We start from the raw sequence: 576,716 nt of genomic DNA, 5'->3' as shown, positions 1-576,716 counted from the left end.
GTGTCCAGCTATTACGAATAAAGCTGCTTTGAACATTCACATACACATTGATATGTAAACATAAGTTCTCATTTCTCTGAGCTAAATGCCTGGGACTGCCATTGCTGAAGCATGTAAGTGCCTGTTTAGCTTTAAGAGAAGTTACCAAAGTATTTTCCAGGGTGTCTGTACCATTTTTTATGTAGCCACCAACAATGTATTAGTCATCCAGTTTCTCCACATCCTTGTCAGCATTTGGTACTATCAGTACTTTTTAAAATTTTAGCCATTCTGATAGGTATGTAGTGATATTTTACTGTGGATTTAGTTTTCCATTTTACCAATGGCTAATGATGTTGAACATCCACCACCCGTATATCCTCTTCAGTGAAATATATTTTCATGTCTTTTGCCCATTTTCTAATGTGAAGTTTTAAAACTGTGAAGTTTTGAGAGGTATTTATGTATTATAGATACAAGTCCTTTGTCAGTTATGTGGTCTGAAAATATTTTCTCCAAGTTTGTAGCTGATTTTTCATCCTCTTAAGAGAAAAAGTTTTAAATTTTGATAAGGTCCAACTTATCAATTTTCCCTTTTCTGAAACATGCCTTTGGTATCAAGTTTAAGAACTCTTCACTTAGCCCTAAGTCATGTGGGTCTGTTTGTGTATATACCAGCTCTCTTCTCATCATGATCATGTTTTCCTCTACCTTCTTGAACATATGAGATATATTTACAATGGTTGTTTAAATGTTCTTGTCTACAAATTCTATCATACACATATCATCTCTGAGTCTGTTTCTATTGATTGGTTTTTCTCCTTGTTATTGGTCATATGTTCTTATTTCTCTTCACACCTGGTAATGCTTGATATATACCAGACCTGACATTTGCTTTGGTTGTTGGACATTGTTTTATATCTTTAAAAAGTGTTGTGTGGTTTTCTTTCCCCCTGGCATTAAGTTAAGTTTTTGGTGTTAGACTCTTTCCAGCTTTTTGTTAGAGTTATCCAAACCAGCCTTTAGTCTAGGACTCATTTTACCCCACAAGGCAGTATACTTCTGAGAATTCTACTTGATGTTTCCTATATTTTGAGATCTTTCCACTCTGGCTGGTGAGAGCAATGTATTTCCAGCCCTCTGTGAACTTTGGGAATTGTTCTGCCTACTTTTTTCCAGTGGTACTTTTCCTGCCATCAAGCACTTGCATACAAGTTCAGATTAGTATTCAGCAAAAGACTAGAAAAGCCCCACTAGCACATTTCAACAACTCTCTTTCTAGGTGCAACTCTCTCCTCTCCAGTATTCTGTTCCCACAGACTTTAGCTGCTTTGGTCTCCACAGATTCTACTATCTCCTTAGCTGAACAGAATCTGTTTAAGTTCCCCATCTGTGATGGTTGATTTTTATATGTAAGCTTGGAGGGTGTTTGGGGATAAGATTAACATTTAATCAGTGAACTTTGAATAAAATAGATTCCCTCCGTGATGTGGGTGGGTCTCATCTAATCAGCTGAATGCCTGAATAAAACAAAAAGTCTGGCCTCGAAAGAAAGAGGGAAATCTCCAGCAGGCTGCCTTCGGATTTCATCTGCACCATCACCTCTCTTGAGTCACCAGCTCACCAGCCTTTGTACTGAAACTGGAACATTGCCCTCCTGGATCTCTAGCCCACCAGCCACAAAGCTGCAGATTTTGGACTTAACAGCCTCCCATAATTGCATGAGCCAACTCCTTGTAATAAATCTCTTACTATATACATACACATCTTGTTGGTTTTGTTTCTCTAGGGAACTCTTACTAATATAACATCATTACCCTTCAGCCTATAAGTTGATTCAGTTTTAGGGCTCACCTTATCTGTTTCTCTTTTCTTAGGGCTCACAGTTGCCACCAATTGTCCAATATCTGAAAATCTTTCTTTCATATATATTGACCAGTTTTTGTTTGTTTGTTTGCTAAAGGTAGGTCTGTTAATTCAGTCTCTGTTACTTTATTCTGACTGAAGTGGAAGTTCTTCCTACATTTTTTAAACCCTGTGTATCGCTTATAGAATCTCAGGGTGATCCTAGTTGGAGCTTGAGAAATTAATCCAGCCCCTTTATATTACAAATGGGAAAAAATGAAACCCATTCATTCTTTTTTTATTTTAGGTCAAAAAACATTTACTGGGCACCTTTTAAGGACTTGCTATATCCATGTCATGTACTAAAATTAATAGATTGGTCTCTCTTGTGAGGAAGCTAGCAAATTGACAGACAATTCTGAAATATCGTTGACAGATCCAGAGAAGATACAGGTTTATGGATTCTTCTCTACCAGTTGTTGGTAGAGAAGTCAATAGAAGACATCTTTTACTTTCCTGAGTTCTGACAAAATTAAGAGAAAGAAGCAGGAAGGAATGAGAGACTGAAATAACTGCATTTTAATCATAAGAACTCACTAGAGAATGGGTATCAGCGTTAAGCCTAATGGGCTGTGACACTTCCTTCCTGAATATGCAGGCTTATCCACCAATCACTGGCAATGCAGGGCACCAGCAGACTTCCCCACCCAGGAGCAAACCTGCTCCACTTGCTGAGCACATTTTGAAAAAAAAGTAGCCTCAAAGGCACCCTCTCAGCAGGTAACAAGACCCCAAACCAAATGCAGAAGAGATTGAGCTGGGTATTTCCAGTCCCTTCTACCAAACTCAGAAAATGTGGGAAAGGGTGAGTGGGGAGGCAGAGAGAGGTCGAGTTACTCCAGTGCAGGTTTCTTCTACAGAGAAGTGTGAGGAGTGGGAGATACATTCCTCCCAAATACCAATCATTTTACTGTCTAACAAGTCCCTTCTCCTGTTGCCTTTTGCATGTTTTATGGAGTCCTCTTAACTCCAAACCTCCTCTCAATGCAGTTTAAGCCACAGGATTCCTGCTACTGTTCTACTGTTCCATATGGGAGACCACATGTAAGAACGAAAACAGCATCCTTGCATAACTAATTAAGAAAAATTGTAGAAAAACAAACATAACCATGTTAATATAGAAAATGTGACTTTTTAAACTAATACTTTCACAAAACTCATAATAGTGCTTGGCATATATTAAGTGCTCAATAAATATCCATTCGATAAGTGTTCAAATAATTAGCATAAACTCATAGGACAACAGTCTAAAACTAGTTAGATTGGCACTCCCCCCAAAATTTTTAAGCAAAATAATTCAAGCAATAGGCATTCAAAAATACTGATTTATCTTATAGGGTTAAGACTACATGAAGAGCATATATTTTAGACTGCAGGCTTGGATTCTGACTCTTCTTGGACAAGTAGTTATAACCCCTCTGGGCCCAAGTCCTCTCATCTCTAAATTAGGAACAGTGTCATCTACTCTGAAGTGGTTCTGTGAAGGTAAAGGAGATAATCCACTCAAAGTGCTTAACCCACACTGCCTAACATAATTGTTTTAAAAATGTTAGCTAATAGTAATAGCACAGTGGCATTAATCAGCCAAGCACGACAACAGAGATTTCTTGATTTCTAACAACAAAATAGAATCATTGTAACTCCATTGCCTCCCTCATAGTTTTTTGAGTGGGTCAAATAAAATGTTCATAGAAGAGCTATATGGACACAAGATATCCACATTAGATAATATGCTTCAGGCTCCCACTGCTCTTCATTTACTTATGACCATAATAAAGGTGTAGAAAGCTAGGGATATCTGGGGTAAGATAAGTGTTTTACAGGCTAAGAGGCTTTTCTGAGACCATCTGTGAAGCTGATGACAGTCTTTTTATTGGTGAGGGTTGTGCCTCTTAACTAGGCTGTCAGCATTTCTTTCTCACTGGGTGTGGCTGGGGGAGCCACCACTGAGAGGCAGCCTCTCTGGGTGGTCTGTCTCTGCTGCTTAGGCTGATGCTGCTGTCATTTCTTAAGGAATCATCTCATCAGCTTCTTTATGGCCTTGACCTCTCACATTCATTGGCCTCTCCTGCAGATCATACAGTTATTAAACTGTAGTAGCTGCAAATACTGATAGTCAAGTGATTCTGAGGGCAGAAAACCAATTTACAAAGCACAACTTCCCCAAGGAAGCACATATACAGATTAAGAGCAAAACATTTACTTTATTATAGGTGGGTGAAAGGAAAGAGAGCATTATTTCTATACAGTTCATTGCTTGATAAAATTTGCACTCTTAAAACAACTCTGTGACCTAATGTTATAATATAGAAGAGATTGAAAATTGCAACATACTCTAATGATTAACTCTTTGAGAATAATTCCTTTCAACATGGATCATCTCAATCTGAACTGCTTTATTTACCTACAATTAACCCATCTCTGCTTATGGTAACTCTCCTGCCCACAGCTACACCATGTCTTAAGTTCTAAATAGCAGAACAAAGCAGAAGGTAAGATGTATAACCCAGGTTTCAGGTACAATAGACATTCACCAGTTGCATGCGGCTTAAAGTGTCTGCCTTAATCAAGGTTTTCCTGGTTGACAGTTCCCAAAACTCACATCACATTAGCTTAAGAGAAAATATACTCAGATTAGGATGACTGTGAGCCCCAATTTGTCTGGTAGTGAAGAGTTTCCCAGGATACAGGGCTTTCTGTGCTAAAACTGGGACAGTTCCAGGAAAACTGAGATGGTCGATCACTCTAGCATGGGTGTTGCTGGTGTGGGATATATTGAACAGATATGTGGGTACCTGTGGAATTCAAGGGCAGGAAACAGAGACTGGCTGCTTAAGAATCTAGAACAAGAAACTGGATATCCATCAAGAGTCACACAGCTCTTCTTTCTTTCTCTATTTGCTTTACATACTCTAGTTCTCTCTGAATGTATAGTTAGCCCTCTGGATCTGCAGGTTTCACATCCACAGACTCACCCAAACACAGACTGAAAATATTGGGGAAAAAAATTCCTGGAAGTTCCAAAAGCCAAATTTGAATTTGTCACGTACAAGTATTATTTATATTTATAGCATTTACATTGTATTTACAACTATTTACATGGCACTTGTATTAAGTATTATAAGTAATCTAGAGATGATTTAAAGTATATGGGAGGATGTGTGTAGATTATATGCAAATACTACATCATTTTATAATAGGGACTTGAGCATCTGGGGATTTTGGTATCCATGGAGGTGGGGTCCTAGAACCAACCACCCACAGATACTGAGGGACAACTGTGTGTTGTATTTTCCTTCCCCCTATCCTTCTCTCCCTCCTTCTCCATCTCTCTTTCTTTCTCTCTCTTTCTACAGATTAGCTTACTCTTTCACCCTTAGTAAAAAGGTACAAGGATGTAACTTAAAGAAATTTAGGGGTCCATAGCCTTATAACATATAATCTTCAAGAATCTCAAGCAAAAAACATGTTCTATGGGCTTCCCCGGTGGCGCGGTGGTTGAGAATCTGCCTGCTAATGCAGGGGACATGGGTTCGAGCCCTGGTCTGGGAGGATTCCACATGCCGCAGAGCAGCTGGGCCTGTGAGCCACAACTACTGAGCCTGCACGTCTGGAGCCTGTGCCCCACAACAAGAGGGGCCACGATAGTGAGAGGCCCGCGCACCGCGATGAAGAGTGGCCCCCGCTTGCCACAACTAGAGAAAGCCCTCGCACAGAAACGAAGACCCAACACAGCCAAAAATTAATTAATTAATTAATTAATTAATTTAAAAATAGCAGCCACCCATTCACTTTAAAAAAAAAAAAAGTTCTAATGTCTTTCTAGAAATGTTGCTTAACCCAATGACTAGAATCCTGAAAATGCTCATATTGTCTCAAAATTCATAGGTCATGATATGAAACCGTTCTTCAATTATCATATTGCTTATAGATCAGTTGGTTTAGGAAAGCCTAGAGAATATTATGGTAATAACTTCCTGCTCAGTGAATTTTTAAAGTGCCCTTAAATGGAAATACTGTCTTCTTAGGCATGTTCTAATTCTTTAGTACAGTTCTCTTGAATACTTTAAATATTAAACTCAACTCAGCCTGGAACAATTATTTGATTAGGTGAAGGATTTATTTCAAAAATATTGGCCTCAAATTTCTTAACATTTGTGCTAAATCTGTGGTTATTTCAATGACAGAAGTCCCAAGACTTTGCATATCTGAAATTCTCGCTATGAGAAGCATTCTCCAAGTGTTTAATTGAGTTTAATTAAAACATAATGTATTCAGTGTTAGTTAAAAGTCATCCTCAAAACTGCAAACAGGACAAACCAATGTATTAGCTAATTGTGTGTTAGCTACGGCTCTAAGGCAATTAAGTAATTCATAGTTTAATTTTCAATAATGAGCTCTAGTAGAACCATAAAAATATATTTTAAATTAAGTTATAATGGTGCCTGGCCCTCTGCTATTGTTTTATCAATACAAAGTAAATAAGGCTCCAACCAGGGGATTCTACATGGATTTTACTGATTGGTTGGATGAAATTGTTTCTCCTAAAAGTTTAATAACACCTAAATATGGTGGTTTTAACCTAAAGAATCTGAAATGTTTTATTAGCTATGACAACTTTATTAATCCCTACTTTTCTTGTGATATCTTCTTCACTGATTTGAGTAGAGATCCCTTTTTCACTGATTGTATCATAAAATTTTCATAGAAATATCTTGTTATAGATTTAACTCTGCTTAAACATACAATTACAGCATTATCTCCCTAATTATTTTTGTAAAATGTTCCATTTTTATTATATTATTACCCGTACATACTTTAAAGAGTCAAATGGTTCTCTAAGCCTTACGAAAACAAATGAAAACTAGTCTCGTATCCCACCCCTCATCACCTCCCCAAAACAACTTCAACTCTTTTAGCTTTTTCCTTTCATGTATATGCTTAAGTCTATATAACATGATAATACTACTATACCTTGATTTTTTTAAAAAAAATTCAGTTTTACTTGTTATACTTAGAATTCTTATTATGGAATATAAGGATTTAGAAGGCTTAAATCTTTCTTTCTACCTCATTCTCCATACAAATATCCTCCTCCATCCTATGCATTCAATATAACTATGATTTGTGGTTAAATCAATATGTCAGATAATTTTATGATGATTGGGTAAATATTATTCAGAGATGAGCCAAGTGAAATGTTCTGATTATATTTCCTTCTTGTATAAACGTCTCTTCCTCTGGAGTTAATAGTTGCCTAGGATAGTTTTTCCTTATTTGTTTTTTTAACCTATATTGAATTGCTCTGTTAACTTGATGATTCTGGGAACTGTTTTCTGGAATTCATTTTTCTGCATGGTTCCAGATTAGAGTCATCCGAAAGAGAGCCTTGTGCAAGATCTTAGAGGTAGAGACGAAGCTCTGAGCACTGGTTTTCAAAGATCCCTTCATGGACAGAATAATGACAGATAAACACGGTTTGGGCTTGCCTTCCTCTGCTTCCTGTCCAGTTCTTCTTCTAGACTACAGGCTTTACTGATTGCACGTCCACCATGAGGTGCAGTATCAACACAGAACTTCCCACAGACCTCTCCACAAGCTCCCCTCTCGGGGACCCACTTCAATGGCTAGACATACTTGGCTTCTTAGATTTTCCTACAAGCTCCAACTTGTCCACCTGTACCAGGGCTTTAGGAGGGCTGGTTTGTAGCTTAATTCTCTAGTTCTTTAATGCTCCTCCTAGACTTCACATTCCCAGCTTGTCCCACAATATGTATGGCTAAATTCCAGTAATTATCCCTGAACACACATCATAGTGGTGTTTTTCTCTCTCTGAATCTTAACTGAAATTCAATTACAATTATTTCCCCAAACTCTTGCAAGAATTATAGATCTCTAACAATACCCATATGCATTAGATAATTTATTATTTTAGCTTCTTTTATTTTCCTTAGAGATTCCCTTTTAGATCCATCTGTTCTGATTCTATGTGCACTGGCTGCTCTCAAAGTCTGATGCACTTATGCTACCTGGGATCATTCACCTTTATGCTGGGAATTCCCTTCACATCTCTTTCCTTTCCATGTTAGGGAAGTTTTCAGCTATTATTTCTTCAAATAAGTTCTCTGCCCCTTTCTCTTTCTCTTCTCCTTCTGGGACCCCTATAATGCAAAGCTGATATGCCTGATGTTGTCCCTGAGGTCTCTTAAACACTGTCCTTTTCTTTTTTTATTCTTTTTTCTGTTCAGCTTGGATGATTTCCACTACTCTGTCTTCCAGTTCACTAATCTGTTCCTCTGTATCATCTAATCTACTGTTGATTCCTTCTAGGGTATTTTTAATTTCAGTTCTTATATTCCTCAGCTCTGTTTGGTCCTTATTTATATTTTCCAGCTCTTTGTCAAAATTCTCACTGTGTTCATCCATTCTTCCCCTGAATTTGTTGAGAATTTTTATGATCATTAACTTGAACTCCTTATCAGGTAGATTGCTTATCTCCACTTCCTTTAGTTCTTTTTCTGAGGTTTTGTCTTGTTCCTTCATTTGGAACATATTCCTCTGTCTCCTCATTTTACCTAATACTCTGTGTTTATTTCTATGTATTAGGTAGGTCAGTCTTGGGGAAGTGGCCTTATGTAGGAGACATCCTATGTGGCTCAATAGCACACTCTACTCTGGTTTCCAGAGCTCTATGCTCTAGGGCTGCTCGCCATGTAAGCTGTGTGGGCCTTTCTGTTATGGCAGGATGGACTACTGTGTATGCCCTTGTAGGTGAGGCTGGCCCCTGGTCTGGTTGGCTGCCAGGCTGTGCCTCATGTAGTAGCTGCTGGCCAGCTGGTGAATAGGACCCAGTCCTAGAGTGGCTGGCTGTGTGTCTCAGGGGTCCCAGGGCTTGTGCCTGACAACTTGTGGGTGAAGCTGGGTCCCAAGGTAGCTGGTTGCAGGGCCTAGGGCTGGTACTAGCCTACTGGTGGGTAGAGCCTGGTTCAAGGGCAGCTGGCTGCAGGGCCAAGGGGGGTACAAGGCTGGTACTGGCCCTCTGGTGGGCTGGAAGCCTCCCAATATTAATAGGCTAGAGGGAAGACTCCAAAATGGACCCATGTCAGGACCCGTGTCCTCATGACAAAATGAGCTCCCAAAAATGGCTGCTGCAAGTGTCTACGTCTCCAGGGGGAGTCCCAGTTGCCTCCTGCCTCTCCCAAAGGCTCTCCAAGATCAGCAAGTGTGCCTGATACAGGCTCCTTTCAAATTACTCTCTGTGCTCTGGTACTTGGAACCTGTTTAAAGCTGGAGTCTCTGTTTCCTACAGCCCTCTGGCACTCCAATAAGCAAGCCCAAGTGTCCTTCAAAGCCAGACTTTCAGAGGTTCATCTTCTTGGTGCAGGACCCCTGGGCTGGGGAGCTCAATGTGTGGCTTGGACCCCTCGTTCCTGTGGGAGAACCTCTGCTATTGTGATTATCCTCCTATTTAAGGGTCACTTACCCAGAGGTATAGGTCTTGACTATACTGCATCTCTGCCCCTCCTACCTTTCTTGTTGTGGTTCTTTCTCTATCTCTTTAGTTGTAGAGAATCTTTTCTGCTAGTCTTTGGGTCATTCACATATATAGTTACTTTGTAAATAGTTGTAATTTTGGTGTGCATGTGGGAGGAGATGAGCTCGGGGTTTTCCACCATCTGGTCCACACCTCTCCAATTCTCCATTTTTAAAGACTTCATGTTTTTCATCACATTGCCTTTTCATTCTATTTTCTGAAATATTTTCTGATTTTATGAAATCGCCTCAAATTTATCTTCCAAACTTCTAAAAAAATTTCTGCTTTTGTGCTTTCAATTTCCAAGAGTTCTTGTTCCTCAGATGTTTCTCTTGCATGGTGCTCTGCTTCTATGTTTTGGATGTAATAAATACTCTTCCCTCCATGAAGAAATTAAATTTAAAAACTATTCTGCTTCATGAACTTTGTCCTTTTTTCTACTAGTTTCTTTTTGTTTCTGTCATGTTAAAGTAGGGCACCAAGAGGTTGAGTGGATGCTCTCTGGGACAGATCATATCTATAAATAGGTTTTCCTGTGTGGTGACTGGACAGGGACAGCATTTGGTGATTTTCCTTTTGTTTGTTTGGTTTGTTTTCTTTTGTTCTGCTTTATTTTCTAAGGCTCATACATGGATTTGAGAAATCAGATTTATATGCTGAATGACTTCACTTATTTAAGGGAATATTCATTCACTTCCTTATTGATGGTAAATCTGAAAAATGGTCTGAGGTGGTTATATGGAATATATCCTTTTATACAGCTTCTAGATGCCTTTCAAACACTTCATATACTAGGGAATAAAAAGGCCATATTTTATTTGTATATTCTACTCAAGATAAAGTAGATAATTTGACATGTTGTTGGGGAGAAATTAATTGGAATGTAAGCAACACAGAAAATAAAAACATATGAAAAAGAAAAGCTGAGAATGAAAATGCTAAGCCTTAACTGAGAACATAAACAAAATAGTAGTTTTTAAAGGGAAAAATTACCCCTCTCCTCTCATTTAATCATTCCATTACTAAATATAATTTTTTAAACAGAATCTGTGTGTTCTGACCTAGGAGTTATGACAGAACTTCTTTGCATAGTTAATTCTTATTTTGAACACAAAAGAGCTAATGCTTCATTTTTGGTTGGAATTCACATCTACAAATATTCCTTAAGAGAAAAAGTTCATGAAATTCAGTGTAGAAAACTCCAAAAGAACATGTCCTTTGATGGGTTTCATTTTAAATTAGGCAAGGGTGGCAATAACTGATAAATAATAATTTCATTTCTTTTTAAAAAGTACTCCTTATTACCACTGCTGAAATATTTACATATAATATTTTATACTTTCCAAATGTTTTAGGTAATCCTTATTAATTTCTTTATTTACTAAATTATTAATGGGCACTGTGTGCCAAACAAAGTCTTAAGCACTGAGGTTACAAAATGAGGAAAATGTCAATACAATCCTCTCCTCCTCAAGGCTCCTACAATTTGATAAAAGAGAAATTCAAATTTACAGTTATCACAATTTGTTATACTACAATGTGATACATACTAAAATGCAGACTGAGTAAAGGGTACTTAGATCACGTGAGTGAGAAAACATTACGTCTTGGGAGAGGGGGGTCAAAAAGACCGGTCAGAGAAATTGAATTGAAAGAAAGTGAGATAATATTAAGGGTGGGAAGAGGGGGATTAGGAAAGCTGTGCTAGGTAGAGGAGACAGCCTTGCAAAGCCCCATTGGTGATAGGGAGCACAAAATATTTTAGGACCTAGTAAAATGTGTTAGGTGGGTGTTGAAAGACGTGGCTTTAAAGATAATCTGAAGATACAATATGAAACTTCTTATAAGCCATGTGAAAAATTAGGGAATTCAAGCAGGGAAATAGCTTGATCAGATTTTGATTTTAGAAAAATTGTTTTGCTTGAATCCTGGAGGCAGGATTGAAGGTGAATCAGACCAGAGTCAGGGAAAGCAGTTAGATGGTTACTGCAAAACTCTGCGTGAGAAAAGATGGGAACCTAAATTAACTTAACACCAGTGAGATGGAGAGAAGTATCCTGATTCAGAGCTGGTTAAAGAAAAGATGACTAGAATTTGGTGATTGATTTGATGTAGGGAGTGGATTATTCAAAGAAGTCAAGGTTGACAAGAAAGCTTCTGGTTTTAGCATCTGGGCAAATGGGGTAGAAGAATCAATGTATAACCTGGATAACTATGGAATATCTGAGTGTAAGTGTCCAGTCAGCATGTGGTCATGCTGGTCTAGCGGTCAGAGTCATCGGTGCTGGAGAAATCATTTGGGATGCTTTGGTAATCACATAGTAAATAAAGTTGCAGGAGTGGACAGTATCATGCATGGAGAACAAATAGAGTGAGAAAAGAAGAGAATAATTTTATGAAGTAGATTGTTGTTATATATGGGACAGACGTCATTTCACAGAGAACACTGTTAGAGAGAAATCTTGGGCTGGGATGATTAACCAGATTATCCAGTTCACAATTAATATATCCTGCATTTCTGGCCAATTGATTTAATCAAAGAAAGGGCTGACTTTTGTAACTGCAAGTCATCAAGATTGAGAGAGTATTCTCCAAGCATATTCAGGAAAAAACCTTCACAATACATATGAGAAAAACTTTAAAAATAGCTTTGCCATAAGCATGGGGTAGCATTACTTAATTGAAAGATAAAGAAAATATTTCAAAAGTATAGTATCATTTAAGAAAATATTTACACACAACATTGTTAATTAAATAACAATTGAGAACACAGTGAAATGATCAAGTTTGACAGATAAGACAATCTGTTGTATCTTGGAGAAAGTATATTCAAGGTGTTTGTCTTCATTCAAATGGAGATTCCAGCAGGGATTTTGAAATCTGAGTTGGATGTCTGTAGGGAGATCAATGCTGGATACATAGTTTGAGAAGTCATCAGTTTTAAAAAGGGTAGTAAAAAACTTGGAAAATGATGAACTAATAATAGAAACCAAACAGAAAGACATTGTCCAGTTCACATCATTCAGAAAGAGATGTTTTCAATGCCTTTTAAAAATGGAGTCAAGACAAGGAAAAGATAAGTAGCTGTCTCAATAAACAATAAATGATGAAAGAAGAGCTTGAATCCTAGTTTTCTGCCTATAAATTTTGCTATTTCCACCAACAATAATAAATAGTAATAATGATATAGTTTGGTAAACTGTAGGTTATGTGGACAACTAAAATGCAGAAACAACTCTGATAGACAGTTACTATTTAAACTATCACCAGACTTTTATTCAACTGTTAGTTTCTAAAACCATACTCCCCACCAACCAAAAAAAAAAAAAAAAAGATTTCCAGAAACATTCAGGCAGAGTCACTGTTAAATCTACTTCACCAATAAGCATATTGTCTCTTTGGAGAGAAAAAGCTCAGAGACACACAAGTAGGGGCTGATTATCAAGTGAATGGTCTAAAAATCTTGTCTTGCTGTGAAGAGAGAAATTCCATCAAGACAAACACTTCAGAAATCCAGCCAGCAGCATTTCAGGCTTTTTTTTTTCTTTAACAATTTAAATTTTATTACAACAAACAAGTTAGTCCCATTTAATTCAATATCATGAAATATTCCAGCATTGAAATTTAAAATAAAAATGAGAGATTTAAAAAGTTAGAAAGGAAGAACCAAAATATTCTCTATTTGGAGACAATATAAAAAAATCAGGTAGAAAATTCTGTCATATTAACTGTTATAATTCTTATTGGTTATTGCTAATATATAAGGAGAAGATTTATTTTTATAAGCTAATCTTTGTTCCAATTACATTGCCAAAATCTGTTACTAGTTTCTTTGTTAGTTTGTCTATTGATGTATAGTTGATTTACAATATTATATTAGTTCCAGGAGTACAGACTAAGGATCCAACTATTTTTATAGGTTATACTCCATTTAAAGTTATTGCAAAATAAGGCTATATTTTCCAGTGCTGTACAATATATCCTTGTTGCTTATTTATTTTATACAGAGAAGTATATCTTGGCCCTCTACCCTTCTCTCTCCCCACTGGTAACCACTAGTTTGTTCTCTATATCTGTAGGTCTGTTTCTTTTTTGTTATTTGCATCCATTTGTTTTATTTTTTAAATTCCACATGTAAGTGATAACATAGAGTATTTGTCTTTGTCTGACATATTTCACAAAGCATAATAATCTCTAGATCCATCTACATTGTAGCAAATGACAGAATTTCATACTATTTATGACTGAGTAGTATTCCATTGCATATATATACCACATCCTCTTTATTGATTCATCTATTGATGGACACTTAGGTTGCTTCCATATCTTGGCTATTGTAAATAATGCTGCATTGAACATTGGGTGCAAGTATCTTTTTGAATTAATGTTTTTGTTTTCTTCAAACATATACTCAGGAGTAAAATTGCTGGGTCATATGGTAGTTCTATTTTTAGCTTTTTGAGAAACTTGAATACTGTTTTCCACAGTGGCTACATCAATTTACTTTCTCACCAACAGTGTACTAGGGTTCTCTTTTCTCCACATCCTCGTCAAAGTTTGTTATTTGTGGTCTTTTTGAAGATAGCCATTCTGACAGGTGTGAGTTGATATCTCATTGTGGTTTTGATTTGCATTTATCTGATGATTAGAAATGTTGAGTATCTTTTCATGTGTTATTTGGCCATCTGCATGTCTTCTTTGGAAAAATGTCTATTCAGGTTTTATTAATTGGGTTGTTAGTTTTTTTGCTATTCAGTTGTTTGAACTATTTATATATTTTGGATCTTAACCTCTTATTGGTCATATCATTTGCAAATATTTTCTCCCATTCAGTAGGTTGTCTTTTCATTTTGTCAGTTGTTTTCTTTGCTATAGAAAAGCTTTTAAGTTTAATTAGGTCCCATTTGTATATTTTTGCTTTTATTTCTTTTGCTTTAGGAGACAGATCCAAAAAAAAATATTGCTCTGATTTATATCAGACGGTTTTGCCTATGTTGTCTGCTAGAAGTTTTATGATTTCAGGTCTTACATTTGGGGCTTAATCCATTTTGAGTTTATTTTTGTATATAGTGTGAGGAAATGTTCAAATTTCATCTTTTACATGAAGCTTTCCAGTTCTTCCAGCACAACTTAGTGAAGAGACTGTCTTTTCTCCACTGTATATTATTGCCTCCTTTGCCATAGATTAATTGACCATAAGGGCATGGGTTTATTTCTGGGTTCTCTATTCTGTTCCATTGATCTGTATGTCTGTTTTTGTGCCAGTGCCATACTGTTTTGATTACAGTAATTTTATATTTTAGTCTGAAGTCAAGGACCACAAAACCTCTAGCTTTGTTCTTTTTTTGCAAGGTTGCTTTTTCTTTTCAGGGTCTTTTGTGGTTCCCTATAAACCACAATAGCAGTAGTTGCTCTAGTTCTGTGAGAAATGTCATGGGTATTTTGACAGGGATTGCATAAAATCTTTAGATTGCTTTGGGTAGCATGGATATTTTAACAGCATTAATTATAACAATGCAAGAACATGGGATATTTTTACATTTCTTTGTAGCATTTTCAAATTCCTTCATCATTGTTTTACAGTTTTCAGAGTATAGGTCTTTTACCTCTTTGGTTAAGTTTATTCCTAGGTATTTTACTCTTTCATGATGTTATTTTAAATGGGAATGTTTTCTTGCTTTTTCTTTCTGATAGTTCATTATTAGTGTATAAAAATGCAACAGGGACTTCCCTGGTGGTACAGTGGTTAAGAATCTGCCTGCCAATGCAGGAGACACAGGTTCAAGCCCTGGTCTGGGAACATCCCACATGCTGTGGAGCAACTAAGCCTGTGCACCACAACTACTGAAGCCCACATGCCTAGAGCCCATGCTCCCCAACAAGAGAAACCACCTCAATAAGAGTAGCCCACGCTCACCACAACTAGAGAGAGCCCATGTGCAGCAACGAAGACCCAACACAGCCAAAAATAAATAAATAAATTAATTAATTTAAAAAAATTAATTGGTACTGGAATGTACCTATGTTAAAAAATGTGCAACAGCTGTTTGTGTTGCTGGGAACCCTGAGGTCTCCATGTGCTGAAGCCTGGGCTAAGCTGCTGGGGGATGCAAGCCCCCATGGAGCCCAGCCCAGCTATTGCAGATGAGGGCCCTGCACCCACCATTCAGCCAGCCAGCCAGCTGCCTGTGAATGAGCGTTCCAGCCCACCCACCAGCTGACCACAGGGAAGAACCAGCTGGCCTAGGTCAGAACCACACAGCTGAACTCCAGAATTGTAAATGAAGTAAAATGGCAAACTTGGGTTTCTTCTGGATGCAACCCTATGCTGTTCAACCCTAATGTCAGAACTCGGAGGCCCGATTTTATTCAGAGTCCTGAATTCCTGAAAAGGGCACCAGATACAGAGTGAGGGGATTGGGATCTAACCCTGCAGAACATCAGATTCCTCAGAGAAAAGTGCTGTGGCCTCTACTGCTTCAGGACCAGACACCCAAGGGAAAAAAGATACTGAGTGGGACTTTTCCTTGGCTTGGGAATTGATGGCCTGAGCCAAAGCCGAAAACAAAGGATTCTACAGAGAAAGGACCCATGTGATTACCTTGGAGCTACCTGGATAATCCAGGATAATCTCACTATCTCAAGATCCTTCATTGAACTACATCTGCAAAGTCAAAGAGACTTACCTACCATGTAAGGTAACATATTCACCTGTTCCATGGGTTAGAACATGGACATCTTGGGAGGCCATTATTCAGCCAATCACAGTCATAGTTCCTTGATCGGAATCACCTTTGGCACTGGATTTGTTGAACTGCCCTCCACCTACCTGAGTAGGGCAAAAGAGAATTGGAGAGGGATGTGTGTGGAATTGAGGGGGGATGGCCATGGGGCAAATATCACTGACCGGTTAGATAAGGATGTGAGAGTTACCAGGGCATCCACAGAGCAGCCTTCATTTGGCGATGGGGATCCTGGGAGAAAGTAGTTCTGGGTAGGACTGCCAGGTGTAGGAAGTGAGGGATTAGGATTGGATGAAGTGGGCTGGGAGCCAGATGTCCCAACTCTATGTGGGAGCAGGAGAGAGAGCAGACCACCACCTCTCCCCACATCAGCCCCTGCAGTCACATTCTGGATGGTTATTTGGAAGAGAAAATGTTGCATCAAACATAAGATGGGGAGGTATAAACTGCATGGGCTTTTTAATAACTTTTGATAACCAGAAAGCTAGACCTGCCCGAGATGTCATGCTAGCCAGTAGGGAAAGAAGAGTCAACGTTTGACAGTTGGGGTTCAGTGATGGAAAAAGAAAAACTACAGTTATTTCATGTTTGTGTTACCAGCAAGGGCAGGCTTTTCAATAAACTGGTTATATTTCTTCATATCAGGGCTAGAACTCCAAGGAGAGAATGAAGAATCTTAAAAAGACTAAGTCACAGCAGCTATCTTTGCTTAAGTGCCACTTGCAACACCCCAAGAATGAACATTTTCCCTCTAGGGCCACACTTGCCATAGTTATGTGTGGTTACCTCTGTAGTTGAATAGCGTGGAGGCCCACTTCTAGCTGAGCTAGAGGAAAGGATTTTCAATTTAGCAGTCCTCAGATAAACTTCTTAAATGGCTGTTTTTCTGGAGTGAACCACAACTGAGTCTCAAACTTGCCTGGAATGAGGCATTTGAAGATTATCAATCACCCATCTGTAATAGCACCCTGACCTCATATTCCATTCCTGCAACTGTGAGTTCCATGGGAGGCTGTGGAACAAGGTGGGTAGCAGGGCAGATAACCCCAGGTTCTAATCTTAGTTTATCACTTCCAGGTGTGTGACCTTGAGTAAACCGGTTTCTGAACCTTTTATTCCAACATACCTAGTCTAAGTAGGCAAAACACAACCTTTTCTTGGTAGATTTTGGGTACTCTTCAATATTTGGGGTGGTGGGGGCCACGTTATGTGACTGCTGCAACCTCACTCTTGAGTTTCAAGGAAAAGAGGTCTCAGGCTGACTTCTGCTACACACATACATTTACTAGCAAGCAGGTATGAAACATGCATAGTCCCTGTTCAGTAAGCTTGATGGAATCCCAGCTATTGATTCCCCATAGTTCTCCTTGCAGAAATGTCACCTCTGAGGCAAATGCAGCTATATATATATATTTTTTAACATCTTTGTTGGACTGTAGTTGCTTTACAGTGGTGTGTTGGTTGCTGCTGTATAACAAAGTGAATCAGCTATACATATGCATATATCCCCATGTCCTCTCCATCTTGCGTCCCGCCCACCCTCCCTATCCCACCCCTCTGGGTGGTCACAGAACACCGAGCTGATCTCCCTGTGCTGTTCAGCTGCTTCCCACTAGCTATCTATTTTGCATATGGTAGTGTGTGTGTGTCCATGCCACTCTCTCACTTTGTCCCAGCTTGCCCTTCCCCCTCCCCATGTCCTCAAGTCCATTCTCTACAAGTCTGCCTTTGTTCCTGTCCTGCCCCTAGGTTCATCAGAACCATTTTTTTCTTTTTTTGGATTCCATGTATGTGTGTTGGCATGTGGTGTTTGTTTTCTTTCTGACTTGCTTCACTTTGTGTGGTGGAATCTGGGTCCATCCACCTCATTGCAAATGGCTCGGTTTCATTTCTTTTTGTGGCTGAATGATATTCCATTGTGTATATGTGCCACATCTTCTTTATCCATTCATCTGTCACAACGATCAGAATGACCATCATCAAAAAATCTCCAAAGAATAAATGCTGGAGAGGGTGTGGAGAAAAGGGAACCCTCTTGCACTGTTGGTGGGAATGTAAACTGATACAGCCACTATGGAGAACAATATGGAGGTTCCTTAAAAAACTAAAAATAGAACTACCATATGACCCAGCAATCCCACTACTGGACATATACCCTGAGAAAACTATAAAGCAGCTATATTTTAGTGGCAGGATTCTGTGAGCTCTTTTGTTGGAGTCAACAATCCTCTGGAATCAGCAGGTGCACACAGGACCTTTTACAAGGGTTGATCAGCCTTGGGGGTCATTGATAAGGGTTAAGTTTCTTATGTACCATTGATGCCAGTGGGTTCTTTAAATTATGTTATTCATCCATATATGTTGAACAAGCTGTTAACTTTACCAGTGGAAACTCATGTTTAATATCCATTAGGCTAATGAAAAAACTTCAAGTGTTGGTGAGAGATAAAAATACCTGAGGAGCTTATAGCAGCTCCCTCTGGAGTGAGGCCTTTTGATTAAATGCCAGCACACCACCCCTGGAGTGTATATTCCTGATTAGAGCATAACTGTCACAAGGGTGTAGCCCAAACTAACTAATACATATATTTAGAGCACACTGTGTATGTTGAAATTTTTTAAAGCAAACTATGGATGACATGAGACCTCTCACACCCTGGCTTCCTCTTCTGCAAAATGAGGGTAATAATCCCTACCTCACATGGTTGTCACCAGACTATTAAATTATGAGAAAGCTTACTATAGTGCCTGGTAAATAGTAGCAGCTCAGAAAGTGTTAGCTGATATTGTTTGTTAATATTTTGTTGAGAATTTTTGCATTCACCACAGTTATTGGCCTGTAATTTTATTAATTTGTAGTTTCTTTGTTCGGTTTTTGTATCAGGATAATGGTGGTGTCACAGAAAATATTTGGGAGTGTCCATCACCTTCAATTTTTTGGAATAGCTTGAGAAGGATAGGCGTTAGCTCCTCTTTATATGTTTGGTAGAATTCCCCTGTGACGCCATTTGGTCCTGGACTTCTGTTTGCTGGGAGTTTTCAAATTTTATTATAAATTAAATTTCACTACTAGTAATCAGTCTGTTCAGATTGTCTATTTCTTCCTGATTCAGTCTTGGCAGCTTGTATTTTTCTAGAAATTTGTGCATTTCTTTTAGTTTGTCCAATTTTTGGCATATAACTGTTCATAGTATTATCTTATGATTTTTGTATCTCTGTGGTATCAGTTGTTATTTCTCTTCTTTCATTTCTTATTTTGTTTATTTGGGTCCTCTTTCTTTTCTTCTTGGTGAGTCTGGCTAAAGGTTTTATCAATTTTGTTTATCTTTTCAAAAAACCAGCTCTGGATTTCATTGATCTTTTCCATTTTGGGGAGGTCTCTATTTTATTTCCTCTTTGATCTGTATTATTTCCTTCCTTCTGTTAACTTTGGGCTTTATTTGTTCTTCTTTTTATAATTCCTTTAGATGATAGGTTAGGTTGTTTATTTGGAATTTTTCTTGTTTCTTGATGTAGGCTTGTATCACTATAAACTTCTCTCTTAAGACTGCTTTTGTTGCATTCAATGAATTTTGGGAAGTAGTTTTTCTATTTTCACTTATTTTGGTATTTTCTGATTTCCTCATTGATTTCTTCATTGACCCATTGATTTCTTAATAGCATGTTGTTTAGTCTCCATGTATTGTTTTTTCTCCCATTTTTCTTCCTGTAGTTGATTTCTAGTTTCATACTGTTGTGGTTGGAAATAATGTTAGATATCATTTCTATCCTCTTAAATTCGTTGAGACATGTTTTGTGGCCTTGCATGTTATCTATCCTGGAGAATGTGCCATGTGAACTTGAAAAGAATGTGTATTCTCCTGTTTTTGGGTGGAATGTTCTGTAGATATCTCATAAGTCCAACTCGTCTATTGTGTCATTTAATACCACTGTTACCTTGTTGATTTTCCGTCTGGATGATCTGTCCATTGGTGTAAGTGGAGTGTTAAAGTTCCCTACTTTTATTATATAGTTGTCAATTTCTCTCTTTATGTCTGTTAATATTTGCTTTATATATTTAGGTGCTCCTGAATTGGGTGCATGTATGTGTTAACAAGTGTAATATCCTGTTCTTGTACTGATCTCTTTATCATTATATAGTGCCTTTCTTTGTCTTTTGTTATAAACTTTAAAATTCTATTTTGTCTGATATGAGTATGGCTACCCACACTTTCTTGTCATTTCCCTTTGTATGAAATATCTTTTTCCATTCCCTCACTTTCAGTCTGAGTGTGTTTTTAGCTCTGAAGTGAGTCTCTTGTAAGTAGCATATTAAAATGTCTTATTTTTTAAATTCCAATTGGCCATCCTATGCCTTTGATTGGAGCATTTAGTCCACGGACATTTAAAGGAATTATTGATATGTATATACTTATTGCCATTTTATTTCTTGTTTTCCATTTGTTTTTGTATTTCTTCTCTGTTTTTTTCTTCTTTATTTATTTCTTACCTGTGGTTTCATGATTTCCTTTAGTGGTATCTTATGTTCCTTTTTCTCTGTATCCATTGTAGATTTTTGATTTGTGCTTACAATGGGCTTCATATATGTTGACCTATAACATATCTACTTGTTTTAAACAGATAGTCCTTAAGATCCTCAGCCTTTACTATATATTTGCCTTTACTAGTTGGTTTTTTCCTTTCCTATAAATTCCTTTTTCTTATTATATCCTTTTTCTTCCCTATTATAGAAACCCTATAACATTTCTTTTAGGGTAGGATTAGTATTGGTAAACCCTTTTAGTTTTTGTTTGTCTGAAAAGTTCTTTATCTTTTCTTCAATTTTAAATAAGAATCTTGCTGAGTAGAGTATCCTAGGTTGCAGGTTTTTCTCTTTCAGCATTTTGAATATGTCATGCCACTCGCACCTGGCCTGCAAGTTTACATGACCATTTTTTTTCTTGCTGCTTCTAGAGTTCTCTCTTTCTCTTTAACTTTTACCATTTTAGTTATGATGTCTTGGTCTGGGTCTGTTTGGGTTCATCTTGTTTGAGACCCTCTGTACTTTCTGTACTTGGATACCTGTTTCCTAATTCAGATTTGGGATGTTTTTCAGCCATAATTTCATCAAATACATACCTCTCTCTATTTTCCCCTTCTGGGACCCCTATAATGTGAATATTACTATGCTTGATGTTGTCCCAGAGATTCCTTAAGCTGCTCTTATTTTTTAATTTGTTTTTCATTTTTCTGTTCTGATTAGGTGATTTCTATTATTGCATCTTCTTGATCACATAGGCATTCTTCTGGTTCACCTAGTCTGCTAATAATTCCTTCAGTGTGTTTTTTATCTCAGTTACTGTATTATTCAGTTCTGACCAGTTCTTTTTTTATATCTATAGTTAAAAATTCTCAATGTGTTCATCTATTCTTTTCTCTAATTCAGTTAGCATTCTTATTACTAATGCTTTGAATTTTTTATCTTGTAAATTGTTTATTTCTGTTTTCTTAATGTTTTTTTCAGGAGTTTTCTCTTGTTCTTTGAATTGAAACAAATTCATTGATTCTCATTTGATTAACTTTCTCTGCGACTATGAAATTAGGTGAAACAGTTACATTTTGCTGTCTTGAAAGGGTGTGCTTATGTGAGCACATCCCTATACAGTCTCCATGTGCCCAGTGGCTTTGGTGGGAGAGATGGACCTGACATGAAAACAAGTCACATCTCTCCTCAGGGTTTGCTGGCAGCTATCCTCTTGGTAGTAGGTGGAGCTGTAGATGGAGGGGCTATGGGCAAAACCAGGTATGAGCTGAGGCTTCCACTCTGATCAGTTACCATCACTGCCCTATTGGGGGAATGGTCGGTTCCCAAGTTACTGGAGCAGAAGCCCTGAGGGTCAGGTCTGGGTTGGCTAAGTTCCCATTAATTGTGTGCTTCCCCACCCTCCCAGCACCAGCACTCTAGTCCCAGAGGGGAGCATTGCTAGAGGAAGAGGGTCTGGCACGGGGTACTCAGCACAGGCCATGGCAGTTCAGATGGGACCAGAGATCTGGACTGTCTCTGATGCACTGCCTGTATAAGTGCCAGCAATGGCTGCCCCCACCCTGCTCAGACTCCACTTCAGGTCTGAGCCTCCTGTGTACCTCACAGCTTATCTCTCCCCTTAGCCTCTGTCATCCTCACCCTGGTGTGGAGCTGCACTGCAGGGCAGGTGGGGCCTGTGTGGGGCACGGGCTGTGGCATTCTGGCCACAGACAGAGGTCTGGGCTGCTTCTGATGTGCTGCCTGTGTAAGTGCTAGTAATGGCTGTCCCCACTCTGCTCAGATGCTGCTTCAGATCTGACCCACCTCTGTGTCTCACAGACAAGCTCCCAAGCAGGGCTGGAGCATTCACTTGGCTTGGGCTCGGTTGTATGGCAGGGTGGTCATGGGAAACCATCCAGCTACCCATACAGTTTCCAATCCACATTCTCTGTCCTGCTTTGGGAGCAAGAAAGCAAGTGGCATGCTCTTCACAAGCAGAATACACAGCCCTCTTGTTAGCCCCACCTGCCTTCCAACCAGCCAAGGGGGCTCATCTTCCTTGTGTCTGACCCCAGGCCTGGGACAGCTAATATATAGCTCATACTGTTCACTCCCCAAGGAGTATCTCTGTCTGTGTAATCTCACTCTTCATCTGAGTCCCCTCCCAGAGGCACTGGTCCTGACCTGATTACTTCTCTTCCCTTCCTACTCAGTTCTGTGTGGATCTTTCTTACAGCCTTGGTAGTATAGGAGTCTGTCTGCCAGTCTCCAGTTAGTTTTCAGTGAGGATCATTCCACATGTAGATGTATTTTTGATGTGTTCATGGGAGGTGGTGAGTTCTTTGTCCTCCTACTCTGCCATCTTGATCTCATCTCATCTCTTACTAATTTTAATAGTTTTTTAGTTTATTCTCTTGCACTTCCTAAGCAGGTGGGGAGGAAATTTTATGAGACTGCCAGACTCATTTTATTTACCTCCTGGGCTCACATTAAGGATGCTTTCCCCGCCTCACTTCCAGCAATGTGGGGCAAATGACCAATTTTAAATGTGAACAATAGTTATGCACACCACTTCCAAGTTTGGCCATACAATCCCTCAAATTATCTTTCATACTCTTTCTTCTCTATTTGCCTACTAGATGACAAGACTCAGAGCAACCTGGGAATCTCTCATGGATGACGCAGCACTTCTGTCAATCTAGGTTCCAAAATGACTGAATGAAGCAGAGCACTACCTAACTTTGTCCACATCATACTATGATGTAAGTAAGTTTCGGGGGTTGTTAGTTGCAACAGCTAGAGTAACTAACCTTCATCAACACATAAACTAACATGACATATAGAAGATATTTACTGAGATAAAATTTTAAATTTACTAAAAAAGCTATACCCTATTAGAGATGTAATGATTCTATATTTTAAAAAATATAAAATCAATAAAAGATTAATATATAAATCCATACAATCCCAAACAAAATCCTAAAGTAATATGAAAATTTTTATGTTAAATAAGAAATTCATAATAGATAATTCTGAAAAGACTAAGAAGGGGGAATATTTACGCTTCAAATACAAAAACACATTTTAAAGCTATGCAAATTAATACAGGGCTATGATTTTGCAGGATTATTCAGTGAAATATAATAGAAAGCAAAGAAAATATGGATGCGTATATAAAAGTTTAATTTATGATAAAAGTAGCATTTAAGTCAGAATGGACTATTAAATAAAAGTTATTGGGACAAAAGACTAATTCTTTTAATAAATAAATAAGGTTAGATTACCTCACAGCATTAAAAAAACTACATGACTTAAAAGTCAAAATAAAAACACAAAGCTACAAAAATAAAATCAGAAAATACAGACTATGTTTATGACCTCAGGGTAGATAAGGCCTGCTTAAACAAGTTATAAAAGTTAAAGGTATAAATAATTAGTGTCCAGATTGTTTAAAGGCAAATTAAATCAAGGGGGAAAAAAGAAAGCAGTCCAATAAAAAATAAGAAACAATGGATGTAAATTGGGAAATTCATAGATAAAATTAAAATATTAAATAAGTAAAAAGATGCTCAATCTCACATATAATCAGTAATATACAAATTCAAACTATACGTTTCAAACTATATGTATTCAAACTATACGTGAAACGTTTTACCCCTGAAATTAGCAAGTTTTAACAAGTTTAATAATATCGTGTTGGCAAGAATTTGTATGAATTGTTGGCAAGAAAATAAAACCCCAAGAAATAGAATTACAAAATTTGTCTAGGTTTGCTAGATGTTATGGGTGAGAGAGTAAGTTGATATAGCAACTTAAGAAGGCCATTTAACTATCCAGTAGTATCTATTAAAGCTCAAGGTGAGCATGCTCTATGACTGAGAAGTTGCACTTGGTTGCTTTTATGCTGGATAAAACTCTCAATGTGCTCTTAAGGGGGTCTGCACAAAGATGTTTGTCTCAGTATTTTTTATATTAGTGAAAAATAAAAACGACCTAAGTGTTCACCAATGGGAGTAGTTAAATAAACTTTGGTCTACTGCTCTATATTGGTTGTAAAAAATGCTGTAGGCCTAAATGTATTACATGGATATAAGGCTAAAATACATTATTGAAGGTAGAAGGTGGAAGTGAGTTGGAGGCCACACTTCTGCACCTCCTGCCTGCAAGCACAGTGATGGAGATATTTGCACTTTCTGCTCCGTACCTGGTCACCAGGCTTTATGCCTATAGAGAAGCAAATCAGAACATCTGATTTGCTGGCATGGAACATGGTTGCAGCAGTGAAATCCTGGAGTAAGAGTTGTGGCAGCAGATTCCTGATTTCCCAGCTAATTAACCACAGTGGAGGCAACAGCCCTCTTGGCAGGCCAATAGTGTAACGTTCTTCTGGGTATCTTTCATAGAAGCCCAGCCTATAGACTGTTTTTCTAGATCATTCAATTATGTTGAAAACATCTAATTTTCTATATTATATCTTTTTCTTTTCTTAAACTAGCTAGAGATATCTGCTATCTGCAGCTGGACGTTGACACATACAGTATTTTGTACTACAGAAGTGACTGTGGGAAACAGATTTTTAAAGTTAAGAATCTGTTTATTATTTATATCTCACCTGTTGATTTTGAGCTGGGTAGCATTAAAGGATAAGATACAGATAATCTAAGGAAAGTTAAATTATTACTTGTGTTCACCTGGAATAAAATGTTAATTAAAAGTGTGGTGTTGTTGGCAGGTCAAGTAGTGACTGCCTTCACATAATACATATGGCAAGTGGAGCGCAAGGACTGTTGGATGGGGTGGTCACTTCCAACACCCCCAGTGAAATTTTTTTAATTGCAGAGTTAGGGTTTTAAATCCTTAGTCACAAGAATGATCAGAAAATTAGGAAGTTTCTATGACTGTCCCAAAAACTCTATCTCAAATCAGAGACAGAGACAAACTTTTAAATACCTAACTTACAATGAAGATTTAATCAGTTGAAGGTTGTGAAAGTTAGGACATTGGGAAAAAGTGAAACTCTAAGAAATAGAATTACAAAATTTTGCCAGATATGGAAGACAGAGAGTATCTTCAATCCCTAAATCCCACTGAGTCTCCCTGGTGCTGTCTAATGAAACAGGTCCTTCCCAACTAGAAGAAGCAGACTGATCTTACTAGAGATCATTACTTGCAAGGGAATGCCACCTTCTCCTGGAGTCTCATCCTTCTACCTATCATAGCCTCCACACCTAGGCTGAGAGTCAGACCTCAGCATTTCTCAGAGGACCAATCGGAAAGTCAAATTTGGGAGGAAATGCTCAGACTTGAAAGGAATTATAAGGATTTACTCATTCATATCAGAGGAAGAACTGGAGAATGTGCACAGAAATGAATGCTAAGGGTTTTTAGAATGGGGTGGAAATATACAATTTTGCTTCAGGCTGAATATGTCAACATTGTGCAAGTGAAAGATTTTCAATTCCATCTGCTAACTAAAGAAGCTAGGGGTGTCTCTGTACACACGATTAATCAAAGCCTGGCCTGAATGGCAAATATATGCTTTACATATGTTAATTTATTTATTCTTCTTGATGACCCTATATGATAATTACTAATATCATCTGCAGAATAGAGAAGTTAAATAATTTAAGCTGTAGCATACAGCCAGCAACCAGCAGAGATAGGACTTAACCATTATCCCAAAAGAGCACACCAATTCTACCTAGGGTTGTTTTCCTACTTTTTACCCACAGCATACCATTTTATAGAAACTGTCTAGGAAGACACATATTACAAGCATTGGTAAAATCAAAAAATGCTTTTTCACCTTTTTTTCCCAAAGCAAAACCATCTAAATGAAAGTAAAAAAACAACAAAAAGGAGAACAATAATGAGAAGGCATTAAAGTGGGAGCAAAAAGTAATAAAAAAGAGGAACAGATATGAAAAAGAAAAGCCAAAATAACAGAAAGGTTAAGAAGATAATAAATGTAAAACAGATAAATAAAAAACATTATTCAATGTATTTTCTTTTAAAATAATAATGTGACTATATAAATTAAAAGCTCAGTCACCAGGCAGAAAAATGATATTATGATGTCCTCCACCCTTTCCCTTTGAGAGAAAATCGGGGTTTGCTATCTGTTAGAATCATAAACTCTATTAGAGTAGGGAAGGACTTCAGAGGTCACCTAATCCTTTGATGGCCTCTATCCCAAAGTGTTAAATAAGTAGTTTTCTATTTCGTTTTAATAACCTGCTTTCAGGGTGGTTCAGGAAATTCTCATAGATTGTAAACAAACTGGTACCATGTACTCCTAGACATTATATAAGGGCCAAAATAATTGAAGATATTTTTCAGATTGGGAATCTTGATGAAGAGGAAGAGACTGCCCTATCTCAATGTTGGAGGAAAATAGTAGCCTAGAAATTATCTTCCTAGACAATGTGGATGATGGTATAAAATGTCTAATAAAAAGTAAGCATTTCATTGTTATGAGAACATTTGAACCATTAAGTATTTGGGGATCGAAGAAAGGAAACAGCATCCCTTTTGGCCAAGGAGCAACTTGTTTAAATGTCTGCTAACTTAGTCATATTGGTTTATTGTGGCTTTTCATCAAGACAGATTCCAGAGTTAATTTTGACATGTTTATGTCTGGTAATGGAATATTAATCGAGAAGATGTCATTTTTTCTTAAGACTGCTCATTTTGTTTACATACCCAGCTGGCATTTAGCATTGCCTTACCATTTCATCTTTCATTTTCCAGATCTTGTCTCATTTCCATTCTTACAGTCCAATTAACTATAACTAACAGATTGCCTGGAAACTGTTTTATGAAAATGTGATTATACAGTGTCATAGCAATATTCTCTAAATTTGACAAGAATATATTACTCAATTGAAGAAATTCTGTATTTATATACAAATGCATGATTACTGTAAAACCCCTGATTAGTGTAAATCATCAAATTGGACTCAGTCTTTCTTGTAAAGATGTCAATCAGAAAACAAAATGATTGAATGAGAATTTTGACCTGGATTGCAGAATAGTGAGGAACATGGGTGGTTGTACTGGGTGATGTATATTTGGGAACTACGTGTCCTTCTTTCCTAAAAATGCATTTAGAAAAATGTCTAAGGGAAAATAGATTTTTAAAAGCATAAAAGAGGAGCTTCAAGATGGCGGAAAAGACACGGAGATCACCTTCCTCCCCACAAATACATCAGAAATACATCTACATGTGGAACAACTCCTGCAGAACACCTACTGAATGCTGGCAGAAGACCTCAGACCTCCCAAAAGGCAAGAAACTCCCCACGTACCTGGGTAGGGCAAAAGAAAAAAGAAAAAACAGAAACAAAAGAATAAGGACAGGACCTGCACTAGTGGGAAGGAGCTGTGAAGGAGGAAAGGTTTCCACACACTAGGAAGCCCCTTCGTGGGCGGAGACTGCGGGTGGCGGAGGGGGGAAGCTTCGGAGCCACGGAGGAGAGCGCAGCAACAGGGGTGCGGAGGGCAAAGCGGAGAGATTCCCGCACGGAAGATCGGTGCCGACCAGCGCTCACCAGTCCGAGGGGCTCGTCTGCTCACCCGTCGGGGTGGGCGGGGCTGGGAGCTGAGGCTCGGGCTTCGGTCGGATCCCAGGGAGAGGACTGGGGTTGGTGGCGTGAACACAGCCTGAAGGGGTTAGTGCACCACAGCTAGCCGGGAGGGAGTCCGGGAAAAGGTCTGCAGCTGCCGAAGAGGCAAGAGACTTTTTCTTCCCTCTTTGTTTCCTGGTGCGCAAGGAGGGGGGATTAAGTGCACCGCTTAAAGGAGCTCCAGAGACAGGCACGAGCCGCAGCTATCAGCGCCGACCCCAGAGACGGTCATGAAATGCTAAGGGTGCTGCTGCCGCCACCAAGAAGCCTGTGTGCGAGCACAGGTCACTCTCCACACCGCCCCTCCCAGGAGCCTGTGCAGCCTGCCACTGCCAGGGTCCCGTGATCCGGGGACAACTTCCCCGGGAGAACGCACGGCACGCCTCAGGCTGGTGCAACGTCACTCCGGCCTCTGCCGCCGCAGGCTCGCCCCACATTCCGTACCCCTCCCTCCCCCAGGCCTGAGCAAGCCAGAGCCCCCGAATCAGCTGCTCCTTTAACCCCGTCCTGTCTGAGCGAAGAACAGACGCCCTCAGGCGACCTGCATGCAGAGGCGGGTCCAAATCCAAAGCTGAACCCCAGGAGCTGTGCGAACAAAGAAGAGAAAGGGAAATCTCTCCCAGCAGCCTCAGGAGCAGCGGATTAAAGCTCCACAATCAACTTGATGTACCTGCATCTGTGGAATACCTGAATAGACAACGAATCATCCCAAATTGAGGAGAGGGACTTTGGCAGCAACGATATATATTTTTTTTCCCCTTTTTCTCTTTTTGTGAGTGTGTATATGTATGCTTCTGTGTGTGATTTTATCTTTATAGCTTTGTTTTTACCATTTGTCCTAGAGTTCTCTCTATCTGGTTTTTATATTATTATTATTACTTTAAAAAAAAGGTTTTTTTCTTAATAATTATTTTAATTTTAATTATTTTATTTTATTTAACTTTATTTTATTTTATCTTCTTTTTTCTTTCTTTCTTTGTTCCTCTCTTTTATTCTGAGCCATGTGGAGGACAGGCTATTGATGCTCCAGCTAGGCATCAGGACTGTGCCACTGAGGTGGGAGAGGCAAGTTCAGGACACTGGTCCACAAGACATCTCCCAGCTCCATGTAATATCAAACGGTGAAAGTCTCCCAGAGATCTCCATCTCAACGCCAAGACCCAGCTCCACTCAGTGACCAGCAAGCTACAGTTCTGGACACCCTATGCCAAAAAACTAGCAAGATAGGAACACAACACCATCCATTAGCACAGAGGCTGCCTAAAATCATAATAAGGTCACAGACACCCCAAAACACACCACCACACGTGGACCTGCCCACCAGAAAGACAAGATCCAGCCTCATCCACCAGAACACAGGCACTAGTCCCCTCCACCAGGAAGCCTACACAACCCACTGGACCAACCTTAGCCACTGGGGACAGACACCAAAAAAAACGGGAACTACGAACCTGCAGCCTGCAAAAAGGAGACCCCAAACACAGTAAGTTAAGCAAAATGAGAAGACAGAGAAACACACAGCAGATGAAGGAGCAAGGTAAAAACCCACCAGACCTAACAAATGAAGAGGAAATAGGCAGTCTACCTGAAAAAGAATTCAGAATAATGATAGTAAAGATGATCCAAAATCTTGGAAATAGAATGGAGAAAATACAAGAACCATTTAACAAGGACCTAGAAGAACTAAAGAGCAAACAAACAGAGATGAACAGCACAGTAAATGAAATTAAAAATTCTCTAGAAGGGATCAATAGCAAAATAACTGAGGCAGAAGAACGGATAAATTACCTGGAAGATAAAATAGTGGAAATAACTACTGCAGAGCAGAATAAAGAAAAAAGAATGAAAAGAATTGAGGACAGTCTCAGAGACCTCTGGGACAATATTAAGCACACCATATTCGAGTTATAGGGGTCCCAGAAGAAGAAGAGAAAAAGAAAGGGACTGAGAAAATATTTGAAGGGATTATAGTTGAAAACTTCCCTAATATGGGAAAGGAAATAGTTAATCAAGTCCAGGAAGCAGAGATAGTCCCATACAGGTTAAATCCAAGGAGAAACACACCAAGACACATATTAATCAAACTATCAAAAATTAAATACAAAGAAAAAATATTAAAAGCAGCAAGGGAAAAACAACAAGTAACACATAAGGGAATCCCCATAAGGTTAACAGCTGATCTTTCAGCAGAAACTCTGCAAGCCAGAAAGGAGTGGCAGGACATATTTAAAGTAATGAAAGAGAAGAACCTACAACCAAGATTACTCTACCCAGCAAGGATCTCATTCAGATTTGATGGAGAAATTAAAAGCTTTAGAGACAAGCAAAAGCTAAGAGAATTCAGCACCACCAAACCAGCTTTACAACAAATGCTAAAGGAACTTCTCTAGTCAGGAAACACAAGAGAAGGAAAAGACCTACAATAATAAACCCAAAACAATTAAGAAAATGGTAATAGAAACATACATATCAATAATGACCTTAAATGTAAATGGATTTAATGCTCCAACCAAAAAACATAGACTGGCTGAATGGATACAAAAACAAGACCCGTGTATATGCTGTCTACAAGAGACCCACTTCAGATCCAGGGACACATACAGACTGAAAGTGAGGGGATGGAAAAAGGTATTTCATGCAAATGGAAATCAAAAGAAAGCTGGAGTAGCAATTCTCATATCAGACAAAATAGACTTTAAAACAAAGACTATTACAAGAGACAAAGAAGGACACTACATAAAGATCAAGGGATCAATCCAAGAAGAAGATATAACAATTATAAATATTTATGCACCCAACATAGGAGCACCTCAATACATAAGGCAAATATTAACAGCCATAAAAGGGGAAATCGACAGTAACACAATCATAGTAGGGGACTTTAACACCCCACTGTCACCAATGGACAGATCATCCAAAATGAAAATAAATAAGGAAACACAAGCCTTAAATGATACATTAAACAAGATGGACTTAATTGATATTTATAGGACATTCATCCAAAAACAACAGAATACACATTCTTCTCAAGTGCTCATGGAATATTCTCCAGGATAGATCATATCTTGGGCCACAAATCAAGCCTTGGTAAATTTAAGAAAATTGAAATCGTATCAAGTATCTTTTCTGACCACAACGTTATGAGACTAGATATCGATTACAGGAAAAAATCTGTAAGAAATACAAACACATGGAGGCTAAACAACACACTACTTAATAACAAAGACATCACTGAAGAAATCAAAGAGGAAATCAAAAAATACCTAGAAACAAATGACAATGAAAACACAGTGACCCAAAGCCTATGGGATGCAGCAAAAGCAGTTCTAAGAGGGAAGTTTATAGCTATACAAGCCTACCTTAAGAAATAAGAAACATCTCAAATAAACAACCTAACCTTACACCTAAAACAATTAGAGAAAGAAGAACAAAAAAAAAAACCCCAAAGTTAGTAGAAGGAAAGAAATCATAAAGATCAGATCAGAAATAAATGAAAAAGAAATGAAGGAAACAATAGCAAAGATCAATAAAACTAAAAGCTGGTTCTCTGAGAACATAAACAAAATTGATAAACCATTAGCCAGACTTATCAAGAAAAAAAGGGAGAAGACTCAAATCAATAGATTTAGAAATGAAAAAAGAGAAGTAAAAACTGACACTGCAGAAATACAAAGGATCACGAGAGATTACTACCAGCAACTATACGCCAATAAAATGGACAACCTGGAAGAAATGGACAAATTCTTAGAAATGCACAACCTTCTGAGACTGAACCAGGAAGAAATAGAAAACATGGACAGCCCAATCACAAGCACTGAAATTGAAACTCTGATTAAAAATCTTCCAACAAACAAAAGCCCAGGACCAGATGGCTTCACAGGTGAATTCTATCAAACATTTAGAGAAGAGCTAACACCTAACCTTCTCAAACTCTTCCAAAATATAACAGAGGGAGGAACACTCCCAAACTCATTCTACAAGGCCACCATCACTCTGATACCAAAACCAGACAAAGATGTCACAAAGAAAGAAAACTACAGGCCAATATCACTGATGAACATAGATGCAAAAATCCTCAACAAAATACAAGCAAACAGAATCCAACAGCACATTAAAAGGATGATACATCATGATCAAGTGGGGTTTATCCCAGGAATGCAAGGATTCTTCAGTATACACAAATCAATCAACGTGATACACCATATTAACAAATTGAAGGAGAAAAACCATATGATCATCTCAATAGATGCAGAGAAAGCTTTCGACAAAATTCAACACCCATTTATGATAAAAGCCCTCCAAAAAGTCAGCATAGAGGGAACTTTCCTCAACATAATAAAGGCCATATATGACAAACCCACAGCCAACATCATCCTCAATAGTGAAAAACTGAAAGCATTTCCGCTAAGATCAGGAACAAGACAAGGTTGCCCACTCTCACCACTATTTTTCAACATAGTTTTGGAAGTTTTAGCAACAGCAATCAGAGAAGAAAAAGAAATAAAAGGAATCCAAATTGGAAAAGAAGTAAAGCTGTCACTGTTTGCAGATGGCATGATACTATACATAGAGAATCCTAAAGATGCTACCGGAAAACTACTAGAGCTAATGAATGAATTTGGTAAAGTAGCAGGATACAAAATTAATGCAAAGAAATCTCTTACATTCCTATACACTAATGATGAAGAATCTGATAGTGAAATTAAGAAAACACTCCCATTTACCATTGCAAGAAAAAGAATAAGATACCTAGGAATAAACCTACCTAAGGAGACAAAAGACCTGTATGCAGAAAATTATAAGACACTGATGAAAGAAATTAAAGATGATACAAATAGATGGAGAGATATACCATGTTCTTGCATTGGAAGAATCAACATTGTGAAAATGACTCTACTACCCAAAGCAATCTACAGATTCAATGCAATCCCTATCAAACTATCACTGGCATTTTTCACAGAACTAGGACAAAAAATTTCACAATTTGCATGGAAACACAAAAGACCCCGAATAACCAAAGCAATCTTGAGAAAGAAAAACGGAGCTGGAGGAATCAGGCTCCCTGACTTCAGACTATACTACAAAGCTACAGTAATCAAGACAGTATGGTACTGACACAAAAACAGAAATATAGATCAATGGAACAGGATAGGAAGCCCAGAGATAAACCCACGCACATATGGTCACCTTATCTTTTTTTTTTTTTTAACAGATACATTTTTTTTAATTTTTTTTTATTTTATTTATTTATGACTTTGTTGGGTCTTCGTTTCTGTGCGAGGGCTTTCTCTAGTTGTGGCAAGTGGGGGCCACTCTTCATCGCGGTGCGCGGGCCTCTCACCATCGCGGCCTCTCCCGTTGCGGAGCACAGGCTCCAGAAGCGCAGGCTCAGCAGTTGTGCCTCACGGGCCCAGTTGTTCCGCGGCATGTGGGATCCTCCCAGACCAGGGCTCGAACCCGTGTCTCCTGCATTGGCAGGCAGACTCCCAACCACTGCGCCACCAGGGAAGCCCGGTCACCTTATCTTTGATAAAGGAGGCAAGCATATACAGTGGAGAAAAGACAGCCTCTTCAATAAGTGGTGCTGGGAAAACTGGACAGCTACATGTAAAAGAATGAAATTAGAACACTCCCTAACACCATACACAAAAATAAACTCAACATGGATTAAAGACCTATAAATGTAAGGCCAGACACCATCAAACTCTTAGAGGAAAACATAGGCAGAACACTCTGTGACATAAATCACGGCAAGATCCTTTTTGACCCACCTCCTAGAGAAGTGGAAATAAAAACACAAATAAACAAATGGGACCTAATGAAACTTCAAAGCTTTTGCACAGCAAAGGAAACCATAAACAGGATGAAAAGACAACCCTCAGAGTGGGAGAAAATATTTGCAAATGAAGCAACTGACAAAGGATTAATCTCCAAAACATACAAGCAACTCATGCAGCTCAATATAAAAAAAACAAACAACCCAATCCAAAAATGGGCAGAAGACCTAAGTAGACATTTCTCCAAAGAAGATATACAGATTGCCAACAAACACATGAAAGGATGCTCAACATCACTAATCATTAGAGAAATGCAAATCTAAACTACAGTGATATATCATCTCACACTGGCCATCATCAAAAAATCTGCAAACAATAAATGCTGGAGAGGGTGTGGAGAAAAGGGAACCCTCTTGCACTGTTGGTGGGAATGTAAATTGATACAGCCACTATGGAGAACGGTATGGAAGTTCCTTAAAAAACTAAAAATAGAACTACCATATGACCCAGCAATCCCACTACTGGGCATATACCCTGAGAAAACCATAATTCAAAAAGAGTCATGTACCAAAATTTTCATTGCAGGTCTACTTACAAGCACCAGGACATGGAAGCAACCTAAGTGTCCATTGACAGATGAATGGATAAAGAAGATGTGGCACATATATACAATGGAATATTACTCAGCCATAAAAAGGAACGAAACTGAGTTTTTTGTAGTGAGGTGGATGGATCTAGAGAGTGTCATACATAGTGAAGTAAGTCAGAAAGAGAAAAACAAATACTGTATGCTAAGAAATATATATGGAATCTAAAAAAAAAGAAAAGAAAATGGTCAGAAGAATCTAGGGGCAAGATGGGAATAAAGATGCAGACCTACTAGAGAATGGACTTGAGGATACGGGGAGGGATAAGGGTAAGCTGGGACAAAGTGAGAGAGTGGCATGGACATATATACACTACCAAACGTAGAATAGATCAGTAGTGGGAAGCAGCTGCATAGCACAGGGTGATCAGCTCGGTGCTTTGTGACCACCTAGAGGGGTGGGATAGGAAGGGTGGGAGGGAGGGAGATGCAAGAGGGAAGAGATATGGGGACATATGTATATGTATAACTGATTCACTTGTTATAAAGCAGAAACTGGCACACCATTGTAAAGCAACTATACTCTAATACAGATGTTTAAAAAAAAACATAAGAGATACTATTTAAAAAATTATGTTAAAATTTAGATGAAAAGGATAGTTTTCCAAAACTGACTCAAGAAGAAAGATAAAGCCCAATAAACCAAAAGCATTAAAGAAATTACTTCACCTTCTCCCAAAGGAATCAGACCCAAATAACTTCAGAGATGAATTTGACCAAACTCTCAAAAAATGGGCAATTCCTATCTCATAAATTTGCTTCAAAAAATAGAAACACTGGAAAAACAATTTATTTTATAAAACTAAAATAAACTTCATGCCAAAGCCAGACAAGTACTTCTTGGACTCAAGAAAAGAAAGTTACGTACCAATTCATTTATAAACATAGATGCAAAGATGCTAAATACACTAAAAAACTAATTTCAGCAGTGCATAAAAAAGTCCTTTTTAATCAGGTAGGGTTTATCCCAGGAATTCTTAGATATTTCAACATCAGAAGTCTAATATTATTATTCTCTGTATTAGCAGAATGAAGGAGATAAGACATATGATCTCTCAACATATGCATTTACCAACAGAAGGAGGAAATACTCACTTGGGTAAATATTCATAATAAAAACACTTTGCTCACTTAACATAGAACTGAACTTCCTTCAGTTTCCTTCTTTCTTTATTTAAAGTGGTGATCTTTAGAATTATTCACACTATATCAGGAAGAAGATAAGAATGCCTGCTATCATGGCTTCTCTTCAAAATTATTTTTAAAAAGACACAATAATTTGAAAGGAAAAGATAAAATTATTCTTCTTTGCTAATGATATCTACATAGAAAATTCAATAGGATGTCCATAAAAAGTATTAAACATATATGAGGATTTAGCACAGTTTCTGGACAAATTATTAACATGGAAAAATAAATAGCATAACTCTATAGCAGCAATAACAGTGAAGAATGGGGTAGAAAAAAATTTGTAATAACAACAAAAATGTGATATTCCCAGGAATAAATCTAATAAAAACATGCAAAACCTTTTGAAGAAATGTTTAAATAAAATTATTGAATAACATTATCAACCCAAATAAATGGAAATGTATGCTACAGTCCTACATAAAAATTTAAGGATATAAATTTTCTCCCAAATTGGTCTATAAAATCAATGCAATTCCACTAAATTCTCGTTGTTTTGTGTAACATCTGACAAGATGATCCAAAAATTCATGTGGCGAGGCCTAGACAATAATTGCTAAAAACAACTTTTTAAGAACAAATATGAAAAGACTTGCTCCATCAGATATTAAAAACTATCATAGATGTCTAGCAATTAAGACAATGGATAATGGGCAGAAGGATAGATAAACAGGCTAAGGCAACAGAATATGGAGTTGCAAACAGACTTGTGCATAAATAAAACAATTTTTACAGAAGTGTAGTCCTTATAAATGGAAAAAATAGATTATTCAAAGTTATTAAAAGTGGTTAATTGTGTCAAAAGATTGTAAATAACTCACACAATATGCAAAAATAAATTATAGGCAGATTTTAGATACAATTAAAAGCAAACTTTAAAGTTTTAGAAAAAAAAATAACCATACCTATATGACAATATAGGAAGAATGTCCTAAATAACATCCAGAAAACACAAACCATGAAGGAAAATCCAAATAAATTAAATAGATTAAAATATTAAATGTTTATTAAAAAAATAAAAGACATCACAAGAAAAGTTAAAATGAACCATGGCTTAGAAAAAGCTAATTTATAGCATACATGCATGTAAAAGGAATAGTATTCAATATAAAATAAGACAATACCTTATAAACTCATTTAAAAAAAAATGCAGACCACCCAATAAAGAATGTGCAAAGGATATGCACAAGCAGTTTATAGAAGAGGAAATCCAAATAACCAATAATCCTATGCATGAAACTGTGGCAAGCTACCTCGTTGGATTGCAAAGAGAATAAATTCTCAGACCCTCACAGTTCTTGACACCATCTCAATAGCTGATAAAACAAGCACACACACACACACACACGCACACACACACACAATCAGTAAGGATATAAAAGATTTGAAGAACACAACCAACTTGACAACTAACAGAGAGCATTACATTCAACAATTGAAGAAATAAATACAAAAAATAAATTATTTTAGATTTTATTCTGGGCCATGAAGCAAGTCTCAACAAATTTCAAAGGATTCAAATTATAAAATGTACGTCACCTGAACAACATGGAATTAATTTATAAAGTAGAAATAAAGATAACTAGAAAAATTTCCAAATGTTTGGAAATTAGGCAACATGCTTCTAAAAACCCACAGGTTTAAGAAGAAATCACAAAGTTAGAAAATTTGTAGAATTGAATGATAATAAAAACACAACGTATCAAAATTTCTAGGATGTAGCAAAAAAAATGCTTAGAGGGATATACATATATTATTGCTATAAATGTAGTTACTAGAAAAGAAGGAAGATTTAAAATCAATGATCTATACTTCTAACTCAAGAATCTGGAAAAGGGGAAACAAATTAAACTTAAAAGAAAGAAGGATAAAATAATGAAAATAAGTGATGAAATCAATAAAGTAGAAAAATCAACAAAGCTTTGGTTTTGGTTCTTTGAACACATTAGTAGCACTGATTAACACTTAGCAAGAGAGAGAGAATAAAAATAATTAACATGAGGAATAAAAAAGGGGCATTCTTACAGATCCCATACACCTCAAAAGAATAATAAGAGGATAATATAAATGATTTTATGTCAACAAACTTAAAAAATACAGTGCACAAATTCTTGAAAAACAAAATTTACCAAAAAATGAGCCAGAAGAAATGGGGCATCTTTACTGTCCTATATTAAATAAATCAAATCCATCACAAAAATTTTTTCTCTTAATAACTCCAGGTGTAGATGATTTCACTGGTGAATTATTCCTACTAGTAAAAGAAGAAATACCAACCTTACATAAATTCTTCTGAAGAATAGAAAAATACGCAACTTACCAACTCCCAACTCATTTTATGAGCCAGCAAAATCCTGATACCCAAACCTGGAAAGGACTTATAAGAAAGATAAATATGAGCCAATATTTCTTATTAATATAAACATGAATATATTAAAGCCTTAGCTAACAGAGTCTAGTTTTATATAAAAAGCATAGTACATCAAAACTAGGTGAAACTGATTTGAAAATCAACTAATAAAACTCACCAAGTAAGTGAACAAGGGAGATAAAAAATGTGATTACTTCAAAAAATACAGAAACTATATTTGATCAAATCCAACATATGTATATATTTAAAAGAAAAATGCTCAACATATATGAAATAACCAGGAATTTCCTTAATCTAATGAAAGATATCTACATAATGGAATCTTAATGGTCAACATAACATGGTAAGATATTGACCTTTTTCCCACACACACACTGAGAATGGCAAGACCAGAAGTCCACAACCACCAGTTTTATTCAAAATTGGAGGTCTTTACTAGTTCAAAGAAGCAATAAAAAATACTTTTGAGCAGAAGATTGAAAAATAACTAGTAAAACTTTATTCACAGATGATATAACTGTATAATTAGAAATTTCAGAATAATTTATGAACAATTAGCAATAGCAAGCATTTAGGAAGAATGCTGCATACAAGGTGACTATACCCTGGTCTGTGTTTACCCCAGAGAGGTAGGATGTAACCCTTCCCAACCAACAGGTAGGATGTTGAGGCAGATGACATTCCAGATACCTAGAGAATTTGAAAGTGTATTATTCCCACAAGGGACTCCAGGGGAGAGCAGGTAGGGCACAAGCAGGTCCAAGCATGCTTGAGCATAGCAGAGAGAGTATGTGGGCCTTTCTAGTGTCAAGGGAGCATGAGAGAGGGCTGGGGATTGGCCACGTTTGAATTCCCACATGTACCAAAGGAGGGTATTCACTTGGGCTTTCTTATCAGTTCTGCCCAGATATGGAGCAGAAGGGGAAGAGGGAAGTGGGGTTATAAGAAGTCAGAAGCCAAACATCAAAACATGGAGTCATACTCTATTACATAATCCAAATCAATCATATTTCTTCATACCAGTAAATAAACAAACAAACAAGAAACACTTGCAAAATGAAATGTAAAAGGACTGCTATTTATATGAGTGTCAGAACGCATCAAAACCTAGAATAGGGCTTCCTTGGTGGTGCAGTGGTTAAGTATCCTCCTGTCAATGCAGGGGACACGGGTTCAAGCCCTTGTCCAGGAAGATCCCACATGCCACGGAGCAACTAAGCCCGTGTGCCACAACTACTGAGCCTGCACTCTAGAGCCCGCAAGCCACAACTACTGAGTCCATGTGCCACAAGTACTGAAGCCCGCATGCCTAGATCCTGTGCTCTGCAACAAGAGAAGCCACCACAATGAGAAGCCCTCGCACCGCAACGAAGAGTAGCCCCCGCTCGCCGCAACTAGAGAAAGCTTGCGTGCAGCAATGAAGACCCAACGCAGCCAAAAATAAATATATTAAAAAAATAAATTAAAAAAAAACAACCTTGAATAAATCTAATGAAAAAAATTGAAAGGTCTTTATATTGTGCAAGCTACTAAACATTACTGAGGAAAACGAAAGAACCTACTATGCTATGTTAATGGTTATTCAATGTTGTTAAGATGTACTGATGGTCAATTAATCTACAGCAAAGGAGGCAAGAATATACAACAGAGGAGAAAAGACAGTCTCTTCAATAAGTGGTGCTGGGAAAACTGGTGCTATATGTAAAAGAATGTAATTAGAACACTCTCTAACACCATGTAAAACATAAACTCAAAATGGATTAAGACCTAAATGTAAGACTGGAACCCATACCCTCCTAGAGGAAAACATAGGCAGAACACTCTTTGACATAAATCATAACAATATTTTTTTGAATCTGTCTCCTAAAGCAAAGGAAATAAAAGCAAAAATATACAAATGAGACCTAATTAAATTTAAAAGCTTTTGCACAGCAAAGAAAACCATTGACAAAACAAAGACAATGTACTTAATGGGAGAAAATATTTGCAAATGATATGACAGATAAGGGGTTAATATCCAACATATATAAACAGCTCATATAACTCAACATCAAAAAAACAAACAACCTGACTGAAAAATGGCAGAAGATCTGAATAGACATTTTCCCAAAGAGGACATGCAGATGGCCAACAGGCACATGAAAAGATGCTCAACATCTCTAATCATCAGGGAAATGCAAATCAAAACCACAATGAGATATCACCTCACACCTGTTCGAATGGCTAACATCGAAACGAACACAAATGACAAATGTTGACGTGGATGTGGAGAAAAGAGAACCCTTGTACACTCTTGGTGGGAATGTAAATTGGTGCAGCCACTGTGGAAAACAGTGATTTCTCAAAAAGCTAAAAATAGAACTACTATATGACCCATCAATTCCATTCTTTAGTATGTATCTGAAAAAAGATACATACACTCCAATTCAAAAAGACACATACACTCCAATGTTCATAGCAGCACTATTTACAATAGCCAAGCTGTGGAAGCAACCTAAATGTCCATCAACAGATGAATGGATAAAGAAGATGTGGTATGTGTGTGTGTATATATATATATATGAATTCTACTCAGCCATAAAAAAGAATGAAATTTTGCCATTTGTAACAACATGGATGAACTTGGAGGGTATTATGTTAAATGAAATAAGTCAGACAGAGAAAGGCAAATACTGTATGATATCCCCGATATGTAAAATCTAAAAAATATAATAAACTTGTGAATAAAACAAAACAGAAACAGACTTGCAGATATAGAGAACTAGTGGTTACCAGGGAGGAGAGGGAAGTGGGGGGCAGTATAGGAGTAGGGGATTAAGAGGTGCATACCATTATATAGCCTATAAAATAAGCTACCAGGATATATTGCACAACGCTAGGAATATAGCCAACATTTTGTGGTAACTATAAATGGAGTGTAAACTTTGGAGATTCTGAATTGCTATGTTGTACACCTGTAGCTTATATGACATTGTACATCAACTATACTTCAATAAAAAAGAAAAAATTATATAGATTATCTCCAAATTGATCTATAGGCTTAATGTAATCCCAATAAAAATCTCCACAGGCCTTTTGTGGAGACTGGCAAAACTGCCGATGAGTCCGCTGTCTGAGCCAGAGGATTGAGCTGGGTGATCAGAATGGCAAGCATTATTAATCTGAAATTACCTGATGACTTTATCTTGTGATGGGAAAAGCATTTCCAGAAGGAACAGATACCATTACTTGTAGATCAGGGCAAGTTTTCTCCCATAGACACCACTGAAGATGCTATGCTCATGTTTGTTTCTCAAGTCTCTTCTCTTCTTCCATGGTGACAAGTCTCCCATCTGACTGACATATTGATCCCTTCCAAAACCCGTATGTTATGCTCTGCAAACTCAGGGTGCAAATGAGGTCATATTGAATTCCAACTAATAATTCAACCTACCTCCCCATCCCTAATCTTACTAGCAGTAGGTCATTCCTCCAAGACTTTTCTTCTTCCTACTCATTCCCAAATTACCTAAGAACTTAAGAATTTTGGGGCTCACTCCATGCAAATAATTTGCTTCCAAAAACAATGCAAGGCATTAAAAGAACTAGAGGTCATCACTGCTGTTGTTTCTGGCTGCCATGTGATGCCCTAGTCCAAAAGGGGTCCTGCAGTCAACATGCCCATTATCGCTGGGGCACCAAGGGAAGGTTCCCACCCAAGCTGCATAAGAACCCATGAAGGGTGAAGAGTATTTAAATTAATAATCCAGAGTTCATCTAGTATTCCCAGGCACAATCACCATGCAGGACAATTTGGAGAGTCTTCCAGCCTTAGACATATCCTGTGCTAAAATCAGGCCCCTCTGTCAAATCTTGGTACCGTGGTATGAGCCTGAGTTACCCACCTAAACAAATATTACCCAACACTCGCTATTGACCCATCACCATCCTACATTACTCCCTCCTATTTTCTTGAACAAAATCATTTTAAGGATGTGCTACTCAGAGTGTGGTGCAAGTACCCACAGCATCAGTTAGTTTCACCTGGGAACTTGTAGGAACTGCAAATTCTCATGCCCAACTGCTGACATTCTGAATGAAAAACTCCGGAGTAGAACCTAAGAATCTGTGTTGAACAAGCTTTCCAGATGATTCTTAGGCACAATAAACTTTGGCTTGCACTGTTTTAAGTAGTTTTAATATCTTTGCCTATAATGAGAACAGATGTGTTAGTATTTTTAAACAGGTTACATTTCTCACTCGTCTTAGGAGCTATTCTATTTCTTTAAGTGCCTATTTGTACTCTGTGTAATTCCTTAATTATGCTCTTGGTAGTAGAAAGATTTGAAAAGTGCAGCCACTTTCTGAAAGAAAATTCCACCCTTGGGCAAATATATACACACATGAAAATCCAAGGGATGGCACAAGAGAAAGTTCACTTTTCCCTCAAGTCACCTATCAGTTCCCACTGCATCATCTGAGTAAAAGCAAAGGAAGCCATTGCTCTTGATCGACTGCCATCTTCCGCCTTCTGCTGCAATCCTCTCAAGACTTTTTTTTTTTTTAATCCTCATTCCTTCTGCCATATAGGCCTAATCTCCTCATTATCCCATGTATATTCCAAACAATAAATATTTGTGTAACACAATCTGTCCCCAAGGAACTCAACAGGGCTTAATAAACCATAAAGTTGGCATTTCTAACTCTCTCCATATTCTGCTCTTGGCTATTAGAACATAGCATTTTGGACAGCAATATGCATTTTAAAAGAGTTAGGGAAGGGATATAAGCACAGATATAAAGATGCTCAGTCTTTGAGCATATAATATAAACAGACCATCTAAAAAAACTGCAGGCTGTTAGGAATACTGAGGGGTGGGTGTGAAGAGAAGGGCACCAGAAGCCCCCCTTAGCCTTAATCATAAAAGTTAATGAAAGGCATGTTCTTACGACATCTTTTGGAATATATATCCTTCTCCCCACATTGTGAAGCACCAAATCCCTCCCCAATGCTCTTTTTTTTTTTTTCCTAATGCAATTTAGTACACGAAAAGGTCCCAAATCCAGGCACCAAAAAAATGTCACCATGCCTCCACATGAAGTTAAAACCCGACTGCATGATTTTTCATAGACTTAAAGTGTTTGCCCAAATGTCCTCATTTATCTCCTAATCCCAGGTCTAGAAGCCATATGAGTAGCCTCTGCATTTCAGACACATCCTCAAGTAAAACCCTCACTCACCCACACCCCGACCGCCACCCCTCCATCTTACTCTCTCCACCAGAAAGCTGTTTGGCAAATTACAAAGAATAATGTGGTCTTTTCTGACAGTTTGGCTTGGAAGCCCTAAATGTAAACTCACATCACTGCTACCAATGAATGATTTTATTCATTTTTAGGTACTTATTTTCTTTTATTCAAATACACTTTTCAAGACACGCAGTGCCCCAGGAGGAAGTGGAAGAGGTTTAATTTCAGAAGGCAGACTTACATGACGACCTCGACATGAAAAATATTAAAAAATTACTCTGTCGAAAACTCCCATTGAAAACTGCATTCATTTTTTGCATATTCAACCCCTCAGACATCAAGGTGTATGTGGGTGAGGGTGTGTTTGTGGTTGTGTGGGCCTGGTTTGTTTAGGGAGAGTTTCCACTTCACCATTGCCACCCACTCTGTCTCAAAACCCAAGGTATTCTGAGGTGCCCCTGGGTTACCTGGAAGTGAATTCACCGTACTTTAGTACCAGCAAGTCTCTCTTCAAAATGTGGCCCGGGAGTCACTAAAGGAAACCACACAGTGTTAAGACTAAACATTCTTGAGTAAGCCTCAGTTATGGCAGGTTCAACAGCCTGGCCGTTGAGAGAGCAGTTACCGAAATTTTCCAAATAAATAAAGCAAACAAGTTACTTCAGGAAGAAGTTCACATCTATATGATTTATAATACTGGGAGTTGGCCCACTGAGGCAGAAGGAACCCAGTGAACCAGCAGTAAACCAGAGGCCACCCAGGCACTCAGGGCAGCCTCCAAGGTTTTAGTTCATGTTCAATCACCTACTGAATCCTCACCAGGAGGTGCTCTGTTTGGGGAGCTAATGGTGTCTTACAACATCCTGCAAGACTTATTGGCATGAACTTTATCATTCAGCCTCTAAATGGGTTAATATTAATAGGAAAAATAAAAAATAGGGATCCTATTTAGAGGCCCCTGGCAGCAAGCAAATACAGAAAAAAAATACTTCTCCAAAATCAATGTTTGTTTTGCTGAGGGCCTCCTTAGGTGTACCTTGGAAACAATTCTGTCTGTCTCCCACAGTTAAGTCACCCAGCAGCCTCATATGCCAGCCAGAAGTACTTAGCAGTCCAGAATCAACAGGTTGCTGCTGTTGAGCAGAACCAGAACACTGGGGCAAAAAGAATGGAAAATGTTATACGTGACACAGCAGTCTTGATGCATGATGATGATAAAGATGAGAAGCACCTTGAAGATCCTACCTCTTGTGGCCCCCATCCACCAACCTCCCACTAAGCCCCATCTCCAAGGATCATTCTGGCCATGAGGGCAAAAACTACTGCTCTGTAGCTGGTCTCCATATGTCACCCTCAGGCACTTCCAAATCAACACACACACACACACACACACACACACACACACACACACCGCATACTATGTATATTACTATGTAGGAGGACATTATGCTTTGATGGAGTTATTAAAACATACTCAGCATTCTTGCAATCACACCCACGTATCTCTCTGCCTTGGTACATATTATACATGTGTAGAATTAGACAATAAAGTACATAGAGGGCATAAATTGTATTTGATTAAATTACCCCGTATGTGTTCTTAGGCAGAAAGCCTAAACTCCTGCTAGTGGACTGGGAATGAATTAAGAGCATCATTTAGTTGTTCAGCCTCAGTATCTTATTCAGCTTATAAAGCATCTATTAAATTAAATATAAAAATTATCTAATCATATATCTATATATATCCCAAAACAGCCAAGTGAACTATTGGTCTAATACCTTGATATAACTTTTTAATCAGCAAATTACAGCAGCAACATATCTTCCTGTTATTGACCTACTGTTTTGAAGCTTCCAGGCAGGGATGTTCTATTTTTGGTTCACCATTATATAATTAATACACCGATGCCATTTTTACAAAACATACGTACAACCAAACTGTAAGTTCTACCTCATAGAGACCTGGAGGCATAAGTATACACAATGACCAGCAGAAGGAACATTTATAAACATTTTAAATAACACTCCTAATATTTATCTCAGTGAACCCTTCTTTGAACATGCCAGTTACATGTGTATGTCTTTGAGAATATCAGGTATATACTAAATATTTATGTATTTATGCACATAAGACACATTAAATATGTCATCCTGTTTATGACACTATGACATTCTATAGGTGGGGAGATATAACATTGGCTACAAAGACAGAAGGAATCACTTTTTAAAACAAGAAGAATTAATGATCATGAAGAAAGAACTAGGAACAAACAATAAAACCAGGAAATGCAAGCCATTCATGAGGAAAAGGCCTAAGGTTTTAGACAAGCTGAATATTCTTCAAAGCACAATATTCAGGACACAAGAAAAACTTGTTCCAATTAGAATAACAATGTGGAAAAATTAAAACAAAATATGTCTCCTCATAGGGGTATAAATAATGAGAAAGTATTTATAGGTAAAAAGACTGAAAAGCAAAAATTGTAACAATGTCAAAATATTTCATAACTTTAATGAATGAGATAGAGAGGAATATGGAGTATGGAAAGGCCTCAACAGAGACATGGAAACTCTTAAGACTCTGACAAAGCAAGACTGGAGTGTTTTCTTTTGGTTTTTTCACAACTGTATTTACTTTAAAAAAATGTTCACAAAATGACTGTTGAACTAGAGAACCCCAAGGGTTAGAGTGTAGGGAACAATTTTGCAAAGGTAAGATTATATAACCTAATTACAAGTTTAAATGCAAGATACCCAACGAGAATCGCCACAGCAGTGCACACTCTATACATTTTAGATAAAGTTATCACAACCGAAGCAGGTGTTTGGAGAGCTAGTGGATGATAGGAAGATTTCCTCAGGTAATGTGGAGCAGAGCCCTTAGATGGTCCTACATAGACATGTAGCATGAGCAAGAAAGAAACCTTTGTTTTTCTAAGCCCCTGCGATATGGGGGTTGTTTGTCACTGCAGCAGAACTGGGCCTATCCTCAATGATACAATGAAGGTGAAAAATAAATCTCCTTCCTATGAAGTATTCTCACTGTAATTATTATATAGCCAAGATAAAATATACAGCCATAGCTTCTGAATGCTGTTTACAGTGTAAAGTGAACAATTGGTTTCATTTTCTCTGGAGATTGTAGTACTTTGAAGAGACAAAGCAATTGGGGAAATAACCACTGTGTAGATGGCAATGATTGTTGGCCTCATATTAAAACGTAGACCCTGCAATTGGCAAGAAAGGCAGAGGGGAGGGTCACATAACATGGGACATGAGAGCAGCCCACATACATTTCAAGTGACTGTGTGCATGATGAGGGACACCTACAGAGGAGGGCTCAAAAAAAAAACAGAAAATAAACAAGAACGTGCAGCACAAAGGTGGGGATGAAGACAGATCATAAATTTCTAATACAGAGACTATTCATTCTGTTTGAAAACTGAAGGACAGCCCCTCAGAAGCCTGCCTATCATTTTCTGGAAGGCATAGGTATCAATTCCAGTATCCAACCCACTGGCGATACTGGAGACACTGGCGATAAGTTGTGGTGGGACAAGATCAGAGAGATAATCAAGGATGAGCCTGGAAAAGGTGTGCCCAAGAGTTTCCAGAAGAAGCAGCAAAAGCAGACTTTTTATAACCAAAAGTAAAGAAGCTCAGCAAGCAGTAAAAGATGACATTACTGGTTTCTCGTTTAATAGGTGAATGAAACAGCTGTGGAGCCCCCTCAAATCTTTTGTGGTTAGTTTTGATTGGAAAGTTCAAATGGAGTATTTGCTGTTTGTTTATTCCCTACTCATTTCCACAAATAATTTAAGGGCATAGAAAAATGATCCCTAGGAAACTCCACTGGTACCCAAGTTGGTGAAGAAGGACTTCATGTTTTCCTTCCTTTTGCCTCAGTGTAATTTGAAATTGGTACAAGGGGCAAGTACTCATGTACTACTTTGGAATTTAAATGTTTAAAAACTTTAAAAAGGCTGCAAAATAGACTTTGCTCCCTGTATTTAATTTTCTCCTCACTTCTGAGAACAAGATCAGACATAGAATTGGACTTGCTGGTGAAGTGGACAATTAGGGACTAAAGAAAGAACATACGAGAAAAACGCAGCCATGTAACTTATCACAAACAAAAAAAACCTATAAAGTATGAGACAGATTACAGCTGGATTCACTCGAGTGTCTGGGGGAAGGTCAGAGGGTCACAGCTGAACTGCAGTGGAAGAGTTCTTGTTTAGAAACATTTCCGATCCCACATCAGTCTTATTAGTTACAAGTGCACAGAAGCAGAGACTGGAGGTGGTCAGGTCTAGATGTGACTCCTGCTTCACTGCATTCTAGCCAGGAATCTTGGTATGTATTTTGAGCATTCTGAACATGTTTCTTCTCCTATAAAATAGAGATATTTAACATATATCTTGAGAGACTGTTGTGAGGAGCAGATGTGCTGGTAAATATAAAACACAGAGAAGATCATCAGTGAATGGTAAAAATCCCTATCAACAGCCTCTTTGAGAAAGAAGGATGTAGATTAAAAAAATCGTGTGAGAATCTAAGAAAGAATATGACTGTAAAACCCTCTATTCAACATCTGCCTGGATTCTCTAAAAACACCTTGTGAAGCAGAAAATAAATTGTGTGGCAAAAGGAAAAAAGAAAATGAAATAATCTAATGTGAAAAAGAAGGCTAATCAAGAGCCCTAATCACTCTCAAAATATATAAATGGGGTGGGAAAAAGGATGAAAAACCATTCTCTGAATCCATATGAAGAAACAGATTTAAGCTTAGGAAGAGACATGAGTTTCTGAACATGAGAAGCTCTGAGTCACATGAAAGAGTGATGTCTTGCAATCTTTCTCTCAGGAATCTTTGAAATAGATAGACAGCTCTAGTCTTGATGGCATGGAGTTTGCAGAGCTCGGTGCTAAAACACCTCAAGTCCCAAGATAGTTGTGCAATTGAATTAGGGTGACTTTGAACAGCTTTGGGAGGAAGTGAAAAGAGAAACACAAGGAAGTTGGATCAGGAGACCACTTAAGGCATTCCAAGTGTAGGGAAAGAGGTCACAAACCCAGAGGGAGAATGATTCAGACAAACATCCCCTTACATCAAATTTATCTGGACATTTTAAAGGCCATAAAAGCATTTTGGTAGGTAGAGGCTGAGGTGAAGAGATCTTTGAAACTTAGGTTTAAGACACAGGGTGTTGAGGCGGTGACCACCCACCCCCCCCACCCCCCAAAGGGTGTCCCTAGCAAGGGCACCGAGTCTCAAAGAGAAATGATTGTTAAGGTCAGTTGCCAGCAAAATTCCACCCTTGGAATTTCCGATCCCACATCAGTCTTGTCACCCCCCCCCTCCTCCACGAGATAGAAAATTACATTTTCTTCTTCTCGGTCGTTTTTAATTGACCTCCATCACCGCACTTTCGAGAGCAGAGAGATGTCAGGGTCATAACTCAACTTGAGAACCGTGTGAAGCAAGGTGAAAGTTTTCTCAACACTGGAAAATCTAAGAATTTGTCTCAAACACAGAACTTAGAGTGCCTGACTCTATGAAGAAATTGACGTTTTTACCTAAAATAACTGTTCAAACTGTACATTTGCTACATTTTATAAACATCAGAAGGACACCACTGACACCCAAGTGAAAAATCTCCACCTTGGCCAAAACGGTTTCACATAAAAACAACTGACCTACCAAGGAAAACTTTCTGCACTCCCTGTGCCCAGGGGGATTAGGGGCTGGAGAGCTTGTGCCTACTTTGCAAAGAAGCAAAGATTTTAACCCCCGATGGGAAAGATGCGTTTAGGTTGCAATGCCGCTAGCTTTAGCATCTCTCCTTTTCTCCTGGGAGCCCGGTAGGTACCTCCGGAATTCACCCTTCGAGCAGCCCCACGCCGTGATTTGTCTGCTGTCCACCTTTTGACTTGCTCTGTGTAAACATTTCCCCTCCGCCCGCAGACAGCCGCCCACCTCCGCCTGCCTCCCTGCTTGCTGGTCTCCCGTGCCCAGGCTTCAGCTGGAGGAGCGCCTCGCAAACAACTCTCACTTTGGGGCTCAGTGTTCTCCAAGGCTGCCAGTTCTTTCAGGAGGTCGTTTACACGCTTGGCTCTTACTTCAATGAGCTACTCTGGAACAGCCAGTGAAAAGTGCTTTTGCTCCTGAAAAATATTGGAGCGCTTTGTTGCAAATGGTGGGTGAATCCACAGCCCCAGTCATCAAAGATAAGAGTCAACCCAACCCGATGGAGCCGGTGGCTGCTTAGGGGGTGATTGTGTTCCCCTAAAGTGCGACATGACAACTTCAGTTCCCAGATTATGTTTTGTAAATAATTTGCCATTTTCTCCTGATTCATCAAACTTCTTTTGGCCCTGCCTACCCGGTCACCCTCTTGTTTGTAAATTGCCATGGTGCATAACTCTTAATGGGCCAAAAAAAGACACAAAGCTAACATTTACTCAATACATCCACATAGAGCGTGTGAAGAAAAACACCTCCTTGCACACACCCGTTAGAAAAGACATAAATTTTGACAGGGGAAATATTTCCAGGGGAGCTCTGTGTATTTCTTTACTCAGTTGTAATGGCAATATTATCGAATGAGTTTGCGTTGCCTCCTACTTAATATTTTCGTTTGGTCCTTTTTCCTCTTAAGTGTACTATAAGAAGATGATTAATCAAAAAAGGAGGGTTACCTTTGATTAAGGAAGTTAATTATGAGTGGCTGACTTGATGTGGGTGGGCAGCTCCCCTCTGTCATTCTAGTTTCTTCTCCATGGGAGAGCTAGAAAAAGGGGCCATAGGAAATACTACAAAGAAGGAACTACTGGAGCAGTAAAAGTCTTTAAAGGAAACTTTGACTTCCACTGCCATCATCAATAAGCAATGCCAAAAATGTTTCTTTGTCTACATTTTATTGCACATTTAAAGGGCCTCCAAGTGCTATGCAAACATTAAGTATGTTTTCAAAATCCCATGATGGATTATATATATAAGTTAATCACCATAGTATTTTATACCCATTTTAGGAAGGGGAAGCTGAGTCAAACCTTAATTATAAGAAAGGAAATTGTCTTCATTATTGTTGAGTTTACTCCTGGAGTCCCACAAAAAGTATTTAAAAAGAGGCAGTATTGACAGCTTTGGAGCCTGGATGCCTGGGTTAGATCCCTCGTTCCGCCTTCATGTTAGATGAGTGAACGTGGGAGAGTATTTAACCTCTTTATTATGCCTCAGTTTTCTCATTGGTAAAATGGGGATAATAATGATACCACCTGTCAAATATTCGTTTTGAAGATTGAGTCAATTTGTGAAAACGGCTTAGACCACCACCTTCCTTACATAGTGGGTGGTGTGTAGTAGCAGCTGCTGTTGTTGTTGTTATTATTACAGCCACATCAATATGTCTAAACACTAAATGGAAGAAACAATGTTGAACAGAGAAAGCTCGCATGTGGTAGATACTTAGTCTCCTCGGCTTCCATTTCTGTATCTGACTGGACCTCAAGGGCCAAAGCAGAGCGTGCCCCAGATGGAACCCATCTTTAATTTTATCCCGAGACCTTCAGCTCCTGGACATCCTTTTTCTGATGTGCTGGAGAAAAGCTTTGGTAACAACCACTCTCTGCTTCCCCTAAAGAGAGGGTCTAGCTGTCCTTCTACAAGACCAGTCTAAATAACGTTCTCCCAGCTGGGATCTTCCTGACTCTCGGCCACAACTGTTCCCACCTCGGTCAGGATTGAGGGGAAAACCTAATGTTACAATTTGTTGATTGCCTTGTGAACTGAACGGGAAGACTGAAACTCATTTCTGCTTCTAACGGTTGGGACTTCGCTTCTGGGCCAGACCCTGTGCCCATCACACTCAGTGGTCTCTCCTTATGGCCTGGCCAGCAAGGGTGAAATGAACTTGGCACACACCATGTGGACACGTTTTCTCAGCCAAGTTACCCCGCTGTGTCCAGCCAGCTCCTCAGGGACCCCACAAGTTCTCCATCTGCCTGCATCCTGTGAAGCATGATCTGAAAGTCAAGTAAAACCAACTGTTCTCTGAACGCGCCCTGAATCGTTTGCACACGTGTGCATTGCTTTGAGGTGGTTTCCATGTTTACCATCCCTGTAAGAATGGTCAAGGGCCCTACTGTCTCCAGCCTCAGTCCTCTCCTTTGTAAAACAATGTTAGTAAAAGGCATTCACCTCGATTGCTGAGGGGGATTAAAGAAGATAGGGCATCTTTTATACTTAGGACAATATTTTTTTTTGTTTGTGTCTTGATTTTATTGTTTTGCAGCAGAATGCGCGACATAGAACACAACTGCAAAGATTCAGCTGTGCAAAAGAGAAAGATAACGTTTTAAAATGCTTAGTAAATGCCTAACAAATGTTAGCTGTTACGTCTGTTTGTTTGTGCATTCTCAAATCAGATTACACAGTTGGTAAGGGCAGGACCCATACTTTCTAGCGTCTTTGTTTTCAACCAAAGTAGTTTATACTGTGCTCTCGTGAGGAGAGAATGTCCATTCTGTTATGTCCCTCTGCGCAAGAACATGCAATTTTCTCTTTTCTCTACCTGTAATGAACTTTCTTAGATTTGTTTTTCTTTGTTTTTGATCTGTAAACCCCTGCCCGTTTTTCCATTCAATCGTCACCTTCTGCAGGGGTCAAACTGTCTGGTGTCCTTTCTAGGTTCTCTTGCTGAGGTTATACTTATTGCAGCCCCTGTGACAAGGTACGCATTTTGTGTACATATGTACATATGTATATGAAAGGCTCTTTTGCTCTTCTTGAATTTCTCTGCTACATTAGAATGAGAGAATACCACAATTTCCCCTACCTCCTGAAAGGATTTGAAAAATCAGCCCTCCCTACCCTAGAAGAAAGGGAAGCAGGTTTTCATTGGCCCAAGGTTTGGCTCAGGGTTTAAGGAGGCTTCAAACCTTTTCTGAAAGATCCAGAAGATAATGAAAGCTTTGCAAGGAAGAAACAGGGCGAGGCAGGGAGATTTTCCCTTAATATCAGAGGAAAGGAAAAGCATGAGGGGACCACCAGAGGATTCCTCCAGATTCCAGGAGGCTGCCCGAGAAGGAAGAGAGCTGTGCCCTGGAGAAAGGCCTTGCTCAAGGCATCCTTGGAGGACCCAGGAGGCGGCGGTGCTCTGTACCTCCCAGCAAGGACTGGAGGGAGATGGTGCCCCATCCTGAGCTCTGGGTCTGCTCCCGATGAACCTGCCCCAGCGGCCGAGAGGAGGGCCAGGCTCCCTGTGCCCCCTTCTTGCCAGGTCAGCGGCAGTGACTGCTGGATGTGCCTCCAAAGTCCACACAGACCTCATCCGGCGATGCCACCTTTATACCCCTACCCACTCTCACCACAGTCTCAGAACCATACGCTTAAGGGGAGGGCAATCCCAGGGGTGGGGGAGCTTCACACTTAGGAAGGTGGCTGAACTGAATGACAGAGCTGCTGACACTTCTGTCACCTCATTGTAATTATGAGCCTGCCGTCTGTTCTCTGCCTCCTCGCCCGCTGGCCTGTAAGCAGGTAGGGGTGGGGTGAGGTGTGAACACGGAGATCATCCCCCCCCCCGTCCCCTCACTCGCAGATGCCTTCCCAGGCCTAGAACACGTCCCGGCCCATAGCAGAGGATTTTAGTTATGCCACTTTGCTTTGGGGGAACAGAATCACTTATGCTAAGTCCAAGTGTGGGAAGTTATAAAGTTTCAGATGAGGCAATATGAGAAAAAGAAATCCTATGAGAGTCCAAGAACAGGAATCCTATATATCTCTGATATTTCCATCCAGTCTGTGGATTGACTAAGACCCACTTCAGGTGCTGAATCCTGGTACCAACAGGCATGAATAGTGGGCAGGGTTATGTGGGAGTAACGTGGCTGCCGGCTTTACCCTAACTAGCTTTTTTTTTCATACAGCACAGGGAAATATAGTTTTTATTTTATTGAATTTGCATTTGAAAGCTGGAACAAACTCTGAAATCTTTCTTATTCAAATCTTTGCAGCCTTTTAAGGGTGACACTCTACATTTCTATTTCCCGTCTAAGACATAGTGTCTGCTGTTCATGAAGGGGTTAGTGGGAGATTCCCAGAAACCCAGGCTGATCATCTCAGGTTTAATAGTTCCAACTCTGCTCCCAGATTCTCCTGAACGTCTCATCATTCATATGGAGACCAGAGGTTTTCCAGGATCATGTAAGTGTAGTTTTAAAGTAGCACAATGCCTTCAAGATACAAGAGAAAATAATAAATGGATATATCTTCACCTAGAGAATAGCCATAGAGTAATTTATAGCTATATTACTTTCACTTTCTGTTGTAAAATAACTATTGCTATATACAAGGAAACAGTTTTGCAAGTGATAATGGTCTTATTTGATTCTGGCTGTTTTAAGTAGGAAAAAAATTATTGATAGAGTATTGGGTAGTTCATAGAATTACCCGGAAGATTAGGAAACCAGCCTTAGAAAATGGGCAGGAAGAAAAAAGCATGATGAAAATGACAATACAGAATTTGCCTATTGAGTACACTGCACTGAACGCCAGATGCCACAGTTTACACCACTGCTCCTGCTGACGTCAGATACTGCTCACAAGAAAGAAAACAGCAGCCCCTAATGTCTGAGAACTGATCTGATCTGACGTTCACAGTTAAACCGTATTGTTCGCTCACAGCCACATCCGTCTCAGACAAGGTCCCTATGCAACACAAAATAGCAAACATCTCCCCTTTTGCTGAGTGAGTACCTGCTACTTCTTTACCGATTGCAGCTTTATCCTTGCTCTAGTCTGCCCTCCCTGTGGGTACGATTTACTGAGACAATCTAGAATTGCCCCTGGGTTCTGACAGTATCCCTCCCTTCTTTGATCTTCCCTGAAATTATCAACCAAAGCCCAAATCCTATAACAGGTTTTTTTTTTCTAATACCCTCTTACTGAGACTCCCCATGGTTCTCTACGATTTGCACACTCCCTCCCTGCAATGAGTAATGCACTCAACTTCTTCAACTGCAGATGTGGCCCTTGGTGTTGGTGGCTGAAGGGCATTGACAGTCGTCATAGCTAGTTCCCTGCCACCACTGCCCTTAAAGGATGCTACCATCCCTACAGCTGTCTCCATAGAGAATCTCCCATCCCTGTTTCTTTGTGTCATTAGTTCCAGGTTCAAAACCCCAAGTGGGCACCTCTGATTAGCTGATGCCTGTAGGAGCGGGGGGAATGAGAAATTGATGTTTTGGGGATTTCTTTGCATCCCACCAAGGCTCATAGAGAAAGGAATTTCCAAAACATGGTAAGGAAGTTCAGAAAAGGTCTGGGAGAGGGAGGAAGACAAGGAGGAAGGAAGGAAGGGAGGAAGGAAGGGAGGGAGGAAGGAAGGAAGGAAGGAAGGAAGGAAGGAAGGAAGGAAGGAAGGAAGGAAGGAAGGAAGGGAGGGAGGGAGGGAGGAAGGAAAGGAAAGAAGGAAGGAAAGGAGAAGGAAAGAAAGCCTGAATGTGTTATTTTTAAAATGGCTCATATAAAAAATGACACATGAGCTAAAGAAAGAGGAAGAGATTGCATTGTACTCCCCAAACCATGACCTGAGAAGATACCCCTCCCTCCAGGCTCCTGATACTTGGTGGCAGTATAGACATGAAACCAGGGTGGAACAGTAGTAGCTATGCTGCCCTATGCTTCCAAATGGCAAACTCGCTGTATTTTGGCTTCCCTTCTGTGTCAGTTAGGATTATGTTTGACTGCATAGGTCAGCAAAACCCAAATAACAGTGGTCTAAACCAGATAAAAGTTTTTCTCTCCCATTTAGTGGCAGCTCCAGTAGCACGCACTTCCTTTTTACTTGCTGCTCCATCATCCTTAGCATCCTTAGATGCGCTCTTAAGCTCCAGGAGTACATCCTCGGGATCCTCACCTTCAAATCTTTACATCCATATTTCAGGGAATAGGAAGAAGGAGGCGACCGAGGAGTTCTCATGCTCTCCTTCTGCCTTCAAGAAGGCTTCCTGGAACCTCCGCACAACACAACAGTATGTATCTTATTGGTCAGACCTTGGTCACAGACCCACACCCAACTGAATGGGGAAAGGGATGCTGAGAAATCTAGACTTTTAGCTGGGTAAAATATCAAAAGGAATGGGAGAATGAATGTTAGAGTAGCACATAACAGTCCTGGCCACAACTCATTTAACATTTTTCAGAGTATTTTAATGAGCAAACATACATGAACTGCAGTGACACACCTGCTGGAAAAAATCTTATCACCTTCAGAAACATGTAATAGGTTGTCTCAGCCAGCTCCCTGAAATGGTTTACTCACTACTCTCAGATTCACCAGTTCAGCTATAAGCTAGATCTTTAAGCCTACTGTTAGCTTTTTTCTTGTTTTCCTAGATTCTGTTTTCCCAGAACTGGAGGAGGAGACAATGTTAAGTCTGACTCCTGGCAACTGAATCGAGAAGGATAAAAAAAGAGTTTGTTTTGTTTTTATAAAGGCGATGAAAGTGAAATTAACAAAAAAGAAACACGTTTACTTCATTTCAGTTTCTGCCAGAATGTACGTTTGCTGTGGTATAGATAAATGGTTTTCAAATTGTGATCTCAGGGCCATTGGTGGTCCCATATGTCCTAGGTGGTCCCGTGGCCAATAACAAATACGTTCTAAAAATCCGCCTAAACTTGCGTTTCAAATTTATTTTAATTTACTTGTTGAATTTAAATCAAAATGTAAGAATCAATATTTTTAAATTGTAACCTCAGCAATGATTATTAATTTGAGAAAAGACTTCTCAAGATTTGTGTGTGTGTGTGGTGGTAGAGTAGGCGGTCCAGGGGGCCTTTGCCCAATCTTCATGTTCTACACTTTGAAAAAATTGAAAGCATAAAGTCTATCCTCTTCAGCCAAGGGTCATCCACTGGGCTATAAGACTAAAATTATCAGTTATAGAGGACTCATCACTAAGCTTTATGTCAAAATTTGGAGCAAGATACAAGAGCCCATGTAGAGTCTATGGGATGAGCTTTCTGCAGGAATGGACCTACAAATAGCCCATCTGGTACTGTGATTTGTAGTCACCTTACGATGATACAGAGACCAACAAAGACTCCCTTAAAATGTAGCCAAGGTTAAGGAAGGTCAATTTAAGCTTGAAGATTTTGATATTACTACCAAACTGGGGAGTAAAAACACATGATTGGTTGATGGAGTTGAAAAGGAAAAAAAAAAAAAAAGAACATTTGAGAGTAAGAAAATTTTAGGTTTATATAGTTTTTTCCAGAGATGAGGCCCAGAATGAGTCACACTGTTGTATATGTCAGATTGGTTGGTCTATTAGTCAGCTTTTTTTACACAGTCTTATTTCTTATATTGCCCAAATTTCTTCTAATTCTGGATTCACCAAGTAATTTTCTAATTTTATTTGGTTTCACAAGTACATACCAGTTCTGACTGAGATGTGTGTATTGGTGTGAGCTTGGCACTTGGGCTTTAAAATTGGCTGCTTTTAATTCATCCTTTTATTCATGGTGCTTTACTGAGCATCTGCTTTGTGCTAAATACTATGTTAGGTATTGGAGATACACTATCTCGAGGGGGAAAAATTCCCATGGATCAAATTTGCAATACTTAAATAAATAAAAATATGTTTCTGAACCATGGATGACCAACCTAGGTAGTGTCATTCTGTAAAGCCCTTCTTGAAATAGCTTTCCTGGCCTTACGCTGGGTTCCCTTAAAATCTGAACCTAGGGGGCTTCCCTGGTGGCGCAGTGGTTGAGAATCTGCCTGCTAATGCAGGGGACACGGGTTCGAGCCCTGGTCTGGGAAGATCCCACATGCCGTGGAGCAACTAGGCCTGTGAGCCACAACTACTGAGCCTGCGCGTCTGGAGCCTGTGCTCCGCAACAAGAGAGGCCGCGATAGTGAAGAGGCCCACGCACCGCGATGAAGAGTGGCCCCCGCTTGCCACAACTAGAGGAAGCCCTCGCACAGAAATGAAGACCCAACACAAAAATAAATACAAAAATAAATAAATAAATAAAAGAGCCTTCCCTAAATTTAAAAAAAAAAAAAAAGAAATCTGAACCTAAAACAAAGGCTTATGACCAGGTATTAAATTTGGGATGTGATTCTAGAAAGTAGCAATAAAAACAGGAGTAAAGCAGGGCAGGGAAGGAGAAAGGGTCAATAGGAGGATGCATTATTGAGTTGGCCACCAGTATGGGAAAATGGAGCTTGATTCTGTGGAATTCTCTGAAGGAGCTTCATGAAATGCATAGCTGGATGGCTTGCCCAGGAAACAAAATTGGAAAGCATTTATCCTTCAGTTTACATCCCAGTTTGGTCAAGGATAGCTTCACGTCGCATTAACTTCCTTGCATTTCTGGAGTCTACATGCACAAGTGCCAAGCCTGGGTCCATGAGCATCCCATGCTACAGCATCAGAGAAGCCCCAGGACAGGAAGTAAGAAGCAGGCAGCAAGATCCAGTACAAAGCACTCTCAAGTTATATCAAGTTATACCTGGTGAAGTGTTAAAGCCTCCATAGAATTTATTGTTACAACCATGGCTGGCTGTGATAAGTAACTCCGAGAGGATTTGAAAAAGTGCATAAGAAATAGCCTATAAGGTATTCTGTGACCATCATAGTGATCAGTAATGTGATCATCTTGTTCCCTATAACCCGAATGTCTTCACCGTCTCTAGCTACCACCTCCACCATCTCTCACCAGCCCTTCCATTCCTTCACCACCATCTATGTCCCTTACCACCACTACCCTACCTTCAGCACCACCTCCACGCCCCCAGTGAGCACCACAGCCAGTGCCTTTTCCTCTGCCAACAGTGCTACAACCACTAGTGTGAGACTGCACTGCCACCTTCATCCCCCACCACCAGATGTAAGTCAGTCACAACGTCATTGACAGTGTCTCAAAACTCTATGCTCTGATTGTTACCTCTGAGTGTTTATATTTCTCAATAAACAGAATCTTTAGTCCGGGACTAAAAGTTCTTGTGGTAACTTAAATTAAGGAAGATGTGCTCACATCCTAAGTAACTGGGAAGTGTTTAAAAGGTTTTTAAGTTTTGCTACATAATAACTTGGAACTGAAAAAAAACAAAAAAGGAAAAAACCAAACTCAAACTCTGTAAACCTCATATCATCAGTGCCATAAGATACTAAACAAACAATTAGAGGTTTAGACAAAGTTTTATACAAGAATGTTAATTGTAGCATTATGTAAAATGGTGAAAATAAGGAATAATCTAATTGTCTAACAACTGGAGAATCATATAATAAATTATGGTGCATATTTGCAAGGAACAAATAATGATATGGGACAATGTTCATGTTATATTACCAATGAAAAGAATGTGATATAAAAAGAGCTAGTTATCTACCCAATATCTATTCTCCGTTCCCACCTTCTCTCTTTTCTTTCTTTCTTTTTTTTTTTTTTTTTTTTTTTTGGTCTGGACAAACTTATATGCATTCATTTTCCCCCCTTTTTTCTTATTAACAAAGCCTTGACTTTATCAGGAGTGGCAATGTGCCCAACTAAAAGATAACATTTGTTATCATCCCTTGAAGCTGGCTACAGGGATGATGACCCAATGCCTGGAAATAAACCATCCATCTTGCAACAGTGTGAATTAAAGCCACATGTTATGGATAGATGAGCAGGAAGCTGTAACGAGACTAGATCACTGAGGATTTCCTCAAGCAGCTAAACCAGCTCTAGACTGCCTATATCCAAACTTCTTATGTTATGCATGAAAAGCAAAAAAATTTTAAGCCATTATAGTTGGGTTTCTGTTACATAAGCCAAATGCAGTAATACCCACATGTTCTACAACTTAAAAAAAAAAAGCTTTATCAGGATGATTTGCATGTCATAAAATTGCAGATTTTAAGTGCAACTTGTTTTTATTTTGTATTTTTACTTAGCTTGTATATCATTTTGTAAATAGTACATATGGATCTGACATATTCTTGTTAAATAACTGCATAGTGTTTGTGGTAGTCGTCAGTGTTATCTACCAATTATTTCAATTCAGCATCAGGACACAGTTCCTCTGCCCATGGAGTCAGGTGTGACCACCTAATGAAATAAAATGTCATCATAAGTGATAAAGTGATACTTTAAAGTAGAAGCTTTAAAGATTCAATGTCTACAATTTAGCACTTTCTATCTTTCCCTCTGTTGTAGCGATATTCTAGACTGTGGCAGCTAAATCAGTCCAGGTGCCGGAGACACCGACTGATGACACAGAGTACAAACCCTAGCTGAGCCAGGACCAATATGTACGATGAGTGAAAAATAAATCTTCGCTTATTTTACATACTGAGAATTTGAGATTGTTTTCTCATAACAACATAACCTAGTCCATCCTGCCTGAAATGATATTACAGACTAAGACTGTATCTTCATTTGTTCAATCAAACCCATGTTGATTACCTTTTTGTTTAGCTTGAATTTTTCGAATCATAAACAATACTGAAATGAATATTCCTGTACACTTATCTTTATGCATATTTCAATTTTTTTAGAATAGATATAGTCTTGGAGGTAGAATTGCAGAATAAAGGGATGCACACATTTTATATTCTAATAGATATTATCTACTTGTTCCCAAAGAAAGATTGTGAATATTCTCTCTCAAAAGCAGAGAGCGTCTGTATCCTAGCCATAGCACCAGTAATAGATAGTATTATTATATTCACTTTTGCTAATCTGATAGACAAAATATTTTATTGTGCTTAATTTAAAATTCTCTGATTGGTAACAAAATAGGACATTTATATTCATATGTTTGTTGGGTGTTTGAATGTGTTTTTGAATTACTTGTTTCACTGCAAAGTGCTTACTTTGTAAGCACTTAGCTTTTTCCTCTTGGATTGTTTATCTTCTTGATTTGAAGAAGCGTTTACTATGGTTTGAATATTAATCTTTATATAATGTGATGCATATATTTGCTTCAACTCAGTCTTGAATTTTAATGTCTGTTGAGTACAGAACTCTTAAAATATGATGAAATTAAATCGATTGTTTTACTTTACAACTTCCGGGTTTTGTGTGTGGGAAGAAAGCCTTTCCCCCACATGATTTTAAAAATTCTTTTCCATTTACTTTTAATCCTTCTATAATTTCATTTTTTACACTGTACATTTGTAATCCATTTGGATTTTTTTGATAAATGATATGAGCTAGATAAAGCATCTTAATGTAGGGCTTTCCAAATAGACTACCAGTTTTTCCCATAGAATTATTTCTCCTACAGATTCAAAATACCACCTTTGTTATAATCAAAATTAGTATGTATAAAAAGATTGATTATGAACATTGTTCTGTTCCAATGATCAACTTCCCTATTGCTATACCAGTATCCCTTATTTTAATTAAGGAAGACCTCCATTATTTTCTACTTTTAAGTTTTTTCTAGTAACTGTTCTTACAAGTATTCTCTTTCAGATAAATCTGAGAAACAACTCATAAAGTTCCATAACATGGAACATGGCATGTCCCTCCACTTATTCAAGTCTTCTTAATTTCCTTCCTATAGGTCTTGTACATTTCTTGATCAGCATCTTTAATGGATTACTTTTGACATCTTGTTTCCCCAGGTTACAAGACAAAATGAAGTCATTAGACTGAGGCAATTGCTTCATTTCAAAAGCTTTGGTTTCATTCTGGTATTTAACGTTTAGAAAACATCTACTTATTTCTTCCTCTCTACTCAAGCAAAGCATTATCTTTCAGTTGTGACAGTTTGGAACAACCCATTGCATTTGACCTGCACATTTCCTTTCATCTGATCCATATTTATGTTCTGCTGCACGAATGATGACAGGGTAGTGGATCCCAATTGGCTCAATTCTCCTCAGCCAAATGGTTCTCACATTCTTATGCTGTTTTAAATAATGGCTCCCTCTGAGTATGTTAGTTATTAAATCACAGCGAAATTCTTTTTGCACAACACGATGTTACATTTATATTAAACCCTTGAGAGCAGCAATGTAGTACATATTGCACATATGGGTCTGCAGGGCCTAAACATGTATAGGAAGTAGAAGGATAGACTCTTCTTAGAAAAAGAGGCATCGGCATATTTTGTTAAGATCCAACAGGTGAATTAGTAGTGGTGAAACAACCATGACGGAACCCCATTCCCATTCATCATTGTGATACTTTAACTGCTAGGCTTTCAGAGATAACAGAAATTCTAAAACTTGCTTTGAATTTCCTATTATAGCACAGTGTGCTTTTGAAATGTTTACAGTGATTTTTGTTGAGAACTTTTTCCCTTTTCCATGATTCACATGTGTATTTGTTTCTGTGCTTTTGAAGTTCTGTAAATCCAAGTAGAATATTAAGATCTGATTGAACTCATACATCTGAGATAACAAGACAGTATTTTGTAAGTTCTTATCTTTCTTTACTTTCCATCCATGTTTTTCTTTTTTCTTTACTCTCTATAATTTTTTTGTTTCTTCTCATTTTTTTCATTTTTCAAGTATACATGGTAAGAGACATATTGATTCAGCATATTGATTCAGCTCATTGGAGACTAGAATAGCTTCAGATTCAAATTAAGGCTGCATGGACAGAAATGTGAGTTTTCTCAATTGCTGGCTATGACACAACTTCCCAGAGGTTCCTGTGTTCACCATTGACCTTGTTTTATGGGTTGAATTGAATCCCCCCACCAAAGATATGTTGAAGTTCTAATCCCCATACCTCAAAAAGTGACCTTATTTGGAAATAAGGTAATTACAGATGTAACTAGTTAAGATGAGGTCATATTGAGTAGAGTGGACTCTAATCCTATGTGACTGGCATCCTTATAAGAAGACCACCATGTGAAGACACAGAGATACAAGGAGAACACCCTGTGAAGATAAGGCAGAGATTGGAGTGATGCTTCTACAAGTCAAGGAATGCCAAGGATTGCCAGCTGTCACCAGAAATGGGGACATAGGCATGAAATAGTGCCATCAAAAGCAAACAACACTGCCAATATCTTGATTTCAGACTTCCTGCATCCAAAACAGTGAAAGAATAAATTCCTAACGTTTTAAGCTACCCAATTTGTGGTACTTTGTTACAGCACATAAGGAAACGACTTCACCCTGCTTAAGAATGTAAATTTTGGTCTTCTCTCTAGTGTGCAGATTTGGAGCCCAAGTTTAGTTTCTCCTTTCTCCTCTGCATGCTGTCTCTTCATAGATCCACATCAGTATATTCTAGAACCAGACATTTTGGATATATATTGTACTTTACTTAGTTTGTTGCATTTAGGGATAAAAATATAAACCAATAAATGAGCTACAAGTCCTCAGTTTGTCTGAAATCTAACTTTATATTCAATATTAGCTTTTATAGTTTATCTCCCAAGCCAGTGACTACCTCCTGGAAAGAACTTAGGCTCTAGATTTCCTCCAAGCCGCATCTTCAACTCCAGGCTGAACTGCCCAGTCCATACCTGAGTGAACCACTAACTGGATCACCTAGATTCTGTGCTTAGAACCCTGTGACAAGTCTCTCTCCTTAGGGAGCACATTATGGACAGAAATCCATTGGTCAGGGCTCACGTGTTGGGTCGTTTCATAGAAAACCTCACCTTTGCTGCACCCAGCCCTGCTCACTGTCATCTTCCACACCTGCTGGGCTTCTAACTGCCTGCCATTTGCCTTGTTATCATGATCTCTCTTTCCCATTTATGTATTTGCAAATATATAATTTTTTAACTTGTTTAAATTCAACCCTGCCCCAACACCCCCACGTTCCTCCTTGGAGTCTTTTAACTGACCTTACAGTCCTGTGTTCAAAAAGTGTACCTCTCCTGGCTCACTATAAAATTGATACCTTAGAATCCCTTGTTTTATTCAACATGCATGAGATTTGACTGGGGGGTGGAGGGGAGCGTGGTTATTCCCTCCAGCACACGTAGGATTGGGGAGAATCTTCATAACTGGAATGCATAAATATTTCATGTGCAAGCTTCTTTGTGGAAAAATTATTTTATGATCTATATAACCCCATGGGGTGCTGTTTGATCTAAGACACACATGCGGTATTTTTAGTGAAGTCAGTGGAAATCTACGTGGGTCCCCTGATGGAAGGAATTAAATTCAGATAGGGTGAGATAATTTCACCAGATGCTATATATGTCCTATACAAAACTGAAAATCGTAAAATAAGATTAGCAAGAGGGAAAAATACTTGCATTATCTGATGTCCTTCACTAGGAGCCGTTCAAGGATAAGCAACAGGAATTTTTGACCAGAGAATCTTTGACAGAAAGGGGGACATTTAGAGCGTTTTGGAATTATTTAGAGGTTGTTTTATAGAAGTGCTTTCTATCTCTAAGAACTCGGACTATCAATCTGTCGGTTTTCTTTATTTCATATACTGCAGAAAAATTCATGGGACAAAGTAGGAAAATCACCAAAGAGAAACAACCATCCTGGGATGGATTTCCAGAATTTACTCCCATAACCCACTAAGAAGTGTATTATTTTGTTGAGTAGAGCAACTGATACTTGAGTGCGTTCCCAGGGCTGGGGGGTAGGAGCCAACTCACGGGGTAGCATGAGGGAGAGAAACCAGGGTCTGTGCCTCCCGCTCTAGGCTTCCAAAAGCAATGTGAAGCTGACCAAAGATTTCCCCAAGGCTGTGCCTCCAAATGACTATGCTTCTTTGATCTGCCTCTCATCTTCCTCCAAACTTCTCAACGTCCCCAAACCTTGTGCCTACAGGGCCCTGAAGAGCTGTCCAAGTGATCAACTCCACAGCTCACATGTGGAAGCATTCCTTCCGACAGACCCTTTCTGCTGCACACTGAACTCCCATCTCATCTGGGAAGGTTGGTGGGGACAGTGTTTTCAACTTGATTTTTTAAGCCTGTTGGGTGAAGTAGTCTGAAGAGACAGCACATCAATGCCAGCATGAGCTCCAGTGCCTCATCTCACCTGCACTGAATGTGAAAAGGGCTGGACTCTCATCTTCTGGAGAAAATGCAGCCAATCTAAAGTCACCTCAAATAGGAGAGGGATGCTGTTGGAAATAGGGGAGTATCATTACAATCTTAGTTTATAAATACAAAATAAGGCTATTCTATAAATTTAAGTAAGGCTTGCCCTCAGGAAGAAATCCAAACACATTAGCTCAACCATGGAAAGGCCTCGTCTGACATTCCAGCTCAGACCTGGCTTCTCTGGCCCCTCCCACTCTGCCCTCCAGCAAATCTAACCTCTCACAGTTGCCAAAAGTATAGCTTCAGCCCTTCCTTTTCCCTTTAATGTCCATCTCAAGGTCCACCCCACCTCCTTCCCACCTTAAGTAATTCTTACTCTTCTTTGAAGACAAGAATTCCAGCTGTAAAGCCCTTCATTCTAAAATGTCCTCCTTGAGCCCCCAAAACTCAAAAGGAGGTTCACTACCTGTGCTAACTTCAAGTCAAGCACTTGCTGCTTTGTATCTCTGTTCACTGGCCTGTGTCTCCCACTAGTCTGACACCTTCTTGAGGGCAGACACTAGGTGCCAGTCACCTTGGTATCCCTAGTACCCTACACAGTATCCAGCAACAGTAGGTATCAATTATTATGTTTCAAATGAAGAATCTCTCCTTCTTCCCCTTGGAACATTCATACAAACAACATCATCAGGCAAATTTTCTCAGTATATTATACCTTCCCAGTTAAAGACTGTTGTGACTAGCTGGTGTCTATGAGTCACCATATTTAAACCAAGACTTGGATTGGAAGCAACAGAGGTGAAGGGAAGGTCAGATTAAAACAAAAAACCAAACCCAAACAAAAGACTCTCAACTGTGATTTTATTGTCTGTTAAATGAAAATACTGTATATAACCATATTTCTTTTCCTCACAGACTCAGGGTGAGGTTGAAAGAGATAACCCACATTTACCCCTCTGGTAGGACACCTGGTACAAAGTAAACAATAAATGTTAGTTCAAGGAAGGGTAGTATAATAGAGTCTTAGAGGTCATTTCACGAGAGTCCTCCTCCCTCCCAGTGCAGGAAGGGCTTTGGCTGAGGGTTGGGCATCCAGCCTCAGTCGGACCACCCAATGGGCTCAAAGCAGCCCATTCTGGGTGTGGACAGTCCTTATAAAAAAAAAGTCCTTCCTCCAGCTGAGGTGAAATCTGTCTCCTGCACATCCATCCTCCTATTGTCTATGTGGAGAAGTCAGATTCATTTTCTTTGGTTTTATTTTCTGCATAGGAAACATACAAATACATTTCCTTTCTTAAAAACTGAAAACATTACAGTTAAACTTCTTTTCCCCACATGCTTTTTATCCCTAGAGCCCACTTCCTTTGTACGTGCCAACTTTCTAAAAGCTATACCTCTGTTTCTCTCCCCCTTCTCTGCCCATTCTGTTCCAACTCTTCTTGCCCTTAAGCTAAAACCCCATTTTCTTCCTCAGCTTGTAAGATTCCTGTTATGAAAGTCTCCACCATCCTAGGAGTTTCCTCTGACCATATTCGAATCGCAGTTGTCAATGTTCACCTTTGTAATGTGTTGTAATTTCTTAAGGATTGTTGTGAAATGCCTGTCCCTCCCCGAACAATAGCCAACAGATATTGCTAAAGAGAAGAAAGCAATTTACAAAAAAATATTTTTAGACTATTACTGTCTATGTTAAGATTTGAAAGTATACAGAAATAGATTTACTTGTATTTGAATAGAAAATGTCTAGAAAACTACGCAGAAACAGTCAATAGTTGTTATATTTGGGAAGAGAGAATGAGGTATGACAAAAGACAGGGAGAGATGAACTTTTTGTTTTTCATTTAATAATACAGGGTTAATGACTCTACTACCCAAAGCAATCTACAGATTCAATGCAATCCCTATCAAACTATCACTGGCATTTTTCACAGAACTAGAACAAAAAATCTCACAATTTGTATGGAAACACAAAAGACCCCGAATAGCCAAAGCAATCTTGAGAACGAAAAATGGAGCTGGGGGAATCAGGCTCCCTGACTTCAAACTATATTACAAAGCTACAGTAATCAAGACTGTTTGGTACTGGCACAAAAACAGAAATATAGATCAATGGAACAGGATAGAAAGCCCAGAGATAAACCCATGCACATATGGTCACCTTATCTTTGATAAAGGAGGCAAGCATATACAGTGGAGAAAAGACAGCCTCTTCAATAAGTGGTGCTGGGAAAACTGGACAGCTACATGTAAAAGTATGAAATTAGAACACTCCCTGACACCATGCACAAAAGTAAACTCAAAATGGATTAAAGACCTAAGTGTAAGGCCAGACACTATCAAACTCTTAGAGGAAAACATAGGCAGAACACTCTATGACATACATCACAGCAAGATTCTTTTTGACCCAGCTCCTAGAGAAATGGAAATAAGAACACAAATAAACAAATGGGACCTAATGAAACTTAAAAGCTTTTGCACAGCAAAGGAAACCATAAACAAGACCAAAAGACAACCATCAGAATGGGAGAAAATATTTGCAAATGAAGCAACTGACAAAGGATTAATCTCCAAGATTTACAAGCAGCTCATGCAGCTCAATAACAAAAAAACGAACAACCCAATCCAAAAATGGGCAGAAGACCTAAATAGACTTTTCTCCAAAGAAGATATACAGATTGCCAACAGACACATGAAAGAATGCTCAACATCATTAATCATTAGAGAAATGCAAATCAAAACTACAATGAGATATCATCTCACACTGGTCAGAACGGCCATCATCAAAAAATCTAGAAACAGTAAATGCTGGAGAGGGTGTGGAGGAAAGGGAACACTCTTGCACTGTTGGTGGGAATGTAAATTGATACAGCCACTATGGAGAACAGTATGGAGGTTCCTTAAAAAACTACAAATAGAACTACCATACGACCCAGCAATCCCACTACTGGGCATATACCCTGAGAAAACCATAGTCCAAAAAGAGTCATGTACCAAAATGGTCATTGCAGCTCTATTTACAATAGCCAGGACATGGAAGCAACCTAAATGTCCATCGACAGATGAATGGATAAAGAAGATGTGGCACATATATACAATGGAATATTACTCAGCCATAAAAGGAAATGAAATGGAGGTATTTGTAATGAGGTGGATGGAGTTAGAGTCTGTCATACAGTGAAGTAAGTCAGAAAGAGAAAAACAAATACAGTATGCTAACACATATATATGGAATCTAAGGAAAAAAAAAAAAAAAAAAGGTCATGAAGAACCTAGTGGCAAGACGGGAATAAAGACACAGATCTACTAGAGAATGGACTTAAGGATATGGGGAGGGGGAGGGGTGAGATGTGACAGGGTGAGAGAGTGTCATGGACATATATACACTACCAAATGTAAAATAGATAGCTAGTGGGAAGCAGCCGCATAGCACAGGGAGATCAGCTCGGTGCTTTGTGACCACCTAGAGGGGTGGGATGGGGAGGGTGGGAGGGAGGGAGATGCAAGAGGGAAGAGATATGGGAACATATGTATATGTATAACTGATTCACTTTGTTATAAAGCAGAAACTAACACACCATTGTAAAGCAATTATACTTCAATAAAGATGTTTAAAAAAAATAATAATAATACAGGGTTTAAATAATTTTTTGCCATGAGTATGTCTTACTTTTGTAGTTTAAATTTATTTAACTAAAAAAAATCTTTCTTAACGTTAAAGTATAAAAATCAACATGTAAGAGATTTAAGCAAAAAAGTGCATATTCCTTCTAGTGTATATAATCTGATTAAATGTATTAACATTTCTAAAAGACTATCTTTTACTCAGAAAAAGAAAGAGAAATGTCACCCCAAGAAGCTCGAGAAAAAAGTATCAAGGAGACGAATGATTACAGTAAAGATCCAAGCATAATCAAAAGGAAATGAAGCCTCACCAATGGACTTCAAATATCCCCACCCCATTGGCAAAGCCATCTGCATAGAGGTGATGTAGTATAGTTGGTGCCATGGCTCATAGATTTCAAGTATTTGGGTCCATTAGTAAGACCTTCTCAAGTGTGAGGTAATTGAATTAGACTATTTTTGGCTGATAACACAGTGATTATGGAGCTACCGTAACCAAGAATGGAGGGTAAATGTATTAAGAAGTGAAGTACATATATTCACCTTGGAGTGGGATGAGTGGAGAATTGAAAGATGAAGCATCCGGAATGATGACTGTTTGAACTGCTGTCATTATTCCCTCTTGTTTTAAATTAGCATTAGTTTCATCTCTCAAGCCACAGTGTATGTTTCTTAAAAGAAGAAAGAGGACACATGTCTTGAGTGTCTGCTAATAGTTTACACAGTTCCTACTTAATGCTTACATTGAAGATATCTCAGCTGTAAAGTTCCAGAGATACTTTCTGTTATGGTCTGTAAAGGGTCTAACAGTTTACTCTATTGGCAAGCTTATTACTGTTTCATGGATGCTGGCATAAGACTTGAAACTCATGGATCAGAGACAAAGGACTTTATTACTCACTGCACAGCAAGAAGCTTAAGTTTCATATTGGTGTACGTTGATTCCCGTGTCCCCCAAATCCCGTGGGTGACACAAGTGGGATTAGATGGATTTCTGCAAATGCATTTTGTTGAGTTACAGGAGAGGAAAAATGAATGTGGGCTATTTACCACTTTTATAGGTAAGTAAGCCTACTCTTTGCCTGAAGGGAGATATTATCTCATTCCTCAAGGTTACCACTGAAAATACAATCCTGAGACTACCCTCACTGCAAACGCAGCTACAACACTAGACTATGAGAAGGTTGAAAAGTGGCCTGGGTAAAGAGTGGCCAGAGTCTTGTATTCTTGGCATAACTGGTGAGAATGTGCAGGAAAGTCAGGGCCCGTGGAGGACTGCCTTTCTCAACACTTTCTAGCTGGAGACGGGGTAGGGAGATGAAAGGACAGCCAGTAATGCTCTACTTGTAACTCAGTATTATAAAAAGAAGTGTATTTACTTGAAAGAAAGAAAGAAAGAAAGAAAGAAGGAAAGAAAGAAAGAAAGAAAGAAAGAAAGAAAGAAAGAAAGAAAGAAAGAAAGAAAGAAAGAAAGAAAGAAAGGACAAGAGGGAGGGAGGGAGGGAGAGAGGAAGGAAGGAAGGAAGGTAGGGTGAGGGAGGGAGGAAGAAACTTACCACCAAAGAATACCAGAGCTACTGTTTACACATCATGATGACAGTCCAACCATACTTCAAGTCTCTGAGGTATCTCCGACAGTATCTCTCACAGAGATGTCATTCCAGGTACTCAGAATCAAGGGAAGGGAGTAGGGAGAGAGAGAAGACTCATGCTGGACTCAGTTCCTAGTCTCTGCCCATACCCTGAACTCAAGGGTCCTCTGAGATGGGAACCCCTGTTGGCCTTCTGCCAGTGAACCGCTTCTCTGTTCCCTCCTCTCAGCTACCCTTCTCTTAGGTCCCATGTTCTCTTGGAACAATTCCAGTCATTCCTTAGAACAACAAATACATATATAAAGCTAGTTCTTTATTTTTCTTCATTGTGCACCCATTGATACTTGTCCTGAACATGCTTCTAGTATAGTATTTCTAACACTAATTTTCTTTTAAGTTAATACATGATTCTCAAATATGGTCCTCATCCCCCCAGGATCATGACAGCCTTCCCAATGCACTGAAATGCAATACCTCTCTTCTCTTTATAAGTGCATAGACTTTATTTTTCAAGTGACTTAGACTCTTATTCATAATAATAGCAACCACAACAATCGTTGACATGATATGATGCCTACTGAGCACCAGATACTTTTCTGTAAACTTTAATCCTCCCAGCAGCCGAATAATGTAGGTATTATTTACATCCCCATTGTGCAGATGAGTAAACTCCAGGAGGTGAAATAACTCATAAGGGACAGAGTCAGAATTCAGTCTCAGGTATTTGGGATCAAGGGTCTGAGATGTTAATCATCAAGCAAAATCAAGCAAAAATTTCATTATATTATTTCCTCTAATTCTTTGTTATCATCATTTCTTTCTTTTTTTTACTGAAAAATGATAGCAGAGAACAAGATTGGTGAACGTTTTGCCTTTTCCATGTGCATCGAGTTGAAAAAACTTTTGAAAACCACAACAGTAGATGATGAGATGTTTGTGAACAGGAGAGATGTCTTTAATCTCCACCTCCCGGTATCTGGTCAGGTTCCTGGCACAAAATAGAAGCTCAAGGAAGCAAGGGGGAGGAAGGGAAAATGGGAAAAAATTGGGTGGGGAGAGGAGAGAAGGGGAGGACCAGGGAAAGGGCAGAGAGTAGAGAAAGACAGTGCAAGATATCCTACAAGATATTAGAATACCTTGAAGTCAGAATATTTTGAACAAAGTCAGAAATAACTGAATACTACCCGGCAAATCTAGAATAGAGCCTTTCTTAGCATTACGCTTTATCAAACACAGCCCATGTTTTAAAATAGGAGAGTAAAGCGATCTTATTCTCGATATACATTTAAAAAAAAAAGACTCACTGTTCCCTTAAATAAATAAATAAATAATGCCAGTAACCTAGCACTCATGAACAACCCTACAACAACAAACCAGTGTGGGCAAATAAAAAAAAAAAAATTATTTGCAAGGAAATGAATTCTTTCCCAGAGTTTCTAATAGGTTAGTATAATAAACAGTGACTACATGTTTTGTTAAAACAAGAAAAAATTGCCTTACCATGTTTATAACTATTTTTCTAAAGGAAGTTGCATGGCCTAATGAACTGCATCTTGGACTGGGAATCAGGATCTTCAAATTCTGCTCTTTCTCAAACACTGTCTGGCTGTGTGGCCTTGAGTAAATTACTCACCCTCTCTGTGTTTCCTCATTTTTTAGAAATGGAGATGCCATTGACTGACTGCACAGAAGGGGTACTGTGCTCACCAATGAATTAGTGACTAGAATGAATCGTTCAAATATGAACAAAGAAGTGCTATGTCTAACCTGAAACACATTTTAAAGTAGTTGGGAGCAGTTCCCTGATTATGTAAATAAAGCAGTTCGACTCATTGATTTTTGAAATAAATTCCAACTTTAAAAAATCAATTACTCTGAAAGCCGTATTTCTAAAACAACCCCAGAAAATTCATAATTTATTTTTGATATTGAAACTGTATACCCTTTTTGCATAGTTTCCAAAAGAAGATCACCTATTTTTTAAAAAAATATATGTTTTCAGGAAACAGAATGAGAAATAGAGAAATTACCTTAGCATCTGTGTCCTCATCTACTCCTAGCAAACCTTATTAACTTTTGGAATTCTGACTCTGATTTATTAATGACCCACAGTAAATAGTCAAATACGACAGAACCTAGGCAATAGTTCATGCTATCCCATGAAAGCCCCACTAGAATAAGCCCATAGTGCTCTGAACATTCTTTCTGATATGTCTGTTGCTCCGTTAGATTATAAAATGATCCAGGGGAAGAGCCCCTTATCCATCTTTGCACACACAACGCCTAGCATCATGCTTGGCGTATGGATGCTCTTAAATAAATATCTGTTGAGCAAAACTGAAATTAGAGTGGGTAAGTTGGTTTCTTCAGGAGAATTGGATTGGAAATAAATTTCTTGAATTGACAGTTTTCTAACTAACAGAACCAAGAATCACAGAGAAGCTTCAGAAGCATCTTCTATCAAACTGCTGGATAAAGGAAGGTAATGAGGCATAGCTAATTTAATAATTTCTGTAACCCTCCATGAACTTTCCACTAGGCACAGATAATCTAGATTTAGCATGATGTGTGGGGCCCTTGTGGCTCTATCGCCATTCTTTTTGGATAAAAATTCTCTCCATCTTCATCTCAACAATGGCAGTTCTGCCCAATGCACACTTCTCTCTGGCCATATTAAACTCCTTGTTAATTTGCAAATACATCCGGCCTTTGTCCACCCTACCAACTTTCATGAGGCTTTTCAAAGGGAATGTCTTTATATGTGCTAGTCCTTGAAACTAGCATTTCTCCCTTTTCTTCGTACATAAACACCCACTCATCAGTAAGACCATGCTTTGTGAGGTTCTCCAAAACGCTCCCACCTCACTTCTTTGGATACATGCCTCTACAATAACACATATTTTTATCATTTATCTAGATAATTCATCAAAGGCAGACACTGGCTCTTATTCTTTTTTATGATCCCAATACTATCAGGATGCATGGCTTTTATTATGTGGTCAATACCTTTTTATGCAATGAGTTAATGTTTGTGGGTCCAATTTTTCAAATTAATGTTCTCTCCTCAACCACTTTTTTCTGAAATCAGTAGGCACCTGGGCTTTGGGGGTTAATAAATCTATACACTGTGGAGAGGGGAAGAGCTCACGTGAGCTTGGAAGGTTATCAGGATCCCTGATAGAGAAACCGCCTCACTGAGCCAATCTTGGTGACATAGGAAGTAGATAAGCCTTGCAATTAGCCATCAGAGATTAGATTTTCTTGGATAAGGAGGTTAGCCACACAGGCTTTTGTGACAACAAAAATAGACATATGACAAATTGTTTTACAAAACAGAGTGAGTTTACTTTATTGGTTGTTTAAAACAAGTAACCTCTCTCCAAAATGAGATTGTGATTATAGGGATTAGCATTTCCATAAGGAAATTCCTTCCCACACTTCTCAGGACATTTTATGTGTTTTTCCAAATCCCAATCCTCAGCAGAATCAGTGGAGAAAATGAGAAAATGCAGAAAAGTGTCCTATTTCTACTGTGAGAATTAAAATGACATAGAGATGTTACTTATTTGAAGGAATCCACTAATGTCAACTCAAAGACCAGAGTGTAAAGGGCTGCCAAGGCTAGTAGGCTCCACAGGGAGCCTAGGGGGAGGGAAGCTAGGTTGAGCCTGAAAGGAACTCTTGTCATTAAAAAGCGTGCTGTCACTTGAGTGGGAAACACCTTGCTTAGTGCTGTGATCGTAAATGGTGCTCCAACAACTCAATAGCTGCCCTGAAGACCCCTGATAAAGAGGTCACTTGATCATGAATATACCCTTTCCTAGAGTGTTATGTTTCATGGGAAAAAAAAAAAAAGGAATGGGACACAGAATTGCCAAAGAGAATGAGGAAAGTTCAGGACTTCAGGGAGAAAACTCTTACCCTTTTCCATCCTATAGTCATTTTAGCAAAGAAAGGTTATAAATGGCTGCAAGATATCTTTACTAAAAAGAACAACCTGCTTCATGTCAATATAGCATAGTACCTACAACTGTGTTCTTCCAACATCCCAACATTCTACAGCTTGACTGTGTTGCTTTGGTCCCTCTACTTGTGATCTTGTTAATTCGTCAGTCAATGGTTTCTTTAGGCTCTTAGAGTTACTTACTTCTTCATGGCCTTGTGGTGTAACAAGGTCTTGTACTTTTATGCAGATGAATGTAGGTGGGCTTTAGGATACTATTAACAACAGGTAATAGGTTACATTCATTGAACACTTACTATGTGCCAGACTGGGTTTGATGCTTTACACATAGTATCTTATTTCATGTTTGCAATAATTCTACAAGGTATGAGCTGTTAAAAGATAAAATGAGGCATATTAAGAATTTTCAGAGTTTATTTGCACAAAACTCCATTAGAATCCGGCAGCACCAAACCAGAAGTGGTGAGCAGTGTTCCACCTACAGGAACCAGGGCAAGACTTTCACAGAGAAGCCACGGAAGCCAAGCAAGGAAATGGACTGGCTGTAGCCAAAGCAGTTGCCTTTCTTGGAAAAGCTGAGTTGGCTGTTTGTGATTGTTGATCCTTAGGTTTTGATTTCTTAACATTGAGACATAACAGACTTAGGTTTTGGTTTGCTTAAACAGACTGCTAAGGAATTAGAACCACCTCAAATGACCTCCTTATTTAATTAACGATACTCTCTGTCTCCAAATTGCAGATAAGAACACTGAGCTTCAAGGTCACACAGCTGGTAAGCGTCATTGCCGAGATTCAAACCCAGGTTTATCTGATGTCACGACCGTGTCTTACCTACCACACCATATTGCTTGTGGTCCTCGTTGCTTGTTGTTGGTGATTTTGTCCTTCTGCAGTAAAATCAGACACATATGATGCTGTTGAAAATGTTTGAGAAGCCAGATGCAAAAGCATTTTTGCCAGGTTCAATTCCCTATGTATGCTAAAGAGTCACTGAAAATTCCTCTAATTTTCTTTTCTGCTTCAAAATGATGGATCAAGGCTGTTAGCATAGAAGGAGCTTAGAGACCATCCAATCAGGCACTTCTCAAATTTTAGCTGCATCAGAATCACCAGGAGCGTTTGTTCACCCAAGACTGATGGGCCCCACTCAGCTCTAGAGTTTCTGTTTCAGTAGCTCTTCGGTGGGGCCCCCAAATCGGCATGTCTATCAAGGTCCAGTTGATGCCGCTGATCTGGGGAGCACATTTTGAGGACCACTGATTTAATTCAACCTCGCTTAATCTTCAGGTGAGGAAATTGAAGCCTGGGAGGATGAAAGGTTCTTGCAAAGACACTTGGCGACTAAGAAGCAGAGGCAGAATAGAAATTAAATTATTTCCCCCTCATTATGTGGCCTCTGAAAATAACTGACAATAAAAATAACATAGGGCTTCCCTGGTGGCGCAGTGGTTGAGAATCCACCTGCCAATGCAGGGGACACGGGTTCGAGCCCTGGTCTGGGAAGATTCCACATGCTGCAGAGCAACTAAGCCCGTGTGTCACAACTACTGAGCCTGCACTCCACTCTAGAGCCCACGAGCCACAACTACTGAAGCCCATGCACCTAGAGCACACACACTGCGACAAGAGAAGCCCCCGCTCGCCACAACTAGAGAAAAGCCTGTGCGCAGCAACAAAGACCCAACGCAGCCAAAAAAAAAAAAAAAAAATAGCATATGCCTGGAGGAAGTAAGCTCATATGCTGCCAGTGGAAGTATAAATTGGACCAAGGTTGATTGAAACCTATGACTCACAATACATTAGGCACTTTTAAGTGTTCACACCCTTTGACACCATCATTCCAGTTTCAGCAGAGTAGCTTTGGAAATAATCAGAGATGAGTAAATAGCTTTGCACAAAGTTATATATCTTTGTGCAATATACATATTGTATATATATAACATTTTGTCGGGGAGGGTGGGGAGCATTGGTGCTAAGATTCAGCCATCTACCCTTCCGAAGCTCACAGTACCAATCACAAGAAACAAACAGTAATACACGTACTGTTGGTGACTGGGGCGGTAGGTGTCGCCACTCCCCTGCCTCTGTCTACACTCACTTTGGTCAGGGCAAAATAAAAATAAATTATACCGCCAAACAAGTAATATATACATATGTTCAAGAGTTTAAACAGTATTAATGAGTCATATTAAAAGGCAAAATTTATCACATCTCCTTCTCCCCAAATCTTTCCCCAGAGGTGAATTGTTCAACTTCTTCACCTCCAGGGCCGCATTTAGGTTTCGCAGAGCCTGAAAGGTATTCACTCTGTGGGACTCTTTTAAAGGGCAATAATTCACCTGACAGTGTGTATACATTTCCAGGTTTGGGAAGGGGCCTGGTATGAGTAAGGAGACCTGAAGCTTAAGTTTCATTAGTTTCATGCTTAATCTGCCCTTGGCGATCTCGGTAACTCTAAGTAACCTCTGCCCACTTTGAAAGGTGCAGACTTAGCTCACCCAAGATAACCTCTACCTCCCTCTCTCCTTTATGTCTATTGATATCTGCTAGTTGCATTTTTAGTTCTTTGGAGATATCTTTATCTTTCTGTACTATACTGAAACCCATTTCTACTTCTTCAAAAAAAGTTAAATATAAGATTAAAAAGTGAATTTTCCTACACTTCTCTCTCTCTTTTCTCTCTGTCCCACCTCTGCTACCTCTGAATTTCTGTCAGCTATATATATATATGTATATATACACACACACGGCTCAGTCTCCATAATTAAATGTTCTGTACTATGTCAACGAAATGACTTTAAAGGCTAAAAACTCCAAAACATTGATAACGTTATGACCATGCAAGCATGAATGACATACATAGTATGATTAGAACTTGGAAGAGAAGATGTAATCCTATGACACAAAATCTGGGCTTTTAAAGGAACCTTTCTTAAATGTCAAGTTCAAAACATTCTTTTTTTCCATTTCATTATTCACTCAAAATTTTATCATTTTTAGTTTGCTTTATATTTATACTATAAATTTCTTATATAGATTTTTTTCTTAGTGTTTCAAATTATCTTTCTTTCAAATTATCTTTCTTTTCTTTTTCCTTTTCCTTTTTTTGGGGGGGGGGAGTTGCTCCTGATGGGCCATGATTTTTGTTTATTTATTTATTTATTTATTTATTTAGGCTGTGTCGGGTCTTTGTTTCTGTGCGAGGGCTTTCCCTAGTTGCAGCAAACGGGGGCCACTCTTCATCACGGTGCGCGGGCCTCTCACTATCACGGCCTCTCTTGTTGCGGAGCACAGGCTCCAGACGCACAGGCTCGGTAATTGTGGCTCACGGGCCCAGTTGCTCCGCGGCATGTGGGATCTTCCCAGACCAGGGCTCGAACCCGTGTCCCCTGCATTGGCAGGCAGATTCTCAACCACTGCGCCACCAGGGAAGCCCCCTTTTTCTTTTTTACAGTTCTCGAGATAGTAGATAATAATGTGTTTCTAGTGACTACTAAGCACACCCAGCTTTTTGAAGTTGCTGTTTATTCCAGTAAACTTGCTTTCTTCTTCAAGGCATTCTGCCTAAAACTCTGGCTTCCTATTCTAATTTTGAGTGATTGCTTCCCAGGCCTGCTGCACAGTAGTCATCCTAAGAATTGTTTTTATAATATTTCTCTGTTTAGAGCAACTGGACCTTGACTCTCATGTCTTCCTCTTTGTTGGATCCCTTTTTGTTTTGGTTTTTTTTAACACCTTTTTTGGAGTATAATTGCTTTACAATGTTGTGTTAGTTTCTGCTGTATAACAAAGTGAATCAGCTATACATATACATATATCCCCATATCCCCTCCCTTCTGTGTCTCTCTCCCACCCTCCCTATCCCACCCCTCTAGGTGGTTGGTCAGAAAGCACCGAACTGATCTCCCTGTGCTATGTGGCAGCTTCCCACTAGCTATCTATTATACATTTGGTAGTGTATATATGTCAGTGCTACTCTCTCACTTCGTCCCAGCTTACCCTTCCCCCTCCCCGTGTCCTCAAGTCCATTCTCTACATCTGTGCCTTTTTGCTTTTGCAGTCATACATCTCCAAGCAACCTTTTATAGAAAGGAGGGAGGAACATTTTCTTAGGCCTAAATATGTCATTACTTTGTCTTCAAATTTGATTGACAGTTTAACTGCATAGAATCCTAAGTTCAAAATTGTTTTCTCAGAATTTGAAGGCCTTGCATCACTAATTCTAGCATACAGTATTCCTGAAAAAATTTTGATACAAATCGGATTCTTATTCCTTTCCATATTGCCTGCTTCATTTTTTCCCCCCACTATGTAGATTCTTTCTGTAACTTCTTTTTATCATTGGTGTTTAAAGACTTCAGTAGTCTATGCACAAATAAGGTATTTTTTCTTTCATTTCAGTTTGATATTCTATGCTACTTTTCAATTAAAAACATTAATGCCTTTCTCCAGCTCAGGAGAATTTCCTTCAGAAAATTTAAAAAATTATTTCCTCTCCTCTATTTTCTCTGTTCTTTGATTCTGGAATTTCTCTTAGATATTTAATCTCCTGAATTATTCTTGTATGTCTCTGAATGTTTATATTACATTTTCTTCTCTTGTCTTTTGCTCTGAATTCTGGATGATTTTCATGAGTTTCTTTCCAGACTTCTACTGAAAAATTTGGCCATTAGATTTTTAAATTCAAATAAATCTTTCTTGTCTTTGGCTTTAATAAATTTCCCAATGTACTAAAAAAACTCCTCTTCAGTTTTCTCAATTGCCTCTATTTTCTTCAGGGTTAAGACTTTTCTTCTCAGTCCTTCTGCGTGTGCTGTTTGCCTTCCTCAGCTGTCTTTGTTGCTCATTCATGTTGGAAATAAAGGAATTAGATTGATTGATATTCGTAGCTTGTGCAGATTTCCTCTGCTGAGGCATAGCGTGTTTCCTCAACAGACCTCCCTGCTGAGTGGAGGGTTGTTCTTGAGCGGCGTGCGCCGTTCAGAGTAAGTCTCCTGTCACCGGGAGTAACTGGAAGAGCGGCCATCATCTGCCAAGATGAGGAAAGATTTGCTATGGAACATGCCCATTCATACCCAAATCCTGCTTATTTCCAGGCAGCTTGTTTAACTTCTTCAGAGCATCTCTTTGGTTGTGGCCTGTGATGGCTGCTGCTCTGTATATGCAGAGGTGGGGAAAGGCAAGGGAGAGCGAGTGGGCGCATGGGTCAGGTTCTTCCATAGCAGGCCTGCAATTAATACCCAGATGTGGCCCCACTTTATACTCCTGCCTTTTTACTCTCGAAAACCACGCTTGGAATTTATTTGAGGTTCAACTAGGGAACTGGATTTCACCTTCACCAGTTTCTTCTTGTGGCTGAGGTTTCCCTACAATCCACCTGTTTTCTGTATTCTGGAAATTCATCAACACGTCTTGTCTGCTTGATGATTCTTATCCATTCCCTCCCAAATCGTTACGAACTTGCTTCATTTTGTATCTCTTTAATGTCATTTTATACTATTTTGTACTTTTAAGTATCGTTTCAATGATGTTTAGAGAGCTCCTGGAGTAAAATCTGCCTTCAAAGGCCCATTTTGTCTACTAAAGCTTTAACCTTAAAAAAAAGAACTTTCCTTTAAAAGGATTTAGGTCTGTGTACACACACACACACACACACACACACTGCATATAAAAGATTGGAATAAAATGATTCTGTGAGGTAGGAGGAAGGGGAAAATCAGTAGATGTTCAATAAATACTTGGCTGATTGATTCAAAAATCTTACCCAATAGAATACAATAGTTTTGTAATAGTATATGAAAAGGGCAACCGAGAAAGTTGTTACCTGATTAGATACTAATTATCTAAGGCATTTAAATAGAGCTGACTAGTGATTTCAAAGGCAGCAGAATACTTCAGTTGATGAGTTAGAACACAGCAATGTGCTCCTGATATTTAAAATGGAACAGCTATAACCACTTTGTAAGTTTAACCTATACACATGGTCATGAAAAGTTTTGCAAGGTTTATTGCAAATATACCTTGTAAGTGAAGTTACATGAAGCAATAAAATGTAGTAGTCGCTGCTTTTCTAGGCCACTCTGGAATTTACCAAAACCCTCTTTTTCTTATACAGCAGCCATTAAGCAGGGTGCCATAACTTTGTGTAATGTAACGAAATGGTAAAAGACTTTTAATCTTTTTTATGGGCTTATGAAATATTATTCCCCTGGGTCTCTGAAATCTGAAAGCAGCAGCACATTGGCAACTTACAATATTGAAGGTTCTTTTAATTAAGCACATGGCTTTGAACGGAGAAAAAAAAATTAAACAATCAAAGCTTTTTGCATTATTTTATTAAATGAAAGCAGCGGTTACTTAGACAAGCCACATGAGAGAAGATTGGAAATTGTCACTTCGGTGACCACTTGTGAATCTTCCAAGGTCTTCTTGACTTTCTAGGTTTAGGTTTCTGTGCCTTGGTCAGCTGTGTAACCATAAAATATAGTAGCTGTAAATATCCTCCACTCCTGCCACGTTCCCCCTCCCTTTAACCCCTCTCTCCTTTCTCCTCTTCTTTTCTTTTTTGGAAATTTGAAAGATACAGAGTACAAAGAATTAAAAGGCAGACATTCTTATTCTCACCATTGACAAACATTATTCATATTTTGCTTTTTTTTCTCTCAGTTTTCTTCCTATGAATACATGTTCAAAGAAATTACACTACTGTATGACTACCGTGTCTTCTTTTATTTTTATTTTATTTTATTTATTAACTTTATTTTATTTATTATTTTTGGCTGCATTGGGTCTTCGTTGCTGTGAGCAGGCTTTCTCTAGTTGCGGTGAGCGGGGGCTACTTTTCATTGTGGTGTGCAGGCTTCTCATTGCGGTGGCTTCTCTTGTTGCAAAGCACGGGCTCTAGGCGCGCAGACTCAGTAGTTGTGGCTCGTGGGCTCTAGAGTGCAGGCTCAGTAGTTGTGGCGCACGGACTTAGTTGCTCCGCGGCATGTGGGATCTTCCCGGACCAGGGATTGAACCTGTGTCCCCTGCACTGGCAGGCGGATTCTTAACCACTGGGCCACCAGGGGAGCCCCTACAGTGTCTTCTTAAAATAAAAAAATAAAAATAAAAAAACTTACAGATGAAAACAGAAGTGCTCTTTAACCTCTATATTTTTTTCAAAGTAGTCCCCATTTCTAAGGGATAATCACTATGATAAATTGGTGTATAGCCTTTAAGTCTTTAAAAATTTTTTACATATGTATGTACATACCCATAGAATAACTATGGAATTGCATTGTATATGTTTTAAAATTATACATAAATCGTATCATGTTCATTTGTTAGGCAACTCGTATTATTTATTAAATAGTATATTTTTGAGATCTATCCTTATTTTAGCTAACGTAGCTATAATTCACTTATTTAAATAGCTGTATTACAGCCCAACATTAAATTCTACCTTGACAGGTATAGATATTACTAATATCAGATTGGAGGGTGTGGGTTAGTACATCTGCTATATCCATATCCATCTTTTTATTTCCCTTAGTGTCATTTCATTTTAAGTGGGTCTCTTACAACAGCATAGAGCTAGATTCTTTTTAATATAAGAATTTCCCTCTCGAAATAAACTTACCCCATTTGCATTTATTGTGATTTAAAATAAACTTTAACTTATTTATTTTTCCTTACTTTTTTTTTTTTTTAATTTACCATGCTTTCTCTTTGCTTCCTCTACTTTACATCTTCCTCCTTTTCTCTCTTGCAATGGAATGATCATGTTTTCTTGGACCTATTTTTCCATTTTCTGGATTTGAGCTTATAATTCTCTTTCTTTTGTTCAGTGATTACTCAAGCATTTAACAAGTATTGTAGCTTGTGTTTTCTTAACAGAAAGTCTCATATTTATCACTATACCTGTTTCTTACTTACTTAAGATCTACTTTTACTGCCTTCCACACTCCCTTTCTCCACCTGTTTTGTTGTTTTCTGAAACATTAGATTATTTTTGTTATCAAAAATATAAAAGAAGTATTGGGATTGTTGCTGTCTAATTACTTTTCATGGTCAATATTTATTTCTGTGTGCTGCTTTGTGGCCTGGGCCAAGGAAAGGCTCATGTTTTCTCATTGTGTGTGTCTGTGTAGGGCACAGGACCACCACCTTCTTGCTGGCCCTGCAGTGACCAGGTTTACCTAAGAAAACTGCACTGTGGAGCCAGACATTTCCATTTCAGGGGTTGGAATACAAGCACACATTTGGCTTCATGTTTAGGCTCAGTTCTACTGTATTTCTGCAGAGAATTCTGTGCTGGGATTATGCAGTGCTAACCTGGATTAATCAAATTAGTATTGGTTTGTTTGTTTAATGGATGGTGGATAAATTCAGGGGCAGACACTCCATTGAAAATACAATTATACAAAGAACTGTATGCGAAAAGTTAGTTTTACAGAAAAATTTAAAAAGTTTTTATTTTTTACAGAAAAATAAAAAAAGTTTTATTTAAAGTTAAACAAAAAGCAGTAGGTGATCACAGGAAATGCGGTAAGGAGAGTTGTTTTTCTTGGAGAGTCACAGACGTCTTCCACTGGGGTGGATTTTGATTTGGCCCTTGAGGGATGATGGAACCAGAGCCAGGCCGGGCATTGTAGGAAGAGGTAAATGCAAAGCCATGGGTGTCTCAAAGAGCAGGGCCAATTCAGAAAATGCCACAAAGCTCCACATGACTCGAGGGAAGGACATGAGGAGAAGCATGGCAGGAAAGATGGGAGAGGTGAGGGCAGTGGGCTGGAGTCAGATGTTGACCCTCCTCCTATGCTACATTAAAAGGCTAGATGTTTCCTGTAATGGTACTTAGCACGTTGGCTCACCTCCCTTCCTCATCCCTGGCAGTACGAAATTAGTCATCTACTTTCTCCCACTGAGCCTAGGTGGGGCCTTAAAAACCTTTTCAACGTGACACTCCCAGGGAAAGGTTTCCATTAAAAAGAGTTGGCATTTTGATTTGTCATCATTGATATCAGCAATGAGAAAGCTCAAATAACTGATTCATACTTGAGAAAAACAGCTTTGGTGAAGGGATGAACACAAAAGATGGAGGAGGAAGTGATTGGAGACCAGAGAGGATGAAGGGTTGCAATCAGATAGGGTAACCTATATAGAGTGGAAGTAATAAATTTGAGAACAAATTCAGCAGGTGGGCTCAATCCAGATTTGGCTCTAATAGGAAAAGGAGAGAAGAGGGTGGAAACCAAGGGAAAATTAAGGACAGCTCTGTTTAGGAGGCTTTATGACTTGGACAACTGGGTGATGAGTGGGGTGTGCCTATTCCACACGCCCGCAGCCCAGCTGTGACTTGGGCTGTAGCTGTGGTGAACTCTTCCTGTGCGTGCTGTCAGCATACTTCTTCAAGCACATGCTAAATGCCCCTGCTTTTCTGCCTCATGGCTTTGGAAGTTCCTAGCACAGAAATAGCCCAGAAATGGGGGAAATTTGATGACCTTGGAGGTTGGTGGGGTAGCATCAACCAAGAAGGAAAGTGAGTAGGTGGATAAATGTCCCAGCCCCTTGTCCTCTGAAGGGACAAATCTGAGACACATTCTACGCAGTTGCTGAGGGTCCCCAGCGGGACTGAACCTCAGCTGCCATTGGTAGTAACCAGATCAATAGCACACTCTTCCTTGGCCTCTCCTCCTTTCCTGGCTTTTTCTAACTCTACACTCCTACTTCTGAGATGACCCCTCAGATAAGCCACCTGCATCTTAGTCCTTGTTAAACGCTATGCTTTGGGGTCATCCAATAAAGACTGTGATGAAAATGCCTGTGTTTGAAAGGGTTGGAGACTTCAAGAGAAGGCTAGGCATGGAGGCTGTAGAGGGGAAAGTAAAGCAGTTAGTTTGGGAAATGGGAAACGTGAAGTTCCTGTCGGGATTCCAAGCATTAAGGAACAGAGAATAGCAGTCATGGCAAGATGGCAAGTTAATGGACAAAAAGAAATTATATTTTACTAGTCAATGTCATCTGTGTTGTATTTGAGTTGCTTTTTTCTCTGTTATGTGATGAACAGAGAGTAGTTGAAGTCTGAAAGTGGATGAAATCTTATGGCAAAAGCTAATTCGTCCTGAAAAAAAACCCAAAGGCATGAACTAAAACTCCGAGAAAGGTTTATGGATCCTGGTGCCCTGTGCACTCTGCACACCCATCAGCAAATTAATAGGGCTGCCAAGATGGCAAGTTAATGGAGAAAAAGAAATTATATTTTACTAGTCAGTGTCATCTGTGTTGTATTTGAGTTGCTTTGTTTTCTTTGAAGAAAGTTAAACTTAAGAAGAAAAGTTTAAAATTACAGGAAACAATTTGCAGATTGATGGCATTTGTGGAGACTTGAGAGACCAAGAACGTGGCAGTGGGACCTGCTTCCCTCCCTCCTATTCAGTGACCATCATTGGTCACTGGGCAAAAATAGTTTCTGTATTTTGTTGAGCTGATGTGAAGTGCAGTTAATGAGTAAGCACTTTGTTTATAAAGCTGTGCTGTCATATAGGTCAGCTACTAGCCACATGTGGCTATCAGGGACTAGAAATGTGGCTAACGTAACTGAGAATTTTTATTAGTTTATTTTAATTAATTTAAATACATAAGCTCAAGCAATGTAATGGATATTTTTCCATGAAAAACAACTTTGTTTTGGTAGGACTATATTATACTTTGTTGAAAATTCCTCATCTAAATGGATATTTCTAAGACCTAGTACGATATTATGTCTCATTAATAATGTTTAACAGCTTTGTTGAGGTGTAAATAACATACATAAAGCTGTACATAGTTAATGTACACAATTTGATGAGTTTGGATACATGCATACACATGCATACACCCAGGAAACCATCACCATAATCAGAGTAACAGACATAGCCATCACCTCCAGAAGTTTCCTTTTGTTTGCACTTTTGTGTGTGTGGTAAGAACACTTACCATGAGTCCTACTTCTTAAAGTTTTAAGTGCATGATACAGTACTGTTGATTGTACGCCCTATGTCATGCAGCAGATCCCTAGAACTAAGTTATCTTGCTAATTCTCATGTAGTATTTTGCAATGAGAATGTTTTGGATATGTTGGGTTAAAATATATTCATTTTAAAATAATTTCATTTTTTTCTTTTTGCTTTTTTTTAAATGTGGCTATTAGAAAATAAAATTATACATGTGGCTAACATCATAATGCTATTGACAATGCTGGTATAAAGTGTCCTAAAAGTGTAAGGCACACATCATTTGGTGAACGGAGGCTTCTTCTAGGTACAAGGATGATGGCTGGGATGCCCTCTGCGGCCTCTCTTTGACCTTATACTTCTCATGTATCAGCTAAACTGATTATCTCTTAACATTTTGGGGGCTAGGAATAAAACGCACAGGTCCTATTTTTAGTTTTTCAAGGAGCCTCCATACTTTTCTCCATAGTGGCTGTAAAATATGATCCAGCAACCCCATTCCTGGGCATATATCTGGAGAAAACCATAATTCGAAAATATACATGCACCCCAATGTTCATAGCAGCACTATTTACAATAGCCAGGACATGGAAGCAACCTAAATGTCCATCAACAGATGAATGGATAAAGAAGATGTGGTACATATATACAATGGAATATTACTCAGCCATAAAAAAGAACGAAATAATGCCATTTGCAGCAACATGGATGAACCTAGAGACTGTCATACTGTGAAGTAACTCAGACACAGAAAGACAAACATCATATGATATTGCTTATATGTGGAATCTAAAAAAAGAGTACAAATGAACTTATCTACAAAACAGAAATAGAGTTACAGGTGTAGAAAACAAACTTATGGTTACCAGGGGATAAGGGAGGGGGGAGGAATTGGGAGATTAGGATTGACATATACACACTACTCTATATAAAATAGATAACTAATAAGGACCTACTGTATAGCACAGGGAACTCTGCTGAATACTCTGTAATGACCCATATGGGAAAAGAATCTAAAAAAGGGGCTTCCCTGGTGGTACAGTGGTTAAGAATCCGCCTGCCAATGCAGGGGACACGGGTTTGAGCCCTGGTCCGGGAAGATCGCACATGCCGTGGAGCAACTAAGCCCGTGCGCCACAACTACTGAGGCTGCACTCTGGAGCCCGCAAGCCACAACTACTGAGCCCACGTGCCACAACTACTGAGCCCACAAGCCACAATTACTGAAGCCCGCGCGCCTAGAGCCCGTGCTCCGCAACAAGAGAAGCCACCGCAATGAGAAGCCTGCACACCCCACTGAACAGTAGCCCGTGCTCGCCGCAACTAGAGAAAGCCTGTGCACAGCAACGAAGACCCAACACAGCCAAAAATAAATAAGTAAAATAAATTTTTAAAAAAAGAATCTAAAAACGTGGGTATATGTATATGTATAAGTGATTCACTTTGCTGTACACCTGGAATTAACACAACATTGTAAATCAACTATACTCCAATAAAATATTGGGGTTTTTTTTTTGTCCTATAACAAAAGAAAAATTTGCTAGGGTTTAGTTTTGATTTGTTTTGATTTTTTTGACCCAGACTTTGACTCTTTAATATATTTGTCAGTTTGTTTGTTTTATTGAGGCTTAGAGTCCTGGATTTTCTTTCAAAATGGCAGGAAGAGGGTGAGAGTGGGATCCGAGGAAGAAACCAAGCCAAATCAAACCCCTTGGCCCTGCAGAGAACTGAGCCAGGGTGTGGCTGGAGCTGGCCTGGCACCTCGAAACAAGGGATCAGGTGGAGGGCAGCCTGGGGTGGAGGCCTCGATGATGGGTAGAGAGGATGCTGAGCCAGGGGAACAGCACTGTTCCTGAGACAGGGTCCAAGAGAGGAGATAGGGTCAAAAGCCGCCGGTGCTGGGAATCACAATAGAGGCCAGGACAAATCACAATGGTGAAAGTCTCATAAATGAGCTGCTGGGGAAAAAACAAGGGAAGGGTGTAGTCCGAGGTGTCCTCCCACAGTCCGCGACATTCCTGCCGGGCGAGATGGCTTCACTGCACAGTCTGGGACACTCCGGCTGCCCAGCTGCTGACACATGTGTTTACCTCCCCGGCCCTCGTGTTCAAAGCACACTCAGCTGGGCTCTCTTCAAATCGGTTGGTACTGTTGAGTTATCTTGGCTCTTCTACGGTTTCTCCCACAAAAGTCTAACTTATTTGTTTGTTTCTCTACCCTACTAGCCCGGAACCACATCACTCCTCTCTGTTGCCAGTGCCCAGCAAGTTACCAGCTACAAACAAGTAGCCCGAGTGGTGGGCAGTGGACTTGGAATTAGAATTAGGAAACAGTGTCGCTCAAGGATATGTAAATCCCAGGACTTTTTTAAAAAGTTCCTACAGATTCCTTTTGGAACAACACGCAGATATTTAGATATCTGTACGCACACATATATTAAAGCCCAATATGTGAAATATCCATTTTGGTGTCCTTCTAGGCAAGCTTCCCCCATGTTTAGAGTGGGCTGGGGAGGTTGTTTTTAAGAGCTCTCTTTGCAGCTGGATCGTTCACTAACTCGATGGAGCTAAAACTCTCCCAAAGAAGTGCACTGTCCTCACGGAAATAGCTGAAAGAAACACACCAAGTTTCTTGGCATGATGCAGCAAGGCAGGCTGCAATAGATTAGCTCTGCCCTTAACAACAAGTTTCACTGGGCTGATGAGAGATGTTATGGAAACGTATCAAGGGAAAGAGGACTCCAGCTTCAGCTGGCCAGCAGACCATCGGGTAATCACTGCAAGGAAAATACTGAACCGGCACCAAGACTCACAAAGCAGCTTATTATAAGGATTTAATATACAGTATTATGGAGACTCTGGATGGCTCTTGTAATGAGATACGGAGCCTCGCTCTTCTCAGCCTCTGGGTCAAATTTGGACAGGGTCCATTTCAACTCAAATTAGTTGCCATTTGAGACAATTTGGAGGCCTTGGCAAAACAACGTGGTCATCTCATCCCAGCTACCAGAAGAGCTGATGTCCCAAAAGTCAAAAATCCCAACGGTGCGGCACATTGTCATGCTGTAGATTTCCTTTTACAGCAGAGATAGGAGCCCCATAACATTATTTTAAGGATGCTCTAATCACAAACTTCAGATCTGTGACCAGAAGGGCCAGGTTGCAGAGAGTCAACATTGCAAAGTTTAAAAAAAAAAAAGGTTAAAGAAAAAAACTCTTCTAAGGCAAGTTAATTCTTCAGACTTCCTTTAAGAAAGCAAATGGTGGCTTGATAACTGTCCGCTACTACAGACATCAGGAGGTTATTTCTCAGGGTCCAATTCTGCCCTGTCCCAAAGTGCAGTTGAGGACTCCAGGGAAGGCATCTCCCAGGGCCACGTGCTTTCATTAATGCCCACTTTCCCTGGATCCTGCTTTACTCTTGCTTGTCCAGCTGTCACCAGCTGTCACCTATCAAATGGCTGAGTTTGCACAACAGCAAGAATAAAGTTAGGTCAGCAAAGTCTTGCTCTCTATCTCCATCTCTGACAGCTACACCCTGCTCTGCTACACCTTTGTTCCACAGAAGGTTAGGAAATAAGAGGTCATCAGAAAAGGATGCTGAATTCCCAGGGGGGCTTCTGAAGGACACTGAGGTCCTCTAAGCACCCTTGTTATGTCCACAGTCCACTACCTGCTCCCGTTATTGATGCAGACTCTCTCCTGCACTGTCTCAGCCAGAAAAATGGAGTTGCAGGTAGAGCTGGAGAAAAGGCTTGTGGACTCCCCCGCCCGCCCTCCTGGGTGTCCCTACATTCACCGCCACCATCTGGCATCTTGGACTCTTTCTTGTGGCTCTAACCCCACCGCATATACAGTAGTTACAAAAATCTCCAAGTGCAGTGTTCCCGTAAACCAAAATCTAGACTGATACATGCTTTCAGATTTTTGCAGCCTGAAAATTACACAGAGGTGGGCAGTCACTCTGCCCACATCTCTTCAAGTCTCTTCTCCTCAATCTGTCATCTTCTCAAGTCAGAGTCATTGACACATGAAGAGAGAGGATCTGGAAGCACCTCTACCCTCCCTAAAGAATTAACCACTTGATGGGCAGGGGCACAAAAATTGTCAGTTGAGGGACAGCATCAAAGGAACCCTTAGACACCAGAGAGGAGGAACAGCACAGCTCTCTGGTCCTTAAGATCTTGTTCACTCTCCTTCACAAACCAACCAGAAGTGAAATTCACAAATAAAATGACCTACGGTTATTCATGGATCCAAAAGGTCAGTATACTGTCCTAACATCATGGAATAATAAAAAGAAAGTAATTTACAATTAAAAATACGTTCCAATATACCTCTGCGCTCCACCTTCATGACGGAAGTAACTTGAAGTGTGACCTGATCGAGGCGTGCCTTATTGGCAACATCACCACTAGGGGGGGTCTGCTGTCATGAAATTGCGGACAGCGCTCGTAAGTTCTGAACAAAACAAAATGTAGCCTTCCACATTAGGTGCATTCCTTGAAGATTCAATATACGTTCAAGCTGAGCAAAACATACTTCATGTAGATCTAGAAGATGGAATTAGAGTCTAGGCCCAAGCAATTACAAACAGATTTTTCACCTTTGTGAATGTCCAGCAAGGACTCAAAGATCACAAAGGATGTGGGGCAATTCCCTGTATTGCGGGGCTGGGTGGCGCAGTGCGAGACATCCAGTGACCTTGCGTCCTGATCCCTAGAGGCCAATAGCTTCCCTCAAGCATTGTAACAACCTAAAATGTCCCCACCACTTTCCAAACTACCCTCCTCAAGAACCATGAGCTGGAATATCAATCTAGGGACTTGAGGCAGCTCTGTGGTGTGTCCCCCATAATTTACCATAAATACTTGTTCAATAACTGTCATACCCACTAAATTATAAGTTCTGAGGAAACCAGGCTATGCTTGTCCCTATCACCATTGTATTGCCTGACATGCACTAGGTGCTCAATAATATTTGTTGAATGAGTCATCGAGGAAATGAATAAATGGATGGGTACCATATAGTCATCAAACTTGCTCTAGTATATAAGCATGGGCTAAGTCTATATTGCAATGCTTAAAGAAATTTGACTTTAAAGATTTAACTTTAGGCTTAGTATCTACTTACATTAGATTTAAACGTAGTAACTCCCATGGAATCTTATGAGATGCCATCCTTATGAGAACATAAGAACACTCCTAGCTCTGCAACAAGAGATTATCATACTAAGTGAAGTAAGTCAGAAAGAGAAAGACAAATACCATATGACATCACTTATGTGTGGAATCTAAAATATGACACAAATGAACGTATCCATGAAACAGAAACAGAATCACGGACATAGAGAACAGACTGGTGGTTGCCAAGGGGGACGGGGTTGGGAGAGGGCTGGAGTGGGAGGTTGGGGTTAGCAGATGTAAGCTTTTACATATAGAATGGATAAACAACCAGGTCCTACTGTATAGCACAGAGGACTATATTCATATCCTAAGATAAACCATAATGGAAAAGAATATAAAAAATAAAGTATATATATATATATATATGTATGTATAACTGAATCACTTTGCTGTGCAGCAATAATTAACACAACATTGTAAATCAACTATACTTCAATTAAAAAAAGAAAGAAAGAAAGAACACTCTCAACCCAATATCTGAAGTGCCCAGGTGATTTCTTGAGTCAGAATAACAGGGTTTTGTCCCAGAGAGCCAATATTGAGAGAAAGCAAAGAAGGGTAGCCTCGGAGATCTAAAACCTTCCTCTGGTCCTGCTCGTTCCTTTCCTTTGTGGCTGCATTTGGTGCTCTCAGCCTGGAGGCCTGCAGTGGCTGGTCACATCTCAGAGAAAACCTCATGTCATAGGTGACATTTGGAGACCACCTTTGTTGGATTGGAAGTCAGGAAGGCTGGCTTTTAATGCCAGTGTTGCCATTAACTAGCTATGTGACTTAGGAAAGTTCCTTCCCTTGTCTAAAAGTCTCTGTTTCCTTGTTCATAAAATGAAAGGATGAGACAAAGTTTCTGACGTTTCTTTCCAGCTCTAGTAGTTAACATTTCAGTGATATTTCACAACTGGGAATAAACAGGGATAGGTAGGCCCAAAGTTGTGAAAAAGCTAGAACATGGCTTGTGAAAAAGGCAATGGTTAGAAACTGAACTTTGCCCAGTTAAGTGACAAAATACCCTGGGAACTTTGCAAAAGGAAAAGAAGGAAAACAAGTCTGTTTAGATTGCATGGTTTCTGTAAAGTGAACTTAACTAATTTCACTTTCTGTCTAAAAAAGTTTTATATTTCCTTTTGAATTAGCTGGCAGACCTCTTGCATGATGTATTCTTATTTTTCTTTACTTTCACTGTTCAAATAGGCCTCAACAGTAGGTCCTAAACTGTCCAAAATAGGCCCTACATTGTGACAGTGGCTATTACCTATCAGAAATGAGAATCCAGACATCTCAGTGCTCACGACAGCAAAACGATGATTCTCTCCTTTGCAGAATCCTCGAAACTCTGAGTTTCAATTTAAAGATCAAACTCTGTCTTGTTTAGGCCTAAGCACATGCAAGATTAATACTGCAATTTTAAAGAGCTCTAATTTGGAGATTCTAAGATAATTTTAGGATTAGTCCATGAAATCAGGGAATTGCTTTTTTCTGGAGAGAAAAGAGCAGAAATGCATTTATGTGGTTACAGGGTTTTATTTGAACAGTGGTCAGCCTCCAGCCAGTGTGGCTTTTAGAAAGGTTATCACCTGCAGCGAGGCATCAGGCCAGGTGGTGTACATGTGTCACCTGTCCAGCTCCATTGGCTACAGAAGCATCTCAATGCCCCCCTCCCCCTTATGCACCAGACTGGGCCCACTCCCCAAAGCATCTCCAGGTATCTGCTGATCAGCTTTCTTCTAAGATGCTAAGGAACACTGGGGCTGCATGAGAACTGTGTGTTCATGGCGGGGAAGGAAGTCGAGCACGAATGAACAAGCTCTACCACGTGAAGTACAGCCTTACTCCTTGTACTGAAGGAATCAAAGGAAGAACGGGAGGTGTTGATTGTTCAGCTCTCTGTATCCACCTGCCATAGGATCTTTTTTTTTTAATTATTTATTTATTTATTTTTGGCTGTGTTGGGTCTTCATTTCTGTGCGAGGGCTTTCTCTAGTTGCGGCGAGCGGGGGCCACTCTTCATCGCGGTGCACGGGCCTCTCACTATCGTGGCCTCTCTTGTTGTGGAACACAGGCTCCAGACACGCAGGCTCAGTAGTTGTGGCTCACGGGCCTAGTTGCTCCGCGGCATGTGGGATCTTCCCAGACCAGGGCTCGAACCCGTGTCCCCTGCATTAGCAGACCGATTCGCAACCACTGCGCCACCCGGGAAGCCCTGCCATAGGCTCTTGAAGTGAGCAAATTGCAGAGAATTCCATTTGAAAGCTTTATCAATCTTCAGGGACTTGCAATTGGGCATGAGAAGGAGAGATACATTAGCTCTGTATGTGTGTGTCTGTGTTTGTGTGTGTGTGTTGTGCTGGGGCAGGGCCCAGGCTTTTGAATGACACCACTCAGCCTCAAACTCCAAGAGCATGACACAAAAACTGTGAGCAATTTACTACAGAGCAAGGTAGGAAATCCCTGAATGCGATTTGAAAGCTCCAGGCCATGCACTTCTTCACCATGAATGGTCACCTATGTGACCTCCCACTGATTGCCAGAGACTTGAGCCACATCCACTCTAGGTTATAAGCAGTCAGAGGAGGAGGGCATGGCACAGATCATATGGAATGTGCCTCAAGTAGGCCTTTCCTACAATTTCTCAGAAAAAAATGGAGTGAACAGACGGCCAAGGCCGCTGAAGGGCTAAAGCAACAGCCTCGACTCTCCCCATTAAAGACTTTAAAAGCTTAATATACTTTTCATTTTTTCAGCATTCATTCAAATCAAAAGTCTCTTACCTTTCCCCCAAATCCCCTCCCCTTTGAATTGGCTGCTCCGGGAGCATCTTCCCTGCTATTGCTAGTGGATAATTGCTTAACATTTTCTAGAGGTAATTAACTTTGCCTTTGAAATGAAAGAAATCCCTAAATTGAGCAATACGATGAAAGCCATTCTTTCATGTAATTTAGTCTCATCAGCCAATACCAGTCATTAAGTACATCAATTTCTAGCTCAAAGGCAGTGCTGAAGAATAAGCAGTGGCAATATTTTAAAGAAAAAACTCAAGGTCTTAACACTGTCAATCTCAATCTCTTCAGAACAGGGTTCCCGAAGGGACCGCCTGATGGCAACAGGCCTGTGTTTCTGTTTAAGCTCTACACAGTGACCTTGAGAGAGGGCATCTGTTAGAAGGAATGCATGTCAAGCTGACAGCAAGAAGCTAGGTGTTGCAAGCATACCTGAAGGCTCTGGGGGTTCACTGGGGACCGAGAATTCTGTGTTAAAACTGAATTTCTATTAACGTTTTTAGAAAAACCAGTCTGTCATATTACAAAGAGCTCTGATATCCTACATAGTTTGTCAATCCCGCCAGCATTTGTGTGCACGCCTGTTTCAGGATTAACTAGGCAAGCATCTCCTTTAAGATCATAGGTTCTGGGGTTGGGAGACCCCGCAGACAGCATTTTGTCTCCCGCCTCCACTTCAGGTTGTGTCCAGCTGATTTCAGACTGATGGATATCAGAATTTTTCTCTGGCCAAAAGAAAGATTTCCAAGATGGAGACTAAACAACATCCCCTGGTATCTTGTTCCAAAGGTTGGGAAAGTTCTGTGCCAGGAAACCACTTTGTGGTTGCATTAGACGCTCTCCGCCGCCCTGCGGTTAGGGGAAGTCAATTTACCGCAGGGCTTTTATCACCCAGCGGCTGCATTTAAGCTTTCTGGGTGACCCTGGCCCACACCCCAAACCAGAGGAAGGCCCTGAGGAGCTTTTTAAGGACCATCCAGAAACCCTCACAGATGCAGGGGATCCATGCCAGATCCGGATCTTCAGAAATAGAGATTTTTTTAAAAAAGGTGTGATGATCACTTTGGCGCCCTCTAGGGGCAGCTTATTGCCATCTTGCGATTGTGAAATAGTAAGTTTGGGGGCTTTCAGGTCAGTATAGAGACAAACATCTTGTTAGCTATTTCCTCATATGGCTTACCAGTATCCTTTCCTACATTCTTTTTGTTGATTATTTTACATGACCACAGGATCCCTTTTCTCATGGAAACTTCATCATAAAATCCCGTACCAAAGGGGAAAAAGAAAACCAACAACAACAAAAAAATTAAAGCCAGAGATTTTGATTGTGTCTATCAGTTCTGTTTATTTTGATGCAAGCATTGAAGACAGCTCTTCAGCCATTCTTTTTAAATGTTTCCCATTCACAAACATGTTATTTGAGTTGGTTTTTATCCCCCTTTAACAAATGGGGACCTCTGGCATGATGCATAATATTTAAGAGCATGGAGGTTAGCGTCTGACTGACTGTAATTCCCAGCACCACTACTTAACTGTCTCTGGGTAAGCTGCTTAACTTCTCTGTGCTTCAGCTTCCTCAAGTGTCAAATCAGTCAAATAAGAGTGTCTTCCTCTTCTGATTGTTATGAAAATTAAATGAAATAATGCCTATAAAGCAAGTCATCATCCTTCACCTGTCTCCAGTATGTCTAGGTGCTCAAGGCAGAGAGTGGAGAACACTCAGGGGCCACATAACAAAAGCACCCGCCTCAAAGGGCGGTTGAAGGTATTAAATTTAGTTAATGAAGGCAAAACACTAGAATAATGTTTAGCCCCTAGTGAACAATTGAAATTGTTTGCTGTTCTTGTTTTCCTTGTTAATATCTCCATTTTAGTGGAGCAACCTAAAACATACAGAGGTTAAATAACTTGCTTAGGAAACAGACAGTTAGTAAGCAGTGGAGTCAGAAACCCATCTACCTCCGTGCTCTTTACCATTATGCTCTCTCTCTGTGTCGTAAACGTTATTGTCAGTATTACTTTGACAGGAGAAATACGTTTCAAGTAGGCCTACTGTCACCTTACTGAAGAGAAGTTTCTAATCCATCGGCCTGCGAAGTGTACACCCTGCAGCACGAACCTACTGACACTTAGACACTAAAAATGCAATCATCTAGCAACCAGTCTTCTGGTGGCATAGGGCAGAAATCCTAAACATTTTTGTTTTACGGTAAGAGATTATTTTCTTGTTAAAATCTTTGAGTTGATCTGGGAGAGGGGAGACGGTTGATAAGGAATTTAAAGAAGGAGTATGGAGAGGAAAGAAGGAACATGTTCTTAAGGAGTCTTCCCACCATGTTGAGCTGAGTCAAACACCCTGGCAACTTCGGACCTTTCTCTAGAAAATGTTCCAGGCCACTCCACCTTCTGACTACGACATCAGAGATGTCTAGCAGAGGATGCTCCTATTCCCCTGAGAAGTGGTTTGAGAATTTTCATTTCTGTTGAACTCGGATAGAGATATTCTATGCTTACAATCATTAGTGTTTCTAATGCAGTTATGATAAATATGCTCCCTGATGGATGGTTTTCTTTTTCTCCTCCTCCTTTTCCTTCTCCTTCCCTCTCCCCTTCCCTTCCCCCTCCCCCTCCCTCTCCTCCTCCTTTGTCTTCTTCTTCTTTTATTGAGATATAATTGACACACAGCACTGTATAAATTTAAGATGTACAGCATAATCATTTCACTTACACACATCATGAAATGATGACCGCAAGAAGTTTAGTGAGCGTTCAGCATCTCATGTAGATACAAAATAAAGAAAAATATATTATGTTCCTTGTGATGAGAACTCTTAGGATTCACTTCCCTAACAACTTTCATATATACCATACATCAGTGTTAATTATATTTATCTTGTACGTTACATCCCCAGTACTCATTTATCTTGTATCTGGAAGTTTGTGCCTTCTGACTGCCTTCATCCAATTCCCCCTCTCCCCACCCCCGCCTCTGGTAACCACAAATCTGATCTCTTTTTCTATGAGTGTATTTGTTTGTTTTTGAAGTATAACTGACCTACAACACTATGTTAGTCCCTGGTGCACAACACAGTGATTCAGTATTATTTCTATACATTTCAAAATGATCATCACAATGTCTAGTTACCATCTGCCTGGTTTTCTCCACTGTCTTTGTCAGCATTTTACCAGCTTTGCAGTCTAAGCTGCTAAACCTCAGAGTCTTCTCTAGTCAAGGATTTCCCATTGATTTTAGTTTCCAAAAACAGATTTCCAATGGGGCAATGAAACACTTATCACTAGATCATTACCATTGGTGAAAAGTCTCCTGCTATTCTGCTTATTGTCTACAACTGCTGAGGCTGTGGAAACTCAAATCTCTGAGGTCGTTTTATTTTGTCTGAGGGCAGAGATAGTTTGTTGTTTTAGGGAAGGCACTCACTCCTTAGACATTTTCCAGCTATTGGGCAGGAAAAAAAACTATTGGAAATTACTAAGTTTTTCTGATGTTAAGGTGCAAAAAAAGATCTGTACATAAAAGAGGTGCTTTCTTCAGAGATATTGCTGAGATGTACGCCTACCGTTGAGTTCAATTTGGCCATGAGACTTCCTAGAACATTTTTCTATCTTCTATCCCTTATTTAGGCAAGGTGATAAAATACATCATAGGTTAGTTTAATCTTTTATTTGCATGCTATATAAGAAGGAAAGAGGCCCACTGATACTAAAGTAAAATCACTTGAAAAAAGTTTTCCCTGGAAGTGCTGTTTAGGGAAGAAGAGGAAATTCTCAGGTTGAATATTAGTCTCAAAGATTCTTGAAGACTTCATACTGCCTGAAAGTTATCACTCCCAGAGAATCACTAATAACAGTACAAGCAATGAGACAAAAATGATAATTCCACTTGGCATTTATTTTTATATTGGTGTTTACTACGGAAAGTTCAAGTGTTGTATGTCAGGTCATAGATGGACTCTCAGGTGTGTTATTCCTCCCATTAACAGATGGAAAAACTGAAATTGTAAAGGTATCTGTCTCATTAAAGGGCTCAGAATAAATCATTCAGTGGACCTTGTTATGCAGTTTGAAGTAAGTAAATAGCTGGGGGCAATCTGGAGAAGCTAGAAGAACTATATGGAAAAGAGAATGGGAATTGAGGTTGGGAGTTGAGAGTGAGGGAAAGTTCTAGAAAATATTAGAGAGTAGTGAGTATGCAAAGTAGTGAAGATAGGGAAGAATGGATTCTTATGTTTTGCTGTTTTTCTATGGCATAAAATGTACTTCCTCTACCCCAGCCCCACCTTTGACTGTGTCCTGAGAGATAAAGATATGAATTTGTTCAGATTATATGTTCATTGCTTGTCGGACTGTGTCCTATGTGAGATGGAATCATGATGCTTCCCAGCCTCTTGTCTGCCTGGCACAACCTTGTTCTGTCTCTGAAATGATCCCATGTGTTTCAACATGGAAATGCTCTCACCAGAAGCTGAGGAGGAAAGGAAATAGGAACTTTCCTTGAGTCTGGAGGGTTAGAGGAGCGTCCTGCTCAAGGGAAGCAGGACTTGTTAGAACTGGTGTCCCTTTTGCTCCCTCCTCCTGCCCTTCACCAGCCCTGTAGTGTCCACTCTAGCTGAGGTTTTCAGAGCCTTACACTTAATCCTGCCCACACAAAGCCTGCACTTAAGTCTCTATCTCCTGTCTTCCTTTACATACTCCAGGCTGTAATTAACCTCTGTCTTTCAAAATATCTCTGCCTCCCACTCTCTGTGTTCCATAAACACTCCCATGACCTCATGATATCTTAAATACCTCCTAGAGAATCAAGTGTCTCCAAACTTTTCACCTGGTCAACTAGGTGATGATACTGTAACTCTTAGAGGTCCTTCAGGATAAGGAACATGTATGGGTGCAGGGAGTGAATTTTTCAGATGTGCAATTTACAGTCCCTCTAAAACATCCAGGAAGAATTGTTCTCCCATTAGAGCCTTTTACTGAGGCATGAAGTTAAAACAGAACAGTCTGGGCTTCAGACACCAGACAAGAATGTGACAGAAGGGGAATACAGTAGCAGGAATGGGCTCCCCCTTATGCCCAGCCAAGAAGAAGATGTGAAGGGAGATAGAGTGGCTTCAGGGAGAAAAGGGAGTTTGTGACCCCAGCCTCTTTGCTTTAAGAATGAAACCTTGCTCCCAAACACTTTCTCCATGCTGCTTAAAAGTCTACCAATTAGATTCATTTGGGTTAATATTCAAATATCTCAAAATGAGACCATCGTTCTTTCATCTCTTCCTGTAAATTGGTTTCATAAACACTTGTTTCTTCCTTGTTTTATCAAGGTTTCTAAGAGGGTGGAACAGAACCACACTCTTGGGACACTAGATTATAAGACCAACACAGAAGTGGTGGGGTGAACAATCATTGAACAGAAAAAGATGCTGATAACTTTTGTTCTGGTATCAACCCAGAGCCACGAGGCCAAAGGAAGGCCAGGCCACTGATGTGAACCTTGCATCTGAGCCCTGTTTTCAGGCATTACCTCCATGGTTTCCAAGGTTCCAGACTTCTGTTCTCTTACCGTAGAGTCCCTAGCTGTCAGCTCCATGTTAGTCCTAGATGTTGGCAAAAACAATACAAATGCTATGTGTGTCCCCCTATTTATCCTGGGGGCTGTTTTCAAATTCCATCCAGTTCACTATGGCACCAGGAAGCATTCTGTTCTCTCTCCCATCTTCAAGGTCAAGAACTTGATTCCTGATTGTTGAGAAAAGCCAGACTTCTCCTAGGAAAGAAACATCTTTGTTAGAGAAGTCTGTGTCAGATTATTTTGTCTGTTAACAGAACCAGAAGATAATGAGGACTATTTGAAAGAGAGTAGCATTGACAAATGGTACACATTTTTGAACTCATTTCAAAGTACAAACTCCTATTTCATTTCATTTTCTAAGGCTCTGAATAACTTATAGACAATTTAATTGCCTGTATTTGGAATAGGGAATTCCTAAAATGCTGAGTATAATATTTGGATTTAAAGAAAAAGACACCATAATAGAGGCCATTGTTCAAGTAAGTAGAGACAGGTTCATGTATTTCAAACCTTGGATAAAATATAAAGAAGATCATTGAGCTCTAATTTGAAAGAATTCCACTGAAAGCCCCAGAAAACAATCCACTGTGAGAATATGAGACAGAATTATAATATTTACTGGACAATTGTTTGCTAAGAAGCATTTATTTTATATCACTTTTTAACAAGACCAAACTGTCAAACTGTTTAAAATTCCATTGGAAAAATGTGAATTATCACAAAATTGTTTACTTTTTTATCCTTTCATGTATATTGGATTACTCATGGAAGACAATGGAAAGAATCTGAGAAATTCTAGTTTTAGGAGCAACTCAGACTGCATTTCAGAAATATTATAGACTGTGTAAACCAATGCGACTTTTGGACATGTATTAACATAGCTGCAATACTATTGGTGCTGTGTAAGGCACAAAGAAATGAAAAACTCCAGCATTATCAGCAGAGATGATCCTTTGGAAGATGATGGTGCAAGTTAAACATTCTTCCCGTACACATAGTGATCATAGGAAAAAAAGAATCATCTTTATCTTGTTTTGCTAAATACCATTAACTCCAGCAGCTATGATTCATAACTCATGCAATAATACAGGTCCTTTTAAACTGGCTCTGGAATTATGGAATTATCACCTATGAAGGTATTGCAATCATATAGATCCTAGATCATTCACTGAACATACATCCATGTAAAAGCATGTTTAGAACAAGGCTGAATTTTCTTGGTATTAAAATCATTTTTGATTATTCATTCTAATACCAAATGGGCATTTCCACCTTTTTCTATATCTGAGTTCCAGAGACATAGATAACTTATAATGATGCAACAGTTGTTAGCTGCATGAGGATCACCTGAAGGGCTTGTCACAACAGATTGCTGGGCCTGCCTCAAAGTTTCTGAGTCAGTACAACTAAGGTGGGGCAGAGAATGCGCTTCTAACAAGTTCCATGTGATGCTGATGCTGCATTCCTGGGAACCACACTTTGAGTACCACTGCAATAAAGGAATCTGGGTAGCGGAGCTAAAAGCAATTTTAGGAAAAAAGTCTTTATGTGTGGGTCTGGCTGGTATTGTAGAAAATGAAAAGAAATCCAAGCTTTCCCCTAAAGGCCCAGCCTCTCTGTGGCCTCCACCTCCACACAGAGCCCTCTGCCTCCTGTTTTTCCAGTTCTGTCTTTCCTACCTCCAGTTCTCAAAAGCACTTGCAGATCTTGCTACCTTAATTTACCCTAAAATGTAACTTAATCACAGCAATTAGTCCTCTCAGAGAGCTTTGCATTTTGAAGTGGTTCAAAACTGTAATCACAATAAATGAAATCTGAACAATGAAAAGGCATTAATTTTAAATGGGAAAAACTTTGTTACATCTTCACTCTCATGCCTTCATTACACCAGAGTGACCTAAAAGTTAAATCTCTCCACGCTACTTTCTTACTCAAAGTCTTCAATGACTGTCCTTCTCCTACAGGCAAATTTTAAATGCTTAGCCAGACTTCCAGGCCTTTCATTTCAGTTATTGTATTGTTCAACTCTGTTTGTTCTTTAAATCTTCTAGCTCTTTGGTAAACATTTCTTGTATCTTCACAGTCTGTGCCTCCATTCTTTTTCTGAGATCTTGGATCATCTTTACTATCATTACTCTGAATTATTTTTCAAGTAGATTGCCTATCTCCATTTCACTTAGTTGTTCTTGGGTTTTATCTTGTTCCTTTGCCTGGAACATATTTCTCTGCTGTCTCATTTTGTCTAACTCTCTGTGTTTGTGGTCTCTGTTCTGCAGACTGCAGGACTGTAGTTCCTCTTGCTTCTGGTGTCTGTCCCTGGTGGGTGAGATTGGCCCAGGGGCTTGTGCAGGCTTCCTGGTGGGTGGGACTTGTGCCTACCCTCTGGTGGGTAGAACTGGGTTTTGTCCCTCTGGTGGACAGGGCCATGTCAAGAGGTGTGTTTAGAGGCGGCTGTGGGTTCAGTACGACTTTAGGCAGCTTGTTTGTTGATGGGTGGGTCTGTGTTCCCACCCTGTTGGTTGCTTGGCCTGAGGTGTCCTAGCACCAGAGGCTGCAGGCTGTTGGATGGGGCCAGGTCTTGGTGCCAAAATGGCGACCTTCTGGAGAGCTCACAGTGATGAGCTCTGGGGTCTCTGCCACTAGTGTCCTTATCCCCACAGTGAGCCACAGCCAACCCTTACCTCCCCAGGAGACCCTCCAAGACCTGCAGGTAGGTCTGGCCCAGTCTCCTACAGAGTGCCCTGAGTCCCAGTGCACATGAAACCTTGTGTGCATCCTCCGAGAGTGGAGTCTCTGTTTCCCCCAGTCCTGTGGAACTCCTGCACTCAAGCCCCTCTGGCTTTCAAAACCAAATGCTCTGGGGGCTCCTCTTCCTGATGCCAGACCTCCAGGCTGGGGAGCCTGATGTGGGGCTCAGAACTCTCACTCCTGTGGCAGAACCTCTGTGATATATTTATTTTCCAGTTTGTGGGTCACCCATCCAGTGGGTATGGGCTTTGATTATATTGCTAAAGTGCCCCTCCTACCATCTCATTGTGGCTTCTTCCTTTGTATTTGGATGTAGGTTATCGTTTTTTGTAGGTTCCAGTCTTTTTTGTTGATGGTTATTCAGCAGTTGGTTGTGATTTTGGTGTTTTCATGAGAGGAAGTGAGCTCAGGTCCTTCTACTCCACCATCTTGTTCTTGTCTCCTCTCAGGCCTTTCAGTATATGCCACTGCCTACCTATTCAACCTCATCAGCCAGCTCTCCCTCCTTCCACTTTATATACAACAATACTGAACTATTTCAAATTCTCTGAAAATGTCCTATTCTCAGGATCAGCTACATAATTTCTAGGCCCCAGTAAAATATAAAAATGCAGGACCCTTTGATCAAAATGTAGTAAAGACTTTCAAGACAGCAACAACAGAGCTTTTGTCCAAGTATAGAGGTATGAGCATGGGGCCCTATGGACTGCAGGTCACATGCCCATGAAGCGACCCTGACTATTCTGGAGACTTAATCCCTAAATCCCTTGACGCTTGTCTTGAGGCATCACAGAGAAACAGCGAAAAGTTTTTATTTCCTTTTGCTCTGAATTAGTATCTTTAGATTTGCTGAACTTCGAATGCAAGAAAGCACGTGAGCATTGCCAAGCATTTGTTCATTTTTCAGGAAAGCTCTTGCACAGACAGAGAGCTCAATGTATTACCTTGATCCTGGCACCACTGACTCTCCTTACACCACTGTCATGGTCTCCCCCTCTTTGGTACCTTTGGTACTAGTCCCTCCTCCTGCAATGCCATTCACCTGCTTCTCATCTGATAACCCCCCACTCATGCATCAGCTGCTCAGCCTATGCTCCTCCTGGACTGTGAACCCTCTCCCAACACCCGGGGCACACTCGACACTTGGTGCAGTCTTGACTTGAGAGGTGAGTTCACTGGGTTTTGATCATGTTCACGTGAACATCTTATTCACTAGACTCCAGTTGATTCCAGGGCATCGACAGTGCCTTCATCTCTGTATCTGCAGAATCTAGTACAATGCCTGGATTTCGGGAGGGACTCAAAAATGCTTATTAAATGAAAGAATTGGTGATCACACATTCTAACATTTTTCACTAATTCAAAGATAGTTTCTCGGAAGAAAAACATTTCTGAAGCTGAGTGGTAGCTTAAATGTGATTCAGTCTTTTGGAACTACTAGGCGAGGTTGTCAATTTACTTCTAGTTACCTCAGTGGGAGGACACTTTGAGGCAAGAACCAAACTCCTTGGTCTCTCAAACCTAATCTAGGTGGGTGTGACCCCCAGAGATGTGTTCAGTCCTGCTCAGTGGAGGAATCTAACACACAGGAAAGTCTGCAAGAATCATCAAGAATGCCTTTCCTAGACTGGTTTCATGTGGGAAATTTTATTCTTTTTTTTTTTTCTTTTTTAAAGTAGACTTTAGAATGAATGCTTTTTTTTTTAAATTAATTAATTTATTTATGGCTGTGTTGGGTCTTCGTTTCTGTGCGAGGGCTTTTCTCTAGTTGTGGCAAGCGGGGGCCACTCTTCATTGCAGTGCGCGGGCCTCTCACTATCGCGGCCTCTCTTGTTGCCGAGCACAGGCTCCAGACGCGCAGGCTCAGTAATTGTGGCTCATGGGCCCAGTTGCTCTGCGGCATGTGGGATCCTCCCAGACCAGGGCTCGAACCCGTGTCCCCTGCATTGGCAGGCAGATTCTCAACCACTGCGCCACCAGGGAAGCCCGGAACTTTTATTCTTAATTCAAATATTAGCACTTGTTTGAGGCCTACAGTCAGTTTTCCAGGGCTGATGATCTGGTCTGTGGTTGATTTAGGTCCTTTGCCCCTCTTCCTCTTTCGTGACTTCTGGCATTTCACTGTTGCTCTAGCACGAGTGGGTGGAGAAAAACCTTACGAGCTGAAATTCAAACGTCTGCTTTTTGCAAATGCATAGTTCATCTATGAATTTCATGTACCCCAGCTCTTCATCCCTGGCTGACACATAAAATTTGAGCACTGGCAGGATATCATATTTACTTAGGTATTTTTCTCCAACTTGTATATATATACTCTTTTAGGCACGTTTTTAGACAATATCCAAGAAACTTTTTTTTTAGTATAAGCTTTGCAGTTATCTTTTAGCAATTGGTACGTACTTTGTCCTTGCAAACAGTCTAGGATTGAAGCAGCATCTGGTAGGGTTTTTCTGGCTGGGCAAGGAGAAAGAGAGCTAGTTGTTCCTGACTTTCTCCCTAGATTGCTGCTTCTCAGTCTTTCTCTCTTTACCACTGTTTCCTCTCTTGAAGCTGATGGGCTTCCATCCCTCACGATGCCTCCAGCCCTGTGGACATCGTGAATGAGCTGGGACAAATGGGTCTGGACCCAAATCTCAAAAGGCAAGAACATCTCCAGGTTAGATTCATCTTCAGACAGTTACATCCACCACTTGCTCTGAAATCAAATCCTGGCTGCCTAAACCAAGCCACTAGTTATGGAGTGACAGAGAGCACATGCAGAAGTCTGCATTGAACCAGGAACCCATCTCAATAGAGCGGTCACTTTATCCATTGCTTGGATGTGAATGGTTCTGTTTTACTTTGAACTTGTTGGGGTGGACTTTTTATTCCTTTACTCTGAGCTTTGTCACCATGTGTTCCCAATCTGAGCCCTGTTTGCTCGGACTCTTAATTCATTTAGGAGCCTTGGAAGCTGCTTTTCTAGAGTTAATCTGGACTCGCTGGGAGAGAGTTCAACAGGTTCTATAGTTTATGCCAATCTAATATCTGAACCCGTCCTCTTACTGCCATACCCGGGGTGTGTATTACTTTTCCCTGAATACTACTGAGGATGGAAAATTAACTGTTGTCCGAGGTCACTCACTTAATCCTGAGTAGCTCTTTTAGAAATATCTTCTTTTCATAAACCAGATGTCAGCTAAAGTCAACTCGCCCTTTTAGATTTAAATGAAATTGTTTCGAATTCTCATGCCTTATGAGGTAAGCCATTTAGAGACTCTTTCAAGCTCTGTTAATCTTTGGCGTGTGGACAGGAGGTTGTTTACAATTGTCCTGGCCACCTCTGGCTAAGGTCTGATCACTCCATGTATGGTCCCTCTCTTGTCTATGCCTGGTCTCCCCTCTGTTTTCCCTGTCCCTCCACACCAAGCAGTCACCTTGTTCCTGTTTCAGCATTCCTCTTGAGCCCGTCTCAAACACAAGGCTGTGTAAGTGTGTGCACTACACTGTTATAGGAGAATTGGGGCAACTGTTGGAGTTTTTAAAGCACCAACCAACTTATGACTAAATATTAGACATTCCCAGGCTTGAAAACCTTTCAGCCATCTCATCACCAGGGGCCTCGCTCCCTGGCCACCTTTCTCTGTAGCTCCCACCCCCCACCATGCTTGGCCCATTCTCTTAAGTCTTCCCCTTTTCTGTCTAACTTCTTGCTTATATCCCAAATTCCAGTTAACTTTCTCTGTAGAGAAACTTGGTGTTGCTTTTGTCTTCTTCAAGACTTGACCTTGGGACCTCCTGTCCCACACCCAGGGCAGTTTGTCATGTGTTTTCCCCAAAATAGCCCTCTCCCTAAAAGTCTTGTGCCAGATGTTACCCTGTCCCCATGTGGTTACCTAAAGCCCAGGTCTGACTCACTGTCGCTTCTATCCAGTTCATTACAACCTGCCCGGTCTTGGCTGACCCTTTGCTCTGGGGACATTGCTGCAGACAGAAAGAACACAGGCTTTGGAATTAAATCACTTTGAAACCCGGATGTACTACTCATCGGTTTTGTGACACCTTTTCTAGACCACGTTCCTCAGCTCTGAAATGTTGATAATTATACCTTCTAAAGGATTTGTGTGAGAATTTGACTAGGAATATACCATGTCTGACAGATAGTAGACACCAAAATTTTTATTTCCTTTTCATAAAGTAAAATGGAGAACAGGCTTGAAAACCTCCCAAGCCAATAAAACCATTGAAGTTATGTAAGCAAAATTAAATCTAGCTTGTTTCATGAACATAAGCACAAGTTAACTTAGGTTATTTCTTGTAAATGCCACAGATAATCATAAAAGAAATTTAATTCATCTTCCTTAAATGGTGTAAGATAATCACTTTTAACCAATCCTCTGTCATCTGGAAACCACCACTGAAATAACCAATCACTGTGAAGGGAAACACCTTCCTCATTTTCACTTTATGAGCATCTTGTAACGTCATGTCTCTGCGCTTCATACCAGTTTGGGGTTTGAAGTACCCCTGATGGTGAACAATTTGTTTCTCACTCAATAAAATATTCACATCAAGTAAAGCTCTCTAAGGTTTCTTTTAACACTTTCCTCTCCGCCAGCCTCAAACTTCAGCACTGGTGTGGATGAAACTTCCCCAGCCTGGCTGAATGCCTGTTTACTTTGACCTCTGACCTCTACCTACTTGATATCTCAGCTCTCCTGGACATTGAAGATGGTCCCTGCTTTGGCTGTCATTAGTCAGCCACTCCCACTCCATGCTCCAGATGTCTGGAACTACTCAGTGTTCCCAAACTTACTCATTCTCATCTCTGGAGTCCTGCGATGCTATTCTCTGCCTTTTCACATGGGTAGCTTCTACTCAGGATTCACCTAAATATCACCCTCTCTTCCAGAAAACCACCCCTGATTCTCCAAGACTGAGTTGGATGTCACTACTACCTTTTCCTCTAGCACCCTGTAAACATCCCCATGACATCCCCCAGCATAGGGTTTTTAAATCACTGGTTACTTGGTCTCCCTGTAGACTATAAGCTTCCTGAGGCAGAAGTAGACTCTTATCAACGTTTTATTCCTAGGCAGAGGCACATAGCAAGCCTTCAAGAATGTTTGGGGCTTCCCTGATGGCGCAGTGGTTGAGAGTCTGCCTGCCAATGCAGGGGACACGGGTTCAAGCCCTGGTCTGGGAAGATCCCACATGCTGCGGAGCAACTAGGCCCGTGAGCCACAATTACTGAGCCTGCACTTCTGGAGCCTGTGCTCCGCAACAAGAGAGGCCGCAACGATGAGAGGCCCGCACACCGCGATGAAGAGTGGCCCCCACTTGCCGCGACTAGAGAAAGCCCTGGCACAGAAACAAAGACCCAACACAGCCATAAATAAATAAATAAATTAATTAATTAATTTAAAAAATTATAAAAAAAAAAGAATGTTTGTATTTTCTTTGCTTTAGGAGATATGTCCAAAAAAATATTGCTACGATTTATGTCAAAGAGTGTTCTGCCTATGTTTTTTTCTAGGAGTTTTATGGTTTCATGTCTTACATTTAGGCCTTTAATCCATTTTGAGCTTTTTTTTTGTATATGGTGTGAGGAAATGTTCTAATTTCATTCTTTTACATGTAGCAGTCTAGCTTTCCCAGCACCACATATTGAAGAGACTATCTTTTCTCCATTGTATATTCTTGCCTCCTTTGTCATAGATTAATTGACCATAGGTGAGTGGGTTTATTTCTCAGCTCTCTATTCTGTTCTATTAATCTATGTGTTTGTTTTGTGCCAGTACCATGCTATTTTGATTACTGTAGCTTTGTAGTATAGTTTGAAGTCAGAGAGAATGATACCTCCAGTTTTGTTCATTTTTCTCAAGAGTGCTTTGGCATTTCAGGGTCTTTTGTTTTCCATATAAATTTTAATATTATTTGTTCTAGTTCTCTGAAAAATGTCATGGGTATTTTGATAGGGATTGCATTAAAATCTGTAGATTGCTCTGGATAGTATGGGGAGTATTACACTTAGTGAAATAAGTCAGACAAAGAAAGACAAATACTCAATGTTATCACTTACATGTGAAATCTAAAAACTAAAACAAATGAATATGTATAACAAAACAGACTCATAGATATAGAGAAAAAGTTAGTGGTTATCAGTGTGGAGAGGGGAGGGGTGAGGGGGTGAGATAGGGGTAAAGGATTAAGAGATACAAACTACTATGTATAAAATAAATAGGCTACAAGAATACATTGTACAGCACAGGGAAATATAGCCATTATTCTGTAATAACTTTAAATGGAGTAAAATCTAGAAAAATATTGAATCACTATGCCATACACCTGAAACTAATGTAATATTATAAATCAACTATACTTCAATTTAAAAAAAAATGAATATTTGTAGTTGAATAAATTCATCCTGCCTCGCTTCCATGCTGCGTGATGGCTCACAGTCCTGACAAGACAGACAATAAGCCTAACCTTTTAATCAGTTGACAACCATCTTTCTTCCCCCTTACCATCACTGCCCCCAACCACATATACATTACCACAAGAATGTATTTCTCTGAGCAGTAAAGATGTAAGATCTATATTTCACTTATCGTTGATAAAAGAAGTTGTATAAAATGGGTGAGACATGTAGATAAAGAACAATAAACTGTAAAAATGTTTGGTGAATGAGAGCTCAGATGCTCTAGTTAAATGGCATTTCATAATTGATAGATAACACTGGGAAGACGGAGAAATATTTAATGAGAGATTGTGTAAAAGGCAAAAGTAAAAACACAATTTCTGAACACAGTGGTTGATGCAAGGGTTTTTCCAGTCCTACAGACAATATAATACCTTACCTTTGTTGTACTCCATGGTTAACCAGGGCTTGTATATGCAGAAGGAAAGAAATTTTCTTCCTGCCCCTCCCTTTGTTTGCCTATCTTGGAAATAGCTTCAGAGATAAGAGACATTCAGTTATGGCTCACAGATATAACTGAGCTGTCCTGCACGAGTAGTTCTTAGAACAAGTCCAGAAATTTCCAAATGGAATTAGAAGCACTGAGATCACCATGAAGATGCAAGAGAGCTAGTCAGAGATGACCAAGAAAGTGTGCTGTCCTCTCATGAGTAGCTCCTCAGGCCTCCTGAAAGAAAATAAATTAGAGATGCCACGATAGCTCTCACAATCCACATCTCACTAACATGCAATGTTTAAAAATTTTAAGTGAACAAATAAAATACCTTGGAACATATTCTCTGTTTCGGGGCTAAACAATATCATTTTAACTATATAAAGTTCCAAACCAAAGCCCTTAAATGTAAACAGTTAGTAGTAAAATTGGTACAAAGTAAAGATGATCATGATTATGATTTATGGACCTACCATATGGATTATCTTAATTGCAAAACTAGCTCAGCCTCTGATGTGGTTGGAGTCCCAGGATAGAGGTTAACAGAAAGCACCGCTGCCCACTCAGCCAGGCAGATGCTCCAGAACGTACCCTTGCTTCAGACTAGGGCATTCCTTTCGGTGGGGGGAAAGAGCTGTATGATTTCACTGGCATTTCCATATGAGAGATGACATCTAAGAGAAAGCAAGACATTTGGTTGCTTGGTGGGACTGTTCTATAGATGATTTTAGGCAAGTTATTTGCCTCTGAGGCTCAGATGCTCATTTGCACAAAGGGTATAAAAATGAATGCAAGTATTAGAAAACAGGTCTGGCTGTTGTAACAAAAGTCAAAATAATTGTGGCTCAAAAGAGGCAGGAGTTTATTTCTCTCTCATGACACCATCTGACCGTAACCAATCTAGACTCCACAGTTTCAGGACCAGGCTCCTCCAGTCCTGTTTTGCATCTTTAGCACTCAACTTTCATCTCGGGGCTAAACTGTCTGTTCCCAACTCCTGCCTTCATGTCCACTTTGCAGCCAGTTGGAGAGAAGAGGATGAAACGGGGCATAATCCTTCCCTTTTCAAGGGTGCAAACAGCACGCCATTTACATCCCTTCTGCTCACATCTCATTGGCACTTAGTCACATGGTCACATCAGTCTGTAAGATGAGCTAGAAGATGGAGTCTTTAGCTGAGGTGCCACGTGCCCAGCTAAACTTTAGGACTTTCTTGCTAAGGAAGAGAGGGAGAACATATACTCAAGGACAGCTAGCAATGGTCCTTAGCATTTCTTGTGACCTTCTGCTAAAATAATAGGTAAAACTTTGACTTTGATACAAAGTCAATGTTAAACAAAAACTTAAATCAATTTGATTTCATTCTTAATAAAGAGACGTAAGTATAAGATATATGTATAGCCACACAGAGGCACACAATGTGGGTCAGATTAAGCATGGCTGAGGTTTGGAGATAAAATGACTCTCACTGCATTGGCTTTCTGGCCCTGCTCAGTTTAGGTAGTGAAGGCTTCATCTATGGGCCCAGCCTTGCCCAGTTCCTCAAGCAATCCTGATCAGGTTATCCCCAGTAGGCAGTCTTATAGCTAGAGCTATGTTCAGAATCAGGTGTGTCTTGGGTGAGTCCAAATTGCAGCCCACCCTTAACTCCTGATTCATCTTTTCAGTTCCTGCATCTCAGCTCCTATGGCTCTCCTTCCCCCTCTCCACTTGTCCAGACACACCCATGATCAGACTGACCCAAAGCATGACACGAAGGAATGTTAGCAACAACGCTTTTATATACTGTTCTGCTATTATCATTACCTTTCATGCAGAGATTCTTTTCTCCCCAAGTTCAAAGAAAAGAAAAGGAAAGAAAAGAAAAAAAGGATGAGATGATCAGACGCACAGACGGTAGGAAACTATACCAGGGAGAGATGTATCCAGAATAGAAAACAAGACAAGAACACACATATGGCAGTGTTGAGTGGTCACATGGCAGTGGTCCATAAGCTCCAGATCACAGTATAGGAAAACACATGCCAAGTCCTCCTACACTGGGTGGGAGGACTGAAGGTGGTGAGAAGGGGGAGGAGGGTGACATGCATCATTACATGCTCAAATGATTCTCACTTCAGCAGGACATCCAAGGAGGACATACCCACAAACTGAGTGAAGAACTATTTGACCATCTGGCAAAGCTACTTTCTAACGAAGGTATTTCACTAATAACTAGGAAAATTTCTACTTAATCTATGGGGTGGCCCCCTGTAGGTATGTAAAAGAATAACATTTTATAACAGGTGTCTTTGGGGTTTTCTCTGTCAAAAATGCAATAGACCAATTAGAACAGGACTTGGTAAGGGGAGAAATCTCACACGGACTCTAACAGATGAAACAAGAACATAACTAACTCCATGTGAGAGCTTCCAGGGGTCCCACGGCCACTCACACTCACACACAGTTTTACAGCTGAGAAGCCTATGGACCTGCCCAGCCCATACAGACTGACAGTGGCAGAGCCAAAAGTAAAACCCAAGTACTGGGGGCTCCTGGCCCAACGAGCCTTGACATGTACTTTCTCATGCCAGAGGAATCTCTTACTCTGAAAAGAAAATATCTCTTGTGGGAAATCATTAATATGTCCTTAAAACCATTTTTATCAAAAAGGACGAGACCTGCGATGGTGAAACAAGCTCTAAGTGTATAAATAACATCATCTGACTGTTGTAGGGTGACCATGTTCCTGAGGAGTTTGCAGAGTGACAAACGACTTCAGACAAACATTTGGTCTGGCTGCACATTTTGTAAGTGACTTTAGAGGAAATGTTGCTTCAAGAACGCAGAAGAGACTGGTGATCTCAATCAGCTGGGAATGAGGACAATCCTTATTGAATGAGCAGAGAACAAGGTCAATGTTTCTGAAACAACCCTTCCCATTGAGCGAGACAGCACAGGCAGGCTTCGCTGGGGAGGTGCTCCCCGCAAGCGAAGGGCTGCTCAGTCTCACTCATCAGGGCACCCCGAGCAGGGCTCAGTGCGCTCTGGAGAGGGCAGAGAGGAGCAGTCAGACTTCCCAGGTCAGTAACTAAAGCCCCAGGAGCCGGCAGGCGAGTGGGGGCCCGGAAGGCAGCAAGTTGAGGGGAGAAGTGCATTGCCCAAGGAGTCAGAGGACCAGGGTTCCAGCCCTAGCTCTGTTCCTAGCTGTCCTGGTTGTGCCACTTTGAGCTAGTTACTTCACCTCTTGGATGAGCTTCAGTTTCCTCCTCTGTAAAAGCAGAGGGTAGCACTACACATTTTCCGGCTCTAAAATTCTATTGTCCAGGGATCACGACTCAAACGCCGACAGACAGTCATGGTTCCCAACCAGAGGCAATTTGCCCCCCTCTCCCCGGGGGACATTGGCAATGTCATCACTGGTTGTCACACAGAAGGAAAAGTGCTACTTCTACTGGCATCTGGTGGGCACAGGACTGAAAAGCTCAACTACCCAGGGTAACCCCCCACCAGCAAGAATTATTCAGCCCCAAATCTCAACAGTGCCAAGACTGGAAAACACGAACTGAAAGGACAATATAATGATGAACTCATTTCAGCCAATTATTGTCATTTGGCCAGATTTTTTTTTTTTAAAGAGAATTGAAACATTTCAGTTTTTATGTAAAATATCCCGAATTTAAAATGTCGCCACGTGTTAATTTTTTTTTTTTTTTTTTTAACAAAACACTCAGGCAGCCAAATAAAACAGGGCTTCAGGACAAATCCTGTGTGCAGGCTGTCAATCTGTGAAATCTTATTTAGCCAGCTACTGTCCAAGTAATTAGTACAGTTTAGTTGAAAACACGGATTCTTTTATCTGTATCAGGTTATCTGAGCCAGATCCAAGCAGGTCAAGGTTAATCCACAGGTGTGCTCACATGCGCACGTGTGTGTGATATTGTGATAAACACACTAAGTGAAAGTGTCCAGAGACACTTATCACCTGTGTAACTGGTGGTAGGAATTATTAAATTCTTTGAATAACAGGGTCTCCATTTTCAAGGAGGGCCTCACTAGCCTTGCTGTCTACCTCTCCCGGTTGTCACAGAATGTGACCTTGAATGTACCTTGAAGCTGGAGGGAACTTTAGAAATCACCTGATATGTAATTGACTTTGCCCTTGAGCTCACGGTCAGTCAGTAGGAAGATGGGGCTCAGAAGCCCCGTGTGCTGACTCCCTGCCCAGAGTTCTTTGAAGAGAGTGACAGGGAGGAATGTGGGGAGGGGAGAGTGCCCGATGTGTCTTCCCTCCCCCACCAGTCTTCCAGACGTGGTCCACCCACGCCTGGCCTTCCAGATGTGCCTGAGCAGCCCCAGATGTGATCTGAGGATTCAGTGAGAGGGGCTGTGAAAGCGCTCGGGAGCCTGTAAACTGTTACCCTGTCTCCCAAATGCAAGGTTGGTGCCAGTGTTAATTTGTCTCTCATGTGTGACCACAGGCAGCTCTCTGGCCAACGGCAAGGCGAATGCCTGATGTTTACCCCAGGGAGGCCTAAGCCCGAGCTGTGACACTTCACCCGTCCTAGAAAAAAACAGGCAAAACCGGCTCAGCACCAGGAGTGTGAGGCCGAGAGGCAGTGGTTTTGCTGCGCCATTAGGATGTAAAGTGCAGGTGCGTTGCTGTAATTTATTAATGGGAGCTAAAGACATCAGAAGATGACTCTCCACGGCCAATCCTGGCTTCAGACATTAAAAACCCTGCCCCCACCAGGCCTTCTCCAAGCCCCTCCCCTGCTTTCCTGCCTGAAACCTTGTTCCCTTACATGCCCTGCCGGAGCCTTTTCCCTCTGCTTATCTAAGAGCTTCCATCTCTCGCGACGGGACACCAGGGCTCCTTTGAGACTTTGCCCTAACGCAGAGTGTGCCCTTCTGTCCTGCAGCCAAAGTTCCCGTCTCATGCCAGGTCAGGGTCCGACCACCCCGTCTGCTCTGATGCCGGCCAAGCCAACTGTGATCCAGCTCTAAGTTCTTAGTTTCAGTTCCATCTTTGCTGAGCACGTCCATTGCGGTTCCGTGGGAGAGGCCCGGGTTTGTGCATCAACATTCAGAGTTCTTTTCCTTCTTTACATATCCTGCTTACTTAGGGCTAAAATGTGTCCCAAGTCCATTGTGAACGTGGCTACTGGCTGTGCCGTCTGTGCAGCGGGTCAGTCAGAATGTGCTGGTGCAGCAGCTGCTTCCATGGACGCGGCTACTCCGCCAGGTTTTATATTTTTTAGTGTAATGACAGAGTTTCCAGTTACCGCTAAGGGAGCAGCATTAGAAAGTTTGTAGCTGAGTTCTTTCTTACTGTTTTTCGTTTCTTTCACTAAAAGACTTTGTCTTTTTTAAGGCAGATTTAGGTGCACAGCGAAATTGAGAGGAAAGTACAGAGATTTCCCACATAGCCCCTGCTTCCACACATGCATAGCCTCCCTCATTGTCAACGTCTCCCACCAGAGTGGCGCATTTGCTACAACCGATGAACCTATACTGACACAACATCATCACCCAAGTCCACAGTTTACACTAAGGTTCACTCTTTGTGTTGTACATTCTACGAGTTTGGACAAATGTATCCACCACTGCAGTAGCATTCAGAATAGTTTTATTACCCTAAAAATCCTGTGCTCCACCTACTCATCCCTCCTTCCACCCCAGCCCCTGGCAACCACTATTATTTTTACTATCTCCATAGTTTTGCCTTTTCCAGTATGTCATATAGTTGGAATCAAACTATATGTAGCCACTTCAAATCGGCTTTTTTCACTTACTATTATGCTTTTAAGTTTCTTTCATGTCTTTTCATGATCAGAGAGCTCATTTCTTTTTAGTGTGAAATAATATTCCATTGTCTGGATGTACCGCAGTTTATTTATCCATTCACCTGTTGGAGAACATCTTGGTTGCTTCCAAGTTTTGGCAATTATGAATAAAGCTACTATAAACATCCATGTGCAGATTTTTGGGTGAATATAAGTTTTCAGCTTCTTTGGATAAATACCAAGGATTGTAACTGCTAGACTGTATAATAAGGGTACGTTTAGTTTTGTAAGAAACCACCAAATTGTCTTCCGCTAAATTGTCATTTTGCATCCCCACCAGCAATGAATGAGGGTTCCTGTTGTTCCACATCCTCACCAACATTTGATATCATCCGTGATCTACACTTCGGCTATTCTAATAGGTGTGTAGTGGTATCTCGTTTTGATATGCATTTTTCTGATGACGTATGAAGTGAAGCATCTTTTCATATGCTTACTTGCCATCTATATGTCTTCTTTGGTGAGGTGTCTGTTAAGGTGTTTAGACCATTTTTTGCATTGGTCATTTGTTTCTGATTGTTGAGCTTTAAGAATTCTTTTTATATTTTGGATAGAATAGAAGTCCAGCCACATGTCTGTAACTGTGAGATGACAGTAAAGAAGGACATGACACAATTAAAAATAGAACTATCGTATGATAATCCAGCAATCCCACTTCTGGGTATTTATCCAAAAGAATTGAAATCAGGATCTCACAGAGATACTTGCACTCCCATGTTCATTGCAGCATTATTCACGGTAGCCAAGATAGTGACAAACTAAATGTCCATTGACAGATGAATGGATACAGAAAATGTGAGATATACATAAAATAAAATAGTATTCAGCCTTTTTAAAAAAGAAGGAAATCTTACCATTTACAACAACATGGATAGACCTGGAGGACATTATACTAAGTGAATTAAGTCAAACACAGAAAGACAAATACTGTATGATCTCACTTATATGTATAATCTAAAACAGTCAAACTCATAGAAGCAGAGGGTACACTGATGATTGCCAGGGGTGGGAGCTATGGGGATATGAAGAGGTTGTAATCAAAGGGTACAAAGTTCCAGTTAAATACCATACATTAGTTCAGGATATCTACTATACGGCATAGTGCCTATAGATAGAAATACTGTACTATATACTTAAAATTTTCTAAGATGGTAGATCTTATGTTAAGTGTTCTATTACAAAAAAAATAATATTAATAGTTATTGTTTTTGTTATAATAAAGGAGGTAGGATGAAACTTTGGGAGGTGATGGATATGTCTATGGCCTTGATGGTGGTACTGGTTTCAATGTGGATACTTATTCCCAAACTCATCGAGTTGTATATACTAAATATGTACAGCTTTTACATGTCAACCGTACCTCAACAAAGCAGTTTTTTAAAAAAGACAAAAATGACAGAACTATTAATGGAAGTCAGGCCTATCCCATGTTCAACCACTACATGTCCTGTCCTATGGAATCCTTTGAAGAGGTGGCAGTGACACACCAAGGAGGAGAGACAAGAACCATATATCTCAGGTGAGTAGCAATCAGTGACAATTCAGAAACACATATGAAATAGTTTCTTTTCTTTCTTAAATATACCACAGGAAGGTGAATCTTAATGGGCAGAAAAACCTGACATATGGATTATTTATGGAAAGGACACTGCTGCCTTCAAAATACAATTATCTATTTACTTTGCACATTATAGGAGGAGCCATTCCATTACACCTGTATATTTTTTTAAAAATAAACATAGATCCTAACTACCAGCCCAGTAAGGTGATGCTTGGTGATTCTTTAATCACAGCACATTGCAGAGCTGCTTCCTTTTCTAATTTCTGTTTCTATGCATAATTTACAGAGTAGTGCAACATGCAGATGACACATGGAAATCAGAATTATTACTTTTATGTAGACCACGTTGTTCTTTGCCAATAAGTTGCCTCCAGATGGCTTGGAAAAAGAGTATTGCTTTATACTGTTTTCAACTAAGAAGAGCTACCTGAAAGCATTTACACCTAGTATTCAGTGGAGCTAATTTGTGTCCTCCTCCGCCATGCCACTCAGGTGGACTATATACCACTTAGGGTTTCTTCTTAAGAAAAAATTTCACTGGGATACAGAAGAGTTTAGAAAACTTAAGATGAAAGGTAGAAGAAGAAAATACAAAAGCCAACTGTTTGGAAGAAATCTGGAGCATCCTAAAAGTCACTATAATTAAAACACAACAGTCTATAATTATTCCAAAGGGGGAAAAATTGCAAGAAATGTTCAAAAATGCTAACGTGCTTACCCAAAGCTCTGCCATATTAGTTCATATTGACTCAGACAGACACAATATCCTCAGATGGACTGAAAACTAGTTGGAAGGCTTAAAACAAAAGAAAATGTAATATAATTAGGTGGAAAAGCAGTGGGTTTGGAGTCACTGGAGTATGGTTGGGTTGGTTCTGCCATTGACTAACCGATTGAACTTTGGCAATTCATGGGACTTCTCTGTGACTCAAATTTTGAAACTGCAAAACAGGATACCACCACTTAACCTTGGGTTAAAAGAATGTGTGTAAAGATTGTGTTTTGTTTTCAAATGCTGCTCTTCACACCCTCTACTTGTCTCTGTTTCTCTTCTCTCCATCCAGCAACAGACAACCTCTTGTTTAACTTCTCCACCCCCAACCACCTCCTTCATTTTCATTTTTATATTCAAATTTTTCTTTAGCATAAGCCTCCAAATTTATAAATTTTGGCCTTTTTTATATTTCCTAAAGCCCGCATTCAATGTCATATTTTAAATTAATGCGTTAGTATGTTTATGTTCAGTGTTTCTTCAAATTACTCTCCAAATTAAGAAAAAGTACTCCTCTCATTACCCCTTGCTCTTTGGTTACCACTGCATCTCCTTGGCTCCTACTATTAGCTAAACTGAACTCACACCTTAGATTCTTGACATGGGTGACGTGGTCAAACATAAAGGGCCTTATAGAGGTGTTCTTTTGATAAAATTGGAGTCACTTCTGTAAGGGTTGAGAGTCTCCCAGTTGCTTGGGAATAATGATTGTAAGTATGTTTCAGCAGTTCTCAAACTTTACTGTATATTAGAGTCATCTGGAAAATAAGTTAAAAATGAAAATTTCTGAAATGTTCTTTAGAAGATTCTGATTCACAAAGTTTAGGTAGGAGACCAGAAATCTGCATTTTAGCAAGCACCCCAGCTGACTCTGATGCAGGTGACCCACAACTACCTCTCTAGAAATGCTGTTAGAGATTATTTAGGTAATTCTAAGAGCAGTCTGGAGTTTTGAATCCTTGTGGTTTAAAAAGCAATATTTTATAAAAGGAATATTTGCAAAAAGGATTTTTTATATTAAAAAATGTGCTGGGCTTCCCTGGTGGCGCAGTGGTTGAGAATCTGCCTGCTAATGCAGGGGACACGGGTTCGAGCCCTGGTCTGGGAAGATCCCACATGCCGCGGAGCAACTGGGCCCGTGAGCCACAATTGCTGAGCCTGCGTGTCTGGAGCCTGTGCTCCGCAACAAGAGAGGCCACGATAGTGAGAGGACCGAGCACCGCGATGAAGAGTGGCCCCCGCTTGCCACAACTAGAGAAAGCCCTAGCACAGAAACAAAGACCCAACATAGCAATCAATCAATCAATAAAAAAACTTAAAAAAAAAAAATGTGCTGACATATGTTATCAGAGCACAGACCTGAGTTTGGATGGTAGTTTGTTCACTTGATAACTGTGTGTCTTAGATAAGCTAATTAGTCTTACTTTTCTAACATGTGATATAAGAACACCATTATATTGTAGGGCTGAAATATATGTTAAAAGAAACCCTTAGTTATGAAAAGGTGGGTAGAAATGTTAATCATAATTATCTCTTTATTACTGATAATTTCAAGAACTGGATTATTCAACTAAATGAAGAAAAACTAAGCCCAGATTTCCCATAAATTAGTGTCTTCACTCTTGTGATATATGAAGGGTATGTCAGCACCCAGTGGCACAGGTAGGCCAGAGGCAAGCTAAGGTGCAACCATGAAACAGCTATTTGACTGAACAGCAGTTCTTTGGCATTAACAGTAATTCAATAAAAATCTACATTTGATTTAGTACAAAAAACTGCAACTAAGTGTAAATACGATGTAATGGTAAAAAAAAAAATCTATCTATCTATCTATCTATCTATCTATATATATATTTTTCTTATTGCACTAATTCATTTCAGACTACTTTGATCCATTGTGCAAAAGAAAAAAAACAAACAAAATGACCAGTTACAGACTGGCTGGAAATGAAATATGTGATTTCCATTTTATCAGGGAGCCATTTTTATTCTGTGCAAGGCAGTGTCAGGTAAACCACAACTACACTGATTACAAATTTATTCTGTCTGGATTTTGGAATTTAGTGAAAGAGCAACTGAAGAATGTGGTGCCTTGTATCTTTCTCTCTCTCCCCCACCCCTTCAAATGCATACATACACATATATGTATAACATTCATGCAGACTGAATGCATAACAATGTATGATGCATACACACAATATATGTGTGTGTGTGTGCACATGTGCCATTTTCAGATTAAGAATTTTTTTGGTAAGAAAAATGTTTTCAGTAAAATTTCCCGATTTTGGATAGCTCGAAATCATCCCAGGAAGTACTTTTATAGCAATCTGAAGGCAAGGGGTTGTATCCTCACCATCTTTGTATCCCAGGTATCTTGTGTAGTGACTACAAACATTAGACACTAAACCAACATTCATTGTTGTGGAAGTTGATTGACCTTCTTTGGGACAACAAGGTCTAAGTAGGTCTCAGTAAGATTCTCAGGGAAGTTAGATTTCCTCCTGAGTTTTCTTTTATCTTGTCTAGTTATATTAAGATAGATCAGGTTTATGCTGCAATAATAGAAAACTCCCAGATCTCAGCGACTTGACATGCCAAAAAAAGGTTTATTTCTCATTCAATTAAAACCATATGTGGATACAGGAGACCCTCCAAGCCAACTGTCCTTCTTGAAGCAACTCAGTGATGTAGGCTGTTTTGATCTTGTACCTCCACAATCTCAACACAAGGTCTCTTCCACTGTCCCCCAGCAGGGGGAGAGAGCTTTGGGCTGGTGAGTCTGGCAGCAGTAACTGAAGTTTTGGCTTGGACATGACACACTTCAGTTCTGCTCATCGTCCATTAGTATCATAGTGCTGCCCCATCTAACTGCCACGGTTTAAGGAAATACGATCCACCCTCTGTCCCAGAAACAGAGAAGAACTGGAGAGAATAAGACCAGAAGTCTCTACAGTTTGAATGATTTCCAAGCAAACACATAACAAGCAATAAGTTTCTTTTAAGAGGGGAAATAATTTTAAAAAATAAATAAATTGATGAAGAGACTACTTCATCATAATGAAATGAACAGATATTAGATGTTGATTATGAAGAATTCTGCAATTTGAGCACATATTAAAAATCTAACTAATGCTAAGTTTAAAATCAATGTGAATTTATTTTAAAAGAACTTTAAAATGCCATATAGCTAAAATTTTAAAGCAATCTATCTTTGTCAACTTATAGCTGAAAAACAATTCTAAATAATAATAGAAACTGTGAGGATAGAAGGCCCAATGGTTTTGAGGTAAATCTTCATTCTGTTACTGAATATATGCTATTCAATCATTGGGACTTTGATTAAAGCAATTTTTCCTTCCTTTGACCATATACAATTTTTTTCTTACGGAATTCTTAGAGAATATTATAATGTAATTATAATTTAAATTCATGTTAGGCCAAAGCTTTAAGTATTGTGCCAGTGTAGTTTCTGGTCATCCCAAAATCTCTATAAAAGAGTTGCCAGAATTGAGTTGATTCTCTGAGAATCTTCAGAATAGCTTTCTTTGGGACTTTTGCAACACTGGATCCCTGATGGATTAAAAAAATGACCAATCCCAAACCTGACACATAAAGCTGACACAAAGATTTAGAACTAAATTGTTAACTAATTTATGATATTTAGTTTCTTCCTAGTCACAGAAGTGTGATTAAACTTACCGGTCCAGCCATTGGAGTTGGCTAGAGATCCTTGAACAAGAAGAAAAAATTGTATGAATTTATAAGAAATGGAAGCCAAGCTTAATTTTAACCTTTGTGTGAAAGTCTGTAATAATATAATTAATCTTCTTGTAAAGATGTCATTTAGGATAGCTTGAAATACCATCTGCTATGAGAGAGCTCGAATGCAGTGTTTTCTGGATGTGCTGCACTAGGTCAAGTCTGAATTCCCCTCCAGACCTAGGATTTGATGTGTAGACAGAGCGTGCAATTTTGCAATCTGCTGAGCCAGAAGAGGATTTAATACTACATTCAGAGCTGTACTCAAATTGTCAAAAAATGTTCAATAAAATAACATTGCAAATCATACTCAGTTAAACTATCTGGCAAAGGTAGCATGACAAAATTGAGAAATAAAGCATATGAGATGTAGTGTTATTTACATGTTTTCAGGGCTTACGCACTGGGTGGCTTGCTATTTACAAGACAGCATTTCCACCCTTCCCCTCTGCTTTAAGGTTTGATACAAGGCCAAGTCCTCCATCTGACTTCATGCGACTGTGGTCTAGTTCAGATTAGTATTTGTCACCACTCTTCACAGCAGACAGGAATGCAGCAGACTGGCGGAGGAGCAGGAGAAAGAGATTAGGGGACTAGGTCTGTTGAAGGTAAACATACCTGAGACAATCACAACAGTGAAATACAGAGGTTGCATGGAGGTCAGATGCTCAGGGCTTAACTTTAGATAACTGTTGAAGGAAAGAGCATTTTAGAATTCTCAAAATTTTTGCCGCCACTGGAAAAACAAATCATTCCGTAAAGCATTATTATACGCCCTCTCTGAAGATGTTTTACAGAATTCTAAGCTTACTTAGAAGCTAATGGGACATCTGGCTGAAACATGACAGATCATAAATGTGTTTCAAATAAATTAAGACATGGTTTGACAGAAGAGAAAAACCATCAATCTGAACAAATGAATCAATATAACAAAAGTATTCTTAAAAGCTAAAAAATGACATTCTATCAATATGAAAAATATTAACAAAAATGATAATGAAAAATTTTAAAGATAATGTAAACAGCAACTTTATTCTTTATGAATACAGAACATAAACTCTGAACTGTGGGCCAGACATTATTTTAATGGTTTTACATGTATTAATCTAACAAGCTTAAGATGTGAGTTTTATTGTCTAAAACTGAGGAAACTGAGGCACAAGGGAGGTTAAATACTAAGCTGGTAAATGATGGACATGAGTCTTGAACCCGGCTCCATCCTGAATAAACTGTGATAAATTATGAAAGGGAACAATAAAAATCTTCTCAGTAAAGTTTTGCAATGGAAACAATCCTCTTATCATGTATTTCCAAATTACTTAAGATGTGATGTAATTTCTGATGTTAATATCACTGGTGAGCTGTATCAATTTCAAATAATAGGTAAAATTTGAGGAAAGGAGCTAGTGATTCTTGGCTCTGTGTTGTGCTCTATGACTAAGACTTAGAATTAAATTACGTTAGTCAAGCCATTTCTATTTTCTTCTCTGAAAATGTAAGGTTATAATGCTCATCACACCATCAAGTTATTATTGATTTGGACTGATGATTTCCCTTAAGAATTGATTAGAGCTTGGGAGAAGATTAGTCTTTTGGAAGAATCTTTATTGTTAGGTTATATTAGCCAATAGTGTAGTAGTTGATGTCTTGACTTTATATTCCAGCCAGGCATTCTTGTCATTTAGCTAGTGTTAACTCCAAGTTAAATCACAGTATTAAGCAGTATTGATTTGTCTGAGCTGTGGAATGTAAATCTTTTCCCACCAGGTAAACAATGGCAATTAAATGGAATTTGGCTTAGAAGGGAAATGATTTTCCCACAACTCTGCCCCATCAGCAGAAACCCTAACACTCCAATAAGCTACAGGGTTTAGTGCAGGTTTGGTGATGCATCACTCAGAATAACCTGGTTGCCAAGAAGCTGAGCCTGGAATTTGTAAATTCTTTAAGATCATCAGCATCCTTTGGTGGGGGATACATCACAAAAGTGAATCCAAACAGACTCAGTGGCTAGGTTAAATAAAATGGGTGAACGTAACTGGCGGAAGAAAATGTTTCCCCTTCTGAAAAGCATGGACTTTGGCATCAGGTAAACGTGGGTTGGAACCCAGCTTCATACCTTATGAAGCAGTGCTTGGAAAGCAGTGATCACTGGCGAGTTACTGACCCGCTCTCAGCCTTAGTTTCCTCTTTTTAAAAAGAACTGTTAAGAGCATTAACTAGTTGTATATGTCTAGCACAATACATGACACATAGTAGGAGCTCAACACATGTTTTTTAAATGAAAAGATACTTCTCAACAAATTCAATTATTGGGAGACAGTGTAAATAAAATATTTTTGAAGACTCATAACTAATTAGACATTATTTTTTATTAATTAAAAATCCATTTTGGAAGTCTGAATCCTTATTATTCAATTCTGAATAATAAATAAATTGAATTATTTTGAATAAACTGAATAATGAGGTTATTCAATTTCTGCTTAATTTTCAAAATTAAAGTTATATTGATTCTCCAGGTCCCTCTCAAAAGCAAACCAATACTAAATTTAAAGTATTTCCTCAAATTTAGGAGATGAATTTCTGATTTTTTGAAAAGTTTTGGCCAAAGATCAGAGAAATCTCTTTTCTTTGCAAGCACTCAACTACAAATGTTCCTAGCTCTAAGAGTCATACATTAGTCAGAGGGTTATCCTGACTTATTAGGTCTTTTACTCTTTAGTCATGATAACATTAACTATCAACAGCACTGTCTTCTCAGCTTTCTGCTGGCAAGATACCTTTCCTTAGAGAGTTTCACACTCATTTGTACTCATGACCTCCTTACTCTCCACACTAATCTTAAGAACGGTGGAAGGGAACAAATATGACTGTGTTAAAGATCAGGGGTAATAAACCTGGTCACTGCTTTTTCCCTGGCAAGGATATTCCTAGATTCAAAATCTACAATATGGTAGTTACTAGTCACATGTGGCTATATAAATTTAAATTACAATTAAATAAAATTTAAAAATTAGTTTCCTCAGTCACACTAGCCACATTTCAAGAGTTCAACAGCCCCATATAGCTAGTGGTTATCATATTACACAATGCATATATAGAAAGTTTCCCTTATTTCTATCCAGAAGCATTGCTAAATGATTGACAGTAAGGGTATCCAATTACAATTTTTCTTTCTCATTGAGCAAACTAAAGATACAGGCTTCCTCTTATTTTTTCATTCTTTAAGAGAAAGAAGTACGCAAAAATACTTATAACACAAAATTTAAGAGTGAAGATCATCTCATGCCCAAAACTCCTTGTTTTGACGTAAATTATTTCATGGAGTTGCTCCAACCTTGTGGTCTTATATGGTCCCATGTTCTCTATTTCATAGAGGAAAGAATCATGGCTACCTGATAGTGATCTCAGCTTGTTGAAGCAAGCTTGACTGCCCCAGGGGTACCTGATACATTCCACCTCTCAAGCATTTCTGTTAGTCAATTGAATATATCATAATTAGGAACAGCTATTCATAAAAGGACAGGGTGCTCCTGTTTGGGAATTCTTGGATTTTGCTATCTCCCCCTTTCTTCCAACCCCACCCCCATCTTACTGAAGCTTCTTACCTGATTTGTCAGTGTCCACTATAATGGTAGGATTGGTGGTGCCTCATGGCAGGAAGAGGACAGAACAAAGTTTTCATGAGGGCTGAAAAGCCTCTCTCTTCCCTAGAAGAAGGCTAATGAAGGTGAGAAAATATTGGTCCTTCATATCCCAAGCCAGGGCTAGCTCAGTCAGAAAACACCCAGAATGGCCTGAAGCTACATATTCTTTTGTAGTACACACAATTCTGGATGAAAATTTTACTTCCACTTTTCCCACCTCTGTGAATAAAATTCCTAACCAATCTTGAAGGGATTATCTAAGAGATTGTGGATATTTATAATGTTGAATTCTGTTCCACGGTAAACCTTCAAGGAGGAATACTCTGGTAGATAAAAGTAAGTAATAGTAGAGAAGCAGGCAGGTCAAAGCTTAAGCCATACAGAAGAAAAGGATGTGAAAAGGAACCAGCTGAATCCCAAAAGAGTATATACATACCCACTGCACACTTGCAGGTCTCTTAACCATTGATTTACCAACTTTGTCCTTTTCCTCAGCCCAGTCATACTTTTACCGGTTGCACTTGATCCTGTTAGCAACCCTGCCCCAATGACTGAAACCACCACCAATGACTTGAATCTATTCCTACTACGTTGTATATGTTCCTAGCATCCAAAGTGAAATTATGAATGCATTTTCCCATAGAGACATTAGTTGGTTCAATATATTTAGGTTTTAGGAAATCATTAGCTGTAATGTGGAGAATTGATTTTTTTGGGAGCAAGAATGGAAACAAGGGCTCACTGAGCAGACTATTTCAAGTCTAGGCAAGAGATGACAAAGGCTTTGGTCAGGGAGGTAGTCATGAGAATGAATGGAAAAAAGTAGATGGATTCAGGATAAGTCTTGGAGTAAAGCTGACAGGACTGAATTTGAAGTAGGGAGTGAGAGAGAGAAAAAGAGAGAAATGGAGAAGGATGATATATTCGTTGAGATGGGAAATATTAGAAAAGACAGAGAAAGAGCTCTGGTTGGCAGAGGTAAGGTGGCGATGAAGAGCACTGCTTTTGACATGTTAGGTACCACATCTAAGTGGAAATATAGGGTAGGCAGCTGAATATAGGACTTTGGACTTAAAGTCAGTGGTCTTTAGCATACGGAGAGTATGTAAAGCTGTGGAATCAGAAGAGATCACATAGAAAGAGAGAATAAAAAAGTGAGGGCACCAGCGCCATTACATTTAAGGTTGAGGTCTACATAACACTGCATTATAGGTTATGTAGAATTTTCAGGCTTCCCAGGTAGATTACTTAACATCTATAATACAGAATATGCATTTCAAATTCTAAGGAATAGAGATAAAACACATTCCTGAGCACAAGAATTCTTCATGTGGGGAACTGCCAGCATAACCAAGGGTTTATATTAGGTAGAATCACTGTGACAATTTGAAAGAATTTAATTCATATAAAAGAGAATATGTCTCACTCATCAATAACTGTAGCTGCTTATCTGGATTACTTGGAACCTAGACTGGTTCCAAGCCTAAAAGAATCTGATTTGATATTTCTACCTAGTTTATCTCATTTTATGTAACTGCTGCCAACATGTCAGTTTTGATTTGATACAAAGTATAAAAGTCTATTCCCTGCATTATGAGAGAAAGAAAAAAATTATAAGAAAAATAAAGTGTGTTAGACAATTACTAAAGTTTTACTACTTGAATCACTGCTAAACATTTTTATAAATCTATAAACATTTATAATTTTAGCAGTTATGGAAAGCAAGCAAAAAGAAAGATTTAAAAAATTACAGGAAAAGTATGTTTCATAAAGGTAGTGCTTTCCACAGTGTCCAGTGGTCTTAACATTTTTAGAAAAGAATACCTACACAAAAGAGCAAGCTCTCAAAATTCATTACATACACATCTTGCCACAAAACATTTTCTATAATCTGCTTCAGTGTCTGAGCTGTGTTGAAGTCAGTGATTTGTACATTCTGTGGCTTCAGTTATTTCTTTTAAAATCAGCTTCCAGACTTCTGAGAACTGAATCTTTGCCAGGACTGAGTCAAGTTTTCCTACCTTTTGAATGAGTTTGTTTCTTCATCTCTGTGTATTTCTCAAAAATACAAGACCAGTTTGCATAACAATTGGGAGTCAGAATTGGATTTTAAAAGGCCATCAGTATCCTTCAGCATTCGTTATCACCAGGACTCTCATACCACATTGCTCTGAATATTCCCTGATCTGACCCAATCCTAAACCCTCTCCTCTCCTCACCCACAGCTCCTACTGGGCCCTCTGGATCTCCTATTTTTGATTCCAAAACCCTATGCATACAATCTCATCTCCAAACTTTCTTCCTCCCTCCTATTGTAGCTGAAACCTGATGGACCAGTGAGTCTAATATTTACCCTACAGCACACTCACCGGGAGGCCAGGTATCTTTTGGTACCATAAGAAATTGTTTCACATATATATAATTTGCCATATATCCTTCCCTACTTACACTCTTAGAGGATATTGTAAATTTGGGTAGCACATAAATTTAGTAGCATTCTAGTAGCTATGATTTAGTCATCCTAGTAGCATTTGGAAATGCAGACTCATTTTAAAGTGCTCAGAAGGCTGGTTATTGTTTTATGACAGTTTTTTAACTTTCTTATAGAACCTCATTTAGAAACACAGCAATTTTAGCTAATCCTTTAAATTAGTAGTCAGACTCTATTAGCTCAGGATTAGTTGATTTATTACATTACAAGTGGAATGATTGATTGATTCAACTATTTATGGACTCACTATTATACACTAAGTCCACACACAGGCTAGGTACTAGGAAATGCCTTCGGAATATAATAAACAAGACAGATGTGGGCTCTTCCTTCAGGAGGAGATATATATAAACAAATAAGAGCATAGCTTATTAATTATAAATGGCAATTAACACAAACTATTATTTAACTCCACACGTACTGCACAGGAAAAGTCTAGTGTGCAGTGCCCAGGGTGGGAGGAAGTAGAATTTAAAGCCGATCAGCTTGTTGAGAATGGATGGTTCTGGCAAGAGAAACCAGAAAACTAGGTGAGAGCAAAGAAAATTTTACCAGCTCTTTTCCTTCTATTTATATAGACCAATGATTGATGCCCAAGGAGCCCCGGCATTATGGCAGATTTGGTGTATGGAACTGTGTTTATTTTTCAGTGAAATAAAGGGAACGGTTTTAGTTTTGTCTGGCTTAAAAAAATTCTGGCAGTCACAGCTGGGAGTTTTCATATATTGCTTCTGCCCACTTACTATGATGGTGGTGGTGATGCCCATGAGTAAGTGGCCTGTGGATTCAGAACACGTTGGCTTTTTTTTTTTTTAATTGATGAAGATTTACTGAAAAGCAACATAGTTTGGAACCTTCCAGAAAAGGAATCTTCATAAAAAGCAAATAATCCCTGAATATCTTCATATACAGCTGGGAGGGTGGTGCTGTTCTTTGACAGTTTGTTGCTGTAGCTGTTACCATTGTTCTTAAATGATTATGTTTCTTAGTATACACTGGTTTTCAGTGTCTAAGATAAATACTGTACCATCTCCAAGGTCAATCTCTCCCAACAGCCTAAAATTTGTTTCTGTTTTATAATTTTGAGAATACCAACACATACCTTCCAAAATCAAACAATATTTTCTCATCAAAGGCACAACTGAATTTTATCAGTTAATTAGTATTTGATCTCATCAGAGATAAATTTTTGACAAAAGTTATATTTTCAGTGAGATCACATGAATCCAATTCCCAGCCTAAGAACTATTAATTTATTTTGGCTTTCTGCTTCCTGTTAGTAGTCTTCAGAGACACAGTAGAGTTGTTTACTGGTATGTAAACAGCAGACTAGGGGATAAGTGCTTGGATTCAATAACTCTCGTTTTTCTCTTGGAGTTTCATAAATGTTTTCCAGGTTTTTACATAGGGTTTTTTTTTTTTTTTTTTCTTATTCAGGATTTATCATGCAAAGACTGTTTTTTTAAATTCAGCGAATGAATAATTCTGTTGTTTTTTATCATTCTTTAAAGAATATATAGCATTTCCTGATTCCAGTCAGTTTAACTATCAGAAAAAAAATACCTGACTCAATGCAGAATAATATCAATCATAGGGACATTGTTCTGGTTTTGATTTCAAAGCAATCACTGAGTAAGGCTCCACTGAACTGCAACATGAATCAGCATTTAGCGAGGCTGGGTTTAAACCTCTACTCCAGATTCCGAACGACAGAGAACTTCTAAATAGGGCACTGTTTGTTCACAGTTTTAGGTCTCTGTGATTTACTTGGCTTTATTAGACAATAGGGGCTTTGGTTCAGTTATATTTTTAACATTCCTTAAAAATAAAGCAAAGAGTATTCCCATTTTGGATGAGGATTAGTATGGTGGAGGAAATGAAGAATTTACAAGTGCTGGGTATCCAGGGATTATGCGCTGGGCTCTGTGCTGGATTGCCTCGGTTAATACGTTTTTGGTTGCATGTAATAGAAACTGGCTCTGGCTGGCTTAAGGGAAAAAAGTATTCTTCCAACTGGCATATTGGAAGAATATTTGGGTAGCTCAAAGAATCCAAGACTCAGGGAAGGCAGCGATCAGGGGACTTCTGACCTCAGAAGCAGAGTTCATGTCTGGCCCCCCAGGGTAAAATAGTTGAAGTATCTCAGCACATGACTCTTCACAGGAGGCCAATGTGGTCTTCACCTGTGGGTTAGCCAGTCAACGTTAGAGGGGCAGAATAATATTGTTTGGCCAGTTGTTTGTGGGCAACTGCACCTGTATTTTGTAGGCAGTTCCCAGAGAAAGGGGGCTTATTGTGAACTGGTGGCCACGCCAGTGAGGTCTACTCTATGGGGCATTTTACAAGGTTAATTTTCACAAAAAGCCTATAAAAATCACTATTTTCACCTCACAAACGAGAAAACAGAGACTCAAATTGGTTAGGCAACTTGTCCAATGTTCTACAGTTAGAATGTGGCAGGGCTAGAATTCCAATTAGGCTTATAAGAGGGGGCTAGCCTCCTTCTTTAAAGATTAAAATATCTGATGACTACATGGGATAAAAATTTCCAGATAATTTCTTATGGAGAGACTATTAGGTATCTCCAGGGTACTAGAAAGAGTAAAACTGCCTGTTGAAAGCTCTGGGGTTGAAGCCCAACTCTACCTGGTCATCAAGGGCAATTAAACATCAAATATTCACTAACATCGAATCTCCTTAACAAGGTTATTTTAACTTCACAGGGGTGTTGAGCTGACATGTGAAAATAGTTGGCTCAAAGCAGATACTCATTTTTTTTTGAGGAAATAACTATTCTAATAATGAACCCTCAAGTATGCTACTAAAAATAGTCACAGTTTGACAGTGGCTTTGTCATTCAAAAAACAGAATTCCTCTCTTACCTTTAGTCTTTCAGAATGGTGCCTTATTCACCTAAACATAAAGGTAGAAAATGCTATATAAAGAGAGTTAAGGAAACCATACAATAGGAGGGGAAAGTTTTAGATACAAAACATTTGACTACTTTGACACTTCGGGCTCACATTTCAGGGAAAATCTCTTATCTTTGGGCACAGCACAATGTTTAATCATCTAATTCTCTTAGTGAATGCTACCTGAGATGGTTTATGTCCTTGTGATAACTAGGACAAAAACAGAATACAGTTCTAAATGTGGAAATCTATAACTTGAACATCACTGAAATAGATTATTAGCTAATTCAGTTTGGAAGGATTAATGTATCAAATAGTTTTATGTTCAGATGACTATTCTCAGTTATCTTTACGGATAACTCCATGGGAAAAAAGTATTTTAGCAATCTAAGAATTTATTATTGTGCGTGGTGGTGTTCCTCAAGTATTCACAGGCTGATCAGCGTCGATCTGTTCCAAATTACTTCAGACCACAATTGCTCTATGTCAATAGCACAGACTAATGTAACCCCAAATGGAAGAAGAAAAATCCATTCTGTGCTGGTAGGGGTAGAAAGAGAGGTGTAGATTATTATATACTCTTGATATTTCTATAATTTTCTGGATCTTAGTTTCAGTGACCTGCTATGCTTCATTTTCATCTAAATCATATCTGAGTAACTTGTAAAATATCCTATCATTTAAAATTTGATGACAAAGAGTCAACTGATTTTAAATGTGACCATAACATTATGTTATTGGCTTGTTCCTGAATTAAAAGCCCTTTTCCCCCTTTTTAACTATGCTGCATTTCAAGTCAGTGGCCTGCTTGCTTTAATTTCTTATTTAAATTTGTAAGAGAAAACTAAGTAGTCATTAACATTTAAAGATTCTTGATAAATATTATTATAATATTTAGGGGAAGGTATAAATTAAAAACATCATCATCCATGGGTGTAGAAGTTTGAGTAAGAAAAAACTTTTTTTAAATAATTAATTTTTTTTTAAGTATTAAAAAATAATAATAACCAAATAAGATTTGAAGCTCTTTTTTATTACACTGAGAAATTCTCAGAAAAGTACAAAGCCTATGAAAGTAGGAGCATTTCAGAAAACAAGACAGAAGGTTTGTATACATTTGTAATGATATTTTAGTTTTGATGTTTGAAAAAAACAAAACAAAACTCATGATTTCACATTGACGCACGCTGCTCATGAATTAAGTACCTTCTGAAGTACTGGGAAAGTATTTCACATCTCTTATATTTGAACCCGAATCCCTATACATGGCTAAGTTATATTCTCTTTCTAGAGATTAAGTTCATGGTATTATTCATAAGAAAAACGATTTTATTGATTCATAGTGACTTTGAAAAAAAGAAATAAGCACATTAAACACATATATTCCTTTAAATGGTACATCAGATCAAAGTTGAATTAATTTAATAATCTTTAGTGTTGTTAATTGTTACCAATGAAAATACATAGATCCCACTACAGAAAAGAGGTTTGGTAATATCAGAATAATTCTCTGTCATATCAGTGTTTCATATATAAGTTATATAGATAAATAGGTGATGTTGAAAACCATGCTGTTTCTATCCTCAAAATCAAATAAATGTATGATGACATCCTAGAATCTTATCAAGTCATTGTGAAACAATAAGTAAAAAATATTTACTATTTTTGCCAAATACAATGTAACAGGGCACCAGAGGCTACAAAGTTTACTTAATTAACTTTTGGTAATCTGGTAATTTTCAATGGTTTTGGGGTCACATCATACTTTTTGTTGCTGCTACTACTACTGCTAATAAAATAATAGTAAATGTAAAGGAGAAAACAAAAGAAAATAAATTAGATCTCTTGTAGTTCTTCTAAATACTGTTTTGGTTTATCCTTGAAGTGGAAATCAATTTTCCAAGGTTTGGAAAGAAAACAAAAGCATCTTTATAATTCACAGCATGTATTTAGAGTCTAATGATTTATCCATTGCCAGTGTGGGTTAGCTTGTCACGTTCTCTTTATTCAATGTCAACTGGTTCCGTAGCTATTAAAGCACTTAACTGTTTCTGAGCACAAGAGAGGAACAGTTCCAAACTGGACAGGCTTCTTTGGCGGATGACTTGATCAAGCTGTTGATTTTTTTAAAGAGAGAGAGAGAGAGAGAAAAAGAATATACTTAGTTGAGGGCTAAAGAATATTATGCTACAGAAGCCCACTAGAGAAACCTTTTCAGATGATGATTTAGAAAATCGAATAGTGCTTTAAACTCAGAGACAGTGCAGTCACTATTTCTGGCCTATCATCTAAGATGAGATGATAATCATTACAATTTTATAATTGATGTTGGTATTCAGTTATTGGAGAAATACCATAAATTTGATCAGAGTGATTTCAGATAATATAAAATAGTATATAAAAATACCAGTTCTTAATGAATATAAAGACTAGACATCCACAAATATCATAAAAATATAACAGATGCAAAAAACAGAAGAAAAACATGGTATAGAAAAACAGCATAATTACTCCATGCATAGAGTTTAACTGGGACAAAGGATAAGTGAGGATATAAACAATTTCCTGAAATTAGAGAAAGTTCTTGGGAAAGGTTTATTTTAAGAAACATGTGATATTGTTGAAACAAATTTGACTTGGTTTTCCTGTTGAGTTAGAGATTTTTTATTAGGATTGTTTTAGTGTATCAATAACAAATACAGTGAACAAAACCATAGAAGTTTAGTAATAAAAGTCATATAACAAAGAACTTTCTGGATGGCAAGGATTATTGGATACATCAAAAAAGGGTTTCTAACTCTTCTGCCCTAAGAAATTGCTCATTGTGTAAAAATAAACAACGACAACACATTACCTACAGGTTATAGAAGAACGGAGGAACTCAAAAGAAAGCCAAATAAATTCCATTTCATGATACATACCTGTCATATTTATGTAAAAGTTGACTATTCCTCCTACATGCTCCCCCCAATATAAAAGAAAAAAGACAAATCCAAACAAGAATTCTCTATTAAATTACACATCCATAATCCATTGAATTCAAAATGACTGAAAAAATGAAAGATTAAAATTTTGAAGTATCCTAAGAATTAATCAAAAAAATATATTATATTTAGCAAAATCCTCATGTAAAAAGATTGAAAACTACTAAGACTCCTTTCAATTCTAATATTTTGGGATTTTAATGTACATAAAGAAGTAAGATTCCTGCTTATCCTTTTCTCGCATGGGTTTTTTTTTTTTTCTTCCTCTCTCAGATGATACCTTTAGGTGAATATATACCTTCTGCTTACAAGTCTCTATCAAATAAGACAGTTCATTACAAGATAAACCCCAGGTGAGCAGAGAGTTGTCTGTCTTGCTGACTATCGTACCCCAGCATGTAGAAGAGGGTTTGGCCACATGTTCGACATTCAATAGATATTTGCTGAGATTGACTGAATCAATAAATACTTAACCCGAATAGAGCAAGGCAATCTACTAGGAAATGATAGATGCACTTTTAATTCTAAAAGTAAAAACATGCTTAACCTAATTTAAAAGCTATGTAGGAGACTAAAGTTGAATTTTTTAATGTTTCATTTTAATACACATAAAACAGATTGAAATCTAATTATTTGCGGTTTTATAAAATTATTTTGCACTTGGTTCAAATTCAAATAGTACAGAAGGGTATACCAACACCTTGGTCCAGTCCATTCCTAGTGGTCTCTGTCTACTTTGGGTGTTTTCAAGCATTTGAAGACAGGTTTTCAAAAAATATTTGGTCCAGATCTTATAATTGTTAACTATGGCAGGGTTCACATAATCACTTTGTTTCACTGTCATTACTGGAAAATTTTCCTATTTCATTTTCAAGAAATTGCTTGACTGCATTCCATGATTTATTTAGCCGCTTTCCCATTGATAGACATGTAAGTTTATTCCAATTCTGTCTTGTTTATGAAGCAACAAGGAAATTTACAACCTGAGTGCACTACCTTCAGAAGTTGTCCAAGGGTTTCTCTTGGACAGATTCTAATACATGGAATTTCTACATCATAAGATTTGCATATTTTATTTTATTTATTTTTTTAGATGCAAAAATAATATAATGTGATATAATTGTGGTTGTACATATGTTCAACCATATGTTCACATGGGCGCTGTATGAAGAATAGACTAGGAGAAGAGCAAGACAAAAAGCAGAGGTTCAATACACAAGGCCATCAGTAAACATGTGAAGAATAAATGAAATTAATGAAAAAATATCTCACTAAGAGAAAAAGTAAAATTTCTGACACATCTAGGTAACTGACATAAAAATATTAGTCAATGGACTGATTAGACACATACTTCTCTCTTAGATGCCAAAGTATTTGTAATTCATTTTTACTGTCTGTGCAGTTGTTGTTTTCAGTGTTCCAGAATCCACGGAGTAATCCGCAACATTCTAGATGGGGAAAGCCAGCCTTTTGATTAGATACCTAGCCAGTCACCCCTCTTCATCCATTCAAGTCCAGTGCTTCTTTTAATTATTTATTTTATTTTTTATTGAATGAAAGATTCTTTAAATTCTATAGTGCTTTATAATTTCAAAGTTTCACACAGATGATTTCATATAATCCCATAATAACCCTTTTTTTTTTAGTTCTACCCCTACATTGTCCCTCCCCCCTTCTCTCTCTCCACTGGTAACCACTAGTTTGTTTTTTATATCTGTGAGTCTGCTTCTTTTTTTGTTTTATTCACGTTTATTTTTTAGATTCCACATATAAGTGATATTATACAATATTTGTCTTTCATTGTCTGATTTATTTCATTTAGCATAATGCCCTCCAAGTCCATCCATGTTGCTGCAAATGGCAAAATTTCATTCATTTTTATGGCTGAGCAATATTCCATTGTGTATATATATACACATACATACCACATCTTCTTTATCCATCACCTGTTGATGGACACTTAGGTTGCTTCCATACCTTGGCAATTGTAAATAGTGTTGCAATGAACATTGGGGTACATGTATCTTTCTGAATTAGTGTTTTTGGTTATATACCCACCTGTGGAATTGCTGGGTCATATGGTAGTTCTATTTTTAGTTTTTTGAGAAACCTCCATATTGTTTTCCACAGTGGCTGCACCAATTTACATTCCCACCAACAGTGTAGGAGGGTTCACTTTTCTCCACATCGTCGTCAACATTAGTAAGTTCTGTTCTTTCTGATGACAGCCATTCTGACAGATGTGAGGTGATATCTCATTGTGGTTTCGATTTGCATTTCCCTGATGATTAGCAATGTCGAGCATCATTTCATGTGCTTGTTGGCCATCTGCATTTCCTCTTTGGAAAAATGTCTATTCAGTTCTTCTGCCCATTTTTTAATTGGGTTGTCTGTTAGGACTTGCATATTTTAAACTGTGATAGTTATTACCAAATTGCTTTCCAGAGTGAGAGTACCAATTTATCAGTCCCATCTGTAGTGTATGGGAGGACCGGTTTTCCCTGTTTTCTTTTTAAACAGTTGCATAGTTGTCCACTGTATATTTATAATTTTATATAATGGATTATTTTATTACTTATTTAAAAATTATTCTATTGATAGACATTTGAATTGTTCCTAATCTTTTGCTATTATAATCAATGCTGTAATGAACACCTATCAACACAGACCTCTGTATACCTATGCTAGCATATCTTACAGAAACTGCTTGAGCCAAAAAATATGTCATCTGCAATGCTACTTCTGTCATAAATCAGGTTTCCACATATGCATGAATCTGTCTTCAGGCTCCCTAGTCTAACTCCATAGACAATTCACCTATCCCTATGCAAATATATGCTGTCTTACTTACTACAACTGTATCATAAATTTTAATATATCACATATTACCTACCATATTACCAACCATACCATCAAATATTTCAGAAAAATATAAATTAATAAACACTTGTAATAAAACTGAATTTAAAAAGGAAGCAATCAGACTACAGATAGTTCAATACCCCTTTTTTCATAAAATGCAAAAACCAAGCAAAATTTAAAAGTATATTATTTTGAGTTACATCAATAGGCAATATAACTTTTCTTTTTAAGGCCAAGGATATTATGCAATCAAAACTGAGGATAGGACTTCCCTGGTGGTGCAGTGGTTAAGAATACGCTTGCCAGTGCAGGGGACAAGGGTTCAAGCCCTGGTCCGGGAGGATCCCACATGCCGTGGAGCAAGTAGGCCCGTGTGCCACAACTACTGAGCCTGTGCTCTAGAGCCCAGGAGCCACAACTACTGAAGCTCGCGTGCCTAGAGCCCGTGCTCCGCAACAAGAGAAGCCACGGCAATGAGAAGCCCGCGCAACCGCAATGTAAAGTAGCGCCCCCCCGCCCCCTCCCTCCAAGGGGCAAAGAAACAAAGACCCAATGCAGCCAAAAATAAATAATAAATTAATAAATAAATTTATTAAAAAAAAACCCCTGAGGATAGTTGTATTTGGAAGATGGAATCAGGATGAAATATGTTGATTCATTTTGGAGGTGGCTTCATGGGGGTTTGTTTTACTATTATGGGTCATAACATACATATATATATATATATATATATATATATATATATATATGTATATATATATACACATACATTAGATATAATAATTCAAAGTCTTTTAGAAGCCCCACCCCGAACAATCAGGAATTCAATTAAAAACAAAATTGGTTTAATATCTTAGAATTTATGAATGTTAGATAGAGGAGAAACTTCTCCTTTTGATAGCGTATGGCACAAACTCATAATTGCACAAACTAGCAATCAACCTGCAATTGTTGTTAAGTAACAATCCTCTGGGTTATGCATCAGAATGAATATCCTGTAATTTCTTAAAAAGCAAGGATATGTACAAGGACAAAAAAGTTTGAGAGATTTCGATGTAAACATACCAAGCACTTCCCTTCTCTTGTTTGTGTTAAAGGTCACCCTGGAACTAGAAACCATAAGATGATGGATGTACTGACTTTGGGTTTAGGTAGCTAAACTTCACATCTTTCCCCATGCCTCCCCAGAACTGTCTGAAGAGAAGAATCCATTAAATAATCAGGAGTTCAACACTTTAAGGAGCAAGAAGGTGACTGATACTCTGTGAGGAAGAAGATAAATTGGGCCATTTCAGATCTAAGATTCCAATTTGGCGGGTGCTTTCTGGGCATGGTATTTAAGATCACGTCTATGAGGGGGACACTTGAGACCTTTCTCTTATAGTTCAGAGACAATTCCTCTCTCTGAAACAAGTACATCAAACTGATGTTCTTGGCGAATTCCTGAATTTCAACAGTTTCAGTTTTATTAGGCATGACCTTATTATCCTTTATTGAGGCAAGAAGAATTTTGGCAAAATATTCTTTTTGTACCCTTGAAGAGTGGGACTTAGTTCTGTTTTTGTGGCTTTCATCTCAAAGTGAATCAAAGATTTGTATTCTGTGACTTCACGCTGACAATGTTATGTCCAGAGTAGCGGCAGCAAACACTGGCTGTAGGATTTACAATCTCTTCGTAACAGTGTAGCTCTAACTGCTTTGTTTTCCCTTCTATTTACTGTTGCTTCAGCTGCTGTTCAGCTCTTTCAGATACCTGAAAAAAGAAACTGGAAATTCTGAGGCTTCTGAAACAGACACCTGGGCTTTATAAATCTTTTTCTCCCTCTTTGTCATCTCTTCAGTTTGCTAGCATACTGCTGAAAACCATTTAGAAGCATATATACTATTTATTAAAAGTTAATATTAAGCTTAGGGGGTAAAAAGAAGACATGACTTTCCAATAATTTCCTGTATTAGATTTACCTTTCCATTAGTATTTCATGCCATAGCAAAAGAAAAAGAAAAACAAAACATCTCTAGACCTTGGCTTTTATTTCCTATCACCAACACACAATATGATGCATGGTGAACTCATACTGGTCAAGAGAGCAAAATTCAAATTCAGCTACAAAAAAAAAAAAAAAAAGGCTTATTTTAATGGGACTGTTAAGAACACTGTTTATATCCCAGAAAATCTGATACATTGTTTTTGAATATATATATGTATGTAAAATATATGTATATATATATTTAATATATATATTAAATATTAAATACACAGTACTAATTGTGATTTCAATATCTTCTGGGCTTTCACCAATAAGATATACCAGAAGATGTGAAAATATTAGGCCTACCTTTATCACTGTTACTTTTCCAACCTGCCCTCCTATGTATTTTAAACTTATGCTTAAAAAGAGATATCCAGCAAATCAATTGATAGAAAATTACTCATAAACATATGTTTTATGTTTAGTAAAATGTTTAATGGATTCCATTTTCACATTCACTAACAAGCTCTTTCGTGGGCATTGAAGAAAGGTCAAGTATGATGATGCGGAACTGTAATTACTCAGGCAGATTTCCCAGTTGATATCATCACATTAGGTAAGAAGGACTATTTACCTTCTGATAAGAAGTGGAATAGTTCTTCAGTTTTTATTGCAACGCTGCCCTTTTAACAGTGCTGCTCGGGTATGAATGCCTTTATTTTTCTGACTTTATATGCATCCCCCACACATACACACACATCCTCAAGCTGTTTCATTTACATGCTTGAGATTGAGCCAATCCACAGATTGATTGGTCAATCAGCTGACCAGTAACAAAGTTAAGACTGCCACTATTTGTGCATTATTGCTCTGAGCCCCCCAAAAGTATACATACAGTGGCCTTGTCCTTAAGAAGTGTATAATCTTTTTGAAGAGACATACACAATCATTAAAGAACTATTATGTGATGATATATACAATAAAGACTGAGTCCAGTGGAAGGTCAGAATGGGGGAGAGATCATTGTGGGAGAATGTAGCAGAGAAAATGTCACAGAGGTTGAGCAGGATTTGAAGAGGACTGGAACAGAGTACCAAGAGTGTCTTCTTCTTTTTTTTTTTTTTTAAATTAATTAATTAATTAATTAATTTATTTTTGGCTGTGTTGGGTCTTCGTTTCTTTGCGAGGGCTTTCTCTAGTTGCGGCGAGCGGGGGCCACTCTTCATCGCAGTGCGCGGGCCTCTCACTATCGTGGCCTCTCGTTGCGGAGCACAGGCTCCAGACGCGCAGGCTCAGTAGTTGTGGCTCACGGGCCCATCTGCTCCGCGGCATGTGGGATCTTCCCAGACCAGGGCTCGAACCTGTGTCCCCTGCATTAGCAGGCAGATTCTCAACCACTGTGCCACCAGGGAAGCCCCAAGAGTGTCTTCTTAAAGAGGAGCAAGATGTGGAAGAAATTCTAGGAAAGCAGATTAGCAGGAACAAAGACCGTTTAGTGACACTGAGGAAGGAGGTCCGAATTTAGTGGAGTTTAGGAGTATTCATATATTCTTTCATTCACTCATTTATTCAATATTTATTCAGTACCTACTATGTGTCAGGCACTGTTTCAGGCACTAGAGAAATATAGTGGTGAAGAAAACAATTCTCTGCTCTTATATACTTTACAGTTTACAGTTTACTTTAGTTCATATTTTAGTTTGAGGAGACAAATTAATATTCTTCAGGTGGAGATCAGTATTATAAAAAATAACGAAGTAGGGTAAAGGATTTGACAGAGACAGAGGGGACATCTTTTGGGTGGGATGATTAGAGAAAACCAACCACACCAAAGCATCAGGAAAGAAAGTTACAAGGCAGATGAAACCACAAGAGAAAAGTCCAAAATGTGGGTTCAGACTTGGCTTGAATAAGGACTGGCAATAAATAAAGAAGACAGGAGCAAAATGAGCAAGGTGAGGGGGGGACTGGTAGGAGAGAAGATCAGAGAAGCAGACAGCGGCCAGAGCGGGAAGGGCGCTATAGGTCATCAGAAGACTCTGGAGAGTTTTGAGCAAGAGTGTGACCATACTCTGTGTTTGAAAAATATCACACTTGTAGGGAGTTCTCTGGTGGCCTCGTGGCTAGGACTCGGCGCTCTCACCACCATGGCCTGGGTTCAGTCCCTGGTCGGGGCACTGAGATCCTGCAAGCCGTGCAGCACGGCCACAACAACGACGACAATCACACTTATACTGGGGACAAGAGATGGTTGGGGGGCAAGAGTAGAAGAAGAAAACCCAGTTAGGAGACTTTCGGTCCGGGGAAAATATAAAGTTAATCAGACTGTTGGCAGTAGAGGCTTAAACAGCAGGTCAGGTTTAAAATATATTTTTAGATAGGACCAACTTGAGTTGCTGATGGATTAGAAGTATGGATGAAAGGAAAAGAGAAGTAAAAGGTGATTCTTAGAATGATGGTGCCATTTATTGAGTTATGATGAACTGGAGGGAAGTTTGGAAACGCAGGATAAAAAAGGTTCCTTTTATACTTGTATATAGCTTTTGTGCTAATAATAAGCATTGTGAATTGCCAAAATGGCTATAGCATAGGTAATGTTTCTCAAGCTTTTAAACCTTGGAATTGTGTGTGTGTGTAAAGCATTCTTTGGAAAATACACCACAAATCAATTTTTCTTAAGAACTCCCCTAGACTAAAAACAAACTGTATATATAGGGAGAATATTATACTGGTTCAGTTTCCCCTTAATAAATAATCATGGAATTTTACTGGTAAGAGATTTTGAGACTGCTTAGTCTAACATCTACATTTTACAGTTGTGGAAAACTGATACACTGAGTTGTTAAGAGACCAATTTCACAAACCTAATATGTCCTCCTACACTTACAAAATATACTTCTTCAAAATACATTTAAAAGTATTAGCCTGAGTTTATCTTTGCTTAATAAATCCTACTATGTATCAAGTAGATTCTGTGCCCTCCCATTTTGACAACGGACATTTGACAACGGACAGATAAGATTCATCCCTAGAGTACCAGCACTATGACCAGAAAGGTGCTGACAACCATTCTGGGTGAGATGATATAACTATCCTTTCTCTCAATGTAGCCATGACGGAAGTAGATTATGAATCAATTTTAAAACTTAATATGCATACATACTCATAATGGGCTGGTTCGTTTCATGAACAAACAATAAGGACTGACAGACTTGAAGATGATTGTTATTCTTGAGTGGTGATTATTTTTATTGTGACATCTAAACATTTTTGCTTTAAATACCACCATCTTTACCTTTATCCTGTATCCTCAAATTCTGCATTTCAGCCTAAGAAAATTTAGACTTATCTGTAATATTACTGTAGCATTAATGGAAGTTCTATAGTATCTGTCTTATTACGGGTATACCAACCATAAAGAGTTTCTCTTTTAAAACAGTCTTTATATTTTCAGATAAGTAATAAATACTCTTTTCTTTGTATTTGCAGAGAAGTAAATTTGACCGCAAGAGGGATATATTGTATATAAAGCTGAAGTTGAGATAGAACATCCCCTCTCTGGGAATATAACTATGTCATTATTGTAAATCATGTTGGAAGAGACTTTGAACCAACTTGAGGATAATAGTGATATAAATACATGTTTAGAATGACTCTAACTCTAAAAGATTCAATATGATCAGGAGAGTGATTTGAACTAAGGCAGTGCCATTTGCCTCGACCTGAACTTCTGAAAATGTAGACCTGACCTCTTTACCAAAACATTCACAGGCCATCACGTCCCATGAAGACTCTCACTCCAGAATTCACATCTCCTATTCTCTTTGAGAAACTTTTTCAACTTTGAAATATATTTCAAGTCTATCTGACTATTTAGTTAAAAAATATCAACATATAAAGTAAGTTATGTAACTTTCCACCAAGCACAAGATGAATTACAGATGCTCTTTTAGAGTAAATGAAAAACGGGTATAAAGAGTCTTAAACCCCATTGGCCACAACTAAAGAACTGTGAGTTTTGCTTTGTTTTTGTTTTAAGATGTCTCAGGGTAAGTCAATTCTCTGTTTTTGAATCATCTAAAATAAGTTCTACATATTTGGGCAGTTCTGCCTTTTTATCCCAAACTACCATAGAATCCACTGGGAAATGGGAATACTCATTTTTGCTCTTCACTAAATCATCTGGGCAGCATAAACCAATATGTATTCCAGACCTTAATGTGCAGGCATACCACCTTGGAATACAATCTTACTCGATCTTATAAGTTAAGCAACAGCAGTTGGCCAGAAAAGGATGCACTGTGGTAGCGAGTGAATGTAGACACTAGACTTTCTACTATAAACTTCCATATGTGAGGTTTAATAAATTTGAAAAGAATATAATTCTGGTAACAACTGCTTTACTCCTAATTCAGACAATTTCCAATACATTTTTAAAAACCACAGATTTAGGAAAATTTTAGAACAAAAGAAAAGGTAACTAAAATTGTATAGTAGAATAGTAATTGCACAGTAATCCCATCTTAGGGCTCTGATCCATAAGGTTGTATTTACCTATTAATAAGTTCCATATCCTACTTTCTAGAGTTCAATGGCAAGAATTTATCTCAAATAAAAAATGGATTGATTCTGGCAAGACAGACTAACTGATTTTAATATGACATTCCACATAAAGTTTTTAATAAAATTTGTTACATGCTCCCAAACCATGAAGAGCCTTGTTCTACATTTTTTTAAGACCTTGGTTAGTGCAAATATTGCAATCTATAGGATGGCCTTTTGTAAATTATTTGACATAAAAATCCCAAACAAATACTGTTAAGTAACAAATTGTTCAAGTACAACAAACACAAACTCTTGTATTTTCATCAAGTTTTAAAGATTTTAGCAATTTTTTTTGTGTCAATCCAAGGAACAATATCTGCCAATTACTCTCTGTAGGACTCTTTTGTTTTGATTTTCAGCAATTTAAATTTCACCTTATTTTGAAGTAGGAGAAAGAATTACATGACCTCTTGGGTTCTTGTCTTCCTGTGCTATCTTAAAATTCTCAGATAACTGATATATTTTGCCTTTTATGTTTCAATCTACAAAAGCATGCAAAGAACTAAACACAGGCTTATTTTTGAGCTCTCTGCACACATATATTGAAGTTGATTTACATGGCAAAATTAACAGTCCTGGATCAAGTCTGATCTTCTCTTGTTTTGAGAACAGTGTTACTATTATTACCTGCTATGCACAGGTGAACCTCCTTATGTGTTGTATTAGTTACCAATTACTGTGTAACAAATCACCCCAAACCTAGTGGTTTAAAACAAAAAACAACAAATATTTATGCTCTCCCCACTTTTGTGGGTCAGGAAACTGGGTGCAGCCTGAGTGCCGCTCACACGTGGTCTCCACTGAGGGCTTGCGATCAAGCTGTGGCTGGGCTGCAGGAGCTCGAAGTCCAGCAGGGGAAGAAGCTGCTTCCAGGCTCACCGAGCGGCTGGCGACGGGCCTCAAAACAGCCACTTCCAACAGAGCTCACGTGAGCTTCTCCACAAGGGTGCCTAATAACACGATAGCTGGCTCTCCCAAAGCAAGCAACCGAGAGAGAATGAGAGCACGCCAAGAGAGCAAGACAGCGCCCAAGACAGAGGCCATGATCTTCCCAAAAGCCAACTTTGCTTCGGCCAGCCCAGGCTCAAGGGAAGGAAATTACATAAGTGCAGGGCATCACTGGAAAACCTCTACTGTGTATTATCTCATTTTTATTCTCCTGAAACTCTGAATGAGGCCACTAAGGCTTAGAGATGTTATGACTTGCCCAAGTGGCAGGGCCGGGATTCAAATCCAGGTGTGTATGACACTAAGCTATTCTCTAAACCACAATAGTACAGTGCCTTCTCAGATAAGAACTTCAGGTGTGGCTGGGGGCTTTGGCACAGTATCTGTTTTGCTATAAATATGTAGGGGTTTATTGCATTGTGTACACTTGTGCAGAAACTTGTCAAGATGCCAAAATCCCTCTAGATATCGTCCTTAAGACATGTAATTATCTTCTCTTCCTAAGAGGTAGGTTCAGGAAGGTTTCTGTTGTGTTAACATACAAATGGTTCCCTGAAAATGCAACAGAAGCATTTAAAGAAAAACTGGCACATCAAATACATCACATATGCCTTAAAGAATCTGTAAACCTCAGTGGCTGTATATAAAAACAATTGATTACTTCTTTCTAGGTCCATAACGAAAGAAAGGGGAAATGTTCATAAAGGCACTGTGTGGGACAGACCTCACCTTGGGGTACCTCTGAGGCTTTGAGAATCTGTGCTTCTTTTCGTTTCCACTACTGAGAGAAGGGGCTACGTGCCCAAGGGGAGCTGCTCTGCAGCTAGGATGCACACCTGATTCCCATTAGGAAATCCTCAGTATCCAAAATAGAACCAATGGAACAAAGAAACATTTAATCAAATGGAAGTTAGTGAGAATAGACTTTTTTCCTCTCATTTTAAATAGGGCTGCTCTTCTTCGTCATTCAGGATTTTACAGTGTGTACTTGATCACTGAAGCCTGGAAAAAACACAATACCATCTGTCTGGCACATTTTAAAACAGATTTATCCTACTGAGTGAACCAAGTGGGAAAGCACCTGTCAGTCCTCCTAAAATCCCAGCTGGATTGAGAAATGTAGGAAAAGCCTAACCTTCCTCCTTGTAAGCAAGCAAAGGAGGTTTGGTTTAAATTAAGAAAGCTAAATTTGGATATTATTGCCTAAAAATGGCAATAGCACCTGCTCAAAGAGAAGATGCTGAAGAAACTTAACACTGGACACCTTCCAAACAGAAGATATGAGAAGTCAGGGATTATGGCAAAGCTTGAGAGTTCTCTCTCCAATATCCACTCTTCTTTCTTACCAATAAAATTACAGTTTAGTCCTAGGAAAAATGTGAACATCCTCCAGTCATCATTCCCTTATCGCTGCCAGGGGTAGCTAAAGAGACGTGAGTGCAAGTTATTGGGGAGGAACTCCAAAACAGCTCCTTAAAAGTGGGACAGACGCCTGTCCCGAATTTTCTTCCCTTTTTGGTTCTTGCATCTTTCCTTTTTCCTCTATCACAAATGTGTTTACTGGAGCTCCGGCTGCCATTCTATAGCGCTAATCATGTAAGCCAGTGCTAAAGATTAAAAAAGTACAAAGTCAGAAGGATCCTGAATCTTTTATGATTTTGTTAAGCTTCCGTAGCTTTAAACTGCTTACCTCTGGACTTGCTTATGCCATTGTTATTTCTAGTTTCTGTTACTAGGAGGCAAATATAAATCCCAGTGATAAAGGTACCAAGTTTACACTGTATGTGTCTACTAGTATAATAGAAACAAAAATTCACTTGAGGCTCAAAATGTTGTCAGTGAGACTGAAATTTCCACTGAATTGGAAATTTTAATTTGGGCACTGAAAAACAATTAATGGAATAAAATATCCTGTAATGGCTTAAGAGTATATGAATGGCAAAAAATAAAAATAAAATAATCATAATGATCAGGTTATGTCCATCATCTGAACATATAGGTATGCAAGTTGCATTGGCAAGTGCCTCTTTTATTTTTTCCCCTGTTCTCTGCTAAATAGAGTATTTCATCCACAATCTAGAAGAGTGAAAAACACCTAAAAATGTTAAAAAAACATATAAAGGGGATGGATTTAAAACTATAGCAGTGAAATTTTGCCTAGGCAAACAAGTTAACTTATAATATCTGGAAAGAAGCATAAAGTTCCTAATCAATTTAAAAATTATGAATATTATGGATAAAATATGATAGTTTTGTCCCCAGGAAATTCCAAGCAATTTTAACTTTGGTAAGTAGACAGGACATTGTGGCATAAATATAAATATATATTTATATTGACTCTCTATCAGCTTCACACTCATTATTTGGTGTTCATTTTCCATTCACCATGAAATTTAACAATACATACATTTTAAGTTGTCACAAGCCACTTCTGGAACAAAAACGTATTTAACAAATACTTCAAGACAGAGTGAGTAGAACCAAAGACATTCTGATCTCAACTATACAGTTAGGGAACTCAATAAAATAACAGCACTAATAGCTAACACCGAAAGTGAACTTTTTATGTGCCAAGTAATGTAAGCCCTCTACATGGGGCAACTCATTTAGTTCTCATAATAATCCTATGTGAAGTAGGGACTATTTTAATCTCCATTTTACAGATGAACAAAATGTGGCCAAGAAAGGTTAAAGTACTTGCCCAAGTTTATGAATCTAATAAATAGCAAAGCTCAGTTTTAATCCAGGAAATCTGATTCAAAAACCACACACTCCTAATCATATACTATACTTCTCCCACTAAGATGAAAAGTATACCTATGCTATGTTACAATGTTAAAGTTAAAAGGCTTTCCTACAAAATGGGACAATACAGTAATAGTAAACAAATGAAAGCAAGAAAAGACCAAGAATCTTCTCTTCCTTCCTTTAAAAATCTGTAGGGAATTTGCAAAGCAGAATTGGTGGCATTTTGGGTAGAAATTTCATAAATTGATGGTTTATAGCCCAGAGGCATTTGTGAGGCTGGTATAAAAGGTATTATATGACTTCTGTTTCTATTTCAATCATTTAGTTTTCTTGTCAACTAAGTAACAATGATCTTCTGTATTTGCTTTTTTATACATACAAAATAAGCAAATGATTGTAAACTAGAATTCCTACAGAAATAACCATCTCAATTAATAAAAATTCCCATTTAAAATTTTCATTTCTCACCTATATTTATATTTATATATTTATATTTACAGGTGAGAAAGGTTCAGAAAAATATCTGGCAAAGTAACTTAAGTGTAACCCATCTTCACCAAGCATCATTACAAATGCACTGGAACTAGGAAGTAAGATTAATGAAGGTGTGGGGATAATTTTATAAAAAAAGAAGTTATCCATAAGTGCACACTGCATTTGAGATGCTCATGAAATACCATATAAGGTAGCAACACAGTCCCAAGACATCTGCTCTTTCTCCACTACAGTGTACTGTCTGAGGATCCACTTAATTAAGGCAATACAGCCAATGCATTGAAACGTTTTCTTTTTGTGTTTTAATGTGAACAAATCCAGCCAATACACTGAAACTCTTTCTTCTTGTGTCTTAATATAAACAAATGACATTATGCAAGGGAACAGAAGGATCAAGTAATCTAAATGGTGTGTGGTAAAACAAATGCAGACTATTATCATATAGAAATTCCATGGGTATGACCTATCCAAATGACTTACCACCTCATTTACTACATAGGTATCACTATGTTTGGATGAAAAATGATAGTTTTGCTAATGTATGTCCAGATTTCTCTAAATAAAAGACACGATGGAGTTTAAAGTCTTTAGGAAATGCCAATATAGTGACTCTGAATATAACCATATATATTAAAAATCTGTTAAATATTAAGTATGATAAACTAAAAATCTAGTCATATTCTCTAAACAGAGGTTGGTCCTCTATTTTTCTGTGAAAATTTAGCAGTCAAAAGCTATATGGAATCAGAGGAAAGAAGCCGAGGGAATACTTCCTAACTTATTCTATGAGGCAAGCATTACCCTACTACCAAAACCAAAGACATGAAGAGAAAACTACAGACATCTCTCATGAACATAGATGAAAAAATCCTCAACAAAATATTAGCAAATCAAACCCAAAAAAGTATAAAAAGAATTATATACAATGACCAAGTGGGCTTTATCCCAAGTATGCAAGGCTAGTTCAACATTCAAAAATTAATTATGTAATCATCACATCAACAAGCTAAATAAGCAAAGTCACATGATCATATCAATAGATGCAGAAAACTGGGTGACAAAATCCAACACACTCTTATGATAAAAACTCTCAGTAGACTAGGAAGGGTGGGAACTTTCTCAACTTAACAGAGACTATCTACAAAAACCCTTGAGCTAACATCATACTTTAGGTGGTAAACTCAAAGCTTTCCCACTAAGATCAGGTACAAGGCAAGGATGTCCCCTCTTAACCATTTTCATCATCATACTAGAAGTCCTTGCTAATGCAGTAAGACAAGAAAAGGAAATAAAAGGTATACAGATTTGAAAGGAAGATATGAAACTGTCTTTGTTTTATGATAAAGATGGCATGATTGACTCTGTAGAAGATCTTACAGAATTGACAAAAATTCTTGGAACTAGTGAGAAATTATTGCAAGTTTGCAGGATACAAGGTTCATATACAAAAGTCAATTTCTTTCCTATATAATATATATAATTATATAATAACTATATTATTATAATTATAATGTAATGTAATAATTACATTATTATATAATATAATAATGAACAAGTAGAATTTTAAATTAAACACACAATGAAATACTTCGGTATAGATATAACAAATATGTACAAGATCAATGTGAGGATGACTATAAAACTGATGGATAAAAATCAAAGAACTAAATAGGATAGATACTGCATGTTCATGGGTAAGCTCAATATTGTCAAGATGTCAGTTCTTCTTAACTTACTCTAGATTCAATGCAATCCCAATCAAAATCCCAGCAAGTTATTTTGTGAATGTCAGTAAACTGATTCTAAAGTTTATATGGAGAGGCAAAAGACCCAAGAGAGCCGACTCAATATTGAAGGAGAAGAACAACGTTGGAGGACTGATGCTACCAGACTTTGACTTACTATAAAGCTACAGTAATCAAGACAGTGTGGTACTGATGAAAGAATAGACAAATAGATCAATGAACAGAATAGAGAGTCCAGAAATAGACCCCCATAAATATATCAACTGATCTCTGACAAATGAGCAAAGACAATACAATTGAGAGAAGATTGTCTTTTCAGCAAAGGCTTCTGGAACAACTGGACATCAAAGGGCAAAAAAAAAAAAAAAAAAAAAAAAAAAAGAATCTAGATACAGATCTTATTCCCTTCACAAAACTTAACTCTAAATGGATCACAGACCTAAAAGTATATTGCAAAACTATGAAACTCCTATGTGACAACATAGGAGAAAACCTAAATGACCTTGGGTATGGTGATGATGACTTTTTATAAACAATAATGAAGACACAATCCATGCAATAATTGATAAGCTATAATTCATTAAAATTAATGATTTCTGTCCTGTGAAAGTATCAAGAGAATGAGAAGACAAGTCACAGACTGGGAGAAAATATTTCAAAAGACATATCTGATAAAAGACTATAATTCAAATATACAATGAATTCTTAAAAATCAACAATAAGGGGGCTTCCCTGGTGGCGCAGTGGTTGAGAATCTGCCTGTCAATGCAGGGGACACGGGTTCGAGCCCTGGTCTGGGAAGATCCCACATGCCGCAGAGCAACTAGGCCCGTGAGCCACAACTACTGAGCCTGCGCGTCCGGAGCTTGTGCTCTGCAACAAGAGAGGCCGCGACAGTGAGAGGCCCGCACACCGCGATGAAGAGTGGCCCCTGCTCGCCACAACTAGAGAAAGCCCTTGCACAGAAACGAAGACCCAACACAGCCAAAAATAAATAAATAAATAAATAAATAAATAAATAAATAAATAAAATTTTAAAAAAAATCAATAAGAAAATAACCTGATTAAAAAAATGGGTCAAAGACCTTAGCAGATACCTCACCAAAGAAGATAACTAGATGGCAAACAAACATATGAAAAGATGCTCCACATCATGTATCATCAGAGAAACACATACTGAAATGAGATACCACTACACACTTATTAGAATGACCAAAATCTGGAAAACTGACATCACCAAATGGTGGTGAGGATATGGAGCAACTCTTATTCATTGCTGGTGGGAATGCAAAATGGTACAGCCACTTTGGAAGGCAATTTGGTGGTTTCTTACAAAACTAAACATACTCTTCTCATATGGTCCAGCAATTGTGCTCCTTGGTATTTACCCAAAGGAGTTGAAAGTTTATGTCCACACAAAAACCTGAACATGGATGTTTATAGCAGCTTTCTTCATAATTGACAAAACTTGGAAGCAACTAAGATGTCCTCCAAAAAAAGAAATGAGCTATCAAATCATGAAAAGACATGGAGGAAAGTTAAATGCCTATTAACAAGAGAAAGAAGCCAATTTGTTCCTCTCTTTCTTTAAACTTTTATATTCATCCAGCGTTCCCTACCATTTTTATCCTAGTAATATATCTTATGTTTAAAACTCAATAGTGATCACTCCATTTACTTCTCTGAAATGTATATATTTAAAAATTAAGAAGACTTGCTATGATCATAAATCCATTGAGGACATATGGACACCAAGGGGGAAAAACTGCAGTGGGGTGGGGATGGTGGTGTGCTGAATTGGGCGATTGGGATTGACATGTATACACTGATGTGTATAAAATTGATGCCCTGGGCTTCCCTGGTGGCGCAGTGGTTGAGAATCTGCCTGCTAATGCAGGGGACACGGGTTCGCGCCCTGGTCTGGGAGGATCCCACATGCCGCGGAGCAACTGGGCCCGTGAGCCACAATTACTGAGCCTGCGCGTCTGGAGCCTGTGCTCCACAACAAGAGAGGCCGCGATAGTGAGAGGCCCGCGCACCGCGATGAAGAGTGGCCCCCGCTTGCCGCAACTGGAGAAAGCCCTAGCACAGAGGCGAAGACCCAACGTGGCAATCAATCAATCAATCAATCAATCAATAAAAAAATAAATCTTTAAAAAAAAAAAAAAAAATTGATGCCTAATAAGAACCTGCAGTATAAAAAAACAAACAAACAAAACAAACAAAAAAAGATTGAGCTAAACTTAAAAATAAATAAATAAATAAATAAATAAATCCATTGAGCCTTTTTCAGAGATTAAATTATAATTTCTGAAGTCCCTTCAATGTGAGATCATCAGAGATGACATTAATTAAGGACTGCTCAATCATAAGTCCATGATAGCATTTGATATAGTCACCCCTCCATGTAAATCATTTTTTTCACTTTCCTTTTGGGCAAACTTTTAAAACTTCACTTCCTAACAGTCTTCCCATTGCTCACTTTGCTTCAGCCATCCTGTCTTCCTAGTCCTTTCTCAAATACAACCAAGCACTCTTTCTACATACGCCCATTGCACATGGTGTTCTATCTGGAATGTCCTTCTTCTAGATAGCTGCATGACTTGATCACTCTCTACATTCACATCTCTTCTTAAATGCCACCTCAGTTCATCACTGAGGACTGCTCTCACTCACTTTAAAATAGCACCCCTACTCTTCATTTGCATCACTAACTATTGATCCTTTCTCATGGCATTTATCATCCCCAAATATCATACATTTGTTTATTGTCAGTCCCATACCCCACTAAAATGTAAGCTCCCTAGAAAACCCTAAGGAAAATGGGGATTCTGATGTATTTATTTCTGTATCTCCAAGGTCTAAAACAGTACCTGGCACATCGTAGGGACCGACTAAATGTTTGCTGAATTTATTGAATAAAGAACAAAAAGAGAAGAGGTAATTACTAATTTATTTTAGTAACTGTACTTTAGAAAAAAATACCGTAATACATTTTCAAAATTTTCAAGAGTCAAATGGTATATTTACCTTCAAAAAGATGTACAAATTATTTTAAATGATTTTAAAAACCTGCAAATTATTTTATAAAATACTCAGTACACTAGTGATGGTATTCTTTAAATTTACAAAATCTATTAATAAAATACAATATCACATGAAATAGAGGTTTGCATTCTAAATAATTGATAACTGAGTGCCTTTATTTTCATGGTACATAGATATAATCATCAGGACGAATGGGGGAATAAAAGAATTAGTAACGATAATTTATAAACTTATTTGAAAATTATATACGTTTTGAAATTCATAACAAAACAATAAAATGAACAAATTGTCAAGTTTCTTAATTTCTATCACTGAAAACTGGGAACTGTTATTGGGAATCACTCATTTTCTAAACTTTGTTAGATCTATTAACACAGTGAATGTTCCAGCCTAAATTTTTTACGACATTGCTAATTTTGTGCTTCTAAAACCAGAAGAACTAATTAATGACATATTGAAATCTCTCTGAAAAGACAGCATTTTGGAATGATCCACTAGTGTAGATAACATTCTAAGTCCTAAAACATCCTGGAACCTCAAGGAGTGCTTAATTGGATCTAAGGAGACTCCTTTCAGTGGTCTCTGGATGCATAAGCTCTGCTTGCTTCAGTAGATTTTAATAACTAATTCTCTCATTACTATTCTCTGTGCATCTCAAATAAAATATTAGCTACTTGTATCTTTTAAGAAGTACTATTTGAATCTAGGCCACACTGTAGAGATACAAATTTTCTCTCAAAAAGAACTTTGCCCTTGTCTGCAGATACTTCCTTATCCATCTCAAGTGGCCCTGTACCAGTCACTATGGCTGCAAAACAAATTACCCCCAAACTCTGTGGTGTAAAACAACCATTTATTATGATCACATATTCGGTGGGTTAGGAACTGGAATATGGTGCAGCTGTGACAACCTATCTTTGCTCCATGATGCTTGGGACCTCAGTTGGAAGACTTGAAGGCTAGGAGCTAGAATCATCGAGGACTCATTCACTCTCATATCTGATGGTTGATGCTTGTCCCCCCACACAGGCTACTTTCAATTCTGTCATTGCCTGGTGGTCAGATTTCACAAGTGAGTGTTTCAAGAGAGAAAAAGAGATAGGTGGAAGCCTTATTGCCTATTATGATCCAGCCTCGAAATCATGCAGTGTCATATCCATCACACTCTGTCTGTTGGGGCATTCAAAAAGTTCGGCCCCAGACTCAGGGGAGGAGAAACAGACTCTGCTGACCGACGGGGAGTGGCAAGAGAATGTTGGCCTGGAAACACTGCTGTGGCCTTTTTAGGAGAATACAACCCACCACAGATCCTAATTGGATGCAATTTTTTAGGATTCTCAATTTCTTGAGGGTGTTACTTCCACCTCCAGTTCAGATGACTGCTGGAGTAAGTCAGTATTCACCTAAATTACAAGAGGTAATATCGGTCTCTGAACTGTAGACAGGAAGAATAACTTCAATATTTATGGGACTCAAAATGTAGGAAAAATCAAGGTCGAGAAATAATAAATATGGAAGATGAAGCAAACAATGATGGGATAACATATTTGAGAGACAAGTCATTTTCTCTATTGGTCTTATTTTCAACAAACCACTTGCAATTGGACTTGCCTTTCTTCTTAAAGAGTTGTAACAACTTCCTTAAAAAACACATCATACCATGTCTCCTTGAAAACTATGCCCTTGTCTACACATATATTTCTGTCCCCACCATCTTGGAGTGCCTTCCTTAGCAAGTAGAAAACAAGGAGGGAACCAGATGCATGTATTCTTCTTACCCTTCTCACTTCACAGAAACCCCATTCTTAATCCTGTGGGTTTATATTGCTCTGTGAGTTGAGCAGCATGAAAATCCTCCTGAAGCCTCAATGCAAATGTTTCTCTAATCCTATTAAAGCCACAAAACACACCCAGATGAATGAGTAAGAAACTGAGCTAGAGAACTCTCCCCGACCCCAGTACCACTCTCAGTTTTGGCACTGACTTCATTGGTCAGCCTCTCCCTCTAAGTGCGGCATGGCTTAAATGGGAAACCAAAACTCTGGCCTTCTCTGTCTAGGACACTCAATTCAAACCTGTATGCTGTTTCAGCCAAAGCTCTGGAGAGGATTCTGAATATACTTTTTAAATGTAAAGAAAAAGGGTTGAAATAGGACATATAAAAAGTAGACACAAAACAACACAATGGTCTATTTAAACTGGTTTTCTCTTTTTAAAACTAAGATATAATCATATAACATATATTTAAAGAAAGGATTATATAGCAGGAAGCAAAATCTCTCCTAGCCCACCTCCTAGAGATCACTGATCACATTTTTCTTTTGTTTATTAAAATATATTTTGCAATACAACACACACACAGAGGTATATAGCAAAATATATTTAAATATACAAGTTCATATGATTCAGGAGATTTTACAACCATATCAACAAATGTAGATAAATATCATTCTTTTTAGTAGACACACAGTATTCCATTTTAACATAATGCATTTAACCAGTCCCCTATGGGTGGACATTTAGGTTGTTTCTAATTTTGAAAATATCAAAAAATAAAACTCTATTGGGTGAATATGTGCCATGGGATATTTAACAAAAACACATTTTCCAGTGTGATAAGGACTGACTGTTAAACTTTCTGCTGCAGTAGCTTAAAGGGCAGTTGAAAGGGAAGAGAAGGTTTTTTAAAGATGTACACATATAAGATGATACTCTACTTCACAAATCAGAAAAGTTAATCTGTTAAAATGTGTTGGTAGTAACAGTTAGGGCTTGACTCTTGTTAATGAGGCCCTTGGGAAAATATAAACACTCTTCCTGAATTCAAATCACGCCTGCGCACCACATTCTTGTCTTCAGCTCGAGCTTCTGGCGTTCCAGCCTGCAATTGAGGCCTTGCATCACATGCCAAACTAAACATTTGGGAACAAGAATTGTAATGACCTCCTGTTTATGTTTGTTTGTTTTAAGTAACTTAAAAACATATAACATGAAGTAAAACAAAGAAAAATTAGGATGGGGAAATAACTCTAAGAAATAGGAAACTGGATATCTTTCAAAGGATTTTCTTGGATATTCATACATTATTCAGAGCACATAATTAATTGTCAGTGTAGATTAGCATGACCTTTGAAACAGAGAAGAAGGAAGGAGAGATATGAATTCCATCCAGACATTAGTGAAAAATACAAAAAAATAAAATTACCTGAATGCATGGGATAAGAGCAGAACAGAGGTTCATTCCAGTTCACTTCCCACATCTCCATGTCTAGTGAAGTTTGCATGACTGACTAATGGGCATTCTAGTGAAGCCACGACAGATTGATTACTGCTGTTGTTTTTTTAATCATGAACTTTTTCATGTAGTTAAACCCTGCCTCATTCTCTATTTTAAGAAGGGAAAATAACTGTCTGCCCCTGAAGGCCTTCATATTAAACATGTCAAAGCATATTACTGATGATGTAAAAAGCACTTTGACATGTTTAGCATGAAATACTTCAGTGTCAGAAGACTATTCTCTTCTTAAAATGCCAGATTGTTCTCGAAGGCCTAAAGGAGTCTGTGGACTTATTAAAAGAATGTGTTAACATCCCCTCCATTAGTCTTTACAATGTACGTTCCTATGGAAGAAGGTTCCCTTTGGTGGAGTAGTAGTGATTGGAAGGAGGCCGGGGTTGGGGGGTGTCTGAGATGTTGGGAATTTTCTGCTTCACTTAAGTGCTGGCTACACAGGTGTGCTTTCTTTGTGAAATACCACTGAGTGGTATTCTTAGAATTTACATTAAACTAAAATAAAATTTTTTTATAAAGGGAAGCAGCTGAGTAGATACAGCTTCATCTACTGTAGTTAATTTCTCTTGATATTTAAAAGATATTAATGGCTTATTATTGATAATCAGCACAACCAAATCAAAAAAGAATGTTTCTACACTGATGAAACAGCTAGTTTTACATTATTGTGAATCACTCTGTTATGTACTTCCTAAGTACAAATGTTTTCTTAATACTTAATTGAGAGGGTGATACAATCAAGGGTTAATTTATATGCTTTTCTTACTTTCATGTATATCAGTATAATTAGTACTATGTCTGAAAGAAAATATGCAATTTCCTCTAAATAATGACAGTAAAGACTTATTAAGCACTTATAACATGCCATGTGTCAGGCTCGTTTATATGCCCACTACCATTTAATTCTTAAAGAACTAGGAGCTTTCCTGCTGAGAAACACCATTCTAAGGTGGCACTTTCTGAATATTCAATAACATTAGCTATTGCTTGCACAGAATTTTCTTTCCTTTAGATTTGCAGGTTCTTTCACTTATTCAAGCATAGCTGAGGACCTATAATATGCCAGGCATGGTTCTAAACAATGTTGCAGTCTTAAGAATCCTGTCCTATTTCTCCAACGCATCTCTTTGGGGGAATTATGGAGGACACACATCTGGAAAAAGCCTTGACAACAATGTTTTGAATATCTTTTAATTTTATAGCATATCTGGGACTTGACAAAGAAAAGCACAGAATAAGGGGGGAAAGGCAGTATAAGGAAGCTTTCCGTACTTCAGCATGCTTAACTAATCGCTTCTCTGCAGATTAGATTTATCTTCCAACCAATAAACATTCTGTGTTGCCTATTCTTTTCAGTATCACACAATTTGTCATTTATCGATTCACCAATTACTCCATGTGTTAACAACCAGCCCAATTAATTCATAAACTCTATGAGAATCCGAGTCTATGCTTTATATACTAGGGGTTGGCAAACTTTTTTGTAGGGGTCCAGATAGTATATATTTTAGGCTTTTTGGGCCATATGGTCTCCGTCACAATTACACTCAACTCTACTCTTGTAGCATGCAAGTAGCCATAGATAATATGCAAACAAAATGTAGCCGTGTTGCAATAAAACTTTATTAAAAAATAGGCAGCAAGCTGAATTTGGTCCATTAGTCAAGTTTGGTAAACCCCTGCTTTATCCCATAGTATCTTTTATAGTGCTGGACAGGTAGCTGGCCTCAGTAAATACATCTTGCTTGACAGAGTCAAGGGCACTGAAAAAGGAAATGCAGGAAATGGGAAGGGAAGTGGCATTAATTCTGAGTTCTCTAAGGGGACATATCCACATTCCCTCTGCTGCTAACCTGGATTACACCTCTTCCTCTTTGAAATCAGATTCTACAGCTACAGGGAATATTACTTCTACTGATTTAAGGAAATCATATTAGGAAAAGGAAAAAGAATCTGACAAGAAATTCAAATTGATGAGGGAGCATAAACTTGCTCAGTGTAGTATCTTTTCCCTTGCAAGTAGAAAACAGTCATTTGTATATAAGGTAGGAAACTCCAATGGGGAAAAAAAGGCCCTATTCGTAAAAGAATGCATCATAGAAACCCAAATATGGGTGGTCCAAACAGGCAAAAGTGGTTGGCAGTGGGATTTAAAAAACAAGATTAACACAAGATGTTAAGTCCTGAAATCCATCTAGTCACAAACATGTGTGTTTTTAATGACATTCAGAGCCATTTCCATAAAATGAAAGAACAGAGGTTAATTTATTTCATTGAAAACATTACGAAAAATCTTAGAATTCTCTAGAACTAAGAACCTTTTATTATTTTCTCATGGCTGAAAATCATGTTCATCTGCCAGTGACAAGTAATGCTCGTGGTTAGGTGGAGATAGAAGACTGATAGCAGCGTAAGATGACAGCAAGGGACCACAGTACCATTTTTTTTTTTTTAACATAAAATTGACATATGAGATGCGGACACAGTGAAGGGGCTCTTCATAAAACAAAGTTAACAAAATAAGTACAGGTTTTTCTCAGACCCTCCTGAATAGAACAATTATTTCAGTAAGAGGAATCACACCAGGCTCAGCCCTTGCTGTGACTGCCACTCTCATTTATTCAGCAAATATTTACTGAATGCCTACAAAATACACGGCACTGGGGTACGTATTGGAACATACAGATTTTTTTTCTTTTAAAGTGCATCATTATTCTTTGGGGGAAACAGACAACACCATTTAAAACAGTAAAATCGTTTCAGTTACTGTTAAGTGCTAGGGGAAAAAAATAAGTGCTAGGGAAAAAAATTAAGGCATGGCAGATCCTGGGAGGAATGTGTGGTGTGATTTTAGCTAAAATGGCTAAGAGATAGCCTTTAGGAAAACTTTGGAAGATTTCAAGTTTGGTAACGTGATGATCAGATTTATGCTTTGAGAAGATAGATCACGAGATGCTGGATGGACAATACACTGCAGTGGAGAAGGGGGGGCATAAGAACGGAAGCGAGTAGTCCTGGTAAAGATGATGGTGGCCTGGTCTTATGACATAGTAGTGGAGACGGAGGAGATATTCTAAGGCATATTTGACATGCCGAAAGATGATATTAGCTTGGGCTAGAGAGGATGCAATGGAGAGGTGGTAAAAAGTTGATGAATTCAGTATTATTTTGGAGTATGTTTGTCAGTCTTGTTGGAAGACTATGTGGGTTGTGGAAAGAGGATGACTTCCAGGATTTTGGTTTGCGTGACTGTGCCATTTACTGAGATAAGAAAGACTTCTGAAGGAGAAAACCTGGCAGAGAATGGGTGGTAGAAATCAAGAACTCTGCTTTAGACATAAGCCTTTCTCACCAGCCCATGCCCTAAGGTAGACTTCACAGGAGAGGCAGTCTGGGTATTGTGCTCCTCCTGGGAAAAAATAATTATGTTTCACCCAAAGGATTATGCACATAACAGAGGTTCAATAAATACACGATAAGTGAATTTATGAAACAAGTCATTATCCAACCAGTTTTCAAAGTCTAATTATGTGAACAGAATTAGCAAGTTAGTTAAGAAGCATGACAGGCTTTCACAGAAACAATTTATTTGCATTTCTTATCTAAAAACCAGCTTCTTCACCCTCTCAGATTTCAAGATTCAACCCTTGGTGGCTATACTCCCTTCTACACTGGTACACTCCCTGCTGGTATAACTGTATTCTCAAGGAATAAAAGTGCAAGAATGAGTATTGACACATTGCTAGAGTTTGCAAAACTATTACCAGTCTGGAAATAGAAGAAGAGTTCTTTGATCAAGACATATAGATTTTACAACTAAGTGAAAATAATACTCTTTCACCAAACATTTTGGACTAAAAATAGCCTTGAAACAAGAGAATACTATATTAATGTCTATGTATAAGAAATAGAAATTCTGTAACTGGGTGCTTTGGAGCCTTCCTTTTTTTCCTTTCTTGTTCCCATAATTATCAGTTTTGAAAAGCAATCCAAATATTTTCATTTGGATAATACCTAGTTATTTATCTTTTTATATTGTGTATAGCCTACAAATAGCTCTTTATATATATCATGTATGTTTAATTACATGATGATTATCTATAAAGCCTTGTTTTTTAAAGAGAACTTAATAAAATAAAATGAGGACTTCCCTGGTGGCACAGTGGTTAAGAATCCACCTGCCAATGCAGGGGACACGGGTTTGAGCCCTGGTCCGGGAAGATCCCACATGCTGCGGAGCAACTAAGCCCGTGCGTCACAACTATTGAGCCTGCACTCTAGAGCCCGTGAGCCACAACTACTGAAGCCCGCACGCCTATAGCCCGTGCTCTGCAACAAGAGAAGCCACCGCAATGAGAAGCCTGCATACCGCAATTAAGTGTAGCCCCCGCTCGCCGCAGCTAGAGAAAGACTGCGCACAGCAACGAAGACCCAACACAGCCAAAAATAAATAAATAAATGTATAAAAAAAAAAAAAAGAAAAAAAATGATATAGAAGAACATGTTAAGTCACTCATGTCATGATCCAGAACTAAGCTCTATTAAACTGTGATATATATTATACATCTACCTAGAGACTAGTACTCTATTGTTGCTTGAAGGCAATAAATAGCCCTCCGTCTTATAAGATGACACATGCACCTCCACCCCTGCAACCCTTCCACTAAGATTTACACCTCTTGTCTTCAAGACCTGGCTCCCAGACTAATGCCATCTATCGAACTACATCATAATCCACCCTGGGAAGTGAGGTGCCTGCTAAGGAAAGAAAGGGACTATATCGCAAAGGCCCTGTAGGACCCAGCCAACGTGTACCAGCAGGAGGCAGGAGACTATGTACGAGACAGTGCTGGATCAAGATGAGATAGAATATAAGTTTGGATAAGGGAGAGTTTATTGACATGAGAGCATTCTCTCACAGCAAGACTACATGAGATGACACTAAGACACTGCTACGATGGCTCTTGGAAGCATACAGAAAGCGATGGTAGGAATGCCACAACCTATGGCTGACAGTAGAAGTCCTATCACAAACTACACCACCCAGAAGCTGCTGGTCTAATAGTGATGGAATGATCTATTGAAGGCACAGCTGAGACTCCACCTTAGAGATGATATCCTATAATCCATTCTCTAGGATACAGAATACACCCTAGATCAACAAACATTATAAGGAGCTGTGTTCCCAGGAAGTAGAATTCATAGTTCCCAGAACCAAGAGGTGGCAGTAAAAGTGGCCCTACTTATCATCATTGTTAATAACTGACTTGGAGACTCTGTGCTTCCCATTCCAGCAAACTCTAGGCTTTAGAGGTCCTGATTTTCTGTTGCTATCCCAACAAAGGACACAGTATAAGTCCCATTAAACTTTAAGCTGGTACTGCCACCTGGTCACTTCGGGCTCCTCAGGCCAAAAAACTGTACGCAAGGAAAGAAGGCAGGGGTAATTGATCCTCATCAGCAAGAAGAGATAGGGCTGTTACACAATGGGGTAAGGTAAGACTATGTTTGACACCTAGGTGATCCAGGAGGGCAATTCTTGGAACTGCCTTGCCTCGTTTTACCTGTAAATAGACAAGTTCAGCAGCCATAGCCTGAGAAACACATGGCAACAGAGCCTTAGAGGTCTGATGACTGTGGAACTGGGTTATTTCATCAGGTAAGCCCCCAGAACAGCAGAGTTCAGCCAAGGGTAGAGGAATCTAGAAAAAGGAGTGGAGGAGGGAGATGAGAATCACTTGTAGGCTTGAGACCAGGTAAAGCAGTAGGAATTACAGCTCATCCCACCAACCTTCCTTTTTTGTTTCCCCACAAAAGAAAATCAGAAGACCAAACAGAATCCTGGAGAAACTGTTACAAGAACCTATATAAGGGAAATAGACTTGAGTAGTGAAAGGAATGAACTGTAGAACACGACCCAGAGTCTACTTTCAGGACTAATTCCCATAGTTGCTGGGAGTGTTGGTGGCTGGTGGGGCTCAGCTGAATCCCTCTCCAGGAACTGCTACCTTGACCAAGGTCATGCCCTCTCTCTGAGAGCCTCCCATAATCAATGACTGGTCTTGGCAGGGGTATAAAGGCCCAGATCCCTTGCCTCAAGGTGATTCAACTGTAAAGGGCCAGCCCAGTTCCAGGGCTCTTATGGGATTAGCTGAAGCCCTTATGCAACTGCATTGCAACTCCTCCCTTTGCCCAAACCTACTTCTTTCTCCCCACATAGAAGCTGGTCCTAAAAGAATTCTCTAATTTCCTGCACACAAATCTCAATCTCAAAGTTGCCTTTGGGGGACATACGACTTAAGACAAACTGGTAAGGCTACACTGTATTGGCTGATTATTAGATCTGGAGATGGCATAAAGACATGAAATCCTAGAGCTGGAAGAGACCAGGAAGACCATCCTGTTCAGTGGTAAGCACTTTTTTTGCTCCCAAAGATAAATTCAGAAAAGTAGTGGGAGGGTAGGAAGACAAATGAAAAACATACAAAATAATTTTTATAAGTCCCTTGGAAAAATATCTTTATGACTTTAGGGTACTTATTTTAGTAAACAGAAGAATGTCATGGAGGAAATTAGTAGTGCTTTTGGAGACAGTGGTTTTGGTGCCACAACTAGCATGCTACTGCATCCACTAGGTAGAGGCCAGGGACGCTAAACATCCCATGGCTATACTACCCCCAACAACAACTAATTATCAGGACCAAAATGCCAATAGCGCCAACGTTGAGAAATCCTGGTTCAGAGGCCACCAAGCATAGTACACTCATCATCTCGCTTCATTCTTGGGATCAGGGGGATTACTGGCATCGCTTCACTACAGATGGCGAAATAGAAGGAAAGTGACTCTGCAAAGGTCAAAAAGAAAGCTACCAGTAAAAATGGGTCTCGTAGTTCATTCCATTTTATGCACTTTTTTCTGGCCCGGATGGCTGTCACTATATAAGTGGAGAACACTGGATACTTCTTACTTCCCTTAATCTCTTCCTTACAAATCAAGCCTATTTTTAAAGCTTGATCTGCAGGCTCAAGACCGTTATTCGCTGATAACTTCAAACCCTTCATTATATTAAGAAGCTAAACCTTGAATTTCCATCAGAGGAAAAAAGTCATTTGCAAACATATGCATTGTGCATTTACATAACATTTATTCCCAAAGCTTGATTCTAATAAAGCACCTCTACACTGCACAGAACTACTGGTGGATTTAATATACTTATATATAGCATTTGCTAAATATCTTTTTTGCTTGTCTTTTACCCCTGAGAGACAGGCTCAGTAAGTACTCTCACCATTGGTAATACACAGATCTGTCTACAGGGAGCACGGAGTCTAGTGGTCGGGAGTATTCCTCTGGAGTACCAATTCTGCCATTTTCTAGTGGTATAACCTGAGACAAGTTACCTAACCTTTCTCAAAGCTTAAGTTTTCTTACCTGTAGAATAGTAACTGACTACGAGGCCTGTTACAAGGCGAAATACAATGACTGATGAACCATACACACTGAATAAATGGTAGCTGTAGTGAATATCTATTGCTTTTTGGCTTTCAGCATCTATCTCTCCTTTTTAATGGCAACTTGAATTTCATTTGGGTATTAATTCTTTCCCATTAGATATAGTCTGATGGACTGTAATTAGGAATCTTGCCCTCTCCTAGCCAGAGGGCAGGTATGTAACCCAAACTAATCCAATCAGATGCTCCCTCCCTGGAATTTATACACTGTGTGGAGAAACAAAAAGAATACAGTTAGTTCTGTCCACTCCTAGTAACGGTAGTCTGCCCGGTTATTGTTGTTGTTTTTTAATTGTGACACCATTGTTAATGTTGCTGCCTCTGAATTTCCAAAGATGACTTGCTTCTTTTGCCCATTTCCAAGTCTAATGTATAGCCTTCCAACAATTCTGCAAGCCTTGGATATCCTTTCAACAAGATCCCTTATCCTAATGTTAGCCTGATGCAGTTGTATTGCTTGTAACCAAAGAACCCTACAGGTATACAGGTGCTATATCTCACACCAGCACCAAACAGCTAATCTAATTAATATGTTATTAAATTAGGTACAAATAAGATTAATGACTTCTCTCTGCCTTCAGAAATAATGTCTAATCATTGATTTGCCTTTTGGTTTTAGCCCTAATACATATCCACACACAGTAAAATCTACATAGGAATTGAAGACTGTTTACCTAAAAGAAAATTTTCCTGTGGAGCAAAGGTGCTGTTTAAGCAGTCATCTCTGTTTGCTCTCTGCTGGAGCCCTTCTTGGTAGGACTTCAAGAAATACAAGGCAAATGAAAAGAAACTGCATTTCTGATTGATGTCTGATTGCTTGGTCCACAATTCTATAGGCTCACCTGAGATCTTAAATAAGAATCTTTTCAGATACAGAGGCTTTCATTATTTTTGGCTTTCCTTCTGTGTCTTGGATGTGGTTGCTCTTTGGGTATAGCTCTGGGTCAGACTCTGTGTGGTAAATCTGAATGTGCAATTACTGGCATCAGGGTTGGAGGAGAGAACTGCAGCAGTAGTGTAACGGCATGTTTCTTAAACAAGGAAAGAAATGAATAATCACTTTGGTTTTTGCTTTACAGATGCTTTGATCCATTTCATTTTTCACTGTGGGAAGATAGAATGGCAATTCTCTGAGTTAACTTCAGCGTTCACTTTCCAGAATAACTCTTTCAAGGCCACGGAATATTATGTCTTCGTCAGCTGGGCTGCCATATGAAGAAGCCAGTAAGGTGGCATTTCAGTGCAGGGCACAAAAATCCTTTCTTTCCCATAACTTGGTATATAAAATTCAGTGCTCCATTAGCTTCCCACATCCCAGATCAGATGGTTCTAAAGGCAAACATAGTAATTCTTCCAGCAGGGAAATTTGGAAAAACTAAATACATACATAAGAAGGTCAAAGACTCCATGATTCTTGCTGAATAATTATGCCAAACGTAAGATTTTTGTTAAAAAATATGAGAAAAGCCCATTAGCAGATGCTGCAAGGGGTAACTGTTCTTATTTTCAGTATTACTGAAGCAGCTTTTACCAGTTATGATGATGCCTGTAGTTTAGGCTGTTCTATGGCACCACTGCCCATCTGTCATCTTGTAGCAAGTTTCTAAAAAGAAATGGCAACTCCAAAAGGATCTCTACAGATTAAGTTATAGCTGTAGAGAAGCTGTTCTTCTGCCAAACTTAAGTCAGTTACCTGCCAGACAGGGTAATTTTTCCTGACCTATAAATGATGAGTGAAAGATATGCATAAGAATCTTTTAAGTGACATATGCATTTCATTGCATATCATTTAATAATTGGTTCAAAACTTTCCTGGAAAAAAAAAACTTATAGATGGCATGGAAATATTTAGTGATTATATAATTTATCCCTTTTCCTAGGAAATATTTTACCCCCTTGTGGTAAGGAAGCAATTGATTCAGGGTGGTCTTTTGATTATTCTTTCTTCTTAGTTGTATACCCTCCTTTCTCAACCCACTAGCTGGCAATTCTACGTTTTGTGAGAAGTATAAGGACCCTGGTTGCAAGGGGTTTCATCATATTATGGATTATCATGCACTGAATACATAATAGAACTCATCAATCAAAGATTTTTTCAATTCCTAAAGTGACATTTTCAACATAATTTCTTATGGTAATAAACTTATTCATAATAAAATTCAAGTGCCATCAATTATTTCAGCAGGTACTTTTTAAACCATAATCTAATTTTACAATTTATAGCCTAGTTGAAAACACGCTATGAGATTTAGGATACACGGATTTCAGCCATAAAAGCAGAGTAAATGTTCTTCAGTGTGTAGCTGCACCTATTCATTTTTTCACTTCCCCCAAGGCGACCAGAAGAATGAGGTATCCCAGTGACTACCATTCTTCCCTACATGAAACTCTACTAGCTCCTTCTCACCACAGACAAACTGAATGCTAACTACTTTTATTAAACTACAAGATTTTAAGCTTTCCTCCTTTTAAAGAGATTGTTAACTTTCAGCTCAAACACAATTAAGCTATACTCACTGCCTTATATACTTTACTATTTTGAGAATTTTCTTTTTCCTTATTTTAAATCAGAGATTACTTGTATTGTAGCTAAGAAAACAAGCGATGATATCATACTTTAAAAAAGTATGATTTCTTTGAAATAATGCTGGATGTCAATCCTTTACAGAAATTGGCCCTCCATCGTAATGCTGACAAACGATATCCAGTTCAGGTGACTAATTTTTGCCTGAATAAAGCATTTCTGTGGTGTTAACTTGTTGGAAAGACATGCAAAATTACTGCAATGGCTTATCCTTGATGATAGTTTAAGGTCTTTAAATAACAGGGAAAGCCCGAAGAAGTCTACCATTGACTGATGGACGATTGAATATATTTAAATATAGGGACATATGGAATTCTGCCTTCATTTAAGAAAAATGGACAGAAGATGCCAAGTTTTTTGTTAATTCATAGATGATGACAAGGAAAATAATTAAAAATACTTTCCTAAAATAGTTAAGGCAACTTATATATTTAAAAGTAGTTGAGTCAATACAAACTTCATTCTAGGGGCCTTCAGTCTCTACACTGTACTCAGACAAGTAACATCCATGCCGATCCTAAATTGTGTGTTCATATTGTTGATGTCACTGTGGCTTGATGCTTTTCTTCCTTCACTTTTTTTTACTTCAACCTCAAACATTCTCATCAGTCTGAAGTGTATTCAGCTGTGTGTAACAGAAATTTGACAAACAGTGGCTTAAATAAGAGTTTATTATTTAATGTACCACGGCCTCTAGGGGTAAGCAGTGCAGAGCTGGTAAGCAGTCCAGAAACCAGACTATTTTCCTACATGGGTATCTTCAGCATATATTTTTTCCCTTTTGTTATAAGATGGCTATTGCACCTTCAGGCATTAGCCTGTGCTTGACACAGGAAAGAAGAGGAAGGACAGGCAAAACACATACTTGCAAAAGCAGTCTGACCCTTTTTACTAGGAAAACAGTAGCTTTCTTAGAAGTCTCATGCAATAGACTCTCTTTGGCACCTCAGTGTCTAGAACTAGGTTACGTGGTCATTCAAGGCTGCAGAGGAGTTTGAGGAGTTGTGTGCTTGTAACAAACTATTAATGTGCTACCTTTAATAACCCTGGCATTCTGTTAGTAGGCAGAAAGGGAGACTTTTTATTATATAGGGAATTAGCACTGTTTGCCACAGTTCTTTAAGGCTAGATGAAGAACTACGGTCTCTACGTAGTCTTTTCTGTTACATTTCAGTCTTTCTTGACGTTCCCTTTTCTGAATGCTCAGAGCAATGACAGGCTGAGTTAAGTATTACAACAATCACGTACTGCCTCATATAATGCACTAATTTTTGACTGATCATCTCATAAGTCCTTGAAAATGAGGTCAAATTTTGTATTACTTTTGTATCATATAAATATGATACTTGACTTATTGATGAATTTACTCATGAATTTCATCTCAATCCTGTTTTCTAGAAAAGTAAATGACAGTCTATCATTGTTGCTTTAAAAGTTATTTCATTTGCAACAGCATGGATGAACTTGGAGGGCATTATGCTAAGTGAAATAAGTCAGACAAAGAAAAATACTGTGTGATATCACTTATACGTGGAATCTAAAAAAATACAACAAACTAGTGAATAAAAAAAAAGGAAGCAGACTCACAGATATAGAGAACAAACTAGTGGTTACAAGTAGGGAGACAGGAGGGGAGAAGGGGCAAGACAGAAGCAGGGGATTAAGAGGTACAAATTACTATGTATTAAATAAATAAGCTACAAGGGTATATTGTAAAACACAGGGAATATAGCCAATATTTTATAATAACTATAACTGGAATATAACCTTTAAAATTGTGAATCACTATGCTGAACACCTGAAACTTATATAATACTGTACATCAACTATACCTCAATTAAAAAAAAATTGCATTCTTGACCACTCCACAAGCAATCTAACTATTCTCTGAAATGCTTTAAGTCTTACTGACTCTCTACTCTTCCCTAAGCTTATAGCTTTTCTATCAGTGTTACAACAGTGAAACAAAACAAATGAAACAAATACTGTTCTGTGTTACACTGAAGCTCTTAGGGAGTGAAGTATATTTTAAAATAACTTTAAATCTAGAATTAAAATAACTGTGGTGTAAATCAATTATGACATCTATTTTACAACTCTTTCCATCTTGATTCTCCCTCTCAAACACTGTCTTCCAATTAGGAGAAATGAGAGTACAGACTGAATAGTTAACTTTCTCAACAAATGTATGCAAGTGCTTCCCTCACTACACTGTCCTGTTAAAAAAGTCTTTACGGGAATCTTTTCCTAGACATGAGTGTGGAGAAAACCACTGGTCTAAAATAGAAACATTTTACCCCTAAGAAATGCCTTTTTATTAATTTATGAACATATTGTATTTTTCTACTAATATGTTATGCATATTATGAAATATATATATATTTTTTAAAAAGTGAGACTAAGGCAATTGAATAATGCTTCATTATATTTTAAAATCTTGGTTTAGTACATTGCAATACAGCAATTTGGCTCTAGATACTGTCTATTTTTGCATTTGGTTTTAAGGGCTGTCATAGCTGAAAAAGATGCCTCAAAATGATATGTGGGTCAAATCTGAAACAGCGTATAGTTAACTGTACTTACTAAATCAAGATTCTCATTTTTCAATTTCACCCGCAGGTTCAGTTTAGTAAAATTTGGAAAAGACTGAATTGAGTATTAGATGACACTAAAAACCTGTGAGAAAGTCATAGTATTTCTCTGTTCTGTCTGGTATTCTCAGGAGGAGGCCGGGTCATGTAGGGCCCTGCAACGACTCTGGCTTTTATTGAGTGAGGTGAAGCTGTTTCAAGGTTTTATGCAGAGAAGTGACTAATATGACTTAAGTTTCAAAAAATGACTTTGCCTACTGTGTTAAGAATAGACTTTGGAGGGCAAGAGTAGAAGTAAAGATACCAATTACGAGCCTTTTGTAGAAGTCCAGGCAAAAGAGGAGAGTGGCTTGGACAGTGGTGATAGCAATTGAGGTGGTCAGAATCTGGCTATGTTCTAAGATAGATTTCCCTACGTACTGGGCATAGGGAGAGAGAAGTAATTCCTGAAGTTTAAGCTTAGACATCATCCTGGGAAGGGTTCTCTGATCCACGAAGATTTCATTCAGTCCCCATTTCATGGGCTCCTACAGCTCCCTGTTCCTCTTCCATCACAGCACTGTCACATGTGTGGCAATTTCCTGTTTTGTTCCCCCATATCTTTACTAGACTATAAGCCTTGAAAGTGTAGGGATCATGTCTATCTTGTTTGTAGTATATACTTAAAATTTTCTTGGTATACAATTGTGTAAAACCTTACTTCTTATTTTTCAACAGTGCCATATCACCAATTCTATAAAAATAGTTCATGATCACTTAGATTTTACTATTAACCACTGTAATTAGATAACAGTATATTCTTCAGCAAATGGTGGTAGCTCTTGAATGATTATAGCAAAGGCATTTAATATTTTTTCATAACCAAGTGCATGAAAAAATTTTTAAGAACCTGAAGTTATATATGAGAATTTCTATGACTGGTTTTATTTGAATGTGAGATTGGCCAGACCATATACCTTAAGACACTAATAGGTTGAGTGTAAAAATCAAACAACTACAGCTTCAGAAATGGGGGTTGGGAACATTCCTGCGATGATTGTTGATAATGCAGTTCAAATTTCTATAAACAGGTCTATCCTGACATTCTTTTGTTAAGTTTTTGCTTGGTTTGGTACAGTATATACATACTCTGAGACAAAGTTCTTGAAACAGAACTTTAAAAGCCCAAAGTAAATGAACAGCATGGCTTTTCATGACTCAAAACTTGGTAATGACATCAATTAATTTTGCTCTTCACCATACCCTGTGTGCTTACTATGTATGAGCCTAACAAAAAGGGACAAATTCTTTATCATTAAAACTATTTTTGATAGGGCCCTGAAGCAAAGAAGATACAGTATCTACAGTGAGCAGCACTCTCATAAGCTATTGGGTGTAATATATTCCATGTAAAAATCCCTTTGCATTATCTTTAATGCTGTTTCTGTTTGGAAGGGAATTAAATGTATACTTAGCCAGTGGTGTCCATCCCTTAAGAAGTTTCTCAAGGTGGTGAGAAACTTGGTGAGCTTACTATTACATTCAAGGATTGGTTTTCAGCTGCCGAGGTACAAACCCTGGATTTACCAAAATGCTAAGCATGGATCCTTTTCTCAACAGAAGACTTGGAGTATCTTAAATTCATAAGGCTGATTATGAAAACATCCCCCAGGTTGCCTAGTACACACAGAATCTGAGCAAATGGAGTTAGATTACATACATGTTTAATGGCATTCCTGCATTCATGAAACAAAATTTATTTATTTATTTATTTATTTTTTAAATTTTTATTTATTATTTATTTATTATGTTTATTTTTGGCTGTGTTGGGTCTTCGTTTCTGTGTGAGGGCTTTCTCCAGTTGCGGCGAGTGGGGGCCCCTCTTCATCGCAGTGCGCGGGCCTGTCACTATCGCGGCCTCTCTTGTTGCGGAGCAGAGGCTCCAGACTCGCAGGCTCAGTAGTTGTGGCTCACGGGCCCAGTTGCTCCGCGGCATGTGGGATCTTCCCAGACCAGGGCTCGAACCCGTGTCCCCTGCATTGGCAGGCAGATTCTCAACCACTGCGCCACCAGGGAAGCCGAAACAAAATTTATTGAACATCTGCTATGTGCCGGCTTATTCTAGACACTGAGAACACGAAATAGACAAAGTCCTTCCTCTCTCAGAGTTTATATTTTAGTCGGGGAGATAGATAATTAGCATGAAACTTATCTGTTTTACTTACTGATGTATCCTACTTGGAGTACTGCCTGGTACATATTAAGTATCTGAGAATAGTTCTTGATTGAATGAATAATATAAACTATTAACACAGTTTCAGATAACGTGCGCTAAGAAGAAAATAAAACAGGGTAGTGATATGATGAAGTATGCTTTGAGAGAGGGTAGCTAACCTAGATTGGGTGGTGTGGTAGATTAAATTATTGTCTGGCAAATATTCATCCATTCTTTCTCTCCACCTCCATGGGATAAATAGATTTTTCCACTCCATCAATGTTGAATTTGACTGTGCAACATGCTTGGCCTCATGGTGGGTGAAATGTCCTTCACTGCCTTTTGACTATGTGGGCTTGGCCATATGACTTGCTTTGGCCAACAAGATGTCAGAGATATGACAAAATCAGAAACTTCCAGTGTTTATTAAAGTGTTTTGGGCTTTCCCTCTTGTACTTCTACCACTGACATGAGAAGAACATGCCTTGGATGGCCCATCTTAGATTCGTTCTGAGTTTTGGAAACTCTGTTCAAGTGGTTTAATTTCTTTCACTAAATTCAGGGCTTTGACGCTACTTGCACTAATCTCTTGACAACTGATGTGGGAGTCATTTTGGGTAAGAGAGGTGAATGGAAGGGATTTGTACTATGAAAGTATCCAATAAAAAAAAGGTAGATGTAAAACTTCTTCTTCTTTTTTTTTTTTATTAACAGGATTTTTAGTAATTTAACCACTAAAATAAACAAAGAGCAGAAGGAGAGCATGTTTGTTTAGTGCCGTGGCTAAGCTCCACCCTAGACAAGACATTTTCATTTTCAACACATGATACACAAGAAAAGGAAAATGTGAACCACAGGAATGGAATAAATATTAAGGACAAAAGCAAAGTGTTGAATATATTATAGTCACACCAAATCTTAAATGAATAAGCACTCTAAACTATGAAGGAAAAACTAAGCAACAAAGTTATTTCATATGCCAAATGTCCCCACTGATGAATTAAAAGCAGATATTAAAATTCTTGTAAAATGGCAAAGAAACTATGATTAATATGTTCCTGGTACAAGGTAATAATCACATTATACATGCAAAAAATATGAAAATATGAAAAACCACCATGGTGACAGGACAGGAATAGTGGGATTATTTAATAAATCAATCCCAATGTACACTGAATGCTGGATATAGAATTTATCCTAAAATATTGTACTTCAAATCAAATGTTGAGAAAGTCATCTACTTTGGAAAACATCTGGAAAAGACTCAAATGAATTGGAGGGATCTAACTTTGAAACGTACTAGTATAATAATGTTCTGACTGGCAGCCAGGTTTTGAACATAATCTTCCGTAACAACCCAGAAGCTCAAAGAATGATAGACACAACAAAACCTATATATAATACTTATTACATAGTACAGAACTGAAGCCTCTCCTTTTCAGGCTTAGAATATGTGATTTGATTTGATAAATAGTACTTTGCTGTCCAGTTTCTCACCATTTTCTTCAGTTTTATACTTAAAATCAGAGTCATAAAAAAATAGCAGAGGCCATGGATAACAGGTCTGGTTGCAAGAAAATGGAGAGGAGGGTAGAAGAAAGAGACCCTCTTGTCAGAGTGTGGAGTAAATACAGAGAACAAAGATGGTGCCAAGGACACAGAGGCCACTAACTTGATCTAGGCGAATTCAGTAGAAAAACAAGCCCATCAAGCTCTCTTCAGTAACCTTTGTGGCCATCATTCTATAAAAAGAAGTTCTATAACTAATGTATACAAAATGCCCCAGAATTACCAAGCGGAAAAACTTTTGGTTAACTCAAGGACAAGTTTAATCACTAAAACTTAAAGAATTTTTAAAAAATCTATTTATACATACCTTCTAAAATTATCAATATTTAGCATAAGTACATGGAAACAAAAACCTTATCTACCAAAGTATTGCCTACCTCCTGAACAGTGTCACATAATTTAGGCATAACTGTAGAAACCTCAGACTATTGAAAAAGAATGAAGTTGTGGTGGCCAAGTGACAAACTTTCTACAAGATATCTGATGAACCTGGCAATTGCTAATGCTCTGTTTTAGTAAGAATAAAACCCACCTAGTTTGACTTCAAAGGATCAGTTTTAGAATTAGCCAAGAGACTAAAAAGCTGGAAAAATATTTCTACTGTAACCATAGCATCTTGGAAAAAATTCCCAAAGTATGTAGTGGCCATCTGTAATGCTCTCTGGTTTTTGATACCCTTCCTATGTTTGACGAATTTCTAACCTTATGAAGTATGACTCCCTTAAGTAAAACCCAGAAAACTCAGTTATCTAGCTTGCTCTGCTCCAAAGGCTCTGCTAATCAGAGTCAACTGTGAAAGACTTTGATTCAGAAGTGAGCAGTTAGAGGAAGGGGCTCTGGAGAGCACCCATTTGCTCATAAGGATGGGAAGCATTCAACTGTTGAGTATTGCAATGACTGAATTAAACAGGGGGTTCCCACAGTGCTTGATAGGAATGCTGCAGCAAAGAGGGACTTATCTTTAAGCAAGTTTTGTGTGTGTAGTTTTTGGTATTGTTTCTGGAAGCTTTACCTTGACCCTGGTTCTCCAGCTCTCAACAACTTGGTCAACTACTATATTTCCTTTTAATAAACACTTCTGCTGCTTAACTGGCCAGAGGTAGTTTCCTCTGCTTAAAATAAGAACCCTGGTTGATACTAAATGGCTACTAGAAGTGGCTGAAGGTGGTACATCCTCAGGAAAGTCAGAAAGATCTATGAATGGTTATCTGACTCTGTAAGGGCTGATGCCTCTAAAAATGGGAAAAAAAAAAAGGTAAAATCTGGCAGCCCATAGCCCACAGTAGCAAAGTAACAAATTATTAACTAAAGTCACGTGAAATGAAGTGACAAATGAAGGCAAGACTATGGGAGATCCAGTGGCTTCTAACATTGAACAATATGAAGAGTATGAAGAATTCAAACACAAAATTAGTTGCTTCTGATTCCACAATACAGCTTTAAAAAAGGACAATGAAATGCTCACAATCCTAATGATGCTCACAATTCTCAGTTCAAGGCAAGAATCACAGCCACCACAGCCACGAGCTACTCCCTGACACTGTTCCCTGGGAGGGAAAAGCCAGCATTAGTGAACAGCACTGTCTTCTAGAGGCCAGGAGAGCCGATGGGCACTACTGCTTTCAATGTAGACCATGGGATAGGGAGGTAGCAGAGCCCAGGGAAAAGCACTTAACTAGAAGAGGCAGGAGGAGGGCTTCCCTGGTGGCGCAGTGATTGAGAATCTGCCTGCCAATGCAGGGGACACGGGTTCGAGCCCTGGTCTGGGAAGATCCCACATGCCGCGGAGCAACTAAACCCGTGCGCCACAACTACTGAGCCTGCGAGTCTGGAGCCTGTGCTCCGCAACAAGAGAGGCCGCGACAGTGAGAGGCCCGCGCACCGCGATGAAGAGTGGCCCCCACTCGCCGCAACTAGAGAAAGCCCTCGCACAGAAACGAAGACCCAACACAGCCAAAAAAATAAATATAAATAAATAAATAATTAATTAATTAAAAAAAAAAAGAGGCAGGAGGAAATGGTTACTGTGATTGCTACAAGGGTTGGGTTAAAATACTTTGACCTGCAGTGACCACTGGCTCCGGCTACCTGATCAGACAATCTGTATGGACCAAACAGATAGGCATCCAAAAAAATTCCAACGTAATAAAATGATTAAGATATCCAGGTTTAGTGAAGAGAGGTCTGACTTGAGCCACTGCAACAAAAATTTGTAATGTCTTTTCCAATTTCTAGTCCTAAGTCAATTCACAGACCCAGAGTTTTTTTGAGTGAAGTAGAGAATGCAAGTACTTGAAGACATATATTGCAATGACATCACAGGTATAAACTGTAAACTCTCAACTTGGCTTTCCTCATAAAGGTAACTGCACTGGAGAAAGGGAAATACCAGGTCTTTTGGGTACTATTGTCTAATAGCTCTGAATTAACACTAAAACTGGGGCCCAGAATACCATTGTGAATTAGTGGTCAAAACGGATGCCTGAGGGAATCAAACGATGAATGCACTTTTCATCTGAATCTGCCTCCTATCTAGCCTGGTTGAGCCCTAAACACACATACAGTATACAGTTGGAATTGGAGGTGGAGATAAGATTACTAGACAGTCATTTCAATGAAGCTGCTGCTGCAGATGTGCATTCTTTATTAGAACTCTTAGCACCAGGTATATGACTATTAATCTGGCAAATGCTTTTTCCCTTCTATTTCAACAGACAGAGAACACCTATAATAGCAATTTTCATATGACAGGTAGGGTAATAAACCATTTTATCTTAGGGTTCTATAAATTATTTGGCTCTGAACCACAATATACTTATTTCATTAAGACCATTACTGTCTCACCATTACACAGGACAACTACATTGATGACATGTCTCCGGTACATATACATAATACATACTCAAGATCCTTCGTAAAGAAAAGGTATGTAAAAAATATATGAGTCTAATATGAGTGCAGTACAGTGGGAGATAACATCAAATAAAAATATAAGAGCTACACCTCAATAAAGTTTCTGAGGGGTCCAGTGATCTTCAGCCTATCAGGATAGCCTCTTCAAAGTTAAAGATAACTTATTGTACCTTGGTGCCTCCTGCCACTAAGAAAGCAGCACAGTGCTAGGTGGGACTCTTTGAAGGCTGTGTGTGTGTGTGTGTGTGTGTGTGCATGCGTGCACGTGTGTATTACTTTGGGAATCTTGCTTTGACCTATTTATGAAGTGACCTGAAAGCCTCTAGTTGTGAGTGGGCCCCACAGGAAAAAGGAGGCTTCCTAGTTAGCCCAGGCTACAGTGCATCTACCTAGACTTAATGACGAATAGACTCAACGGGTGTTAGAAGTGTCAACAGTTTATCAAGAGCCTGTGGTGAGTTCTGATAGGGGAATCCCAGCATTGATGTATAAAGGTTTGGAACAAAGTCACAAGGTTTACCCCATGAGACCTCACTAAGAAGCAGTTAGAAGAGTGAAACTTCATGTGGAATCTTCCTTGCTGGTGAGGGTGGTGGCAGACTTTGGGTTTTGGAGGCAGCAGAGGTTGTGAAACAGTTTTAGTGATACACAAGTGGCATAAATGGCAAAGTGGAAGCAACCACAGTTTTCTTTAGTACTTGGTGGGGAAGAAGCAGCAGCAATGGAGTTTCCTCATTAGGCCAGTACGATGTCATGGTTTTAGGCTTTAATTTTGGAAGCTGAGCTGTTACTCTCTTCTAAATAACCTCTTAATAAACAAAAACTCCTTTTTTGCCTAACCAGTCACAGATAACTTCTGTTGCTTAAAAGTAGGAATTCAAACTGAATATAAAAAATATATAATTTTCAAGTAGACCAACACCTGTCAAATACTTATAGGATCTTAATATTAGGTTACTCTCAAATTCTCTGATAAAGGGATACAATGATAAAAATTAGTTCTTAGGGACTTCCCTGGTGGCTCACTGATTAAGAATTTGCCTGCCAATGCAGGGGACACGGGTTTGAGCCCTGGTCTGGGAAGATCCCACATGCCACGGAGCAACTGGGCCCGTGAGCCACAACTACTGAGTCCACATGCCTAGAGCCTGTGCTCCCTAACAAGAGAAGCCACCGCAATGAGAAGCCCGCACACCACAACAAAGACCCAATGCAGCCAAAAAAAAAAAAAATTAGTTCTTAGGTGGTAAACTGATGTGAATGTTGGAGCTTTATGTATAAAACTGAGGATTATGGAATCTCATGCAGGGAATCTCAGCTGAACCAATAAAGATGAATGAAAAATTACTGGAAAAATAATACAGGAAAATAAATATCTTTAAAAGAGAAAGAACAAGAAGAGATGTACGTTGGTACAGCAATCTCAGAGAAGGAAAAGAAGTGCTGGTAAAATTACTGTCTTGACTATTCGTTTAGTATTATTCCATTTAGTATTATTATTTTTAAAAAAATAACAAAAATAGTCTGACAATTTAGTCAGACATGTGATTCATCCATAATGGAATGGATTTCATTCAAAAATAACGTGATGATCATAAATGACGTATCTTTTACCTCTCTGCTACAGACTAGAGTTCACATATGTTAAATAATTGGCCTCCCCTTAAGCAGTGAGCACAAAGCTTCCAGAGCAAGACAGGAACACAGAGAGGTCATGTCAGTGCATATGAATCAGCAAGGAACAGAATGTCAAGGAGGTTTTCTCTGTTTTCATATGAGAAGAAAAATACCGCATCTCTTAGAAAATGATTTTTTCATGCTGTTTCCAAGGCACTATTAGTTACAAACCAAATTGTTATTTTTGCTGTTTTTTCAAAGGAAAGAACTGATGGCTGAGGAGATACATATGATGGAAAACAACTATACAATAAATCAAATAGATTAAATTTTAAAACTACCAAGTGTCTTTTAGTAATAATCCCATCTCTTCTCTACTGAAAGTTGGAGATTTTGATAGTGGAAGGAAATAAAATAGTCATTTCAGGAATTTCATTTAAAAAGCAGCACATGAAAAATAACTCATTTTTTAACTATTTATATATTAGAAAAAGAAGTCAAAGAATCGGAACTAACAGGTATTCATAAATATCCAGGATAGTTAAAAAGACTATTAATCTATTGTGGAGTAAGTCTACAATCCTACAGACATAATTTCTATAATCCAATTTAAAGTACACAAGAGGAAGGTCGTATATTTTTAAATGTTTTACAAGAAACTCTTGTAGATATTAGTGCAAAGCCTGAATTGTTATTGTTCATTGTATCTTTCTTGTAAATGAAAATAATTTCTTCTTTCTATATCTCAAGACAGAATTAAGAACTGAGGGAATTCCCTGGTGGTCCAGTGGTTAGGACTCGGCACTTTCAATGCCATGGGCCTGGGTTCAATCCCTGGTTGGGGAACTAAGATCCTGCTAGCCACGCAAAAAGAATTAAGAACTGAGAGCCACTGAAGAGAAGTGTCAGACTGGAGGAAAGAGCAGGGCTATGTGGTTTAGCTCCAGGCTAAAATAAAATAAAATAAAATTAAAAGAAATATATTTTCCAAGCTAACATAACTTTAAAATTTAACAAAATGAGTAGTTTCCAAACAGAATATGTTGGGATCATGACCCATTTTCTTAATTTGCTGCATAAAAAAAAAATTGTTTGCCGTAATTACTTGTATATTTTAATATATTTTAAAGGACTGAAATAACTCTGACATGTTAGTTCTATTTTGTTTTTTTTTAATTCCTAGAGGAAGTATAATTTTAAGGGAATTTGGCATTAGCCTATATGACCCTAGAAATGAGTATTAATTCCAACGATGTGTCTATGAGGACTTTATGAGAACTAAAGAGAATAGGCTAAGGGTTTAGTTTTAAACACTGGTATTAATGGGCTGGATTGGACTAAAGGTACAGATAATACTACATAGAATAGTAGAGCTAGGCTTGGTTTAAAAAAACAAACAAACTATTGTTCACCTATTACTGCTACCACATAAGCTTGTGGTGGCTTTAACTTCAGAGCCCAATTTATGATGCACATTTTACAGAAATCTTGTTTAAGACTTTGTCAATATTTCACCACCACCTAATATGGTCATGACAATTAGGAAAACAATGGGCCTGTTTTTTATATAATCAAAACCTTAAAACCCTGCAGGAATAAAATGATATTTAAAGTATCTAAACAAATAGTCTTTGCTAGGATACTCAAAAGCTCACCATAGGTGAAAAACCTATTTAAAAATAATTTATAAATTGTATGTAATACATGATTTCAAGCAATTTCCCAAACGAGATGTGTGTGTGTGTATGTGCACACGTGCTATCCATATCTTTCTGTTTTTCTTCCTAATTTATCTGGATGGAGCCAATTTAATTAATTTATCTAGACAGAGCCTGTAAAATTTATCTAATTTATCTAGATGGAGCCTATAAAAGTAAAAGGTATATTACAAGCTTAGTGAAGTTAGTGAAGAAACTGACAATCCTAAAATACCATTTGAAAAATACTATGTAAAGTAAATTATCAAACTAGATTTAAAGAGTTACTGAGGAATCTCCCTATATGGTTTGCAGTCAGATAGAACCAAGTTAAAATCTTGACTCTCTCTTTTACTAATCTCCGGCAGTTATCTCACATTGTTGACTTAGTTTTCCTTGTCTGTAATGTGCAGATACTATTTTAGAATAGTTTTGAGGATAAAGTGAAACTATATAAGTAAAGCAGCCACCATGGTATCTTGGACAAACTTGGCACTCAATAAATGGCTGCTGTTTGGTATTTTTTTCTGATACAGACTTAGATTCCACTTAAGTTGAACGTTTCTAGTTATTCCTTTAGCATTAAGGTCATATTAAGATGTTTTCTTGGTTTCTATATTGCTGAATTTCCATGGTAAGGTTTTCCATAGTTGAACAAGCTTAGACCTTTCAAAGTCTTCTCCTAGGTTATATCCTCAATAGTTCACTCTAAAACTCTGATTTCCATGAAAATGTCAACATCTTTTCCAAATACAGAACTCAAAACAGGACACTAAAGCACCACAAGAGAAGAAGATGGTAACATGTGGGTTCCTGTCTCCATGATCAATTGCTTTCTGTATCATTGAGTATTTCATGCACTTCTAGTTCTCTTAGCTGTTGATGTTAGGGTTCTTCACTGATTCTAACTACCATGGTCTTTTTGATAATCATCTCCAGATATTGGCTTCACTCTAGATAGTACAATGAAACTGCTAGTATAAATGAAGTTGACAAGGCCAATTGCTGTGACGTAGAGGAAAGAATACAGGATCAAAAAAGGAAAACTGAAGTCTCAGCTATGGTTTATTAGATCTAGCCTTGGAAAAGTGAACATTTCTATCATCTTTGACTCTCCAGTTTGTAAAATCAGAATAATAACCATGCAGGTGATTATAAGAATCAACTAATGTATGTAAAGATCTTTATATATTTTAGTTGTTAAACAAATATGTATTGCCATTATGAATACCAGGGTATAAACTCTCTTTCTTGATTATCTCATTTATCCTTGTGTCCTGAGCACAGAACTCAGACTATTAAAGATGCTTAACATTTCTTTATAGAATGGAAAAAAATTTAAACTGAAATTTCCCAGTACATAGCTTAGAATGGAACATGGAAGGGCATACACAAATGCATGTTGTATAGATATAAGGATCTATGTTGTATAGATCAAGATGCTAGCAATTTGGAATACCACTTCATTATGCATTTCTTTCTAATAGTTTAATAGTAACATGGTAAAGGCAATAGTGGCTCTTAATAAATAGTTTGTGAATAAATGAAAACATATATACATGCTTTTTGACTTCTAAGGTTGGCTAAAGGGTAAGACAACATCTGAAAAAAAAACAAACTCCATCTCCACTGCCCCCAATTATATAAGCTTCATGAACCAAGACATTCTAGAATTGCAACCAAAAGGTATACTAAGAATCTAGAAATAGATGTTTTAATAAAAATCTTTATAAATTAATTTGTTTATTCCTCTAAGAGACCAAACCCTTTGTCTTCTCACAGACTATTGTCCATCCTCTTTTTACCATGTAGCCTAGTCCATATTTTAGTTTCCATTTGACTGAAATAGAAAATCCACTCTTATCTCCATAGTCTGAAGTGATGTTCTGGAATTCTATTGTCAATGATTATCAGCACAATCTTTTTGACCTTTTTTCAAGCACTGCCATATGTTGTGGTATCTACTATTGCTTCAAGCCATTTTTTGACCTTTACTTAAGGTAATATGCTCTTATACTTTCCTTCCAAAACCAGACTTTTAGCTTTTTAAAGATATGGGGTCCTGGTCCTCCACAGCTGCTTTGATCTGGTAGATACTACATAGTGCCATATGACTAACAAAACATAAACATGGGTCTCTGTTATCCTCTTATTCTTCTTGGTTTTTAATCTGAAACCTTCATTTCTGACCTATTCACAAACTTCTGTCCCTATTCTTTATTGATGACTGTTGCCCACAGAAGTGGTTTGCCAAATGGTTAATAGCTCAGACTCCAGAGCCAGACTGTCACTTTCTAGCTTTATGATCTGGCGGTTAATAATACTATTGAGAGTAATGAATACATACACACACTCTTAAATGATAATATCCTTAGACTAGTGCCTGAAACTTAGTAAATGCTACATAAGTATTAGCCGTTATCGCTGTCATCATCATTTCAATATGGGGGCCTCTGATAGCTACCACTTCACTTCCTCTAGGTCTGACCTCTGGTTTTCCTTCTACACCAGCTGCTCACCATTTACATCATGAGCTACCTAGCTATTCTTCACTTGGGCCCATCTCAAGAAGCTACATCTAACTACAGGCCTTCAATGATAGCATACCCATCAGGCATATCAACTCCTAAATTCCATGGCCTATGACTCAAAGCTGACACTTTGATTTTATTGATTTGTCTTTGATTTGAATCAATTCTTACCACCATCTGAATTTTAAGAATTTTAGTATATTGCAGGAAAGGAGAAGTCATCTGAATGTCTAAGAAAAAGCTAAAACCTTTTAATGAAGAATAAAGCTAATTCACTGTAATAATTCAAGAAGTGATTAATTACTTAGATGAACATTTTAATTACACAAAAACAGAGAATGAATGTTTTTAGATACTAATTGACTCCAACTAAAGTATTTATACTTACTGTACTTTGATTTAGAAGTTTTGCTTTGTTTTAAACAAAACTGCTATCCCAAAGACCAGTTAAAGAAGAGTACATTAATTGCTGTGCTGAACTAGTTCTTAAGTGCAAATGCATAAATTTTCATTTTCATTTTAAGTTGGAATGTATGTTTTATTCCCTGAAACAGGAATAATGGAAACTTAATCTAAGCATTAAGCTATGTCTATAGTATCTTTTCTCAGTTACCCACTGTTGAAATGGAAATGGTCAATAGATTTGCCTCACCAAAGTAAGTTCTTTCAAGGTGATTCTTATGCAAGTGAGTCCAGCAGAATAAGAAAGAGGATCAAGAAGACTGTTAAAATAGAAAGTGAAAAACAGCAATAAATTTGATTTTAAAGTATACTGTATGAAATAAGCTTTCAAAGAAGAGTATGAGATTGAAAAATAGTAACTTTTTAGATCATACTTATATAAATCTTTAAATTCCCTTTGGCATCAAAAAATGAGGCACAACTGAAAGTACAGACAACAATTGAGTGTGAGGGTATGTTATTCATTTTAATATGCCTTGGTCAGATAAAAGCATTTTCTAATATGAGACCCAAAGCAAAAGTTACAAGGGCAGATGCTGAATTGCTACTGAGCTGCATCTTGCATAGGCAACTCTACAGCCTGCCCCAGGACAAGCAGAAGCAAGGCCAATCGATTAGGATGAGCAGGTGCCGGAGGTTGGGGAATGCCAGGAAAGTGTCACCTCCCTACACTGATGTATAAATTATGCACAAAATAACTACTATGATGCAAGTGATTTATACCAAGAACTAAAAACCCCTGTGGAGATTCATCATCTGTCAAGGAAAATGTTACTCACAGTTGTAACAGAGTTTAGAACTGTAAGAGGCATTAGAGACCAGCTCGTCCAACTCCCAAATTATTAAGAAGAAAAAAGTAAGGCACCACAAGATATTAAATAACTTGTCTTGAAATCATGTTTAATTCAAGTAACTGTATAACTGAACAGAAACTAAAGAGAGTTCATTTTGGCCAAATATTGCCTTTTATTAAACAGTTTGAGATGCAAACACTCAAGAATATTGTAGAAAACCTGGATTAAATGAATCCTTTTAGAATTAAGAAATTATAACAATGCTTTGACCACAAAAACTTTGAAGTAAAGATAATTGCTCCTTACTCCTCTTTAAAGATCTAAATTAAAAGGATCCTCTAATGTGAAGATTATTTTCCTGGAGGTGATTTAGAAAATACAGGCCATAATTCTGGTTCTTAAGAGGAAAAAAAAATAATCTTTTATTACATTTGGATGGGATTTTATTTTTTAGGAATCACTGCTTGGCTGTGAGTAGTTGTTGCTTGCTGAATGTTATTCACACTTCCTCCCTCATAGCAAGCTCATGTGTAACACTCTTAACTTGTGGGATGGGTTGGAACACTTCATTCTAATCCAAGGGCCACAGGTCATTTTCAACCACAAATTCTTCCTCCCTAGGGAAGTGTCAAGGGATGTGGTCTTTCCCATCTCGTTTTCCTACAACCTCCTTTAGTCTAAAATAAAGTTTATGTCACTAATGACGAGGCCTAAAATATTATAATGCCTTATCTGGCAATTAATATCAAGAAATCTTTTCCAGAACAGCACCTTAGGAATTTCAATTGTCTAGTTACAATAAGGCATAATGAAAGAATAAATATTTTAAAGGGCTGACAGGAAGAAATTTTCTCCTCAAGATTATTTTGATAGCCTGGAACAGGAGTTGACAAACGATTTTCTGTAAAGGGCCAGATAGCAAATATTTTAGGTTATGTAGGCCCCATGGTCTCTCTGAACTACTCAACTCTGCTGTTGCAGCATGAAACCAGCCAAAGAGTAGCACATAAACGAATGGATGTGGCTATGTGTTTCAATAACGCTTTATTTATAAAAACAGCAAGCCAAATTTGACCCATGGGGTATATTTGCAACCCCTTAATCTAGAACTTGTAATGATTCAAGAGAGTTTGAAACAAAAAATTTAATTTTGATAAAACATATTATTGTTGTTAAATATAAATCACTACACTTGGGGATACCTAGCTGATTCTCAGATGAATTGAGTGTATTTTAAAATCTTTTTAGGTTTTCCTGTTTACCTTTCCCTCTCTATTATACAAATTATAATGGAAATTTCTAAATTCATTAAAAAATGAGACAATTTCTATCAACTAATGAAAAAATTATGAGAACTGAGACTGCAAAACTTTGGCTTTTTAGTTTCATACTAAATTTGTGAACTCAATATAATAATTTTATTTTCTGGGTTTAACAAGATAGATCTTACAGAGGAGTTTTTAATACTATCATTTAAAATACCTATAAGAAAGGCACTTATAAGATAGTCACTGAAACAGATCCATTATTAATTTGAATTATTTTTCTGGTTGATCATTTAAAAAGCTCTCTTTGTTTGGATTTGATTACACTTAACCTTTGATTGTTATTAGGACTTGGAGTAACAGTATAAGTACCATGTAACCAACTTAGTAAATAATTTAGGATGCAATTTCAGTGTAAATTATGATTCACATAATTAGTACATAGGTAGTATAGGTATAAGTAGCCCCTTTGTCCTGTCTAAGATGTTTAGACCAGATGAATGTGAGTATTTACAAAGTTCAGGGACATCCCTATTGATTTGATACAAAAAACCCCTGGTAAATGGCATTTAAAAGTAAAACATTTTCTCAGTATAATTCTAATTTTAATCCTATTCTAATTCTAATTCTAATTCTGAGTATAATTGTAATACTCAAAAGGATTGGATCACTGATTAAAAACTTGTTGATTGTAGATACCCAGAAAAAGCAATGTTATCCTCTGTGGTGATTTGTAATTCTACTGCATTTAATATTGTAGGATAAATTATAAGTTATTTGAAAAGTTAAGCATTTCAGATTTTTCATTCTGTTTCTCTGTCTTTTAAAAGTAAAAGACTGAAGGAAAAGATGTAGAGAAAAGAGTCTTCATTTCAGTCTTTTAGTGAATTTGGTAAGGGTAAAATGATATCAAAGCAAAGATTGGTTAGGACAAAAGACATATAAAGACAGAAACTAACACAACATTAGACTTCTTCTTACAAAGATTTTGGAAAATTTCAAGAGGGGATGATTACTTCACAGACTGGAATGTAAGCCCAGTTGGAACCAAGGTCTACAGGGCTTTTGAGGTGTCTAATGTTGAAAATCTCAAGTTGACTCTCTAGTTAAAAAAAGCTGGAGAGGAGAAAGGAAAATTTTTGTTCTGGAAAAGTGTTCTTCTCTGATGCAAACAGAAATCCATCTTACAAAGGAAGAAGTAGAGATGAGTTGCCCTAATTTAGTCTTTTGGAAGCAGAAAAAAGATTATGAATTTGCTAAAAAAACCCTTCTGTTTCTTCTAAATATTACTTTATAAGTTATGAGATGTCTTTTCTGTGCGTGTATGAAAATTTTCCAAGCCCCCAAAATTCATAAAAATTAACTTGAAACACTGAAATCCATTTTGGAAAAGAAACAGAGTATAGAGAATCTTAATTTTTAAAAAGTTATATAAAAAAGAGATCTAGTAATTGGTTGGTGCTTTCATTTCAAATATTTTATCCACTTTCCTTTTTTATAGCTTTTCTGTTTGGAGAGATGGAAACATTCAAATATTAAAAGTATTCCACAATATGTGTTATTTAAAAAACTCTCAAATCCCAAAGTGGTGGTAATAAACTTCCTATTAATATAGTGATTAAATCAGTTTTAATCTTCTGTGAATCTAGTAACAAGAATGGAATAAACTATTAGAATCATGTTGTAAACCTCAGAGGAAATAGAATGCCAAATGTTAATCTGAAAAGCACACTTTTAATTAGCAAAAAATAATGCTACTAGGCTTTTCTGTTTTTCTTCAATAATGTACATATATATTGAGACCATACTCTAGCTGTTCTATTTTATTACATGTATTATCTCACAGCTGTTCTGGAAGGCAGGTATTAAATTTATAGTTCTTAACATATAAAGGAACAAGCATAGAGAAGTGGAACTCTGGTGCACATAGAATGTAATATTGTCATGATTTTGTTGTTATTTAATGAACATTTCTAAATGTGATAACTAGTTTATCTAACATAAACAGATACTAATCCTTTAATATGATTTGCAAGAACACAGATTAAATGGCAGAGTTCATTGTCAGTTCTCTTCAAGGGCTAATTTACCTCACACAGGGGGCAGGTAACTCCTGTAAAGGCATTTCCTGCTCTCATTTTAAATGTTTCTTATGGCAGCCACAAAACTTCTTTTGAGAGGAAAGTAATACACAATTTTAAAGGTTTTTTTTAAGAAAAAATTTCCATTTTGATCAAAGAAATATTCATCTAAGATACTCCTACGAATGGGTTTGTTATATTACATAATTTCTTGTCCAAATTTAGTGCTCAAGTAAGAATTGGCCATGTATTATTAAGAAAAGATGGTTAAAAAAGGATACATCCATAGGAGTTTGGGATTAACATATACACACTACTATATATAAAATAGATAACCAAAAGGACCTAGTGTAGCACAAGGAACTATACTCAATATTTTGTTATAACCTATAAGGGAAAAGAATCTGAAAAAGTATTTATATATATATATATATATATATATATATATATATATATATATAAAATACATGTATAACTGAATCACTTTTCTTGTACACCTGAAACAAACACAACACTGTAAATCACCTATACTTCCGTTTAAAAAAAAAACCAAAAGGATACATCCACAAGACTTCTTGAATTTATTTCAAGTCTGTGTTCTTTCACTATCACAATTCCTGTGTGTATGTGGAAAGCATCTATAATTCCTTTCTTGTATGACTGCTTCTGAACTAGGTTATTTAACATAAACTCCTTGAGGATACATATAAAAATAGGAGTTTTCTGGGAATATATCACTTCCTGAAAAGTCAGTTGACTATATCTGGCTCAGAATTTTCTCTTCAGAAGGTCATGCACTCATCAGGAATTTGTTTGGGTGAAACTGCTTTTAAAAACACCTTGAGATAATGTGCCCAAAGATCTAATCGCATATGAAATGCTTCTGTGAGTGGTTAAGTTATCTGAAAAGCCTAGTTAGCAATTTTTTACTCTGCTGACAAACTCTGCTTTGTTGAAACCTAATGGTAGCTATTGACGGGTAAGAATTTCCTTTGGGGGCTTCCCTGGTGGCGCAGTGGTTGAGAATCTGCCTGCCAATTCAGGGGACACAGGTTCGAGCCCTGGTCTGGGAAGATCCCACATGCCGCAGAGCAACTGGGCCCGTGAGCCACAACTGCTGAGCCTGCGCGTCTGGAGTCTGTGCTCTGCAACAAGAGAGGCCGCGACAGTGAGAGGCCCGCGCACCACGATGAAGAGTGGCCCCCACTCGCTGCAACTGTAGAAAGCCCTGGCACAGAAACGAAGACCCAGCACAGCCATAAATAAATAAATTAATTAATTAAAAAAAAAAAAAAAGAAAGAATTTCCTTTGTATCATACCAAACTTGGCTTCAAATTAAGAGTATGGAACTAAAGTGGTATCATGAGTTTTTATGACACTCCTAGTCTTCTACTTAACTGTCAACTGAAGAATAATCTTTTATTTGTCATTTTGACCACCAATTAATTGTGTCAAATATCCTCATACACACTATGTTTTATGTTTTATTTATAATTTTATTATGCTATATTATATAATACTATATATTGTATAATATATAGTCTTTAAATATGATACTTTATAATATATAACATGTTATACTAAATATATAAATGAGACATAAAATAGTGTGTGAGAAAATTCACCATATAATTTGTTATATAATATACTGTAATATAATATGCTTATTACAGAGATTACCATTAAACATGTCATCCGAAGTGTTTCTCATCTTGGATACTACTTAAGAAGAATAAAGATTTGTTGAAAAAGCTACAAATTAAGCTATTAAGTCCATTATTTCCGGCCACTGCTCAGACTCACATATTAATAAAACCACATTGTACTGAAATGATGTTTATTTTGTAAAGCTCCAATAGGCATTCTGAATTGTGACAAGCAAGCACATTCTGAATTTTGTTTTTGAAATGGAACTATGGCAGAAGAGCCTTAATTTGATAACCGTAATAAAATCTATTAGAACCACAGTGGCGTTAACCCAGTCCGAAGGCCTAACGAGTGCATAAAATTTTGACAAATATTATAAGAAATAACAAACTTATGGCCAAAAAACTAAAAGTCTATAACTGTTTACTTTCTTCGCAAGTGTAAAGTTAAATTGAAAATGCTATAGGTCATTTCTAGGAATCCAGCAAGAAATTATTCAGTGTGCTTTTTTTGTTGACAGATGGAATTTATGTTTATAGACATTAACTATTAGAATATAAAATTATATCAGAAAAATAATCTTAGATGAAGATTCCTAAATTAGATGACAAAGGACATTTTAAATATTTTAAAATTTCATATCATTGTACCGAAGCCAATGCTTCAGTTTGTGGAAGCACAAATTAAAACCCTTCAGGGGATACTTACCCTTTTCTGTTCCTTTACATACTCTATCAATTCATCTCTTGTTCTCTTCACTGCCTCTTCCACAGCCTGTTCACTTCGCTTTTGCTCTTCTATTATTGCTGCCTTAACAGTTTCCTGTTTGTGGGAGGATGAAAAAAGTCAGGGAGGTATGTGCTATGACATGTTTGTGCCCATTTTATATAAACTAAAAACCCTCTTCAGTGGGTTGAGCTTATTCTGTTCAAAGCATACCTTTAAACAGGAATAAGAACTTACGAAATCTTTTGGGTTCTGTTAGAGATTCCACAGAATTCATTTTTCTAAACTGAGTGAAAGGGAAAAGAAATGGAGTAAGCCATTTATTGCAGGGAGCGCCTGACAGACTCCAATGGCTTCCTTACCAACCTTTCATTTGATGTTTACATGATTGATTGCTTTCCTGTACTTTGCACTGTCCACATAAGACTTCCAACTTGTGTTTATTCTTCCAAGAACACCCTAATGCTCTAGGCTGTTTTATTCACATTTAATTTTCCCATCATACAATAATCAAGTGTGGTCTGGGTGGTAAGATTTACAGCTAGTTTAGTTCTTCTGCCAGGTTAAGATGTTGAGAGCTGGACACCATGAATGAGAGGTAAGAATTCTACCCTGTGTGCTAATATATGAAATGAGAAATCTAGTGAAAAAGTGATATTCCCCATTTTACTGAAATAGCAATCAAGAACCCTGAGAGAGTTCAAATTTTCAGATAAAGAAGGCTAAAATTCTGAAAAAGAAATGTAACACTTCTCAAAAACCAGGAAATATTTTCTGCTAAAATAGCATTTCATGGATTGGAAGAATGCAACAAACTTCTATAACTTCCACTTGTCTACAAAGGTATCATCCTTTTTTTGAACAGGTTATCAATTAGAAAATGCCTTGAAATTTCTCAGTTGTATTTCCTTTATTTTGTTATTCTTGAGGACCCTTCACTTTGTAGTGTATATATGTTTTTGTTTAGTTTTTCCCAATTAATTTCAGACACATATATATCAATATATACATATATATATATAAAATCTAGAAAATATGAAGTAGTAAGAATTTTCTATTATGAATATATTTACTATAGAAAATTAGTAAATACATAAAAATATGAACACAAAACAAACACACACCCATACAAAATTGGGTATAAAGAGGATGGGACTCAAACTGTACATACTATTTTCTAACTCTGGCATTTTTCATTTAAAATACATTTTGAATATTTTAAAGTAATTATATATTCTTTTATGATTTTATATTTCATTACTGGGATGTATAATAATTTATTTTACTAATATTTATTCATGGATATTTTGGTTGTTTTTAATAAAGCAGTGACAAGCATCCATATATGTAACTTTGTGGTGCATATTAGATACTTCCTTAATTTCAATTCATGAGGTAGAATCATGTTGCCCAAGGGATATAATTTTTGAGCTCTCTTACAGCTTTTGACATTTTGTACAATTTTTTCCCATAAGCAGCCCATGAGAATAGCTGTTTTCTTGCAACCTTGATTACATTTAGTCTCACCAGTTTTTAAATCTTCGCTTATTTAAGGGATAATCATATCTAACTTTATTCTGCATTTAAAAAGATTATGTGATATGCAGCATTTTTCATAGAAATATTAGCAATATACATATTAGCTCTTATCATTTGCTTGATTGTGTCCTCTTTCCACTTTAATATTGGTAGACTCATAATTTTTTGGATTCCCTCCCTAATATATAAAGTTAAGTCACAAATCTCAAAAGCCCTATAATAAGACTTTGACAATTGTTACTCTTTATTTTCTATCACTAAGTACATTAAGCTTCAGTTCCATTGATGAAATAATAAAATACAAAGTTGTTTCCATGATTATCTGAAAAGATTAAAGTCAAAAAACTATAGTATTTTTTATGTTTAATTTTTTATTGAAGCATAGTTGATTTACAGTGTTTCAGGTGTATAGCCAAGTGATTCAGTTATACGTATACATATATCTATTCTTTTTCAGATTCTTTTCCATTATGGGTTATTACAAGATATTGAATATAGTTCCCTGTTCTATACAGTAGGTCCTTATTGTTTATCTATTTTATATATAGTAGTGTGTATTTGTTAATCTCAAATTCCAAATTTATGCCTCCTCCCTGTCCCTTCTGGTAACCGTAAGTTTTCTTTCTATGTCTGTGAGTCTATTTCTGTTTTGTAAATAAGTTCATTTGTATCATTTTTTTGGTTCCACATATAAGCGATATCATATGGTATTTGTCTTTCTCTATTTGGCTTCATTTAATATGATAATCTCTAGGTCCATCTGTGTTACTGCAAATGGCATTATTTCATTTTTTTTATGACCGAGTAATATTCCATATATATACCACATCTTCTTTATCCATTCATCTGTTAATGGACATTTAGGTGGCTTCCATGTCTCGGATATTGTAAACAGTGCTGCTATGAACACTGGGGTGCATGTATCTTTTCAAATTAGAGTTTTCTCTGGATATATGTCCAGGAGTGGGATTTCTGGATCATATGGTAACTCTTTTTAGTTTTTTAAGGAACCCTGCATACTGTTTTCCACAGTGGCTGCACCAATTTACATTGCCACCAACAGTGTAGGAGGGTTCCCTTTTCTCCACACCCTCTCCAGCATTTATTATTTGTAGACTTTGATAATGGCCATTCTGACTGGTGTGAGGTGATATGTCATTATGAAAAACTACAGTAATTTTTGGAAAAAAAAAGGACAAAAAAAGATTATTTAAAATAAAAGCATCTACTATTACAATTTCTATTGGTTTCATACTTACTAATTTGGAATTTGAAAATTTTCAGATTTTATAAAGGCAAAAAGTAGTGCATATATTACTAAGCCCTCTGAAATAAAACACATGAATAGTTCTTCAGTGAAGGGTATGAATGTTCACACTATGTGGGTAAATTAAAAGTATAAGTTTCACATTAGTTCCAGACAGGTTTTGCCAACAGCCAACTTACAGAAATCCTTGGTTTTCAAGGGTTTTATAATTTTAAAACTACTATAGACCTGGATTATTTGAATATAAAAGATAAATCCATATCATACTGAATATCAACCAGAATTTCTATCTAGTAAGGGTCATATAAGTAAATTTGACTAGATCTGTTTGGTTGAAGGCAAAAGGATCAATTTAAATAAAAGGGATATATCCAGAAAAAACATGAAGAGTTAGCTACTATGTTCTTCAGTTAACATTTTTTTTAGGGGGGAAGGGGCTGCAAGTTTACACTGTCTGCTCAGTCCACATTTTTGAGGATCCTCCTTTCCTAATTTTTGAGTTGAAGAAGAACATTTACAAAGAAAGTTTCCTTGATTCTCTCCTCCCCAGTTGGGAGTTAGGTGACAGTCAAGGTTGTGAAATCCATATACACACTGTATATTTAAAACAGATAACCAACGAGTACCTACTGTATAGCACAGGGAACTCTGCTCAATATTCTGTAATAACCTAAATGGGAAAATAACTTGAAAAAGAATAGATACATGTATATGTATAACTGAATCACTTTGCTGTATACCTGAAACTAACACAACATTGTTAATCAACTATACTCCAATATAAAATAAAAATGAAAAAAAATGAATAAATACTACTTGTCAATAAATATCTTTGAATATCATACAAAAGTAAAGTTTAAGCCTTACATTTTCTAACCAGCCCAAATTCTCAATTACTTAGAAATGATGAATGAATTTTGTGTGCATATTCAAGTGTGTGTAAATATCTGCCTGCATGTTTTGTTGAATTCCATGAATGAACTAAATTGTCCCTATGAGTCATGAGAATTAGTCTAAAATAAAATACACCTCACAAGAGATGAAGATTTGCCACCAATGAGTATATTCAAACAAGACAATTCTGAAAGAACATTTTCCGGGATATTTTAGTAATGGCCAAACCCCTGGGATGTGATATATTCTCTAGGGCAGGGTTTCTCAACCTTGGTACTACTGACAATTCCTTGCTGGGGGTGGAGGTGGGAGTCCTGTTATAAGCAGCATACTTGGCATCTGCTCACTGGATCCCCTCCAGGTGAGAAGCACTGCTCTAAAATAAACAGTTTGGAGGGAAAAATATCCATTTGCATATGTGTTATGGTTTGTTTGTTAAAATATATGTTAACACTTCTCATCATAAATATTTTTTTGTCTAAAAATAAAATATGTGCAAGAAATCACATCCAAACGATTATATAACTAGTTTTTAAGTGTGGAAGAAAGAGTTCTACATCCTCATTTTTAAAAAATGAATGACTGGGATCAGTTTCTATACTGTTACAATTAAATATGTCATGATGAATGTCATTTAGGGCTAGAAGCTTATATAACATTTTGTATAAGATTTAAAAATTTCTCCTCATTGCTTAAAAGTATAGTTATGCTTTAGTATCCATTAAATCCACCATACATTTCAGTAAAAATGGGATCGTGACTTAATAAACGGTCTGAGGTTGTTCTTTATCAGTGCGATTTAGTTAAGGATTGTAAACACAGTTAAATTATTTATGGGAAACAAATCACAGCAATCAATTTAATTTTGATCTGTGGGCCGTAAAACACAGTATCAAAGATTTTTCTAGGGCAATAGTGCACTTAATTTTTGTTTCTATACATGACGTATGCATATTATCTAATTATGTATTATTTTAAAAGTTGCACGTCGTTGTGGAAATGCACCTTAGAAAATGAGTGTCTGAATCATAAGTAAAGTCAAGCTGCTGTATGCACTTCCTGTGCATCAACAGTTAAAAAAAAGAAGTGAGACTTCTATTCCTACACAAATTTATGAGCTCACACTACAGCTCCATCAGTGCTTTTCACACATTGATCCAACTGCAAATGGAATTTCCACATTTCAAAATCCATTCACTGGGCAACTGAGGAGCTTTCATCTAACTTTCAATTGGAAATAATTAATCTGCACTGTAATGATATGCTAAATGGAAAATATTAATAGAAGAACCTGATTCTATAGATGCTTCTCAACTAATGAATATGCTCAATTAAAATCATATGCTCATTGACAGATATCAACATTTGCCAGTACCTATTTGTGTGAAAGACATTCTTAAAGATGAAATATGTAGTCTCATTACATATTAGCATTAATAAATGAGTATTTGTAACCATTTTTGATGATAGGGATACTTAATTGAACCACAATTAAGCAAAATGTTATCCTCCCCAAAGAGAATTCTGTTCTTCTCACCAGTAGAGCTACACTATGAAAAATTATCCTTATTATCAATACTACATTTTGAATTTCATCAATAAAAAAAATTTGTGAATATCTGCTTTTTCTTGGGTTAACGTAAACTCCTACCAAATATTATCAATTAAGCCTCTTGGCCCATAAATGCCTGAAATATTTAATATCTGGCCCTTTACAGAAAAAGCTTGCCAATCCCTGATTTAGCTCATAATTCTGTAAGTTGGCAATCTGAGCTGGGTTCAGCTGGACAGTTCTTTTGGTCTTGGCTGGGCTCTCCCATGTATCTGCAATCAACTGCTGGGTCTGATGTGGCCACTACTACTAGGATGGCCTACGGTAGGATGGCTTGTTTCTCCTTCCTGTGGGCTCCCAGCTCCTGCAGACTAGCTCGGGATTTTTCACATAGCAGCTGGACAGAATTGTAAAAGAAGAGTGAAAGGTCTTTTAAGGTCTCTTAGATATGGGCTCAGAAATGATACAATGTTACTACAGCCACATTATATTGGCCTAAGCGAGTATGCATTAAACATTAATTCCAAAATTCTTATCTAATTGTCTAATTATCTTCTCAATATATTCAAAGATATCAGGCATTCTATTATGTTTATCTTCTTGGAGACAAATCTCGTGGACATATCTCCAACCTGGATTGGTTGTTCTCTAGGTCTGCTACATAGCTGTCTATTCTGGGATTTCCCTCAGTCATTTTTCTAGGGGTTTCGCTACATCTCTCTTGAGCTGTTATCTTCAGCTTTCTAGATACCACTGGATCCTTTTTTCTTGGTTTACTTCTTTGTTTTGATAGAGTACCTACTCCAGGAGATTCCTGAGAAAAGGCACATGAGAACTGTTTTGGTATCTCCTTTGTCTTGAAAATGCTTTCATTCTACCCTCACTTAATTTATAGTTTGGCTAAGTGTGAATTTCTAGGTTGGAAATCTGCAGTTTTCAAGGTTATTGCGGAGTCTGATTATATTCTGATTCCCCATCATTTGCACAGATTTTTTTCTCTCTTATGAGAACATTTGTTAATTTTCTTTACCTTTGTTTTTCAAAAATTTAACAACAAACTTAGTTACAGGCCTACCTAGAAACTCATATCTTACAATCTAGAAAATCACGTCTTTCAGTTCTGCAAGATTTACTTTAATACTACTACTATTATTATTATATTGTTTCCTGCATTCTATTTTCTGCTTTTTTTATTATTATTTCTCAAAATCCTATGACTCAGCTAATGAACCTCCTGAACCGATTGCCTTATTTTCTGGTCTTTTCACTCCTATTTTCCATTTCTTCAATGGAATAAAATTTTTATATAATTTTCTCTGGAAGACTTCTATCACTTCATCTTCTGACTCTTGTTGTTGTTTTTTTAAACATTCTATTGTATTTTGTTTCTAATCCTTTTATTTGACTTAAAAAAAAAGCATCCTCTTCCTGTTTCGTAGATGCAAAATCTTCTCTTACTCTTGAGGAAATTAATAAGTCTTTTAAACTTTTCATATATCCATAGAATCTGTTTTATTTTCTGCTTTTCATGGGCAATTCTCTGTTCATACTTGACTATTTGCTCATGTTTAAAGAGTAGAGCGCTAAAATGCTGAGTAACATCTCTGTGCTGCACTTGTGGTTTATGCACTGTGATCTTAATAGCAGAGCAATCTGGCTGCGTTGTTTCCTTCGGGCAATTTCTGATACCAATGCATTTAAGTCTTTTATCTTGGGCTGACTAGATTCCTCAGAAAAGAATCTTCCAATTTCCTGTCTGGTTGTCAGCATTCTGAGAGCTGTGATGGGAAAAATGGCTAAGGTTCTCAAGGTTCTCAATAAGCAGCTTAAACCTTTTCACCTTGCTGTCCTCCCAACCCCATTTCATTACAGCATCTATACGTTCAACTGTGCTTGGTGATCCCTGGTCTAGAGACCCTCTATTTCTTTTTTTTTTTTTTCCAGAGAACTAATCCCAGTTTTCTGCCAGAATTGGCAGAGAATAAGTGGGGATCTAACTGTTTATTAAACAGACTTCCAAGCTTTCCTTCTATTTGAAGCTTCATCTTCATTTTCAATTCTAGAGATATCTGGTGCCACCAATGAGTAAGCCTTTTGGAGTTTCTACAATGTACACTGTATATTGTACGTTGGTCTTCTCAGTCATCTCCACTTCTCATTTAGGGCTCCATTTCAGAGTGGTTTTTACAAGGGAGTAGGTAAAACTGCTCTTTTTAACTAGATATGTGTTAGAAAAAATTATGAAACTTTTTTACTTTGAAATAATTTTAGATTTACTGAAAACTTGCAACGATAGTACAAGGGTGCTCATATGCCCTTAATCCAGCTTCTCTTATTAACATCTTACATAATTATGGTACATTTATCAAGCTAAGAAATAGTATCATATAGTAATATTAAACAGATTACAGATTTTATTTGTATTTCATCAGTTTTTCCAATAATGCCTTTTTTCTGTTCCATGATTAAACCAGGGTAGAACATTGCATTCAGACATCATGTCTCATTAGTCTCCTCTAATCTGTGGTAGTTTCTCAGTCTTCCTTATTATATTGACACTGTTGAAGAGTACTTTTCAGGTATTTTGAAGAAATTTGGATTTGCCTTTTTTTTCCCTTATGATTAGACTGGGGTTATGAATTTTGGAGAAGAATACCATAAAGGTGAAGAATGCCTCTCATTGTATCATATCAGGGGCAACATGGCATTAAAAATAATTTATCACTGGCAATGTTAACTTTGGTCATTTGGTTAAAGGGCTATCTGCCAGGTGTCTCTAACATAAAGTTAACATTTTTTCCCTTTCTATAATCTGTTCATTAGATATGAACAACTAAGTCCAGTCAACACTCAAGGGGAGGGAAACTGGACTCCATCTACTGGGAGGGGAGTATTTACATTTATTTTTTAGAGATAAATGAATATTTTTAAACTACAGATACAGTTTCTTCAGCCGCTACAGAACTATTCAGCATTTCTAATTCTTCTTGCGTCAGTTCTGGGATTTATATTTTTCTTGGTACTCTTTCATTTCATCTAAGCTTTACAGTTGATTGGTATTGTTATTTATATTGCTATATCATCTCTGAAATTTTTATAGGATCTACATTATCCTATATAAAAATTCATTCCTCTGATAATGATCATTAATAACATTCCTCTTTCGTCCATTAATCTTGTGAAAGATTTGTGAATTTTATGTCTTTAAAAAATGACAGTTTAGTATTTGTAAACTTTCTAATCTATGTCATGCATTTCTGTCATAACTTTTATTATTGTTTTCCTTCTATCTTCTTTGGATTATTCTATTCTTTCTTATCTAACTTCCTTAATAAATTGGAAGTGTTATTAATTAGCTCATTATTTTGCAGTCTTTTCTACTTTCTAATTTAAATATTTAAGGCTATGATTTTCCTCTGAAGTAACACTATAGATGCTTCTCACAGCTTTTTAAGTAAATAACTATTTTAAAAACGACTGCAATCTTTTTCCTTTGTGCTTAGCTTTCTTCTTAAATTTCATACACAGTGAAATGCACAAACTTTAAGTGTATCACTCAGTGGATATTTACATACATATACACCCATTTACTCACTACCCAGATAAAGAAAAAGAACACTTAAATGCCACAGAAAGTTCTCTCATGCTTCTCCCCATCATAGACAACAACTATTGTAATTTCTATCCCCATAGGTTACTTTTTCTTGTTCTTAAAGGTCATAAAATTTGAATTACACCGTATTTATGCTTTTGTGACCAAATATTATTCAACACAAAATTTTTGAGATTCATCCATATTGTAGAGTGTATCATTAGTTTGTCTTTTAATTTTGGTGTAGTGTTCCAAACAATACACCACAATTTATTCATCCATTCTACCAATAACGGATATTTGGAGAGTTTCCGTTTGGGATTATTATGAAGAAAGCTCCTTTTATCATTCCTTTACACATCTTTTAGTGGGCATAAGCATTAATTTCTGTTGAGTGCATACATAATTGTGGAAATGGTGGGTGCCAGAGTATACATGTGTTGAGCTACTTAGTAAATACTGCCACACACTTTTAAAAAGTAGGCAAATTTACACTCGCACCAAAAAAGAATTAGAGGTCCAATTAATCCACATCATTGTCAATGCTTGGTATTTTGTCGGTCCCTTTAATTATATCCATACCCAGGGCAGTGGTATACTGGTATCTCTTTGTGATTTTAATTCATATTTCCTGCATGAATAATGATATTGAGCACCTTTTCATATGCTTATTGGCCATTTTTACATGTTGTTTTGTAAGGGCCCTTATTCCCAGGTTGTGACTTTATTCCAAAAAGTAAGGCCTTTAAGGGATTCTCAAATGAAAGCCTTTGATTTATCAAAACACTTCTACCTTTGCAAGACTTAACTTACAACCCTTATTTCCCGAAAGTACCTGGTCAGCTCTTTAGCCTCTCAGCTGTTCTTTTTTGTTGCTGGATTTTAAGAGTCTTGCACTCTGCGTATGCAATTTAGGATTTGGCCAAGGACTTGGGGGTAATCTGAACACAGATTTTTGTTGTTCTGAGAGTTTGTTCTGAAAGTATGCCTCTTGGCAGGCATGAACTCTGCCTCCTGCCTCATTGACCCTCTAAGACTTTTTCTGCTTTTGAGTTTTAATTCTGCATGCTGCCAAATAGACAACAATTTTAAGACTGAAGGCAGGGAGGAGCTTCAAGATGGCAGAAGAGTAAGACGCGGAGATCACCTTCCTCCTCACAAATACATCAGAAATACATCTACATGTGGACCAGCTCCTACAGAACACCTACTGAGTGCTGGCAGAAGACTTCAGACCTCCCAAAAGGCAAGAAATTCCCCATGTACCTGGGTAGGGCAAAAGAAAAAAGAAAAAACAGAGACAAAGAATAGGGACGGGACCTGAACCAGTGGGAGGGAGCTGTGAAGGAGGAAAGGTTCCCACACACTAGAAGCCCCTTTGCGGGCAGAGACTGCGGGTGGCGGAGGGGGGAAGCTTCGGAGCCACGGAGGACAGCGCAGCCACAGGGGTGCGGAGGGCAAAGTGGAGAGATTCCCGCACAGAGGATCGGCGCCGACCAGCACTCACCAGCCCAAGAGGCTTGTCTGCTCACCCGCTGGGGCGGGCAGGGGCTGGGAGCTGAGGTTCGGGCTTCCGTCGGATCACAGGGAGAGGACTGGGGTTGGCAGTGTGAACACAGCCTGAAGGGGCTAGTGCGCCACAGCTAGCCAGGAGGGAGTCCGGGAAAAGGTCTGGAGTTGCTGAAGAGGCAAGAGACTTTTTCTTCCCTCTATGTTTCCTGGTGCGCGAGGAGAGGGGATTCAGAGTGCCACTTAAAGGAGCTCCAGAGACGGGCGCGAGCCGCGGCTATCAGGGCGGACCCCAGAGACGGGCATGAGACGCTAAGGCTGCTGCTGCCGCCACCAAGAAGCCTGTGTGCGAGCACAGGTCACTATCCACACCGCCCCTCCCGGGAGCCTGTGCAGCCCACCACTGCCAGGGTCCTGTGATCCAAGGACAACTTCCCCGGGAGAATGCATGGCGCACCTCAGGTTGCTGCAACGTCACGCCGGACTCTGCTGCCGCAGGCTCACCCCGCATCCGTACCCCTCCCTCCCCCCCGCCTGAGTGAGCCAGAGCCCCCAAAGCAGCTGCTCCTTTAACCCCATCCTGTCTGAGCAAAGAACAGACGCCCTCAGGCGACCTACATGCAGAGGCGGGGCCAAATCCAAAGCTGAACCCTGGGAGCTGTTCCAACAAACAAGAGAAAGGGAAATCCCTCCCAGCAGCCTCAGGAGCAGTGGATTGATTCTCCACAATCAACTTGATGTACCTGCATCTGTCGAATACCTGAATAGACAACGAATAACCTCAAATTGAGGAGGTGGACTTTGGGAACAATGATATATATATTTTTTTCCCTTTTTCTCTTTTTGTGAGTGTGTATGCTTCTGTGTGTGATTTTGTCTGTATAGCTTTGCTTTTATCATTTGTCCTAGGGTCCTGTCTGTCTGCTTTTTTTTTTTTTTTTACTTAAAAAAATTTTTTCTTAATAATTATTTTTTATTTTAATAACTTTATTTTAATTTATTTTATTTTATTTGATCCTCTTTCTTTCTTTCTTTCTTTCTATTTTTTCTCCCTTTTATTCTGAGCCGTGTGGATGAAAGGCTCTTGGTGCTCCAGCCAGGCATCAGGGCTGTGCCCCTGAGGTGGGAGAGCCAAGGTCAGGACACAAGAGACCTCCCAGCTCCACGTAATATCAAATGGTGAAAATCTCCCAGAGATCTCCATCTCAATGACAAGACCCAGATTCACTCAACGACCAGCAAGCTACAGTGCAGGACACCCTTTGCCAAACAACTAGCAAGTCAGGAACACGACCCCATCCATTAGCAGAGAGGCTGGCTAAAATCATAAGAAGGCCACAGACACCCCAAAACACACCACCACACGTAGACCTGCCCGCCAGAAAGACAAGGTCCAGCCTCATCCACCAGAACACAGGCACTAGTCTCCTCCACGAGGAAGCCTACACAACCCACTAAACCAACTTTAGCCACTGGGGATGGACACCAAAAAAACGGGAACTACGAACCTGCAGCCTGCAAAAAGGAGGCCCTAAACAGAGTAAGATAAGCAAAATGAGAAGACAGAAAAACACACAGCAGATGAAAGAGCAAGGTAAAAACCCAGCAGACCTAACAAATGAAGAGGAAATAGGCAGTCTACCTGAAAAAGAGTTCAGAATAATGATAGTAAAGATGATCCAAAATCTTGGAAATAGAATAGAGAAAACACAAGAAACGTTTAACAAGGACCTAGAAGAACTAAAGAGCAAACAAACAAAGATGAACAACACAATAAATGAAATTAAAAATTCTCTAGAAGGGATCAATAGCAGAATAACTGAGGCAGAAGAACAGATAAGTGACCTGGAAGATAAAAGAGTGGAAATAACTACTGCAGAGCAGAATAAAGAAAAAAGAATGAAAAGAACTGAGGACAGTCTCAGAGACCTCTGGGACAACATTAAACGCACCAACATTCGAATTATAGGGGTCCCAGAAGAAGAAGAGAAAAAGAAAGGGACTGAGAAAATATTTGAAGAGATTATAGTTGAAAACTTCCCTAATACGGGAAAGGAAATAGTTAATCAAGTCCAGGAAGCACAGAGAGTCCCATACAGGATAAATCCAAGGAGAAACACATTAAGACACATATTAATCAAACTATCAAAAATTAAATACAAAGAAAAAATATTAAAAGCAGCAAAGGAAAATCAACAAATAACACATAAGGGAATCCCCATAAGGTTAACAGCTGACCTTTCAGCAGAAACTATGCAAGCCAAAAGGGAGTGGCAGGACATATTTAAAGTGATGAAGGAGAAAAACCTACAACCAAGATTACTCTACCCAGCAAGGATCTCATTCAGATTTGATGGAGAAATTAAAAGCTTTACAGACAAGAAAAAGCTAAGAGAATTCAGCACCACCAAACCAGCTTTACAACAAATGCTAAAGGACTTTTCTAGGCAGGAAACACAAGAGAAGGAGAAGACCTACAATAACAAACCCAACACAATTAAGAAAATGGTAATAGGAACATACATATCAATAACTACCTAAAATGTAAGTGGATTAAATGCTCCAACCAAAAGACATACACTGGCTGAATGGATACAAAAACAAGACCCGTATATATGCTGCCTACAAGAGACCCACTTCAGACCTAGGGACACATACAGACTGAAAGTGAGGGGATGGAAAAAGATATTCCATGCAAATGGAAATCAAAAGAAAGAGGGAGTAGCAGTTCTCATATCAGACAAAATAGACTTTAAAATAAAGACTGTTACAAGAGACAAACAAGGACACTACATGATAATCAAGGGATCGATCCAAGAAGATATAGCAATTGTAAATATTTATGCACCCAACATAGGAGCACCTCAACACATAAGGCAAATACTAACAGCCATAAAAGGGGAAATTGATAGTAACACAATCATAGTAGGGGACTTTAACACCCAACTTTCACCAATAGACAGATCATCCAAAATGAAAATAAATAAGGAAACACAAGCTTTAAATGATACATTAAACAAGACGGACTTAATTGATATTTATAGGACATTCCATTCAAAAAAAACAGAATACACAGTCTTCTCAAGTGCTCATGGAACATTCTCCAGGATAGATCATATCTTGGGTCACAAATCAAGCCTTGGTAAATTTAAGAAAATGAAATCATATCAAGTATGTATTCCGACCAAAATGCTATGAGACTAGATATCAAATACAGGAAAAAGTCTGTAAGAAATACAAACACATGGAGGCTAAACAACACACTACTTAATAACCAAGAGATCACTGAAGAAATCAAAGGGGAAATCAAAAAATACCTAGAAACAAATGACAATGAAAATACGACGACCCAAAACCTATGGGATGCAGCAAAAGCAGTTCTAAGAGGGAAGCTTATAGCAATTCAATCCTACCTGAAGAAACAAGAAACATCGCAAATGAACAACCTAACCTTACACTGAAAGCAATTAGAGAAAGAAGAATTAAAAAAACCCAAAGTTAGCAGAAGGAAAGAAATCATAAAGATCAGATCAGAAATAAATGAAAAAGAAAGGAAGGAAACGATAGCAAAGATCAATAAAACTAAATGCTGGTTCTTTGAGAAGATAAACAAAATTGCTAAGCCATTAGCCAGAGTCATCAAGAAAAAAAGGGAGAAGACTCAAATCAATAGAATTAGAAATGAAAAAGGAGAAGTAAAAACTGACAATGCAGAAATACAAAGGATCATGAGAGATTACTGCAAGTAACTCTTATGCCAATAAAAAGGACAACCTGGAAGAAATGGACAAATTCTTAGAAATGCACAACCTTCTGAGACTGAACCAGGAAGAAATAGAAAATATGAACAGACCAGTCACAAGCACTGAAATTGAAACTGTGATTAAAAATCTTCCAAAAAACAAAAGCCCAGGACCAGATGGCTTCACAGGTGAATTTTATTAAACATTTAGAGAAGAGCTAACACCTATCCTTCCCAAACTCTTCCAAAATATAGCAGAGGGAAGAACATTCCCAAACTCATTCTACGAGGCCACCATCACCCTGATACCAAAACCAGACAAAGATGTCACAAAGAAAGAAAACTACAGGCCAATATCACTGATGAGCATAGATGCAAAAATCCTCAACAAAATACTAGCAAACAGAATCCAACAGCACATTAAAAGGATTATACACCATGATCAAGTGGGGTTTATCCCAGGAATGCAAGCATTCTTCAATATACGCAAATCAATCAATGTGATACACCACATTAAAAAATTGAAGGAGAAAAAACATATGATCATCTCAATAGATGCAGAGAAAGCTTTCGACAAAATTCAACACCCATTTATGATAAAAACCCTCCAGAAAGTAGGCATAGAGGGAACTTTCCTGAACATAATAAAGGCCATATATGACAAACCCACAGCCAACATTGTCCTCAATGGTGAAAAACTGAAACCATTTCCACTAAGATCAGGAACAAGGCAAGGTTGCTCACTCTCACCACGATTATTCAACATAGTTTTGGAAGTTTTAGCCACAGCAATCAGAGATGAAAAAGAAATAAAAGGAATCCAAATTGGAAAAGAAGAAGTAAAGCTGTCACTGTTTGCAGATGACTTGATACTCTACATAGAGAATCCTAAAGATGCTACCAGAAAACTACTAGAGCTAATCAATGAATTTGGTAAAGTAGCAGGATACAAAATTAATGCACAGAAATCTCTAGCATACCTATACACTAATGATGAAAAATCTGAAAGTGAAATTAAGAAAACACTCCCATTTACCATTGCAACAAAAAGAACAAAATATCTAGGAATAAACCTACCTAAGGAGACAAAAGACCTGTATGCAGAAAATTATAAGACACTGATGGAAGAAATTAAGCATGATACAAATAGATGGAGAGATATACCATGTTCTTGGATTGGAAGAATCAACATTGTGAAAATGAGTCTACTACCCAAAGCAATCTACAGATTCAATGCAATCCCTATCCAACTACCACTGGTATTTTTCACAGAAGTAGGACAAAAAATTTCACAATTTGTATGGAAACACAAAAGACCTCGAATAACCAAAGCAATCTTGAGAAAGAAAAACGGAGCTGGAGGAATCAGGTTTGGTGAATTCAGAGTATACTACAAAGCTACAGTAATCAAGACAGTATGGTACTGGCACAAAAACAGATATATAGATCAATGGAACAGGATAGAAAGCCCAGAGATAAACCCATGCACATATGGTCACCTTATCTTTGATAAAGGAGGCAAGCATGTACAGTGGAGAAAAGACAGCCTCTTCAATAAGTGGTGCTGGGAAAACTGGACAGCTACATGGAAAAGAATGAAATTAGAACACTCCCTAACACCATACACAAAAATAAACTCAAAATGGATTAAAGACCTAAATGTAAGTCCAGACACTATCAAACTCTTAGAGGAAAACATAGGCAGAACACTCTATGGCATAAATCACAGCAAGATCCATTTTGACCCACCTCCTAGAGAAATGGAAATAAAAACAAAAATAATCAAATGGGACCTAATGAAACTTAAAAGCTTTTGCACAGCCAAGGAAACCATAAACAAGAGGAAAAGACAACCCTCAGAATGGGAGAAAATATTTGCAAACAAAGCAACTGACAAAGGATTAATCTCCAAAACATACAAACAACTCATGCAGCTCAATATCAAAAAAACAAACAACCCAATCCAAAAAAGGGCTGAAAACCTAAATAGACATTTCTCCAAAGAAGATATACAGATTGCCAACAGACACATGAAAGAATGCTCAACATCATTAATCATTAAAGAAATGCAAATCAAAACTACAATGAGATATCATCTCACACCGGTCAGAATGGCCATCATCAAAAAATCTACAAACAATAAATGCTGGAGAGGGTGTGGAGAAAAGGGAACCCTCTTGCACTGTTGGTGGGAATGTAAATTGATACAGCCAGTATGGAGGTTCCTTAAAAAGCTTAAAATAGAACTACCATACGACCCAGCAATCCCACTACTGGGCATATACCCTGAGAAAATCAGAATTCAAAAAGAGTGATGTACCAAAATGTTCATTGCAGCTCTATTTACAATAGCCAGGACACGGAAGCAACCTAACTGTCCATCAACAGATGAATGGATAAAGAAGATGTGGCAGATATATACAATGGAATATTACTCAGCCATAAAAAGAAACGAAACTGAGTTATTTGTAGTGAGGTGGATGGACCTAGAGTCTGTCATACAGAGTGTAGTAAGTCAGAAAGAGAAAAACAAATACCGTATGCTAACACATATATATGGAATGTAAGAAAAAAAAATGGGAATGAAGATCCTAGGGGCAAGACGGGAATAAAGAGACAGACCTACTAGAGAATAGACTTGTGGATATGGGGAGGGGGAAGGGTAAGGTGTGACAAAGTGAGAGAGTGGCATGGACATATATACACTACCAAACGTAAAGTAGATAGCTAGTGGGAAGCAGCCGCATAGCACAGGGAGATCAGCTCGGTGCTTTGTGACCATCTAGAGGGGTGGGATAGGGAGGGTGGGAGGGAGGGAGATGCAAGAGGGAAGAGATATGGGAACCTATGTATATGTATAACTGATTCACTTTGTTGTAAAGCAGAAACTAACACGCCATTGTAAAGCAATTATACTCCAATAAAGACGTTTAAAAAAAAAAAAGAGACTGAATGCAAAGTTCGCCTCGCATGTTTCCATTTTCTGAAGCATTGTAGCTCCTCCAATCCCATCTACATTAATTGTTTTACAATGACAATGCCTTCAGAAAGTTGCTTTATATATTTTGTGCCACGTTTATGGTTGGTTTTGGTGAAATAGTTCCATAGGAGTTATGTTGTGATGAGTAGAGTAAGAAGCTCCACTCAGTAAGCTTTAAATTCCAACATTATCTATTTCATTCCTAGATGCTATCTTTCGTTCTTTTAAATATATATATGGTTGTTTTTTTCATCATCTCTTTTTCCTGACTCACATAAGAGATTTACAAATTAAAGATTTTTTTCCCCTTAAACCAGTTCTATAAAATTTTAAATTCTACAGATTCTGATACGTTTGTTCCTTTTATCATTCAACATTTTTTTTCTCCTCTCATATAATACTTTGTTGTGGATGGTAATGATATCACTGCACAAAGGATTCGTTAAAAGTCTGTAGTAGTGTTGTAAAACAACTGATACCAAAACTTGTGAAACACAGATATTAACATATATTAATGGCTCTCAACTACACCTGATTAAGATATAATGTGCAGTGGGATATAATGGTTCTCAATCACACCTGGCTTAGAAAAATGTACAGAATATAAAGCTGATAAAATAGAGGAAAACTAAAAATACTTAAATATTCTTAAATATATCCCACAAATATAATATGAAAAGAATGGTGATTTACTATTTGAAAATGAAGTTATTAGCAATAAATGATATAACCAAGGAACTGTGGACTACTTAAACCTTGCTAGGTTGGTAAAATATGTTTCTTTTGTTTACTCACTATTATTCAGAGCAGGATTACACTAAAAATGGTCAGTTTTTGGTTGTTTTCCCCAGATACAGAATTACTAAATTAGACTTATCACAATGAAATTTTATCAGTTACTAAAATTTCAAGCCTTAGAGACATATCTGATTTCATATCCAGTCACCAGGTTAAGTCTTCTTCCCTCCAAAATGTCTGTCTTTCCTTTGCCATTTCAACTGCTATCACTTGGGCTAGGCTGCCCTCTTTTTGCATGTCAAGTATTCCAGCAACTTCCAGAGAGTATTCTTAACTTCAGACTCTCCCATGCTTCAGCATATCACATTTAAAGCGGCCACGTTAATCTTCCATATCAACGGCATTCTATTTCTGATAATATTAAATGTGAATTTGGCTATTTAACTTAAAGGTTCTCATAATCTGCTCAAGCATATCAACTCCATCTTTGTTTTATGTTACTTTCCCAATAAACATATTCAACTTCTGTCAAATTGATACCCACCATCCACTATGCTTATTTCCCTTCTTTGAGCATTCAAATGCCTCAACCAAATGTGCTTTGTCATAGCTCATTCTGCCTCACGTAGAATAATTTATGGATTTGACATATTCCCTAGTTTATTGTAAGATCTTTGAAGACAATGACAAAGTCTCATTCATGTTTGTAACCTCTGCAGAAACGACCATTCTGTCATGCACATAGTCGAGTATTCAATTTGCATTCCCTGGATATGCTATGCTGCCACCTTGGAACGATTTCCCCTTATCCTTCTCCTCCGATAACCATGCCTACTCCTCCTTCTGCACAATTCAGTTTAAGCATCATCATCTCTAGGAGCCTTCCTTTAAATGGTCCAGATCTTCCACATCTCACAGTGTGGGTGGATCTAGTACCCTTTGTTTGTGCTATCAAAGATCACTCTATATTTTATCTCTCAAAGTATTCCAAAACTCAGAATTGTAATAAGTACTTTGCTTGTCTATCTTACCAACTTGAGAATCTTTTGAAATCAGGGATTATAATTATTATAGTTCATATTCTTTATGACTAGCACTCTAATATAGTATCCGGTACAGAGCAGAGATGCATAATTCATCTTCAGTGAGTGAGTGAAATTGTTTCTCCAATTCAAATAAAATCTACTTAAGTGTAGGGGCTATAACTTACATTTCTTGTGTCCTCCAGAGCACCTGTATACACACCAGGTTAAAGCTTCCCAGGCTTTCTCAGTTCATGATCCTTGCTGTCTCAGTAATTTTTTTCATGGTGCCCTCTAGGCCAAAGGAAATACCTAATTGTTCCATTTATTAATGGAACATACCTTAGTAGCCATTTGAAAAGATACCACAAAATGGAAAGAAAAATACTTTTATTTCATTCTTAACCATAGTTACTTATTCATGGCAATTTTGTACATGCTTGGCATTGCACAACTTCTTAAACCTTGGCTTAAGATTGGACAATAACACTTCCATTTCCTATTCCACATTGATATTTGCATCTCACTTGCTTTTTATCACAGCAACCCCCAAAACCCAAGTTCACTAAAATATGTTATAACAGAAAGGGATATAAGACAAATTAGTATTGACAAGCTAGTAGTTTACCTGGTTTCCAAGAGATCTCAAGCATCTCTGTGTTACCCTCTAATATTTAAAATATCCTGCAGCTTCCTGTGAGGTCACTGCAGCCCAGGGCACCCTGATGTAGTTTAGAAACTATAGCCTGAAGTAATTACAGCAACTATCCATTCACTCACTGTTTATTATGCATGGTATTATGCTAGGTGTTAAAACTACAAAGGTGATTAAGATGGTGGTAATAATAATAGTAATAAAAATAGTATTGACAACAGTAGTGGTCATCTCAGTTACAACACATCTTACGTTTCAGGCAATATGCTAAGTAAGTTAAATGAATTTATGTTGGGTTATAAACTCATTAATAGTACTTAAAATTAAAGATTCCGTGACCTAATAGAGATCTGTGTGAAGGACAGCAGAGTTAGGCAAAATATAATATAAACGGTATTAAAAATAAAAAAAGCAATGACATTTGGTGTTTAAAGTAACAAAACCTATGTGCATTTTCACTTAATCCCCAGAACCATTTTGAGAGGAAGGTATACCCTGAGGTTTAAAGCAGTAAAGCTACTTAACTAATATTATATGTTTAAAAAGTGGCAATGCAAAAATTTTAAATATATTTTAAAGAGATTTTACAGTAATTATTTCTGAAAGAGAACTTTCAATGATTAAATGAAAAGAATGGTAGATTTGGGGCATGTTAGTAACTGGGTATAATTCTGCCGGGTTGGTAATTAGCATGTACCTATGATGACACAGGAATAGAGAGATCCTAGAACAAAAAAATGACAGTAGAAATTACATTCTCAGTACCTACATTCTTCAATCTCCTACCTAATCCATTCTCCACAGTCCTGGGTAAAAATGATATACTTTTTGCTAGATAACTTGTGATTTGATGATTTTATATTGTACTGAGCAATTTAAAATTGTTCACCTATTTCTTCTAATCTGTCCCTCTTCAAATAAATAGAAAACAATATCTCTTCACGGCAGCCCATCAAATACATGAGGAATGTTGCCATATCTTTATTCTTCTCTTCTCTGAACTAAATACTCCAATTCCTTCAAAAGTATATGGCAAGGTTTCCTGCTCTGTCACTGGCTTGACCACAATACTACCTAATATCTACATGATATTTTATAGTGTCTAAAGCTATTTTACAAATCTACCTCAGTTTATATTCTTTTTTAAAAACATGTTTCTAAGGGCCTCACAACAACTCTATAAAGCAGGTATTATTAATCCCACTTTACAGTGGGATTGGAGGAAATGGAGCATCATACATTTTAAAAAATTGGTCAAGGTTACATGAGTCACAAGCTAGGACTCAAATCTAACCCCATTTACTACTTAGCACAATTATTTGGCAATCAGTTAAAATTAGTTCAATCACAGGTAACAGAAAACTCAGCACAGACTGTCTTTAAAAATAATTCACACCTGGTTTAGGAGTGAATATGATTTGAACCAAATACATTTTTAGAGGGTGTCAAATTCAGAACCAGGCAGATCCATCGCCTGACCCTAAACATGGTCCTAAAGTAAATCGCTTGAGGAAATTGGATCCCAAAGATTACAGGTGGGGAATTTTGAAGTGTGTCCATATTTCATGGGAGATCAAAGAAGCCTAACTAAAAGAATTGTGGGCTGACTCACATGATAACTTCTTTTTGAAAGGGCTATTTTATCTTGAAGATTATGAGTTTGGAGGAACTAAGGTGATTGGCAGTGGAAAGAATCAGAACATGAGAAATTCCTTAAAAATTTATTGACTTAAATAACTTTGTGTTACACATAATTAAAAAAAACCCTTTACACTTTGAAAAAAAAATAACAATTCATACCCTCACATAGAAAAACATAAAAGAACTAAGAGTAGTCTTCACTTAGGGTTCGAGCAATGTGATGGGGATCTCTTCCTCTCTAGCTCTGCCTTTGGTATTGGCTCCGTTTTCACAAAAGCTCTACACATATGGTCCCAAGATGGTTACTTGGATTTATGCATGGTATTATGCTAGGTGTTAAAACTACAAAGGTGAACAGTTCCAAGGATTTTCTCATTTTCTTACTGTGAATGAGAGTGCTTAAATACCCGAGAATCCAAGTCCCAAATGGAGTCTTATAGGCTTGACTCAGAATATGTGTGAATTCCTGGAACATTCTAACATGGATGGAGTATAATGGAAGATAATCATTAGCCTAAGTAAATAAGGACTTATTCCTAGATTAGAAAGTAGGTTAAATCTCACCTAAACCACATGGCTAAGAAATAAAAAGTATCACTCTGGGAAGAGAAGAAGAGATGCTGAGGAAGCATTAATAAATGTCTAAGTTAGTCCCATTCTGATTTGGAAGTGTCTCTCTTAAAACAGGGTATATGGAACTGAATGTGATGTTTCCAACTGACCAGTGAAAGAGAGTGTGCTTTACTGTGACCAAAAAATTCTACTACTACTCATACAGCAACTCATCACCACCTTACAACAACTCTATACTATTTGCTCAAAGTAAACAATTCTCTGAAGCTGAAATTAATTATCCTTTTTATGCCCAGATTACTTTGTATTTCATTCAGTATCTATAATAGTAAGAATCATCTCAGTTTGGCACCCAACAGACAATCTAATGCATACTTTTTAAAAAGGAATCATAATATCCAAAGCATTAATTTTGGTGACCCTACTTTTGGTAATATGTTCCATTTAAAAGCAACCAAAACTCCTAAGAGAGCTAAATTGTGTTGTTGAAGATCAAGTCCTTTTTTTTTTTAAAGATTACCATGTCTCCTTGAACAGTGCTGGTCCAGCACCATTTTATAATCTACTGTGGCTTGTTCAAGACTCATTTCCTGCTTTTAAAGTGCTTATAATCTAGTGGAGAAGACAAAGAAGCAGATTCTTTCAATATAATATGGCTAGGCAGTGTACCGTTAAATACTGAATGCCAATGAAGAAGAAAGAATACTTGATTTAATCTGAGAAGTGGACAAAGAAGTTTTCTGAATTAACAAAAAAAGCTGTCATTAAACAAGAGAGGGTTTAATGGAAAGTAATGGCATTCTAGGCTGAAGGCACAGTATGACTAAAAGCCCAGTACCATAAATAGCCTGGTACGTGTACCAGCAATATGGTACAAAAAGCATGAAGGGTGAAGCAGAGCGGCAGAACATAAGCTGGAGACGTAGAGACCAGGTCACTGAAAGATTTATATTTTATGCTCTGAAAGGTATGTAGATCACACTAAGTAGCTTTAATATCCTATTGGCTATGAGGAGGCACTGACATTATTTATTCCAATTTGAAAGGGAAAAACTGGAAGCAAAGACATCTATGTAAGAGGTCAAGGTAAGCAATAAGAACCCTAATTAAGACAATGATAGCAGGTAGGAAGGAAGTGTATATGTTTAAGGATTATTTAACAGGTAAAATGGGAAGGCTTTAGTAATTTAAAAGGTATGAAAATGGGGACAAGAGAGGAAGAGTCTAGGAGGAATTCGTTCTCTGGGCTGGGTAACTTGGTAGATGGCTTTCTCACTGGGTAACTTGGTAGATGGCTATGAATGAAATAGGAAATGTAATAGGAGGAAAAAATCTTGAGAGATAAGTTGATGTACTATTGTGCACTTGTCCCTAGATACAATACTGTTGACAATTAAAAATCTAAGATTCTACCTATACTTAACTAGGTTACTATCAGAATTCAGTACATAAAAATTTTAAACTAATGAATCAAAACGAAATAAGTCAATACAGAAAAATTATTTCAGTGTTGTGAAACTATCTGGCCTGCTAAAATAGAAATGTCATTTCCTTTTTTAAAAGAAGGGTCAGGTGGCAATGCTAAATTTTTTAAAGAAAATTTAACCACTGATTGTAATGTCTGTGGCTTTTGGGGAAAACATAACCCCAAATTACAGTGGCTGTGGTTATAAACTATTATGAAGAGCTTCCAACGTCAGACATAGTTTAAGTGTCTGTATGCACTGGAGTCCTTTTACAGGACTTTGCTAGAACAGCAGAATTAATGACTCTCTTCTTTTTGCCTATTTTGGTCTCAATAACAAATGTACTTTCCTTAACAAAGATTTTTAAGGGACACGGAATTAACTTAATACGAACATCAAATAAGCCAGAGTCACGAACTTTCTTCTTAATATATCAGAAAAAAAACTACAAGCCTATGATCAACACTGTGACTTGGTCTTAATTTATGACCAAGGCCAAATCAAATCAAATCATCTCTCAAATAAGTTTGGAGAAATAGGTGCCACAATCCTTAGACAGCCTGTTTTTGGTCATAGTTTAACACTTCTCTCCTCAGTTAAAGTCACTATTAATACAGAGAAAATCTAGAAGTAAATTGGGAAGCAGAAGATGTTTTTTCCCTTGCATTTCTCAGAAGTAAATGAAGTTGTTTAAGTTTACACTGATTGTTTTTTGCTTTGCCACACACTATCCTCTCCTCATTCCTAGTGTGACTTAGTGGCCAAAGATGTTAGGTGCTGCTAATTACAAGTTTTATTTTCAGAATTCTTTCAATTAAAGAAATCTTTGAGTGCTGTGAAGTGACCTAAATCTTAGAATTAGTAAATACATTCCAGGCTTTATAAAGCCAGGCCCTTCAATCAGTACTCAAGCAGTCTGTAGTTCCCTGGACAGCAGCTCTCCAGGCTCAATGGATCCCAACCAGCTGCAAAAGAACCAGCGGACAGAATGAGTGACGGCCTCTGAAACCAGACAGGAGCTGGGCAGAAGGTGGCAGGAGCTGCTGTCATGCTGGTGCCCTGAGCTTCCCATAAAATGTAGATGAAGGACTGGCCACTCAACCCTGGGTAATAAACAGTGTGATGCAGAAAGCACCAAATAACTTTAATAGCTTCCCAATTTCATCTGAAATGCAACAACCAGGAGTGTGAGACCGTTTCCACTATTACACAGTTAATCTGAAGTGGAGGTTATGTTTTTCTAGTTAGAAAATGGCCACATTCCATAAAAGAATGTCACTGTCCAGAACAATTTTCTTTTTATTTATCTGATTTTAAATATCATCTATAAGCTTGTCAATCCCAAATTTCGGTCTCCAGCCCTGACAGCTCACCTGAGGTCCAGACCCACGTTTGAAACTGCCTACTTCATATTCCTTCTAGGGTTATGAACAGGCGCCTCAAATTCAGTCTGCACAAATTAGATTTTATCTCCATAAAACTGAACCCTTCCTCACCAGAGTAAAAGAAGTCACCATCTGAAGTCACTATCTATCCAATCATTTATTCTTGGTAGTCATTTGTTTTAAAAAAATCAGCTTTATTAAAATATTATTTACATACAGTAAAATTCACTGGTATGAAATAATTTGATATATTCTGTCAAATCAAATGTAAGCACCACCACAATTATGATTAAAACATTTCCAGCACCTTCAAACTGCCCCCCACCAAATCTCTTCCTGTCAACTACTGATTTCTTTCCTCCAAATTAATTTTGCCTTCTACAGAATTTCATATACAGGCCTACCTTGGAGATATTGCGGGTTCGGGTCCAGACCATGGCAATAACGTGAATATTGCAATAAAACGAGTCACAAAACTTTTTGGTTTCCCAGAGCATATAAAAGTTAGGTTTACACTTTGTTACAGCCTATTAAGTGTGCAATAGCATTATATCTAAAAAAATACATGCCTTAAAGTACTTTACTGCTAAAAAATGTTAACCATTATCTGAGCTTTCAGAGGGTTGTAATCTTTTTGCTGATGGAAGGTCTTGCCTCAAGGTTGATGGCTGCTGACTGATCAGGGTGGTGGGTGGTGAAGGCTGGGTGACCGTAGCAGTTTCTTTTTTTTTTTTTTTTAATTTATTTTATTTATGGCTGTGTTGGGTCTTCATTTCTGTGCGAGGGCTTTCTCTAGTTGCGGTAAGTGGGGGCCACTCTTCATCGCGGTGCGCGGGCCTCTCACTGTCGTGGCCTCTCTTGTTGCGGAGCACAGGCTCCAGACGCGCAGGCTCAGTAGTTGTGGCTCACGGGCCTAGTTGCTCCGCGGCATGTGGGATCATCCCAGACCAGGGCTCGAACCCGTGTCTCCTGCATTAGCAGGCAGATTCTCAACCACTGCGCCACCAGGGAAGCCCAGCAGTTTCTTAAAATAAGACAACAATGAAGTCTGCTGCACTGACTGATTCTTCCTTTCACAAATGATCTCTGTAACGTGGAATGCTGTTTGACAGCATTTTATCCATAGTAGAACTTCCTTCAAATTTGGAGTCAGTCCTCTCAAATCCTGCTGCTGCTTTAGCCAAATCTGCAGTTACTTCCTCCACTTTGAAGTCTTGAATCCTTCAAAGTCATCCAGGATGGTTGGAATCAACTTTTTCCAAACTCCTGTATGTTGATATTTTGACCTCCTTCTGTGAATCTGAATGCTCTTAATGGCATCTAGAACGGTGAATTTTTTCCAGAAGTTTTCAATTTACTTTGCCCAGATCCATCAAAAGAGTCAGTATCTATGATAGCCTTACAAAATCTATTTCTTAAATTATAAGACTTGAAAGCTGAAATTACTCCTTGACCCATGGGCTGCAGAATGGATGTTATCAGGCATGAAAACAGCATTAATCTCTTTGTACATCTCCATCAGAGCTCTTGGGTGACCAGATGCATTGTCAAAGAGCAGTAATATTTTGAAAGGGATCTTGTTCCTGAGTAGTGGAAACAGTGAGCTGAAAATATTCAGTAAACCATGTTGTCAACAGATGTGCTGTAATCCAGGCTTTGTTGTTCCATTTATAAGGAGCATAGGCAGAGCAAATTTAGAATAATTCTGAAGGGCCCTAGGATTTTCAGGATGGTAAAGGAGCACTGGCTTCAACTTAAAGTTACCAGCTGCATTAGCCCCTAGCAAGAGAGTCACCTGTCCTTTGAAGCTAGGCATTGACTTTTCCTCTCCAGCTATGAAAGTCCTAGACGGCATCTTCTTCCAATACAAGGCTGTTTCATCTACATTAAAAATCTGTTGTTTCGTGTAGCCACCTTCATGAATTATCTGAGCTAGATCTTATGGATAACTTGCTGCAGCTTCTACATCAGCACTTGCTGCTTCTCCTTGCACTTTTATGTTATGGAAAAGGCTTCTTTCCTTAAGCCTCATGAACTAACCTCTGCTAGCTTCCAACTTTTCTTCTCAGTTTCCTCACCTTCTTTAGTCTTCATAGAACTGAAGAAAGTTAGGGCCTTGCTCTGGATGAGGCTTTGGTTTAAGGGAATGTTGTGGCTGGCTTTATATTTTATCCAGAAAAACTTTCTCCGTATCAGCAAATAAGGCTGTTTTGCTTTCTTATTATTCGTGTGTTCACTGGAGTAGCATTATTCATTTCCCTGAAGAACTTTTCCTTTGCATTCACAATTTGGCTAACTCTTTGGTGTTAGAAGCCTAGCTTTCAGCCTATCTCAGCTTTTGACATGCCTTCCCCATTAAGCTTAATCATTTTTAGCTTTTGATTTAAAGTAAGAGACCTGTGACCCTTCCTTTCACTTAAACACTTAGAGGTCACTGTAGAATTATTAATTGGCCTGATTTCAGTATTGTTGTGTCTCAGGGAATAGGGAGGCCCAAGGAGAGGGAGAGGAATAGGGAAATGGCTGGTCGGTGGAGCAGTCAGAACACATACAAAATTTATAGATTAAGTTTGCCGATTTATATAGGTGTGGTAAGTGGCGCCCCCAAACAATTACAATAGTAACAACAAAGATCACTGTTCACAGATCCCAACAAATAATAATGAAAAAGTCTGAAATATTATAAGAATTACCAAAATGTGACCCAGAGACACGAAGTGAGCAAATGCTCTTGGAAAAACAGTGCCAATAGACTTGCTCAAGGCGGGGGTGCCACAAAATTTCAGTTTGTAAAAAATGCAGTATCTGCAAAGCACAGTGAAGTGAAGCACAATAAAACGAGGTATGCCTGCAAACAGAATCATGTAGCATGCATTTTTTTTTCAGTCTGGCTTCTTTCCTAACTTCTGTATCTAAAAGTCTCCTACCACCTACCCTCAAACAAACACATAATCCTGATTTTTTCTTCAAAGTCCATATCATTATAACAAATTACCTTATTTATCGTAGGGCATTTCCAACTTGAACATAAGCTCTATGAGTGCCAAGGGACCTGGTCTATCTTGTTCAATGTTATATGCCCACAACTTCCAAAAGTGCCAATATATGGCAGATGGTCAATAAATATTACTGAATGAATAAAGGAATAAAAATAGCTCCCTCATGTTTTCCTACTGAACTTATCTATACTTTAATTATCAATAAGATGTATTTGTATTTATTCTAGGATGAGCACACTGGGAGAGAGAATAGGGTAGTGGCAAGTTGTAAGGCCTCTGGAGTAAGGCTGCCTGATTTTGAATCTGGCCTGTTGCCTCTTCTAAGGAGTTACTATGGCCTTGAGCAAGTTACATAATCTTCCTGAGGTTTAATTTCTGCATCTGTAAAAATGGGGATGATAGTTTTTGCCTCATAAGGTGGTTGTGAGGATTAAATGAGATCAAACATGTAAAACAATTTAAAAAGTATCTCATACTTAGAACTAATGATAGCCAATATTGTTATAATTACTGCCATCTCTACCACCACCACCACTACCACCACCAACACCACTATCTTGCTATTTTGTGCAAAGCTGAAGAAAAAGTTCCATTAAAATAGTTTTTTTAGCTAACTACCTAAAATAAACAACAATAAACACATGGACAGAAGACAGATGAAGGGTATCAAAATCTTACAATGATACTCACATGAATCTGTCTATGGTGACATCTTATATGCCAGATATTGGTTGAGCAAAATTGTACATGCTGATAAACTCACTGGTGATGAGTTTATTATGAGAAAGGCAAGGCAATATGGACACCAATCTAAATTCTATTCTATTATATTGTACAGTATAGTTCACTTTATTTCAAACCACTTATTTTGAAATATAGTGAAAACCAATGTTACTCCAACTGGAGTCCAGACCACTGAGAGTCTGGAGCATTCTCTCAAGATAGAATAAAAATTTCTACAATTCTTTTGTGTTTGTGTTCAGTGAACCCCTAAAATGTCAGCGCTAAAATGTCAATGCAATGTTTCCCAAACTTGGGGGTTGATGTGAATTTTCATCCTATCAAAGGTGTCCCTCTAGAAAAAATTGTACATAGACCAAATCCAAGAATGTACGTATTGTGGTTTATTCTGTAATTAGCATACTCTTTTAGGACAGTTAACCTACCTACCTAACTTCTCACCTACCTTTATATCTATTATAATATTAATTTTTTCTGACAACTCATATGGAGGGTATATCAGGTAGAAACTTATCAACACTAAGAATGAGGATCATTTTCTACAAGTGTGAGGAAGAAGAAATTAGTGGTTTCCTAAAGATGGAAGGTTCATAAAATTTTGTGCTCTAGGATCAGTTTTTTTTTTTTCCCCTTTTGAATACTATTAGCAAAAGCCTTTAATAAAAGAATGAAATAAGAACAAGCTTGACTAAACTTTAATACTGATATGCCTAGACGCCTTGACCATATTTTAGGCATATTAGTCACAGGTAGGAAGGCTAGGGTATGTATCGGGCGAGGAGAAGAGTAGCAAACTTTATTAATGATGAAAGACTTCAGGTCTGATGGGCATGAAATTGTGGAGAGTTCATAACGGCAAATCTCTTATCCAAAAAGAATTTGGTATGTGAAAGGCATACCAAGTTCCAGCTCTCATGGGTCGAAGAATGAGAACAAAACCATGGTTTTTAAAGGGTTTCAACGACCATGGATGGCCACATATGGCAATTTCATTTAGACATGCTCAAGCAAGTCATTAAATTAGCACTGTCTTTTCAAAGTCGAAGCCCAAACCATGTACACTTTTCACGAAGAAATATTGCCATTATATTTTTAAACTAACAAATAATTCAAGGCACTATATTTCCATCTCACTTTTTATTTCTTTCTCTTTTGTGTTATGATAAATATGGGATTCCAAATTCTGCCTTATGATATGATAACAATGGGTCTCCTAATACTGGTGTACATATAATTAACACCAAGACTGCTGCTTTAGCAAACTAAAGAAGCTGATCCAAATAAAATAAAATAAACAAAAATATTTTAAAAACATCAAAGATCTTATTAGATACTAAAAACTAGTGTTTCAAGATCTGGGAGAAGGACTTCCCTGGTGGCACAGTGGTTAAGAATCTGCCTGCCAGTGCAGGGGACACAGGTTCGAGCCCTGGTCCTGGAGGATCCCACATGCCGTGGAGCAACTAAGCCCGTGTGCCACAACTACTGTGCCTGTGCTCTAGAGCCCACAAGCCACAACTACTGAGCCCGCATGCCACAACTACTGAAACCCGTGTGCCTAGAGCCTGTGCTCCATGCCAAGAGAAGCCACCACAATGAGAAGCCCGCGCACCGCAACAAAGACCCAATGCAGACAAAAATAAACAAATAAATAAATTTATTAAAAAAAAAAAAAAAAAAAGATCTGGGAGAAGACAGAGACATTAGCCCAGCCAAAGTTAATTTGTCTTGAGGGCATTTGCTGACTCTAAGATTGAGCCAAAATAAACAAAATGACACGTTTGAGTAAAATAAATAAATATAAACTCCAGAAAACTAAAAAATAAGAGCTAAAGCTAAGAATGCAATGTACTATATGTATATACAGATATATGTAATATATGTATAGGTTACATTTTGTGTATGTAGTACATTTTCACTGTACTCCCTAAATCCCTTAGTATCCCTTTTTTTCCATTCACTTTTCTCTCTGTTATGCATATGGATAATTTCTTCTACTGTATCTGCTAATTCATTAATTCTCACTCTATTTTGCTTTTAAGAATCTACCCACTGCTATATCTATACTATATATCTATATATATCTATATCAAACTGGTCTCTCAGGAGGAATAAAAAGGAGACAATGGGAAGGTAACTGATCCAGTACATGCTGAGGAATTTTAATATTTGTCACTACTTCCTAAAGTCCTTGCCAAAGTTTGGTAAGAATATTTACTGTGAGAGTAAGTAATAAAGGAACAACCATATAACACATGCTGAGGATTTCTGTGTTGATGACTCTATGTTATAGAAGATACACAGGAAAATTACCATGATACCTGATGATCTCACCAAGAGACTATAGCACTGTCAATTACTTAATTACATTTGGTTGATCAGACATTCACTAGTATGATACTTTGGCTCCTGAATACATTCTAGGAGCTATATATTATTCTAGGACCTCCAAAGTGCATAAATATGATTGAGACACTCGCGAAGCTCTCAGTTCAGTGGGACAGTCAGTCAAACAAGTAAGTACTTGAATCAGACATATGCTGTAAGAGAAATATAAACTACAAGATAGGAGGTTAGGGCCTTTCCCTCCAACAAAATGATGAGTACTCTATAACTGCAGGTAACAGTAAGAAAGGAAGTATACACCCATGTACATGAAACCTTGCTTTTACAGCAAAAAGGGTGTACTTTGAAAAATTAACAGAGCAGCTTTTCAAAAGATTCTAGTGTTAGTTTCTGAAGAGAACACATACCTAATATAAATGTATGTGATGAGGGCTTGTAAATTTTGAGAAAGGTTTTCTTTAGTTCTCTGAACTATTTATAATAGCAGATTAAAGTCCTTTTCTATTAAGTCCCACATTATTGTAGTTTCTATTGACTTATTTTTCCTGTTTATAAGCACACCTTCCTGTTTCTTTGCATATCTCATAATTCTGTGCTGATAAAAACTGGACATTCGAAATAATGCAATGCAGGAACTCTAGAAATTAGATCTCATCCATCCCCCAGGAATAATTGTTGTGCTGCTTGTCTGTTTAGGAACTTTCATTTAGTACTAATTTTCTGTACTAATTCTGCAGTCTGTATTCCTTGTCTTACTGTAGCCACTGAAGTCTCTGCTGGGTTAGCTCAGGGGTCAGCTAATGATTAGACAGAGATTTCCTTAAATACCATGAACTGGTAAGTGTTTTAGTATTTGCCAAGGACCTCTATGTGTTGGAGCATACCTTCAACACTGACAGTTTACAACTCTGCCTTAGCCTTCAATTTCTGCTTGCACAGAATCAAAGTTAGCCAGAGGTGAGAGATTAGGACCTTCTCAGTTCTTTCCTGGGCATGTGCACAATCCTGTACATGTATGTGACCTTCAAGAATTCCAGGAACATTTTTAAAACTAAGAGCTTAGCAAAGTTATCTATGGCAATCACATTTCCCAGACTTCTCTCTTAAGTTTTTTGGCCAGTCTCTTGTTTGCCCCAACTGTTATTTTTGTCCCAGGCAGCTGAGCGGTTAAACAATTGCCACTTATTGTTTTTGACAAACATCCTGGGTATAGGGCTTTTTCCACTGAGCAAACTCTGAGTCAGGTCAAATATCAATAAGCCCTGTGAATGGAGACCTTATAGGGAACTGTCAGGCCAAACAGTAACAATTCTCTGGAGACACAGTTTTTCTGGAGCTCTAAACCTATTATGCCCCCTTCAGTGGCTTCTACATGGCTGATTTTCACAGCTACCATGATTGTGAGGCTATACTAGCTTTTAAAGTTACCATACTGCTGGGGAGTAGGGAATGGGAATAAGGCAAGTTAAAACTCTACAAAGCCTGCTGTTCTTACTGAGATTTAACTATTTTTCTTGAATAAATACTCCTTGGGTTGTTGACCTTTGGTTAACACCCAGAGATCTGAGAAAATTGATTTTGACGATTTTTGCTAGCATTCTCATTGCCTTTCTGAAGAAGCTAATTTGCAGAGGTCCTTAGTCTTGCCATTCCAGAAGTCCTGCTTCAACTCTCCATTTCAAAGAGTATCAATATTTTCCCAGTTTCTTTTTAACATATTAAACTTCTAGATTTAAATATTTAATCTATCTGAAATTCATTTTAGTATACAAAGTCCAGGAGGAAATGGGCAGCCAGCTGCAATTACAATTGTCCCCTGATTAACCCAAGCTTGAACTGCATGGGTCCAGTTAAATGTGTATATATTTTTTTTTTTCCAATAAACACATACAGTACTACTTGATCCATGGCTGGTTGAATCTACAGATGCAGAACTGCAGTATGGAGGGCCAATTTTAGGACTTGAGAGTTGGTAGATTTTGGTATTAATGGTGGGCCCTGGCAGCAATCCTCCCCAGATACCAAGGGATGACTGTATTTTTAATCTTTTCTCAGTTAATTAGTAAAATACTTTTGAGAATCTAATAAAAGCTATAGAGTATCTCTGCAAAAAAAATCTGCACATATACACAAATTTTGCATAACTTCAGTAAATTCACAGACTGTCTAGGGTCCCCTTCCATGGAACCCAGATTAAAAACCCGGATGTGCTACAGTAACTTATCTAATTTGTAACTTCATTTTTACAAATTTGTAAATTACAGGAAACTTTGTGTCTCTTTCTGTATTCTATCCTATTCCATTGGTCTGTGTGTCTATATCCATAACAGTGCCATACAGTTTTAATTACACCAAGCATATTTCTGCCTCAAAGCCTTTGCACTTGCTATTCACCATGTGTGAAACACTTTTACCCCACCTAGTCTCAAAGTAAACTCCTCACTTCAATGCAGGCCTCAGCTCAAATGCTACCTCCTTAGAGTCCTTACCTGACTACCCTATTTTTATATTGGTTCCCTCACTCTCTAGCCTCTTACACAGCTTCATTTTTCTTCATGACATTGATCATTGCTTCACATTTTATTATACCTTTAATAGCTTCCTGTCAGCTTTCTCCACAAGAAGGTAGGGAATTTTTTTTTTTTTTACTACTGTATCCCCAGAAATAAGTACAGTCCCTGGAATATTATAGGCAGTCTTTTCAATTATTAATGTAAAACACCAAACACTAAGTTTGAACGTGGCAACTTATTTGCTTACTCTGCTGGTCTAAGTAAATAAAAGACATAAAAGATATATTAGCTCCACCTGGCTCCCAAGAAAAGTCATTTGTCAATTTTCTAGAATAGGACTATGAAGGTTTAAGGAACTAAGAGTTGTTTCGTTGTAGTTCTTACTGTAACCATGTGAGACTAAAAGCAGTGAGTTGTTTAAGGAAGACTTGAAATACATTTGATAGGACCACCTCATTTTTGAAAATCTGAGTTACCTGGCAACATTGTTCTTTCTGCTATAGATCTTCTCTCTTCAACTGTCAGCTACAAGGCAATTAAATACACACACACACACACATTTTTTTCTCCCTCTCTCTCTCTAGGAAAATATGCAACCATTTGTAAGAAAATAAACACATGTATCATTCATGACATGACTGGATTATCTTCACAGTACTCTGAGCCTATAGAGAATGAATTTTCAAGTCTATCATTTACTATAGTGTTTCTTATGGACAAGAGGGAGCCTAACAAACTCACAGACAAGGGTACTCTTTAACATATATGTTTTCTTCTTTGGGTGATGAACATGTGCTGATTTATTCATCCTCTCTTTCCCAATTTCATGGTGACTAATAGCCCACATCTATGTGAGGTTAAAGGAGTGGTCTGTGGTCACAAAGAAGTTTTAAGTAAACTCTCCCATGTCAGGACTTAAGCAATAATCTTGACATTACTGGCATGGAATTCCAACCAACTGAACTGACAGACAATTAAACATATATGTGAGATATATTTGTTGACACTAACATAGGTTACAGAAAGAATTAGAAAATAATCATTACTCTAGTGGAAAAAAGCAAAGAAAAAAAAGATAAACTCTATTACCACATTACTGTTATGCTGTTATAGATGTTACTTACAGATGTTTCATTGTCATAATAAACGGAAAACTCTGTGTTCTTCAGAGTAAACCTGAGTGACATTTTTAAAAAAACATATAACACTGATCCTGGATATTAAAAGCAGTGTTTCCTAGGGCTTCATTAAGACTAGTTAATGAGTGGAAAGAAAATCTTCTGGGTTTCTTGTTCTCAAAAGTTAAAAAAAAAACAAAAACTTAGTCATTTCAGCCACATTTACAATGTATGGTTGAATGAACAATGGAAATACATCTGATGCTTTGATGTAAAACAAAGACTCCTATGAATGTTACTTTTTGCTTTTTATACTTGTTGGAGGGAAAATTTATTCAGGTATCTCATACCTATATAAAGAAAAGACTAAACACAAGTAAAATAGTACCATGCAAATTCAATTATGGAAAATTAAACTAATACAATTTTTAATTGTTCAGTAATCAAAAGTTATTTTGTATGTAGGCCATATTTGTTGATATGTATGTATCTTATGAGGCTACAGGGGGTTATTTGTGAGTTTCTATTATTACTACCAACTACAGGTATATAGAAATATAAATTCAACATAAATGAATCAAATTAAACTGTTTTCCACACATATATATTATTTACTTTGTATGTGCATGTGTGTGTCTGTGAAAAAGAAAAACAAGCATATAAAACAGGAGACAATGTAGTTCCAATGACTAAACATAAATTTGGATTCTGACTTCTTTGAATACAGAGTAAAAAGGTAAAATTATCAGCATTAAAAAGTGAAGGAGGAGCTTCAAGATGGCAGAAGAGTAAGACACGGAAATCACCTTCCTCCTCACAAATACATCAGAAATACATCTACATGTGGAACAACTCCTACAGAACACCTACTGAAAGCTGGCAGAAGACCTCAGACCTCCCAAAAGGCAGGAAATTCCCCACGTACCTGGGTAGGGCAAAAGAAAAAAAAAAACAAAGACAAAGAATAGGGACGGGACCTGCACCAGTGGGAGGGAGCTATGAAGGAGGAAAGGTTTCCACACACTAGGAAGCCCCTTCGCGGGCGGAGACTGCGGGTGGCAGAGGGAGAAGCTTCAGAGCCACGGAGGAGAGCGCAGCCACAGTGGTGCAGGGGGCAAAGTGGAGAGATTCCCGCACTGGGGATCGGTGCCGACCAGCACTCACCAGCCTGAGAGGCTTGTCTGCTCAGCCGCCGGGGTGGGCAGGGGCTGGGAGCTGAGGCTCAGGCTTCGGTCGGATCCCAGGGAGAGGACTGGGGTTGGCGGCGTGAACACAGCATGAAGGGGCTAGTGAGCCACAGCTAGCCGGGAAGGAGTCGAGGAAAAAGTCTGGACCTGCCAAAGAGGCAAGAGACCATTGTTTCGGGGTGCGCGAGGAGAGGGGACTCAGAGCACCACCTAAACAGCTCCAGACATGAGCCGCGGCTACCAGCACAGACCCCAGAGATGGGCATGAAATGCTAAGGCTGCTGCTGTAGCCACCAAGAAGCCTGTGTGGGAGCACAGGTCACTATCCACACCAACCCTCCGGGAGCCTGTGCAGACCGCCACTGCCAGGGTCCCGTGATCCAGGGACAACCTCCCCCGGAGAACGCACGGCGCGCCTCAGGCTGCTGCAACGTCATGCCGGCCTCTGCCGCCGCAGGCTCGCCCCGCATCCGTACCCCTCCCTCCCCCTGGCCTGAGCGAGCCAGAGCCCCTGAATCAGCTGCTCCTTTAACCCCGTCCTGTCTGAGCGAAGAACAGACGCCCTCAGGCAACCTACACGGAGAGGTGGGGCCAAATCCAAAGCTGAACCCCGGGAGCTGTGCGAACAAACAAGAGAAAGGGAAATCTCTCCCAGCAGCATGATTCTGTGTGTGATTTTGTCTGTATAGCTTTGCTTTTACCATTTGGCCTAGGGTTCAGTCTGTCCGTCTTTTTTTTTTTTTCTCTTTTTCAGTATGGTTTTTTGCACTTGTTATCATTGGTGGATTTGTTTTTTGGTTTGGTTGCTCTCTTCTTTCTTCTTTTAAAATTCTTTATTTTTTTATTACTATATAAAATTTTTTTTAATAATGATTTTTAATTTTAATAACTTTATTTTACTTTATTCTATCTTCTTCTTTCTTTCTTTTTTTTCACCCTTTTATTCTGATCCGTGTGGATGAAAGGCTCTTGGTGCTCCAGCCAGGCGTCAGGGCTGTGCCTCTGAGGTGGGAGAGCCAAGTTCAGAACATTGGTCCACCAGAGACCTCCCAGCCCCACGTAATATCAAATGGCGAAAATCTCCCAGAGATCTCCATCTCAACGACAAGACCCAACTCCACTCAACGACCAGCAAGCTACAGTGCTACACACCCTATGCCAAACAATTAGCAAGACAAGAACACAACCCCACCCATTAGCAGAGAAGCAGCCTAAAATCATAATAACGTCACAGACACCCCAAAACACACCACCACACGTGGACCTGCCCACCAGAAAGACAAGATCCAGCCTCATCCACCAGAACACAGGCACTAGCCCCTCAACCAGGAAGTCTACACAACCCACTGAACCAACCTTAGCCACTGGGAACGGACACCAAAAACAACGGGAACTACGAACCTGCAGCCTGCGAAAATGAGACCCCAAACACAGTAAGTTAAGCAAAATGAGAAGACAGAGAAACACACAGCAGATGGAGGAGCAAGGCAAAAACCCACCAGACCTAACAAATGAAGAGGAAATAGGCAGTCTACATGAAAAAGAATTCAGAAAAATGACAGTAAAGATGATCCAACATCTCGGAAATAGAATGGAGAAAATACAAAAAACCTTTAACAAGGACCTAGAAGAACTAAACAGCAAACAAACAATCATGAACAATACAATAAATGAAATTAAAAGTTCTCTAGAAGGGATCAATAGCAGAATAACTGAGGCAGAGGAACGGATAAGTGACCTGGAAGATAAAATGGTGGAAATAACTACTGCAGAGCAGAATAAAGAAAAAAGAATGAAAAGAACTGAGGACAGTCTCAGAGACCTCTGGGACAACATTAAACACACCAACATTCGAATTATAGGGGTCCCAGAAGAAGAAGAGAAAAAGAAAGGGACTGAGAAAATATTTGACGAGATTATAGTTGAAAACTTCCCTAATATGGGAAAGGAAATGGTTAATCAAGTCCAGGAAGCACAGAGAGTTCCATACAGGATAAATCCAAGGAGAAACACGCCAAGACACATATTAATCAAACAATCAAAAATTAAATACAAAGAAAAAATATTAAAAGCAGCAAGGGAAAAACAACAAATAACACACAAGGCAACTCCCATAAGATTAACAGCTGATTTCTCAGCAGAAACTCTACAAGCCAGAAGGGAGTGGCATGATATACTTAAAGTGATGAAAGGGAAGAACGTACAACCAAGATTACTCTACCCAGCAAGGATCTCATTCAGATTCGACGGAGAAATTAAAACCTTTACAGACAAGCAAAAGCTAAGAGAATTCAGCACCACCAAACCAGCCTTACAACAAATGCTAAAGGAACTTTTCTAGGCAGGAAACACAAGAGAAAGAAAAGACCTACAATAACAAATGCAAAACAATCAAGAAAATGGTAATAGAAACATACATATCGATAATTACGTTAAATGTAAATGGATTAAATGCTCCAACCAAAAGACACAGACTGGATGAATGGATACAAAAACAAGACCCGTATATATGCTCTCTACGAGAGACCCACTTCAGACCTAGGGACACATACAGACTGAAAGTGAGGGGATGGAAAAAGATATTCCATGCAAATGGAAATCAAAAGAAAGCTGGAGTAGCAATTCTCATATCAGACAAAATAGACTTTCAAACAAAGACTATTACAAGAGACAAAGAAGGACACTACATAATGATCAAGGGATCAATCCAAGAAGAAGATATAACACTTGTACATACTTATGCACCCAACATGGGAGCACCTCAATACATAAGGCAAATACTAACAGCCATAAAAGGGGAAATCGACAGTAACAAAATAATAGTAGGGGAATTTAACACCCCACTTTCACCAATGAACAGACCATCCAAAACGAAAATAAATAATGAAACAGAAGCTTTAAATGATACATTAAACAAGATGAATTTAATTGATATTTATAGGACATTCCATCCAAAAAGAACAGAATACACTTTCTTCTCAAGTGCTCATGGAACGTTCTCCAGGATAGATCATATCTTGGGTCACAAATCAAGCCTTGGTAAACTTAAGAAAACTGAAATCGTATCAAGTATCTTTTCTGACCACAATGCTATGAGAGTAGATATCAAGTACAGGAAAAAATCTGTAAAAAATACATATACATGGAGGGTAAACAATACACTACTAAATAACCAAGAGATCACTGAAGAAATAAAAGAGGAAATCAAAAAATACTTGGAAACAAATAACAATGAAAACACGATGAGCCAAAACCTATGGGATGCAGCAAAAGCAGTTCTAAGAGGGAAGTTTATAGCAACACAATCCTACCTGAAGAAACAAGAAACATCTCAAATACACAATCTAACCTTACACCTAAAGCAATTAGAGAAAGAAGAACAAAAAAACCCCAAAGTTAGCAGAAGGAAAGAAACCATAAAGATCAGAAGAGTAATAAATGCAAAAGAAATGAAGGAAAGATAGGAAAGATCAATAAAACTAAAAGCTGGTTCTTTGAGCAGATAAACAAAATAGATAAACCATTAGTCAGACTCATCAAGAGAAAAAGGGAGAAGACTCAAATCAATAGAATTAGAAATGAAAAAGGAGAAGTAACAACTGACATTGCAGAAATACAAAGGATCATGAGAGATTACTACAAGTAACTCTATGCCAATAAAAAGGACAACCTGGAAGAAATGGACAAATTCTTAGAAATGCACAACCTGCCGAGAATGAACCAGGAAGAAATAGAAAATATGAACAGACCAATCATAAGCACTGAAACTGAAATTGTGATTAAAAATCTTCCAACAAAAAAGCCCAGGACCAGATGGCTTCACAGGTGAATTCTATCAAAAAATTAGAGAAGAGCTAACACCTATCCTTCTCAAACTCTTCCAAAATATAGCAGAGGGAGGAACACTCCCAAACTCATTCTACGAGGCCACCATCACCCTCATACCAAAACCAGACAAAGATGTCACAAAGAAAGAAAACTACAGGCCAATATCACTGATAAACATAGATGCAAAAATCCTCAATGAAATACTAGCAAACAGAATCCAACAGCACATTAAAAGGATCATACACCATGATCAAGTGGGGTTTATCCCAGGAATACAAGCATTCTTCAATATACGCAAATCAATCAATGTGACACACCATATTAACAAATTGAAGGAGAAAAAACATATGATCATCTGAATATATGAAGAAAAAGCTTTTGACAAAATTCAACACCCATTTATGACAAAAACCCTCCAGAAAGTAGGCATAGAAGAAACTTACCTCAATATAATAAAGGCCATATATGACAAACCCACAGGTAACATCGTCCTCAATGGTGAAAAACTGAAACCATTTCCACTACGATCAGGAACAAGACAAGGTTGCCCACTCTCACCACTATTATTCAACATAGTTTTGGAAGTTTTAGCCACAGCAATCAGAGAAGAAAAAGAAATAAAAGGAATCCAAATTGGAAAAGAAGAAGTAAAGCTGTCACTGTTTGCAGATGATATGATACTTTACTATACTGTAGAGAATCCTAAAGATGCTACCAGAAAACTACTAGAGCTAAACAATGAACTCGTTAAAGTAGCAGGATACAAAATTAATGCACATAAATCCTTAGCACTCCTATACACTAATGATGAAAAATCTGAAAGTGAAATTAAGAAAACACTCCCATTTACCATTGCAACAAAAAGAATAAAATACTTAGGAATAAACCTACGTAAGGAGATAAAAGACCTGTATGCAGAAAATTATAAGACACTGATGAAAGAAATTAAAGATGATACAAATAGATGGAGAGATATACCATGTTTTTGGATGGGAAGAATCAACATTGTGAAAATGAGTCTACTACCGAAAGCAATGTACAGATTCAATGCAATCCCTATCAAACTACCACTGGCATTTATCACAGAACTAGAACAAAAAATTTCACAATTTGTATGTAAACACAAAGGACCCCGAATAGCCAAAGCAATCTTGAGAACGAAAAATGGAGCTGGAGGAATCAGGCTCCCTGACTTCAGACTATATTACAAAGCTACAGTAAATAAGACAGTTTGGTACTGGCACAAAAACAGAAATATAGATCAATGGAACAGGATAGGAAGCCCAGAGATAAACCCATGCACATATGGTCACCTTATCTTTGATAAAGGAGGCAAGCATATACAGTGGAGAAAAGACAGCCTCTTCAATAAGTGGTGCTGGGAAAACTGGACAGCTACATGTAAAAGTATGAAATTGGAACACTCCCTGACACCATACACAGAAATAAACTCAAAATGGATTAAAGAGCTAAATGTAAGGCCAGACACTATCAAACTCTTAGAGGAAAACATAGGCAGAACACCCTATGACATAAATCACAGCAAGATCCTTTCTGACCCACCTCCTAGAGAAATGGAAATACAAACAAAAATAAACAAATGCGACCTAATGAAACTTAAAAGGTTTGGCACAGTAAAGGTAACCATAAACAAGCGAAAAGACAACCCTCAGAGCAGAAGAAAGTATTTGTAAATGAAGCAACTGACAAAGGGTTAACCTCTAAAATTTACAAGCAGCTCATGCACCTCAATATCACAAAAAGAAACAATGCAATCCAAAAATGGGCTGAAGACCTAAGTAGACATTTCTCCAAAGAAGATACACAGAGTGCCAAGAAACACATGGAAGAATGCTCAACATCATTAATCATTAGAGAAATGCAAATCAAAACTACAGTGAGGTATCATCTCACACATGTCATAATGGCCATCATCAAAAAATCTACAACCAATAAATGCTGGAGAGGGTGTGGAGAAAAGGGAACCCTCTTGCACTGTTGGTGGGAATGTAAATTGATACAGCCACTATGGAGAACAGTATGGAGGTTCCTTAAAAAGCTAAAAATAGAACTACCATACGACCCAGCAACCCCACTACTGGGCATATACCCTGAGAAAACCATAATTCAAAAAGAGTCATGTACCAAAATGTTCCTTGCAGGTCTATTTACAATAGCCAGGACATGGAAGCAACCTAAGTGTCCATTAACAGATGAATGGATAAAGAAGATGTGGCAAATATATACAATGGAATGTTAGTCAGACATAAAAAGAAACGAAATGGAGGTATTTGTAGTGAGGTGGATGGAGTTAAGAGTCTGTCATACAGAGGGAAGTAAGTCAGGAAGAGAAATACAAATACCGTATGCTAATACATATATATGGAATCTAAGAAAAAAAAAAAAAAAGGTCATGAAGAACCTAGGGGAAGACGGGAATAAAAAGACACAGACCTACTAGAGAATGGAGTTGAGGACACGGGGAGGGGGAAGGGTAATCTGGGACAAAGTGAGAGAGTGGCATGGACATATATACACTACCAAATGTAAAATAGATAGCTAGTGGGAAGCAGCCACATACCACAGGGAGATCAGCTTGGTTCTTTGTTACCACCTAGAGGGGTGGGACACGGAGGGTAGGAGGGAGGGAGACGCAAGAGGGAAGAGATATGGGGACATATGTATACGTATAACTGATTCACTTTGTTATAAAGCAGAAACTAACACACTATTGTAAAGCAATTATACTCCAATAAAGATGTTAAAAAAAAAGAAACTAAAAAAAAAAAAAAGTGAAAAGTACAGATATATCAAAAATTATTCAGTTAAAGTATTAAACTCAAAAGTAAAATAATTATGCACAGTAAGATTATTTTAAGTAAGATAAAATAATAGTAAAGCTAGTTTATTTTGTGAAAAATAAGAAAAAAGAAAATATTTATAAAGAACTAATTTTACTAACCTGACTAATTTTTCTTTGCTCTTGTATAGCTCTTTGAATTGCCTGAGATACTTTCTCTTGATCTTTTGCATGCTCAGTCTTCCATAACTCCCGTTCTTCTGCATGGGCTTTTTCCAAATTTTTTCTTTCTTCTTCTATAGCTTTTAAAACTGCATCCTTCATTGCTTCTTTCTCAAGCTTCAAAACAAATAATGACCAGAACAAAAATATTTGAATGAGTGACCACAACAGTTCCTTGAATAATACAGACTTGAGTTAACCTTAAAAACTCAAAATTTTGATCCTATAGGGTTTATTTCTGACATTGTTTTTTTTTCACCATATGTAATAACTGCTGTAAAGTAAAATTAATTATTTGTTTTTACACAAATAACCAACTCATTTCCATGGCATTTCTAAACTTCAAAGAAACCAAATCTTAGCTTAAAGTAGCAGTTTTCTAACTATTTTGTCTTAGGATCTCTTTACACTCTTAAAAATTACAGAGGACTTCTAAGAGCTTTTGTTTATGTGGGTTATACATATTAAGATTTACCATATTAGTCAAACCAAGAGAAAATAAAAATACTTATTTATTAATTCATTTATAATTAATAACAGTAAGTGCATTATATATTAATAAATACTGTATTTTATGAAAAATAACTACATTTTCCAAAATTAAAAAGTGAGAAGAATGTTTGTAAACCTCCTTACTATCTGACTTAATAGAAGAGAGCCTAGATTCTTATACCTGCCTTCTGTATTAAATCTGTAATTATATTTTTAGTTGAAGTATATAAGGAAAACCCAGCCTCACAAAGATATGTAGAAGAAAAGGGAGAATTATTTAGTAGCCAGCTGAGATCACTGTAGATATTCTTTCTGATTCCACACCAAAACTTAACAAGGGGTAGTTCTTAAAGGTAAGTTGCAGTAAGAAAAATAAAATCATGTTAATGAATTTTTGGACTCTGTTACATTACAATCTTTTCTTGCATTTTGAATAAATCCTTTACGTATTCTTTAAACATTTTTTATTTGGCAAACATTGATTCAATGAGTTACGCATCTCCTCCAGATGTTGACACATTTCGCTATATTATAACCAAAAAAGCCACATTTTTGTTAATACCACCATCAATCTCATCAGAAGAGTCTTTATTAAAAAGTAGAAATAAATTTTCTAAAATTCTAATTTTTTTTTAAAGCTCGAATTTTATCATTGGCAACAAGAACTGTCAGTTTTTGTCCTTAAGGTGCTGGGCTCACTCTGCTTATTTTGGACAAAATGTCTGCCAAATACTAAAGTCTGTATAACCCTACTAATTCAGTAAAATGGCGTTCCATGAAAACAGAGCCTATTTCAGTTGCAACTCAAACAGCTGCACAAGAATTTTCCTCAAGAAAACCATCGTACGTAGTAAAGTCCATGGACCTCCCACTCCTGAGAGACTTAACCACTTTTTTTCTTGCTTCCAGTTCACAACCAAATTTGACAAAAGTCATTAAAGCTGACAGTCACCATTTTTTGAACTCCTGTTTTATTGCACAGTTCTTCTCCTAAATTACTCTCTTACTATGTTCACCAGTGCCTTCCATGTTGTTTAAACCAAATGATATTTTTTGTTTTTTGTTTTAGTCCTTACTTTCATGACCTCAAAGCAACATTCTATATAGTTGATTATTTCTGATTCTGTGAAGCCCTCTCTTTTCTTGGTTTTCATGAGAGCCTGCTGCTTATATTTCTCCTATGCATTTTGCTGAGTCTTTTCAATTCTTTGTAACTTCTTCCTTCCTCTGGATTTTAAATTTTGGAGTTCTTTCAGGGCTAAGAATGTGGACCACTTGTTACTCTACTTGTTACTCCTTTGAGGTAATTATACATGAAAATAATTTCCATGGCTACTATTACCATCTCTCTGCTGGAAAACAAAAAACAAACAAAAAATCATACTAACCCATATTAATATCTTCAGGAGATTCCTATCTACCGAGCTGTAAATGTCACATAGATTTAGCTGCCTACTTGACTTTATCATCTAGATATATCACAGGCAGCTCAAACTCTATACCAATGAAATAGTTTTACTTTCTATGTTGTTGCTGAATGAATATTCTGGCAGTTCACAAATTGACCACCTCATCCACACCAAATATGTTGATTCTATCTCCTAACTACTTCTAGAATTTGCCTATTTCATTCCTTTCCAAGCTACTACTACTACTCTATTTCTGCCACTCACTATCTCTTATGCAAACTTCAGATGCACTCGGTTAATTCTTTCCCTGCCTTTGGCCTTTCTTGCTCCAATTTCCCAAAAATTAATGTCAGTTACCATTATGACCCACCTATACTCAGAAATTTCAATGTGTCTCTACTTACCTATAGAATAAAATTCAAACTCACTATTCAGAATGTTAGCCATCCTTCCAGGCTCAGTTCAAAAGAAATTTATTGTTAAAAACTCCTATGGGGGGCCTTCCCTGGTGGTCCAGTGGCTAGGGCTCTGTGCTCCCAATGCTGGGGGCCCAGGTTCGATTCCTGGTAGGGGAACTAGATCTTACATGCCACAACTAACTAAGACCCAGCGCAACCAAATAAATAAATAAAACAAACAAAAAAAACTCCTATGAATGACATGGAAATACTATCTATATACTCATAATAATTTAATGCATTCCTTCTCACCTTATTAGTACATATACAATGTTTTTTTTACCTGATTGTAAATTCTTTAAGAAAAAGACAAAGTCATAGTCATTCTTGAACTTCCACCTCAGCACAGTGATCTGTACCTATGAGACTTTCAACGTCTGTTTACTAAATTTAAATCTAAATCCCAAACTTGACACTCAGTGCTACATTTGTGTTAAAAAATTAATAAACAGAAACCTCAATTAAATAGTGTCAGGAGACCATAAGGCCGAGCTCTCACCTTATAAGTGCTGCGACAATGGCAGAGTCCAACAGGGAGAAGACAGACTCCTCTACTTCCCTGGCAAGAACTCAGCCAATGAAATGCCCTGGACGCTGTTTACCACAGCCCTCCCAACTTCCTTTTCCCCTGGATAAAGCATTCTCCCTTGCTGTATGGGGACTTGCACGTGGCTCACCATGGTTGCAGACCCCAAACTGCAATTCTCTGCTGTTCCTAAATAAACTCATTATTGCTGGATAAATATCTGGCAGTCTATTTATTTTAGGTAAACACTTTGGTGGCCCATATGGGGACCAGAGAAGACTTCCGAAGGCTCTGGGGCTATTGAACAGATGTGGTACCCACAGCTGAGCCCACTGTCGCTCACTGCTTTCTTGCTGACCTTGGAGTTTGAAGGTACGTCTTTCTCCTAGATCCAAGCTCATGCCCTCTTTGTGTTTGAAGCTCTCCAGGTTTTATTCAGAATCTATTTTAAGGTTTCGTCTTTCTGGCTAAGGCCTTGTTCTGCATGCATTTGGAACTTTGGTCTGATTTTGAGATAAGACTGTTTCAACCGAAGCTGGCTGGAAATGCCTTCAGCCCATTCCTTTGGGAATAGGGACTTCTTCACTGAAAAGTGTATTGGTTTTTCAGCCTTCGGCCTATTCCTTTGGAAGGGGCTATTCTCTGGAAATTGGCTGTAAAAGCCTTTGGCCTGGCTCCTCTAGGACCAAGCTGTCTCCTTAGAACTGGCTGGTATTAGTTTGTTGTAAGTTATTTAAGCTGTTTGAAAATTGTGCTTTTATTCTAGAGAAAAACCTCTGAGAAATGGGATCCCAGTTAACTAAGTATTTTGAGGGCGCTACCCCTACAGGGACTCCAGCCAAACTGATATTTAAAAACCATAGTTCCTACCCCTTCAAGCTCACTTCTGACTAAAAGGACCGACCTGACCAAAGGCAAGTTAAAATATCAGTGGCCATTATGGGAAACTTTTGAAATCCCCAAACCTAATTTCCTTAAAACTGAATTAGATCACAATAGCTCAAAAATTTCCAGAACTGAGTGGTATCTTAAGGCTTCCCAATATTATCAGAAGCCTAAAACTCTCTCTCTGCAAAATAAGGTTTTAAGATTAACTGAGGCAAACCAACAATTAAAGAAAGATGAAATGGCTCCCAAAGCCTCAGGTTCTTCTTCCTTGGCTTCCTCTGGTACCATCTCGTCTCTCATCCTTGCATCCTCATGGCCAGACTGTGCCTCTGGTGCCATCTTCCTCCCACCCTTCTATGCTGCTGATGCCTCCTCTATACCTCATACTAATTATCCTGTCAAACTCCTTTTCTCTAAAACTCTTCCCACCCCCTTTCCCTCTGAACTTTTCAGAATTTTTCCCTATAAAATTAAGCCTTCTGAGGACCCAGAAGTTAAACTCTTAATTTCCTATATTCTCTGGACTAAAGCTGAACTGAAAGCCAGTCAAATATTTTCCCAAAGTAAACCAAAGATCCTCACAGATTTGCTGAGCAATTTAATATAGTCATTCAGACTTATCAACCTTGTTTCTCTGACTCATATCAGCTGGTTCATATACTTGTTGGTTAAGGCCAGGCCCAGCATAGGATGAAAACCGCTAATTGGGAAAATCCTGAAAGGTCTAACTTATATGGTCAGGCTCAGGCAATCGCTAGGTGGCTTCATCGAGCAATTCCTAGGGCTTTACCAAAGCCTGTTGATTGGAACAGAATTCAGGCTTGCACACAAACATTGGATGAACCTGTTCATGACTACTACATGACTTCAGACTGCTTTTAAAGAAAATTCTGGTCTTCCCTCAGATGTTGATTCCACCCGGGCAGCTTTTAACTCTGTGTTATTAATGGGCTGGACTGGGACATCTTCCCTTCTAGTAAAAAGGACTAGGATGAAACGGAAAACTATCTCTATTTCAGACTTAATTAATCTAGCAAACCAGCTCTCTCACACTCTACATGAGTCACCTAAAAGGAAGAACACCATATTTCTTAATCTTCAAATCCAGCAAATGAAGATTCCTGAATGAAATTAAAACTTTCCCAGTTTCTGCTATTATTGCAAAAAGCCAGGACACTGGGAAAGATTGTTACAAATTTAAGTGTTTGAGTGCCTTCAGTCCTCTAACCAGCCTTTCCAATGTCCTTTCAATTCTCAATAACGGGGCTTTGAGGAATTATAGGGGCTCTTCCCAGTTCTCCCTCTTAATCGGCGAGAAATATTTCTCCTGATTGAGGATGAACCTCTTCCTGTCCTGACACCGAATGCACAATCTCGGTGTTCAACCCCACTACTATAAAGCAGCCCGTGCCGTGGTTCAAACAGTGGGGATCGCTAGTGAACTTCACGTTTGAGTCACGGTCTGTAGATTTCATAGTGGACTGAAAGAAGCCTTCCCTCGCAGACCGGTTACTCCCTCTTCTGTGGCTAAAGTACTTTTGGAAAAGATTGTCCCTACCTGAGGAGCTCCTCTCAAACATCATAGTGATTTAGAAATCCATTTTACTGGCTAGGTGCTTCAACAAGTTTGCACTGTTTGGCCAGTTTTACAACGTTTTCACTATGCTTACCACTTTCAATCCTCTGGTTTAGTTGAATGCACTAACAGCATTATTAAGATTCAGTTAGAAAAATTTGTAGAGGCCCTCCAAATACCTTGGCCAAAAGCATTGCTGTTGGCCTTCTAAATCCCAGACCCCTTTTGGAACTCGTAAACTCTCACCCTTTGAGATAGTCACAGGACACCCAATGCACTTGGCTCCTGCCTCTTTTAACCCACAACTGATAAAAGGAGAGGTACTCCAATATTGCAAAGGCCTAGTTGTTTCCATTAAAAATAACCATGCCCTGGTAGAGCAATCTTCTCACAGTGCGCCTCTGGGAGTTGATGACCTTAAGCATCACATCTCGCAACCTAGAGATTTTGTCTATTGGAAAAGACACTTCCAAAAGAATGCTCTTCAACCTCACTGGAGAGGCCCCTATCAGGCACTGATAACCAACCCTTGTGCCACCAAACAACAAGGAATAGACTCTTGGATTCACATGACACACCTAAAGAAAGCACCTAACCCTGACTGGACCTGTACATCATCTGGTGACCTGAAAGTAAAGATTTCCCAGAAATGAAGCAGATGACATCTGATGAGACAGCTTTCCCAAGAAACCCAGGCCAGGCCTCTTAGAAGTTTGTCACCAAACCTTTGATGATGACATAACACTTCAGATGATCTCCAATGTCTATAATCTTGATAACATATAGACTTCAGAAAATGGCCTAAGAGGTCTCCCTCCTACTCCTCCTTGTTACTTGAATGTGACTGCAATAGTTTTCCAATCTGCACTTTCCCTCTGACATGAGACACCACACCCAGAAATTGAGGGACAAAAAGAGCTAAAACTAGAAACCTTGATTCTTGATCAGTGGTGCTTTCAGAAAAAGATCTTGATCAAAGGGGAAAATGTAAAGAAATTCATAAACAGAAATCTCAATTAAATAGTGCCAGGAGATCTATTTAAGGGGGAACTCTCATGCCCTGCAACTATAGTAGAGACCAACCGGAAGAAGAAAGACTCCTCTTCTTTCCTGGCAGCGACTCAGCCAATGAAAAGCCATGGACTCTGTGTTTCCTGTAGCCCTCACAACTTCCTTTCCTCTCTATAAAAGTGTTCTCCTTGCCATGTGGGAACTTGTACATGGCTCGTCATGGTTGCAGACCCCAAACTGCAATCCTCTCCTAATCTTGAATAAACCCATTTTTGCTGGACAAATATCTGACAGTATATTTCAGGTCAACATATGTATATATTAGTATACATATACTTAACATCTATGAATATACTACCCAGATGATCTATTTCAAAGTTGACTTTAAAAACCACATACCTTGATACATACATACATATATACATACATACACACACACACACACACTCATTACTTGTAAGATATCTATCAAATACCAAGTGGATATTAGTGTTCCTATGTAGATATATTATTTTAAACAAGTGATTAATAATCTAAATGTAAAGCATTTCAACATCATCAGTATCTTGTGTAATGTAAATTTAACAAGAATATGAACAGTAGAAGAAGGAAAAAAATTTTAATTTTTCTGGAATGAAATATTTTTAAAAGTAGGTTGACTATACCATTAATGAACTCAGTTTGTTAATTCCACTATTTATAAAGAAACTGATTATTACTGATGGGTCTCTATCAGGCAAATAATTAGACATAAAGATGACAAAAACAATTCTTATATGAGACCAACAACATTCATTTTAGGCTTTGATGTGGGGGGTAAACATAACAAAAGTAGAACTATAATTGAAATTAAGCTACAGAATAAACTTTTCAGAGAGAAATACCTTTGCAGCAGATACTAATGCTTCTTTATTTCTTTGCCTTTCTTCCTCCAAACATTTTTCCAATATTTCCTGTAAATGATAAGACAGCTAGACATTAAAGTATTATTTGAGGTAACAGAACATTCTTTCCACAGTCCAAGCAAACTTAAAGTATTACCTTCTGTTCTTGAGATTGCTGAGTCAAAGCTTCCTTTATTTTTTCTTTTAACAGTTCCTTCTCTGTGGCAAGCATTTCAAGGAGCCTCTGATGCTACAAGGAAAGATAACTGCATTATGATTATGGCTCTGAGACTGATAATCTATCAACACGGAGAACAGCTGGTAGAATTCATTTGCAGTAGTTACTAGAGGAAACAAGAAAGTTTGCTAAAATGAAGGCTTAGGAGCCAAAAAACCTGAATTCACCTTTCTTCCATCAGTCACGATATACTTTTTTCGCCCCCAAACTCAATAAAGTACATGACATAAGATCTAATTTAAAAAACATTCCAAATATGAAGTGAATCAGAAAATGATAAAATGTCCTTTCCTAAAATTAAATTTGGAAAATTTACTCATTAAAATTATTATTAGCTTGCAGTAAGAGAGCAATCAGATTATAACTGATGTTTGCCTGATGAATAATTATCTTAACAGATTATTTGTGTTTCTAGTAAAGCATTGTTACAGAAATTGAAAGATGATTGTTCTCATCTCAAGATTTTACCATAGATTCAAAAAAATAAATATATGAAAACGGTCAAAGGAATATTATATGATAGCTAATGTTAAAGAATATAGAGTTCATGTATTTATTTATATTCCAATATACTAATGGAAAAGCACACAGAGCCATCAGCTAATTATCATGGACTAGACACTTGGAGTTTGAACGAAGTTTTCTTAAGAAAGTTTAACATTTGTAGCCTCAATATCTTCAACATAGATAAGCCAGATACTTGTTCTGAACGGTGCTCTTAGGGAAAACAAAACATATATACATATACATATACATATACATATATACATATACATATATATTCCAGTCACATAGATTTCTCATTCAGTTACTAAAGGCAAGTAAGATATTTTCTCAGATTTAGAATGCCATTTACATAGAAGTCTCCTTTAAATATAAACCAACTCTGACACCCAATATTTTAAAACAGATCTATGTCATTCAAAGTTGTTCTGATTTAAAACATTTTTTAGGCAGGCAGTCTACATTGAGAGTAAGTGACCAAATAGTCAGAAAGTTAAGATAATCTATTATTCCTGTTTTTAATTTTAATGTTTTTTTTATCTTTATGTTTCAAGAAAACAAGAAAAATTACAAGAAAAATGTGTTTCTTCTTTAAAAACAAATCCAAACTGTGATATAAATCATGACACGGTGATGGGAAATTATTGGTACCATATGAATTTGTGAAAAGCATTTGACTAATAAATCAGTAGGCTTAGCATATGATATGTAATAATAACTGAGACTTTAATGTTGTATTCTTTGAAAGTCTAGATGCGCACAGAATTTCATAAAGTCAGAAACAATGCCTAATCCTATTTATAAAACACGCATGATAAAATGTGTTTTACCAGGCAAATAATTAGACTTCAAAATGATAAATATAATACAATTCTCATATAAGACTGAAAATATTCAATTTAGGCTTTGCGATGGGCGTAAACATAACAAAAATAGAACAAGTAAAAATTATTGGAATTAAACTGCAAAATAAACTTTTCAGAGTCATCAATAATTTTGAAAATGATTTCTCCTTAAAATGAACTGTTATGTTAATAAGTCAGACTAATCAATAAGTAATTAACTATAAGTAGGCCATGTTTTTCCAGGGGTCCAACAAGAACTAGTCAAAGAGGATAACATTAGCTAAAAATGACAATGCAATGTTTAGAAAATTCATTCCTGAGTTTCATTTCTTAATTCTGACAGTACACTATAATAGAAGACTATTTTTGAGCTTGTTTGAGCCAAAATAAACCTTACATTATCATTTGAAAGAAGCATCCTACATAAAATATACCCTAAGTAAAATCATAGATCTACTTGAGAAAATACAAGGTGACTGACTTTAGATAGCTAGCTAGCTAGATAGATAGATAGATAAAAATAGCTAACTTTTTTGGACCACTTTAAAGTTTCAGACACTGTTAGAAGTGCTTTACATGTGGTTGTACCATATTAAACACACAGACTGCTAAATCAGATGACATTCTTCCTCATTTTCAGATGAGTGATCTGAGACCCATAGAGGCTAAGTAATTTACCAGCTCTTAAATGAAGAGCTTCAGCAATAATTATATCTGCACACTCATGTTCAGCAGTAGTAATCACTTAATAGATAAAAGCAGTGCCACTATTACCTAGTTACTAAAGCTACATAATATAAGTAGTATGTCTGGTAAGACCTCACTTCCATTTGGCTTTAAAAGAATTTGAATAATCTATGCTTTTGATTTTGTTCTTTTCAGAATAATATTAAAATAAGATAATTTCTTGAATAAATATCACTTGATATTAGGAAAGATGACTCACAAAGATGCTGAATGGTGTGGCAAAAGTTTATGTCTTAAATAGTTAATTTGTAAAGTGAATGATCCACAAGCGGCTAATCAAGAACCATATAAAGTTCAATAAAATATACTGTTTTTGCAAGAATCACATACATTCATCGTGAAAAATGTAAAGAAGTGAAAATCATCCAGGGTTCCATTACCCAAAGAAAATCACTGATAGCACTTAGACAAATGATCTTCGGGAGAGCTCTCTGTGTATTTAAATACGTAGATATACATAAACATTTTATATAATATGTTTATAATACTGCTCTGTAATCTTTTGCACTCAGGAAAGGTACTGACATATTTCTATATAAATACAACTATGCTATTTTTTGTTTTATTAAATTAAATTTACATTTTATCACTGTGCTATCTACACACATTTATGTTGTCTGCAATATTTCAGTTTAAAAAAAATCTTGATTTTTATGCATGAATCTTTGTGAACTTGTGAATTACAGTCTTATGAAAAATTCCTAGAAGCAGTATGAGCAGGTTGAAAATTGAGCATGTTTTATATTTTGATGCATACCTTCAAACTGTACTCCAGAGAGAAAATACCAAATTACAAACAATAGCAGGACAAGGGATGAGGGGGATGATCCTAGAGAACAGAATCATGGACTATAACGGCAGCTAACTAAGGAAACTGTTCCACTGGAACAATATCCTATAAATGTTGATTTTCTATTGGTCTTTTCTTTCTTAAAATTGTTTAAATTATAAAATAAATCATAAATCTTCATGGTAGAAATTCAACTATATATTTTAATATCTTATTTTTAAATTAAATTGTCCTAAAGGAAAGTTTACCCTCATATACTAATTTGTAAATTATTACATATCATTTCCCTATCAACTTGTCCATCTCTCTATGTAAATTTATAAATTTGCTAATGCATTTTTTCCCAACCATCATACAAGAAATATTTGCTTGGTGTGTACCAACACCTGACACTGTACTAGTTTCCAGGGATGCTGCTCTCACGGACATTAATGTCTAATAGACAATCCATGAAACATAAATACATTTTCTTATATTTGACTTGTAGAACTATTTTATAAAACAAATTTTCTTCAACAAATACCATAACAACTAATTTTTTCCCAAAACACACGTAACTTTTTAAAAGTAGGAAGTACCAAATATGATTTGGAAATAAATAAGTAGAAATAAACTTTTAAAAATACAATACATAAATTTTAAATAAAAAGTTCTAATAGAAAAAAGATACAGTTAGCCCTCAGTATCCATGGGGGATTGGAGGTCCAACTAATTATAAGTGCTTTTACAGGAACAGATGGCAATAAAAGAGAAGCTGGCCATAATAATTAAGACCTCAATTATTACAGTACAATATTCTTGCCTTTCATTTACTAATATTAACTATTTGTGGATAAAATATGTCTACAGTGAGAAACAGATAGTTTATGACATATAAACACCTCAGGACAGTGCCTGTTAAATAGTAAAATTTAAATGTTAAGTGCTATTATTATACTACTACTTCTGCTTCCTTTATATATTTTGGTAAAATATATATATAACAAAAATTTCCATTTTCACCAATTTGAAGTGGACAAGTGGCATTAATTATACTCACAATGCCATACAACCATCATCACTATTTCAAAATTTTTTCATAATCCTCATCAGAAATTCTGCGCCCATTAAGCAATAACCCATTCTTCCTCATCCCAGCCCCTGGCAACCTCTAATCTACTTTTCATCTCTATGAATTTGCCTATTCTAGATACTTCATATACATGGAATCAAACAGTAACTGCCCCTTGTATCTGGCTTATTTCACTCAGTATAATGTTTTCAAGGTTCATCAGTGTTGTAGTATGTATCTGAACATCATTCCTTTTTATGGCTGAATAATATTCCATTGTACATACATACCACTTTTATTTATCTATTCACTTGTTGAGGGACACTGGAGTTGTTTCCACTTTTCAGCAATTATGAATAATGCTGCTAAACATTCACGTACAAGTATCAATAAATAATATTCGCAATACAGCAATGTACAAAGGTTCCAATCTTTCCATATTCTTTACAATATTTTACTTTCTGCTTTTTAAATTATTATTACTATAGTCATCTTGGCAATCTCATTGTGGTTTTTATTTGCATTTCACTATTGACTAAGCATGTTGAACATCTTTACAAATGCTTCTACTTCTGATACTATAACTACTCCTTTTCAACTATTACTAATATTGTCTGTACAAGAAGGAAAATGACTGGAGCTCTTTTTGCAGCTTTTATAGGAGACAGTAGTAGAAGGTGCGCTGGATTTGAGGTTTGTTCATTGACATATTCTTCCAGAAGTAGGAATGTCTTTCCTCTCTGGGCCAGAGATTATTTTAGTTATTTAATCACAATAAGCTAGAAATTATAAAGTATCAACCTTTGGCCAAAAAGGTTTCAGACTCCCTTTATTATATCTAAAATAAAGTATAAAGTATATCTGGAGATTGCCTGTATTACTTCTGCCATCTGCCTCAATAGAGAATTGCTTAATTGTCTCAATTAACATTCAGCACCCTGGAAATGGCACACATGCATTTTGATGATATAAGAGATGGTCAGTACATTCTTTTGTACCTTACTAGCTGACCATTGCAAGGTGAGGATGTTCTGAACACCTTTTGTTACATACCTCAGAACCGAAATTGAACCAATGAAAACATTTAATCATACGACTCTTTTCAAATATTTATAATTTCGAAACACAGATACTTTCTACAGAATTTGCAAGACATAGCCTTACAAGATTTTGAGAGGCACTATGAAAATTAATTGAAATCTAAACCAATAAATCTCATTCAAGAACAGTGAAGAGTTTATTATATTTTGTTTATCTAAAATAGTCTATTGATTGCTTATTAAAATTATACTGAAATTTTAGTAATTTTTAAAGCAAACTGAAGAAATAAATGCCAACCACAGAGTCCCATTAATCCTACAGAGTAGTTGCTTAATATAAGGGTATCAAGGACAGTCCTTTGAAATTTAGCTTAAAACAAAAGGCACTCAGAAATGGGTTATGCTTTTCCCCTCTTTTGGAAGAACTTTTTCCAAGAGAAAAATGTTTGATATAGACTCAAATATAAATATAGAGGTTCTGTGGTTTTACTTGATTCCTGTAAAAAAAAAAAAGAAAAGAAACATAAAAAAATCTCTTCTTTCCTGTAATGTGAGTCATAGGAGATACTGTAAACAGATTTAATCACAATCATACGTAGTTTTTTGTATATCAAATTTTAGACTAAGCAATCAGAGAAGCTCATGTTCAGGTATACTGTCATCCATTTATCACCAGGTCCACAAACTTCACATTACTTTATATGTGTGTGGTGTGTGTGTGGTATATATTCTATAAAGCAAACTCAACAAGTATCTTCTTTCACTTTCTAGAAAGCACAAACATTGAAAAAGATCAAGTGATCTGGTGGGATGGTCTTAAAGCACATGTTCCTATAAGCCTCCATTTAACATGATTTGAAAGACACTTAATAAATTTAATAAACATCTTAATATAAAGTGAGTCACACACAGCTGTTTCATCTCTTCATGGGCCAACACATTAAATATTGTTTGGAAAGAAAACCTAAATAAGATGACCTATGGGATTAAATCTACACAGTTACCACAAACTCAATAATATTAATAAACTTATTAAAGTGAATAAAATAAGACTAAAGATAAGCTATACTAGATTTATTTCACCCAAACAGATATAATTTCTAATAGGCATGGAAAAAATGTAAGCAAATAGGTTATTCCTCCTACTTAAACAGGCCTTTAACCTGAGGGAGTGATATAAAGGGGTGAAGCAAAAACTGGGGAAGAAGGCAAGGATGATGCCTCTCACCTCAGCTTGTCATCATTGTACTGGAAGTCTTAGCTAATGAAATAGTGTAAAAATAGGAAATAAAAAGGAAGAAGAAATTAAGCTGTCTTTGTTCATAGATGACATGATCATCTTTGTAGAAAATTTTGAGGAATTGACAAAAAAAATTCCTGAAACTAATAAGCAATTATAATAAGGTTGCAGTATACAAGATCAATATACGAACATCAATCCCTTTCCTACATAGAAAACACTATGAAATTAAAATCACAATACACTTTACATTACCATCCCCAAAATGAAAAATTTAGGTATATATCCAACAAAATATGTACATGATTTACATGAGAAAAACTACAAAATTCTGATGAAAGATATCAAAGAACAATTAAATAAATCAAAATATATTTCATGTTCATGAAAGGGAGACTGAATGTTGTCAAGATGTCAGTTCTTCCCAACTTGATCTATAAACACAATGCAATCTCAATCAAAATCCCAGCAAGGTATTTTGTGGATATTGACAAACTGATTCTAAAGATATGGAAAGACAAAAAAAACAAAACAAACAAACAAAACAGAATGGCCAACACAATACTGAAGAAGAACAAAGTTGGAGGACTGACACTCTCTGACTTCAAGATGTACTGTAAAGCTACAGCAATCAAAATGGTGTGGTATTGGCAAAAGAATAGACAAAGAGATAAATGGAACAGAACAGAGTTCAGAAATAGACCCTTATAAATACAGTCAACTGATCTTTGACAAAGGAGCAAAGGCAATACAATGTTATAAAGAGAGTCTTTTTAACAAGTGTTGCTAGAATGATTGGACATCCACATGCAAAAATATGAATCTAGACAGCGACCTTACCCCCTTCACAAAAAGTAACTCAAAATGGATCATAGGCCTAAATTTAAAATGCAAAACTTATAAAACTCCTAGAAGATGACCTAGGAGAAAACCTAGATGAACTTAAAGGCAATGACTTTTCTGATACAACATCACAAGCACATTCCATGAAAGAAATAATGTATAAGTTGACTTTCCACTCAAAAATTCTACTAAAAATACATGTATATACTGACTACAAAGGAACATGAGAGGATTTTTGGGGGGTGATGGAAATGTTTAATTTAAATCTTGTTTTAGGTGGTAGTTGTGAAACTGTACAGGTCTGTCAAAATACAAAGACTGGTACACCTAAGAGTGTAGATTCTATTTATGTGAATTACACTTCAATAAACTTGAAGAAAAATATACACATATACTTTAAATTAATTTTTAACTCATACTATTTTTGTCCCTTAAAATGGCCTTACTTTCTCTTCCAGTCAAAAGACAATCTTTTCCCATTAAAATGTCACCTCTTTTGAATTCTTTCTTGAAAACTCAGAATGAATTGCCTGCTCTCTTATCTATAATCCCAGAGTATTTTGTTTCTATCACTAGTGTATTGTTTATTATATTTTATTATAATTTATTTTATAGCTGTCTCCCATAATAAGGCTCTTAGTTTCTTGAAGGCAGAGAATGTTCTTATACTTTTAAAAAACCTTTCTGTTAGACTGCCTAATATATTGAAAACTTTCAATTTAAGTTGACAACACCATTATAGATACTCGTATTCAAGTGAAGTTCTAACAGTTATTAAAATGCCTGCCTAAAGATAACTTAATGAAAAAAAGTATTGGATTAATATATGACTCTGATAACAACAAGCAACTGTCCTTTTCTGTACTATGATGAAAGAAAAAAAAGTAGTGGTCACCTAAAAATTGTACACAAATATTATTGGGAAACTAATTAAATAACTCTAAGTGCAACCTGACCAATGCTTTAACAAGGTTACAGTTTGAACCACACCAGTCATCTGGTTTGCAAGATTTCCTGCTGGACATCAACACCAACCACTCGTTAGACCCAAAACCACCTTGGGAAATAGCTGTGGCTAAGATTTACACAGACCAGTAATGGACTAAATTACTGGTTCAGTTGAAAAACAGGTCAGAAGCATATATAACATGACAGAAATTGGAAAGTCAATGAAAAGAATTATATATCAGACTCCCAGCCCCACTCCTCAAAATTTAGCTGAAAGTTTTAAGACTCTGAAGTTGGAAGACTTAAAAAAGGTTTGGCAATTTTCTCACACAAACCATATAATTATCATGAAATGCAGATTTGGTGAATAACACCTTGGGAAAGATTATCACATCTTTAATATCTTTTTGATGGGAAATGAAGTAATCACATCAAAGACCTTTGGCATATTTTCTTAAAAGATTACACATCCATCTAGAGAAAGAATATAGAAAATAAAAAAACAATGACACTTTCTCTTCCATATGCAAGAAAAACATATTCCCTAGACGATGAGGGGAATTTTTTTAAGCAGAATATTTTATTTTCTCCAGTCTTATAAAATACATATTTTAAAATACAACATACTCCATTATTTCCCCCCAAATAAACTATATATATATATATATATATATATATATATATATATATATATATATGAAGTATATGAGGACACACAGTAAACACTGTGAATGATCATGAATGAGTATATTATATAATGAAGAATGCAATTTTAAGTACTAACATCAGTTACAGATAGAATGCTTGACAAAAAATAATAGAATATTCAGAAGGGTTCAACCCTGGTCCTGATCAGCTTATGGTAGGGACCAACAGTTTTCAAATTCTGTCCAACAGAGTACTAGACATCTCCATCTCCATTTCAACTAGAGTCACTATGGCTTTATTGGTCTTGTTTGTAAGAAAAGTCTTCAATAGAAGATTTAATCTAAGAAAAGGTTTGATGGCTAAAACAAACTTGCTAAAGTAGATAATGAAAACGTATATTCACACTTTTGGTTTCAGCTTTGACATGAAAAGAGCATGGAAGATCACCCTGATTCTTAAAACAAGAAAAAAAGCTGAAACAAACTAAAGATCAACATATGCCTTAGGTCTATCAGAGAACTGGGACAGAGCAAATCCCACCCCACCCCCCAAATTTACAAGTAGGAAATCCAGTGAGTCACAGCCAAGATCATCTTACCCAGAGCAGAAGCTACTGGAGATATAAACTGGTAGGCGCTTGAATGGTAAATCTGAGGAAGTGCTGGAGGCTGAGTGAGGATGTGTGACAGTGAGAACTCTTGAGAGCTGATGGCTCAGGGGATTCCACACACTTTTAAGGATTCTCCCCCCAAGAAATCCCATCAGAATTTCAGTATGAAGAGCCCAGAAATTTCCCCTCATGGTTCTGTTGAGGGGAGTAGAAAAAGTGTGAATTATTATAACCACCGTGAATTATGCCTAGAGCATTCTCCATAACAAAAGCCTATTCTTTAGGTGAAAAGACTTTATCAAAACCTTATAAACCTTCCATCTGGGCAAAAGGCCTTACCAAGATTCCAGCTCCCTCTAGCCTTCCTGGCTCACATAAAGGAGGGGGGGAAAAGTCAGCAAACATTTGTGAAGGTCACGGGCCCACTAAAAGATGAAGATTTAATCATAAGATTACAGAATACTTCCCCTCCCCAATGCCTTATATCACCAAACCAATAAGGTTCTAGTATATTATAGTGCATAACAGTTGAAAGAGCTGTAAGACGCAGACTCTTCTAAGGAGTTCTTAGGGAAGCCAAAGACAAGAGGGGAGACAAAAACAAAAACCTTTAAGGAATCTGAACCCTCTGGTAACTTACAGCAACAGAAAATATTAAACACAGCTATTCACTTCTAAACAAATTAACAAAACTTCCCATTAAGAGTCTATTTACCTCTATTCCAATTACATGTTACAACATGTTCATCTTTTTTTTTAATTGAGGTATAACTGACATATAACACTATATTAATTTCAGGTATTCAGTGTATTGATTTGATACTCGTATATACTGAGAAATGATCACTACAACAAATCTAACATCGGTCACCATACATAGATACAAAATTATCTTTTAACAAAAAAATTATAAGCATACTAAAAGGCTAAAAAGTCTGAGGAACAAATAAAAGGCATCAGAACCAGTTTCAGATATGACAGAGATTTCTGAATTATCAGACTGGAAATTTAAAATAAAAATGATTAATATGTTGAGGAAGCTAATGGAAAAAGAAGATAACATGCAAGAACAGGTGGATAATGTACAGATGGGAACTCTAAGGAAGAAACAAAGGGAAATACTAGAAGTCAAAACAAAAGAAAAGAATGCCTTTGATGGGTTCATCAGTACAGTCAACCTAACCAAGGAAAGAAATCATGAGCATTAAGATAGGTCAATAGAAACTTCCTAGACTGAAGTACAAAGTGGGGGAGGAGGGGAGGAAAACAAAAACACAGAGCAGAACAGTCAAGAATCATGAGACAATTTTAAAAAGCATAACATATGTGTAATTGAAATACCAAAAGGAGAAGAAAGAATAAAGCAGAAGAAATATTTGAAGTAATAACGGCCAAAATTTTTCTAAAATTAATGACAAATACCAAACCACAGATCCAGGAAGCACAGAGAAAATCAAGTAAGATGAACACCAAAGAAACCCCACAAAACCCCTACACCTATGTGATCATATTCAAATAGCAGGGTAAAAAAAAGAAAAAGAGAAAATCTTGGAAGAAGCCAGAGCGGGGAGAAAAACACTTTACTTACAAGAGGAAAAGGATAAGAATGACAGTAGATTTCTCTTCAGACCCATGCAAGCTAAAAGAGAGTGAAATATTTAAAATGCTGAAAGAAAAAAATCGTTAAGAAGAAAGAGCAGAGGTTTGCCATACCACATATTAACATATACCACACTGTAATAAAACATAGTAATAAAAATAGTATGTTATTTATACAAAAATAAACAGATTAGTGCAAGAGAATAGAAAGCTGAGAGGCAGACCCATGTATACATGGGAACTTAATAAACGATAAAGAAGCACCACAAAAAAACAATGTATAAAGGGTAAACTGTTCAGTGGTTCTCAAACTTTTGCATGTATCAGAATCACCTGAAGGATTTGTTAAGAGATTGATCAGTCCAAGAGCAGAGTTTATTTTTTTAAGTTTTTTCATCTTTATTGAGATACAGTGGACATGTAACATTGTGTAAGTTTAAAGTGTGCAACGTAACTTTTTAATTCAATTAAAAGCTATCTTATATTATTAAATTACATATTCCTGCTTCAGATTTTGATAGGAGGGGAATATTCTTTTCCTGATAACAAAAGTGACTCTTCAATTTATTGTCTCCCAAGAGCAGAGTTTTGGATTCAGTAGTCTGCAGTACTGCTAGGGAACATGCATTTCCAACTGCTCCCAAGCGAAGCTGACACTGAAGCTGCTGGCTCAAGAACTACAGTTTGAGATCCATGGCCTTAGTGTTTTCAGCAGCTCGGTTGAGCTGAAGAGAGCAAACTCAGGTGTCGGAGTTGCTGATTAGGCAAAGATGAGCCAAAATGAGAGTAATAAAGAAGGCTTTAATCACTTACTGGTCTGGTACAAGCAAGTGGCTAAAACCCCTTGACTCCGTGGAACTGAGCACAAGGTGAAGGCCAGGTGGATGAGCACAGAAGTGGGAGTCATCTCACTGCTGCAGGAGCACTGAACAAAAGCCTCTGGATGTTTTATGGACCCTGGGGCGGGAGGGAAAAAAAGGCAGGCAGGACGAGGAGAGGAAAAGTACTGAAGACTGAGTCAGAGTGGGGAAGAGTGTCTAAGTCTCTCTCTCCTCCTCCCACTAAGGAGGCCTGGGCAGAAGCACCTGAAGAAGACTTCTGCCCAGGGCCTCAGATAAAGAGCATTAGGAATGAAGGCACCTGAGGCAGAAATGCAGGTATGTGAAGAGCATGGCCAGCAGTGGGGCCTGAATACTTGAATGCAGCACCCTTCAAAGGCTACAATGCACTTTCCCTCTGAGACCTGCCAGGTAAAGCCTTTGTAACTGCCTAGAATCAGACCTGAAAAAAATCACATATAGGTTTTTAACCAGGAACCAGACTCCTTAAGTATATGCTACTAGGCAAAGTGGCTCATTTTAGGGAGAAACATGAAAATGGATACTGAATCTTTATCTAACCTTATAAACAAAGTAAGACTACAGGGGTAAAATACCAAAATGTGAAAGGTAAAATTATAAAGTTAATAAGAAAAACATGTACAAATAAGCCTCTGGCTGTAAGGACAATAAAGAAATTCTTAAAGAAATTTAGTACAGACCACAAGGCAAAAATGATTAATTGGATTACATCGAAATAAGGGATTTTTTTTTAGTAATAGATACTAAGAACAAAGTTAGTATTCCATTTACAGATGAAAGAAATTTGTTCTATCTAAAAACCTGTAGGGATTAATATTTCAATTTACAAAGAACCCCTGCAAACTGACAAGAAAAATAGATCAAACTCAATTTAATTAAAAAAAAAGGTTAATGAATAGGTAATTTATTGAAAAGTTAATCCCCAAAGTTAACAAACTTATGATAAGACATTTAAGTTAAGAATGAGATACCTATCGCTTATTAAAAAAAGTAAAAATTTGGGAATTCCCTGGTGGTCCAGTGGTTGGGACTTGGTGCTTTCACTGCCACGGGCCCAGGTTTGATCCCTGGTCCAGCAACTAAGATCCTGCAAGCCTCACAGTGCAGCCAAAAGAAAAAAAAGTAAAAGTAAAAGTTAGAAGCTGGACAATGCTAGGTCTTTGGGGAAAAATGGGGATGTAGGAACCTGTGCATCGCTGGCAGGACGATAGCCTTGTCACCACCACTCTGGAGAACAAACTGGCAGCAGTTTGTTTGGGATGTTAAATTAAACATCTGCATGCCTATCATACAGCAGTTACACTCTTGGATGGAGATGATGATAAGGATAGATAGATGAACAGACTGTTTGCTTTTGTTTTTTTTTTCTTGCACCTTATAAGGGCACATAAAAGTTTCTGGGTTGGTGAAGAGTTAAGAGACAACCTAGATATCCATTACGGGTGAGTGGATAGAAGAAAATGGTGAATTCATACCACGGATTCTGCAATTTAGAAAAATAAATTCAATTTATACATAGTAACGGATTGTATTCACATGCACATATAGCAACAGTTTTAGATTTTTTGAGCAAAATGTTCGGTGGATTTCTCTTAGAAGCATAGGAAACAATGCATTCTATACATAATAAAATTTTTGTAAAATAAAAATACATGCACACAAAATAATAACACACAGATTACAAGAACACATTCAAATAAGGACACATTAAAATGGTTCCCCCAATCAGAGGGAAGACACTGGGAGCAGGGAACAAAGATAAAAATTTTATATATGTACACATACATACACTTACACACACATAGGGAAGGGCCTTGTAAGACACAAGAGGATAATATGCCAAGAACTGAGGAGTATGATTACCCTTCTTCACCTAAGGTTAAAAAAGAAAAAGATTACAATTACATCGATAAAGTGAAAAACTGTGTTACTGACAGCTAGCCCAAGAGGAAGAACTGTGAATGGAAACAAAACCCGCATTTTTCAAAACACACTTGAATCACAAAATAAATAAATTGTGCCAGACCTAGCCATGATGTGTATAACAGACTATGTAAGCTCAAATCTTTTAACGACATTTCACTCAGACCCATACATTCCAAGAACACAGAAAAACCAACCTAACAGTAACTCTAGACAGATTCATGTATTTTAAAGATCACAGACTGTCACAGCAACTTTTAAAATACACTTGATCTTAGCCAAAAGACCAAGAAGCAATGAGCAACTTTTAAAATAAATTCTGACAAATCTTTGCAAGACCATTCTATGACCAATTATAACCCCCCCCAACTCTATCATAATTCATCCCTACTCCCCCTTTTAGAGACATTCATTGTCCCCTTGGTATGTATTATCCTTTGCTGCAGCAAGCTTTAAACCACACTCTGTTAGACTACAGGTGAGTTCTTGGCAGCCTTTGACTCATGGGTTTTAACAGGAAGGCACGGTGGGGTAAACAGAAGTGGCTGGTCTGGAACAGCTGGAAGCTGCTGGCACTCTAGAGCTTTCCATCTACTCCAGGTCCTTCTACTCTGAGGAGAGCCTACAGGATCACTGTTTTGGGCACAACTGCAAACTCTTCATGTAAGCTCTGTTCCAGGTAGTCTAATCTATTTGTTCCATTCATTTTAATGCAAAAGCAATATAAATATTAAATTAGTTAATAGAGTAAAATGCTTAGAGCATGCACATATATAGCATAATTGTACATGCTTTTCTGGACATGCTACTTATGGTAAATCTGATAATTTTATAATCTGAACTTCAATCCTCACTTCAACTATTTATTTCCTCTTTCATTGCCGCTCATACTATCGAAGTGTTAAAACATGAAAGGGATAAATGGAAAATTCATAACTATCTATGAAAAATTTTTTTGAGATAACCTAATGGGTCACCATTTCTTGAAACAGACCTTGAAAGGAGTTCAAGTGAGAATTTAAATGAAGAATATTACTTCCAAGCTTGATTCAGACAATCCTTGTGGCCACCGTAACAATGCTTTGAGTGTCCAGGTAACAGAACTATATTTCATCTAACATCAAATTTCTGATTCATGAGTTTTAATCATAAGGTACCAAAAAGAATGATTAGCCTTCCAATATGAATTATTAAATTGCTTATATGACAGAGAATCCATTGAGGATCTTTCTCATGTCTCCATTTTTCATTAAAATCGTTATTTAAAACAGAACACATTTTTAAAACCCTGAGCAAAGAAAATAAATTTAGTAGGTAGAAACTAGTTTTCAGGATAACTTTTCTGCAATAAGCAGCTTTGTTATTATTTCTGCTATCTACTTTCAATACTTTATTTTCTAAAAGCTAATAGAAAGTATTTCATGGGAAATTATTTCTACCCAAAGAACTAATTTTATCCAGGGTGGATATTTTAAAGAAAATATTAACATTTCTGCAGGAAAATACCCAAGATATTGGTTTACAGAAGTAAAATGTTTTTTAAAAAAAGTTGTAATTGTAAAGATAGAAAGGTTTTTAAAAAATATTCAAATTAAGGATTGGAGTAAACAGCCTACCACTGTATAAAATATTCTCATATCATGTCCTTAAATTTAGCAAAAGATATTTATGAATCTAGACAAATGAGGACATTTTAAATCCACAAAGACAATGTCAACTCTACTTATGTCCCTGTCAATCTGGATCTCCATTCAGCAAACGCACAGTGAATGTAAAATTAAATTCAATTTCTAGAATCACAAAATCTTTAGATCAGAAAGGAACTTAAAAGACACTATCTGACTATTCATCCAATGCTTGAAACCCCTCCACAAATTATCCATTAAATGATTGCCCATGTTATGACAAGTTTACTCCAGAGAAAGGAAATTTGCTACCTGAAGGGAACACTACTCACTATCCCTTTATATTAGGTTGAAATATGTGAAATAGTTATAGGTAAAAATGGTCTAATATAGCCTATTTCATATCAACACAATACCGTCAGGTGAACCTTATACCACTTTGTATTTTCATGTTGAGCTAAAATGTTTCCTTCTAGCTTCAATACATTGACCCTAGTTCTATAAGGTTCCAAAAGAAGTCTAATCTTTTCTCATATAACAATCTTCCAAATAGGCAACTTATTTCAAGTACCTTAAATTGTTTTTTATACTATATGTCTGCGTGTGCCTTCAACCCTGTATCCACTGTCCATTAAATATCTTCCAATTTGAATACATATTTTTAAAAGTATGACACTCAGTACTAAAAGGAATTATGTGATATAAGTTTAAAAAGAGTGGGACCTCCCTCTTCCTTTTTTTTTTTTTTGGAAAGTTAATTTCAATTACATCAGACTAAAATGGCATTAGTTTTTAAAACTTGCCTTTACAACTTACTGTTAAATAAAAGCCCTAAATGTTAAATACATGTTGTATGGCTGAGTTTGGCTCCTAATTTTCTACTAATGTTGAAGTTTTAAGTATAAGACATTAATTATTCCTTTTGAATTTTGACTTTGGATATAGCCCCACTACTCCAGCCTTTTAAAATACTTTAAATACAATTTAATGTCATATACAAATGTGTAAAAATGCTTTCAATATTTTTATCCAAATCATTGATAATAATATTGAGCAGAATAAGGATGAAGGCATCACTGTGGCATTCCACTATAGATCGTTCTTCCAAGTGGATATAAATATATAAATCCAAATATTTATATATTTGGTGGGGCCATTTAGCCAATTTTTATCTAATGCCCTTGCCCTCATGTATTTCATACTTTTGTTCGCAATGATCTTTGAGAACTTAATTTATTAAATTTGAGATAATCTGTCCTGCTCCATTTTCCTGTCTATCCTAGTAAATCTGTCCTCCAAAGGGTAAGTTTAGTAGGACAATATTTTCTTAAGAAACCAACTTTGGTTCTAGAAGTTACCAATCTCCTTTAACAATCCATTCTGGAATCATGCTACGAAAAATCTCAACAATCACCAGTTTGTGAAATATTCTTTTTGAAAGTTAAGAATACTTTTGCATTTGTAGTGTAGAGTACTTAGCTCATTCTTTTATCACAGGTAATGTTTCACTGTTTTCATTTGCAAGTTCCTTGATCACAATTCACCTGGACAGGCAACTATGTACATATTATCAGCTGACTGGTGCACAGTATCAATCTTCTCACTACTCTAGGGCTTCTGTTCTCCTTTACCAATGTCCTCTGTGAAAAAGTGATTTTTATACTGAGGGAGAGTAGTGAAAGAAAAAACAAAACACAACACAGGACTTAGAGAAGAAAAAATTAAACAGAAGTTCTAATTTCTCCTTTTGATCACTACAAATTTTCCCCCAAGCAATGAGTAGGACTATTCTTTCCATGGCTTTCTTCTTATGTAAACATTACTTACATTATTTTAAATGAGGATGATGATTGGCCTGTTCTCTCAAAGAATATATTCAGAAGAAAGAGGAAGTAAGCTTCTTATTTTCTGTATAGATTTCAATTTAAAATTTCACTTCTTTATTCACTCTCAAATTTACTATACGCAGAGAATAAAGAAAAGTGAAGTATGTGGTAAGAGAAAAAAACAATCCTATGGCTAGCCACAATCTGCCAACATTATCACTATATACATTTGGGACAATAATTAGCAGGTAATAAAATGTGTTTTTCCTGGCAGATAAATGGTCTCAAGGCACACTTTTTCTGCATATTTTATGAGAATGAGACTCAAGTGATCCTGATGGTATGCTAAGAATGGATTAGAATAATAATGCCATAACTCTTATAAAAATAATAAATATTAGTGTTACTGTTTATAACCATTATAGCAAATGAAATTAAATGAAGTTAAAAAAATTGGTAATATTTGTCATTAATGGATTCTTGTAAAATTTGAAATTTGATACCTACCGTTTTACTCAAAGAGCAGTATGAAAAATTAATTACAAAAAAACTGATGAATTAACATAACTAAATGAATTTTGTTTGAATTTACAAGAAAACTAAACTTTGACTATTTTGATGTAATTATAGTACTTTTGGTTATGCACAGTAAAGATGACAACCAGAAGTCTTCAATACCTTTCTAAATAAATAAATAATCATATGATATACAGTAAGCATTTGGCATGTCCTAAAATGACAGAGGTGATAAGAGTGACATATGCAAATGCAGGCTTTCCAGCACTTTCATTGACTATATAAATAGCCAAACAAAACTCCAATAAACAAATAGTACAGAGTATGTATAGAAAAGCATGACAAAGGGCTTAAGCATCCTTAAAAGGTCATGGCAATCTCAAAGATAGGCAAATAAATACAAAGTACCAACTGCATTAGTCAGGATTCTCCACAGAAACAGAACCAGTGTGGGGAGGGAGAATTGAGATTTATTTATTTCAAGGAATTGGCTCATGCTACTGTAGGGGATGGCAACTACGAAATCCTTAGGGCAAGCAGGCAGGCTGGAAACCCAGGATTTCTACGTTACAATATTGAGGAAGAATTTCTTCTTTCTTGGAAAACCACAGTATTTGCTCTTAAGATGTTCAACCCATGGGATGAGGCCCACCTACATTATTTAGGGTATCTCTTTTACTTAAAGTCGACTTACTATAAAGGTTAATTAAATCTACAAAATACCTTCACAGTAATATCTAGACGAGTGTTTCACCAAATGATTGAGCACCACAAGCTAGCTAAGGTGAGACATAAAGTAAACCATTACACAAACCTAAAAGGTTTTATTTATCAAATTACCAGTTTAAAAATGTGTTGTTAAAAGCTCAGTGAATGAGCACCTTCTTGTATTGCTTAATACTTATAAATTGGTAAACACAGAATTTTTTCAACATATATTATAAAGTCTTCAACTGTTAATAATATTAAGAGTAATAATGACAACAAAGGTTCTTGCCATATAATTAATTTTACTTCTAGACATCTATGCCAAAGAAAAATACAAAAACAAAAATAATATATGGGCAAAATTACTCATTGCAGCATTCTGTATACTGGAAAAAGAAAATCACGACTAACTTAAAAACACACCTGTAATAATGTTAATTAAAAATGGGAAGATAAGCTATAATCACAAGTATGAGGAAATGAACAAATTGGTGGGGAACAGAATAAAATATAAATAGCACTTAGGTGGACTAAGGTTCTTTTTTTCTTCTTCTTCCTTTATCTTTCATTTTCCAAGGAACAGGTAAACACTGAGGGCAACAGAGAGCTGCATGGGGGAAAGGACTGTGTTTTATTCACTGCTTTTTCTCCAGCACTCAGCAGAGTGTATAATACATACAGATGTCAAATATTTGCCTAATGAACACTACATATTTAAAATAGAAAAAAACAAAAACATTGTAAACAAATGAACTATCTACATCTTTAGTTTCCTCATTTTTATTTCATTTCCATTTAGAGCTATTTGGATATCAAAGCCCACTTGATAACACTGCTAAAATACAACCATTTGATCTAAACCTATGTAGAATCGTTTTAGGTTTCTCACACACATAAAAAATCAGAAATATTTCATCTAGAACCAAACTGTGAATATATCAAATCTTCTACATATTTCCTAGATTACATAATATATAAGAAGAGGGTACAGGCAATTTTAAGCAGATTTTAAAACACAGATGCTAATCTTAAAGAGTAAATTAGCTTCATTATTTGAAATGAATCAAATATTCATTGTAATCATCTGCCCAGTTTCACTTACTGAAATTTCTTCAAGAACTTCATAAAAATCTACACTTTTGTAGCTTATTTTACTAAAATGGAAAAAAGCACTATTTATAAATAATGTTGCAGAACGTAATATTATTTTTTGGAATAAAACCTATAAGATCTGTTTGGTAAAGACAGTATAATGCAATAAGAGGGCTGAAAATGTCGAGAATATTTGCTCTGACATAAAGTATATGACCCATTTGAGTTTCACAAGACCTAATTCTGAAGTAGAAATTACAATGCCAGGATTTTAGGTAGTTGTAAACTAAACCTGTAATTTAACTAGATGGTAAGGCTGAAGTAGAAATGCCAAAAATTGTGATCAAAGAGGCATTGTTTTTTGTCTTGTTTTGCTTTTAGGTTCATGCAGTACAAAGAATACAATAAAAAAAAGGCAGGCAATATTTGAAATCACAGATATGAGCCCTTCTGTTTGCCAACTGTGTGATCCTGGGCAAAATACTTATCTCTAAGCTGTAGTTTTGTTATCTGCAACATGTAAGAAATTAAGCCTTTCGCAGGAGAATATAGTAGGGCAGCGGTCCCCAACCTTTTTGGCACCAGGGACCAGTTTCGTGGAAGACAATTTTTCCACGGACCGGGGTGGGGGGATGGTTTCGGGATGATTCAAGCGCATTACATTTATTGTGCACTTTATTTCTAGTCTTATTACATTGTAATATATAATGAAATAATTATACAACTCACCATAATGCATAATCAGTGGGAGCCCTGAGCTTGTTTTCCTGCAACTAGATGGTCCCATCTGGGGGTGATGGGAGACAGTGACACCCGAAGTGTGTTGCTTATGTCCAGTCTACTCCGTAATCTCGCTTTGGTTGCTGTCACTGCAGAGAACCCTGCTTCACAAAGATAGGAAGCTGGAAATGGAAGCAGGTCTTTCAGTGCTTTTGTGGCAATCTCAGGATATTCCCCCTTGACTTTAATCCAGAACGTATGGAGATTTGAAGTTGTCTCAAACATACCTTTAAGGCCACCGTCATTTGCGATCTCAAGCAGTTGATCCTCTTCTAGCACGGACAAAGTCGATTATTCACAGATGGGTTGCGGATCCATTCCTTCCCCGTTCAGGGGTCTTTTGTGGTTGGGAAGTAACGCTCAAACTCTTCTGAAAGCTGAGACAGGTGATCATGCCCCAGCCAGGAGAAAGAAGGCCCTGGCTCAGTCTCTTTCAAAATCTCTGCTAATGTTTGAAACATGTCAAAAATCCTAATGTTCACTCGTCGCCCCCATAATTCCAGTCTGGCTTTGAATGCAGCCACTTTATCTGCCACCTGAACACAGTTGTCGTTCTCCCCTGAAGTGACAGAGTGAGTTCACTGAGCAGGTTGAATATGTCACACAAGTAAGCAAGTTTTGCGACCTATTCTGTGTCACTGAAGTGTGCTGCCAGTGGTGACTGTTTTTTGAAAAGAAATCTCTGGAGTGGCTCTTGTAACTCAAAAACTCTGGCCAGTGATCTACCTTTAGAAAGCCATCTCACTTGTGTGTATAAGAGAAGACGTGCGTGCTCTGCGTCCATCTCCTCACAGAGCTGAGTGAACAGACGTGAGTTAAGGGCATGTACTTTAATGTGGTTGATAATTTTAATCACATCCTGCCAAACAACGCTGTTAAGTTCAGGTGACATTTTTCGGCTAGCCAGCATTTCTCTATGTATGACACAGCGTGTAGACTTACATTCATAAGCAACATCTTTGACCTGAGTAGTGGAACCAGAAAGCCATCCAGTCATGGCAGCCGCTCTGTCTGTACATATACTGACACAAAATGACCAATTCAGTTTTCCTGATATGTAATCATTTAAAAACTTGAATAGTTCTGCAGCTGTGGTGTTGGTTGGCAACAAAAGTACACATAACATATCCTCACGCACGTCCTCCTGAAAAATATATCGCACAAAAACAAGCATTATTGCCTTGTTGTCAACATCGGTAGACTTGTCAACCTGGATTGCATACCACAATGACTCACTAATCCTCTCTAACAATTGTGCCTCAGTATCCTCTGCTATTTCATCAATTCGTCTACTTATAGTGCTAGCCGAAAGAGGAACACGTGCCACCTTCTGAACTGCAGCCTCTCCTAAAAGTTCACGACAAATGTCCTTAGCAGCAGGCAGGATCAACTCTTCACCAATACTAAGGGCTTCTCAGCTTTAGCAATGCGGTTAGCCACTAAGAATGATGCTCTCAGTGCAGACACATTTGATGAAGTGGTGGCCTTCAATAATTGCTTCTGTTCTTCGTGTTCACGTTTTCTTCTTTTGAGAAACTCCAAAGGCTTGTCTTTTAGTGCAGGGTGCTTGGTCTCCGTGTGGCAAAGCAGTTTTCAAGGTTTCATGGCTTTGTTGGATAGCCGGTCGCCACATATTACACAAAGCGGGCTTGGAGAACGTGAATCACCTGTTGCAATGAACCCGTAATTTAAGTAGGACTCTTGGTATTTTCTTTTAAATGCAGCTTTCTTTTTGTTGGCAGTCTTAGAGGCTTCTGCTGTCTCATCATCGTGTCTTTCCCCCTTTTCAAAGAAGCTCTCCAGCGACGTTTGTTTTTTATTCATTTTGGCTAGGGTTCGCTTGTGGGCTTACCAAAACTGTGAGACAAGTGCACAGTGCACGAAAGAGGCACAGACAGAAGTGGTAAATAAAATAATGGGCAGGCCAAGCAAGGACTAAAATAAGTGTCGGATTCTGACTGAAAGCCTGCCACCAGATGCAGCTGTACAATTGAAGCACATCAACACACTTGCCACTATAAAGCCTGCCACCAGATGCAGCTTAATTGTCACTTGCCACTCACTGATAGGGTTTTGATATGAGTCGGCACGCAGTTGATTTATTATGGTCTCTGTGCGGTCAGACCTCTCTGCTAATGATAATCTGTATCTGCAGCCGTTCCCCAGCGCTAGCATCACCGCCTCAGCTCCACCTCACATCATCAGGCGTTAGATTCTCATAAGGAGCATGCAACCTAGATCCCTCACATATGCAGTTCACAGTAGGTAGGGTTCACACTCTTATGAGAATCTAATGCCACTGCTGACCTAATAGGAGGTGGAGCTCAGGTGGTAATGCAAGCGATGCAGAGTAGCTGTAAATACAGATGAAGCTTTGCTCCTTTGCTGGCCACTCACCTCCTGCTGTGCAGGCTGGTTCCTAACAGGGGGTTGGGGACGCCTGTTGTAGGGATAAAGTGACCTGTCTGTAAAGCAATTAATACAGTATAAATAGTAGTAGATAATAAATAATTGTACTAAGTTTATAAAGAGAACTTTAAAAATTCAAACTTGCTATAGGATTTTTTAATACATATGTTATAATGACAAAAGTCACTCAATTCATACTCTGTATTTTTAAAAAATTATACTTAGTTTTCATGTCATTTAATTTTTATAAATGTCCTTTAGGCATCTGACAAAGAAAAGCTTCATTATCATGTATTCTTTATATTTTGTAAATGACTGTGTTCAAATACTCTATACCTTGATTTCAGAGTTCCAAAAATTATATTCAGTGGAACACCAGTATTCCATGGATATAAACAATGTTCCAAAAAAAAGTGTGATCGTGAAAGAAGCTGGGGAAATGATAAAGTTTCTTTAAAACAGAACTGAAAGCTTATACTATGTAAATGTGACTACTGAACTTTTTTATTCCCTCTCTCTTCAGAATCTCTATTAATAGTGAATTATAAACTTACTTTTTACTTTTTCCAATATTATCTGTCATAGGCACACTGGTATGTTTAATTAATGCCAACTGAGTTTTTAGTGAATTCTCCTTCTATTTCTGACATTTTTTGCTTTAAATTAAATCTGGAATCAAACCCAAATTTTGTTGCCTATTAGATGGGTGTTACCATATTGACTCATTGATTATCATTGTTACAATCTCACAGTGTCTTTATAAAGAAATAAATAAAATAGCACACGTTATGGATGTACCGTAGTAATAGACACATAGTAAATATTGAACTGATGGTACTAATTGTTGTGATTATTAAATAACTAATTCCTGGTTATTTACTCTATTACTGATTAAGTTATATAAATAAAAATGAACTTACAAAATGTCTTTTAATAAATTTTGTTCAAAAGTCTACTTGGACAAAAGCAGATATTTTATTGATACTACTACTTCCGCTTACTTTTTATGGGAATTGGATTGAAAAGCAGTATTCATTTTTTCATATTTATCCTGTGTTATTTTGTTTTACGAGTCTCTTGTAAGCAGTAAATGACTGAATTTTGCTTTTAAATCCAATACGATCTGAAACTCTTATAATGTAAGAAAAAAATAAGACCATGATAGTTTTTTTTTAGTTGAAGTAGAGTTGATGTACAATGTTGTGGCAATCTCTGCTGCACAGCAAAGTGACTCAGTTATCCACATAGAGACATTCTTTTCTTACATTATTTTCCATTATGGTTTATCACAGGATATTGAATTTATCACAGGATATTGAATTCCTGTGCTACACATTAGGATCTTGCTGTTTATCCATCCTAAATGTAATGGTTTGCATCTACCAAACCCAGACTCGCAGTCCATCCCTCTCCCTCCCTCCTCCCCCTTGGTAACCACAAGTCTGTTCCCTATGTCTATGAGTCTGTTTCTGTTTTGTAGATAGGTTCATTTGTGCCATATTTTAGATTCCAAATATAAGTGATATCATATGGTATTTGTCTGTTTCCAACTTACTTCACTTAGTATGATAATCTCTAGTTGCATCCATGTTGCTGCAAATGGCATTATTTTTGTTCTTTTTTATGGCTGAGTAGTATTCCATTGTATATATGTACCACATCTTCTTTATCCATTCATCTGGCGATGGATATTTAGTTGTTTCCATGTTTTGGCTATTGTGAATAGTGCTGCTATGAACATAGGGGTGCATGTATCTTGCTGAATTATAGTTTTGTCTGGGTACATTCCCAGGAGTAGGATTACTGGATCATATGTTAATTGTACTTTTAGGTTTCTGAGGAACCTCCATACTGTTTTCCATAGTGTCTGTACCAACTTACATTCCTACCAACAGTGTAGGAGGGTTCCCTTTTCTCCACACCCTCTCCAGCATTTGTTACTTGTAGACTTTTTAGTGATGGCCATTCTGACCAGTGTGAGGTGGTACCTCATTGTAGTTCTGATTTGCATTTCTCTAATAATTAGTGATGTTGAGCATCTTTTCATGTGCCTACTGGCCATCTGTATGTCTTCTTTGGAGAAATGTCTATTAAAGTCTTCTGCCCATTTTTCAATTGGGTTGTTTTCTTTGTTGTTGTTGAGTTGTATGAGCTCTTTGTATATTTTGGAGATTAAGCTCATGTCTATTGCATCATTTGCAAATATTTTCTGCCATTCTGTAGGCTGTCTTTTTGTTTTGTTTATGGTTTCCTTTGCTGTGCAAAAGCTTGTAAGTTTGATTAGGTCCCATTTGTTTATTTTTTAATTTCAATTGCCTTGGGAGACTGACTTAAGAAAACATTGGTAGGATTTATGTCAGAGAATGTTTGGCCTATGCTCTCTTCTAGGAGTTTTATGGTGTCATGGCTTATATTTAAGTCTTTAAGCCATTTTGAGTTTATTTTTGTGTGTGGTGTGAGGGTGTGTTCTACCTTCACTGATTTACATGCAGCTGTCCAACTTTCCTAGCACCACTTGCTGAAGAGACTGTCTTTTTCCCATTTTATATCCTTGTCTTCTTTGTCAAAGATTAATTGATCGCAGGTGTGTAGGGTTATTTCTGAGCTCTCTATTCTGTTCCATTGATCCATATACCTGTTTTTGTACCAATACCACACTGTTTTGATTACCGTAGCTTTGTAGTATTGTCTGAAGTCTGGGAGAGTCATGCTGCTCCTTTATTTATTTTACTCTGGCAATTCTGGGTCTTTTATGATTCCATATAAATTTTTGGATTATTTGTTCTAGTCCTGTGAAAAATATCATGGGTAATTTGATAGGGATTGCATTAAATCTGCAGATTCCTTTGGGTAGTATTGCTATTTTAACAATATTAATTCTTCCAATCCAAGAGCATGGGATATCTTTCCATTTTTTTGAATCCTCTTTTATTTCTTTTATTAATGGTTTATTGTTCTCAGAGTATAAGTCTTTCACTCCTTGGTCAAGTTTATTCCTAGGTATTTTATTTATTTATTTGGTGCGATTTTAAAAGGTATTTTTTTTTACATTCCCTTTCTGATATTTCATTGTTAGTGGAAAGGAATGCCACCAATTTCTGAATGTTAATCTTGTATCCTGCTACTTTGCTGAATTCATTTATTAGATCTACTAGTTTTTGTGTGGTGTCCTTAGGGTTTTCTATATATAGTATGTCATCTGCATATAGTGACAATTTTACCTCTTCCCCTCCAATATGGATACCTTTTATTTGTTTTTCTTGTCTGACTGCTGTGGCTAAGACTTCCAATACTATGTTTAATAGAAGTGGTGAGAGTGGGCATCCTTGTCTTGTTCCAGATTCTAGCAGGAAGGCTTTCAGCTTTTCACTGTTGAGTATTATACTGGCTGTGGGTTTGTCATAAATGGCTTTCATTATGTTGCAACATGTTTCCTCTATACCCGCTTTGGTAAGAGTTTTTATCATGAATGGATGTTGAGTTTTGTCAAATGCTTTTTCTGCATCTATTGAGATGATCACGTGGTTTTTTACTTTTCTTTTGTTAATGTGGTGTATTGCATTTATTGATTTGCATACGTTGAACCATCCTTGTGAACCTGGGATGAATCCCACTTGGTTGTGGTGTATGATCTTTTTTATGTGTTGTTGGATTTAATTTGTTAATATCTTGTTGAGAATTTTCGCATCTATATTCATCAAAGATATTGGCCTGTAATTTTCTTTTTTGGTGGTGTCTTGTCTGCTTTTGGTATCAGGTTGATGGTGGCTTCATAGAATGTCTTTGGGAGTGTTCCCTCATCAATCTTTTGGAAGAATTTGAGAAAAACTGGTATAAGTTCTTTTTACGTTTGGTAGAATTTGCCTGTGAAACCATCTGAAGACCATGATAGTTTTACTTGTTGGCCAGACTAATGCTATTTCTACACAAATGTAGTAGTATAAAGTGAAATTAGATGGTCCTCCGAAGATTCCTATAGCATTCTGTGCTTACTCTTTTCTTACCAATATCTCTTATTTTACTGTAGTTGCCTGTTACTAGTTTGACTTTCCACACTGGACTGTAAGCTTTGGGGGACATAGACGTTTTTGTTTTTAAATCCCCCAGACCTACTTCAAGCCTCGGTATAAAACATGCAAAAGTGTTTATTGTTTTTATAGAATAGCTGACAAATGAATGAAAAGTGAATCAAGGAATGAATAAATAAGAAAATGCATATTAAGCACTTTGACAAACACCTAGAACATGATTAGTCCTTGTTAGATATTATAATTATTTAGTGACCTTATTTTTATATTTGACTGTTGAACTTTGACTTGCCTTTATCTTCTGCACTTTGTTTTTCAATTAAGATATAACTGAAACATAACATTAGTTTCAGGTGTACAACATAATGACTCAATATTTGTATATACATAGTTATAAACCAAAGTACAAGATCTATACATTGAACACTATACATTGTGTTATAAACCAAAGTACAACATCTATACATTGAAACAAACCAATGGTAAAAGCAATCAAAGAGGACACAAATGAAGATATCATTTTTCATTGATCAGAAGATTCAATAAATCAATAAATTCACTGACTCAACACAACTCAAATCAAAACACATCAAGATTTTTTGTAGAAATCAACAAGCTGATTCTAACGTTTACACTAAAAGAGGAATTAAAAGAGGTAAAAAAGGTTTATAAAAGAAAAAAACTTGGAGAAATCACACTATGAAATTCAAGATATACCATAAAGCTACAGTAATCAAGACAATGCTGATTTTGGCATAGAGAGCAATGAAACAGTCCAGGAAAGGACCCACACACATATGATCAATTAATTTTCAACAAAAATGCAAAGACAATTCAACAGAAAAAAGGATTTTCATAAATGGTGCTAGAACAATAGGATACCCACATGCAAAGAACAAAACGAAACAAATTTGGTCTATATCTCATGCCTCACACAAAAATGACTCAAATGTAAAACCTACAACTTATAGAGGAAAATATAATCTTTTTGACTGGGGTTAAGTAAGAAGTTCTTCTGTGGGATACCAAGAGTACAGTTCATGAGAAAGAAAACTGATAAACTGCATCAATATTAAGAACTTCTGTTCTTCCCAAAGACACTGTTAAGAGAATATAAACATTTACAAATGACATATCTGATAAAGGACTTGAATGTAAAATACGTTCAAAACAAAATAAGAAAATTAAGAATCCAAAATAAAAATGAGCATAAGAACAGATATTTCATTAAAGAAAATGTACAGATGGTAAAGAAGCACAGGAGAAGATACTTAACTTTATTAGTCAAATGCAAACTGAGTATAACTTAAATGCATATTAAATGCAAGTCAATGCAAATTAAAACCATATAAGATACCACTACACAGCTACTGGAGTGGCTTAAATTAAAACAAATAAACATGATTATACCAAGCGCCGCTGAGAATTTAAAAAAACCTGAAACAATCATACATTGCTGGTGGGCATACAAATGGTATAACTACTTTGAAAAACAGTCTGACAGCTGTTATCAAGTTAAGCATATACTTAGTAACAACCCAGTTATTGCGAATTTTTAAATGAAAACTTATGTTTATTCCAAAATTGCATGTGAATATTTTATAGCAGCTTTATTCATAATCACCAAGAACTGAAAACAACCCAAATTTCCTTTAAGTGGTAAATGGATAAACAAATTGTGGCACATCCATACATGGAATACTACTTAGCAATGGAAGAAATAAACTAATGGGAAATATACAACATGGATGCATCTGAAATGTATTATAATAAGTGAAAGAAATCAGCCTCAAAAGGCAACATACTACTTGGTTCTATTTATATGATATTATAGAAAAGGCAAAACTATAGGTACATAAAACAGATGAGTGGTTGTCACATATCAGGGATGAAGAAATTACAGTGGCTACAAACAGCACAGAAAAATATTTTGGGGTGATGTAATTCTTCTATATTTTGATTGTGGTTCCTTATATGATTGTGTTTGTCAAAACTCACAGGACTACTTTCACATGGATAAATTTTATGGTATGCTAATTATAGCTTTTTTAATAAAAAATAAAGGCAAAAAAACCAATGACCACGCACTTTGAATGTAAAGAATTGTGTGAAAGCAAATATTCTAGATTCCAGGCCCAGTACTAGAAGCTCATATAGGTTCCTGGTGCCATTATACAAGGGACTGATCATCACAGACAGAGCAAATTTTAGTGAATATGGGAAGAGCAGTAGCAAGGTTCAAGAAGTACAAATAAAAGCACAGAACAAGATGAGACAGAGGCCACCAAAGCAACATAACTGAATGCAAAGATCAAGGCCAACAGGAGGAAGAGGCCAGTTTATATGTCTATAATCACTCATATACATAATAACATATACATAATAAATATGTATATAATCATTGATATCGATGGGTGTATCTGAGTACTGATGAGTACTGATAAGACGTGTCCTGACCAAACTTTAATCAGGATTCTCTAAGCCCTCTTCTCTACTAGGCCTCAACCTTGGCCCCCATCCTGGCCAGGTCTGCAAGGCCCAGTATTAGCAAGAATCCTGCTAAGTCAGGTTAGAGAGAATCCCCCCAACCCTTGATATCCAATCAAATTCCTCATTCCCCACTCTTGATAACTGATCACTCTCCATATTTAATCAAATTCCTTATCCCTGTCCTTGACATCTGAACCCTTTGGATTGCCCTCAACAAGAATTCTGTTACATCAGTTTAGCAAGAATCCCCCCTACTCTTGATGTCTCATAGTAATTTTCCATCCACCAATCCCCCTAACCTGCTTCCCTAGCTATAAATTCCCACTTGTTCTTGTTGCAATGAGTTGAGCCCAATCTCTTTACCTTATTGCAATAATCTTGACACCTATCACAACAGTCTTGAACGAAGTATTCCTTACCATTCAAATAAGAGTGAGAATAATTTTTTCCTTAACAGTACACATAAACACACACATTCACATCTATGCACCTTGATTACACACAAGAAGCTTTTGGGTAGGAAAAGATTGGTAAAAGAAAAATACAATTTCCAAAATAGTTCCTACCTATATATATACCAAACTAGTGCAGCAGCAACAATGGTAATAGTGATAGTGGCATAACCCCCTCCTGTCAGAAATAATGCTGTAAAGAGAGAAAGTTAATAAGAAGTTAATTAGATGTAAAGATTAGTATCTTTTTTTCCTGTATCAGATTTTTGGGAACCCCAACTGGATGGGGAATGCTCTCTAGGTACTGACTTCTCATCCAAATATAACATAAAGTTTTAAGGGCCATTCCTGCTCCAGGACAAATTATCTCACAAATAAGTCTTCAGGAAAAAAAGAAAAAAACATTGATCAACATTGAATAGTCTGAAAGTATCCTGACAATTATACTCAAATAGCTTTTGTAGTGAAAAATATCATTAATAAAAAGACATAAAATATGCTGAAACTCTTCAGAAAGTAATTTCAATACTTTTTTCACTTTATTCTTGGTTTTTTGAATCATATCTTCCACCTTGATCATAACCACTATATATTAAACATAGGTCTTAGCAAAATTTTTTTAGGTAGAGAAACAAATTTCAATTCAAAACAATTGTTTCCTGTACTGAGAAAAAAAACTTAAATAAACATAGTTTTTCTAATGCAATATACTCATTTTAAAAGGTTATTTGCAAATCACAATGTTACACGTAAAATCACACTTTGCATATTTTATATTATGATTTCACGGATATATCATCATTAACAATAAATTTACTTCAAAAAATTTATTTTAAAATGTACTTTACAAACAAATAATTAACATTTTAAGCTGACTCCTAAACTGGATGTCAAGAGATGAACCTTAAAGAAAATGGGGAAAAATGATTAAAGTAGATAAACATTAAAGTAGGCTATAAAAAGATAATGAGTATCTGAGCCCATAATATTACTAAAATGCTAGCATATTATACTTGAAACCCTTGGGTTATCTTCATTTAATTGTTTTCCATACTATTTGGGCAGTAAGAAGAATTGCACTCCGACCTCCACCAAAAAGGTCTGATTTTCAGTTCTAAAGCATTACTGTCTTAAATGAGGGGAAATGGTGTTCTCGCTGTTTCTAAGGGATTCACACATATAATATATCTCACAAGTGTGTGATTTAACAATATGCCACTTGGTTTATTGCTACCTTCTTGCCCTTAGTTCTTCTCTCCATGGGCTTTTCTCTGTGTTTCTTTTTTCTATATTTAAGGTGCCAAGACGACAATATTTTTCTGTTCTGCCCAAGCAGAATGAGAGTGCATGCCTTGTAACAATCTATGACTACCAATTTTCCTCTAAATGAATGCAGGGAATATTTTAAAACATCCCCATGATCTGGAGATGATACTCAGAAAACCAAGCGTGAACAAATGCCTGTGCCATACAGAAGAGAACAATGTGATATGTAGGATATTCAGGAGACCAGGCATAAATCACCATTCCTTAATCTCAATTCAAGCCAGATATGATTTTCTCTCATTTTAAATGTATTCTAGTCAAAGTAAATTTTTAAAATTAAACCAATTTTTTAAATGCTGGGTACTTTCTCCTTTTCAATCACATTTTTGGACACTTTCATACATTAATATTCAAATCTTACCCACTTTTCAACTAAAACGAACTCTCACTTTCCACCTTGCCCTACACACAGAGAAAACAAGGACTTTTTACTTGCTTGTAATCCAACCTGACTTCTTGCCTATGTTTATTAATTACAGTAGTAATTCTTAACTGGTAAACTTTTCAGTGGGTTTCTAGATGCATATACTTCTGTGATAAAGTTTGGGTTCTAAAAAAAGAAATTTGATTAACAGTATAAAAGTTTTTGAAAGATCATGAAGCCAAAAGAGTCTTGATATATTAAGATAATGCTAGCTGCTATCAACAAATAATTCCCAAAATTTCAATGACTTAATACAAGTTTTCTTTCTTCTTCACAGAAATGTTCCTAAATAACAGAGTCCCTCCAAATGGTAATTTAATCTCCCCATATCTATGGTTCTGTCATTGACAAAGCACTTAATGTTTCTCTTACAAGCAAAAGAAGAAAGAGATGGCAGACAGAGCCCATCTACTCCTTAACCATCTTGGCCAGGAAGTGACACATTACTTTCACTCACAAATCACTGATGAAAAGTAAGCTACTTGAACTTTGTTTACTGTCCAGGGAAATCATAATATAAATTAAACTGCTGAACTTGAAAAAACTTATTTCATATCAACTGTTTTATTTGACAGGTATTTCAAGGGAGGATATAATAGCAAAAAGAGGCTTTTACGAACTGCATCAACCCCATAAAAGCAAGGGAAAAGGCTCCCTGGGGGAGCAGTGGCTAGCCAGGGACAACTCTAATATGTAAGAAGAACAAATTTTGGTGGGTCGTTAGATACCACTGCCATGCCTGCGCAGGATGTTTAAAAAGTCAAAAATAAATTAAAAGTAAAATTACAGAACACCAAAGATAAGGAGAAACTATTAAAAACAACCAAGGGTAAAAGGCTATCTACAAAAAAAAAAAAAAAAAAAAAAAAAAGACTATCTACAAAATATCAATAAATTAACTAACATTAGACACCTCATAAACAATAAGAGAGATTGAAAGACAATGAAATAATATCTTCAAGGAAAATAACTGTTACAGAATTTTATGTAACACTGAAACGTCATTCACAAATTAGGGTGTAACAAAAATTATCAGAAAAAACAAAAATTAAGGAAGTTTATACTACAGAGTTAATAAAGACTATAATATAGGAAGTAAATTGAACACATGAGAAAGGAGAGAAGGCAAGAAGTAAAATGAAATATAAAATTTGTAAATATGTGAGTATATCATAATAAGAAATGAAATAACAATAACATTTTGGGGAATTTAAGAACAAACTAGAACTAAATATTAAATAATTGTGGGTACATGGAGTAAGAGCAAAAACATGGTAAACTCTGTATAATGTTGGCTCTTTAGGGAAGGAGGAGGAAGGAAAACATAACAGAAAAGTTCAGCCTTAGCTTTATTTGTCACCCCACCCCCAATGTAAAAGATCTGAAGTAAATATGTCATAATGAAACTGGTGGAGTTCAGAACCTGCTATCCCAAAATATGACACCTTGATATATTCAATATTTTAAGCTAAAGGAATTTGAGGAAAGGCACGTGTGAGAAGGACTCTCTGACCTCCTCCTTCTTGCCCAAAGCAGATCGAAAGACCCTCTTGTCAGAAGGGCCCTCTCCATACCCTGAGGAAAGGCGCATCCTTATCTCTGAAGACAGAGGGATGCCAAGAGGAATACAAATTAACAGGTTTTGCTAAGCTTTCCCCAATTTACTACCTTTACGGCACACCCTTTTGTCCTATCATGTTTTTCCATGACTTTACTTCATGAATCCTAGTATAAAAACACTCAGATATAACTGTTTCTTTGGGTCTTTATTTCCTTATGAAGGCTCTCATGTCATGTAAAATTATGTTAAATAAATCCATATGGTTTTCTCTTGTTAGTCTGTCTTTTGTCAGTTCAATTTAAGGGCCCCAGCCAGAGAACACAACATGGTAGTAGGGAAAACAATTTTTTCTTCCCCTACAAAATCATTTGTTAAATCTTGATACTACATCTATTAATTTTGTGTTTGCTCTATTTAATTACAGGAAATGCAATTAAAATATGTGATAAGGGAAGTTTCAAAATCAATGGAGAAGGAATTATCCAAACCTTATACAAAAATTATGTTTTTTAAAACATAAAACTGCCAAATGCTAACAGAAATTATAGCTAGATTGAAAAATCTAAACATTCTTTCAAAAAGGAAACCTTAAAAAAAACATAAAAATGGATGAGTGAACTATTTCTTGTATTTCAGGAGAATGGACACCCTTTGCATAAAAGTAATCACAAAGGAACTGATCAAGAGATTTCTCCACATAACTATAGCTACTAGTTATTGAATATTACTATATTCTAGGTGCTGTGCTTCATTTAATCTTTATACAGCCCTGTTGAGATACTTCAATTAACTGTAATTTAGAGATTTTAAAAAGAGGCACAAAGAAATTATATAGTTGCCCCAATCCAAACTACTAATAAAGAATAAAAGACACCCTTTGAAGTGGCTTCTTAGTTCACAAAGATTGCAAAAATTGACATGTCCTTTCTTCCAACATATCCCTTTAACTGATCTGATGTTAAAAACACCTAAATAAAGTGGGGAAATGGAATTCCTTCCTCTAAATTTCTGAAACTTGAAGGGTGAGGAATTAAGCATAATGAGTGCTGAAGATGAGCAATACAGAGGCAATACTAAAGAGTGTTTCTCAAAGTTCTCTGACAAGTAGTACGTGATTAGTCTATTAGAAATACCTATACTTGGAATCCAACTAAATCATTAAGAATAAAAATTAATAGACAAGAAGCCTGTTAATCTGAAGAGTGAACAAATATCCCCAGTATTCTCATTAGCAAGAAATTTGGAAAACACTGCCCAAAATGGTGTTTCCTAATATTGTGGAAACAAAACACTCTCCTGGATTCTTGTTAAAAATACAATAGATTGAAGCACATAAAAATGCTGTTTTCATAGACTAAAAACAGTTAAATACTGCCAACTTCATAAGGTTCAACCTCATATATTCCTTTGCCCCACTGGATTTACTGCATCAGACTCTGCAGGAAAGAGAACATTATTAACAAGTTAAGTACAAGGGATTTTCATAATAAACAAAATTTGAAGAAAAAAATTATCATAAGTAGGAAATTAAGAGCTCTAGATATTAAAATTCTCCAAGTTACACCAGTTCCTGTTCTAGATAAGTCAGACTGGCAAACTTCAGTTCAAATCTAATCTGGAGCTTGAGTTTTATTGAATTTCTATTGAAACACAGCAGTACTCATTCACAAATTGTTTATAGCTGCTTTCTCACTGTAACAGCAGAGTTAAACAGTTGCAACAGTGAGCCTAAAATATTTACTATCTATCCTTTTTGGAAAAGATTTGCCAAACTTCCCTTAAAGCAATCAAAAAATAAAACAACAAAGACTTGTAAATGATAAACCAATAGAGGACATAAAATGAAATAATTAAAATAATCCAAAAGTCGGCAGAAAAAGAAAACGAAGAATACGTGGAACAGATAGAAAACAAATAGCAAGATAGTACCTTTAAAACCCCAAAATACTGACAATCACATTAAATGTAAAGAGTTTTAAAAATATAATGAAAAGGCAGTGATTAGATAAAAGGAGTAAGAGTTAACTACATGCTTTCTACAAGAATCCTATTTTAAACATAAAGATACAAATAAGTTAAAAGTATGACAGGAGAAAATATACCATTCTAATAATAATCAAAAGAAAGGTGAAGAAACTATATTAATATCGTATGAGGTAGATTTCATAGCAAATAATATTATCAGAGAAAGAGGTGGGCATTTCATAGTGTTAAAGGTAAAATTATGTGAAGAAGACATAATAATCCTAAATGTTTATGCACCAAATAGAAGTGTTTCAAATTGCTGGGGATGAAAACAGAACAAAACAAAACAAAACAAAAAACAGAACTCCAAGGGGAACCAGTCAAATGCATAAGTATAGTGAGACATTTTAACACATGCCTGTCAATAATTGGTAGACAAATAGAACAAAAATCTGTAACAACATGGAAGACTTGAACAACATGACCAAAAAACTTGATCTAAATGATATTTATTAAAAACTTCACCAACAGAAGAATGAACATTCTTTTCAAGTAGACAAAGAACATTTACCAATACAGACTGTATTATGGGCCATAAAACAAATCTCAGAAAAGCATTTAAATCATATGAAGTATAGTCTCTGTCTACACTACAATGAGATTAGAAATCAGTAAAAGAAGTACATCTGGAAAACCACAGAATATTTGAAAACTAAATAACACATTTCTAAGTAATCCAAGGGTAAAAAAAGAAATCAACAGAGAAATTTAAAAGTATTTTTTCTCACTGAAAATGAAAACATGACATTTGAAACTGCGAGACACGTATCTAAAGTAGTACTTAGAAAAGAATTTACATCACTAAATAGGTTATTTATAGAAGAAAGATTTCAATCAATGACCTAAGCTTCTACCTTAAGACACTAGAATAAGTGCAAATTAAAACCCAAGTTAAAATTAAGCTAAAGAAATAAAATAATAAAGGTCAGAGTAGAAATCAGTGATGTAGAAATCAGAAAAAACAAAAAAGAAAATCAATGAAATGAAAAGCTGACTCTTTGAATTGATAAAAAAATTATAAACCTCTACAAAATTAATGAGGAAAAAAGAAGACACAGATTACTAATATCTGGAATAAAATAAGAGACATCACTAAAGTTTTATGAAAAAATTACACACACATACATATACATACACATATATATGCATATATATATGTATATAATATATATTTGTTTGACAAAATCCAACATCTATTCCTGGAATAAACACTCAGAGTAGGAAGAAAAATACTCAACCTAATAAATGGCTTTCACAAAGATGTCTATAGCTAACTTTATATCTAATGATTAAAAATTGAATGTTTTCTTCCCATGGTCAAAAAAGAAGGCAGAGATATCCTTCTCCTTTAACATTTACTAGAGGTTCAGCCAGTTCAATAAGTTAAGAAAAAGAAACAAAAGGCATCAGATTAACTGGAAGATGCAACAATGTCTCTACTCTCAGACAACAACTATGTAGAAAATCCCATGGACTCTACAAAAAAAGGTGCTTAAACTAATAATGGATTTTAGTATCATTACAGAATACAAGACCAATACACAACAATCAATTGTATTTCTATGTACTAGCAACAGGCATTGGGTAATTAAAATTAAAAACATAAATAAATGTCAAACTAGCATTAAAGAAATATGAAATACATTGAGATAAATTTGACCAAAAAAAAAATGTGCTAGACCTGAACAGTGAAAAATTTTAAACTGGGAAATTTAAAAAGACCTAACTAATTGGGAGATTGGGATTGACATATATACACTAATATGTATAAAATTGATAACTAATAAGAACCTGCTGTATAAAAAATAGATAAAACTTAAAAAGGAAAAAAATGAAAAAAGACCTAACTAAGTGGAGCAATAAACTGTGTTCTAAGGTAAAAAGACTCAGTATTGTAAAGTGGTCAATTGCATCTAAATAGATTCAACACAATCCCAATCAATATCTGTGATATAATAAGAAATATATATTAGGTCTTTACCCCCAGTTCCCAGCACAAGGCTTCTAAAACCCTTGGAATTTCCAGAGTAAAAGGAGTGAAAGGAGTATCTTTTGTTATACACAACAAGACCCTTTCAACCATACATGAGTTTATGCTAATGAGGAGACTCTTGGTAGGCCTCTAGATAGCTTCAGGATGGGGGCTGATTGTCAGAGGACCAAATCACGTGACAGGAGGGTTGGAACATTTAGCCTCACCCTCTTCCCCAACTTCTAGGGAAGGGAGAGGTGCTGAAGACTGAGTTAATCAACAATGGCCAATGATTTAATCAATCATACCCATGTAATGAAACCTCCATCAAAACCCCTAAACAACAGGATTCAGAGAGCTTCCAGGTTAGTGAACACATCAAGGTGCTGGGAGAGTGACATACCCAGAGAAGGTATGAATGCTCCACAGTGCCCCTTCTCACCCTTACTTTGCCCTATGCATCTATTCCATTTGGCTGTTCCTAAGTTTTATACTTTATAATAAATTGGCAATAGTAAGTAAAGCATATTCCTGAGTTGTGTGAGCCATTCTAATAGATTATCAAACCTTGGGAGGCATTTGTGGAAACCCTTGATTTATAGCCACTTGGTCAGAAATACAGGAGGCCTAGGACTTGGGACTGGCATTTGAAGTAGGGTAGTCTTATGGAACTGAGCCCTTAACCAGTGGGCTCTGCACTAACTCTGGGTAGTGTCAGAATTAAATTGACTTTAAGACATCCAGTTGGTGTCCACATAGAACTAGAGAATTGCTTGGCGTTAAAACCCACATATTTGGTGTCAAGAGTATTTGGTTGTGAGTAAACACAGTTCAAAACATCCCAGCATGCTTTGCTGTAGAAATTGACAGGCTGATTATAAAAATTACATGGAAATATGAATGACCTACAATAGCCAAAACAACTTTGAAATATAAGAACAATATTGCAGGACTTCAAGACTTATTAAGTATTTACAGTAAATAAACAGTATAGTACTGGAGTTGAGATAGACAAATAGATAAATGGAACTGGTAGCGAGTCAAGTAATAAACCCACACATACATGATTGATTTTTTGATGAAGGTAAAAAGGAAATTTACTGGTAAAAGAAGAGTCTTTTTAGCAATTAAGACTATAATGCTTAGATATCCATATGCAAAAAAAGGGAACTTCAATCCATATCTAGAACCATATATAAAAATCAAAGGAATACTTTGAATCACTTATAAACCTGAAATTATGAACTAAAACTTTTAAAATTAAACATAGAAGAAAATCTTTTTGATTTGGGGTTAAGACTTCTTACATATAACACCAAAAGAATGACCCATAGAAAGAAAACTGAAAAACTGGATTTCATATCATTTAAAACTTCTGCTCTTGTAAATACATTAGAAGAAAAGACAAGCCATAGACTATGGTAAAGTATTTGAACATCAAATACCTGAGTAAAGATTTATATCCAGAATATGTAAAGAACTCTTAAAATTCAATCATAAGAAAACAATAACAACAAATTGGGACAAATGTCCCTTCTCTAGTTAATATCTTTTAATAGCACCCAATTTCCTGTCAGATAATGTGGTAGACAAGGTCCTTTATGATCCTTTCTATGGCATAAAATTATCTTTCATTTGGCAGTCTCAAATAGCCTCACCCCTTGTCAAACATCTATATTACACTCTCTCATCTAAAGGATTTTGAATGTGCTATTCCACATACGTCTCTCATGCTCAATTCTCAGTTCTGACGTCACTAAAATCTATGAATGCTCAGAGAACTCATCATTAGTCCAATAAGTCTTCCCTTACTTAATATGAAGGAGTTATATACTCCTTTAATGTACTCTCATGTAACTTTTTATTTCATCATGACTTACCACACCACTTTGTAATTATGTCATCTGTCTTCCTTACTTACTAGAAGGACTGTCTTGCTCACGTTATATCCATATAATCCAGCAGAGTGCCAGTCATATAAAAGGCCCTCATTAAATAAGGAAGAGAGAGAGAGGGACAAAATGTTGGTCTAGCATTCATATAAGTGGCCCCAGGACAAATGTTCAAAAATTTAAAGGTCGATGACGTTTTTATACCACACACATGACAAAACATGAACTACAAATAAGTAGCCTTTCTTCTGTAGACTAGAAATCACAAAATGTGAATCCTAGCCCTGATTCTGAGAGTAGCCAGACAATTGATCTTGGCCAAGAATAACAAAGTTGATAATAATGTAGCTAATATCAACAACTACCTAGAATGTGCCAAGTTCTATCCTAAGCACTATGCAAATCTGATGTCATATAATACTCATAACAATCCTATGAGGTAGGAATTACATTTTATAGATGAGAAAAATAAGGCACAGAGAGGTTAAGGGACATTCCACAGAAACATAGCTAAGTGACAAAACCAGGGATAATTCAGGCAGTCTGACTCCAGTGCACAGGCTTGTAACTACTCTTTAGTGTTAACTTGCTTTTCCCTTAAATTCTTAATTTGAGAAGAACAACAACAAAAAAAAAACGAGAGCAAGAGAAAAAAAGAGACACATATACACATGAAAGGTTGAACTAAATTATTCCTAAGGAATCATTCAGGTATTATTTTTACTAAATTAAATTTATTTATTTCAAATTTCAAATGACATCTCAAGAAATATGATTTGAAAAACATGTGTGAGATAACATTTCTACACTTTACATGATTTTTACCTAATAAACATATTCCCTTTTAAGTGTTTAGTTTTTTAAATAGTATTTCATCACACTGAATTGCTTACGATCCTCTAAATGTCCTGTGGTAGTCTTGAGTGCTCTTCACCAAATATTTCTCAGTTGATGAACATGGGATGTCTTTCCATTTATTTAGATTATTTTTCATTTCTTTCAGCAATGTTTTGTCATTTTTAGTTTACAAGTCTTTCTCTTCCTTGGTTAAATTGATTCCATGGTATTTTATTCTTCAACACGCTATTGCAAATAGCAAATATGTAGTCATACCCACTGTTAAAGATTCAATGGGTTAAAGTGCCTCCAAGCAAAGTGCCAATAAGGCTGTGACTGTCCTGTACATCCTTTCATTTGGACCAAGTGGTTTGGGGAAAAGAGACCACTGGGATTTCCTCAACCCAGATTTGATAAAAAAGTTATCTTTAATCAGAAAAAGAGAGACACAAACAGATAGGCAAGCATGAGGGTGGAAAGCATATAAACATATTAAATCTAGAACATAGGTCTCTAAAATAACCATGGGTCTGCATCTGACAAATGGAGCTGTTTGCAACCAAACAGATAAAAAGCCAAAAGAATCATTATCCTGAACTGTGACTATTTGCTACCCTAAAATGACCCAGGGCTCCTGAATTTTTATAGACAGGGATCAGGCCGAGAAATGGTATAATCTCCAATACTCACATTAGGTATAGCCAAAAAAAAGATCTTGAAAAATTTTAACCCTACAAGATTAAAAAGAACAATGGACTACAGACCCTGGCCCTAAACTCTGAAAAGTAAATCACAGTAAATCAAATCACAGTAAATCAAAGAGCAATCCTACCCCCACAGCAGAGATCCTTACTGAATCTGTTCATTGAGGTTTTAGAATTGCTACATACTAATGGTAGCTATGCATCTCTGATTCTTCATTTTTCCTACTGAGAGCATATATAGTACATACCCAACCTTTATCTTGCCACTATATACTAGATATGTTGGGGATAAACAACATACATTTCAGTTTCTGGTTCTTCAGGTCAAAAGGGACTATATATCTGGACCTGATGATACAGAGACTGCAACACATTATTCTCCACCTGTCACTCAAAGATCCTGGACTTCTGAGCTTGAGGCCATAGCTGGATAGAACTTACCTCTCCCATGTGGGCAAGTAAGCAAATTTGCCTGAGACATGGAGACTGGGAATATTTGGTGACCAAAAGAGCAGACCGTGGTATATTAGTTCTACTTATCAAATATTTCCTGCCCTCTCCCTTCCAGATTCATAGTAGGATCTTACTTCCTGGCCCCATTATGACTGTGTGGGGCACTGTAGATACAAATTGGGAGTGGAAGTGTCATTTCCAGTCCAGAATGCTGACTTACCAGTAGGAAATCTGACTGGGCTTTTTTTCACTCTACAAGATAACAGGTAATGTTACAACAGGAACTATGCTATCAGGCTAGTTCCTAGGGTGAGGACATCATGAGACTGAGCCCCCAAAGAATTCTCAATGTACATGGAGAATTAGTAAGACATAAACCATTGCTATCTGAAGCCAAAGAGTTTAGGGCATAACTTAGCCTGGCTTGGTTAATGCATGCTTTATGCTCTTTCACAATTCTATGACCTATTATTCTCTGTGAGTTTTCTGTCCATTTACGTAGTCATATACTTCATATCTCTGGCAAACTGGTATTTCACCACCTAAAAGAGTATAATTGTTATATCAAATTTATAAAATTTCCTGTGTATTTTCTCTTCCAAGCCACTTATTAAAAAGACACTGAGGAGGGCTCACGCCAAGGGGTACTTCCCAGAACTTCTGCTGTCAATGTCCTTGTCCGTTGGTGAGCCACTGCTGCCCCAGGCCTCTGCAGGAGACTCTCCAACACTAGCAGGACACAGCAGGCCAGGAAAGATACAGGACTATCACCACAGCCTATTATCGTGGGGCCATGGGCTTTATCTTAATGAATGACATCACAAATGAAGAATCCTTCAGTGCAGTACAGGATTGCCAGGTGTCAGGGCTCTGCCTCTAAGGTGGGAGAGCCAAGTTCAGGACACTGGTCCAAAAGAGACCTCCCGGCTCCATGTAATATGAAACGGCGAAAATCTCCCAGAGATCTCCATCTCAACGTCAAGACCCAGCTCCACTCAACGACCAGCAAGATACAGTGCTGGACACACTATGTCAAACAACGAGCAAGAAAGGAACACAACCCCATCCATTAGCAGAGAGGCTGCCTAAGATCATAAGAAGGCCACAGACACCCCAAAAAACACCACCACACGTGGACCTACCCACCAGAAAGGCAAGATGCAGCCTCATCCATCAGAACACAGGCACTACTCCCATCCACCAGGAAGTCTACACATGCCACTGAACCAACCTTAGCCACTGGGGACAGACACCAAAAACAACGGGAGCTATGAACTGGCAGCCTGAGAAAAGGAGACCCCAATCACAGTAAGTTAAGCAAAATGAGAAGACAGAGAAACACATAGCAGATGAAGGAGCAAAGCAAAAACCCACCAGACCTAACAAATAAAGAGGAAATAGGCAGTCTACCTGAAAAAGAATTCAGAATAATGATAGTAAAGATGATCCAAAATCTTGGAAATAGAATGGAGAAAATATAAGAAACGTTTAACAAGGACCTAGAAGAACTAAAGAGCAAACAAACAGTGATGGACAACACAATACATGAAATAAAAAATTCGCTGGAAGGGATCAATAGCAGAATAACTGAGGCAGAGGAACGGATAAGTGATCTGGAAGATAAAAGAGTGGAAATAACTACTGCAGAGCAGATAAAGAAAAAAGAATGAAAAGAATTGAGGACAGTCTCAGGACCTCTGGGACAACATTAAACGCACCAACATTTGAATTATAGAGGTCCCAGAAGAAGAAGAGAAAAAGAAAGGGACTGAGGAAATATTTGAAGGGATTATAGTTGAAAACTTCCCTCATATGGGAAAGGAAACAGTTAATCAAGTCCAGGAAGTACAAGGAGTCCCATACAGGATAAATCCAAGGAGAAACACGCCAAGACACATATTAATCAAACTATCAAAAATTAAATACAAAGAAAAAATATTAGAAGAAGCAAGGGAAAAACAACAAATAACACACAAGGGAACCCCCATAAGGTTAACAGCTGATCTTTCAGCAGAAACTCTGCAAGCCAGAAGGGAGTGGCACGACATAAAGTGATGAAGGAGAAAAACCTACAACGAAGATTACTTTACCCAGCAAGGATCTCATTCAGATTTGACGGAGAAATTAAAACCTTTACAGACAAGCAAAAGCTAAGAGAATTCAGGACCACCAAACCAGCCTTACAACAAATGCTAAAGGAGCTTCTCTAGGAAGGAAACACAAGAGGAAGAAAATACCTACAATAACAAACCCAAAACAATTAAGAAAATGGTAATAGAAACATACATATTGATAATTACCTTAAATGTAAATGGATTAAATGCTCCAACCAAAAGACACACTCTGGCAGAATGGATACAAAAACAAGACCCGTATATACGCTGTCTACAAGAGACCCACTTCAGACCTAGGGACACATACAGGCTGAAAGTGAGGGGATGGAAAAAGATATTCCATGCAAATGGAAATCAAAAGAAAGCTGGAGTAGCAATTCTCATATCAGACAAAATAGTCTTTCAAACAAAGACTATTACAAGAGACAAAGAAGGACACTACATAATGATCAAGGGATCAATCCAAGAAGAAGATATAACAGTTGTAAATATTTATGCACCCAACATAGGAGCACCTCAATACATAAGTCAAACACTAACAGCCATAAAAGGGGAAATCGACAGTAACACAATCATAGTAGGAGACTTTAACATCCCACTTTCACTAATGGACAGATCATCCAAAATGAAAATAAATAAGGAAACACAAGCTTTAAATGATACATTAAACAAGATGGACTTAATTGATATTTATAGGACATTCCATCCAAAAACAAGAGAATACACATTCTTCTCAAGTGCTCATAGAACATTCTCCAGGATAGATCATATCTTGGGTCACATATCAAGCCTTGGTAAATTTAAGAAAATTGAAATCGTATCAAGTATCTTTCCTGACCACAATGCTATAAGACTAGATATAAATTACAGGAAAAAATCTGTAAAAAATACAAAAAAATGGAAGCTAAACAATACACTACTTAATAACCAGGAGATCACTGAAGAAATCAAAGAGGAAATCAAAAAATACCTAGAAACAAATGACAATGAAAACACAACGACACAAAACCTATGGGATGCAGCAAAAGCAGTTCTAAGAGGGAAGTTTATAGCAATACAAGCCTACCTTAAGAAATGAGAAACATCTCAGATAAACAACCTAAGCTTACACCTAAAGCAACTAGAGAAAGAAGGACAAGAAAACCCCAAAGTTAGCAGAAGTAAAGAAATCATAAAGATCAGATCAGAAATGAATGAAAAAGAATGAAGGAAACAATAGCAAAGATCAATAAAACTAAAAGCTGGTTCTTTGAGCAGATAAACAAAATTGATAAACCATTAGCTAGACTCATCAAGAAAAAAAGGGAGAAGACTCAAATCAATAGAATTAGAAATGAAAAAGGAGAAATTAAAACTGATACTGCAGAAATACAAAGGATCATGACAGACTACTACAAGCAACCCTATGCTAATAAAATGGACAACCTGGAAGAAATGGACAAATTCTTAGAAATGCACAACCTTCCAAGACTGAACCAGGAAGAAACAGAAAATATGAACAGACCAGTCACAAGCACTGAAATTGAAACTGTGATTAAAAATCTTCCAACAAACAAAAGCCAAGGACCAGATGGCTTCACAGGCCAATTCTATCAAACATTTTGAGAAGAGCTAACACCTATCCTTCTCAAACTCTTCCAAAATATAGCAGAGGGAGGAACACTCCCAAACTCATTCTACGAGGCCACCATCACCCTGATACCAAAACCAGACAAAGATGTCACAAAGAAAGAAAACTACAGGCCAATATCACTGATGAACATAGATGCAAAAATCCTCAACAAAATACTAGCAAACAGAATCCAACAGCACATTAAAAGGATCATACAACATGATCAAGTGGGGTTTATCCCAAGAATGCAAGGATTCTTCAATATACGCAAATCAATCAATGTGACACACCATATTAACAAATTGAAGGAGAAAAACCATATGATCATCTCAATAGATGCAGAGAAAGCTTTCGACAAAATTCAACACCCATTTATGATAAAAACTCTGCAGAAAGTAGGCATAGAGGGAACTTTCCTCAACATAATAAAGGCTATATATGACAAACCCACAGCAAACATCATTCTTAATGGTGAAAAACTGAAAGCATTTCCTCTAAGATCAGGAACGAGACAAGGATGTCCACTCTCACCACTATTATTCAACATAGGTTTGGAAGCCCTAGCCTTGGCAATCAGAGAAGAAAAAGAAATAAAAGGAATCCAAATTGGAAAAGAAGAAGTAAAACTGTCACTGTTTGCAGATGACATGATACTATACATAGTGAATCCTAAAGATGCTACCAGAAAACTACTAGAGCTAATCAATGAATTTGGTAAAGTAGCAGGATACAAAATTAATGCACAGAAATCTCTTGTATTCCTATACACTAATGATAAATATTCTGAAAGAGAAATGAAGGAAACACTCCCATTTACCACTGCAACAAAAAGAATAAAATACCTAGGAATAAACCTACCTAAGGAGACAAAAGACCTGTATGCAGAAAACTATAAGACACTGATGAAAGAAATTAAAGGTGATACAAACAGATGGAGAGATATACCATGTTCTTGGATTGGAAGACTCAACATTGTGAAAATGACTATACTACCCAAAGCAATCTACAGATTCAATGCAATCCCTATCAAATTACCAATGGCATTTTTTACAGAGCTAGAACAAATCATCTTAAAATTTGTATGGAGTCACAAAAGACCCTGAATAGCCAAAGCAGTCTTGAGGGAAAAAAACGGAGCTGGAGGAATCAGACTCCCTGACTTCAGACTATACTACAAAGCTACAGTAATCAAGACAATATGGTACTGGCACAAAAACAGAAACATAGATCAATGGAACAAGATAGAAAGCCCAGAGATAAACCCACGCACCTATGGTCAACTAATCTATGACAAAGGAGGCAAAGATATACAATGGAGAAAAGACAGTCTCTTCAATAGGTGGTGCTGGGAAAACTGGACAGCTACATGTTAAAGAATGAAATTATAATACTCCCTAACACCATACACAAAAATAAACTCAAAATGGATTAGAGACCTAAATGTAAGACTGAACACTATAAAACTCTTAGAGGAAAACATAGGAAGAACACTCTGGGACATAAATCACAGCAAGATCTTTTTTGATCCACCTCCTAGAGTAATGGAAATAAAAACAAAAATAAACAAATGGGACCTAATGAAACTTCAAAGCTTTTGCACAGCAAAGGAAACCATAAACAAGACGAAAAGACAACCCTCAGAATGGGAGAAAATATTTGCAAATGAATTTGCAAATGGACAAAGGATTAATCTCCAAAATATATAAACAACTCATTCAGCTCAATATTAAAGAAACAAACACCCTAATCCAAAAATGGGCAGAAGACCTAAATAGACATTTCTCCAAAGAAGACATACAGACGGCTACGAAGCACATGAAAAGATGCTCAACATCACTAATTATTAGAGTAATGCAAATCAAAACTACAATGAGGTATCACCTCACACCAGTTAGAATGGGCATCATCAGAAAATCTACAAACAACAAATGCTGGAGAGGGTGTGGAGAAAAGGGAACCCTCTTGCACTGTTGGTGGGAATGTAAATTGATACAGCCAGTATGGAGAACAACATGGAGGTTCCTTAAAAAACTAAAAATAGAATTACCATATGACCCAGCAATCCCACTACTGGGCATATACCCAGAGAAAACCGTAATTCAAAAAGACACATGCACCCGAATGTTCATTGCAGCACTATTTACAATAGCCAGGTCATGGAAGCAACCTAAATGCCCATCAACAGACGAATGGATAAAGAAGTTGTGGTACATATATACAATGGCATATCACTCAGCCATAAAACGGAATGAAATTGAGGCATCTGTTGAGACGTGGATGGATCTAGAGACTGTCATACAGAGTGAAGTAAGTCAGAAAGAGAAAAACAAATATCGTATATTAACACATGTATGTGGAACCTTGAAAAATGGTACAGATGAGCCGGTTTGCAGGGTAGAAGTTGAGACACAGATGTAGAGAACAGACGTATGGACACCAAGGGGGGAAAACTGCGGTGGGGTGGGGATGGTGGTGTGCTGAATTGGGCGATCGGGATTGACATGTATACACGGATGTGTATAAAATTGATGACTAAGAAGAACCTGCAGTATAAACAAACAAACAAACAAAACAACTAATACTAAACTTTCATTGGGTTATTTGTATGGAAATATGTTAATATAAATGTTTCAGACATTACATGAAATTTCTAAAAATCTTATATGTTCTGGTATAATGTTATAAGTCATAATCCTAGTTATTACTTTAAAATGTATACCTCAGAAATAATGAATTTTCTTGTCAACTGCATTATTATGAACTTTCATCAAATCTTTAACCGTGGTCATTTTTAAGTCTTTTGTCATTTACAGACAGTTCTGGGTGTACTCTGATGCTTTTGCAAATATGTTCCTATAAAAGGGTTTCATCTTCAAGAAATTCATGGAAAAGACTCTGACAAGTATAGGTTTCAGGTAACTGACTGTACTGCTGAACTGAATGAATAAGCATTTTCAGAACTCTAATGAAAAAGTGATGAACTCATAAAAGTGCTAACAAAAGATCAAGATGAAAAAAAAAAATTAATTACATGGGACTGAGTGAACTGATGAGGATGAGTATAATTTTTGTGACTTTCTGTTTGAATTAAAAAAAAAAATCCCACAAGGACTCAGAGGCAAAAGAATATACAAATCAATTTTCACTGCAAAGTAAAGGAGCTGTTATAGTAGAGGAGTACTGGACTGAATGTCAATATTATGACATAGTATGAGTGTGTTTCATGTTTGGTAATTGCAATCATTGCTGCTTTTGTTGTGGTCATCCATGTACAATGCTTGGTGTTAGTCTATTTATCTCTTGTAAAAATAAAATACAGTGTGTGTGTGTGAAAAAAAAAAAAAAGAAATCTCTTGCATTCCTATACACTAATGATGAAAAATCTGAAAGTGAAATTAAGAAAACACTGCCATTTACCATTGCAACAAAAAGAATAAAATACTTAGGAATAAACCTACCTAAGGAGACAAAAGACCTGTATGCAGAAAATTATAAGACACTGATGAAAGAAATTTAAGATGATACAAATAGATGGAGAGATATACCATGTTCTTGGATTGGAAGAATCAACATTGTGAAAATGACTCTACTACCCAAAGCAATCTACAGATTCAATGCAATCCCTATCAAACTACCACTGGCATTTTTCACAGAACTAGAACAAAAAATTTCACAATTTGTATGGAAACATAAAAGACCACAAATAGCCAAAACAATCTTGAGAAAGAAAAATGGAGTTGGAGGAATCAGGCTCCCTGACTTCAGACTATACTACAAAGCTACAGTAATCAAGACAGTATGGTACTGGCACAAAAACAGAAACATAGATCAATGGAACAGGATAGAAAGACCAGAGATATACCCACACACACATGATCACCTTATCTTTGATAAAGGAGGCAAGAATATACAGTGGAGAAAAGACAGCCTCTTCAATAAGTGGTGCTGGGAAAACTGGACAGCTACATGGAAAAGAATGAAATTAGAACACTCCGTAACACCATGCACAAAAATAAACTCAAAATGGATTAAAGACCTAAATGTAAGGCCAGAGACTATCAAACTCTTAGAGGAAAACACAGGCAGAACACTCTATGACATAAATCATAGCAAGATCCTTTCTGACCCACCTCCTAGAGAAATGGAAATAAAAACGAAAATAAACAAATGATACCTAATGAAACAAAAGCTTTTGCATAGCAAAGGAAACCATAAACAAGGTGAAAAGACAACCCTCAGAATGGGAGAAAATATTTGCAAATGAAGCAACTAACAAATGGTTAATCTCCAAAATATACAAGCAGCTCATGAAGCTCAATATCAAAAAAACAAACAACCCAATCCAAAAATGGGCAGAAGACTTAAAGAGACATTTCTCCAAAAGAAGATATACATATTGCCAACAAACACATGAAAGAATGCTCAACATCATTAACCATTAGAGAAATGCAAATCAAAACTACAATGAGATATCCCCAATCTTGGGGATAGAGTGGTATGTTTATAAATCTCCATTTAAATTCTAGACCTAATTTTGTTTTCCTATTAGTATATTTTCTTCCTGTGATACAAAATAGGTCCTTTGTGTAAGGTTGATTTTATTTTCACCTACCAAGTTTTGTTATTCAAAAGTGTTGTTGGGAACTTCTTGCACTAATTATTCATACTATGACATATAGATATATGGTCTTCAACTGATTGTTTAATGTAAATCCAATATTCATGTCTGCAATGCTTTCTAAGACATTAAATCAAGAAAAGAAAAAAAATCACCAGAAAAAAATTTTAAACAGAAACTAATTCCTATAAGCAATGAAAGGTAATTCAAACATAAATACGTACTTCAAATTCAAATGTTATTTATAAATCTTGTACTACTAAAAATCATTTCAGATGCCATAATACATTTGCAGTAATCTCTTTTGCTTCTGTTATTTGATAAATAATATGATAACCCAGAAATCAGCATACAAATTATCATTAATTTGGGGAAGATCTACATATTTTAGGCCTTTAGTCCTCTATTTAGTCTAAAATTCCAAAACTTTAACATTAAGTTTACATAAGCATATTTTTTTTTCCAAAATACACCAAGGAAAGTAAATGGCATGAAACTGAATAAACAGCTATAGAGCTCTCAGGGGAAGAGAGTCAGAAAAAAAGTATAAATATATAATGGATGTGCAATTTTATTACCTGAGTATTTAACAACTCCTCACACTTGTGTGCTTGTTTCTCTATTGCAGAAATGTACTGTTTTTCAATAGCTTCTACTTGTTGCTTAACTGAAGACTGCAGTAGTGCCTAAAAACAAGCAAAAAAGTCATTTGGATCACAGACAACACTTGGAATCTACTGTTGGCATGAGAAATTTTTTTGACAGTTGTACATATCTGAAATATGATACTATTCTGCATTACAAAATACACATTTGTGAATATTAAAGCAAATTCATATATAACACTACTTTAAGCTTTCGGTTTTAGGTTTTCCTATTGCCAAGACTAGTTTTTTGGCTTAGATGTTCCTTCCACACACCTTCTCGGTAAAAAGGCCAAGTCATAGAAGATGATAAAGAGGGTGAGTAGTTCTGTTATATATAAATTCAGTTTAGTGAAGACCACACAGGATGAGAAGCATGTGAAAGCTGCTGAAAAAAAAAGAGAAGAGAAAAAAACCAGACATATTTCACTGGCTGACAAAACTCCACATCCTCTCGGCACACTGTAATATCCCATGGGCCAAGCATGATCTTCAAGACCACAAATCAAGTAAAAGCAGATGGAAACTTTGAGCAATTTCAAACATAAAAGAGCTGCCCCCCAGGAAGTTCACGCCCCTAATGTGAAAAGGTATAAGGCAAAGTGTGGAAGTCAGAATCTTAAGGCAATATTCACAAAAAGTAATAAAACTTGGGAGACTAGACAAACTCAAGTGAATAGTGTAAACGCTGGAAGCTCGGTCAGTTAAATATAAAGATGTTAACACTATTCTAAGGGGAGCCAAATCAACACTGGAAGATGTTCCACCCACTCACTTCCTTATTGGAGATGTTTACGATATTATCATCTTTTTTCCTTTCCTTTTTTTTTTTCAGGCATTATATGTTATAGTTAACATGTTCCCAGTATTATCTTACATGCTATTTATAAATCCTAAATCATTCTAAAATATGCATTTAACCATATACATAAGAACTCTTTAGCAAATATTCTATTTTTGAAGGTCTATCTGGATAACAAACTACTCATAATCAAAATAGTAAGTTGAAACAGACACATGTCTTATAGAAAACAGACCTTTGGTACATTCGCCAAGAAAAGAAAAATATGCCAAATCTCTTAAATAATCTCTGCTTTGAAAACAGATTTACTTGGTTGGAAACAACATGCATTAAGAGGATAAATAAATATGTATGTATTTTTTTAAATTGGGACAAAAATATTTTGAAAACCTCTGAATAAGTCTCAATCTTCAAATAATTAACTTTCTTTTGCAAATGTTAAACTGTCTGATGATGCTACTACTCCTATAATTCGATAGTTGTCACTGTGAAGCTGAAGAATTACTAGTAAACTAGTAAAGGAAAATAAACCTCTGACCATGGTTTAACCAAAATATAAAGAACTGCTAAACAGAACTGCTTTAGCCCTTCATTTATACATTATATGTCCTCTAAAGATTCCATAATGATAATTTATAGAAGACACTACCAATTTAACCTCTTAAACTGTGACTAGATAATGTAAAGCTCTAATTTACCTTTGGCAAAATACAATACTATTCGTTGGACTTCAGAAAATTTAAAGGATGATACAACTATGGACAATTCTGTTGGGTATATTCATGGCATCTTTTGTAGAGAGAAAAATGCCATTCTTTTGTGGGACTTGAGTTATGGCAGAATTGTTTTGCTTGATGGTAAGAACTGTTTCACTTCCTATTTGCTGTGATTCCAAATAATCCCAGGTTAAATACCCAGTTGTGATTTTCTAGTAAATTATACCATTTGGAGGGACAGGTAAGTTAATGAAATAAAATAATATTTTCTCACCATAATTAAGAAACACAAATGAATAGTATTTTTTCCTCTGGTGATTGATTTGTAAACTATATACTCATTTTCTTCCAAACTTCAAGCAGGCCAAGTACCACAGGATAATGACAAGATTTTTAAAATAAAATAATAAGATTTCTTTAAAAAAAATTGGCCTATAATACTGAACTGTGGAATTATTAGTGACAAAGTCCAAGTAAAGGAGATAATGTTCAAAAACCATCTTTAGAACTAGAATATTAATTATGGACATACTTAGCAATACACAATGGTACTAGCTACATGCTTCTATGGCTTGATCTATCATTATATAACTGGATATTTGTTTTCCTATGTAATATACCATAATAACTGCCTTAAAATTTCTTGTGTGCTCTAAGTATAAAAATGAACATTAGTCTTAACATTTCCCTGTAATTTTTTTTCCTTTGTAATTGTCTCTACAGATATCAAAGACACAAGGAACCCTTCCCTTGGGCTTATATTGAATACAACACTACAAAAAGGTACATGAAAGAATTATTTCTTTTATAAGCTATTTTAAACTATTCTCAACACAAATAAAGCACTAAGACTCTCAGGGTATGTAGAGGCAGAAAAACAAAGATGTATATAAACATTCGATAACGAAAAAAATGCTACCAAAGGCAGGGAATGTTTTGCTAATTTTCAACAGGTTTAGGTTTTAGCTTCAGTCTTATCAGAGATTTTCTGTATCATCCCAGGGGATAACTTAACTGAGCTAGAGCAAAACTATTTACCACACTTCTTCAAGAATAATTTTAAAGGTGTGAACAAGATCATAGATTTCTTTAGTACAGGAACTATGTCATCTTTATACTCATCTTTATATATCACACACAGCTTCTTACAGAGTTCTTTGTACATAGCAGACACATGCAATAGCTATTTGGTGAGTGACAATCCTTGTATTAAGATTAATATTTTAAAATCATAGTATAAATTATACCAGTATTCATTGGAAAGTTCACTGAGCTTCAAATTATAACTACCAAGTTCAGTTACCAAATTTGTTCCTATTAATCCCTAGCAGAGATCTGAATTTTTTTTATTATTTTAGACTAGGAATGTTCATGCTTTCTACTCTACAAGTATAAATTTTGAGTAAATAAAATACAGTATGTGAAGTACTATAAACTCCTTGAAAAAAAAGTATGTTATAAATTCTATAATGATTAGACTCAGAGAAAACAAAGATATTAAGTCAAAAACCACCCCACACCAACCAATACCCATAAGCAGTAGATAGTTTATTTTTAATGGAACTGAATATACACTGGAATTTAAATGAGTAGAGAAGTATAGCTCAAGTGGACTACTGCAAACCAAACTACAATCCACTGTCCTAACAAATCCACAGAATTCTCTTCGCCCTTGAAACAGCCCAATTCTATTAGATCTGATTCTAGCCTCATCAAATTTAATTACTTGTCCAGATTTGCAGAGCAGATGTGTCTAAAGAACCAAATGGTCTCTGAAACATTAATATCATGTTGGTATTTAGCACATAACCTTAAAAGAACACTTCATAGCTAATTTTAGGCAGTAATAATTAAAATTACTTTAAAAGTCAATCCTCTAAGTCATGCTTTACAAATGCAGAAAAGTATAAGCTATGGAGCAAGCTAGAGGCAAAACATATAATAAATATCCCCACTAAAACTGAAGCTCTAGGAGAATAGGACTCTGTGTTTAATTCACTGATTAAACACAGTGTTTAATTCACTGTAGGTACTATTGTACCTACAATAGTACCTAATATATAGGTACTATTATAATTGTAATTGGAATATATGGAATATGTGTTGAATGAACTGAAGAAATGAATCATGATTTCAGTATGCCCAAGCCTTATTACTTGCCTAGTCATAGAGAAACTATTAAAACATTGATGTTAATTATGTCTGTTAATTGTATTCTTAGTTTAGCTTTTTGACTGCAGTAGTACAAATTAATTGTTGTAAAGGGTCATTTGAAATCAAGCACAATTTCATCTTTCTTGGAAAAATATCAGAGTTTGCTTTTCAAAAATCTGTTTCAGATCTTTCCCAATTTTTAACTAAAAATAAAATAAGCAAAACTAAAAGGTATCAGCAAAAGAGTAAGTTACAACTCTGAAGGGACACTTTTATGTTTTTTCTGGAGTAAGTGCTATTTTTGAACAAAATACTACTTCAAATTTTGCAAGGCTCTTAAACTGTTGTTAGCATGTCTTATAATATTCCCTCAAAGTTTCAAACATATAAGCAAGTTTGTTATTCAAAAGGAGAGCCTACTTAACTGATATATATGAAAAATGATGAATTTCAGTCATTTCATTGAATGATTCATCCATCTTTTTCCATGAGCTCTACATACCTGTTCTACAGATAAAGAAACAGACACGAAGGTTAAGAAATGAGCCCAAAATCATATGAAAAGACTAAGTGGAACAAAGAACTGAATTCAGGTCCACCCTCTTGGTTCCCTGTTTGTCTTAGCCATTCCAACCCGGTAAAGCAGGTTTCTCTTCATGAACTAATCACTTATTCTATTTTATAGCCACTTAATTATTTGCTAATTCTTCATTTATTCAACTAATATTTACTGAATGCATACTTTATTCCAGACATTGTTCTAGGCACTGGTGATGCAGACTGAACAAAACAGATATGGGCCTGACTCCCCTGAATTTACATTATTGGCAAGCAGATAGGGAAAGTGGGGAAGACAAGGAAGATTGGGAGGTACACAATAAACAAACCATTTCTGATGGTGTTATATGCTATAAAGAAAATTAAGAAGGGATAAAAAGGAAAAGAATAATGGAGGACAAATTTTTCAGAGAGGAAAGTCAAGAGCTCTCTTGAGAAGTCACAAAAGGGGGAAAAAAATTCATATATTAAGCCTGAGGGAAGAAGATTTCCGTCAAAAAAAAGTACAAAGTCCTAGCATGGGAAAAAGGCTGATGAGTTCTAGAACTAGAAAAAAGGCCAGTGCAGATCATATGAACCAGGGAATTCCATCAGATCCTATAGCTGCACCAGACTTCCAGAGGACCAGAATTATGTAGAACCATGGAAAGGCATTTTAATTCTATTCAAACAAGAAAGTTTCTATAATCTGATACATAGTATCTTCAAACAATGTTGCAAAGTATCAAAAGCACTCAAATGCTATCAAGAATTTCTCCATTAATGGACAATTTGGAAGAAAGAAAATATGTAGCACTGATTTTTGTAGGCTACACATATACAAGTAGGTTAGAAACATAACTAATGCACCGTGCATGAACATTTTTTATTCAGTAGAATTAAGAGTAATGCGACTATCCTCTCTGGTAAGGAAGGAGTTAATCCTAATAAGAACTAGTTGAGGGACTTCCATGGTGATCCTGTGGTTAAGACTCCACGCTCCCATGCAGGGGGCCCAGTTTGATTCCTGGTCAGGGAACTAGATCCTGCATGTGACAACAAAGATCCCACCTGCCGCAACTAAGACCTGGCGCAGCCAAATAAATAAATAAATATTTAAAAACAAAAAAACAAAAAAAACCCAGTTGAGTGTTTTTCATGGTCTCACAGAAAAGTGCCATAGATATGCTACAAGTATATCTGGCAAGTAATACTTACTTGAACTTTATCTGGAAACTTTGTCTATTAGCATGCAGTTCTTCCATAATACTTACCTTCTTCATTTTATACTGAATAGACTGGCAACATAGATTATGAAAATGAGGATATAGTGTCCAAATAATGGCAGCTGACTACCTTGTCTTAATGTTCAATGACTCCTGGCTAATCAAAAGTATCTTTTGCCAATTTTGGTATCTAAAATGTCAATCTATAGCTTTGTTGGCTTATCATTTGGGAAGAGAAACTGACAGTTTGATATATACATACATATATATATATTTTAAGACCTCAGTGAGCTAGTAATTCAATTGTGGTACAGATTTAGTTGCATTAGAACAGAAACATTAGGCTATCTCTGAAAACAATATTTAGACATTTTAGAAAATTTTGTTGGAATACAAAAAGAATCAATGGGATTAAAATGTATTAGTGGGGAGTTCCCTGGCGGTCCAGTGGTTAAGATTCCATGTTTCCACTGTGGGGGGCACGGGTTCAACCCCTGGTCAGGGAACTAAGATCCCATATGCTGCGTGGCGCAGCCAAAAATAAATAAATAAATAGAAATTTAAAAAAAAAAACACAACTATCACTGGGAAGTGATTTAAAAGTACTATGTAAAAAAGGACTAGGGAGTTTAACTCTCTAGAGGAAAAACTTCAATCTCAACTTAAGGCTTAAGTTTACTCAACTTAAGTTTACTCAAAACTGGATCCAGATTCAAGTTTAGGTTCATGGTCTCCCGCTACCCAGGCAGGCAGAAGTTAGGCAACACCAGAACCATTAAGTTCAACCCTTGGGGAGAATGAAGGTGCATGTTTCTCAAGAGTAAACTCCAGATGTGTGAGGAGTGATAGTGATGGATTTGGTCATATTTCTTTTTAGAAAGCAGGACAGAAACTAATACCTAAAATTATGGGTAAATGGATTAAAAAACAAAAGATTCTGCCCTTCCTTTTCCTTAACTTAAACAAGCAGTAGTATCAAGGTCATGTTGAGGCTGCTGAAAATTTATCTTGTTACAGATCTAAAGCATTTGGAATTGCAGTGATCCTAGGTTTTTCTATGTATTTGAATTACAGTGCAGTGGCACTATACAATTCAAAAAGAAAAATGTGAAATTATGGGTATAGATCTAAACATGGAAATTCAATATAGTCTAACCATGCTATAAAGTGCATTGGAGTCTGTGAAAGCCAAAGAAAACCTTTAGGACAGAGGGAATCATTCCTGTTGGCCTAGTTGTTAAGGGATTCTAGTAACATAAGAGTTGTTACCTCAAACACCACAAATGTCTCCCAGTGAAAATTTCTTTTGTGCCATGGACAACACATTAAAATTAAGAAGTTTCTAAAATTAAGTACAGCAGAGAGACGCTGCATGTCTGCCTTCCAGCTACTTTAAACTTCTGAAAAGCTGCCATATGGACATGCCTCTCCCTCAGATGCCACAGTATTATTCCTTGTGACTTGAATAAGAGCTACAGTTTCAGTTAAAAAAAAAAAAAAAAAAGAAGAAGAAGAAAGAAAGGAAGGAAGGAAAGAAAAGGAAAAAAAGAACTCTGACTAAATCTCTTCAGAATCTTTCATAGGATTAAATGAAGCACCTAGTTATTAAACACTAAAGACCTACACATCTCATTTTCTGAAATATCGGAAACCGCAGAAAGAAAGAAACCCATATCGGTGTCAGAAGTATCTGGCTTAAATACACAGTCATTAACCTTCCAAGGAGGCAGCATAATTTGTTGAACAGAGTCCTGCATCACGCTTTGAATGACCTGGCTTTTATTTACAGCTCCTCCTCTGCTTGTATGTGTTTGATCAAGGCACTGTGTTTCTCCGTGTCTCAGATGCCTTATCTAATAAATAGGGAGAATAATAGAGTTTCTTCTCTGCCAGTAATAAAGGAATTATGTGAAATGATGACAGTTAATTTAATTCTTTATATTGATAACATTTCAAAATAGAATTGTTCTAACCATTTGCTGATTTTTGAAAAGTAAATTCTTCATTTTCATGATAAAGGAAACTCATGCTATGTGGATTCAAGTTAGGATCAACATTATTTTTTAAGTTACTAGATTTAAGACCATTAAAATAATTTTCCTCCAAATTAATAGAGATCCATTCATTAAACATAGATCTCAAAGATTAGAAAAGAACTTTTACTCACATTGAAAAGCCATCAACATTGAGAGAGATAAGAGGATTCATTTAAATCAATTTTATTAGAAGACATACTGACAAAGATTAAATTTTCCTTTATGTTTTCTTTTTGATCACAAAGAGAAGAATGTTGCAAACTTAGATGACAATTTAACATACTTCAACTGGTTCTTTTTCAGTTAAAAATTAACCATATATTACAGAAATGATAATGTTCGGGGAGATGTGTAAATTATTTAAAATCCATTGGATTGGGCACAAAACAATCAGAAGTGCCATCCCCAGCACTGGAATAGGTGCCAGAGGCCCTGGCAGTGCTGAGCTCTAGCTTAATTGTGTGGGGTTCGGGTGAAGCCTCAGGGGAAGGGACAAAGTCATCAAAGTGGCTCAGAGGAGTTGTTAATATATTAACTAGTATGGAAGTATTTCACCATTATAAGATAATACAAAGTAGTGCTTGTTGGCACTCAAATTAGGTTGTTACAACAGATTAATTACCAAAAAATTTGGCTACATGAATATCCTGCTAAAATACCGAAACAGGATAGCCTTGGAACTTGGTGCTTCTAACTATATGGACTAAATCAGATTCTATATGGATTATTCCTCAAATGGAATTCCTTTCTCACTGCTATAAAACAATTTGATGATCAATTCACTGCAAATCAGAGATATGACAATTTAAAGCAAATTATCCCACCTCTGGAAGCCATAAAGCTTGAAACATAGATGGAGACTGATACCCAGACAGTAATGGGAGCAAAATTTAATTTTTACTATGCATATTTCCATATCTTTTGAATTTTGTATTGCGCACATATGTTCCCTTGTCAAAAAATAAGATACTTTGAGCAAATCATTCTACTCCCTAATAATTTATCCTTGATATAAAATCTATATTCTCATATATCATTTCCCCAAAGTTGATTAACTAGAATTTAACAGATAAAATCAAAACCGGCTGTCTATTTTGATACTGGATCACACACTAATTAGAAATGTGACAGATATCTTAAAACGCTGTTCTTCAAATGTCACTGGTTCTTACATCTCTGCTTTCCTTCCTCAGAGTCAGTGTTTTATAGTTCAGATTAAAGAATAAAGTTAACCACCCCTCTTTTATAACTTTTCAAACAGGCAAGAAATTAAAAAAAAAAAACAAAAACTTAGGGCTCCCCTAGTAGCGCAGTGGTTGGGAATCCGCCTGCCAATGCAGGGGACACAGGCTCGAGCCCTGGTCCGGGAAGATCCCACATGCCGCGGAGCAACTAAGCCCGTGAGCCACAACTACTGAGCCCGTGTGCCACAACTACTGAGCCTGTGCTCTAGAGCCTGTGCTCCACAACAAGAGAAGCCACTGTCATAAGAAGCCCGCACACCGCAACGAAGACCCAATGCAGCCAAAAGTAAATAAATAAAATAAATAAATTTTAAAAAAAACTTAAAAGTAGTTTCTTGCATACATATCTTCATTTGGACTTATAAGAATAACTTTCACCAGTTTATCTTTTCTGCCTCTAAGAACTATGGTATGCAGTCTTTCACTAACTGGACTACTGGTTTGCCAATAAATAAACTGAATAAAAATAAATCTATAACAGACATCAATTACTTTTTTTCTAAAGTCTAATTACTATGTAAGTCTTCAGTTCTATCGAAAATTGAAAATGCCTGATTACAGACAGACCTTGCTGACAATTCAGTTCACTAGAATAAATGGAAGATTAAGAACCACATAACTGATACATCACATCGACTGGAATAGTTACAGAAATGATATGCTTTACAGATACTACTATATAATCCCTCTTCCAGCAATGTTACAAGATGTAGAAACCTCCTGAATAACCTTGTTAAAAGGAAGGTTTGAAAAATACTTTCAACCCTATCAGAACAAAACAGATCCAGCCTCATTCAACATGGAAAGCTAATATTATTATGGATGGAAGGTACTTATAATAGAGCGGCTTGACTTTTCATGATAATAAGCAGAAATCTGTAATTAATCAACAATATCTGGGTGGGACAGACTCATATTGATAAAATTCTCAAGTCTGATCAACATTAGTCATAAATATTAGCCTGATGTGATACAAAAAAGAACCCATAACATTTAAAGTGCATTTTGGAAGGTAAGCCAAAAATAACTAATGGGGAAAGGCAGATCTTACATGTCTTAAGAAACAACTAAGTAAAACCTATTCATTAATTCTTTTGTTAATCTTTGGAGGTATTTTTCAAGGTCTTCTCTGCAGCAAAAATTTGAAATTTATCTCCTCAATACAGAATGAAGTCTCCCCTTCATTCCTTTGACCATCAGGCTGAAAATCCAGTCACAATATAAAGGCAAGCCTTAAATCTATATTAAAACAAGTTTTCTTGCAAGGTTTCCAATGCCTTTTGGCTTTGGCCTGGCTAGAAAACCACAAGAATAGCCTTGCATGCAAAATTCTGGCTTAGCTCAGGAAACTCAGAGGCACATAAGAACTATTTTCAACTACCAAACCTTTCTCAATCCTCTGCTGAGGTTAAGTTTGATGGGAGGGATAAGAATGGACAAGCCAAGTTGTTAGTTCCAAACCAGTCACTAGTATCTAGCATGCTGTTAGGCCAAACGCTATTGGCAACAGCAAACATCTTTATTTGTCCAGGAAAAATCTGATCATATGATAAAAGCTGGAATTTATAAGAATCCTTGTTCAATCAAATAACTAAAACTATAAATTTATTTCATATCTTTGGGTTAACAAAAGGATGGAATTAAAAAAAGATATATAAAAGATCTCATAACTTCATTTTTACTTATCCCCTCTTTGCACAAAAAGTTAGCAATCTCTAATCAAGGGAATACATCAAAAGAAGAGAAAAAGTTGTTCCCCCTCCTTGGAGCAGAACTTTATACAATAAAAGTAATTCTACACCCTGGGAAAAATTGGTCTCCAAAATGTATTATGTTCTCCCTTATAAAACAGTACTAAAAACTCAAGAGTTCAAATAAAATACTAGCAAGTAGATGCTTTTGAAAAATGGAATACAGCAGGCATGTGATATGCCAAGCTGGCATCTGACATATGTTACACTGCTAAAATTCAAAGCAATACTTCGCTAAAGGGACTTAAGACATACTTAACCTTTGAGAAATGCACAGTGAACCAATATTCTCAATAAAACCAAGGTTGATCAAAATGGTAAATAAATATATCAAGAGTTTTAATCAAGATAATTTCAAAACAATTGAAGTTTATATAGTAATTTTGCATCGTTTTTCACTTATGAATAGTGAAAATGTGTGTCTGATAAGTTAAAACTCTACTGCATCTGATTCAATACTCTGATACTTAAACACAAGAAAAACATCAGAAAATTCTCTTCATAAAATGTTCTGAGACTTTAGAAAAGAATCTGTCCATTCCTTGCTTTCTCTTTAAAACAGTCGAATATTTATAAGCACTATTCATGTGTCTAGCACTCGTTGGCTTTTGACATCTGGGTTGTAATACACCAAATTAAAGATCATCAATTCAGTCAAGCTTCAGAAACAAAGACTGCAAAATGAGTATGTGTCTATACAACTAGTTCGGTGGAAATATCTTGAGATATGTAAATATACATAAATAAGCATGAGTTTTGTAAATGTACTCCACTTAGCCAAAAACATGCACACAAAACACAAGGGTGAGAAAAGAAAGCTCTAGAGCTTGAGAAGAGGGTATAAAAACCCTTCTAGTTTCAAGATGAATGTGATGACCAGGAACTAATTTTCATTATCACCAAAAAACCAACACAGAAAACATCTCACTTAGGCACCCACAAGAGGGCCAAAAAACATGTAATAGACCTTAAATCATTATAGTTATAATTTATTTGGTGTTTGCATATAAATATTAAATCAAAATGCATTTTCCTTTTTGCCTTTTTCAGGCTAATTTCTAATCACCATTTTACTAATCTGTCAACTATGTCAAATTCAATGTTTCAACACTTCTCCTATCTGCTATGATTTGAAAAATGTCGAAATCCCTTAAGTTTAAACAACAAAAACAACAGAGTATAATTTAATTTGAAAAATAAACAAGTTGAGCCAGAACCAAGAAAATAACTTGTAAATCTAATTTTAGGAAGAAATAAAAAATTCTGTATACTAAAGTTTCAAAAGGGAAGGCTCTTTTTCTAACTGATCTATCTTAAAGCAAACACCACATGAAAAAAAGAAAAAAAAAAAAAGAGAGGGGAGTCTTTTGTCATTGCCTTGAAAAAGAAGATTCAGTATATAGTAGTGAAACAAAAATATTAACCAAAAAATATGTTATCTTATTTGTGTCAGATTGGAAGCTTCAATGAACTGGACTCAAAGTAAAGTAGAATAAAAACAACATGTTAAACTTAATTTCTTGAGTACTTTCCACTCACTGTTACAACATGTTAGCAAAAGTTCTAGCTCTGAACTTTAACACACTGAGTCAACTAGTACTTTCTTTGGAAAATTCTTCCCCAAAGTTATTTTGGATAAAAAGAAAATTCATTTTAAGAACGTGTCAACATCTAAAATGGTTTTACCTCAAGCGCTCATATAAAGTATATTAATTGAATATATGTATACAGAGATACTTCTGAAAAGAAAACCAAGAAGCAAACATATCTATGCAAGAAATGGAGATAGTGAGATACTTTCTCTTTAAAAAACTAGGCATCATATTCCCTAAGTAACAGAATTACATTTATTTTAGCAAATATGCCTGTATTTTTTCCATGTATGATTTTCTTTGTTAGTCTCTCTGTGCTACTATACCAATACACCACTATAAAGAAATTTTTTCTTAGACTGATCACTTATCCCACATAAAGGAAAACAAGACACAAGTTTTAAAAAAATCTTAATGTGGGATAAATCTAGTTTCTTAGTTACAGCTAAAACTTTTGTTTCTTTTGTAACTTTTAAAAACAGAGAGCAGTCCTTCTGACAGTCATTTAGATCTGTCAGAATATCTCTCATCTTTCTCGTATGGAAAAATTTCCCAGTGATTTCAGTCTAAACACACACACACACACACACACACACACACACACACACACACAATCTTGACAGGTTCAATTTAGATAATAAAAACGGGGGAAATGGCAACAGGCTGAAATAGATAGACTATATTGATAGGCAAACAAATATGTAGGGATAAGACAATGATTAACAACCCCCTTAGGATAGCAGAATGACTCCTAGAACTTCAGAAAAGTTCAGATATCTAGACCCCACCTATGTGAACTGATTTTAAATTTCCAGAGAAGAAGATTGATTGATATGATTTTTTAAAAAGCAACCCAAGTAATTTATTATGTGCTGCAAAAGGTGAGAACCAAGGAGTTAAGATACCCTGATCAATGACAACTGTTGAGAGCATCATAAACAAAATAGCAGCATACTAATACAACTACTCATTATCTTAAAAAAAATGTACTCTGTATCATGGATAGTAATATTTGATAGACAAAACTACAGACATAAAGAACTGTGAAGTCTGAGCCAGCATATACACTAGAAAATGACAATTTCAAGACAAAAGCTCAAATAAGTAAAGGAAAATTCTTATGTTGCTTGTAGTAAACAATCTTAGATGTGGCATGCTCCTATGGAAAGCCTTCCAAGATCTACATTTACTTTACTGTTGTTAATTATCGGGATAAAAGATTTTTTGCCATGAAAGAAAAAATAAACAAAATTAAGTAAACATTATGGGAAAAGTTGGCATATATAGCACATTAGGTTAGTTTTAGCTTTGTTTTCTTCTGCACTTTAACAGAATTTCACATGTCCTTTTCATCAATCTGGAGCAAGCTATTTACTTTCTAAATGAACAAAAGAACGCTGACTTTTTAACAGAAGCCTAGGAATATGAAGGGCTGGACCACGACCTCTTTTCCTTAAATAGGTATTTCTAAAAAAGATTGAAACAAGAATCCACACTGTATAATTTTGAGAAGTAAGCTAATTAATAGTCAGCTGTAAGATAATGACAATACATTAAAATTTCTATGCTAGAAAACTGATATATTGAGTATAATAATAACTAAATAGATAGTATTTATTAACAGCATTATTATTAACCATACAATATTCACTATCTCATTGGGTCCTCACAATACTCCTAAGAATAGGTTCTACGGTTATTCCCTCATTTATTCATGGGGAAATTAAAATCTATATATAAGAAACTGCCCAAGGTAACACTGTTAGTAAGTACCAGAGCTGGAGCTTAGATCCAGGTCTGTCTGACTTCAAAATAATCAATCAGCTCTACTAATAGAAGTTCTTAGCAGTCCCAAAGTAGAAATATTTACAGAGATACAATACTCCTTCAAAGAATTAATAGAATAAAAATATATAAATTATTATATACCATTATTAAAAGTAGAAAAAGATAAGGATATTAGTATATAATGCATAACAGTACAAAATAACTTTGGATTTTAAAGTTGTTTACATATGGGGTTGGGTTAAGCAGACCAACATGTGTACATAATTGGAAGCAACACAAAGAGAGAATAAAGAGAAAGGAGGGAAAAAAACATTTGAATGAAATAATGGCTGAATACTTCCCCAAAGTGATGAAAATCAATTTATACATGTAAGAAGTTCAATAATTTCCACATAGGACAAACTAAAAGGGATACACACCCAGATATACCATAGTCAAAATGCTGAAAGCCAAAAACAGAGACAATTTTTAAAACAGTAGAAAAATGACTCACCACACCCTCATAAAGTTTAACAGCTTACTTCTTATCAGAAACAGTGAAGAAGAAAGGCAATGGGATGATATTTTCAAAGTACTAAAATTAAACACAAAATATCTGTCTACCAAGAATCTTATATCCAGTAACAACAAAAAAAACCTTTAAGATAGAAAACTATCTTTAAAAATTGAAAGTGAATTAAAGATATTTCCAGATAAAGAAATTTATTGTTAGCAGACAAAACTTATAATAAATATTAAAGCAAGTTCTTCAGGATAAAGCAAGTGAAATCAGAAAATAATTCAATCTACATGAAGAAACAAACTGTGCCAGTAAAGGTAATTATGTACGTAATTTAAAAAATAATATAACTGAATATGTCTTTTTCCTTTATCTTCGTAATTGATTTAAACAGCAATTACATTTAAAAAATGTATATAATTGTAAACGTACAAAAGACAAAGTTTAGAGTCAAAGGCACAATGGGTTCAAAGTAAAAGGATGGGAAAAGATATACCATGCAAAAAGAAACCATGATAGAGCTAGAGTGGCTATATTAATATCAGGAAAACATAAGACTTTAGACCAAAAAATATTACTAGAGACAAAAACAGCCATCTTCTAAGAGGGTCAATACATTAGAAAGACATAACAATTAAAAACATATACTACATACCTAACATACTATCCCCAAAATACATGAAACAGAAATTGAAAGAACAACAAACGATTCAAAAATAATACTTGGATAATTCAATATCCCCATTTCAATAAAGGGTAGAAAAATGAGAAAGATTATCAACAGCATATAGAAGACTTAAACAATACTATAAAGCAGTACACATCTATAGACATAGAAATGTCTCTACATGCACCTATAGATATCTAAAGAACACTTCACCCCAATCGAAATCACCAAAAAGAAGCTCTCTGACTATGATGGAATTAAATTTGAAATTAATAACAGCCAGAAATTTGGTAAATTTGCAGACATGTGGAAATTAACAAACTTCTAAAGAACCAATGAGTCAAAGAAGAAATAATAAAATACTTTTATATGAATGAAAATTAAAATACAACATAGAACTTATGGGATTAAATAAACTAGGATTCAGAGGGAAATTTTTAAGTATAAATGCCTATAGTAGAAAAGAAAGAAAACATCAAATCAATAACCTAGTTATCCATATTAAAAAACTAGAAAAATAACAAACTAAAGCAAAAAGCAAACAAAAGATCAGGCAAAATAAAGGTTAGAGTAGAAATTAATAAATCATAGAATAGAAAAATAAGAGAGAAAATGAACAAAACCAGTAGTTAATCCTTTGAAAACACCAACAAGATGAGCAAACCTTTAGATAGACTGACCAATTAAAATAGAGGAAAGACTCAAAGTACAATATCAGGAATGAAAGAGAAAACATCAGTACTTACCTTACAAAAATAAAAAGAATTAAGGGAATACTATAAACAAATATATCCCCCCAAAATAGATCACTTAAATTAAAAAGAGGTAAATCCCTAGAAAGGTGAAATTACCAAAGTAACTCAGGAAAAAAATGTAAAAATCTGAAGAGATCAATAACAAGAGATTGAATTAATTAAAAAAATCTCTCACAAAGAAAAGTCCAATACCATATGGTTTCAGTGGTAAATTCTACAAAATTCTTAAAGAAGAATTAATACCACTCCTTCACAAACTCTTCCAAAAAATAAGAGAAGGGAACACACCCTAACTCATTCTATGAAGCAAGTATATGGATAGCAAAGCCAGATAAAGACACCAAATAAACTACAGACCAATATCATTAATGAATATAAATGTTAAAATACTCAAGAAAATATTATCAAACTGATTTATGCAACACATAAAAAGAATTATGCACCATAATCAAGTGAGATTATTCCAGGTACTCAAGATTGATTTAACATCCAAAAATCAAAGGGAACACATCACATTCATAAAGAAAAAATAATAATTTTCAACAGAGAAGTAGCATTGAACAATATCTTGCAACTTTTCACGATTAGAAAAAAAATTCAAACTAGAAATAAAAATGGAACTTCCTCAACCTAATAAAGGCCATCTATAAAAATCTCACTGATAACATCATACTTAATGGTTAATCCCTATTGTGTATATTTTTGCAGCTCTTATTAAAATTGTATTGGAGATCTACCTGGAAAAATTAGGTAAGAAAAAGAAATAAAAAGTGTCCAAACATGCAAAAATCAATTCTATTATTATATGGTAGCAAAGAACAATCTGAACATGAAGGGTTATTACCTAATAGTTTCTGCCTTGGTAGGTGAAAGCTTTCCTGGTCTTTTGGATAGAGAGATCAGGCTTTTCTTGGGGTCTGTTGTCTGTGCCCATTTGGTATTTCTGGGTTGCTCACTTCTCCAGCACCTTGTCTGGGGCAAATGAGGCAAAAAGAAAGCCTAGGGAACCCAGCATTATGTAGTTACTTGGATTCAGGGTCCCTAGCCAGTCTGCCTTCTTCTGTCTAACTCTCAGAGTCTTATGTCTTTTTTATATATAATGTCCAGGGTTTTTTTTTTAGCTATACTTAGTAAAAAGAACAGAAGAAAAAACGTCTACTCCATATTTCTGCAAGGCAGAGATTAAAGCAAAAATAATGCATCTTCCTATGCTTTATTTTTTAGGTTTTTGTCATTTTTGTTTTACTTTATATAAAACAATTTCATTTTACATTTTTTCTTTATTTACTAAGTAAATAAATTTTATCTTATTTATTTGGCATTTTTCACTATCTTTTCTAATGAAATCTTTTTTCAAACTCCTCAACAATGTCTCAATTCAGCTTGTAGGGGGAAAAAATGATTGATCACATCTAGTACAGGACAATCAGAAGAATGTAAGATTCCCTAGCAACCAGGAAGGGTGTTAGGAAGGAGGCAGATCCAGCTGCATATTTGAGTAAATGCCTGCATGGGTAGGAGAGGCAAGGGTGTGGAGCCCTGAAAACCAAAAGATTGAGGAAAGCTGTGGTTTTAGGTTCCTTACTTCCTATATATGGTATGCATAGGTGAATGGATATAGAATATATATTCCATTGGACCAAGGAGTTTTATTTTGTTCAGTGCTGTATCTATGATAGTCCTTGACATAAAGAAGAAAGTCAATAATATTTCTTGAATTAAGGAATGAATAAATGCAAAGAGATGTTCACAAAGCTTCTATTAGCCACAGTAATGAGAAGTTGTATTTTGGTTTGTTTTTGAGTTACCTAATGATTAATGAATCATCCATCAAAATGTTTATATGCTTTAAAAAACATATCTTTAAAGATATTAAGAAAAAAGAGAAGTAAAATAAAACAATTAGCACATGAACTTCTCACGCATGAATTTAGAATGGAAAAAAATCGTTTCTTTTCTTGTTCCATAATGGGGCACGAATCATCAACATTTACATTATAAAGACCTCTAACCTACCAAGAAAACATTGCTTATTTTTCCTATCTAAATTACTTTATTTTTTCTACTTTTTATCAAGTTGATTGTCAGTATGTTTCTAAGACACCTTGGTTGTAATATTTTACACAATAATTAATGTATCAGATGTATTCCTCTTAAGAGTACTGTAATATCTTTGTGCAAAATGTGAAGCTCAGCAATAAATCAATAATATGGAAAGCTATATGAAAAGTATTTATACCAACGTTCCCTACTATAAGAGAATTTATATAGTTTGCAATATTAACTGAATACAAGTATACTATGATAAATTAAATATAACTTTGTAGGATACGTGATTTGATACCTAATCCTTTAAAGCAAATTGTAATACTAATGCCTGAAACTTTTAAATTCTCTTTCTAAATGAGTGTCACATAATAATATGAGACAAAGAAGAGGTGAAATGAGTAGCTCTCAACTAAGTTTCTTCAAAATATAATTTGCAAAATATATTTGCAAAGTTGTTACATATGCTTTTAAACTCATTCATTGCTAGTGTTGAAAGTAATACACAATAAACACGTTTTCAACAAAGGAAATATGTGGAGCTAGAGACAAAAAAAAAATTTAAATATCAAATGCTGAGCTTTTCAGAAAAACACAACAATGTAAGTACTTTCAAAACATTTAGATACTGTCATACAGAGTGAAGTAAGTCAGAAACAGAAAAACAAACATCGTATATTAATGCATATTTGTGGAATCTATAAAAATGGTACAGATGAACTGGTTTGCAAGGCAGAAATGAGACACAGATGTAGAGAACAAACGTATGGACACCAAGGAGAGGAAGAGGCGGGGTGGGATGAATTGGGAGATTGGGATTGACATATATACACTAATATGTATAAAGTGGATGGCTAATGAGGGCCTGCTGTATAGCACAGGGAACTCCACTTCGCTATACAGCAGAAACTAACACAACATTGTAAAACAACTATACCCCAATTTAAATAAAAAAACATTTAATTTAGAATTCATAAATATAAATGAGTAAAATATAAATTCATCCAAGAATATATCACTTAATATGCCAGGAGAATTATGTAAATTCCAGTATTTTAATTCTTCCAACCCTTAGCCTTAGGAAAAGAAGAAGATGGTCCAAAATAGATCCTATACTTTTCCCCAACTCAACCACTGTAAAGCTGGTTTGTATTAGTAGAACTAAAAATTCACAACATTATAAAAAAAGAGCCAATAATCACAGCTGTAAAAACCAGCCATTTTTTAATAATCTTCTCAACAATGGCACCAGTTTCTATATTAGTGTGGTCACAAAAATGACCTTTCGTGTCCCAAGACATATCTACCAATTATTTTAATACCTTGGATTTTAAAAAAAAGTGCTTTTCACTTAAATTCTGGATCTACTTCTTTTTCTACTTTTATCCAAATGACTTGTTACAGGAAGCTTTTTGACATTAAATTATCAGCTAATTAAAATGAAATCAACTTCTATCATGTCTAGGAATGAAGTTGAATCAATAAAAAAAGTCTATATTCCACATATGGTAGAAGGATTTTTTAAACATTTATTGTAATAATTAACAATAAAAAAATAAACTAAATGCCTATTTACACAGGTATAGTTAAACCAATTATGGGGTGTGTGTGTGTGTATATATATATATGTATATATATATATGTATATATATGTGTATGTATATGCATATATACGTTTGTATATGTGTGTATATATATATGTATACACACATATATATATACATATATATACACACTGTGGAATACTATAGAATAATGACAAAAATAGGATAAGTTTATATATACTGACAAGTAAATATAGCAAGAAACAAAAGAACAGATTGAGTAGAACAACATTTTTCTAAAAGCAAATCAAAATTATACAGCATGAATATACGTTTGTGTGTGTGTGTGTGTGTGTGCATGTGTGTGTGTGTGTAAATATAAAGAAAAACCTCTAGAAGGATGCACATAACACCATTCACACTGGTTACTTCTGGGGAGAATTTTTTGAATTTGATTTCAACAAGAATGTATTCCTTAATTACTTGATGGAAAAAAATGATCTAACATAAAATTTAGGGGGGAAAAATTTTGTCATTAAACTCTCAATTTACTTTAAATGATTAAGCTTATGCAGGCTTATTAGCTTATCCAGAATAATACTGTATATATCACTGATACTGACATTTATTATAATTTTTATTATTACTTAAATGTACCCAAATCTATTTAATTTGTTTAAGAAAAAAAGCTATGACAATAATTTTCAGATTTATATCACTTTTTTTTTTCTATAAAAGGTGGAACCAGAGTAAAGACCAAAAAAGCTAATAACCTAGCAATTAATTCTACAGTATTTTGTTTTCGAACTTCAATCCTGTGTTCTCAAATATTCTGTAAGTTCTCAAATGCAGAGCAACATCTAGCATTACCTTTGTAATCTACTAAGTATGCTTTCAATGAACACTTATTAATCAATGAAAGGAATTCTATACCAAAATAAGACTACACTATAATTCTATAATTTGTGTAGCATATGTCTATGTGTGTAATTTTTTTTACTAAAGTTTGCCAAAGTTTAAAAAAATAAAGAAAACAGACTCTCAAACCGCTACCTTATATTCATCCACAATAATGCTGAGGGCTTCATGACCAGCTTTCCTCATGTCTTCCAATTCTTGTTTATGTTTTTCCTGAAAGAAAGTAAGAAACTAAGCCATGATTTGTTCTTTTGACAAAATAACAACACACCATTGACTTTTGCATCTATAAGTGATTGAGTAGCTTGTGGCACGCAGCTGCAAACAAACAGAAAAACGATTTTTAAAAAAAGTTCTGTTTAAAAGCATTCTGCAGGGCTGTGGCAATGAGAAATTAAAGGGAAACAATAACTGAGAAAGGAAAACCATGCTGAGAGGTAAGGTAACACACAGCAATGGTGTTATCCCTTGGGGCATCTGGCAATTCTGGACCTGGATCTAGAGACAGGAGGTCCTGTGTTACTTCAACAAGCCAGGACCTTTTTTTTTTTTTCATTACTTCTCTAGTAACATATACATGCCAATAGTTTAATACATAATAAAGTTTGAGAACCAATGGATTAAGGTAATCAACCCCCCATTCTACCTTTCTAGGAAAGGAGAGGCTTACCTCTCTTTGGAGAATGTTAACATCCTACAGAGCCTTTCCAATTTTTCAAACACAATGTACAGCTTTCAATGCAAAATTATCAGAGATGGTAAAAGATGAGACCAAAGAAACAGAAAACAGAAAAGACAAAAGAAATAGACCCATGTGTGATTCAGAAATTATTTATCAAAGAGTTTAAAATATGTATGAATAATACATTCAAGAAAATAGAGACAAAATGGAGAAAACAGATAGGATAGAGATTTTCTTCAGAGAACTGGGATTCGTAAAACAGAAATTCTACAGTGAGAAAAAACGTATTATTAACAACGCAATAGATGAGGTAAATAGTAGGTAAAACAGCAGAAAGCAGGATTAGAGAACCAAAAGACAGTGGGGGAAAAAAAAGAAACTACAGCAGAAAGAGAAATAAGTGATGGAAAATACAAAAAAAAAAAAAAAAAAAACTTTAAAAAGACACAGGGCAGAGTAAAAAGATCAAATATAAATGTAACAGAAGAATTGTAACAAATAATCCAAAGAAAGAAGAAAAAAATTGAATGTAGCAAGATGGCAACAATAGAGTGATGAAGAAAAATAGAAAACAAAAATTTCTAACATTATGCATGAATTCAGGGTATTATAAAACCTACAGATATTTCTAATAAACAGTAAGATATTATTAAATATTAGAGCAATAAATATGAAATTTTAGATGAAATGAAAAAACTCCTATGAAAAAACACAACTTAACAAAACTGAAAGAAGATGAAATAAAAATTCTGAAGAGTCCTATATGTGTTAAAAAAAACTGAACCTGTATTAATTTAAAAACCAAACAAAATAAAACTTCTGACCAAGGAATCCATAAGCCCAGATGATTTAACAGGTTGATTTTAATAAACATTTAAGAAACAAGTAACAGAGACCTTACACAAAATCTTCCAGAGAATAGAAAAAGAGGGAATACTTCCCTACATATTTTATTAAGACAGCATATCCCTTATACTAAAATCTGTAAAGATAAAGTTATGAACCAATCTCTTTTATGAAAACAGAAGCTAAAATTCTACATAAAATATTAGCAGATGGAATCTAGCAATACATAAATAAGATAATACATCTCAACCAAGCGGGATTTATTTTAGGAATGTCAGGTAGGTAGAAGTGATGTACACCATTTCATGCTTGAACCACAAAACCTCCAACACAATCCTCCACACATTCCCTTTTTCCCCCTATTTGCCTGCTGATGTCAATGCCTAAGATGAAAATTAAAGTCACGTGCTGCGAACAGCAGCAGGGCCTCTATCAGCCTGGGACCCTGAATGACTGCACCATCACCCCAGTGGACTTGGAGAGAAAATTAACTATATTTAGGGAAAAGATAACACCAACAGTTCTTGTTCATTTACTGTCACCACTTTCTCATTTATAAGCTTCCCTCATTTACTATGCCTTACTTATTCACAAGTTCTATTTCATTATCAAATTCTAATTGCCATTTCCAGTATATCACTTTATGTATCTTTCTGTAGCTAAGTCATTCTTTCCCAAAACAGCCTAAACATAAAGGACCAACAAGGGCACTTATTATAAACACTGATTTTTGTTGGTATGACTATCAATCTATGGCTCATGGCAGCAATCTTTTTAAAGTCATTTTCCCATTTCTGTCAGAGTTGTTTTAGTAAAAACTAAATAACATAGTAGCTAAATCCAATTACCTGGTAAAGCAAGCTCATACGTTCTATTATACTAAAAAGCAAACACATGTGGGCAGCACTACCAACTCACCACTATGGAACTCCTATTCAGGTCAGGTTATCTCACTAATGTTATGTGACTGTTTCATAAAATGACCTATGAGGGCAAAAGCATCAATTTCTATGCTGAATATTAACATAGTTTTGTTTCTCTTAGTTTTTAAGATTTTTTTTAAAAAAGTAAATAGAAACATTTTTCTGACACTTTCTTTTCACATCATAGTGGAACATCTTAGGCAGTTCTTGGGATGCATATATTATACCTTAAGACCAGTGATTTATGACAAATTCATATAAAACAGGTTACATGGTCAAACAAATTGTGGAAATTAACAATATATATTAAAATATTAGACCTCCTACAAACCCACAAGTAAAGAAATATGTTGAACTTTACTAAAACCAGCATTTTTCAGACTTAACTAATATACTTTTTTTCTCTATCTTGACAATACCTATTACCAACTAATCTCTTCAGTTCAGAATTGAAACTGAGAACCAAAAAGGTCAAAAAAGCTTTCTAGAGTTAATCAGTCTAAAGCAAAGCAAATTAACCTAGATCCACTAAGTGAAACTGAGAATATAATCTATTTTTACCTCAGTAATTAGAAACTGAAGATGAATATGCACCATTTCAATTATAAAGTTTGATCATTCAACAACTATGGTCTGAATAATGACATGAACCATCAAAAAGTATTAGTGCTCTATTTAAGGCACACATAGAGTCCATTATATTAAGCAATTCATATAAAAGGTTTTATCTAATAGATATTTTATAAATGATCAAAATGTTCTATGACATTATATTTTATTATAATTGAAAATAAACACTTAGTCAATGGCTGTATCTTCTCACATAGAAGGAACAGCAATCCAGTGCTTTGCATAGTGCCTTAGAACACAGCAGCTGTTCACAAATGTTTGTTGGATTATGCTGAAATTCTCATTATTGACATAATGGATTTCTATAATCATGTTAGATATCAGAACTAAAATTTTGAAATTATATTCAATGTGTACTTCATAAGAAATTTTTACATAATGTAGAGATACTCAGTAATATTCATCATCATTCAAGATAGAAAATGTAGACTCTGAGAGTACCATGAAATTTAGTTACCGATCACCTAAAGTTTTCCCAGATGCCATTAGTTTATACCAAATTTTCTTTGTAAGCATTATATTTAATTTAAACAATAACTACGTGCCTGACTCTGCTAGCCTCTGGGGACAAAAAGATGATGAAAATATAATAGTTATCTTCAGCCTAGTAATACAGAAGATTGACTAACCTGTATACAGTAACTTGAAAGTGATAATGAGTATGAAAGGATTTTGTTACTGAAGACAAAAATAAGGTATTATTACTGCTGCTACTAGTATCAAATTTGCTGCTGCTACTTTTCAATAATGAACAAAACCCCTAGACCAAAGATCAGCGAAACCATAGAAGGCTGAACAACACATAAACAAACTAGAAGAAACAAAAAACTATAGAATACCCCACCCAACAACAGCAGAATACACATTATTCTCAAGTGGAAATGGAACAATCTCCAGGATAGACTATATGGTAGGCCACAAAACAAGTCTTAATAAATTTTAAAATACTGAAGTCAAAGTATGCTCTTTGACCACAAGGGAATGAAATCTGAAATAATTAATAGTGGTAAACTTGAGAAAATTCACAAATGTGTAGAAATTAACACATTCCTAAATAACCAATGAGTCAAAGAAGAAATCACAAGGAAAATTCAAAATCTATATTAAAAAAAGAAGAATTTCAAATCAATAACCTAATCTTTCACCTTAAAGAACTAGAAAAAGAAGAGCAAACTAAACCCAAAGCAAGCATAATGAAGGAAATAAAAAGATTAGAAAGAAAATAAATAAAAGAATAGAAAAAAATAGAGAAAATCAACTGGACCAAAGTTGGTTCTTTAAAGAAAGTCAACAATATTGACAAATCTTGATTGACCAAGAAAAAAAAAAAAAAAGAGATGACTCAAATTATTAAAATCAGGAATGAAGGAAAGGACTTACTACTGAATTTAAAGAAACAAAAAGGAGCATATGAAAATATTATGAATAACTGTATCCCAATAAATTAGATAACAAGGTTGTAATGGACAAATTCCTAGAAATATGTAAACTACTAAAATTGACTCAAGAAGAAATAAAAAACCAAACAGACCTATGACAAGAGAATAAATCAGTAATCAAAAAACTTCACACAAAGAAAATCCCTTCTTTCAGATGACTTCAGTGGTGAATTCTAACAAATGTTTATAAAAGGATTAACATCAATATTTTTCATATTTCTCCCCAAAATTGATAAGGAAATATGTTCTAACTCATTCTATGAGGCCAGTATTACACTAATCCAAAGCCACACAAAGACAACACAAGAAAAGACAAAGTGATGTGTCTTACGAATATGGATGAAAAATTCCTCAAAAAAATAGCAGCAAGCAGAATCCAACAGCATATTAAAAAGACTACACCCTACACCTAGGATCAAGTGTAATTTATCTCAGGAATGCAAAGGTGGTCCAACATACAAAAAGCAATCCATTTAACACACCACATTAAAACAATGAAGGAAATAAAACCCCACATGATCATCTCAGTATGCAGAAAAAGAGTGACAAGATCAAGCATATTTTCACTATAAAAATACTCAACAAACTAGGAATAAAAAACAGTATCCTCAACTTGATAAAGGGCATTTGTGAAAAACCCACAGCTAACATCATAATATTGTCAGACTAAAAGCTTTCCCCTAACATCAGGAACAAGACAAGGCTGTACACTCTTGCCACCTCTATTAAACATTGCACTGAAATTCTAGCAATGGCATTAGGCAAGAAAAATAAATAAAAGGCATCCTTGGAAATTATTATATCAGAAATGCAGAAGTAAAACTATCCCTATTTTCAGAAGACATGATTTTACACATGGGAAACTGTAAAAAATTATTAGATCTAATAAACAAAACACTATTAAATCTAATAAACAAGTTAAGCAAAGTTATAAGAAACAAGGTCAAGACAAAAATCAGTTGTATTTCTATATACTTGCAATGAACAAACCAAATATGAAATAAAGAAAACAATTCCATTTACAAAAGTATGAAAAATGATAAAATACTTTGAAATATTTTTTTACCAAAGATGTATAAAACTTTTACACTACAAATGACAAAACACTGTAGAGTCTTAAAACATGTAAAGACATCCTGTGTTCCTGGATGGGAAGACTTATGTCGTTAATCCCAAAATTTATCTGTAGATTCAATAAAATCCCTATCAAAACACCAGTGACTTTATTTTGCAGAATCAGACAAGCTCATCCTAAAATTCATATAGAATTGCAAGGGATTATAAGTAGTTAAAACAATCTTGAAAAAGAAGAGCAAAGATGGAGGACTTATACTTCCCAATTTCAAAACTTAGCACAAAGCTGAAGTAACCAAAACAGTGTGGTACTGGCATAAGGACAGAGAGTCCAGTGGAAAATAAAAATGAGACTCCCAAAATAAGCCCATACATCTATAACCAACAGATTTTTGACAAGAGTAAACAAGTCAATTCAATAGCAAGAGAATAACCTTATCAGCAAATGATGGTGGGATAACTAGACACACATGCAAAAGGATAAATCTGGAACCCCACTTCACATATGTATAAATATTAACTCAAAATAAATCAAATTCCTTAATATAAAAGCTAAAACTATTAAATTCTTGTAGGAAAAATAGGTGCATACCTTTGTAACCTTGGATTAGGCAACAGTTTCTAAAAATATGACACTATAAGCACAAGTGAACAATTTTAAAAATACATAAATTTAAAACTTTGTGCATCAAAGGACAGTATCAAGAAAGCAAAAAAGCAACCCACTAAATATTTGTAAATAATATATCTAAGAAAGGTCTGGTATCCAGAATGTATACAACTCTCATAACTCAGCAACAAAAAGACAACCAAATTTTAAAAACAGGCAAAGAACTTGAGTAGATATTTCTCCAAAGATACAAACGTTCAACTTTATTAGGCATTATGAAATTCAAGTCAAAACCACTGGCATCCACTAGCATGGCTATAATTAAATAGACAGAAAATAAGTGTTGGCAAGGAGGTGGAGAAACTGAGAACCTCACACCTTGCTGGTTGAAATGTAAAATGGTGTTTCCACAGTGAAAAACATATTCGCAGTTCCTCAAAAAAATTAAACATAGAGTTACCAAATGTCCCGGAAATTTCACTCCTAATTATATACCTAAGGGCAATGAAAATATACATTCACACAAAAACTTGGACACAAATGTTCATATCAGCATTATTAAGAATAGCAAAAAAAGTAAAAACAATGTAAATGTTCATCAGCTAATAAATAAACAAAATGAAGTATTATACATACAAGGGAATATTATTCACCCATAAAAGGAATGAAACGATACATGCTTTAACATGGAAGAACCTTGAAACCATTATGCTAAGTGCAAGTAGCTAGACACAAATGGCCACATATTGCATGATTTCATTTTATATGAAATGTCCAAAATAGGTAAATCTAGAGACAGCAAGTACATTAGCAATTGCCAGGTGCTGGGGGAGAGGGAACTAGGGAAGAACTGCTTAATGCATACAGGGCTTCTTCTTGAGGTGATGACACTATCTGGCACTAGATACTAGTGACAATACAACAACATTGTGAATATACTAAAAAACACTAAACTCTATACTTTAAAATGTTCTAAATGGTGAATTTTATATTATGCAAATTTTATCCTAATACAAAAAAAACACACTGGTGCAAGAAAGAAATAGTATCTTTGTGTCAATTTAATTTCTAAGCTGAAAGGTGTTTTTTCTTTGATTTTGTTATTCATTTCTAATTTTGTCTCATTCTGATCAGAGAATGCTGGTTTTATAATTTTACTTCTTGGAATTCATTGGGGTGAAAGATTACTCATAAACAACCAAGAGAATAACATTCTCTTTTTGAATGCCGCGAACCACTTGCAGCTTTTAAAATCGAAAATCAGTTAGCTGGGGGGGGAGAGGGGCAAGATGGCGGAAGAGTAAGACGCGGAGATCACCTTCCTTCCCACAGATACAGTAGAAATACATCTACAAGTGGAACTGTTCCTACAGAACACTCACTGAACGCTGGCAGAAGACGTCAGACCTCCCAAAAGGCAAGAAAATCCCCACGTACTTGGGTAGGGCAAAAGAAAAAAGAAATAACAGAGACAAAAGAATAGGGATGGGACCTGCACCAGTGGGAGGGAGCTGTGAAGAAGGAAAGGTTTCCACACACTAGGAAGCCCCTTCGTGGGCAGAGACTGTGGGTGGCAGAGGCGGGAAGCTTCGGAGCCACGGAGGAGAGCGCAGCAACAGGGGTGCAGAGGGCAGAGAGGAGAGATTCCCGCACGGAGGATCGGTGCTGAGTGGCACTCACCAGCCCAAGAGGCTTGTCTGCTCAGCCGCCGGGGCAGGCGGGGCCTGGGAGCTGAGGCTCGGGCTTCGGTGCTAGCCGGGAGGAAATCCGGGAAAAAGTCTGCAGCTGCCGAAGAGGCAAGAGACTTTTTCTTCCCTCTTTGTTTCGTGGTGCACAAGGAGAGGGGATTCAGAGCGCCACCTAGGCGAGCTCCAGAGACGGGCGCGAGCCGCGGCTATCAGCGCAGGCCCCAGAGGCGGGCGCGAGCCGCGGCTAACGGCGCGGACCCCAGAGACAGGCGTGAGCCGCGGTTCTCAGCGCGGACCCCAGAGACGGGCAGGAGACGCTAGGGCTGCTGCTGCCGCCACCAAGAAGTCTGTGTGCAAGCACAGGTCACTCTCCACACCGCCCCTCCTGGGAGCCTGAGCAGCTCGCCACTGCCAGGGTCCCGTGATCCAGGGACAACTTCGCCGGGAGAATGCACGGCACGCCTCAGGCTGCTGCAACGTCAAGCCGGCCTCTGCCGCCGCAGGCTCACCCCACCTCCTCCGTACCGCTCCCTCCCACCGGTCTGAGTGAGCCACAGCCCCCGAAGCAGCTGCTCCTTTAACCCCGTCCTGTCTGGGCGGGGAACAGATGCCCTCAGGCGACCTACACGCAGAGGCGGGTCCAAATCCAAAGCTGAACTCCGGGAGCTGTACGAACAAAGAAGAGAAAGGGAAGTCTCTCCCAGCAGCCTCAGAAGCAGCGGATTAAAGCTCCACAAACAACTAGATGTGCCTGCATCTGTTGAATACCTGAATAGACAACGAATCATCCCAAATTCAACAGGTGGACTTTGGGAGCAGAATATATTAATTTTTCCCCTTTTCCTTTTTTTGTGAGTGTATATGTGTATGCTTCTGGGTGAGATTTTGTCTGTATAGCTTTGCTTTCACCATTAGTCCTAGGGTTAGGTCCGTCCGTGTTTTTTTTTTTTTTTTACTCAAAAAAAATTTCTTTTTCCTAATAAATGTTTTCTTAATAATTTTTTCCTTATTTTCTATTTTTAGAAATTAAAAAAAAATTTTTAATAAGTTTTTTCATATTTTTTATTTTAAAAAATTAAAAAAATTTTCTTAATAAATTTATTTCTTAATAATTTTTTCTTATTTTTTACTATAAAAAATTAATAAATCTATTTTTAAAAATTAAAAAAAAAATTTTCTGAATACATTTCTTCTTAATAATTTTTTTTCTTATTTTTTATTAAAATAGCTTTATTTTATTTTATTTTATCCTCTTTCCTTCTTTCTTTCTATTTTTTTCTCCGTTTTATTCTGAGCCGTCTGGACGAAAGGCTCTTGGTGCTCCAGCCAGGTATCAGGGCTGTGCCTCTGAGGTGGGAGAGCCAACTTCAGGACACTGGTCCACAAGAGACCTCCCAGCTCCACGTAACACCAAACGGCGAAAATCTCTCAGAGATCTCCATCTCAACGTCAAGACCCAGCTTCACTCAACGACCAGCAAGCTACAGTGCTGGACACCCTATGCCAAACAACTAGCAAGACAGGAACACAGCCCCATCCAGTAGCAGAGAGGCTGCCTAAAATAATAATAAGGCCACAGACACCCCAAAACACACCACCAGACGTGGACGTGCCCACCAGAAAGACAAGATCCAACCTCATCCACCAGAACACAGGCACTAGTCCCCTCCACCAGGAAGCCTACACAACCCACTGAACCAACCTTAGCCAATGGGGACAGATACCAAAAACAACGGGAACTACGAACCTGCAGCCTGTGAAAAGGAGACCCCAAACACAGTAAGATAAGCAAAATGAGAAGACAAAAAACCACACAGCAGGTGAAGGAGCAGGGTCAAAACACACCAGACCTAACAAATGAAGAGGAAATAGGCAGTCTACCTGAAAAAGAATTCAGAATAATGATAGTAAATATGATCCAAAATCTTGGAAATAGAATAGACAAAATGCAAGAAACATTTAACAAGGATGTAGAAGAACTAAAGAGGAACCAAGCAACGATGAAAAACACAATAAATGAAATTAAAAATACTCTAGACGGGATCAATAGCAGAATACCTGAGGCAGAAGAACGGATAAGTGACCTGGAAGATAAAATAGTGGAAATAACTACTGCAGAGCAGAATAAAGAAAAAAGAATGAAAAGAACTGAGGACAGTCTCAGAGACCTCTGGGACAACATTAAACGCACCAACATTCGAATTATAGGGGTCCCAGAAGAAGAAGAGAAAAAGAAAGGGACTGAGAAAATATTTGAAGAGATTATAGTTGAAAACTTCCCTAATATGGGAAAGGAAATAGTTAATCAAGTCCTGGAAGCACAGAGAGTCCCAAACAGGATAAATCCAAGGAGAAACACGCCAAGACACATATTAATCAAACTATCAAAAATTAAATATAACGAAAACATATTAAAAGCAGCAAGGGAAAAACAACAAATAACACACAAGGGAATCCCCATAAGGTTAACAGCTGATCTTTCAGCAGAAACTCTGCAAACCAGAAGGGAGTGGCAGGATATACTTAAAGTGATAAAGGAGAAAAACCTACAACCAAGGTTACTCTACCCAGCAAGGACCTCATTCAGATTTGATGGAGAAATTAAAACCTTTACAGACAAGCAAAAGCTGAGAGAGTTCAGCACCACCAAACCAGCTTTACAACAAATGCTAAAGGAACTTCTCTAGGCAAGAAACACAAGAGAAGGAAAACACCTACAATAACAAACCCAAAACATTTAAGAAAATGGGAATAGGAACATACATATCGATAATTACCTTGAATGTAAATGGATTAAATGCTCCCACCAAAAGACACAGGCTGGCTGAATGGATACAAAAACAAGACCCATATATATGCTGTCTACAAGAGACCCACTTCAGACCTAGGGACACATACAGACTGAAAGTGAGGGGATGGAAAAAGATATTCCATGCAAATGGAAATCAAAAGAAAGCTGGAGTAGCAATTCTCATATCAGACAAAATAGACTTTAAAATAAAGACTATTACAAGAGACAAAGAAGGACACTATATAATGATCAAGGGATCGATCCAAGAAGAAGATATAACAATTGTAAATATTTATGCACCCAACATAGGAGCACCTCAGTACATAAGGCAAATACTAACAGCCACAAAAGGGGAAATTGACAGTAACACAATCATAGTAGGGGACTTTAACACCCCACTTTCACCAATGGACAGATCATCCAAAATGAAAATAAATAAGGAAACACAAGCTTTAAATGATACATTAAACAAGATGGACTTAATTGATATTTATAGGACATTCCACCCAAAAACAACAGAATACACATTTTTCTCAAGTGCTCATGGAACATTCTCCAGGATAGATCATATCTTGAGTCACAAATCAAGCCTTGGTAAATTTAAGAAAATTGAAATCATATCAAGTATCTTTTCCGACCACAACGCTATGAGACTAGATATCAATTACAGGAAAAAGATCTGTAAAAAATACAAACACATGGAGGCTACACAATACACTACTTAATAACGAAGTGATCACTGAAGAAATCAAAGGGGAAATCAAAAAATACCTAGAAACAAATGACAATGGAGACATGATGACCCAAAACCTATGGGACGCAGCAAAAGCAGTGCTAAGAGGGAAGTTTATAGCAATAGAAGCCTATATCAAGAAACAGGAAACATCTCGAATAAACAACCTAACCTTGCACCTGAAGCAATTAGGGAAAGAAGAGCAAAAAAACCCCAAAGCTAGCAGAAGGAAAGAAATCATAAAGATCAGATCAGAAATAAATGAAAAAGAAATGAAGGAAACAATAGCAAAAATCAATGAAACTAAAAGCTGGTTCTTTGAGAAGATAAACAAAATTGATAAACCATTAGCCAGACTCATCAAGAGAAAAAGGGAGAAGACTCAAATCAATAGAATTAGAAATGAAAAAGGAGAAGTAACCACTGACACTGCAGAAATACAAAAGATCATGAGAGATTACTACAAGCAACTCTATGCCAATAAAATGGACAACCTGGAAGAAATGGACAGATTCTTAGAAATGCACACCCTGCCGAGACTGAACCAGGAAGAAATAGAAAATATGAACAGACCAATCACAAGCACTGAAATTGAAACTGTGATTATAAACCTTCCAACAAACAAAAGCCCAGGACCAGATGGCTTCACAGGCGAATTCTATCAAGTATTTAGAGAAGAGCTAACACCTATCCTTCTCAAACTCTTCCAAAATATTGCAGAGGGAGGAACACTCCCAAACTCATTCTACGAGGCCACCATCACCCTGATACCAAAACCAGACGAAGATGTCACAAAGAAAGAAAACTACAGGCCAATATCACTGATGAACATAGATGCAAAAATCCTCAACAAAATACTAGCAAACAGAATCCAACAGCACATTAAAAGGATCATACACCATGATCAAGTGGGGTTTATCCCAGGAATGCAAGGATTCTTCAATATACGCAAATCAATCAATGTGATACACCATATTAACAAATTGAAGGAGAAAAACCATATGATCATCTCAATAGATGCAGAGAAAGCTTTCGACAAAATTCAACACCGATTTATGATAAAAGCCCTGCAGAAAGTAGGCATAGAGGGAACTTTCCTCAACATAATAAAGGCCATATATGACAAACCCACAGCCAACACTGTCCTCAATGGTGAAAAACTGAAACCATTTCCACTAAGATCAGGAACAAGACAAGGTTGCCCACTCTCACCACTATTATTCAACATAGTTTTGGAAGTGTTAGCCACAGCAATCAGAGAAGAAAAAGAAATAAAAGGAATCCAAATCGGAAAAGAATAAGTAAAGCTGTCACTGTTTGCACATGACATGATAGTATACATAGAGAATCCTAAAACTGGCACCAGAAAACTACTAGAGCTAATCAATGAATTTGGTAAAGTAGCAGGATACAAAATTAATGCACAGAAATCTCTTGCATTCCTATATACTAATGATGAAAAATCTGAAAGTGAAATTAAGAAAACACTCCCATTTACCATTGCAACAAAAAGAATAAAATATCTAGGAATAAACCTACCTAAGGAGACAAAAGACCTGTATGCAGAAAATTATAAGACACTGATGGAAGAAATTAAAGATGATACAAATAGATGGAGAGATATACCATGTTCTTGGATTGGAAGAATCAACATTGTGAAAATGACTCTACTACCCAAAGCAATCTACAGATTCAATGCAATCCCTATTAAACTACCACTGGCATTTTTCACAGAACTAGAACAAAAAATTTCACAATTTGTATGGAGACACAAAAGACCCCGAATAGCCAAAGCAATCTTGAGAACGAAAAATGGAGCTGGAGGAATCAGGCTCCCTGACTTCAGACTATATTACAAAGCTACAGTAATCAAGACAGTTTGGTACTGGCACAAAAACAGAAATATAGATCAATGGAACAGGATAGAAAGCCCAGAGATAAACCCACGCACATATGGTCACCTTATCTTTGATAAAGGAGGCAAGCATATACAGTGGAGAAAAGACAGCCTCTTCAATAAGTGGTGCTGGGAAAATTGGACAGCTACATGTAAAAGTATGAAATTAGAACACTCCCTGACACTATGCACAAAAATAAACTCAAAATGGATTCAAGACCTAAGTGTAAGGCCAGACACTATAAAACTCTTAAAGGAAAACATAGGCAGAACACTCTATGACATAAATCACAGCAAGATCCTTTTTGACCCAGCTCCTAGAGAAATGGAAATAAGAACACAAATAAACAAATGGGACCTAATGAAACTTCAAAGCTTTTGCACAGCAAAGGAAACAATAAACAAGACCAAAAGACAACCCTCAGAATGGGACAAAATATTTGCAAATGAAGCAACTGACAAAGGATTAATCTCCAAGATTTACAAGCAGCTCATGCAGCTCAATAACAAAAAAACAAACAACCCAATCCAAAAATGGGCAGAAGACCTAAATAGACATTCCTCCAAAGAAGATATACAGATGGCCAACAGACACATGAAAGAATGCTCAACATCATTAATCATTAGAGAAATGCAAATCAAAACTACAATGAGGTATCATCTCACACCGGTCAGAATGGCCATCATCAAAAAATCTACAAACAATAAATGCTGGAGAGGGTGTGGAGAAAAGGGAACACTCTTGCACTGTTGGTGGGAATGTAAATTGATACAGCCACTATGGAGAACAGTATGGAGGTTCCTTAACAAACTAAAAATAGAACTACCATACGACCCAGCAATCCCACTACTGGGCATATACCCTGAGAAAACCATAATTCAAAAAGAGTCATGTACCAAAATGTTCATTGCAGCTCTATTTACAATAGCCAGGACATGGAAGCAACCTAAGTGTCCATCATCGGATGAATGGATAAAGAAGATGTGGCACATATATACAATGGAATATTACTCAGCCATAAAAAGAAATGAAATGGAGGTATTTGTAATGAGGTGGATGGAGTTAGAGTCTGTCATACAGAGTGAAGTAAGTCAGAAAGAGAAAAACAAATACAGTATGCTAACACATATATATGGAATCTAAGGAAAAAAAAAAAAGCCATGAAGAACCTAGTGGCAAGATGGGAATGAAGACACAGACCTACTAAAGAATGGACTAGAGGATATGGGGAGGGGGAGGGGTGAGATGTGACAGGATGAGAGTGTCATGGACATATATACACTACCAAATGTAAAATAGATTGCTAGTGGGAAGCAGCCGCATAGCACAGGGAGATCCGCACGGTGCTTTGTGACTGCCTGGGGGGGTGGGATGGGGAGGGTGGGAGGGAGGGACATGCGGGAGCGAGGAGATATGGGAACGTGTGTATATCTGTAGCTGATTCACTTTGTTATAAAGCAGAAACTAACACACCATTGTGAAGCAATTATACTTCAATAAAGATGTTTAAAAAAAAAAAAAAGAAAATCAGTTAGCTGTATATAAATCCTGATTCACATTTTCTTTCTTTGAATATCTTAATTATGTTACATTATTTTTTGGCATAAAGTATTTTTTTTAAATTCTGTCATGGATCTAATTTTCTGTATTTTATATTTAGATTGACTATAAAATTTCTCTTCCAAAGTGAGTCACTTTTGAGAATAAAAGGGCTTCTATTAATAACTGCACTAGGATAACTAGGATAAATAAGAACTATCCTGAGCAAATCAAAAAGCAGAGTCATTGTAGTTACAGACTTCCAAGGTGTTCTTTTGAAGGATACTTTCTTTAAAGTCACTAGACTGTATCTCATAACTGACTGGGATCTATTTTCCCAGGTACACATGTGCACTTTCAAAATAGGCCTTCTTTTATTTCCTGTAAGGTGGCTGAATTACATTTTTCATATAGCTCTGTTTCACCTCTTTAGTTTTCCTCTTCAGGGACTCCAGTTATACCCATATTGGATTTGGTTTGCTTGTTTTCTATAATTATTCCTTCCTCTCAAATTCTTTCTTCATTTATGTGACAGTTTTCATTTTTCTTTTTGCCATGCTTTATTATTTTTTTCTTTCTATAGTATTACATTCACTCTTTTATTCTTTCAAGCTTCGTCTTCATTTTAGAATTTTTTCTTTTATGTCTAATTTATTTTTTTGTCTATCAGCTATATCTTCTTATTTAATTCCTCTTTTCTCCTTTCTGAACCATTCTACTTCTGATTTATGCTATTCTTCAAATGCTTCCATCGTTGTACTCAGTTCCACAACAATCCTTTTCTCGTATCCACGTACCAGATCACCCGTAGGCATTCTTGAATAAGGAGTGGAGGTTAGCCTGAAGAATTTTCCCAGCTTCACGATTCTAGGGCTCCCTCTTCTGTTGCTATTATAAGGTAATTAAAAATTTTTCCAGGGTAGCCACTTCTCCAGTACTTTCTGATATCTGCTTTCTCTGAACCCCTCCCTTACCAGTATCTGAACATTCTCCTTCCTTCAGTGTCTGTACTACTCCCTACCATTCCCCTTACCATGCACCTCTGTACTTTAAGAAGGGTACTTTCTCTGGGTATTTCCAAAAGAAATGAGGGCTCAGAGCACTCAGCCAGTTTTAGCTGTTGTCCTCAGATCTGTCTTCTAACTCCCCTACTCTGATTGGGAACTGTTTCTTTTGGGGTGGCAATATTTGGGTCTCTAGGCCCTCAGGACCACCCTAAATCCCGTTTATGTTCCCCTCCATCACTCAAGCACAGATGTGATAGACATGCACGTCTTGTTGCTGTCAATAGTTCAGCTCTACCAGCTTGTGCTCCAGAATTCATATAAACACAACTGTCATCTATTTTTTTTCTTTTGAAGATGGTATTTATGGATTTTTTTTCCTTTATCTTAGTCTAATTTTGTAAGAAAATCTGAAAGATTCAAAAACTATGTAGCCTCTGCTGCTGCCAATCACCATGCCAAATCCACCCTTTTTCCTTCTTGAAATATTTTCTTTACTTGGTTCTTCTCCTTCTCAGTCTGTCCTGTTGGCTCCTTTTCATTGCCCCAATCTCGAAATGTAGGAGTTCCCCGAGGATGAGATCTCTTCTTTAATTGTTCAACTTCTAATTAACCTTAAGTATTATCACTGTACAACTCAAATTATATATCCAACCCTGCCATGACTGACCCCTCAGATTTATTTATCTAGCTGCCTGTTAAGGTCTTTACACATATATCTATAAGAAATCTCAAAGTTAACATGTCCAATGTCAAACCTTTTATTTTCCTCCACCAAACTTCCAGTTGCTCAGACAAAAAATCTTAAAATCATTTTTAATTTCTCTCCTTTTTTCCCTCACAATCCACATGCAATACCTCAGAAGTCCTACTGGCTTGATCGTTATATTTATTTCTTTAACAGACTCTGAAATAATATGACTGTGTGCCAGGCACTGTTCTAAACCCTTTGCAAATATCGGTTCATTTATTTTACTTATTTAAATCTCCTAATATCTCCATCTCATGATCTAAAATCTAAGAACTTGTCAACATTGCCACTGCTACTTCTCTAGTCCACACCACAATCATTTCCCAACGTCTTTGCCTCTTTGAGTCTACCCTTCCTCCAATACTGCAACCAAAACAGTCCTTTAGAACTTTAGAGCAATAACAAAGAATGTAATTTTTATGATGGCAGGAATCGTTCAACACAATATCCACAGCACCTAAAATAGTAGCAGGCACAGTGTGGATGCTCAATAAATATCTGTTAAATAATGAAATATCACACATCTGATCAAAATTCCCAAGTAGCTTCCACATTACTGCAAATAAACTCTATAATCCCTCCCATAGCCCAAAGCTATACCCGTCTCTACCTAAGTCTCTCTATCTGTTGTCATTGGCCTTCCTCAAGTTGTTATAAGCACATTCTTACTATAAGGCTATTGAACTTGTTATTCGCTATTCTTGATATACTCTTCACCCCAGATAGCCCACACTCATTTCCTTTGGATACTACTCAAAAACCAGTGTACCAGAGAGATGTTCCCTGACCCACCCACCGTGTATAAAACAGCTCACTCATCATTGTCCACTAGTCATGCTTTATTTTTAATCACTGCACCTATCACTACTTATTGTTTTGTACTTTTTCTTCATTGCCAGTCTCCCTTATATATTGGGGAAGATACTGATGGCACTCTAGCACTATGGCACTTGAGAAGGTGAGGAAAAGACAGATACTAGGCAGATTTCAAAGTCTAACATTAAGTTCAATTTGGGAAGGTGAAATTTCACTTGCCATTGAATATACATATCTCAAATGGTGCCTTGTATATATTGCCTGTTCAATAAATAAGAACTGAATAAAAAAGAGATTGAATGGATAGGATTTGAAGGCCAAATATATTTGGGAAGTGAGAAGAGTGTTTCATTCTTCATCGGAGAGAGTTACTTAACATCATAATAAGAATGTTAAAAATGTATTTAAAACTTGGTCTCCAAAAAGGAGGCTACTTAATAGGTTCACATATCTGTTTGTTGAATAAATGAATGAGATTATGATCAATGCTCTTTTTCTGATATAAGCCCAGCATTTAAATTAATAAACACCTTAATTAATTAATTAATTAACATCTTAGGGCATGTTTCTTTTAAATGAGGAAGTTGGATTAAATCATTTCTAAAATACACTTCCAAATTTCTTAACGCTATTCTATGATATTTTATGCTAAAATTAGATCAATCAACCCACTTTGCTTACTTCAAAGTTACTGATGGTAATCATACAACCACATTGTAACAGTCCAGGCTGTCCAGTTACCAAAAGAAAAACACAGGAATAACCAAATAGTCATACATGGCCTGAAATTTTTATTTCAAGAATATAGAGCCAAAAACTTACAACCTCTCTTCAAAGTAGTCAAAACCAAATTTGACCACAATGATAGCTTTCTTTCAAAATGTCAAACCCAAAACCATCACTACAAAGGGAAAATTCAGAAAAATGCCCTCACCTTAAATAAAACTACAGACTTTTAAACAAGAAGAGACTTTAAAGGTAAGCTATTCCAATGTATTCATTTTACAAATGAGGAAACTGAGGCCTGGAGAGGCTAAGAAGTTTGTTCAAGATCACTGAGTTATCAATAAGGGCAGGGTGAAGCCTAAATCACATCTTCTGATAGCCAGCCCAATGTTTATTGAAAAATATCATGACAAAGACTGAACTATTTGAGTATATTCCAAACTGCTCCTCAACAGGTTTGTTTTCTATATAAAACTCAGTAACTAACGTGTCATAAGTCACTCCTTCTGATGAAAACAAGACACAAACAGGTCACTCTTGGTAAAACTTGAAATAGTCATTCACCAGTTCATTACTGTCAACCAGAAATTCTGGTCTGACAAAAATGTGTAAGGTGCTTTTCAAACATTATCAGAGCACATTCTAATCAGTTCTCTACTACCCACAATCACTCCAATACCAACCCCTTGCCGAAGTTATTAAATATACATAGGTCTAATAGTTTTAATATGCCTGTACATGATTGGTGTTGAAAAATTATCTTTGAATAAATACATATGTAAATAGGAACCACATAATTAACAAATATAGATGCTTCATGGGAAAATGAGAAATTAGCAATTTTTTTTAAAAAACTTTAAAATTTCATTGCTATATTGATGACAAAACTCAATTCAGATATTTGAATCACAATTCATACAAAAAAAAATTTTTAAGCCCAAGCTTATGGGAAAAACATTTTGTAATTCACATTATATTATCGTTGGTCATTGTGAAATCAAGTAGAACCCATACTAATCACCTCTAATAAGTTAATCCATGCATAGCAGCAGAATCCTCTCCAACAAAGATGGTAAAAGTCAACATTTGGCTGATGTATTTGGAATGACTTATTACAGTACTTTAAAAAAAGAGAGAAGGAAGGAAGGTAGGAAGGAAAGAATGGATGGAGGGAGGGACAGAAGGAGAAAGGAAACTCCAAAGTCCAATCAACCATTCTATTCCACCTATTAGAAAGCAGTTGCTTTTCACCTTCCAAATTCTTTGGCCAAGAGCAAGTCTATAATTAGACGGAACATAATTAGCAGAACATAATTAGCTAATATAGTTTGATTAAGAAAGGTTTTCTAACACACGCTTCATTACCACTTTCTCTGAAGCCACAAGATTATATCCCTTACAAAATAACTAATCAACTATATTGGATAAGGCAGCCATAAACATCTCCAGATATTCCAAAAGGAAATGTGCAGGGCAAGAAATCAAAATACAGGTAGTGGGATAACATCTAACCAAGGCACTGAAAGGTTCTGACTGAGAAATGGTATAAATTCCTCTCACCAAAATCTGAAGAATCCAACATACCAACATGGCCTAATTGTAAATGTCAGAGAAGCACAAAGTAGATGAGATTATCCCATAGGCACCTACTTTATCAAAACAGAACAAAAACGGCAAAACACCACCTCTCCATCTCTCACTCACCCCACATTTGACAGCTGCAACAAGCCTAGTTGGTTTCTAAAAGAAAGCAGGTTTTACTGGCATGACACAGCATAAGTCTTTCCCACTGAATAAATGTTTAATCTTTACCTCCTCACTCTATCTCATTTCTTAGTTTCCCTATACAATCAGTAACAACAACACATGACAGAATCCTTCAAAATCTTATCAAGTTAGTTTCACAGACTAATTCAAATATTTAGCCAAATATAAAATAGGGGAAAAAAATAACACAAGCATGAAAGAATCAGCCTAAAAGTATACAGTAATATTACATATGGAAATAAAGCATTAGTGCCATAATAAACTGTACCCAGTACTGAAACAGACACCCTTAATATGTGTGTCCCTTTAGCGTAAGATTTCCAAAATCTTTCAAAGGATTAATTTTCATCTCTGGCCCTATCCCGTTAATGGCCACCTTAACACCACTGCATGGATTTCATCAGCACACAGATCTAGAACCATCAGCTTTGTGGCCTCCTCTCAATCAAAAACATGATAACAAAGCAAACTCCTTCTGGAAGTTTTCTAACAGATACAATGATGAAGGTATGCAAAGAACCCCACAATGTGTTCACACCAGCACAGAAGTAATTGATTTTTCTATATGCTACCTTACAAAACCCAGACATGGAAACGTCATGTCCATGTCTAAACCAAACTTTTAAGAAAGAATTAGTAGTTAGCAAATGAGAAATGAATAAGCAGGCCACAGCTAATTTCTTGTTCTAAGATGAAAACAACTACTCAAGTGAAATTCATAAGAGAAGATGATATGTTTATAACAGTGCCATTATTGTTGTCATTATCATTTCTCCATTAGCACAACATCTCCTCTACCAACTACAATCTGTTAAAGAATAAAGGCCAAATCCTGCAAAGCCTGAGAATATGGTCTCCTGCATAACTTTGGCTAAATTCCTGGCTAATTTGTTGATTGGATTGGCTCTACTCCTACTGCTACTTCAATGTCACCTTATTATTTGCTCTAAGAGGAAAGAAAGAAACTCCACTCTGTGCCAGATTTAAAAGAAATTACTATTTATCTTCGACTTTGTTAAAGTCTTCAAAGGCAAAGTGCCTTCAGAAGCAGATGCTCAAAACTAACTCAAGCCAAACAGAGGACAAAAGATAGGAATGGAAAGGAGAAAGGGAGGAAAGAAAAAAAAAAGATGAAGGAAAAGAGAGAGGGAGGAAGAAAGGAGGGATGGGGAGGAGGGAGGAAAAGAGGGAAGAGCAGACAGTTTGCAACAGTTAATGGGAAAGACTTATGCCTTATGTATATATCTACAAACATCATCCCATTCAGTAAGGATGTAAACCTCTTCAAAATTCTTCTAATTTCTTATGACTTTTCCCATCTTAAGCCTACTCTCCAAAGTTTCGCTATATTTTAATTCTGGTAACAGAAAGGGACTTTCTAACAACACTGTTTCTCAAAATACTTAACATTTTGATTGAGAAAAGAAAAATGGCTTAATAAAAATCACTTTTTAATGTTTTGGTCATTTGTCTTCATATTCTGAGTGTTTCTGTCCACAGTATTATGATTTGCCTTCACATTTTAAAAGACACTTGAGATTCATCTTTGGTGCTTGTAGTGGGTTGAATTGTGACACCCCCCCCCCAAAAAAAAAGCTATGTTCACATCCTGAGCTCTGGTATCTGTAAATGTAGTTTTATTTGGAAATAGGGTCTTTGGTATCCCAAGATAAGATTATCTTGGATGAAGAGTGGGCCCTAAGCCTTAAGATTTGTTTCCTTATAAGAAAGAGTGAGATTTGAGACACAGAGATACAGGGATGAAGGCCATATGAAGATGGAGGAAGAAATGGACTTCAGCTGCTTCAAGATAAAGAACATCAGATGTCAGCAGAAGCAGAAAGAGGCAAGGAAAGATTCTCCCCTTAGAACCTTTTGGAGGAAGCACAGGCCTGCCGACATGTTGATTTTAGACTTCTGACTTCGATAACTGTGAGAGAATAAATTTCTGCTGTTTTAAGCCATCGAGTTTGTGGAACTTCATATTAGCAGCTTTAGGAAACTAATACAGATTTCAGTGCTGAGAACAGGGGTGATACTGTAACAAATACCTAAAAATGTGAAAGTGGCTTGGGAACTGGATAGAGGAAGAATTTTGAGGTGCAAGACAGAAAAAGCCTAGACTGTTCTGAAGAGATGGTTGCTAGAAATATGGATACTGAAGGTGATTCTAGTAAGGGCTCAAAGGAAGTGAAGAGCATAGTAGAGAAAGCTATCATCCCAGAGAATAAACATATTGTCATGAACAGAACATTGGTAGAAATAGGAATATTAAAGGTGCTTCTGGTGAAGTCTCAGAAGGAAATGAGGAACACATCATTGGAAACTAGAAGACAGGTGATCTTTGTTGTTATTTATTATTATGAAGTGGTAGAAAACTTAGCTGAATTGTGTTCTACTGTTGGATAGAAAATAGAACTTCTAAGTGATGAAATTCCACGTTTAGTGACAGTCTTCTAAACAAAGTATTGAAGGTGTGGCCTTGTTTCTCCTTGGTGCTCATGGTAAAATGCAAGAGGAAGAGAGAAAAACTGAGAAAGGACACATTAAGCAAAAAGATACCAGCACTTGAAGATTTGGGAGGTTCTCAGTCTATCAGATTGCAACGGATGCTAGAATTAGAAAACTCACTTTTGTGAATTTGCTCTGAGAGGCGGTGACTAGACAGTTTTTTGCTCAAGAGATTAGGTATGTCACTCATGGATCCAATCAATTATCTCAGCAGAAGCCACAGAAAAGAAATGGGATTATGCAGAAAGGATCTATGGAGAATACACCTGTCTAATGGCATGAATCCTCTCAACTTACACAGGAGATCCACAAGGCTTTTAAGAATGTTATACCAGCAAGTCTGGATGGACTCAAAGAGACAGAAATGGGAGGAAATGAAAGAAGGCTATTGGATTTCTGGGATTCTACAAGGAGGAAACAGGCTGATAGTGCCATGTGGCTGCAAACATGCATTACCTTTAAGAAAAAGGAGGAGGACTCTGAGGGCAGAGCCATGGGTACAGAGGCTAGGGCCATGGGCCCAGATGCAGAAGCTCAAGCCATGGGTGCAGAGGCAGAGGCCTGCAGAGTCACAGACACAGAGGGTGACAAAGCCATGAGTGTAGAGGGTGAACAAGCCACAGCCATGAGCACAGTGGGCAAATGAGCTGCAGTCATGGGCCCAGATACTGACCAAGCCAAAGCCACAGTTCCAGAGGCTCACTAAGCTGGAGCTCTGGGTGCACAGGGTGGAGCATCAAGCCACAGAGAATTATTCTCAGGGCTTAAAACATCACAGACCTTGCCCTTCTGTCTTTCAAACTTGCTTAGATCTGGTGACCCCTTTTTTACTTCCAGTTTCTCCCTTTTGAAATAGGAATGCCTATCCCATACCTGCTCAACCACTGTATTCTAGGAAGTTGATGACTTGTTTTATAGTTTGACAAATATACCAATGAAGAAGAATTCTGCCCCAGGATGGATCATATCCAGTCTCAGCCACATCTGGTTTAGATAATTTAGATGATGACACTTGGGATTTTCTAGCTAATGATATTTAGATGAGATTTTGGACTTAGAGTTGATGCTGAAATGAACCGAAATGTCTCGGGATGTTGGAATGGGGTGAATGTATTTTGCACTTTGGAAGGGCAGGAATTTGGGGAGGTCTAGGGGGCAAACTCTAATGGGTTGAATTGTGTCCTTAAAAAGATATACCCAAGTTCCTAATTTCTGGTACCTATCAATGTAACTTTAGAAAATAGTCTTTGTAGTTATAATTAAGTTAAGGACTGTGAAATTTGATCATCTTGGATTTGCAGTGGGCCCTAAATCCAATGACTGGTTTCCTCTTTTTTTCTTTTTTGAGGTATAATTGATATATAACATTATATTAATTTCAGGTATACAAAATAATGATTCAATATTAGTACATATTGCAAACTGATCACAAGAATAGGTCTAGTTAACGTCGGCCACCGCACATAGTCACAAACTTCTTGTCTTGTAATGAGAATTTTTGAGATCTATTCTCTTAGGAACTTTTAAGTATGCAACACAGTATTTTTAACTATAGTTATTATGCTTTATGTTATATCCCCAGGACTCACTTATTTCATAGCTGGAAGTTTGTGCCTTTTGACCCCCTTCACCCATTTTGCCCACTTCCCACCCCCTGCCTCTGGCAACCACCAATCTGTTCTATCTACAAGCTTGGTTTGGTTTTCTTTTTAAATTCCGCATATAAGTGAGATGATACAGTATTTATCTTTCTGTCTGACTTACTTCACTTAGCAGAATGTCCTCAAGGTCCATTCATGTTGTCACACATGGTAAGACTTCCTTCTTTTGATGGCTAAATAATATTCCCTTGCATATATATACCACATCTTCTTTATCCATTCATCTGTTGATGGACACATAGGTTGTTTCCATATCTTGGCTACTCTAAATAATGCTGCAGTGAACACAGGGTACACATATCTTTTTCAGTTAGTGTTTGCATTTTCTTCAGATAAACACCCAGAAGTGGAATTGCTGTATCATAATGGTAGTTCTATTCTTAATTTTTTGAGGAACCTCCATACTGTTTTCCACAGGGCTGCACCAATTTACATTCCCACCAACAGTGCATAAGGGTTCCCTTTTCTCCACATCCTCAGAAACACTTGTTATTTCTTGTCTTTTTGATAATAGCCATGCTAGCAGTTGTGAGGTGGTATCTCACTGTGGTTTTGATTTGCATTTCCCTGATAATTTATGTTGAGCATCTTTCCACATACCTGTTGGCCATTTTTAAGTCTTTTTTGGGAAAATATCTATTCACGTTTCTACCTATTTTTTTAATTTGATTTTTTCTTTTCTTTTTTTTTTTGTTATTGAGTTGTATAAGTATATTATACATTTTGGATCTTAACCCCTTAATAAGTATATGATTTACAAATATTTTCTCCCATTCAACAGGTTGCCTTTTCATCTTGTTAATGATTTCCTTTACTGTGCAGAAGCTTTTTAATTTTATATAGCCCCACTTGTGTATTTTTGCTTTTGTTGCCTTTATTTTTGGTGTCAGATCCTAAAAATCATCACCAAGCCCAATGTCAAGGAGCTTACCACCTATGTTCTCTTCTAGGAGTTTTATAGTTTCAGTCTTTAATACATTTTGAGTTGATTTTTGTGTATGGTGTAAGACAGTGGTGCAGTTTCACTCTTTTGCATGTGGCTGTCCAGTTTTCCCAGCATGATTTATTGAAGAGACAATCCATTCTCCATGGTATATTCCTGACTCCCTTGTCATAAATTAATTGGCCATATATGTGTGGGTTCTAGATTCTCTATGCTGTTCTACTGATCTATGTGTCTGTTTTTATGCCAGTAACATACAGTTTTGATACTATAGCTTTGTAATAGAATTTGAAATCAGGGGGTATGATGCCTGCAGCTTTGTTCTTCTTTCTTAAGATTGCTTTAGCTCTTCAGGGTCTTTTGTGGTTCCATAGAAATTTCAGAATAGTTTGTTCTATTTCTGTGAAAAAATGCCTTTGGAATTTTGATAAGGATTGCACTGAATCTGTAGATTGCTTTGGGTAGTATGGACATTTTAACAATATTAATTGTTCTAATCCATGAGCACAGAATATTTTTCCATTTATTTGTGTCTTCTTCAGTTTCTTTCATTAATTTCTTACAGTTTTCAGTGTAAAGTCCTTTCACCTCTTTGGTTAAATTTACTCCTAGGTATTTTATTCTTTTTGATTCAATTGTAAATGAGATTATTTTCTTAATTTCTCTTTCTGATAATTTTTATTAGTGTATAAAAGTGCAACAGATTTTTGTATACTGATTTTGTATCCTATAACTACTGAATTCATTTATTAGTCCTAACAGTATTTTGGTGGAGTCTTTAGAGTTTTCTATGTATTATATCCTGCTATCTGCAAATACCGTCAGCTTTACTACTTCCTTTCCAATCTGCGTGCCTTTTATTTCTTTTTCTTGCCTATTTCTCTGGCTAGGACTTCCAATACTATGTAGAATAAAAGTGGTGAGAGTGGGCCTCCTTGTTCCTGATCTTAAAGGAAGAGCTTTCAGCTTTTCACCATTGAGTACTGATTGGTTTCAGGGAAAAGGTCATTTGACAAAAGAACAAAATGAATTTTGCTGCCAGAAGCAAGGAATGTCAGCGGCCATCAAAAGCTGGAAGAGGAAAGGCAAGACTCTCCACTAGAACCTTCAGAGGGAGCGTTAATTTCAGACTTTTGAACTTTGAGAGAACAAATTTCTGCTATTTTAACCCACCTTGTTTGTCACAATATGTCATATGAGCACTAAGAATCTGTTACAGTACTTTTAATGTCCCTCTTTGAAAGAATTTCTTCCTTTACTCACCAACAAACCTCAAGTGCCTCACTATCCTTTGTCCCAGGAGACTCAGTATATTGACACAATAAGATATTTCTCTTAATGATGCCACAACACAGCCTTTTTTGGATTTCTTCTTACCTAATTGTTTAAAATAATAACTATTATTTATCTAATGGGTTATCTCTCTTAAATAGAATATTGGCAATTTAATACAGATCTCAATCATCGTCATCATCATCATAGTAACAATAGCAGATCTTTAAAAGAAATGGCAGATTATACACAAATATTTACTGTTGCTGTCACCCCAAATGCAACTAAAATACCTGAAAAGAGTTTTGGCTTTCTTATTTTCTTTTTCTCATTGTTTTGTTTTGTTTGTAATAATACAAAGCTACAAAAGCAAAGAGTCAAAGAGCTGAAAAAACAGAAGATGGAAAGAAGATGGATATGCACTGGCTGAAACAGCAAAACCGAGAAAGCCAAATCTTAAAGAAGCAATATGCAAAGCTGAGAAGTAATTCAATAATACTGCAGAAACCCCCAAACACTCTGGATTTGACAGCTCTGTTTAAGAAGCAGTCACCTCCAGACCCTTTCCACCACTCTCCAGAGCTGCCCCTAAACAGTTACAGTAGAAGAATGACAGTCTATTCTCTGGAGAGGGCGATACAGAAGGTCTCTAAACTGGGAACACCAGGCAGAGATGAGGGCAAGAGCACCACTGAAAACAGGAGAATTAGTCAAAGTTTACATCTTAAGTATTAAGCCTCAGAAATCTTTCTCTATTTAGTCTGTATTATCCACACTAGGCAGGAGACTAAACGGGTCTCTATTTATAGGGAATGTAATAAAATCTTGAACTAAATATAGGACAAGCTACATAATTTGTAAGCCCCAGCATGAAATGAAAATGCAGGGCTCTTGCTCAAAAATTAATAATTTCAAGATGGCAACAGCAATCACAGAGCCCTATGCAAATGCACAAGTTGCACGCCCATGAAGCCAGGCCTTCTTAAAGATACCTGAAACTAACACAACACTGTAAATCAACAATACTCCAATAAAATTTTTTTAAAAATAAAGACAATGACAATGGGAAAGGGCTGACAATCAACAGCCTTGTCAGAAAATCCTACAATGGAGGCTACTGTACATCAGGCCCCAGTCACCAGCACAGAGCTTCCAATCAACCTTTTGTGCCCTACTCCTAAATAAGAGATAGTTATGGATAACCAGTCATTTAAAAGAACACCTTTAAAAGTAAGACAAAGGTCAAAGCACAATAACAGGAAAAAAAAAATCTCAGAAGAAACAGCTTATATAAGGAAAAAAAAAAATAACACTAACATCCTCAAAGAAATAAGAGAAGATATAACATCCATAAAACAAGATCCAACTGCTATAAAAAGAGAACACTCAAAGAACAAAAAAACAAAAACAGCTCTTGGGAATTCAAAACGTAATGATACATATGAAAATATCAATAGAAGACTAAGAAGATAAAATTAAGAAGATAAAATTAAGAAAATCAACCAGATAGGGGAGGGGAAATAAAAAAACAGAAAATAGAAATAATAAGACAATCGATCCAGTGGATCCAGGACCCAAATAACAGGTGTTACAGAGGGGAGATAATAGGCATTATTATCCAAATAACAGGGAAGTAATTCATGAAAAGTAATTCAAGAAATTCCCCAGATCTAAACATTATACACTGAAGGGATGCTTAGAGTTCCCAAACAATGGACAAACGTAGGCCCAAGAACTTTATTTCCAGTATTATTGCATACTTAACAGGGCCGCCAGTAAAAACACAACTAGATGAAACACATAGTTTAATGTTTACAAGTATCAACTTGGTTTACAGGAAGTAAGGGAAATTTCTAAAGGGCAAAAAGAAAAATAAAACAAAACTGAACCAAAACCTAATTTCTGTAAGGGAAGCATTCCTAAAACTCAAGATTGTCTCAAGAACAAAGGTCTATATATAGTAATTTCAATCAAAAAAGCAAGTCCTGGGTAGAACCAAATAAAAATAGCCAGTTATCAGACAACTACACTACAATAGAGACCCTGAAAGCATACCAGTATCACATCAGTACAACTGATACCCCCAATTCCCAACAGAAGTCAGCAAAAAACTCCTGTAGAAAAAAGAATTCGCAATTAAGGCCCAAGAATTCAATTAAGATCAAACATACATGAGTTCACAAAAAATTACAATGGAAAATAATCACAATGAGTAAGAATACACAAAAGACAATATTCACTTCAAGATAAAAAGTTATTCAAGAAGGGAAAATTAATCAGTCTATATTATGTGATTCTGGCATCAGTAGTATTTCCATAACCATTATAATGTAAACACTGAATACTGACCTAATCCAATTCATGATATAACTATACTGGAAGAATAAAGGAACTCTAAGTGTGGACTGGCAGTAAAAATTTACAAAATCTGAAAAATCAAGAAGTAGCAATATTCTAAGTATGTCATTTAGAAATACGGGCATAAATATTAATTAACAAATTGAAAGTGGTTGCTGTTAGGAGGCCAGAAAAATGGCAGGGGCAGGGACAGGACCTGTGTATACTGTTCTTCATAACAAGCCATTTAAAACTGTATGACTTTTTAAACTGTTTATTTATAATTTTAATAAGAATTTTTAATGGAAATATTACCTGTGCTTAGACATTATACTCTGCAATGACTTTAGATATAAATGAATAACTAATCATAAAAACCCTAGACTTTCCATATTTAGTTAACAGTGTCTAAATGCATAAGGATACATGTACAAAGTGATAGAAGTAATAGGTCAGAAACCACTCAAATGTTCATCATGGAGAACTTGTTAAATGATAGTACATTCATTCAATAGATTATAAAGAAACCCGTACTATACTGATATGGAATAATTTATGTTCTTAAGTGAAAGAGCACATGATGCCTTTCATCTTTTTTAAAAAAAGGATAAAAATGAATGTATATGTATATGTATATGTGTGTATATTTGTACACATATACACATACAAACACAGTATATTTGTATATATCCAAAATATCTTTAGAAGGATATATAGGAAACTGCTCATATCAGCTGACATCAGGGAGGGAAAATGGGCAACAAATATTGTGAAAAGGACACCTTCCACTATCTATATCCTTTTGTACTTTAAAATTTTTGAAATATGTGAACATCTTGCCACTTCAAAAAATAAATTATTAACCTTCAAATTATTAAAATATAAAGTGTCGATCTTAGAAATCTAACTCAATGCAATAAATTACTAAAGATACAATTTCTGATACCAAAGCTGAGAACTAAGAGTTGACATTTTGAGGGAAGAGACAATAATTCTAGCTTCCCTTCAACTCTATGTAGGTAGATGCCTTCTCTGTCTATTGGCATCTGGCTGGCATTAGGTAAAGGATGGATACAAGCAAGTGTTTATGAAATATTTTTTGAGGCAGAGAATGGTGGGCATAAAAGAAAGACCTCACTCAAATCCCAAGAGCTAAATTTGAATTTTTCTCATCTGTAAAAAGAAAATAATAACCTCACAGGATTAGTGTGAGAATTACATAAATGATGCACATAAAGTACATAGCATACTGTAGCACAGAGTAGCCAGTCAGTAAATACCAGTTTTCCTCATCATCATCTCCCTTTCACTTTTAATGAAAACTGGAAGAAAGATAACCAAAAAGACTTTATTTTAAAGTTTCTGTCTCACAGTGAAGACTACATACATCAATAAAGTTTGACATTGAATATGGATAAGCACATTACACACATGAAAGAAATCAATTTTTTTCAAATGAGGGAAGAAAATATTCATAGAAATGGGTAGAAAGCCCATAATATCAGAAAATTTCTTTTACTCTCAATATGTGACCACACAGATGATATCTTTTCTAATGCATATTCATTTACTGGCGTTCAATAGTGCCAAAAAGGAAACAGAAAGAGAAATAGGTAAATATATCTGCTGGCACAACTACCACCAAAATTCACTATTTTCTTATAAAAATAGTCAAGTAATGATTAATAGGTGATTTTATTAATTCCAAATTAGATATATTCTTTTAAGATTTATAAAAATCACTAAACTTAATTCCTCCATAAATGTTACCTTCTTAGTGTAATTTGACTTCTTACTGCAAGTATGGCCCTAAAATTTCACACTGTACTTTTTCCCTTTTGTCAAAATACCTATTGGCTCCAAAGAATAATTATTGTTTTAGATACAAATTTTAAATACAAGAAAAAATTATTTGTAACTTACAAAATATGAATTACATCTTTCAGATGCTAAATTATTTTTCTGTTTCTCCTATTCTGCCAAAAGTAGCTGGCAAACCAGGAAAAACACTACCTCACTCTGAGAAAAGTCATGTCAATTTTTCTGATATTAATGTTAGAAAAATGTATACTGTCTGTCAAATAGAGGCATCAGCTTTGACAGGGCTATAAAACCCTCAATGCACAAAAAGGTCAAATAACACATATTTCTAGAGAAGTTGTTTGATAAAATGAGAAAAACATTTGCTATATTATAAAAATTGGTATTTAATGGTCCTAGTAGTGAATTATTTAGCTTCATAATTATAGACCTAAAAAATACCATAATGATGTAAAAGACATATTCCACCCCCGCTTGCTTCCTATTTTATAAATGATAAAACTATAGGTAATGACATAAAGAAACTGAACTATTGAGAAACGCTTTTCCCTAAATTCATTATTCCATGCGATAGGAAACTCAGTAACTCTTTTGGCCTTTTGCCTTACCCACTCGCTTACTCCCTCCTTCCCTACACTCAGAAGGAGAGGTGATTTGTATAATCCTTGAGCTGGTAAGAAAAAGTTGAGCATGTGTGGCTCAGCACCCTTACTCTCTCCCTCAATCCCTTTCCTTCAAATCTCTCCCTCTCCCACCTCTATATATAGATACAGGTGTATAAACGCATATGTGTATGTATGTACGTATGGATATGGGTATAAGCAGCCACAAACATAAGTGTGTATGTTATATATTATTTATAAAAAAACTGACAGGGATATTAGGAGAGGGGATATAAATGTACATGTTATATACACACACACACACATATGTTGTATATGATATATGTCTATGTGCATGTATCCCTTTCTCTCAATATCACTCTCAATCTCTCTCTCAACTGACTGCAGGAAACATGCATTTTCTACTCTTCAATGCATTAAATTTGCAGGGCCAAGCTCCTAAGTAGAATATCTAAGGTTACCCAGCTCTACTAAATAAAAAGACAAGTAAGTGTCAAATTCAGACATGTAATACTAGTGATCCCGTCTGTCCATAAACCTAAGTCTACTACTTCACACCTTTTCTTTACTCTCAAACCTCCATTATCTCTTCAACCCTCCTATTCCATTCTCATAAAATGGAAGCTAACAGAAAAGGCTTTCCACAAGCTCCTACCATCACACCTACTAGTCTATCTGGATCTGTACCCACATATGCAGTCTTCCCAGCTGTTATTATGAAAGAACTGAAGATAACAGCTCCATCTGAAAAGAGCACTTCTTACTCATCTACAAGATCCCATACTGCATCATCTGTTCAGGGACTCTGATCTCCCCTGGTATCTCTCTCACTTGATCACCGACTTTCCCATTCAACTGAATCAATCCTATAGTGACATAAACATGCTAAAATATTTCCCATCAAAACAAAACCTTCCCCTTCCCCACATCCACTGAAGAATTGTCTCTACTCTCACCTCCACTTCTTCCCTCCCATTCTCTTAAATAGGCCTTCATTCCCACCACTATGCCAAAACTGCTGGTCAAGATAACAAATGGCCCACTGTATAGTTTTCCACTGCTACCATACAAATTACTACAAACTTAATGGCTTAAAACAACACACATTTATTACTTACTGTTCTGTAAGTCAGAAATCAACACAGGTCTCACCAGGTTAAAATCAAGGGTGCTGGCAGGACTGCATTCCTTTCTGGAGGCTCTAGGGGAGACCCTTTTCCTTGCTGTTGGCAGAATTTGGTTCCTTGACACAGTTCCTACATCTCAGAACCAGCAGCAGGACATCAAATTCTTTTCATGCTTCTCTCTCGTGCATACACACACACTTGCACACACACCACAGCCAGGAAAGGTTCTCTGCCTTTAAGGACTAGTGATTAGACTGGGCCCACCAAGATAATACAGGATAATCTCTCTACCTCCAAGTCCAGAACCTTAATCCTATCTGTAAAGTCCCTTTTGCCATAACATGTTTACAGGTTCTGGGGATTAGACTGTGACACTGGGTTGGAGGCATTATTCTGCCTACTACACCTGCACAATAGTCATTTCTCAGTCCTCATCTTAGGCAACCTTCCAGCAGCATTTGCACACTTGATCAGTCTCCCCTCTTGGAAACTCTGTCTTCTTGGCCTGGACAATCAACTCCCAGCTCTCCTCCTACCCCACTGGCCACTTATTCTCAAATCTCTTTTACCAGTTCCTCTTCAACTTCTCTCTAAATATTGGAGTGCCTGAAATTTCAGGAGTAATGATAATGAGGATGATGGAATAATAAAAACAAGAAATGCCTACATAGAACTGCAGTGGTCAAGGAACCCTAAATGTAATAGGCAGATAAGGCCTCTCAAAGATAAATACATCCTAATTCCTGGAACCTACAAATAGATCAGGTTACTTGGCAAAGCGGAATTAAGGTAGCAAATGGAATTAATGTTACTAATCAGCTGGTTTTAAAACAGGGAGATTATCCTGGTGAGTCCAATGTCATCACAAGAGTCCAACGTGGAAGAGTCCTGTCAGACTGATGCCCCAGGACAAAGCCACAACCAACCACTTCTGGCTTAGAAGATGGAAGGGGACCTAAGGAATGCAGGGTGTTACAATAGCCAGAAATCTAATGCACTGGCTGTTCCTGCAACCCCTTGAGAAAGTTCATAAATTCAAAACTATTTTCATAAACATTCTAAGATGTTATTTGTCTTCTTCACTCTTACTCTCTCATGAATATACAGTGGATTTTTCCAGAGGTGAAAGGACCTGTGATATTACCAAAAACTGAATAAACAAGGAGATATAAGAATCCAGCTGCCTTCCATGAGGCCAGAGAATAGAGAGATCTGCAAAATATAAAACAACACTATTCTTCTCACTAAATTTGGTTTTATTTTGGAAAATAAAGTTATGTTTTCATAAAAAATGCTATTTTAAAATGTAATAGGTTTACTATTGTTTCTTAAATGAGTTAAATATTTTTAATTTCTATTTTATATTCTGAGGTGGTAAATATCAATAGATATAACCCACATAAATCAAAAGCTCTTTGAGATCCATAATAATTAATACGAGTGTAAAATGGTCCTAAATTTCAAAACGTTTAAGAACTGCTGATATGACACTATGTGTCAAATATAGCTCTAAGTCGTATGCATATTAACACAATGACTGAATCCTCACTATAATTCTAACAGATAAGTACTACATTTACCCTTAATTTGTAGATGAGGAAATTAAACTTCATTAGCAGTAGTAAGCAGCATGTCCAAAGTCACAATGAATAGGTGGGGTAAGATCCAAACCTCCGCAGTCTGGTTCAAGTCTGCCGTTGAATACAGCCTCTCAGAGTTCAAGCTTCTCTACTGACATTTACCCTGAAGGTGACCTTATCTAGTTGCATGTTTAAATGCTCCAGCCCCATGTCTAACTCCAGACTCTTATACCTACTGCTTATTAAATATATCTAATTGAATGACTAAAAGTCATCTCAAATGTAACCTTCCCCAAGCTGAACTGATTTTCTTCTCCTCCTCAAACATTTTCTTCCCTGAGATCTCCCATTTCAGTAAATGGGATTTGTTCAAGCTCCTCAGACAAAAGATCCAAAGGACTCTCTTTGCTTCACGTTTCACGTTAGTCTATGAGAAATCCTTGTTAGCTCTGCCTTAGAAATACACCAGAATCCTGTCACTTACCGCCTCCATTTGCTAGTATCCGAGTGCAAGCCAGCCATGTTCTCTTCCCTGGAACACAGTGACAGCCTCCTACTGGTCTTCTTCCACCTAGATGGTATATTCTCCCTATAGCAGCCAAGTAGGGCCATTCACTCTTTTGCTCAAAATAGCTTTCAATGTCAATCAGAATAAAATCCAAAATCCTTATCTTAGCCTACAAGGCTTTATATAATCTGCTCCATGGTATCTCTCTAATCTTATATGCCGTGATTACCCCTCACAGAAAACCAACCTCCTTGCTCTTTCTAAAAACGTCATCAAATACAACTTTACCTCTTTACAGTGTTTCCTCTGCCTGATCCACTTCTCACACACACACACCCAAGATCCATTAGGTCTATCTATACCTGTCTTTCCAAAAGTTCTCTTGTCAGAGAGGCTTTCCACTACCATCTTATAATACCCTACCATTTTCCAGCTTCTTGATTCTGCATTATTTTTTTTCAATAGTACTTATTATGGCGCGACAAACTACAAATTTACCTGTTTGTTTCATGTCTATACCCCCATTAAAAGTTGGACTCTAAATTCAGGACTCTGTCTCTAACAGTGTCTGGTGAGTTGCTACTCACTATTTATTAACCATCATAATTAAGTAATTATTCTAGGAAAAATATTCACACCCCCCAAAAAATAGTTAATACCCACAACATAAAAAGTATCTGTAAAGTTTATAAGAAATACTGCAATCGTAAAAGGAAAATGTTCAAAATATGGGAATAGGTAATTACTAAAAACAAAAAACAAAGTACCTGATGAAAATATTTTTAAGTCCAACACAATGTATAATTTCAAAAAATTCAGATTTAAAGGTGATACTATTTTATGAGTTTCATTTTAGCAAAACTCTCCTTAAATGTAATTTGGGCTGACCAATAAGGCAAGTATGAGACAAGCACTGACAATATAACTTGGTCCAAACTTTCATGAAACCAACTTAACTTTATGTTAATATTTTCATCCTCTGATCTAGTAATTCCTCTTCTAATAATTTACACTAACAAGAAAATCATAAATCAAGATGGGTTTTTCTACATAAAAATATTTGGGGACAACATGATTTTAAAACAGTAAAAAAAATTTTAAATAACAATCAAAATGTACAACAACAAGGAGATGATTCTGAAAATTATGGTTCATTCCAATGACAGAATATTATGAAGTTTTGTTTGTAAAGAATTCATAAGAACATGGGAAATGTTTAAGTTATGTTAGATGGATAATGGCATACAAACAGTAGGAATTTGACCACATTCAAAGTATCATTAAAAAGAAAAATGTATCAAATGCATGTTGTTGTTTGGTGGAAGTATTATATATAATTTTATAATTCTTGGCATGAAAGACACTTATCTCCAAGGAACAATGATTACCTTCAAAATTATGCCATAAATTGAAAGAACTAAGTAAAATTAACCATTTCAAATTGGTGACAATTGGCCTGGAAAAGCTACTTGAATACTGGGGCTTTAATAAGCACTCAGTAACTTGAACCAAAAATGATGCTGGGAAAGTATTTTGCATATCATCCAGATAAAACACAGCACTATTAAGACAAAGATCTTCTTACAGAAGTAATTAATTTGAATAAATACATTGAAAAATGGAAAATTTCTTCTTCAGTTAGTAGCAACTCTTTAAAAAAGATGGAAAATTACATTCAGGGATCCATATAAATATCCAAAGTTAGAATAGTTGTCAAATTTTAGTCTAGAAAACAATTTTTCACACAGGGCATTCTGGCAAGGACTATTTTTCATCTTCTTCTCCTTAAAGGTGATTTAACAATGTGGTCACAAAAGCATAAGCAATGACAGACCTTCCTATTCTCCTGTCTACTTTTATGTTTGTAATCATTCCCAAAATGCTTCTTTATTTTCTAGGCATAAAAAATGTGCATGCTAGAAATAACAATTCTTTAGGATTTGAACAAAACTCTTCAAGCTTTAGAAAATAAATTATTCACCAATGAACTAAACCTAACCCTGCCAAATGTTAGCCTAAAACAAAATTTTGAAGTTGAATTATTAAGCCCTTTACAAGTTTTCTTTAAGAGATAATGTAACCACAACTACAAAAATCACCACACTGTAACCACTGCCACAACATCCAATACGTGTAATAATATACCGTATAAATCTTGTTTGTTCCAACAGAACTTAAGGAACACTTTCAAAAATCACATTTAGCGGTATAATATGGATATGTCCCAATTTTCCAATGATTATTATTCTGATTAGTGTATCTATGAATCAGATTCTATTCCTGCCCTACCATCAATTACTAATTATTTTCTGCTCACAGTTAACCAAGCTAGACAGGAATAAAATATTCCAACCAATTCCACTGTGAGAGTATCCCGTTCTTTTGAATGAGGGCCCTGGTGACTGGGAGTTGCCTGTTTATTTTTTCCATTTATTACTAAGAAATCAGATAAAATGATCTATTTGTGTTTCTTTGGGAAAGGGGGTTGGGGTAAGAAAAAAGCAAGAGGAGCTGCTATTTGTTTTTTAACCTACCATTCAAGGTAGCTCAAACACTACTCCTCTCTGATAATAAACTAATAATCATTTCTGAGAAAATTAAAATCTGTGGCAAATATCTCTGCTATATATGAGGAGAAAACAATGCGATATTTTTCTCTTGGTTTTCTTGCAGGGACATATGGCCCTGACTCCCCTACACACCATGAGAATGACAGAGTTTACATGTCAGTATAAGAACTGGTGCTCATAAAGCTGTCCCCCCACCAAACAAATGGTAACAGATATTTAATATAATCTCTAAAAACAAACAAAAACAAAAAGAAAGAAGGGGGTAAGGGGAGATGTTGGCATATGTCAGACAGTTCTATTCAAAATGTTTAAGGTATTTAAATAAAATACTTCCAAAATTAAACTCTGAACAAAACAATAACTAACATTCGATATCTCCTCTAAGGAAATAATTACAGTAAAATCTCACCTCCAATCCCAATGTAGTATGATCAGGTCAACCCAATTTAAAACCTTGGGAATGAATTTACTAGCTATGTGAACCTAGGACAAGCAATTTACTTTTATCACTTTCTTCAACTGCAAAATGGGATTAATAATGCCAATCTGACTGTCTTGCAGTGGAAATTAGGTGAAAGAAAGTATGTCAGGTGATTATTAGTGTAGTATTTGGTATATGGTAGACAACCAAACATTGAAGAGAAGAGGTACCTCATATGAAAATTGGGTTGTAGTCAGAACACATGGAGAAAATCGTATGCCATCAAAGTTACTCCTGACAATTCCTTAGAAAGGGACAGATAGGAACCCAACATATTGTATCTTCTCTATTTGTCCAATACAGCTTCTCTAACACTGAATAAATCACTCTCTATGGTTAATCATCAGATAAACTAATTGACTTCCATTAAGGGGTCACGTTGTGGGACGGGGCGGGGGGGCGGTGGTGGATGGATTTTAAACATTAGAACTCTACCTTCCGCTACACATTCTAGGGCATAAGTCAATTTTGTCTATTTGGAGAGAGGGGTTATTATGTCTGCTTGCTCGATTTAGGGCCCAAATGTTTTTGCTTTTGCCAGTACATACAGTTAAATTTCCTATAAGCTAAATGTATATGAAGTCACCCCACTGGATTTCCTTACCTTATTAATAAGCAAACCAGAAAAACATTATTAAAGTAAAAAATAAAGTAAAATAAAATAAATGCCTGCTAAGGAGTAAAAACAGTTGACAAAAATTTGTGCTCCAGAATTTATGTGCTTTATATACAGAAGAATGTCCCCAAAGCCTAATCAGAAGCTACTAACCTAACCCTTCTTCAAGCTATTCTACCGAGGTTAGTTATCTGGTTCCTAAGCTTTCAGCAGGTCAGAAGGAGCAAGGGAAAGAAAATACTGTATGCAGGGATAGGGAAGACATAAAAATAGATGAGTTTAAGCAAACTGGTTTCTTTAGAGAAAAGGATCTATTTGTTTATAATGCCAAGAGAATGATGAGCTCATATTAGGTGCTTTTTAAAAATTGCTTTAGTAAACCTGTTTTCCTCTTCAAAAACCATTCTTTTAAATTGCTTGAGGCAATCAAGCTTAGTAAAGAACAACAGAAATATGCCAACAAACTGACTCCCACACGAAATGTGTCAAAGCAACTGTTCCAATATGGAAGAAAACTTCCCTGCTGCCTTCAGCACCTCACATTCCTTAGGATATCAGAGTTCTGAGAAAATAAGACTAGTAAACACTCCCCCCATTTGAGATTTTAAGACTAAAAGACACAACACACATACACAAATTCCACCAGAAGTCATTTCAACTCCATATAAAGGACAAGCATGTAAGTCCCTCTTAAAATAAGTATTGAAACAAACCAAAATAAATCATCAGTTATATTTTTAAAGTGGTAACAACTAAGTAATCATACAGAAAGGTCTTCTACAGAAACGTTACTACAAAAAAAAACAGGAAAACTTATGTCACATTTGCATTAAAATTTAAAGGGCAAATATACAGGTGAAACTAGACTCTACACTCATAAAATCAATACACTGAGGTACGGAAAGACTGTACAAAAATGATCCCAATGATTCCAATAGATTTTAAAATGTAAGAAATAAAACAAGGAAATATGAGAGTCCCTAAAGGATGCCTCCAGAAATACAAAAAGATGGAGTTAAAAGTGAAAAGCAAAAGATCAACAGACATTGATAGAGTCATTTATTCCCAAAAATAGTTGACTGCGTTATTCGCAGGTTTCATATATGTGAATTCACCTAGTAACTAAAATTTATTTTTAACCCCAAAATCAATATTCTAGGCACTTCTGGAGTCATCTGTGGATATACACAAAGCGGTGAAAAATTTGAATTGCCCAAATACACATTCCCGGGTAAGGTCAAACGGGGCAATTCTCTCTACCTTCTTGATTCAGCTCCTCTTCTATAAACAAGTATCTTTTTCAGTCTGTTCACTACCATGTTTTTTGTATTTTTGTGCTTATTGTTGGTGATTTCGTTGTCTAAAATGGTCCCCAGGCATAGTGCTGAAGTGCTGTCTAGTGTTCCTAAATGAAAGAAGGCTGTTATGGGGACTTCCTTGGTGGCCCAGTGGTTAAGAATCTGCCTGTCAATGCAGGGGACACGGGTTCGATCCCTGGTCCAGGAAGATCCTACATGCTGTGGAGCAACTAAGCCCATGTGCCACAGCTACTGAGCTTGCACTCTAGAGCCCGGGAGCCACAACTACTGAGCCCGCACGCCTAGAGCCCATGCTCCACAACAAGAGAAGCCGCTGCAATGAGAAGCCCGCACACCACAACACAAAGTAGCCCCCTCTCGCCACAACTAGAGAAAAGCCCACGTGCAGCAACAAAGACCCAATGCACCCAAAAATAAATAAATAAATAAATAAATTTTTTTTTTTTTAAAAAGGCTGTTATGTGACTTATGGAGAAAATATTTGTGTCAGATAAGCTTCATTCAAGCACAAGTTATAGTGTTGTTGGTCATGATGTCAACATTAATGGATCTACAACATATACTACATATGGTGATTTTCACAGAAACACACAGAAAACAAGGTTATATATTGATCAGTTGATAAAAATATTGTAATCAGAGGATCTCATGAACCTAACCCTGTATTTCCCCCAAGAGCGATGGTTTAGCATTTGTGAACTCAGTGTTTGCAGTGACTTTTTTTGAACATAACTATAGTGAACAATGGGAATCAACTGTATTAGAATAAGAATCCAGGGTGGGGAAGAAGATAAAGAAACGTGAAAATTCTCCTGAACTGAAAAAGCAGCTTAAAAGGGACCACCAAAGGGAGGCCTTTTTCAAACATTAAAGAAAAGAAACAATCAAAGGAAAATAAGTCTGACAATATAAACATCTTAAAGTATGTGCTTTTGCAGCCACAGTCTCAATTGTTCATCTCTCCCAGAATCCATGCTATTTGGAAATGCCTTCCCATGTTGGCTCAGGACATGGTCATGAGATCTACTGGGGTCAATGGGTTGTTAGCAAACATGATGCAAGCAGAAGCTGAAAAAGTGCTTGCATATTGGAGCTTGCTCTCTTGGTGTTTTTGGAACACTTCTCAGCCACCACAAGAAGACATTTGAACTAGCTTACTAGATGACAAGAGACATGTGGCCCCTTTACCCCATCACCATAGCCAACAGCCAGTCAACCACCACACATGTAAATGAGGCCAAGCTAGATGTGCCTGCCCCCAGCCTACCAATCAACCGACTGCAGATTTCTGATAAGAGTTCAGCCGAAATCAGCTGAATCTGGCTTAGATCAGCAGAATGAGCTGATCCATATGCTCATGAACAACAATAGATGGTTACTGGTTTAATGTAGAAGGTTAGAAGTAACTTGTTATTCAGCAATACCAAATTGATACATATATAAATAAAATCTAATAAATAACAAGTTTTAATACGGAAGAATAAACTATAGCACATTATCTTCCTCTCCCCATGTCTAGCAAGATTTATTTTCAAGTAGTATAACTTAGCGTAGAAAATTAGTGGAAGAGAAACTCTGAAGGAACACAGAGAGGCATATCATGGCACTGCTCCCACCTCTGTTCACCTAAGCCCCACTAGGGAATTCCGGAGACTTCTCACTAATATTCTCAAGAGAAACAAGTTGAGGGCAATCCACAGCATTTCAGGTAGAGTATGGATTGGCCAGAAGAGAAGACTCCTTTTAATTTCCTGATCCAATAACCCAAGAAAAGATAACTTATTTCAAGTGAGGTGGCCACTTATAGGAGGAGCAGTTAAAGCATACTGTTTCCCTCACTCTTTGGTTCCATGCTAAGGTACACACTGTCCTGCCAGATGTAAGAAAACATCTGGCTAAAACTCTTATTTTCAAGGCTTATATCAACCATTCTGGAAGAATTTACATTAATAATCCATGAGCTTCCATATAAAAGAATGATTATAAGCACTGGAGCCTCCTAATTCCTAAACCAAACTCAGCATCATCAAGGCCACAAACAGGGTGGGTGGGGCCTGGGGACAGGAAATGGAGTTAGTGCTGGAGTCTCTGCTTCTAGCTTTCTGATGTCTCAGAGAGCCTTTTCCCAGCACTCAGTATTCTTTCTTCTTCTGAATGGCAAGTACCTGGCTACTAAATGAGGTAGATGGAAGTAAAATCTTCAGAACTACTGGCTGTAAGTAAGGAAAAGATGAAACGCTCAAAGGTATTAAATGGAGAGAAAAGAAAAATAGGTACACTGCATCCTGATAGAAAACATTTAACAAAACCTGTGAAGCAGTCAGAGCCCAGGTACTCTAACAAATCTAAATACTTCTTCAAATGAACACTCCTGGGCTTAAACTATTGCCTCATGTGACAGAAATGTGAACAGGCTTCAAATTGTACTTCACAGAGGAAAGGAAGCTGATCTCACATAAAGTGGGAACAGAATCAAGATGTTACCCACAATTTTTTAATATTATAGCAAATTAAATTTCTGGACAAAGCCACCCAAACATGAGCATTGTAAAAAGAAACATGGTGACTATGCCAACACACAAACACTCCTCCCTCTACCATACACACACATACAAAGAATAGAAAGGAAAAAAGTTTGTGAAACGATGTTGATGAGGACTTTTTCTGTTATCTCAGAATTGTATGCAGTTAAACTTCAAAACTCAAGTCAAGAGATACAATGTGCCCTCTTGCTCCCAGAGTTAACTAAATGGTAGCAGAACTGGCCCGTACCACTTGAAAATAACTATGCCACCGCCACCATCACCACCACCACTGGTCTACGTAAAGAAAGGAATAAGGAAAGAATAGGAGTCTTCATTTTTACGGAAAGGACCTTGTCCCTGGAGAAAAGCTTCTCCTTCCCCTCCCAGAGGAGTGTCCTTATTCATGTCTGAATTCAAGTTGGGAGGAAGAGTGGAGAGCAGGACAGTCACTCTTAGGAAGCAGTATCCGAAGAAAGGGGACTGGCATCTTGGTCTTTCCCCATTCCTGCTAAGCTGCAAACTATGCAGGCTCACCTTGGTCCTGCCATTGGCACACAGCCAAGAACAGTGAGGGGATTGTTGGGAGTACCTGACATGTGTCCTCTGGAGTCCTCTGGAGTCTGAGCATGCATGAATTAAATGACTGGTGCACATTTTTAATCTGGAGATACCTGAAGGCATCTTTCCCCCACCCCCTAATAGAGCCCGTCAATATGACTTAAGATGGCTGCTGTGTCATGGGTATGGGGAACAAAATGGAGTCAGCCTCTCATATCATCTTAGAAGGTTCTCCATACTCTTTTTTTTTTTTTTTAAAGATTTATTGATTGATTGATTGATTGCTATGTTGGGTCTTCGTTTCCGTGCCAGGGCCCTCCCCAGCTGCGGCAAGCAGGGGCCGCTCCTCATCGCGGTGCGCGGGCCTCTCACCATCGCGGCCTCTCTTGCTGCGGAGCACAGGCTCCAGACGCGCAGGCTCAGTAGTTGTGGCTCACGGGCCTAGTCGCTCCATGGCATGTGGGATCCTCCCAGACCAGGACTCGAACCCGTATCCCCCACGTTGGCAGGCAGACTCCCAACCACTGCGCCACCAGGGAAGCCCTCTCCATACTCTTGATTCTCTTGACTTGCTTAGGCAGCTGCTGAACTAAGTGAGCAGTCAGACCACCTAGAAAATAGACTCGTCCTAGACCACTAACACAGCCAGTAGGTGGCCAAGCCGAAGAAGTCCGCAGCAAATTCTATCATGGAGGTAAATCAGAGCACTGCCCAATCTACATGGGGACCAAGAAATTAACGGCAGCCACCACCAGCCACTGAAATCAGAGCAAACCCAGCGGAGGAACAAGCATGCCTCGCATCTCCAACAATTAAGTATGAAGGTGCTTACCCATTCCTCTACCTCCTCCCAACTCACTAGGAGAGCTACAGACTAGAAAGCCAGAGGGGAGAAACAGACATCAATTTGGATTGGTCTATCCTATACTAATCAAATATTAATGCTCCCAATCTTTATTAACTATCACAAATGACAGAACACATGTTACAAATGAAAAATCAAGACAAATAGTCTGAACAAGGATTTTTTTTTCCCCTCATTTGTTAATCTATTTCTTTGAAAGGTAATATACAGGTATACAAAGGTAGTATTTTTTAATCATTATTACTAAAAATAAATATTCTGAAAAGTTCAAGATAAAGTTCACCCTACTTTTAGGTCATATTTTCCCTTTAAGTATTTAGGAGGTTCTTTTCTGAATCCCCTCCAATTACTTCATTTTTCAATTACTTCCTTAAAATAGAAACAGTAAAAACTAAAAAAGTCATTCTTAAAATGCTCCAACAGATGTCAAATTTATCTTAACTCAAGAGTCTGTATCACCATCTTACAATTTGTAATTTTTATTTACCAATTATTTTTGTCATTACTGAAGGAATAAGTCCCATCTAGTGTGACTATACCTCTGTCAATAATATTTTACTTAGAATATCTGTACAGTTTAGTTATACATCTTGGATTTATAATTTCCTAATAAGAATAATTAACCATGCAGAATTCCTTCTGAATAAAGGATATAAATAAATTTATATATTTTTTCAAGTTTTAATAAAACATTCAATTATATTGTTTTCTAATTATGAAAGAAATAAACAATTCCTTTAAGCAACCCCCATCTAAAATAATTACTAAATTCTACTCCTATCTTATAAATTTATCACATATTGGCTTGTCATATATATATATTTATATATATGTTATATACATATGTATATAATATCACCGATATTAGATTTTAAGAATAGGTACCACTTCTTATACTTTTTATATCCTTCAAAACCCACTCCTAGAACAAAAAAAGAGTTAGTTGGTAAGGATTCATTTCAAGCCCTAAAACATGTTCCCAAGGAGACACACTTCAAAGGGCATAGTTTCTAACAATGATCTTGAAGGCATTACACTAATGAAAAATATTTAACTTCTGATTTAGTATAATGAACATTTGATTCCATTTTTACCTCTCCTATGCCTATTAAATAAGTGTATCAGGGCACATATAATTGCACAAAAACAGTGAACTGTCTCCTAGCTCAGGGTGAAGAACTGTGGCATACAAAGTAATCTTTCCAAAAACAGACTAACTTGTTATGACTATCACTCCTAAATCCTAGGCTTCAAAACAAGGGGAAAAATTATATTTCAAAATCGGTGGCATTTCCACAGTATTTTAAAAATGATTTTCCAAAAGGGCTATGGCAAAAACTACAACACCATCACCATTTTCATAGAATACAATACTTGTGCTTCTCTTTTGTCCTGTAATTTTAGCCCAGTCTGACTTCTTTTCCTCCCATGAACCTCTGTCAGGAGGACGCTGTGTTGGCTGCAAATAACCAGTCCGCAGCACTCATCCTGGAGATTACGACAACTCAAAAACCACAAGCATGGAGTTCAGATAGTATTTAAACATGCCTTTGGGGTTAGAAAGTAGTAGTTAGTTAGCAGTTCATCAGCTCTTATATGACCAAGGTGAAATAAATACAAGGAGAAATCTACGAATGACTCTCTTTGCCTCAGAATATTTCCTGATTTTTTAATAAATTTAAAAGCTACCAGATCACAGCTTTGACAGATGTCTTTGACTTGGATACTTAATTGAAAACACAAAAATAAATTCTAGCCTGGGAACATGAACTTTTTTTGCTGAAATTAAAAACATAATCAAAAAGAACAGGCTAAAATCAATTTTATGATCCTTACTAGTGATGACTAATATTCTCTTTTCAAGACTTTCTCCCATGACTAAGTTTTCTTTTTTTAAAAAAGAGGGCAATGCTTTGAAGCGTAAGAAGTGGTAGTAGCTAAATACCTATAACCCAGTAGATTGTAATAAGCTCCACAAAAGCAATAACCTTGGCTGTCTTATTCACCAATCTAGCTGCAACACCTAGCAATGTGCTCATTAAGGTAAGCTATTAAATTGTGTTAGCAACTAACTCAGTGTTAGGCAAAATGTTCTTCAAAATGTCTAATAATTTATACTATCTATATACACAATCTATAACTGTCATTTGGTCACTAATTACTGATTCAGCTCTTATACAATTAAAAACTGTACCATGCATGTGTGAACTCAATGATATAAAATAAAATACAGTACATTTAGGAATATGCAACAGGGTTTACAGCATGTGGGAAAACAGTTTAGCTTATGGATTACATCTTTAGGTTTTAGATACTCTATGTCCACATTTGTGCCGGGATGCAAAAGGAAAAATTTAGAGGAAATGAAATAAATACCACAATACTATAAACAAGTACTCGGAAATGAAAAAAAATGAAAGAAAGTCAACCAAAGGACATAGACTTTAAAATGCAACCCAAACACCCTGCTTTAGTAAAACTTTCATAAAAATTATTGGCCCTTGAAGTCCAACATTGAACTGAATCATTATTTGCATAACAGGGAACTGATTCACACTTTAACTTGCTTTCTTCAGTATTATTTCAGGAAGACTTCTTTATTTTCCATTCAATACCATATGTAGAGTCCAGGTATGAAAGATGCATCTTTGTTTTTGAAAAGACCAATTTTATGAGGTTAGTGGAAAGTAAACGGATTACAATTTTTTTTCCCAAACACCATCATTTCTCTTTTCTTTTCCATTGTCTAAAGCTTATCATTCATCTCTACTTTCAAGCTACCAACTGAAGGAAAATTTCCTATTTTAAGTATGTATTTTCAATAAAATTGTCTGATAGTTAAGTGGCCTGAAAATGAAAATTAAGAATATATTTCTTATGGAATTCACATATGGAATTCACTACCTCATTTATAAACAAAAAGGGAGGTTAAAAAATTTGACATCTGTTTACTTCACATCTAAAACCTTCACAGAAAACAGTAATAATAATTCTTGTTAGTCATTGGTATATGGCAACTGTGATGCCTCTTCCAGAAGATGAAAAACAGAACATCAGTACGGGTAGAGGAAGAAGTTTTGTCCTCTCACTACACTTTTTACCTTCTACAACTATACTGCTTTTAAGCACAAGCCCTTCATCCAAATTTTTAGGCCTTATTACTACAAATTCTACTCAACTTCTATGCAACTTCCACTTACGGGAGTAGTAAGTTTTTCTTTACATATATTACAATGTTGGCCTTTTTGTTTAGTAAAATTAGTGAGCTGAGAAAAAAACCTGTAGCTCAATGTTAAAGAATGTTTAGAAATAATTATACACGTCCTGATTTTCTCTGGGTCTTAATATTCCACTCTATTTATTCCCTGATCCTGATTTTTTATTTAATATAGTTTTCTACTTTGATGTTTAAAATCAAACAAAACACTCAAAACTTTTGTGGAAAGAAATGAGTTGCAAATAAGTAAATGCAAAACTACTGTAAATTTTTTTTTTGCTTACTAAATAACAACCAAAGCTACAAATACCCGAAATGGAAATTTGAGTTGAAGTATATAGTCCTGATATTTTTCTCTAGATAATGATGTAAGGAGGATGGAAATATCTATAAGATTCAATTTTCCTGTATTTTTGAAAGGTTGATAGCAATATAAAACATCAATTAAATCTGTGATGCCTTTGAAAGGCACAGAAGTTTAAAAGTAAACCTACAGGGCTTCCCTGGTGGCGCAGTGGTTAAGAATCCGCCTGCCAAGGCAGGGGACACAGGTTCGAGCCCTGGCCCGGGAATATCCCACGTGCCACGGAGCAACTAAGCCCGTGTGCCACAACTACTGAGCCTGCGCTCTAGGGCCCGCGAGCCATAGCTACTGAGCCCACGTGCCAGAAATACTGAAGCCCGTGCGCCTAGAGCCCGTGCTCCACAACAACAGAAGCCACAGCAAGGAGAAGCCCATGCACCGCCACGAAGAGCAGCCTCCCCTCACTGCAACTAAAGAAAGCCCACGCGCAGCAAAGACCCAATGCAGCCAAAAATAAAATAAAATAAATTATTTTTTTAAAAAAAGCAAACCTAGAGAATACAAATTAGTAGAGTGCTTCTATATTAACAAGGATATATGATACAAGGGAATCCTTTGAATTCTGTATACAATAAAATGTTTCATTTATCAGTTTTCGTTTCTTTAAAAAATTAGCTGTCAACTTTTCTATACGTAGAGTGGAGATTTAAAATTTTCTTAGAAAATGGCTTTAAAAATCATTAAAATATTAAATCTGCTAAAAGTCTACAAAAGATACATAAGAAATATCCCAAATGGTCCGTCAAGTTTAATCTTGCTTAAAAACTAATCCTATTTAAGTCCCAGCCATATCTCACAATTGTAGAGGAATAAAGATGGATTTGTATTTTAATTCGAAGCAGACTATGTGTACTTAGAGAAATGGCACAGAGGAAAAAAATGAGAGATTCACTGGAGAGAAAAATACGGATTGCCACAAAAATATTTTAGACAAAAAAGGCTGAAACAAAGAGTGTGCTGAGCCATATCTGAGTCACTGATTAAGGAAGAAAGAATGTTACTGCTGCTGACCAGGCTTCGTTTGCAAAGAAGAATATATATGCTCTGGAATGACAACAGGTATCCTATCTTGCAGAACATAAAGTCTGTCATTGCCTACAATACTTCTTACCGTGGCATACTCTTTAAACAAAATGTGATGATATCCATATATTTTTAAAATGTAAAATTGAACACCTCTATAAAAATAAAATAACTTTTCCTAAATAAACGTCAATCATCAAGCCCTCCCCATCCCCTGCTCCACCTCTACTGTGAGGTGACTTCATTCCCTCATTCATTCTGCTCCAGCCACACTGCTCTTGTAGGTTCCCACTTCAGAGCATTTTCATTTGGCTGCTCTCCAGGCCTTATATCTTCACTCCTCACCATCGTTAAGTTTCTGCTCAAAAGTCACATTTTAAATGAAACCTTGATCACTGCATTTAAAATTGTGATCTACTCTTCGTTCCCCCAGTACTCCCGATCCCCCTTAACTTGCTCTATTTTTTCATTACTTACTCACTTTCTATTTCAAAATTAACTTTTTATTTATTAAATACTCTCTTTCATACACTAAAATGTAAGTTCCGTGAACAGCAATTGGCTGCCGTTGTTGTTTTTCCTTTAATATATCAAGCGTCTAAAACAGTACCTGGCACGTAGAAGGCATCTAATAAATATTCCTTGGATGAATGTACATATGAACAAACTTGTTTCTCACCCATTTCAGGAGAAAAAGTACACTTAAACCCTATGGTAGATCAACTTTTTCTTACATAAGACATCAGATGTTAAGATACCTATTACTTTTAGTTAATAATCCAATGTTGCCATTGTTCTCCTTTTCTGTTTACACATAATCCATCACTTTATTTTACTCCCTATTTATCTAACATCTTTCTTGAAACAATAAACAGCATTTCAGAGCTGCTATCTTACAACACAAGCAATTAAATGCAATTGGTCCTTTTTTTAGCAAGGCAGGATACTATGAACATTTATTCTACTACTACATTATAACAAATAGTACAATTCTACCTTTGCTCTTTAAAGTTTTTGAATGCTTTGTTATCATGCTTCCAGATGATATTCATTCATACATAAAATGACTATGTATTAGGCACTTAATATCACTATATTCTGTGCTAAACACAGAACGTAATACCAAAGAAAGACAGACTTCATCTCAAACCTCATGGTTCTTACAGTCTAGATGGAAAGTTAAGATACTAAACAAGTAATAAAAATAACATGAATCAACATTTATATAGTGCTGTGTGCCAGTCACTGTTCTTAAACACTTCAGAACATGAACACATTTATCCTCACAATAACCCAAAAAGGAAGTATTATTATTATTACTCCTAGTTTACAAGTAAGAAAAATGAGACTTTTTGACGTTTTTCAAAGGCTGGCCTTAATCCGAAGGAAAATAGAGAACCACTGGAGGATTTTAAGACAGATGATAAAATGATCAGATCTTAAGAATTATTCTGGGTCAGCATGGATATTGAATTGGAGCGAAACAAAATCACATGTAGTAATACGAGTCAAAGATGACTGCTCCCTAGGCGAGTATAATGGCATTACTGAGGGAAAAAGCACTAAGGATTTGAGAGATTGAGGAAGAAAAGCAGGACGATTTAATAATTAAATGCAAATAGAAAGTATATGTCCACCTCTAACAGTCCCTGACCCCACCAATTTCATATTACATTGCTGTTATTGACTTGCTATAGGGTAAATGAAACCATCAATATTTATAAACCATATATCTTTTTTTTAAGTTTTACAAGGAAAGTTTATGAATTAGAACCTAGAGAATTTTGCAAACTTGAAAGCCAAGCCATCCTTCCTCTTCCTCACTTCTAACAGTTAAATTCTCTAAATTTTTCTGCCTAAATATCTTCTAATATCTCTCCTTCCTCTCCATCTTTATTTGTATTTCTCCACCTCAGTAAGACCTCACATTTCTCTCGGAATGTTTCTGAAGAGATCTCCCTAATTCCATTCATCTTCCTCCAACTCATACCTATCAACTACAAGAAACATCTTTCCAAAACACCAATATGTTCAGTGTCACTCAACTACCAAAAGCTTTTTGACAGCCCGCAGCAGCCTTTTCAGATTCTGCTACTAAAACACCTCCCCCTCATATCCTATGCTAATATACCAAACCAGATACCCTCACTGTTGAAACGCCTGGACTACCTATTTTTCAAACAGGTCATGTTATTTCATACCTGTAGGACTTTGCAGATGTCCCTCCCTCTACAACAGCGGTCCCCAACCATTTTGGCACCAGGGACCGGTTTCATGGAAGACAATTTTTCCATGGACAGGAGGTGGCAGGGGAGGGGATGGTTTCAGGATGATTCAAGCACATTACATTTATTGTGCACTTTATTTCCATTACTATTACATTGTAATATATAATGAAATAATTATACAACTCATCATAGTGCAGAATCACTGGGAGCCTTGAGCTTGTTTTCACTTGCCACTCACTGATAAGGTTTTGATATGAGTCTGCAAGCAATTGATTCCTTATGGTCTCTGTGCGGGCAAACCTCTCTGCTAATGATAATCTGTATCTGCAGCCGCTCCCCAGCGCTAGCATCACCGCCTCAGCTCCCCCTCAGAGCGTCAGGCATTAGATTCTCATAAGGAGCGCGCAACCTAGATCCCTCGCATGCGCAGTTCACAGTAGGGTTTGCGCTCCTATGAGAATCTAATGCCGCCACTGATCTGACAGGAGGCGGAGCTCAGGCGGTAATGCGAGTGATGGGGAGTGGCTGTAAATACAGATGAAGCTTCGCTTGCTCGCCCGCCACTCACCTCCGGCTGGGCGGCCCAGTTCCCGGGGGTTGGGGACCCCTGCTTTATAAGCCTTCCCTTCCTTACTGACGACCTGACAAAGAAAGACCTGTTAATCTTCTGAATCTAAGTTCTAATGACTTTTCCTCCTTTGTGATCTTGCATACTTAGTAAACTATCTCCATTCTAAACCTCATCAGACTGTATGGCAATTGCTTAATTTATTTAATCTTTCATTCTCCCAATGAAATTACGTTCCTATCTTCATTGTGTGACACAGTTTCTGGGAGAGTATACGTACGTATTCTAGCTTGTTGCACTGAATTCAGGTGCAAAATCGATAGCAACTGTAGGTGCTAAAGGGCTTTTAACTCTCAAGACTGAAAGCCATGGTGAGATTATAGGAAATCTGATTCTAAATAACAAGTATATTACTATACATGAAACAAACAAAAACTCTTAACAATTTTTAGGAAAAAGTTAACAGTAAATGTCCAGGAGCTATAAAAAGAAAACTACAAAACTCAATTGAGGGATATTTAAGGAGTCTGGAATAAATGGAGAAACATACCCACTAAATAGAATGATTTAATATACAAAATAATGTCAATTTTCCATATATAAATCTAAAAAATTAATGAAATTTCTATCAAAATCCCAACAGGGTTTTCTTTTTAAATTTAACTGGTTTAATGATTTTAAAATCTAACTGGAAGATTAATAGGCAAGATTAGCTAAAAAAAAAGAAGTACAGCCCTATTAAATATCTAAATGTTCAATTAAACAGAAAATAATCCTCATACTATATGGCAAAGTGTAAATAACCCTCATATATAAAGATTTCCATAAATCATTAAAAATAAGATGAACAGAATTTTTTTAATGGACAAAGAAGAAATATATAAAATTCAGGGATGAAATGAAAATGATCAATAGCATAAGGAAAAAATCATACATACTAATAAGAAAATGAAAATTAAAAAAGCAAGAGATATATATTACTTCTCTAATTGGCAAAAAGACTGGTAATACATAGTGTAGGCAAAGATGTGGCAAAATAGGCACACTCATTATTTCTTGGTAAAAGTGTAAATTTATACAATATTCTAGAAGACAAACTGATAGTATCTGTTTTAACATTGTTAGCTCTAAGGAATGAAATTATAAGCAACTTTCACAGAGTTACAGATTTCTATATTAGAATTTTTTATTGTACTAGACTGTGTTGCTAGAAAAATTATGTTTTAAGAAAAAGGGCAAAAGAAAATTTATAAGACAGAAGAAATAATAAGGAAGGCAGGAAAAGTATACTTAGACACATATAAAATGTACACGTATTTAAAAAAAAGATAAGAAACTATCTGGGAAGCATATTACTTGTGTAAAAGAAACTATAACAAAATAGGGGAGAGTTCAAAACCCAAGTGGGAAACAAGTCTTAAATGATAGGAGGAAAAAGTCTCATGAAGTTGAAAGCAAAAGAGGGGTCAATGATTTTTTAAATGTATGAGGTCCTTCCTTGGTGAAGTCTTAAAGCAGAAGCAGGACCTGAGTTGTTGCCACATCCATAAATTCCTATGCAGTAAAGAGCAGGTTAGTGTTTGCCATGAAGGCTGCCTTTTTCAGATTCTGGAGGTTTTGTGCTGTTCTGTGATTTCAGACACTGCCATAACCTGTGAAACTCCCTGGCAGTTAGTCTGTAATTTTAGAAGCAGATGGAGTAGGTAGAATATTTATATTTATTTTTCATTATTAAAATGCTCTCTACTCTGTATCTACAGCTGACATGAAAGATTTTCTTATAAGATGTTATTTAATAGAATACAAGGTTAATATAGGTATTAGGCTCAAAAGAAAATATACATTTCCTAATACTTTTATCACAAAAACCTCCTTCAAAAACCATAAATTCCTTAAGTAGCTTTTTAATATGAAATTAAAAGTATTTTACTTTTATCTTTTTAAAAATTGAATCCAACTTAATTTTAGCATAGAGATGGCTCACAACAGGGAACATTAAATAGATGATGAAGTACACTATAGCATTAATTACAAAACACCTATATTCCATGTCTTAGTCTGCTCAGGCTATCATGACAAAATATCATAGGCTCGGTGGCTTAAACAACAGACATTTATTTTCTCACAGTTCTGTAGGCTAGAAATCCAAGATAAAGGTGCCAGTATGAATGGTTTCTAGAGAGAGCTTTCTCTCCAGCATATAGCTTAGAGAAAGCTGCCTTCTAACTGTGTCCTCACATGCCAAGGGGGAGAGAGTGACCTAGCTTTCTGGTGTCTAAGAGCACTAATCCCTTCATGAGGGCTCCACCCCTATGACCTCATTGAAACCTAAGGATCTCCCCCAAAGGCACCGTCTCTAAATACCATCACATTGGGGGTTAGGGCTTCAACATATGAATTTGAGCATGGGGGAAGTGGAGACACATTAAATCCACAGTACTGCACAAGCCACCAACCATTTCAGTCAACCAACCAACCAACCTACATTTTTTTATGTGCCAAGCACTATTCCAGGAACTGATAATATAATAATTAAAAAAGACAGAAAATGTCTCCCCTTCCAGGGACTTACATTCCGAGAAAAAGGAGGAATAGTCAAACAATAAATACATAAACAAGATTCTGCTAAGTACTTTGAGGAAAATAAAATAAGAGTGGGTTAGGGGGAGCAGAAACTACTTTAGCCAGAGAAATCAGAAAAAGGTTATCTAAAGAAGTGGCCTTTCAGTTGAGCTAAAACATGAAGATGAAGTAGGAACGAACAAGTTAAACCAATCACAAAATGCTCAGAAAGCATTTATTCTACATACTCATCTTTCCAAAGTTTCAGATTTTGGCCACTATTCTCTGTATTGTTAAAGGGTTTTAGATAGTAAATTCCTTGACTATTCCCTTCAAAATCACAATATCTTTCCTCCTTCAGATAGAATATGTAAAGACACACACCCTTCTCAGCAAGTAAACACTCAAAGAGAAAAGGAGATAGAGCTCTTCAAAGCAATTCTTATCTATTAACATGTAGCAAATATGCCTTAGTCACCGCTTTCCACATTAAATGTTTCTGCCTGAGAAAAGTCTAAACTTTTAAGATCATCAAAGAAATATATAGAAAACATATAGACCCTGGGAGCCACCTAATCCTGCCTCAATTTGGGTGTGTCTTCTACTTCAACATTCATTTCTGGCTGCTCTGAGTGTAAATGCATCTTTTCTCCATTACTTTATACTCAACTATCCGGTTGAGAGAGAAAAAGGCACCATGACTTACCTACCAAATAAAGTATTATACATGGATTTTTTAAAGAATTTGCTTCAAACCAGTCTTTTCATTTACTGGTGAGGTCTGTGGCTTTGTTCTAGAATGGTTGAGGTCAGAGTTTGACCTCAGATAAGTAGGAAAATACAGTAAATACATCCCTTGAGATTGTAAACTAGAGTATTCAAAAATAACAGGTTTGCCTCACCACTGGATGAGAATGAGGCTTAGCCACATTATAAGCCCATGTTTTCCTATTTTTTGGCAATACCATTACGTGCACACACACAAAAATCTATCACTAAGCACTGCTCAAAAACATTTACTGGGTACAAAAAATCTGTGTGCACTCTAAGAATTCTCCTTGGACGATTTACAATCTAGTAAAGAAGGTAAAACATGCACTCCTAATGTGACAAATGTGCTTACAAACATCCTAATAATAAATGGGAGTACTGTAAATAAACATTAAAATTATATTTTACCAAATTACATGATCCTGAAAAGACAATTTTAAAAGTTATTTAAATGTATAAGACAAGTTAAAGATCAAATTCAATGTCACAGAATAAGAATCATAATGACAATTCTATACCATCTCTGAAATGTGTTCATATAAACCTTTGCATTAGTATAGCTCACAAGGGGTCATGTACTATTTAACTTTAAAAGAAATTATGGCTCTGAAATTAGCATTCAGCCTTGAATCACTCACAATTAAAAACGAGTAAAACTTTTAAGACCAAATGAATATATAAAAGTATTGGGTGGCCAAAAAGTTCGTTCGGGTTTTCTGTCTGTTGCTATAGAAAACCCGAACGAACTTTTTGGCCACCCAATAATACATGCTTGCTGAAGAAATTTTATGCAGAATCATATTATGAGAATTTAGGTACCTAAATTTAAAGTAGACTCAATCCAGTTTTTTGTATAAATTTTTTTTTTTTTTTGCAGAAAATCTTCTCTTTAATGAAGGTAATTCATTTAAATTGAGAAAACTATTTTTAAATTTAAACTCAGGTTAAAAACCCTTTATTTTCTATTTACTATAGTATTTGAAGGTTTGTTTAAACTAGCCAAAACGGTTTACTTGATTTTTTGTTTTTAAATATTTTACATTTCTAACTAAACGACTTAAAATTTCTAAATATGTTGAAACTTATTTGGAACACAAAAAAGTCATTTTACATATTGAACCAAATCTAAGATGCATATTTCATCACACTTTAAGATTTCTGAAATTAGGAAATGTTATCTTTTCTGTCCCCTCAAAATCTATTATCAAATTGATGGTGTGTCTTTAAAAATCTATGTTATCTTAAGTTTGTGAAGGTACTAGCAAACATTTTAAATTTCTGTTATTGTATAAGGGAGGAAAAACATTTTCACAATGGTCAATTAGCCTGTAGAACTGAAGATGGTATTCTTCTAATGACTTCAAAATTATTCAATTTAGTTTCGATAAATAAAAGAACAACTTAATTTTCTGAATTATTAGAACAGGAATGATAAAAATCATATAATACCTTCAGAATATGAACCAGCATGAAATTTCCAAAAGGTATACCTACATTGTCAATTCTCAATAATGTCCCCAATCTTGGCATTCTTTGAAACTGAACGGTCAATTTTCTCATTACTACTGTTACTTAGGAACAAATAATCCAATTGTTAAAGTATACATTTTTCCCACTGGTAGAACTAAAAAAATGTTTTTGTTTTTCTAAAAACTGCATATTTGGATGATAAAATGGGGGGGGGGGTTGCTTTCCTAAAATGTTTATAGTATTGTTATTGTTTAAATTGTATCCAAAAATCTAGTGTTTTTATAAACAAGAGTTTAAGCTGTTTTCATTTTGGAAAAGTATATCATTCTTATTTGCTAAAAATGATCCTCATTTAAAAGAAAAAACTGCTAACTCCTAAGTTAGGGAAAGGTTATAACACCTAAGTTAGGGAATAAAGATAATGAACGAGGAGAAATAGTATAAAACTTAAGTGTTTACTCTCAAGATAATTAATATTTTGCAGGGGGGAGGGAATGACTTAAGGTCCTTATTAGGAACATCAATCATGATGTTGGTGATCTGTATCTACAGATACAGGTAAAAAGGTACTAATACAAGTTATATGTTGTAAGACAAAAAAATCAAATGAGTAGTAGCCATTTAGATACTCTTGTAAACACCCTCCTCCTCAAATTAGTTGTTTAAAGTTTTTTACTTCCCTTGAAAAAATGGAATGAAGTATGTGAAATTCAGTGACAATCAGGAAAAAGTAATATAACTGACTTTCTATATAACTGAAGATGAAAACAAAGAATAAAGTAGTAGTTTTCCCAAGTAGTTTTTTTTTTTTTTCTCTAGACACTTTCTTCTTCATTTCAACAATTCTCACAGGCACCTACAAGTACCAGGCAATAGTATGTAAAAATGAATGACACGGTCTTTACCCTCAAATTTTATTAAGCAATATTGAGACCTACAACTCCCTACAATCTAGTACTAATTCCATAAAGAGGTAAATATCCTTGGGGAAAGCGTATGTTTAACCTTTGCTATCCCAGATAATTCCCTTTAATAACAATTAACAGTGAGAGAATACTGGGAATATGGCAGTAATGATGGTACAGTTTTCAGATCTCTCAAAATTCCCTCACAAAAACACATAGAGCACCTAAAAAAGTAGGACCAAAAGCTCATACTCATTATCTATCACAAAAATAGATGTCACAGTATCTCTGTGAATGCCAGAATTTAAGCAAGTAAAAATAAACCAAGAACAGTCTCAAGACCTGCACGGCATCAGAATCTGGGCAAGAGGAAAGATGAAAGCAACAGGGTATCAGACAGACACGAGAACTCCAAAATAGCTAACAGATACTCACCAGAGAGGTCAGCAGGCCAATATGAGGACAGCAAGTAAGACAGAGGAGCCTAACATTCCAATAAGTACAAGTGGTCCTCAGTAAGATATCAATAGCCCAGGATACACTGGGTCCAATAAACTCTAAATACTTTCAAGAGAAAGCCTCACATTGAGGAGAAAAAGCTGAGAACAGAGTCCAAATTGACCAAGCCAGAGACAACAAAACAAGGAAGGAAAAGAAGATCAAGTCAAAGTGAAAGAAGGGAACAGAGTCAGAAAATCTACAAATGTTGCCACATCTTTTTAATCCGACAAAAACATTAGAGCACTATACAATCATGAAGGGGAAAAAAACTGCCTTAAATCACTCCTCCAGTTAAAAAGATCAAGAAAACTAATTTCATATAAAAACAAATAACAGAAAATTATGTCAAATGCTATGCAATGTTTTATATAGATAGATAGATAGATGGAACAGTAATGACAGCCCTACATAAAATAAAAGCACAGCAGAAATATATATTTTAAAAAGAAGTTTTAAATTCTACCTTTGTATTTCAAAGTGAGTTAAAAGACATTATGAAAATGATAAAGTAGATTACAGAACAATATGAATCATAATTAGAAAAACTCAGAAATGCGAGAAATTTCAGAAAAAAATTATAACAGAATAAATCATTTCAGAAATGATCACTAAACTAAAAAGAACATAACATTAAATAAGTTAAACTGAAAATACCTTAAGAGAACTGGAATAAGAGAGGAAACACATTTTAGATGAAAAAGAAATGAAGAAAGATGAAAAGTATTCAAGAATAAAGGGTAATACAGAAGACAAAGAGTAACCAATACACACATAATAAGAGTCACCAGAACGAATAAAACATAGTAAGAAAATAAAACAAGTATTAAATTTATAATTAATAAAAACTCCTTGGCATTTAGAAGGAGGAATTGAAACTATATATGTATATTAAAGGACACATTGGAAATCTAGGGAAATCAACCTAGAATGACCAATACCAGGACGTATTACAGTAAAATTATTTGACTTTAAAGAATAAGAAATTAAAAGAAGAGTAGATGAAATTAAGCAATACTTTATAATAAAAGAAAATGGAATAATATATTTAGATACCCATAAAAAGAAAAAAGAATAAGGAATCTCTTAATGAACCACTATGGAAGGGCCTCCAAGAAATATGCTTCAAAAAGGAAGGGGGGGGGTGAATTTTTTAAATAAATAACAGAAGTGCATTTATTTAGTACACTACCATTTGTATACAGGCATGCCTCAGAGATACTGTGGGTTTGATTCCAAACCCACAATACTAGCCATCATCTGAGTCTTCAGTGAGTCCTAATCTGTTGGCTGGTGGAGGCTCTTGCCTCAGTGTTGATGGCTGCTGACTGATCAGGGTGGTGCTTGCTGAGGCTGGGGCGGCCGTGGCAGTTTCTTGAAATAAAGTAGCAGTGAGGTATTCCACAACGACTGACTCTTCCTTTCACAAATGATTTCTCTGTAGCATGCAATGCTGTTTGATAGCATTTGACCCACAGCAGAACATCTTCCAAAATTGGAGTCAATCCTCTCAAACGCTGCTGTTACTTTACCAACTCAGTTTATGTAACATTCTAAACCCGCTGTCATTAAACAGTCTTCACAGCATCTTCACCAGGAGCAGATTCCATCTCAAGAAACCACTTTCTTTGCTAAACCAAAAGAAGCAACACCTCATCCCTTCAAGTTTTATTATGAGACTGCAACAATTCAGTCACATCTTCAGGCTCTTCTTCTAATTCTACTTCTCTTGCTACTTCCACCACATCTACAGTGACTTCTTCCATTGAAGTTTTGAAACCAAAACATAAAATCTTTATTTTCCTTTCATTTTTCCCCCTTTTTCAGAATACGGATAATCATTTTTAAAGATAGGTGAAAAAACAGGATATCTTCAAGCTATGCGTAATTTGTATTTCTTTCAGTATTTTCTACTACTAAGTAGGACTTCAACTACATTTTGGGTTACCTATGCAGAACTGGTTAATTCCTCACATACCAGGTTATCAAGTTAAATGCTCAAGGTATCAAGCCATTGCTCTAATGCCATAAAGCATAATTACTACAGTAGTCTCTGGCTAAGGGCCCAACTTTCCAACACCTGACTAGTATTCACTTTAAAACAGTACAGAAAAATATTGAGAATAGTATCTATTCAAAATGACATAATGTAACCTTTGAAATCAGCAGCAGAACACAGATAATACTCTGAAGCAGGATAAATCCATTTATGAGATGAATTTAAAGTCCTCTGAAACACTGTGTTTTTACATCACTTTTTTAAAATTAAATTCTCAAACTGAATAATCAACATACTCTAACTAAGAGACATTTCAATAGGAAATGGCATTTGGAAGCACAGACCCAACCTTTAAAAAGTTTGTACAGGAAATTCCCAAAACTAGCCATAGCTACCAATACCAACAACTATCAGAGATGATAATTTAACAATCAGCTGCATCTATTAATTAAACTTATTAAAATGTGGTCACAGTATGAAATGTACAGTCTGAGAAGCTTCCAAGTCTCTTCAGTGCTCATCACAGGTGTGGACGTACTTGCTATGAGAGTCAGAGACAAAAGACAAAAGAGATTGGAACCCAAGTTGTACTAAGATGAGCTCTCTATTCATGTTTCATGAAAAGTCCTTTAAATAGCTACCGCTGACACATGGAGCATGATTCACTTTTCTTCCTCTGCTTAGGCTCACACCCTGGATAGCACAGGAAAGGAGAGGTAGTGCACACCCCCACTGTACTGCAGAGTTCACGGTATTCCTTGTTATGGGCACATTCACACCCCTCCACCTAACCTGGTAATTAGACCGTATCACATAAAACCACACTGTTAGAATTCTCTGTAATAGTTAATGTTGCTCTTTAAAAAAAGTTTTAAGGGTTTTACAAACATTCCATTTATTAATTACTCCATCTCGTGTCAGACTAAAATCTTGACAAAGGCACACCCAACACTGGTCTAAGCGGAGGCAGATTTCTTTACAAAATTGAAAATTCGAGCACTATATTTTGATATCACGTGAAAATACTTGGATTTTTCATGGTGATGAATAGGTATGAATTTTGTTTGCTTTTTTTTTCTCTGTATTGTCCACCTTTTCTACAATAAACCTATTATTCTTATAAATATACAAGCATACTAACATTTTTTAAGGAGAAAGGCTTCTCAGTCAATTTAACCCAGTCTTATCAGGACTATCTTTTGTACTCCTGGATATTTTGCTTTATTTAGGATACCACAGAGAGGCAGGCACCAATATATTATCCCTGTCATCAAAAATATAGCAGAAAAGAAAACTTTTTCTATTTCATTAAGCTCCACAAATATTTAGAAGACCTGTATGCTATATATGCCTTCATATAAAAAAAATGTGGATTGCCATCGTCTACAGAAAATACATGATAAATATATTGACTTTCAAATATCTGAGGGATGACTTGCAGACCATAATTCAAGCAAGAAATTTAATATATATTTTCATGATTTAAAAACTCACTTTTGCTAAAATTTCATCCTACGTATATTTAGCATAGAGTGGCCTCCTTTGATACTCACAAATTTAATCACATCTCCTATTCCTAAGAAATCATTAGATAGAACCAACTTTGTACCAGTTTTTAAAAAAGGCTATATTCCCAGAAAGAAACGAATTACATAAAGTAGGTCAAACAGTGAAGGTCAAGATTTTCTAAATTCTTAATGATCAGGTACAATACAATTTAAATATATTTATTAAAAATACATTTCCAGAAAGTCTAACACATATACCTATTTATGCACAAACTTGGTAAGTATAAAGCAGATATAGAGATTTATGGATTATCTCACAAACTGAGTTATGCATATTTTTATTTTCCCCTCCTCTATCTACAAGGACTCTATGAGTTGATTACTTAAGCTGTTTTCCTTAAAAACTTTACTCAAAATACCTGCTCTAAATTAATGTATTTTAAGGTTGAATTAATTTTCTGCTATAGCTACAATAAAGAATATTTAAAATTTAAAATGTTCCTTTTTATTTCACTTCTAGACTAAGATGAAATAGATGCACTTCTCCCTATTTTTCTCAAGAAGTACAGCTAAAAGACCTGGACATTACCTTTAAAACAAATGTAAGAAGACTGCAAAGGGGGACAAGAAAGCAGACCACCTGGGGACTTGAGGAACCAAGGAATGACACAGCAGCAAATTTTTTGAGTTTTCTTTTAGCCTCCTATATCCCAAACTGGGTACTGGAATGACCAGCAACCAGGAAATGCCAATGGGCACAAACACAAACAGCCCCAAGAAAAGCTATCCCTCTCCACCCAAAGGTCCACAAAAGGGGCAACCTAGCAGAACAGATAACTGGTAGATAATAAGTGCTCTATGAGAGCCAAACCCCACGGAGAAAAAAATATGATCCCATCTCCAGCTCTATGAGCAAAGGCCAAAAGGCTAAACCCAGACTTCTACCCTCACCCAGCAGGGACATAGAAACTAAACAGTGTGCCTGCCTTGGAGTTCAATTTGGCTATAAGACCTCCTAGTACACTTTTCTATCACTTATTTAGCCAAGATGATAAAATAGTCCCTAAGTTAGTTTACTCTTTTTTCCACATAGTATAAAAAGGAGAGAGGTCCTTTTTGGTACTGAAGTAAAATCACCTAAAAAATGTTTTCTTGAGACGTACTGTTTCCAGAAAAAGGAAAGTATTTTTAAACTGAATATTAGTTTTGAAGACTCAAGTTGTTACTCTTAGATTACCACTATTAATAGTAAAAGCAATAAAACAACAATGATAATGTCACTAGGCGTTTATATTGGTTTTCACTATGGAAAGCTCAAAGTGTTGTATACCAGGTGTTAGATGGTCTCTCAGGTATGTTATTGTTCCCATTAACAGATTGAGAAACTGAATTTGCAAAGGTATCTGTCTCACTAACGGGCCCAGAATAAGTCACTCGATGCAGACAGAAGAAAACACAAAGTTCCAGTAATCAGTACTAAACCTTCCAATAAGCACCCTAATTCCAAGTATGGGGCTATAAATGTGGCTGTACACAATGTAATTAGCCCTTGGGCAGCAGGGTGCATTATATTAGTGAATTCATTCATTCATTCAAGAGTATTAATTGAGCCCACATTACATGCCAAGTATTGCTCTAGGCACTGGAAAGTTCCCAATCCCATGGAGCTTACACTCTGGTGAGGGTTAAAGAACAAATAAACAAATCAAAATAAATAACAATTGCTATGAGGAGGGGGAAAAAAAAGCAAAGAAAGGGGGCTAGGGAATGTTGAGCATGTACACAGGTTCTTATTTTCTATAGCACAGTCAAAGAAAGCTTCCACAAGAAGGTAGCATTTGAGCAACTTTCTAAAGGAAACTAGGGTTCACTGAGAGTTGTTAAAAAGTATAATTTTCAAAAAGTTAAAATGTGACTCATATAAATATAAATGAAACACATCAAAGACTTATACTACTCTTTATTAATAAAAGAATCATTTATGTTAACAGAAGGAATCAGATGTTAAGACTGGTTCAAAGAGCATTTATTTGAATAGGCATACGAATAGAAAATTTAAATAACGGAGTGTTAGACCAAGCAAGACTGCTAGTTGGAGATAATGTCTAATGAATGTCCTACAGGGCAATAAACACTATTCTTTGAAATTCTAACAGAGAGATATTATTTGCACCTCTTCTGTGAAAAAAATTAATTAACGTGTCATGTCAATACAACTGAGACTTTTAATCAATAGTAAACAGTGAGTCACATTCACAGTGAGTACTACATTCTTTTAAATAATCCTTGAGTAGGTCTAGTAAGTAATGCCCTCATAGGACACTGAAAGAACATACTGTTCACCCTTTTCTTTGTTTTCAAGTTTTACATTTTTTAAACAAAGCCATGCAGATATCTGCAGGAAGAGCATTCCAGTCAGAGAAACTGAATGAATCACAAACTGTTTCCCTCCACTCACCACTCCAACAGGCAAGGAATGCCCTCAGTAACAGACTCACACATTCACCTGGACCTTATTAGGAATTCAGTGTAAGTAAATAGCTGGGGGCGAACTGGAAAAGTTGGAGAAGCCAGAAGATTTACACTGAAAGGAGAATGATAATTGAGGTTGGGAAATGATTTGACTCACATTTTTAAAGAACACTGCTCCACCTGCTGAAATAAAGACTCATTAAGGGAGAAGAGCACGGGGAGAAGCTAGAAGGCCACTTAGGAGACTATTAAAATGATCTAGGCAAATAAACAAGTAAATACATAGTTTGTCAGATGTAAAAAGTGCTATGGAGAAAAATAAAGCAGAATATGGGAAGGCTGGTAGGGGATATCAGCATTGTTTGGAAAGGTCTCCCTTGATAAGGTGATATTTGCACGGAGACCTGAATGATATAAAAAAGTAAACAATGCAGAAAATTGAGGGACGAGTGCTCTAGACAAAGGGATAAAGCAAAACTACTGAAGAGAAAGAGTCAGGGAAAAGACAGGGAGAAGGGACACAAAAAAATGGAGGGCCTTGCAAACCATTTTAAGGACTTACTTGACTTTTAGTTTGGGTGAGGTGAGAAGCCATTGAAGGTTTCCGAGCAGAGAAATGACATGAGCAGCTTTAACTATTAAACAGATCACAGTGGCTGCCATGTGAAGAATGGTCTGTAAGTGGGCAATGACAGAAGCAAAAAGATTAGAATAGAAGATACTTCAGTATTCCAAGGGAGAAATAAGGATGGCCTAGAATAGGTTGGCAGCAGTGACCATAATGACAAACAGTCGAAACCTGGATATTTTGGAGGTAGAGCCAACAGGTTTTGCTTAAGGAACAGACATGGGATAAGCACAAAAAGGAATAAGTGTGGGTTTCAGCTTTAGCAACTAGAAAGACAGAACTGCTATTTCCTGGGATGGGGAAGACTGCAGAAGAAACAAGTTTGTTAAGGAAATTTGAGGAGAAGACGAGGAGACGTTGATTACAAACAATTTGTGAAAAAGGTTAAATATCTCAGTTTGGTGTTTATACGATTCTACGCTCTTTCCAAAAGCAATCACAATAAGAAAAATTGGAATGTCTAATTTCCAAATTGAGAAAATCATCAGAAACAGAGTATTTTTCGCCAGACTGAGTCTCATACAGCTAACCTGCATGGCTTCTCAGAGATTCGTACTGTTCAAAATGGCATTTATCATTAATTGCATTCATGTTAGTCAGTATTTTACATATTTAAGCAAGTATCTGCTGCTTCATTCATAAAGCATTCATTGAGCACTTTTTGAAGTTATATTACATGCTTCATCAAAAGGCCTACATATTAAATTTATAATTCACTGTTTTTACCTGAAGTTCTTTGTATCTATCTTGAAAAGAAATGGCCTCTTGCTCTTTTTCTTTAAGGAAATCTTTTTCCAAGACACTATGTTTTTCCATCAATGATTCCACATCCTAAAAGAAAAAAAATCCAAGCATAAATTTTGTAATATTTAAAGGCATAAAATATATTCAGTTTTTTCAATGAACATATTAGAAAATATTTGGTAAGGAAAGAACCCACCGGAAGTATGGTTTTCAAAGTCCAACAATATTATAAAACGTATGCGTCACTCTCATTCCCAGACCAATATCAAACACTGATATAACACTAACACTGCTATAACACTAAAATTATTCATGCTAATAAATAAATAAAAGCATCTAAACTAATTGTAAACAACACTCTACCTCTACCTATACTTTCTATAAGTTTGCTAAGGTCTTTTTATAGAGATATTTGTAGGAAACAGAAATGAAAACACATAAATAATTTACTAAAATAGCTGTATGTCTAAGTAATCTTGTCAAATATCCCATCATGTCTGACTTCTCATAGGGACAAATGAATATTACAAATCTTCTAACCTACATAAGAAATACAATACTACCTGCTTTCAAAGTAAATAAAAATAAACCAGAAGGAAAGCATTCATTAGTGGAAAAAAAAATCTAGTAAAAGACGTTCATATTTTTAAAAGTACACCTTGAAAACTAGAAATTTCTTATCAAAGACTTTCGTAAGTGATAAGCTTGTATGACTGATTTAAACCTACAGCCAAAGAGCATAATAGCTTTTCCACTGCTGAATTTTTAATCAGAAGTTGGGATTATATCATATTTCCAGTATATGCAATTCAAACATTTATTTTTTAGGCAAATGTAAATATACCTTTTTAATTCTCTGTTTTTCTTCTTCAGAGACTTTGAGTTTCATCTCCAGACTTGAAATTTTCTGCTGAAGCTGTATGTTTGATACATTGGCTCCAGGATCCTCAGAATCATCCACAAGAGCAATTGTTCCATTACTTTTCTCCTCAGTTAAACCCAACGGAAAAAGTGAGATATCCAGATGAGTGTGTGTTGATTGCTGAATCTAAACCACATTAAAAAAAAACAAAAAAACAAACAAACACAAGAGGGGAAAGTTTACACTGCACCAAGAAGGAAAACATCCAAAGGGCACCAGAAACCACATTTGGAAATTAAGTTGTAGCAAAGGTTCTGAAATTATTTCACCCTTTAAGTAAATCAACAGAAAACCGCAAACTGTTACAACAACCTAATCTTCGCAATAAGAAACAAAATTTTCTGTAAACTTCAGAGTTTAAAGCATTTATTATTTTCCAAGCAAAGCACTAAAAACTTAAAACTTTTTCTTGAGAGTGTATAATAAGTATAGACACATCTGATACCAGTTCTTAAATTTACACACACACTCAGAATTTGTTTATATACTAAGTTATAAATCAGATTTTAAGATTTATCAATAACCACTAATTGATGATCACTTTCTAGTAAAGATAACGGGTGACTCAAGATTGTATACAGCACTTTGGAAATCTGGAATAACTCCAGCATCTAGCACAAGGCCTGAATCGATAAATATTTGAATGAATAAATGCTATGACCGCTGTGTTTTTGGTTTTACTCTAAAATTGAAATGAATACTCTAATACTTGAAAACATATGGTAAGCTTCCCTGAAAAGAGAAATAGTTTTTTTGTAATTATTTTCCTTTTTGAAGTTCACGATCTGCAATGCAAAACTAAGTCAACTTTAATAAAACATATTTGGTTTTCAAACCGTGTTTTGGTAACTAACACTACTTAAATACCTTACAATTGTGCCACAAAACAAACATATTATTCAGTTTTTAGAATTCTAGGTATTAACCTCAAAGTTAGAGTATCTACAGGAGGAAAAACAAAAAAAGGAAATCAGGAGAGCTTCAATTAAATCAGTATGCAATTTTTTTAAGTAGGCAAAGTTCCTATAAAAATATGCTTGTCTTTACCTGTGCTTTAGGAAAAGTTTGACTGACAATGCTGTTGTCTGCATGTGTATTCTCTGGTGATGAAATGATGGGCTCAGAAGAGAGGCAGCCAACCGAAGGAGAAGTGTGGTCATGGTCCAATACAATCTCAGGAGAGGCTGGAGAAAGATGGACTCCAGATACTAAAGGAAAACAAACAAAACAAAACAAAAAAAGGACCATTAAAGGGAAAATAAAGAACAGGTTGAAGGGAAGAAAGAGAGTAGAGGGAGGGAAAGAAAAAGGGGTAAGGAAAGTAAAAGCAATGAGATAGAAAATGAGGATTCTATGACTATTTTTCAGGGATTTTTACTGAGATCTAAAACTAGTGTTTCTAAATTGAACAGGAAATTTCCATGTGAGACCTAAGCAAACAAAACAACTTAATAATGTCTTAATGTCTACATACTAACACATTACCATAAGGGGTGCATTTGCAACTCAGAGAAATTATTCAAATATATTATTTACCTATTCAGTTAGTTAAGAAAAAGCACTAGCATGCCTACCAGTGCCAAACACAGGCACTAGGTACTGAGGAGACAGCAATGAGCAGAACATGCATCCATGTACTCAGTGACCCTATGACCCAGGAGGCAAGTCAAATGAATTACTTATTACAATAAAGCGAGCTAAGGGGAAGAACAATGACGTTAAAATAGCTAATCCACTGTTTCTGTGTTAATTTCTTCTTTTACAACAGCAAAAGATTTTTCATGTTAAAGTCAATTTTAGTTTGTTTCCACAGACAAATAATGTTGAAATGCAACTCTGTAATTAGTTTCACAACAAAATATTATTAGATTGTGATGAGGGTTCAAATACAAAGGTCACGAAAGGAAAGCCAATTCCAAACATGAAATAAGACAAAAATATTGATGATGGCAAAATAAACAGATTATATTACTTTATTTTCAAACGTTCTTTCTAAAAATTCAAATGCATTTGTATTGTGTGTTTTAAAGTTTAAGAAGAGTAACTAAATCATTTTTAACAGTAATTCATTTATACGTTTTGACTTTCTAAATTATAAAGACCTTTATTCCACATTGGCATCAGTAGCAACATCAGCGAAGTTCTACCATAAATTCTGGAAGGCAGCTCACAATGGAAATTGCATTTTTCCCTGAAGAAAGACATTTATAAGGTCATTAGGTATTAACAAACTAAGGAATGTATCAATTTTTTATTGGTACCATGTAGGATTATTTAATTATCTTATGTACACTTTCATTGTGTAGCAGTATTGTGTTTTTCAAATACTATGTGCCATACTGGATAAGGTATTGTAGCTTCTCCCACAAGCATTTCACTATCTTAACTAAAATACAGAAAACTGGACTTTCAACCCATGTTTGTACTTTATATATCTTTTTCAGAAATTTTTGCTAACCTTCACTATTCTATGTGCTAACAGATTTCCCTAAAATATCAAAATATTCTAACTTCTAATTCTAAATTACAATTATACCAAAAATATTACTAATTAATTTTTAAAAGAATGAAAATAAGTACTATAGTACAGTGAAGAGGAATACAGCCTTATGATTAAGAGCACAGACTCTGAAATCATATTGCCAAAGCAAGTGTACAAGATCTGGCAAGTTTACTTAACTTCCTTCAGTTTCCTCATCTGTAAAACTGGCACAGAGGTGCTGATGAGGTTTTAAATGACTAAAATATGTAAAGCTTTTAGCATTGTGCTGAAATTATTTTCATCATTATTTCAGAGATTGTTAAGATTTGCTGGACAAGTATGTTTTACTTCCAGGCATAAAGGGTATGTGTGACTATGATCCTGTGTTCAAGAAACTCTTAAAAATATCATTCTGATCCACCACCTGAACATTTTAACATCTCTTTATGTTATTCACATTTATAGCCATAATCTAAGACAAGATGTCATGTTGTCATGAGTTAAATTCTCATTCTGTAACATTACATGTTCAAGTATGCCATATTAGGAAAAGAAAGAGGGAAAGAGGCTAGAATAAAGGAAGGAAGGGAGAGAAAGAGAAAGGAAAGGAAAGAGATAAATAAGGGGAAGGAAAAGGGAGAGGCTGAGGGAGGAAAGTAGGGATGGGAGGAGGCACCCTCACCCTCACACTTCCCACTAGTTACCACTATCATACTTTCCCTTCATAACCAAATTTCTTGCTTCCATCTGCTTCTTCCTCACCCAACCCTCATCATGCCACTAGACCCAATTTTTATGATATTAATTTTCCTTTCAGGTATTATTAAGTCAAATGAACACTTCTTATTTTATCTTCCTTTAGTTCTCCAGAGCGCATAATACTAATGACGCTCCCTTTTCCTTGAAACTCGTCCCTTGGCACCTATAAGCCACTATATCCTAAATTCCTCCTAACATTTTAACTTTTTTTTTCTTGTTTCCTTTTCAGGCTCTTTTCCACTCATTCTTTAATTTCATTGTTTCCTACACCCTCTGATCTTCTCAGTGTTCACATTATTACCACTTTCAGAACCCATTATTTAAATTATCACCTATAAGCTAACGACACCAAAATTCACATTTCTAGCACAAACCACTCTACAGACCTCCAGATCCATATGCTCACCTAACTACCAGACAGTCCATTTAGCTGTCTAGTACATTCATCAGACTTACCCATCATCTTACATAAACCTGCTTTGCTTCATGTTAACGGTATCTCAATGAACTATTTGTCCAAGCCAGAAATGATACCACCAAGTGCCAACTTCACTCCAGTCACACTGTGCTACTTACTGTTCCCTGATTATGCCATACTGTTCAGTACCTCTGTGACCTCACAATATTACTGCCTAAGTAAAAGCCATAGCTGTGGAATCAGAAATGGATTCAAATTTGAACAATAACAACTTACTTGTTATGCAGCAAATTACACAAACCCCTCTAAGCCACAGTTTTCTCTTCTGAAAGTGGTGAAATAATACCAACAAACTTTTCCAGGAATCTTTTCACCTACTCCGTTACCCATCCAACCACAATACAATTTTACTTTTCCACTGTCAAGATATTACAGATTTCTAAGAAATAATAATGAAAACATTACATATCTATGGGATACATTTAAAGCAGTTTAGAAAAAAAAATCTAGATCCTTGAATACTTCAATCAATTTAAAAAATGAATTAAATTTCCATCTCATAAACTAAAATACGAATAACACAGAAATCTTTAAAAGCACATTAAAAAAATAGTAAAGATAATGCAGATGTCAAAGATTAAGGGAAAAAAAGCAGATCTAATTAATCAAAATCCTGAATTTCTAAGAAAATCAAATAAAACGGTAGTTAATTTATTAACAATAAAAGGAGAAAAGTACAAATAGATAAATTAAGTGACAAGGGTAACATAATAATTAAAACAGAAGAATTTTTTAAAATCATAAATCCTCTACAGACGTCTAAGTAAATAGGTTTGAAAAATCTAGATAAAATGGGCAATGCTCCACAGAAACATAGTTTATAAAAGTTGATTGGATTAAAGTTAAAATATTCTTTAAAAATATATAACTTCCTTGGGGAAAAAATAAAATTATGAGGCAACTACCCTATAGATAAAGCATTTCAAGAGGATTTCTAACAAAAATTCAAAAAATGAATAATCCCAATGCTCTAAAATTATTACAGAGCATTGAAAATGAAGGGAAACTTCATTAGCATTACATAACATGAACATAACATTGATAGCTAAGCCTGATAAAGACAATACAAAAACAGAACAACTAAAGATTTTTAGAGTATTGCTTAAAAATAATTAGGTAAAAGTTCTAAATAAAATATTAGTAAACAAAATCTAACACCATATTGAGAAAATGATATGCAATGAATAAGTCAGATTTGTTCCAGGAATGCAAGGTTGGCTTACTATTAGGGAATTCATTAATATAACATTCCATATTAATAGACTTAAAGAGAAAAACAGCATAACTAGCTCTAAGACTGAAAATGCTTTTGATAAAAATCAAACACCTGTATCTGTTAAAGAAAAAAAAACTCAGAAAAATAGAAATTGATGCATACTTTCTTAAGATAAAACATATAGACCTCAGTCCTAAAGTCAGCATGTTATTTAATGTTAATTAATTTCTATAGGTGTTTCCTCTAAGATCAGGAATAAGATAAGGATGCCTACTATCTCCATATCACTTAACACTGCACTCACTAAAGCAATGTGGTGAGACAAGAGAAATTAAATGGAAGAGTAAAAATAAGAAAAGGAGGAAAACTACACCTCATGTTCCTACTAACTCAAACAATAAACACATTCAGTAAAGTAGCAGGATATTACCTTAATGAACAGAAATCAATAGCATTCATATGTAAAAACAATAACTATTTAGAAGATATGATGGTAGCAAAAATATTATTTTCCATAGCAATAAAGAAGATAAAATACTTAAGAATAAATTTAGCAAGAAACATGAGGAAACCTTTAAAACATTTCTGAAAGACTCAATGGTAGACCTGGACAAAGGTAAAGACCCTTGTAATTGGATAGGGCAACTAAACATCATAAAGATGCCAATCCTCCCTTAGTTAATTTATAGGCCTAATAAAATCTCAATAAAAGTAAATAAGCTTTTTTTATAACGGAGCTAGACAAATGGACATTAAATATCACATGGAAAAAGTAAAATGCAAAAACGTAAAAAAGAAAAAGTATAAGAAGGATACTCACCCCTCTTATTCAAATAAACTAAACTATAGTAAAACATACTACTAACCTTATTAAGATATACTGTAATAAATTATGTTAAAACAAACAATAAACCCTTTATAATTAAAACAGTGTATTTATTTGGTGCAGCAATAAACAGATCAGAAGAGTATACCAGGAAGTCCAGAAGTAGAGCCATGTATACCTGAAACTTAAGTATATGACAAAAGTGGCATTTCAAATTACTGAGGCAAAGATGGGCTTGTTAATAAACAGTACCTTAACAACTGATTAGCCATTTGGAAAGATCTGAAATTAGACTCATATCTCACATTAATAACAAACCAAAAAAAAGCTACAACTGGATTAAAAAACAAGACCATATAAGTACTAAACAAAAATATGAGATCATGTAAGTACATTATCTTGGGTATAAGAAACGCCTTTCTAACTATGACTCAATTCCAGACACAGTAAAAGAAAAGACTGACAAATCTGACTACAGAATACATAAAAACATTTTGTCTGTCAAAAATTATCTTAAATAAAATCAAAAAACAACTGACAAACCAAAAAAAAAAGATACGTTAATATATATCACAGATAAGGACTAATATTCCTAATATATAAAGAACATTTAAAACTTGGCGGGAAAAAGACTGAAAAATATGCCTATAGAATAATGGGCAAAAAATGTGAACAGACAATTCACCAAAAAGAAAATATACAAATAGCCCTTAGATACATGAAAAGACACAGATGCATGCATCTACTTGTTTGTTATAAAGGAAACATAGGAAGGATGAAGCCAAAACTAGGGAGACTGATAGGTGGAGGAGAGGTAGAATGAAGTGGAAAGACAGAAGAAATGAATTGTGGGAAGTATCTCTTCTCTGAGTGTAGTTTTGTAATATGGTTCTGAGCTTTGGAACCACATTAATGTTTCACATACTCAATAAAAGAAAATCAAGAGGCATGGGAATAGGAGAATCGAATCCTAAAATGGAATACGTAGAACAGCAATTGAACCATATTTCAAATAAATAATATAATCACATTAACTAAGGAATGGGGGTGGAAGGTGAAGGGCAAGAACCAACCTAGGTTACTTTGGAACACAGTATTTTGGCTATATTGCCTCAGCAAAAGAACAAAAAGAACACTAAATAAATAATGAGAAGCAGAAGAGGAAAGGGAAGAAAAAAGGAGAGAATGAGGAGGAGGGAAAGAATAAAGATAAAGCAAACATTATAAAATGTTAACATTTGAAGAAAGTGGATGAAGGGTACATAGGAATTATTTGTCTATTTCTTGTAGCTTTTGTGTAAATCAAAATAAAAAGTCAAGAGGAATGAGCAAAAAAGAAAAATAGAAAATAGAAAAGAAATCACTCATGAGGGGGAAAATAGCTTGTCTCAACAAAAGTCTCCCCTATGCAAAACTGCTGAATACAGACTTGGTATCACTGAAAACATGTATAAGAATACTCCTAGCAGGACTGTCCATAACAGCAAATAAGTGACAACAGCTGAATACCTGCTGACAGTCAAATGATTAAATGAGCTGTGGGAATATTAATAATATTCTAATTAATAAATTAGAATATTTTATGTCAGTGTAAGTAAAAGAAATATATGTATATGCAACAACACGGGTAAGTCCTGAAAACATAAATTTGGGTGAAAAAAAGAAAACTGCAGGTGTGGTTGCACAGTATTAACCCATTTTTATAAGGCACATAAACAAGCAAGACTCTTTAGAGATATATATATATATATATATATACACACATATACAACAAATTTTTTTTTTACAAAAGCAAGGAAGCTATAACAAAAATTTAAGCCAGAGGTTCCCTCTGGGGGAAAACACAGGGATAGGACAGAAGAGGATTATTAGAGTTGGTCATGTTCTAGTTCCTAAGTTAAATAGTAGATTCATGAGGCAAATTTTTAAATATAACAAAAAAATAATTACACATGCTTAAAAATATAATTCTGAAGACCTCTTGTTTCATTGCCCTTCCTGGTTGTAGTACTCAAACCCCATGAGCTATACTATCCCACTGATCAAAATCTGCTCTGGGTAAATAAGAGAGGAAAAAAGTCTAATCCAAACTAAAGACTAATAGGGACCAACCAGTGTACTCAAAGAAATGATGCTTTTGTGAAAAGATGTCAAGAATCTGCAACAGACCAGTAAATATTAGATTTGGAGGTACAAGCCTTAATCATAACAAAACTTATTCCAGACATAAGGAAAGTTGAACCTAAAATGTCTGGAATTTACATGTACTTTCAACTTATGAGACATTAGTGAAATTTTCAGGAATTTTTTAAAATTTGATAATATAAAGGTTCACTGAACATATTATAATTCACATCCTATTTTAAAAATAAAATGAGAAAACGAATAAGTAGTGCTGTGAAAGAAAAGAGAACATATAAATGTATTACCCTCTAAATGGAAACTAGATTTTTCAGTTAAGCCTCTAAAGTTTTTCTCTATGCTAGAAGTCACACTATCCAATAACAGTAACTCACCCTAAAAAAAAAAATTCACATTCATAAATATTGTCCACATATACATATCCTAAATATAATTTAGTAATAAGGATGGTATACATGTTTATACATGTTTGTTTAACATTGGGAACTTTTAAGCTTAATAATGAAAATTACAAATTCCAATATGTAAAATATAATTATCTTCTCATCTAGAAGAGAAGTTACAATTTTTAATGTTTCAAACTGCTACAGTATTCTTTGGTCTATTAAAAGTTGACTAGTGTCAGTCTATGCCCAAAATCTTTAAATTCAGAAGATCAAGCATACCCAACAGCACCAATTTCCATAAAAATTTAGCCAACACTTTTTAAGAAGTAGAAATCTACAAAATTTTGTTTCTTTACTTGCTTTTAGTCTTAAGCAAGTGTACAGACACAGTTTGCTTCATTTCAAAGGTGAAATCCTTGGTTTTCTAAGACTTAGAGGATACAAGGTCATCATATGTTCCTTTAGAGCTATAAAGCTGACTAAAAGTACACTGAATGGCAGTTCTTCATCTCTAACTTTGTAATGGTAATTAGCATAGTCATTGGGCTTATCATTTTTCACTGACAGACCTCTTCTAAAACACAAAAAAAGCACACTAAGTCAGAACACGACACAAGCAAAGAAGCACCAAGTTTCCAAATAGTATGCAATTTTTTTTCCAGTAATTCTGCCTGTGGTCAACTCTGCTTTGTTTACATAAGCATAATAACTCTTATGAAGTCTAAACAAGAAACAGGTGAAAATATCCATGTACTTTTAACTATACCCAAAGAAATCTGTTTATATCTGTTAATAGTTAATTCAACAGGAGAATACCAATACAGTGATAATGATTTTTACAACTTTTAACTTAGAAACTATTTTTGATGTTTAATTTCCATTTAAAGATTCTCTTACCTAGTCCAGGCTCCCTTTTTCAACATTCTTTCATTTATATGCAAAACAAAGAATATGTAAGAATTGAAGAAGATCTAAACAGTATATCTAAATATGAAGATCTGTTAGTAAATACAAAATAAATGGATGAATTTTTTTTAACTGACAAAAAACAGGGTAAAAGTCGCTGTTTAGAAAAGTATTACCTCTCTATAAGAAAGGTTCCCTATAGGAAATGCCCTTTGATTAATAATTTAATGGATAAATGAAATTTAATGGATTCAAGATATATCTAGGATAGAGATTTAAAGAGAAATATATAATAGCTTTAAAAAGATTGAGGCAGGATCATAAGAAACAGAAATGGTCACATTATTAATAAAAGAGGGATCACATAATTGATTAAATTACCACCATTTTAGTTTTTTTTAATTACCTTCCAGAGTATTCTACAAATAAAGGCTCCATCTCTACTTGATTCTTTGAGGAATAATAGTGCTTCCCTAAGGGCTGTTTAGGCAACACTATATACCAAAAATTTTAGTGAGCAATTTTTAGAATTACACAAATGACTAAAGAAACTATGTTTTAATTTCTAAAAGAAGCAGGTAAAGTCCTCATAATCCATTGCTAGCATGGTCAACAAAAAATCATATGATATAAATATAACTTTTGAACAGGAAAAGAAAAAATTGTGCTATTTAAATCACCACTGCTTCTTTATTATCATACCAGGAAGAAAATTCCACAGCACCCAAAAAAATAAATAAAAATAAAACCAGAAACTAACAAAATACAGACAGTATTGTATAATGAGTCTAATAAGTTTAAAGAATATGGAAGAAATATTTCAAAATCATATATCTTTAGGCCAAGTTACTATCTAAAATCTGAGATTTTCTTTTTTTTAATCTCTTGCTCATAGGCAAACATAGGCAAATTCTAAGGAATTTCCCAAGAGGAAGAAAAAAATGCTATCACAACTTAAGTTAAAGTAATATGTTAAAGTGATATGCTAAGGCAGTTTTTGGTTCCTCAGTCTATGTAAACTGGACTCTTATGACTTCTTTTAGATACCAAAAGCAAAGGCAACTAAAGCAAAAATAACCAAGAGGGACTACGTCAAACTAAAACCTACTAAATGGGAGAAAACATTTGCAAATCATACATCTCAAAAGGGCTTAATATCTAAAATACATAAAGAACTCATATAACTCAACAGCAAAAAAAAAAAAAAAATCTGATTAAAAAAATGGGTAGAGGATCTGAATAGATATTTTTCCAATGAAGACATACAGATGGCCAATAGGCACAGTGGCCATCTGTATGTCCAAAAGGTGCTCAACATCACTAATCATTAAGGAAATGCAAATCAAAACCGTAATGAGATATCACCTGTTACAATGGTTATTATCAAAAATACAAGAAATAACAAGTGTTGGTGAGGATAGGAAGAAAAGTGGACCCTTGTGAACCATTGGTGGAAATGTAAATTGATGCAGACACTATGGAATACAGTATGGAAGTTTCTCAAAAAATTAAGAATAGAACTACTGTATGATCCAGCAATTCTACTTCTGGGTATTTACCCAAAGAAAACAAAAATATTAACTCAAAAAGATATATACACCCCATGTTCACTGCAGCATTATTTATAGAATCGAAGCTATGAAAACAAACTTAGTGTCCATCAATGGATGAATGGATAAAGAAAACATAATACATACACACACAATGGAATATTATTCAGCCATAAAAAAAGAAGGAAATCTTGTCATTTGCAACCACATGGATGGATCTTGAGGGCATTATACTAAGTGAAATTAGTCAGAGACAAATACCTTATGCTCTCACTTATATATGGAATCTAAAAACAAACAAATGAGCACATGGATAGAGAGAAGCAGAGGTCAGGGGTGGACAAAGTGGGTGAAGGGGTTCAAAAGGTACAAATTTCATGTTATAAAATAAATAATCATGGGGATATAATGTACAGCATTGTAACTATAGTTAATAATACTGTATGGTATATTTGAAAGTTGTTAAGAGAGTAGATCTTAAAGGTTCTCATCACAAGAAAAAAAAAGTGTAACTATGTATGATGATGTTAACTTGATTTTATTGTGATCACTTTTGCAATATATACAAATATTACATCATTATGTTATAAGCATGAAACTAATATAATGTTATATGTTAATTATACCTCAATAAAAAATAAAAAAGAAACTTAAAACTTTATTTTAAATCTCATTACAACATGATGAGACACCTAAGGGGAAAAAAGTGTTTGTGGTCTTTTTGGGACTCCTTTATTTATCTATTCACTCATTCAAAGCACAATTATAGAGTACCGCTATATTCAAGACACTATGCAATGAAAGATACAACACAAATCCTTTGCATTGGAAAATTTACCCTGAGAATATCACATTGGTATTAAAATAATAAATAAATGAATCCTTAGTGGTTAAATATTTATAGTAAGACTTGCCATTGTTTGTAAAGTTGACATCACTGTTGGAACATCTCAAATATCAAATGATTAAAATAAAACACAAGTTTGCTGCACATGCTAGGTGTTTAATAAACTAATCTATTCTGGAGAATTTATTTAGACATTTCTTGGAAATAGTGTATATTAATACGTAAATATAATAAAGAAAGATAATTTTCTAAGACAAAGGGTAAAATTTGACTCTCATAGAGATATAAAGTGAATACATGTGAAAGATTTCACTCTACTCATACAATGAGGGAACCAGGCAAATGTTATAACCAGTTCAAAGGAAAAGTCAAAATAGCACAAATTGATGGGAGGTAAAAGAATGCTGAAATGAAATGCAACCAGAAGTGAAACTATTTTTTTCCAAAGAGGAGAAGGAAGTCAATCGAAATTCTACTAGACATAACAGAATTTACATGTCTATCAGTTAACTAAACATATAAAGAGCTGTAAAAATAAAATAGCCCAAAGACAATGGACAGGGCTAGAATCAGATAACCCTGAAACTTATGCTGAACGTAGACAATGGATAGTTTCACTAAAAAAACATTTTTCTTCTACATGACCAAAAGCAGGAGCTCAAGTTTCTGTTAAACTAAGTGAAATGAAGAAAGGGGAGAGAACTGTCATTGACTGCGTACATACTTAACTCCAGGTATTGTGCAAAATATTTTGTATGTGTCAACTGATTAGATCCTTAAAATAATAACCATTTTATAAATGAAGAGCCTAAGATCACAGGTTTAACTAGTATGTCCCTTACCTCACAGCTAGAAGATTTCCAGGATCAGAATTAATGTCAATATGCTTCCAAGGCTCAGTCTCTACTCCAAAACGATTAAAAATACAAGTTAAAATCATGTACGGTTTGGGGTTTGTGTGTGTTTTCTAGTATGTAAACAAACAATGAAAACTACAAAACAAGAAAACAAAATATAGACCATCTAACAGTAAAAGTATAAAGTAAAAAGGAGAGAGATGAAAACTTGAAAACTTAAAAATTTAATAAAACTAATATCCTCAATGAAGTATATACTTACATGATACCAACAACAGAAGCTACTGTTCTGGCTATCATACATACAGTAATTTAACAATGCCAATTAAAAGAATAAAGTAAAACCAGCAGTCCTCAAATAAATTCTTAACTATATCCTACTGCCAAGGAAAAGCAAAACTAATGAAATAGAACTAGTTTAAAGTCCACTTCTGCTCTTTGAGCTAATCAAATGGCCAAGGAGTTACAGTATGTGAATATTAGCAAAATGCAATTCACAATTATTTCTTCTTTCCTCTTTCTTTAAACCTTCACTATAAAGCTTGCCACAATTTCTTTTCTCTTTAAGCGATGGAGATTATTTTCTATTCTTTCTTCTATGTGTACTATTCTTTCTTCAATGGTAAATTTCTTCTTTTACTCTATGAAAGATCTTCTACTATTCTTACTATTTTCTTTCTATATGCTCATGCCACTCTTGCTACAAATCTTTTTAAACCGTATGTTAACACTTTTGAGTAATCATTATGTTTCTTGAAGTTAAAACAGTCTTTCTTTTCCTGTTATCTAAATCATAAAATAGAAATATCAATCTAAAATTTTTCGGAACAACACACTGACAGGTTTCGGTAGAGCACGGCATAACTCCCATTTGCGAGAAGTTGGTTCAGCCTCCTAAGATGAAATAAATGGCCCCATAATAATTTTCAGAGTTTACACAAAATGAGTATCATTGTATACAAATGGAACTGTTCACTTTAGAGAGATTGGGGAGTATTTTCCCCACATTTAAGTCTGAAGCATCTGTACTATACCAAATAGCATAGTATATTTAAGTACTCCCATTAAAGTAATACAGCATCTACATGACTATGTGTATAATACATGTACGTGGCTTTTATAAACTTTATAATCACCGTGATTTTTCACAGCAGCGGACCAGTCTTTTTATCAATATGACGAATACACTATTAAAAAGAAACTTAGGATAGCAACATATTCTTAGAGATAGATATCTAAAGCCATATGCCAAAACCCAAAGTGGATGTCATTATATTATCTTTTTTTAGAAATTTAAACACAACAGGAGCTATTAGACACCTAAACTCTTAGAATTACCTTCAGGAAATCTTATAGACCCAAATCCAGAAGAAATATGTGATTTAAGTGAAATTCTATTAGCAGTTTATGCATTAAAATTAATGAACCATGTGGCTGCAATAAATTGAAAATGGTTGGAAGCCACTGTTTTGGACTTTCCTGAGTGTGTTAATTCTTATAACTGAATATGTCTGTTTTGAGACCCTAACAGCTGTGTCTATAAAGTTGTTTCAAGAGAAACAACAACTCTTGCGGAACATATGGATGGCTTCTTAGCCAAGGTGGGCCTCACTCTCACCTGTGTGTGAAGACCTTGTTTACTTGCATATGAGCTGTGACTTGGGCATATGCTAGGTTTCTATCATATAAGTGAATCTGATGCCTCATATGATCTGGTAGTTTTGAGTCAAAGTGTGTAGTTGAAAATATGATGAGGTAGAAGGTCATCCTTGTTACCAGGCAACAGTGCTCATGGATAAAAAAAATGACCCTGATAAATAAATTATGTGTTGTCTAGTTTCTCTCTGTAGTATGCAATGCTGTTTGATAGCATTTGACCCACAGCAGAACTTCTTCCAAAATTGGAGTCAATCCTCTCAAACCCTGCTGTTACTTCACCAACTCAGTTTATGTAACATTCTAAACCCATTGTCATTAAACAATCTTCACAGCATCTTCACCAGGAGCAGATTCCATCTCAAGAAACCACTTTCTTTGCTAAACCAAAAGAAGCAACACCTCATCCCTTCAAGTTTTATTATGAGACTGCAACAACTTCAGTCACATCTTCAGGCTCTTCTTCTAATTCTACTTCTCTTGCTACTTCCACCACATCTGCAATGACTTCTTCCACTCAAGTTTTAAAACCTCAAAGTCATCCATGAGGGTTGGAATCAATTTCTTCCAAATTCCTATGAATGCTGATATTTTGACCTTTTCCCATGTAAACTATGTTGTAAACAAATGTGCTGTGTGTCATCCAGGCTGTGTTGTTCTATTATAAAACACGGGCATAATTCTGAAGGGCCTTAGGATTTTCAGAATGGTAAATGAACACTAGCTTGCACTGAAAGTCACCAGCTTCCGCTGAAAGTCACCAGCTGCATTAGCCCCTAACAAGAAGAGTCAGCCTGTCCTTTGAAGGTTTGAAGCCAAGGCACTGACTTCTCCTCTTTAGCAATGAAAGTCCTCAATGGCATCTCTCCCAATAGAAGGCTGTTTTGTCTACAATGAAAATCTGTTGTTTAGTGTAGCCACCTTCATGAATTATCTGAGCTAGATCTTCTGGATAACGTTGCAGCGTCTACATCAGAACAGGCTGCTTCACCTTGCACTTATTTATGTTACTGAAAAGGCTTCTTTCCTTAAACCTCATGAACCAACCTCTGCTAACTTCAAACTTTTCTTCAGCAGCTTCCTCACCTCTCTCAGCCTTCACAGAATTGAAGAGAGTTAAGGCCATGCTCTGGACTAAGCCTTGGTTTGGAGGAATGTTGTAGCTGATTTGATCTTCTCTCCAGACCACTACAACTTCCTCCATAACAACAATAAGAAACTTTCACTTCCTTATCACGTCTGTGCTCACTGGAGTAGCACTTTTCACTTCCTTCAAGAACTTTTCCTTTGCATTCACAACTTGGCTAAGTAGTTCAAGAGGACTAGATTTCGTCCTATCTCGTCTTTCAACATCCCTTCCTCACTAAGCTTAATTATTTCTAGCTTTTGATTTAAAGTGAGACAGCTGTGACTCTTCCTTTCACTTGAAGACTTAGAGGCCATTGTAGGGTTATTACCTGGCCTGATTTCAATACTGTTGTGTCTCAGGGATTAGGGAGGCCAGAGGAGAGGGAAAGAGATGGGGGAATGGCCTGTCGGTGCAGCTGTCAGGACACACACCACATTTATCAATTAAGTTTGCCGTCTCATATGAGCGTGGTTCATGGTGTCCCAAAGCAATTACAATAGTAACAAAGATCACTGATCACAGATTACTATGACAAATATGATAATAATGAAAAAGTCTGAAATGCTGCAAGAATTACCAAAGTGTGACAGAGAGACAGAAAATGAGCAAATGCTGTTGAAAAAACTGTGCTAACACACTTGCTTGATGCAGGGTTGCCACAAATCTTCAATTTCTGAAAAATGCAATATCTAAAAAGTGCAATAAAAACAACATATGCCTGTATATGTGTATGTATATGTGTGTATTGTCACTTGATCTTCACAATATCTCTTCTGTGCATGTATCATTAAAATTCTATAGATAAGTAAACAAATACTTGAAAAGCTTATTAACTTGGCCAATGTCACAGAGCTATTAATTGTGAAGCTGAGATTCACAACTAAGTCTATATAATTCTTACTTTAGGACCTTCTAGGCAAATGAAACAGCATATAAAAAGGTATAAGGGACTATCCTGGTGGCGCAGTGGTTAAGAATCCACCTGCCAATGCAGGGGACACAGGTTCAAGCCCTGGTCCAGGAAGATCCCACATGCCGCGGAGCAACTAAGCCCATGCAACACAACTACTGAGCCTCCGTGCCACAACTACTGAAGCCCACGCACCCTAGAGCCCGTGCTCTGCAACAAGAGAAGCCACTGCGATGAGAAGCCTGCACACTGCAATGAAGAGTAGCTCCCGCTCACCACAATTAGAGAAAGCCCATAGAGCCAAAAATAAATAAATTTATTTTTTTTAAAAAAAGGTATAGAATCATGAATTCACATAATGCATTTAGGGAACAGCAAGTTCTTCAGCATAACTGAAAAGTAAAAAGCTCAAAAGAAATATGGTTATTACAGAGGCCCCAATCAACTAGCTGTAACTAAATGAAAAAAAAAAAAAAAAGACTTTTGAGAGAGAGCCTCATCTACCAGAGGGCAGACAGCAGAAGCAAGAACTATAATCCTGCAGCATGTGAAACAAAAACCATGTTCACAGAAAGAAAAAGATGAAAAGGCAGAGGGCTATATACCATAAGAAGGAAAAAGATAAAACCCCAGAAAAACAACTAAATGAAGTGGAGATAGGCAACCTTCCAGAAAAAGAATTCAGAATAATGATAGTGAACATGATCCAGGACCTCGGAAAAACAATGGAGGCAAAGATCGAGAAGATGCAAGAAATGCTTAACAAAGACCTAGAAGAATTAAAGAACAAACAAACAGAGATGAACAATACAATAACTGAAATGAAAACTACACTACAAGGAATCAACAGCAGAATAACTGAGGCAGAAGAACGGATAAGTGACCTGGAAGACAGAATGGTGGAACTCACTGTTGCAGAACAGAATAAAGAAAAAAGAATGAAAAGAAATGAAGACAGCCTAAGAGACCTCTGGGACAACATTAAACGCAACAACATTCGCATTATAGGGGTCCCAGAAGGAGAAGAGAGAGAGAAAGGACCTGAGAAAATATTTGAAGAGATTATAGTTGAAAACTTCCCTAACATGGGAAAGGAAATACCCACCCAAGTCCAGGAAGCACAGCGAGTCCCATACAGGATAAACCCAAAGAGAAGCACACCGAGACACATAGTAATCAAACTGGCAAAAATTAAACACAAACAAAAATTACTGAAAGCAGCAAGGGAAAAATGACAAATAACATACAAGGGAACTCCCATAAGATTAACAGCTGATTTCTCAGCAGAAACTCTACAAGCCAGAAGGGAGTGGCATAATATACTTAAAGTGATGAAAGGGAAGAACGTACAACCAAGATTACTCTACCCAGCAAGGATCTCATTCAGATACGATGGAGAAATCAAAAGCTTTACAGACAAGCAAGAGCTAAGAGAATTCAGCACCACCAAACCAGCTTTACAACAAATGCTAAAGGAACTTCTCTAGGCAGGAAACACAAGAGAAGTAAAGGACCTACAAAAACAAACCCAAAACAATTAAGAAAATGGTCATAGGAACATACATATTGATAATTACCTTAAATGTGAATGGATTAAATGCTCCAACCAAAAGACACAGGCTTGCTGAATGGATACAAAAACAAGACCCATAAATATGCTGTCTACAAGAGACCCACTTCAGACCTAGGGACACATACAGACTGAAAGTGAGGGGATGGAAAAAGACATTCCCTGCAAATGGAAATCAAAAGAAAGCTGAAGTAGCAATACTCATATCAGATAAAATAGACTTTAAAATAAAGAACGTTACAAGAGACAAGGAAGGACACTACATAACGATCAAGGGATCAATCCAAGAAGAAGATATAACAATTATAAATATATATGCACCCAACATAGGAGCACCTCAATACATAAGGCAACTGCTAACAGCTATAAAAGAGGAAATTGACAGTAACACAATAATAGTGGGGGACTTTAACACCTCACTTACACCAATGGACAGATCATCTAAAATGAAAATAAATAAGGCAACAGAAGCTTTAAATGACATAATAGACCAGATAGAGTTAATTGATATTTACAGGACATTCCATCCAAAAACAGCAGATTACACATTCTTCTCAAGTGCACATGGAACATCCTCCAGGATAGATCACATCTTGGGTCACAAATCAAGCCTCAGTAAATTTAAGAAAATTGAAATCATATCGAGCATCTTTTCTGACCACGACGCTATGAGATTAGAAATGAATTACAGGGAAAAAAACATAAAAAAACGCAAACACATGGAGGCTAAACAATACGTTACTAAATAACCAAGAGATCACTGAAGAAATCAAAGAGGAAATCAAAAAATACCTAGAGACAAATGACAATGAAAACACAACGATCCAAAACCTACCGGATGCAGCAAAAGCAGTTCTAAGAGGGAAGTTTATAGCTTACAAGCCTATCTCAAGGATCAAGAAAAATCTCAAATAATCAATCTAAGCTTACACCTAAAGGAACTAGAAAAAGAAGAACAAACAAAACCCAAAGTTAGCAGAAGGAAAGAAATCATAAAGATCAGAGGAGAAATAAATGAAATAGAAACAAAGACACCAACAGCAAAGATCAATAAAACTAAAAGCTGGTTATTTGAGAAGATAAACAAAATTGATAAACCATTAGCCAGACTCATCAAGAAAAAGAGGGAGAGGACTCAAATCAATAAAATGAGAAATGAAAAAGGAGAAGTTACAACAGACACCACTGCAGAAATACAAAGCATGCTAAGAGATGAGTACAAGCAACTCTATGCCAATAAAATGGACAACCTGGAAGAAATGGACAAATTCTTAGAAAGGTATAACCTTCCAAGACTGAACCAGGAAGAAATAGAAAATATGAACAGACAAATCACAAGTAACGAAATTGAAACTGTGATTTAAAATCTTCCAACAAACCAAAGTCCAGGACCAGATGGCTTCACAGGTGAATTCTATCAAATATTTAGAGAAGAGCTAACACCCATCCTTCTCAAACTCTTCAAAAAAACTGCAGAGGAAGGAACACTTCCAAACTCATTCTATGAGGCCACCATCACCCTGATACCAAACCCAGACAAAGATACTACAAAAAAAGAAAACTACAGACCAATATCACTGATGAACATAGATGCAAAAATCCTCAACAAAATACTAGCAAATAGAATCCAACAACATGTTAAAAGGATCATACACCATGATCAAGTGGGATTTATCCCAGGGATGCAAGGATTCTTCAATATACGCAAATCAATCAATGTGATACACCATATTACCAAACTGAAGAATAATAACCATATGATCATCTCAATAGATGCAGAAAAAGCTTTTAACAAAATTCAACACCCATTTATGATAAAAACTCTCCAGAAAGTGGGCATAGAGGGAACTTACCTCAACATAATAAAGGCCATATATGACAAACCCACAGCAAACATCATTCTCAATGGTGAAAAACTGAAAGCATTTCCTCTAAGATCAGGAACAAGACAAGGATGTCCACTCTCACCACTATTATTCAACATAGGTTTGGAAGCCCTAGCCTTGGCAATCAGAGAAGAAAAAAGAAATAAAAGGAATCCAAATTGGAAAAGAAGAAGTAAAACTGTCACTGTTTGCAGATGACATGATACTATACATAGAGAATCCTAAAGATGCCACCAGAAAACTAGTAGAGCTAATCAATGAATTTGGTAAAGTTGCAAGATACAAAATTGATGCACAGAAATCTCTTGCAATCCTATACACTTACAAGTCAATCAATGTGATACACCATATTAATAAATTGAAGAATAAAAACCATATGATCATCTCAATAGATGCAGAAAAAGACTTTTGAATAGCAATAATTATATCTGGCTTGTGCGCATGAATGAATGGTGATTTTATTAAGTGAGAAAAAAAAATAGAAGGGTGCAGGTTTGAAAGAAGTAAAAGGGGAGATAGGTTATTTACAGACATGTCACTTTAAGGTACATATGGAGACAGCGAGGTCAGAAAAGACCAGTTGAAAATAGAAGTCTGAAAGCTCTAAAGAAGGGCAAGACTAAAGGCACAAACTTGGATATCCTCACTTAAAAGGTTTCATCAGTGAAAAAATGAAAAAGTCAAGGATAAAACCCTAGAAAACAATTTTTAAGAGGAAGGGAGAGAAATGAGGATAATAAAGTGAAGAAGCCAAGAGGAAGGTTTAGAGAAGTAGGAAAGAACCAGGGGTACACAGCACCATAACCATCAACCTTAGAGAGAATACTTAAGAGAAAAATCCACAGATAAAACAAAACAGTAATTAATAGAAAAGAAAGGTCACTTCCAGATTTGGCAGGAATTGAGGGGGTTGAAAAAGTTACTGAGGAAAACTCAGTGGAGAAAAAGATATCTAAACCAGGCCTTGAAGGAAGGGTGTGATTTGAACATGCAGAGATGGAGAGGAATGTTTTAGCTGGAAAGCAAAACTAGAACAAAGAACTGAGGTAGCAATACATTGGGAAAATGTGCTGAGAAGAGCAAGTAATTTCTTGAAATTTGAATGCCACTATATAAAAACTTCTGGAAACCATGTATAAGATGAATTATAAGAGAAAGGGGACAGTTAAGACAATATTTATAATAGCTCAGATGAGATGTTGTATAAATCTGAGCTAGTTTGATAGAAGTGAAAACGACAAAGGGGCTGATGCATTAACCAGAAGAATTTGGCCATTAGCACTGACCAGTGCAGTTGTGCTCAGCTTTTGCTGAAGTTAAATAACTGGATTAACGAAAAGGCAATGTCATTTCACGACAAAGCTAAAATAAAGAGCATCTGTCATACCAGAAACAGATTACTTCATTAAAAAAAATCTCCAACTTAACTGACATAGTATATATAGTACTTGTGATGAATATTAGAAATTCCCTTTATCATAGTAAGTCATTTATAAATCTCTAAAATTTTCAATTACTATGAAGAAAGTGAGTTTGCGGCTTCTTCTTATAAAAATATAGTTGAACATAAGGCTTTTTTAGTTCCAAAACATTTATTAATGTTAATGTATACTTTACATGGTCTTACATAGAAATGTTTATATTACTTACCAAATCTGTACATATATCAGTATATGCTATGAGCTTATAAAATATGGCTTCAATTAGCCTTTAGGAAAACTAATAGCATATCTTTGAAAGTCAATTTCCTGTAAATCTTAGCAAATAAGTAAAATATAATTATAACATTAAAAATCTAAAAACAAAAAGCTGAAATTTCTCTAAATTACACATGCAATAACTATATATTAAGCTATAAAAATATACATATAAATTTCAACAGACAAATGCAGAAAAGTTTATAGTATGGACTCATGTAAGATTTTTTTTAATCTACAAAGAAGTCTTAGCTAATATTTTCAATAAGCAAAACAATGAAGAGCTTTTCTAAACCAAATTTGACCAAACTTCTATACTTCCTTCTAAAAACACTGCCCTTCTATGAAAACTTTAAAATCCAGTTGCCCCAAGAAGACTGATTCAGGCTCAAAAACCTAAGAGATGGAATCAGCACTCTAAGTAAAGCAAAAATTACAGTCTGTCCCTCAGCCCAGCTGTTTACCACTTTATGAGCTACACAAAGAACTATACAAATGTGTACAAGAGAAACATGAAAATGTGAACTATTTTCCAGATGTAAAAAAATCGTATATTCATATCCATCTCATCAAGAGAAAGAAGATACTAGTTATTTTCATTATACACTTGTTAAGTATGATTGCCTATTTAGTTTACTTTAACCATAAGAGAACCTAGGAAACAAGTATATCTCTTTGGTTTACACCCAATGAATCCAAAATGACATCAGGTTTAAACTCTAAACAGTACCTTTTTGACCAATAACAATACGTTCTCTTTCTAAAGAAATGTAACTCAAAGATTATAAGAATCATATATATATATATGCATATATAAAATATTCAATTAATATAAAGATACCAAATGTTCTTAAATAATCAAGGGATATAGATTTATGATTTATATAGTTCATGGATCTAAGAAAAAAAATTTAATACAAGCACATTTGACATCATCATATTTAATTAGGCCATAGCAAATATGTTACAGTGATGATACAAGACTCTGAAATACATTAAAATATATAAATGTACACACTAATTGTTAGAATCTAGCCCACTTGCTTAATTTTTCATGTCAATATTTTTTTTTTACTATCAGTGAAATTAGCAAAGACCAGACATCAAGAAGTAGAATACATGGGTAAAGAACTTTTTATTAAAAAAAATCCTGGAACTACTGTTCCAGTAGTATATGATGAATATACTATTAAAAAGAAACTTAGGATAGCAACATATTCTTAGAGATAAATATCTAAAGCCATATGCCAAAACCCAAAGTGGATGTCATTATATTCTCTTTTTTAGAAATTTAAACACAGCAGGAGCTATCAGGAGGAGGTGAGGTAGGTATTAAGTAGGGAGGGAGGATAGGCATTAAGGAGGGGAGGGAGGGAGGAAGTATGTGAATGGATTGTGGAGGAGGGAAGGAGAGGAGAGTAAGGAGAGGTGGAGGGATGGATGGGAGGAAGAAGGAAGGAAGTAAGGAAGGAAAGGGAGGGAGTGAGGAGAGTATGTAAGGGAGGTATGGAGGCTGGAATTCATAAAGGACGGATGAAGTAAGATACATTTAAAGTAGAAAGAAAACTGAAATTATAAACAATGGATAGGTTTGTTATCAGCTTAGACAATGATGAAGAGCAATAGTGAAATGAAAATACATCTGTAATTAATCAGACTACAGCACAGTCAAAATGTGAAAAAGAGGGTAACAGACACAGTGATAGAGTTTAAAAAAATTATCATTTATCTAATTTTAGAGTTCCAGAAGAATAGAAAAGAGAAAATGGAACAAAACTAATATCGGAAGAGATAGGGCTTCACTGCTGGCACAGTGGTTAAGCATACGCCTGCCAGTGCAGGGGACATGGGTTCGAGCCCTGGTCCCGCATGACACGGAGCAACTAAGCCCGTGCACAACTACTGAGCCTGTGCTCTAGAGCCCGCGAGCCACAACTACTGAGCCCACATGCCACAACTACTGAAGCCCACAGGCCTACAGCCCATGCTCCACAACAAGAGAAGCCCACGTACCGTAATGAGAAGCCCACGTACCGTAATGAGAAGCCCACGTACCGCAATGAGAAGCCCATGCACCTCAACGAAGAGTAACCCCCGCTCTCCGCAACTAGAGAAAAGCCCGCATGCAGCAACAAAGACCCACCACAGCCAAAAATAAAATAAATTAAATAAATAAATTTTTTAAAAAAATGTTTTTAAATGAAGAAAAAAAGAAAGAGCTAATGGCTAATAATTTTCCAGAAGTGATTTGCTGCACTTCTTGAATCTGTAGCTTATCAGGCTTCTTAAATCCATGGGTTCAACCCACACATTCAAAAAGCCCATCACATTCTAAGCAAGGTAAATAAAAAGATATCCATACCTGCTATATCACAGTGAAACTACAAAACACGAATTACAAAGAATAAGTAAATCATAAAGGTAGCCAGAAAGAAAAGACCAATTACCCTCAAAGGAGCAGTAACTAATGGAACCAACTAACTTCTCAACAACAATTATAGAAATTAGAAGACAGAGGAGTAATAGTCACATTGTGCAGAGGAAAAAAATGACTGTCAACTCAGAAACATCTAGGTGAAACTATCCAACAAGGACAGGGACAAGCATTTTCAAACAAGCATATACTGAGAGTTTGCCAACAATAACTCTCTCTCTGGAAAATTCTCAAAGATGCACCTCAAGCATAAGGAAAATGATTTGTGATGGAGAGTCTAAGTTACAAGAAGAAATAAAGAAAAAATGGTAAATATGCAGGCAAATCCAATATACTTCATCTACATAAAACACTAATAATAACAACAATGCCTTGTGGAGTTAAATATATATTAAATATATAAATATATATGCAGATTCTGAGTATATATGTAAAAAATACTAGAAAAAAATAGCGTAATAACAAGAAGAAATCATTGAGGTTCAAATGTCTCACAGTTTTTTGTACTTTTCAAGAGGAGGATAAAGATACTCATTTGTTTAAGGCTTTAATAAGTTAAGAATGCTTGTTAAAATTTCCAAGGAAATTACCAAAAGAAGAGAAGCGGAGTATGTAACTTCCAAACTGGTAGAGCATGAGAAAAAAGAAACAAGAAAATCAATTCAAAAAAAGTAAAAAAGAAACACAAAATGGCAGTACAAATAGAAAGCCAAAATTGGAATAGTAGGAAAAATATAGATATATGTACATCAGTAATTACATTAAAATATAAATGTACTAAATATTCCAATACAAAGACAAGGACTATCAGGCTGGATAAACAAACAAAATCTATCTTTATGCTCTTTATGAATGACATATCTAAAAAACATAAGTATACAAAGAGATGGAAAAACATGAATGGGAAAAGAAATACCAGTTGAATTCTAATCAAAATAAAACTGCAGTATTTATTATCAGACAAAATGGATTTGGGGCACAAACGAATTCTACAGATATAAAGAGATGACTACATAATAATAAAAAGTTCAATATACCAAAAAGATATTATAAATATGAATGTACCTAGTTACAGAATCTCAAAATAGAAAAAGTGAAAAGTTAAGAGCTTCAACAAGAAGTTTATAAATCCACCAACACAAAGAGACTGCAACATTCCAACAAATTAATATTTAGATAAACTATCATATAGTGTACTCTGCAGTTGTTGAATACAGTATCTACATAGGTCCAGAGCAGCAGTGCTTCTCAAACTTTAATGTTCATAAGCATTAATTAACTGGGGATCTTGTTAAAACACACACTCTGTCACAGTAGGTCAGGAATGCAGCCTGAGATTCTGTATTTTTAACAAGCACCTGGGGGATATCAATGCTGCTCATCCTCAGATAGCATTATGCCACAGAGCAAGTCTCATCAAATCACAAAGAATTTGTATTAAACTACTTTCTCCAGCAACAAAGCAATCAAGAAACAATAACAATAACTAGAAAAAACCCATGCTTAGAAATTAAGAAATACTCTTAAAATAACTCAAGGAATAATCCAGACTCCTAATTAGAAAATATATGTAAGTGGAGGATATTTTTTAAAAAATCAAAACTGGCACGATGCAGCTAAAGTAATAATCAGAGGGAAAATTATATCCTTGAATCCTTATATTTGAAAAGAAAGGTTAAAATTAAAGAGATAAGGGGCTTCCCTGGTGGCGCAGGGGTTGAGAATCTGCCTGCCAATGCAGGGGACACGGGTTCGAGCCCTGGCCTGGGAGGATACCACATGCCGTGGAGCAACTAGGCCCGTGAGCAACTAGGCCCGTGAGCAACTAGGCCCGTGAGCCACAATTACTGAGCCTGCGAGTCTGGAGACTGTGCTCCGCAACAAGAGAGGCCGCGACAGTGAGAGGCCCGCGCACCGCGATGAAGAGTGGCCCCCGCTTGCCGCAACTGGAGAAAGCCCTCGCACAGAAACGAAGACCCAACACAGCCATAAATAAATTAATTAATTAAAAAAAAAATTAAAGAGATAGGCATCAAAAAAATTTTTTAATTAGGAAAAATACAAAAATAAACCCAACAAAATAGAGCAAAGAGAATAACAATCATGAGATTTTAATAAATCAGAAAATAAACATAAAATTAAGAATGTTGGCATTCCCAAAAGTTAGTATTTGGAAACGTTCTCTCCATCTCCCTCTTCTCTGCTGCAAAGCTTTCAGCTCGTTCAGATAAGCCTGCCTCCCTATTATAGGCTTTTTTTTTTTTGGGGGCCCTGTTGACCCCTATTTGGACTCAGACAGTGGTCTGATATACTTCCCAGCTATAATGCAGGGTCCACTTCACTCTCTGTTTCTACTATCCTGATACCCTGTATCTACCCTTAAAAAAGATATCTTAGTTATAATTAATTATCTGTAATTATTTAATTTTTGTGCACCTTACAAGCTTGCAAGACTCGTGAAGGCAGATATCTTGTATGTCGAGAGTTTAGCTAAGCTACTCCACCATATTGCTACCTCGACACCCATTTTGTTTGGCCAAGTGGCCTGCAGAGACCTTACACTGCCACTAGCCCTCTTGGGCAAGCACACGCCCTAGATAACCGCTCACAGAGTCACAAGCAAATTTAAGTTCTTAATATGACTTCCCCAACAGCCCTTGTGATCAACAGTCTCCCCTGCCTCCCAGGGCCTTCTCTTTCTGTACCCCTTTGATAAGACCCCCATGGAGTTTACTATTCCCTGTCTTTTGATATGAACCACCCAATCCAGACTTAGCCCTGGAACCCCTAAAACCTCCACCTTGGGACCCTAATAAAAGCATAGACCCTGGATTCTTTCACACCCTCCATCTGCACTCTATCTTGACCTTCTCATGTGGCCCCACAAGGCATGCCATGTACTTCCTCCAGGACCTGTGGGTAATAAACTTCTTCATTTCAGTTTCTCTTGCGGTCTGTTGCTGAATGCAACTCACCATGAGGCAGCCTGTGCTCTACTTGACAAATGTTAATTTAACAAATTCATAGCATTGTCTATCCTGTTTGTTTTCCATTGTTCCCCCTGGACTTGGTACACAATAAATACTTATTGAATGGGCGGGGGGGACCAAAAGGAAGTAGAAAGTAAATAGTCTCATGCCCTGACTTCAAACAAAATGACTGGTAACCAAATGAGAATCTAATCTATCTTTAAAAATTTCAGAGAAATGAAATTCTTAAATTTCATCAAACATTCCATCAAAACAAAGTATGTGTGTTTAGATCATAAGACCAAGGATTAAAATACTATAGAATGTTCCTTTAGGAACCTAACAGGTTGATAAAATCAATAACTGTTTATTCAGTAGACAAATGAGCAATTCTATCAGCAAAAATTTTCTTTTGTTTTACTTGCTGTATGTTCATAAATGTCAAGGGAATGGTTGAAGAAGAAAATAACAGTTGATTTAGCTGGGTAAAGGGTTTCATAATAACCAAACTGCATGTGAAATTTTATTACAATATTTTGTCAGCTCTGTGATGTCTGACAAATTAAATTAAAATTTCTATCCAAATTAGCTGAATCACCTTTTACCCAGTTTCCTTTATTCTGACCTCAGACGTGATAGATACAAAATAATCAAAACCTTCATGTCAGGCAGACAAACTTTCTATAGCATTAAGATTAGGTAAAAATAGCACTATGTATTTAAAATAGCACTATGTATTTACAGTTCTAAAATATATTCCTAAGCATCTTTCTGTTCTAATTTCTAAGTACTTTAAGCAATCTCTGTCTCATTTACCCTAAAATTATTTGGCCATTATTAAAGGTACGTTATCCAAAACAATCTATCTGAGGAGGTCCACAATAAAATTAGTCTTTATCACATTCAATTCAAGAAAACAAACCTCAAAAGATTTTTCAATTTTAATTTAAATGAAGGAAATTTTCACAATGAAATTATTAAAAATAATTGAATCCTCACCTCAGCAATGCTTTAATAAGAAAGAAAAAATTAATAAATATGGGCTGTATCACATAAATTAATTGTGGAAATCAGAGTGGGATTAATACCTTGATAAGGCACAACAATGATGTGCAAATCATGCAGAATTTTTTAATTGCAATGAGTTTCTATAACTTATTCAAGATAATATCCTAATAACAGGCACAACCTTTAGTTCTCAATGTAGAGAATAATACAAATATTCAGGGAAACACTATAATAATAGGTCAAATTTACAATCTCTAAAATTATAGTCAAATAATATGTTTTATACTTTGATATTCAGGAATCCACAAATGTGAAAAAATCCCAAACACTTCTAAACTTTAAAATCAAATTCCACAAATAGCCAACATTTACTAAGTATTCACTGTAGCCCAGCCCTCTGGGTGCCACTTAAAGAAAGGGGTTAAGAGAGTTCAGAATGGGAGAAAACTCCTGAAGTCATTTAGAAAAGACATGATAGTGGCTTTGACTGGAGTAGTAACTAGGGAAGCAGAGAGAAGTGAAAAGATCCCCAAGTTTAATTAAACTTAGAACCCACAGTATTTGCTCATGGGTGGGTTGTGGATCAGAAAACCACAAGGAACCACAAGGAGGGAACAGAAGATTCAAAAGTCTCAGGAAATCATGGTACTCCCTAAAGAGGAAGCACCAGAAACGCAACGTCTATGGAATAGAATAGCACAGAGAGTTGGAGACTCTATTCCAGAACATCAAATACCCAAACTTCAGAAAGAAGGAAGAAGTGCTCAAAAACTCAACCTGAGTGAGCACAAAGTACGCATATTAGCAATAGTGTTCATGAGAGACAACAGTCCAGAGACATCGAGCCAAGTGTACAGCAGGGCACATCTGTCAGAACCTCTGGTTATGCTGGTCCTATTGTCCTGTCAGTGTCATGTTCCCGTGGGCCCCTCAATCCTCAGTTTGGCCATTTGAAAATTCCCACAGTAGAAGATTTTACTGTTTCCAGCTAGAGCTAGGCCTAGGAGTCTAGAAAAAGAATCTCAGAGGTAAAGGTGTAAAGGGGGAGAGGGACATAGGCAGCTCTGTTAACTTCAGGTCTGGCCTTTGCCTCTGACCTCCATTCAGAGAATTTAAGTCAGAAATTTTTCCTAGTCACATACTGCACCATTCATCCACAGTTCCCTGATCTAAAGTCTACTTCCCACTCTTTACCCCATGTCATCCTGAGTGAACAAACAGGGTGATGATGACTTCTGCCCTTTGGCAGATTCAGACATGGGGCTCACTATGAACTGGTCTTAAGCCTAGCTCTCTGACCAAAACACGGAGCCCTCATCCTCGTGAAGAACAAGAATTCCATGACTCCAAAGGGAGGCTGACACTCTAGACATCAGATTTTAGCACTAGGATCTGAATTACAGAACAGTTTGTCAACTGAGACCTCTTATTGATCCTTTAAAGATATTGTGAGAACAGTATATATGTTCATGAGATTCCTTCATGTTTTATGTGCAGTGGTAGTTTGTTAATTTTCCAGGTGTATGGTATTCTATTATATAAATATACCCCAAAATATTAAACTTTCTACTTTTGATTGACATTTGGGTTGTTTCTAGTTTAGGCTATTATAAACAATGCTGCAATAAACATTATTTGACACATTAAAAAATACAATATGACAACTAAAGAGTATTTCAACCTACCATGCTAATTTGCTCATAGTCAGCTAAAGATTTTATTTTCAACATACTCATAAAATTAGCATCACCTTCAATGTGGCCAACATTGTCTTATGTGTGACCATATAAATATAAAATTTGACATTATTTAGAGAACATGTTTGTCCTGTGCTCATTTTAGTAAAATTAATAAATGAACTATTTGTTAATTTTAACTGATCTTTCCATTAAGTCACAGGAACAATATAATATTATCATCTAAATTAAAATAGCTTCACGGAAAATACATACAAAAATATTCCCTGTAGGGTTACTTGTAACAGCAAAAAACCGGGAGTAAAATAACTGGTTACATGAATAATGGTACATCCATGCAAAAGAGTGCTATGCAACCAGTAAAGTGAATCTGGAAGATCTAGAAGTACTCCTATAGCAACATCTACTCGCGTGGGGAAAAAGCAAGAGGCATTAGCATGTATATACAGTATACTATGATTTGTGTAAAAAGAAGAGGAGGATATATTCACATTTTTATATGCCTGGAAGAAATCTGGAGGGTTACAAAAGAAAATGAAAACAAGTTTTATAAGGGGAGTAGGACTAGGGGACTAGGATAAAAGAGAGATGTTCACTGTATACCTTTAATATTATTTCCCTTTTCTTTCATGCCTTTTGTACTACATGTGAGTATGTCTGCCTGTCTGTCAGAAACAATAAAAAGTATATTTTCTGAGGCCAAAGAAGCATAATTCAGAAGGACAGCTATATAGAAATTTATGTATTGTTATAAGAACATTTGACAATGACTTATACTGTTACTGAGCAAGACAGAGCCTAAGTTTTTGGTGGTGGTGGTGGTGTTGGCTAACTCAGCACTGTGATCATCAAGAATCAGAGCACTACCTTCATCTTATAGAAAAAAGATTCACGGCCAACACTTCATCATTTTTAATAATGTGCAAAAATCTCTACAAAGCTCTATTTAAAAAATTTGTACATGTATTCTATAATATTCTAAAAATCAAACCATTGTCTTTTTAATAAGCAAGTTCAGAATCAGATAAAAGAGATAAAGACTGTACCATAAAACACCAGGAAAAATGAATTTAAACAGTAATTGATAATAATTAAAATACATAGAAAAGGACCAAGTTTCTCTTCAGTACTACAGTTCTTCACAGTAACATTTGTGTTCTATGTTTACAGCTATGTTTTTAGACTAAATGTAATTTATTAGATTAGTACTGTCAGTTTGACCATTCAGTTAAAATGAGGTACCATGATTCACCTAGTGGAAGCTACTCATGTTACAGACATTGTAATCAGAAAAAAATCTACAAATAAACTTGGAACTCAAAATCTGGAAGAACGCTTAGATATCATCTAGCCCTTCAATTTATAGATTAAATAATTGAGTTTCAGAGAAGTTACACAGTTAGCTGAAGGCAAAAACCAGAACTCCTCATTCCATAGTCAGAGATATTTGATTCTAAACCACATTACAAACCTAATCTTCAAAGTCATAATAAATATCACTAATATATTTCCTATTATATGCATTAATGAAGACAGAAATTGTCATAAATTACTGAAAACCCACATAAGGACTGATACTTACATGTACAGCCATAACTCACAGCTTTATAGAAGTTACCATCTTAGTCATCATTTATAAAAACTGGCTACAGAAAAAATAAAGGTGAGTTAAAAATCTGGGAGGTAAGAAAAAAATACAAGCAGCAGCAAAAAGAAGCTATCTGGCAATCTTCCATTCAAATACCCAGTGTGATAATATTACAAAATTATTAGACTACAATGGAAATCCAGTTTATGTCCCGGCAAAAAATGTCCAATGTGGATACAAAGTAGAAGCGACAAAAGTTCTCAAATATTACCTATACTGCCTATTATAATACAGTATGTGAATATGGAGTAAGTCACCTTCAAATTTTACCTCAAATATAGATCAGACCAATGAATTCAGTTAATGTTTACTACCCCTATGTACAAAACCACAGATTAATCTGAAAAAAAAAATCACAATTTTTTCTCAAACAAAAATGTGTGGACTCAGGTTCTGAGCTCTTATAGATGTGTAACAGATTCTACTGGAAAAACAGGGTTAGCAAGGAGAGTAATGGGATATTAATAAAATGGCCGGTTTGTTGTCCTAGGTTTTCCTGGCCAGGAGAATGGAGAATGGAAAAACTGAACCATGAAATCAAAAAGGCATCTGTCTTCCAGGTTTCTCTCTGCCAATGTCTTGAGAAAAATGTTTGAACTTTCCTGTTGGCTTTGTATGCAAATAGCTCCAGATGCAAAGTGAACCACATCTAAGTTATTTGGTTCAACATCTGCTGGTCCAGTTCCCATTATTCCTTCTAAAGGGTCGGCTTGTGAAAAGACAGTTTAGTTTGCCCTCTATATAAGCTGTTTTGAAGGAGCTAATTTGGATTAAAGTATCTATCTGGACCACTTGTTTTTCCCTTTGATGGTCAATGCAGTCTAATGTGGTCTGTGTAGTGCTGCAAGGAACTTAGAAACATATTGGAAAGGACAGTATTCAAGGTTTTGCCTCCCACCTCGCCTTCTAGGCAATTTATATTTATACAGTTTAAAGTAAAAAGTGAACAGTCATTTGCCTCTAAAACAGCACCACCCACACTGTATACAATGGCAACATGACAACACTTTCTGATCTAATATACTTTTCATGCAACCTCTATCACAGATTTGAAACTAAAGTTATTGATAAAAGCACTTGCTAGTATTAACATTACATTTCATGAGACACCTTGTCATTTGAGATGACACGTTTCATATGGTATCACAAAAGTGGCATAAGTTGGTCCACAGCACATGGCACTTAGTGTCTGATACACAGTATATTTTCAAACATGTGATAAATGAGTGAATTAGTGAATGAATGAACAAACAAGCTAAATAATTAATTTAAATAAATATCATGGATTCTGAAACTTTGGGTCTGCTGCAATCAGAAAACATAATCAAAAATGTACTAAAGCCAATCTAAGACTAACAGTCTAATGTTCTTAGAACTTGTAAGGTCAAGTAAAGATAGAGTCCTTCCTTCAAAAGGGTATGGTAGGAAAGATAACTTGCACTGGAAGGTAAAAGTGGAGAAAAAGGAAGAAATGAGAATATCTATCTATCTATTTATGTCTACATTCTGATATATATATATACATTTGCATTTGTATGTACATAAACACGTGTATATCAGAAGATAGACATTAATTTCAAAAAGTTAGTTTCCTAAAAGGCAGAGTATTACCAGTTTTATAAAAATTTACAAAAGATAGTTAATTGTTTGAGAATGATTTTGAAAAAACAAGAGACTTCTTGGCCAAAAAAAATTTTTTTTCTAAAAAATACAGTTCTATGAGAAGCAAATTCAAAAACTTCCTGATATGTTATGCAAAATCTGGAATGATTTTTCTTTGGGAAAAGTGTTTAGAAGAATAATATTTTAAAAAGGAGATAAAAGAACTGGATACTATTATTGCTGCTTCTAGACTCCTAATATTTTGAACTAAAATTTAGTCTAAACTCTGCTGTCCTCTACTGTTATCTGCCGACACACTGTAGGACCAGGGAAAAAATTAGAAAAATATAGCAAAATAGCTGTTCTCTCTTTCTGAGAATCTGTGACTACTCTTACTAACCATTATCCTCAGGTTATTTGTCTGAATTGGGAATGACCAGGAAAGTTAACTGAGCCCTAGAGAAAATAGCTTCTTAGCCATCTTTGAATAATTATCTAAGATTTCCAAGATTACTATAATTTTTAAAGAAAGCTTAAGTTTGCCTTCCTCTAACTTGTGATTAAAAAACTATTTAAATACCCTCAAAAGATTAAAATAAGCAAAAAGAGTTACTTGAAAGTAAATCTGCTCTATTAATTATCAAGAAACAATTACTGATTAGCAAGGCACAATGCTATACTAGGTACTTATGATTCAAAAAGGTTTAAAACATGGTCTCTGCCCTCCAAGGCTTAGACTAAAGTAGACATGCAGAGATGGAAGTCATACTGATAAAATCATATCTTTAAAAATACAAATTAGTACACCAATGTTCATAGCAGCATTATTTACAGTGGCCAAAGGAAGCAACCCAAGTGTCCACGGATGAATGAACAGATAAACAAAATGTGGTCTGTACATACAATATTATTCAGGCTAGGAAAGGCAGGAAATTCTGACACATGCTACAACATGGATGAACCTTGAGAATATCATGCTAAGTAAAATAAACCAATCACAAAAAGAAAAATACTGGATGATTCTATTTATATGAGATACCCAGAGTAGTCAAATTCATAGAGGTAGAAAGTAGAATGATAGTTGCCAGGGACAGGGGGAGGGGGAATTGGATAGTTATTGTTTAATGGTTATAGAGTTTCAGTTTTACAAATGAAAATGTTCTAGAGATTAGTTGCACAACAATGTGAATATAATTAAAAATACTGAATTGTACACTTAAAACTGATTAATATGGTGGGGGGGCAGGATAAATGGGAGATTGGGATTGACTATATATAAAATACTATACATATAATACATATATTTACATACTATATATACAATACTCTATCATATATAAAATAGATAACTAATAAGAACCTACTGTATAGCACAGGGAACTCTATTCAATACTGTGTAATGACTTATATGGGAAAAGAATCTAAAAAAGAGTGGATATGTGTATATGTATAACTGACTCACTTTGCTGTACAGCAGAAATTAATATAACATTGTAAATAAACTATACTCCAATAAAAAAATTAATTAATAAAGAACTAATTAATATGGTAAATTTTATGTTATATGTATTTTACCACAATTTTTAAAAAATACAAATTGGCATAAGCTAAGTGCCAAGCAAATGGTGCAGAAAAAAATGATACAGTAGCTCAGAAGAAGGAGCAATTATGAGATATGGAACAAACAGTGAAAACACTATGTTTTTTCTTAAAAGAAAAAATAAGACTCAAGTAAGCAGACTGGAGTTGAGGGAAGGTGTGACAACCAGAAGCAATGGCAAACAGATAGGAACAGACATCATCTAGAAACAATGTAGATCACAGTTTGGCTCACAGGCTTCAAACAATAGCCATGGAGACAAGCTAGAGGGTAAGGCTACGAAATAGGGAGGAAAATGATTGAGGCAATTCTTCTCATCGAGTAGCTTTCACTGAAATGAAATAATAATCATCACACTTTTATTGAGAGTAAAGGAAAGAGGAAAAAAGGAGATTCATAATTTCATATTCATTCATCACTTACATTCTCCAACTCCTTTGATAAAGGAAGTGTAGAGATACATATCATAAGTTAGATGCCACATCTCTGATGAGGGCGGGGCCTAGAGACAATAATTTGTGTAAAGAAACCAACATGAGCATTTCACTTATTCTGACTGGCAATTTTTTAATTTCATAATCAGCATTGCAAATAATCTGGTATTTTAAAAGTTCCCACTACATAAATGATGCTAATATTACAGAAAAGTGCACGTCCCAAGGTACCTCAATTCATTAACAGTATTGAACGCTAAAAACAGACATTCTGAGAGACAAATTATCCCAGTTGCTATTATGAAATCATCCTCCAACTAACCACCAGCCCTAAAGCAGGATAATCACTAGGCACACTAAGCCACTACAGTCCGTACTTAACACAATCATTTATCCTAACCCCAAGAATGAACATTTCTATTCTCCCCAAAGCACTTTAAAAATTTAAACCAAATGTTTCTGAATAATCTTCTTGGATTTTATGCTGTGGTAAAATTTGGCTAATAGTCATCTCTTAAAAATATTTTTCATATAGATTATAGACAGCTAGAGTATAGGTAGAAAAACAGACAAAAGGAGAATACTAGTCTTCTTAAACTGGAAAGAATCTGCTTTAGATCTCTTAAAGAGTTCCTATCTTTTCTGGATTTAGTGCGGAAATGATTAAATTGTTACACTAATCAGCTTGTTCGCATAACTCTTATCTAAACAATTTCAAAATACCTGAATCAGAGGCAGAATCCAGCAGCCAGAGGAAGACAAACTATATTCAACAAAGGAGAAAGATTGCTTTCGCTGAGCAAACACCTAACATGCCATTAACTTCAGCTCTTGGCCAGATTTGTTTTCCTTCACTTCTACAAGTCACTGAGGAAATCCAAAAAGAGTACTTTCTTCAGGTCTGATTTTTTCCAGTGAAGGAAAGACAATGTGTGTGTGTGTGTGTGTGTGTGTGTGTGTGTGTGTGTGTGTGTGTGTACACTAGAGGGGTTATTCTTTAATTCTAGTTCATTAGGCTTTGAGGACTTGACCTACAAATATACAGATATATAGAGATGTGACATATAATAATAAGTTGCTCACAATATACAATGCTTTAATACACTGCCACAATAACTATAGGAAAACAAACACTCCTCCTGCTTTCATGCAAAGTAAAGAAGTCCAATCTGGCTTCAACTTCTACTCTGCTGAAACCATTTCCTTCAAGGACATTTAGGACTGTCTGTGGGTTTTTCTCAGTCTCAAATCTCACTGACCTCCCTACAGCCTTTGACATCAGCGACCATGCCTTCTTTGAAATGTTCTACTCCTTATGTCTGTGTTGCAGTAGCCCCTACTCTCCTTCTCTCTCAAGTCTCTGGTCTCTTTTTCTTCCTCCTGTTCTCTAACTATGGACATCCAAATTCCTCTACTTAAGGCTATTATCTCTACATGTTGTTTCCCCCAGTGATCTCCTACAACTTCAACTGTCATATCAATGGAAAAACTCCCAAACAGAGAAGTCCAGCCCACCTTTCTCTGAACTCTAGGTACTTTAAATAGTCATGTCTAAGACAAATTCATTAAGGCCTCATACTGCCCCAAACCAACTCTTTTAAATTCTCTGTTTCTGTTCATGGTAATACCATCCTTCCAGAACCGAGGTTTGTAACATTAAAAATCAATTTTGACTCCTCCTTCACCCTCACAGCCAGTCAGTCAGATAGTCCTGCTGATGCTTTTTTCAAAAAACAGAGTTATTGAAAATAAACTGAGATAGAATCTGAAAGTATAACTTTCACTCCTAAACATAGTTATCTGTATCAAGCTCCAAAACTTTTTATAAACTGTCATTTCATCATCTGTATGACAGGAATAATGTAGTTGCCCTACCTACAATAAACAAAACATAATAGCACACTGAAAATCCTAAACCATCATATAAATATCACTATCTCAAGTCTTCCTATCCACTCCCATTGTCACCCTAGTCTAGTCATTTATTCAGTTACTGATTCACTCATTCATTCATTAATTCGTTTTTTCTTTATTCTTTCTACAAAATTTACTGAGGGCCAACTATAAGCCAGGCACTATGTTCGGCATTTAAGACATAACAATAGGAAAAACAGACATAGTACCTTACAAAACTTACAGTCTAACATGAAAGCCAGAAAATAGGTGCACATAGATGTGAGAAGGTTCTCTGGGAAGGCTTCCCAGAAAAAGAAACATTAAAGTAAGAAACGACACATAAAACAAACACGAGTTTATATGATAAGGGAGTGGAAGATAGTGGCAGTGGGAAGCAAGGTGAGCAATTCTTGGCAAAGGAAACAACACATACAAAGCCTTCAAAAAGAATGGGCATCCTAATGGTGCCATCCTCTTTCCCACATCTACACCTTTATTCCAAGCATTTTTCTCCCTTCAGAATCTTTCCCCATTCCAATCTCTGCCTATTGAAATTATATGCATCCTTCAAAGCCCAGATCAATGATATATACGCAGCTTCAAGGACAGTACTTGACTCATACCAGGCATGAAGTAACATTTGCTAAACGAATGGATGACGAAATCATCATTCTTCCCAAATCACAAATCTGCTTCATATTACAAATATGTATGTGCCTGCCCTTGAAGTAAAGGACATGTCCGCACAGTATCTCATGCATAATAAGTGTTGGAAAAATATTTGTAGAATGAATAACTCTAATAATCTAAGATGAGGCAGAGCTGTTGAAGAATGATATTTTCATCTTCGACTCCTGACTATACAATGATTTGGCAGAACAAAAAGAAAATGCAAAGTATTATTTAGACAGAATTATATTAATACTGAACATTAGGTCTTCCATAAAATACCTCGCAATAATGGAATTTATTTTTGTATTTAATTTCCTGGATGGCTTAATTCTTAATACTTTTGAATGATTTTCCTGTAGAAAAACTTCTAAATTTAAATACTGTTGGGGATGACAAATCATTTTTATAATATTTTTAAAATATTAAGAAGAAGGAGTCTTTAATTAATGAAATGGACACTCTAAAAAAATTAGTTGGCACCTCACCTTCCTAAAACAAAGACAAATTTGGAAATGTCAATTGTACTTTAATTTTATTTAATGTTCATGATATCATTTTTGGAATCATGCCTCAAGCCACCATTGCAGAATTTGTTACGCAATCCATAATTTGTTATGGAAAAAAACTATGTTAAATTTGGGTCATTCCATTTTTCAGATCAAAGAAGGCAAAGTGCAAAGGTAGGAAAGGGGCTTTCAAAAGAAAGCAAAACAGAAATGTTGAATAAGAAAAAAATATTCCTAGTTACTCTATAGTAGTACCTGTAGGAAAAGCAGCCCAAGGAATGGCAGGAGATGTAGTTTGGGTTTCACCATTTCCACCAGCAAAAATCTCTGCAGCCTATAAAACAAAGGCAAAATTATTTTAGAAAATCTGAAAAGTATAAATGCTATGTAAGCAATCAAGCCTCCCAATTCTGCAAATGTAATTCTCTGTAATACCCCACACATTTTCAAATTTCCTCTGAATACTCAATTGCTTTTCAGTCTTCAGTGCTACCACCCCCCACTACTAGTCACTACCCCCAGTGTCTGTGCTCTATATCTTTGAGTAAAACTCTTCCTTCCTTTCTCAAGTATATCTCCTGCCAATGAAATTTAATTTCATATATCCTTAATCACATTTTCATTTGTGAACTTTAAGTATTCTAAACTAACTACCACAGCGTTTACCTATGTAAATAAGAAAAATACACCATTTTTCTTCAAAAGTCTAGAGACTAAATCTTTTTCATTAATTATCACAAGACCAGAAAGAGATCAATCTAAAGAAATAGGGTTCATCCATATCCTTGAATAATCTACCAGCTGAACTTACTAGCATTCAACATTTAGAGAATTCCTAAAGCTGACATTTAAATTAAAGCCTCCTATTAAACAGTTTTAAAACTATGAGGCAGTCAATTACTGAATGCTGAGTTTGTGGGTAAGAGTGCAGAGTTTTCTCTCTCTTAAGTGTTCAGGTCACAGCAAAATTATCATTGAAAAAAAGAGCCAGAATTTCTATTTGGATTCTGCATTGAGTTGTCAGCCAAGGAGAAGTCAATTAGGGCAATCTGCCACAGGAGCTAAGTGACGTAGAATACAGTAGCTACTCTCCACAAACTATGACAAATAAACATGGTTTATATACCCAAGGTTAGAGACCTTCCATATTTCTATAACAGGATGCAGAAAGAAAGAACCCTAACAACCATAATTAAATTGGAATGGCTGGTTAACTTTGTACCTATATAATATTAAAAGGAATAGATCCACTGAATATACATTGAAGTATAACTGTTACTCTAAGGAACACTATCTACTCTTTTTTCTCTGATATAATAAATCAAGTAACATAATAAGATTCAGTAACATAAATAAGATTCAGTCACCCAACAAAACCCAAAATACTAAAGCAAATACAGGAAATATACAAATGTGCTAAAACAAAACACAGTGTTAGATGAAATGAAGAAAACAGGTAAGTTCATATTCTAAATATCTCCATATTAACAGCTATTAAAGATCAACAGAAGAGAAAATGATCCTAACCTAAATGCACACTATTCTTTCATGACATTCAGAGCACTGGATATATACTTAATATCTCATTTCTCTTATTAACATCATTAATTACAGTCCCTATCTCTAACAATCTCCTTTTCACCAAGTTCCAAATTAGGTAAAGGTCTTTCTTAGAAAAAAAAAAAGCAAAAATCACAGAGCTCACTTGATGGTAGTTCCAGGACTTGAGCTCAGGCATCCTGACTCCTAATCCAGAGATTTTCCTGCAAGACTATACTGGCTCCATAAAAATAACTGGGTTACAAAATATTTCAATAAAATGAACACACACTGAAAAGGATTAAGGAAAAGACAGTGCTTCTTCAGCTAACAATTTCCTTACAAAGCATCCAACTAAAACCTAAGAGAATAATCCAACAGCGCAAACATACTAATTAGCTCTATAAGCCACCAAAAGGCCGTGTACTTAATATACTAAATCAACTCATTACAGGTGTAAGCATGAAAATATGTGACAGATCTTCAATACTCATCCCTCATCTCACAAGTATTTCCTAATAGACATGTATCCCAGCAAAATCATCTGCAGACAATTTCTCAAACTTCTTCTTTACTGCTTCCACTAGTAGTACTTAACTACCTCAATTTAAACCATTCTTATGGTCATGACCAAGTGTTCAATAACAATAAATCAGTTTTAACTTTCAGAGGGAATATATTTTAATTTTTCTTGATTTCATTTTTTTATTCCAGAGTTATATTCAAAATGATCAAGAAAGAATCATTAACACCAATGATAAATAATACATTTAGTATACTCTGTTATAATCCCACAAAATTAAAACAATTACATAAGCAAAGTAAGGTAAATAACAGCACATACCTCAAAACCACCAAAATCATCATCATCCATGCTTTAAGTGCACCTGAAAAACAGAAGACATTGAAACAAGCCCACACACACAGTCATTTATGTCAAAACACTTCTCTCACTTAAAGGTATATATACATTTTGACTTTTTTTTTTGATTTATAAATTAAAACTATTTCATTTGGGTTAAAAAGTGTACTTTAACTATATGCATATGTATTTTTAACACAAAAAGACTGAGGTTTTTTGGCAAAATTAGCCATTCTGGCAAAATTAACAATTCCTGTGACTTTTTCAGCAACCGTGTATTTTGCCATTTTATGTTGAGACGCCAGGAGTGGAAAAATATTCTTTTACATTTTAATTTGCTTTTCCCAAATTGGCACCAGAGCTCAATTCAATAATGCTTCCTGCTTTTTGCATCTATTCCTCAGTTGCCTGGCCACATCAGCACAAACTCCAGTTAAGAACAGGACTGTGGTGAGTTTTTGGAAATCTGTCCCACACCACAAAGGTTCTTCCCTCGGTTTCATGGCCGAGGTTGATTTAGATTTTCAAAATTGATCAGCATTTTTGAGCTGTGGCCACAGCTTCTGGAGCATTTTGATATGTGTATTTTTAGCTGAAACTGCTTTGCACTCTTGGAAAAATGTGGAGCAAGTTACTAGGCTGATCAAGATAAATCAAGTCATGTATTCATGGAGACCAGGAAAGAGAAAAAAACACAAGCGAATATCCAGAATACCTCTCTTCTTTACCCTTAAAGTATGTAAGAGACACAAGCAGTGGGATAATACATGCTTTATTTTGTCCTAATGCACATCATAAAAATAAAAGGATAAAACCATGAGTGCCTGGGCTTTTAAAAAAAAAAGAAAAAGAAAGAAAGAAAGAATAAGAGGGAGATGCTTTTATCTAACAAACAGTGAAAGAACTAAAAAACCTGGAAAGGTAAAATGAGTAATAGGTAGGTGATATACAGTAAAACAAAAAATAAAGTCACAATAAATTGTGAAGTGATACTCTGTTCAATAACTGGTTTCCTTTTCTATCTTTCAAAAGTGAACATATTCAAATATTAATTATAGTGTTCTTGACCCAGTAATACTAAATGGACTTGATTACAGAAAAACAATCTTCTCCAACTTCTAAAAAAAAAAAAAAAAAAAACAGCTAAGCAAATTAAATCATATGCTAAGCTCTAATTCTAAAGGTATTTTCTAAGGCATTTTGCTTTGAGTTATAAAGCAGTAGTTATCTACAGCCATGCTTTGCCTTGTCACTAAAATTAATACTAATGCCTTCAAACCTAAAACTCAAAGATAGTCAAAGAAAAATAAACAGTAAAAAACAATCTCAAGGATTGCTTTGTTTTAATAGGCAAAGAAAATTTATTTTCACAGAAACTCAGTAGGTAATGATACTATAAGGAATATGTAGACAGAAACACATTATAAAAAGGGACTACATTAAATTAATCAGAATATGACACCAGTACTGTCACCATTACCCACAATTTAACAATCTGTTGAAAAATTTTTAAAAGATGTACTTCTCCAAAAATCAAAGCTAAGCAACTCATCCACATACACTTAAAAAATATAAACCAGACTTTCAGAAACTTTTGATGGTGGTTAGTTTGAAATGGAATTCACATTAATTCTGTGTTGCAAGCAAATAGAAATCTGTATGTGATTACATTTTTCACGAAGAAATTATGAAAGAAGAGTGATATAGATACTGAGAATTAACCGAGTCAAACTATAAACACCAAGTTTGTGTGTTCCACATGTGTCCCACGAATCTCAGGAGACAATTAAAAGATATTTTTAGCATCTACAAACACTGTACCCAAATAACATGGTTTCAAAATAATGGAATTTTTAGAGTAATGCTTCTATGTGTGTTTTAGTAAGTCATATCCCAATAAGTTATTTGTAAGGTGCCAGAGAATTTGAAAACAAAAACAAATACCCATGCCTAACAATCATTTCAGCTTGTTTGCCTGTGGTAATGAACCAAATACCATCAGTTTCCTAAGTACTGATTTAGCTCTACAAAAGAACGTATTAGTGACCATGGATGCTTTACATACCCCAGCAACTATTACATATTAAAATGCAGATTAGTCTTCCTGTACTTTATTTTCAAAGAAATATTAATATATTTTAAAAGACAAATGTGTCCTGAGTTTCTTAAAATACAGTACTAGAGAAATAAACATTATTATTTTAAAGCAATAGCCTTTCTCTGAATAATTTAGTTTCAAATTCTGAAATAGTTTCTGTTTCCTTCTGAACATTTTAAAGAGCAGGAGGAAGCAAAATTAACAACACTGATTTGTAAAAATCAATTTTACAAAATACAAAAACTAAAAATTAGTTTTTAAAAGGAAATATTACAAATGTGGGCTTCTTTATGGATTTAGCTAGTCCAATACATCGAGCACACTGCTTTATCTACCGTGCATTTGTAAACCTTTTAGAAGATTTCTAGCATTTAACATTATCCCATTAAACTGCAAATATAATATAGCAATGCCAAATATATCTGTCATCTAAGTTATAGAATCATGAGCCTGGCCAAAAAATTGATAGATCATGCAGTTCGTTCTTTTGTGTCATGGCAGGGGGTGAGATGTATACTTTGTTATGTTGAAAGATTTCATAATATCTAGGGTTAACAATTCTCAGGCTTCTTTACATCTGAATTTAATCTCTTCTGTTGCACTATTATATTAATTCCCTCCTTAACTATCCTCAGTATTCAATATATTGCTGATATTTCCCAAGAAAAACATATACACAATACTTAATGTAACATTTTTATTAAGCAACTCTATAGAAGAGATCACTCAAGGTCCTCAAGGAGTTACGGCCTGGTGTGGAGGGGAGGGCAGTGTGCAAGAAAAGCATGCAAATATAACATGAAATATAAAAGGGTCTTAACGAAAGAAGAAAAAAAATCCAAGGAGGGAGAAAAAGATTTTCAGAAGGTGAAATGTCTAGTTGGAGCACCATGAAATGCTTCAGGTAAAAGGAGACATTTGAGATTTATTTCAAGAGGCTTAGCAGAGAATTTTAAATGGCACATTAAGAACACCCATCTTATTCAAGTCTTTTCCTAAAAGATAGCAAGCAAAGATTTGATTGTTTGCTTTCACATAAACACAGGGTCAAAGAGTAGGTAAAATGAAAAAACTGCAAAAAAAAAAAAAAACTGAAAGCAAATACAAGGAAGATGAACCTTACACTACCAGTGGGGAAAATGAGAATCAATCACGTTTACATCACAGAAACCACAAAAGGCTCAAGAATGGTCAGCACCGAAAGTTGGGTAAAGATGAGACTCAAAATAAGAGTCACAGTCAGATATATTCCAAGATCCCCTCCCAGAATCTGCACAATTGGGCAATTTACAATTCCTCATCACAGAAGAAAACTGAAGGTTTATTCCTTGGACAGGGTAAAACCAAGAATCTCTGGATTGGAAGACCAGAGACAGGTGACTAAGTCAAAGTTGTATTAAATTTTGAGACGCATTCCTCAGTCTTCTTTCACCACTTGGCAACCAAACTGCCACTTGCCAGGCTTCAACCTCTGAACAGCAAATTAGAAGATTCTTCTCTAGTGAATCTAATCAACCCATGAAATAGAACCTCATCAGAAGTTCCACAAAGAAACAGCTCACTCAGGTAACACTACTTTGACAAACCCTACCCACACACACAGAATTTCCAATTTGCTGCTTATTTCAATAAGAGACAAAGTAAGTATAATGGTTAAAAGAAGGGACTATGGAGTCAGGGTGCCTGGACTCAAATCCTAGCTCTGCCACTTACCTACCGTGTTACACTGTGCAAGTTGTTTAACATTTTATGACTCAGTTTCCTCATCTGTCAGAAAGGAATAGTAACAATGGTAACCAATTCCTAAAGTCATTATGAGGATTAAATAAGTTAAAATAGATGAAGCACTTAGAACAATGTCTGACACACTTTAATCATTATGTAAGTGTATGCTACTTTATTATTAGTATCTCACTCTTACAGATGAGCAGACTGCCAAGGACAATCAAAGATATGAAGAAAGTATCTAATATGAAAAATAGAGACCAAAAAAATGGAATAAACAAAGACTACATAGGAGAGAAATTTTTCTAAAAAATAAAAACTATAACTAATACCTTCAGAGAGTTGAGAACAGAAGACAGGGCATTCATGAAATAAGAACAAGAAGCTTTAATTTTTTTTGGGGGGGTGGGAGGGTGTAAAACAAGACCAAGGTCTTGAAATTAAAAATGATTAAAGAAATGAAAAACTTCAGGTTGGGTAATAGAGCTGAGAAAATCTCCTTTAAAAAGAAAAGTATAAAAGAAAAAGAAATGGAAAATCAGAGTAAAAATATAAGAAAATTACAAGATCCAGTCTAGAATATGTAATATTTAATTATTAGGAATTCTAGAAAGACAGAACAGAGAAAACAAAAGATAAGAAATCATCAACAAAATAATAATAAAAGAAATTTTCTAAATCTAAAGTATACAATTTACAGATTTAATGGTTCCTCATGTATCTAAGAAAATAGAAGTAAAAACCCACACTAAGTCACAGCAGAGAAAAAGAGAAGATCCTACAAGCTTCTAAAGAGATAAAATAGGTTTTATACAAAGGATAAAGAATATATGTAATGGCATTAGACTTAACAAGAGTATCACTGGAAGGCAAAAAACAATGAAGCAATGCTTCTAAAATTGTGAGGGAAATTCTACAGCACAGAACTTTATCATCAGCCAAACCAACAAATAATCAAGTTGAGGGAGGCATAAGGCATATTCACACCAGCAAAGTCTCAAAAAAAATTCCCAAACACTCTATGGAGTAAACCAAAGGAATAAGACATGAGGAAGACATAGGATTAGGAAAAAGGAAATCCAACTAAAGTGAAAGGCAAAGGGAATTCTCCCAGAAAAAATGAAGTGAGTTCCCAAGACATCTATGTAACAAGAAGAGAGAGCAACCAGTCTAAATTGGAGCAGAGCAGAAAGCTCCTGGGAGATGTATTCAAGGAAATGAAATTAATAGACTGTCTCTGTTTTACCGTCATAAGAGTAATATTAAACAACTGGGGGAAAATTTAGGCTTGAATTAGTGATTAGAAAATTAACCAAAAGAAAACAGTGAGAAAATAATGTGTTGGACAGGAAAAGTAAACATTATATACTATATTTTTCAGCTGTGAATAGTACTGGCATGGTCATAATAATGTAAACAATGAATAACTAACTGCACCAAAATTATAATATAACCATATTGGGGAGGTAAGAGAAAGAAGATGAAGGATGTGGTATGAGGCAGCGGGGCTGGTAAAAGACAGTTAAAGCCTCATCTTCCATAATGGAAAGACGATGGGTATGAAATTTAAAAATCGAGAAGTAGCAATAATAAACATGTTATTTTGTGATTCACTGGTAAACACTAAAAGAATCAGCTATATATGCTGAACATCTTGCTTCTAGAAAGCAAGAAATGGAGAGGCTGGAAAAGAACAGAGGGCATTAGGAGATGGCTGTGGGTCATAACAAGCCTTTTACAACTTTAAACTCTGGTCACACATAACTGAATTTTTTTAACGACAGCATAAAAAACATCATGGCACAATGAATCAGCTACCCATTATTTCCATCAAAATACTACTCTGAAAAAGAAAGCTCAAGGTAAGTTTTTTTTTTCAGAACAAACTATAAAAGAAGGCTTAAATGTTTTAAATTAGCATTTAATCAGTGAATAAATGAAAATGTCATGTTAGTCTCCTTTATAACATGTTCCCATATTATAAGTATTTATACGAAATGTAAAAGTGTATCTTAGACACCAAAGTTGCTCAAAACAAAATGCAAAAAACACCAAACAGAGAAACAGACAATTTAGGTAACTGACTTCAGAAAAGACAATCTCCAAAGATTATCCAGATTATTCAATTAGCCCGAAGTGCCTTACTAGTTAACACTGTCCATTCAGCATTTAATTCAATTGCTATCCCATCTGGAAAACTACTGGCTCACCAACATCCTCATAATCACAATATTTTTCCATTTGAGACTATTTCATGCCATGTTTCCTAGAAGCAACAGACAGGTGATTTTTTTTTCAGACAGTCTGAAGCAAATATAAATTGGTAAGAGGAAACATAACAAAGGAAATACATATAAACACAGACAGACACACACATACCCTTAGTTAAGGTTAAAAATGAACAGCCGTTAAGATTGAACTAAAAGGAAGAGTCTAATCATATAAAATCAGAATTTCAAGCTTATCTGTTCAAGGAAATTATTTGTTTACCTGAATTTCCATAGCTCTTCCAAGGTAATGTAAGGACCATTTCTTAACCTTTCTTTTTACTCCCTAGGACCTTGAACTATGTAGTTCCTAGCACATATTAAGAGCTCAAAAAATATTTTTGAATCAATGCTTTTGGAATAAATGACTGAATGAAAGCAAATGAGTTACTAATAGCTCCTCCGTAACTTCCCTTTTCCTCTTATTTCTCCAAGAAAAATACATTGGAGTTTGAGCACTACAACAGCTCTACCTTTATTAAGGCATGAGCCTGAGAGTCTATATCTTAAAAGAAATTATAGTGCCACACTCCACTCTCTTATCCAATTATTATCGTGGCTAATGATAATTTTGAAACTTCCTATATGAAGCCAAATTGCAGAATTATTACCATACTATAAATAATACTGCCAATGGCAAAATATAATCACAAGTTAAAAAAAATAACTGAGATGTATATTCACTACCTGAAAAATATTCTACTCATAAATGATGAGATAGGAAAACACCCCAACCAGAACTAATTCTAATAACTAAACATTTTCTTTTATGTAATTTTCATCTGTGCTATCAATTAAGTCTTTGTGTTTGCCAACCTTCATTCAGGAAATTAACATGTCCCAGCAGATGAGGAAAAAAAAGCACTTAGATTCTCCAAATGCTTAATCTACTTTCCAACCTGGTTAATTCTTCTACCTCCTCCAACTCCGTAACAGCAATCTTTCCCTCAGCTGATGGTCTTCTGATCATATCTCACTCTCAATCTTAATGCTCTACCCAAATTTTCCAGAATTAACCACCTCATTGGGGCCAGTCATATATTCCCAACCAAATAATAAATATTTTCATATGGTTATCCTGCTGTCAATTCAAAATTCTCACTCTGTGAATTACACTCCTTCTATCTGGCAAAATCTCAACCCTCAATGAATCTTAAGGGGTACATACATCACCTCTTCTCACATTTTAAAAAAGGACAAAGGCCTTCTCTGGATAGAAGGAAACAAGACTAAAGAAATACTATAGTCCCTTTCTCTACCTTCTTTACTTCTCTCTAGGAAAAAAATAAGAAGAATGATGAGAGCAGGACATCCATATGTTCTCTACAGGTGAGGTTAATGTATACAGGTCAGCAGGCATGCACGGTACAAGTTCTTTGGGTTCCTCACTGGGAACTTTGTGCCCATAAACAATATAATCTTCCTCTGGTCCAGCTCCCATAAGAAAAGCTCACCAGAGAAAAACTTCATTTTCTTAGCATGGAGACATGTTTTTTAGCTTACGGGTACGTTTAATTCAGGAGAGAACTTGTAGGAGACCTCATTTCAGCCTCAGTCCATGCCACATTTACATTAAACTTTTAAGACTAGAGCCACTTTTCTGATTCCTATGACTCTTGGTTCTACATCTCAATAGCTTCAGAATCTGGACTGGTTACAAGGCAAGAGATAACAGCTCCCACAAAGAACCACCAACAATACCCAACTGCCTGTCTTCTGCTGAGAAGTATCAAAGGATTCACTATAAAATGCAGGTTTCCCATCTTCAACCTGGTCCACAGTGCAGCCTACCACACCCACTTTTTCTCTAATTGAGCCTCCTTCCCTCATTCTCCAAAGCTATTTCAAAGATTTTCCGCTCTCCTCAAACTTCCAACCTGTCTATTCCTTTCAGTAATCAAAGCACATGGCCAAGCCTCCTGCTAAACAGAGAAAACAAAAGGCATTTTAAGGGAAGGCCCTTAACTTTTTTCTACCAAAACTATAGTTACCAGCAGCTATACCCAACTATTCCACTTCATTCTGCTCACAAGAAAAAAGGAATCCCTCCACCTACTTAGGGCTAATTCCTCATCTGTGCTCTGAGACCTGGCTCTCTCAACCATTCCCTCTCTTTATTAAATATTCAACTTTCCCCTTTTATTTGGCTCCTTCCTATTAACACTGAAACATGTTCTATGTCCTACATCTTTAAAAATGAAACAAAACAAAAACAAAAGCAAAACCACCCTCAACTACATTCTTCTCCAACCACAGCCCTCTCCTTTTCACAACTCAACATCATAGATGCTCTATTCTTACAGCCCATGCCTGCAACCAATTACCTCCTTTTCACTAAATGCAAAAAGACACTTTCAATTCCTTGTCTTATTTGAACACTAACAGCATTTGACCAGGCTTTCCTTCTCAAAACACTCTCAATCCGTGGTTTGCAAAACAACCATACTTCTTCCCTTTCTTCCTATTTCTCTGACTGCTTCTTCCCAATCCCCCTTACAGGTTCTTCTTCTACCTACCCTTTAAATGTTAGTGTTCTAAGTGCTCCAATCTAGCCCCTCTTTTTATCTCATTTCAAATAAACTCTCTATATTACCTCATTCATTCCTTCAGATTCATTTACAAACAAGTTAAGGAATCTCTAGTTCAGATCCATCTCCTGAGCTTCAGATCCATAAACCCAACAGACAATTGATGGCTGTGGGTCATAACCCACAGACAATTGACTAGTTTCTCTTTCATCTAACAGGTACTTCAAATTCAATACAATCAAAACTGAACTCAAGATCTCTCCCATCAACCTCAAATTAACTCTTCTTCTAGGATTCCTTTACCCAGTGATTGGTACTGCCATCTACAACACAGTTGACCAAGACAAAAACCTGGAGTCATCCTTGCGTCCTCCTTCTCTCACTCCACACATCCAATCAGTCACCAAATCCTATGTCCTAAATACTTCTAGAATGCATGTACTCAATCACCAATACTTTCTTCCTAGTTAAGGCACCTTTATCTTTCATCTGGTTTATAGTATCAGCCTTCAAAATAGTTCTCTGCTTCCAGTTTGCTCCTTTCTATTCCATCCTCCACTCCACTACCCAAGTGATTCTTCTAAAGACTCATCTATTTAAAATTTTTCAATGGCTCCTCATCATTTTTTGGATGCAGTCAAAATTCTTAACATGAACTAACGAATCTGTGTAACCTAGCTGTTCCTACCATCCTCATCTGTAGCATATCCATAAACTGCAATCATTATTATTACTGTATTATGAGATCCTCTAAATATATTATTCTATGGCTAAAATAAACTTCCTTTCTTCTTCACAAAAGACTTTCTATTCTAAATCTGTTATTTTCGGTCAATAGTATTATCATTCTTTAATCTATCCAGAATGCAGAAACTACGTGTTACCTTTTATACTTTACACTATAGCCAGGTATGTCATTCAGTCCTGTAATAGTTTCCTCGCTCCTCTTTCCTTTCTCCTCTGGTGTCCATCCTTGTGATTCAAATATCTACCACTATTTCCGGAAAATTACCAGAACTCACTTTCAGTCACTTTTCTCTTCAATTCGTTCATCACACTGGGTAACTCTTTCTAAAACAATTAAGTTTTAAACTCTAAAACTATCATCATATCAATCTCAACTCCAAATCTTTCAAAACAAGAGTGACAAATCCATGCCTCTATGGGACACAAACTTTGGAGCCTCACCATGTAAGCAAAGCAAACATGAAGACAAAGTTGTGAATTGCATTGGCACTAATGATTAGAAGTAAAAATGTATCCTGTAAAAAAGCCTACAATTACATCACAATATTAAGGCAATATTATGAGGGTACTCTATACAACAAGCAATAGAGAAAAGTGTTAGTTAACAACACAGTAAAATCAGTGTTGACAACTTTATAAAGTGCAGAAGATCACAAATATAATTTTCTCTAATAAAGTGTTTCATATCTTCCATAGTGTTATATGCTCGTCTATTTTTTTTCTATTTATAGTGAGGTCTCATTTATCTGGACAGATATATCTGATAATCTCATCTAACTGGAACATGGTTGTTCTGATACAATAAGCATGACACTCTTAGGTAGATAATAGTGAAATTATAAACTCAGTGTCTCAGTGTTCAGATACTTTAACCATAGACAGCTTTACACTCTTGATTAAGAATTTGTTTACTCTCTTACTAGACATAATTAGAGGCCCCCAAGTGTCTCTCTGACCTCAACTATAACTCCCCCTGACTCACTTTGTTCTAGCTACATGTATCCTCCCTATCAATCATACTCCTGCCTCAAGGCGTCTGGGGGGTTTTTTAATTTTTTATTCTTTTTTTTTTTTTTTTAAATAAAATTAGGATATGAAAACCCACCACCAAGCATAAAACTGAAGATCCAAACAAGAAATTACACATAACCCCTCCTTGGACCTCTCGACTCACAATCCTAAATTTATTTTTCATCATTCCTTTGCTTTCAAGTTAATGAAGTTCCATTTTATCTATACTACAAAAAAGCAGATTATTTTTATTTTAACTATTCTTTAAGAGTATCCCATGACATAAATTTAGGGAACTTAACTTTTTCACATAATATTATGTTGCTAATATCATTTTAGCTGCCATTCATTCTTTTGACTACTATAATATACCTCAGTTTATTCAGTCACTTTCCTGTCAGTAGACAGTTGTGTGGCTTACAATATTTTGTTACTGAAAACAGAACTGCTATGAACATTCTCCAACACATCTACTTTTGTATATACACAGAATTTCTCTTGGGTGTATGTCTATAAGTAAAATCACTGGGTTTTAAGGTTTGTCTATGTTTAGCTCCACAAGATAATGAAAAACTATTTTCCAAAATGGTTGCTCGAATTCTACTTGCAGAAGCAACATATGAAAGTATTGTGAAGCCACATACTTTCCAACATTTGGTTTTAAATGGTATCTCATTGTGTACTTCATTTGATTTCCCCAATCGTTAACAAAGTTGAAATTTCTTCATATGATTATTAATCACATGTAGTTTCTCTTTTATCAAATACCTATTTATGTCTTTCACTATTTTTCTGTGTTGTTTGTGCTTTTTGAGTTGTATGATTTTTTTATATTAATCATTGTCAGTTGTGTATATTGTAAACATCTAGTTTATAACCTGTCTTTCACTTTCTTTAAGGCAGCTTTTGATGAACAAAAATTCTTAATGTTAATTGAATCTATTGTTACAATAACTAATCAGTTTATACTCTTATCTTTTAAATCTTTTCCTATCCTTAGGTTTAAAAAGATATACACACCTGTATTTTCCACAAATAAAATTAAAATTTTATATTTAAGTACTTAACCCATCTTCAGTTTAATTTTTGTATATGGTAGAACCACAGATCCAATTTCTTTCTTTCTTTTTTTTGCCAAACAGATAATTTTTCCGATTACATTCAATGAATAGTAACTTCTTTCCTAACTAATCTGATATGCCATCTTTATCACATACCAAAATTCCATAAATATGTGGATCTGTTTCTGGCTATTGAATTATTTCAGTAGAAATGAAATCTATGATATTGAACCATCCTGTCTGTAAACATGTTATATAACTAAGATATACCATGGTTAATCTTTTTTTAATGCCTATTAATAAACTCTTACCATTTTCCCTAAAGAAGTCTTGCATATGTCTCCTGTTAGATTTATTCTTAGATACTGATATTCTATGATACATTAATGTCTTCTTTTATATTTTCTAGTTGTCTGTTGCTGTTGTATAATACGATTAAACTCTGTATATTTATCTTATATCCAGTCATCTTTGCCAAACTCATATCTAATAATTTATCTACATCTTTTGATTTTATATGTAAATGATCATATTATCTCCAGATAACAACAGTTTTATTTCTTTCCAATTCTTATTCTCTAATTTCTTTTTCTTATCTTAAAGCACTGGTTATGTCCTCTAATAAAATGCTACGTAGAAGAGGTAATGTGGTGATTATACTTTTCAAAGACAGTATCAAAAATACCTCCTAACTCACATATTCTCCTAAGAATGAAACGATGATATTCCTTCCAGTGAGCTGTAAGGTCTCTGTCTTCACCCTTTGAACCTATGTATATCGTTATGACTTCCACAGCCAACACAGCACAGCAGAATTAACATGTGTGACTTCCTCAGTTAGGTAATAAAAATGCAACTTCTGTCTTGTGTCCCTGTATTGTTCAACTTGTAACCTAGCTACCATGTTATGAGAAAAGCCAAGCCAGCCCACTTGAAGAGATGACACGGAGAAGCCACGTGCAAATTTTCCAACTGATTGCCTGAGTTCCCAGCCAGCAACTGGAATCAAACCACCAGATATATGAAGATACTTCTAGATGATTCCAGGCTCTAGCTATCAAGCCACTTCCAGTGTTTAAGTCATCCCACTGAGGCGTTAGAAAGGGTGGAGCAGTAACAAACCTTCCTATTCTGCAGTGTCCCAGTTCCTGACCCTCAGAATCCATAAGTATAATAAAATAGTTGTTTTATGCCCTTAAGTTTGGGATGATTTGTTATGTAGCAATAAAAACAGTAGATTGGGTTATAACATCCATGCCTATACCATTCCTGTTTTTAAAGGGAATGTTTTTAATATTTCTCCATTTAAAAAGATGTTTGCTGATGACTGTTGTTTTTTTTTTTTAATAGTCCCAACAGGTTAAAGAATCTCCCTCTTTTCCTAATTTATTAAGCATCCTAACCATGAACTTACACTGATAATCAAATGTTTTTTTTCTACCTACTGACATTACCATATGATTTGTCTCTTTTAATCTATTAATGTCATCATTTACATTTATAGATCATGCAATAGTAAACCATCCTTGCATACCTGAAAAAAACCCAACTTTGTGATAGCATTTTTCTTCTTTTACAATGTTGGTTTCCATCTGCTAATATTTTGTTTGAGATTTCTACAGCTACATTCATGAGTGAAATACATCTGTAATTTTCATTTCTTGTCATGCCTTCATCTGGTTTAGATATCAGGGTTACGTAGGACTTTCAGAACTAGGTGGGGCAACATCCTCTTTTTCTATTAATTAAAAAGAGATTGCATCAGATTGGAATAACCTATTTCTTAAAATTTTGGTAGAAACTTGCTTAGCAAATCATCTGGACTTGTTGCTTTCTTTGTGGTAAGATTCAATTTCTTATAATTATAGGATGATTCAGACTTTTAATTTCTCCCTCATTTTTTGTAAGTAATATTTTTCTAGAAATGTGTCTACTTCTAAGTCTTTAAAAAACAGTTGGCATAAAGTTGTTAACAGTATCATCATGGTTGTTTTTTTTATTACGGTAAAATAAATACAACATAAAATTAACTATCTTAACCATGCTTAAGTGTACAGTTCAGCAGTATTAAGTAGATTCATATTATTGTGAAATCACCATCATCCATCTTTTCATCTTGCAAACTAAAACTCTGTACCCATTAAACAATAACTCTCCATTCTCATCTCCCTAGTCCTTGACAACCATCACTCTATTTTCTGTCTACGTGATTTTGACTACTCTAAGTGCCTCATGTAAGCGGAATAATACAGTAATTGTCTTTTTGTGACTGGCTTATTTCACAGAGCATAATGTCCTCAACGCTCTTCCATGCTGTAGCATATATCAGAATTCCCTTCCTTTTTAAGACTGAATAATATTCCATTATAAGTAAGTACCACATTTTGCTTATCCATTCATCTGTCAGTGGACATTTGGGTTGTTTCCATGTCTTAGCTATTGTGAAGAATACTGCTGTGAACATGGGTGTACGAGTATCTTTTCAAGACCCTGCTTTTAATTATTTTGAATATATACCCTGAAGTGGAATTGTTAGAGTATGCGGTAATTCTACTTTTAATTTCCGGAGGAACTGCCATACTGTTTTCCACAACAGCTGTATCATTCTGCATTCCCACCAAGTGTTCAAAGGTTCCAATTTCTCTACATCTTCATCAACACTTATTATTTTCTGGTTTGTTTTTTTTTAATAGTAGCCATCCTAATGGTTGTGAGGTGGTGTCTCATTACAACTGATTTTGCATTTCCCTGATGATTAATGATGTTGAGCATCTTTTCATGAGCTTATTGCATTCTGTACATCTTCTTTGGAAAAATGTCTACTCAAAACCTTTGCCCGTTTTTTAATCTACTTGTTTGTTTTTTATTGTTGAGTTTTAGGAGCTGTCTATATATTCTGGATATTAATTCCTTATCAGATATATAGTTTGCAAATATTTTCTCCCATTCTGTGGAGAAACTAAATCTTTCAAACACTGATAGTGGAAATGTAAAATGACACAGCTACTCTGGAAAATAATTTGTCAGTTTCTTTAAAAGTTAAATATACACTTACCAAAAGATCTAGCAATTGTACTTCTGGGCATTTTTCCCAAAGAAATGAAAACTTATGTCCACACACAAATCTGTACACAATTGTTCATAGCTTTGTTTTTAACAGTCAAAAAATGGAAACCACCAAAATGTCCTAAAATAAGCGAACGGTTAATCGAACTGTGCCACATCCATGCCACTGTAGTATTAGTCAGCATTAAAAAGAAAAGAACTACTGATACACGCAACAAGTTGGATGGATCTCAAGGGCATTATACTGAGTGAAAAAAAGCCAATCTCAAAAGGTCAAATACTGTATGATTCCATTTATATAACATTGTTAGAATGACAAAATTGTAAATATGGAGAACAAATTAGTGGTTGCTAGCGGTTGGGGATGGTGGGGAGGGAGGGAGTAGGGCTGACTATAAAAGGGTAGCACAAGGATATCTTATTGGTGACAGAATAGTTATGTGTTTTGATTTGATATTGGTTCTGTGGTAAAATGACAGAACTGTACACACACACACTGTACCAATATCAACTTCCTGGTTTTGATATTGTACTACAGTTACATGAAATATAACCATTTGGGAAACTGAATGAAAAGTAAGCAGGACTTCTCTGTACTATCTTTGCAACTTCTTATGAATCTACAAACATTTCAAAATGAAAAGTTTTTTTTAAATCCACACATTTTAAAAAAGTTAAAGTATGTATTTTACTAAAATAAAATCTAAATGTGTCTTTTAAAATGTTTTGTCTTATACTGTATTTTCCTTTGAATTGGCTCACCAATTTATCACGTAACTGCCTTAGGTTCATAATGCATTAATTTAGTACGTTTTAGAAACACCAACACCAATGACTTGACAGAAGAGGTGTGCCCATTTTGAGGCATAAATACTATTTACCTCAGTCTTTTATAAACAGCAACAAAAATTATGAGACAAACAAAAAAGAAAGAAAATTGTCAAGAGACAAAGAGATCAACAAAACCAGGCCAGGAGACCAGGAGATGATCCAGATGACAGGAATTAAAAAAAAAAAAGCAACTGTGATTAATGTAAGAATACAGTGGAAAGGTAGAAAACATGCATACCGTGGCTATCAACAGATAGATGGAAACTATTAAAAAGAGTAAAATGGAAATGCTGGTAATGAAAAACACAGTATCAGAGAGGGAAATATCTTTTATGGGGTTATCATCATAATGCACAGAACAGAAAAAAAAAAGCAGTGACCTTGAAAATAGATCAACAGAAATTATCCGAATTGAAACACATACAAACATATATTGAGAAAAAAGTATCCATCCTTGAACTGCAGGACAGTGTCAGAGGGCCTATCATATGTGTAATTAAAATTGCAAAAGAAAAGAGAAAACAGAGAGAAATATTTAAAGAGATATTGGCTGAGAGTTTTTCAAAATTAATTAAAGACAACAAACACAAACCAAGAAAATTCAGAGAACCCACACCAGATAAATAAAGTGCACAAACTCTCATAAAACCTAATGTGAGGTAAGATACACACAAACACACAAAAAAGTAAAGCATATGAGAGATTTGGAAAGATCCCTCAAAATAGGATAGGAAATTAAAAGCAAATTATCTTTCTCCTCTAATATGTAATAAACATCTCAGCTACTTACTCCTCATACATACTCTTCAAATCTGAAAAAAAAGTTAAAGGTTTCAGTCATCAAATAATTGAATAAAATACAATAGCTAAGCTGTTACAGAATTGGCTGTCTGAATCTATATCAATACTATAAGTTTAGAAGTATGAAACTATGTTATTTCCAAATACTCAACATTTTTCTCCTAGTAAGAAATATGGTACATGAAACCAAAGATTTCTCATTAGTAAATCATGAAGAGACTGAAATTTTTAGGATATTGATAAAGATGCTCAATTGAACTCCAAAGTTAAGCAGTCTGCAAATGCCTAAAGCATACTTAAAAATTATTTTATCACTAAGAACACCTATTATAGGGCTAGATATTAATTTTTAATGAGTATTTCTTCTAAATTTTGCTTTGCAATATTTGAACTATACTTTTCTCGAGAATTTTATTGTCAAAACAAGATAAAAACAATTCACTATGATGCCCTACATACTGTTTTCATTTTATCCTATTCACTTCCAGTACTCAAATATATACATGTGTTTAAATTACACATGAAATTATAAATTTCTTTTTCATATATTACACCATTAATATAGTTCTAAGTCATTACTGGCTTTGTAACTGTACTCTTCATGACTGTATTACTTATGCCTCCATAATAGTCCATCAACATGACAATTTAACCATTTTCCTATTTTTAAACATTAAAGTTTATCTAACATATTCCCTAATATAGAGCCAACAACACAATGACTTCGTTATGCATTAACTTTTTATTATTTTAGGCCTTAGTATAAACTCCCAGATACAGAATGATTAGCTCAAAGACTATGAACACTGCTTGATGAAGTTTGTTGAATCACTTTCCAAAGGAGGTATACTAATTAACACCACTACATGCAGTTTTTAAAAAGTCGTTTATAGATATAAATACGTAAATATATAATTTTAACTTTAGAGCATAAGTATGATCATACCATCAAAAAACTGTTGTTTTTAATCCAGTCTTTCTTTTTCCTTTATGAACGTGGTCCCCTATCTCACATATACCTTCCTTCCTTTCACACACAACAGTGCCACCCATCTACTGACCCAGACAGTCCAAGTAAACAACCTAATATGTATCTAGCCTGTATCTCTATTCTCATATAATCATATCCAATTATGTATTCTCATATACACATCTACATACATAATGGTATTGTCACTGCATTTTCTTTAAAATATAGGATGTCACACACATTTTTCATTACCTTATTTTTTCTCACATCATAATACCCAATGGAAATACCTCCTAGTCTACTGGTGGTATATATCTGATTCATTCTTTTTAACTGCTACTAGGATTCCATCCTTTAGATATATAATAAATACATATTTATTCAGCCATTCCTCTACCAATAGATATGTACTTTGTTTCTGGTTTTTTGCCACTACAAACAAATGCTTGTACAGAAACTTTTATATGTGGAGGTATTTTTCTATGGGCTAGATTCCAAATCATGAGATTGCTAGGTCAACTAGTATATACAGTATATTTTTAATTTTAATAGATGTTGTCAGATCATCTTCCAAAAAGGCTCCATTAATCCATCTTTCTACCAACAAAGTATAAAAATAGCTTTTTCCCTTAGTTTCCTGCCAGCAAAAGATTATTGTTGGTCCTTTTCTCTTTTTCTTTTTCCTTTTCCATGAAGGGTAGGGGCTGAGGAGGCAGTTTGATAGATATAAAGTTATATTACATTGTTACCTTAATTTGCATTACTCTACTAGTGAGTATGAACATTTTTTTATATGTTGTTGGACATTTGGATTTCCTACATATCTTGTACTAATTTTCCTGTATTGTTGTTTGCTCCCTTTTTGGCAATAACTAAGTAGTTATTTCATGTAAGAGATATCCATTTTGCCCTTCCTCTGCACTGTAAATATTTTAATCAAACCCACTGTTCGTATGCTATATTTTCTCATTCAAAAGTTGTTTCATAAAGTCAAATATAGCTTTCTTTCTTTATAGTTTATAGATTTTTAATGGTGGTTAATGTCTCCCTCACCCCAAGAATACACATGTAATCTCCTATATTTAGTGCACAATTTTTATTATGCTTTCCATGTGGAATTTATTTTTGTATATTGTATATGATAGGGATCCAATTTTATTTCCCTAAAATGGGATAACCAGATGTGCCAGAACTAGTTATTAAATAACCTACCTCCATTCTCCTAAATTGAATTTTCATATATAACATTGTTGTATGTACAGGGATCTACTGCTAGGTCCTCTATTTTGTTTACCCGAATTATTTTAATTCAAAGCTTTTCAATACTATTCATCAAATACCCTTCTCTTGGTCATCATCATATCCCCATCAACAATGGCTGACATACTATAATTGCTCAATCATTATTTGCTGAATGAATAAACTTTATTTTAAAAATGAATTTTTTTATCTGTAGCCGCTTAACAACAGCACCTACTCTATTTTCTGCCTAAGTTTATGTCTTGCTCCCATTTGTATTCCCCACATACAGCAGAATATAAATATTTCATAATTAAACAAATAATAATAAAGTTGATTCTGATTGGACCCTAGTAAGAAATTGTTTTGTTTCCTAAAGTTCATTAACCCTGTTGAATCCCTAGAGTCCAACTGGGTACTCCCCTTAGGGTTAATGGAGTCTTACTACCATGTTACTATAAATTTTGCCTACAAATCATATTTATTTATAATGCCAAGGTTATTAACTAACATTTAATTATAAATAACCAAATATTATTGAAGCCTGTCTATTTAGAGTATGTGACTGGTTCTATTCTAAACATTAAAACTAAAACCAATTTATTTTTCAAAAATTATATCTCAGAATAGGATAAGGTCTACTAAGTACAAACTTAATATATTATTTATGTACAGTATAACTAACATGGACTCTAAGATATTAAAAATAATAATATATATATACACAAAAACTTGCAGGAGAATGTTCATATAAGTTTTATTCACAATCACCAAAAACTGGAAACAACCAAGAAGTCCTTCAATATGGAAAAGAATAACAAACTGAGATACATCCACACAATGGAATACTTGACAGTGATAAAGAGGAATGAGCCATCAAGCCACAAAAAGACAAGGATCAATCTTAAATGAACAGTACTAAGTGAAAGAAGCCAGTCTGAGAAGGCTATATACTGCATGACTACAATTATCTGACACTCTGAAAAAAGCAAAACTAGAGAGATGGTAAACAGATCAATGGTTGCTAGGGGTTAAAGGTGGGGAATGTTGAATAGGTGAAGCATAGGAGATTTTTTTAAGGAAGTAAAGCTATTTTGCATGATACTGTAACAGTGCATACATGACACTATCAAAACCCACAGAACTTTATAACACAGAATGAACCTTACTGTATGCAAAATTTTAAAATAATTTAGAAATTGAGAGATCTCAGAATAGAATGTAAAATGTGATCAAATAATCTAATTGCATTACAAATGTACAAAACATGCTCACTGAGGAGAGAAAGGAGCTAAGTATCTTTGGAAATAAGTAGTCTGTAACACTAAAAACAAATGGAACTGTACACAAGCACTGTACTCAAGTATCATTCTGAAACTACTATACGTGTATATACTGGAATTGAACAATAAAGTCCACGAATGGCAGATGATGGAAGCCAGATCTCTCACTGCTGGAGAGAAGGTTTCAAATAAGCGAGGAGGAAGCAGGAATGATACTGGCAGTAATGGGTTAGAGATGAAAACACCAATATGAAGCCATGGTTAGTTCAATATAGATAAAGATGGTTACGTACAGAAATATTTATACTCACGTGTTTTCTTTCTCTGTCAGCTGAGAAAGTCTACAAGCATCCACACCCTGATAGCAATGAGAACACCTAGCACCCAAACGATGGTTTCAAATACCATTCTCTAATAGAAGAATACAGACCTCTTTGAGAAAATGTCTGATTCTAAGAGTTGGGCAGGAAGCATAAAGATGAGCCTGGAGAATCTTGTAGTGTTGGAAAGTAAGTACTAACATACACACACACACACACACCACAAAATGATGGTTAAAGAGAGTCAACTGAAAGATCTCCCATCGGCCAAAGCTAGAATTTGTCCAACAAAATTAAGTACTTGGATTATAATTCAAAGTATATAAAATAAATATCCATGAGTTCATACTGATAGAAATACTTGAATGAATAAATAAGGAAAAATAGACAAAACTTCCATGTAGAAAAATTTCAAATAATTTATGTAGATATTCCACTCTCAAAGATGTAAAGCATAACTCCCTATTCTTAAAAGAACAGTATGGAAAGGGAAGAAGGAGAATAATTTTATAGTGGAGAAATCTGACAAACACTCGTTCTGCCAAATGATCATGGTTCAATATCAACAGTGATAAATCAGATTGACAATATGTATCCTTAATATGATGTGATGAAAATGACACTTTACCTCTGTGGTCTTCCTCCCCAAAACCCATAACTCCAGTCTAATCATGAGTGACGCATTAGACAAATCTCAAATGAAGGAAAATCTACAAAATAACTGCCCAATACTCCTCAAAACTATCATGGTCATCAAAAACAAGCAAAGTTTAAGAAACCATCACAGTTAAGAGGGGCCTAAGGAGACATGACCACTAAATTCAGTGTATATCATGGACAGGATTCTAAAATAGAAAAGGGACAGTAGGTAAAAATTATGGAAATCTGAGTAAAGTATGGACTTTAGTTAATAATTATGTATCAATATTGCTTCATGAATTATAACAAATATACCATATCAATATAAAATGATAATAATAAAAGAAAATACGGGTGGGATATAAAGGAACTCTGTACTATCTTGAAGTATTTATGTGAATCTAAAACTATTTTAAAATAAAAGTTTATTTAAAAAACCAACTAACATTTAATGGGTACATAGTATATGCCATCTCCTTACACACGTCTCCTTCCTGCAATGCCCTTTCATGAAGGACGTTATCTACCTGATAAGCTCACATTCATCCTTCAAGAACAAGACTAGGAGGGTAGGTGGAAGAGAGGACAGACGGGCAGGCCAATCCAAAACCAAAACCTTTTACAAAATTTTCAACATCAATATTTACTAATACATCTATCTTATGTCACACATCTGAAGGGAAAAATCTAGAATTATCTAGCCACAAGAAAACCTCTCCCTTATATCAACCTTAATAAGCAAGATGGCAGTGTAAGGCACATCTTTAAAATAAAATCCCATTTGAACTGACCAAAAGAAACATGACCGAATACAGCTTAATATTCAAATAATCACGTCTTACACTATCATTAAGTTCATAACATTTTACAATCTTTATTTTCCCTTCTCATCCTCTCCTTTAGCCGAAAACAAGCATAGCTACCAGGGTTGACTTCTTTGAAGTACTATAACATTTTTTTTCCCCAATCACAGAGTAATATCTCCCTTAAAATTTGTATTATACTTGTGTAATTTTCCCTAATGGACTACACAGCTCCCATGAGGATAGAGTCCATCTTTCAACCCTGTCATTATACACCCCCATATTACCCAATACACTGCTTTGCAAGTAGTATCCAAGAACTGGAAAACCAGCTGCCTGATTTGTTTTTTGTACTGAACACCAAAAGCCCTTAAAAGTAAAATGACCTACACATACTTAAAGGTTTAAAAATAAATGAGTTAATAAAACTTGGGCTCTCTATTCTAAATATTCTCATATTTTTCCTTCTCTTTATTAGAAGCCTATATAAGCGATTCAGAGAAATGTAAAGAAATCTGGTCAGCAAAATTAAATATCATAAAACACAGTAACAACTGATAAAGGCAAAAAGTTGCATCATCAAAAAGCAAAATATACTAAGAATGACTAGATCAGTGACAGACCTAAATAGACATCACTGGGACTGAACAAACTGGTCTCCTAAACAGGACAAATGAAATTGAAAGTTAAAAGTCAGATCAGAATATACCATCACACTGTAGATAAACTAAGAATACTGCATACAGTCAATGAGACTGTCAGATACTAGAATGAACAATTTTTTAAAAAAAACTAGGAAATTTATCCCATAAGTAACTGAAAAATACCAACAATTTTTACTTACTGAGAACATACTATGTACTAGGCACTGTACTATGAGTACAGAATAGGACAATTCTCTCTGCCCTCAGGAAGTCTTTCTAATGTGACACTTATCAAAGAACAAGTAAACAAAATAATTGTCAATTTTAATGAATGACACAGATAATTAAAAAGACTAAAATAAGGAGAAAAAGTAAAGAACTGGGTAGAAAAATAAGGCTCATTTGATGGGCTGACATTTAAGCTGCAACACAAAAGACAAGTGGCTAGCAGTAAGAAGGGAAGTGCAAATGTGAACATGTCCAGGTCACAAGAAGAGAGGAGCAGATTGCTTAAGTCTGGGGTCCCTTCCTACTCTATGATTAAGTCTTTCATTGATTATAGAAACATATACTCACATATTAGTTTCTTGTGGATGCCATAACAAATTACCGAAAATCTGGTGGCTGAAAACAACAGAAATTTATTTTCTCATGATTCTGGAGGCCAGAAGTCTGAAATCAGTATCACTGGTGGAAATTAAGAAGTTAGCAAGGCTGCTTCCCTCAGCAGGCTTTAGGTGAGAATCCATTCCTTGACTTTCCCAGCTTCTGGTGGCTGCCAGTATTCCCTGACTTGTAGCCATATCATTCTAATCATCAAGGCCAACATCTTCAAATCACTCTCTGCTCCTCTGTCACATCACCTGTTCCTCCGTATGTCTGTAAAATGTTGCTTTGTTTCTGTCTTCTAGGATACTTGTGATACCATTTGAAGCCCACCTAGATAATCCAGAATAATCTACTCATTGCAAACCCTTTTTCCAAATAAGAAAGCATTTACAGCTTCCAGGATTAGGACCTGTTATCTTTGAAGAACATTATTCTGCTTATCACATGGCAACTTTTAAAATACATTAACAAAACTGAGTGAGAGGGCTTCCCTGGTGGCGCAGTGGTTAAGAATCTGCCTGCCAATGCAGGGGACACGGGTTCAAGCCCTGGTCTGGGAAGATCCCACATGCCGCGGAGCAACTAAGCCCGTGAGCCACAACTACTGAGCCTGCGCGTTTGGAGCCTGTGCTCCGCAACAAGAGAGGCCGCGACAGTGAGAGGCCCGTGCACCGCGATGAAGAGTGGCCCCCGCTCGCCGCAACTAGAGAAAGCCCTCACACAGAAACGAAGACCCAACACAGCCAAAAATAAATAAATAAATTTATAAAAAAAAAAAAAAAAAAAACTGAGTGAGAGAGATTAACAACTATTAGTGACAGATATGTTTAAAGTTACATGAAAAAGAAAATAATTCAATCACTTATAATACAAAACATACAAACAAAAATTTACTAATTTTCAATTTCCACTAATATATACTTGTACTTACTGCTTTTCAATGAAAGAAATCTCTAAAAACCATACCTACTACATTAAAATGAAAAAGGGAATAAATGTACAGCTTTGTTAGCATGATGGAGCTGTGAGCAATTTTTTATTTAAAATTTATTATTATTGTTTATGTAAAAATTAAGTGTTTTTAAGTACTGAAAAATACTTAACTATACAAGCATTATACATATCACACACCTAAATTATACAATAAAGTAGATTTTTCAACAAACTTTGGGAAAAAAACATTTCATAATGAAAGTAAGTCCTAATCTGTTTTTAAAAATCAGATTTTCAAATTTCATGTGGTCCTAAATTGTGTCTCACCTGTATTTTACAGCATTTAAAGATACCCTAGTTACTAAAAAAAGGCTCTCAAAGAATCAGACCTCCATATCCACTGATGTGGAACCTGTGGATATAAAAGGGCCAACTGTAAGGGACTTAAGCATCTGCAGGGGATGCTGAAACCAATCCCCCTTGGATACCAAGGGATGACTGTATTTAACCAATGACTAATTTTAAGGTAACAATGATTACACATCACTTTATATGATCTGAACCATGTTTTAATGTAGAATATAAATTTTGATATGTAGAGTTTTAGATACCGCAGTCTCAAAAGTATTATTACTTTATATGAGAAAACTATACATCAACATACAAAGAATACATATTAAAATAACTTAACTGGGAGCACGGTGTGGACAAGATAGAAGAGCAAGAAGACACCGAGCTCAGCTCCCCACACAAGCACACCAAAACTACAACTATTTACAGAGCAACTACCTATGAGAACAACCTGAAGACTAGTAGAAAAAAATTTCCACAACTACATATATAAAGAAGGAGCCACAATGAGAGGGACAGAGATGCAGTATAGTCAAGACCCACACTCCCACGTAGGTGACCCACAAACATGAGGATAATCACAATTGCAGAGCTTCTCCTCAAGGAGCCAGGGGTCTCAGTCCAACACTGAACTCCCCAGCCCAGGGGAACTGCACCAGAAGACAAACCTCCAGAACATCTGGCTTTGAAGGCCAGCAGGGCTTGTGTACAGGAGAGCTGGAGGATTGTAGGAAACAGACTCCAATCTTAATGGGCACAAACAAAATCTTACAAATTCCACATCCCAGTGCAGAAGCAGTACTTTGAAAGGAGATGAGTCAGACCCATTTACTGATCTTGGAAAGCCTCTAGAGAAGCAGAAGGCAATTGGGACTCCTGCTGGGGACACAGATAATGCGGGCAGCCATTTCTGGAATATCATTCAACCATGAAGACATTGGTGTTGGCAATTTGGAGTCCTCCTTCTAGCCTATTAGCTCTAGGGGTTTACCTGCACATGAACAGGCCAGCACCAGCCCCTGACCCCCAGGCCATAGAGCCAGCAACCCCAGGACCCAGTCCACACACCAGCAAGCCAGCAATCACTGCATGAGACAGGACCCGGCAGCCTACAGGGCCAGAGCCGAGCCCTACCTAACAACAGGCCCACAACAATCAGCCCCACCACAAAAGAAGAGCCCATGCAGCACACCTAGGTAGCACCCCTAGAGCATTATAGTTTTGGTAACCACAGGAAAGTATGCTGCTGAGACCCTCAGGACATCTACATAAGGCCACATCTCCGTGATTGGAAAATGTAACCAACCTACCTAATATATCAGAAATAAAGAGAATTAGGCAAAATGATGACATAGAGAAATATGTTTCAAATGAAGGAATACGACAAAACCTGAGAAGAAGAACTAAGCAAAGTGGAGATAAGCAATCTACCCAACAAAGAGTTCAAGGTAATGATCATAAAGACACTTAATGAACTCAGGAAAAGAATAGATGAACACTGTGAGAGTTTAAGAGGGAGAAAATATAAACGAGAACCAAATGGAACTGAAAAGTACAATAACAGAATTTTAAAATACAATAGAAGAAATCAACAGTAGGTTAAATAATACAGAGAAACAGACTAGCAACCTGGAAGACAGAGTAGTGGAAGTCACTCAAATTGAACTAAAAAGTAGAGAGAGAAAGTTTTTTAAAATGCAGATACTTTAAGAAGCCAGTAACTAGTTAAAGAGTACACAAAACAAAAAGATGTAAAATATGATGTAAAAAACATTAAATGTAGGGAGGGTGGGGGGCGTAAAATTGCAAGATTATTAGAAAGTATTTGAATTTAAGAGATTATCAACCTTAAAAAAATCATATGTATGTACGTATGTGTATACATATTCTTGTATATAAAACTCATGGTAACTATAAACTAAAAATCTATAAAAAATACAAGCTAAAAAAAAGAGAAATGAATACAAACATAACACAAAAATACTCATTAAATCACCAAGGAGTGGAGCAAAGAAGGGAACAGAAAAAAAAATACAAAAGCAACCAGAATACAATCAACACAGCAGCAATAACTACATACCTATCAATAATTACTTTAAATGTATGTGAACTAAATAATTCAATCAAAAGACACAGACTGGCTGAATTGTTACCAAAAAAATGACCCATATATTTGCCGCCTGAAAGAGACTTACTTCAGATCCAAAGAAACATACAGGCTGAAAGTGAGAGGATGGAAAATGTATTTCATGCAAATGTTAAAAAGAGAACTGGAGTAGCAATGCTTATATCAGACAAAATAGATTTTGAAACAAAGACTGAGACTCTTCCTGCAGCAGTGTGGATTTGAGGAGGCAGCTCACGGGGGTGAGGTGTTCAGGAGCATGGCCTTCCCACTCTTGTTGGGTGAGGTAACACAGACCTTGGAGCCAGATTTGCTGGGTTCGTACCCCAGGCCCAACATTTAAGCACTCTATGGCTTTGGGAAACTCAGGTAGCATGAATCTCATCTGCAAAGAGAGAAAGCTTCACTGAACTCATTGCAGAGCAGCAGGGAAAGCCAGACTCCACGGTGGCTGCAGCAGGGTTCATGGTAAGAATCTCGGCTTGCAGGCTGCCCTGGGGGGTCACGTCTTCCTGCAGCTTGTAGACCCTCAGGCTTAGGAGCTATTTCAAGCAAACCACCTTGAGAGAGTAAGGTGTTCTTGAGACCATCTGTACCGAATCCGTGACTGAACCCAGTGAAGACCTCTATATAAACGTTGAAGATTCTAGCAGCACATGTGGACACCTACTCTTTTAGCCACCAGCTGCTGCAGACAGCCTCATACACAAATTGCTACCAAGTCAGCCTGTTCTAGCTAAACAGCTATGGTAAACCCTCATAATGTGACTTCATAACAGAGACAGCCACATTCACTGCTAAGGTCTCGGTGCTCCGGCCTGGTGTCAGGTCTGAGCCTCTGAGGTGGGAGAACAGACTTCAGGACATTAGAACACCAGAGACCTCCCGGTCTCATGTAATATCAACGGGTGAGAGCTCTCCCAGAGATCTCTGTCTCAACGCTAAGACACAGCTCCACTCAAAGACCAGCAAGTACCAGGACTGGATGCCCCATGCAAAACAACTAGCAAGACAGGAACACAACCCCACCCATTACCAGAGAGGCTGCCTAAAATCATACTAAGTTCACAGAAACCCCAAAACACACCACCAGAAGTGGCCCTGCCCACCAGAAAGGCAAAATCCAGCCTCATGCACCAGGAAACAGGCACCAGTCTCCCCCACCAGGAAGCCTACACAACCCACTGCTCCAACCTTACCCACTGCGAGCAGACACCAAAAACAATGAGATCTACGATCCAGCAGCCTGCGAAAAGGAGACCACAAACACAGTAAGTTAAGCAAAATGAGAAGACAAAAAAATATGCAGCACATGAAGGAGCAATGTAAAAACCCATCAGATCAAACAAATGAAGAGGAAATATGCAGCCTACCTGAAAAAGAATTCAGAGTAATGATAGTAAAGATGATCCTAATCTTAGAAATAGAATGTAGAAAATACAAGAAACGTTTAACAAGGACGTAGAAGAAGTAATGATCACACAAACGATGAACTACACAATAAATGAAATTAAAAATTCTATAGAAGGAATCAATAGCAGAAAAACTGAGGCAGAAGAACATATAAGTGACCTGGAAGACAAAACAGTGGAAATAACTACCACAGATAAGAATAAAGAAAAAAGAATGAAAAGAATTGAGGACAGACTCAGAGACCTCTGGGACAACATTAAATGCACCAACATCCTAATTATAGGGGTCTCTGATGAAGAACAGAAAAACAAAGGGACAGAGAAAATATTTGAAAAGATTATAGTTGAAAACTTCCCTAATATGGGAAAGGAAATAGTCCAGTCCAAGAAGGGCAGAGAGTCCCATACAGGATAAATCCAAGGAGAAACACGTCAAGACACATATTAATCAAATGATCAAAAATTAAATACAGAGAAAAAACATTAAAAGCAGCAAGGGAACAGCAACAAATAACATACAGGGGAATCCCCATAAGGTTAACAGCTGATCTTTCAGCAGAAACTCTGCAGGCCAGAAGGGAGTGGCAGGACATATTTAAAGTGATGGAAGGGAAACACTTACAACCAAGATTACTCTACCAAACAAGGATCTCATTCAGATTCGATGGAGAAATTAAAACCTTTACAGACAAGCAAAAGCTAAGGGAATTCAGCACCACCAAACCAGCTTTACAACAAACGCTAAAGGAACTTCTCTAGGCAGGAAACACAAGACAAGAAAAAGACCAACAACAACAAACTGCAAACAATTAAGAAAATGGTAATAGGAATATACATATCAATAATTACCTTAAATGTAAATGGATTAAATGCTCCAACCAAAAGACATAGACTGGCTGAAAGGACACAAAAACAAGACCCATATATATGCTGTCTACAAGAGACCCACTTCAGACCGAGGGACACATACAGACTGAAAGTGAGGGGATGGAAAAAAGACATTCCATGCAAATGGAAATCAAAAGAAAGCTGGAGTAGCAATTCTCATATCAGACAAAATAGACTTTCAAATAAAAACTATTACAAGAGACAGAAAAGACACTACATAATGATCAAGGAATCAATCCAAGAAGAAGATATAACAATTGTAAATATTTATGCACCTAACATAGGAGCACCTCAATATATAAGGCAAATGCTAACAGCCATAAAAGGGGAAATCAACAATATCACAATAATAGTAGGGGACTTTAACACCCCACTTTCACCAATGGACAGATCATCCAAAATGAAAATAAATAACGAAACACAAGCTCTAAATGACCCATTAAACAAGATGGACTTCACTGATATTTATAGGACATTTAATCCAAAAACAACAGAATACATTTTCTTCTCAAGTGCTCATGGAACATTCTCCAGGGTAGATCATATCTTGCGTCACAAATCAAGCCTTGGTAAATTTAATAAAATTGAAATCGTATCAAGTATCTTTTCTGGCCACAACACTATGAGACTAGGTATCAATTACAAGAAAAAAAATGTAAAAAATACAAACACATGGAGGCTAAACGATACACTACTAAATAACCAAGAGATCACTAATGAAATCAAGAAATACTTAGAAACAAATGACAATGAAAGGACGATGGCCCAAAACCTATGGGATGCAGCAAAAGCAGTTCTAAAAGGGAAGTTTATAGCAATACAATCCTACCACAAGATACAAGAAACATCTCAAATAAACAACCTACCCTTACACCTAAAGCAATTAGAGAAAGAAGAACAAAGGAAAACCCAAAGTTAGCAAAAAGTAAGAAATCATAAAAATCAGATCAGAAATAAATGAAAAAGAAATAAAGGAAAAAATAGCAAAGATCAACAAAACTAAAAGCTGGTTCTTTGAGAAAATAAACAAAATTGATAAACCATTAGACAGGCTCATCAAGAAAAAAGGGAAAAGACTCAAATCAACAGAATTAGAAATGAAAAAGGAGAAGTAATAACTGACACTGCAGAAATACAAGGGATCATGACAGATTACTACAAGCAACTATATGCCAATAAAATGGACAACCTAGAAGAAATGGACAAATTCTTGGAAAAGCACAACCTTCTGAGACTGAACTAGGAACAAAAAGAAAATATAAACAGACTAATCAAAAGCACTGAAATTGAAACCTTAATTTAAAATCTTCCAACAAACAAAAGCCCAGTAACAGATGGCTTCACAGGAGAATTCTATCAAACATTTAGGGAAGCGCTAACACCTATCCTTCTCAAACTCTTTCAAAACATAGCAGAGAGAGGAACACTCCCAAACTCATTCTACAAGGCAACCATCACACTGATACCAAAACCAGACAAAGATGTCAGAAAAAAGAAAACTACAGGCCAACATCTCTAATGAACATAGATGCAAAAATCCTCAACAAGATACTAAGAAACAGACCCAACAGCACATTAAAAGGATCATACACCATGATCAAGTGGGGTTTCTCCCAGGAATGCAAGGATTCTTCAATATATGCAAATCAATCAATGTGATACACCATATTAACAAACCGAAGGATAAGAATCATATGATAATCTCAATAGATGCAGAAAAAGCTTTTGACAAAATCCAGCACCCATTTATGATAAAAACCCTCCAGTAAGCAGGCAGAGCGAACTTACCTCAACATAATAAAGGCCACATATAACACACCCACAGCCAACATCGTTCTCAATGGAGAAAAACTGAAACCATTTCCACTAAGATCAGGAACACCAGGTGGCCCACTCTCACCACTATTATTCAACATAGTTTTGGAAGTTTTAGCGACAGAAATCAGAGAAGAAAAAGAAATAAAAGGAATACAAATCGGAAAAGAAAAAGTAAAACTGTCACTGTTTGCAGATAATATGATACTATACAGAGAATCCTCAACATGCTACCAGAAAACTACTAGAGCAAATCAATGAATCTGGTAAAGCAGCAGGATACAAAATTAATGCACAGAAATCTCTTGCATTCCTGTACACTAATGATGAAAAATCTGAAAGAGAAATTAAGGAAACACTCCCATTTACCACTGCAACAAAAACAATAAAATACCTAGGAATAAACCTACCAAGGGAGACAAAAGACCTGTATGCAGAAAACTAAAGGACACTGATGAAAGAAATTAAAGATGATACCAACAGATGGAGAGATATACCATGTTCTTGGATTGGAAGAATCAATATCGTGAAAATGACTATACTACTCACAGCAATCTACAGATTCAATGCAATCCCTATCAAATTACCAATGGCATTTTTCACAGAATTGGAACAAAATATTTCATAATCTACATGGAAACACAAAAGACCCCGAATAGCCAAAGCAATCTTGAGAAAGAAAACCAGAGCTGGAGGAATCAGGCTCCCAGACTTCAGACTATACTACAAAGCTACAGTAATCAGGACAATATGGTACTGGCACAAAAACAGAAATACAGATCAATGGAACAGGATAGAAAGCCCAGATATAAACCCACATACATATGGTTACCTTATCTTTGATAAAGGATGCAATAATATACGGTGGAGAAAAGACAGCCTCTTCAATAAGTGGTGCTGGGAAAACTGGACAGCTACGTGGAAAAGAATGAAGTTAGAACACTCCCTAATACCAAACACAAAAATAAACTCAAAGTGGATTAGAGACCTAAATGTAAGGCCAGACACTATAAAACTCTTGGAGGAAACCATAGGCAGAATACTCTATGACATAAATCACAGCAAGATCCTTTTTGACCCACCTCCTAAAGAAATGGAATTAAAAACAAAAATAAACAAATGGAGCCTAATGAAACGTAAAAACTTTTGCACAGCAAAGGAAACCAAAAACAAAATGAAAAGACAACCCTCAGAATGGGAGAAAATATTTGCAAACGAAGCAACTAACAAATGATTATCTCCAAAATATACAAGCAGCTCATGAAGCTCAATATCAAAAAAACAAACAACCCAGTCCAAAAATGGGCAGAAGACCTAAACAGACATTTCTCCAAAAGAAGATATACAGACTGCCAACAAACACATGAAAGGATGCTCAACATCAATAATCGCAAATCAAAACTACAATGAGGTATCACCTCACACAGGTCAGAATGACCATCATCAAAAAATCTACAAACAGTAAAGGCTGGAGAGGGTGTGGAGAAAAGGGAACCCTCTTGCACTGTTGGTGGGAATGTAAATTGATACAGCCACTATGGAGAACAGTATGGAGGTTCCTCAAAAAACTAAAAATGGTACTACCATACGACCCAGCAATCCCACTACTGAGCATATACCCTGAGAAAACCATAATTCAAAAAGAGTCATGTACCACAATGTTCATTGCAGCTCTACTTACAATAGCCAGGACACGGAAGCAACCTAAGCGTCCATCGACAGATGAATGCATAAAGAAGATGTGGCACATATATACAATGGAATATTACTCAGCCATAAAAAGAAACGAAATGGAGGTAGTTGTAGTGAGGTGGATGGAGTTAGAGTCTGTCATACAGAGTGAAGTAAGTCAGAAAGAGAAAAACAAATACTGTATGCTAACACACATATATGGAATCTAAGGGGGAAAAAAAAAAAGGTCATGAAGAACCTAGTGGCAAGATGGGAATAAAGACATAGACCTACTAGAGAATGGATTTGAGGATATGGGGAGGGGGAAGGGTAAGATGTGACAAAGAGAGAAAGTGGCATGGACATATATACACTACCAAACGTAAAATAGATAGCTAGTGGGAAGCAACCGCATAGCACAGGGAGATAAGCTCTGTGCTTTGTGACCACCTAGAGGTATGGGATAGGGAGGGCGGGAGGGAGGGAGATGCAAGAGGGAAGAGATATGGGAACATATGTATATGTATAACTGATTCACTTTGTTATAAAGCAGAAACTAACACACCACTGTAAAGGAATTATACTCCAATAAAGATGTTAAAAAAAAAAAGATGTGGCACATACATACAATGGAATATTACTCAGCCAGAAAAAGAAACGAAATTGAGTTAGAAAAACAAATACCGTATGCTAACACATATATATGGAATCTAAAGAAAGAAAAAAAAATGGTTCTGAAGAACCTAGGGGCAGGACAGGACTAAAGACGTAGACATAGAGAATGGACGTGAGGACACGGGGAGAGGGTAGGGTAAGCTGAAAGGAAGTAAGAGCGTGACACTGACATATATACATTACCAAATGTAAAACAGATAGCTAGTGGGAAGTAGCCGCATAGCACACGGAGATCAGCTCAGTGCTTTGTGACCACCTAGAGGGGTAGGATAGGGGGGATGGGAGGCAGACGCAAGAGGGAGGAGATATGGGTATATGTGTATACATATAGCTGATTCACTTTGTTATACAGCAGCAACTAACACAACAATGTAAAGCAATTATACTCCAATAAAGATATTTTTTTTAAAAATTTTAATTAAAAAAAAACAAGGACTGTAACAAGAGACAAAGGACATTACATAATGATAAAAGGATCAATCCAACAATAATACATAACAATTGTAAATATATACGCACCCAACATAGGAACACCTAATTATGTAAAGCAAATATTAACTGACATAAAGGGAGAAATGGACAGTAACACAGTAATAGTAGGGGACTTTAACATTCCATTTATATCAATGGACAGATCATTCAAACAGGAAATAAGGTAACACTGGCCTTAACCGAGACGTTAGACCAGATGGACTCAATAGACATATACAGAACATTCCATCCAAAAGCAGCAGAATACACATGCTTTTCAACTGTACATCGAACATTCTCTAGGATAGGTCATATGCTAGGCCACAAAACAAGTCTCAAAAAATTTAATAAGACTGAAATCATATCAAGCATCTTTTCTGACTGTAATACTAAGACTAGGAATCAACTACAAGAAAAACAACTGCAAAAACCACAAACATGTAGAGGCCACTAAACAACCAACTGGTCACTGAGTAAATCATAGAGGAAATCAAAGAACATCTGGACATAAATGAAAATGGAAACATAATGATACAAAATCTCTGTGACACAGTGAAAGCAGTTCTAGGAGAGAAGTTTATAGCAGTACAAACCTATCACAGAAAACAAGAAAAATTGCAATTAAAGAACCTAACCTTACACTTCAAGGAACTAGGAAAAGAAGAATAAACAAAACCCAAATTTAGTACAGGGAAATAAATCATAAAGCTCAGAGCAGAAATAAAAGGATTAGTGACTAAAAAAACTGGAAAAGATCAATGAAACAAAGAGCTGATTCTTCAAAATATAAACAAATTGATAAACCTTTAGCCAAACTCATCAAGAAAAAAAAAGAGAGGACCCAAACAGATAAAATCAGATATGAAAGAAAAGTAGTTACAACCAAGACTATAGAAATAGAATGATAAGAGACTACTAAGAAAAAGCACACACCAATAAAATGGACAACCAAGAAGAAATGCGTAAATTCCTAGAAACGTATAACCTCCCAAGACTGAATAAGGAAGAAACAGAAAAACTGAACAGACCAATCACCAGTAATAAACTGAATCAGTAATAAAAAAAAAAATTCCCCCCAAAAAAGTCCAGAGTCAGATGGCTTCACAGGTGAATTCTATGAAACGTTTTTTTTAAGTTATCATCTATCCTTCTTAAACTATTCCAATAATTTACAGAGGATGGAATGTTCCTGAACTCATTCTAGGAGGCAAGCATCACCCTGATACCAAAATCAGACAGACATAACCAAAAAAAGAAAATTACAGGCCAATATCACTGATGAACATAGATGCAAAAACCCTCAATAAAATGTTAGCAAACCAAATTCAACAATACATTAAAAGGACCATGCACCATGATCAAGTGGACTTTATCCCATGGGTGCAAGGAGGGTTCAATATCCAGAAAGCAGTCAACGTGATAAGCCACATTAATAAATTAAAGAATGAATAAAAATCATATGAGCATCTCAACAGACACACACAAAAAAGCTGACAAAACTCAACATCCATTTATGATAAAAAACTCTCAACAAAGTGGGTATAGAGGGAACATGCCCCACATAATAAAGGCCACATATGACAAACCCACAGCCAACATCACACTCAAACAGGGAAAAGCTGAAAGTATTTCTTCTAAGATCAGGTACAAGACAAGGAGGCCCACTCTCCTAGCTTTTATTCTACATAGTACTGAAAGTCCTAGCTACAACAATCAGACAAGAAAAAGAAATTAAAGGAATACAAATTAGAAAGGAAGAAGGAAAATTGTCACTGTTTGCAGATGACATACCATATGTAGAAAATCCTTAAGATGCCACTAAGAAAACTACTAGAACTCATCAATGAATTTGGTAAAGTTGCAGGACAGAAAATTAATATATAGAAATCTGTTGCATTTCTATACACTAACAATGAACTATCAGAAAGAGAAATTAAGAAAACAAGTCCATTTATAATTACATCAAAAAGGATAAAATACCTAGGAATAAATCTAACCAAGGAAGAAAAAGACCTGGACTCAGAGAACTAAAAGACACTGAAAGAAATTGAAGATGACACAACCAGAGGAAAAGATATACCGTATTCATGAATTGGAAGAATTATTGTTAAAATGACCATACTAGCCAAGGAAATCTATGGATTCAATGTAATCCCTATCAACATACCAATAGCATTTTTCACATAATTAGAACAAACAATTCAAAAATTTGTATAGAAACACAGAAGACCCTAGACAGCCAAAATAATATTGAGAAAAAAGAACTAAACTGGAGGTATCACACTACCTGAGTTCAAATCATACTACAAAACTATAGTAATCAAAACAATACAGTATAAGCATAAAAACAGACACATAGATCAATGGAACAGAATAGAGATCCCAGAAATAAACCCATGCTTATATGGTCAACTAATCTACTAGAAAGTAGGCCAAAAATACACAATGAGACAGGCTCTTCAATAAATAGTGTTGGGAAAACTGGACAGCTGCATGCAAAAGAATCAAACTGGACCATTTTCTCATACCATATACAAAAACAAACTCAAAATGGATTAAAGACCTAAATGTAAGATCTAAAACCATAAACTCCTAGAAGAAAACATAGGCAGTAACCTCTTTGACATCAGTCTTAGCTATGTTTTTGGATATGTCTCCTCAGGCAAGAAACAAAAGCAAAAATAAACAAATGGGACTACATCAAACAAAAGCTTTTGCACCATAAAGGAAACTGTCAACAAAATGTAAAGGCAGCCTACTGAAAGGGATAAGACATTTGCAAACACTATATCTGCTAATGGTTAACATCTGAAATATACAAAGAACACATAAAACTTGACATCAAAAAAATAAATAATCTGATTAAAAAATGGACAGAGGACCTGAACATTCTTCCAAAGAAGACAGACAGATGGCAACAGACACGTGAAAAGATGCTCAATATCACTAATCAACAAGAATATGCAGATCAAAAATGTAATGAGGTATCACCTCACACCTGTCACAATGCCTATTACCAAAAAGACAAAAATAACAAGTCTTGGCAAGGACATACAGAAAAGGGAACCCTCATATAATTTTCACAGTGAAAATTGGTGCATCCACTATGAAAAACATTATGAAGTTTCCTCAAAAACTTAAAAATAGAGCTATTATGTGGTCCAGCAATTCTACTTCTGGGTATTTTTTCAAAAAAACCCAAAAATACCAATTCAAAAAGATATATGTGGCACCCTTATGTTCACTGCAACATTATTTACAATAGCCAAGACATGGAAGCCACCTAAGTGACCATCAATAGATGAAAAAATAAAGAAGATGTGGTATAGATAGTCAATGGCATATTACTCAGCCATAAAAAAGACCTAGAGAGCATTATGCTAAGTGAAATAAGTCACACAGAGAAAGACAGTATCATATGATTTCATTTATATGTGAAATCTAAAAACAAATGAACAAACATAACAAAACAGAAACAGAGTCACAGATACAGAAAACAAAAAGGTATTTACCAGAGGGAAGGAGAGTCAGGGGATAAGTGAAATAGGTAAGCAAGATTAAGAGGTACTAACTTCCATTTATAAAACAAATGTCACAAGGATGTAATGTACAACTTAGGGAATACACTCAATAATATTGTAATAATTTGCATAATGACAGATAGTAACTAGACTTATCATAGTGATCATTTTATAATGTATAAAAATATCAAGTCACTATGTTGTACAACTGAAACTAATATAATATTGTAAGTCAATTATACTTCAATAAAAAATAAATGAACAAAATTTGTTTTATTTTTAAACAAAGTTAATAACTACAAAAATTCTTAATTTATTTCTATAAATTATGTAACAGAACCGAAGTACATAAGAAATTTAATGAGTCATTTCTAATAACACTGTTTCACACGTCACTGGAAATAACCAGCCTTTGTCTAAAGAGAAGAATGACTTAAAATTACAGCGGAATTAAAATCTGAAAGTAATTCCTCTTGGCACCATCATGGAAACAGGTGCCAGTACCAAACAATCACAAGGAGAAAGACCATTTCCATTCTTGCTTTATTCAAAAATTAATTCAACACCAGTATTAATTATATTAATTTGATATCGATTAAATAAGAATATATAGATCAAATTTCTTTGATCTATATATTCTCAGCATTGAACTAAACGTAACACATATTCAAATGTGGGCTGATCTTAATAAAAGTAATATTATGTAGCAAAACCTAGTGAAATAAATTATTTCTAATGACCATTTTAGAAATTTTTCCCTGTTTCTTCACTGTTTAATGACCAATGGGTCATCAAAAAAGACCACAGTGTGTCATTGAAAAATATGTTACTCATAATATCTGATTGTCCTTCATTGTTAAAGATGATGAAAGATATTACATTTAAAATCAAAGGTAAATTTTACCAACTTACATACAAAAATGACACTACATCCAGCTTATATAACAAAGAAGAAAGAATATTTATAAATGTTAAATTCATCTTAAAATGCTGCCTTCTAAGACATGAAACTCAGACCTAGTCCACTTAAAGTCAACTCACACTGTTGTCTAAAATGTCTGTTACGCAGATACCAAATGGGATTTGCAGCCTGCCAAGAGATTAAAACTTAAATTCATCTATATACTTTATTGAGCGTTGTATTCTTCCCCTTTTTTTAATGCTATGAGGCACTGTAACTCAAACCTAATGCTGGACCAGGAGCTGTATTGATAAATAAGAACTTTACAATAGCCATTATTATAATGAAGTCTCCACCAGCATTCTAGTCTTCATCAGTTTTACTCTTTCCAAATGTTTCATTTATAATTCGAATCAGTTAAACATAAACCCATGTTTTCTTCCATAGACCTCAATGTTGACATCCACCAGAAATATTCTCGACTTTTTAAAGTAAAAATGTCATTAATTATATACACCATTTAAACCTGTGGCAGATTAAAAATGGCCACAAATTCTTTGATATGCCTCCTATGGAGAAGTAGAGTCTATGTCTCCTCCCCTTAAATGTGAATGGGCTCTGTGACTGATTGCTTTGACCAGCAGTATGTGGCAGAAATGACATTGTATCATTTTCTGGGCCTAGGCTTTACAAAAGTGACAGCTTTCACCTCCTGTCTTTCAGAACACTCTTTCTGGAGGAAACCACCCTCCACAGAAGAAATTTGATTATCCTGAGACCACATCCTGTAAGGTAACGCAAAACGGACATGTGGAGAGCTCACACGAAGAGAAAAATACCTAATGAATCTCCCACTCTTCAAGTAAAGTTTGCTTCGATACTAGATATGTAAATGAAGAGGCCTTCAGACGACCCCAGCACTTAGCCACCACCTGACTAGAACAATATAAACCAGCAAAATCCTCCCCAAATTCCTGACCCACAAAATAGTGAACAAAACTAATTAAATTTTGATGTTGTTTGCTGTACAACAGAAAAACAAAAACTATAATTTCATTTTATGGCATGTATAAACTCACCATAACAACAGAAAAGAAAGCAGACTGCCAATTTATAGGTATAATGCAATGAAATTTTTAAAAACTTTTAAATTATCAACTTACTATCTGCTAAAGTTCTCTTAATTGTCTTCCATTAACTAACTCATGAGTAAATCATGAGGTAAACCAATGTTCTCAACTACTTTTGATTCTCACAGTGTGAAGGAAAGTGTCAAGGTTACAAGGACATGACCCCGAACCTGTGCTCCCATCAGCTGAATTGTACACTATCAAGAATTCGTTGTTTTTGTACATTTTTAATCTCAGTTTTATCTGTTAATATAATTACATAATTTGGTTAAATATTTTTTAAAATCTATAAGAACTAGAAGAAATTGTTCCCATGAATAAATTGAACACTTTACAACAAATTGATAAAGGCTAATTAATTGCTTTAAAAAGAAATACTGTCAAGAGGCAAGACTATTTATAAACATTTAGTATAATAACCACTGGGACCATTTTTAACTGTCTCAGTACACCTAAAAGGAAATTGAAACTAGGAATTGAAGATAATGTTTTAAAGTTTTTTGTTTTGTTTTGTTTTTTTAACATCTTTATTGGAGTAAAATTGCTTTACAATGGTGTGTTAGTTTCTGCTTTACAACAAAGTGAATCAGCTATACACATACATTTATCCGATATACGAAAGTCCATGATGAACTCCAATCAGGAGATCTATGCTCACAGAAAAGATGTGGGCCCAACATCAAAAGACTGAACTATAAATATATATTATGTTTTAAGGTATGTACAGATCATCTTTATGACTACCCACTTTGGCCAAAAAAAAATTTTATAAACTTAAAATTACCAGGCCAACTAAGTTGGATATAGGAGCCTGTACTATAAATTCTTTTTTAAAGTGTTCTTTAAATTAAGAAATAAGGATGAAGTTTCAGTTTTACAAGATGAAAAGAGGATGAATGGTAGTGGTAAGGGTAGTACAACAATGTGACTGCACTTTATGCCACTGAATTATACACTTTATAATGGTAAAGACGGTAAATTTTATGTTAGGTGTCAAAAAGACTGAAGTGAATAGACTTCATAATAATAATCAAAAAGAAATCAAAAACATTACGTTGGGCAAATTAAGCCAGTAACAAACAGTTCATATTGTAGTGGGTCAGGGAACAGGGATAGAGTGGTATAGAAAGAGTACATGTGGAATTAAAGAACTTTCTGGGGAAATGAAAATGTTGTGTATCTTGATCAGAGTATAGTTACACAGTTACATATATGTCAGAACCCAAGAAAATATACACCTCTGATCTGTTCGTTTCACAATATATGCAAATTACACACTGATTTTTTTTAATGGAGGTATTGGGGCTGGGGCAGAAAGACTGAAGAAATTAGTCTAGAATTTAATTCATGAGAGTTATCTCCTGAAACAAAATAATGGTATTTTTTAACCACCAGAATTATTACACAGAGCAGCTCATTGAAAGGTAAATCACTAGTTGGTACAGAACAAAGACATGCTACAATTTCTGACTAGTCAGTCATAAACGTTTTTAAATGTAAATAAGATGTCACCATTCTTGATTACTTAAACTAAAACAACATATCTAGAAAGACTACAAGACTCAGCTTTCTTTCTTTATCCCTTTCTATGTTTTTCCATCTGCCTAATTCCTCCCTTCTACTTCAAGTCAATCCAATTTAATTCAACAAACCTGTTATACCTACTCTGTGTAACATATTATGTGAGGAGTTAAGTATTATAAGGTAATACAAAGATGAATATATAGTAACCTCGACCCCCCCAAGGCACTTGTAATCTACTAGATGGCATTAAACAATAGATAACAGCTACAAGAAAAGACTTCATGATACCCGCAATATTCAAATTGAAACCCTGTGCAATTCAGACCAATATTTTGAAAGGTGATTTTTTTTTTTTTAAGTAAGGCAAAAGAGCACTAAGTAGCTCGTCCTCTAGGTTTATTCCCTACTCTACCCCTTTTTATTACCAGTGCAGGAAAATTCCATAAATATCTCTGTGTTTCCAAGAAATTTAAGAATGCAAATACAAAGGCTCTCCTATATTTTTATACATAAAAGATAGAAAATTCATGGTTAAAATTCTATGAGTGCATGAGTAAAAGGCTCCACCATATTTCTAATAAAAGATATTCAGTTTTATTCAAACCATTGACCATCGTTCCTGGCGATATATGGAAAATCATAGATTGCAGACTTTTCTGGAGTGAATTATTCTGCTTTAAAAACTAAAACTCTAAAATTAGAATTATGAAGTGACAGAAAACATCACAATCTGAATTCTACTTACACAAAACCACATGATTTTCAATGCCAAGTTCCTAATTTACAGCTGGGAAAATCACCATTGAAGATAGCTGAGCTTGGATCAGATTCACTTAACATAAAACCAGATGTAGACCTCAAATTACATGTGACATCTCTAGCCACTCATATAAATAAGAATAATGCAAGCTGAAAGACAATCAATTCACCTAGACCTTTCTAAATTTGGCCACTCTAATGGTGCTATAATGTCCCTTTCCTAAAGTTCTGAAATAAATTAGGAGAAAGGAAAGAAGAAAATATACATATCTTCTTTAAGTACAATTAAAAACCTTAAATTACTCACTTCAGTTCTTCTACATAAAGTCCTTTAAACAAGTCAAGAAATTCTAGATCTTGAAATACACTTGTCATTTTAAAAATATAAAGAAAAAACCCTATTAGACTCTTAGGATATTAAGTCTTGGCATGTCATCTCAGAACTCTTCCCCAAACAATTCGTCACAAGTGAACAGGAACAAGCTGTACTAAGGATGTAGAGAGATATTTCTTTAGTTGTTTGTTTAATCAGCTACTGATTTCCCACCATAAGGTAAAAAAAAAATGTAAGTCAACAGAAGTCTGTCTGCAACTATAAAATCACTTTACATCAGTTGGCTTTAGAAGTTTGTAGCCTATGGAAAGTCCATTTAAAATTTTACCTGGCACATACATGCTAAAATATCTTGTTTGCCGTTTGAAGCCACACTAGATTCCAACCCACAGAGACAGGATTTCTAGTTTATTTCTCACAACCTGCATGTACAAAACCCAAAATCACAACATAGAAAAGCGTTGTTAAAATTCTGTAATAACAGTAAAGCAAAATAGTTCACCACAGAGTTCTTTTCTTGGGAATTTTTTAAAGCCTCTGTATTCATAATATCCAACACTTCAACATCTAAATTAAGTATTTCAAACATACAAGGCTCACCTTGGAACTCTAATGTAAGAGCTGTTTTAGGTTATGAATCAAACCTAACCTAGCTCAAACACTGAAAATTGAATAATAATGCCATGATTGCTTAATATGAACATGATATCAAATTCTATAATTATTTCATGGTTTATTAACAGTATATTTCATACTCAATTTTAAATGGAAATTAGTCTTGTGCTTCTTTATAGGCACCTACTACATGTGACTTCAAGAATTAAGACTGTCATGCAGCATCACAGAGAGCTGAGGTGTTGCAGCTGCATCACTTCAGAAACATCAGAATCTAGTACCGAGCTTTGCCCATAATAGTGAATACCACTTTGAGTCAATATTATAGTCTCTCACTGCTATACGGAATTCAAACCATGCAACCCTCACTGTCATATTGATGTTTTCAACATTACCAAAAACCAATAAGCAAAAGTATTACTCAAAAAACACTTGGGATATTTGGAAGGTGAAACAATATGGGTTAAAGTTTTCTCAGTTATGAAGATACATCTGGAAACTCCTTTTGTTTTCAACTTAAGAAATACTTTATAAAATACACTGGCCAAATTCCCTGCCTTAGGAAATAAAGTATAGAGAGTCCTCAAATTACGTATATCCTTTACACATGAACTATTCAGGGAATGAAATAGATTTTTTCATAGGATGCAGTGAGAGTTCCATCTTCTCTTTCCACTTTTCATCCTCACCACTACCATGCAATGTTAAAGCAATACATGTTGTTAGATACTCATTTCAGAAAAGAACGAACAGATACAAAGAAAACTATAAAAGTTTAGCCTTGATAAAAAGTCAACAAAGATAAGACACAATAGGTATCTTCAAATATATTAAGACAGAACTCTCAGCTAACGAAATAAGATGCTCTTGACCCACAAGGCCTATAGTCATTTTGCCAACCCACACCCTTCCCTTCATGTTTCTTCTAGCCACAAGGGTAGACAACCCACGCCAAGCTACATATCTCAGCCATAATAATTATTCCTAAGGATAAGAAACTGACTCCAGCTGGATCAATCTATCTTTCCTCAGGATATTTGCAACTAGAAATAGAAGGGAAAATCCCATACATCACAAAACTCTCCTCATCTTCTAAGTTCTAAACCCAATGCCTTAACTTACTCCTCGGCATGCAGGTTCAGTCCCACTTTAGAAATTCTGCCTGAGCTATTCCCTAGAGTACTCTTCCTCCAGATATTTGCATGGCTGGCTATTTCTTGTGAGTCAGATCTCAGCTTTAATGCCCCCTGTGGACAAAGGCATTAGTAAGCAGCCACTTAATCACTGTCATATCACCTTATTTTAATCCTCTGCATAGCACTTACCACTTTAATATCCTTCTTTTTAATACTCACTGCTGTATCTCCAACACCTAGAACAGTGCCTGGCACAAACTATACACTCCATTCATAATTTGTTGAATAAGTGAAAACTGTGAAGAAATGAGCCCAAAGCCAACAGCCATGGTCTTATCCCCATGGAAAAGCCAGTCTGAAAGAATGAAGCCACTAAGGAAAGAGACAAAAAGAAAACAAAGTAGAACTCCTTGAGGCACCTGAGTCGCTTCAGTCATTCCAAAGACCAGCTCCAACCCTGCCCATACTACAGTTTGATTATGTATAGCAGAGGACTTTAAAAGGGTGTGCACATACCACGCTGAGGAGGACTAGGGGGTATGTAAGATGATCCATCAGAATGTGAGAAGCAATACTACATTTAAAATGGATTTTGTATTATCCTTTGTTTTATAATGTACAGAATACATTACAGTCATACATATACACAATGTACAGATAAATATACCCATACTGGATGTACATCTGATAACTAATAGAGGTGAACAATTGAAAAAGTCAGTAAACTATTATTGTTAATGAGCAGATTTGTTTTTCTTAAGCTAGAACGTTTCAGGTTTCTTTCATTTCTAACCAAGAGACTTCTGAAATGTACTTAACACATATTTGATGCTCAAATGCTTGTAAAATGATGAATGCACAGATATTCTTTATGGCTCCAGAGAACAAGTAAAAGCTAAAGGTAGACAGATTTCAAATCTACATCAAAAATAACTTTCTAAAATTTAGACCTGTCTAAAAGTAATCACTTCCTCTCCAATTATAAATTTCCCATTACTAGACAGGTTCAAGTAGAAGCCTGATAACCATTAGTAAAGGATACTTAGACATGATTTCTGCACTTGTGAGGTAGTCTATGTATCAAATGTTAACTGAGTGATACCACGTCCTAGGGATATAATTTAGTTTAGTCCTTGTCCCCGTGGAGATCACAATTTAACAGACCAGAAAGACACACGTGCAAACATTTATATAGTATAAATCTCTATATACATGGTCCAGTGACAACAGAGGAATGTGGTGATTAACTGCATAGGTGGGAATATTTAAGTTGAATACTGAGGGATAAGTAAAAGTCATTTTTCCTGTTATGCAAGAAAGATGAGAGCATTCCTAACAAAGAACACATGAGAAGGGACACAGATAGAAAGTACACAGTACAACAAACCCAAAATACAACAAATAATGTGGAATCTGAGGATGATAAGTGGCCTATGGTGAGAGAATATCCACAAATGAAGCTGCTGGATAAGTGGCTAGGAGCCAAAATATAAGGGGTCATACCAAGGAGTTCGGAAAGAGCCATAGAATAATAAAAATAACCATCTTAGAGTGTTCTATTTTGTTCCAGACAGACACCTAAACTCTTTCGACACTCTAGCAGTTTCAATTCTCACAAGATCCCTATCATTATCTACACTGTTTAAATAAGGAAACTTAAGCTAGAGACAGCCCAAGTAATTTGACTAAAATCACAGTTACATTAGTGTCAGAAAGAAAATTTACTGAAGAATTCTGAGAAGGGATGTGTAATATGGAGGTGTTTGAATAAGTGATATGTATTTTAGAAAAACAGCTATGAGGCAATGTGGATAATGGGGTAGAAGTAGGATAGGTTAGTTTTAGGGAAATGCAACAGACAAATATAATCCAAATGAGCGCTACCAAGGCAGTGGGAATAAGGGAAAAATACTAAAGGATTTCACTGGTTTCTAGCTTGAGCAAGCAAGTAGAAAAGCAAGTTTGGGTGGAAGAAATGAGGCAGAAAATGAGGAGACGAGGTATAAAATGATTAGATTGAGCTTAGGCAATATGGACACATTTAGTTTTGAGGTTTCAATAAAAAAAAGCAAAGGGAAAAGGTCCAATAGGAAGTTAACTAAAAAGAGTTCTTTCTGAAGACAGGTGGGAAGACTGGCTAGAATAAGTATATTTAGAAATTATCAATATACATAGAGCAGTTAAAAAATTAGGCCAAGCAAAGTAGAAAATATCCATGAGTCCATACTGATATTAAATAAATAAATATGTAAGTAAGTAGTGGGAAACTGATTAATTTTCCTTTCTGAAGAATTCCAAATCATTTATATAGATACTGTACCCTCACGGAGGTGGAACTCCTCACCCCTTAAGTATAGGCTGCAGATAGTGACTTCCTTCTGGAGAGTACAATACAGAAAGGAGGAAAAATAAGAATAACTTTAAAACAGAGAAGCCTGACAAAAACCACCTCAGCCAGATGATCCAAGTCAATATCAACAATAACTCATGATGATAGTATGTACCCTTGATACATCATGATAAAAATGGTACTTTACCTCTTAGTCTTTATGCCCAAAACCCATAACCCTTTCTAAACATGAGAAAAACCACAACCCCAACTGAGGGACAATCTACAAAATATGTGACCAGTGCTTCTCAAAACAAGCTGTCATGGTCATCAAAAACAAGTAAAGTTTAAAAAAAAACAGCATAAGAAGAACCTAAGGACACATGACCACTAAATGTAATATGGTATTGATCTCGAGAAGACAGCAGTGAGCGGTGGCTTGAAACAAGATCTTAGTGCTCTGCCCAGGAACTGAACCTGGGTAGCCTGGGTGAAAACCACGAATCCTAGCCACCAGTCCACCAGGAGCTAGAGGTTAGAAGCAAAGTTGCCCTGGCTCTTGTCCCCATTGAAAAATGAATTTCTCAAGGAAGCAAAAACTGTAAAAACATGTACAAAGTTTACTATTAAAGACACAGCACAACAAGTGGGAGAGCACACAGAGAAACAGTTTGTTTATTTAAAACAGAAGCAAGGTAGAGATACACACCGGGAGAGAAAGGGTGTGGGCATCCTCCCTAATGAGGAGGAGTGCACCAGAAAGGTGATTCAAATCACTTATATGTGAGGGTTCTTCCCGGTCGTTGTTTGCCTTAGGTCAATTATCTCATTTCTTTTCCACATCTGACCTGTCCTAGGGCCCTCCCTGACATGTGTGCGCATCTTTTTGCCAAGATGAATTCAAGTGCAGAGGCCTATGGGGAGGTTGACACCACCTATTATGGGGTGGCACCCCCCCACCCTTGGCCCCCAAGGAGACTTTCTGCGCATGTAGAGCCAGGGAGGTCTCCTTGACCTCAAGAATGAGCCATATGTGGTCTCTTTATCTTTTATCCAAGCAGGACTCAGCTCCTCCTTGCTCTTGCTCTTATCTTTATCTTAGAGTATTTGTCCACAGGGTACAGATTCCAGCTATTCAGCCTGGGGCCCATCTATCTCCTGCCTCAGTATCCTTTATGAAAATCTGGAATAGAAAAAGGGCAGTAGACAAAAACTACAAAAATCTGAATAAAGTATGGACTTCAGTTAATAATTATGTATGAACATTGGTTCGTTAATTTTAACGAATGTAGCATTAATAGTGTAAGTTATTCATAATAGGAAAAACTGAATATGGAGTATATGAGAACTCTCTGTATTATCTTCACAATTTTTCTATAAGTCTATTCTAAATAATGAAGTTTTTCTTTAAAATCAGGCCAAGAAGAAAACCATTACTATTCAAGAAATAACATAGAGGAAAATAAATCAGCAAAAGAAATTTAAAAGGAATGATCATATAGAAAGATAGAATGATGCCTTAAAACATAAGAAAAAAGTGTACAAGAATAAAAATAGGTATAAAAAATAGAGGTCAAAGAAGATAAGGAATGAATACAAACCACTGGATATAGAAGGTCACGGGTAAAAGAAAGGTTCAGTGGAGATGCAAGAATGAAAGGTAAATAACAGTGCTTTATGTTGCTTATGAGCCACAATTTTATGATATTCTCAGTCAAAAATCTCTTAAAAGATTCTCCTGGTTTCAATTCTATTGCAAGTGTTCCTTTTTCCCTGAATTCACATCAGTTTAGTCACCAAAACATAATTCTTATTCAATCTTCTTTCACAGTGAAAAGTATTAGGAGATGCATCAGATAGCATACTTTAACCTGGAAGTAACAGAAAATTCCAAAAGCAAACTGGCTTAAATAAGGAAATGCATAACCATTATCTCATATGACAAGAAGTATGGGTAGAGCAGGCTCTAAACACTTCAAGTTAGAGCTTCAGAAATTCTCTGTAATTCCCTTGGACCTGACCTCCTATGTGTAACTTCATCCACAGGCTGGAGGTAAAAGCAAAATAGTTTGAGACTGTGATCTGCTCATCTTTGAACCTATCACTAGCAAAGAAAGGGAAGTACCATGTTTCACTTAGACTTACTAGAATTAATTCTGGAACTCGGAATGAAGACTCTTTTCTCTGAGTCGAGTGAAGGAAAACTCCTTTCTCTGAGTCAAGTGAAGCAGGGTTAGATACCTGAACACAGGTTCTGTTAGAAAGGTAGATAGGAGAGGAATAATGCTAAACACGCAATCAACACTTAGCCAATACAGGAGGCTCTTATTTGCATAATTTCCTACCTTTGGGGAAGTTTTTAAAATTCCTTTAATACGATGAAAATATGCTTCAATAAAATAATGGCCAAATAATTTCCTTCTTCAAAAAACCAAGTGACAACCTCAGAGACAGTCAGTACTGTTTTATAGGTCAAAAGGAAAAATGTGGTATGAATTTGTAAAGTTTCTCTTATCACTCAAATTTGTATCAGAAAAATAAAATGTGTTTGGGTATTTTAAAACCAGGGACTTGATACCATTTCACTCTTCAAAATTGTTATTTTGTTGGAGATAAGATGTTAAGAGATCCTAAGGTAGTAGAAAGAGCACTAAGAGCCCTGGGCTGCAGCCCTAACTCTTCCACTAAATTACAGTACTATCACAGATGGTCACCTGATCTATGTCGGTTTCAGTTTTCCCTTCTGTTAAAGTAGAAAGTTCAGGTCATCTCCGAATCTTCTTTCTAGTTAATTCCTAGTTATAAATAATATTCACTTGTTAACTAGAATATTTATGCAGACTATTTAAAGTTGTAAATCTGGGCTAGCCAAATACTCAAGATGCCTTCCAAGGCTACATACAAGCCAATGACATGAAGCTTTTCCTATAAAACTTCACTTTACGAAAATCTTCACCATTGCCAGCAATGCAAATAGCATGATGTTACAATTTCTGAAATAACTCAAAAATTCCGTTTAACTTCTCTTTAAACCCAAATTCACTATTGAAAAGTTTCAGTACACCTACAGAAGCAAACTGTCACTGTTGGACAGGGAATGGAAAACGACAAAAACGTAACCACTTTGAAATTCAATTAAAGACAAGGTATCTAACCACTAAGCCTAAATGAAGAAGATGAAAATCAAAGCACAATGAGAAAGCTGGAATTCAAGTCATAATCAGAAATAGGAATTCTATATAGAATAAGAAATAGGGGGGAAATAGTCCCCAAAAGTAAAACCAACATATAGACCTAAAAGTAATTAAATGTCTCATGAATTTCTTTCAAAGACTATTATTTAGATAAACTTGATAGAAATAATTTCCAAAAACAGGTTGATGACAGTGAGAAACAGGAGAGGAAACCATTACCCTGTCCTTTGGGAACCTCAAATTAATGAATCTTGGCAAACCAGACAAAAATCATATGGGATGACTTGATAAAACCCCATGACTTAAGCCAACTTCATTATGACCCGGAGTTGGTTCTTCTCAAAATTATTAATAGTGAAAAATACTTACACAGGATACACATGATTGCCAGGAAAAAAAAAAAATGCACTTCTTTGAAACAGTTTTTAAAACAACAAACCACCCACAGAAACCACATGGGCACAAAATGAAACGATTCTGGTCACTGATTTGTAGAAGAGCATTTAAGCACTCCCCAAGTGAAAGACTCAGCTTTAGCCTCTCTTTCTGGGACAAGCAGAACATCCATGAAAACACCTGATTTGGACCTACCAAGAAAACAGTGCAAACATACCTGCACTGGCCTGAGTTTCAAGAGAAATAACTTTCTCCAAGGAGAGCCTAACAGTTTTAAGAGACCACTTCCTTGTTTTAAGAAGACATTTTTTGTTTCCTCACAGTAAGAATTTATATGAAGCTTAAAAACTCCTCAAAATAAAATAAAATAAAGTAAAACAAATCTCAAAGTACTTAACATTATAATATTAATGACACATAAATTAAAACCTCCTGGAAGCACCACTCTGTACTATCAGTAGCAATATCATTAATATGTGAGGAATACTCAATTTATCCAATTATGTAATAATACCCTAGTGAAATAGTATACCAGAGAGGTACATTTCAAAAGAGAAAGGAATAAATATAGAGGAAGGGATATTGCTCAGGAGACAGGCAAACTATATGGGTTGCATATAGTTGCACTGGAACCCTAGAAGCTAAGCTGGGTACATTAAATAGGTATGAGGTCCAGAAAAAGGAAGCCAAATGAAACCAGAGCCAAATACAGTCTAGCACAAAGCACTGCCTAGGGTAAAGTGCAAAGACTACATAAAAATTCCACTTATGTATAGAAATATCAGATAGGTACTAGATATATTAACAGAAAACAGAAAGTTAATCTTGACCCTCAACATCACTAAAAATTCACCCACACCTTTAAATAAGTAGGAAAAAAAGGGGGAGTTGCCATGGCTTATATTATATAGTTTGTAAAGGACATAAAGAGAACACAATAAAAACCAGGCAGCAACGCAAGAGCTACAAGTTTACATATATCTGCACACATATTCTTCACAGGGCTTTCAATTTCCTGATACAGTGCCATAAAAATTGGGGATTTTTTCCCCCTCTACTTTGGCTCTATGTAAGGTGCTGACTTTTCCCTTGGATAGGCTGGCAAAACTCAGTTTGTCAAAGCTTGCATAACCTTGAAAAACACATATAATTTCCAGAAGAAATAAAGAAAGAATGGAAAAATAGATGAGTTTCCAAAAGAAACAATTTTAAATTGTGTATATCTATAGCCCTCATGCTTTAGAAATGATGTTACTGGTGGTATTTGTTACCACATGCATGAATCCTAAAAAGACCAAAGCATTGAAGCCATCCAAGTACAACTGTAGCTATCTTAGCATAGTTTGAAGACAATGAAAAAGGTAATAATACCAAGGATGGAAAGCCCTGGGATTGTTACCTAGTCAGAAAGAAGACATATCTGAAGAAAGATTAGATCTGACTCATTTCAGAAAATGAACAGGGAAGTCCTATAACTATACTGAGGATCTCTAATTAAACAAACAGCATAAAATTTGTACACCAAAATCCTTCACATTATAGTAAAATAACTGGGTGTTTTCTCAATAGCTGTTGAGTAAAATGATCTATTATAGATGCAGAAATGAGAAATGTCTGGTTTCTTAAGGTTTACTAAGAGTAGGAAGTGATATGTCTAAGATATAGGAAACGACTAAAAAATATGGTGCACATTCCTGGTGTGTAAATTCTACCCAAAGATCTAATGACAGGTTAAAAGGCAAAACTTTACTTTTCACAGTAAATAACAAAGTATACTTTATACCTTGTTATATTTATAAAATGTAACATAGAATAAAAGATAAAAGAATAAATGAAAACAAAAAAAAACATTTTCTAAATATCACCAGAAGTTTACTCAGAAACATCTTTACTACCACACACCACTGGAGTATCTATTATTTCTGTACTATGGTTACTTCAAAGTAAAAGTATGATAAAGTTTGGAGAAAAGTTTAAACTATATCCGTAAAGTATACAGATAGCATTCTACTTTCAATCAAAATGGAGACACACAGACCACATTTAACGTCCCAACTAAAAGAACTACAAAACTGAACAAAATATATGAAACAATTGCTTTTAGATACTGGATAACAGACAGCAGAGAATTATAATTCCTGAGGGAAAGGAAACAAACAAGGTAAGCATTATAAATGACCAGTTTACAAACTGGAGTCAGTTTACAAGCCGGAGTATATGGTGGGGAAATCCAAGCCTCTCACTGAGTTGAGGAGACAGAGTTAGAAGTTTATAAGGTAGCTAGAATTTCCAGGGCCAAGAACTTGAGAAGAGAGAACTACACCAAATAAGAACTCTAGAGATAGAAAGTTCTGCTCAAGTCTTGGGCGGAGTACTAACCTCTATACACATGAGAGAAAACTACACAATGAAAGAAAAAGAAAAACAAAAGTAAGCAGAACAACATCTGGAGCTCATACAAGCTGGCAATAGTTTGTATTCCTATCAGTCAGAGTGGATAAAGCTCTTAATACATAGAGCATTCAGGTGAATCCTCTGGAGGGCATCTCCTTAGCAATGAGGCTAAATTAGACACAACAAAAGGCTTTCTTGGACCCACACTAACAAATCTTAAAATGTACCTCAAAATAATCCAACTGAATCCACGTAATATAACTTAGAGCCAGAACAAAATACAGCGCTATTTGAAATAATACAACAAAATTCAGCAATCAACAAGATAAAATTCAAAATGTCTTAATCCAATCAAAAACTAACAGGCATACAAAAAAATTAGGAAAATAGGACCTATAACCAAGAAAAAAATCACTCAATAAAAACAGAAATTAACAAGATGATGCAATAAGCAAAGACATGAGAACAGCTGTTATAAACATGTTTCATATGTTTAAGAAACTAGAAGAAAAAAATGATCATGGTGATAAGAAACATGGAAGATGTAAAAAAACTCAAATGGAACTTCCAGAGGAGAACTTCTAAAACAAAAAATACAGAGGATGAGATTAACAGCAGATTAAACACTACAGAAGACAAGATCATGAAGTTTAAAAATTACATCAGGGGCTTCCCTGGTGGCGCAGTGGTTGAGAATCTGCCTGCCAATGCAGGGGACACGGGTTCGAGCCCTGGTCTGGGAAGATCCCACATGCCGCGGAGCAACTAGGCCCGTGAGCCACAACTACTGAGCCTGCGCGTCTGGAGCCTGTGCTCCGCAACAAGAGAGGCCGCGATAGTGAGAGGCCCGCGCACCACGATGAAGAGTGGACCTCGCTTGCCGCAGCTAGAGAAAGTCCTCGCACAGAAACGAAGACCCAGCACAGCCAAAAATAATAAATAAATTAATAAAAAAAAAAAAAAATTCCATCAGTAATTATTCAAAATGAAGTACAAAAAGAAAGAATACTGAGAAAAACTGGAATAATATCAAGTAGTCTAAAACATGTGTAATTGGAGGTTCAGAAAAGAAAGGAAAGGGTGTGGAACAAAATATATGAAGAAATACAGCTGAAAATTTTCTACATTTCATGAAAACTATAAACCCAGAGATCCAGAGATCTAAACAGCTAAGCAGAACAAACATAAAGAAATCACAGCAATGCACATCATATTCTTTTGTGAAAAACTAAGAAAAGAGAAAAATTTTTAAACAAGCCAAAAAAAGGGACACATTACCTACAAAAGAACTAAAATAAGAATAAAAGCAGACTTCTTGTCAGAAACCAGGTAAGCCAAAAGACAATAGGTAAATATTTTTAAAGTACTGAAAGGAAAAAAATATATGGCAGCATACAATTCTTTGCCCAGAGAAAATATCATGAAAAACTGAAGGGGAAAACAAGACATTTTCCAAGACAAACAAAAGCTGAGAGAATTATTTGCCAGCAGTCCAACACTAAAAGAAATGTTAAAGAAAATTCTTCAGAGACAAGAAAAATGAAACTAGATTGGAATTTAGATCTGCACAAAAGGAATTAGGAGTGCCAGAAATGATAAATATGAGGATAAATACAAAAATTTAAAGATGGAAAGCAGCAACGGCACCCTCAGAAGCTATGGGGTCCCTGGCTGCAGGTAGGGAACTAGGTGGGGGAATCATTTAATACTTCACATTAGGACAAATATGTGAAAGTTCCTGCCAACCCATGAGAATTTCTTACTTCGGACATTTTTTGTTCTACTTACTGCACAATTTTCTTAGAAGTTCTTTTTTGATGCCATGCTCTGTGGCTTGCATCAAAAGAGGAGTTTCTCTTCATGAAGATTCCTAACATTGGTAACGTGATGAATAAATCTGAGATCATTGGGGGTGGAGGTGAAGGAGCCTATGAAATACTACTTAAACGCAGACACAAGGTAAGACATTAGTGTGAATGCCTCTTCATAGGGAAAATTCCTTTCAGAATTAAAAAAGAAAGGGAAAAAAAAAAAAAAAAAGAGAAAGGAAAGACAGCCTTACCAGGTGTCAAAGGAATGTGGATAGAAGAGGCAGAGTTAAGGCAGTAAATGCATGAAATAGTGTAAATCAAGAAATTCAAGGACAGTGAAGCCCTGTGGCTTGCAGGGCCTTGGGTCCCAGGCCAGGAATCAGGCCTGAGCCTCTGGGGTGGGAGTGCCAAGTCCAGGATGCTGGAATGCCAGAGAATTACTGACCCTAGGGAATACTAACCAGCAAGACCTCTCCTGGAGGTCTCTGTCTCAACTCCAAGACCCAGCTCCACCCAACTGTCTGCAGGCTCCAGTGCTGAATGCCACACGCCAAACGACAAGCAAGACAGGACCACAAACCCACCCATCAGCAGACAGACTACCTAAAGTCATAAAGCCCACAGACACCCCAAAACATAACACCTGACACGGCCCTGCCCATCAGAGGGAAAAGATACAGCTCCACCCACCAGAACGCAGGCACCAGTTCCACCCATCAGGAAGCCTACACAAGCCACTGGACTAACCTCACCCACTAGGGGCAGACACCAAAAGCAAGAGGAACTATGAGCCTGCAGCCTGTGGAAAGGAAACCTCAAACACAATAAGTAAGACAAAATTAGAAGACAAAGAAATATGTTCCGACGAGCGCGCAAGGTAAAAACCCACAAGATGAAATAAATGAATAAGAAATAGGTAATCTACTTGAAAAAGGATTCAGAGTAATGATAGTAAAGATGACCCAAAATCTCAGAAGTAGAATGCAGAAAATACAAGAAATGTTTAACAAGGACCTTGAAGAACTAAAAAAAAAAAGTGATGAACACCACAATAACTGAAATTAAAAATACACTAGGAGGAATCAATAGCAGAATAACTAAGGCAGAAGAACAGATAAGTGAGCTGGAAGACAGAATGGTGGAAATAACTGCCAAGGAGCAAAAAAAAGAAAAAAGAATGAAAAGAATTGAGGACAATCTCAGAGACCTCTGGGACAACGTTAAATGCACTGACATTCAAGTTATAGGGGTCCCAGAATAAGAAGAGAAATATAAAGGGTCTGAGAAAACATTTGAAGAGATTATAGTCAAAAATTTCCCTAACATGGGAAATGAAATAGTCAATCAAGTTCAGGAAGCGCAGAGAGTCCCATTCAGGATAAACCCAAGGAGAAACACGCCAAGACACATATGAAACACAAACAAAACTTAAATACAAGGGAAAAGTATTAAAACATGCAGCAAGAGAAAAGCAACAAATGACATACAAGGAAATGCCCATAAGGTTATCAGCTGATCTTTCAGCAGAAATTCTGCAGGCCAGAATGGAGTGGCAAGATATATTTAAAGTGATTAAAGAGAAAATCCTACAACCAAGATTACTCTACCCAGCAAGGATCTCATTCAGAATCAATGGAGAAGTCAAAGGCTTTACAGACAAGCAAAAGCTAAGAAAATTCAGCACCACCAAACCAGCTTTGCAACAAACGCTAAAAGAACTTCTCTAGGCAGGAAACACAAGAGAAGAAAAAGACCTACAAAAACGAACCCAAAACAATTAAGAAAATGGTAACAGGAACATACATGTCGATAATTACCTTAAAGGTAAATGGATTAAATACTCCAACCAAAAGGCACAGACTGGCTGAATGGATACAAAAACAAGACCCATATATATGTTGTCTTCAAGAGACCCACTTCAGATATAAGGACACATACAGATAGAAAGTGAGGGTATGGAAAAATATATTCCATACAAATGGAAATCAAAAGAAAGCTGGAGTAGCAATACTCATATCAGACAAAATAGATTTTAAAATAAAGTCTGTCATAAGAGACAAGGAAGGTCACTACATAATGATCAAGGGATCAATCCGAGAAGAAGATATAGCAACTGTAAATATTTATGCACCCAACACAGGAGCACCTCAATACATAAAACAAATGCTAACACCCATAAAAGCAGAAATCGACAGTAACACAATAATACTGGGGCACTTTAACACTCCACTTACACCAACGGATAGATCATCCTGACAGAAAATTAATAAGAAAACACAAGCCTTAAATGATACATTAGACCAGATAGATTTAATTGACATTTATAGGACATTCCATCTGAAAGCAGCAGAATACACTTTCTTCTCAAGTGCACACGGAACATTCTCCAGGATAGATCACAACTTGGGTCACAAATCAAGCCTCTGTAGGTTTAAGAAAATTGAAATCATATTAAGCATCTTTTCCAACCACAATGATATGAGATTAGAAATCAATTACAGGGGAGAAAAAACTGTAAAAAAAACACAAGCACATGGAGACTAGACACATGCTACCAAATAACCAAGGGACCACTGAAAGAATCAAAGAGGAAACCAAAATATACTGAGAAACAAATGACAATGAAAACACGACGACCCAAAGCCTATGGGATGCAGCAAAAGCCGTTCTAAGAGGTAATTTTATAACAGTACAATCCTACCTCAAGAAACAAGAAAAATCTCAAATAAACAATCTAACCTTGCAACTAGAGAAAGAAGAACAAACAAAACCCAAAATTAGTAAAGGAAAGAAATCATAAAGATCAGAGCAGAAAGAAATGAAATAGAAATGAAAAGAACAATAGCAAAGATCAATAATACTAAAAGCTGGCTCTTTGAGAAGATAAACCAAATTGATAAACCTTTAGTCAGACTCATCAAGAAAAAAAGGGAGAGGACTCAAATCAATAAAATTAGAAATGAAATGGAGAAGTTACAACTCACAATGCAGAAATACAAAGAATCATAAGAGACTAGTACATGCAACTACGTGCCAGTAAAATGGACAACCTGAAAGAAATGGACAAATTCTTAGAAAGGTAAAACATTCCAAGACTGAACCAGGAAGAAATAGAAAACATGAACAAACAAATCACAAGTAATGAAATTGAAACTATGATTTAAAATCTTCCAAAAAGCAAAAGTTCAGGACCAGATACCTTCACAGGTGAATTCTATCAAATACTTAGAGAAGAGCTAACACCTATCCTTCTCAAACTCTCAAAAAATTGCAGAGGGAGGAACACTCCCAAACTTATTCTATGAGGCCCCCATCACCCTGATACCAAAACCAGACAAAGATATCACAAAAAAAGAAAATTACAGGCCAATACCACTGATGAACATAGATACAAAAATCCTCAGCAAAATACTAGCAAACCAAATCCAACAACACATTAAAAGGACACCAAGATCAAGTGAGATTTATCCCAAGGAATCCAAGGATTCTTCAATATAGTTAAATCAATCAATGTGATACACCATATTAACAAACTGAAGAATAAAAAACATGATCACCTCAATAGATGCAGAAAAAGCTTTTGACAAAATTCAACACCCATTTATGATAAAAACTCTCCAGAAAGTAGGCATAGAGGGAACCTACCTCAACATAATAAAAGCCATATACAACAAACCCACAGCAAACTTCATTCTCAATGGTGAAAAACTGAAAGCATTTCCTCTAAGATCAGGAGCAAGACAAGGATGTCCGCTCTTGCCACTATTACTCAACATAGTTTTGGAAGTCCTGGCCACAGCAATGAGAGAAGAAAAAGAAATAAAAGGAATCCAAATTGTAAAAAAATAAGTAAAACTGTCACTGTTTGCTGATGATATGGTACTATACATAGAAAATCCTAAAGATGCCACCAGAACACTACTAGAACTAATCAATGAATTTGGTAAGGTTGCAGGATACAAAATTAATGCACAGAAATCTCTTGCTTTCCTATACACTAACAAAAGATCAGAAAGAGAAATGAAGGAAACAATCCCATTTACCACTGCAACAAAAAGAACAAAAAATAAACCTTCCTAAGGAGGCAAAAGAACTGTACTCAGAAAACTATAAAACACTGATGAAAGAAATCAAAGGTGACAGAAACAGATGGAGAGACATACCATGCTCCTGGATTGGAAGAATCAATATTGTGAATATCACTGTACTACCCAAAGCAATCTACAGGTTCAATGCAATCTCTATCAAATTACCAATGGCATTTTTCACAGAACTAGAACAAAAAATTTTACAATTTGTAGGGAAACACAAAAGACCTCGAATAGCAAAAGCAATCTTGAGGAAAAAAAAAAAAAAAAAAAAAAGGAGCTGGAGAAATCAGGCTCCCTGACTTCAGACTATACTATAGGGCTACAGTAATCAAGACAGTATGGTACTAGCACAAAAACAGAAATATAGATCAATGGAACAGGATAGAAAGCCCAGAGATAAAACCACACACCTACAGTCACTCAATCTATAACAACAGAGGCCAAAATATACAATGGAGCAAAGACAGCCTCTTCAGTAAGTGGTGCTGGGAAAAGTGGACAGCTACAAGAATGAAATTAGAACACTCCCTAACACCATACACAAAAATAAACTCAAAATGGATTAAAGACCTAAATGTAAGGCCAGGCACTATAAAACTCTTAGAGGACAACACAGTTTGAACACTCTTTGACATTAATCGCAGCAAGATCTTTTTTGACCCACCTCCTAAATAGAATAAAAACAGAAATAAACAAATGGGACCTAATGCAACTTAAAAGCTTTTGCACAGCAAAGGAAACCATAAGCAAGACAAAAAGACAACCCTCAGAATGGGAGAAAATATTTGTAAATGAAGCAACTGACAAAGGATTAGTCTCCAAAATATACAAACAGCTCATGCAGCTCAATATCAAAAAAACAAACAACCCAATCCAAAAATGGGCCGAAGACCTAAATAGACATTTCTCCAAGGATGACATACAGATGGCTAAGAGGCACATGAAAAGATGCTCAACATCACTAATTATTAGAGAATTGCAAATCAAAACTGCAATGAGGTATCACCTCACACCGGTCAGAATGGCCATCATCAAAGTCTACAAACATTAAATGCTGGTGACGGTATGGAGAAAAGGGAACCCTCTTGCATTGCTGATGGGAATGTAAATTGATACAGCCACTATGTAGAACAGTATGGAGGTTCCTTAAAAAACTAAAAAAAGAACTACCATATGACCCAGCAATCCCATCACTGGGCATATACCCAGAGGAAACCATGATACATGCACCCCAATGTTCACTGTAGCACTATTTACAATAGCCAGGACATGGAAACAACCTAAATGTCCATTAACAGAGGAATGAATAAAGAAGACGTGGTACATATATACAATGGAGTATTACTCGGCCATAAAAAGAAACAAAATTGGGTCATTTGTTGAGACGCAGATGAACCTAGAGACTGTCATACAGAGTGAAGTACTTCAGAAAGAGAAAAACAAATAATGTATATTAACGCACATATGTGGAATCTGAAAAAACTGGTATAAACGATCTTATTTACAAAGCAGAAATAGAAACAGACGTAGAGAACAAACGTATGGATACCAAAGAGTAAGGGGGGGATAAATTGGCAGATTGGGATTGACATATATACACTATTGATACTATGTATAAAATAGATAACTAATGAGAACCTACTGTATAGCACAGGCAACTCTACTCAGTGCTCTGTGTTGACCTAAATGGGAAGGAAATCCAAAAAAGAGGGGATATACGTATACATATAGCTGATTCACTTTGCTGTACAGTAGAAACTAACACAACATTGTAAAGCAACTATACCCCTATAAAATTTTTAAATTTTTAAAAATTTTAAAGATACCTGACTACACAGAGCAAAAATAATAACAATGAATTGTTGGCTTTATAGAATATGTAAAAGTAAACTAAATGATATCAATACCGCAAATGATGAGAGGAAATGGAATTATACTGTTGTAAAGTTCTTACACTGTACATGAAATGGAATGACATTATTTAAGATTAGACTAATAAGTAAAAGATACATATTGTAGATCGTAAAGCAATGAATTTAATTGGCAAAAATATACACCTAGTAAGCATAAAATTAAATTAAATTTTTAAAAAACTCTCAAATCTAAAATAACTTAGAGAAAATAGGGAAAAAGAAATGGAAAGTGGAAAACAAACAGCAAAATAATATATTTAAACTCGACCATATTGTTAAGTACATTAAATATAGTGGATCTAAAGAACTAAATTAAAAAGCAGAGACTGTCACATTAAATAAAAATCAAGACCTAACTACATGCCACGAAAAATTCATTTTGGCTATGAAGACAAAAAAAATAAAGCTAAACAGCTGAAAAAGACAAACCATACAATCAATAATAAAAATAAAGCTGAAGTGGCTATATTAGTATCAGAAAAATTAGACTTCAGGTCAAAAAATATTACAGGTGATAAAGAAAGAGATTTCAGGCAGCCAAGGCTGAGAGTCAGTTTTCTAATTTGTGAAGCCAGAAGAAGCAGAAAGAAGCTATGATTCTGTACCCTGGGCTCTGCATGCTAAGATAAACCACCTCCAGCACTGTCTGCAAGTAAGAAATCTAGGAGAAGAGATCAAGATGTTGGAGTAGAAGGATGAGGAACTCACCTTCCCCCATGAACACATCAAAAATACATTTACAGTGAAACAATTCTCACTGAAAACTAACTGGAGACTGGCAGAAAGACACTTTACAAGCAAGCCTGTAAGAAAGATCCACACAGAACTGGGTAGGGAGGAAAGAGAAGCAATCAGGTCGAGGCTTGTGCTCATGGGAGGGGACTCAGAAGGGAAGACAGATTACATGGGTAGAGATCCTACCTGAGAAGTAAGTGATTTGAGCCACATATTAGGCGCCCAGCCCTAGGGTCTGACACCAGAAACAGTAGTCCTCTTTTCAGTTGGAGGGCTGGTGGGACTAGCAGGAGACCTGTGGAAAGCCTGTGCTCTGCTTGTGAGGACCTTGCACACGCTTGCTTATTCCTGCAACAGGGCAGAGAGGGCAGACTGAAACTGTGCAGGTTGCTTGCCAGTTTGCTGTGACTGCCCTGGTGCGCACCCCAGCCTGAACCAAGCAACGGTTCCAACCCCGCTTGCTTTACAACAGAGCTCCACTATGGGGTGAGGGCTGATGTAGCTAAGGGGAGAGTTCAGCTGTGAGGGACAAAGGCTATTCAGACTAGGGCAGACAACAGAACAGGGTGGGGACAGCCATTACCAGTGCTTATACAGGCAGAGCATCAGGAGCAGTCTGGGTCTCTGACTGTGGCCCGACCACCACAGCCTATGCCCAAACTGACACCTAGTGCCTGCATCAGCCCCTCTTGCTCCAGCACTACTCCCATCTGTGGCAAGGGTGCTGGTGCTGAGAGGGGATAGAGCACATACTTAAATGGGACAGAGCAAGCTTAGACCCAACCCTCACAGCTTCTGCTCCAGCAACTTGAGACCCAATCCCAATAGGTGGTGGCAGCCAATGAGCAGAGAAGAAGCCCTGGCCCACACCTGGCTCTGGCCCTAGCACCTACCACCTCCTATCAAGGTGATAGCTGCCAGCACAACCCAGGGAAAAGATGTAACTTGTGTTCACGTCAGATCCAGCTATCCTACTGGAGCCACTGGGCACATGTGGACTGTACAGGGAAACTCCCAAACAAAGACACCCCTACAAGACAGAAATAGGTAACTGCTTCACCTACTTTCATAGAGACAGAGAAAGTAAGCAAAATGAGAAGACAGAGGAAGTTGTTTCAATTGAAAGAGAAAGAGGAAACAAAATGAAAAAGCAACTAATGAAACAGAAATAAACAGTTTATCAGATAAAGAGTTCAAATCATTAGTATCAAGAATGCTAACTGAATTAGAAAAGAGAATAGATGAAAACAGTGAGAAATTTAACAAGAAGCTAAATAGAAATTATAGAAAAGAACCAGTCAGAATGAGGAATACAATAACTGAAATGAAAAACATACTAGAAGGAATTAACAGCAGACTAGGTGATAAAGAAGAATGTATAAGTGGTCTGAAAGAATAAGAGAAATCACTCAATCAGAAAAGCAAAAACAAAAACAAATTTAAGAAATAAGAACAGTGTAAGGGATCTCTAGGACAACATCAAGCATACCAACATTCACATTATAGGACTGCCAGAGGAGAAGAGAAAGAGAAGGGGGTCAAAATTGTATTTGATAAAACTGTGGCTGAAAACTTACCAAATCTAAAGAAGTAAACAGATATCCAGATATAGGGAGCACAAAGGGTCCCAAACAAGTTGAACCCAAAGCGACTCAAACCAAGACATATCATAATTAAAATGGCAAAAGTTAAAGATAGAGAAAGGCAGATAAAGATAAAGGCAGCAAAAGACACCCAAAGAGCCATATACAAGGGAAACTCCATTAGGCTATCAGCTGATTTTTCTGCAAAAACTTTGCAGACCAGAAGGGAGTGGCATGATAAACTCAAAGTGCTGAGAGGGAAAAACCTGCAACCTAGGATACTCTACCCAGCAACATTATCATTTACAATCGAAGGAGACATTAAAATTAATTAATTAATTAATTAATATCTTCTCATACAGGCAAAAACTAAAAGAGTTCATCAATACTAAACCTACCCTAAAACCAATGTTAAAGGGTCTTCTCTAAGTGCAAAAGAAAAGGTTATAACAAGAAGTAAGAATCTATAGAAAAGGAAAAATCCCACTAATAAAGGCAAATACATAGTAAAGACATAAACTAGAATGAAGATTAAAAGAAGAAATACTGTAAATTGAAGTATAGTTATAATAATCAGTAAATGGATAAACATCAAGTTGTAAAATATCACATCAAAAACACAAAATGTAGCAGAGAGGAGTAAAAAATGCAGATATTTTAGGATATGTTTAAACTTAAATGATTATCTGTTTAAAACAGGTACAGAGGGAACATATTTCAACATAATAAAGGTCATTTATGGCAAACCCACACCTAACATCATACTCCAAGGTAAAAAGCTGAAAACCTTCCTCTAAGATCGGGAACAAGACAAGGATGGCCACTCTTGCCACCTGTATTTAACATAGTACTGGAATTCCAAGCCACAACAATCTGACAAGAAAAAGAAATAAAACGTAAATTGGAAGGGAAGAAGTAAAACTGTCACTCTTTGCAGTTGACATAATACTGTGTACAAAAAACCCTAAAGTCTCCAACAAAAAGCTATTAGAAATAATAAATAATTCAGCAAAGTTGTAGGATACAAGATATACAGAGATATTTTTCCTTTCAATACAGTAAAAATTAACTATGAGAAAGAGAAAGCAAGAAAACAATTCCATTCAAAATTACATCAGGGAATTCCCTGGTGGTCCAGTGGTTAGGACTTCACGCTTTCACTGCAAGGGGCTGGGTTCACTCTCTAGTCGGGGAACTTAGATCCCACAAGTCATGCAATGCAGCAAAAAAAAAAAAAAAAAAAAAAATTGCATCAAAAAGAATAAAATTCATAAGGATAAACTTAACCAAGAAGATGAAAGACCTATACTCTGAAAACTACAGAACACTGATGAAGGAAACTGAAGATGATACAAAGAAATAGAAAGACTTCCAGTGTTCTTAAACTGGAAAAATTAACATTGCTAAAATGGCCATAATCCCCAAAGCAATTTAGAGATGTAATACAATCCCTATCAAAATACCCACGAAATTTTTTACAGAACTAGAACAAATAATCCTAAAATTTATATGGAACAACAAAAGACCCCAAACTATCACAGCAATCTTGAGAAAGAACAAAGCTGGAGGTATCATGCTCCCTAACTTCAGTCTATATTACAAAGCTATAGTAATCAAAACACCATGGTATTGACATAAAAATAGACACAAAGGTCAATGCAAAAGAATAGAGGGCCCAGAAATAAACCCACGCACTTATGGTCAATTAATCTATGACAAAGGAGGCAAGAATATGCAATGCAAAAAAGACAAACTCTTCAACAAGTGGTGCTGGGAAAACTGGACAGCTACATGTAAGAGAATGAAATTAGAAAATTTCTTCACACCATACACAAAAATAAACTCAACGTGGATTAAAAACCTAAATGTAAGACCTGAAACCATAAAAGTCCTAGAAGATAACATAGGCAGAACATGCTTTGACATAAATCATAGCAATATTGTTTTGGATCTGTCTCCTAAGGCAAAAGAAACAAAAGCAAAAATAAACGAATGAAACCGAATTAAACTTAACAACTTTTGCATAGCAAAGGAAACCACTGACAAAAAGACAATCTACTTAACGAAAGAATATATTTGCAAATGATACAACTAATAAGGAGTTAATATCCAAAATATATAAACAGCTCATAAAACACAATATCAAAAAAAAAACCAATCAAAAAATGAGCATAAGACCCAAATATACACTTTTCCAAGGAAGATACACAGATGGCCAACAGGTACATAAAGACTCTCAACATCACTAATCATCAGAGAAATGCAAATCAAAACAACAAAGAGATAGCACCTCACACCTGTCAGAATGGTTATCATCAAAAAGTCTAGAAATAACAAATGTCAGCAAGGATGTGGAGAAGACGGAACCTTAGTACACTGTTGGTGGGAATGTAAACTGGTGTAGTCACTATAGAAAACAGTATGGAGGTTCCTCAAAAAAGCTAAAAATAGAACTATTATATAATCCAGCAATTCCACTGCTAGCTATATATCAAAAAAAAATGAAAACACTAATTTGAAAAATATACACAGACCCCAATGTTCACAGCAACATTATTTACAATGGCCAAGATATGGAAGCAACCTAAGTGTCCATCAACAGATAATGTATAAAGAAGATATGCCATATATATATATATATATATATATATATATACACACACAACGGAATATTACTCAACCATAAAAACAAATGAAATTCTGCCATTTGCAGTAATGTGGATGAACCTAGAGGGTATTATGCTTAGTGAAATAAGTCAGACAAGGAAAGACAAATACCCTAGGTTATCACTTATATGTGGAATCTGAAAAATAAAACAAACAAATGTACATAACAAAACAGAAACAGACTCACAGATACAGAGAACAAACTAGTGGTTACCAGTGGGGAGAGGGGAGGGGGAAGGGGCAAGATACGGTTATGGGATTAGGAGACACAAACTATTATATATAAAATAAATAAGCAACAAGGATATCTTGTGCAGCACAGGAAAATATAACCATTATTGTGTAATAACTTTGAGTGATGTATAATCTATAAAAATATTGAATTACTATGTTGTACGCCTGTTACTAATATTGTAAATCAACTATACTTCAATAAATTTTTTTTAAAAAATAAAAGCAGCAGATGCTTGCAAAATACCAATTGGAAATTGGAGAAAAGTATCAATATATTTACATTCTCCCATTGTAGATTTACAAAGTGAGAAATTTGGTAGAGGTCACTGGAGAAACTTTGCCCAAGTTAAACCACATTTAAAATAGTAACTAATAATTACTATAGGCAGAGATTCTTTTGTCTGTTTGGTTCACTCACGTATTTCCAGGGCCTGGTACATTGTATGTGCACAAATATTTGCTGAATGAATGAATGGATAATTTTCTTAAATTAATGGGGGATACCTTCATAATGTGATTTATTATTCCAAACACCATGTACTACAAATGTTTAGTTTAAAATGTATTGTCTAAAACAGAACAAAAAATATATTAAAAGAGATTTCATAATGATAAAGAAGACAATTCATCAAGCAGACATAACAATACTAAATATAAATGCATCTAAGAACAGATTTTAAAATACATGAAGCAATGAGTGATAAAACTGAAATGACAGATAAACTAAAAACCGTAAGGTGGAGATTTTGACACTCTTCTCTAAGTAACTGATGAAATAAGTAGAAAGAAAATCAGTGGATATGTAGATGAATTGAACAATATTACCAATCACTTTGATCTAACCAACACATCTGAAAAACTCTACATAACAGGTGAACATTAGACATTCTTTTCAAGTGCACATGAAACATTTAAAGATAAATGCTATTCTGAGCCATAAAACAAGTCTCAATAGATTTAAAAATACTGAAATCATACAAAGTATCTTCTCTAAGCACAGAAGAAACATATTAAAAAGCAATGTAAGAAAGAAATCTGGAAATTCCCCCAAATACCTGATAATTAAACAACACAATTCTAAATAACCCATTATATATCACAAGAGAAACTGAGAAATATTTTGAGGTGAATATAACTGAAAATACTACTGAAAATACTACTACTAACTGAAAATCTAAATTTTGGGGATGCAGCTACAACAGTGCTTTGAGGGAAGTTTATAAACATTATATACTTATATTTAGAAAACAAGAAAGGAGTCAAATAACTGATCAATCTCCTCAAGAAACCTAAAAATGTAGAGCATATTAAACTCAAAGAAAGCACAAAAAAGAAAGTAACAAAGAACAGTAATTAATAAAATAGAAAATACAAAAACAGACAAAATTACAGAAAACAAAAGATGATTCTTCCCAAATAGCAATGAAATTGATAACAAAAACAAAGAAATGACACAAATTACCAATATCAGGAATGGAAGAATTTTTCAATATTAGGACATTTCTAGAAACATACAGGTATTAAAATAATAAGGGAACGTTATAAAAAAATTTTTGCCAATAATTTCAAATATTTACATGAAATGGAAAAATTTCTTGAAATATGAAAAACTTCCAAAAGTCACTCCAGAAAAATAAACAAACTGACTACACCCAGATCTATTAAAGAAGTTGATTTCATAGTTAAAAACCTACAATGAAACCTTTAGGCATAGAAGGCTTTACTGGAGAATTCTATGAGATTCAAAAAAGAAATAGAAATTTTTTATGAACTCTTTAAGAAAATAGAGAAGTAAACTGGTATTTGGTATTGCTTTGATACCAAAACCAAAGACCAGAGAGTAAAATATGAAATAACATCCCATATCAATATAGATGAAAAAAAAAAAACCTTAAAAAAGTTTTAACAACTCAAATCCACCAATATATGAAGATAATATATCATGAAAAATAAGGTTTATCTCAGGAATGCAAGTTTGGTTGAATACCCCAAAATAAATAAACTTAATTCACCCTAAAGAAAAACCATATATCATCTCAATAAATGTAGGAAAAAAATGTGACAAAACTCAAAACCCATTCAGTATACAAAGAAGAAGATGTCTTCAACTTGATGAAGGCTATTTACAAAAACAAAAAGAAACTCACAGCTAACATATTTAAAGGTCAAAGACTCAATACCTTTACCTTAAGATCCTGAAGAGCTCAGAGATGTGTGATCTCACCAGAGGTCCTAGCTAGTGTAATAAGACAAGAAACTGAAATTAAAAATATATAGACTGGAAAAGATGTAAAACTATCTTCATTCACAGTAAACATGATTTATCTATATAGGAAATCCTAAGGAATCTACTAAAATATTACTTGAATAACACAAAGTCAAGATAAAAAATCAATTGTATTTTATATTCTAGAAACTAATAATTGAAAATTAAAATAAACAATACCAATTAGAGTATCATCAGAAGTTTGAAATACTTAAGGATTAATTTAACAAAATGTGTACAAGACATATACATGAGTCAGACAATTCAATATTGCTGCTACTTCTCTTCAAATTAAGATATAAATTTAATATTTTCCTAATCAAAATTCCATCAGGCTTTACTTTAAAAATTGTCAAGCTATTCCTAAGATATGCATGAAAATGAAAAGAACCTAAACAGCCAATACAGTTTGAAAATGAAGAACAAATTTGAAAGACTCACACTACATGATTATGATTCTTACTAGAAAGCTAAAGTAAATCAAGATAGTGCGATAAGCAGAGAGTCCAGAAACAGGCACACATATATGCCACAAAACTCCAAAGATAATACAATGGGGAAAGAATAGTCTTTTGACTAGGTGGATATTAACATGCAAAATAATGAACCTTGACATTTACACTGTATCACGCAAAAAAACCACGAACTTGAAACAGATAATAAGCCTAAAACTAAAATCTAAAACTACATAATTTCTAGAGGAAAACACTGGAGAGAATCTTTCAGACCACAGGTTAGGCAAAGATTTCTTAAATAAAACAAAAAACTACAAACCATAAAAGAAACAAATAAAAAATAAAGATCATCAAAATTAAACACCTCTGTTCAAAAAGCATGTTTGCATGCTCTCACTTCCAGAGAGTCTGAATCAGGGTGACATTCAGGAATCTGAATGTAAAACAAGTTATTTTTGATGCCAGTGGTTGCTGGACCACTTTCAGAGAAACACTAACTTTCAGATCAATGCATTAACAAAAGTGATGGCTTTTATGGAAATAAGGGAGAAAGCATGCAAGCCTGCAGATTTTTTGGCTACTATTCTTCCTGTACTAGTAGCTCTTTCCCAGTGGTTCACTGTCTAAAATGACTAAGCATATTCACTGAACCAAGGCGGAAAGGAAACAGACTTTAAAATACAGTGAGTCTAGGAAAACAGAATGGTGGTTCCTTAAAAGATTAAACATAGAATTACAATATGATCCAGCATTCCATTTGTGGGTATATACCCAAAAGAACTGAAAGTAGAGACTCATATACTCATACACTCATGATTATCTGAAAGCAGATAATCATACACTCATATTCATAGCAGCATTATTCACAATAGCCAAAAACTGAAAATAACCCAAATGTCCATCTGTAGATGAACAGATAAACATGTGGTATGTACATACAATGAAATATAATTCAGCCTTAAAAAGAAATGAAATTCTAATACATGCCACAACATAGATGAACCCAAAGACACTATGTTAAGTGAAATAAGCCACAAACAAAAGAGCAAATTCCACTTATATAAGGTACTGAAATAGTCAAATTCTTAGAGAGAGAAAGCAGAATAGTGGTTACCAAGGACTGGGGGTGGGGGATAATGGTGATTTATTGTTTTATGGATACAGAGTTTCAGTTTAGGATGATGAAAAAGTTCTGTAGATGGAGAGTGGTGATAGTTGCACAACAATATCAATGTACTTAATGCCACTGAACTGTACAGTTAGATTAGAATGATAAATTTTATGTTATATATATTTTATGACAATTTTAAAATTTTTAAAATATATGTATTGTTAAGAATAAAAAAGGTAAGCCACAGATTGGGACAAAATATTTAAAAAACATATCTGGTAAAGGTCTTATATCCAGAATATAAACAGAACCCTTATAACTAAAAAATAAGATGAACAACTCTATTTTTTAAATGACAAAAGAATGAATAAACATTTCATAAAAGAATGTATAAAAATGGCACATGAAAAGATGCTTAACATCATTAGCCTTTAGAAAAATGCAAATTAAAACCAAAATGCAGGTACTGGTCACATCTACTAAAATGGCTAAAATTAAAAAGACGTAAAATATCAAGTGTTGGCCAGGATATGGAGCACCTGCTTCCATACAGTTCTGGTAAGAATGCAAAATGCTACAGACACTTGAAAAACATTTTGACACTAGTGTATAAAGTTAAACATACAACTTGCTACATAACCCAGGATTCCCACTCCTAGCTATTTATCCAAGAGAAATGAATACGTATGTCCACATAAAAGCCTGTCAGTGAATGTTTACAGCCGCCTTATTCATAATAGTAAAAAAAAAAAAACAGAAACAACTAAAACGCCTATCAACTAGTAAATGGATAAAAGAATTGTGGTACATCCATAGAGTGGAATACTACTCAGCAATAAAAAGTAACAACTTATATATGCAACAACATGGATGAATCTTCATTATATCAAGTGAAAGAAGCCTACCATACACACACACACACACACACAAAACCTATAATGTTCCTTTTATATTAAATTCCTAAAAATGCAAAGCTTTAGTAACCAAAAGCAAATCAGTAGTTGCCAGGGACCAAGAGTGGTAACACGGGATCAACTATAAAGAGACTCGGGGGAATATTTCAGACTGATGGAAATGTTCTATATCATGAATGTGGTAGAAGTTTCTCATATGTAAATATTTGTCAAAAGTCATCAAATTATGGGTGATTTTTATTTATTTTTTAATATTTTAATATTATTGTATTTATTATTGGTTGTTTTAACTGTATAAATGTTATATCTCAAGAAAATTGTTTTCTTAAACCACCACAGAATACAGAATAAATAGTGGAAAAGAATATTCTGTTTGAAACTTTTATCACAGCCTCACTGCTTATCACTAGTGCTAAGTCCCTTCCTCTAGCAGGGGTGGAAGTAGAAAGAGCACATTAGGCAAATAGTCCAGCTAATAAACATTTCTTGAAATTGAGGCAAGAGGAAAGATTATCTCTTAGGCAGAACTACCGTTGCTAGCAAAATAAAAGGGGGGAGGGATTGAGAATTAGAGGAAAAAGACATGCAGTATGTAAAATGCCTCAGGGTGTTTAATGTAGGTAAGCTTGAAATAGGGTATCCAAAAGATCAAACATAGGATGGAGGAAGTGAGAACAGATCATGGAGTCACCAAACTGAAAATCAAGGAGACTGGAGTGGGAGGGGACAGATGTATTAGGAAAACAGGAAGACAGCCTTAGATGTTAAGTGAAATATGGGATGTTATCTACATCAGGCTTTTTAAAGCTCTCTGCAGTAACCTAGGCTGCCTGAGACTGGAGAAGTTACCAGGCATACCCAAATTATAATCAGCTTTCTGTCGGTTTGTCTTACTTTTAAACTTTCAGTCATACCACCACCCTTTGTCCCCAGAAAAGCTTTATTTTTTCAGATTGTTAAATAACAAAATGTTTACATACGGTTTTGATTTTTTTCCCAAGCAATCAACAAGTAAAAGCATTATCCCAGCCTGCCCAGGGTTGACTTCATCATGCCCTTGCTTACACTTTTCCCCATTCTGCTGTTGGTAATCTATCCCTAGAGATCCTAGAGTCCCTTAATGATCTGGCTCAAATTTACATTTCCAGTCTCATCTTCTGCCTCTTACAGCCATTCTGAAGTTTGCAATTTTTTTCTTACACAGAACAATAGTTCATTAATAAACACTTATTATTTTTGATTGACTTTACTGACTTCAACTTCTCAAATAAAACGAGAAAAAATCCAAAGCATGCCTACAACTATTAATATAAGATTAAGCAGTCAGTTCAAAATTGCTATTTCCGAAATTTTCCTAAAAATTCTCCAAGAGCTACACACAACTCAAGTATGCACAAAATTGATTATGTGTAAATTACTACTATAATATTTAAAGAATACAATGAATTGAAGGATTTCAATATTCCCAAGCAACTTAATGTGAAACATATACATATGGACATATGTGTGTTAATATACATATATATTCAACTATGTGTCCTATTCTGTGCTAGCATCTCTGCTGTCAGTACCACAACACAACCATCTAGTTCATTTTTGCGTATTCCCTGATAATATGTTACCTGATAATATGTTAAGGGCTTATTCTGGGCCATAATTTTCTTATGAGAAAAAGGTTTACACACTATGGGTAACATGAAAGCAATGGTAGTGATGTGAACAAAGGAGTAATTCTCCTAAGCGTTGGTTCCTTCACCATCATTACGACTGATTCCCTGATGTTTACGATATTCCCTGATAGCTTCATGATATTCTAAAAGGTCAAAACAAAGAATATCATAAAGTAAAAGCAATATTCTATTTATATGCCTCACAATGACTTTCTCTCTCAACACACACATATACACTGAAAGTCATCAACATATTTCAGTTTCAATTTCATAGATGAACAGCATTTTCTGTTTATTATATTATAATTATAACAACATTGCTCTGAACAATTGCTCATTATGTTCTTTTAAGAATGGGTAAGAACAGATAACTACATGAAAGAATGCTACAGTTCCCACACACAGAAACGTATGCCCCAACTTCTCCACATATACAACCAATTAGTGGTGTTTTATTCAACTGTTATGGTTTCCTTCTTCCTTGAAAATTGGCAACGTCCACAATTCATTACATGTAAGCTCCCAAAAAGATGTACACCTGTCTTGATTAGAATATCTAGTTCTGTGATATTTTTGAGGCAGAATATATATTTTCTTTTAATTATTGACACCACGTTAAAGTAACTGAATTGCAGAGGAATGAAGATTTGCTTAGAAAACCACTACACATTTTCCAAGCCTGAGAACCAACAAATGCTTGCTATGTAATCCAACATCATAGACACGGAGAAACAAGTCTACTGAGAGTCGATTTTAAAAAAGAAATTTTTTTTTGCATGATTCTGGACCTCAGCACTGCTACACAATCACAATGGAAAGAATGTGTGGTAATTAACCAGCTTTAAATGCTGAAAGTATCCAAACAATCATTCTTTTTCCCTAAGAACTTTTTACAAAACGGGAAATCCTGTAGACTTTATGATTGCTCCTTCAGTTTACTTTACTTTTTAAAAAATGAAAACAAACTAAGTACTGGGTACTGCTATTCACAGATTTTTTTCCCTCTCTTTTTTATTTAAGTAAATAGATGATTCCATTTTACTATATTCATTAAATCTCTCTCCAGCATATGTGATTAACTTCTTAGCATAATGACTATTTTCCATAATCTGAGACTGTGGTAAAAATAAAAGGTCAAAGAACAATAGCAATAATAGTAACTGAGTTTTACCAAATACATTTAAGTCAAAAGTATATACCTGTCAATGATCATTATAGACTGTTGTTAAATGTCAATATACTTGGTGATACAGGTACACTGTTTGACTGTGTCTGAGACTAATTAATTCTGGGATCTTAGCCATGATTTCTAAGAGTTTTACTATAAATTATCCTTATACTAGAACTCAGTATCTCATAGTCATTTCTTTATCATGTGAGATTTGGAATACTGTAAGGAATGAAAGCAATTTATGAAGCAAACTGCAAGGCCACTCTTCTTCATACAGTGGTAAGATGACCATGTATTCTTTAAAAATTTTTATTGGCTCCATATTTTACATTCCACCTTGCCAAAGACACCCTGTTTGTTGTACTGGAAGAGGAAATAGTCAATTAATTTTTTATTTCTATGGTGAGTGTATTAGTCAGGGTCCTCCAGATAAACGCAGTTGACCCCTGAACAACACGGGTTTGAACTGCATGGGTCCACTTATATGCAAATTTTTTTCAAATAAATACTTACTGCAATACTACATGATTTATGGTTGGTAGAAGCCACAGATGCAGAACCACAGATACAGCAGGCCAACTAGAAAACTATAGTCAGATAATAGACTATGCAAGGTTCAGCACCCAACCCCCATATTTTTCAAGGATCAGCTGTACAAAAAATAATAATTATATATATATAATTATTATTTTTATAATATATTTTATTTTTAATATTTAGATACATTTATTTTTAATATTTAGATACATTTAATTTGTTATTATAAATTGGAGTATAGTTGATTTACAATGTTGTGCTAGTCTCAGGTGTACAGCAAAGTGATTCAGTTATACATATACATATATCCATTCTTTTTTGGATTCTTTTCCCATATAGGTTATTACAGAATATTGAGCAGAGTTCCCTGTGCTATACAGTAGGTCCTTGTTGATTATCTATTTTATATATAGTAGTGTGTATATGTTAATCCCAAACTCCTAATTTATCCCTCCCCCCACCTTTCCCCTTTGGTAACCATAAGTTTGTTTTCGAAGTCTGTGAGTCAGTTTCTGTTTTGTAAATAAGTTCACTTGTATCATTTTTTTTTTTAGATTCCTCATATGTGATATCATATGATATTTGTCTTTCTCTGTCTGACTTACTTCACTTAGTATGATAATCTCTAGGCCATCCATATTGCTGCAAATGGCATTATTTCATTCTTCTTTTATGGCTGAATAATATCACATTGCATATATGTACCACATTTTCTTTATCCATTCCTCTGTTGATGGACATTTATTTAGGCTGCTTCCATGTCTTGGCAATTGTAAATAGTGCTGCAACGAGCACTGGGGTGCATGTACCTTTTCAAATTATGGTTTCCTCTGGATATATGTCCAGGAGTGGGATTGCTGGATCATATGGTAGTTCTATTTTTAGCTTTTTAAGGAACCTCCATACTGTTCTCCACAGTGGTTGTACAATTTACATTCCCACCAACAGCGCAGGAGGGTTCCCTTTTCTCCACACCCTCTCCAGCATTTACTGTTTGTAGACTTTTTGATGATGGCCATTCTGACCCATGTGAGGTGATACCTCATTGTAGTTTTGATTTGAATTTCTCTAATAATTAGCAATGTTGAGCATCTTTCCATGTGCTTTTTGGCCATTTGTATATCTTCTTTGGAGAAATGTCTATTAGGTCTTCTGCCCATTTTTTGATTGGGTTTTTTTTTTTTATATTAAGCTTCATGATCTGTTTGTGTATTTTGGAGATTAATCCCTTGTCAGTCACATCATTTGCAATATTTTCTCCCATTATGTGGGTTGTCTTTTCGTTTTGCTTACGGTTTTCTTTGCTGTACAAAAGCTTTTGAGTTTAATTAGGTTCCATTTGTTTATTTTTGTTTTTATTTTCATTACTTTTTGGAGGTGGATCCAAAAAGATACTACTGCGATTTATGTCAAAGAGTGTTCTGCCTACGTTTTCCTCTGTTTTATAGTATCCAGCCTTACATTTAGGTCTTTAATCCATTTTGAGTTTATTTTTGTATATGGTGTTAAAGAATGTTCTAATTTCATTCTTTTACATGCAGTTGTCCAGTTTTCCCAGCACCACTTAATGAAGAGACTGTCTTTTCTTGTATATTCTTGCCTCCTTTGTTGTAGATTAATTGACCAGAGGTGCGTGGGTTTATTTCTGGGCTTTCTAACCTGTCCCACTGATCTATGTTTCTGTTTTTGTGCCAGTACCGTACTGTTTTGATTAGCTTTGTAACTATTATTTTTATAATAGTATATAATTTTAATAATTTTATATTTTATATATACTTTTTATATATGTACATATATACGTACATACACATATACACACGTATATACATATAAAGAGACAGAGAGAGAGAGAGAGAGAGAGAGAGAGAGAGAGAGAGAGAGGGAGGGAACTAGATTAATAGGAACTGGCTTGTAAGATTATGGAGGCTAAGAAGTCCCAAGATCTGCAGTTGGCAAGCTGGAAACCCAGAAGAACGCATGGTGCGGTTCCAGTCTGCATCCAAAAAGTCCCAGTCCAAGTGCAGGAGAAGACCAATGTCCCAGTCAAGCAATCAGGCAGAAGTTCCCTCTTACTCAGCTTTTTGTTCTATTCAGGTCTTCAAAGGATTGGATGAGGGCAATCTGCTTTACTCTGTCTAGTAATTCGAATGCTAATCTCACAAACACATTCAGAATAAAGTTTGATCAACTATCTGGGCAACCCATGGTCCTAAAATTAACCATCACAAGTCTACCCCTTGTCAACTTGGCACCCATACTCATCTCTTAAACCATACTAAATCTCCAAATAAGGACATAATTCTTTTATACCAAGGTCATAAAATGTGATATAGCTATCCTGTGTACAACTGGAAACACACTAACCTCTTCTCCAGAAGAGGAGGTAAAGTCCTTGAGTGATATTTAGTCTTCTCCTTGATATCCCAAAATTTAAATACTATGCTGTAAAATTAATAATACTTAAAATACTATGATATACACCTAATGCATTTTATGTTACATGATAAGTGGTTAAGAGAGGAAAAAAAGCAAAGATAATTTACATATATATTGCCATACACACACGCGTGTGCACACACACACACACACACACATATTCATAGCAAAATAAGGAAGAAATACTCATGACTATTACAGTCCTCATTTCTGTATCTGGTCAAATGGTTGTAGCTGGTATTTATAACTGCCTTCTTCCATTACCCATTCTGTATTCCTTTTGTCTTCAGCAAGCACTTCAGCTGGTCATGGTTCTTTACCTGGTGGAGTGATCCAAACCCTCATTCCTGAGGGGTCTGGGCCATCAGTAGTCCTCCCTCAATTGGGTTGTTTTAGTTTTCCATTGACTTTAATTACAGGGCATGATAATATTGAGATGCCCTAAAAAAATCTCCTATATTTCAGACACACTCTTCCTTACCTCCATTGTGGAATAGTAGTCCAATATCCCCTGGGTAGTCAGGATCAGTCACCCCAGCCAGTACAGCAACCCCCTTCTTTGCCTGTTGATTCAGAGGCATGAGGAGTCCAAAGTGGCTGGGCAGTAGTCTTAATTTCCAATTCAATGGAATCATTGTGTCTTCTGGTGGAAGCATTCCTCCCTTTGGAACTAAGACCTATAGGCCAGCAGAGCATAAAGTCACAGAAACAGGAACCAAAATTTTGCCAGTGGCTCACTAGGGGTAATAGTGAATGGTGCCACTCCCATTACCACCCCTTGATTCTTGGACCTGTGACCCTGGCTATAGAAGAAACAGCACCATATACTGTATGCTAATTCAAAGTATATACAACCTTGTGGAGAACCTTGCACCAGTCCTGCAAGATACTGACACCTTGCTGGCACCATAACTTAGTCTTCAAAAGACCATTCCACCATTCTGTCAAGCCAGCTGCTTCAGGATGGTGGGAAACAAGATAAGACCAATGAATTCCATGAACGTGGGCCCACTCCTGCACTTCTCTTGCTGTGAAGTGAGTTCCTTGATCAGAAGAAATGCTATGTGGAATACTATGTGGTGAATGAGGCAGTCTATAAGTCCAGAGATGACAGTTTTGGCAGAAGCACTGCACGTAGGGAAGGCAAGTCCATATCCAAAGTAAACATCTACTGCAGTGAGAATAAATTGCTGCCACTTCAATTATGGGAGCAGTTTAGTATAACCAACCTGCCTCCACTTAGCTGGCTAATCACCCCAAAGAATGGTGCCATATCAAGGATTCAGTGTCAGTCTCTGCTGATGACAGATTGGGCACTCAGCAGTGGCCATAGCCAGGCTGGCCTTGATGAGTGGAAGTCTGTTGCTTAGCCTATGTGTAACCTCCATCGCTGCCAGCATGGCCACTTTGCTTATGAGCCCACGAGGCAATGACAGGGGTGACAGGGGAAAGAGGCTGACTGGTATCCACAGAATGAGTGAGTCATCCTATCCGCTTGATTATTAAAATCTTTCTCTGCTGAGATCACTCTTCAGTGAGCATTCACATGGTACACAAGTATCTTCACATTTTTTGCCCATTCAAAGAGGTCTATCCACACCTTTTCCCCAAACTTCCTTGTCACCAATTTTCCAATCATGTTTCTCCCAAGTCCCTAACCATCCAGCCAAACCATTGGTCATAAGCCATGAATCAGTATACAATTGTATGTCTGGCCATTTGACCTTCCAAGCAAAGTGAACAACCAGGTGCACTGCCTGAAGTTCTGCCCACTGGGAGGATTTCCCGTCACCACTGTCCTTCAAGGATGTCCCAGAAAGGGGCTGTAGGGCTGCAGCCATTCACTTTCCGGTGCTGCCTGCATATCATACAAAACCATCTATATAACAGGCCTGAGTCTTCTCTTCTGTGAACTGATCTTAGCAAACTTCCCATGAGGCCACAGGTGCAATCTGGAAAAAGGAGACACTGTAGCAGAGTAGGGCCCATGGGCATTTGGGCCACTTCTTCAACTTATCTGTGCCTCCAGGGCCTGCTCAGGCCTGATCAGATATATACCGCTTCCACTTGATGATGGAGTGCTGCTGTGTCACATGACCAACTTTATGGCTTGGTGGTCAGATAACACTGACTTCATGATGGGCAGCTAAGGTCACCTGGTAACTTGGTGGCCCATGGTTATGCAATCAGTCTCTAAGGCCCAAGTGTAGGCCAACAGCTGCTTCTCAAGAGGCACAGTTATCCACAGAGGATGGCAGGGCTTTGGTCCAAAATCCTAAGGGCCTACACTCTGATTCTCCTAAAGGAACCTGCCAAAAGCTCCAAACAGCATCCCTATCTGCCACTGACACTTCAAGGACCGCTAGATCTGTTGGAACATATGGCCCAAGTGACAGAGCAGCTTGCACAGCAGCCTGGACCTGTGGCAGAGTCTTCTCTTATTCTGGGTCCCACTCAAAACTAGCAGCTTTTTGAGTCACTCGGTAAATGTGCCAGAGTAACACACCCCAAATGAGGAATATGTTGTCTCTAAAATCCAAAGAGACCCACTAGATGCTGTGCCTCTTTCTTGGTTGCAGGAAGGCCCAGATGCAACAACTTATCCTTGTCTTAACCTTAGAAGGGATATCTCAAGATACCTCATACCGCTAGACCCCCAGAAATTTCACTGAGGTAGAAGGCCCTTTAACTTTTATCAGATTTGTTTCCTACTCTCTGACACTAAAATGTCTTACTACTAAGTCTAGAGAAGTTGCTGCTTCTTGCTCACTAGGTCCAATCAACAAAATGTCCTCAATTTAATGGACCAGTGTGATGATATCTTGTGAAAGAGAAACTTTCACACAAACTAAATTACGACATAGGGCTGGAGAGCCCTACCCCTGACGTAGGACAGTGAAGGTGTACTGCTGCCCTTGCCAGCTGAAAGCAAACTATTTCAGTTGGACCTTGCTGACAGAGATGGAGACAAAAGCATCCGCCAGACCAATAGCTGCATACAAGTCATCAGGGGATGTGTTAATCTACTCAAGCAATAAAACTATATATGGTACAGCAGCTGCAATTGGAATCACCACCTGGTTAAGCTTACGATAATCCACTGTCATTCTCCAAGATCCATCTGTCTTCTGCACAGGCCAAAGAGATCAGATGAATGCAGAAGTGGTGGGAATCACCAACCCTGCATGTTTCATGTTCTTGATGGTGACACTAATATCTGTAATCCCCTTAGATATGAGGTATTGCTTTTGGTTTACTCTTTTCTTAGGTTGAAGCAATTCTAGTGGCTCCCATTTGACCTTTCTCACCATAATCACCTTCACTCCACTGGTCAGATAACCAATGTGGGGACTGTGATAGCTGCTGACTGTATCTATTCCAATTATGCATTCTGGAACTGGAGATATAACTACAGGATGGATTGGAGGACCCACTGGGCCCACTGTGAGACAGACCTGAGCTAAAACTTCATTGATTACCTGACCTCCATAAGCCCCTATTCTGACGATGGACCAAAGGGACAACCTGGGTCTCATGGAACTAGCGTCAATTCAGAGCCAGTATCCAGCAGTCCTTGAAAGATGTGATTATTTCCTTTTCCCCAATGCACAATTACCATGATGAAAGGCCACAGAACCCTTTAGGAAGGGCTGACAGAAAGACTGACAATAAATTTTGACAATGTACCAGGGTCCTTCCTCAAGGGAACCCTGCCTCCTCTTCATTCAAGGGGTTCTAGGTCTGTAAAAATTCAAGTCTCAGAATTGATGGATGGGTCATGACTCTCTGTTTTTTCTGATTCAGGCTAGACTTCTGTTCACTTGACCTAGAACTTTTCTGCTTATACAGATCAAGTAAGAATTTAGTAGGCTTCCTATCTATTTCACTTCTAGGGACACCATGATCAACTAGCCAACACCATTGTTCTGCCTAAATCAGACTATTCTAATTGCCGCTTTGACTCTGCTGCCCAAACCACGCTCACCTTGCCTTTGACAGATGGATGTCATTACTCGGCCCCTGCCACCCTGGAATTCATTTACTCCCACTGCATTTAGGTTTCCCAGTTCAGCGACTGCATGCCTACTGAAGCAATCACAGAGTTCTTCAAGGATGCCACGGCTCCCCTCACGATTTATCTCTCATAATATTGGTGAAAGCTATGTCTTCTGGACCCTCCCAGTTTGGGTGAGCACTTCCTAAATGACAAATCCACTCTAACATTCCCATCTCCCTTTGACTCCCTTCCTCTACAGTAAACCAAGACAGGTAGGCCCAGCATTTCCAGCTCACTCACTGTGCGCCACCTTTTGGTCCATATTTCAGCCAAACAACTACACTAAATGCAGAATCTCTGCTTAGTGAGCCCATATCAATAAATGCTGCCTGGGTGGCCGGTTAGCTCAGTTGGTTAGAGCGTGGTGCTAATAAATGCTGCCTGGTCCAACTTTATGTTCTTTTCATGATTATGCTGCACCTTTAGTATCCATTCCCACACATGTTCCCTGGATTTGTCGGTATAAATTAGAAAGCTCAAGTAGTTATTTTGGAGTACGGTAGATTTCCCCATGAGTCACACTTTGTACCTCACCTTTAGAAGCCTGCTGGGATTTCAGTCTAGTCATAGATCTAGAAGCAAAGAAGAGTGTTGGGGGCAGGTCCTGAGGAGATCAGCATTGTCTTGCCTGGCAACTGCCTCAGGGGCTGCCACTAATGTAGAATTAATCCCCTCAGATCTCAGACAGGGGTGGAGAGGCTACTCCCACTGGGAGTGAGGAAGTAGCTACCACTGTGGGTAGAGAGGCCACTGCCACTGAGGGTGGGAAGGATGCTCCCACCGGCAAAAAATACTCATCAAAATTCAGGGGCTCGATGCCTCTAGCTTCAGCTCTTCCCACACACTCCTAACTTTCAGGATCCCATTCCTTCCCAATCAGTGCTCTCCCTATGATGTATCAGTTTATACAGCTCTCACCTACTTGGCTGTGAGGTCCTTGAAAACCAAGTGACATTTATTTCGATATCCTCCAGTGCCTAGCATAGGAACCTGAAATATAGATTTCTATTGAATTGAATTTTGCTTCGCACCATAGTTCAGTTGTCCATTATTTTACTTTCATTAACTTAGTTTGACAGTTATTAAATCCTTGTTTATGCACCTATCAAAGGTCTTCGCCTGCTAATAGTGCCCTTTAACAGGAAACAGACTTGTTTACCAGAGAAACACATAAAGGACTTGCTTGCTCACATTTTTCTAAGATAATATAAAACTGTCCTAACCACTAATTTTCATTTCTTCCTGAAGTAAAGTACCAGTATCCTCAGCAGGATCATTTTTTTCATCTGATCCTAACTTGTAATTTATTTTTTTTCACTTCCATACATAATAAGTAATTGACTATCAATTTTGTCTGTAAAAGATTTCGAACGTATATAGACTCTAATTCTTCCAAAACATAGTTAAATGTGCATGTGGGGGAAAAAAAAGAAAAAAGCGTATCTGAAGCACACAAAGTTCTCCTCTCCCTCTATTATTGGGTACATTCCTGACAAATCTGACCACTTCTGAGCAATATTTGAAAGACTTTTCCTCTGCAATATTATGAAGATTAACTAAGCCATTAGCTAAAAATCTAAAGTTTTCCCACAAGACAATCCAAGCACTCCCAACTTTTTTATATGCCATAGTGCCAGGATCCTACAGAAATGTCAACTGACACTATTTCTCTACTGAGTAAATATATAACCAAATCCAAAAAATGCTAGCTATTAGGTGATGGCACTGACACAGTAAATCTTATTTACTTAAGTTCCATTAGTTGTGTATAAGTATTTCTACATTTTAACCCCATGTTCTTATCAACTGTTTGAATCATCCCAATCTCTTCTACAGCACTGAAAATAATATTCTCAATTATGATTCTCAGGTAGTACAAGATGACAAGATGCTAAGCCAGCAAGTTAAATGCTAGGGAAAAAAATAAATCCAGCTACCTTTGATTACTAAGGCATTAAAACCCCACAAGTACAAGTCTAGAGATTTTCACCAAATTAAAAAAAACAAAAAACAAAAAACCTGGGCTTCTGGTTGTCTGATAATCCCATTAACCAAGTAATGTGTTCAGGCATAGCGCATGGTAAGCAGTCAATAAATGTTTTCTTACTTTTTGTAATCATTTTCATAATCAATGAACTTTTTAATCATAATTCACAAGCCCTAAAGATTTCCTCTATGTAAACTGACCCAATTATATGAGATGAACTGGCATAATATAACAGCTAATAATTCCAAGTGGCCACACAAGACAAAGAATACAGAGTTTACATAAAGAGTTCACCAAGTCACTAAACAAGACAGCAAAAATAGCAACAAAAACAGCAACAATAAAAAACCCTGGGGAGGAGAGGAATTTCTGATTTCCAGAGTTGCCATGTTACATATAAAATATATTAAAAATATATATATACACATATATTTACAAATATCTAGTTTTCAACAGAAATTATGAGACGTGCAAAGAAACAAGAAAGTATAGCCCACACACAGAGGGGAAAAAAGGCAGTCAATAAAAATCTGCTCGTGAGGAAACTCAGACATTAGACTTAGACAAAGACGTTAAAATCAACTACTTTAAATATGTTCAAACATATAGTCTCAAATCACTAAAGAAAACTATGCCTAAATAACTAAAGTATAATAACAGTCTCATAAAATATAGAGTACTAATGAAAAGATAGGAATTATAAAAATAAAATATATAAAATCTGGAGTTGAAAAGTACACTGACTGAAATTAAAAATTCACTAGAAGGCCTCAACAGCAAATTCTGAGCTGACAGAAGAAAGAATCAGAGAATCTGAAGATAGGTCAATTGAGATTATCCAGTTTGAGGAACAGAAAGAAAAAAGATAAACAAAAATAAACAGAGTATCAAAACCTGTGGATAACTGTCAGGAATACCAACATATGCATAAGCATAATGAGAGTTCCAGAAAAAGAGGAGAGAAAAAAAGGGGCAGAATAACTACTTCAAGAAATAATGCTAGAGGGGCTTCCCTGGTGGCACAGTGGTTAAGAATCCACCTGCCAATGCAAGGGACACGGGTTCAAGCCCTGGTCTGGGAAGATCCCACATGCCGTGGAGCGACTAAGCCTGTGTGCCACAACTACTGAGCCTGTGCTCTAGAGCCCGCAAGTCACAACTATTGAGCCCACGTGCCACAACTATTGAAGCCCACGCTCCTAGAGCCCATGCTCCCCAACAAGAGAAGTCACCACAATGAGAAGCCCGCACACCACAACGAAGAGTAGCCCCTGTTCACCACAACTAGAGAAAGCCCACGCACAGCAACAAAGACCCAATGCAGCCAAAAGGAATAAACAAATTTAAAAATAAATAAATAAAAGAAAGAATGCTAGAAATTTTCACAAATTTGATGAAAAACATTAACCTACACATCCAAGAAACTCAACAAGTATCAGGAATTATATTAAATACACAGGGGTTAAACACTCTAATCAAAAGGCAGAAATTTGCAGAATGAATAAAAAGCATGATCCAACTAGGCACTGACTACACGACATGCCTTAGATTCAAAGACACAAGTAAAATATTGCACACCAGTATTGTATCAAGGATAACTGAATATTTCATAATCAATATGCAGAATAGTATACTATAACAACCCAAGGTTTGGAGCATCCATTTTATAAAAGTCTGTAAGTCAGTCAAAAATCTGATTTTCATTCATCCAAAATGTAGTTTTTTAGTAATATTCATATAAGCCCCTATCAGTGAAGCATACTTATAGATGAATGCATCTTGCATAATACTGCAGCACTGTCTTTACTACAGTTGCAGATGTTCTGAATTCTTATAATACAAAAGTAAAGCATCTTGAAATGATCATGTAGACCCTCTTTCACCACAAGATGGAACACAAAATAAAAGGCAATTTGGCTGGCCTCTTCGTTATCTATGCCTACTTTTGGTAGGAGATGCACATGGTCTATGTTAGCAAGGCTGGCAAAGGGAGAAGAAAGTCAGTCTTCTCTGAATACCAGGAAAAAGTGATTCCACACTTTACAAAATAGCGCTTATTTCACTGATACAGTTAATCTATATATGTGTTCAACTGCATTACATAATTACCAAAATGTTCATACTCTTCTAAGGTAAAAAGGTTTACTAGAATTATAACATGCTGCATTTTAAAGTAGCTAACGTTATTTCTGATCTTCATCTATTAAACCTGTAATTTTTTAAAAGTCTTCTAATTTCAAAATTTAAAACTTATTGTATTCTCTGCTAGTGACAATAAATGTGTCTCTAATTCTTTAAGTAAAACTCTACAGCATATAGCTAACAACAGTCTTCGTACCACTTACTGGGGATTTGACAGGGAAGGGAAGAGGATACAGGTCAAGAAATATCTAAAATAATTTAAAATTAGACAATATAAAAGGACAGAAATTTGGGTAAAATTTTAGAATTAACTGATACTGTCTCATGTTGATTTATTAAATTGCTTAATGAGTTTATTCTAAGAATTAAAATTAGAAGACAGATCCAGAGTAAACAGACTACATACAAAATGCTTACGTGAACTCTATAATGGCATTATAGCTTACAAATAAAAGCAGATTCAAGAAGACTTGTGATCAAACTCCAGCTCTATCACTCACTGTTAATACAAACATAAATAACTTTGTTCACTTGTCTGAGACTCAGTTTCCTCATCTATGAAATGGGAAAAATACTACCTACCTCAAAAGGTTCTGGTTGGAATTCAGTAAAACAACATACATAAAGGGTTTCTGAATGATGCTGGACACAAAGATTTCTACAATCCTTATCAAAAGAAAAACATGAGTATTTTCCATTACACAAAATGCATCAGGAATTCTATCTAGATCACTGACAGCAAAATAATAATGTGGATGGAAAAGCCATTTATTTATTCCACATGCTAAACCTATAAAATAAATGATTTAAACTGGATAAAATCTAAGGAACTGAGTTTCTGAAATTCTAGGATTCTACCATAAAGTGATGCACAAAAAGTCTATGATATTGACTGCCACATTTTGCTCTAAAATTTTTTACAAATACATGGTCTGGAGGACAAATTCTAGGAATATAAAATAAAACAAGAAGGCAGTGTATATTAAGAATCTGAAAATATTTCATACACTTTGAGTAATAACCACTTTTTTAAAAATCAATTAAAAAAATTTTATCAGAGTTACGCACAAAGATTTAATATTAATTCTGAGGAAAACAACTATCCTAACTACAAATCAAGAACATACAAATCAAGTTTTCCAAAAATTCATGATGCAGTAAGCACTCAGTGTAAGCCTAGCAAAAAGAAAAAACTGTAAGACAATATTTACAATTTTGTTTTTTAAATGTTCGCAAAAAAAAAAAAAGCCAGCAAAATATAGCAGGAATTATCTCATATTAATGAAAATGGATTAACTCTTTTCTTTATAGGATTATTTCCCAATTTTCTACTGTAATCAACTATGATTTCCACAATCAAAAAACAATACAGTATTCATTTATGATTTTTAAAAAACTCTCAGTGAACAAGAAGCTAAAGAAAACTTCCTCAATCTGATGAGAACTGTACTTTCAAAAAAACCTATAGCTAACTACTTAATGGTAAAAGATTACATGCCTTCCCCACTAAGAAGACAAACAAGGCAAGGATGTCAGCTCTTACTTGTTCTGTTTAACATCACACTGAAGGTCCTAGCCAGTGTAACGAGACAAGAAAATGAAATAAATTAAATAAAAGGCAAATAGGAAAATATGAACTAAAACTGTCTCTACTGGCAGACAAGACTGTCTACATAGAAAATCCCAATGAGTCTACAAAAGCTACTAGGGTAATTGAATTTATTAACAAGGTTGAGAATCCAAGGTCAATATAAAATATCAATTTATTTATATAAATAATTGGAAACTGAAATTTTTTAAAAGATTACCATTTACAACAGCACCAAATAACATGAAGCACTTAGACATAAATATAACATTTTGCACAAATATGTGCATAATTATTATGCTGAAAGCTTTAAAACGTTAATGAGAAAAATCAAAGACTTTATTAACATCTTAACAACATTAAGATGTCAATTCTCTCCATATAAAACTATAACTTCAGTGCATCCACAGTCAAAATCCCAGAATGCTTTTTTATAGAATAGGCTGATTCTAAAAATGTACATGGAAAGAAAAGGAGCTAGGATACCCAAAACAAACACACACAGAAAGTAAGCTGAAAGACTCAGACTTCCTAATTTCAAGACATACTATAAAATTATATTAATAGGGACTTCCCTGGTGGTGCAGGGGTTAAGAATCCACCTGCCAATGCAGGGGGACACAGGTTCGAGCCCTGGTCCAGGAAGATCCCATATGCTGTGGAGCAAATAAGCCCGTGTGCCACAACTACTGAGCCTGCGTGTCACCAACTACTGAAGCCCGCATGCCTAGAGCCCGTGCTCTGCAACAAGAGAAGCCACTGTGATAAAAGCCCGCACACGGCAACGAAGAGTAACCCCCTCTTGCTGCAACTAGAGAAAGCCCATGTGCAGCAAAGAAGACCCAATGCAGCCAAAAATAAAAAATAATTTATTTTTTTTTAATTTACATTAATGAAGACATTGTCGTTTTAGCCAAAGGAGAGATACATAGAACAATGGAAGAGAACTGAGAGTCCAGGAACAGATCTACACATAGTCAATTGATTTTTTACAAAGGTGCCAAGAAAATTTACTGAAGAAAGGATAGTAAGGATAGTCCTTTCAATAAGTGGTGCTGGACAAATTGGGTGTCAATACACAAAAAAAGAAAGGGAAAGAGAAAAAGAACTTTGACCCATATCTTGCACCACATACAAAAATGAAGACATAATTGATCAAAATAGATCACAGACCGAGAGGTAAAATTTAAGACTATAAAAGTTCTAGAAGAAAACACAGTTTAAAAAAAAAATCTTTATATCTTTGGGTTAGTCAAAATTTTCTAGATAGGACCCAAAAGCACAAATCATAAAAGAAAAAAATGATAAACTGGACTTCTTCAAAATTTACAACTTCAGCTCTTTGTAAGATACTGTTAAGAAACTAAAAAGACAAAGCACAGACTGAAAGAAAATATTTGTGAACATATATATGATAAAGGAATTGTATCCAGACTATACAAAACTCTTACAACTCACTAAGAAAATAGACCAAAGATTTGAACAGATAACTTCACCAAAGAAGACATACAGATAGCAAATGATAGCAAATGAGCACATGAAAAGATGCTCAACATATTAGTCGATAGGAAAATTTAAATTAAAACAACAATGAGATAGCACTAAATACCTATTAGAATAGCTAAGATTAAAAGTAAAATGACAAATGCTGACCAGGATGTGGAGCAAATGGAACCATCAAACATTGCTGGTAAGGATGTAAAATGAAACAGCTATCTTGGAAAATAGTTTGGTAATTTCTTATGAAGTTAAACAAACATTTGCCACATGATCAAAGAATCCTACTCCTACTTAACAAGAAATGAAAGCATATTTCTACACAAAGACCGGTAGATGAATGTACAAAGAACTGTACATGAATGTTTACAGCAGCATCATTCCTAAATGCCAAAAACTGGAAACAACCTAAATGTCCAACTGGTGAATAGATAAACAAATTGTGATATAGCCATACAATGAAATAGCACTCGGCAATAAAAAAAGAACAAAGCACTGATACATGCACCAAAATGGATGAATCACAAAAGCATTAAGTGAAAGAAACCAGAAAACAAGGTCTATACACTGTAGGAGTCCATTTATATGACAGTCCAGAAAAGACAAAGCTATAGGAACAGTGAACAAATCACTGGTAGCCAGATCTACTGTTAAGGGGAGAAAACGAACTTACAGAGGAGCAATGAGGGAACTTTTTGGAATGATAGAAATGTTCTTTGTCTAGTTTGCGGTAGTGGTTACATGACTATTATGCATTTGTTAGAATTTAAATAACAAGATACTAGACGAGATTTTTTTTACTTGTAAAGTATACCTCAATAAACCCACATTTTAAAAGACACAGGACATGCCCTTTTGGAAAATATGCATCAAATTAAATGAGCTAAACCCAGCTAAATGGGTATTTGGGTGGGGGAGAAACAGTGGGGAAACAAAAATATCAGAAATACTGGAAATCGAAATATTGATTTATCAGTAGTAAATAAGAAGAAACACATTGATACAAAGAGTTACTCTAAAGAGAGTTGCCTTTTTTATTGTTCTCATTGTTAAGACAGAAAATAACAAAATTTGATGAGTTTCAAGAAAGACCAAAATTCACAAGTAACAAGACTGATAAAGGAGGCACAGTGATTACAAACTAAAATTTGGAAACAACTCACCTAAACATACCCTTTTCAATTTACTAATTAAAAGAGTCCCATCCACCCTAATGTACTTCCACCCCAATTTCTGCTATGAAGGGCAAGATAATAAACCTTCAAATAGTTTTCTTTATTCATAACAATCCTATGTACTTTACAAATCTTACATCTATAGCTAGGGGTGCAAGATAAAATGCCTCTAACTAGGCAAATTCCTATTTGTCCATTTAAGCTTCAGACCAGCTATTTGGTAACCATCTTTCTTTTCTTCTTTTTTTTTTTTTTTTTTTTTAACTGCCACCAAAAAAAAAAAAAGCTGTCTCTGTGATGACTTTCTGAAGTTTCTTTTTGTCTGTTATTAAGTATCAAGATGATTAAAATAAACAGAAAGCTCTCAGAAGGTTTGAGCTGATCACTCCAATAAGATACATTTTTCCATTTAATAAAAGTTAAGAGGTAAATTGTAACTTTCATCACTTTGTTTTCTTTATGTTTATTCCATTTGGCTTGTACTGTTGCTAGGAAACCTGTTCATAATAAGATTTCCCAGCCCACAGAACAACCTCCTAGCCAGCCTGGAGGATACCAAACTCTGTAACCAGGGCAATTCTCTACCACACAATTTACTGGCTAGCCAGCACCATACAGGTGCACTCTCCCTGGCATCCCCCCGCTGCATTAACCTTACAGGTACAGTACAGCGAATCCCCTTAATGCAACAGAAATTGTAGCAGGAGGTAAATGATATGAAGTGTTCAGCTCTCTGATGGCAGAGAACAACGCGAATTTATTGCCACTCCCTGTCACCCCACCCAACTAAATATTCTGGGTATTTTGTCTTAAATTGTGGGGTGAAATGTTAGCCCACCCCAGTGACAAGATGTAACGTCAGTCCACCCCAATCTCTAGTACCATGCAACATCCAAACTGCGTCCAAAAGCCATCATCCAACTACCGCCCAGATAAATATTTGGAGAGTAAGGTGGGCATCAGTATCTGCACAGTTCAGAGGGGGAGAGAAGGAAAAGAGCCGGAATTCTTAAGGTGCCACTGAATCACCTATAGCCGTGGCCAGAACTGTACCCTCCAGGAAATCAGCCTCTGCCCCAACTCTCATCAGGGAAGCAAGTGAGAGTAGCAGCAGCAACATCATCCTACCAAAAAGAAAACCCACTCAGCGCTGCTTTTAAGAGTTCCCACTCCTTCAAGCGAAGACAAAAATAGGCTTCATGTCCAAAGCTTTGCTCCGCACTACGCAACAAGGGCAGATGGAAGAAACATCTTTGAGGAGAGAGGGGGCGCACTTAAGAGGATGAAAGATGCCTCACCACTAGGAAAGTTACTGGCTGCTGCTTTCACCCCGAAACGCCACTTTTATTGCAACCTATGGCCCAAAGTAACGGCAAGGAAATGTGACTGACGGCCGTTGTAGAGCTTTTACCCTGGTGTACCTGGCCAAGTCGAAGGAGAAACATAAACCAGGCGCGATCGGTGAAAACTCGTCAAGGATCAAAGTCAACGTTCAGTGGGAGCTTCGGTGACACAACAGTCACGTGTACTTGTGCGTAGGCTTTCAAAAACATTCGATTCTGCAAAGCGCAGGGGCCGAAACCTGCCGGCGAGGGCAAGCTCTGGTCGGCACCGCCCGCCAAGGGAGGCAGGTCACGCCCCCTGACTCTCAGGCACCGCGACCGACCTCCCGGGGCCAGGCCCGGGCGGAAGCCCGGCCGCGCTGCCCGGCCGCGCCCAGGCCGCCTCCGGGCGCGCGGCCGGCCTCGCGCGGCCCCGGCCCCAGACCCGAAAGGCGAGCGTCCGTTTACCTGCGCCCCGGCTCTCGCCGCCGCCGCCGCCGCCGTCGCCGCCGCCGCGCCGCTCCCCCACGCCGCCAGGTGAGCCACCCCCAGGACACAGCCCCGCACTTGTGCACGCGGGCGCGACCCTGACCCGGGGAAGCAGGGCCCCGGCTGCACGAGTTGGGGTAGCCCACGTACCACGCACCACCCGGCTTCCAGCACCTCTGCCCCCGGAAGTTGATTTCCGCCAATGCCCGCCCAAGGCCGCGCCTGTCACTCAACGCCCACAAGCGCGTCACGTGTGCCTATGCTGAGGCCGAGCCCGGGGGCCCCATCTTCAGAGGGCCGCCACCCCTGGCTCGAGTGGTCTTCGGAGCGCTGCCCTGGGAAAGAGGTTGACTCAGGCGCTACTTCCTGGTGGTTACAGCTTCTAATTCCCCTTGAATGACAGGCCCTTTTTCTATGCCGAATCCATGCAAATCAAACCATCCCCAAGTTGGCACTGCCATCCGGGACTTTGTAGGATTGTTCCAGAGAAGAGGAACAATCCTCTTCACCACCTCCAAGCAGAGTTCCCTAAATACTGGAACTCAGTTAAATGCTGACGTGTGCTCAAGAAAGCGGAGTAGACAACTGCTCCATCTCCTCTTGACGTATCGGAACTCTCAAAGCACCAGGATGCACCCAAGCCCAGAGCCTTTCCAGACCACTGCTGTATGACTTCAGCCAAAGAGCTCTGCTCTAGAGTTACGTATGATCTTGTCTTCATCTCTAGATCACAGCAATTTGTAGATGCCATCTCTGTTTCAGAGAGAATCAATTATCCGCTACCGAGACACCCCCTTTTTTCCAAACCTTCAAATAATTTCTCCTGAAGAAAAGAGAGAATGACAAAACTGACCGTTTTATTTGAAAGCAGACAAGGTTATGTAGTTTTTGGTTTTTTTTTTTTTTTGGTCCATTTCAGACTGTCCATAGATGTGAAAGAAAAACAATCACCAGGACATTTGTTAAAGATTTTTCCATTTTTGACATGGGAGGGATTTGGGGAACATCTATTTAACAATTTATATAACAATTTTTTACTGTCCCTACTGAGCCAAGTTGGGACAATCCAAGAGTGCACAGGATACACTCAAGATCTTTGCCTTCAAGGAGTTAACAGTCTAGTAAGAAAGACAGACAAGTAACCTGGGAATTTGAGCATTAGTCTCTGGAATATTCATGTTCATTGTATAACAGGCATTCTTTAACGTTCTGAACTTTAACATTTTGGACATTATTTTTCTCATCTTTCCACTGAACAAAAGTGGCTCAAGTCTGTAATCATCTCTGCTCTGTACTGGAGGTGCAATATGTCAGCAAGGAATCCTAACAATCAGTTCTCCAATAAGTGCAGGCTCAAGTGATTAATGAACAGTTTCAATATTGAGCATGAATGTCACCTCTTCTACACCCTTTTTTCTGTCCACCATCTTCTTTGTGTGCATAGCAAACAGATTTCTATTATAGGAAATCTGATGCTTTCTTACACATATTTGTTTACCTGTCTACTAGACCACCAAGTCAAGGACCACTTCTCAGTTATATATCTTTTTTTTTTCTTTTTTTACTAGATCACTGATTTATTATACAGTAAGTCACCTACATACAAGCGAGTTCTGTTCCAAGTCATTTTATATGTTTTAGTCTACTTCTCCTTTATCTTTGTATATCCTGCAACCTAGCACAGTGTCTAGTGATTAGAAGAAAGAATTTAATAAATGTTTCTTAAACTGAATACATAACAATTATCTTTGTATCATTGTGTGTCTCATCTCTTTCTGCTAGAAACTTCAGATGAGTTTCTGAGAGTTTTCATTGATATATCTACATGCTACCTCTGTCCCACTTAATCCAATATTCAGTATTAAACAGATTTATAAAAACTAAGTATTTATTGAGCACTTGCTATGTGCCTGGAATTGGGCTAAATATTTTAAACGTATTATCTAATGTGTCATCACACTAATCCTCTGGAATAAGTATATTAATATATTCACTTTTTAGGTGAGGATACAGACTTAGGGAGGGTAACTCGACCAAGCGGCAGAACAGGATTCAAAGTCAGCTGTGCCCAACGAAAGGATTTGTTGATTCACTACAACACACTGCCTCTGCTTTTCGCATCATTTGTTTGTGAACCCAAATCTCTCCACCTCCAATATGTCTTTCTCTCCTTTTATTAAGTACAGTTCAATGGTTGTTGGTATATTCACTAAGTTGTGCAACCATCACCACCATCAACTTTAGAACATTTTCGTCACCCCAAAAAGAAACCTCATATCCTTTTTCAGTCACTCCCCGTTCCTACTGTTCCCTGCTCCTCCCAGCCCTAGACAAGCATTAATCCACTTTTTGTCTCTATAGATTTGCCTATTCTGCACATTTCATATGAAAGGAATCATGCAATATGTAGTCTTTTGTAACTGACTTCTTTTACTTCACACCATCTTGACAAAGTTTGTTGATCCACTCTTCAGTTGATGGATATTTGGGTTGTTCACACTTTTTGGCTATTATGAATAGTGCTTCTATGAACATATACAAGTTTTTGTGTCAGCATATGTTTTCATTTCTCTTGGGTATATACCTAGGAGTGGAATTGCTGGGTCATATGGTAACTCTATGTTTAACCTTTTGAGGAACTATCGGACTGTTTTCCAAAGTGGCTGTACCATTTTTTTCATTCCCATTTGCAATGTACGAGTCTTCTTATCTCCTCTAGAATTTATGGCTCTATTCCTTGTCAGGGTACTTTCCATAAGCCATCTTTTTTTATTGTTAGCTACCTTTGCTATGTATGTGTCTGCAGACCCACGATGCTAATAGATTGTAACCTTCTGAGATGAGAAACATGGTTCCTGCCCTCAAGAAGATAAATTTGGAGCTGATATGGAGAATCAAATGAAATAGAATGATAATAAGCACTGAAATCATGTTTGTTTATTGTTGAAATGTGGTGGAGGAGCACCTCATTCACCCTGTACTAAACAGGAAGTACTTCTCATAAAATGTAAAGCTCAAGATGAGTCTTGAAGAATCAGTAGGAATTGGCCAAGCTAAGAAGAGAAGAAAGTGTGCTCCAGATAAAGGAAAATGTACCTGTATATGTATTTCCTTGCCTATGAACTGTTGAGGTAAGTATTGTATAGTGTGTAGGTAGGTATAGTGAAGCAAAGGTGAGGATGTGTGGAAATGTGGCAGGATAAAGGGGAAAGGTAGATGAGGCAAGATGAATGGAGAGTTTTGTAAACCACTAAGGAGTTTGCTATATATCCTGCAGGTAATGGAAAACTAATGGGTTATTTAGGCAAGGTTCAGGGAGAATTACTTCAGGAGCAGTATGGAGGATGGATTATTAGACAGGGAAGAGATGGCCAAGACTGGAGAAACAGAGAAACCAGTTAGAAGACTGATGAAATAACTAGAATGAGAAATTATGAAAGTCTGAGTTGAGGTAGTAGCCATGAAATTGTCAGAGGATTTGAAAGGTATGTGGGCAGCAAAAAAAAATTAAGAAAGAACTAAAGATGTCGCCCAAGTTTCTGGTGCTATTCAAAGAAGAAAGGGATTCAAGAAGAAGACGGTACACTTGCTGATATGAAGAATGAAACACCACAGCTTATTACTGTTGTATTGTACAATGCTACAGATCTTTGTTTATTTGATCAGGGTTCCAGCTCCATGTCCCCTTCATTTTCTTGGTCACAAGATGACTGCCTTCAGCAACAAGGATCCAGTGCTTTCTCATTCAAATCAAGGGTAGGGGGATGGGGGAAAGGGGGCCACATCACACAATTCTGGGCAAAAGTCCTGTGGTTGGTGCTCACTCTCAAACTATTTCTTATGGACAGGGGAACACCATAGGTCAGGATTAGATGATCCCAATTGGGTTAGTTTGAGAATAAGAGTGAGGTTAGTTCTACCTAAACTTCTCAGGTGTGTGCTGCACAATGTGGGGAGAGTGAAATAAATGCCAAGTGTCTACTACAATTATTTTCAAAGCATATAAATATGTAACAACTATATTATTTTCTTTGTTGGAGTAAAAAAAAAAAAAAGAAGAAAAAAACTAACTCTAAGCATGTGTAACAAAGACTCTGATTCTATTTTTGATGTTTGACCTTTGACAATTTTCAAGCCTCACCCATTCCCTCTTGCCCCGCATCTTGAGAGGCTGATATGAAAGCCTGAGTTCTCCCTTCTCCGGTGCCAGAGGGAATGTTCACCCTAGTGCCATGCCCTAGCCACCATAAAATGCCCAAGGCCAGTCTCTCATTGTGCGCTCTCCTCCAACCCTCCTATAAAGCCATTTTGGACCTGCTTGGGAAGACTGCCCTGCTCTTTCTAGAAAGTCTCCTCATGTGAGCAATAAGCTTTCTTATACCCCTTGGCATATGCATGGTTGAAATCTGAACCAAATTTTAGGTGGGTGTCCGTCTCACTTCTATGGGTGACTGCAACAGCATATACACTATCGATACATAGGCGAAAGGATGTAAGGAACAAACTGAAACTTTTCAATAAGCACTCTTCTAGCCCCTTCCTTTTCCTATATTCATTGTTCATTTATGTGAGCCTTCAAATCAAATCAATATAGAGTTTGATTTTTCTGCTACTGATCCTCAGTATTGAATATTGAATGTTGAATATTGTATTGAATGTTAAGTCAGTGTGAATTTGCTTGTTATACTTTACCTCAAAATACTTTAGTGTAGGTAATGTGATATAAGTGTGCATGTACTTTACTTAATTTACTTTATCTTCTAATGATTGTCAGTTGCCATAATCTAGAGTTCATACTTTCGAAGTATTCAACTGGTGTTTAATCAGAAAGGTTGCATTCCAAACATAGCAAGGATAAGTGCTTCAGCTATCATTGTCTTCCGTTAACACTTGAGACTATGCTAATCAATAAAATGAATGCTATAAATGGGTTTTCATGGGTGAAATTAAGGGTTTGTTGATAAGCACGATGGATGTTATAAATTGACTCTCATTGATGAGCCAGTTGGGTTCATGATATGTAGATTGGTTAAAATATTTCAGAGACAGTCCCTACCTTTCATGACCAAGATTATAAGAAGCTCTGTAGTCGACACTTTTAGGAACAACAGCCTTCAGACCTCAAACTTAAATGTCTGAAATCCTAATAATCTTAAGCATGCCAAAGGTGGAACAGTTTAATTTCTACTTAGCTAAAGGAAGAATCACGCTCATTACAGAGATGACGGGAAACATGATGGAGACAAGGAATAAATTATTGGTGCCTTTCCCTCCTCTCCCCCCATTCATCTTTGGAATATCCCCAATGCAGGTGCCATTAAACTGAGATCTCAGGATTGGCCATTAAACTAAATTCAGACTAGTAAAGCCTGAAGATCTACTAGGAAGTAGAAATTCCAAGATATAAAAATTTGAACTACATATCGTTTCTGGCCGTGGTTACTTGCCTACAGAAATAACAAGAAGCAAATTGTTCAAAAACCTAATATTAAAGGGAGAATATATCATTAAATAACCCCCAAGCCTGACTGATAATAGCCTGTGACTACAGAATGTTAGGATGATCCTCAGAATTCCGTACTCCATCTAATAGGAAATGAGGTGCCAAAATAGTGTAAGTTCCTGAAAAGAGCATCTTCCCCGATGACCCTCTCAGGGCCACATATAGGACACAGAGAACAAAGCAGCACCTGCCTAAAGAACACACACCACAGCCAGCCAGGAATCCTCACTACTCCTTTCTTCAGAATATGACAGAAAACAGTGACCACTGTGCAATGTTTCCAAATATCCTCTTTTTAATTGGGAGTTTCTATTGCAATGACTTCATCCTTTCTCTTCCATTGCATTTTGCATTCATTGGGACTAAATAACTTGTCACTGATTGCTAGACCATGAGGAACCCCAGGTGAAGCTAACACACTTTGGAGAGACAGACAGAAAACATTTGCTAATTAAAGTGATTGGGTAGGACTTCCTGGTGGCACAGTGGTTAAGAATCCATCTGCCAATGCAGGGAACATGGGTTCGATCCCTGGTCCGGGAAGATCCCACATGCCGCAGAGCAACTAAGCCTGTGCACCACAACTACTGAGCCTGAGCTCTAGAGCCCGTGAGCCACAACTTCTGAGCCCTCACGCCACAACTACTGAGCCCATGCGCCACTACTACTGAGCCCACGCACTGCAACTACTGAGCCTGCATGCTGCAACTACTGAAGCCCGCGCACATGGTGTCCATGCTCTGCAACAAGAGAGGCCACTGCAATGAGAAGCCTGCGCACTGCAACAAAGAGTAACCCTCGCTTGCTGCAACTAGAGAAAGCCTGCACACAGCAACGAAGACCCAACACAGCCAAATAAATAAATAAATAAATAAATAAATAAATAAAGTGATTGGGCAGCAAAAGGGTATACTACAATTATCCAATCTTTCCCCATGGTGCAGCATTCAGGTATATTGGATGAAATTGACCCTAACCTTGGTTAGTCCTGATTGGTGTAAACCAGAAGTTACTCCCAACCCCCTTGCCACAGTTTATTTGGGGGTGGGGGGGTGAGAAATCAAGTCAATCATTGCATTGCCCTAACCATATGAATTGTTTCAGGGATCATCCAACAAGCACAAACCTCAGGACAAGTGCTCAATGATTGTTGGAAGGAACTTTCTCTCTTCCTGAGGAGATAAGTGAAGAAGCATGTAATTCCCATTGCTTTTAACAATCATCTTGTGACCGTGAAGGAGACCTGTCTGAGGATAAAAGCAGATACAGATTGCAGAACAAACCTGATATAAATTGGAGAAATGGAGCCGAAACTTTGATTAAATCAGTTCTAAAGCTTCCTTCCTCTCCATGGGACTTTTAATTTATGTAAACAATTTCCACTTTTTATTTAATCCATTTTGAATTAGGTTTTCTGTTACTTTCAATCCCAGGTGTTTTAACTGGCAGAAAGATTCTGTATCTCTATCTTCATTTTAAATGTCAGAAAATAAATTGTCATTTTCTTAAAACGGAAAAGAGCCTTATTTTCCTTCTTCCGTTTGAACATGCTCATACCAGAGTGAGACTGAAAATGAGCTACTGTCCCTGAGAGCAGTTCTTTCACCTTCATGTGATACTCAGCTTTCACATTAAACCAATGGGAAACTACTTCAAATATTGATTTGTAACATTATATATGAAGTATATAAAGAATAAACTGTGAAAGCTTTACGTAAGCACCTTTCTGGCCCTTCCTCCAATCAGGTCTCCTTTGAATTCTGTACAGGATGTAACCCATTAATAAAAACTTCATTCTATAGGAGATATGTGAACCCTAACTTCTCACTCTTTTGTAAATTGTTATTGGTCACCATTTGGTTTTGACAGTTTAGCTTGATTTATAACTGGGCAAGAATCACTCCCTAATGTTTGAATATATGAATTGCTTCTATTATTACCTCAGGGCCTAATACACAAAAGAAGGCCCAAGGCAGAAAACGAAACAAGAGAAGCCATCATTTCATTCATGTAATCATTATAATAAATTAATAAACACTTATTTACACGATGAGTTGCCTTTAACTATGATCTCCAAATAATAACACAGAAATGTGGCCACTGTAGATAGAAAACACACACGTCCACTCTATTTCCTTTGCTCCTCATTAAAAAACATTGACTTGTATCTATGGAATGAAATTTCTAACATTAAAAATGATGAAATTTTTTTTTATATTCTGGGTTAATTCTAACTCCTAAATTATTCACATAATTCCCAGTGCTTAATTAAATGTCACATCTCGTACCTAAACACTACTTTTTGTGATGCATGTTGAAAAATCCAAACGTGACCTAGGTTTTGCATCTATATGAAACTATCATATTGCTTCCTTAGAACTCACTCTACCACTTTTGCAGATGGAGCAAGCAATACTCTGGGCAGAAAGCCATGCGAGAGCTGCTACAACTAAGATAAATTGAGTCTGAATTAAACTTCTTCAAAAATTTTGGTGCACCGCAGAATTAACACATCATGAAAAAACTCTGAAGTTTGAAAAATGGAGTTTGAAAGAACATGGTGGAACCCCAAGCAGCATTCTCCTGAGAGTCTGATCACTCTTTTAAGTTGACCAGAAAAAGCAAAGTATTACATATGAACAGTGGAAGGCCCTTCCATTTATTTCTTTCAGTTTGGGATACTAAATGTTTCTAATGATAAAGAGAATTTTGTGTCATATGTCAAACTTTAACCTAGCATAGAAAAAAAAAAATCATCCAACATCTGAAAGAAAATTATCCCTGTTGGAGACCAGCTCTACCTGCATATTTGTTGTACTGTCATTCAGGAATACCTGGCTTACAATTTAAATTATAAATAAAACTCTAATCAGTTTTTTCTTTGATGACAATATCTAAGAATTGTCAGCATAGTTTTAAGGAAACTATCTGAAACTATTTGAAAGCATAGTTTTAAGGATATAAAGATACAGTGTGTTTAACCCGCAGTGTCTAAATCCGTTTCTGGCAATAAGCCACAAACCCACTGCTTTTTTGGGGATAGTGGGGAGTTTACTAACAGCTAAGGCATTGTTTTAACCATTATTCATATTATAAGTTTTTACATTATTTTAATACATTTATCAGAATCTTTGCTTAAGATGTGTATCTTAAACCCCAGCATCATATAGTAATTTGCCTAATTTTTCTACCAAACAATTTAACAAATGCCAGTAATGCCTTTAGATAATAATGCCGAGAGATTGACAATAAAATTAGCTTTTACATTAATGAAGGTATTTTTTAAGTAAAATTAGATTTATGAGATACCCCAAATCTAGGATTTTATAGAAATATTTGATAATGAGACTTCTGAGTAACATATGGATTATGTGAGTCCTGTTATAAAGAGTATGAATAGGGGCTTCCCTGGTGGTGCAGTGGTTGAGAATCCGCCTGCCAATGCAGGGGACACGGGTTCGAGCCCTGGTCTGGGAAGATCCCACATGCCACGGAGCAGCTGGGCCCGTGAGCCACGACTACTGAGCCTGCGCATCTGGAGCCTGTGCTCGGCAGCAAGAGAGGCCGCGATAGGGAGGGGCCCGCGCACTGCGATGAAGAGTGGCCCCTGCTCGCCGCAAATAGAGGAAGCCCACGCACAGAAACAAAGGCCCACGCACAGAAACAAAGACCCAACACAGCCAAAAATAAATAAATAAATAAATAAATTTATTAAAAGAAAAGAAGAGGAGGTACTTTTAAAAAAAAAAGAGTATGAATAATTGTATGCTCTTAGTTTTCTGGTAAATTGCTGTGAATCCTTGATCACCATGTGATTAAGGTGCACAGGCAACATTTCCCCCAACTTTATAATAATAGCGTAAAGGCTTATTGTTAACAATCTGTAGTGATGTGAATATTCTTTACATCACTATATATAAGATATATATGTGTGTGTATTATCTCCCAATTATGTTTACTCACTAAAATATACAAGCATTTGTGACTGAGTTACTGTCTCTTTACAGAAATTCACTCCCCCATGAATCTGAACAAAATTACTCTCTCTTGATTCTCTGACTTCAGACTATTCTTTATCCAATTCAAAAGATCCCTTTCCTCCACCCTCTACTTCAGTGTAGCTATTCTGCGAGTTTTCAGCCTTTGTTCTCTTCTAGCTCAGGTTTAGCCATTCTCTGTGGGTAGTTTTTCCTTCTCACCACAGACTTTATGTCCTTAATACAAATGATTCTGGAATCCACAGGTGTCTTTTGAATAAAATCTTCTCTCAACCTACATTATTATACTCCACATGACCACCCAAATTCCATTCTCTGTATCCACATTTTATGATCCCATGGAAGTTTTTTTTTAACTCTCTAGCCCAGTATTCTCTCTTAAGTTCAAAATAGACTTTATAGCTTGCCTGCTAGATATGCCCCTAAATGTCCCACAGGCAACTTACATGTTCCAGAAGAAACTCATTATCTGTTCTCCCCTAAACCTAACCATCTTCACTCAGTTGCTTTCATAAGCACCTGCATTAGTTAAGACTCTAGTTTCAGCTCCTTTAACCAAGGCTGGAAAATACTAGTGGCATAAACAAGAAAAGTATGACATATCTCACATAAAAACATAAGAATAGGCAACCAGGGCTCCATGGATACCCAACCCAGCCTCCTTACATCTCGTGGTTCTCCCATCTTGAACACGTAGCTTCCTTTTCAAGGTCTAAGATACATGCTCCAGCTCACGCCATCACATCTGCATTCTAATTGGCAGAACAAGGGAAAGGGGGAAGTGAAGGGAATGCCTCTTCTTTTTAAGGGCGGGCACAGAAGGTACACATATCACTTCAATTCACATCCCACTGGTCAGAACTTTGCCACTTAGCCATGCCTAGCTACAAGGGAAGCTGGGAAATGTCCTCTTCAGCTGCAGCTTTGTGGCCTGCTGAAACTCAGAGATTCTACTACTAAAGAGGAAGGGGATAATATACACTAGGGAAGAAGTCTTGATCCCTCTCACATCCACTCTCTGATATTTCACTACTGCTACTGCCTTGTTAAATATATATTTATTCTTTTCATGTGAATGTACACTGAATGGTTTCTGATCCTGTAATCTGAGTGGGGTAGAAAAGAATGCATTCATCAAACCAATGGTTGCATACCTTGTTCCTAAGCCTGAATTAATTCACTCTAACAAAGTGGATTAACTCTAACAAAGCTACCGCATCTGACACAGTAGCTGTGATCAGGGATACTACTTGGTTGAGCTTGAGACAGTCTATAGTCATCTCACAGGATCCATCCAGTGTTTTCAGGAGCCAGAGGAGTGAATCAAATGGAGATAAGATAGGGACAACCACCTTTACATCTGAGGTCAGCAAACTTATTCTGTAAAGGGCCAGATACTATTTTAGGCTTTGCAGGCCATGTAGTTTCTGTTGCAACCAGTGGACCCATGGTAAACTAAACCTTGGACAGAACTCCATTTTTAAACTGCCCTTTATATTCTCCCACTCTTACTGGAGGGTCCTGATGATGTGTTAGGTTTCCTGGTTTCAGTGTTGACTAAGGCTCCGTGCCCATCTGTTTCTAAAATGTAAGTGGCCTTTGGTCCCTTTTGAAAAGGACTGGAAATCATAACCCTATACTTGCCATGGTCATAACAGGGTCCATCCCTGTGAGGACCTACCACTGCAATGAATGGGTTCTGGGTCTGAAAATTGGCTCAGATCCATAACGTGGCCAAGAGATAATGGCAATTTTATTGTGGTGGCCACTCTCAGCCTCCCAGTTATCCATCCTTGTGTCCTTCTGCTGGTGCATGCTGAGTGATTCCATTGTTCATTATCCTTCTGTAGACCATCAGTGCTGCTTAGCAATAGCCATCCAATCCCATTATCTTTATAGATATGATATTCTCCATACATCTCAAATATCTGACTCATTTGGCCAATTCACCAACAGTGAAAATGTTAACAACTGGACCACTATCCTGTGCCAGGGGCTATCTGTGTCCCATGTGCCACAAATGATAAAGTTTTCATTGCCAGAAGACAAAATCCTATCTTAGAACCTACTCTCTTGGACCACTCCTTAACAAAATGCACAGGTTATGTTCTCAGGAAGCAGAAGCTGAGACAGAATTTTGGGTGCAGGATGTATATTAGGGGTAAAACCCTTAATAGGAAGGGAAAAGGAAACAGGATCAGGCAGAGGGAGAAGCTGAACTGTGATGCAGATGCAACATAGCTTCAGCTAACCCATCAGAAAACTCTGGAACAAATATGCCTTTCAGAGTCCTGCATCAGGTCAAAATGACCAGATCTTTGTACTACCACTTCTCTCAGTCACCAGATGCAAATTGCCCTGGGAAGGGTATGACTTTTGGGAAGTCAATTCTCTATACCTGAGCAGATCCTAAAGAGATGCCAGCTGTAGAATGCCGACTGTACTTCCTGCAGCTGAGGAGGAAGTCCTTCTTGAAGGGGAATCTGGTGGTACATCTCTGTATCTAGCACATTAAAACACTTGCAACATTGGCTGTGGCTGAAACAGTCTCATTTTTGTGCATTTGAACATGCTGTTTCTTCTTCCAGGCATCCTCTTCCTTCTGGAAATCTCCTCTGAATTTCCCAGGCTATATCACTTGCCCAATCTCTGAGGCCTGATCACATATTATTTATACCATTATCTTAGTCATTCTCAAGCTATATTGTAATAATTTGCTTATACCTTTTGCCCAATATATTGTGAACTCCTTGAAGACATGGATTATCTGTTTCATTTTCGTATATACAACATCTAAAGCAGTGTATTTCATATAAGAAATTTTCAGTACCTCATTGTAGTTTTGATTTGCATTTTTCCGATAATTAGTGACGTTGAGCATCTTTTCATGTGCCTCTTGGCCATCTATAGGTCTTCTTTGGAGAAATGTCTATTTAGGCTCATTTTTTAATTGGGTTATTTGGTTTTTTTGATATTGAGCTGCATGAGCTGTTTGTATATTTTGGAGATTAATCTTCAAAACTACAATGAGGTATCACCTCACACCAGTCAGATTGGCCATCAACAGAAAATCTACAAACGATAAATGCTGGAGAGGGTGTGGAGAAAAGGGAACCCTCTTGCACTGTTGGTGGGAATGTAAATTGATACAGCCACTATGGAGAACAGTATGGCAGTTACCTAAAAAACTAAAAAAAGAATTACCATTATGACCCAGCAATCCAACTACTGGGCATATACCCATAGAAAACTATAACTAAAAAAGACACATGTACCCCAATGTTCATTGTGGCACTATTTACAATAGCCAGGTCATGGAAGCAACCTAAATGCCCATCAACAGACAAATGGATAAAGAGGATGTGGTACATATATACAATGGAATATTACTCATCCATAAAAAAGAAACGAAATGGGGTCATTTGTAGAGATGTGGTTGGACCTAGAGACTGTCACACAGAGTGAAGTAAGTCAGAAAGCTAAAAACAAATATCGTATATTAATGCATATATGTGGAATCTAGAAAAATGGTACAGATGAACTGGCTTGCAAGGCAGAAATAGAGACAAAGATGTAGAGAACAAACGTATGGACACCAAGGGGGGAAAGGAGGGAGGTGGGATGAATTGGGAGATTAGGACTGACATATATACACTAATATGTTTAAAATAGATAACAAATGAGAACCTGCTGTAGAGCACAGGGAACTCCACTTCACTGTACAGTAGAAAGTAACACAACATTGTAAAACAACTATACCCCAATAAAAAAAGATAAAAAAAGAAATATTCAATAAATAAATATTTCCTAAATAAAAGAGAAGCCTTGTTTGTTTTTAGCTTATCCCTTTTTTTAATCTCTTTTATAAAAATTAGACCCCAAAAGATTCCTGAAATGACTCTTTCATTTTTCTTATTGCATTTTTACACAATTCAAAATTAATGACAGACTAAGTAATAACATTGGAAACTATATACTCATTTCAGACTACTTCCCCAAGCCTTGCATTCATGTATCTTAATGCCTGATGGACATTTTCTTCTGACTGTCCCAAGGCCACTCAGACTCAACATATCAACATACCCCAAAGAGCATACATCATTTTCTATCCCCCAACCTGCTTTTTCTTCTATATTCTCTCTCTTGCTTGATGGTGCTACCTACTCATCCTAGCTAGAAAACTGAGAGCCTCCCTAAACTCTTTTTACCTTCATTGTCCATGTTCCTCAGGTCCTAATTACTTAATGTTCTAAATGATTTCAGCTATGTCTTCTCCTTTCTGACTTCTCCTTTTTCCTAATACTTACGGCCAATTCAGGTACTTCTCCAATTTTCTGGACAAATTCTTAAGTGATCTCCCTGCCTTCAGTCTTATTCCTTTAAAATCCATGCTTTACCACACTTCCCCAGATATCACCATAGTAAATGGTGAGAGACGAAGGTTTTCTGCCAAGATCAGAAACAGGGCAAGGATGTCCCCTCCCATCACTGCTTTTCAACGTCACACTGGAAGGCCTAACTAATGAAATAAGACAAGAAAGTAAAATAAAAGGTATACAGATTGGGAATAAAGAAATAAAACTGTCTTTATTTGCAAATGACATGATTGTCTATGTAGAAAATCTGAACAGATCAACCAAGAAACCCCTGGAACTAATAAGCAATTATAGCAAGATTACAAAATAAAAGGTTAAGATACAAAAGTCAATTGCTTTCCTATATACCATTAATGAACAAGTGGAATTTGAAATTAAAAACTCATTGCCACTTACATTAGCATCCCCCAAAATGAAATACTTAGGTAGAACTCTAACAATATATGCACAAGATACATATGAAGAAAACTACAAAACTCTGATGAAAGATATCAAAGAAGAACTAAATAAATGAAGAGATATTTCATGTTCATGGATAAAAAGACTCAATATTGTCAAGATGTCAATTCTTCCCAACTTGCTCTATAGATTCAATGCAATTTCAAGCAAAATTCCAGCAAGTTATTTTGTGTATACTGGCAAAATGAGAAGTATATAGAGAGAGGCAAAAGACCCAGAATAGCCAACACTAATATTGAAGAAGAACAAAGTCAGAGGACTGACGCTACCCAGTTTCAAGACTTACTATAGAGCTACAATAACCAAGACAGTGTAGTATTAACAAAGAAGAAACAAACAGATCAATGGAACAGAACAGAGAGCCCAGAAATAGACCCACATAAATATAGTCAATTGGTCTTTGACGGGAGCAAAGGCAATACAATGGAGCAAAGATAGTCATTTCAACAAATGATGCTGGAACAACTGGATACCCACATGCAAAAAAATGAATTGAGACATTGACATTACACCCTTCAGAAAAAAATTAACTCAAAATGGATCACAGACATAAATATAAAATCAAAACTATAAATTTCCTAAAAAATAACATAGATAACCTTGGGGATGACTTTTAGATGACTTTTATGTATAACACCAAAGGCATAGTCTACAAATAAAAGAAAAATAATTGAGAAGCTGGACTTCCTGAAAATCAAAAGCTCTGCAGAAGACAATAGCAAGAGAATGAAAAGACAATACACAGTCTGGGAGAAAATTTTTACAAAGACGCATCAGATAAAGAACTGTTATCCAAAATATACAAAGAACTCTTAAATACAAGATAATAAAATGAACAATTCAATTAAAAAATTAGCCAAAAACTTTAATGACACCTCACCAAAGAAGAAGTACCAAAGACAAGTAAGCACATGACAAGATGTTTAACATCTTATGTCATTAGGGAATTGCAAATTAAAAGAACAAAGAGATACACCTACACACCCATTAGAATAGTCAAAATCCACAACAAGGTCAACTCCAAATGTTGGCAAGGATGTAGAGCAAGAGGAACTCTCATTCATTGCTGCTGGGAATGCAAAATGGCCAGGCCACTTTAGAAGACAGTTTGGCAGTTTCTTAAAAAACTAAACATACTCTTACCACACATTCCAGTAATTGAACTCCTTGGTATTTACCCAAATGAAAATTTCTATTCACACAAAAAACTGGTGTACAGATGTTTATAGCAGCTATATTGACAGTAGCTAAAACTTGAAATCCACCAGGATGCCCTGCAGAAGGTGAGTAGATAAACTGTGGTACATCCAGGCAAGAGCATGTTATTCAGTACTAAAAAGAAATGAGCTACAGAGCCATGAAAAGATATGAAGGAAAGGCAAAACTATGGAGACAGTAAAAAGTTTAGTGATTGTCAGGGGGTAGGAGAGAGGAAGGAATGAATAGGTAGAGCACAGAGGATTTTTAGGGCAGTAAAAATACTCTGTATGTTACTCTAATGGTGGATACAGGTCATTATACATTTGTCAAAACCCATAAAATGTGCAGCAGCAAGAGAGACCCCTAATGTAAGCTATGGGCTTTGAGTATGAGGATGTGTCTCTGCAGGTTCATTCAGTGTAACCAATATACCACTCTGGTGTGGGATGTTGATAGTGGCAGAGGTGAAACACATAGGAGAAAGAGGATATAGTAACTCTGTATGTTGCACTCAGTTTTGCTATGAACCTAGAACTGCTCTGAAGAATAAAGTCTATTAATATCAAAAAATTGGAAAGCCCTACATGAAGATAAGGTGTTAACATCATAAATGAACTCGTGATAAAAGTCACTTTTAAGTAAGCCATTTAGAGGAGTGGCCAAGACGGCATAGTAGGAAGACCCTGAGCTAATTTACTCAGATGGGCACACCAAAATTACAGCTATTTAGGGACAAACTATTGATGAGAAAGACAGGAAGACTAGCAGAAAAAATCTTCTACAACCAAAGACATAAAGAAGGAACAATGAGATGCAGTACAGTAAAAGCCCATACACCTGGGTGGACAACACACAAACGGGAGAATAATTACAATTGCAGAGTTTTTCCCGAAGGAGAGAAGGGTCCAAGCCCCACGTAAGGATCCCCCACCAGGAAGGCGAACCCCCAAAACATGGCTGTGAAGACCAGGGGGGCTTACTTTCTTGAAAGTCAGAGGGCTGTGGGAAATAAAGACTTCATTCTTAAAGGGTGCACACAAAATTTCACATGCTTCAGGACCCAGGGCAGAAACAATCATTTGAAAGGTGCCTCCGTCAGACCCACGTGCTGATCTCGGAGAGCCTCAAGGAAACTTGAGCTCACCCTGGGGACATAGACACTGGGGGCAGCCATTTTGGGGAGTTTGTTCTACCAGGAGGACACTGGTGCTGGCAAGCACCACTTTGGAACCCATCCTTTAGTTTATTAGCACCAGGACTTGGCCTTGCCCACCAGTCTGTCAGTACCAGTACTGGGACGCCTCATGCCAAGCACCAGCAAGCCAGCTGCTGGTACTGCTGTTAAAGACACCCTGAACCCACAGCCACCCTGGGCACCAACCCTGTCCACCAGAGGGCTCAAGACCACGCCTTGCACACCAGTGTGCCGGCACTAGTACCAGAATGCCCTGGGGCCCTACAGCCAGACGTCAGGGCCCAGCTTTGCTCACCAGTGTGCTGACACCAATTCCAAGACTCCCAGCGCCCTGAAGCCAGAGAACACCAGTGGGCCAGCACTACCCTGGAAACAGCCTCACCCACCACTGGGCAGGTGCTAGCCCTAGGACAACCTGAGCTCCAGCCCCACCCACCAACAGGCCAATACGAATTCCAGGACCTCCAGGCCCTGCAACCAGAGACTCCAGGACACAGCTCTGCCCACTAGTGGACCAGCACAAGCCCCAAGACATGGCCTAATCCACCAGAGGGTGGGCGCCAGCCCCAGGATGCCCTGGGCCCCAGCCTTGCCCACTAGTGTATGGACAGCAGCCCCAGGACCACTGCAGCCCCACAACCTGCTGTGTCAGGAACCAGCCCACCTACCGTCAGGCCAGCACCAACCCTAGGACCAATCTAAGCCCCGCCCCCAGCCCCCAGCAGGCCAGCACCAGCTCCAAGACACCTTGGACCCCACAGCCAGCCACCCTGGGATCCAGCCCCTCTCACCAGCGGGTGGACACCAGCTTTGGGACACCCCCTACACTGCAGCCAGCCATGTCAAGAACCAGCCCCACCCACAAATAGGCTGACACTATATCTGGGACCCTTGGCAGCACAACCACCTACCACAGAACATGGCTGTGCCCACCAGTGGGCTAGCACTAGCCTCATGACCCCTTGGGTCTCTGCAACCAGTTGCCTTGTGATCCAGCCCTGCTCACCAGCAGCCAGCAGATTCCACACAAGGCAGGGCCTAGCAACCAGGCAGACTGGGGGCCAGTCACACCTACCAGACCACCCATAGTGGCCAGCCCACCACAAGAAAAGGACCCACACAGCCCACATAGAGGGCACCCCTAAAGCATATATCTCTGATGACCAGAAAGGAGTGCACCACTACAAAACATAGGATATCTCCTACAAAAGACCAGTTATCCAAGCTTGGGAAATGTAAACAACATACTCAATACATTGAAATAAAAACAGCAAGTTAGGCAAAATAAGGTGACAGAAGAATATATCCCAAACAAAGGAACAAGATAAAATCCTAGAAGAAGAACTAAGTGGAGATAAGAAATCTACCTGATAAAGAGTTCAAGGTAATGATCATAAAGATGCTCAAAGAACTTGGGAGAAGATTGGATGAGCAGAATGAAAAATTAGAAGTTTTTAACAGAGAGTTAGAAAATTTACAGAAGAACCAAACAGAGATGAAGAATACAATAACTGAAATGAAAAACATACTAGAAAGAATCAACAGTAGATTAGATGATGCAAAGGAATGGATCCCAGAGAGCTAGAAGACAGAGTAATGGAAATCACCCAACCTGAAGAGAAAAAAATAGAGAAGAAAAAAAACGAAATGAAGACAGTTTAAGAGACCTCTGGGATAACATGAATCATACTAACATTCACATTATAAGGATTCCAGAAGGAGAAAAGAGAGAAAGGGGCAGAGAACATATATGAAGATGTAATAGCTGAAAACTTCCCTAACCTGGGAAAGGAAAGAGACATCCAGCTCCAGGAAGCACAGAGAGTCCCAAACAGGATGAGTCCAAAGAGGGCCACACCAAAACACACTCATTAAAATTAAAATGCCAAAAAAGAAAGATAAGAGAGAATATTAAAGCACCAAGGTAAAACCAATAAGTTACATACAAGAGAACTACCATAAAGTGATCAGCTAACTTTTCAGCAAAAACTCTGAAGACCAGAAGGAAGTGGTACTATATATTTAAAATGATGAAAGGGAAAAAACTGCAACCAAGAATTCGCTACTCAGCAAGGCTTTCATTCAGATTTGAAGGAGAGAGCAAAAGTTTTACAGACAAGTAAAAACTAAGAGAGGTAAGCACCATGAAAGCAGCTTTACAATAAATGTTAAAGGGACTTCTCTAAGAGGAAAAGAAAACATCACAACTAGAAATATGAAAAATTTGAAAGGAAAAATCTCATTAGTAAAGGCAAATATACAGAAAAGGTAGTAAATCAACTATGCATAAAGTTAATAAGAATGTTAAAAGACAAAAGTAGTAAAATCACCTGTATCCACAATAAGTAGTTAAGGGATGCACAGAACAAAAAGATGTAAAATATGATGTCAAAACAGAAATGTTGGGGGGGGGGGTAGTAAAAATACACAATTTTTAAAATGTATTTGAACTTAGAAGATCAGCAACTTAAATGATCACATATGTATATAGATTGCTATATATAAACCTCATGGTAACAAAAAACCAAAAATCTATAATAGAAACACACACACCAAAGAGAAAGGAATCCAAATATAATACTAAAGATAGTCGTCAAATCACAAGGGAAGAAAGCAAAAAAAGGAGACAGGGTAAAAATGAACTACAGAAACAACCTACAAATAATTAACAAAATGACAATAAGTACATTCCTATAAATAATAACTTTAAATGTAAATGGACTAAATGTCCCAATCAACAGACAGGGTGGCTGAATGGATACAAAAACAAGACCCTTATATATGTTGCTTACAAGAGACTCACTTCAGATCTAAAGACACAGACCGAAAGTGAAAATATTGAGAAAGGTATTCAATGCAAATGGAAATGAAAAGAAATCTGAGGTAGCAATACTCATATCAGACAAGATAGACTTTAAAAACAAAGGGTGTGACAAGAGACAAAGAGGGACATTACATAATTATCAAGGGATCAATCAAAGAAGAAGACATAACAATTGTAAATATATACGAACCCAATATAGGAGTACCTAATTACATAAAGCAAGTATTAACAGATACAAGGGGAAAAATTCACAGTATAATAATAATATCAGGGAACTTTAACACAAACAAACCCAAAGTTAGTAGACGGGAAGAAATCATAAAGATCAGAACAGAAATAAATAAAATAGACTAAAAAAAATAGAAAAGATCAATTAAACTAAAAGCTGTTCTTTGAAAAGATAAACAAAGTGAATAAACCTTTAGCCATACTCATCAAGAAAAAAAGGGACAGTGCCCAACTCAATAAAATCAGAAATTAAAAAGGAGAAGTTACAATCAACACCACAGAAATACAAAGCACCATAAGTGACTACTATGAGCAATTTTGTGCCAATAAAAATAGATATCTAGAAAAAAATGGACAAATTCTTAGAAAGGTACAATCTCCCAAGACTGAACAAGGAAGAAATAGAAAATATGAACACACCAATTACCAGTACTGAAATTGAATCAGTAATTTAAAAACTCCCAACAAACAAAAGTCCAGAACCAGATGGCTTCAGAGGTGAATTCTATCAAAGATTTAGAGAAGAGTTAGCACCTATCCTTCTGAACCTATTCCAAAAAATATAGAGGAAGGAGCACTTCCAAACTCATTCTATGAGGCCAACATCACCCTGATACCAAAACTGGACAAAGATATCACACACACACACAAAATTCCAGGCCAATATCACTGATGAACATAGATGCAAAAATCCTCAACAAAATACTGCAAACCAAATCCAACAATACATTAAAAGGATAATACACCATGATCAAGTGGGATTCATCCCAGGGATGCAAGGATTCTTCAATATCCACAAATAAGTCAGTGTGATACACCACATTAACAAACTGAAGAATAAAAACCATATGATCTCAATAGATGAAGAAAAAGCTTTTGATAAAGTTCAACATCCATTTATGATAAAATTCTTCAGAATGTGGGCATAGGGAGAACATACCTCAACATGATAAAGGCCATATATGACAAACACACAGCTAACATCATACTCAATGGTGAAAAGCTTAAAGCATTTCCTCTAAGATCAGGAATAAGACAAGGATGCCCACTCTCACCACTTCTATTCAACATAGATTTGGAAGTCCTAGTCACAGCAATCAGAGAAGAAAAAGAAAGAAAAGGAATCCAAATTGGAAAAGAAGTAAAACTGTCACTGTTTGCAGACAACGTAGAAAACCCTAAAGATGCTAGCAGAAAACTACTAGAGTTCAACAATGAATTTGGTAAAGTTGTAGGATACAAAATTAATATACAGAAATCTGTTGCATTTCTATCAATAACAATGAAATATCAGAAAGAGAAATTAAGGAAACAATGCCATTTACCATCACATCAAAAAGAATAAAATACCTAGGAATAAACCTACCTAAGGAGGCAAAAGACCCATACTCTGAAATCTATAAGACATTGATGAATGAAGATAACACAAGCAGAAGGAAAGATATACCATGTTCTTGGTTTGGAATAATCAATATTATTAAAATGACCATACTACCCAAGGCAATCTACAGCCTCAATGCGATCCTTATCAAATTACCAATGGCATTTTCGCAGAACTGCATTTAACTCCTGTGCATGGGATATGATGTTTAGAGACAAAACAATTTATTGACTGCACACATAAAATAATTTAAAAGGTGTAATTATTTTTACAAAAGCAATCGAAATGTCAAAATTCAGATTATAATTGACATGAGTCCAATAGAGTTTTTATATGTATATGTTACAAATATCAGAAATAAGTTTGGGGGTATCCTCCCTCCATTTTCCCCTTTACCTCAGCAGTTGAATAGGTTCCTATTAAGGGAAGCTAAGCAAAATACTGTCATGAAAATTTTGGATATTCCAATTAATGAATTCCAAATAAAAGTGGAATTAAGCTAAAAACAAAAACTCTCAACAAAGTGGGTATAGAGGGAACACAGTTCAACATAATGAAGGCTATATACCATATAACAAGCCCACAGCTAACAGCATGTTTAACGGTGAAAAGCTGAAAGCATTCCTTCTAGGATCAGGAATGAGACAAAAATGCCCACTCTTGCCACTTTCATTTAACATAGTTTTGAAAGTCCCAGCCACAGCAACCAGACAAGAAAAAAGAAATATAAGAAATCTAAATTGGAAAGGAAGAAGGAAAACTGTCACTGTTTGCAGATAACATAATACTATGCATAGAAAATCCTAAAGACAACACCGAAAAAAACTACTAGAACTCATCAATGAATTTGGTAAAGTTGCAGGATACAAGATTAATATGCAGAAATCTGTTGCATTCTATACACCAACAATGAACTACCAGAAAGAGAAAGTAAGAAAACAATCTCATTTACAATCACATCAAAATAGATAAAATACCTAGGAATAATTCTAACCAGTTCTCTGGATGTGGAGAACTAAAAGACACTGAAAGAAATTGCAGAAGACAAACTGATGAAAAGATAAGCTGGTTTCATGGACTGGAAGAATTAATACTGTTAAAATGACCATACTACCCAAGGCAATCTATGGATTTAATGCAATCCCTATAAATAGCATTTTTCACAGAACTAGAACAAATAATTCAAAAACTTGTATGGAAACACAAAAGAACCTAAATAGCTAAAAGAATCTTGAGAAAGGAGAACAAAGCTGGAGGTATAATGTTTCCTGATTTCAAACTATACTACAAAGCTACAGAAATCAAAACGGTATGGTACTGGCACAAAAACAGACTTATAGATCAATGGAAGAGAGTAGAGAACCCAGAAATGAACCCACACTTACATGAACAATTAATTTACAACAAAGTAGGCAAGAATCTATAACAAGGAAAAGGCAGCATCTTCAATAAATTGTGTTGGGAAACCTGGTCAGCTACATGCAAAAGCATCAAACTGAGCTATTCTCTCACACCAAGCACAAAAATAAATTCAAAATGGATTGAAGACTTAAATGTAAGACTTGAAACAATAAAACTTTCAAAAGAAAACATAGGCAGTACCTCTCTGACATAGGTCTTAGTAATGTTTTTTTTGGTTATGTCTCCTCAGGCAAGGGAAACAAAAGGAAAAAATAGCAAACGTGACTACATCAAACTAAAAAGCTTTTGCACAACTAAAGAAACTATCAACAAAACAAAAAGGCCACCTACTGAATGGAGAAGATATTTGCAAATAATATATCCAATAAGTGTTAATATCCAAAATATTCAAAGAACTTATATAACTCAATATCAAAGAAACAAACAGTTCTATTAAAGAATGAGCAGAGAACTTATATAGACATTTTTCCAAAGAAGATATGCAGATGGCTAACAGACACATGAAAAGATGCTCAACATCACTCATCATCTGGGAAATGCAAATCATAATCACAATGAGATATCCCTTCATACTTGTCAAAATGGCTTTTATCAAAAAGACAACAAATAACAAGTGTTGGCAAGGATGTGGAGAGAAGGGAACCCTCTTGCACTGTTGGTGGGAATGTAAATTGGTGCAGCCACTATGGAAAACAGTATGGAGATTCTTGCAAAAAATTAAAAGTAGAACTACCATGTGATACAGCAATTCTGCTCTTGGGTATTTATACAAGGAAAATGAAAACACTAATTAGAAAAGATATATGCACCCCTATATTCATTGCAGCATTACTCACAATAACCAAGATATGGAAGCAACCTAAGTTCCCATCAACAGATGAATGGATATAGAAGATATGAGATACACACACACACATGCACACACACACACACACACACACACACACACACACACATACAATGGAATATTACTCAGCCATAAAAAAGAATGGAATCTTTCCATTCGCAACAACGTGGATGGACCTGAGGGTATTATGCTAAGTGAAGTAAGTTAGTTGGAGAAAGACAAAAACTATATGATTCTACTTATACATAGAATCTTAAAAACAAATGAACAAATGTAACAAAACAGAAACAGAGTTATAGATACAGAGAACAAACAGGTGATTGCCAGAGGGGAGGGGAGTAGGGAAAGAAAAGAAATAGGTGAAGGAGGTTAAGAGGTACAAACTTTGCTTGCAAAATAAATGTAATGGTTTGAAATGTACAGTGTGGGAATATAGTCAATAGCTATGTAATATATTTGTATGATGACAGGTTGTAACCAGACTTATCATGGTGATCATTTTAAAATGCACAGAAATATCAGATCACTATTTTATATAACAGGAGCTAACATTGTGTTGTAGGTCAATTGTACTTCAAAAACAAACAAACAAACTCATAGAATAAGAGATCAGATTTGTGGTTACCTGAGGTGGGGGATGTGGGGTGGGGGTGGGGGTGGAATGAGGAGGAATTGGAGGAAGGCAGTCAAAAAGTACAAACTTCCAGTTATAAGATAAATGAGTTCTAGCGTTGTAATGTACAATATGATAAATATAGTTAACCCTGCTGTATGTTTTATATTAAAGTTGTTAAGAGAGTACATCCTGAGTTCTCATCATAAGAAAAATGTATTTTTTTCTATTCTTTAATTTTATATCTGTATGAGATGATGGATGTTCATTAAACTTACTGTGATAATTAAAAAAAAGGGTAGACCTCATTTTAAGTGTTCTCACCACAATAAAATTTTCAAAACTTAAAAAGTTAAAAAAAAATAAACTAGCCATTTAAATTCTGTGACCTTGGTGGTTGTCTTTCACTTTTGATTGACATCCATAAAAACAAATTAGATATAAGAAAAAGCAAAAGAAGAATTTTATATAATACATTGTAATATTGTATCACATACAATGCTATTAATTTACATATTTGATTTATAAATATTTGGTTTATTTTAAAAGCATTTACTACAAAATACAGATATATCCTATTTGAGTAAATTCTGACTAGACATAGAATTGATATTTGATCTAGGCTGATAACATTATTTCTGTGGTAAAAACTACATTTCATTTATACCATTTCTCTTTATGGTACTTTTTCAGTTATATAATATACAGCAATACAAAGATTGAGTTTAAGTATATATTACATATATGGTTAATATTTAAAGGTTTAAAATAATTATTCACCAAAATATTGATATCAATGGCAACATAGAATTTTGAAGTTTAAAGGATCTTAAATACTATTTTATCTAAACTTCTCTCTGAATTCAGGAATCTATTCACCCACATTTAAGTAACAACTGAACAAAAACCAGTATTATACCTCCCACAGAAGGTTTTCTTATTTGAAAGTAAAATAAATTAACCATAAGTAAAAACTAGTTTTCTGAGTTTGCATGTAAACAGCCTCAGAAAATTAAAAGGCTGAAAGTCAAGAAAGGATTTGCAACTACTACATAAGGAAATTTTACATCTCTATTTTAGAAGGTTAGAACCTTCTGAAGCAATATTAGCTGCTTAGAGATTGAGGAAAGCCAAAATTTTGATAAAAGAGAACTTTTAAAAAAACAACATTAGCACTTCATTAAACAATAAGAAGGTGCTTATTTGATGTTTCTACAAGTCTTTTTTTTCTTCCCCTTCAGGAAGGAAATTTCCTCTTATTTGAAGATCATCCATTATTGGTATCACTTTTACAACATGTAGTTTCCCAAAATTAGGAATAGGATAAGAAAATAACAAATGTCCTTGTGTACAAAATAGAGTTGATTACAGAAGCCAAAGAAACACTTCTTTGGAAGTGGGGTTATGTGTATCCTTCCTAGAAAAATAGTTTTGAGTAGTTCCATGTCTATTCTGAAACTTTTAATTATTGATTTAGTCATGGATGGTATTTGGTCAGGTGGTAATGAATAAATGAATAACATCACCCAGAAATATGGCTGTTTTAATGTGGTCAAAAGCCAGATATATTTGTGATTCTTCCAAGTCAAACAGTACTTCTAATGTTATTGGGTTGGTTATTTGGTTTTTGGCCTTCTCTTTAGGAATGAGAAAGCTCTATATTTTTATATATGAAATACAACTTGTTTATGTGGATGTAGGAGAATTCAGCATGTCAACTACTAAGAGTCTATTTTCCTTGCAAACTGAGAACATTTTTTACCATTATTTTCATGCAACGCTTTGGGGGTATTTGAAGATGCAGGGAAATGTCGTGGTGGGAGTAATAGTAATATTTATTTTAAAGCTTGGGTTAGTAAGAGTCATTACATCTATTCTGGATCCATTTTTGGCTAAGTGAAGAGGAAAATTTTACCCGCTGATGGCCGTTTGATGACCTGCATGGAAAGAATTGGTAGACTCAAGGGGGCACAATTGAGAGAAGTGATCACATCATAAAATGTGACATCATTCTTTGGCACCAGCTGGGCATGGAGAGTAAATTATGCTCTCAACCAGGAATTTTCATCTCTAGATTACCCTTGTGACTCACCAGAGGGCAGTGTGCAGTAATCAGCTCTACTGCTTCCTGCATTGGATGTCTCCTATGAAAAAGCCAAGGTCAGATCATCAGAACCAGAAAACAGGCAAGATAATAGAGTATGGAAGTTGTTTTGTTATATTTGTTGTATCTGTGCCCCCTACATGGAATTTTTGATATTTGGAAATTAATCAATCACCACATGAGATGTAATGAGTGTTTTTGAGTTTTTCATAAATTCTGTGTCACAGTTTCAAATTTATGGCAGAAGCTTTGGGATTAGTGAACTCAATTCTCCTCTTTAGACTTACAAATGTATAATATTATCCAAAGGTAGGTAAATTGCCTTCCTTTATATATCTCACACCTGAATTCTCAAGGGTTTCCCATTTTACACACAGATTAAATAATTCAGTGAATATTTATTGAACAATTGGAGTGTGGGATATAACAAGATAAAGCACCTATAAATCTTGTTTAAAGGAGCTTGAAATATATCAAGGCATTAAAGCATAAATGAAAAATATGATCAAAGTTATACAAAATGGGTGGTACATTTAAAGTACTATGAGAATTAGGAGGATGGAAAGATGAAGGCTTTTGGGAAGGGTTCAGAATCTGAACTGAGTCTTGAAGGTAAGTCAAAATTCATTTAGACATATTGAGAGTGATGAGAGCACATCCTAAATAAAGGTAATATCATGGATACTTGGATCTTAGAGTATGTAAAAGGTAGTAGTGGGAAATAATGCTAGAGAGCTACATTGTGAATGTAGAGTGTTGAGAGTGTTGAGTATCAGGCATGCTCCCAAAACTGAATTGCAGTGGGAAATTGTAGGAGCATAAAGTCAGCATTAGCATTGTATACCAAGAAAATTGTGCAGCATGGTGCAGGATGGACTGGATAAGTGAGAATCCAAAGGTAGGGAGTTGACTTAAAAGGTTATTTCAATATCTTGTGGGTTTTGTGATTGAAAAGAAGGCAAACAAGAGGTACATAAAAGTTAAAACTAAGTAGATGTGGGTGGGGTGAAGAGAGAAAGAAGTCAAAACACAGTTTGAGGTTTTAAGCAGAAGTGGAAAGATGACAACTTCATTCATTGAATTATAGGTCCCAGAAGAAGCAGGTTTGGGAAAGAAATGGATACATCCACCAAAAATCTTCAATAGAAAATCCTAGTCAAAATCTCTGTGAAGCTAAATACTTCTCTCTTTTTTCCAAATTAATTCAGATAAATATGGAGAACCCATTATTCTTGGTACCCTCAAAAGCCCCCTCAAATAGCAAACTTTTGTTTATTGAAATGTTTTGAAATTTTTAAATGTGAAAGTCTAAGAGGAGTTTATTGTGCGCTCAGGTTAACAGACTTGAATTATGTCATCATGTCAAATGGGAGGAAATGCAATGTGTTCTCCCACCACAGAGGAAAAAAAGATTTGTAAAACTTAATTATTGTTAAAAAAAAATTAAGAATACCCTAATTTTACCAAGTAGTGAATTTCTGCTTAATGAAAAGGAAAGAATTGCAAGCTTTCATCCATGCAAAAACCATGTTTTATGCATTTTTTCTAATGGAAAAATATATGATAGAATATTTAAAAGAATCAATAATAATCTTGTTGAAGAAACAAAAAGAAAAAATATAACTTCCTTTAATATTTTCAAACATGTTTGTTATATTAACCGAAAAGACTGTGATGGAGTCCCGGTTGCTCAAACACATTGTAATATTTTTCCCCAATTTGGTTGACAGTTACAAAACCCAGCGATCAAGCTATGAAAGCAACTTTTCCAGTTAAAGCATCTGCTTTTATGGCAAATTTTTCAATCAATCATATAGGAACTTTTGGAGTTGCCTTGAGTTCATCTGTTAGTTTTTCTACTCAAATTAAATAAATGACATCATAAGTGGCATGGACCCTTTTCTTGGCCACTAAAAAAAGAAATCCATTAGTAAATTTTCCTTGCTTAACTGAGTTTTAGAATCCTATCTTTCACTCTTGACCCTTGAAATACCTGTTTGTCCATACCTGTGGACCTATAGCTTGAAATTTTTTTCTGTGTAAACCAGTAAAACTCTTCTACATGTTAATCATGTCCTCTCCACCCTGCCTTCAAACTTATATAATTATTTAGAACAAAATAAGCCTTTCATCTTGATAAGCTATTGTACATGATACTTCTTAGTGTATGTCTTAAATTAGAACTGCCAGGCTTTATGCTACCATTAATATTATTTTTCTTGGTCTCCTAGATGGGCTAAGGTACTATAAGAAGCCCTCTTGAATTCAGCACCATCAGGACTTTAGGTGAGCTTCAGAAATCGACACCACCATATTGTGCTGTGATCACCTCTTCTCTTGTTTATGTACCCCTACTGGAATGTGAGCCAAATGAGGGAAGGATGGTGTCTAATTTAAGAAGCCCTCTGAGTTCATCGACTTGTGTACAAAAAGAAAACAAGAAGGGAGTGGAAATGTCAGCGAGTGACAAGATTTCTGGCAGGGGGGAAGGCCATGATATTGGCTGGTATTCCACTAAAGGGAGAAAAGGGAGGTACCACAGAAGAGAGATTATAGTTATTACACAAGGATCAGAAAGCATAAAAGAATAAAAAATTTCTGGTCTTTCTTTTCATAGATTATCTCTCCAAAATACCTTTATTTGTGTATGTATATAATTAATTAATATTTTGGTAAAATATGTATAAAATTTACCATCTTCACCATTTTTAAGTGTATTCAGTGACATTACATACACTCACATTGTTGTGCACCCATCACCACCATCCATCTCCAGAACTCTTCATCTTGCAACACTGAAGCTCTGTATCAGTTAACAATAAATCTCCATCTCCTCCTTCCCCCAGCACCTAGAAACCACCATTTTACTTTCTATCTCTATGAATTAGATTACTTAAGGTAACTCATAAGTGGAATTAAGTATTTGTTTCTTTGTAACTGACTTATTTCCCCTAGCATAATGTCCTCAAGATTCATCCATGTTTTAGCATGTGTCAGAATTTTCTTCCTTTTTTAAGTCTGAATAATTCTTGTGTGTGTGTGTGTGTGTGTGTGTGTGTGTGTGTGTGTGTGTGTGTGTGTGTGTGTGTGATCTGTCATTGGCAGTTGGGTTGTTTCCACCATTTAGCTATTGTGAATAATGCTGCTGTGAGCATGGGTGTATAAATATCTCTTCAGGAAGCTCTTTCCATTCTTTTGGGTATATATTCAGAAGTGGAATTGCTGGATCATATAATTCTATTTTTAATTTTTTGAGGATGCACTATGCAGTTTTAATTACTGTAGCTTTATAGTAAGCTTTGGAATCAAGAAGTGTGAGTCATCCAACTTTGTTCTTCCTTTTCAAAGTTGTTTTGGATACTCAGGGTCCCTGGAGATTTATATGAATTTTAGGATGAATTTTTCTAATTCTACCAAAAAAAAGTCTTTGGGATTTTTTATAGGACTTTGATTGCATTGGATCAATAGATCACTCTGGGTAGTATTAACATCTTAACTATATTAAGTCTTCCAATCTTCAATATATCTTTAGGCAGAGAACAAGGGCTGTTTTAAAAATCTCATTTATTGGATGAATGGCACTGTGAACATTTTATTCTAGGCACTTATGATGTCAAATTCCAAGAAATTGATGAGTGAGGATTGGAGTTATCTATTAAAAAACTGAAACACAACCAGTAGAGGAGACAGCAGAAAAATTTAAAAACACAACTTTGTTATTATTCCATGTGTACTAGATTTTGTTTATGTATTTTTATTTTATTTATTTTTTATCCTTTTTTAAATTAATTTTTATTGGAATATAGTTGCTTTACAATGTTGTGTTAGTTTCTACTGCACAGCAAAGTGAATCAGCTATACATATACATATATCCCCTCTTTTTTGGATTTCCTTCCCACTTAGGTCACCACAGAGAACTGAGTAGAGTTCCCTGAGCTATACAGTAGGTTCTCATTAGTTATCTATTTTCTACACAGTATCAATAGTGTATATATGTCAATCCCAATCTCCCAACTCATCCCACCACCCCCCCTTTTCCCCCCCTTGTTGGCCATACCTTTGTTCTCTACTTCTGTGTCTCTCTTTCTGCTTTGCAAATAAGATCATCTATTTCTATTGAGCTTTATCTATGGTGATATGGCACCATATCACATTTTTAATTATTGTAATTTTATAATTTGCTTTAATGTTTAGTAGGTGAATTATTTATATATTGTTCTTCTCTCATAAATAATTTAATTAATCTTGTTCATGATTTTTTTCAAGAAAGCTCTACAAGAATTTTACCAAGTTTTAAAAACATTTTCATTAGAATTTTATTTAAATAATATCAAGTGTGTAAATTAATTTGAAGGGACTGGATATTTTCATAATATCGAATCTTTGACATCCAAGAATGAGGTATATCCACTCATTTATTCAAAATTTGTCTGAGAAAAGTTCTATTGATTTCGTTAAGCACTTCCTACATATTATTGTTAAGTTTGATATGTATAATGATTGTAGGTGGTTCACAAGAACTCTGGTGAAAGCCAGTATGAATCCCATGTTTGCAACTGCCTCAGAGAATAATGGCCTCTCTTTCTCTTGAACCCTATAAATCTCATGTCAGTGCTTCTTACTGGCAAATTCTGACTAGGAGTGGTAGTCCGTGGCTTCTGTTCCTCAATAAAAGGGTAGAGAAGTGATGCCAAGTGAACCGTCCAATTTATGAAGATGAGCATTACTGTAAAGAGCATATAGGTTTTTTTAATGTGATGAATTATATTACTGGGTTTTCTAATATTAAGCCATGTTTGAAATAAAACCTACCTCATCATGGTATGTTTTTTAATATACTGTCAAATTTAATTTAAAACTCTATTTTATTCAGCTGGGGTATTGTGTTATATTTATGAGAGAGTTCTGCAATTGTATTGTGGTATCTTTGTCCTATTTTGCTACCGAGATTATGTTTGCTTTCTAAAATGAACTGGGAAAGTTGTCATCTTTTTCTGTATTCTGAAAGAATTTAAATTTTAATATGGGAATTACCTGTTGCTTGATAATTAGAAATAACTCACAAACACTTCTGGGTCCAATACCTTTTTTAATCCCCATTTTCCCCCAATTTTATGAGTAAATATTGATCTGTGCTCTTCTCAATTTAACCAATAGAAAAAAATAAACTTTCTAAAGCTAAAGAAACATACATTTGTAATGGGAATAGTTCAATAACTGAATTGGGATAAATTAATATAAAAGTACTAATACTTAGACATATTAGGGTGAAAATTTTTAATTTCAAAAGCAAAAAATATTCTACAACATGGCAGCCAATTAACACAGATTATCTTTAAAGCAGTAAAAATCAGATCGGCCTTGGGCTTGAATATAAATTTAAAAGAAAGAAAACAAAGTATCCTTCTGAGAGAAAGTTTTTTAACCCAAAAGTTCTAAACTCAGCTAAATTGTTCTTTACATATGAAGTCAACAGAAAGACATTCTCATATATGCAGAGGCTCAGAAAGAATACCACCCAAATATTCTTAAAGAAAAAATTTTCAAAGATAAGCCTCTAGCCAATGGGAAATGCCTCAAAATAAACAACAAAAGAGATAAACAACAAAAGAGAGGAGAAATGATAATAAAAAAGAATCAAGAGGAGCATCAACGGCAGTTCTGCAATGAGTAAATTTAAACGTTTGGGGACTTCCCTGGCAGTCCAGTGGTTAAGACTCCGTGCTTCCAATGCAGGCGACGTGGGTTCAATCGGGAACTAAGATCACACATGCTGCACGGTGCTGCTAAAAAAAAAAAAAAGACCAAATGTATAAAAAAAAATAAATTTAAACATTTGTTGGAATTACTGATGCAAACCCAATGCAAATGTCAAAACATTCCTAAGAGAGGTCTAATATAAAATATTTTCTAAGATTAAGGGCTATCATTAATAGAATTTAAAACAGTATAGCAACACAAAGATTTTTAAAAGGTTTATAACAGTCATATGAGATTGGATGTGAGGCAATTTGTTTTTTCAGTCACTGTTGGTAAAAGTAAATCTAATCACTTAATAAGACAGTTTCATAACACATTCTAGAATTTTTCTAAATGCATACCTTATGACCCAGTATTTCCAAAATTAGAATTCATTATGGAATAAACAGATAACATGCAAAGATTTATATACAAAAGTGGTCTTCTCTCTTGTTTATAACAGAAAAAAACATAGATATAACATCTTCTCTTCCACGCTTTGTCTTTTTATCCTTTTTCTCTAAATACTAATTTTATTTTCTGCAATGTTGCTTCTTTTCTTATGGAGACAGAAAAACTGTTGAATTGTAGATTTATTAAATTTTCTCTTTTCTAATTCAACCACTTTGAAGTTTTGTCCTTTTTTTAAAAGATTACCTCCTTTTGTCTCAATTTATAGACTTGCTCTCTGATCTTTCCTCTGTTATATTGTAGAGATCAGGTTCTCTTCAATTTTATTTAAAATACAGATGAAATGTCATTTTCTTCCATATGGCTCCACTTATACTATAACCAATAGAAATCCTTGGAATTTTATGACAGGTGAATCGTATTCCTTCATAGATACCAGCATTGATACTGTGATTAAACATTTTGCATATTAAAAGGAAGATTTTAATAGAGGAGTTAGATGTTGTACCCATATTTCCATGTAAGCAGAGAGTGCCCTTTGAATGGTGCTATATATACGAGTGATAGCAGTGGGATGACTCCAGCAGCAATGTGAAAAACAGGTAAGAGAGATGCTCACATCTCAGACAGGGGAACTACTTAGGAGGATATAAAAATACTCTGCGGGAAAAAAAGATAATGAGGGTCCACACTATACCTATTTCAATGGAATTGAGAAGAGAGGGTCAATCTGAGAAATAGTTAATTGATACTAATAACAAACATGGTGGTTTATTCATGTGGGAGTTGAGAGAGAGAAAGGACAGAATAGAGAATTATTCAGAAATACTACCTTGGATGGCTGGGTTAAAGATTGCTAACTGAGACAGGAAATAAAGGAGGAAAATCAGACTTCTGGAGTTTAGACAATAATTTCAGTTTGGAACTTACTGAGTTGGGGATATTTAGGGGAAAAACAAGTGGAAATGCCAAGTAGACAATTTAAAATATGGAGCTGGATCTCAAGTTTTTGAAGGTGGAGATATGGATTTGAGCATTATTAATAGACTGTAATTTAAAACACAACTCTGAATTAGATTCCCCAAGAAGAAGGTATAGCAAGGAGAAAAGGTTGAAGATAGAAAACAGAAGGAAATCAATAATTAAGGAATGGTTAGAAGAAAATCTAGTGAAGGGGGCTGAGAAGGAACACCTCAGTAATAAGATTAGAACCAGGGGAGTGTGGTGTCACAAAAGCCAAAGTAGGAGAAAAAAATATTTTTTAAGCTATCCTAACTTAGAGAAAAATTTTAAAGAACGGTTAAAGAGGGAATTCCCTGCAGGTCCAGTGGTCAGGACTCCGTGCTTTCACTGCCAAGGGCTTGGGTGTGATCCCTGGTTGGGGAACTAAGATCCTACAGGCCACGTGGCGTGACGATAAATAAATAAATAAATAAATAAATAAATAAATAAATAAATAAATAAATAAATAAAAGAGAAAAGGTTTTAGAAAGAATGGTCAAAGAATCAAGGGACTAGAGCCATTACAGAAGATAAAGATTGAAGAGGGCCCTGAGAGATGGTGATCCTGTCATTGGCAGTGTTGTAGAGTTAGATCTTGGAAATGTTGTGTGGAGACTATGAGATGTTGCAGCAGATTGAATAGTAACAAAAAGCTGAGGAAGCTTGTTTGAAAAAGGAAAGGAAGACATAGCTTTTAAATATGTATTCAACAGTTCCCTATCTTTTTTCCTGTTCAATTTTATGTAAATTTTACTAAGGTATAAATTCAGGACAGTGTACAAATCATAAGATTATAGCTCAGTGAATATTCACAAAGTGAATATATGCGTGTAACCAACATGCAGATCAAGAAACAAACTAGCAGAATCTCAAAGGCCTCTTTTGTGTTCCCTTCTTTTCTCTACCCATCCCCCATTTCCACCAATATTAACATCATCTTGACATCCAACACACCATAAATCAGATATGTTGTCTCTGTACTTCCCTATATTTTAAAATAAAATGTAACTAATCTAATGTAACATTTTTCAATAATTCAGGATAGTTATTATGAGTGTAAATTACAGGATAAGGCAGTAGCTTATTGGTCTCCACATCCCCAGACCCTGGCAGGGGGCCTGAAGCATCGTAGGTGCTACTAAATTAATTGAATGAAAGAATAAGCCTCCACAATCAGTTGTCATGCTTCTAACCCTTCTACTCCCCAGACTTTATTTGACATTCTCAAGGCCATTGCAACTGTTTTGGCTTGAAATCATTCTCTTACTACAGTGTATGAAAAAAAATGGAGGAGTATGGCCGGAAAAATTGCTTTTTCAAAGAATTAAAACTATTCGTTTATTTCTAGCTGAGAGATATTTTAAGCTTGCCTCTTCCTTCAGTATTTGTATCACGTCCTGTTCATTATTTCTAGCTCTGCTCAGGACTGTGTCCTAACAACCTTCTCAAAAAGTTTCTCAATTCTACAACTCGTTAGCAAAATCCCAGACTCGTTTTTCTACTTCAGGCTCTTTTATAGCTTTACTAATGTAGCTGTTGTTATTAACAGCAAGATCCTTAAGAACTAAGACTTATTTTATTCCTTAAATCATAAAGATATATCCTAAAATCATATAGCCTTATCTATAACTCCAAACATTTATATATTTGTATTGTAAAATACATTTGTTTGTAGTGAAAAACAGCTGAGGGGAAATCTGATTAAAAAGCAACTATCATTGATTTCATATGGCTCTGTTAATTGCCTGCCATTCCTTCCATATATTTTTTATTTAATTTGATCTGATACCATTAAAATATTAACCTCAAGGAAACTTACAGGGATTCAAACATTTAAGATTAAAACCATAAGTTAAAGCTGCTTCTTTGCCCATACTCTCCACGCTTGTTTCTAACAAAAGCAAAGATTAAATGGAATCCTTTCTTACGTTTGGATAGTGCATTTAACTCACTTTGCCTGAACTGTATGTCCATTACGACAAAGCACCAAGATTACTTTCTTGAATGAGTATAAAGATACATTCTTTTTTTTCAGTTCAGGAAAAAAATTCAAATCCTTTATTGTAATAGCTAGGTTGTGTTCCTATATCAAAAGCTCATTTGTGTACATAGGGGCTTCTGTTATCAAAAACAAAGCAGGACACTGTTGTTATAAAGTATTATTTTCGCTATAGTGAGCTATAAGGAGAAAAAAATTCAGATATGAAATACCCCATAGCTCTAGGACTTTTCAAATTGCAAATATTTTATATGAAAGAATACCAACTGATAGTTGTAGATATTCTAAAGTATTTATTATTTTAATCCTATCTACTTTAATTTGCACAGAAAACACAGATATAACTGATTATTGAAGCAAGTATAAAAGCACAAAAGCCAAGAAATATAGAAGGAGAAAGGGCAAGAAAAGGAATTTGGTTGTACCAGAAAGCCCGAACTCAGGATAACTACCGATTTAACAAAAAAATTAGCTTTAACCTTCTTGGTAATCAAGCCAAAAAAAAAAAAAAAAAAAAAAAAAAAATATATGAGTTGCGCAGGTTTCTTAATATAATAAAAAGAATTATATTAGTTAGAAAAACTTCTTCCCTGATTTAAACTCTAAAACAAGCTAGGTATATGGATACATCTTCATATTGAACATACAGAACAAAATCACAGTTATTTTTAAAAACAGAGATTTTATAAAAGTTTTGAAATATTGAGCACATTATGGGAGTTTATATTGCAATATGTAAAAGTAAGTTGTGGTACTTTCAAGGCAAATACAAACTTTATTAACTGGATTTTCATGTCGGTTTTAAACTATCAACATTTAATATCTTTAAACATTTTTACATTTGCAAAACTTTTCTTAAAAGGCAAAAATTCAAAGGTAAGGGTATTCAAGGAGGAAAGAAGCAAGGAATTGACATTAAAATTTGTTGACTACAGCATCCTTGTAATTTTTTGGTTACCTTTCCCTGTTTATGATGCATGAAGCTATGAATAATTTAGAAAATTATTCTAAATGATTTAGAATCTGTACAGCAAAAATAGGACCCATATTTCCTGTTCAGTCTCTTCATTTTTACACAGAACATCCCCTTAATCTCTTCAACTATGTGGTTTCATAGTCTACAATAATCTCAAATATTTTTATCAACACAATAAACATTTGATATTTACAACATGGGCTGAATACTAGATATTTCTTTCTGGAGAAATAGAGACCCATATCTAATTATTCATCTACCCTCTTTTGTTAAACTGCTTTAGATACATTAATTTTAAAACTATTTCTGTGAGGAAAATACTTTATCCAAGAAAGTAGATATAGGAGATAGCAATGTTTTCTTCCTTATATATAAATAATGTTTGTATTTCCTTGTGGTCCTGCTACTTATTTATATATTTTCTACACTTTTCACTTTCATCACAAGCTGCTACAACAGGATCTGAGAACACAAGATTCTTAAGCTCAAAACATTGCAAAAGAAAAAGAAATGGTACTTATAAACTACCTGGGGTGCTGCAAACTCCTGGCAATTAATTTCAATTAAGTTATTTACAAGGTGTGCCACTACTAACTTGTGCCCAGATGTTTCAGTTGGCAAAATGTGATGGCCACCAATGTAGTCAATTTCAGTATGGAATTTTCACACTGAATTCACAGCATCTTTGTAACATTAGTACATGATGTCATCACCCTTTGCCTCATCATAACCATAAAAATGCCAATACGAGTTGCAACAAATTACTGCAGGCAATTGCTGAGTTCTAGAGATGTTGTAGTGAACACCTGGACTGGCTCGGAATCTAGCAGCTTTCAAAGTTTCGTTACCAGATGTTTGTGGAACAACTTATGTATGTATGGAAAACATACACTTTTTTTTTCATTTGCATGAACGATTACCAGATCTTTGGAAGTAGTGGAAACACATGTTTCATGAAAAAAAAGTTAGCTAATAACAATTTTTTAGAGAAATATTTTTATTAAAGTCAGCACGGTTAGTCTTAAACACTCTGAATTGAATCTGCATAATCATGTTTATATGCAATTATTTGTTCACATAATAAAACACATCTTCACAAATTAGGTAAGTGGCTTAGTGGATTATATATACCTTTCTTTGGTGAAGAAAAAAGAATTTAGGAAAGTTTCATTAATATTAAAATAAAAATCATCCTTCTGTCTGATTTTGATATTTTTAGAACACTATCCACTTAATAATTGTCTTCCTTTTCTTAAATATCCTATGTCTTACTAGAAGAAGACAGAGACTGTTTAAAATTGTCTGTATTTGTTTATTTTTGCCACTAATTTAAGATAATATTAACTTTCAGTGCATTTTAGGAAAATTTCACTTTGTTATTCAAATAATAAGTAGTCTTAGAAAAACACTTTTCTGTATCATTTCAAAATATATTCTACACCCATAATGAGAATAAGAATAGGAAGAAAACCATCACTAATTTTTTGATGGCTCTATTTCTTAGAGGATTCTTATTTTTAATGCAAAGAAAGTGATGATATTTAATTTTTTAACTAACTGAAATACAAGCCCTATTAAAATCAACAGGTCTCCCCTTTATTAAAGTTAAATTATTGCTCCTATTGTAATTCACTATTTTATATAAGGACCTGAAATAGACCACATTTTCCTCCCTCTGGGCAACTGCAAGAAGTTGTTAAAACTATTAACAGCTGTCTGGTAACAGATTTTCAGTGATTTCATTTAGTTCAAAAGACCTCTAAATTTAACCAGGTGTTAAATATATTAAGTCCTGGATAATATCAAAGGATATTCTATTAGGGATGCATTTCATGATTTGATGAATACATTATGTCCATAAAGGCCCAAGTATAAGAAAATATATTTCTGCTACTCACTAAACAAGCAGGTAAGTAAATGTCTAAAACAAAAACAAAAACAAAAACAGAAAAACCTCCTGCCCTTTTTAAGAAGCAACTATTTCAACACCTTTACTGAGAAATGAGAATTACACATGCCATTAAAACAGACCTGTTCACTATCGGGGTATAAACTGAATCAAGTGCCAGAAGCAAACACACATTAATAGGCTGAAGAGTAAATTTGAAATGAAAAACCCCTTTGCAGCTTTAACACTTAGGAGATGGATACACATCACTCTTTGCACTGCTGTGAAGTTCACGGTGGTCCTGGGGTGCTGCCCTGATGATTTAGTTTGCCTTTCCTTCTTGTATGTCCAGGAATCCCTCCTCATCTCCCGGGAGTCGTTCTGAGCTGGGGGTGGTGCTGCAAGCAGGCGCCTCCAGGGCATCCCTAGGGAGGCGCGGACCAGAGACACACTGAGAGTCACTGTGGAGCCCACATTTTCTCATTCCTTGTTTGTTGTAAGACCTGGGCCCAAGAGGGTGCGCAAGAATGCCACGTGAATATAGTCCCCTATGTTTTGTTAAGAAAATGTAAATGTTTCACTGTTGCATTTTTAACCTGAAATGATCCTGAAAGTTTAATCTTGACCCGTAGGCAAAATAACAGAGTACCTCTTAATGCCTATTTTTAAAAAAAGCTGCAATTTGTTTTTAGTCCTTGGGACATTTTTACACTCCCATTAAATAAAAGAAATAATCACAAAGGAAATTAAACCACAAAGAAACTATGTTAAAGCCATGTTTAGCATCTGACCTAAATATATAAAACAAAGGAAATACATGACTGTGGTTAAGACTTGGTCTTTAACCCGTCTATTGCATTTATAGCACGTGGTAACATGGTAACAATATGTCAAAATGATTCTTAAGCTGTATTTACTCAAAACAACATATTTGGAAGAAGAGTGAAAAATTCACTGAATTATTCCAATGTTTATGCACTTGAAGTAAAGTTTCCAGTTTTTTAGGGGTATCAGTAGTGTTAGAAAGGTCAGAATTGATGATTTGGGGATGTTTACTACTTATATCTCCTCCATATGCAAATATAATTTCCAGTAAAATAGCTGAACATCCATGGGTAGTACAAGTCACCCATGTCAGCACACCATGAAGCTCTAGTGTCCACAGGCAATCTGGGCAAAATGATTCCCAGTCCAACTTCCCCATCCTTATATTCCCCAAAGAATGAAACAGTTAAAGAAGTTCAGCACTGGTACCCAAAATGCCTTTCAGTAGTCTGAATTCTCTTTATATGTTAGAGGTAATATACTACATTTTTCAACTGCTTCACTTGATATCCTTAAGCCCACATATTAATGAAGGCAAGCAAACAAGAGCAGCACTCAGAATCTTTGTTTTATCCCTAAGGGGTCATCCTGACATGCTCGGTCTGAGACCCAGGCTTTGCCCACTGCATGATTTTATCACCTCAAATTGAAACTTCAGGATTTTAGCCATTCCAAAAATTTAGTCCAGTTCAACTTGCAAGTAGTCATGTATATATTAGATCATATGATAAAGTAGAAATTATTCATTGGCAATTAAGTTTTTCACATAATGGAAAGATGAACACCATATTTTTATTATTACTAGATGCATTGCCCAGTAGGTATATTTACACAGTATATTGCCCTGCAGATGCATATTTAGGATTGCTAAATGTCCAGTATGTTCTACATAATCTAAGCGAATCAGGTGGTTAAGGATCCTTGTCATGCATTGGAGAGTGGTTGAAGAAATCCATTCTGGTGGGAAGATACAATCCTGTCTAAGATAGCACATTGGGCCTACTCCAAGGAGCTAATGTAAGAAGTGGAGATCTGCTATCCTCTTGGCATGAATCTTACAGAAATTTATAAATGTGTCTTTGGAAAGTCTGTTTTTGTTGAAACAGCGTTTTGATAATATCCTAACCTTTCCCCGTTGTGAAGATCTTTCTTTACATGTATTTGCTTAATTGCATTTCAGCTTTCTCTACTAGGTTCAGATGAGCTGATTATTTGGGGAGTATTTAGTATCAAAAACAACTAGGAAATTTACAACTGGAATAGAAGAAAGAAAAATTGAGTTCTTTGTTTAAATACTTTTATCATGATTAAATTTGACCCTTATTTGAAGGTGCCCTTAAAAACTGCATCAACAAATTAGTATATATAGGATGGATAAACAACAAGGTCCTACTGTCTAGCACAGGGAACTATACTCAATAACCTGTGATAAACCATAATGGAAAAGAATATGAAACAGAATATATATATATCCATAACTAAGTCACTTTGCTGTACAGCAGAAATTAACAAAACATTGTAAATCAACTATACTTCTATAAAATTAAAAAAAAAATTTTTTTAAACTGCATCAAAGCAAGCAGGAGCCTCACAGCTGAACACAATGCATCCATGCAGATGGAGAGTTAGCCTGCCTAGAAAGAAGCCATTGTGCTATATCGTGATTGGGAAGTGCCTCACCGTGGCAGGTTTTATTTAGCATCTGCGCCAAAACCTTCACTCACCAGCTATTGAAGTTCTGAGAGACAACCCACAGAGCAGCTCAGGGACAAAATTAGATGGGAGTTTCCTACCCCTTAATTAAATTTCAACTGCTTTCTGCAGTGACAGGGCTCCAATTAGAGGACGAGTTCAGAGAAAGTCTAACATAGTTACCTGTGGCTGTATCATAAGTTTTAATGCAACCCAGGATGTGGAGAGTACAACCTTAAGTGAGCCTTCTGTATCTGTCTTAACAGTGACAAATTTAACTCAGATAAATCATAAAGCCCGGAGGGAAAGTTTCTTTTCTTTGTTGAGTTTTTCCTAAGTGGTCTAATCCACATATATGAATCACACATAAATACAGTTCTTGGGGAGATGATTTCCCTTTGTTCCACATGAAGTATATTTCCCACAAAAGCCATCCCCAAAATCTGGTTCTAAGATTTTCACACACTCCGACAAATACTAACACCAAATAACGCTGGCATGCTATCAGCATTTCCCATATATATATATATAAATACCAACTTATATATGTAGGTATATATATTATTTTCAAATAATAGTAAAGATACTAGAAAAGAATAGTAGTGCACTTCGTGATGATCTTTGTGAGATTTCCAAATTCTCAAAGTCTCAAACCTTCTCAAAGCAGAAGACATAATGATTTCTTTAAAATGTCACTAAAAATCTGTTCCCCTGTCTCTCTATTTAAAATGAGTATGGTCCATCCATTTTAAGTCAGCATTTTCAAAAAGGATCAACTGAAACTTGAACGGGCAGAAGGAAAAATGTTTCCACTTCTACAAGACTTAAAAGAAGTTGGGCATCTTTTCATATTTTTCTTGTTAGCATTGTAATACAAAACATCTGTAATAATTTAGTAAATTAAATACATTAAAACAACAAATAAAAGCTGTAATGAATAAAATACAGAAGACCCCATGCAGCTGCCTGTTCTTTTCTTGACAAGCTGCATGGTTAAGTAGCTAGAGCCATGAGTAACTGTGCAGGCAGGAAATACACTGACGAGCAGGAAGGAGAGCTGCCCTGTGTTCACGTGAAAACCAGTTTTGACTGATTTCATCACCTTTGTAACAGAATGCCATATTCTGCCATTTCTCTCCAATTCTTTTCCTGTCTATGGAAACAGTAATCTCATAACTTCTTTTTCCTTTATCATTCTTGTCTAATCCCATTTTCTCTTACCTGCCAGTTCTCTTTTCTATATCTTTCCATCATCAGAACTACCACCTTTATCCAAACTGTTATCTCCTACCTAGATTACTGAGAAGGTTTTGAACTCATATCTTTCTCTTCATTCAAGTTTAGCCATTATATAGAAGTCAAGTGCCTTGTCTCAAGCAATTCAAATAACTCTCAAAAAAGAACTTAGAGTGACAGACAACTGCTTAATGGAGAAAATCTAAATTCTTTGACCTCGTTACTTATGGGCCTCTATCACCAAGTCCTTCTGAAATTATTCCTTTTCAGCTATTAGAATTCTACCATTAGAGTATCTTAATTCCATACAGACCACCTTCTATTACATACCTATTTCATTCACACACAATCATGGCTCACATCTCTTGGCCATTGTATGAGCTACTCTCCCAAGAATGAATGAATGCCCACTTCTTTCATCATGACAGTCGACATCCGGGGGCTGCAAACTCAGATGTCTTCAGGAGCAGGGCAGGCAGCATACTCATGATAGAGCAAATGAGGGGACAAAACACGAAGGAGGGAGGACCTTCAAGATGGTGGAGGAGTAAGACGTGGAGATCACCTTCCTCCCCACAAATAAATCAAAAATACATCTACATGTGGAACAGCTCCTACAGAACACCTACTGAATGCTGGCAGAAGATAGCAGGCTTCCCAAAAGGCAAGAAAATCCCCAAGTACGTGGTGATGTGGCTGACAGGGTCTTGGTGCTCTGGCCGGGTGTCAGGGCTGAGTCTCTGAGATGGGAGAGCCGAGTTCAGGACATTGGACACCAGAGAACTCCCGGCCCCATGTAAAATCAATTGGCGAGAGCTCTCCCAGAGATCACCGTCTCAATGCTAAGTGCCAGTTCCACTCAACAACCAGAAGACTCCAGTGCTGTACACCCCATGCCACACAACTAGCAAGACAGGAACACAACCCCACCCATTAGCAGAGAGGCTGGCTAAAATCACAATAAGTTCACAGACACCCCAAAACACAGCACCAGACGTGGTCCTGCCCACCAGAAAGACAAGATCCAGCCTCATCCACCAGAACACAGGCACCAGTCCCCTCCACCATGAAGCCTATACCACCCACTGAACCAACCTTACCCACTGGGGGCAGACACCAAAAACAATGGGAACTACAAACCTGCAGCCTGCAAAAAGGAGCCTCAAACACAGTAAGTTAAGCAAAATGAGAAGACAGAGAAACACACAGCAGATGAAGGAGCAAGGCAAAAACCCACCAGACCAAACAAATGAAGAGGAAATAGGCAGTCTACCTGAAAAAGAATTCAGAGTAATGATAGTAAAGATGATCCTAATCCTGGAAATAGAATGGAGAAAATACAAGGAACGTTTAACAAGGATCTAGAAGAACTAAAGAGCAAACAAACAATGATGAACAACACAATAAATGAAATTAAAAATTCTCTAGAATCAATAGCAAAATAACTGAGGCAGAAGAACGGGTAAGTGATCTGGAAGATAAAATAGTGTAAATAACTGCTGAGGAGCAGAATAAAGAAAAAAGAATGAAAACAATTGAGGACAGTCTCAGAGACATCTGTGACAACATTAAACATATCAACATTCGAATTATAGGCATCCCAGAAGAAGAAGAGAATAAGAAAGGGACTGAGAAAATATTGGAAGAGATTAAAGTTGAAAACTTCCCTGATATGGGAAAGGAAATAATGAAGTCCAGTAAGTGCAGAGAGTCCATACAGGATAACCCCAAGGAGAAACACACTGAGACAGATATTAATCACACAAACAAAAATTAAATACAGTGAAAATATATTAACAGCAGCAAGGGAAAAGCAACTAATAACATACAAGGGAATACCCATAAGGTTAACAGCTGATCCTTCAGCAGAAACTCTGCAAGCCAGAAGGGAGTGGCAAGGAATTTTTAAAGTGATGAAAGGGAAAAACCTACAACCAAGATTACTCTACCCAGCAAGGATCTCATTCAGATTTGGCAGAGAAATTAAAACGTTTACAGACAAGCAAAAGCTAAGAGAATTCAGCACCACCAAACCAGCTTTACAAGAAAGGCTGAAGGAACTCCTCTAGGCAGGAAACACAAGAGAAGGAAAAGAAGACCTACAATAACAAACACAAAACTATTAAGAAAATGGTAATAAGAACATACATATCAATAATTACCTTAAACGTAAATGGATTAAATGCTCCAACCAAAAGACATAGACTGGCTGAATGGATACAAAAACAGGACGTGTACATATGCTGTCTACAAGAGACTCACTTCAGACCTAGGGACACATACAGACTGAAAGTGAGGGGTTGGAAAAAGATACTCCATCCAAATGGAAATCAAAAGCTCATAGCAATTCTCATATCAGACAAAATGACTTTAAAATAAAGATTGTTACAAGAGACAAAGAAGGACACTACATAATGATCAAGGGATCAATCCAAGAAGAAGAAATAACAATTATAAATATTCATACACCCAACATAGGAGCACCTCAATACATAAGGCAAAGGCTTACAGCCATAAAAGGGGAAATCGACAGTAACACAATCAAAGTAGGGGACTTTAACACCCTACTTTCACCAATGGACAGACCATGCAAAATGAAAATAAATAAGGAAACACAAGCTCTAAATGACACATTAAAAAAGATGGACTTAATTGATATTTATAGGACATTTCATCCAAAAACAACAGAATACACTTTCTTCTCAAGTGCTCATGGAACATTCTCCAGGATAGATCATATTTTGAGTCACAAATCAAGGCTTGGTAAATTTAAGAAAATTGAAATCATATAAAATATCTTTTCCGACCGCAATGCTATGAAACTAGATATCAATTACAGGAAAAAAACTGTAGAAAATACAAACACACGGAGGCTAAATGATACACTACTAAATAACCAAGAGATCACTGAAGAAATCAAAAAATACCTAGAAACAAAAGACAATGAAAACACAATGACCAAAAAAACCTATGGGATGCAGCCAAAGCAGTTTTAAGAGGGAAATTTATAGCAATACAATCCTACCTCAAGAAACAAGGAACATCTCAAATAAACAACCTAACCTTACACCTAAAGCAATTAGAGAAAGAAGAAGAAAAAAAAAACCCAAAGTTATCAGAAGGAAGAAAATCATAATGATCAGATCAGAAAAAAATGAAAAAGAAATGAAGGACACCATAGCAAAGATCAATAAAACTAAAAGCTGGTTCTTTGACAAGATAAACAAAATTGATAAACCATTAGCCAGACTCATCAAGAAAAAAAGGGAAAAGACTCAAAACAACAGAATTAGAAGTGAAAAAGGAGAAGTAACAACTGACTGTAGAAATACAAAGGATCATGAGAGGTTACCACAAGCAACTATATGCCAATAAAATGGACAACCTGGAAGAAATGGACAAATTCCTAGAAAAGCACAACCTTCCAAGACTGAACCAGGAAGAAATAGAAAATATAAACAGACCAATCACAAGCACTGAAATTGTGATTGTGATTAAAAATCTTCCAACAAACAGAAGCCCAGGACCAGGCAAATTCTATCCAACATTTAGAGAAAATCTAACACCCATCCTTCTCAAACTCTTCCAAAATATATCAGAGGGAGGGACTCTCCCAAACTCATTCTATGAGGCCACCACCACCCTGATACCAAAACCAGACAAAGATGTCACAAAGAAAGAAAACTACAGGCCAATATCACTGATGAATATAGATGCCAAAATCCTCAGCAAAATACTAGCAAACAGAATCCAACAGCACATTAAAAGGATCATACACCGTGATCAAGTGGCGTTTATCCCAGGAATGCAAGGATTCTTCAGTATGTGCAAATCAATCAATGTGATAAACCATATTAACAAATTGAAGGAGAAAAACCATATGATTATCTCAATAGATGCAGAAAAAGCTTTCAACAACACTCAACACCCATTTATGATAAAAACTCTCCAGAAAGTGGGCATAGAGGGACCTTACCTCAACATAATAAAGGCCATATATGACAAACCCACAGCCAACATCATTCTCAATGGAAAAAACTGAAAACATTTCCACTAAGATCAAGAACAAGACAAGGTTGCCCACTCTCACCACTATTATTCAACATACTTTTGGAAGTTTTAGCCACAGAAATCAGAGAAGAAAAAGAAATTAAAGGAATCCAAATCAGAAAAGAAGAAGTAAAACTGTCACTGTTGCGGATGACATGATACTATACATAGAGGATCCTGAAGATGCCACCAGAAAACTACTAGAGCTAATCAATGAATTTGGTAAAGTTGCAGGATACAAAATGAATACACAGAAATCTCTTGCATTCTTATACACTAATGATAAATATTCTGAACGAGAAATGAAGGAAACACTCCCATTTACCACTGCAACAAAAAGAATAAAATACCTAGGAATAAACCTACCTAAGGAGACAAAAGACCTGTATTCAGAAAACTATAAGACACTGATGAAAGAAATTAAAGGTGATACAAACAGATGGAGAGATATGCCATGTTCTTGGATTGGAAGACTCAACATTGTGAAAATGACTATACTACCCAAAGCAATCTACAGATTCCATGCAATCCCTATCAAACTACCAATGGCATTTTTCACAGAACTAGAACAAAATTTGTACGGAAACACAAAAGACCCTGAATAGGCAAAGCAATCTTGAGAAAGAAAAATGGAGCTGGAGGAATCAGGCTCCCTGACTTCAGACTATACTACAAAGCTACAGTAATCAAGACAGTATGGTACTGGCACGAAAACAGAAATATACATCAATGGAACAGGATAGAAACCTCAGAGAAACCCACACACATATGGTCACCTTATTTTTGATAAAGGAAGCAAGAATATACAATGGAGAAAAGACAGCCTCTTCAATAAGTGGTGCTGGGAAAACTGGACAGGTACATGTAAAAGAATGAAATTAGAACACTCCCTAACACCATACACAAAAATAAACTCAAAATGGATTACAGACCTAAATGTAAGGCCAGACACTATCAAACTCTTAGAGGAAAACATAGGCAGAACACTCTATGACATAAATCACAGCAAGACCCTTTTTGACCCACCTCCTAGAGAAATGGAAATAAACACAAAAATAAACAAATGGGACCTAATGAAACTTAAAAGCTTTTGCACAACAAAGGAAACCATAAACAAGACACAAAAAGACAACCCTCAGAATAGGAGAAAATATTTGCAAACAAAGCAACTGACAAAGGATTAATCTCCAAAATTTACAAGCAGCTCATGAAGCTCAATGTCAAAAAAACAAACAACCCAATCCAAAAATGGGCAGAAGACTTAAATAGACATTTCTCCAAAGAAGATATACAGATTGCCATCAAACACATGAAAGGATGCTCAGCATCATTAATCATTAGAGAAATGCAAATCAAAACTACAATAGGGTATCACCTCACACTGGTCAGAATGGCCATCATCAAAAAATCTACAATCAATAAATGCTGGAGAGGGTGTGGAGGAAAGGGAACCCTCTTGCACTGTTGGTGGGAATGTAAACTGATACAGCCACTATGGAGAACCTCCACTATGGAGGTTCCTTAAAAAACTAAAAATAGAACTACCATATGACCCAGCAATCCCACTACTGGGCATATACTCTGAGAAAACCATAATTCAAAAAAAGTCATGTAACACAATGTTCATCGCAGCACTATTTACAGTAGCCAGGACATGGAAGCAACCTAAGTGTCCATCGACAGATGAATGGTAAAAGAAGATGTGACACATATATACAGTGGAATATTACTCAGCCATAAAAAGAAACAAAATTGAGTTATTTATAGTGAGGTGGATGGACCTGGAGTCTGTCATACAGAGTGAAGTAAGTCAGAAAGAGAAAAACAAATACCGTATGTTAACACATATATATGGGCTCTAAAAAAAAAAAAAGTTTCTGAAGAACATAGGGGCAGGACAAGAATAAAGACGCAGATGTAGAGATTGGACTTGAGGACACAGGGAGGGGGAAGGGTAAGCTTGGACAAAGTGAGAGAGTGGCATGGACATATAAACACTATCAAGTGTAAAATAGATGGCTAGTAGGAAGCAGCTGCATAGCAGAGGGAGATCAGCTCGGTGCTTTGTGACCACCTAGAGGGGTGGGATAGGGAAAGTGGGAGCAAGACGCAAGAGGCTGGGGATATGGGGATATACGTGTACATATAGCTGAGTCACTTTGTTATATAGCAGAAACTAACACACCATTGTAAAGCAATTATACTCCAATAAAGATGTTAAAAAAAAAGTAGTGCAGTTACATTATAATTATAAAATATTCATAATTCCTCACTCACATCCACGGTGAGTTTCATTTATTACTTTGAGCATTAAATTCTATTTAATTTGAAAAATTTTCCAAATTCTGTAAATAAAATACTGTATCTGAAAAAAAAAAAAAACACGAGGAATGGTAAAGAGTATGGCTAAATTGGAAAGAGCTGGTCTCATGTAAAAACATTCAAATTTAAGTTGTTTTTCAAAATACCATCCTGGCCCAACAAAACATAGTAGAGCTAATTTATCAAGGGCCAGAAATTTGCAACCTCTGAGTTATAATTACCATTATCTTCATTAAGATCTGTTAAAAATTTGCCTTCAGAACATCTTTCTGAAGATTTCCATCTGTAGTCTTTATTTTCTATTCCTTCAGTGATTTCTAGGCAGTTTGGCTTACATTACAATACAATTACTTTTGCTCTCTACTTTGTTCATTTATGGCTATATTATTTTCTCAGTTATCTAGGAAGTTTATTTTGGTCAAAAAGAGGTCTTGGGTTTTGATTCTTTTGTCTTCATGTCCTAGAGATAACTTTCCTCCACTTTTATACATAAAAACATGCTAGTTGAGCATAAAAAAGAATCAACAAATCAATACACTACCAGGGCAAGATCTTCTGAAAAATTGTCTCTCTAGCTTACTTAGCATTTTCTCTAATTTCCTAGAAAGAAACAAATAGAAAAGTAAGGGAAAGGAAACTGTGGGATTCTGAGTGAAATAAAGAGAAGCAAACCGGTGTTTTGATACAGTTTATTTAATGTTAATCAGTCTCCAGTCAAGAAAGCTAAATCACATGTGAAAATAGCACTAGATGGGGAATTCTCACTTTATAACTGTGACCAAATAGTTTACTATTTGGGGGGATGTTTCCTTACATATAAAATGGTGTTTTTTGGGTGGGGTGGTAGGGGCAAGGTGGGGGTAGCCTTTCTGGGGGACACATTTTGGAATATCTGCTTAGCCTACGATCCCCTTAACCACCTCCCCTCCCCATCCCAAACTACAGGGATATATTCCTTTAAGTCACGTGATCCTCATTTCTGGACCACAGCTAATTGGACCATGAGTGGCGTCCATCAATGTCTCTCCCTCAGGGAATGGAACTGTGGTGGAGAGAAAGAGATTCAGTATGTAATGTTTCATGTTGTAGTATATAAACTTGGGCCATATCCTGCCTAACTGATTAGGAGACAGAGAAATACAGAAGATAAAAGCAGGGACGAGAGATAAGTGATAGAATCGGCCTGGGTTCAAGACCTCCTTTCTATTACCAGTTCCAGTCATTCTGTTTGTAGTTATCAGCAACCAACCGTCTAATCTTCAAGATTCCTCTCTACCCTTTAATTCTGTGATGCTATACATTTAAGTTTTCTCGTCTGTAAAATAGAGGCTGTGAGTGGAAAAACAGTTAACAGGATAGTTCATTTTAGTGGGACTCGAAAACCATGTAGTCAGCCAAAACTGTCCGCACAAGCTGTATTTCCTGGGATAGAAGGCAGAGTTTGTCATAATGACACATATCTTACTTTCCACCCAAGGTGATGATACGGAGTTCGGGAAAAAAAATAACCTAAAAAGCTGTGAGGATTACTAAGGTAATATCTGAAAGAGGTTTTAAGTTTCCCAAATATAAGAACCATATGGAGCTTAAGAACTTTATGCATTTCTTTTTACATGTATAAGGAACCCGAGGAGAGAGGCTCAAGTATATTCGTACATAATTGTCATAAAATTATCCATAATACTTTCAACATTGTGCAAAATAAATGCTTGTTGAGTAGTTTTTTAAATTGTTTGAGCTATTAAATGGACTTAATAAGAGACAACAATTCAAAGGGCTGTGAACGGTATTACACCCTTACACACTGGGCTGAAAGGACTTAATTTCACTGAGTGATTTTCGGTTTCAGTATTCTTGGAACTTCTGGCTGGCAGTTTCACTCCATGTACTCTTCTGTGTGAGTGCAGTAGAATCTTGTTGCAGGACGAAGGGCTATGAGAGTAGAAGTTGGTCTGTCACATATCAGAATGTGCTCCTAAAAACATAACTACAGATGAAGGAAAAAAGTATATGAAAGGCTCGTCCCCCAAAGCAGATGTTTGTAGTAGCCTCCAAAATCAGGGCATCTCTTTGGAATAGCACCTCTTTCCTTTATTTTAGCCTAAAAATCTTTCCTTTCTTAGAAAGAGAAGAAGACAAAAGAGGAGAAAGAGGAGGAGGAGAGAGCAAAGAAGACTAAAAGAAGAGACCAGAAGAGAAAGAGAGAAAGAAAAAGAGAAGAAGAGAAAGAGAGCAGGGGAGAGAGAAAGCTGGTTTTCTTCCACCTGTGTTCACACTCAGACTTCTGGAGTCATCCCCCACATGATTTTGCCCCCTCCCCTCCTTGAATATCTTGCGATCTGTCTTTTCCCCCCTTCACACTGAGAAAATTATTTTTGAGGCTGTCTCCAAAAGCCCTATAGCAGCACAATTTGATGGGCACTTAATTATTATTGCAACGGATTTTTAATAGAATTCAAAATATTTATCAAACTTCATTTGAAATGCTTGCCATTCTTACTTTATGTGGCAATGACTTGATCTTCCTCTACCTCTATTTGTTCTATCTCCTTCTTCTTCAGCTTCTTTTTCTACAATCCATCCTTCTACACTCTGGTTTGCCTCCAAGATTTTGTCCTTGCACTTGTCTGTTCTCCTCTACACGTTCTTCATGGCAGTCTCGGCCACTCCTGTGCTCTCAGGTGCCAGGTATTTATGACTCTTGACTTTTTATCTTTAGTACAGGCCCTTCTCTCGAACTTCAGATTTGTATTTCTAGGCTCCTAATAGACCTCTCTGCTAGCTATATCACAAACACTGATATAAACTTAACTGATCCAAAATTAAATTCTCTTTTCTCCTCTTTCCAATTCTGTTCCACTTCATTAGATCTTAGTATCCAAGTCAGAAACTTCAGAATCACTTCTTCTTCGTTACTCACTTATCTAAAAATTCATTACATCTGGTTGAGTCGATGGATGTCTCTGGGATCCACTCCGTACCCACTGTTTCTGTCTTCCTTCAGACTCAGCATTTCTTGCCTATTCTGTTGCAGCAGCCTCTGACCAGATCTCCTTGCCTGCAGGCTTTCTCACGCTTCCTCCCTCCTGAATCTGTGTTCTACATTGTTGCCGCTGGTATCTAAAGCACAAAACTAGTCATGGCACTTCTCTGCTTAACATCTTTCAATGACTTTTCATCACCTATTTTTTAAAAATCAGCTCCTTTCCTTGATGAACATAGAAGGCCCTTCATGATCTGACTCCTTCCTCCCTGTTATTGTATTTCCCCATTTTCCCCTACTCATTCTTTGTGGTTCAGCCTTAACTATCTCCTTGCAGTTTCTCAAGCATGCAGTTTTTGGACAGGCCGATGCATTTGCCTGGAATGATCTTTCCTTCTTGGGCACTTAACAAATTCCTGCTCAGTATCTGAAAATTCCATAAACATCACCCTCCGTGTGCATCTTCCTACAGCCATTCTCGCCCAAAGCACAGAGGTACATGCCTGCGTTAACCTTTTTCTCCCCGTGTAGCAGTTTATAACACGAGGGGGCCCCATCAGTCCTCACGTCCCCTGAGAAATGCCTTAGTCACCTTTATTTCAGTGTTTTAAGTTTGCTTGATGCATAATATGTGCTCAGTGAATGTTGGTTGAATGAATGACAAATGAATAAACACAGAAAATGACTAGAGAGAGGGGGCAGCTTGTTGAATGTATTTGGCATTCCTTTCCTGTGCCATTTGGACTATATGTAACACAATGCAAAAATTTCCTTAAATCTCTTGAAAGCTAGGTTTCAGAGAAGCAGAGAACTGCATAATAAAGCAAAAGTTTGAAAATGAAGCTCCTTTATAAAAAAAGAAGTGCTTTCTTAACTCAAAGCAAGTATCTGAACTAATTTAAAGGAGAAATTTTGCCTTTTGTTACTAATTGCTGAAATAAGAGAAATCACGTCTGGCTTTCTCATTGTTAATTCTTCCACTAGAAATATTTGAAAAAGAGTAACCAGTCTTACAGCCTGTGGGATCACTTTCGCCCAGGGAACAAAACCTGGACAAGTGCGTCACCAACTACCTGGCAAAATCTTCTAGCAGACCTGCATCTACACGCACGTCTCTGATTTTATAAGATCCTGTACCTGACAATAAACACATCAACAGTGCATCTAGACTACGAGGTCATATGCAGAAACTTATGACTTCAACAGGGGTGGAGACCGTGGGGCAACAGAGCCTAGATCAGGTGAACTTCAAAATAGAAAAGGCATTTGTGTGTTCCTGTGAAAAGGAAACAAGGAAAGAAACATGTTAACAAAAGAATGACTTGTCATCATTCTGAGAACTACTGGAGCAAAGAATTATGAACTTAATCCAATACCTGGTTAATTGTAATGACATACAGAGTTTTTCAGGAAGAAGATTTCTACTAACTCTTGCGTGAGAAGGGGATGAAGAATAGCAATCAAAAGTGCAGGTGAGGGGCTTCCCTGGTGGCACAGTGGTTGAGAATCTGCCTGCCAATGCAGGGGACGCGGGTTCGAGCCCTGGTCTGGGAGGATCCCACATGCCGCGGAGCAACTAGGCCCGTGAGCCACAACTACTGAGCCTGCGCGTCTGGAGCCTGTGCTCCGCAACAAGAGAGGCCACGATAGTGAGAGGCCCGCGCACCGCGATGAAGAGTCGCCCGTGCTCGCCGCAACTAGAGAAAGCCCTTGCACAGAAACGAAGACCCAACACAGCCAAAAATAAATAAATAAATTAATTAATTAAAAAAAAAAGTGCAGGTGAAGATCAGTTTGCAAAAGACATTTCCATTTACATTAAGAAATTTCTTTCTTTGGATGGTAGGTGATGTCAGATTGAAAACACGTTGACAAGCTGAAAGAATATTTCCCCGAATAGGAAATGGAAATAAGGGAACTTCCATGAGCCACAGGCCTGGCCAGAATCTTTGCCTCTTAAATAATGTTTATACTGTTTCCTCCTCCTCCCTTGGCAAACCCCGTATCTTTCCTCTCTTTATCTGTACTACTTGTTCGTACCTTCCCTAATAATTTTTTTCTTTTCACTTGGGGGGAGGGATGACTTTACCATTTCCAGAGCCCAGAAGTCCTAGGACAAGCGTAGCCAAATTCTGCTCGACCACAAGTCCTACATGAACAGACAAGTGCATAGAAAAGAGAAAAGCAGAGCAGCATCCCCTTTGTGTTGTTTTGAATCTTCTCAGCAAAGCTATAAAAATCTATTCCATTAAAATCTCCACTTAAATCTTTAAATTGCTGATTCTGAATACAAATAATAAATGGTAAGCTCTCATTATTCGTATTCCATTCATTGGAATTTATAATGAAAAAAAAAAAAAGCCTTGTGGTCAGACACAGTTTCATGCAACGCCGGTCTCTGTCTCTGATTACAGAGATGTTTTATGGGGAAATGTGAGTTGAATTTTCTAATGTCAGACTAAAGTGTTTAGAATTGCACTCCCCAATTCTCCACTTTCTTTCCATAATCTAATGTTAATTTTATTATGCAGTAATTCTCTCTTCAATCCATTCATATATGTAGTCTCCATTCTCTTCCGGAGGTAATAAATTTCAAGTTTTCCATCCATCATATAAAATATATGTTTTTCTTCTAAATTCCTGTTTAACAAATTTTATGGGGGTGTTCCCCATTTTAATAAGATTATCACTATACTTCACAATTTTAGAAATTTAGGTTTTTATTTTTTTTGAAACAACCATTACTGAAGCTGAAAATTCTTAAACTTTTTTGCTCTCCAAATAATTTATGCAATGCACTTGACTTTACCTAGTTTCTTGGGTTAAAACACATAATTATGGTTTAGTACAAAAGCTATCCATTGTTATGTACTTTTTTAGCTTGTTTTGATTGTGGTTGCATATTGGGCTGCTGTCACCTGATTTCTCCAGCTGTGGTTTTCAAGGATTTCCAGTTTCTTGTTTCTTTTTTTTTAAATGAAAATAATGGTTCTCTTTATTAATTAAAAATCCAACAAATAAAAATTTCCAAAAAATATAATAAAGAAAATGAGTCACTTGACTATCTTCCTTGCAAAGATCACTGCAGTCGACTTTCTTCTGAATACTTTTTCTTTGCTCATATTCTGATATATTATTGTCCTAAAAGGAAAAAAAAAAAAAACACAGACATGATTCTTGACTTGGGAAGAGTCTGGGAGGAAAGGAGTGGTGTGGCTGGTGATTCAGAACCATCTGGGGATCTTTCTCAAAGTACACATGATTCCCCACCTTATTCAAACCTGACTCCTGCAAAAGCAAATCAAAATGAGGGAGGGGAGAGAGGAGTGAATGATATATCCCACCTTAGCCTATCATTATCCTACCATTCCCACCTCTCCATTTGAGAATTACTGTTCTAACGCCACTTTGTAATCCTTTTTCTCATTTACTCTATGTTGTAAACATTTCTCTGTACCAATGACCAAGTATCAACTATTCAGTCAAAGAGAGATGTCTATAACATATTTTAAATGGAAAAAAAGAAATTAGAGATTAGTACAACATTGTAAATCAGCTATACTTCAATTAAAAAAAATTTTTTTAAAGAAATTATAGAACAGAGTGTTCAATATGTTGTCATTTATGTTAATGCTATACTTACATATATATATAAAATCTTTTGAAGGGGTGTTTGTCTGTTAATAGGATTTATCTCTGGAGCTTTTGGGTATTGGGGTGTTGGGGGCATCTTCACTCTTGTATGATTTGAGAATGCGGAGAGTTTTGTGGAACAAAAAAGAGATTGTGTTTTGGAAAAGACGAATATAGATATAGAAAATCATTTTAATAGCTACTTAATACTGTGTGGATCAACTATAATTTTTAAAGTAGTCTCCTTTTGCTCTTTTAAAAACATTGTGAATAATGCTGATTTCAATATTGATGTATCTATCTCTTAGTGCACTTGTTTGTTCTTAAACAGAATTCCTGATCAGGGAAAGGGTAAAGAGAAGGCATGTGGAATACTTGAAATCTGTTGTCAGATTACTGTCCGAAAAAAAACACTCATTTGTTTCCACCAATGAACATGTCCACTTTCTCACAACTTTATCAACAGGGGGTATTTTCAATTCTTTTCACCTTTGAAAATCTAATACATATGTGAAAAATGTCATTGAAGTTTGCATTTCTTTGATTACAAACGAGGGAGAATGTCTATTCATACATTTATTGATCATACACATTTCTTTGGTGAGTTGCCTGTTTAAGGTCTTTGCTCACCTTTCTGTTGGGGTGTACATATTTTTATTATTAATTTGTAAATGCTTCTCATATCTTAGGTGTATTAATGATTGCTATATATTATGCTAACATGAAACTTGTGAGCAGTTTGCCATTAGTCTATAGATTTTCTTTTGATTACAGAAATTTATATGCTTATCCATTTACCTATTCCTCCTGTCCTGTATGATTGGCTTTCTTGATGCAAAATTATAAAACAATTTACTTTTATTAATATTATCATTTCTTATATGCATTTAAATCTTTAATCCATCTGGAATATATTTAGGTGTTATTGCTTCCATTTAAGGCAAACATTATTTCACAATAATTTGACCTGAATTTCTGAGTATTCAACAAAGTCCAAGTGGCATTACACTGATACTATAATAAGTCATTTTGTATTTATTTTTCTTATTTGTTTAATGCTATTAAAATATAGTGTTCTACCTCATTCTTTCTCACACTTTTTTTCCTCTTCTTCTTGTAGTCAGTTGTAAGCAGGGTCTTTTAATCATACATACAGTATTTATTCTGTTTCCCTATATTCCACATATGAAATGTAGGGATTAATGGTTATTTCAAAAGTGACTTAAAATATGGCATAAACCTCCTCTTGGTTTACCATAATGTCTGACACATTGCAGGCTTTTGATAAGGGTTTTGGGAATGGCTAGATTGACAAACCAAACAAAACATTCGAATCATAGCCAATAAATGGCACTAAAATCTCACAAACAATGTGATGTTTGTACTGCTGTTCAGCCCAAGCTTGTTAACCCTTCATTTATTCACTTTGCCATGTTAGCACCATGGACCTTCTGATCTCCATTTGTCATAGGGGTCATTTTTAATCACCTCCTCACAAGATTGTTGGAAGAGTAGCAAGATACGATTCTGAAAGTGTTTTGAAAGAAAATAACTTTTTACATGAAAAAATGCTGTCATATAAACAAATAGCAATGGCTGTGGATGGTCTGCTGCTGCTATAAAAACAAATAAGAGCATGATAGCCAATCAGCATGTTTCCAACTGGCCTATAAAGGGTTGTGATTTCAATTCTGAAACAAAAATGAATTCCCCACACAAAAATTCATGAAGACAAGTATCACCTGTCCTGCCAGACCACAGTGAGGAGGAGACTGGTTGCAAGTTAGGTATTTCCTGTGGGCTCAGCTGTATCTATGATTATAAGTGGTGAGTATTCATTCTTCAGAGTTGATGTGTGTTGATGACACGTTCTGCCCTCTGTGGCTCGGCTCCAGGGCTCTCCACATCACAGCCAAGCCATGATAGGAAGAACTGCATTGTGTAATAATGACTTACCTCACCTCCTTCTGACATAATATCTCATACTCTCATGGGGCTTTGTAGTCGTATGGCAATTTTATGCCTCACAGAGTTTCAAGGAAGAAGGTAAGTTTCATTACTATGTGTGTTATGGTAATATGTGCCATACTAATATTTTGTTAAAAAAGCTAATTTACAGGAGATTGGCTTGACAAAGTTAAAGATATATGCTCCACAAGCACTGCCTCAAATGGCAAAATCAGTATCAGAACTCAGGTTTACCCACAGGTATTTATTTAGAAACTACTATGTGTCCACAACTGTGATGCATGCAAGAGCCACTTGTTTTCCTTTAAGAACCTTCATAATCTGAAGCTTTACCCTCTTTAGAGGGTAAAGACAAAACTCAAAAGTAGGTGAAATATAACAATGCCAGTACACCTCAAGGGTTGTAACTACCTTCATGTGTAAATCAATACACCTGAGGAACCAGATGCTTAGACCAAACTCAGGCACCGCAGACTCACTCACATCCTCACATGATGGAGACACTTGGGAATCCTGGATTCCCTCTTGGGGGGAGATTTAAAGCTGTTTCTCGATGGCCATGCTATTGGATTATTGGATAGTATAATTCTTTGTAGCACAACAGTGGCAGAGAGAAGGGGGAACTCAGCATGAAAACTATAGCATCCCCACACCTTCCCAATGCCCCCTTTGCACTGAGTGGATACATTTCCAAATGCCCCCTTAGGGGTGGGCTCCACCCCAGGTGAAAACCACTGGTCTGTGAGATTCCAAGAAGTTACTTTGTTTCATTAGCTCATTTTAGCTGTGAAAATCCACAGGGAGTCACAGAAAGCAAAATTTTATTTGGTTAAGAGTGATTGTGATTATCCATCCATGCTTCTGACCTTCACGGCAGGTCATTCCATTTTTTGAAACAACTCAAACTGTTAAAAAAATTTCTTAAAATAAGGAAACAATGACTTCTGGCCCAACACATGGATTGAACTCTTGCACACTGTAACCAAACCTCACACGAAACAGAGTAAATGGATAAAAAGCTCACAAGGACCATGAAAACAGGAGAGGAGACGACACTGGGTGTAAAGTCAAGCCTGACCATATCACTACCTACTCAAAACTCATCAATGTCTTCCCATCTCACTCAAAGTCCACAGTCCTTGCCAAGGCTACAGAGACCCTGCACAAATACTGTCATCACTTTTATTCTGTGACATCACCTCCTCCTTTCCCACCACACTGACCTCCTTGTTGTTCCTTACAAGCTAGTGCTCCTGCTTCAGGTTCTTTGCATTTGAATGTCTCCGTATCTGCTTATCTCCTTCCCTAACTTTCTTCAGGCTTCTGTTCAAATGCTACCTTTAGGAAGAGTCCTTCTCTGCACATGCCACGTAAAATAACACTCCCGTCACTCATCTCTCTCATCCTAATTTATTTTTCTTTATAGCATTTATTGCCATTAGACGTCTTTTATATTTTTGTTTATTGTCTGTCTCCTCCTCTAGAACATAAGCTCTAGAAGGACAGGGGCAAAATGATGTCAATGAACTGAATGGGTCAAGGAATGTCAAGAAATTTTTTTTTCAAAAATGGAAAACACATAAGTAAGAGGTAATTGACACAATTGAGAAGAGAAAGCTGAAACCTAAGTATCTGTAGATGGAATGGCAGCAGAAACCAACCAAGTCATACTGCAGAGCCTTGAAAAGTCTTAGAAATTGGAGGCACCAGAGACCCCAGAAGAAGAGAGTGGATAGTAGATTTGAAAAACAAGGTGGTGAGGATCAGTTGAAATTCCTATAAAAGAAATTAGATCCCTGGTCCACTCTCCAGCTTCACGTAACCAGGTAATAAGCTCTCTTCAAGATTGACAAAAGACTCGAAACAGACCAGAAACTCAGGATGAGAGGATGTCAGGTGGTGGAAAGGCATGAGGCATCGTATACCTAAAATAGGAGATGTAAGCACAAGTTTACATTGTGAGCTGTGAGGAACCTCTCTTTCCCCCTCCTACACACATGTGGACTTTCCAATCTGATTTTTTGTATATCACTCTTAAATATGAACATGTGGTCAAATACAATATATACTTGAAGAAAGTTCCAGCATGAAAGAGAACAAAACAAAGATAAAAAGAAATTCAGAAGGTGGGACCTAATCAAACTTAAAAGCTTTTTACACAGCAAAGGAAACCATCAACAAAATGAAAAGACAACCTATGAAATGGGAGAATATATTTGTGAACAATGCGACAAACAAGGGGTTAATATCCAAAATATACAAACAGCTCATACAACTCAATATCAAAAAAAAATCCAAACGAAAAAAGGGCAGAAAACCTAAATAGACATTTCTCCAAAGAAAACATACAGACAGCCAACAGGCACATGAAAAGATGCTCAACATTCTTAATTATTAGAGAAAGGCAAATCAAAACTACAATGAGATATCACCTCACAGTGGTCACAATGGCTATCATTGAAAAGTTTACAAATAATAAATGCTGGAGAGGGTGTGGAGAAAAGGGAACCGTCCTGCACTGTTGGTGGGAATGTAAATTGGTGAAGCCACTATGGAAACAGTATGGAGATTCCTTAAAAAACTAAAAATAGAATTACCATATGACCCAGCAATCCCACTCCTGGGGATATATCCAGAAAAGATGAAAACTCTAGTTGGAAAAGCTACATGCACCCCAATGTTCATAACAGCACTATATACGATAGCCAAGACATGGAAACAACACAAATGCCCATCAACAGACAATTGGTTTAAGATGTGGTGTGTGTATATATATATATATATATATATATATATATATATATACGCAATGGAAAATTACTCAGGCATAAAAAAGAATGAAATATTGCCATTTGTAGCAACATGGATGGACTTAGAGAATATCATACTAAGTGAAGTAAATCAGACAGGCAAATATTATATAATATCACTTATATATGGAGTCTAAAAAATAATACAAATGAATCTATATACAGAACAGAAATAGACTCACAGACATAGAAAACAAACTTATGATTACCAAATGGGAAAAGGGAAGGAGGGATAAATTAGGAGTATGGGATTAACATATACAAACTACTATGCATAAAATAGATAAGCCACAAGGATTTACTGTATAGCACAGGGAATTATACCCAATATCCTGTAAAAACCTGTAATGGAAAATAATCTGAAATTTATGTGTGTGTATATATATATATATATACACAAATATATATAAAACTGAATCACTTTGCTGTATACCTGAAACTAACACAATGTTGTAAATCAGCTATACTTCAACAAAAGAAAAAAAAAGAAGAAATTCAGAGGGAATAGGTATTTCAGGGAGGAGAAAATATGTACTTAAAAATTATTAATATGCTTAGGGAAATAAGAGAAAAAATATGTTGCTGTTTTAAAAGGATGTATTTAGAGGATAAGAAAAATGTACTGTGAATGAAAAATATTATAGAAGAAATAAAAATTCAATAGAAGAGTTGCATATAAAAATATAGATTTGCAAAAGATAAAGAGATGTAAAATATCAAAGAACACAGAAGAAATTTAAAAGATCAGTCTAAACAGTCCAGGTAATAAGAGTTCCAGAGATAGATACAGAAGGGAGAAGAAGTTATCCAAGAAATAAATTAAGAAAGTTTCCCAGTACTGAGATATATAAATTTCTATTTTGAAAAGCCCCCCCAAATTGCTTCCACAGGGAATGCAAAATGATCCTCATCAAAACGGGTCATCATGAAATATCAGACTGACTATAAAAGCTTCCAGAGAGAGACATTAAAAATCAGGTCATATCTAAAGTATTAGGAATCAAAATAGCAACAGATTTCTAAACAATCCTAGAAGCTAGAAGGCAGCTAGAAGGCACCTCAAAAATTCTGAGGGCTAAATAGTTTCCAGCTTAGAATTTTAAACTGAACCAAATTTTCACTCAAGTCTGAAAGTAAAGAAATTTTCATACATGAAAGGTGTAATAGTAAGGATGAGGTTATTCCTGAAAATGAGGAATATTCAAAGTATATTCAAAGAAAAAAAAAGGAATTGTTAAATTACCTGATATGTCTGAGATTGTATTCACAGCAGTTTTATAGGTAGATCAGGTAGAAATTTGAGTGTACATTAATAATAGATACCTAGAAAACAAAGAAATTGAGACAAACAAACAAACATGGTATGTGTTACCTCTAAGGAAATCCAAAAAGTCACACAATAAAGGAAAGGTAATAATACCCATCATGACTCAGTGGTGAACAAAATGGATAAACTAGACACTGAATATAATGTAACTCTCCTAGGAGAAGAGGAGGAAAATGGTGAAATGTGTGTGTGTGTGTGTGTGTGTGTGTGTGTGAAGTAAAAGAGCAGCATTCTTATCTCCCATATTTGGAAGTCAGTGAATACATTCTAATATTGAAATATAAGGAAAGAAAGGAAAAAATATCATGTAAGCATGTTATTTAGAAATACCAGAAGAAATAGCTAGAAGAGTTAAAGGATTACTTCTAGGATGCAGGATTTGGGTTGGAGAGGTAGCTACTATTTTCCATAATCATTCCTCTAGTGCTGTTTGAGTTTTTAGATTATGTTCCTACAGTACTTTGATTTAAAAGTAATAGAAGAGGGGGTGGCTAGGAAAGACAAATGAAATTCAAACCTTTTCTATTAAGGGTACTTTGCAGCTATTAGTTCCCTATCCCTGCCTGTAATAGTAGAAGTAGAGAAGGTTTCCAAGGATTCTCAAAATTAATAGTCCATTGGTAGAATTATTATTATTATTAGGCCACCGACATTATTTGAGCATGCACTGTGTGCCAGGATTGCTTAATTTAATCCTCAAACGGTCCAGTGAATTAGGCTGTATTATTGCCCTTACTGTACAGGTGAGAAATCTAAAGCTTGGAGCAGCTTACATAACTTGTCCAAGATAGCATGGCGAGTGAAAAACAATTCAGTAAAGCAACATAGTTCAAAAGAGCACCTCATCTATTGACTTACATCACAGGTGTCCATCTGACCTGTGAATATGAGTTATCCTTCAAAAACTCCAGTAAACTTAGGGCAAGTGCAATTTAGACATTTGTAGCACCTTTAATCTATGCCTGATCGGACACCCAAGAAGTTTCCCACAGACAGCCCTGCCTGCGTACTTCAGGCCTGACCTTCGGCACCCAAGGTTTTGGTCTCTTCTGAATTGAGCGTGCCAAGAACACGATTATATGAAATGATGTCAGTGCTTTCACAGTATAAATATTGCACTGAGGCTTTAGGGCTCCCTCAATAAAAGTTCACATTTACAACGGCTTTAGTGAAATGTCAAATGATGTAATTATCAACTCTCTGTCATGTCTGATGAAGATATACATCTAAAGAGGCCAAAGACATAGTGAAAATGGAAGATGAAAGAAGAGGGTGGAGTATCCAATTTGCTTTTTCAGTCTTCACCTTTTCCCAACCAGTATTGAAAAGCTCTAAGCCCATTTCCTTATGACTAACTTCGAGTAGAGTAACAAACTGGGAATATTAATTTTCTTAATGCCTTTCCATTCCTCCTTTCAGATGTCCCCAATTTTTCTGACAATCTTTTCTCTCACAAAACAATGTACTTTTCCAGTGTTTCCTCCTAGATTTTTATAAGGTTATGGGACACTAACCCTGGTAACCCCATGACTTTGGCTTTGACAGGGCTTTCCTGGGGACTCTAGGTCAATAGTACACTTTCCATAATGGCGATTACATATTTTTATTCAAAGAATTGACTCATTTGACAATTTGAATAGAAAAGAGAGGGGGTAGTACATAAACAGAAACAGAAAGCTTGAAGGAAGCATTTTATCATTAAAAAATAGGACTAGTTTCTAATTTGGATGAGTGGATGGATTTGGTATCGTTAAACCATAATGTTGAATACTGGAAGAGGAATCAGCTTTTTGAAGGAAGACAGGAGTTCTTTTTGATGAAGTGGAGTTCTGCAGAACATCCAGATGGAGATGTCTGATAGGACTTTGTCCTGTTCAGGGCAATTTGGTAGCAGAATTCAGGAGATGCCACTGGAATCCAAACTAGGGGGACAGGGCTTAGAACAGTTTCAGTCTTCTTCAGGGCGTGGTAACATAGTCTGAACCGAAAAGGCTGTTTTTCCAGACATCGAGGGATGAACAGAAATAGCTCAATCCTCTGTTTTAGTTTCACTGCCTCCTTCTACCCTTCCGAGCTATCCCTACTAATTATCCTCATCTGTTTCTGCTTTAATTGCTTTTCTGGCTCACTGTTTACCCCAGGCTGGGGCTTACAGATTCCACGCTGCCACTCAGCCCTGTACCCACAGAAGACATTGCTGATTGAACAAGAGCTTCCCCTGCTGAGTCCAGGTGATCAACAATGCTTCCCCACCTGGTGTTTCCAGCAGCAACCACCAGGCAGAGTTGGCACAAGGGATGAAACCCACCTCTCTCCTTTGTCCTTGCCCAGGCCTAGGTTCTCCAATGTGGAACCAATTATTTGTGGGGTTGGTTTTTTTTTTTTGAGATCTCTTTTTCCTCTCATTTTCTAAACATGCTTACACAATGTTTGACATTTCTGCCCATCCTTGGTTACCAGTCCTTATCTGGGGTTTCCAATTTCCAAATCAAGGCCACAGATTCAACAAATTGGAATTATGGAAGCACAGCAGTAAGGTCATGGGCTGTGAACTCAGACAGATGTGGGTTCAAGTCCTTGCTCCATTACCTGCAAATCTTGTGACTTGGGCATGTTACCTGACCTCCCTGAACCTGTGTTTCCACAACTGTAACATGGTGAAAATAATATCCACCTTTCAGGATTGTTTGGAGTTTAACTAATTTACATAAAACTTGGTACATAGCACTTGGTCAATAAGTATTTATTTTTATTATTGGAGCAGCCTCCATTTCATGCATTTCCTCTAGAGCACTTTAAGCTCCCTGAGAGCCAGCTGTGTGCTTTATTTATCTTTGAATCTTTCACAATGCCTACCATAACATAGGTCCTCAATATGCCCTCAGTACATTCTTCTTTAAGAAATGGATAAATTACTTGATAATTTTTTGGGGGGTAGGGATCCATCCTTTTTATTTTAAATAAACCAGGGTGTATCGTAGCATAGGAAGTAAGGGATTATCTTCAAAATAATCAGAGCTCATTTATTGAGCCCTCAGTGTATGCTGGGCCTTCTTGTGAGCACTTCACTTGAATTAACTCATTCCAACCTCACAACAGCCCTGTAAAGAGATAATACTATTATTATCCCCACTTAACAAATTGAAGTAATTGAAGCAGAAGAAGGATAGGCTGCTCGTTCAAGGTCACCCAGCTAGTAAATGGTGGCTCAGGGATTCAAGATCAGACCATTTGGCTTCAAGAACCTATATTATTAACCTCTACACCATACATATGGGAAACCTGAAAAAAATTCTGCTTCTGGCTGACCTGCTCAGGTTTTGTCCCTAACCTTTGGTCTTCACTCTTGGCTGTGGTTAGGTCTACTTTGGTGGAAAAATTGGAGAAGCTGTGCCTAAAGAAATCTAAGCACGAACATCCAAGCTCTAGCAACTTGCTATTAGCAGACAACGAATTTCTAACATTTTAGATTCAGAACATTTCCTTCAAACAAAACCGAAAAACTTAACTTCAAATAAGAAAGCCACACTAGTTTGTAGAAAGACTCTCATGTTCCTTGTTCCCAAGGTCTAACTGAAAATTTGTTTACAAACATAAACTGATGACTTGCACATGTCATTATCCATTTTCCCAGATTTGATTTATCCAACTTCACATGCAAATATATCCACCTTCATATGTGTTTTTTTGCATGCTTATGAGTGCACCTGGAATTATGACACAAGAGATTGAACAGGTAGGGGCTACAGTGGGTGGTAAAGTTGGGATGTACAAAGAGATAAACAGAAAATGAGGTTTAACTTATTCCCTCACACAATCTTGCCTCCCTTTGTCTTTGCTGCTTGCTTCCCGCAGGGGAAGATTCCTCAGGGGAAACTCTGTAAACAGGCCCTTTCTCCAGCTCAGCTGCACTAAAAATGCTCTTATTGTGTGTCCAGGCTTAGCAGGTTTGGGAGAGTTCTTAAATAGTCTGCTAAACAACCTCATGAATTCTTTGAGGGGTAGCTACAGTTTTTTTATTTCTTCTTGAAAATTTTTCTTAATCTTTATCATTTGCTGTGCTGTAGTTTTGTTGTTGTTCCATTACTTTGTTTGTTTTGGGTATTTCATGATTAATCAAGGAAAAGGCCAGAGATAGAAATTGAGCAGAAGCTTCAAGCTCCATCTAGTGTAGAACTTAACCCTTTCACTGTCTGAAGTCAACCTTTCTGCAATACCAGCAATGACCAGAACTCACATCTTCACTGGCTGAGCTGTAGATGAACAGGGCAAAGTTCTTGCCCAGGGTGGAAGAACTGAAGCATGTCTAGGGGCAAGGCCAAGACGAAGAGCGAATTGGTGTCAGAGTAGAAAGAACAGCAGGCTGAAAATCAGAAATACTAGACCTTACCCCTTACCATTAACTAAAATTGGGAAATTCACTTCCTCTCTTGACTTTGATTTCCTCATTTGTAAAATAATAATTATAAATGAATGATAATAGCGAACATTTAATGAGAACTGACTAAAGATGTCAGACACTGTTCTACTCTCAAATGTATTAACTCATTTTATCTTTATAATAGCACTATGAGATTGGTACTATAATATCCTCATTTTGAAGTTGAGAAAACTAAAGGACAAAGGGATTAAGTAACTTGCTCAAGGTTTCAATTCTAAACTCACATTAACTCTGAGACTTTTGAAGGCAAGCTTTGTAGAGATACAAAAGAATTTAAAAACCCAAGTTTTACTAAGGTTAGTTGGACTTGCATTCCATTAAAAATTTTTAGTTTGCATGTATAATCTATTTCCTTTGGGTGGAGTTTATCAATTTTACATGGTTGTAAAGGACCAACTTTAATTATAGTCCCAAACTCAAGAGCAATTTGACATGGAGTAGGAAACATTTTAAATATTCACATACTTTGATTTACTAGATGGAATAATAATAATTAACATTTATCAGAAGACTTAAATGGATCGAGTCGCTGTGCAGAGCACTCTATACATACTATCTCATTTAATCCTCACTCACTCCTAAAACGACAGTCTGATGGGATAGTATCCTCATTTTACAGAGGGGTCAAAAAACTTGCCCACAGTCACACAGCTTAGCAAAAACCTCAGGATTTAATCCAGTCACAGTCTTGCTCCAAAACCTTCATACTTAACTTCTCTATGTGGAAGGAAAGTAAAATAATAAAAGATGGATTTGGGGAGGAAGGTAAACACTGGAGTGCTGTATTAAGTGTTTTAAAACCTGCTCAAAGGTTTAGAATGGCAAAATTAAGATGTGAACAAAAACCAGTCCATAATGACTACTGATCTTTGCCAATTTAAGCATATCATTAGCATTAAAATTAATTTTCCATTATCTATGTCATCTAGGACTTGGAAGAGCACAAGGAATTCTAATTCTCAGAAGAAACTCAGACCTCATTTTAGTCAGTAGTCTCAGGCTTTTCCCTGACCAGACATTTTACAGAACAGCCTAGTTATTACAGTTTGTCAAATGGAATGCTATGGAATTTTGTGAGTTCTTTTTTCCTCTTTGATTTAAGCTGCAGTATAAGGTGTACTCAAAGTGGATAAAAGTGTATTTGGACAATGAAAGTTGGGGGAAACATGACCTGTGCCTGGATACTATTTCAGATGAATAAGCAATTCCTTGTTAATTTGTTTGCCAAAATTCCTCTAAAATCTGTAACATGTCGGATACCATGTTAACCATTTTTTATTTTCAAATTTCTGCTTTAAAATGTGGAGAGTTGAGCAAGTCTGAAGGCCAGTTACAAAGCACCCAGGGTACACTGTCTAATAGATAAAACAAGTACATAGCAGCAAGTACAAGAAATGCAAGATAGAGTAGCCTTTTCTTTATCTAAGAAACCACAAGGTTTTGCTTTGTTCTGAACTATTTCATACTACCCATTATAGAAGCATTGTTTCATGGTCATGACAGCAAAAAAGGTCAGGATATTCCCTGCAGAAATGTAAATATGCTTTGCTGAAGACAGTTGGGTGTCTTCTTTATAAGCATGAAGCAATGGGAAAGATTTGGTTTTTTTAATCTGATGCTTCCATCAAATTCTTGCTATAAACATATGATGGGCTGTAGCAAATTAACATTTAAACACTGGGTTTATGTACTTTTTTTGTTTGTCTTATAGCCACAAAGAAAACCCACCTTTTCTTAGCTTTTAGTATCATGAATCACAGACCTATTATTTCCTCCTTCCCATCTACATTTTACAATTTTCAGACAAATAGCACTGTCTCCAGAAAAGCAGTAATTTCATTTCTGCCAGTTATGTTCTTTGTTCAGTTTCTCCTTGACTTCCCAGAACCATATAACTGAAAGGAACACTGAGAGATCATCTGGACCAACCATCCCATGAAGGCATTTTATAACATGTACTGCATGGATTGAAAAGAGATCCTCTATCTGACATATGGTTTTTTTTCCATTATGATAACTATGTACTTTAATTCATCAACCAGCAAGTATTTGTTTTTATTTAATGTCAACAACTGTTACTGACCTTACGAGAATCATTATAACAATGATGGGAAAAAACATTATTCCACAGTTATCTTATCTATAAAATAGGGGGTGATACTACTTACCTTGCAGGGTTGATATGTCGTGCACAGAAGTCCACTGAAATGGTTGAGTATCACTAACACAATGTGTAGATAAAGGAAACTAAAATTCAGAGAGGTTAAGTGGCATCACCGAATTATTCTGTGCCAGTCATAAAACTAGTAAGTGACAAAGTCTTGATCTCAGGTCTTCGAATCTCAAGTTTTTTCCTTTTGATCTCCTGCTGTTTTCCCTTCCTTCTGAATACCTTACACTTAAGTCTCAGTATACATTTTATAAAATTCTTCCACATACATTCTTATTTTAATTAGATATTCTTATCTTTATTTCACAGATGAGGAAACTTGGACAGAGAAGAAATGGCTTGTCTGTAGGCATCTGGCTGGCGAGACAGGCCAGGTCTTAGACAACTCTCTTCTGATCCCAATTTTAGTGTGTTTTTCACTGCATTGCTGCAGTCACCAGTCTAGCTTAGGAACCCACATAAACACACATGAAACCAAGAAAAATTAAATCTTAAAACTCTGCACTACTACTTACAAGTACAATGGGAGATCAGGGTTCATGAGCTATTTTTCAAATGGTTTTCATACTGTCTCCATTCCTACCGGTTCTATTGTCATTTTCTGTGCCCTGTATGGTTAAATCTTTCCACTTTCCTCTACCATTTTAGTCGATCTGCCTGCTTTCCCTTGAACTTCATTTGACTTGTCTATTAAATATTTCCAAGCACAAGTACTACATTCCTTTAATCCTTAAACATGGTTATCCTCATAAATGTTTAAATTTGCTCAGAACAATTTCTCTTTTCGTTAACTTGGGAGACGGATTGCTCATTATTACACTGGGTTTACGTGTTCATACAGATTGTTAAATACCTTCCATGTTATTCCCCAGCTTATGTGGCTATGCAGAGACTTCTCAATGACTCAACTCTAGTGTGTGCCAAATACTGTAGCTGTGAGCAATCCTCCTCTTTAAAGGCACGTCCCTTGGCCTGCCTTTGCCTTCCACTGAAAAGCACAGCTTGGATGATTATTCTTTCCCCAGTGTTTTGGCCTAGCAGAAGGCCATGTTCATTCTCTAAAGCTGCCCTTGTATTGTTTCTAATGCTAAAGTTAGGTCAAGTGAAGAAGTAGCTTCAGCAGCATGCAAGGTGTGGGGCCGTGCTGCCTGGGCTCAGTGTTCAGCTTGCCAAAGCTGTGTGGCCATTCCTTAGCTACTCTGGGCCTGTTTCCTTGTTTGTAAAATGAGGCTAATAACACTAGCTTCCTCCTAGGATTACTGTGAGGATTCAAGGAGTCCATGAGTATAGAGTGTTTGAACACACATACCAGTATTTGTGTACTAGTATCATATTTTTAGTTAATCAGCAGAATATGGCTGGCATAGTGTAGGGAAAGTGATATGTTTTAGTTAGTTCACTGAATCCTCGTAAGAACCTGAAAGACCAGTGTCATTAGCCTCATTTATGATGAAGAAATCGAGGCACAGAGAATAATCAATTTGCTCAAGTTAATATGGCTAGAAAATGGTAGCGAAAGAAGGTTAAACCCAGATCAGTATGATTCCTGTATGCCAAGTAATAATAATAGCTGAATATTTATTCAACGCTTATGAGACACCTGGCATGGTGCTCTTTGATCCTTCATAAAAGCCCCTTAAAATAAGCACTATCATGATACTCTTTTTACAGTTCACAAAATTGAGGCTTAGTGAGTTCTAAGAACTCACGTGAAAATTAAATCAAACTGATACTGATTCAAAATATAAATTTTTTCTGATAAGAGGAGGATCTCAAAATTAGAAGTTGAAATTGAGCAAACTCACTAATGTTTTTGGCAATAACTAATATTTAGTGGAACAAAACATAACAGCAAGCAGAAAGAAACTCTCTAATGGAGGATTAAATGTGAAACAATTTAAGGATCTCTTTAATAGGTTACCTACAATTTAATACCTTTCTATATGGAGTCTGAAAAAATCAAGTACTTCCTCTTCTAGATTATTCCATAAGCTGTATTTCATCAACTCTAAGGCACAGTTTTTCATATTGGAACATCTAAATTAAGATTCGTATTAAAATGATAGCTGGGAAAGTTTTCTCTTCTCTAGTGATACATAAGATAATAGTGCTATTTACAGTCGATGATTTCTTAAGATTCATTGGATCCTGATACTTTGTTCTCTATTGTGTGATCTCAATATTATAGCCTTCAAAGGTTTTTTTTTTATTTAATAGCAAGCAAGCTCCTTACTTGGGCTTAAATAAGGAAGGTGAACTCCCACAAAATCGCCTTTTTATTCACGATGCTCCATATATCATTGATAGTTATAATAAATCATGAGCTGATACTACAAGGAGGGAAATAAGTGAAGGGTTTTCTCTAGACTGATTTAGGCTGGTGCTGTACAAGAAAAATGGTAACCAAATAAGAAAGTCAGCATGCTGGTTGAATGTTTCGTTTCTCTTCTCAAAAATTTCCTTTGGCTTCATGAAGTCACAGTTCAAACATTTTCAAGTTCTCATTTTTGAAAGATACTAACTACTCTCAAAATTCCCCTACTATATTACTTGCTTTAAGTTGCTTTTTCTGTGATCCTGATATTTTTCCAATTCCCACCCCCAGTTTAATTTTAGGCTTTTACCCACCTTTTCCAGGTGAGAGTTTTAAGGACCTCTCCTATCTCATTTGCTTGAAATAAATTTTGCATAACTCCAGGCTCCCCAAAAGAATATTCTTTCAATATAAATTTCTATCAGTGTTTTTTTTGTTCCTTATTTGTATAATCAGATTTCTATGCATTCTTATTCCAGCCTCTTCCCCTCTTCTCTAACATATTCAATGATGTTCAGTGTAGGTGAATAATGTAAAGCACCCTCCATTCTAAGAACTGACTGTGGTCTCTTTTGTCATTGTTTCCTCATGTATTATGTGTGTGTTTTCAATTGCAACTACTTTTGCTCATTGAAAAAATCGATTTTCACACCCATCCTATGGGTTTGAACAGAACATCCTATGGGTTACAACAGAAAGTCTCAACCCTAATATAAACTATGGACTTTAGTTAATAAAAATGGATAAATATTGGTTCATTAACTGTAACAAATGTACCACAATAATAGGGGAAGCTCTGTGTGTGTGTGTGTGTGTGTGTGAGTGTGTGTGAGTGTGTGTGCATGTAGGAACCTCTATTTCCAATCAGTTTTTCTGGGAACTTAACACTGCCCGGAAAAAATTCTATTAATTAAAAAAATCAATTTTCCCAAATTAAGAAAGGAATATAGCTCATGGCTTTATGGTCTTTAAAATCACTCCCCTTCCAGGATCAGGCACAGACCTCGTTGTCCTGGAAGAGGACATTTTCCCCCCCAGGAAATGACCATGAAAGGCTGAAAGAAGGAAACTATGGTGATTTAATGTACAATATACTCCCTTTCCTCACTGAGTCAGTACCATTAATGCTTCTGTAGCACTTTATGGTTTTTGACGGCTTTACAAGAGCTTAATAGCTGAGTCTCACAATACTTCTGTGAGGTAGGTGGTCAGCAAATACCTTGGTTAGCAGTTTCCTTTGAACAGCAGGATGCCCCAAATAGCCAATGACAAAAGCAAGGTGAGTCAGGGAGTGGAGAGGAAAGCGGACATGGGAACATCTTCTGAGTGCCTCATTCCGTGGCGTTGGCCTTTACCAGATCAGCATGCTATGCGGTGTGTAATTATTAAAAGCCTGTTTTTCATGGGGTAGCTATTTAAAGGGAGGGAGGATTGAGCATGAGATGACAGGACTTTGTACCACTGTGTCTCTTGTAAGCGTAAGTTGCACATGCCAATCCCCTGAGCCTAATACTGGTAGAGAGGAGGTGACCAGACATCTCCATGGAAACAGTTTCCCTAGAGGTAAAAAAAAAAAAAAAAGGAAATTGATGGAAAAACCCTCTCAGACTTCTTTTTTTTTAGTTAAAAAATTTTTAATTGAAGTATAGTTGATGTACAATATTACATGCTTCAGGTGTACAACATAGTGATTCACAATTTTAAAAGGTCATACCCCATTTTTACGGTTATTGTAAAATATTGGCTATATTCCCTGTGTTGTACAATATATCCTTGTAGCTTATTTATTTTATTTATACTTCCATACTTCTTTAAAAATGAGAATGCTACTCTCACTGTCCTATGGTGAAATCAGAAGATGTGTGCATTTTAGAATTTAGAATTCTAGAGTTTCTTAGAATGAAAGGTGTTATCTTAAAGCAAAGATGTTGTGATCCAAGGCATTCCATGCTGTTCTACACTTGAAACCATTTAGTCATTTCTGAAAGAAATCAGATATTATGGAGAAAGGAGTACAGATATATAATTTTTGCCTTTATCACATTTAGAGAATACTTGTTTAAATTTTTAATTTAATTTAAATTTTCAAGTTAATTTAACTTGTGAAGCAGAAGAAAGTAAAAAGATATTGGTCCTTAGATCACTGGTATAAATCAGATAATCATCCTTACATGCATAATGGTCTCTTAGGGAGGAATAGAGGATGAATACATGGCGGCACGAATAAATGAAACATTAAATGCGAGTGAATTAATTAGCAAACAAAGATTGAAGTTGGAGAAATATCTACATTGACATCTGCCAAGGGAAGTGTTTATGGTTGAAATAAGGCCAGGCAGAGACAGAGTTATTCAATAAAATTTTTTTTTTTCTGGGACGTGAACAGGAAAGTTTGCATGAGATCATTTTATGTGAAATGATATTGGCTTTACGTTCTGTCAAAGAACAATTATTCATTGAGCAATTATTTATTATGTATATGGCTGCACTTAGGTGTTATAGGGAATACAAAGATAATTTCTCCATAAAACTTAACAAGGTGTCTGTAAGTTAGTAAGATAAAATTTTTCTACACATAATAATAAAAAATTATAATCAACGAACACATTACTCATAGCATTAAAATTCAGTATAGATTTGTTTTATGTTTAGAAGATAAAAACTTCTCAAATTCGTCTTCTTAATTGAACACCTTATCACAATATTATAGCTACGCAAACCTAAAAAACCAGAGTAATCAGCAACTAAAATCTGAAGAACCCATAATTACCAAAAGGGTCCTATGTTATTTACTGACTGGTTTTAAAAATTAAGATAAAACATTTGGGGGATCTCTTGATACACACTTATATATTTTTAATTTTATCTATACAATGAGATCTGGTTTATTTCAGTTTTTGTTGCAAAATTATTTCTGCTAAAAGTGAAAAATCTCTAAATCTTGAAATTGGATGATGCAATTTTTCCTTACATGGATGGAAGAAATAATTTTATAAGTGCTTCATAATTAAATGGCAACATATTTTGGAAATGGGGAAAATGCCTGTACTAATTCTCTGGGCCACATAATGGTTAAGACTATTATTTTTCCTTGAAAGTTAAACATAGTGTTAGAACAATAAATTCTACTACCCTCCTCAAATCTAGAGGGTGATTTTAATTAATCAAGGAGAAACATTATTGATTATTTGAAATAAGAATTCACAAGTTTTTAAATAAGAACGGAGAAAAAAATTACTGAGTATGTGACTAAAAAAATGCTCAAAAAAGTTTAGTTGAGTTTTTTTCTCATAATATTAATCTTAATTCCTTTAATATACTCCATTGTTAAAGTCCTTTTTGAAAGAATCTCCTTTCAAGTCCCAGCACTTTGAAAGCTACAGCAAACCAAATGCTTGAAAGCATTTCAGTTTTGTTTATTTTGGACAGTACATGATGTGTGATATCTTTTTTTTTTTTCTTTTCTCATCTGAAACACAAAAACTACTAGAAACCCTTTTGTTATCAGTATGCATCACGAAATATGAACAAATGTTACACATAAAATATTTCTTGGAAGAAGAATAAACAAGCTATGCCAGTTATAACAAGCCAAGGAATCTAGAACTATAATATATGTGATGTTATTAGTAAATAGGAGAAACTGGGGGGAAACTCAGAAACAAAATGTTTGTGATACACCAAAAAAGAGAGAGGTAGATATTTTAAAAAGTGTCATATTTTCACTGCATTTGGATGTTTTCAACAAAGCTGGGAGCTTTGTGCCCAAGCCAGTTGGCATTCTACCATATCTGTGTGGATTTCTGTGGCACTTCTCAAGCTATGAGAAATTTGATTAAGCATTACATTTGTTCCTTACAGCAAGAAATTCTCTTGTCTGCTGTAAGTCAGCCGTTTTCATGCAATTTTCTAAGGAGAGAAACTGTATCAAAATAAAGGTCCACTCTGTGCAATAAAGAATTAAACCCACTCTCATCATCATTAACATGGAAAAAAAATTCAACCTGACCTTTCCCTGTTACTGTTTATACCCTGGGGCTTGAATTTGATTTTTCTTCATTGCTTTGAGATGTCAGAGTATAAACTTCAAAGGTATAAAATGATTGATACATGGTATTCACAATTGATTTTTTAAAGTAATACATATGTATAATGATTCATTTTAAACATTTCTTTAATAATTAAAACCTCATTTTTAAAGAAAACACTCAGAAATAGAGCATCACAAAGAACTACTGTGATGATATTTGCCTCTTCTTGGATATAATTCTTCTCAAAGTTATTATTCCCAAAATATAGTCAATTCTTACACATTTATTTCATTTTTTTGTTTCCATTCCAACTTCAATATTTTAAAAAATACTGTTTATGACTTCATGTAGCAATTGCTTTTCTTTTTTGATGTTACTTTCTTACTAATCTAATTTTATCTTAAATACAGGTAAAGATTTTGTATAATGATTTTGTATCTTTCAATTTTTTACTGTCAATGCCTTTGTTTAGCTCTTTCCAAATTTCATAAAAAGAAATAATCTGGGGCTTCTCTGGTGGCGCAGTGGTTGAGAATCTGCCTGCTAATGCAGGGGATACGGGTTCGAGCCCTGGTCTGGGAAGATCCCACATGCCGTGGAGCAACTAAGTCCGTGTGCCACAACTGCTGAGCCTGCGCGTCTGGAGCCCGTGCTCCGCAACAAGAGAGGCCGCGATAGTGAGAGGCCCGTGTACCGCGATGAAGAGTGGCCCCCGCTTGCCACAACTAGAGAAAGCCCTCGCACAGAAACGAAGACCAAACACAGCCATAAATAAATAAATAAATAAATAAATAAATAAATAAATAAATAAATGAAAAAAAAAAAAAGGAATAATCTACAGTACATGGGAGCGATACCTCGGATTAAAATTCTTTTAAGATGGAGATTTTCACATTTCAGAAGAAAAGAAAAAAAAGGAGTAAAATTGGTGAAAAGTGGTACTGATTATAGCTGCTAAAGAATGGGGGAAAAAATCCTAATTTCGGTCCATTCTTTACGTGAGACCAAGTTAAACCTACCTGAGAGGGGCAAAGGAAGGGAGAGGGAATATAGAACATATTTGAATGTGCCGTCAAAATGCCGATACGTTTGATTTGCTAGACAACACGCTAAGCTAGCAATTCTCTTTAAAAAGATAAAACCTTACGACCCAGCAATCCCACTACTGGGCATATACCCTGAGAAAACCACACTTCAAAAAGAGTCATGTACCAAAATGTTCATTGCAGCTATATTTACAATAGCCAGGACATGGAAGCAACCTAAGTGTCCGTTGACAGGTAAATGGATAAAGAAGATGTGGCACATATATACAATGGAATATTACTCAGCCATAAAAAGAAATGAAATGGAGGTATTTGTAGTGAGGTGGATGGAGTTAGAGTCTGTCATTCAGAGTGAAGTAAGTCATAAAGAGAAAAACAAATACAGTATGCTAACACATATATATGGAATCTAAGGGGAAAAAAAGGTCATGAAGAACCTAGTGGCAAGACGGGAATAAAGACACAGTCCTACTAGAGAATGGACTTGAGGATAGGGGGAGGGGGAGGGGTAAGATGTGACAGGGTGAGAGAGTGGCATAGACATATATACACTACCAAATGTAAAATAGATAGCTAGTGGGAAGCAGCCGCATAGCACAGGGAGATCAGCTCTGTGCTTTGTGACCACCTAGAGGGGTGGGATAGGGAGGGGGGGAGGGAGGGAGATGCAAGAGGGAAGAGATATGGGAACATATGTATATGTATAACTGATTCACTTTGTTATAAAGCAGAAACTAACACACCATTGTAAAGCAATTATACTCCAATAAAGATGTTAAAAAATAAAAAGATAAAACCTTAAAAAAAAACTTATAAACCAGAGAATTAGGAAAAGATTACCACATATGTTTTAATAATTATGTTGAAAAACTTATCAGAAGAATTTCCACTTATTTATCATAATAGCAGCATTGCTTTAGTGAGGAGGGATCAGAGCAGAGCTGCTGAAGTGTAGCTGGCTGTCTGGCCACTGATCCCCGTAAACCTATCCCTGCAGCGCTCTGTCTGCCTCCAAACCCAAGCTCCTAGTTTCAGCTCTTCACCAGTATTTACACACTACGTGCATTTTAACATGCACTTCTAAGTGCTCTCTTTTAAAAACGATGAAGAAAACAAAATGCCAAGTTAATGCAACTTAGTATTGCCAGATTAAAATAGAGCTTGTTGTAAAATGTGTATTCCTTTTCTGTTGGTGTTTATTTAAAAGATTAGAAAGATAAACCCAACAATTAGGTTATTTATTTCATTACAATCTACAGTTACCTCCCTCAGTGAGAGGAAGGCATACCATTGCTTTCCTCCCTCACCTGCCCTTAACTCCTTTTCCTTTCAAAGATGCTCTGGGGGAAAAATTAGATGGTGGATAGTATATGTGACAGTTTGGCCAATGTTAGGACTTTTTTGATGATAGATACACTGTCAGTAGTATCAGACTATTCCCAGAAGGTAATTAACCCAATGGACTTGAGGTAACACAATCTTTTCCCAGATTTTCATGTCAGAAGAGGGCAATTTGTGGTCTGCTTTTGTTCCAAAAAGTCTGTATTTTGGAATACAATCACAGTGACTATCCCAACCAGCTGTGAAACCAATTCATCCTTTACTGCCACCAGCCACACCACTACTCTTTAATATTTCCTTCTCATCTGATATTCATAGCAGAATTCCTCTTCTTTCAGGATTTACATCCTTCAGCTGTTTGCAGACACTTGTGTCTTTTCTAATCAGTTCATACTGCACATACTTCTTGAGTCTTTCTGTCAGAGTCAAACCCATTTTTCTTTCCTTCCTGCCTTCCCCCTTTCTTTCCCTCTTCCCTCCCTCCCTCCCTCCTTTCCTCCCTCTCTAGTTCCTTCCCTCCTTCCT

General features: G+C 36.4%; 1 protein-coding gene across 10 annotated transcripts; it reads right to left on the bottom strand.

The window, feature by feature from the left end:
* Positions 1-129,801: 129,801 nt before the first annotated feature.
* On the bottom strand, positions 129,802-501,541 carry CCDC91 (coiled-coil domain containing 91). 10 transcript variants are annotated; one of them, XM_036866032.1, is made up of 14 exons: positions 499,447-499,579; positions 410,752-410,794; positions 408,624-408,702; positions 405,284-405,362; positions 371,653-371,813; positions 370,528-370,731; positions 369,666-369,770; positions 305,628-305,705; positions 285,152-285,259; positions 235,381-235,473; positions 235,224-235,292; positions 227,920-228,096; positions 185,653-185,766; positions 129,802-130,903 (listed from the first exon to the last, which is right to left on the bottom strand). In XM_036866032.1, the coding sequence occupies exons 2-14, from the start codon at positions 410,775-410,777 to the stop codon at positions 130,793-130,795; spliced, it is 1,404 nt and encodes a 467-aa protein (XP_036721927.1). In that variant the 5' UTR covers positions 410,778-410,794; positions 499,447-499,579; the 3' UTR covers positions 129,802-130,792. The 10 variants fall into 10 exon arrangements, with proteins under 10 accessions (XP_036721927.1, XP_036721926.1, XP_036721931.1 ...); XM_036866031.1 differs by lacking the exon at positions 499,447-499,579 and adding an exon at positions 477,206-477,227; XM_036866036.1 differs by lacking the exons at positions 405,284-405,362; positions 499,447-499,579 and adding an exon at positions 499,987-501,541.
* Positions 501,542-576,716: the final 75,175 nt, after the last annotated feature.

Source organism: Balaenoptera musculus, chromosome 10 (genome assembly GCF_009873245.2).
Source record: "Balaenoptera musculus isolate JJ_BM4_2016_0621 chromosome 10, mBalMus1.pri.v3, whole genome shotgun sequence".
NCBI classification, from domain to species: Eukaryota; Metazoa; Chordata; class Mammalia; order Artiodactyla; family Balaenopteridae; genus Balaenoptera; species Balaenoptera musculus.
The sequence above is the reverse complement of the archived record's forward strand: the minus strand, read 5'-3'. Positions and strand labels throughout refer to the sequence as shown.

Coding starts and splice junctions, on each gene's coding strand:
- CCDC91 (XM_036866032.1), bottom strand. CDS start 410,777: ATGATGATGATTTTGGTGGTTTTGAG. Junction 408,703..410,751: donor ATGATTTTGGTGGTTTTGAG/GTATGTGCTGTT, acceptor TTTGTTTTATAG/GCTGCAGAGATTTTTGCTGG. Junction 285,260..305,627: donor TTATTGTGGATGAATATAAG/GTAGCGGTTTGA, acceptor GCTTGTTTTTAG/GCACTACTGCAGTCTTCAGT.